Below are 576,716 nucleotides of genomic sequence, written 5' to 3'. Positions count from 1 at the left end.
TATCCCTAAAAACAGATCATTTGTTGCTGTCGGAGAACTACTGACATTACAGCAATTACAGAGCACCACGTACAGGGCCATTCAAATAGTAGAATTGTTTGGGTTCATTTGGAATGCAATAGGTCTCGCATTTTAAAAACGTTCACCTATTTGCATTGTAAATGACAATGCCTTTTATTATTGCAGGTTTTTTTCAACACATAAATAAAAAGCATTGTCATTTACAATGCCAATAGCTCAAAATCTCGCAATTGCGAGACCTATTGCATTGCTAATGCTTGTTTGTTTCTGTTTGAATCGCTGCCAAATGCTCACATCTCTTTCGGCCTCCGCTGTGGATGCTCCAACCTGGAAACAACCCTGCTGTGAGGAGCATCATTCTAGACGAAGGCTGAGTGTAGAAAGCTGGCTCTTTATAGGATACATCAATATGAGATATATCGTGTAAAGGGTCCAGGGGTTCCATTGTGAGTGGACAGGGGCTTGCTATGCAATTCTAAGGTTCTTTGTAGGGGGTAGTGTGGTCGAGCAGCCTTAGGCTTATTGGAGGAGAGTGCTAGACATCTGCAATACACACATAGTCAATAAATGATGCACACACTCAAGGTGATCCACATCAATTTATAAAAATAACCACTATCTTTATATATGTTTAGGCATCAGAAGCAATTCGTTCAGGTAAGCATGTTTTTCAATAGAAGTGTTTTTGAGTGAAAAAGTCAATTCAGTCCAATTTGTAGAAGCTGCAGTGTTATCCTATGGGCGGCGGCGGGGAGGAGTCAATGCGGCATTCAGGTACAGTACAGAGACGTATGGGACCAATCTCCAGGAATTAACACCACCACCAGTGGCACTAGGGCGGCAGGGTGGAGAGGTGCCAAACCGCATTGGATGACCAATGTTACTTTATGAGGATCGGTCTTTGCATAAAGAGGCTGCAGGCTCGGACTTGGGAGACCATTAGGGCTGAATTATCAGGGGGGCGCAGGCCTCACGATGCTATGGGGTGCGGGGACACCTTTGGTCCTCTTCACCACAGACAGGGGCAACGGGTGCAGAGGTATCCTTAAGCGTCTGTTTTTTTTTTTTACCGGAGCAGTTGCGGTAGATGGGGCCTGATTGCAGAAGCTGCAGGCGACGGGGAATACACCAGAGGAGGCACCACACTGGACTTGGGCTCTGTAGGGCTAGGGGACCAGGCGAACACCATTGGCCCACTTCAGCACGGGCTTGGAGCAACATGTGCAGTGGTCGCTTTAGGCATCTGGTTTCTGCAGTCATGAAGTCCTCTCAGGAGCCTCTGTATGCCTCCAGGATGCAGTAAAGCAGCTCTGCTACTTCTCGGGTGGTCTTGATTCCTGGGTGAAGGTCTCACGGGCTATGGGGGCTCAGCAGCTTCAGGATAAGTCGTCTTTTGGTGCAATTGTAGCAGGCAGGCTGACAAAGCTTGCGCCAGGCCAGTTGCTGGGTCTTTTGTTCTTGCAATTGCAACTCTTCATGTCCTCCTATTTCTTTCAGGTCTGCCGGATCTGATGTTCTGGTGCCACAGGCCTCCTCTAAATACTGAATTTAGGAGTAGTAGGGGAGTGTAGGGTTGTAGCCAATGAGCTACTGACTTCTGGGGTCACTATGCCCCCTATATGACCACTTCTTGTGGGAAGTGGGCGTAACCCTGTCCCAGAGGTCCTAAGGGTGCCAACACAAAGATGGCCACTTCTGAAAGGCTATACCCACATCAGGTTAGGCCACCTTAGGGGGTGGTACTAGCCTAGGGGTGGGCACGCCTACCTGACTAGCTAATATTCCGGCCTGTCCATGTGCCAAAGGTTCCTGTCCAAAGGGGGTCGGCCTCCTCTCCTGTGAGGGGAGCTGGATTTGCATTTCAGTGGCGGAAGCTTCTTTACAGCTCACCGGCTTTGGAGTGCTAATTAGTAGGTCATCCTGTGGGTTGGGGTATAAACACCCTTTCCCACCCCAGATAGGCTAGGAGGTCAGAAACCTGTCTCTGGTGGCTGGCTGGCAGAAACTAGTCCGCCAACACATCAGAGGCTGGTAGGTTTTCAGGGGGCACCTTTTAGGGGCCCTCTGGGTGCATGTATTAATACATCCATCACTGGAATCAGTGTGAGTTTATTAATACGAGATGTTTTATACCCAACATCCCTATCTATTTTCAGTAAAGCCATCATGTAGCTGGAGAACTTGTTTTCAACAGTGTCCTGTACATGTTCTAAAATGGCCTCCCTGTACATTTACACTGACAGTAATAGAACTGACCAGCACAGGGGCATATATGCTATTAGAGGTATGCCCTCACATGCCTGAGGGCTGTAAGGTTGACTTACAAATATTACATGCAGTGTTAGGGGACATAACACACAGGGATTAGTGCCATGTCTTGTTTTCACATTTGTCTGCACCACAACACGCAGCCTGCAATGGCAGTCCCGCATGAGTTTGATGAGGGGTCCCTTAGGGTGGCACAATTCGTGCTGCAGCCATTGGGGACCCTCCTTGGTAGGCCAGGCCCTAGTTACCAGGGGTGCCACTTACTAGGGACTTACAGAGGGTGCTAAAAGTATTGACAGTTGGGGGAAACAATGGTACAGTTTTAGGGAAGGAACACTGGTACTGGGGACCTGGTAAGCAGGAACCCAGTACACTTCAGTCAAAGTTGCATTAAATACCAGGCAAAAAGTGAGGAGCTACTGCAACAACAACCCAGTTTCCTACACTGAGAAGAACACATACAAGGAGACCAGACACAAACTGGTTCTGCAAGTGCAGACCAATGTACATCTGCTGCACCTTTATAAACATGGGAGCTGTTGGCCTACTTGCTCCAATTCCATATTCTTTCTGCCCAAGCAGGTGTGGCGGGGGCTCCACAAAGTACCCAGAAGAGTACGCCAGAAGCAGAGCTGGTGTTGGCCTCGCAGCCAGCTTCCCTGTGGTGAGGGCACAACACCATGAGTCTGATCTGAAGGAATCAACTGTCTCCGTACACCTGGAGGTGACCTGCTTGAGAGAAGAGGAATGGTGTGAGCATGCTGACGGCCACTGTGGACAAGCACGGTGACCCCGAAGCTGAGGGTCCACCCTCCAGAGACTGGTGTGCTCCAGTCTCGTAGCCTGTCAACCGAGCTGGAGCGGAGGATCCACTGCTGTGATGTACCCGAATGGTGTACTCCGACCAACCGTGCCTGCTGCTTGTCCGTGGCACTGCCCGTGGCTTTAGCCCAAGTGTGCCCGACCAGAATGTGCCACCAAAAAACGATTACCATGCCTGTGGCCCTTGCGCTCGAACAGACTTGAAGTGCTTAGACCTTGAAACATGTACTCCCAGGATCAGAGTGAAGGGCTGGTGCACCAGCAGCCTTTGCAGCTTCCCCACAGATAGGATGTCGCAGACTGAAGTAGCCAAAGGCTTAACCAAGGCCTAGTCTGGACTCTCATTGGTGAGCGAGCTAAGATTGCGAAACTGAGCACAAGACTACAGGAGATGGGGGAGCATTGCACCTGTGCCTTAGACCCACACCAGAGGATGATCTAACATGGAAGGAGAGACAATGAGGGGGCATGGAGCACCATAGGACAGTGACCCTGTGCCAGACTCTAACTACTTGAATTTTTCTAGAGGGTCTTATTATGTCCTAAAGTGTATCAAAGTACTTCTCTTTTATAAAGATACACACTGGGATGGACAATCAAATTAATATACTGTTGCGTGTTTGAGTGCTAAGCTTGTTGCGTCCGTAAACTAACCTCCTTGAGAGGCCAGTGACTGCTCGCCATCGCTACCACTGAGAGTCCGTTGCTGAAGGAGTTGTACTTGGCCCAGTTTGCAGAGCCATACTAGAAGGGACAGTGGATGATCAGAGGCATATTACCCCAACAGCTGAGGCCTAGTAGCCTCTGTTTGCCTCGTGGCCCCCAAACAAGGACTGACAACAAACAGACAGTTTATTTTCTGTATCTGTGTGACGGAAATGTACAATGGAGACAGAACAAAGGAAAACAGAATAGAACGAAAGGTAAAGAGAACTGGAGTATGGGAACACGTACGAGGCACAGATTTGAAACTGTAGAAGTAGGCAGGAAAATAACCACCCAAAATGTGTATCCTGTAGATTCCTTAACCTTTGAATATCCCCAGGTGCCAGACTGCGTTTGGAAATTTTTATACAGCTCTTGTGTGCCAATTGGCACGGTCATTTCCCGTCTCGACGTTGGTTGCACCACAGATGTGACCGCACTGGAACCATGCAGCACCCCAGCATTAGCTCCTTTTTTCTGCGCCCTTCGATGTAGATCTGGAACTACCCTCTTTGAATTGTTTCACAGAAATTGCCTTTTTTTGCAGTGCTTAAGGGACGTTAAGACGGAAAAATTCTCTGTATGGTAAGGGACATGTACCCCTGCCCTGATTGCCCAACTGTACTCTTGTGTGGATCCCTAATGCTGATTGTCACAGGCAAAATCGAGTCATGCGTGTGCGTCTTGACACAGACTTGTCTCAAAGATTGTGGTCTTGTTTGACTGGGAGGGGTGCCCAAATCGCTGCCCTCATAGTGGTGAAAGACTACTGCCTTCACCAAGAGAGGAGCAGCACAAGCGCGGTGGTGGCAGCATACCGTTTACTCATAAGTAGTAGTGTCACTGGAGTGAGGCTGACCGGCTCAACTCCCTTTTTAAAAGTTCCGTTGCTGTGTGTTTAACTCACCCCTGGCCTGCATCAGATAGATGTGGAAGAGGGTGTGTGATGGAAACATGCTGAGGGTATGTGTGCTCACAACAAGTGAAGTGTGGTGCAGTGCACACATGGTAAATATGTGTGTGCTGGGAGTGTGTGTTTTTAAAATAACACACACTAGAACAATACTGAAAGGCTGCAATACTGAGCAGTGAGCGCAAACTGAAGGCGTTTGCTGCATGTAGTTATGCTTTTGGTGGCATAATACAAAACGATAACAGTGCTGTGCAGTAAGTTTCCTCTGGATGTGTACTCTTTGCAAGAGTGCCTGCACTGGTACAATACATGGAGGGCCTTGGGTTCCATTTTGGGAAGCTGAGCCCTGCCTGGTGGAAAACAAAGAGTAGAGGAATCCCCCAGGTTAGATTTGTGTATAGCTGCTTTCCTGTAAGCTGGGGCCAGGCTCTCTGTGGGCATTTCAAAGGACTCTTTATTCAAGGAAGGGGCTTGGACACATCTCGGGAAGACAGAGATCTGGCTCATAAGGGAAAGATAAAGAATAGGGCTAGGAGCCCAGAATTAACCTTTCGATGTGCATATCACTGTGGCTGACATACAGGTGTGAACTCTCGTCACGTCCATGAATCTTGTGTGTTAATCAGCTTCAGAGTCCTACCTGCTGTGACAAACATCCTTCAGGAGGAAGAAGAAAGGAGAAAGATGTCTATTTAAAAGAAGCAGAACCCCACAATAAAACTTCAAAGATTTAGACACTAAATTACATTTTGTATCTTTAAAAGGACTATAAGGAGGGGAGTTTGAGACCACAAAGTTTGTCATCTGCTGAGTAGCCAGATGGCTGTGTGAGAAGTGGGAGCTCTGCAAGATTCTGTCTGTGACCAGGACTGGGGGCCCAGGCCCTCTAGTCTCCCTGCTGGATGAGGGGACATCACCCAGGGAAACCAAGCCCACCTGCCCTGGAGCACCAGAGCCTTGCTCCTCACCAAGACCAATGTGCCCTGTGAGGGATAGGAGAGCGTTGGAAAGAGCAAGGTCTGGGGGAGCCCTATTGTGAGTACTCTCTGTGCAATTTGTAAGACTGTGTGCTGGACTGTTTCAGCGACCCCCCCTGTGCCAGGAGGGGACGCAAGGGTTGTATGGAGGGTACCAGGCCTGCACAACCTCGTGGTGGGAGGCCCGGTGTGCCAAGTAGGGGGCCACCATGAACATCCACATCAGGTCAGCATGGCGAAACTTGTGAGTGCCATGGCGGTCCCCATATGCTAGGAGGGGCTGCCGGAGACGCAGAGGCCAAAGGTGTGGCCTGTAGCCCAGGACCGAGAAACTGCTGCTGTGACCAAGGTAGGTTTGGCCCGCGTATTGCAAACTGCAATGTTGGAAGCCCAAGTCCAACATTGCCGGAACCCTGTTGGAGCAAGAAGATCAACCTTCCCCTCCCTCACGAGAAGGGAAGTGTGACTTACTGTGCGAGCACCAGAGTGGAAACATCCCTGTATGCTAGAACAAGCTGATAGCGCGGCTCGTCGGAGACAGCCTGCTGGGTGGTGCTGCGTGTGATCGTACGCAGCCTGCCTTTGCTGATCCACAGCAGAACTTTACTGCGACGCTGAAGGGTTCCATACCGCCAGAGCGGGTAGGACATGAACTGGGCCTTTTGGGCCCCGAGGGACATACTGCCATCAGTACTGATTCCCGTAGACACTTGTGACAAATTCCGAAAGGAGTCTGAGAGGAGAACACTTGAGCATGGCCTAATAGTTCACACTTCCTGGATGTGGTCATTAGTGAATGGGGAATAACATCGTACTTGTTGCACTAAAGTTAGTAGGACAGGGAGTGGTTTGATAACTACTAGAGTCCTGACCTCAAGGGAGAAAGTGTATTGCTTTTAAATGTTGTTTACCTTTGTATGTGTAGAATTATAATTAATATACTTCTTTTTATATAAAAAAAAGTACTTGATTGGACATTGATTTATTGCTTGCGCTGCTTGCATGTTAAGTTATGAGTCAAGTTCCCTGATCTGTATCTACGCTCCCCCCCTCGAAGGAGCCTTGACTGCTCGTCTAACGCTCCCTGAGAGTTGGGTGTAGAAGAGGTGCTTGGCTCGGTTGAGCAGGATCTATAGTAAGTCAGACCATGGGGCATCCGGAGTGAAAGGCCTCAGCCACCACGGGTGGGCCCAGTAACTCCTGCTTGCCCCGTGGCCCACTGAAAAGGGTTCTGACAAGGGATATCTTGCCCTAAAAATCTGGCTTTAAGCCCGGTCATTACTGCCATGGGCAGAAGTCCATTTCAGACCCTCTCAAGATCTGTGGGGCATGAGGCCAAGGCACAACTCTAAGTCGTGTGAACAGTGCAGCTTTGTGTACACAATGGCAGTCAAGGAGCAAGAGGCAACACTTTTCATGGCAGGCTCAACACAGCACAAGGCTCTGTTGATGGCGCTTGAGGTTTAGATTGGATACGTGTTCTTCTTTGTACTCTGACTCATAAAATTACAAGAAAAACAAACGCAAAAATAACGACTGATGGCACGACTCAACATTCAAACTTTGTTCGAAGTCCAGATACTTTCCCTGTCCAGCACAGTCCTCTTCTGAGTCGGAACTGATGGTAGTACTCTTGCAGGGGAACCTGTTCCAACTGTGTTCCCGGCTCTGTCCCAAATACCAGCACTGGCCCTCATGCTGGCGAAACCCCCAATGTGCCTGGAGTTTGCAGCGCCTGCCACTGACCCAACTCAGTGTCTGCAGGTCCTCCTGGTACTGTTCAGGAACGAAGCGGTTCCCTCTGGCATGCCTATGCGCCGATGGGGCCCCCGACTGGGCTACTGCCGGTGGATACAGGGGTGTAGTTTAGTTAGCGAGATTCGGGGGGAGGGGGAAATCTCAAATTTCCAACTAAAAAAAGCAATGGGTTGCCAGGTGGAGGGGTGTAATGACGAATGTTCGAGAATGACTGCCTGCTTGAGGAACACAGTCCATACTGATTTGCGTTAGGCATTTGTTTAGAGTGTCACTGTGGGGGGAAAACAATCTGTTGGAATGCTATCCGAGCAATTGCCAGCAGTTAAGAGTCTTCGCAAGCAATCATTCCTGTCACCTTTTGGGTGTTTGATTGACAGTAGGACGCCAGGAACTTGAGGCTGGTGCAGCGTTCCAAGTGCACTTCTGCCAATGGGAATTCCAACAAGCATTTGCAATGCAATAGGTCTCGCATTATTAAAGTTTGAGCTATTGGTGTTGCATTATTTAGCAATGCCAATAGCTCAAACTTAAATAATGCGAAACCTATTGAATAGCAAATGCTTGTTTTAAATTGTCTGAGTTTCATTTTAACACATTTTTTAACTCAAATCATACTGATGAAATGTACGTTTTCTTACCATGTTTTTTGCTTTTATGGTTTAATATCTTTTTTAAATCGAATAAAGCGTATCCTGATAGAATAGGGTTTGGTCTGTGAGGATTTGTAGCCCTGCCTCGCAGACACTCGATCTAACAGAATGTGATAGCTGCATGGCATGATACTTACCTTGGGCCTATGAATGCAGACTAAATAAACATGTTGAACACATTATCGGATAGATGTTGGCTTATTGGCATAGTAAGCTCTCTGCATGGATACCAGGCATACTGATATGGCACAATTTTCTGTAGATGTTGTTTCCATTGAAAAATTAATATTTACAATTCCTTAAATGCTTTTCAACATGCGATTATTTACTCTTCCATTTGCAGCCAAAAAACGACTGAGTCTTCATGGATTTGAAAAAGCATCCAAATGGCTTGGTTATTGTTAATTATAAGCCACAGTTCTACTACTGTTGAGAGCTAGCCTAAACATTCTGCGCTCTGCAGCATTATCTTGGTCATTCGAAATGCAAATACTTTTTCTCTTTCTCTGTCTTTGTGTGAAAAAAAGCATAAATAAAGTTTAAAAAAAAAAATGATCTTGGTCATTTCCGAAATGTATTGTATATGAGCATATCTGCTTCGTTCTACTATCAATAAACTGTCACTCACATTGTCGCACATAAGCCGTATAAGATGACATACATAAGCACACTAAACCATAGAAATGCCATACATAAGCAATCTTAAAACTCAGCAGCTGTGCTTTCTTATGACCTCTGTCTAAGAAAGAGGAACGGCGTGCTGTGTTCAAGCTTTGCACCCCGAAATGTCTACTGTCGAGGTCTTGTTTCTTCCTCCCTAAGCAGAAATAGGATGAGCTACACCTGAGGTTGTGCCGGTGTGTGGCAGTCTACACCTTGCTGCACACCCACCGATTCTTGACGCCCCACAGAAAAGGCCTGGCCAGTTGCCTGGCGGCGACGGGTGAGTTCTGCAGCTTCGAGGGCTGAACTTGTCTGAGCAGCACTAGGCCGTTCTGGACTCAGAATAGTTGAGCAGCCTCCCATTGGTAGACATTACCCAGAGTGGGCGGAGAGTAAATCGGGGGTGGCCAATGGCATTGATGTGCAGCTGACGGATCCGATGTAGGAGTCGAGCTGCAGAGAGCATGCGTCTCGCTCCATGAGGGGGAATCATCGCTTCTCAGTAGTAGGAACTGGGATACATTTTAATGTTTCGTTCAAAATGACACACAAGTTGCAAATCCCCGTTGAAATGCATTGCTTGAAAGGGAGTTAGAGTAAATTGTGTGACTAAGGCCAACTGTAAGGTCTCACAGTCTGAGGATTTCGTTAGTTTATAATTTCTTTAAATGCTAAGCGTCGATGCGCTTATGACAGTTGAACACGCATACTCTGAAGATGTGGTTATTTAAGTTTGGCGTATATATAGGAAAGCTTCAGAGGAATTGTCTCAAAATATAACCTACGGGTGACGTACGACTCTTTCACCTCACATCAAGCAGCGTAAAATACGAGGCGCGTGTTTTGCTGTGATGGTGCTTTTCAGCAAGCCATCATCGTTTCAGTTAATACAGGAGCAAGTTTTACAAGACCCTACGGTACAGGATAGTCCCACTTGTATGTGGGTGAACTGAGTAGATATGAAGATTTGGAGCACGAGTTTACAACACATTATCGAGTTGTAAGCAGAGTATTATTTTTACACCGCATATGTAACATTTATTTCACAGTCACTTTTACCACCGAAACTCATGCCGCTCAAAGTATTATACAGTTGAAAACAGCAGTCTCTAGAAACCAGCATGTTCAATCTTTGTTTTGCTGGAAACAAACGTGAAAGGTTAAAAGCATCGACAAACCAACCTCCTGCTCTCCGGGTCGTTCCGTAAACCATATCAAACTTAAACGACTTTATGCACACCCCACAAAATACCTCTACGGTGCGCTTTAGCGATGTCTAATGCATGGCGTAAGTTTTTTATAACATCTACTACAAAATGAAAAATGTTAACCATAATCTAGCAAAACTGCCAACATACCCTTCCTCTCGACGAATTTTTCCCGTTCGATTAAAAAAAAAAAAGCATCGCGGCACCGACGCTTTACTTTGAATGTTATAAGTAAAGCGCGGGTGCCGCGATGATACCAAAAGTAAAGAAATAGAAAAAAACATCTATTTCTTTACTTTTGCTATAATAGCGGCACCCGCGCTTGACTTTTAATGTTAAAAGTAAAGCGCGGGTGCCGCGATGATACCAAAAGTAAAGAAATAGAAAAAAACATCTATTTCTTTACGCTCGCGAGTGGTGTGCGTGCGCCACAGCGAACATGTGTTTTCAATTATCGCGCCTGTGTCTGGGCACGATAATTGAAACCACATGGCCTTTGGTGCGAGTAACAGACACCAATAGGCCATGGGCGTAGCAATGCGACCGCCTTTGGCCTATTGCGTGCTGTCTTAGTAAAAAACACGCACGCAAAGGCCAATAGCGGGCCACAAAAGGAAAAGCACACGCACGAGCGTGTGCAATTCCAGGCTCCGTTTCTGAACCCCACACAAAAGGGCTCTCGCTGCGCGAGCCCTAAAAATGAGTACATTTGCACGCATTCAAGGACTGCTGCTATGAGTGCAGATGTCTGCTTGTTTGGTATAAAGAGTCACTATGTAGATTTAGGATCCGATCCCAAAAATTAACAAGTTAAAAACTTTAAGTGAAATGTGAACAATGAGAAATACCAACACAGGCGTTGGAGACACGGCTGAGTCACTCAACAATAATTTATATAAGGGTCCTAGGGGAACTAGTTTAAGGACTATAGCACCTTCAATCCCCAAAAGACACAGAAACAAACTAGCAGAAGGTCTTAAGTCCAAAAATAACGAACAGAAAGCCGCTTGATGCTGCAAACAAAGTGAAAACCTCTTCAAATAGTCAATACATCAATGAGCCAGAAGTTTAAGAGTCCATCAGCCCACCCTTATTGGCGGAGCTTCGTCATCTGAGACTCTGAGGGGTCAAGGTCTGGGCCCACATTATCGAGCCAGCCGGCCCTGCTGGGTGCCCGACCCAATGATCCCAAGATGAGAAAATCTCCTGCCACAGTGTGTAGTACAACTTTTGAAGACTCAAAAAAAATATATATAATATTGCAGTGCTCTAACGTGAAAGTGCTTTAAAAATGACTACGTGGTCAAAAAATATGTTTATTTGGGATTGACCAGGTGTCATATCTAAAAACCAAAATAGTCTTAAACAACTACGACTACTTCCTGACTTGGTCTCGTGAGGTCGACATGTTTCAGCCGATATGGTCGACTGACCCGGCTTTCTTCAGGACCTAAATTGATGGTAATCAAGGCTACTGCAGGATATATTCAGTGAAAATAGTGTAAAGAAACAAAGATTCTCTAAGATAATTATGATGTTATCATAAAGTAAATGTGTGGCTACAGCCACCCTACCAGACTAGCAATCTCTTTGCTTGGGTACAAAAGCTTTTATCTTCTTTCCTAAAAGGAATAATGAGAATCAAACCATTAAAAAGGTCTCACACACCAACGTATACAGCATCAACGACTTCCGTCCTCCAGTGCCCTTTTGTGCACTGTACTCGTTATAAATAACCCAAAACGTGGTTACAAATCAATAAAGTTTTGAAACATGGATTTAACTCACCCAGCTTTCTGTGGGAGGAAAGCCTCACCTCACCCGGCTGACTGCTCGGTGAAGGAGGCACCGCTCTGTTAAAATGTAAGGACAAAGAAGAACAAGTTGCACACAGATACTCGTCCCTCTGCCTTCCCTACAATAAATTCAACATCCAAAACCAATAAACCCTTGACTTTAGAAAATATGCCCCTCAGGCGTGACAGGCCAGGTGTACCAGGCAAATGATTCACTTACAAACCCCTTCCATATGTAAATCCTCATGCCACTCACCAAAAGCAAGGACCATTATTTAAACAGCTCCATGCAATCAAATCAGGGGGATCTTTCTTCATATATTTTAAATTTTAAAAGGTGTCTATGTAAGACTTATGCCATCCGGTCCTGGAGAGAACACAACGTCACCCACTTCAAAAATTCACAACAGAATGGTCCGGTTGCCTTGTCTTCTCCCCGAACATCCCACAGTACGTTAAAGCCAGCCAAACTAGCCCACTAATGGCGAAAAACCTGCATATCCCTCTCCTTACCTGTCCGTCGGTACTTCGGGCCGGACGGACATGGCTGAGTCCCCAGACACAACCACCAAACCAAGAATGCATTTGAGAGGTGTCACACCCCAACAGCTCCACCGAAGCTATGCCCTTGCCCGTCCGACCTGGGAATGATCGTTCACCTTGGGAACTCATGACTATGGTCACGTACCACACAGCGGCCTGGAGTCCCTGCCCTGTGGTCACTTATTTTCACTGCAGGCCTTTTTTTCATCTTCAACATAAGAAGGCTTGATGGTAGAGATATCAAATGGGTGCCTGTGGCCAGAGTTTTATGTTTCTGTTCCCTATCTTTTTACAGATTATTTTACAAAGTGACTGAAAGGCCCTACGTACTAAGCCTGAGTCAGAAATAGAGGAGGGCTTGCAGGCAAAATAACAGTGGAGCCGAGTCTGAGCTTAGCCATGGGCGCGGCTTATCTCTAAGTCTGTGCACGAGCTGAGCCATGAAAACATTTGGCTCTTACATCGTGCAACAAACATAATGCAAAAATTCGATACAATCTCTTGGTTTCTTTAATATGCAGAAGTGTTTCACTTTAGTACTCCAGATTATTGCGCTGCATAGACAGACATTTGTTAAGAGGTTTTAGAAACATTCATGGCTCGCCACCCCCAATGGTAACGTCATTAGTGATGTAAGAGGCAAGTCAGTAGTCATGTAAACCCTAAACGTGGCCCAGATTCTTACTATAGATGGAGGAACATTCCAGCCTACTATATCAAATATAAGAGGTGCTTGTACAATGCACATCCTGAACTCGAGTATTTAAAAGTGCACTCATATGTGATAGTTAAAAAAGGAAGCTCTGTGACATATAATATTTTCCTAGCATCACACAAGTTGGAGAAGCAGAGAAGCCGGTATTCATTGTAGGTAATCTGGTTTCACATTTTGAAAATTGACAACCAGATGGATATCTCTGTCGCTCGCTTTCCCATTTACGTCAAAGGTCTCGGTTTTGCCTTTCATTCTTGGTTCACAAAGAGAACAAGCATTGGCATAGCCAATAGGTCTCGCTTTTGGCACACTATAAGTGTTTAGCCATGCAACAGTTGATGTTGTTGCACCAAGGATATTATGCTGGATAACTGAACACTTATAAGGTCCCAAAAGCGAGACCTATTGGCTATGCCAATGCTTGTTATTTTGAGAATCTGGTCACCCTAAACTTGACCCAACTGTGTGCCTTGGTCTTTTACGGACGGTGTTGCTAATTGCTTTTTTGATGTGGCTGTGTATTTGCAACATACAACACTACTTCAATATTGTCACGGAACAAAGCACTCTTCTAATAGTGAGTGGTAGCGGTACATGCAATTAATTTCTAGTGGGGACATCATTATTTGTCCTTTTGCTTGTTGTTTTATTGTTTTTATTTTTGAAATATTTAAATTATCAAGGTAAGTTTCCTCCAGGCTCAAGAACAACATGAGCTTTTGTTAGCATTTGCTTTGTGTTTCAGTTGTTTTCATGTCAGACAAGACAAACGGGTCCTCCTCGCTACTTGTGTGAAGCTGCCATTTACCCACGCAGTGGAAAGCTTTATTGAGTTTGCCCTGCAGCCATGGTCCGCTGTGGCAACACTGCCCATATTTGGTGGTTGTGCAAGGAGAGTCAGGTGGTGCTGCGAAGCACAGCACAGTGAAGCTGTACTGCTGAAGGGGAGATACAAATCTGTTTTTCCATATGGTTATGCTTTATTTTTTGCCCGCAGTTTTGTCCAGATGGCTGTCTGAACATTGTTTACTTTTAAGATACTGTCCCAGATGTTTTTCGGTGCCGATGGATAAATGCAACAACTGTGGCACACCGATATACAAAGTATTTGCACACTTTTTTTTAAATAATGGACAGCCCCTTAGTTATACAATGGCATTTTACTGCAATTTTTCATTAAATTCTTCTTGAAGTCTGAAGGCGCTTTCAAAGTGATGAAATCAGGTTATGTTCATGTGGAATGTCGATGTTGCTGGACATGGAAGGGTCAAAGAACTTGTTTTCAGAATGGGGAGGGGGACTCTCAAACAACACTGATTATCACTCATCATTTTGGAGTTGAAATTTTCATGGTTTAGAAATTGTTGAATACACAGACAAATTAGAAGGGCTTCCTGCCCGCGTGCTCGCAAAAGTGAAAGTGATCGCGATAGCGATCAAGCGCGCAGCAAACAATGCGCTTAATGAGCATGAGGAATGCCATATGGCGCCTCTGCTAAAGCGCGCGCCCGCACACATGCACGCAAGCTGTAGGCCGGCGGTAGCATTTTTTGAAGCCCTTACTTAAAGTCTCGCCAGACGAGTGCAAGCGCTGGGTCAGGCGAGACCTAAAAAGCGAAACAGAGATGGCAGACTCGACTAGGGCCCCTGGACCCAACTACCAAGGCAAGAAGGCATTTTTCAGGGGTGTCACACCCCCTAAAGCTATGCCCTGGGGTGGATATCTCCCCGGCACTACTCAATCACTGAGACCCACCAGAGCTGCACCACCACCAAAGACCTTGCCAGTAATCCTGCCATCAGTGGTACAGACGCCACCATGGGCTCCTGTTCTTCCACAAGCTCCTTAGCCACAAACACAAAGTATATTAATGCACGCTAGATGTCGGGCACGCCAACTGGCAGAGGAGGCCACAGATGCAGGGACGAAACCCAACCTGGGGCTATGCCAAGCCTTGAGCATTGGTAAACTATAGACAATATTTTTGGGTCCGATTCTGATCACATACAGGTTCTTCAGATTGTTCCTCCATCATGGTGATGACAACAGTGTGATGGCCAACTTTCTCCCACCTGCAAATTCAGGCATCGTGGACTATTTGGCACCTCGAAATGCCAGCAGTTTGGACACTTTTCCAGGAAAGGGTGATGGAATGCCCTTGGGCCAGCACCCACAGAGAGGACCTCCTGTAGTCTTAAGAAAGGCAGCAAAGGTACTGCAACTATCCCTTCCTACAGTTGAGGCCAACTCGAGTATCTTCACAGACATCCTGCAGCCTGCCTTGGTTGAGTTTGAACCACTCCTTCCATTTGCCTGGAGACTTGCTCTGCCGTCAAAGAATGCCTTGTACCGGCTAGCTAGGTGCACCCATGCACTATGAGAAATGGCAAATATGGTGCTGCTGAGTCTGCCAGACCACGGGCGGGAGAAGTTTCAATGAGGTGGTAAGGATTTCACCAGCCAAATCCTCAGGCCAAGATTGGACATGGCCAACTCTGTGACCAGGGCTATGGACTCTAGGGGCCTCAATTACTACTTCTAGGCGAAGGGCAGCGCTGCCCTGTGTCAAAAGGAAAGGGCAGGAATGCGCTGTAAGAATGAAATACGGCGTATTTCTGTCCTCTCTGCCTCCGGCGGCGCACAAATTGGTGCCTGGCGCCACGCAGACACCCTTTCACCATGGGGCAAGGGTGACTCAGTTGCATGCGTGCATTGCATGCGTGATTGTCTTAATTGACATAAGACATTAATGGAGGCGTTTTCCTCTTTCTATGTGTGCTTCAGAATGCAACACACATAGAAAGAGGAAAAAATTATGAGAAATAAAGTTGTTTCTCCTTGTTACGCCACCCCTGGGGAGGCGTGCAGTTCTGATGCGATCCTTGTGATCTGGATATGTCTCAACCTGTGGGTGTTGCGTGGGAAATCCCTGAGCAAGGCCCATGGAATGCCTTCTTGACGCAGAGTATGGCCTACTCCATATCTATGAGGCCATGCAAAGCCACTCAGGGTGGCTTTGCATTGAGAGGCCTGTGCCGCTGGAGCGTCAAAAATAGTGATGCTTCCGTGGCGCAGGCCACTTTCAAATGAGGCCCTTAGTTGCCTTAAGAAGACATGCCTGTCTGCGCTCTACTGGCTTCTCAGGTAACATACCTGATATATTTGCCTTTTGATGGCTCTTGCATACTTGAAGATAAGATGGAATTGGCCCTGGAAAGGTTAAAAAAATGGAGACAGCAACTGCCCTCTGTCGGGATCTAGTGTCTCCAGGCAGAGACTGCCCTAGACAGTACAGGAAGTTTCAGGCTGTTCCAAGGGATGCTCCTTTCACCAGCACTGGCCCTTCCATCAGCCCAACCAATGTATCCGGTAGTTCAGAGTCTGGGACAAGCCCAAAGGCAGCCAGGGCCAGGTGGGCACATCCTCCTTGTCCTCACTCACACAACCTTTGGAGCATCTTTAGTTTACCCTTAAGGGAACATGTACAGCATGTTGGGGAAAAATTGTTCTAATACCACCTGGACAACTGGATGTTCAAGGGGCTGTGACTGGCTCGGGTGTTTTTGGTGCTGGAATTAAGACTGGATGGTGTCCTTCGACTTGCAGGATATGTATTTCTACATACTGATTCTGTAGTATCACACAAGGTTTCTGCGATTCATGGTGGAGTCCACCCACTACCAATTTGTCGCCTCCTGTTTGGACTAACACCTGCCTCCAGGCTCTTCAATTAAGTATTGACAGTACATTTACGCAGGCCGGGATCTCATTATCCCTGTGCCTTGGCGATTGGCTGCAGCTGGATTCACATCATCCGAACGCCACAGCATCTCTGCTGTTAAAATTCGGCTTTTCCATCAGCCTGCCAAAGTAGCAGCTAGACCTCTCTCTGTGCCTCCTGTTCACGTCTTTCCTCCAAGCTTCCCCTCCTCCACAGAGAATCAGGGAAATTCTGTACATGATTCTGAGGTTTCAGGAGGGACCTAAGGTCTTGCTCCTGACCGTTCCTGACCGTTCTTCACCTGCTAGGTCTGCTGTTTTTCTGCATCCTACTGGACAGTAATGCATGCTGGGACATGAGAGCTCTCTAGGGGTGGCCATAACTGCGATGAAGAATTGGCAGTCCATTTAGGCTAAAGTAATGTATGCATTTTCTCTGTCTGCTTTAGGGTTTCCTGTCATGTCAATTCTGTTTTTTAATAGTGAAAAGCCACTGCTTTTGTAAACAGCGTTTTGTATTAATGCATTGTGGGGTTTGGTTAAGGTTAAGGATAATATTTTAAGGTATTCACATATTCATTAATGTTTTTTTTTTGTTTTTTTTACAGAGGAAGGTGTCAGGTCACATAGAAGAAATGCCAAAGAACAAAAATATCTTTGATTTGCACACTGGGGCTTTATTATTTTTAACATATATTGTTTATCCACATGCGCAGATAGTTGGATATTCACGCAGCATATTTACAATGTTATCTAGCAAGCCCTGCCCACTCGGGCATTATATTGAGGGTATGGATCACATTTGATTGTTATTTCTTAAGTGAACATAAGCGACTCGCAACAACCCAGTGTGAAAGTCAAATCTTTTACATGATTACGTTTGAGTGCGATTTGTTTTGCATCTCAGACGTTTGACATGCAGTATATTTCAGCTGTCATGGTAACGCCTTTTGCAATATCATTTTACATTTTTGCATACTTCCTCATGGGTATTAGCGTGAACTTCTGTGCTCCATAATTTCTATTTAGATAATCCGAACTGACACAATGTACTATCGTTTATGGCAATGTTGCACTATCATTATTGTTTTTTTTTATTGTTCAAACTTAGCGGTTGCGTGAAGTAACGCAGAACCGTTTAGTCTGTTTTCACAGTTTTCTCAGTCACATGACTATTTAAATGTCACTTAGTAAACACCACGACACTCGTGAACAAGGGATTTACTCGCGAAACGCGTCGAGTTGGTCGGCGTCTTTTCTGAATAAAATCTCCGCCTGAAAGCATCAAGTTGTCCGCGGTCTGCTGTTTTGTGAAAACGAGAATACAGCGTAGTGTCGAGATATATATATATATATATATATTCACTTAAAAAACCATAGGTTTCACACAAGTTATAGTTAGCTGTACATTTCACTCGTAAAAAACCAATGAAATTCCACGTTCTAGTTAGATCAGGTAACTATAACTTGCGCCCCCGCAATGCACTGCTGATGACGTCACATATTACATCACTTATGACATGGCCAGTGACATCACTCATGACATCAATGATGACATCTGAAATGACACATTGTGCATTGCGGTCGCGCAAGTTATAGTTACCTGATCTAACTATAACGTGGAATTTCATTGGTTTTTTACCAGTGAAATGTACAGCTAACTATAACTTGTGTGAAACCTATGGTTTTTTAAGTGAATTTGCAAGGTTTTTTAAATGCTAATTCCTAACTATAACGTGTGTGAAACCTATGGTTTTTTCAGTGAATTTGTACGGTTTTTTAAATGCTAAGTTATGTATTTATTTTTAATTTTTGCGCACACGGTGCGCTTCGCGCACCATGCGCACGCTGTGGGCACTCGGTGCCCTTCGCGCACCGAGCGCCCACGTTGCGCATTTCGTACCGTGCACGCCTCGCCATTTTTTACAAAATATCAATTGTTTTTTTCTCCCTTGGGGGTCCATAGATTTCTATATTAAATGTTATTGTTAATTCTTTGTTTTTTAAAATTTTTTTTTACCTTACGCGTACGGTAAGCTTACCGTACGCGCACTCCGCGATTTTTAAAAAAAAATTATTAAATTTATTTTTCATACTTTTTGGTCCTTCGTGAACCCCCTGACGAACGCTAGGGGGTCTGCAACTCTCTTCGTTGCCCTCTTTTCATGTTATCAACCTTTGTTTTTCAGTGCGAAAGACAGAAAATGGCGGCCGATACTTTCTGATTTCGACCGATTCGAATGTTTACAGTCATGTAACCACCAATCAGAATTGAGCTCGCGCACGGCACCTTACGCGTACGGTAAGCTTACCGTAAGCGCACGGAGCGCGCTTACAGATATATATATTGATTTAAATGCTATTTTCTCAGGACCTACTGAACAGATTTACACCAGACCTGCAAAAGGCACATCCCTGACCTGAGGACTACCTCTCTGCCCAATTTCAAGTACTTCTGTTCAGCCGTTCGGGCTGTAGCTCGGACTAAAGGTCCTACGGGAAAATGCATGGGGAAAACGCGTTTTGGGACCCCCCTTTTTTCTCAGCCCCCGCTTGACGAATCCCCCCGAGACTTTCAGGGTAGGAGCGGAGCGTAGCGCCCCATTAGTTTTGAAAAATTCGCGAGGATTCGTCAACCGGCGCCAAAGTTATTCCAAATAGAATGTTGCGGATTTCCTATGGAAACACGGTCCTAACTATAACTATCTACTGGCGACCGCCAGTAGATAATATATATATATATATATATAAATATATATATATATATTATATATTATCTACTGGCGGTCACCAGTAGATAGTAAATAGAATTTTGAGATTTCCTATGGAAACTCGGTCCTAACTATAACTATCTACTGGCGACCGCCAGTAGATAATATATATATATATATATAAATATATATATATATATATATATATATATATATATATTATCTACTGGCGGTCACCAGTAGATAGTTATAGTTAGGACCGAGTTTCCATAGGAAATCTCAAAATTCTATTTTGAATAACTTTAGCGCCGATTGACGAATGCTCGCGAAATTTTCAAAACTAATGGGGCGCTCCGCTCCGCTCCTACCCTGAAAGTCTCGGGGTGATTCGTCAAGCGGGGGCCGAGAAAAAGGGGGGGTCCCAAAACGCGTTTTCCCCATGGATTTTTCCATAGGGACTTTAGTCGCAGCTACAGCCCGAACGGCTGAACAGAATTACGTGAAATTTGGCAGAGAGGTAGCCATAAGGTCCATGAAGTGCCTTTTGCAGGTTTGGTGTAAATCTGTTCAGTATTTCCAGAGAAAATAGCATTTAAATCAATATATATATATCTGTACCTTGCCGTGCACGAGCGCAATTCTTATTGGTTGTTAGATCTTAGTAAACATTCGAATCGGTTGAAACCAGGAAGTGTCGGCCGCCATTTTGTCTCTCGCACTCTGAGGGGGTGAAAAACAAATGTGGAGAACGTGAAAAGGGGGCAGGGTGGACAGTTCCTGACCCCCTAGCCGTGGTCAGGGGGTCCCAGAAGGACCCCCAAGAGCCAAAAAACAAAATTTTTTTTTTTTCGAAAAATCGCAAAGAGCGCGCACCCTGCGCGCACCACCCAAACGGAAAAAATTCTGCGAAGTTCGCGCAGCGTGCGCGCACTCCGCGATTTATCGAAAAAAAAAATGTATTTGGCCCTTGGGGGCAAAGCGCTCCGTGCGCGCACGGCACGAACTTTTTAAAGTGGCCGGGCGAAGCGCACTGTGTGCCCACCGCACGCGCACGTGCACGGCACGAGCTGCGTAAAGTGGGCGCGCGGTGCGCAAAGCGCACCGTGCGCGCGCCGTGAAAAAGTTTTGTTTAAAAAAATATATTAATAAATACATAACTTAGCATTTAAAAAACCGTACAAATTCACTGAAAAAAACATAGGTTTCACACACGTTATAGTTAGGAATTAGCATTTAAAAAACCTTGCAAATTCACTTAAAAAACCATAGGTTTCACAGATGTTATAGTTAGTTGGGCATTTCCCTCGTAAAAAACCAATGAAATTCCCCCGTTATAGTTAGTGCAGGCAACTATAACTCACGCGACCGCAATCCTCTGCTGATGACGTCAGATATTACATCACTGATGACATATGTGTCTTTCTGAAAAAAAAAAATGTAATATATGTATAGCTAAAGATGAATGGAAGAAGACATGGGTAAATAAGTGTCTAAATACAGTGATGTAATATCCGACGTCATCAGCAGAGGATTGCGGTCGCGTGAGTTATAGTTGCCTGCACTAACTATAACGGGGGAATTTCATTGGTTTTTTACGAGGGAAAAGCCCAGCTAACTATAACATGTGTGAAACCTATGGTTTTTTAAGTGAATATATATATACACGCAAAACAAAGATCCCATGTTTGGAAACGCACTAAAAATCAGATAATTATAGGCACACAAGCATTCTTCAGCTCTGATATTTATCTTTGCCTTACGCGTTTCGGAGTGAAAATCTCCTTGATCACAGGCAGTCCACAGTACTGGCACAGTTTAAAGAAAAGGCACTCTTCCAAGCATGTTTTTTTATATTTCGTTCTTTAATTAGCAACAGGTGCATTCAGTGAGTACTGCATGCTGGGGATTGTAGTGTGCAATTGTTTTACTCACAGTGAGTTTTGCAGTGCCCTTTCAAAATTATTCCCTTGGTAGGTTCTGTGCTCACATACCAAATCCGTGTTGTGTCTCAGGTATGTGAGCACAGAACCTACCAAGGGAATAATTTTGAAAGGGCACACAGGCCAAATTCATGTTGTGAATGAGGCTATTCATGTCAGCATCCTATACCCAGTTCAACATTTCAAAGATGTTCTAATGTGTGTCTCTGGGACATGGAGCAGGTGTATTGATGTTGTGTCACTTTGTCATCCTGACAGGTAACTGCCTACGAGAAGGGGGAGATATGGACCAGCGTCGTCAGGGCTGTGAGGACTGCGGGGGGGGGCGTGATCCGACATCCGGTGCTGGACCCGGCGGATCGCCCGGGTCCAGCTCAAGCTCTCGCCTCCTCGCCCCCACGGCGGCCGCCAACACCTCACCACCCAGATGAAACGTGTCTTGGCGGTGGTCTTCCCTGACCTCGATAGGCAGTTACAGGAGAGACTGCAGCAAGGAGGGGGTAGGTACATGGCTTTTTGTCGTGTTATATGTCGCCAGCTTTAGGAAGTGCTATTTTGCATGAATACACTCCAAGAGTTCATATGTGCAGTGCATTTTCTGTTCCTAAATGTCACCTGGGGCTGTTTTTCATCCCTTCCTCTCCTTGGCATGTGTCCCCTGGTGTGTGTGTAATCACATTTGCACATGGTCATCTAGGGTGGCAGTACATCTAAGTGCACATTACTTTCTGCATCATGTGGGAGGGTGGTCTGTGACTTGTGTTGGTAACTTGCCTGTGCCATGACCTGTTCACTATGTTGGGGGTCCATAGTTGTTGTCACTGATGCGGATTCTCAACATAGGAGTGTGAGCTTTCAACTGGACAACCTTGCAGCATGCATGACCAATGTTGTGGCCTCAGACATGATGTGCATGAGTGTGAGATATGCATAGTGCCATGACGGTTGAACATGGGACAGTCAGCTCATTCCAGGACCATGGAGCAGTGTGCCCACTACAGTCCCCTGAGACACCCTGGCCTCCTAATCATGTGTGTCATCCAGCACTGTGCACATTCTCTGAGTGTCCCACGAGGGGATGTGGTGTAAATGAAGCAATTTTTCAAGCACAGTTGTTGTAACCCTGAATAAGAGGTGTCACTTCTTGATCTGTATCAATCACATTGACTCAGGTATTGGGGGGGGGGGGTGCGGGAGAGGCATACATGTGCAACCCTGATTTTTCATTGCCAGGTCTGACTTGTGTGTGAGAATTGCCTGGACTAAAATACACTGGGCAGTGCCCCTGTGATGCTGGCCAGTGCTTAATGTACATGCTTTGCAGCCTGTGTCATTTTTTTACCAACAAGAATCCTGCTCATACATTTTTTGCACGTGTGTGGTTCTGATGCAATGCAGTTTGGACTTTGTGTGCTGACATCTGTGTGTACATTCTGGCTTGCCATGAGGGTGTCCCCACAGTACAGCTGGTCTTTTTTACCACCCAATTGCAGGCCCATTAGCTTATGCATTGTCCTGGGTGTGGACATGTGTGCCACTCCAGATGACAGGCAGGAGGTCATATGTGTAGCCAACTGTGTAATCAGGTGACGGATGGCCTGGTGACAACTGACATGATTCAAGTTGTTACTCTTCATAAATTGTACCTTGGCACTCACAGCACTTGTCAACAGTTGTTCATGTTTAACATGTGGAAATTTGATGATTTGAGTTAAGAACACTGATGTGCCTGCATGCAATATGTTGCACAAGGCAGTGCACACAAAAGTACATTGACACTGTCATTGAATAAGCTGGCACCTTTTCAAAGAATTATTATAATAATCAAACTGGAGGGAGAAGGAAGAGCTTCTGATCCACTCAGCTTCCTTGTCTCAAGTATCCAAAAATCAATGGGGGAGTGGATCACTAGTCCCAAAAGAAAATCATCAATAAGAACTGGCGAATTCTTACTTCAGGAACCCTGAAATGGCCAAAACCTAGGTTCTCAAACAAAAGGACCAAAAACCTTAAAGACCTACTTGTACATACAAGACCTTTGGAAAGACTAGCTTCCAAGACCCAAGAGGGATTTTGGCACAATACACCTGTTACAGGACATTTTCCATGCGGGTCATGCTCAGTATGCCACCTAACAACGGCAACAAAAACTTTACAACTGTTACCTAATCTAAAATGGACCATGAGAACTCAGACAAATTGTAATACCACCCATGTTGTCTACATGATCACTTGCCCATGTGGCTTGCGCTATATCGGAATGACATGCAGAAAAGTAAAACAAAGATTCTGCGAGCATTGCAGCAACATCAAGTGCAAGAAAATCACTACCAAGATGAGCAATCACTATCTGGAGTTAGGACACACTGTCAATGATCTTCGTTGGGTAATTTTAGAAACTCTCACAATCAAGAACAACCATGCTGAAAAGGTGTTGTTTGAAAAAGAACAAAGATGGGTCCACCGGCTTTGTACAAATACTCAAGGTCTGAATGACAACATACCTTGGCTGAGTGTCTTGAGACAATGAAAATCTGTAACAACATAACTTTATTGATAACTTTATTGACAATGTGCACATACCACATAGACACCCCCTACAGGTGAGGCCTTGTTAACAAAACATCAACCGGGAGACACCCAAGGTGGTAGTACACTTAAGTCACTGCACCGCCTTCCATTTCTGAATCTTACATAAAAATTATGCATGCTTTTGTGAGAGAAGCCCTCTCCACTACCCCATACATCACCCTGGCCTCTTTTTGGTAAACTTTCCCATGTTGACCTCCCACTCTTGATCAATTCATCATTATCTTTCTGTCCTTAATTCTTTAATTTAATTTAATTTAATCTACCATTAGTCTCCCACAAGTTTGCCATACCCACAACCAGATATCACGCACTCGTTTTATCCAACACTGTTACCGCAATGATGTAACTCCATCTGTACGTCGATTTATTTATTTTTGAGTAGAATAACGTAGATTTCTATTACCAACATCCTCCTTTTCCCAACTAACCTCCTTTAAGACTGTATCAATTACTCTAGGCCATTAAAAGTCATTCGGAAAATATCATTTCCCATGATAGTCCCTCCTCTACCTCCATGCCCCTTTTCACCTCTTATAACGTCAGTACACAGACCTCCCTTGTAGTACCAGGTCATCGAGGGTAGAGTCAGCACAGAACAAACGTTCGGCGCCGAAGAGGTTAGAAGATTGACGGCTTACACCACGGGACAACCGTAACGTATTACCTAGTCAAACACTTGACAAACCTTTTCCCCTCCTTCTTTTTCTATTTCAAGAGCGTGAGCGATCGCCCTAACAACACCCGCTGTAGCCTACAATAACGGGATACAGGTACGGTCATTTTGTTCCCTTGGGTGCCACACTACAAATACTTTATCTTTTTTAAAAGCGTAACGCGCCCTTTCACTCTAAACTCGCTACTGTTTTCGCGAGCGCCTAACTGTTTTCTGTAAAATATAACGCGCCGTCAAAGTCTAACCTATTCCGTAAAGGTTTTAATCAAGCGCGTAACTGGATTTGTGACCCCCTGATAACACACTGGGTCGCACCTTTGGGTTTTTTCTGCCCAGTAATGACCTTTATGTTTTTTTTATTTTTATTTTTTATTTATTTATTTATTTATTTATTTATTTATTTGCCCAGTAAGGACCTTTATATCAATACGCTAGCGCGTGTTAGCCTCATTGCTCAGCTATCTCACTTTTGTTAATGTGTCCGTGCATGTGGACTTACTGGTGCTTTTTCATAAACACACCATGGGGCTTCTGACCAATAGGAGTAAGGACCTTTATATTAATACGCTAGCGCGATTTAGCCTCATTGCTCAGCTATCTCACTTTTGTTGATGTGTCCGTGCATGTGGACTTACTGGTGCATTTTCATAAACATACCATGGGGCTTCTGACCAACAGGAATATAACCCGTAACATAAGAGTATCATTACAACAAATACCTTCTTAAACTCCGTATGACAAGATGGAATGTATGTTCTCTTACCTATACTGAAAGGAGAGAATATAGCCCATAACATCACAGTACCATTACAACAAGTACTTTTTGAACTTCGTATGACAAGATGGAATGTGTGTTCTCTTACTTGTACTGAAAGGAGGGACGAATTTTGCCACATAGAGCGAGGACACTTTCTAGTGTCCCACCTCGATATTAAAAAGAATTGCCATTTTCTAGTTGTTGCAGACACAAAAAACGTCTGAGATAAACCAGCAATGCTTGTTTGTTTTTTGTTGTTTATTCTTATTTTGATTTTTATGAAATTTTCACTGTTTTAACTAGGTCTGTTTTCCTCCCCCAACTCTCTTCCCCACCTTCACTGTTCGGAACAACAATTATAGGTTCAAGTGAACAGTTACTATTGGGATCAATTAACCCATCTCTCCTCACCGTAAGACTTTGTGAATACTAAGGTCTTTTTTCACCACTTAGGTCCTGAAGAAAGCCCGCTTGACCCTTCGGGGCATAAGAAGGGCTGAAACATGTCGACCTTTTTTATGGACACTTTTTTAGAATGCACAGGGTCCTAATTCACCCTTGAGTGCACATTGAAGACCTATAAAATCTTCCTACATCCAGTGCAATTAAAGATTTTTTACTGGCTCTGTGGGATTTTTAAATATATCTTTTTCACCACTCATCACTTCACGAGAATTCACTCTCTTTTTTATCCACGATCACTACCAATATAACCAGTGGTACGTTCTCTAGGTGGAGAAAGCATTACAGCAAACCCGATGATGATGCTGTCACGTTACAAATAACGAAGCGGAGAACGAAAATATACCGCTTATATCGATCTCTGTATAACGTGATTGAGGGTTTTTTAACAGTACCTTATACTGCCCTTGCACACCCTGGTTCATTTGGGACTAGTGATCCACTCCCCCATTGATTTTTGGACCTTTTCAAAGAAGCCACTGTTCTAAATAAATGGTGTTGCAGATTCTCCATATACATGTTCCCACGGTGGTCTTGATTTTGTGAGACTCCTTAGTTGTCGTTGATACAAACTAACGAGTGCCAAGACGTCCAGACCTCCGTGGGCCCATGTATATGTACTTTCTGCAACACCATCTATTTCTAACAGTGGCTCCTCAGAAAAGGTGCCAGCTTCTTCAATGACAGTGTCAATGTACTTTTGTGTGCACTGCCTTGTGCGACATATTGCATGCAGGCACATGAGTGTTCTTTTCACGAAATGGCCAATTGGCACATTCAAAACATGTAGATTGGGTAAAGTATTGTGAGTCCCAAGGTACCAACATTTGTTCGTTTTGTGTTCCAAAGGACTTGCATGTCTCTCAGTGTGGTGACACCTTGAGTATTGAGGTGTGTTAGTTTACCTTGAGTGCACCACTACTGTTTATTTCAGAGTAAACAAGAGGTGTCATGACTTCATTGTATTGCTGTGCTCACCGGTTCACAGACACTAGCTTCTCAGTGTATTTCTCATTCAAGTTGTGGCCTTTTGTGTATTTATTTTCCTGGTGTCCAAGTGGCATGGTGGGTCTACCAACTGGGCAGTACAGGGCTTACATATGTGCGGAGTAATCCAGCTGTTACTCATGATGCATTGCCTGATATGCACTGTGACCTATTGTTCTTGTGCTCATGTGTCAGATGTATACAGGTGACTGATGCTTTCTGGTTTCTTCTCCTTGCCCACAGCATCATCATCCACACGCGAGGGAGACACCTGCATGGACCTTGAGGAGGGACCCAGCGACAGTGCCACCAGTGCTGTGGAGTCAGCAGGAGACAGTGGCACGGAGGGCGAGGGGAGTCAGTCGGAGGACCTGTCCGGAGGCAAGAGCATGTACGACACCGACGGGTCCCAAGCTGACATCCTTGAGGAGGCGGAGGATGCAACAACATCTGGCCGCATCCCACCATCTGTACCCGCCTCCTCCATTGCCATCTCCGCCCTCCCAGTTCCTCCCGTCCCTTCTGTCCGTGCAGGGTCCCACCATGTCTCCTTCGTACCAGGCACCGCAGGCCCTGCCCCTGTCACCCCTGCTGCCCTCAGTGAAGAGTCTGTGGACACACTACAGCAGTTGCAGGTTGGTCAGGCATCGATGCTGCATGTCCCCCATTAACACACTAGACTGCTCACACAGTTGGTGTTGTTCGTGGAGGGCATGTCATCAACGATGACTGATCAACGCAGGTTTCTGTGGTCCATGGACTCTTCACTGACGGAAGCAGTGTCTCTCTTGCGGTGCTCCGCCCCCCCCCCCTACCCCGGACCCATCCACACTGCCCTCTCCCATGCCTGTCCAAAGCACACACAGACAGTCACAGGCACACACCACAACAGACACATCCAGCACACCCCCAACTAAGGCACAGCGCACACCTCCTGGCACGCACACTCAGGGGGATGTAGTCACTCCCACAGGGTCTGGGGGCAAACGGCAGACACACAGCCACAGTCAGAGTCCGCAGTCCTCACGACCCACTTCCTCCAAATCCACTCCCCTTAGCTGCCCAGCCAAACTGTCACCCAAAGAGGTCTACATGGCTGAGCTGTCCCTCACCCCCACTGTGACACCACCCCGCAAGCGGGCGAGGAAGTCCCCGGGTAGGGGAGTTGATTCCACCCCCATGTCCACCCCCTCCCCCAAGAACGCTGCACCCCATCCCCCCCCCCCCTCCGTTGGCCCCTGGGGTTTCTTCCGGTGCAGGGCTTACTCTCGACGCCCTGGCAGCAGTGTGCAGCGACGTGCGAACATCCACCTTTGGCGCTGCCCCACCCCCTCTGGTGGAGACGTCCAGCCCTGCACCCACCACACCTACCCAACCCACTCCTGTCTCTGCGGTGCCTGGTACTCCCACTGATGATGCCCCCCCCCCCCCGGTCGCCAAACCTTGAGGTGACTTTGTGCAGGCAAGGTAGGGGTGGACTCAGTTGCCTACGTCCACCCTTGGACTCGAACTATGGACTGGCCATTGGCCTTTGTAAATAGTGTCTTCATAAACTTTTTTTTTTTGTGTGCAGAATAAAGCCTTTACATTTAGTTTCAACACTATTGCATTTCAGGTACTTGATGTTGGTGATGAGGCCCCTGAAGATGGTGTTCTCGTAATGTGTTAGGGTTCAGAGAAATGTTTTAGTACGATGGTCATGAGGTGGACCATGGTATCTGTGTGCCATCACAATGTCTGTGCAAATATTAATTGGTAGTGTGTGTTCCTTTGGATTGGGAGACATGGGTGGACTAGAAATCAATATCTGTCCTGGCAAAGCTGTTCCAACTAGCCTCACAGTGGGGAGCCACTACTAGAATGAAAGCAGCCCACCCGGGAATGACCGAGTGGCAGAGTGCCCAGTCCGGCCGTAGGGAGGACACAGGGAAATTGCTCCAGTCAAGCTTAATGTTGCTAGTACCTATACCAGGCCACACGATGCTTTCTACCGACTGTTTTCCATTTGGTAGCTCTGTAATCACTGGTGATACGAGGAGGTGTTTCTTCTGAGAGGAAGGGTCCGGTGTCGGTCCTCTCTTCTAGGTGTCTTTGTAGGACAGGCGTTGCAGCCGGACAGTGAGGTGCGCAGACACTGCGCTGACTGCCACGCTCAAGGGGAATAGGCTGCCTGTCTGACCTTCTGTTTCGCGCCCATCAACATGAGCTGAGTTCAGGCCGCATTTAAGCGTCTTTATCTCAATTACATGAAAGATGTGATTAGCGTTCCCTCTTGTGGTTGACAGCGATTGCCTGAAATAGCCATGTGTTGTTGTCATATAGATATGGCATTTGTTGTTGGAACCCTTCAGCAGGCGCGTGTTTTGAAGGGTTTGGTGAAAGTTGATCGTCCAATGTTGTTTTCTCATGCCACTTCCAAAACTGCTTTTTGATTGGCTCAGATTGATCACTGGGAAGAGTTTGGAAGTCTGCCTGTCTACTGGAATATCCTGGCCAAAGTGACTGTTTTAGATGGTACAGAACCCCAGCTCGGGATTTCCAGTCCTAGTCCCAGGTTGTCCGTACCCAAGGAGCTCGAGAGTCCAGTCTGGTAGTCCTAAGCCACAGTTGCAGGAGTTACAGCATGGTCTGGTGTCTACTTTGGAAGGAACACACAACTCTACTGTCACTTATAATATTCTAAGGCATACTTTCATTCCCTAAGGCGCTGAATTCCAGTCTCGTGTTTATGCCCCCTCTGGACACAGCATTTGGTGAAGTCCATGTTAGAAGGAGCTAGAATTCAGTCGTGAATACAGAAGCAATAGAGGGAGCATAACAATTATGTACGAGAGACAATTAGGGGAACTCCAGCCTAAACGTGGAGTCTTGTCACATATCTTGCAGGATTTTCCCAACTCGTCCTCAAGTGAGCTTTCTGGTTTCCAAACTTCCTGCAAATTTAGTCTTGTATTTGCTAGCCTGATTTCCCAAACTATGCTACAATGTGCTGGTTATTCTTAAGAGAAGTGGCGGGAGATTGGGAAGTAAAGGAACTGAAGCCAGTGCAAATATTAGCTAATATGTTACTGTAGAGATTAAACTGCCAGAGGGAACGAGTCCCTATGGTGTCTGGCACCGAAGTCAGCGTCTGCAAACAAAGTTCACCTTGGCGTGCTGGGCTTGCCCGTTCGTGGAAACAACGTGATGCTCTCTGTGTCAGGCGCCTTGAGTTCGCAGCACCCTTCACACTTACATTTGTGAAAAACATTTTTCAAAATCCCTGACTTTGAGATTGATGTTGGTATCATTGTGGCCTTTCGCTTGTTCACAGTTTCAGGAGTGTAAGAAGGTCTCGTGCAGCATGTAGGGTAGTGTTCATGTCTTGCACTACCATAAAAGGACACGGCAAGGCTTATCATGAAAGATTCATGAGAGTCTACCAAAGTGTGACTATCCTAGGTGATTATCCCATCTTACAATTTTAAGAGATTGGATGACATGGTCTCATCCACGTAATGTGACATGCTTCATCATCGGCCACCTCATCCCACCCTGGTAAGATGGTACTATCAGGACAGACTCAACCTCCCAATTGTTGAGTTAGTACTTAAGGTATAATCTGTATAATATTTTGTGGATTTATCTCTGATCTAAAAATACCTTAAGGTATAGCACAAAGAATGCCTTAATTAGGTGGTTCCTTGGGTATGAATAAAAATACTATATAGTAGCGGATGGTATTGGGTACAATGTACCCCACATCCCTCCTGTTTGCCAACATGTTTCTGCTTGTTAGTTAAATAAACTTTCATATGACAGATGTCAGGATCTGGGCTCAAAGCGCCTGCCACAACTACGATTCCCAGAATGCAATGTGCATGAGTGGGAGGAGCCACGGGCTTAAAACGCCCTGAACGCGCGCACGACGTTGTGCGTAATTATCGAATCCGAAGACTCGAGGAGCGGGGACCTTGTTACGGTGTTTCCCGCAATTTTGTTCGTGGAAGCCGACGAGATCGGCATTAGGAGTCACAGGCGGCAGAGACCGCACATCCAAGAGAAAGGCCGCACCGGCGAGATTGCCTGCAGCACGAGGACGGACCGGAGACCTTTGTTTTTCACTTCACTTGGACACCGAAGAAGTGTGTCCTCCGGAGTACGAGTTCCGCGCGCAGGCTGCGTGTAGGAGACGGGCGAATACCGGAGTTTCCACAAACTGCAAGTATGGGTGGTGGCCATTGTTAAGTCCTCGAAGAAGGGGACTCAGTACTTTATATCTAAGCTCCCGTCTAGCGACAGCACCTCAATTACCTTTCCTGAAAGGTCTGGATATTCCTTCTCTCGTGTGGGGTGTCGGGATTGAGCGGTGACGAAACCGCCATATTACCGTCCTGATTTACGACCGGTTCACTATTTCTAGTACAAGCTGGGAGTAATGGATGTGTATAGTACATAACCTTGGCTGCCAGGACAAGTAAGGCAGCCCTTCCAGACTTTGTCCTACAGGAACAGTAGAACATTTCATTTAGGTTAAGTTAGAGGGTATTCCATAGGATAGTGTGCAGTATAGAAAGGAGTGTCCAGTTGCAACGTCCTGATACCAATTCACCTAAGTTCCAGAGAAAGAAACGTCGGGTGTTCTGTTATTGCATTGTGTTTATATGTATCTTTCTTCATACATTCCCTAAGACACAGGGGTTACTATTTGTTTTGGGGTCAGCAGGCTCCCAAATGGGTGTTGGCGCATACGAGTCTGTGTGTGCATGTTTAAAATGAACTAAAGAAATCATTACTAGAATTGTTGAATTGGTAGCGAGAATTATCGAGAGTAGTAAACTGTATTGGCAGTGTACTTGTGTTTTGTGTTGCCTGTTAATTCTTTCTTTACAGGTTCTAATCCCCGCTGTTCCCATCCTTCCCTTCCCTCGCTTGATTGCTCCAGTCTTCCGTGCCTTTAGTGCAGGAAGTTGGTGACGTCGAGAGGTGGACCCCATATAGCGTCGCCCGAATCCTGAGGAGTATCGGAACAGGGACTGATTCTAACAGAATTACGCACCCATGTATTGAGACTCCTCCCGGTTCGGGGGGTGGGTAAAGACGCAGTATGGAAGAGGTCTTAGTTGCATTAGCCGCAGTACAGCGAGAGTTGGCGGCCTCTAGGGCCGAAACAGCGGACCTACGTGATAAAGTGGATAGACTGTCACGGAACCCTTTTGATGTGGGATCAAGTGTGCATCCCGTTCAGGTTAATGTATCTCCTCCCATTCCTTTAGCGAATCCTGAGCGGTACTTAGGTGACCCACAGAAAATACAGGTATTTTTAACTCAGATACTGATGCATTTTTCCTGTAGGCCTTCCTCATTCCCTACTAACCATTCTAGGGTGGCGTTTGCTATCTCCTACTTGGCTGGAGATGCAGCCAATTGGGCGGTGCCTTTAGTACGCCATAATGATCCGGTATTATCGGATTGGGACGAGTTTCGAGCCGCTTTGGAGGGGGTGTTTGACAGGAGAACAACCACTTTTAGCGCTGACAAGGAGCTATTGGAGTTAAAACAAGGGAGAACGGAATTAGTAACTTACTTAACCACATTCAATCGGTTGGTAGCGGAAGCGGCGTGGCCAGAAGAGAAGAGAATGTCTCTTTTCTATCAGGGATTATGTAACGAGTTAAAAGACGTAATCGCTCGAATCGATCCTCAGCCCAGGACATGCGAGGCTCTCATTAGTCTGGCATTGCGGTTGGATGGTCGTATTACCGACAGAGGTGGGGATCGGTTTAGGGTAGAGAGAAGTAGGAAGGAGGCCACGGTAAGTGAGACAGCTGCGGAGCCCATGGAAGTGGGAGCGGTCCGTGCTCAATTGTCAAGAACTGAAAGAGAGAGCAGACGAACACAAGGCTTGTGTATGTACTGCGGAAAGAAGGGGCACTATGTCCGTGAGTGTCCAGCTAGGCCCAAAAGACCAGGGGGAAACTACAGGAACAAAAAGGCTATCGCCACGGTGGCGGGAGTAGAAGTTCCCGTAAAGGAGAGTGAAACAGCAGAGATAGTAGTGGTTCCCAGGTGGACGATTCCCTCCCTGGACACTCAACCACAGGGTGAGACAGAAAGACATTTGGAATTGAGCATGTGGTTAGAAACCAGAGTGCAAACCTTTCAGATCACCGCTATGTTGGATTCAGGGGCCACGGGTAATTTTATCCATCAAGGATTAGTGGACAAATTAGCTATAGGAAAGACAAAGCGCGATATCCCCGAGGAAGTATTAGCGGTTGATGGCAAGCCTCTCACCTCCGGACTGCTCATAGAACAAACCGAGACTGTCAAGTTAACCTGTAGAGCGGGCAACATGAGTCACATAGACTGGTTGGCCTTAAATATCATTGATGCGCCTCAGTATGAGGTTATTCTGGGGATGCCGTGGTTCAGCCTTCACAATCCCACCATTGATTGGAGACGTAGAACCGTTCAGTTCTTCTCGGAGGATTGTCAAGAGCATATGATGCTAGGTGGGTGTTCGGGGGCCACCGTGTTGGCTAACACATGGGTCGCAGCCACGGCCGCAGAAAAGGAGGTGGTCTTACCCAAAGAGTATCGGATCTTTTCTGATGTATTTAGCAAAGAACAGGCCGAGTCTCTTCCACCACACCGTCCGTATGACTGCCAAATAGATCTAGTAGAAGGTGCTACGATTCCAACGTGTAGAGTATATGCGCTCTCCGAACCCGAAACGAAACATCTCAGAGAATATTTAGACCATTTTGTGGAGATAGGGTTCATTCGCCCTTCCCGGTCACCGGCGGCATCGCCTTTGTTTTTTGTTAAAAAGGCTAATGGAGATTTGAGGGCGTGCTGCGACTATCGCATGCTAAACAAGAATACAGTACGGAACCGGTATCCTCTACCACTCATACCGGTTCTTTTGGATCAAGTTAGGGAAGCAACAATTTATACGAGGTTGGATCTCCGAGGGGCGTATCATTTGGTGCGCATACGTAACGGGGATGAGTGGAAGACGGCGTTTAAAACTCGCTATGGTCTGTTTGAGTATCTGGTAATGCCGTTCGGGTTGTGTAACGCCCCGGCGGCATTCCAGTACTTTTTGAACGATGTCCTTAAAGATTTCGTGGACAGAACAGTGGTCGTATATATAGACGACATATTGATTTATTCAGAGAAGGTCGACAGTCATCAGGAACATGTGTCACAGGTGTTACAGGAGCTGAGAAAGCACAGCCTTTTTTGCAAACTAAGCAAGTGCGAGTTTGGGGTGAAAGAAGTGGAATTTTTGGGAGTGATACTCCGTCCGGATGGTATGAGTATGTCGGAACGAAAGGTGCAGGCTGTACAGGATTGGCCGGTTCCCCAAAACGTGAGGGAGGTACAGTGCTTCCTGGGGTTTTCGAACTACTATCGGAGATTTATACAAGGGTTTTCACAAAGGGCCATTCCGATTACCCGGTTGCTTAGGAAGGGAGTAGTATTCGCCTGGACCAACGAAGCCAATCAGGCCTTTGAATATCTCAAAGAGGCCTTTACATCTGCACCGGTCTTGAGACACCCACAATTAGATGTCCCATTCATCGTAGAGGCGGATGCATCTAACGAAGCGATAGGGGCAATCCTTTCACAAAGGGACAAAGACACAGGGCAGCTTCACCCGGTGGCCTACCTTTCACAAAAGATGTTGCCTGCTGAGAGGAATTATAATATTGCTGAAAAAGAACTCCTCTCGATCAAAAAGGCTTTCCAGGAATGGCGCCCGTATCTCTTGGGTGCTAGGTTTCCGGTAACTGTTTATTCCGACCATCGGAATCTACAATATCTACGAACGGCTCGACGTCTGTCACCTAGACAAATGAGGTGGATGCTTTTCTTTGAAGAGTATAATTTCGTCATCACCTTCCGTCCTGGGGCCGACAACAGAAAGGCAGACGCATTGTCCCGAGTAATGGCGGTGGAAGGAACAGAGACGGATGTAAAAGAGTCTATTATACCACCGCACAAGGTCATTTGTACCATACGAGCGGAAGAGTATCTGGAAGGCATAAGAACAAACAGGAGTCAGGAGGCTTGGAGCCGTTGGGCGGACAAAGGCCCAGAACGCAAGATCCAGGAGGGACTGCCGTTCATGAACAAGAAATTGTTCCTGCCCACACAGGCACTTCAAAAAAGGGCTTTTGAATGGTGCCACGACTCTCCTTTGGCAGGGCATCCGGGCATTCTAAAGACCACGCTGTTGGTACAAAGATATTTTTGGTGGAAATCATTAGTCCAGGACATAAAGAATTGGGTGTCGAGGTGTGAAGATTGCGCAAGGGGGAAGACGGACACCTCCGCAAGTAGAGGCAAACTGGTTCCCTTACCTACCCCCGGTGCACCCTGGCAGAACATCAGCCTGGATTTTATCACAGGCCTCCCGGTGGATCAAGGGTATACGGCCATACTAGTGGTGATCGACAGTCTCACCAAGATGGGCCACTTTATCCCTTGCAAGACACTGCCTACCGCTGGGCAGACAGCACAACTGTTGTTAAAAAACATAGTGAAGCTCCATGGCATACCGCAGGTTATCGTGTCTGACAGAGGCCCTCAATTTGTGGCACGTTTCTGGAAAGGGTGGTGTAAGGCTCTGCAAATTGACTCAGCGTTGTCCTCCAGTTTCCACCCTCAATCGGATGGACAAACCGAAAGGTTAAACCAAACTTTAAAACAGTACTTACGATGTTATGCAGAAAACGCTCATGAATCGTGGGTGGACATGCTATGGATGGCAGAGTTGGCATATAATAACGCCCCACACAGCTCCATTGGAATGTCGCCCTTCAGGGCCAATTTCGGTTATGATGCGAGGATTTTGCCGTTTGTCATGCCCGGCCGGGTCCTCAACCATCCTTCGATCCAAGACCACATGAGAGTGTTGCGTCAAGGACACTTAAGAGTACAGAAGCATTTGGTGAAGGCCAAGATCCGATATAAAAACTGGGCGGATAAGCATAGACGGGAGGGCCCACAGTACAAAAAAGGGGACCGGGTGTGGTTGTCCACCAGGAATTTCCGGTTTAAGCTACGGAGTGTTTTTCACCCACGATACATCGGCCCTTATAGTGTGATGAAACAGGTGAATCCGGTAGCTTATAAGCTAAGGCTTCCAGGCTCCTTACGTATACACCCAGTGTTCCACTGTAGTCTGCTAAAACCAGCAAAGGGAGGAGTGCGAAAGCCTCCACCTACACTAACCACGGATGTCGGTCAGGAATATGAGGTACGACGTGTGGTAGATTCAAAGTATCGAGGGAGTAACCTGTGGTTCCTAATCTCCTGGAAGGGGTACTCGGCTGAGGAGGATTCGTGGGTGCCCAGTGCCAACGTGCACGCGCCAGCTAAACTCAAGTCTTTCTACAAGAAATACCCCGATAAACCGGGTTCTAGGAGGCGCCTGGAGGGGGACCTACTGTCAGGATCTGGGCTCAAAGCGCCTGCCACAACTACGATTCCCAGAATGCAATGTGCATGAGTGGGAGGAGCCACGGGCTTAAAACGCCCTGAACGCGCGCACGACGTTGTGCGTAATTATCGAATCCGAAGACTCGAGGAGCGGGGACCTTGTTACGGTGTTTCCCGCAATTTTGTTCGTGGAAGCCGACGAGATCGGCATTAGGAGTCACAGGCGGCAGAGACCGCACATCCAAGAGAAAGGTCGCACCGGCGAGATTGCCTGCAGCACGAGGACGGACCGGAGACCTTTGTTTTTCACTTCACTTGGACACCGAAGAAGTGTGTCCTCCGGAGTACGAGTTCCGCGCGCAGGCTGCGTGTAGGAGACGGGCGAATACCGGAGTTTCCACAAACTGCAAGTATGGGTGGTGGCCATTGTTAAGTCCTCGAAGAAGGGGACTCAGTACTTTATATCTAAGCTCCCGTCTAGCGACAGCACCTCAATTACCTTTCCTGAAAGGTCTGGATATTCCTTCTCTCGTGTGGGGTGTCGGGATTGAGCGGTGACGAAACCGCCATATTACCGTCCTGATTTACGACCGGTTCACTATTTCTAGTACAAGCTGGGAGTAATGGATGTGTATAGTACATAACCTTGGCTGCCAGGACAAGTAAGGCAGCCCTTCCAGACTTTGTCCTACAGGAACAGTAGAACATTTCATTTAGGTTAAGTTAGAGGGTATTCCATAGGATAGTGTGCAGTATAGAAAGGAGTGTCCAGTTGCAACGTCCTGATACCAATTCACCTAAGTTCCAGAGAAAGAAACGTCGGGTGTTCTGTTATTGCATTGTGTTTATATGTATCTTTCTTCATACATTCCCTAAGACACAGGGGTTACTATTTGTTTTGGGGTCAGCAGGCTCCCAAATGGGTGTTGGCGCATACGAGTCTGTGTGTGCATGTTTAAAATGAACTAAAGAAATCATTACTAGAATTGTTGAATTGGTAGCGAGAATTATCGAGAGTAGTAAACTGTATTGGCAGTGTACTTGTGTTTTGTGTTGCCTGTTAATTCTTTCTTTACAGGTTCTAATCCCCGCTGTTCCCATCCTTCCCTTCCCTCGCTTGATTGCTCCAGTCTTCCGTGCCTTTAGTGCAGGAAGTTGGTGACGTCGAGAGGTGGACCCCATATAGCGTCGCCCGAATCCTGAGGAGTATCGGAACAGGGACTGATTCTAACAACAGACTGCTCCAATATTAGCGGTAGAAGCTGTAACACATATAGTGGCCCGCGAGATGGACGCCACATCCTTTTGTGGTTGTGCAATCTGGAAGGCAACGTGGGGAATGGGAAGCCTCAATTTCTTCCCTTGTGATAGCAGTACTCCTCATGTTTTGTCATTGGGTTTCTACAGGGCTTTCGATCTGTCCTATGGGGGTCTCGGTTACGTGTGTGAGGGTCTCATTGGTTAATCTTAATTGGTTACTTGGACATGTTGCGAAAGCATGTTTAATGCATGTGTGTTTATGAATTTCATTAGGAATGAGCCTACCTCGAACATGATACAGGTAACACAACTGCATGAGTTTTTAAATGGCAGGGCATTGTTATTCAACGCTAAACTTTTAATGAAATGTGATTTTTTGGGGAGGGGAGTTGTCCACTTTTTGTTTAATTCGGTGCAAACCCAGTGAATATTTTTCACATGGGATTGTATTTCAACATGTTTTTATATTTGCTATTTCAACTTGGCAGATGTAGTTTTGTATCTTAAAAATATTGTTTTCTGTTGAAAATCTAGATGGGTATGTTTATTTAACTCTGGCATATATGGAATCATTTGAACTGTTTTTATCGAGGGTCTCATCACTTTTTCTTTGACTCTTGCTATCCTATGTGAGGGTCCTATTATATGTTGGGCTAACCTGTGGGCTGATGTAATTGTGTGGGTGGTGTAGCCATAAAATCTGTAGGAGTCTAATCTTATTTTTGGTCTCGTGCTTGTACAACTCTCAGTAGATATGTAGAGGTGAATCACTTATGTCATGAATCTCCTAAATATGTTGTGTGGTCTTTGTTTTTACGCCTACAGGTTCTCGTCAAGTGTATCTGGGTCTCCTGCATGTAGGTTACCCTCCTCACGTTTGTAAAGGGCTCGTCACTTTGAGGTATTGAGATAACACAGGTGTGGTTCTTGTCCACTCTGTCAAGATTCCTCAATATCTCTGTCATTGTGTCTTTCAGGGGCTTAACCAGCAATACGTGTGGGGTCCTGTATTTTTATTTCGTAGGACTTTCTTCACGAACACCTGAAGAGCTCGGGTTACCACTCGTGTCCCTATGGCAATGATCACATTTTAGGGTAATGTCATGCTGAATTAGATGTGATGTTATATGCAAGCAGCTTTCCATCTTTAGGATTGCTTCCAAGCATAGGTCCTGTCATCGGCAGGTCAACGGTAATCAAGCACATCTTACTTCAACCTCTTTTTCCTTGAGAAAGTTCATGTTATTAGTAGATCTGCCCAACTAAGAATAATTTTTAATGTGTGTGTGTGTGTGTGTGTGTGTGTGTGTGTGTATATATATATATATATATTCACTGAAAAAACCATAGGTTTCAGGGGCGTTATAGTTAGCTGGACTTTTCACTCGTACAAACCATCGAAATTCCCCCGTTATAGTTAGTTCAGCTAACTATAACTCGCGCGCCCGCAATGCACTGCTGATGACGTCACATATTACATCACTCATGACATGGTCAGTGACATCACTCATGACATCACTCATGACATCTCAAATGACATCACTGATGACATCATCCAGTGAATGTGTGTTTTTCCGAAAATTACATATGTTTTATATACGTATATCTCAAGGTCGATGGAAGAATAAATGGGTATATAAGTGTCCAAATGGATGATTTGTTTTTGAAAAATTGATTGTATAACTGACTCATTAAGTGTATCTTAGTGAATACATGGCTTAGTGAGTAATGTTTAAATGTGTAAATATCTGTATCAGTCTCTCACTTTGTGTATAAGTGGCTGCATGGGTTGGTGAGTAGCTACATGAGTGTCTATATAGGTTATTAGTTGGGTTTTTGAGTATCAGTATGAGTGTCTGAGTGTCTGTATGGTTCGGTGGGGGGTATTACGTAGTGCATAGGTGCATGAATGAGTGACTCACTGTTTGTATTGAAGACAGCATGTGTGCAGGACTGTATGGGTGGATGAGTGTGTGCATGGGTGTGTTAGTGAGTGAATGACTGTCTCAATAGTGTCTTTATGAGTAACTACATATGTTTTAACTAGTATATGTGACTATTGGTGTATATAAGTGAGTATATGTGAGAGTGAGAGATTGAAAGAGTTCCTGTATGAATAAGTATGTGTTTCTATAAGTGATTGTTTAAAAGACTAAGTATGTGTAAGTTTCTGTAGAAGTAAGTGTGGTGGTGTGTGTATAACTGTATATGCAAGTAAATGGATGTTTGATTCTTTATTAGCATGAGTCACTATGTGTGTGAGTAACTCTATGGATGAGTGGAGTTGTGTAACAGGATGTATAGGTGTGTGAGTACATATGATGAGTGAGTACATGTATGAGTGACTGTATAGGACTGTTGGTGAATGAGTGGATGTGTATGTAGATCTTAGAATTACTGAATAGGTTGTTGTAACTGGTATTGGTATGTTCATTGTTTTGAACATTGTAGTTTCTATTTTTGAATGTGTGTATCAAAGGTTATATTAGGGGAAGAGGAGGTCTGCCACTCTATCACAAGGATGATGTCATCAGTGATGTCATTAGTGATGTCATTTGAGATGTCATCAGTGATGTCATTAGTGATGTCATGAGTGATGTCACTGACCATGTCATGAGTGATGTAATATGTGACGTCATCAGCAGTGCATTGCGGGCGCGCGAGTTATACTTAGCTGAACTAACTATAATGGGGGAATTTCAATGGTTTTGTACGTGTGAAAAGTCCAGTTAACTATAACGCCCTTGAAACCTATGGTTTTTTCAGTGAATTTCTAAGGTTTTTTAAATGCTAATTCCTAACTATAACGTGCCTGAAACCTATGGTTTTTTCAGTGAATTTCAAAGGTTTTTTAAATGCTAATTTCTAACTATGCCTACAGAGATAGGACATGTGAAGAAAGAAGAAAAAACGCACAGAAAGAAAAAAAAGAAATGCAGAAAGAAGCAACAGAAGTCCTCAAAGACGAAGAAAAGTGCAGGAAGAAAGATAACCTGCAGAAAGAACAAACAGAAGAGCAGAAATAAGCCTTGTTGCAAAATCATCCTGTACCCTCAACTTTTTCAGACGGATACTGGTGGCAACTGAGTCTGACTAACCAGTCCTAGAGCCAGTGCTATGTTAAAAGACACTCAGAATACAGTGAAAACACCTACATACACTAGGGAACACTATGCGTTGGGGTCCCCCTGTGATCAGCATGACCTCCTCTGTAAGCCCCTAGTATATAATAGGGCAGGGGATTAAAACTACCTCTTAAAACGTGCCACAGGGCATGTTTGCACACGTCACCTCAGGTCCCGTCCCCTCACTTCACCACTGTGTAAATGCGCCCTGCGGCCGTTTTAAGTTGGGAGATTAAGTCCCCTTGAATCCTGAGGGTCCCTAGGATCCAACTAGACCACTAGGTACCTCCAGTAAGCGCCATTGCAGAGAGGTGTAAAAAAGGGCACGGCCTGCACCACCTCTCTGCAACGCAGAGCAGTGGCACTTACTGGAAGCACCTGATGGGCTAGTTGGCCCCCAGGGTCCCTTAGGATTGAAAGGGAATTATTTCCCCAACTTAAAACGCGCCACAGGGCATGTTTGCACACGTCACCTCAGGCCCCGTCCCCTCCCTTCACCACTGTGTAAACGCGCCCTGTGGCCGTTCTAAGTTGAGAGATTAAGTCCCCTTGAATCCTAAGGGTCCCTAGGGTCAAACTAGCCCACTAGGTACCTCCAGAAAGCGCTAAAGAGCTGCGTTGCATAGAGGTGTAAAAAGGGGCGTGGCCTCAGAACACCTGTCTGCAACGCAGCTCCCTGGCGCACACTGGACATACTTGTTGGGCTAGTTGACCCTCAGTATTGAAGGGGAATTAATTCCCCAACTTACAACTGGCCAGGGGGCGCGTTTGCAGAGTGCTGCAAGGAGGGGGCGTGGCCTCCAGCGCGATGCCGGTCTTTTATTTATTTTATTTTTTTAAGAAGGAGGGCTGTGTGGCCCCCCTTCTTTTTCTAATTTACTGGCCCTGGGGACCCCATCCCCCAGGGCCTGCACCCTAATTGTTTTTGTTGAAAAAAATCAATTTGGCCCTCCCAAGACCTTAATCGGCCCCGGGGACCCCAACCCCCGGGTCATGGCCTTTTTTTAATTTAAATTCTTTAGGAGGGGGCTGCGTTGCCCCCTCCTCAGGCCACTTATGGCTCCGAGGACCCCATCCCCCGGGGCCGGCCTTTGTTTTTTATTATTTTAAAAATATATATATTTATAGAAACACCTAGGACATGCTGGACAAACCGTATGTACCTATCACCATGACGATTTGCGTGATATTCATTAAAAGTCGACTATGCATAGAATGAATCCACATGGAATGTATTTACACCGCTAGTGAAGCTCTGACGTGTCTGACGCCCTACCGTGCCTAATCCCGGCGCCCCCGCCGGTGGGTACTCTCCAAGTAGACACCCTTGTCGTTTATTTATACAAACATGGGTAGCTATTGACGGGCACATTTAATATACATGCACACCAAGCCATTCAAAGGGGATTCGACAAAAATTCAACCAAACTATGCAAGAAACCCCCCTCACGGTTAATAAAAAACACATCCACCGCCGGATGTGTAATACTTTTTATTTTACTCTCTGGAAAGGAGACGAACCCCACTTGAGAGTCACAGCGTGCTCCTGGCTGAGCCCAATGCTGTGTTACACCCACCAGTGCCCGCCGATTGCCTCACACCTCTGTGGTGTATTCCACCAGCTAGTGCGTATTCTATGACACTCTCTAGCCCATGTGCACTGTAACACCACCCCGTGAATATGTCATGCCACACTTGCCTTCGCACAGTTTATATTGCCACATCTAACGTGCCTTCCTCGATGTGTATGTTATAACGAACAGCGCTTTGCCACACATATTACAATCTGGGATCCATATCTTTGTCACAGTGCATATGCAACGTTACACTCCCCAGCACATATTTTATATTACAACTTTAGAGACTAGTTATGTTACACAACACTGCCCTGTGCATATTACACTCCAAGGCGCATATCGCATAGCAGGCGCTAGTGCCTGTGCTATCTCGCGCTCTCCAATGAATCTGTCATTGCGCACAATGTATTGCATATTATATTTCACGCCCCGGTTCATCTTATATGACACTTTTTGGTGCATAGTTTATACCATATACTACATCTAGTTTTCATTTTCAATCGTGCTCTCAGGACTATGTTCTATATAACACTGCGTCCACCTACCCTTTTCACGGGCATTACATTTTGCGATGGGGTGGAGGGTCAGGGGGTGTTTCTGCCAAGTGAGCCCGGAGTCACAGTCACAAACGTCTACTTCTTCTTCCTGAATAAAAGTGAGATTATGCTGCATACTTGTTCATATTTTAAGTAGTTCGCACAGACACACATTTTAAAAACAATGAAGTTCCTGATACCCACCTTCTCTGAACAGTTAGCTTGCTGCCCCATCCACCTCCTCCCTATCCTCTGTTGTCTGAATCCATGGACTAGCCTCCTCCCTCCTGCCATGCATGGTCTGATGTGCTGCCACTGCCCTACATTTAGCATGATGTACCAGTCCACTCCTCCTGCCCTCCATTGCCCAATTCTATGGCCCATCATTGACCTCCTGCTTAGCCTCTGTGCTTAGCTTGCTGCCCCTATTCTCCTTCCCCCTGCTCTCCGATGTCTTTGTGCATGCCCCTGCTCCATCCTTTTTGCCCACTATGTTCCATGGACCTGCCACTCCTATCTACTCTGAGTGTTCTGTTGAGCTGCCACTCCCCTCCCACCTGCCTAGCATTGTCAGATGACTGTAACCTGTCCCTGCCACCTCCACCCTGCCTGTCCACATGCCATGCCCCTATCTCCTTCCTCCTGTCCTCCATGGTCCATTTTACTGCCACACCCTTCTGCCCTCCCTGATCTGTTGTGCTGCAACTGCTCCTCCTGCCTGCCCCGCGCGGTCTGTTGTGAGGCCCCTTCCCCTGAACTCTCTTGTCTGTGCCCAGGTCCTGACCCTCCCTTCTATCCTCCATGGTCATTTGTGCATGCCCCTGCACCCTCCTTCTTGCCCATCATAGCCATTGTGCTGCCACTAACCCTCCCACTTGCCATGCATGGTCCTCTGTGCTGCCATGGCCCCTCCCACCTTCCCTGTGTGGTCAGCTAGCTGCTCCTGACCCCCTCCCACCTTCCCTCCATGGTCTGTGTGTATGCCACCATAGTCTCATTGTTGCTCTCCATGGTGTGTCTTGTTTCTAGTGCCCATCCTGCCTGACCTGCATGGTCATCTTGCTCCTCCTGCCCTGCCACCTTTCCCCCAGCCCTCTGTTTCCATGTGCAGACCCCCTATTCCCTCCCTCCTGGCTTGTCTGTTCCATTGTAATGCCCCTGATCCGTCCCTCCTGCCCTTTATGGTCTGTTATGCTGCAGCTTTCTCTCCTGTCTGTCCATTATGGTCAGCTAGCTACCATTGCCTCTTTCCCATCTGTTCTCTGTTGTCCATGTGCATGGACCTGTCCCCTCCCTATTGCTTTCTATGGATTGTTGTGCTGCACTCCCGTCCCGCATGCGCTGTGTGGTGTATTGTGCTGCTGCAAACCCTGATGCCTGCCCTGTAGGGTCAGTTTGGTGCACCTCTCCATGTCCCTCCTGTCCTCTGTTATCCGAGTCCATGTCCCTACCCCAATTCCTCCCGCCTACCATGATTCAATGTACCATACTTGCGAACATTTTGAACTTGGTAAGAGGGAGATTTTGAAAAAAACTGGGGTATTGATTTTTCCCTTTGAGTTACATTGAAAAAGAGGAGATTGTAGACAGGAGACAGATCAAATAAAGCCCATTTGAGCTTAAAAACATTGGACGTTTCCTGGCTGAAACGGGTCTGTTGGCATGTATGGTTGTACTACCACTGCCTCTTCCTTCTGCCCACAATGGTCTATTATATTGCCACAGCCTCTCTTGCCAGTCCTGTATTGTTGGTGCGTTGCCCCTGCCCCCATTTCCACTGCCCTCCATAGTCTGTTGTGCTGCCACTGCCCTTCCTGCCTGCCCAGTGTGGTCAAATTGTTGCCTCTGCACTCTCCTACCTGCCTTCAATTTTCAGAGTCCGGGCCCCTGGCCTCTGCCTCTCAACAGTATCCCAATGAACAACTAGATTGGTAACATTCTATATTTATTACAAAAGTGTGGAACGCCTGACGTCATCTTGATGTAATCAAAACTGTAATACCTAGAGTATTTCCTTTAGAAATTACATATATGAGAGGGTCTTATTTGCATCAAAATTCTGGTTAGTGCTCTAAAAAACTAAAATGAGGACATATTTTCTGAGTTTTCAAATAGCGACAAAGAACTTTTAAATTATTTGTAATCTTTATGTTTTTTTATCCAGTTGACCACTTGATTAAATGTTGCACCTTGGCGAGAGGATGTGGTGTTACTTCCAGAGCTGCAGACTTTGCAACTTGGGAACCATGTTGGAGTTTCTGCTTCAGCTCAACATTCTGTGATTGTGGTCAAATCACTAAATCTCCCCATGTCTACAGCCAAATTGAATTTGATCTTGTGTGATGTAACCAATGCTCATGTAAAGCATTCCAATACCTGACAAATCTGCACTATATAAAACTGCAAATACACAAAAAATAAGTGTTTTGCACACTTCTGTCATTGGGCTACATGTGGGCTACATCTGGGTGATATTTGTGCTGCATTTAGGCTCTTTTGTGTCTGGTGGCCATCTTGGGAGATTTATTTGTTATGAAGTTTCCTAATTTCCTCATTTACTGCAGTCTCCTCAGTAGGAAATGCTTTCAGTTTTTTACTTTGATTTCATCAAGAAGGTGTTCAGATATGTCACACATTTGCCATAAATTCTGAATGTTAGCACTCTAGTTGCTCATTAGATCACTGTAGTAAAGCTACTGCTCACTTTGGAAGTCTGCTGCTGGTATTAAAAGTGCATGTTTCAGTCTGCATATCAGAATTTGTTTATGAAATAGAAGAGGATTTGAGAAGTCACTCAAAATGTGCCCTATTTTTTCTTTCTGCAGAACTAATCATAGTTTCTATGGCAAAATGAACCCCTTCATTGTGTTCCTTTGTAAATTAAATGTTTTAAGTGTTACCACTTTATTCCAATCAAGATGGCTTCAGGTGTGACATACTTTTGTCATAAGTAAGACTGTTAGCGCTCTAGTTGTTCGTTAGAACACTCTGGGACATTCTGTCATTGGGCTATACTTGGGCTACATCTGGGTGATTTTTGGGCTACATTTGGGCTCTTTTCTCTCTGGTGGCCATCTTGGGAGATTTATTTGCTATGAAATTTCCTCATTTACTGCAGTCTCCTCAGTAGGAAATACTTTCAGTTTTTTACTTGGTTCCATCTTAAAGGCATTCAGATGTGTCACACATTTCCCATACATTCTGAATGTTAGCACTCTAGTTGCTCATTAGATCACTGTAGTAAAGCTACTGCTCACCAGGGAAGTCTGCTGCTGGTATTCAAAGTGCATGTTTCAGTCTGCATGTCAGAATTTTTTTATGTTTTATGACATAGAAGAGGATTTGAGAAGTCAAAATGTGCCCTAATTTTTCTTTCTGCAGCACTAATCATACTTTCTATGGCAAAATGAACCCCCTCATTTTGTTCCTTTTTAAATTAAATGTTTTAAGAATTACCACTTTATTCCAACCAAGATGGCTTCAGGTGTGCCATACGTTTGTCATAAGTAGGACTGTTAGCGCTCTAGTTGTTCTTTAGAACACTCTGGGAAGCTGCAGTAGAACACAAAGGAATCAACTGGCAGTCTCTGCCCTTGTTGGATGGACATGTTTTACTGAGAATGTCAGACTTCATTCTCACATGACTGAGAAAGATAATGTGAATTTACAGAAAATATGCTCTCAGTTCGCTTATAGATCACCTTCCAAACCTCTGTGGGAAAAGCATGAGAAAATAGTTTTCTCTCAAACATGATTCATGATATCACAGCAGAAGGCTTTTTCACATGGTAAAATCACATTAGAACACACCACAATTCCTAAAATGAGTATGGTACCATCAACAAATGATTTATAATGTAACTAAAGTCTTAAAACCTTCTATTAACTGCAATGCTTTTTAATGAGGTGCTATCATGTATATTGGTCCCAAGATGGCTGCCAACACTTCTTGGATGAAGGGCTGACAGCCAATCAGATCTCACGATGAGATGTGTGGTTAGGCTCCGCCCAGATATATATGTGATTTTACTTTTGATTTTCTCAGGAACTACTGAACGGATTTACACCATTTAAGCAAAAGGCACATGCCTGACCTGAGGACTACCTCTTTGCCAAATTTCAAGTAATTCTGTTCAGCCGTTCGGGCTGTACCTTCGACTAAAGGTCCTATGGGAAAATGCATGGGGAAAACGCGTTTTGGGGCCCCCCTTTTTTCTCAGCCCCCGCTTGACGAATCACCCCGAGACTTTCAGGGTAGGAGCTGAGCGGAGCGCCCCATTAGTTTTGAAAATTTCACGAAGATAAGTCAACCGGCGCCAAAGTTATTCAAAATAGAATTTTCAGATTTCCTATGGGCACTCGGTCCTAACTATAACTATCTACTGGCGACCGCCAGTAGATATATATATATATATATATATATATATATATATATATATATATATATATATATATATATATATATATATATATATGGAGAAGGGAGCAGAGCCATCATGAGGTGAGACTATGGACCCTTTTCTTTGCCTAAACAACCACAGCTACCCTCCCCCACAACAATAAGTAACTTATGTAGTGCCAGTGTGTAGAGTATTCACACCTGAGCTTTAAATCTTTTCTGTGCAAGTTTTTAGCTCCATGTGTGATTTTTTTGTCACACAATGGCACCCAGTGAGATGGTAGGCCTGTCATCGACTGGGGGGAAAGTCTTTTCAAATCTGTAGAAATCCTGTGTTTGGTTCTAGTCTGGTCAGTAGGCATCAATGTATGTCTGTAGAGGTCTTCATTGTCTTCATTGTGTGTTATCAGCTTAATTCTGCACTCATAATGGAAAGCTAAGTAGTTCAAAAGTTTACTTTTTGATAGCCAGTAAAGTTGAGGGGTAAATATCAAGGCAGATGTATTTACTTACAATTGCATTTAAAATTTACCTTAAAACGGTACACAGTAAAAATAACAGACAAGTTTAACTCTGGTCTAAATCCCACTAGCTAATTACTGAACTACAGCAGAAACAAATTAGGTTTGAGACCAGAAAGTGCAGGTTGGAGAAGACGACATACATTCACCTTATAAGCACCGATGATCAGCGGTGTCATGTGCACTCAGACTCCGCAGTCTTCCTGTCTCCTCCACTTCCAGAGGAAGGTAAAGACCCATCTTTTCACGTAACATCGTCTCAATGTAACCTCACGGACACCAGGCTGCTCTGAGAAGAACCCCTGTCTTTTCCACCTCCTTTCTCTCCCCCTTTATGAACACTCCCACACGCCCCATTTTGTACCCATACCAATGCAGATTTTCTTTTTCCCTTCTCACCATTTATCTGCATCCTACTACAGGCTTTGATCATATTTAAATACAGTGGCCCCCACTACAGGGATGCTTGATCATGTTCAGCCACTTTAGGACTCTTATATTAGACAAGGCATATAGCACTCCGCAAACGCAGTCCTGCTTTAGGGATTCCTTTAGTAGACATCTCAGCGCTCCTTTAGGTGGCAGGATGTTTGATTTCAGGACATCGCGCAGAGAAAGTTCCGGTTGATTTCGGTTGTCGTCGTTTATCTCGGTTTGAGATATCATAGGTTTTCGCATTGGTTTTTGCAAAGCCTCCCCCTTGGGACTTGGATTGATGTCGTATTCTTGTGGTAGGATATCCTTTACTTTAAAATTTGTTTGTTCAGTATTACTCCCTTGGTCTGTAGTATCTTCCGGTATTAAGTTAATTTGTCTCCTTTGTCTTTTTTGTCTTTCTTTTTTTATTTCCTTTTGTTTTTTTTTTTGTGAAATTAGCGCTGAGAGGGGTGTTTGATTTCTTTGAATCGGATTCTGGTATTTCTGAATCTGAAATGATAAAATCGGAGCTTGTCTGTTCCAGTTTCCGTTGCTCACTTGAGGTTGAGGTTGAGGCGCCAGTTTCATAGACTTCAGAGTCAGAGCTGGAGTCGAGATCATGCTCCTGTGACACAGAGTAAGGTTTATTATGTGTATTCTGCTCATTATTCCGATCATAGTTTTGATAGTAGTTGGTTTGATCCAGGCCCTGACTGGCCTTGGGGTTAAAGCGGTCAGAATGAGGATTATTTCCGGGGTTTGGCTCTTTTAGAGTTGCGATAGCTTTTGATGGGGTAATTTCTGTTTCCTGTGCCCCTGTTTGTACGGATATGATCTTGTGTTGTTCTTCAGGTTCATCTAATTCATCAGGTTCATCAGGTCCGTTCAAGCCTTATGGTTTGTGTGACTCTTTATGTATCTCTTTTGATTCTCCTTGTGCAGTAATCAGCACTCTGCACATACTGGGTGTGCGATGTCCTGAAATCAATCAAGAACTTTCACGAAGAGGACAAACATGATAACAAGAAAAATCATACAGCTATCCAACAACTACAAGGTGCAATACAAAAAGTTGGAGAAACTTGTCTAGAGATCTCAGACAGAATGGCCTCCGTGGAAACACGCACCGAAAACCTTGAGAAAGATGTCTCTACTCTACAAACGCTTGGGAAAGAACAAGATGGTATAATCTAAGATCTAATGACAAAGGTGGAAGATCAAGAAAACAGAGCCAGACGTAATAACTTACGATTTCTTGGGATTCCTGAGAACTCCGAGGGACATGATCCACGGGGGTTTATAATTACATTACTAAAAGAATCCTTTCCGGAATTACAAATGTGGGACTTTAACAAAGAAATACATCGGGCTCATCGTTTTCCTTTGATACCCCCCAAACGAACGCAGAACTCAACACAATACCCTCGTGCGTTCCTTGTTAATTTCGGAAATTTTCTGTTACGCGAAGCTGTTTTTGATCTTGCACGCCCAACAAAAAAGAGAGAATTCAAAGACTGCGTTCTTCTGCAGACCAGATTTTGCCCACACTACGGTCGAAAGAAGGTGGAGGATGAGACAATTATTCACACCGTTTGAAAAGATTGGGGCTACTGTTTATCTGCAGAATCCTGCACGACTAAAGATTATCTTTAAAGGCAACACAAGAAGCTTTACCAGTGCGATCCAAGCTGAAGCATACTTAAGAGAAATCTCAACTCTAGCAAAAAAACAAACTTAACAAATAACTGCAACCGCTTTGAACTTTCTAACCCAAACTTAGCTAGACATATGGGGACGGTTAATTACATAGCAATGCTATATAAATCAGGTCAGCCGCCGTCTGTTGCACCCTGATTACAATGATGCCCACAACCCGGCTCAGCCTGAACCGGGTAGCCTCACTTAAGGGAACTGGGGGGTGGGAACCGGGGGTGGGGAATGGGACACGGGTTTTTTTTCCTACAAATACACATTCAGTTTTCATTTGTTTTATGGGGTTCGGGGGGAAGCAAGACAGGGAGGGAATACAGACGTAACGATTTGGACTGTTAAACCGATACTCTTAAAAGCTTCAAAATGAGTAAAATTAAAATCCTAACCATTAATATATATGGCCTAAATGACCCAAATAAAAGACAGAGAACAGCCGTATGTCTTAGCTCAATCGGGGCAGACATCGTCTGTCTCCAGGAAACCCATATCGAAAGGTCACAAATTCCAGTCTTAAAAACTCGTGGATACAAAGTGATCACGGCGACAACTCAGAGCAACAAAACACGGGGAGTGGCAATTTTAGCCCGTAGTGGGGGTCTCCAATTTGGCAAATCAATAGCAGACAAATTTGGGCGTTGGGCAATCACTGAATGCAAATATGGTATGGGGAAAAAATTAACCATCTGCTCAGTATATGGGTGTGTTGATGATGACCCAGGACCTTTAGAATTCTTATCTAACGAACTGGCCCACTGGCCATTACCTTTGATTATTTGTGGCGATTTTAACTTAAATCTTCCTCAAAACTGGGCATTGGGGTGCAATAAGTTTAAGTATGTAGGCCGAAAACCGAAAGTTTTCAGTGCACTTGATGAACTATGTCATACACATGGTTTATCTGACTGTTGGCAATTGAAGAAGCCAAATAATCCAGGCTACACCTTTTTTTCAAACCCACATCTCAAATTTGCAAGATTGGATTACATATTTGCTTCACATGATTTAGCAATACATAGCTCCATTGATCGACTACCCAAAGTGTTGTCCGATCACAACCCTTTAACTATTTGTCTTGACACCTGTAAAATAGAATCCAAACACAATCGGTGGACTTTTGAAAGGGCACTTCTGTCAAATGCAGAATATTGTAAAGTTATAGAGAAATGGATTCCCGAATTTCTAGAAAATAATCTTGGCAGCGCATCACTTGAAATTGTTTGGGACACCCTCAAGGCGGGTATTAGAGGAGAAACTCTGAGATTCTCTATTAAAAATAACCTAGAAGAAAAGCAAAAATTAAAAAATCTACAAAATGAATTAGCCGAAAAAGAAGAAGAACTTATTACGGCAATCCAGGATAATAATAATATTGAAAAGGCAATCAGGGATGTAGCCATTTCCAAAAATTTAATAATAGAAGTGTTCTCTAATAAAGCAGCTAGGAAAGCTACCCATTATAAACAAAAAATCTATGAGATGGGGAAAATATTGGTCATCATCTTGCAATTCGGGCTAGACAAGAACAAACCGATAGTAACATCAAAGAAATTAACGATCCGATTAAAGGCCTCATTCAAGATCCTAGAGAAATAAGAGACTGCTTTAAAAGATACTATTCGGATCTCTATACAGAAACATGTAAAAACCAATCCCAAATTGATGATTACCTGGATACGGTTATATGGACTGAGCTTTCCGAATCCGACAGAAATAGTCTAGCTGAGGCTCCGCAATGGATCGAAATATTGCTATCTATTAATAGTCTTCCCCCGGGCAAAGCAAGTGGGTTCGATGGAATCCCCTCTGAATTTTATGCTAGATTTAGCAAACAGTTAAAAGGGATACTTACAATGTTGATGTCCCAGGTCTTTAATGGCGGACGGCCACCAGGATCCTGGGCACTAGCGAAAATAATTGTATTTCCTAAGAAAAATAAAGACCCAACTGAACTAGGGGCTTATCGCCCATTAACCCTAATCAACAACGATTCCAAAATCTACTCTAAATTACTTCCCAGTCGGATTGCCCCACTTATACATAAAATCATTTCGGGTCGGCAACATGGATTTGTTCCTGGCAGATCTACCATCGATCATATACAGAGGGTTATCACACTCTTTGACATTACCGAGGTGACAGGAGACCCTATGGCACTGATATTACTAGACGCTGAAAAAGCGTTCGATAGGGTCTCCTGGCAATATCTATGGACAGCTATGTCAAAGTGTGGAATAGGGGAAAACTTTATCAATGCAATTCGTATGATGTATCTTAATCCAGAAGCAGCTGTGATGATAAATGGTGATACATCAGAAAATTTTAAAATAACAAGAGGAACGAGGCAGGGCTGTCCCTGCTCTCCTTTGCTTTTCGCTATATACATAGACCCTTTTATTCAGAAACTAGAATCAAATGTCGCAATAACACCGGTGAGGACGCCTCATGGGGACACAAAAACATTAGCATATGCTGATGATATTGCCTTAACCACAACCAATCCTATCAATGCAATACATTTAATTGAAATAGAGGCTAAACACTTTGGCGAAATCTCAGGTTATAAATTAAATGAAAATAAAACTCAGATAGTTATTAATAATCAAATTAATTGTGCTGATGAAAGGATTGTTGAAAATGCGACCTATTTGGGGGTAAACATGACAGCTAATCTCAACAATCTAGTTAATTTAAATTTGAAACCACTTTTGAAACAAACAAGCTCATCACTGAGGAGATTACATAATTTACATTTAACAATTATTGGAAGGAGTAATTTAATAAAAATTGTATTTTTTCCTAAATTCTTATATTTTTTTAGAAGCATCTGCTTAATTTTTGACCAACATATTTTTAAAGAACTGGATCATATCTTTTCCAGCTTTATTTGGGGATACAGTAGATCACGAAGAGCAATGAAATTCATTAATCTACCAAAAGATAGAGGCGGTCTCGCCTTGCCTAACTCTAAGGTATATTGGTGGGCTTGTACACTCAATTATTGCAGAAAGCTCCTAATCCCAAATCCTACTCTGAATTTTGCAGGTAGAATTTCCACCCCACAAGAACTTATTTTAGGGACCGCTCCGGGAGACCATCTATGGCGTTTGACCTACGACTGTCACTTTAAAAAGGTTCGGTTCAAAACCCTTAAAGGAATCTACACAGTATGGTGTAACGTACGTAAATTATTGGGGATTGGTAGATTTTCATACTACACTACAATCGATGGTAATCAAAACCTCCCCACAATTTTTACAGATTCATGTATGAAACGCTGGGTTACATCAGGAATTATAAAACTTGGTTTACTCTTTAACACAACTGGGCTTAATACATTCGAAACACTAAAGAACAAATTCCAATTAGACCATCGTGATTTTTATAAATATTTGCAGGTTAGAGATTTTTTGATGAAAAAAGGGGGCGGTAATTCAGCTTTCCAGACAATACCAATTATAGATACCATTATAAAGAATAATACAATTAAAATTGGTGAAATATACAATAACTTAATCACTAATCTGCCTGATGATCTTGACAAACATTTTCAGATTTGGCAGGATAAATTAGATATTACCAACAACTCAATTCGGATGGCATTCAATCTTTCGCAATCAATTTTACTTTCAACAAAATTACAGGCTCAATATTACAAGTCTTTCTTTCAGCTATATTACACCCCTAAAAAAATATCAAAATGGAGTCATGGAATGGGGACGAAATGTCCAAGATGTGCGTTTCTCGAAGCGGACCTAATACATATGTTTGCTACTTGTAATGAACTCTCTGCTATTAGACAGGATATCTCGATCTTCCTTTCAAAAATTATTAAAAAAGATATTGAAATAACAACCGCAGAAATAGTTTTGGGCGCCGTGGAGGATTCCCGACCGATTAGAACAAAGGGATTTATATTTATTTCAATGTCAATATTGAGAATTTGTCTTGCATCAGCCTGGTTAGATCCACAACCACCCTCACTCCATCAATGGCGGGCTTGCCTACTTGCTACTTATAGTTTTGAAATTGCAATCTATAAATGTAAGGGTTTGAACAAAAAAAAGAAAGGTCTAGCTATTTGGCATCCACTAAGAACCTGGATTCAAGATGCTGTATAACTAAGATCAAATGAAGCTGTATTTATTTCTGTAAAAATGTATGTATATGCAAACCAACCGTAAAGCCTGTAACCTGTCGGGTGGGGGGTGGGGGTCTAGGGTCATGTCTTAAAAACTCAATAAAGATTGTTTAAAAAAAAAAAAAAATAGGTGGCAGGATGTGCACAGTGAGAGGAGGGACATCTAACCTACATGTCTGCTTTCTCGGCTAGGGCAGTCACATTCGGCAGAGTCTTCATACAAGAGTCTGGAACCAATCAAGTAAGAGGAAAGTACTTTGTTTAATGTTAGGCGCATAGGTGCCAGCAACATCAAGTAGGTCCCGGGCAGGGCTTTATGTTATTAATTTCCTTTTATTTTTGCAATTTTCTAATGTGCGGACATGGCCTGAAGGCATCAGAGCGCTTTACAGCAGTATCATGATACAAGGGGTACTGCAAGTTAGTTAGAATAATTACTTTCAATAGCTGTGATCAGGGCGAATGCAGATGTTGGACTTGGGACGTACATGTTCAAGCATTGATTAAGATGGTGTGGATACACTATGAAGGTAGTTTGTCTCCTGGATAAAGTACTTAGGTGTGGTCAAGGGCGATTAACGCAGGTGTCTGCCAAATAGGAGGAGCTTGAGGTCCTTTTTGAAGGTGCATATGCAGGTTGTTAGGCGAAGGTGGGGAGGTAAGGAGTTTCAGATTCTTGTGGCACTGCCAGAGAATGACTGGCTCATGTACCGTTCTTGACTGCAGGTTTGGTTTACAGAAGCAAAGGTTGGGCATTTCTGGAACCCCTGTTTGCTCCAGAGATTTTCAGAATAGGAGGGTAAGTAGGAGTGCAGCACTCTGTGGGTAATGCAGGTGGTTTTGAATTGGGCCCAAGCTTCAATGGGAAGCCATTGGAGGGTTAGCAGGGCGAGGGAAATGTGGTCACATTTTTTAAGACCTAACATGAAGCCCGCTGCTGCATGTAGAGTTGGTCTCAGTGGGCCTAGATGAACTTTGGGAATGCCTGACAGAAGAGCAATTTCATAATCTAGTCTGGAGAGGACGAGAGACTGCACCATTGTTTTGAGGTCTTGTGCCGGGATCAGTTGTCTGACACACCACAGGTGCATGAGTTGGCGTTGTGCGCTTTTGGCCATGGCTGTAAAGTGGCTGTGAAGGTTTAGATGTTTGTCAAGGGTGATACAAGAGATATAGCACTCTGTACAATGGCGGGGCAGCCTCCATGGCGGGAAAGTTGGTCATCTATTCCTGTACTGGGGTTTTGCTTTTGGCAGTGAGATCAAAAGAAATTCTGTTTTAGTTGGGTTGAGTTTTAGATGATGGTTAGACATCTAGTTTTGAATCTTTAGCAGTGTGGTTGGAAGGAGGGCAAGGTCTTCAGGGGAACAGATTTCATGTATATTTGACTGTCAGTGTAGAGGTGGAAGAGAATCCCAGCATTTCTGAGAATCACACATAGTGGTTCTAGGTAAAGGTTGAAGAGGTTTGGGAAGAGGATCGAGCCTTGAGGGACTCCTTGATATACATTGACTGGTCCCTAGAACAAGTTGCCCATTTTCGCAATTTGGGAGTGGTTGGTTTGGTAAGAAGAGAACCAATTTTGGACTGTGCCTCCACAGTTCAAGCGCTGTTCAAGATTGCGAAGGACGTCCAGATAATTGACAGTGTCGAATGCAGCAGATAAGTCTAGGAGGACCAGGAGGCACAAATTTCCAGAGTTCAGGATTCTAAGGGAGTTGTGGACTATTTGTAAGATCGCAGTTTCTGTACTGTGGCCCTGGTGGAAACCTGATTGGAGAGAGTCTAGGAGGCTGTTTGTTCGAATGTTAGTGGGAAGCAGTGCAACTTTCAATGACTTTGCCTAAAAATGGAGGTGTGGAGATTGGGCGGTATTTGTTCATGTTCTCTGGGTAGAGAGTATTTTTTCCAGAGAGGAGAGACTTGACCCACTTTTATTCGGTCTGGAAATAAGCCCTGTTGAAGAGGAGTTGACCATGTTGATCCATAGGGGAGTAGGTGTGTGGCAAGAGATTTCTGATAGTCCTTGGAATGGTGTCCTGAAGGTGGTTTGAGGGTTTCACTTTGAAGATTGTTCGCTGTAGGTCTCATTCGCGAATGGGTCAGAAAGAGAACCACGAATGAAGCGCCTTGCATGGTGGAATCCCAGTTTCTGGAGGGTTCACTGGTGTGTAGTGAGATATGGAGGTCTCTGACTTTTCTATCAAAGAAACCCACAAAGTTGTTGCAGTGGACCACTGATGGCTTGAGAGCTGCAGCGGTGGAGGTGTTGGTAGTTTGTGCGAGAACTCCAAACAGGGGCTTTGGTCTGTTCTTTGCAGAATTCAAGAGTGCTCTGAAGTGAGAGCATTTGGCTCAAAGGATTCTGTCTTTGTGCTGTTTTCACCTTATGCGAAGCTTATTTATACTCAGGTGAGAGGGTGCTGATCTCAATTCTTTCTCACTCTTTCTGCTGAGCTTTTGTTCTTCGTAAAGTTATTTTGCGACCCAAGGATTGGAGGCTTTTGGTCTTGATAATTTGCACTTCAGATGTGCATATTTGTTGATAAGAGATTCCATGCAGGAGTTGTATTTGTCAATGGCCTCATTAATATCCAAGAGTGGGGTGTAATCGAGATTAGGGTAGACCGGGCCATGATGGCCATGGCTTCTGTGTCAAGGTTGGATCTGTCCCTGAACCTTATTTTCTCTTTCTTGGAGTGACTGGAAGTTTTGGTACAAGAGCCAGAGAGGGAGAATGGGATCTGCATGTGGTCAGACCAGTCAACTAGAATGGGGTCATATGACTGTAGATTGGGGGTATGTAGATTATCGGGTCAAGGATGGCGCCTTTGTGGTGTGAGTTTAAGGCAGTGTTGTTGTAGAACATTGTCTTTGAGAAAGGCTGTAAAGTTTTTCCCCAGGCTGTTACCTTTGATTCACCAGTGGAAGGTGAAGTCTCCAAGGAAGCTTGTGTTGTCTGAGCTGATCAGTTGAGAGGTGAAGAGATCCATACATTCCTCAATGAAGGAATTGTTATGACCCGGTGGATGGTAAATCACATTCAGTCTGATGTTGGAGGTAGTGGATGTGGACATTTCCACTGACATGCATTCGAAAGAGTGAAACTGAGTCGTTTGAATCCTGCGTCTCGGAGAGTTTCTGTGAAAGAGTGTAAGAACTCCGCCTAGTCTATCTTCCCGTTCTCTACATAAGATGGAATAATTGGGAGGCAGTAGAACATCTAGAGCATGGTTAGATGAGTCATTGAGCCATGTTTCAGTGAGGATCAGGATATCTAGATTATGGTCTAGACAGTGTTTGACTGCAGACCGACAATTGTTTAGCATGCAGTTCAGGGAGAAGCTGTTGACTCTCTAGCTAAGCTGTTCAGGGAGGGAGATTGGGATTTGAATCAAAGTAAGAGGGGTTGAATGTACACTGGGATGGTGTGTGTTAGTCTGCGGTCGGAGATAATGGTGGAGATCGGCTAGCCCACTGTGGTAATAGAGGGTTGGGGGCTGGGACGTAAGCTGCATAACTTTCTAGGAGATAGGATAGTTCGGAGATGTCTATGGGATATTGTGTCCATTTGGCTCTGGGTAGACGGCTGCCTCCCGGTATGAAGGAGGGGATGGGGTGGAGGGTTGGTGGGGGGTGAAGGAAGGAGCAGTAATGGGAGGTTCGAGAGATTCTTAGAAGGCAAAGAGCCAATGAGAGGGTGTCAATTTTTCAAGACAGGTGCGAGAACGAAGAGAGGACCTTGTTGAGCAAAGGGCAGTTATGTTCATCGGTTATCACTGGGGGTGTTGTGGGCTGTTGGTATCTGGTGTTGGGAAAGTTAAGGCAGTGGGTGATGAAGTTGGGGAGGGGCAGGTAGGAATGTGTGTCAACTGTTGGGCAGAGAAGAGGGTGGGGAGGGTGACCAGAGGAGGGGATACTGGTGAGTGTCAGGTTGGAGATGGGCGGTGCAGAGAGCGTCTGTGGATGGGTTGTGCACGGTCTGGTCTTGGCTGTGAGCAATGGGCTGAGGGGGCCATATCTTACTGTAGGGGAGTCCGGGGAGAGAGGGCCCGTATGGGTGGACCAAAAGAGGTGGGGAGAGGGTGAGGGTTGTTAGGGATGAACAGAGAGGGGGAGCGTGGAGAATCGTTGGAGGGCTTGAGGGTTGGATGAATAAGATCAACTGTGGTCAGGATTTGATTGGAACAGGATTTTCCCGTTGTTGTAGATTGAGATAGCAAGGTTGCCTGAGAGGCCAAAGGGAGAGAAGCATTTGAATTTGCGGCCATAGGGTATGTTAGAGAGAGGAGAATGGGAATAAATTGCATAGGGACCTGACCAATTGGTTAATGTTGTGTGTGAAGAGGAGGAGGTCGGTTTCGATGGCACCTTTGTGTTGGCAACGGTCTTTGGTTGAGAAGAGGGTTTCTGGGTGCTCTTTCTTGCGTATTTGGAAAGATTCGGCGGGTATTTGATCTTAAAAGCATTGGTGCCAGAAATGGACAGTGTGAAGGTGGGGAGCTAGGGCCTCCAAGTGCCTCGTCCTATTAGAGGGTGGTACGAGATGGAAGGTCCTATCACGACTTGAAGGTAGCAATCATCTGCAATCCTCGGGAGTGAAGCTAGGTCTCACCTTCCCCGAAGATACAGCAAGCCCCCTACATAAATATAGCAGCAGGCTTACAGATAGCCCCAGGGAGCGATGAGCAGACTCGGAACTTCAAGAGACTCAGCGTAGGAGGGAACCACGGTCTAGTAGGCAACTAGTAGTTACTGTGTGAAAAGAGAAAGGAACATGTCATTAATAATCCACTCAATTTGTATAATGTACAGAAGGAGAGGTGTCAGTGCTATTTTGACTGAAAAAGAAGGATTGTGTATGGTCTCACTCACCTGTGGTAGTATATAACTCAGGTCAAAGATAATCAACAGGTAATAGCGTTATATTCCAGGAGAGGCTTGTGCCAATAATTGTCTATTGTGACTTCGGTTTGCTGCTCTGCGTATTTCAATCATACAGAGTGTCTTTTTCCAGGAGGGCCGTGAGCATGTAATAATCACAAGCCTTGTTCGAGGGAACGCTGAGTCCGCAGGAAAAAATGAAGGTTTATATACAACTGCCACCAGAAAATAATAGCGCTTCAGAATTGTAGCACGCGTCGCGATGCACTCGCTAAATTGGGTGTTCTTGCAAAGAGTTCACCAAAGGTAATTAATCTTCGTTTTATCGAAGTCTTTGAAAAATGAAAATGAAGGAAGTCCTTTCGTTCTTCTTGCCAGCGAAACGCTCGTAGCAATCTGTAGAACAGTGGCATACATAAATCAAGAAGTCCTGTCCTTGTTTTTTCCGGTCTTTAAAAAATAAACCAGCGTGACAAGCAAAATCGGCAGACTTGAATTAGGTACTTGAAGATTCCGAACGGGATCCAGCAAGTTTAATTATGTTCAATTCTTTTCAGAAATGTAGCAAGGTGAAGAGCGATACGCCGCCAGTGGCGTGCAGAGCTTCAAGATTCGAGTATCTCCAACAAACTTACTCGTTGCACTCAGCACAGGCAGGGTTCTCAACGGATCAAAGAAGCCAAGCAATTACTGCGAGAGGCGGTTCTCTATTTGAAGAGCTCGAGTGATCTGATTCGTTGTCAGACATCATGGGACCACTCGAGTGATCTGATTCGTTGTCAGGCAGCATGGGACCACACACAATCACTCTAACCCTCCCAATGCATTATGGTACTTGTAGGGAAATGCTGAAAAGTGTGACTCATCTAAGTGTGAGACGTTTTGCGGGTAACAGTTCTCCCCCTTAAAGGTAGCCTAACAGGGCGAGGTTTGTTGGGATGAAGGGCATGGAATCTGCGTACAAGTAGGGGCGCATGAACATGGTCTGCTAATTCCAAAGTTCTCTCATCTGGAGTGTAACCAACCCAATCTATTAGGTATTGTAATTTCCCTTGATGTCTTCGGGAATCAATTATTTTATTGACCTCATATTCCAATTCTCCTTCCACTGTTATGGGAGGAGGTGGTGGTTCAGGACAGGAAGGCTTGATATATGGTTTCAATAAAGATATGTGAAATACAGGATGTATTTGCATTTCCTGGGGTAACTCGAGCTTCATCACTACTGGGGAGATAACCTTTGCAATCAGATAGGGTCCTATGTATCGGGGTTGTAATTTCCTAGTCCCTGCTAGACGAAGATTCTTGGTAGCTAACCAAACTTGGTCCCCTTTGGTGTATTTAGGGCCTTCTTGTCTATGTTTGTCTGCTTGTGTTTTCATTTGTATTTTAGATTCGTGTAATTCTTGCTTTGCCTGGTTCCAAATATTCTGTAAATTTGTGTGATGCTCTGTAACTGCAGGAATTTCTGATAGGGACTCTGGGAGGTGTAGAGGCAAGAATTTGGGGTGATAACCATGAGAAAAAAAGAAAGGTGATATCTTGGTGGCTGAGTACATGGAATTATTATATGCAAATTCAGCGATGGCTAATGCCTCCACCCAATCACTCGAGAGGGTACTTAGCAAACATCTAAGATATTGCTCTAAAGTTTGGTTTGTCCTCTCAGTTTGGCCATCTGTTTGAGGATGGTATGCAGATGATAGACGATGGTCTATGTGTAAGGCGTGACATAACCCTTGCCAGAACCTAGAAATGAATTGGGGACCTCTGTCGGACACAATGATTGAAGGCAAACCATGTAACCTGACTATCTGTTCTATAAAAATGTTGGCAAGTTCTCGGGCCTTGGGTACTTGTTTTAAAGGAATGAAATGAGACATTTTAGAGAGCATGTCTACTACAACAAGGATCGTGGTATATCCTCTGGAATCAGGCAGGTCCGTGATAAAGTCTAAACTAATAGAGTGCCAAGGGGTTGGTGGGATAGGTAATGGTTGTAGCAGACCAGCAGGAGCACAGTGCAAAGATTTCTGTCTTGCACAGGTGGGGCAAGCCCTTACAAATGCGAAGACGTCCTGAGTCATTCCCTTCCACCAAAACCATCTCTTGCATATTTGAAGTGTCTTTTCTTTACCCGGATGTGCTGCTAAGGGTAGAGAATGACACCATTGAAGGAGGTTATCACGGAGTTCTTGAGAAGGTACATGTATACGATTGTCGTGAAAAAAGATTCCATTCTCAATTTTATTGATAGGATCTGCTAAACACTCTTCTGGTGATAAATGGGAGTGTTCCACAGAGAGTTTATTCATAAAGGAGTCAGGGACCTCTTGCATCTTGTCACCTATGGCCGCCATTTTACTATCAGGAATGATAGGTACAGAATTTTCAATGAATTGTTTGGATTCAATACCTAGTCTGGATAAGGCATCCGCCTTACCGTGTTTGTTTCCAGGACGGAACGATATGATGAAATTGTATTCGCTAAAGAAGGATACCCATCGCATTTGTCTTGGTGTAAGGGCCCGGGCTGATTTAAAGAATTGTAAATTACGGTGATCAGAGTAGATTGTGATCACATGAGGTGAACCAAGGAGATAATGACGCCACTCCTGAAAGGCTAGCTTGATGGCTAACAGTTCTCTTTCACCAATTGTGTAGTTTTGTTCAGCGGGTAATAGGGTCTTACAGAAATAAGCAATGGGATGGAGCGTACCTGACTTGGGGTCTCTTTGAGATAATATTCCTCCCACTGCATATTGTGAAGCGTCGGCTTCGATGAAATATGGTTGAGTCTCATCGGCATGACGCATTATGGGGGCAGATGTGAATTTGTTCTTTAGCTCTTGAAAGGCTGTTTCCGCGGCCTCATCCCATAAAAAGGAAACTCCTTTTTTTAGTAGTCTGGTGATAGGGCGTATCAGATCAGAAAAATGATCTATGAATCTCCTATAGAAGTTTGCAAAACCGAGGAAGGATTGCACTTCTTTCACGTTCTGAGGGCTTGCCCACTGGAGGATGGCTGATATTTTAGCCGGATCCATTTGTAAACCATCCGCCGATATCACAAACCCTAAAAAGTCAACCTTGTTTGCATGAAAAAGACATTTGTCTAATTTCGCGAATAGGTGATTGTCTTGTAGACATTGAAGAACTTTTTTAACATGGGATACATGTTCTTGTTCATCTTGTGAGTAAATAAGAATATCGTCGATGTATACAATTACGAATACATCAAGATATTCTCTCAATACTTCATTAATGAAGAATTGAAAGGCCGCTGGAGCATTACATAATCCAAAGGGCATTACACAGTACTCGTACAGGCCGAACTTAGTACGAAATGCCGTCTTCCACTCATCTCCTTCTCGTACACGAATCAAATGATATGCCCCGCGAAGATCCAGTTTGGTAAAGATTTTGGCTTTGCGAACTTGATCTAGGAGAGTAGAGATGAGTGGAAAAGGGTATCTATTTTTTATTGTCACCTTATTTAAGGCGCGATAATCTAGACAAGCTCTCAAGCCACCCTCCTGCTTAGGTATGAAAAAGATGGGAGAGGACACTGGGGAGGTCGAATGGCGGATGAAACCTTTCTTAAGCATATCATTGAGATATTCCTGCAAATATTTAGTTTCGGGTTCCGTGAGTGCATAGATTCTGCTAAGAGGTAATTCAGCCCCGGGAACTAGATCTATGCGGCAGTCAAAAGATCTATGAGGGGGTAATTCCACTGCCTTGATTTCGTCAAACACATTGACAAAGTCTTGATATTCCACAGGAAGAGTAGAAGGATAAGTAGATCCTGCACAATATAAGGGGACGTGCATGTGTATCATGTCCTGATAACAATGATCGATACAAAAAGAGGAGTTCAGCGTGCGGGTTCTGTTTACCCAGTCTATGTTGGGGTTATGTTGTTGTAACCACGGAACTCCCACGATCGCTCCAAAATGTGGGGTGTCAATCAGATCAAAAATTATTTTTTCAGTATGTCCGTTATCACAGGTCATAAGTAACTCGGGGGTATGATATGTTACTAATCCCGAGGATAGAGCAGAACCATCAACTGCTCTTACTTTTTCGGGTTGCGATTTTTTGATGAATTCGATCCCACAAGCTTTGGCTAAGGCTATGTCAAGGAAATTGCCAGTAGCTCCGGAATCAACCATGACTGATAACGATTTTCTATGTTGTGGTGATAAAATAAGCACTACTGAAATGGTCAAATGTCTGGATATCAGGGAGAAGGTATTGGCCAAAAAGGATGAGACCTGCAGACAGGATGGACTTGGAAGAGCGGTCCCTGTACTTTCCAAGTCTAGGAGTTTTCCGATTGTACTACAGAAATTGCCTTGTTCATGGGAGATTTCTTAACTGCACGAGATTTGACTGGACATTCTTGAGCATAATGTCCATCCTTCCCACAATAAAAGCACAGGTTCAACTCTCTCCTCTTATCTTTTTCTTCTGGTGTTAACGGGCCTCGGATACCTCCGATTTGCATCGGTTCACTAGTGTCTTTCCCATCCTTTTTATCTATTCGGGGAATTTGGAATCTGGGATAGTCTACCTTGACCTTTTCCCCCTTTCGTTCGTGCAGCCGGTGTTCCAATTTTACTACTAGATCTATGAAAGAGGCACAGTCTTCAGGGGGATCTACTATTTGGGACAAAATATCTTTTAGTTCGTCTCTCAACCCTCTGTAAAATAATGAAGTTCTCTTAGCCTCAGGCCATTGTGTCTCAGTAACTAGTCGGTTAAATTTTGTTATATAGGTTAGTAAATCTTTGGAACCTTGCTTTAATCCAAGTAGTTCATTATCGCTAGCCTGCATGTAAGAATGTCTGGCAAAGAGACGTTTCATGCTGTCTTTAAACAGAGTTAAATTATACAAGATGGGGTCGTCATTTTCAACTAAAGGAACAGCCCATAATGCAGCATTCCCCGACAAGTAGGATATTATAAATGCAACTTTTGCAGCGTCATCAGGAAATGCTGCTGCCTTACTCAGAAACTGTAAATGGCACTGATTCATAAAGACAGCAAATTTACTACTGTCACCAGTGAATCTTTCCGGCATGGCTAATGGTGTTTGAGGAGCCGTAACTACCGTAACATTCACGGGGGGAGGGGGTGTTGTGTTGTCTAGGGTGGATGTACTTGGGAAAGAAGGAACCTGAAAACGAGCAGGCTGAATGTAGGGTTTTTTTATAAGGGGAGCCACTGTCTGTAACTAGAGATTTCTGACTACGTAGCATATCTATTTCCAATACTAGTCTTTGATTCTCTGTTTTTACGTCTCTAAGTTCAGCTTGTAGAGTGACTAATGCATTAGCTAGATCCGACAGGGATAGTTCAGGAGCAGCTGCTCCTGCTACCAGAGTCTCTTTATCCATGCTTCGCTCGGGGGATTGTTTTTTTAAACGTGGGCTTGGCTTTCTATCACGACTTGAAGGTAGCAATCATCTGCAATCCTCGGGAGTGAAGCTAGGTCTCACCTTCCCCGAAGATACAGCAAGCCCCCTACATAAATATAGCAGCAGGCTTACAGATACCCCCAGGGAGCGATGAGCAGACTCGGAACTTCAAGAGACTCAGCGTAGGAGGGAACCACGGTCTAGTAGGCAACTAGTAGTTACTGTGTGAAAAGAGAAAGGAACATGTCATTAATAATCCACTCAATTTGTATAATGTACAGAAGGAGAGGTGTCAGTGCTATTTTGACTGAAAAAGAAGGATTGTGTATGGTCTCACTCACCTGTGGTAGTATATAACTCAGGTCAAAGATAATCAACAGGTAATAGCGTTATATTCCAGGAGAGGCTTGTGCCAATAATTGTCTATTGTGACTTCGGTTTGCTGCTCTCCGTATTTCAATCATACAGAGTGTCTTTTTCCAGGAGGGCCGTGAGCACATAATAATCACAAGCCTTGTTCGAGGGAACGCTGAGTCCGCAGGAAAAAATGAAGGTTTATATACAACTGCCACCAGAAAATAATAGCGCTTCAGTATTGTAGCACGCGTCGCGATGCACTCGCTAAATTGGGTGTTCTTGCAAAGAGTTCACCAAAGGTAATTAATCTTCGTTTTATCGAAGTCTTTGAAAAATGAAAATGAAGGAAGTCCTTTCGTTCTTCTTGCCAGCGAAACGCTCATAGCAATCTGTAGAACAGTGGCTTACATAAATCAAGAAGTCCTGTCCTTGTTTTTTCCGGTCTTTACAAAATAAACCAGCGTGACAAGCAAAATCGGCAGACTTGAATTAGGTACTTGAAGATTCCAAACGGGATCCAGCAAGTTTAAATATGTTCAATTATTTTCAGAAATGTAGCAAGGTGAAGAGCGATACGCCGCCAGTGGCGCGCAGAGCTTCAAGATTCGAGTATCTCCAACAAACTTACTCGTAGCACTCAGCACAGGCAGGGTTCTCAACGGATCAAAGAAGCCAAGCAATTACTGCGAGAGGCGGGTCTCTATTTGAAGAGCTCGAGTGATCTGATTCCTTGTCAGATATCATGGGACCACTCGAGTGATCTGATTCGTTGTCAGACATCATGGGACCACTCGAGTGATCTGATTCGTTGTCAGGCAGCATGGGACCACACACAATCACTTTAACCCTCCCAATGCATTATGGTACTTGTAGTGAAATGCTGAAAAGTGTGACTCATCTAAGTGTGAGACGTTTTGCGGGTAACAGGTCCTAGGTAGGAATTTAGATAACCAATGCCAAGGTAAAGATCAGCGTTGTCAATCATCCGCTGCCTTGTGAGGTGCACTATGTTCTTGAAGGTAAAGGGACACAATCTTGATGTCATCTGTATGTTGATCAGATGGGATTGTACCGATATTGAGAATTTGGCTGTGCGGTGGTTGTGTTGGGCCGACTTTCTCCTAGCTTCCACTCCAAATCACACACCAACTTTCTATTACACAATTTACTCCCAGCATTCCAAATACCAACTTGGACATATAGGGAACGTGAACAACCAGGATAGTACTTCAAAGCAAAGACCGTTTGGGCGGCACTGGGGAAGAGATACTGACAAACATCCAGTGGGCAGAAGTAAGGAGCACTACAGGGGACACTCCTTTATAAGGGTTTCCTCTCCTCTTCCCATTACACGTAGACCATGCTCTAGGCATTGCATCAAATTCCAGGCAGTGTCTTTCAAAATCGATGGGCACTTATTCACCCTTGTGCGAATGTGTAAACTCTATGTGAATTACTCTGAAGCTTTGAATTTTAATCTAGAAGTGGCTAGCATATGTGGCCGGTCATAGAATGTAAAGGTTTTCAGAATGGAACCCACAAAATGAAGGATATTATTTGATCTCCTCGACCATGAATGCAGATAATTAATCTGCAACGCTATCTCTCAAGAGAGAAGGGTTCTAACCTCTCTAATAACTAAGCATAGTTTAAAGTGAGGTTGAACAATAAAGGTCCAGACCCAAACCCGATTTTCTGGATATCCACGAAAAATACATTCACCTACAGTCCAATGAGACTTTGAATTGACCTTCCTGTGCCTGTGTTGGACATCCCTGGTTCAAAATAGCCTTAGAGGGTGCACATTGGTGGTACACAAATGTAGACACTGCTATTTGATTGTTTAAGCCCAGTAAGTGACTTAGTGAACTAATGCATCCTCATGGTCACAGGTTCAAATCCTTGCAGGTCCACTCAGCCTTTCATACTTCTGAGGTCAATAAAATGAGTAGTGCTGAATTGGGTTACAATAACAGCCAGTTTTTTCAGCACCAAGATACCCAAGGGTGAATGTATTAAATACACTTAATGTTATGTTCACTGGGCTGAAAAGAATTAAAATGCTTGTTATGTTAAGTCATAAAGTATTTATAAAGTGAAACTTTCACTCCGAGAAGCATCATGATGCTAAGCGAATCTCTGATAAACATAATGACTGAGACTGGTAAAAATGATTTTAGAGAAGTACTTTGCATAAAGCATAGGGAGCTTTAAAAATCCAGGTTTTTAGAGCTTTTCTGAAAAGAGTTTCTGATTGAATGAAACGTAGATGATTAGGCAGTTGGTTCCAGGCCTTGGTCCCTATCACTGCAATGGATTTCCCCCCCTTTGAGACATATCTGAAAACAGGGGGTGTTAGTAGGTTAGCGTTTTAGGATCTGAGGATACGGCATGGCACATAGTGTGTGAACCTAGGCCAAAGATAGTGAGGGCCTGAGGAAGGAAAGGTTCGGAAGTAATTATCAGGATCTTAAACAAGATTCGTTTATGGATGGGCAGCCAATGCAGAGTTTCTACTGTGGCGGAACCTGATGGAGCTCGTGGGGCATTTTAATACTAGTCGGGCTGCAGTGTGCTGTACCATCTGGAGCTTGTGTAAGACCGACTTATTGACTCCTGCATAGAGGCTGTTGCAATAGTCCAATCTGGAAGTGATTAAGGCCACTGCAACTGCCTGTCTTGCCATACAGGGAAGTAGGTCAAAGAACCTTTAAGTGAGTTTATTAGGTGGAAGCAGGTTCCAGCCACTGCTAGGGATTGATGGTGAAAGGATAGTGCTGAGTCGAATTCGACCCCCAGATTCCGGGCTACTGTCACTGTATTTGGGGGGGAGGGGAGGGGGATATCAGAGGGCCACCATATGCTAGGATAAAAGATGTTCGCTTTCCCTAGTGGCATAATTTAATTTTTTTCCAGGTTGCATTTTCAGTGATTTGTTTCCATCCAGTGAAAGACTGCTGAGAGACATTGTCGGAGATTTTCCTCAGCCAGTTTCATATTTTTTTCTAAGACCAGGATTAGCTGCTTATTGTCCGCGTAGGAGAGAGCCTCAATGTTAAAGGACGATATCCGACTAATCATTGGGGACATATAGACCTTAAAGAGTACTGGACTGAGAATAAACCCTTGTGGAATCCCGGAGAGCAGAGGTTTTTCTGCTGACTGATAATTTCCAAGAGTGATGACTTGTCTTCTGTTTTGTAGAAACAATTTAAGCCAAGCCAGGGCGAGATGAGATAAACCACATGACGCGAGACGGTCCAGAAGGATTACATGTGAGACCGTGTCAAAAGCAGCTGATAGGTCTAATAAGACCAGCAGAGCATTTTTCCCCTGGACAAAGGCAGCTTTTGGGGATTCAGCGGTGTATAGGAGGGCTGATTCCATAGAATGTTGAGGCCTGAAACCAGATTGATTGGGGTGTTAGATGTTGCCTCCTTCCAGATAGGTCATTAGTTGAGTTAACTAGTTTTTTTGGTAATCTTACTAAGACATGGGAGTAAAGAGATAGGTTGAAGATTGGTAAGGGTGGTAGGATCAGCAAGTTGTTCCTTTTGGAGAGGCTTGACGGCAGCACGTTTCCATTCTTTGGGAACTTCACCTAGTAGTAGAGAGGCATTTATTATTTTATTGATAACTGGATTGACAGTATCTATAATAGCGTGTAAAATTAGGGCGGGACAGGGGTTAAAAGGAGAGCCTGATTTCACTGCAAGAATGGCCTGGTGAGATTGTTCTAGGCTAATAGCCTGAAAAGCTCTAAGTGGTGGTCTGTTTTTATCTAGATCGGTAGATGTAGTAACAAGCGGAGCGAAGGTGCAGGGAAAGTTCAAAGTAGTCAGCTATCCGATCGCAAAGAGACTGATGAGGGCATATCTCATTTAAGAGATGTGGGATTGGTAAAAGAGATGACTATCTTAAGGATAGTTTTTTGGTTTTGGGTATACCATGGGGTGGAGGGTTTTTTAAACAGTTGGTTGTTCTTTGGGGCAGGAGGGGCAACATTTTCCCTCTGTGGTCATCCACTGTGTGAAACGTTGGTTGCCCACTGCTGGATCCCCCGACAGCCTGGGCCTGCAAATTGAGGCTTCTAAACTGAAGTTGGGAAGAACTGCCATATCATTCCATCTAGGCCTAGCGTTTTGAGTGATGGAGATGTGGCCCTTTAGTTTTTTCGCATGCTGATATCTAATTTCTAGGGGTATAAACTTGTGATCAGACCAGGTTAAACTAACTATAAGGGTCGTAAGGTCAGACCACATACCATCCAGAGTGTGACCTGCATGATCAGTGGGGGTGGATTTCCTATGATTTCTAGGAAGTTCATTGCAGCTGGGTCACTTTGTGCATCTAGGTGGATGTTAAAGTCTCCTAATAAGGTGAAATTGGCAAATCTAAGAATAAGTGAGCTTACGGTGTCTCCAATGCTGTCCAGGAAATGTTGGGAGGGGGCTGGACGGCGGTAAAGCAGAGCCCCGGAGAATGCGAAGGAGTCTTCTAACTGAAAGAAAAAAACGATGCTTTGTGCACTTTTAAGGTTGGAGGTTTCAAACACTGCACATTTGAGAGCGTTGCGGTAAATAATCGCCAGCCCTCCTCCTTGTTGCTCTGGTCTAGCCGGTCTATGAATAAGACAGCCAGGGGGTAGTGGACAGACGATAGCTGTGTTATACCAGGCTTTTAGCCAGGTTTCTGTTATGAAGAGGCAATCTAGGTTGTCATCTAAGATGAGGTCGTGGATGTTTTGAGCATGTTTACAAAATGAGCAGGCATTTATGAGGCCTCCTCGTAAGTAGGTGGTATTAGAACTATTTCCCACCGGTGTGTTTTGAGGGGGCCTGAAAACTGTTTTGCAATTTTTACAGCTGATGGGGCCCTTCCATTTAGTAACATCAAGAGGGTTTTTGCAAATGTGGGTACTGTTATTAAAAGCCATAGGAAAACCTCTGGTAAAATACCGGTCTGATGAAAATTGGGCAGCGTTTTTAGCACTGGTCATGTTCTGGGTGCAGATGGACTTGCCTTTGGTCATTATTCCCTCTGTATTGGTCTCACCAACATGTGCTTTGAGGGTGGGAGTGCGTATGTTGATTGTCGTTATCATGTCTGCAAACTTCTGGTCGCCACACTTCATTGCATTGTTGTCATGCTTTTGAGTATAAGGCTTTCTGCTTGTAGCCAGTGCCAGAACAATTGGGAGGGGACTAAGTTCTGTACTCAGAATCCAGATGAGCTCTGGGCATTTGTTTCCATCCTAGTTGTGCAGACATGGGGGTAAGAAGTTGTGGATTCTCACAGGGCCCTTGCTGATTGGCACATGTGCATAAGAAGCCTTGTGATTAGCCTGCATAGTTATGAAAGGGATGCCAAAGAAAGTTCTTCCATCAGAGTAAAACACTGAATGCTTAACAGTTTCTGTAGTGAAACAAGCATTGGCAAAGCCAAATGATTTTGCCTATGCAAGATCTATTGCTTTTGTCAGCAACATGTCTAAAAAAACAGTAACAAAACCAAAATAACTTACCCTAAACAGTATACTCTCCTTGTCCTGCTCAACAGAGGTGGGAATTGTGGCAGGAATACAAGAAATATATATGTGGTTGGCAAAACATCATAGACAAAACCTTGCCTATCATAATGTCCAGTCCCACTCATTTAGTATTCCTTCAGCCCTTTCTTGTCAAGCAAAGAGCATATCCTGCAGGAATATTGCAAGTGGATGACCAATAAACCAGTCACTGCCAGGCAGATGACTGTAAAGGCAAACTCCTGTGGACCTCTGTAGAAAAGTAGAGGAACTACTCCCTGTAGCCCGCAGGCACTGAACCCACAGGGTCTGGTTTACTGACTTGCCGCTCCCCGGGGATGCTGACGCAGCAACCATATGGTCAAATCTGTCTCCCCACAGAGTGTGAAGACACCAGGACCTACCGGAACCGTACAGTATCAATACCCAGGTTACTGCACCCCCTGCAATATACACTGAGACAAGAAGTCCAATCCGGACTTCAGCTGCCTGGGAAGCAAGCACCTATCGAGTATGTCGAGACCCCTGAGACCTACTCCCTGAGTGGTTCTGCTGCGCCAGAATCGTGTCTGCAACCTGGCTGCTCGTGACCACAAAGACTCTCTTGATGCACAGAGCCTGTCTGACCTACCTGCTCTCCACCAGGCCTCCCCGGCCTGGGTACCAATGAACCAGCTGTGTTCCCATGATCCTGAGGCCTTTCCGACCTGATCCCTTGTTTGGAATCCCATGGATTTTCCTGTAAGTCCCCTTGTGCAGCCTGTTTTGAGGTGGCCCACTTCTGAGTAGCGCCTGCTACCACTGACCTCAGCTCCCGGCCGCATCCGGGTCGCTCCCGACCATCTGCTGGTGGAACATTGGACCTGGTGTTGCTACTTCCCTAAAACCAGGAGGTGAATCTTGAGAACCAACCTGACAGATTTATATTTATCTTTGCTTTTTTCTCTGTAGACTTTCATTGTACGGAAGTGTGCACAATAGTGAGTTATTTTCCGAACTTTGAAAATTAATAACTAAAAAAGTACTTACCCAGCAACGAAGTTCTTTGTCTGAACAATTACATACAAATCAGTGTTAGACTTGTAAATTAGTCTTGGGTTTATTCTTGATTGTGTGTCTGTTAGACCTGTCAGCCCTTTGGGTGGTCCCTCCTCATCATTATTTATTTTGTCCCACTTTTGCCTCAAACCCTGTTTGAATTTTTCCTTTTTGGGAACCACCAGACTTTTTCGTGTTGCTGCAGATTCAGGGAGCCATTTTACCTACCCCTGAAACTTCTGTCTGAGGGCCTGGAGCACAAAATGGTGGCCACCTGTGACATCACCAGCATCTACTGGAACCTACTAGCACCTTCCAGAACATTCCAGAACCCTGTGACAGTTGGAGGCGGTTTAGAATGTTGGGAAGCTAAGACAGAGAGTTGGCAGTTGGAGCTGGCAGTTGGCACCTGACTGGTGAAGAGTGAGCAGCAAAAACTTGAAGGAGGAAGGAGTGAAGCAGCAGGGGTGGAAACTTGTGCCTGGAGTGGGGTCCATAAACCCACCCTTGATACTAGTCCCTACTGACGGAGCCCAGCCTAGAGCCCTGTGTGGGAAGAAGCCAGAAAAACCGTCCTAAGGACCTGGACAGCAGGAACAGGCCTTAGAAACAAGAGAACAGCAAGATCCTGACCTGGAAACTGGTTTCCCTGGAGTCCGACGTAGAGTAGCCTAAGACCTGGAGCCCGAGGTGGAGAAGCGGCGCTGACTGGAAAAGCAGACGTCGTACCCGGAGCCGCCAGAGGTCGAGAGAGGGCGCCGTCAGAGGTCGTGAGGAGTACCAGAGGTCGAGGAGGAAGTCACCCGAGGTCGAGTGAGCGGCGTCATCGGAGGAGTGAAGTCCGCCCTCCGGAGTCGTCGGAGACCGAGGTGAGGGGTACCGGAGGTCGGGAGTGAGGATCGCACTCCGGAGTCGCCGGAACCGGAGAGAATCGTGCCGGAGGTCGGGAGTGGAGGTCGCACTCCGGAGTCGCCGGAAACCTAAGGAGAGGAGCACCGGAGGTCGGGAGTGAGGATCGCACTCCGGAGCCGCCGGAAGTCGACATCGAGGCAAGGCCGGCCGACGTCATCGAATCCGAGGTCGCCATCGGACCGGAGCCGCCCGAAGTCGACATCGAGTAAAGACTGCCCGACGCCATCGAATCGGAGGTCGAGATCGAACCGAGGCCGCCGACATCGAAACCGGAGCCGCCTACTGGCGTCGTCAGGAACTGACATTGTGCCGAGGCCGCCGACATCGAACCGGAACCGCCTCACGGCATCGACACGACTCCAGCGGCGTCGGAGCATCAGAAAAAGGGCAGTAAGTGGAGTAGAGGGCGCCTAAGGCCCTGTGGAGACCTGAGAGACTGCTCTAAGGGGCTAGGGAGGTGCTGGAACCAACCTGACTTTGCCAGGGGTGAACTGGGACTAATCTAGAGAGGTTGTGTGGAGAGAGAGAGCCAGGTCTCTGGTATTTCCCCCCTCTATCTACCTCAGTTTAGGCCTCAGCCTTGACCAAGCCAGGGAGTAGACACCCTCAAGCCTTCCATATCCCCACAAGCTGTGCCTGGGCCAAATCAGCCCTTAGGAATCAAAAGTGATCTGTGTCACTGTCAGCTTTTAAGTATTTATTAGGGGCACTGTATTTATTGTATTTAACCTATTTATTGTTTCACTGTATTTATTGGTCCACAGTATTTATTGATGCACAATATTTATTGGTTTACAGTATTTATTGCCTCAGAATATTTAATTGCCTGTATGTATTGCACTTATATTTATGTCTTCATTATTTATGATCACCCCTATTTATTGAATCATTAAGCCAGTATTTATTTGACCTGCACTATTTGTATATTGTGATTGTTATTTATTTATCCAATCAGCAACTAAGAGAAAAAGAAGATAAAGAAAGATATTTTCATAATTTTTACGGTGTAGAGCCGTTTTTGGAACGGATGCACGCATGGTTATTGTTTGGGTATGTCGTATGCTTAGCACGGAGCCTGATTCCTGACCACTCGAGCCAAGCTACCACAGTGTGTCCGGAAGACCACCACCACCCTTTCAGAGTGGGAGTGTGGTTTTCCAACATAAATTGGTGTTCAGTGGTGGGATTGAGCTGTGCCTACGTATACTCAACAATAACTGTGGGTAGTCCATAGGCCTACACCGGGAGTTTTCTCAAAGCGGCCTTCCTAATTGTGGGTTTTTGTTTTTTCCAAATTTACTCTGGTGGTGGGAGGAGGTATTATATAAGGTACCCCCCTGCATAGTTACTGCACAAAACCTGTCCTCTAACCTGAGTGGGCGAGATGGAGTTTGTACTAGAAAATCTAGAAACGTACACTGTGGCCCAACTCAGGGAGTTTTGCCAGCGGGAGGGGGTGTATTGTCCCCCAGGAGCAAAGAAGGGTGCACTCCAAACCAGCTTAAGGGCTTGGGGGGAGGCACGCCGAGAAAGCAAGGCTGAGGAGGAAGACAGGGATGGAGAGCCTGACACCGAGGGGGCTGAGATGTACCAACCTGAGGTGGGGAACCTGTCAGCGGGGCCCAGGACACTCTCTAGGAAGGGCAGCAGTGTCTCTAGTGGTGGCTTATCTGAAGTGGAGTTAACAGACCGGAGGGAGAAGAGACAGCTCACATGGGACTTAGCAAGGCTGGAGAAGGAGAAGGAGGAACAGAGGATGGCTCATGAGAAGGAGAAACAGAGGATGGCTCATGAGATAAGGCTGAAAGAGATAGAGCTTCAGATCCTAAGAATCGGGGCACAACCTGTTCCTAATGGTGGCAGCCAAACCCAAGAGATCACCAGGGAACCTAAACCATACCTGCCAAAGGACATAGTAGCTAGCTATGGAGTGGGCGACGATATCGCCAAGTGGCTAGCGGCCTATGAGGTCTCACTGAGGGCCCATGGGGTTCCAGAGAAGTACTGGGGAGGGGGATTGTACAAGTACATGCCTCCAGCTGGTAGGGATGCTTTGTTGGCCCTCGAAGAGGATGAGCAGACCCACTACCCCACCATGAAACTGGCGCTCATAAGGAAGTTTGGACTAACACCCGAAAAGTACAGACAGAAGTTCAGGGGTAGTCACAAACTGGGCACACAGAATTGGGTGGACTTCCTGGACTATGCAAAGAAGGCACTTGAAGGTTGGATTCAGGGCAGTGAAGTGAGGAACTACGAGGGGTTGTTTGACCTAGTACTGAAGGAACACCTGCTCGAAAAATGTTTCCCTGAACTGCGTCAACACCTGGTGGATAGCAAGCTGACCAGTCCCCGGAAGCTTGCTGAGGAGGCGGACATTTGGGCTAGTACCCGGGTGTCCACAAGGGGGACTGGAGGGGATACTCAAAAGGCCGGACAGGGCGCCCCCCAGAAGAAAGAGGGAGGGGAAAAGAAAAAGGAGTTCTCCAAAGGCCCCCAAAATAACTTCCAAGGGAAGGGAACAGGATTCACCCCTAGGGCTAACCCGCCCAGAAACCCTAATCCTGGCCAGAGTCAGCAGCCAAGGGTTGTCCATTGCTATGAGTGCGGTGGCGTTGGACACTATAAAGGAGATCCGAAGTGCTTGAAACGACCACCCCCTCCCACTGGAGGAAAGACCCCCGGAGTAGCTAGTGTAGTGCTCGGGGACGAGATGCCCTTAACTAAGGGAAGGGAGTGGGCGGGTGTCACTTTAGTGTCCCTGGGAGAACGGGAGATGGTTCCTAAGATCCAGGTGCCCGCAAATACTGCAAAGTATGGGCAGTGGGTCACCATCAACGGCCAAAGAGGGGAGGCTCTGAGAGACACAGGAGCCAGTATGACTATGGTGCGTAGCCAACTGGTGTCTCCAGAGCAGGTAATTCCCGATGTACTCCACCCAGCCGCGATGGCTGACGGCAGAACAGGCCACTATCCAGTGGCCGAGGTTCCCTTTGAATGGGGGGGGGTTGCAGGTTCACTTCGAGTTGCCGTAAGCCCTGCCGTGCCAGTCGATTGTCTGCTGGGGAACGACATGGAGCACAACGCTTGGAAGGAGGTGGAATACCGGACTCACACCGAGATGCTGGGTACACCTGACTGGGCCTGTGTTAGCACAAGGTCCGCGACTACCCGAAGAGGGAGTTCATTTCGGCTGGAGCCTGGAACAAAGGCCCAGCCAGCTGCCAGTCAAGGGAAGAACCGAGGACAGGAGGAGCCTGCCTCGGCGTCCCCACCCCGTAGATCGGATAGGCCACCGGAGGTGGTGGACCAGGAGTCTGCGGTGGGGGACGTTACCAACCTGGAGGACCTACCCATCCCGTCGAGTGGCACGTGGAGGGAGGCCCGTCCAGGGAGGAATTCTGCCAGGGCCAGAGGGAGTGCCCTACCCTTGAGGGGCTGAGGCGACAGGCCGAAGCCCAGGCAGCAGGGAACGTTGAAGGGAACTACAGTGTTTACTGGGAGGATGGCCTCCTCTACAGTGAACCCAAGGCACCCCTACACGGATCGTCACGAGCCTTGGTAGTCCCTCAACGTTATCGAGCCTTCCTTCTGGAGTTGGCTCACGAGATACCATTGGCAGGACACCTGGGGCAAGACAAGACCTTCGCCCGTCTTGTCCCACACTTTTATTGGCCTCAGATGAAAGTGTCGTCCGATACCTACTGCCGGACATGTGTGTCTTGCCAAGCCAGTGGGAAAACAGGGGTGAAGCTGAAAGCTCCCCTGGAACCACTTCCTGTCGTTAGCACCCCCTTTGAAAGGGTGTGCATCGACATTGTGGGTCCGTTAGATCCACCAACTACAGCTGGTCACAGGTTTATCCTGGTTCTGGTGGATCATGCCACACGGTACCCAGAGGCAATACCTCTGAGGACCATAACAGCACCTGTTGTGGCTAGGGCCCTGATGGGAATCTTTACCCGAGTGGGTTTTCCCAAGGAAGTTGTGTCCGACAGGGGGACCAACTTCATGTCAGCGTACATGCGGGCCATATGGAAGGAGTGTGGAGTGACATACCGGTTCACCACTCCTTACCACCCCCAGACCAATGGTCTGGTGGAGAGGTTTAACAAAACCTTGAAGGGCATGATCAGAAGTCTGCCTGAAAGCCTGCGGAGGAAATGGGACGTCCTCCTACCCTGTTTACTCTTTTCTTACAGGGAAGTGCCACAGAAGGGAGTGGGCTTCAGCCCCTTCGAGCTTCTGTATGGGCACCCTGTACGTGGACCTCTCAACCTGGTGAGAGAAGGATGGGAAAGAACTCCCAGAAAGCTTCCCCAGGATGTGGTGAGCTACATGCTGGCCTTCCGGAGCCAAATGGCTAAGTTGTGGAAGCAAGCTTCTGACAACTTGGAAGCCAGCCAAGCAGTGATGAAGGCGTGGTATGACCACAATGCTCACCCGGTGGAGTTGGAGCCTGGCCAGAAGGTGTGGGTGATCAAACCAGGAGAGCTTAGTGCCCTCCAGGATCGCTGGTCAGGACCCTTTGAGGTGTTGGAAAAGAAGGGTAAGGCTACCTACTTGGTGGACCTGAAGACCCCTCGTCAGCCCCTGCGGGTGCTGCATGCCAACCGCCTCAAACCCCACCACGAGAGGCCCGAAGTCATCTTGATGATGGTGACTGACGGAGGAGAGGACGTGGAAAGCGAGCCTCTCCCTGTACCTGTTTGCGTCTCAAGAGAAGGATGGGTCGGTGGAGGGAGTGATTCTCTCCCCATCTCTAACTCCTGAACAGCAGGAGGACTGTCGCCAGGTCCTGGGGCAGTACTCCTCGTTGTTCTCCCTTGTCCCGGGTAGGACTCACCTGTGCGTCCATGACGTGGACACAGGAGACAGCCCACCTGTGAAGTCCAAGATCTACCGGATGTCAGACAAGGTGAAGGCCAGCATTCATAGTGAAGTCACTAAGATGCTGGAGCTAGGAGTGATCGAACCTTCTAGCAGCCCCTGGTCCAGTCCGGTGGTACTAGTACCAAAAGCTGCACCACCGGGTGCCCAACCAGAACTGAGGTTCTGTGTGGACTATCGGGGACTGAATTCAGTGACCAAAACTGATGCTCATCCGATCCCTAGGGCGGATGAATTGATTGACCGGCTGGGAGCTGCCCAATATCTAAGTACCTTTGACCTTACTTCTGGGTACTGGCAGATCTCTTTGACTGATGGAGCAAGGGAAAGGTCAGCCTTCTCCACGCCCAATGGCCACTACCAGTTCTGTGTGATGCCCTTTGGGCTCAAGAACGCACCTGCCACGTTTCAGCGCCTGGTAAACCAGATCCTCACCGGAATGGAGAGTTTCTCTGCTGCTTATCTGGATGACATAGCCGTCTTCAGTAACAGCTGGGAGGATCACTTGCGTCACCTGCAAGCTGTTCTCCAGGCCCTGAGACAAGCTGGATTGACGATCAAGGCCAGCAAGTGCCAGATCGGGCAGGGGTCGGTAGTGTACCTTGGACACTTGGTGGGTAGGGGAGTGGTGCAACCCCTCCAGGCGAAGATCGAGGCCATCATGGCCTGGGAACCCCCCAAGACACAGACTGAGGTCCGAGCATTTTTGGGCCTCACGGGATACTACCGCCGCTTCGTGAAGGGGTACGGTACCATCGTAGCCCCCCTCACGGAGCTCACGTCCAAGAAACAACCTCGACGGGTAGTCTGGACGGAGGCTTGTCAGCAAGCCTTTGAGAGATTGAAGAAAGCCATGTGCGAGGCCCCGGTCTTAAGGGCCCCAGACTTTTCCAAGGAGTTCATTGTCCAGACAGATGCATCAGAACATGGCATTGGGGCAGTGTTATCGCAACTCAACGAAGAGGGTCTGGATCAACCCGTGGTCTTCCTATCCCGGAGACTACTTCCCAGGGAACAGAAGTGGAGTGCAATAGAGCGTGAAGCCTTTGCAGTGGTCTCTCAAGGTATTTCCGCCTTAGTGATGAGAACTCCCAAGGGGTTGGGTAGCTCTCCCCACTTTCAGCTGGGGGGGACGCGTGTTAGACCTGTCAGCCCTTTGGGTGGTCCCTCCTCATCATTATTTATTTTGTCCCACTTTTGCCTCAAACCCTGTTTGAATTTTTCCTTTTTGGGAACCACCAGACTTTTTCGTGTTGCTGCAGATTCAGGGAGCCATTTTACCTACCCCTGAAACTTCTGTCTGAGGGCCTGGAGCACAAAATGGTGGCCACCTGTGACATCACCAGCATCCACTGGAACCTACTAGCACCTTCCAGAACATTCCAGAACCCTGTGACAGTTGGAGGCGGTTTAGAATGTTGGGAAGCTAAGACAGAGAGTTGGCAGTTGGAGCTGGCAGTTGGCACCTGACTGGTGAAGAGTGAGCAGCAAAAACTTGAAGGAGGAAGGAGTGAAGCAGCAGGGGTGGAAACTTGTGCCTGGAGTGGGGTCCATAAACCCACCCTTGATACTAGTCCCTACTGACGGAGCCCAGCCTAGAGCCCTGTGTGGGAAGAAGCCAGAAAAACCGTCCTAAGGACCTGGACAGCAGGAACAGGCCTTAGAAACAAGAGAACAGCAAGATCCTGACCTGGAAACTGGTTTCCCTGGAGTCCGACGTCGAGTAGCCTAAGACCTGGAGCCCAAGGTGGAGAAGCGGCGCTGACTGGAAAAGCAGACGTCGTACCCGGAGCCGCCAGAGGTCGAGAGAGGGCGCCGTCAGAGGTCGTGAGGAGTACCAGAGGTCGAGGAGGAAGTCACCCGAGGTCGAGTGAGCGGCGTCATCGGAGGAGTGAAGTCCGCCCTCCGGAGTCGTCGGAGACCGAGGTGAGGGGTACCGGAGGTCGGGAGTGAGGATCGCACTCCGGAGTCGCCGGAACCGGAGAGAATCGTGCCGGAGGTCGGGAGTGGAGGTCGCACTCCGGAGTCGCCGGAAACCTAAGGAGAGGAGCACCGGAGGTCGGGAGTGAGGATCGCACTCCGGAGCCGCCGGAAGTCGACATCGAGGCAAGGCCGGCCGACGTCATCGAATCCGAGGTCGCCATCGGACCGGAGCCGCCCGAAGTCGACATCGAGTAAAGACTGCCCGACGCCATCGAATCGGAGGTCGAGATCGAACCGAGGCCGCCGACATCGAAACCGGAGCCGCCTACCGGCGTCGTCAGGAACTGACATTGTGCCGAGGCCGCCGACATCGAACCGGAACCGCCTCACGGCATCGACACGACTCCAGCGGCGTCGGAGCATCAGAAAAAGGGCAGTAAGTGGAGTAGAGGGCGCCTAAGGCCCTGTGGAGACCTGAGAGACTGCTCTAAGGGGCTAGGGAGGTGCTGGAACCAACCTGACTTTGCCAGGGGTGAACTGGGACTAATCTAGAGAGGTTGTGTGGAGAGAGAGAGCCAGGTCTCTGGTATTTCCCCCCTCTATCTACCTCAGTTTAGGCCTCAGCCTTGACCAAGCCAGGGAGTAGACACCCTCAAGCCTTCCATATCCCCACAAGCTGTGCCTGGGCCAAATCAGCCCTTAGGAATCAAAAGTGATCTGATTCTATGAGAGTCACTGTCAGCTTTTAAGTATTTATTAGGGGCACTGTATTTATTGTATTTAACCTATTTATTGTTTCACTGTATTTATTGGTCCACAGTATTTATTGATGCACAATATTTATTGGTTTACAGTATTTATTGCCTCAGAATATTTAATTGCCTGTATGTATTGCACTTATATTTATGTCTTCATTATTTATGATCACCCTTATTTATTGAATCATTAAGCCAGTATTTATTTGACCTGCACTATTTGTATATTGTGATTGTTATTTATTTATCCAATCAGCAACTAAGAGAAAAAGAAGATAAAGAAAGATATTTTCATAATTTTTACGGTGTAGAGCCGTTTTTGGAACGGATGCACGCATGGTTATTGTTTGGGTATGTCGTATGCTTAGCACGGAGCCTGATTCCTGACCACTCGAGCCAAGCTACCACAGTGTGTCCGGAAGACCACCACCACCCTTTCAGAGTGGGAGTGTGGTTTTCCAACAGTGTCTCATGTATTACTTCTGTTAGTACAACAAATGCTTTGCACTACTCTGATAAGCATAACTGCTTGCCCACACTACCATAAATAGACCATTAGTATTATCTATTTTTGCCCCTGTATACCAGCTGGCGGCCCACTGGATTCTCTGCACAGTGTACTTCGTTTTAGTACACTATATAGACCCAGCCTCCTGCAACTTCCCATTTTAACATTGAGTGTATCCTTAGAAAACTGCCCAACAGAAGGCAGCAGCATGGAAATGGTGGTGTGTGTGTGTGCGTGCGTGCATGCGTGTGTGTGTGTGTGTGTGTGTAAATGTCAGGAGCAGCTGCAATAATCATGACTCACTTTTAGATTGAGATGTCTTCTTTTCAAGGTGGCTTATACATTCACAAACCCGTCCCTGCTGCATGCTAACAACCAGACACCGCAAGCATTGAATTGCAAGAACTCTTAAAGGTGGAATAGTACACTAAATAGTCAGTAATAGGATGCAAGAGAACTACTCCTCTGGGCTGATCCACAATGTAACTGACAAAGTCTCAAAGGCTAAAGAGGGCGGGCCCAAGCAAACCAGCGCATCAAAGGAGCTGTCCTGAAGCCTATACTCTGCATATTGGAAATAATAGTTGTTTTTGTAAATAAACCAATGTTTATTCATGTTATGAATTTGAACAACGAACCTTAAAGCCCAAGCAGTCAAGTAAAACAACAGCGAGAAACCTACATTGCATGCTAATATACAAATAATTCCAATCCCTAATAGCCTCACCGCATGCCTCATATTTTTTGTGTTTGTAGGAGCATTCTTGTGCTAAATAAATTGTTCCTCCATTTTAACAGACCAGTCCGTTGCCCTTCTTCAAGCCATTCGCAAAGGGGGTGGGGGTTAGCAGTATTTCAAGCCTGGGCAATGTCCCTTTTGACAATCAGTGCACCCAACCAAGGACCACTTTCTTCAGAAATTATAGGTTTTTTAATACAGTTAAAGCTGTCATGCCAGACCTAGAAATGGTGCATCTGTACCTAGGGAGAAAATTATTTTGGAGTTTGTGGGGACTTCTTGAGTCCCTCAATACTTTAGTATGCCCTGGATGCTTACTATTCCATTGACTTTATAGTCCCTTATTTATGCAAGAATCCACGTCCTCTAGCACCAGCCGGTCATGTCTCTTCGATGCTTTGCTGGTCATTCTCACCTTCTTCCGAGCTGACTTTCGTGCCAATATGCAGAAGCTATTCGATCTTACTTTCAGTAGAATTAGTTATCAGGAAGGCAACTGCGTCCTGATCGACACCTCCACCATTCTTCACCCTATTAAGATAAAAATGTATATTGAGGTTCTGGGGCGCAACTAAACCCAGACTTTTGGGGTTGTATATGGAACTCTAACCCTTTGAACAGTGGGGGAGAAATCCATTTTCATAACCGAAGTCAAAATTTGTTATATGGGCTCCCTTCACGTTCTACTACAATAGATAGACCTATTAATCATAATTCCAACCTCATTTGACTTTCAGATGTAGGGCGCTGGTTCTTCAGAATAGGCAGTGGTACTCAATGAAAGTAATCATTTTTTCCACTTCAAGCACTGTTTATCATGCTAAGCAAATTCTCTTATTTACTCATCTTTTGCTGTATTTTAAGAACGGAGATGTCTAACCATTATGCTCTAAGTCTTCCTTCTCCCTTGCCTCCCTCCTCAGCAATGTAAGCATCTTGCAAATATTTAAACTTAGCTGTGTGCCCAAGTGGTCTTACTGAAGATGCTATGGAGTAGGTGGCAAGGCTCCTGCCTCCCACGGGAACTCCGGCCTGCCATTATATTTGTTGAATAGTGCATCCTTATTTTAACTCGTTTTTATCCCAATTCCTCTCCGTCAATTACCACCACTACAACTTCGACCGCTTTTCCTCTCTCGTTCCTACCTGCTTTTTCTTAAGTTACATTTGTATTTCTAGTTTTTCTTCCTACCTCTAAGAGGCTTAATGTGGGTGTAGTGGTCTTCATTATACTCCTGTGTGAGTGCAGGCCACTTTGTTCTTGAGGTGTCATTCTGAAGTCTTTGCTTTTGAATTGATTTGGTCTGCAATGGTGATACAGAAATCTTGAGGTTGAAAGCCTTTGAGAAGAGCAATCTGATTGCAGAATTTCACATGGATCCTTTGAAGTTCCTTAATAGGACATTTGGCCATAGAGATCAAGGTGGAAGGGCAGTATACTTTTTGGTTTCCTGAATGATTTGTAGGTACTATGGAGTCGCTGGAGTCTAGTTCTGTTAAGTTATGATGATGCACTGATGTTTGAGTGCAATTATTTCAGTTTTTTATCTTTGTCTTTCTCACGAGGGGGCTTTAGGTCTATGATCTTGTCACGTGGATGTCTTGAAGGGAATAAGTCTGTTGAAGCCCTTGAAATGCCATTTGTAGTGCTGCTCTACTTCATTAATTTTGATCTGGAAGTGAAATTTCTGATAGATGCTAGTTGAGCGTTGAAGTTGATGTTCTTCCACTGTGTGTAGGCGGTCTTGTTGATCAGTTCTGATATGCGGATGTACTTGTGGGAGGTTGATGATAAAGACAATGAGGTGGTGGTCTCTCTGAATGCTAGGGAGGTGTCCTGTTAGTGTCACTAGTCCAAACAGAGATAAGATTGGATCTGTGTTGTGGCCAACTATCTGTATAGGATCAGACGTGAGTTGACAGCAGTTGAAACCCTTTAGATAAGCTGTGATGGTTCTTGGTTGGCTAAGGTTAGCTCAGTCAAAGCAGCTATTCATAATGTAGAGTTTGTTGTGGTTAATGGTGATGTCCAAGATGCCATCCAGGAAGACGTATACAAATGTTCTGTTTGATGGATGTCTATCAATCAGCAGCAAAGAGCAAGATGAGCGACAGACTAGACTATTCGTCCATGAAGATGTCTTGATAACTTAAGTTCTGTAAGAAGTTCTTGAAGGTGACTCATAGTCCTCCTCCGGTCTTCATTTGTCAGTTTGTTAGGTGGGTTACGTAATCGGGGGAGATTTCAGCATGGAGGTCTGGTGATGCATTGTCTCCTGCCCGTGTTTCAGTGATTTATGGTAGCTCAGGCCTTGAGTTTGAGATCAGATTGTGGATGCTTAGTCAGTTATTGTTCATGGATCGTGCACTGATGCAGATATAGCTGTTCTAGCGGGGTATGTACTGGGACAGAAAGCAGTTGGATAGCAGAAGAGGTGGAAGGGTTATAGGTGAGGAATGAGGACAGTTGGTGAGATTCCATTAAAATGGAAACAAGCCACTGTCATAGCCTAACTTAAAAAAACCTTCTAGTGATCCTATGGCTCTTGATAATTTACGTCAGATCTCCATTACTCCCGACAATTGGCAAACTAGCTGAGAAGGTGGTTAACAAACAACTTACTGACTTTATCATCACGAATAATCTTTATCATTCAACCCAATCAGGTTTCACGCCATACTACTCAACAGAATCGGCTCTCTTGTTAGCCACTGAAACTCTAAAGCAATGCACGGATGCAGGTCAGACGGCAGCACTAGTCCTTTTGGACTTAAGTGCGGCGTTTGAAACGGTCTCTCACTACCTCCTTGCTCAAAGTCTCAGCAGCTGCGGAATTGTAGGCCCAGCAAGTCCACTGGATATGCTCATACCTGTACAAACTCAGTTTCCAGATTTCCCAAAACACGTTCCTTTCAGAAAGTATGCCTTTAGCACAAGGCGTGCCTCAGGGCTCCATTTTAAGCCCAACCTTATTCAATCTGTACATAGGCCCACTGGCAGAGATCGTGGAACGTCACAAGGTCATTATAGTGTCATATGCAGATGACACGCAACTTGTAGTTGCTCTCTGTCAAGACTCAGTAGCCACGGCCGCCCTCTTCTCTGCCTGCTTGGAAGAGTTAGCAACATGGATGGCCAATCATTGCATCAAGCTAAATGGTAATAAGACCGAGGTACTGATTGTATGACTGGCCCCATCTATATGGTCATCAGCATGGTGGCCCAAAACATTAGGTCCGGTCCCCACGCCCAAAAATTCCTGTTGATACCTGCCAGAAAGACCAGTGTTCACGCTCTTGTCACAGCACATTTGGACTTCGAGAATGTCCTTAATTTAGGCGCCAACAAAGGAAGCCTGACGAGACTCTAGCATATTCAGAATGCTGCAGCTCATCTGGTTTAAGGGCTTCCCAAGAGATCATCTGCCTCAAAAGCTCTGACTAATTTACATTGGCTTCCAGTGGGAAAGAGTCATTTTTAAGGCAATGCGTTACTGCCACAAAATTTGGTGGAACAAGGGACCCAGCTACCTCAGTGCTCTCAGTACACCTTACTGCCCTTCTCGGACTCTGCGATCATGTGGAACCCTGCAGGCAAGAGTCCCCAGAGTCTGCAGGCTAGAATAGGTGGCCGCTCGTTCCGCTACCTAGCTGCAAAAACACAGAATTCTCTTCCGCTCTCCCTGAAGGCCTGCTCTACTGAAGGAGCCTTCCGCAAAGATTTGAAAACATGGCTTTTCAGGTCCCTCTCTTAATCTGTCCACTCTTGCCAAGTTCCTCTTGCCTCCCGTTGTTCTTGTTTCAGCGCAGGGACCCACTGTTTGGTGTAACCATGCGCTCTACAAATGACGACAATTGATTAATACTTGGCAGAGATCCAGATGCCAACCCTCCCGCTGGAGGACCAAACGGCATTGGAGGAGGACATTATACTCTCAGAGGTACGCAAGGTTATCTCCCAACTCAAATCAGGCAAGGTCTCCCGACCTAGTGGCATACCGGCTGAGTTCTTTAAGGGTACTGCTCAACTTCTCAGTCAGCACTTGCTACAACTTTATCAAGCTGCCAAACAAGAAGCATGGTTACCATTGGATCTCCGGAAAGCCTCAATTGTGGTGATCCACAAACAGGGGAACCCACCCGCGCACTGTAGCTCTGACCGCCCAATCTCTTCTGAATGTGGAGACAAACATCCTGGCATCCAAACTGGCTGCAAGACTAGTAAAAATGATCCACCCCCCTTAATCCACAATGATCAGACCAACTTCATGTCTGAGACATCGACCAGACTTAACTTCTGCCTGCGTTACAATTGGCTGGAGATGGTCCGACATAGAAAAGAGCCACATCTTTTCTCACGCTGGATGCTGAGAAAGCATTTGATGCGGTTCACTTGCCTTTTTTAATGCAGGTCCTAGCTAGATTCGGTCTTGGTCCCAAATTTCAGTCCTAGAGAAGCTTACTTTACAAGGACCCAGTAGCGGCAGTATGTGCCAATGGAATCCTGTCAGTGGAATTCCCTATGGGGAGCGAGACTAGACCGGGGTGCCCTTTGTCCCCCCCTCTTGTTTGCACTGGTTCTGGAACCCTTGGCCTGGCTGATGTGGATGCAACGGAGGAAGAGTCAGGCGGGAGTGAAACGATCTCGCTCTATGCAGATGATATCCTCCTTTATATTACTCAACTCTGAGAAACCATCCCGGTAGTACTACAGGTGTTTGGCTATGGTGCACAATATGGATACTCTATTAATTGGGATAAATCTGTTCTCTATCACACAGGCACCATGCACGATTTACACACCCTGCTTTGGTGACTAAGGGTAGAAAGAGACAGATTTAAGTACCAGGGCATTTTTCTCACCTTGGCTAGGAAAAGAGATATGGACCGCAATCTTCTTAGAATTGTGATGGACCTCTAGTTTGATGTAGATAGATGGAGACACCTGCCTCTGACATTGCTTGGCGGCACTGCCTTGTTCAAGATAATTACCTTTCCCAAGCTCCTGCATGTGCTCCAAAATAATTACTACTCGATCCCAGGTGACTATTTCACTAGGATTAATGGTGAGCTCCGCAAATTATTGTGGGACGGCACCCACCCCAGGATAGAATTGTCAACTCTGCAGAGAATTAGTTATGATGGAGGGATTTCTCTCCCAGACGTATGAGCTTACTATTGGGCTGCCCAGTCAATGGTTATAAACAACAGGGAACATATGCCGGGAAACCACCCCACTAATTCATTTGAACGCACCCAATTTGATTCAAAATCATAAATAAATTATGAGGGAGGTGGAGTTGGGAAACTCTTGCCGGCAACTCTGGTAACAATTGTCACTTGGAATAGGACACAAAGGTACTGTAATTATAAATCATTGCCGACTCAATGTGACTAATTGTTGTGGTTTACAAATTTAAAAAACTATATATTTTCTTTAAAAAGAGTAATATGCATTATACTTTCAATATACATTTTCCTTTTTTTTATGTAACATGTATTAGGGTGGAAATGCACAGTTTTCTTTTATTTACCATCTGTTTACATTCACTGGAATATCACATTTATATAATCAATACAACTTGCATTATTTGACTAAAGTCCACCAAATTTCAAATTCTTTCCTGGCATCCACATCTACTCATGTGAACATTAAGGTCCTGATTATGATGTCAGCCGGAGTTGCCTCCGACCGACATCATCGTGAATTCTGGACCGACCTACCTCCGGTCAGTGGTCCCGACCGCAGTATTACAATGCGACCGCACATTGTGCGGTCGCATACTCCCATTTCTCTGACGGAGCTTGTGCTGCGGCCGTAAACCGGCCGTAGCTCAAGATCCCATAGAGAAATGGGAGAATCTGTTAATCCCTGCACCGCGTGGCAGGCACCTACGCGGTGCAAAGATTAACAGGGACGCTCCATAGGTGACCCCTCGGTCCCCAACCAGAGGCCACATGGAGAAGCAGGGCCCCAAAGTAACTTTCCGACAGGCTTTCCAAGTCAAATCCTGACATGGAAAGCCTGTTGGAAACCAATATTGTAATCCCAACAGCGGAAAAGCTGTTGTATAGGGATTATGTGCTAGTTCTGACTCCTTGAGCCTGTCGGAAGCCAGTCAGAATGACCGACTGGTTTAAATTCCGACCACCTAGATTGAAATTAGGAGGTCGGAATTGTAACAGTTAATGTTGGTCGAAAAGCCTCCAACCTGCCCGGCATCATCGTCCCCTAAATATTTATTTGATTGTTTCAAATTTGTTCTTAAGATATTTTAGAGCACTGTTCTACCTTTATTTCTTCCTAGAATAACTTTAAGTATAAATTGCTAAAAACGGTTTGCCTCAACTCTCTGCACACGTGACATATGCATAACATCTATTTGGCTCACCTGGACATTAAAAAATGATAAGCTATTGAGAAACGACCGTCTATATGTATTCAGGACCTATCCAAAGTATGGGTGTGCGTTTGAAGAACAAAGTCATAACCAGTGAGTATTTCAAAACAAAGTGACATGTAATAAAATCAATTTGATTATGCCCATGCAAGGGAAGAAGAGGATTAGAACACTCACAAATAAATAGCCATAAAGATGTAAAGAACTTGTGGCACAGTAATAAAAAAAAGGCAATCAAGTTAGGTTGAAGGTTAAAAAAATAAATTAAAAAGGCGGCCACACTGCGTAGTAGATGGTCAAACCTCAGAAATGAGCCCCACAAGATATCATGAGGAAAAACTAAGGGCGCAAGTATAAAAGGAAACCAAAAAAGAGCTTAGACTATGAGGGAGAGATCGAGTGACGTGCAGCACAAATGGTGGTCATCAAATCAGCAGCAGGGTGACAGTAGAAAGTGAAAGCATGAATTAGACATTAAAAAAATATTTTAGAAGGCCAGGAGAAGCAGTTACATGGGGAATCCAGGGGACTCCAGAGTGCACCGCTGAGGAGAAAGGAGCCGAGTGGCGAACCCTCCCACAAAACGTTGGCTGTCCAGAGAGGAACGAGCTCAACAGTGAAAGGGTTCGTAAGGACACAGTGAAGTTGAGCCCATCTGGAGGGAAAGCAATCCTGCATCGAAAGCAGAGGCCAGGAAGCCGAAAAGAGTCCCGGGTATTGGCTAAAAATAAAAATAATGCTCCTTGGTTAAGCATAGCTTCACATAGCTGCTGCCATCCTGCCCTGTGCTAAAGCCACATCTCACCCCTGTTTGTTTCAAGGATTACAGTGGGCTTTCTACAGGCCCATTTCTTTTTTTGATAAAGTTTTTATTGGTTTTAGAACAAGAACTACCAGCAGTAGACAAATATAATACATTGCAACATTCCCTTGAAAGAGCCTTCAGCTTGTACAGGGAGATAGGTACATTACACTTTCCGTGAATCTTACATAGTCATATATTTGCAAGGAGATATAGTTAGTTAATCTGCCCCAGCCATTTGCCCTAGACCTTACGGTATTTAGCTGGACACCCTCTTAATTTATGTTTGTTTGTTTGATAACTTTATTTCGGTCACAAGACCATAAAAGTACAATAAAATATGTACAGGTACAAGAATAAGACCATAAATACAAAGATAATTTTTTTTAAAAATTATTAAACAGTAAGTTATCGTGATTATTTAGTAGAGAAAAAAGATAAAAGCTCAAAAAGCCATTACTTTAAATTTAAAAAACTCATCCTTCTCCGCCACATGCCTTGTAAAAAGCGTGAAACTGCATAAACAATGGGATCAGTGTCATAAGTTAAGACTCTGCAAGCTTGTACACATTGTCTGAGACCCAAATTTTTGCACAGAGGAATAAGCCAACATTTTGAATCGCGCTATATGCTGGACAAAAGAACAAAATGTGCACGATATCTTCATTACAAATTTTGCAAGCTGGGCAATTGCCCTCTTTCAATTTTTCCCATCTAGATGTGAGCGCCCCAATTGGGAGAGAGCCATGTCTCAGCTGAGTATATAATGTTCTTGCCAGTGGAGGCTGCACTAAATCCAAGAATACCTCCAACTTAGATTCAGTCTTTACCAATAAGAACTCAGAGGTCAGCCTGCCCAGGGAAGTTGAACAGCACAGTATTTTAGAGTTATAAAATCTAACAGCTGCCAATATCTCAGACCTTTGAGTCCGAACACAGCTAGTATCCGGAGTATCCCAGAGTTGGGGCAGACCGACTTGATAGAGAGAAGTCTTTATATGGAGTAGCCAAGGTATTTTCTTGTACTTTAACTGCCCCCAGATTGCATTAAATTCTGCTCTAAAAAATGCAAGCTCAGGGACAGACCAGAGCCTTCTCCAATAAAGTAATGGTCGTTGTGAGAAGTTGGCCTGATGTATGATGTCACTAGTTATAGTGTACACCTTGTATCAGTCCAAATACCCTTATGGTGATTGGTTGTAAAGTCAACCTTATAGACCAGCTATCCTAGTGGTAGCATGGACAAGAGCAGTCTTAGGCTAAACTCTGAATGGCATGTGAAGCCAGCTGTGATACCATATATAATCCCTTGAATACCAAATGAAAGGACACCACAACAGATATATATATAAAATAAAGTGTATTTATTCTAAGCAAACCCTCAGCACTCTTTATGAGTTTAGAGGTAAGTACAACACAGTCTTATTAATGCATACAGTAAGTCACACAGGTAAGTAATACAGTTAGGCCCTAGGGGCCACGCAAACCATATACTAAGTAAGTGGTATAAGAACCACTGTCACGGAAATAGAATAGGCCTAGGCCTAGGGAATCGCTGGGGCTACACTACACTAGCGTTAGTTAGGAAGTGGGAGGCCCACGGGATTCGTGTGCAGAGTGGAAACACTCACGCGTAATGCGTAAAAGTCAATAGCAATAGTACAGTTTAGAAATAGATCGATTTAGGACACTTCCGGAGTAGCTAGGAAGTTGAGACTTGAAAACTAGACACTAGGATAGTCACTATCCTGATGAGCACCGGAGTACCCAAGTTACCTAGCCCACAGGCTGCGGGTGCATAGGGGTGAAGATGCGTCGTTTTCGTCGTCGACTCCTATGGATGCCTGAAGAAAGATGCTGACAGGCAGTCAGGGGAGAGTGTCCGGTGGATCCCAAGGCTGGGATCAAGAAGAGAAGAAACCTGCAAGCAGAGGGGACAGAGTCAAGGTCACTAGCCAGTGACCACGTGGAACCAGGAAGGAACCAGGCGATGTCGTGAAGAGTTGCAGGTGAAGGTGAAGCTTGTCGCTGCAGCCAGGAGGACCAGGAAGCGTCGAGGACGACCAGGACCAGGAGGCGAGCTGTCCCACGAAGGCTCTTGCTGTCGGCGGCGTCGAAGTTGGACTAGGACTCACCAAGCCTTGGCAAGCGGAACCCACGAAGTACAAAGGACTTGCTTCTGGTGCAGACCAGGAAGGTCTGGGGTGCTTCTTCTTTGCAGAGAAGCGGGAGCCAGTCTGGAGGAGCCAAACCAGCGCAGAAGATTTCAGGGAGCGTCGTCACAAAGGCCACTAGCCAGCGGGCAAGCAACCGGACAGACGTGGCAAGCAGGAAAATGCTGAAGGGCCCCACGCAGGACTCGTGGAGTGTGGGGGGCTGGTCTTCGGTGCAGATGGTGCTTGGGGTTGGGGCTTCTCAATCCCCGGTGCACAACTTCGAGGGTACCTCAGAAGCTGCGCTGTAAGTTACTAGCCACTTTTCCCAGGTAGCCGGTCCCACGTCGCTCGTCGCCTCCACGGATCTCAGCTCTGCTGCAGATGTGGATGAGGGTCGGAGAAGTCTGGAAATCAAGGCTCTGGTCGGGCTCTGCAGTCGGTTCCTCGTCGAACGTTTCACAAAGCAAAGGGTAGTCTCTTGATGGTGCCTGTTTGCACAGGGTAGCCACTCCTTGGCTACAAGGGAGATTCTTCAGTCTTCTTCTTTCGTCGAATGTCGAAGGTCCAGAGTTTCTGTTCAGTTTTGCAGGTTCAGGATAATCTAAAGTCTTGAGGCCCAACTCCCACTCTTATACTAATCTGGGGGGCTGGGATACCTGCTAGGTCACGCCTTATGGGTGGGACCTGGGAGGGGGTGGTTACACCCACTTCCCTTTGTCCAGTTTCGCGCCAGAGCTGGGGCTGGGGTGCCCCAGCGCCGGTTTGAACTGGACTATGCAAGGAACACCTTGTGTGCCCCAGGCATGTCTCATTCCTTTCAGCCCACCCTGCCCCAATACACTAAAGGCTGTCTGGGGAGGTGCTAGCACCTCCCCAAGCAGGAAACCTATTGTCCAGGCCTCCCTGGCTGGGATCACTCCCAGCAGCAGGAGGTCAGACTTGTGTCTGTGGCAGCAGCATCCATTTTGTGATGCTGAGGCTTTGGTTAGAGATAAACAGCAAAGTAGGATTTTAACATGTCTCTCCCTCTAGAAGGGAGGAATAATATCCTCATCACCAGAAATGGTATGGGGGTATTATTCCAAAGTGTTAGACACCTTACACGACATGTTTTGATAAAGCCAAACCATAGTTACCATAACCGTTTAAGATTATAAGGCACTTTAAGAGTATATGGTAGGCTATATCATAGAACAGCTATAAGGACTTGGTTCCGAAAGCTGCAGACAGGCTCAGCTCATGCTAGAGCACCATCTCACATGTTACCAAGCACTCTGCCTCCAGGATTGTTAAGGCCTGCCATAGGAGTGACTGATAGGTACACATGTGTCTATATATAAGGGTAGATATAGGCATACTATATCTAAGCAAGGGGTGATTACACGACCTTGCCCCAGCTGAGTGATCAGCCAGTTGTGTCTGATTGGAAGGCTAGACCAGGGGTGGCATAATACATGCTGCAGCCCCTGGGAGGCCTAGGGTACACCTATGCCCTGGGTACCTAGGGTACACTGTACAGGGGCCAATAAGGTGATCCTTACCAATTGGTTATGTACCTAGGGTACATGGAGTCCATTTTACAGAGAGAGCAGACAGCCTGAGACCCTGAATGGCAGGATCTCAGGCCAACTAAGTCGAAAAACCAGCTAGACACTAGGCAAAAAGTTGGGGGTAACCATAGTCAGATATCCACCTTCCTACACAACCCCCCCCAAACGAAAGGAGATAAGGCTGGCCTTGACAAGGTAAGCCTCTATTGCCTGAGTGGCCATATAAGGAAGAACCAGCACTGGCATGGTTACCCCCTGTCTCATGGTCCACTAAGCAATCCCTCATCCTAAAGATATCATAGGGTCTCCACCATAGGGAATCTCTACCTTTGGTGTGTCTTTGCAAAGTAAAAGGCTGGTGTTGAGATGGAGTACTGAAGTGAGTGTCCTCAAAGGGAGGCCTCAGCTTCCTCCAATCATCCTCCACCCTGGATGCCTTTCTTTCTCTAACTGAGTTGCACTGTGCTCTCAGGGTCAGCCTCTGGCTACCTAAAGCTGGAGGCTGGGTCCCTTTTGTGGGCTTACTGGAGGGACAGGTCAGGTTTGGGGCCCTAAGGTCCCATGTTTGCCTGTGCCCAACAGAATCCCTCTGGGGGAGGTCCCTAACTACCTGTGAAGGGGATCCCTCAGGAATGTTTTTACCCATCACCTGGCTAGGGCAACTAACCAGGCAATCCTCATTCTTTTGAAGGGGGGGTTCTTGTGGACAGGGGCCCTCTTGGGGTCCACTGGCCTCCCTGACCTCTGCAGCCCTGGGCTGACTGAGGCAGGGTAGAGAGAGGCAGGCTACCTGCACCAGACTGGGTCCCACCTTGGAAGGGGCCACTGACATCAGGGGCTCTGCCAGGCCAGGCCTGGCTACCTCTGGGGCAGTTCCTTCACAAGGGGTGAGGTCAGATCCCTGAGGAGGCTGACCTTTTCCTAATGTCTGGGGAGAGGGAGACTTTTCTTCCTCCCCACTACTCTCTGTTTGTGTGGAGTGATCCATAGTTTCAGGCTTCACTACACCTATGTCAGTCTGAGTATAGGCTGAGACCATTACAGCCTTGCCAACCTTTTCAGGGAGGCACTCAGTTTGGGTTTGAGCTGTGACTGTCACAGCTCTGCCAGTCTCTACAGGGAAGTCTGTCTTTGCCTGGGCTGTGGCTACCACTGCCCTTCCAACCTTTTCAGGGAGGAAATCTACTTGGACAGGGGTTGTGGCTGGCACAACCCCACTACCCTTTTGTGAAAGGCCTACCATTTTAGAATGGGTGTCTTGTTCAACTCCAGCCCAAGCTGAGAGTTCTAAGTCATTCCCCAGTAAGCAGTCCACAGGCAAGGTTGGAGACACTGCCACCCTTTTAGGGCCAGTGACCCCTCCCCAGCTGAGACATACCTCTGCCATGGGATGACTGTTCTGTTTGCCATCAATGTTAGTCACCTGGTATGAGAAACCAGGCAAAAGCTGCTCAGAGGGAACTAGCCTATGGGCCACCATAGTGATGCTAGCTCCAGTGTCTCTGTAGGCCTCAGTTTTTCTACCATTGATGTAGGGTTCCTGTCTGTACCTACCCAGAGTGTTGGGACAGGCAGTGAAGTTGGCAAACCCCATGCCACCATCACAGACAAGAGTAGCTGCTGTAGGGGAATTGGCTAAGCCAGAGTCCCCCTGTGTTCCCCAAGAAAACCCAACCAAATTTTTGGGGGCACTCCCACCACCTGGGGGATTACTGCTGACAGTAATAGGTGGTGTGACAGGAGTAGTTGGAGGAACAGTTTTGTTTTTAGCCTGTGGACAACTGCTGTCAGTTTTCCAATGCCCAGGTGTTTTACACACATGGCAGTAAGGCTTTTTAACTGTGGTAGAGGAGGGAGCTTGGGACCCACCACCCTGTGTGGAGTTTTGGGGCCCTGAGGAAGATTTCTCTTTTGCTTTATCCCCACCCTTCTCTTGAGGCTTGGTGGTATCTTTCTTTTGGTCACCACCCTGATTTTTAGGCCTAATCCTGGTCCTGACCCATTTATCTGCCCTCTTTCCCAATTCTTGGGGAGAGGTCAAATCAGAGTCTACCAGGTGTTGATGGAGAAGCTGGTTCTGACAATTATTAAGGATCTGCTCCCTCATAATCAAGTTGTACAATCCTGTATAGTCCTGCACCTTGCTGCCATTTAACCAACCTTCCAAAGCCTTAGTGGCACAATCCACAAAATCAGACCAGTCCTGTGTCTGTGTCTTCTGGGTGTCTCTGAACAACAACCTATATTGCTCAGTGGTTAAGCCAAACCCATCTATCAGAGCACTCTTCAGGACTTTGTAATTGTTTGCATCCTCATCACTGACTGTGAGGAGCTTGTCTCTACCTTTGTCAGAAAAGGAGAGCCACAAGATAGCTGCCCACTGACTTTGGGGTACCTGCTGTACTTTGCAGGCCCTCTCCAAAGCAGTCATCCATTTGTGGATGTCATCCCCATTCTGATATGGGGGGACTATCTTGCTTAGGTTTCTATGGTCATAAGACCTATCCCTATCTCTAGGAATGTTGCTGCCACCAGTGGGTTCTGACCCACACAATTTTTGCTCTCTAGCCAGAGCAAGCTTCTCCTTGGCAAGGGCAATTTCTTCCCTCTGAATCCTCAGATTAGCTTCCCTCATTCTGGCTTTATGCTCCTTTCTCTCAGGTGAAGTCATTCCCCTGTGAGAGGAAGCATTAGAGATGCTAGAAACATGGGAGTGGATGGATTCCCTTGAAGGGGATCTGTCCCTCCTGTTCCTCTGTGTAAGCCTACTTGTGGGTCTGTATGGGGGGACCCCATGCAAACTCCCATGTAAACTTAGGTTAGCCTGGCTAAGTCTTCCTACTTGGCCCTGGCTGTCTACCTCTTCCTCTGAAGTCCCATCTGACTCATCTGTGGTGGGTAGACCCTTATCTACAGCTATGGCACCATCCCTGGCAGCTCTTTCAGCATCATAGGCCTCCAGAAGCTCCACTAGCTGTCTAAGGGTAGGGTTTGCACCCTGTTTTATTCCTCTGGAGGTACACAATTGTCTCATCTCCTGGAATGTGAATGCATCATACCTAGAGGGAACCTGTCTAGGATTCTCCTCTCCTGAGGGAGCATCAGTGTGATCTCCATCCAGGGGCATGATTCTAGTGAGGGTGTGGTGTGTGCACCTACCTACACTAGTTGTATCTACTAAACCTCTCTAGTAGTTGTAGTCAGGGTGTGTTACTCCCTTCAACCTACAACTACTAAGTCCAGTAGGACTTAAGTATAATAATCTATGTTATATGTACCTAGACAATATCTGTGTGATCTTTCAATTTAGTATCTCAAGATTACAATGGTATTACAACAGCAAGCTCAGATCCCAACCGCTGCTCACCAATGTGAGAAGTTGGCCTGATGTATGATGTCACTAGTTATAGTGTACACCTTATATCAGTCCAAATACCCTTATGGTGATTGGTTGTAAAGTCAACCTTATAGACCAGCTATCCTAGTGGTAGCATGGACCAGAGCAGTCTTAGGCTAAACTCTGAATGGCATGTGAAGCCAGCTGTGATACCATATATAATCCCTTGAATACCAAATGAAAGGACACCACAACAGATATATATATAAAATAAAGTGTATTTATTCTAAGCAAACCCTCAGCACTCTTTATGAGTTTAGAGGTAAGTACAACACAGTCTTATTAATGCATACAGTAAGTCACACAGGTAAGTAATACAGTTAGGCCCTAGGGGCCACGCAAACCATATACTAAGTAAGTGGTATAAGAACCACTGTCACGGAAATAGAATAGGCCTAGGCCTAGGGAATCGCTGGGGCTACACTACACTAGCGTTAGTTAGGAAGTGGGAGGCCCACGGGATTCGTATGCAGAGTGGAAACACTCACGCGTAATGCGTAAAAGTCAATAGCAATAGTACAGTTTAGAAATAGATCGATTTAGGACACTTCCGGAGTAGCTAGGAAGTTGAGACTTGAAAACTAGACACTAGGATAGTCACTATCCTGATGAGCACCGGAGTACCCAAGTTACCTAGCCCACAGGCTGCGGGTGCATAGGGGTGAAGATGCGTCGTTTTCGTCGTCGACTCCTATGGATGCCTGAAGAAAGATGCTGACAGGCAGTCAGGGGAGAGTGTCCGGTGGATCCCAAGGCTGGGATCAAGAAGAGAAGAAACCTGCAAGCAGAGGGGACAGAGTCAAGGTCACTAGCCAGTGACCACGTGGAACCAGGAAGGAACCAGGCGATGTCGTGAAGAGTTGCAGGTGAAGGTGAAGCTTGTCGCTGCAGCCAGGAGGACCAGGAAGCGTCGAGGACGACCAGGACCAGGAGGCGAGCTGTCCCACGAAGGCTCTTGCTGTCGGCGGCGTCGAAGTTGGACTAGGACTCACCAATCCTTGGCAAGCGGAACCCATGAAGAACAAAGGACTTGCTTCTGGTGCAGACCAGGAAGGTCTGGGGTGCTTCTTCTTTGCAGAGAAGCGGGAGCCAGTCTGGAGGAGCCAAACCAGCGCAGAAGATTTCAGGGACCGTCGTCACAAAGGCCACTAGCCAGCGGGCAAGCAACCGGACAGACGCGGCAAGCAGGAAAATGCTGAAGGGCCCCACGCAGGACTCGTGGAGTGTGGGGGGCTGGTCTTCGGTGCAGATGGTGCTTGGGGTTGGGGCTTCTCAATCCCCGGTGCACAACTTCGAGGGTACCTCAGAAGCTGCGCTGTAAGTTACTAGCCACTTTTCCCAGGTAGCCGGTCCCACGTCGCTCGTCGCCTCCACGGATCTCAGCTCTGCTGCAGATGTGGATGAGGGTCGGAGAAGTCTGGAAATCAAGGCTCTGGTCGGGCTCTGCAGTCGGTTCCTCGTCGAACGTTTCACAAAGCAAAGGGTAGTCTCTTGATGGTGCCTGTTTGCACAGGGTAGCCACTCCTTGGCTACAAGGGAGATTCTTCAGTCTTCTTCTTTCGTCGAATGTCGAAGGTCCAGAGTTTCTGTTCAGTTTTGCAGGTTCAGGATAATCTAAAGTCTTGAGGCCCAACTCCCACTCTTATACTAATCTGGGGGGCTGGGATACCTGCTAGGTCACGCCTTATGGGTGGGACCTGGGAGGGGGTGGTTACACCCACTTCCCTTTGTCCAGTTTCGCGCCAGAGCTGGGGCTGGGGTGCCCCAGCGCCGGTTTGAACTGGACTATGCAAGGAACACCTTGTGTGCCCCAGGCATGTCTCATTCCTTTCAGCCCACCCTGCCCCAATACACTAAAGGCTGTCTGGGGAGGTGCTAGCACCTCCCCAAGCAGGAAACCTATTGTCCAGGCCTCCCTGGCTGGGATCACTCCCAGCAGCAGGAGGTCAGACTTGTGTCTGTGGCAGCAGCATCCATTTTGTGATGCTGAGGCTTTGGTTAGAGATAAACAGCAAAGTAGGATTTTAACATGTCTCTCCCTCTAGAAGGGAGGAATAATATCCTCATCACCAGAAATGGTATGGGGGTATTATTCCAAAGTGTTAGACACCTTACACGACATGTTTTGATAAAGCCAAACCATAGTTACCATAACCGTTTAAGATTATAAGGCACTTTAAGAGTATATGGTAGGCTATATCATAGAACAGCTATAAGGACTTGGTTCCGAAAGCTGCAGACAGGCTCAGCTCATGCTAGAGCACCATCTCACATGTTACCAAGCACTCTGCCTCCAGGATTGTTAAGGCCTGCCATAGGAGTGACTGATAGGTACACATGTGTCTATATATAAGGGTAGATATAGGCATACTATATCTAAGCAAGGGGTGATTACACGACCTTGCCCCAGCTGAGTGATCAGCCAGTTGTGTCTGATTGGAAGGCCAGACCAGGGGTGGCATAATACATGCTGCAGCCCCTGGGAGGCCTAGGGTACACCTATGCCCTGGGTACCTAGGGTACACTGTACAGGGGCCAATAAGGTGATCCTTACCAATTGGTTATGTACCTAGGGTACATGGAGTCCATTTTACAGAGAGAGCAGACAGCCTGAGACCCTGAATGGCAGGATCTCAGGCCAACTAAGTCGAAAAACCAGCTAGACACTAGGCAAAAAGTTGGGGGTAACCATAGTCAGATATCCACCTTCCTACAGTCGTGCAGCTGCCAATTCATTAACGGGTTCCAGATCCATATCCAGGCGCAGTGGTATAAGAGGCGTGCTCTGGGGGAGGCCAACCAGACCACGCATAAAGGCTTGTTCTACCTTCCGTAAATTGGATGTATTTGTGTGACCCCAAAGTTCCGCAGCATACAAGGCTGCTGACCTCACCTGTGTTTTATAGATCTCTAGTACAGGAGTGACAGGTTTAAATATAGAAGTTCTATGGAATCTACCGATACCCCCCGTTATCTGAGATAGCCTCAGGGAAGATTTTACTACTTGAGCATCCCATACAAAGTGCTCAGTCAGCGTGACCCCCAGATATATGAAGGTCTTAACTCTTTCTAGGGGAACACCACCTAATACAGGGTTCGGGCGTGTGTGCCTCGGGGGATTGAAGATCATGAACTTAGTTTTCCCCAGGTTGATTTCCAATCCCCGCGAGGCACAAAAGGTCATAAACCCATCCAGGACCCGCTGGATGCCCGATGATGTCCGCGACAACAACAGTGTGTCGTCCGCGAACATCAGAGCGGGCACCCGACCAGAGGCCAGTCGCGGGGCATCATTATCCCTGAGACTATTTAATTCATCAATCAGTCCATTAACATATAGGCTGAACAGTGTAGGGGCCAGTACACAGCCCTGGCGTACCCCCCGAGTTACAGGGAAGCGAGCTGATAGTTCCCCATTTTTCCCACACCTCACCTGCGCAAAGTTCCCTGTATGGAGACGAATCAACACATCAAGTAAGTAGGTTGGGAGACCGAGATCCTTCAACACCATCCAAAGTTTCTCCCTGGGGACCAGATCAAATGCGGCCCACAGGTCCACAAAAACAAGGTAGAGGCTGCCACCCTCCACTCTTGCAGTTTTCCAGTATAGGACCTGGAGCCGAAAGATCTGGTCCAAGGTAGAAATACCCGTTCTAAAACCGGCTTGTAGGGGAGTCAATGTTTTGTTCACCTCCATCCAGTCTAGCAATCTGTTCAATAGAATTCGGCCCAACAGTTTCTGAGTGGTGTCCAGTAAACTGATGGGTCTATAATTGGATGGGGCTAATGGGCAGCCCTTCTTAAAGATTGGTACAATCTCGGCTGCAAGCCATGTGTCCGGCAATGCGGAGCCTTGCAGAACCGCATTGAACAGAACAACCAGGTATGGAGCCCAGATTTTAGGTTGAGAACGGAAAAGGTCCCCCGGGAGCTTATCAAGTCCTGGTGCTTTATTTAGGGGCAGTGCCTCAATTACAGATTCTACTTCCTTAAAAGAAATTGAATCTGGGTAATTAACCTCGATCCTATCCTGAGGGTCCTGTAAGCTTGTCCCTGTCCGAGAGCCCGAAAGTCCCGGCTGACTATATTCGAGGGGGGAGTCTGGGGACACAGAAGTCCCATGGGATGGTATATTAACCTGTTCCTGGCACACAAATGCCCTCAACTCAGGACTTGTATAAAGTTCTTTAAAATGCGCCACCCACACTAGGGGAGCAATATTTGAGACCCCTTCCTCTCGCTCGCCACTCAATGTTGAGGTGGCAATGGCCCAAAAGGTCTTAGAATCCTTAGAGAGGAGTGCTTGTCTCAGATCATTCCATCTGGATTCCTCCCACTCTCTCTTAGCCCTGGTCAATTCCTTCTTATGCAGCATTCTAGATGCTCTAATTTTAAGAGTGTCTTTAGATTTAATTGCTGCAAGCATATCTCTCTTTGCTATTTTACAAGCATGGTCATACCAGGGGTGTGTTCTGGGCCTTGACTGCCTAGACCCGGTAACTGGATAGAATATCTCCCCATGGCTCGTAGTCAGCTTCCTGTGTATCTCTGTAGCCTGCCCAAAAGAGACAAGACCCCCCATTTCACTTATGAGCGGAGTAGCAATCTGATAAATTTCTGCAAGACGAGTCGGTGATTCCAAACATGTTGTCCCTTTAACCCTTCTCCTATTATTAGATATAATGAAAGGTCGTGCAGCCAGTTTTGTGCTTGATTCTGGGTTGGTTAAGCCAAATGCACCAGGCTTAAGCGTCAGGACCAGAGCATTATGGTCGCTATCATGTCTTAATACAACCCTAAAGTCTTTGAGCTTATCCCAGTGCTTAGCTTCCAGTAAAATATAATCTATAGAGGAAGCACTATTAAACCTTTTATATGTGGGTAGACCAGAGTTAGCATTATCAGACCTTCCATTGCACGCCCATAAGGACATTGCAAGTGTGAAGGATTTAATTTGCAATACCAGCTTGGTCCAAGCCCTTACTGAGGCAATCGCGGGAGCCGGAATGCACCAAAGTGAGTCGACTTCATCTTGGTTGCCGCGATCAGGAATACTCAAAGGTTCGTACTGGCAATTAAAATCGCCACCCACAATTATTGTTATTGAGGGATCAAGTGACTGGATGAAAAGGTCAAGTGCAATAATAGTACTCGATTCCTTTCCATTCATAGTAGGCCTAGAATAGATATTTATGATGGCCACTCGTGACTTATCAAGTAAGATTAATAGAACACATTGAATGTCTCGGGAATTTGTTCCGAGCTGAATAGCCCGTATTCCTAAGTGTGTTCCTACCCAGATGGATAGCCCACCAGAAGGGCGGCCCTTGCCCCTGGATACTGCGGGAGTATCAAAGGTCGCAAAACCGAGACATACACTCCCTTCCAGGGCCCAGGTCTCTTGCATCAAACAGATATCATACTTTGCCATAAAAGCGAACCACTCCGGTACGAGTAATTTGTTCTTTAGTCCCGCTATGTTCCATGAAAGAATCTTTATACACCCTTCCATCACTTTTTCAGAGCCTTGCTCGGATCCCTGTTCTTTTAGGGTGCCCTGGTCTCGGATACCTTCTACTCTCTTATCCACCCTCCTAATGTCAATAGGGCAAGGATCATCGCCAGTGGGTAGGGACAAAATATTCTCCACTAATCCAGAACCATCCGTGCGTTCACTATTACTCAATTCTGGGATGGGGGTTTCAGTCTAAATCAGTCAGTCAACCTCCTCTAGGACACTAAACCTATTCCAATGGGCATACGACTGAAAAGGCGGGATAGGGTTTAAGGGGCACTCCACAAGTGACTTCCAATGTCGAATCCCACTAGGTGGCAAATAGTGGTTCCTATCATATTGGGGCCTCTGGATACAATTCAAATTATAATTGGGGATAGGGTAAAAATAAGACAGATGCAGTGGAAATATCTGAGAATTCCGCCAAAAAGGGGTTCTACAGATATAGTCCACTGCGGAAGGGTCCCTAAAGTTTATTGTTATAACATCTCCTGCCACTGTTTTGGGACCCCTTCCAATCCAATCTATTCTTCTCACCGCCAGAATTTCCCCTGAAATATTAGGAAGGAGAGGTCTGTTTATGCTCAACCACTGGATACATTTATTTTTAAGATCAGCCTCATATTCTTTTTTCCCCTCTCTAAGTGCCGGAACACCTACTAGAACTACCACATAAGGTTGGGCTTCTGGAGGCAGGTTTATTGAAGGCAACTGGCAAGAAACTGCCCTCGACTGAGCAGATCTCGTTGGCAAAAGTGTACCAGTTTTTTGCAGGATTTCATCCTCCTTAGAATGTAGTCTAGAATTACCGATTGAGACCCTTGTAGACTGGGAGGTATGACCTAATACATTTGAGGTAGAAGGGGGTGGTGGCACTGAGCTTATAGGCTTGGGGATACTTGTTGTAACCCCTAAGTTTGTGTTCTGTGCTACTGGGATATCGACTGTAACTACCCCCAAACTACCAGATCAGAGGATGCTATCTTATCATGGGGAATTATGGACTTCGTTGTTCCCACCACCCTATTGTTTAGAATGGAAACAATTCTATCCAGTTTCGAAACTAAAGGTTTAATATGGGTGACAATGGTCTGTTCCAAGCATGCCTGAAGATCCGCCACCATATTGGTGACCCAACATGGCACCCCTAATTGGGGATACAGAGTGCTATCAGATGGGGTCACCAAATTGTGGTTGGCCAGCGTTTTTTTGCCCAGTTTTCTTGTTTTTTGGGGAGACTATTTTTTCTCAACTTAGGTCCTGGCTTCCCAGATTTCACAATTGATGCAGGGGAGGAAGGAGACAGGGTAAGGTGTGGGTCTTGAACATTACTAGAAAACTCCACTAGAGCCTGCCCTAGTTCCTTGTCTCTTAAAGATTCAGAAGGCATCTGTGAGCATGGCAGCTCAGCATAAGTGGGTACAAGGTAAGAGTCAGAGACCATAGGATCAATGGTAATTACTGAGCAATCCCCTCCATGATCTTGTAAGCATACTGTGGGAGTAAGGGATAGTCTCCTTTCAGTATTTTCAATTGCAGTGGCCACAACTCCGATTGTTTGTTGTAACATTTTATCAATGGCCGTAAGTGTTGGTAAAGGCTGAGGCAATGCTGCATGTAATCTAGTATTTAGGCGGGGCACAGCAAGCTTTGATATCTTGCCCGATTTACTCATTTTCTTTTAACAATGGTATATTAAATACGAATAATCGGATAAAGTAGCGATATCCGAGAAAGTCCTGGACAGTCAAATATAACACAAGAGATCTAAATAGGACTATAACAGTCAAATCGTATTGGCAGCAACTTTAAATGTCCCAAACGAAGTACCTTTATATGTTCCGTCCAATCATGCCCGTTCCCAGGGTTTTCAAGGGCAGTTCATTAGAGAGGTAGCCCAGCGATGCCTCCACCGGCCCCCGACGGCCCGCCCTTTGCCCGGGCTTAGCCCGGCGCAGTCCCGCGCGCGGACCCGCGAGGCAGTGGCTCTGCTTGGTTTTAAGCGCCTCTGGGCGCGAGATTACGTGCGGCGGCTTCCGGGTCTGGCGCTGTGAATGCTGGCCAATGTAGTCCACCTCCTCTCAGCGGCCGCATTTAGGTAACGGTAGCGGCGGCAGGAGGGAGACAAGCTGCAGGCTGCAGGCGTGGTGCAACGACCAGGACACAGACAATTCAGGTGAGGGTTGGCCTCTATCCAAAATTAAATGACCCTTCGTAGAAAGGACTCGCCTAATTTATACAGTGGTTTCTCCTGTGCAGCGCACCCGTCCACCCCATTGCGCCATCGTGAAATACCAGGGGGTTGCGGATCTATCAAACTAGCTGCAATGTCCCGTTTGGCTACTATTATTGCTGTGGTGAGGAATTGTTTGTCAGCCCGGGAGCCATCTAGGCCATCTGTGATTCCCAGGAGTATGTTTAAGGGGTTATGCGTAACCTCCCATCCCAGGACCTCTGTGAGCTCCTTTTCTATGGAATCCAGTAGCGCGTGATGATCGGGCAGGCCCACACCATATGGAAGAAGTCCGCCGGATCATGAGCGCATCGTGCACAAGAGGCGTTTGGTTTAAGACCCGCCCGGAAGAGGCGATTGGGCGTTAAGTAAGCAGCATGTAAGTAGTCGAGTTGGACCAGTCGGAGCCGGGCGGAGAAGGTAACTGTCCTGGGTGCCATCAAGGCGTCTCTCCAGTCCTCTTCTTCAAGGGGTCCCACCCATTGTTCCCATGAGCTTCGAAGACGGTCTAGTGTATTTGGAGTGTTGTTGGTGAGGGAGCGATAAATGCGCGAGACACCCCCTTTCCCCAGGTTGCCTGTCATGATCTGCACCTCAGGGGGACTATATTCTGGGAAGGATGTGTTTCTGAGGTATATGTGCATAAAGGGCGTGGCGCAGTTGCAGATATTTGTAAAACTGTGAGTGGTGCAGAGAATAGCGGGTTTGCAAATCTTGGAAGGTACGCTTGTGGGCCCACGCATCCCTGAGCTGTGAGATGCCGATATGGTCCCAGGTTCGGAAGCCCTCTAGGCCACTGACCTCACAAAGCCAGGTCCCCTGCCACAGTGGGGTGTATTGGGTCAGTTTGTACGTCCACTGAGTATGGCGCAGGGAGGCTCGCCTGGCCAGAATGACCGTCTGCGTCACCGTTGGCATTGTCTTGGACGGTGGCACCATACATCATCGCCTGAATCTTGGAGAAGCCCAGCTTGCCCAATTCTAGTCTGAATGCTGGGTCCGACCAGCCCCCGTTTAACCAGTCGTGCAGTGTGAATAGGCGGGTTGCCAAGTAGTAAAGATAGAGGTCGGTCATACCCATGCCACCGTCAAAGGATGGGATCCGACACTGGGAGAGGGCCAAGCAAGGTCTCCGCCCGCCCCAAAGGAATTTAGTAGTTAGACTGTCAAGGTCTTTGAACCATGTTCTCGGTAATTGGAAGGGGGTGTTTTGGATCACATAGAGAAACTGGGGGAGTATCCTCATTTTAAAGAGGGCGACTCTGCCCAAGGGATTTAATTGTAATGTTTGCCATTTGTGCAGGTCGGCCCGAGCTTTTTTCATCAAGAGGTTGACATTGAGCGACCAGGCGAGGTCAGGGAGCAGAGCCACCCAGATCCCCAGGTATTTGAAGGTTGGTCTTCTGAAGGGGATCGTAGATTGCCAATCAAAACAGTCTTGCGACAGGTGAAGAGGGACTAAGACGGACTTGTTGGAATTCAGCTTCAAGCCAGAGACTTGCTCAAAGAGGTGCAGGGCCCGAAGGCAGCGTTGGCCGGATTGGGCTGGTTCAGCTAAGAAAAGCAGGACATCGTCCGCATATAGTGCGCATATAGTGAGATTTTGTCCTCCGCAGCATTAGGCCATCTCCAGCCTTGAATGCGTTCGTCAGAGCGCACCAGGCATGCCAGGGGCTCCATCGCCAGGGCGAACAGGAACAGCGAGAGGGGGCAAACTTGCCTCCTTCCCTGTTCAATGGGGAATAGCTCTGAGAATACCCCGTTGACTAAGACTAGTGCGTGGTGCCGGGAGTATAGGGTCTTGACCAAGTTCCGGAAATGGCGACCCATACCCATCTCAAGAAGGACATCGTCCAGGTATCTCCAGTTGACAGAATGAAACGCCTTCTCAAAGTCAAGGAGAAGGAGTGCTAAGTTAGGGGTTAAGGAGTGGTGATGCGCTAGAGCAACGTGGACACGCCTAAGGCAGTGCCTGGTGCCACGAGAAGGCATGAATCCACATTGATCGGAGAGGACCAACTTCGAGAGATGCGGCTTCGATCGGTGGGCAAGAATCGAACCAAAGACTTTAACTTCCATATTTAGGAGGGAGATGGGGCGATACTCGGCGCAGTGCAGTAAAGGAGGTTGTGTTTTAGGAATTACCACAATAGTAGGGGCGTCTGTTTCAGGTAGAAACAAGCCTTTTTCCCACGCTTCAGTATAGACATTCAGCAGATGTGGGACAAGGATCTCTCGGAAGGTGGCGTAGTATTCCTGAGGGACGCCATCGGGGCACGGGGTTGTGCCCGGGGCGGACCGCAGTATAGCGTCGCTGATCTCTTCCTGGATAACAGGGAGGTCCAGGTCTAGCGCTTCTGCTCGACTGACGCTCAGAAGCTGGATATGTGTGTGGGCAATCAGATTTGAAAGAGAGAGCTCAGGCTCCTGCTTTGAGTAAAGTCTAGAGTAATAAGCGGCAAAGGTATTGGCTATCGCTAAGGGGGCACAGTGGGTGGTGCCCTCCGGGTCCACGACCTCCAGGATGATCTGATTGGCCATAGGGTATGTGGCCAGACGATGTAGGAGTTTCCCATTCTTGTCTCCCCAGCCATACACCCTGGCCACAGAGGATCTCCACAAAAGCTTGGGCGCCTCTAAGGAACGTTGTTTGATTTCATCTCGTAGATGCACCAGTTGCCTCTCATGCATCTTGTCTGGTTGAGAGGGAGCCTGGGCCTCAAGCCGAGTCGCCCGGGCCTCCAAGAGAGTGACCTGGGCTTCTTGAGATTGATGCATGCGTTTGAGAGCAGACCCTTGGCATAGCCACGAATAGTAGCTTTACTGGCCTCCCATAGAATATTCGGGGAAGAGACCCAGTCACAATTGGCCAGAAAATATTGTTTGAGTTCAGCACCCACAGTCATCTTGAAGGTTTTGTCCTGTAGGAGCCACGCATTGAGCCTCCAGATTGGATGAAGTAGGCCAGGAGGGTCCCCCACCCCAAAGAGTATCGGCGAGTGGTCAGAGATACCCCTAGGAAGGATGGCGATGTGTCTGACTTTTTGACAGTCCAGTGCTGGCATAAAGATATGGTCTAAGCGTTTGTGAGTGATGCGCAGCAGAGGTGTGAGTGTACTCTCTGGTCTGGGGGTGCCATATTCTCCAGTTGTCACACCGAGCGAGTGTGTCCGCCCAACTAGCAAGGAGCCGCGCCTCTGTGGACCTGGTATTGTTCGGTGGACTTAAGGCATCGAGGGTTGGGTCCAGCCCATTTCTTAACATTAGTTGGCCCTCTTGCCACTCTGATTTGCTTGCTTCTTATTTTGTGGTTTAATGGCTTTCCTCCCTTTTCGTTCTTTCATGCCTCCTCTGAAGTGTAGCTTCTTTACCTTCCTTTCAAGTGGATGGCTTGCATCCTTCCACTGCTTAAATTAATGGAACTACGTTTTTCTTTGCAGTCCGAACTCAATGAGAATACGTGTGCTTTCTTGCTCTCTTTCTCGTGTGCTGCTTCTACCTGCAAATACCTAATCCATGCACTCTTAATATTGCTCTCCATCCCTCGCCGCTTGCTTGCAAAAGCTTAGCAACAGGTGTATTTTTGTCAGGGTATGACTAATGAACAGACTTTACAGGTTGTTTTTTCTTCTTGATTTCACATATCACATGACAGCACAGACCTTAGCACACAAAGGCGTTTATGGTATTGGGGGGAAAGACCAGCTGCAGCAGTCAGTGGTGTGTGAGGCAGAAGTTGTATTCAGGTGTATTCAGCATTACTAAACCTCTGCCTTGTAGAATTCCTTGGACCTCTGCTTTTTATTCTTCATCTTACCCAGTGAGCTTTAGTCATTAAATCCTTTGGTTTTTTGCTGATGTTCTATGCATATTAATACCCAAATCATCATTTCATTCAATGACAATCTGGTCTCTAACCAAGAAAATGTTTTTGACTTGCATGCAATCAGTTGCTTTCTGGATAAAGACAAATTCATTCAAACTTTATAGTGAAACATCAGGCATCCGCGTCTTTAAGAGCCTGGTACCATATACACTTCTCTTTGGTGGCCTGTGGAGCTTGGATAATAAACCACCATTGTTGCATCAACAAAAAAATATTGGATTAATTTTCCAACATCTTCTCTCCTTGTCTGGACAAACAGTATGTTATCTACTTCTACTACATCCATATGCAACACAAAGATTCTGAATTTTCACCCCTGTTACTTCTGCAAGACTGTTGCACAGCCAATTATCTTCTCACAACCAGAATACCCAAGTGTTCACTGCCTTGAAATTTCCCACCTTTTGCATTTGGGACCCTACAGATCATTAACAACAGTGATAGGATTCTCATCTGAGGCTGCCCTAGATGCTGTAGCATTTTTATTCATCTTTCTGCTGATTCCAGCTACCAAACAATCTATCCATTTGCCATTGTGGAGTGCATAAATTATTCCTTTTGTTTATTCCAGAATACTATGCTCTGTAGCAACCATACACCTGTGCCATCCTATAATTAAGAGGGAACATATTGGAGGTAGATCCTCTATCTTTCTAGCTGCACAGGACTGGAATTGTCAGTCTTGAGCTATGGTGCATCTTATATCTTCTGGGAAAAAAACTTCTAATTGGTCGTTCCAAAGATTAGTATAGTCTGTACCTTTTTTGTTGGAAATCGCTTAGCGCAGAATACCCCCTTGGTGTGATATTTTCGTTCATCTCTTTCCATAGAACAATAACTAAAGAAAGGTGCATTATCTGCACCATTTGGTGTATTTTAACAAAAAACTCTGAGGAAGTGAAGAAGCCCAAGTATCTTGTAAAAGTAGTCTGAAGGCCTATTAGGTATCTGCTCCAGTGTGTTTTACACTGCCTCATTTGACACCAGCTGTCCAAGAAACTAGAGCCATATATGCTACACACTAGTTATCGTGTCCCAAAGTGTATTAAAATACATTTACCAGGCTGCTGCACAGGGTCAGTCTGGTCATGCTACCAAAGATATCCTGATCACTGTCAAGTGCAGAATGATACTGGCAAGCACAACATGTGTGCCTCTTCCCACAACAAATTATGCCAAACCTCAAGGAGTGACAGTGAGGCCTGAGGAAATGACTGCTTTTTAGCAGTACAGTTAGAATTAACCTTGCTTTGGAGATGAGAGGAAGGGGCAGTGTACAGGAAAAAAGGGCTGAAGAGGGGAGCTGACTGAGGAGTGAGTGCCTCATTCCATAGAGTACATCATTGCGCATGGAGTGTTTAGCCAGTCATTGAGCCTAGGAGAGTGGATGGCCAGTAGTTTTAGGAAGGCAAATCTTGTATTGGCAATTGGAAGGATCAAAATTGTTTGGTTAGGTAGCTTGGGGCATGAGTGGAGTAATTTATGGATGATGGACATCGTCGTTCAAGGGTCTTGCATTCAATTATCTCTTTAACCAAGATCCAGTGGACTTACCTGAGGGTAGGTGCAATTTGGTTGTTACTTCTTTGGCTAAATTTGAGCTGAGTAACATGCGTCTGGACCCATCGCAATTTTTTTTTTTTTTTAAAAACCTTTATTTGTGCATATGAAAAGGACAAATACGGGCCTACAACCATCAGGCCGGCCACAAAACGGTTAGGCACTGAGACACACATTACAACCCCTGTGCGTCAATGGTCAAGATTAGCAACGATTCAGGAGTTATACACTGGAGAGATCCTTGACACCAGGGGAAGGAGAAGTAAAGGTTAATTTTAAGGTTTTCAAAATAATTTTATCGAGGAAAAAGTCAGTAGAGGATAGAACCAAGGAGATTCGAGTCCGCAAGATGGCTTCATCACACGGGAGAGCAGCAGCATCATTAAAACGGCCATAGAAAATCTCAGACAGTGAGGCGATGCAGTTATATAACAGGATAGTCACATGAGTAAATACGCACCCCTCCAAAGCCGCCCCCACTCAATCCACCCCACACCCGGACCCCGAATCGGAAACAAGTATAGCGCAGAGACATAGAAAAAAGAGGCCCATAGAACTAAAAAGAAAAGGTAAATTACCCCCCCACCCTACACCAATGCGGAGGCTACGGCCTGCCCCCCCCCCGGCATAGTGCCTGTCGCCCAATGAACCCGAAATATAGACAAGAAAGAAAGTAGGAATAGAGTAAAGAAAATAAGAAAACAAAGAAGAAAGCGGGGAGGAGCCCACGTAACCTCGGAGCGCCCGGAACCACCGGCCAACTACGTCTCCACACACTGAGAACCCACTACACCCAAAGGCGGTCGTGTGAAGATAACGTGTCACAACAATATAAATGAAGGCAGACAAATCGCGACGAGTGCGCACAACATATGCAGACAGTTCCAGTCCCAGTCCAGCCCATCCGTGACACCATGGTGATAGAAATCAATCTAGCCCTGGCCCGATCGCGGGCGTAAGATTAGACTGGCCCCCACATGAAGGCCCCGCAGCCCGTGCAGACAAAGACAATATGGCCGCTTGGGAGAAGATGGAGAAGTAGAGTCACAAAATGGCCGCCGATCATCTATTGAGGTCCCCTTGTGCACCATATAAAATCCAGACCTGGCCTGTAAAGTACAGGAGTTCCACATAAAAGAAGCCGTAGGCCACCGTGAACGGTTCCTCGAGGACGTCAGGTGTCGCTCAGCTGGATACTCTTGCGGGCGCGGTGAGGCAGGCAACAACAAAGCAGGCAGCAATGAACGGGGAAACAAAGTGTCCACAATTGAGCAGGAGATCGATTGATCCTGGGTGCCGGGAAAGCCAGATGCAGACACCAGTGTAGCACGGTTATACACAGTCGTTGCGTCCCCACAAGAGGACAGAAGCACTGGCAGACCCACGTCTTGTTGAGAACAAACGGGGCGCTCACGACCCGCAGCCGACAGTATGGAGTCGAACCGTTCACTCAGCGTTTGCAAGCCAACACACAATTGCAGACGAAGGTCCCGCAGGGCAGCCAGAACGGAGCCGCATGTCAGCGGAAGCTGCGCCCCCACATCGGCAGCAATCCGGGACGGCACTGTGGAGCTGGAGTCTGGTAGAGGGAGGGCGAAGCGGGCAGCGGGCGAGACCGGAGCATCGCCCCCCAGCAGCGAGCAGGCAATCAACGCCATGTTTTACCGCTGAACGGTACAGTGGCCAGGGGGGGGGTCGTAACAAGGAGGCAATTCCACGCCGGTCTGCGCCGCAACAGGTGAAAGCCAACAGTCGCTTCCCCTCCCTCGGACTCTCTTTGCAGCCGACTAGGCAATGGAAGAAGGGGGTCCGCAGCCTTCCACAGCGCGGGCCACAGAGCGAAGCAGGAGACCCGCCACACCGGGGCTTACCCTATAGCTCCAGCCCGTCAGGTGAAAGGTGAAGGAGGTGTCCGGGCGTCTCTCCCCCGGCTCATCTGGCGACAATCCGTGGTGTGAGGCGGGATCGGGGCCGCGGGGCTCAGATTTGCGCCGGGGGTCCAGTGACTGCGGAGCTTCCAGGGGGCCGGCCAAGGCCACAATAGAGCAGGGGTCCAGCGCGGAGAACAAAGGCACCAAGAACTCCGGTATCCGGGCGGGCTCAGACTCCGGGAAAGCGGCGGCGCGGTCAGCGCGTCATCGCGCACGTTGCACCTCGAAAATCGGCAAGGATAGGAATCAGGATGATAGTCCGAGGCCAAGGGCCGGCGGAGCCGGGCGCTCAAGCGTCTGCTCCGGTCGCCATCTTGGCTCCTCCCGACCCATCGCAATTTTTAAAGTGTCTTCTCAGATATTAAAAGGACATGGATCTTAAAATGTGACTTAAAATCTTTAAAACTGCAAATCTCTGGGATTATGGGAGCTTTATTATGAAATTGAAACACCACCTCCCCAACCTATTCCACATTGCTAGATTTCTTTGCATTGTAAGGGAAAACTGCACTGAGTCTGCTATAATAAAGCCCTCTTGTTTTGTTGCCTTAATTTACTACTTGTCTGTCTAGTGTCTGGCTCTCTTTGTTGCTTTTGGCATTTTTTCCCTTTCTACACATTTTTGTCCCATTTAGCCATCTCATCTTTACATCTTTAAGTTACTTCAGCTCTTTTAATCTCTTAAAAATGAAGTTCGAGAGTAGTTGCTGGATTTAGGCATTCAATTTTTGGGACTGGTCCAGCTTTCGGTGCACCTTCTGACTGCCAATATATTAGCCACCCCACTTATGCATGCCATCTCATCTTCTTATTTTTCTGAAATCATTGCTTTCTGTTGTTTACTGGAGCATTTGCAGGTCGCTCACCCAAACCAGCATGTATCCCTTTGTGCTGATGACCATACCTGCTAAAACCAAATGCCTTAACCTTGAACTTCACTGGTGCAATAGGAGCATCTGGGAATCACTTGAAGACCCACTGTGTAGCTATAGGACAATAGGTCTTAGAATTTTAATCATGCACTAATCTGGCACCATCAGTTTTGGAGAGATAAAGGCCTTTATTTCAACCCAGTTTGACGTGTTGTATTTCTACTTAATAGAGCTTTAAAACATTTGCACTTATTTTATTAGGGCTATTGTTTGTATTTGTAGCCATCTCTGTGATATCCACATTAGAGAAGTAGCTTCTTGCAAAGCCGCTTTAACAGTGCCAGAAAATGAATGGTCAGTTGACACTTCCTGTGACATTACATCTTATGCAAATTAGAGGGGCCCGGCATGTTCCTATCCTGCCCAGGACCCTACAAATAGTAGGACCGGCCCTGCCTGCTCACTCTGTCTCACCTCTGCTGGGAGCACGCAGCTGGCTGCCTTCTGTGCTGCCTGAAAGAAAAGAGTATTTAAAATTAAGAAAAACCTTGGGACGCCTGAACAGTCCACTGAAAACCATGACTGTCCGTGAAAACCGAGGCATCTGGGCACCCTATCTGTTGGTGCCTGACATATGACTGGATGTTTGCTATCTGTGGTGCTGTAGCAAAGCCCCTGGTTGTGCGCTTGTGGACAACTGCCATTCTACCTATTCAAAACGGGCCTGTAACCAAGAGTGTGCCAGTTCTATCAAATGCAGGTGGATCCCTCGGCGGAGCCATCACGAGGTGTGAATCGTAACTGAGAACTGATGAGCGTGAATGCTCGAGGTGCATTCCACCTGTGTTCGTGTTAACAGTGAGATCTTTTCTTCAGTCGCCCAGCACATATAATATGATAGCACGTACGCGTGAATCATCCAAAACGCCGCCGCAAGACTGGTCCTCAACCTGCCAAGACACTGCCACATCTCCCAGCACCTGCAAACTCATCATCGAAGCTAGAGTCACCTTCAAGATGCTAACCCACGCTCACAAGGCCCTCGAAGACACCGGACCAGCATACCTGAACAGCCAACTCAAATTACACACACCCAAAAGGACCCTACGATCAGCCCAGCTCTCCTACGCAGTGGTCCCCCGCACCAGAAAGACCAGATCGGGAGGCCGCTCCTTCTCCTTCCGCGCGGCCAGAGCCTGGAACGGCCTTCCACTCCACCTCAGACAGACAACATCGCTCCCAGTCTTCGCAAGCAACCTCAAAACCTGGCTCTTCGACAGACCCCCTCCTTGATGGACTGGAACCTGCGAAGCCACACACACACACACACACACACACACACACACACACGCACACGCACACGCGCACGCGCACACGCACACACACACACACACACACACACACACACACACACCCCCCCCCCCATCCTTGTGGGGACTTGAACACGTGCTACCATCCTTGTGGGGACCTAGTCCGTAACACAATTTGTGATCAAATACAGTCGAAGGCACATGGCTAAATGTTTATTTTATCAACAAACTACGCAAACAACATTATAATCTATTCATATATGAATTGATGCATATATTATAGGGGTGTACATTAAAGACAGATTATGTTAATGTGTCAGAAAATATCTTCTCATGCTTAATGAAAGACACTTGAAGCTGTATGTAACCTATTTATTAGTGCTTAAAATCTTAGGAGATTCTGGAACTAACACATAAAGACATTATCATATGGAGCCAAGGAATATGGTCAAGTGGAACCCGGAGCTTCATTAGCTGCGTACATTTTTGCTAAAATAGATGTTTAAGTCCCCACAGATATAGTGAGTGAAGATCATTGTGTTTAAGTCTCCATAGAAATAGTGTGTACATTCAAAGCTTAAATCCCATGATAAAGACCGTGAAGCTCATGATGTACAAGTCCACACAGAGGCTGTGTGTAGTTATAGGAATGCTCAAGTCCCCACAGAGATGGCATGTTATTATAGCGATGTTTAAGTCCCCACAAAGATAGTGTGTTACCATAGAGATGTTCAAGTCCCCACAGGGATGGTGTGTTATCATAGTGATGTACAAGTCCCCACAAAGATAGTGTGTTATTACAGTGTAGTTCAAGTCCCCACAAAGAGAGTGTGTTATCACAGAGTAGTTCAAGTCCCCACAAAGAGAGTGTGTTATTATAGCAATGTTTAAGTCCCCACAGAGATAGTGCATGAAGGTGATTGTATTTAAGTCCTCATTAAAATAGGGCCCAATTTACGAAGGTAAACTGAGACAAAAAGTTTAACTTTACTACATTTCAGTATTCACAAAGCCCCATAAAGAGAATGTGAAGCTGATGATGTTCAAGTCAAAGCAAACAAGGAGATGATGGACGGAGTGCATAAACTTTTCAGTCACTCACCCCCAGTCACAGATCTGGGTTGAATCTATTGTTGTTCTTTAGCTCACTTCACCACCCCAGTTCAGACCCAGCTATATGCAAATCAGTCTTGACCCTGTGACTCATGGGAACTGTCCAGCCTGAACTGCCAAGCCTGGTCTTTCCTGGACCGTAAACAAGCATCCTGGGACCGGTTTCAGGGTAACATCCCCTCATCAGCCAAGCTAGCTTGAATCCAGTGGCAAAGTGAGCAAGCGACCCACGTCTGGGCATACCCTGCCAACTTAGGGCGAGCAAAGCAAACACAAGGAGATGATGGACGGAGAATTGAAACTTTTCAGACACTCACCCCCAGTCACAGATCTGGCTTGAATCTATCATCTCCCATTATCACCCAATGTGCTAATTATAAGGTCTAGCAACCAAGAAATGCTGCCTGGGGGCCCTGAGACTGATAAGGATAACGCAGTAACACCCAATTGCCAGTCACGGCCTCAAGCTAATGTTATCACTGGAAATTTGGCACTGGCAATCAAAGCAGCGGGGAAAAAGGGAAGAGAGGCACGTTAAAACCTATCGGTAGCAAGAGGAAACAACCCCCCCGCTCAAAAACTCAACCTACACCTTTGAGTCTATGGAAACGAGGTTCTTCCATTGTATCTGTGAGCCCTGCTGAGCAACCAAATGACAGTATTGTAGAACTGACTGCATTAGAAGCAGCAGTTAACTCTACTTATACACAGACTGAGCATATGACTGTTCAAGGCACCTGTGAAAGGCCGAGAGATACTCTACTTGATACCATAAGGGACTCTGTTTACGATCGTTTAAAAAATATGTTGGACAAACAATTTAATGCCCTTTTTAAACGCCTGGACAGATTGGAAAACCTGGTTAAGAAACAGGATACTAATAAAAAAGTTGTCACCATTGCTGATAAAGATAGGGGGGAACAGCATTTAAAATCATTGGAGACAACTAATCAGGCCATATCAAAGGAGAGTAGTGATGGTATGTCTCCCACTCCCGCCGATAACACTGCATGCGAAAAGTGTGGCAACCCCAAAAGTAGTTGCCTTCTTGAACTTACCCCCAGCATGATGCCCCCGCTAAATGCAGCACTTGGCAGCCAGGTCAATGGTAGCATTTCATCCAGAAACTTAGCACCACCTATCCCTGTGCCATCGGCCCCGGTACCCACAAGCAGGGCAAACTGCCCCACATGTCACCTCTCTTACCGAAAAACGGGCTGAGATCCCAGCGGAAGACCTCCTTTACCTACCCCCCGAAGCCTGTCCTTATGTTATAATCTTAGCCGGTGTCCCTCCTCTGAAAAAAGATCAATCAGAGTCTTGGGAACAACTTAAAAATAAAAGTATTGACTGTCTATCTAAGTATATAGGGATGGTGAACGCCAATGAAATCTTAATGGTGCGACGCGTAGGATGGGTAGGGCCCTCAGAGAAGAACAACTTAGGTGACTGTATAGTTGTAAATTTCAGACGCCCCTCTTTGGTGAAATGGCTACTAAGAGCACAAACCGATCACAATTTCGCCCCAACCCTTATACATTCACTACCCCTGGGCTTTTTTTATAAACCTTCCCCAGGCATACACAACCTCACTCTCCCGACATATACCACACAGAACCGGTTTTCCGCTCTTTCTAGTCTGGATAGCCAGGACTGACTATTGAGTCAACCATCGAATACTGTCTCAAACCCAGTTTTACCTCCAACAATTTGCCCAGCCGTTGTTGAAACCAGACCCCACGATCCTAACCTAAACGTGTTAAGTTGGAACATTGCAGGGTTACGATCTAAACTGAATTCTAGAGAGTGGGTTGACCTAGTCAGTAAATATGACATTCTGATGTTCCAGGAGACATGGTGCACACACGATCTGTTCCTTGACGGATTCGTATGTTATAACAGTATTGTGCCCTGTCCCAAAATGGGTTGCCCATGCGGGGGGTTATCAACATGGATAAAGGTCTCAGCTGGATGCAGCACAAAACCCCTGGTGACAAACAATGAAAACTTTCAAGCCACGGTCTATTCACAGGGGGCCACAATTTGTTTAATATATTTTTATAATAATGATTTTACATCACTACCCAATAGGAATTTTTTTAACTTGTTTGAATTTATTGATAAATTAGAAGATGAGCACAGGTGCGGTAAATTGGATGGAATCTGTCTTGGTGGCGACTTTAATGTCAGATTGCACAGCGGCATTGATAATGTAACCACCACCCCGGCCAAAGTTAACCAATGTAAAAGAGGGGAGGAACTCCGCAATTATACATCCACCAAAACCTAATTAACCTAATGGAAAAGGCTGGGGTTGACTCAATTAAGGGCCCACTGCCTAACTACAGAGGTCGCGGTTGTTCATCTATCATTGATTATGTTTTTATATCATCCTCATTTGTAAACTTTTTAGTAAAGGCTGAGGTTTTATGTACTAGCCAAGGTGACCATAACCCAATTATAACAACTATTAGACTTCTTCCCAAATGTATTACTCAAAGGAAAATAGGGGTTAAACATTTGGAGGCATCAACCGATAAACTCCGAGTGATTTGGAAGGGCATAGATAACAAAACGCTATTTGCACATATGATAAAATCTTATCCTTTATTGGTAGAGACTTGTTTTTCAAGTAGCATTTCGGGCGCAGAAATTATTGAGGCCTTTAGTGGCTTATGTGCTGGCATTAAACACACAATCTCAAGACCGGCCACTAATCTAAACCAGAATCCTAGATGGTTTGATGGCATATGCTCACGGGCCAACAGAGACCTCCGTGAAGCTTTAGCAGCTACACCCAGGGACATAACCCGAGTTAGATTTCTGAGAGCTTGCTACAAGAAAGCAACTAAAACACGCTCAGATGAGATATTGAGAGAATGCTGGGATAATCTTGCCAGAGCTGCCTCACTTAAGGATGCAAATGGCTTTTGGAAAGAAGTAAAAGCCATGAGGTCTATGGGCTCAAATATTACTCCCATAAGCTGCAATATATCTAGCGAACTATGGGAGGAGCACTTTGCCAGAATTTATACAGCCCCCATAAAGATCCCTAATAGCTGCTCCAGCTCATCAATCCCAAATGTTGTTATAAGCGTGACCGACGTTGAGGATGCTATAAAACAAAGCATAGGGAACAAAGCGCCAGGTCCGGATGGGCTACCAATTGACCTTATAAAACATGAACCAGATTTTTGGGCCCCCCTTTTATGCAATGTTTTTAATAATTTGACTAATACGGCTATCCCAAGTACCTGGTCGACTAGCATCATCGCGCCCATTTTTAAAAAAGGCGACCGATCCAATCCCAGCTGCTACCGCCCAATTTCCCTAATAGATAACACCCTGAAAATCTTGGGCAGAGTCGTGTTCAACAAGATTAGGACTTGGGCGGAAGACAACCAAATCCTAAATCATTGCCATCTGGGTTTTTGAAGCAATGTTGGAACGGTCGAACAGTGCTTGAATTTAAATCTTATCTTGGGAAAATATACGATTGCTCAAAAAGTTCCACTTTACCTGGGTTTTATGGACTTAACCTCAGCCTTTGATTTCGTTAACAGATCACGCCTATGGGAGGTTCTTTTAAATTATGGGTCAGACGAGGCTTTGGTTCATTTTTTGGCATATTTGCACAGGGATCTGAAGGCACGGGTAAGGATAAATAATGACGCAGAGGTTGCTGGAGATATTGCCATTGGCAGAGGGGTAAGACAAGGGTGTGTTCTAGCCCCTCTACTTTTTATTCTCTACATAAACGAATTACATAACTCTGTCCAGGTTGTCTAATGACGTACCAAAAATCAATGGCAAATTACTACCCCTGCTTTTATACGCTGATGATGCGGTACTCATGGGCCGCACCCCTAATGCACTCCGCACTTAAGTCTCGGGGTTTGTGTCTTTTATGGCCGAATTGGACCTTTGCACTAATTTTAAAAAATCTTATATTATGACGTGTGGGCCGAAGAAACACAGCAATAATTTTATATCGTCGGGTAATGAATCACTAATATGCACAAGCACTTTTCCTTACCTGGGTTTAGTCTTTTCAGAATCCGGTTCATGGCAGGCCCACGCAGCCCATAGCAGAAATAAATTATTCAAGGCGGTCAATTCTATAATTGGCCTTCGGCAGCCTAAAGTAGTAGAGGTGGTGTTATCTTTAATCAAGATATACAAATCGCAATGTGTACCAACGGCCACCTACAGTGCTGAAGTTTGGGGGTATTCAAAATGTAGCGGGATCCAAATTGAGGAGAATAGATTTTGCAGAAAAATTCTCGGGGCTCAAATCTGTTCCCCAGCTTATATATGCCACAAAGAATTAAATTTACATTACGTGCAGGATTTCATCAGGTCTCGCCCAGCTATATTCTGGTTAAAAATATGGCAGAACCCCGCTGCGATCTTAACAAAAGAGATAATATCAGACTGCCTTAAATGTGACAAAGGTGGCAGTATACCTTGGCTTGCCTCAGTTAAAAATAGTTTAGCCAGTGTGAAGCTGGAGCATATTTTCCTAAGCCCACTAGCACTGGAAGGCACAAGTGTAAAATCACTCAGGGGGGTGCTTTATGATTTGTACCATAATGAAAGACAGAACACTGAGTATTATAAACCATCGATTGTTAAATACCTGTCCCTTCTGGAGGCACCGAGCATCCAACATCATATGCCACAGAATTATCTTAGGAAGAACATAGGAAGATGGAAAAGAAGCTTACTCTTCCGCCTTAGGGACGGTAGCATAAAATACTTACTATGCTTCCCGATAGGATTTAATAATAACCTTGACCAGCTGTGCTGCCCTTGTGGCATTGGTAGTAAACAAACACTGCTACATTTTTTACTTTTTTGCAAATTTTATGATAGACACACAAATTTGTATCTAACCCCCTATTTTAAAGCATGGGCTATTTCTGACTTCAAATTAGCATACTCTGAAATTTTTATGCCTAGGAAACGATGATCTGATCTTCCGGGTAAGCACGTTCCTACAAGCTGCAGTTCGCTCACGTGCTTCTATGAATGAACTTTAAATGCTTTACAATTTTTGCATTACTTCTGTCTGAATTTTGCACGTTATTGCACTTTATTTGTAATATATTGCTGAATTTGCACATTGGTCTATAAATTTCATAACTCGCTAATAACGCTACTACATTTCATAGCCCGTCCAACCTTTTTATCTCGTTTTTATAAATTGTAATTTTGATCTTGTATTGAATGACACGGTATATTCATAAGTTTTAAAAAATTGTACTGTATTGTTGCTGGTAGTGATGTATTGTGCTTTTATGGATATTATCTATCCGAATAAAGATTCTTATCTATCTATCTATCTTGAATCTATCATCGTTCTTTAGCTCACTTCGCCACCCCAGTTCAGACACAGCTATATGCAGATCAGTCTTGACCCTGTGCCTCATGGCATCCCCTGATGCTTCCAGTTGAAACCGAGCTTGCGTTTAGTTACATGAATGCTCAAGTTTCCACAGAGGGTATGTTTTTATAGTGATGTTCAAGTCCCCAGAAAGATAGTGTTTTATTATAGTAATGTTTAAGTACCCACAAGGATAGTGCATGAACATGATTGTCCTCATTAAAATAGGGCCTGATTCACAAAGGTAAACTTAGAGACAAAATCTAACTTTTATACTTTTCAGTTTCACAAATGTAAACTTAGACCAAAAGTCTAACTTTACTACTTTTCTGAGCTGATGATGCCCAAGCCAAAACAGAGCTTGTGTGTAATTACAGAAATGCTCAAGTCCCCACAGAGATGGTGTGTGACTATATTATTGCCACAGTCGCCAAAGAGAATGTGTGTTATTATAGACATGCCCAGGTCCCCACAGAGATAGTGTGTGTCTATAGTATTACCACGGTCGCCAAAGAGAATGTGTGTGATTATAGACATGCCCAGGTCCCCACAGAGATAGTGTGTGATTATAGAGATGCTGTGGTCCCCACAGAGATAGTGTGTGATTATAGACATGCCCAGGTCCCAACAGATATAGTGTGTGATTTTAGAGATGCCGAGGTCCCCACAGAGATAGTGTGTGATTATAGACGTAGTATGGGTTTTGGAATGGTAATTGAATTTTTAGGGTTTATGGTGGGTATAGGTTTTTGAGTTGTAAGGAATTTTTTAGGGTTTAGGATGGGTATGGGTTTTTGGGTGGCACAGGAATTTTTTAGGGTTTAGGATGGGTATGGGTTTTTGGGTGGCAAAGGAATCTTTATGGTTCAGGGTGGGTATGGATTTTTGGGTGGCAAGGTATTTTTCAGGGTTAAGGGTGGGTATGGGTTTTTGAGTGACAACATGCACATTATGGTATGAGATGCTTGCGCGGTTGCGGGTCTCGCGTGATGTCATTTACGTGCTGGGGCGCACTGGGTGCGTGACTCCCACAAAAAAATTATGTTCCAAAATGATATGTATGTGTCTTTAATATACATATTAGGGCAAGAGATTATCTAAGATATTCATAAAAATAATATATTTGTACTTATAATAAACTTATATTATTTTTAAATATATTTTCGCGAAGTCGGATGCGTGCATCGTGAGTGCAGAGAACCAGGTCAGCAGAGCTGCTGTAGAGCCAGAGAAACCAGGTCAGCAGAGCCGTTATAGAGCCAGTGAACCAGGTCAGCAGAGCTGCTCTAGAGCCTAAGAAGCAGGTCAGCAGAGCTGCTCTAGAGCCAGAGACCCAGGTCAGCAGAGCTGCTCTAGAGCCAGAGACCCAGGTCAGCAGAGCTGATCTAGAGCCAGAGAACCAGGTCAGCAGAACTGCTTTAGAGCCATAGAACCGGGTCAGCAGAGCTGCTTTAGAGCCAGAGAACCAGGTCAGCAGAGCTGTTGTAGAGCCAGAGAACCAGGTCAGCAGAGCTGCTGTGGTGCCAGAGAACCAGGTCAGCAGAGCTGCTCTAGAGCCAGAGAACCAGGTCAGCAGAGCTGCTCTAGAGCCAGAGACCCAGGTCAGCAGAGCTGATCTAGAGCCAGAGAACCAGGTCAGCAGAACTGCTTTAGAGCCATAGAACCGGGTCAGCAGAGCTGCTTTAGAGCCAGAGAACCAGGTCAGCAGAGCTGTTGTAGAGCCAGAGAACCAGGTCAGCAGAGCTGCTGTGGTGCCAGAGAACCAGGTCAGCAGAGCTGCTCTAGAGCCAGAGAACCAGGTCAGCAGAGCTGCTCTAGAGCCAGAGAACCAGGTCAGCAGACCTGCTGTAGAGCCAGAGAAGCCAGGTCAGCAGAGCTGCTTTAAAGCCAGAGAACCAGGTCAACAGAGCTGCTCTAGCTGACACTGACTGACTGACTGACTGACACTGACTGATTGACACTGACTGACACTGATTGACTGAGACTGACTGACTGAGACTGACTGACTGAGACTGACTGACACTGATTGACTGACACTGATTGACTGACTGACACTGACTGACACTGACTGATTACTCTCTACTACTCACTCTCTACTCTCTCTCTACTACTCCCTCTTTACCACTCACTCTACTACTCTCTACTACTCTCTCTACTATTCACTCTCCACTACTCGCTCTCTACTACTCTCTACTACTCACTCTACTACTCTCTACTACTCTCTACCACTCACTCCCATCTACTTTCTCTACTACTCCCTCTCTACTATTCACTCTACTCCCACTCTACTACTCTCTACTACTCACTTTCTACTACTCACTCTCTACTACTCTCCACTACTCACTCTCCACTACTCACTCTCCACTACTCACGACTACTCTCTACTACTCAGTCTCTACTACTCACTCTCTACTTCTCTACTACTCTCTACTACTCACTCTACTACTCATTCAACTACTCTCTACCACTCACTCTCTACTACTCTCTCTACTACTCACTCTCTCTACTACTCACTCTCTACTACTCTCTCTTATACTCGTTCTCTACTACTCATTCTCTACTACTCACTCTAGTACTCACTCTAGTACTCACTCTAGTACTCACTCTAGTACTCTCTAGTACTCACTCTAGTACTCACTCTCTGCTACTCACTCTCTGCTACTCACTCTCTGATACTCACTCTCTGATACTCTCTACTACCCTCTACTACTCACTCTCTACTACTCTCTCTACTACTCACTCTACTACTCACTCTCTACTTCTCACTCTCTATTACCCACTCTCTACTACTCTCTACTAGACACTCTCTGCTACTCTCTACTACTCACTCTCTACTCTCTACTACTCATCCTCTACTCTCTACCTCTCTCTACCACTCTCACTACTACCCTCTACCTCTACCTCTACACCTCTACCTCTACACCTCTACCTCTCTCTACACGCACACATATGCACATATATAGATGCAAAAAAAACATTGAGAACAACAACACATTTTGTATGGACAAAACCTATAGGCTTTGCCGATGCTTGTTCTTCATTATTACATATAACATGATCTTGAAATAATACCTACAGGATGTGCGCTGTACGAAAACTTCTCCAACATTTAGTTTTACTAAAATGTTGTCCTTGTAGAATAGCATCCCAGGCCATCCAAGTGGTGCACTTAACTGACTTGCCTCTCAGTTTACTATTGGAATAGTCAGGGTGGGTGGAAGTATGAAAGTTTCAAAATTCATGCGTGAAAACTGTTCCTAAAAATACTAGCACCGATTTAGTCTGGTGCAGTACTACTACTATGATGAAACAGTTCTGCATGTGAATGACATACATTTTTAGGATTTTAGACACTTTTTCTAATTTTCTTTACACGCATGTTCCAGAATGGCTTTAAAAATGAAGGTGGCCCAAAAGTTAATAGTGCACACCTCCCTAGTTACTTGCTTTCTTTCACATGAATTAACTTGTAAATAAATGCTTGGCCGAAATGAACAGGGGGCCACATTAAAAGGTCGGAAGTGCGCTTGCAGCCCCCAGACTATACATCTGATGGGAATATATAGTACAAATTATACAGCAGCGCTGGCTACACTGCAGCACAGATGCAAGTAAAAAAAAAAAAAAAAAAGCTATAAAGCAGTTAACGCTAGGTTTGTCAAAAAGCTTTTTTTCCTTAACTTTGAGCCTCTTGCACATGGCTAAAAACGATTGGCAAAGCCAAACGATCCCCTTTAGGCCAGACCAATGCTTGTTTAGAAATAGCTGATGCTTTTTGCAAGTAGGTGGTTGAATAATTTTCAAAAGCGCATCCCACCTCAATAAGACCCAAAGAGACTATGGTGATGACTGAAATGTTCAACGAACAAATATTGATTAGCAGCCAAAATATGAATTTAAAGGGGTTTTCCTTAATAAAACAAAACGAGCATTACACTGTCTGTGCTTGTGCAGGTGAAGTCACTCTGCTGTTCTGTTTGATTTTATGCATTGGTACAGGATGCTCAGCTATCATTAACTCGTGCGGTTGCCTTGGCTATAGTGCAAACCTGACCAAAGGGCATAACATCGCTGCGTTATTTTTTTCTTTCTAATGCAGAGTTAGATACATTGATTTCCCCATATTTTATCTAAGGTATAACTTCCACAATCAGCTGCTCTGCCCTGCATAGGAATAATGCTGCTCTGCATTTGCTGCAAACTAAAAAAAAACGATACTTTTTTCAAGTTTTAGCTGTGAGCACAGTCTCAAACACGCTTTGTCAGATCTTCAGCCTTCAGCCTTTCAGGCGAGTCGGACCTGCTGCTGTTTACTCCTGGCTTCCTGCTCCCTTCACCAAGGTGTGGGCATTAGGATGCAGGAGAGCCCATCCCCCCTGTCTCTAACAGTCACGGCCTGGAGCTGTCAAAACCAAGGTTGGCTACTTGGAGCCTTGTTATGCAGATGCCTGCATTTGCACTTCTTTGGCTGGCAGCGGAAAGGAAATGTCCTGTCCGGGCGCGCTTTAATTTTCCTTAGCACAGGAACACTGGCCAGTGCTTCAGGGATTCTTTTGAAAAGAATTAAAAGAACCAGGTAGTTTAAACTAAATGTTAGCACAGATGAAATAACCGAATACATTTAGAGGCATAGGTCAATCATTTACACGGAAGGTTAAATCAGCTGCACAATAAGGGCCTGTTATTTTTAAACCATTCACAGTCTGTTAAATTACAGTTGCTCCACATCTAGTTTATTTTTTCTATTGGTCATTTACTTTAACTATGGATTTGTTTTAAACGTCTTTAAAATTGCTACATTCTATGTTACAATTCAAATAAATATAATTTCAGTTTGAATGGTTATTTTACCTTGTTCGAGGTCATTGTATCACCACTATCATTGATTTTTTTTTTGTCTATGCTGTAAACAGAGTGTTTGTTCACCTTTTGTGCTGAGTTTTCTTATGAAGGGGGTAAGCATAGGGGGTAAAAGCTGTTGAGTGCAGCAAAGACGCATATGCAATGTTCTCTTTTGACCAGTTCACACGCACCTTGGTAACTGGCTGCCAGCAGAGAATCTGTAAGTGAAATTTAGTTCCTCTTTGGAATCATGTCTTGGTAATTCTGCTGCTGCTTCCTCAATCAGCTGCGTGTTTTCCAATGGTAGCCTTATAACTTTCTTCCATTATCAGCCAAAATTGTAAAAATGAAAATCTGCACGAAATAGCCGGTTTAGAGTTGCGAGATTGCAGACATTTCTGCTATTTACAGGACTAATGTTTTAGGTGAACCTGCCAGCTGATTTTCTTTACAGCATATATATAGTGTGATGGAAACAGCAAATCTGAATACTTCAAACTAATAATCTCATGCATTATCCATACCACCCCTCTGGATCTGGAAATTCCACCAGTGGATTTTTCGATTTCTAGCACGTAATTCGCAAGAAGGATTTTGCTTTACTCTACATTGGCTCATTTAGAGTTGAGTGGTAACATTAAATGTCAGTCCTCTGCTTTAGACATCCAATGCCTTAAACTCTGCTTGCACATCACCCAGACCCGGAATTACAGAGCCTACCTAAAGCTCAACTATACAAAGACAGAATTCAGGTTATTTGCTAGGAACAATAAACAAAATAGAGCACAAACCAAGCTCAATGACATGACCATTGACAGCTTCGAACTGCAACTTTGATCAAATGCGAAGTGACTTGGATTCACTCTAGACACCAACCTCGCCCTCTAGAAACACATTTCCCCAAGAATTCAAAGCCCACCTAATGCCAGTGCTCACTTTTTTAAAAAGTTAACCCATTTCTTCCAGAAATTGACTTGAGCACTACTGTTCAACGTCACATTCACCAAAGTGTGATGGTGGTAGTTCCCTACTGCATGGCCTCACGGACTCCACAATGGCATCCCTTAGGTGAGTTTACTTGATGCAGCATGTCTCATCCAGTGCATGAAGAAATATGAACCCATCATCCCCATCCTGATGGAACCCCATTGGCTGCTCTTAATGACTAGCACCAAACCTTATGCTGCAGACAAGCTCATGACCTCGGGTGAACCTTGGCATACCTGCAGCAAAGTCACAATCACATTTGGAAAAAAGACAATACATTAGGCCTTTTCCATCTCCGCACCTAGAATCTGGAACAACAATCCTTGTATCCATCAGGACTGCCCCAACGCAGCTTTAATTTAGAGAAGAGTTGAAGACTCACCTCTTTTAAGAACACTACATCACAATGCACTAACCATAAACAACCCAGCTTCTTTTCCACGTACTTATTGACTTTATGCTTACTTCTGGTCCTGTTCAGGCATTCCACTGCTCTTGGGCTTGGTGTGAGGTATGGGAATATCAGACACAATACATTCATACATGACATAGAAGTTAAAGTTCTTTTATTTGAGAAGACTGGACCTGTTGCAAATCTGTCATCAAATTTACATCTGTCATGCTATACCTATTTTTTTTTTTAAACATTTTTTATTTGTATTCATCGTCAACATAACAACCCCACATTTGGCATATATTACATGTTCACTAATTGCCTGCTGTCCATGAATTTCAGAGTTGTTATCTCTTCCAAACATAGTGTTACATAATGGTATCTGGACAGCCCTTCACAGTATCTCACAGCATAATAACAATTACTGCATATTAATTCCAACAGTGTTCATCCCTCCCCAGCAACATAACTACTTCCCCCTTCCCCCCCTATCCCACCCTCCAGTGTGCTCCGCTTCAGTGTACCATTTCCAATATAGTCTAATCTATAGGTTTTATGCCTAAAATATGCCATCTCTATGAGACGACCATGTTGTCTGCCACTCCCCACGGCCATAGCGCCTCTAATCTCCACGCCTCCTCTCCAGCCCCCAACGTTCAGCAGTCTAGCGGAGGGTCAGTTTCCTCCTTCAGGTCTTTATCGGGCCTGCGCAATGCCTCTACCAGCGCCTCCCAGCCGTGCGCCGTTTCCAACATCTTTTCATTCTGCAACCTATGCGCCAACCGCAGTTTAATCACACTTTCACTCACTGCCCACTTAAGAAATTCATGCTTCCATCTCTGCACGCTAGGTCCCGGATTGTGTTTCCAGTGGCTAGTTATCTCCCTTTTTGCTAGTATCAGTCCCAGATCTAGAAATTTGCTGGTCACTTTGTTGTGCTTTGTATGCGGAAACCAATGCAATAAACTCACTCCCATGTCCTTGTTAAGTTTTCGCTCCGTGACCAACTCCAGTGCCGTAAGTACTTCTCCCCAATATGCTGTCAGATTCGGGCAGGACCACAACATATGCCGAATGTCCCCACCTTCTGACCCACATCTAGGGCAGCCAGCCGTTTCTACCTTAAAGATCTGCCTAATATGCTTCGGGGTCATATATGCCCTATGTAACACATAAAATTGTATGAGCTGAAACCTCGCGTTCCGCGTACTCTTCCATGCTCTTTCAACTAGTTTAAGCCAAGTAGCGTCTGGGATGTCCCTCTCTAGGTCCCGCTCCCACTTCCCCTTTAGTTTATCCATTGGTTGCCTCCCCTCCTGTTCCATTCTCCTATTAAGGCATGTGATGGCCTTAAACGTGCCAGCCGCCATAGCCACATACTGGCAGATTAAAGACGTCTCTGGTTCTATCAGCCCTGTCTTCCACCTGCGTTGAATAGCCGCCACCAGCGCTGCATGCAATAAGTAGTGTCTCTGGTTCTATCAGCCCTGTCTTCCATCTGCGTTGAATAGCCGCCACCAGCGCTGCATGCAATAAGTAGTGTCCCCGCAGTAGGTCATATCTGTCTCGTAAGATCGAGAACGACAGCAAGGCACCATCGTCAGAGGTCGCCCACCATAAATACCTCCTTCTCCTCCCACTCTCCCAGAGCTGACCAGTCTCCTCCGTGGGGTAGCGCCGTGCATGCCCCTATCGGGAGCTCAGGCGCATAAGGGCGCTCCACTCCATGCTTTTTATGACTCCTGACCCAGCACCGCTGCAGCGTTCTTTCTTCGTTCGTAATGGTGTCTCTATGCAGCTTCTGCCCTAGTAAGACATAGGAGAGCACATGCCAAGGCACCCAGCAGTTGTTGCCTGGATATGGCCCTTGAAACGTCGCTGCCTCTGCCTGTGTGAGCCACTGGAGCTGGGCTGCCAGATAGTACCTTTCAAAATCAGGCACTGCCCAACCTCCCGCCACCCTGGGGCGCATAATTGTGTCCAGAGCAACCCGTCTCCTACCATTTCCCCATATGAAATCTCCCACCATCGTTTTTAGCTGCTGGAACATTGCTCCAGGTATCCATATTGGGAGGGTCCTAAAATAGTATAGCAGTCTCGGTAACACTACCATTTTTAACCGTGCCAATCGCCCTGCTACAGACATCTTCAAGGTGGTCCAGAACTCCATACTCCCCCTGACTCCTCGTATTGCTCGGCTAATGTTGCCCCGCACTCGCCGTCACCCAGCCTCAGTAAGCTATGTCCCCCCCGTCCAGCAATATACAGACCATTTAATGAGGAATGAGCCTCAAATGCTCAGGAGGAACTATTCACAAGTCCACCAGCTTGTCAGCTGTACCCGCTGTCACATGTGGCAGCCGCACACTGTCCACTTGTGAGGCATCTGTGTCCGATTCACCTGTGCCCAGCTCCGAGTCCCCTTTGTCGCTATGCGAGTCCATCCCTGTCTTGGATAACGCCGCTACTGCCTCTACCGATCTCTCCTTTTCCGCTTGCTGCAATGTCGGTCTTGGAGATCTCGGTCGTCGACTACAATACTTCGGAACTCGTCTAGGTTTAGGCTGTGTCGGGATCCTCCTTCGATCTTGAGATGGTTGCTCAGCTCCAGCCTTATAGCGCTCTAGCCAGTCCCACGCATCCTCCGGGGTGTTGTGAAAGTAGGACTTGTTGTCGACCAGGATTTTTAAGTGCGCCGGATACATTAGAGCATACTGCTTACACCCTTCTCACGCAGCGCCTTTTTGACAGCCAGGTATGATGCCCTTTTTGCGCTGGACTTCCCACGTATAGTCCGGGAATAGTGTTACAGAAGCATTTTCCACTTTGAACGGCCCCTTCGTGCGCGCCTGGGGCAAGAGCCAGTCTCTAGCTTTATAATGCAGTAATTTAGCAATCACCGGTCTGGGTGGGCGCCCCAGCGGTCTCGCCGGCACTCTATGCGCTCTTTCTAGCGTGTAAAAGGGGGACAGGCCTTCCGGAGCTACTACAGTTTTCAGCCAGGTTTCTAAATAGTCCAGCATGTTCTTTCCCTCCACTCCTTCCGGCAAACCCACTACGCGAATGTTACTTTGCCGGTTTCTCCCTTCTGCATCCTCCGCTCTCTGTTCCAATGTATGTAGCCGACTCTGCACTTCTTTCATTTGGGCCGTTAACTCCTTGGTAGTCGGTTCTATGCCTTCCAGGGCAGTTTCAGCCGTTTTCACTCTGTCTGCCAACTTACTATGATACGCTCTGAGTAGACCCAAGCTCTGCGTCACTTGCGCTATATCCGCCTGCAGTGTGTCTCGCGTGGCCGCTGTAGCCTGCAAAACTCTGGTCGACTTGCTGCTGCGGAAGTCCATCAGCCGGTGACTGCTGCAGCACTTGCGTTGCCGGTGGGCTCGCCTCTTTGTCCCGGGCCGACTGTCCCCCGCCCTGTTTGGGTCGGGTTTTCCCCATCATGCCCTTGGCAACCCTGTCTCGCCACGTCGATCTCGCAGGTATCCGGTCTGGTCGGAATGGATTATCACGCGCACTCCTGGTGCTAGTTGTAGTCACCAATATTCTGGGTCTAGTTATCACCCTCTGCGCTATTCGTAAAAAGTTCGCCGCCTGGATCCGCCAAGCTGTCTAGGCCCAAATACCAGCTTGTCACCACTGTCTGACTATCGCTTCCAAGTCCCGCAGGGCCTCACCATTTGTCATGCTATACCTAGATGACAAAAACCCTCCACAGTCCAAGAATCAAGCGCATATTACAACGTGGATGATCTCCCATTACTTCCCTGCTCTAAAATCTACTTATCTCATCAGGAAATTAAATATAGCCTTAATATAGAAAATAATGGTTTGATATAGGCTTGGGTCATGATGGGAAATCCTCCAATGTTTGTAGAAGGCACTGAACTTAGATGAAAATCTCCAGTAGAATACAATCCACTAATCCGTGGCTATGGTTGAGGACCTACCCAGGGAGAGGTTTCATCCACATTTAGTGCATGCTCTAATGCAAGGATTCTTTACTATTACACAACTCCTAACCAGGTACTAAAGCTGCTATGGCAGTGATAATCAAGCAGCTAGACGCTCCCTTGGTAGAGAATCCTGCAAAAGGAAGACTTGCCCGGTTACTGTAGCCACCCATCATACAATCAGCTTGCCTAAATCTCACATTGACAAACACATCTGCTTAACCGCATCAACCCAGGACAGTGAATACTGCTAAACAAAATATGAATCTAATACTATTTAAGAATTGTGAATCTGTTTTTAGAGAAGATGTATTTTCCATAATATGGTCTCCCAGAGCAGAGAGGCCACTCCTAGTATTGTTTGAGCAAACTTTCTTGAAACGATGTTAAGTGAAAATTACTGTAAACTATGCACTACAGGATGAATAATAACATTTCTCTATGGCTTTTTGGACACTAAAGTAAAAGTCATTTCATGGTAATCAGAGCTCATGCTGCAAGTGTGCATAGCAAAGACACATTTCACCTTCTTGCCACATATAACCACATAACGTAACCCTCAATCTAACTCTAGCACTAAACCTAGCTCTGAAGCTAGGAGCCTAAATGCAGCATCCTGAATGAAACCATAGTCCTGACCTTAAGCTTTGCAATGACTGTGAAACTGTCCCTTGTCCTCAACCTAATCCTAAACCTTACCTAATACTTATTCTAATGGTAATCTGATGATGCAACAATATTATGGCTCCCAATGTCTTTGTCTTGACAATATTTTGCCCACAATATTCGACACTAAATATTTAGGTGGTAAAGTGTATGAGCATTTATATTCATTAACTTCATTTCTGTATTCACATTATCCAGACAAACCCAAAACCATTTCTGAAGTAACCGCAATGAACATACATGTACTTCAAATTACTGGGTATTCAGCATATCATAAGTGTCTGCCTAAAAGTTTATAGTAGATGAACTATGAAGATATCTTTCAATGTCTGTAAAAGTGAAGGCATTGCTGCATACCTAGCTAAAAGCACCTATGAAACCCCAAGGTTTGAAAATAACCAAACAGGCACTACTGGTAAAGTGGGACACTGAGTTATCCGCACAAGGGTGAGTTATGCAGAGAATGGTAGTTTTGTTCAGTTTGAGTTCTGTCAAGGGCAACTCAGCCTTCTATCTTCGGAGGTCGATAACTGAATACCACTACATTGGGTTCTAGAAAAAACTGTAGTTGGTGGTGGTTCGCCCACAGCATCTGCATTATCAGATCCCCCACATATGCTTAAGAGTTTGAGCTGTGAGAATGCCATGAAATGGGAGATGACTTTCCCCAAAGTGGCTATTCGCCCACAAAGTTTGCCACTTTAGTGTCAAACTATGATGCATTAGTTTTCTATAACTGTTACTTTGTCAGAGGATGTACATCTACTAAACTGCTGAATGGAAATTCCACCGGCAAAACTCTCAAGAACCTCATTCAGAATGTTCAGTCATTTGACTGTGAACCTGTGTTTGCTCCCAGCTTTTAATTTTACCCTGTGGGCTACATTTCCATCAGTCCTGAGATATATAATTGCACATGTTTTGCCAGCTAAATTCTGGCAACATTTGTGATGGAAGAATCCAATATTCTGAATCTTGCAGATGGCAATGGGGGCAAATGTACAAAATTGCTGTGTTTCCTCCCATTCTTAGAAAAATAAGCTGTTTTAGGGAGGTAATACCTCACTGGATTAAAGCGGATTCCTGCAGTATTGGTATTTCTCTAGGCAATATTCCCATAAAGCATTGACCACAAATTGTAATGAGGGATACAATTTGCCTATTATAGTAATCTTAGCATCACAATTTCCTAACCCCCAACTCGGACACTTTATCACAATCACACTGTCCAAGGAAGCATAAAACAAAGCATTGTCCATCGGTATCAGAGGTCACATGTGCTTTCTACTAGTATTGGTCTGCTTTTTCTTAACGTGCATATCTGTGCATTCAGTAGGAAGTCTCCCTTTCTGCATTATCAGATCAGTGGACAGCATTTGTAAACTGTTTTCTTTCTTTTTCAAGTACATTAAATACAGAATTGACTGTTATTGTCAAGTCCCCACAAAGATAGTGTGTGGTTATGTGGTTGATCAAGTCACCACAGCCATAGTGTTTAAATATAATCTTCTTGTCCCTACACACAGAGTGTGATGGTAAGAATGTTCATATTCAAACTGGAATTAAGAGCATCTTCAAATGTGCACATACATAGTTTGTGATAATAGGGATGGTTAACTCTTAAAAAGATTGCATGTGAAGTAAAGGGTGTTTAGTTTAGGTCCCCACAGGGATAGGGAGTGACTATAGGAATGTTTAAGACCATATACAAATTGTGTGTGAAGATCAGGTTCAAGTCGCGTTAATGATAATATGTGAATATAATGTTTAAATCTCCCTGCAATTAATGTGGTTATTGATATGTTCAAGTACCCACAGAGGGTGCGTGTGTTTACAGGGATGTTCAGGTTGCAACAGAGATAGTGTGTGGTTACTGGGATGCACAATCTGTCACAAAGTTATTGTTTGTTTATCAGGATGTTCGAGCTTCCACAAAGATAGTGTGCAAATATTATAGTCTTCCCATCCCTACAGTGATAGTGTTTAAATATAACCTTTAAGTCCCCAGACAGATGATGGTAATGATGTTCACATTCAAACAGGGACTGTATATGATTATACGCATGTTCACATCTGCACATACATAGTATGTGTTTATAGGGATTTTTAAGTCTTATGAAGATTGCATGTGAAGATAATAAGGTTGAAGTCCCCACAAAGTTAATGTGTGATTTTAGGAAGGTTCCAGACCTAACAGAGATGGTGGTAGAAGGTAATGATGATCATGGTCCCACAAAGATAGTGCGTGAAAGTTGATGTCCAAGTCTCCACACGGACACATTGTGTAGATAATGATGTTCAAGTCCCCATAGAGATAGAGTGATTACAGGAAGGTTCAAAACCTCACAGTGATTGTGTTTGAAGGTGATCAAGTTCAAGTCACCACAAAGATGGTGTGTGAAGATAATGTTTAAGTCTCCACACAAAAAATGTGTGATTATAGGCAAATTCAAGCATCCACTTAGTGTGTGATTACAATGGTGTTCAATCCCAATCAAGATAGTGTATGGCGGCTCTCATGGTCATGTCCACACAGTGACAGTGTGTGTAGATAATGATACCCAAGTCCCCAGAGAGATAATGTGTGATTATTGGGCCATTCAAGCCTCCACATAATGTGTGACTACAGTTTTTTTCAATTCCCTAATGAGATTGTGTGTGCAGATAATGTCCAAGGTCTGACATAGATAGTATGTGAAGATAATCATGGCCACGTCCCCAGAGTGGTAATATGAACAGATGTTTGAGTCACAACACAGGTAGTGTGAGAAGATAATCATGTTGAATTCCAAACAAAAGTTATAGTGTGTGAAGAAACACAAAGATTGTGAGTGACTATTTCAAGTGCCCACAAAGATAGGGGTGTTAAAGTCAAAAAAAGATAGTGCGAGAAGATTATTAGGTTTAAGTCAAGAGATAATGTGTCATTACTGTGATGCCCAGGGCTCTTCAGAAATAGTGCTTACAGTGGCATTGTGTTATGGTAGTCGGATTAAAGTTCCCACTTATACAGGGGGTGAGCCCGGTTAACAAACATTATTTTGTTGTACGTAAAGTAATACAAAAATAGTTCTACTTATTTATTACTAAATACAATTCACAATCCTACATGAGGAGAGAGCCACCTCAGCTGTCCTTTCTATGCAGAGAACACTGCACATATTTATTTACAACTTAGTACTACATTTAGGAGAGAACAAGGGGAATGGTTGGAAAATTTGGGAATATCTACTAGTAAATGGGAGTGTTTTAGAGAAGGAAAATTAGGGGTATAGAAAGTGACAAGAGGGAGTTTCAGGAGGGGCATGTAAATGCAAACACAGCTCACAAAACAGCAAGACCATTGGCATTCACAAACAACACTACTAAAGTTATCTCTGCCCCAAAACTCACAGAACAGCAGGTGGTCTACTCAGGAATAGACTTGGAACAAGTCTAACAACACACATTGCCACTCACAGGTACTGTAACACATTCTCATTGAAAATAATAGAGGTGGGGAAATAATATAATACCTAATAGAAATAATGTTAAATAATGACTATATTTTCACCGAGATCTTGCATGCAAGCAAAAAGCAAGAGAAGGTCTCCAACAGCCCTAAGAGGCCCTTCATAAGTGTGGAGTAAACTTCTCTTAACTCTACACACTATCAAGCCCACAATTAAAATGTGCAGGCTCATATTTAAGTGCTTTCAGGTCCACACCTGATCCGTGCATTGAGCATGTAATTAGCACTGATAAAGGCCCTAAAACCTGAGCAAAAGAAAACTTAAATCATCCAAAATGTTGGCCCACTCTTTTAGACACACTGCAAGCAGCCGTTGAAGCTATGAACTTTCATTCATCCAAACTCGATATACATTTTAGCCTTTTAAACACTATTGCAGTATTCATCCTGTGAATGAACACCAAGTTTCAGGCACTAAACAGCCCAATAACCAGGGTGCAGAGAGATCCTGAAGCTAATTTCATTACGTGACTGTACCCAAATCATGGAAAAGTTAAGTACTGTGCCTTATTTCTTAAGCAGCTTGGTAAAGGAGATCAAGAAAAACTCTAAAACACTGATACTCAAAGTGCAGCCCAGGGGCTGCATGCTGCCCTGCGGACCTTTAAATGCATCCCACTGGTCAAAAGCAGCACAGCGCTCCTGTTCACTCCACTCAGCACGAAACAATAAAAAGAGGTTAAATAAACAGGCAGCATTTATTCAAAGGTTAGTTGGTGTTAAAGAGAGGAAGTAACTACGCAGTCCTGGCCCGCCTAACTTTAGGATCACTTTCTGTTTTTAAGATATTTTCCCCTCCCACCCTGAAAACGAACCCAATAGATATATAGAAGCAAGTCAGCTGTTATGTGCACTCTTTGAACAATATCATAGTTTAGTAAAAAAAACAACACAGGAGTAGGTTTTGTAGAATGTAGATCCTGAAGTCATGTATTTCAAGGCCTTTTTATAATGAAAAATGGTAGGACAGTGAAATAAAACAATTGATTAGAGTCACACAGATTGGTAATGATTTGGAGCCAGAATAAATCCCAGGCGTTCCAATTTCACATTGTTCAATTCAGCCATTAGATGTATATGACTTGTTTCCCCTACCCCCACTTGGCATTAATCACATCGCAGACCAAACGTTTTAGCCCCTCAAAAAATGTTTGAGAGTACCCATGCTCCAGACAACTGGAAGCATCACACATCTCCAAGGAAAACAACAGCATAGAGGCATGCAAGCCTTTCTACAAAGCAACAACGAAAAAGTAGCTGTGCGTGGTGGAGCATTATTTCCACTGTGAAACAAAATTTTATAGAGTCAAGGACATCCCCTTTCTACATCTTCATCAATCACAGACATCATTTTGAAATCAACCACCTCCCAAACATCACAACGAGAGCAACCCAAGATATCTCAACTGTTTCTATTAGTAGTGTCCTTTCCAAAAAAACTTGATAAGGGTATTACTATAGACAATCAAGAGCCCTCAGCGAAGAGTAAACTATGTGTAAGAGCTCCAACTAATGTTCAAGCTTGGGCCCTTCAACGATCGGGGGAAATAGCGCAGAGAGAAAAGGCACACAACAGAAATGTACACAAAGTGAATCAGGTAGACGACCAAGAGAGAAGGCTAAAGGCTATGTAAAAGAAGAAAAGGTCAGCCTAGAACAGCTGCCCAACTCCTTGGGCAATCTAAAAGCAGCTATTCCCAATATCTACTAAGAACCGGTGTGGCAAGATGGGACAGGCATGCTCGGAACAATTTCTCTCCAAATAAATCAGGAGAAAGGCTGTACACAGTGGGTTACTAAGGCTTACCAGACCACTTAGTTGTCGTTGGCAGTCCCCCAACACCGTCAAACAGCTCACTCACCCCTGGACTGCAAAAGTGGTAAAGATAAAGCTTTTCCAAACTACAAAATGAGGTTAGCGTCTCGCAAAAAGGAGTGGGTACAAAATGAGCGTTACCACATATTTTCTATGATTGCCCCGGATTGGCCAAGAAGGGTGTGGTACATATTATTTTATATTTAAATACAACTTTTATGGTAAATATACCTACATTTTCACCCTTGTCCAACGAATATGATGAGAGGGACTAGCTAGAGGTAAGTCTGGAGCTGGTAGTACATGATGGAAAAAGGAGTTGTCTACCAAAGTAATAAGCTCAGCTTGGCAGGGGGAGATGGTTGTTCTTATGTATCTGTAGTAAGAGAATCACACATCAACCCCAATGAGGCTAGTGAAGACGGGAGGCAATCCCTAAGACACACACAATTTGTATTCCTTTGGAACCTTGTAAAATTAAAGATATTGTCATGGAACAGATCTGGCATTAAGTCCAAACTCAATTGTGAAGGTACTTTCTTTTGTAACCTCTTGTGTTTATGTTTAGCTATACAATAATTATGTATTCCGTCTGCAATTGTGCCTTTTTCGGAACACATATATTACTGCATATAAACAATTTCCTCATTTGTCCTTCCAGGCACTAGGGTCATGATTTTAATGGTGCAGCAGGTGCAGTGACACATGGCCCAAAGGTCTAGGAAACACACTGAGCACTGATAACTTCTACATTTTACTAATAAAAAAGCATTCACAAGTGAAATTACCTTGCAGGCACTAGTGTAATGACTTTAATGGTGCAACAGGTGCACTAGCACAAGGGCTAAGAAGCCTAGGAAACCCACTGAATACCGTTTATTGCCATATTTTACTACAACCCCCAACTCAGAACCAGCTCTGGCTGATGTCTCCCTGCCAACGGTCTGCCATTGCATTGCTCCCTGTGGCGCACGCCTTCTCTACTGCCACTGCTCTTCCTGATCCATCCTCTATACCCTCTCGGACTTTCTCCCTAGCACGCTTCCTCTTCCCCTCACCTACGATACTGGCCCACCCTAAAAGTGAATGGATCATAATTTTTCACAGTACGGGCAGCTTTTTAAAAAAACAACACTTAAAAGTTCAATAAAGTAGTCCAGCCCTTTATATGAGACTCAGGTATACTGCACGAAGACAATTTTTAATGGCACTAGAGAGATTACGTGATTTGACCAGAATCACAGGATGTTAAGCCGACATCGAGACTTGAACTCAATTCCCCAGTTCGGCAGCTCTCTCTGTTATTTCACATTTTTATTATAGTCATTTACAATATGTACAAAAAACATTGACAATGACAATAAATTTCGCATAGGCCAAACCATATTGGCTTTGCCGATGCTTGTTCTTCATTATTACATATAATACGATCTTGAAATAATAACTTCAGAATGTGCGCTGTATGAAAACATCTCCAACATTTAGTTATTCTAAAATGTTGTCCTTGTAGAATAGCATCCCAGGCCATCCAAGTGGTGCACATAACTGACTTGCCTCTAAGTTTACTATTGGAATAGTCCGGGTGGGTGGAAGCATGAGAGTTTCAAAATTCATGCGTCAAGACTGTTCTTAAAAATACTAGCACTGATTTAGTCTGGTGCAGTACTACTACTATGATTAAACAGTTCTGCACATGAATTACATACATTTTTGAGATTTTTAGGCCACTTTTTCAAATTTCTTTTACACGTGTGTTCTAGAATGGCTTTAAAAATAGAGGCGGCCCAAAAGTTAACAGTGCACACCTCCCTAGTTACTTGCTTTCTTTCACATGAATTAACTTGTAAATAAATGCTTGCCCGAAATGAACAGGGGGCCACATTAAAAGGTCAGGAGTGCGCTTGCAGCCCCCAGACTATACATCTGATGGGAAGGTATAGTACAAATTATACAGCAGCTACACTGCAGCACAGATGCAAGTAAAAAAAAAAAAAGCTATAACGCAGTCAATGCTAGGTTTGTGAAAAAGCTTTTTTTCCTATACTTTGAGCCTCTTGCACATGGCTAAAAACGATTGGCAAAGCCAAACGATCCCCTTTAGGCCAGACCAATGCTTGTTTAGAAATAGCTGATGCTTTTTGCAAGTAGGTGGTTGAATAATTTTCAAAAGCGCATCCCACCTCAATAAGACCCAAAGAGACTATGGTGATGACTGAAATGTTCAACGAACAAATATTGATTAGCAGCCAAAATATGAATTTAAAGGGGTTTTCCTTAATAAAACAAAACGAGCATTACACTGTCTGTGCTTGTGCAGGTGAAGTCACTCTGCTGTTCTGTTTGATTTTATGCATTGGTACAGGATGCTCAGCTATCATTAACTCGTGCGGTTGCCTTGGCTATAGTGCAAACCTGACCAAAGGGCATAACATCGCTGCGTTATTTTTTTCTTTCTAATGCAGAGTTAGATACATTGATTTCCCCATATTTTATCTAAGGTATAACTTCCACAATCAGCTGCTCTGCCCTGCATAGGAATAATGCTGCTCTGCATTTGCTGCAAACTAAAAAAAACCGATACTTTTTTCAAGTTTTAGCTGTGAGCACAGTCTCAAACACGCTTTGTCAGATCTTCAGCCTTCAGCCTTTCAGGCGAGTCGGACCTGCTGCTGTTTACTCCTGGCTTCCTGCTCCCTTCACCAAGGTGTGGGCATTAGGATGCAGGAGAGCCCATCCCCCCTGTCTCTAACAGTCACGGCCTGGAGCTGTCAAAACCAAGGTTGGCTACTTGGAGCCTTGTTATGCAGATGCCTGCATTTGCACTTCTTTGGCTGGCAGCGGAAAGGAAATGTCCTGTCCGGGCGCGCTTTAATTTTCCTTAGCACAGGAACACTGGCCAGTGCTTCAGGGATTCTTTTGAAAAGAATTAAAAGAACCAGGTAGTTTAAACTAAATGTTAGCACAGATGAAATAACCGAATACATTTAGAGGCATAGGTCAATCATTTACACGGAAGGTTAAATCAGCTGCACAATAAGGGCCTGTTATTTTTAAACCATTCACAGTCTGTTAAATTACAGTTGCTCCACATCTAGTTTATTTTTTCTATTGGTCATTTACTTTAACTATGGATTTGTTTTAAACGTCTTTAAAATTGCTACATTCTATGTTACAATTCAAATAAATATAATTTCAGTTTGAATGGTTATTTTACCTTGTTCGAGGTCATTGTATCACCACTATCATTGATTTTTTTTTTGTCTATGCTGTAAACAGAGTGTTTGTTCACCTTTTGTGCTGAGTTTTCTTATGAAGGGGGTAAGCATAGGGGGTAAAAGCTGTTGAGTGCAGCAAAGACGCATATGCAATGTTCTCTTTTGACCAGTTCACACGCACCTTGGTAACTGGCTGCCAGCAGAGAATCTGTAAGTGAAATTTAGTTCCTCTTTGGAATCATGTCTTGGTAATTCTGCTGCTGCTTCCTCAATCAGCTGCGTGTTTTCCAATGGTAGCCTTATAACTTTCTTCCATTATCAGCCAAAATTGTAAAAATGAAAATCTGCACGAAATAGCCGGTTTAGAGTTGCGAGATTGCAGACATTTCTGCTGTTTACAGGACTAATGTTTTAGGTGAACCTGCCAGCTGATTTTCTTTACAGCATATATATAGTGTGATGGAAACAGCAAATCTGAATACTTCAAACTAATAATCTCATGCATTATCCATACCACCCCTCTGGATCTGGAAATTCCACCAGTGGATTTTTCGATTTCTAGCACGTAATTCGCAAGAAGGATTTTGCTTTACTCTACATTGGCTCATTTAGAGTTGAGTGGTAACATTAAATGTCAGTCCTCTGCTTTAGACATCCAATGCCTTAAACTCTGCTTGCACATCACCCAGACCCGGAATTACAGAGCCTACCTAAAGCTCAACTATACAAAGACAGAATTCAGGTTATTTGCTAGGAACAATAAACAAAATAGAGCACAAACCAAGCTCAATGACATGACCATTGACAGCTTCGAACTGCAACTTTGATCAAATGCGAAGTGACTTGGATTCACTCTAGACACCAACCTCGCCCTCTAGAAACACATTTCCCCAAGAATTCAAAGCCCACCTAATGCCAGTGCTCACTTTTTTTAAAAGTTAACCCATTTCTTCCAGAAATTGACTTGAGCACTACTGTTCAACGTCACATTCACCAAAGTGTGATGGTGGTAGTTCCCTACTGCATGGCCTCACGGACTCCACAATGGCATCCCTTAGGTGAGTTTACTTGATGCAGCATGTCTCATCCAGTGCATGAAGAAATATGAACCCATCATCCCCATCCTGATGGAACCCCATTGGCTGCTCTTAATGACTAGCACCAAACCTTATGCTGCAGACAAGCTCATGACCTCGGGTGAACCTTGGCATACCTGCAGCAAAGTCACAATCACATTTGGAAAAAAGACAATACATTAGGCCTTTTCCATCTCCGCACCTAGAATCTGGAACAACAATCCTTGTATCCATCAGGACTGCCCCAACGCAGCTTTAATTTAGAGAAGAGTTGAAGACTCACCTCTTTTAAGAACACTACATCACAATGCACTAACCATAAACAACCCAGCTTCTTTTCCACGTACTTATTGACTTTATGCTTACTTCTGGTCCTGTTCAGGCATTCCACTGCTCTTGGGCTTGGTGTGAGGTATGGGAATATCAGACACAATACATTCATACATGACATAGAAGTTAAAGTTCTTTTATTTGAGAAGACTGGACCTGTTGCAAATCTGTCATCAAATTTACATCTGTCATGCTATACCTATTTTTTTTTTTAAACATTTTTTATTTGTATTCATCGTCAACATAACAACCCCACATTTGGCATATATTACATGTTCACTAATTGCCTGCTGTCCATGAATTTCAGAGTTGTTATCTCTTCCAAACATAGTGTTACATAATGGTATCTGGACAGCCCTTCACAGTATCTCACAGCATAATAACAATTACTGCATATTAATTCCAACAGTGTTCATCCCTCCCCAGCAACATAACTACTTCCCCCTTCCCCCCCTATCCCACCCTCCAGTGTGCTCCGCTTCAGTGTACCATTTCCAATATAGTCTAATCTATAGGTTTTATGCCTAAAATATGCCATCTCTATGAGACGACCATGTTGTCTGCCACTCCCCACGGCCATAGCGCCTCTAATCTCCACGCCTCCTCTCCAGCCCCCAACGTTCAGCAGTCTAGCGGAGGGTCAGTTTCCTCCTTCAGGTCTTTATCGGGCCTGCGCAATGCCTCTACCAGCGCCTCCCAGCCGTGCGCCGTTTCCAACATCTTTTCATTCTGCAACCTATGCGCCAACCGCAGTTTAATCACACTTTCACTCACTGCCCACTTAAGAAATTCATGCTTCCATCTCTGCACGCTAGGTCCCGGATTGTGTTTCCAGTGGCTAGTTATCTCCCTTTTTGCTAGTATCAGTCCCAGATCTAGAAATTTGCTGGTCACTTTGTTGTGCTTTGTATGCGGAAACCAATGCAATAAACTCACTCCCATGTCCTTGTTAAGTTTTCGCTCCGTGACCAACTCCAGTGCCGTAAGTACTTCTCCCCAATATGCTGTCAGATTCGGGCAGGACCACAACATATGCCGAATGTCCCCACCTTCTGACCCACATCTAGGGCAGCCAGCCGTTTCTACCTTAAAGATCTGCCTAATATGCTTCGGGGTCATATATGCCCTATGTAACACATAAAATTGTATGAGCTGAAACCTCGCGTTCCGCGTACTCTTCCATGCTCTTTCAACTAGTTTAAGCCAAGTAGCGTCTGGGATGTCCCTCTCTAGGTCCCGCTCCCACTTCCCCTTTAGTTTATCCATTGGTTGCCTCCCCTCCTGTTCCATTCTCCTATTAAGGCATGTGATGGCCTTAAACGTGCCAGCCGCCATAGCCACATACTGGCAGATTAAAGACGTCTCTGGTTCTATCAGCCCTGTCTTCCACCTGCGTTGAATAGCCGCCACCAGCGCTGCATGCAATAAGTAGTGTCTCTGGTTCTATCAGCCCTGTCTTCCATCTGCGTTGAATAGCCGCCACCAGCGCTGCATGCAATAAGTAGTGTCCCCGCAGTAGGTCATATCTGTCTCGTAAGATCGAGAACGACAGCAAGGCACCATCGTCAGAGGTCGCCCACCATAAATACCTCCTTCTCCTCCCACTCTCCCAGAGCTGACCAGTCTCCTCCGTGGGGTAGCGCCGTGCATGCCCCTATCGGGAGCTCAGGCGCATAAGGGCGCTCCACTCCATGCTTTTTATGACTCCTGACCCAGCACCGCTGCAGCGTTCTTTCTTCGTTCGTAATGGTGTCTCTATGCAGCTTCTGCCCTAGTAAGACATAGGAGAGCACATGCCAAGGCACCCAGCAGTTGTTGCCTGGATATGGCCCTTGAAACGTCGCTGCCTCTGCCTGTGTGAGCCACTGGAGCTGGGCTGCCAGATAGTACCTTTCAAAATCAGGCACTGCCCAACCTCCCGCCACCCTGGGGCGCATAATTGTGTCCAGAGCAACCCGTCTCCTACCATTTCCCCATATGAAATCTCCCACCATCGTTTTTAGCTGCTGGAACATTGCTCCAGGTATCCATATTGGGAGGGTCCTAAAATAGTATAGCAGTCTCGGTAACACTACCATTTTTAACCGTGCCAATCGCCCTGCTACAGACATCTTCAAGGTGGTCCAGAACTCCATACTCCCCCTGACTCCTCGTATTGCTCGGCTAATGTTGCCCCGCACTCGCCGTCACCCAGCCTCAGTAAGCTATGTCCCCCCCGTCCAGCAATATACAGACCATTTAATGAGGAATGAGCCTCAAATGCTCAGGAGGAACTATTCACAAGTCCACCAGCTTGTCAGCTGTACCCGCTGTCACATGTGGCAGCCGCACACTGTCCACTTGTGAGGCATCTGTGTCCGATTCACCTGTGCCCAGCTCCGAGTCCCCTTTGTCGCTATGCGAGTCCATCCCTGTCTTGGATAACGCCGCTACTGCCTCTACCGATCTCTCCTTTTCCGCTTGCTGCAATGTCGGTCTTGGAGATCTCGGTCGTCGACTACAATACTTCGGAACTCGTCTAGGTTTAGGCTGTGTCGGGATCCTCCTTCCATCTTGAGATGGTTGCTCAGCTCCAGCCTTATAGCGCTCTAGCCAGTCCCACGCATCCTCCGGGGTGTTGTGAAAGTAGGACTTGTTGTCGACCAGGATTTTTAAGTGCGCCGGATACATTAGAGCATACTGCTTACACCCTTCTCACGCAGCGCCTTTTTGACAGCCAGGTATGATGCCCTTTTTGCGCTGGACTTCCCACGTATAGTCCGGGAATAGTGTTACAGAAGCATTTTCCACTTTGAACGGCCCCTTCGTGCGCGCCTGGGGCAAGAGCCAGTCTCTAGCTTTATAATGCAGTAATTTAGCAATCACCGGTCTGGGTGGGCGCCCCAGCGGTCTCGCCGGCACTCTATGCGCTCTTTCTAGCGTGTAAAAGGGGGACAGGCCTTCCGGAGCTACTACAGTTTTCAGCCAGGTTTCTAAATAGTCCAGCATGTTCTTTCCCTCCACTCCTTCCGGCAAACCCACTACGCGAATGTTACTTTGCCGGTTTCTCCCTTCTGCATCCTCCGCTCTCTGTTCCAATGTATGTAGCCGACTCTGCACTTCTTTCATTTGGGCCGTTAACTCCTTGGTAGTCGGTTCTATGCCTTCCAGGGCAGTTTCAGCCGTTTTCACTCTGTCTGCCAACTTACTATGATACGCTCTGAGTAGACCCAAGCTCTGCGTCACTTGCGCTATATCCGCCTGCAGTGTGTCTCGCGTGGCCGCTATAGCCTGCAAAACTCTGGTCGACTTGCTGCTGCGGAAGTCCATCAGCCGGTGACTGCTGCAGCACTTGCGTTGCCGGTGGGCTCGCCTCTTTGTCCCGGGCCGACTGTCCCCCGCCCTGTTTGGGTCGGGTTTTCCCCATCATGCCCTTGGCAACCCTGTCTCGCCACGTCGATCTCGCAGGTATCCGGTCTGGTCGGAATGGATTATCACGCGCACTCCTGGTGCTAGTTGTAGTCACCAATATTCTGGGTCTAGTTATCACCCTCTGCGCTATTCGTAAAAAGTTCGCCGCCTGGATCCGCCAAGCTGTCTAGGCCCAAATACCAGCTTGTCACCACTGTCTGACTATCGCTTCCAAGTCCCGCAGGGCCTCACCATTTGTCATGCTATACCTAGATGACAAAAACCCTCCACAGTCCAAGAATCAAGCGCATATTACAACGTGGATGATCTCCCATTACTTCCCTGCTCTAAAATCTACTTATCTCATCAGGAAATTAAATATAGCCTTAATATAGAAAATAATGGTTTGATATAGGCTTGGGTCATGATGGGAAATCCTCCAATGTTTGTAGAAGGCACTGAACTTAGATGAAAATCTCCAGTAGAATACAATCCACTAATCCGTGGCTATGGTTGAGGACCTACCCAGGGAGAGGTTTCATCCACATTTAGTGCATGCTCTAATGCAAGGATTCTTTACTATTACACAACTCCTAACCAGGTACTAAAGCTGCTATGGCAGTGATAATCAAGCAGCTAGACGCTCCCTTGGTAGAGAATCCTGCAAAAGGAAGACTTGCCCGGTTACTGTAGCCACCCATCATACAATCAGCTTGCCTAAATCTCACATTGACAAACACATCTGCTTAACCGCATCAACCCAGGACAGTGAATACTGCTAAACAAAATATGAATCTAATACTATTTAAGAATTGTGAATCTGTTTTTAGAGAAGATGTATTTTCCATAATATGGTCTCCCAGAGCAGAGAGGCCACTCCTAGTATTGTTTGAGCAAACTTTCTTGAAACGATGTTAAGTGAAAATTACTGTAAACTATGCACTACAGGACGAATAATAACATTTCTCTATGGCTTTTTGGACACTAAAGTAAAAGTCATTTCATGGTAATCAGAGCTCATGCTGCAAGTGTGCATAGCAAAGACACATTTCACCTTCTTGCCACATATAACCACATAACGTAACCCTCAATCTAACTCTAGCACTAAACCTAGCTCTGAAGCTAGGAGCCTAAATGCAGCATCCTGAATGAAACCATAGTCCTGACCTTAAGCTTTGCAATGACTGTGAAACTGTCCCTTGTCCTCAACCTAATCCTAAACCTTACCTAATACTTATTCTAATGGTAATCTGATGATGCAACAATATTATGGCTCCCAATGTCTTTGTCTTGACAATATTTTGCCCACAATATTCGACACTAAATATTTAGGTGGTAAAGTGTATGAGCATTTATATTCATTAACTTCATTTCTGTATTCACATTATCCAGACAAACCCAAAACCATTTCTGAAGTAACCGCAATGAACATACATGTACTTCAAATTACTGGGTATTCAGCATATCATAAGTGTCTGCCTAAAAGTTTATAGTAGATGAACTATGAAGATATCTTTCAATGTCTGTAAAAGTGAAGGCATTGCTGCATACCTAGCTAAAAGCACCTATGAAACCCCAAGGTTTGAAAATAACCAAACAGGCACTACTGGTAAAGTGGGACACTGAGTTATCCGCACAAGGGTGAGTTATGCAGAGAATGGTAGTTTTGTTCAGTTTGAGTTCTGTCAAGGGCAACTCAGCCTTCTATCTTCGGAGGTCGATAACTGAATACCACTACATTGGGTTCTAGAAAAAACTGTAGTTGGTGGTGGTTCGCCCACAGCATCTGCATTATCAGATCCCCCACATATGCTTAAGAGTTTGAGCTGTGAGAATGCCATGAAATGGGAGATGACTTTCCCCAAAGTGGCTATTCGCCCACAAAGTTTGCCACTTTAGTGTCAAACTATGATGCATTAGTTTTCTATAACTGTTACTTTGTCAGAGGATGTACATCTACTAAACTGCTGAATGGAAATTCCACCGGCAAAACTCTCAAGAACCTCATTCAGAATGTTCAGTCATTTGACTGTGAACCTGTGTTTGCTCCCAGCTTTTAATTTTACCCTGTGGGCTACATTTCCATCAGTCCTGAGATATATAATTGCACATGTTTTGCCAGCTAAATTCTGGCAACATTTGTGATGGAAGAATCCAATATTCTGAATCTTGCAGATGGCAATGGGGGCAAATGTACAAAATTGCTGTGTTTCCTCCCATTCTTAGAAAAATAAGCTGTTTTAGGGAGGTAATACCTCACTGGATTAAAGCGGATTCCTGCAGTATTGGTATTTCTCTAGGCAATATTCCCATAAAGCATTGACCACAAATTGTAATGAGGGATACAATTTGCCTATTATAGTAATCTTAGCATCACAATTTCCTAACCCCCAACTCGGACACTTTATCACAATCACACTGTCCAAGGAAGCATAAAACAAAGCATTGTCCATCGGTATCAGAGGTCACATGTGCTTTCTACTAGTATTGGTCTGCTTTTTCTTAACGTGCATATCTGTGCATTCAGTAGGAAGTCTCCCTTTCTGCATTATCAGATCAGTGGACAGCATTTGTAAACTGTTTTCTTTCTTTTTCAAGTACATTAAATACAGAATTGACTGTTATTGTCAAGTCCCCACAAAGATAGTGTGTGGTTATGTGGTTGATCAAGTCACCACAGCCATAGTGTTTAAATATAATCTTCTTGTCCCTACACACAGAGTGTGATGGTAAGAATGTTCATATTCAAACTGGAATTAAGAGCATCTTCAAATGTGCACATACATAGTTTGTGATAATAGGGATGGTTAACTCTTAAAAAGATTGCATGTGAAGTAAAGGGTGTTTAGTTTAGGTCCCCACAGGGATAGGGAGTGACTATAGGAATGTTTAAGACCATATACAAATTGTGTGTGAAGATCAGGTTCAAGTCGCGTTAATGATAATATGTGAATATAATGTTTAAATCTCCCTGCAATTAATGTGGTTATTGATATGTTCAAGTACCCACAGAGGGTGCGTGTGTTTACAGGGATGTTCAGGTTGCAACAGAGATAGTGTGTGGTTACTGGGATGCACAATCTGTCACAAAGTTATTGTTTGTTTATCAGGATGTTCGAGCTTCCACAAAGATAGTGTGCAAATATTATAGTCTTCCCATCCCTACAGTGATAGTGTTTAAATATAACCTTTAAGTCCCCAGACAGATGATGGTAATGATGTTCACATTCAAACAGGGACTGTATATGATTATACGCATGTTCACATCTGCACATACATAGTATGTGTTTATAGGGATTTTTAAGTCTTATGAAGATTGCATGTGAAGATAATAAGGTTGAAGTCCCCACAAAGTTAATGTGTGATTTTAGGAAGGTTCCAGACCTAACAGAGATGGTGGTAGAAGGTAATGATGATCATGGTCCCACAAAGATAGTGCGTGAAAGTTGATGTCCAAGTCTCCACACGGACACATTGTGTAGATAATGATGTTCAAGTCCCCATAGAGATAGAGTGATTACAGGAAGGTTCAAAACCTCACAGTGATTGTGTTTGAAGGTGATCAAGTTCAAGTCACCACAAAGATGGTGTGTGAAGATAACGTTTAAGTCTCCACACAAAAAATGTGTGATTATAGGCAAATTCAAGCATCCACTTAGTGTGTGATTACAATGGTGTTCAATCCCAATCAAGATAGTGTATGGCGGCTCTCATGGTCATGTCCACACAGTGACAGTGTGTGTAGATAATGATACCCAAGTCCCCAGAGAGATAATGTGTGATTATTGGGCCATTCAAGCCTCCACATAATGTGTGACTACAGTTTTTTTCAATTCCCTAATGAGATTGTGTGTGCAGATAATGTCCAAGGTCTGACATAGATAGTATGTGAAGATAATCATGGCCACGTCCCCAGAGTGGTAATATGAACAGATGTTTGAGTCACAACACAGGTAGTGTGAGAAGATAATCATGTTGAATTCCAAACAAAAGTTATAGTGTGTGAAGAAACACAAAGATTGTGAGTGACTATTTCAAGTGCCCACAAAGATAGGGGTGTTAAAGTCAAAAAAAGATAGTGCGAGAAGATTATTAGGTTTAAGTCAAGAGATAATGTGTCATTACTGTGATGCCCAGGGCTCTTCAGAAATAGTGCTTACAGTGGCATTGTGTTATGGTAGTCGGATTAAAGTTCCCACTTATACAGGGGGTGAGCCCGGTTAACAAACATTATTTTGTTGTACGTAAAGTAATACAAAAATAGTTCTACTTATTTATTACTAAATACAATTCACAATCCTACATGAGGAGAGAGCCACCTCAGCTGTCCTTTCTATGCAGAGAACACTGCACATATTTATTTACAACTTAGTACTACATTTAGGAGAGAACAAGGGGAATGGTTGGAAAATTTGGGAATATCTACTAGTAAATGGGAGTGTTTTAGAGAAGGAAAATTAGGGGTATAGAAAGTGACAAGAGGGAGTTTCAGGAGGGGCATGTAAATGCAAACACAGCTCACAAAACAGCAAGACCATTGGCATTCACAAACAACACTACTAAAGTTATCTCTGCCCCAAAACTCACAGAACAGCAGGTGGTCTACTCAGGAATAGACTTGGAACAAGTCTAACAACACACATTGCCACTCACAGGTACTGTAACACATTCTCATTGAAAATAATAGAGGTGGGGAAATAATATAATACCTAATAGAAATAATGTTAAATAATGACTATATTTTCACCGAGATCTTGCATGCAAGCAAAAAGCAAGAGAAGGTCTCCAACAGCCCTAAGAGGCCCTTCATAAGTGTGGAGTAAACTTCTCTTAACTCTACACACTATCAAGCCCACAATTAAAATGTGCAGGCTCATATTTAAGTGCTTTCAGGTCCACACCTGATCCGTGCATTGAGCATGTAATTAGCACTGATAAAGGCCCTAAAACCTGAGCAAAAGAAAACTTAAATCATCCAAAATGTTGGCCCACTCTTTTAGACACACTGCAAGCAGCCGTTGAAGCTATGAACTTTCATTCATCCAAACTCGATATACATTTTAGCCTTTTAAACACTATTGCAGTATTCATCCTGTGAATGAACACCAAGTTTCAGGCACTAAACAGCCCAATAACCAGGGTGCAGAGAGATCCTGAAGCTAATTTCATTACGTGACTGTACCCAAATCATGGAAAAGTTAAGTACTGTGCCTTATTTCTTAAGCAGCTTGGTAAAGGAGATCAAGAAAAACTCTAAAACACTGATACTCAAAGTGCAGCCCAGGGGCTGCATGCTGCCCTGCGGACCTTTAAATGCATCCCACTGGTCAAAAGCAGCACAGCGCTCCTGTTCACTCCACTCAGCACGAAACAATAAAAAGAGGTTAAATAAACAGGCAGCATTTATTCAAAGGTTAGTTGGTGTTAAAGAGAGGAAGTAACTACGCAGTCCTGGCCCGCCTAACTTTAGGATCACTTTCTGTTTTTAAGATATTTTCCCCTCCCACCCTGAAAACGAACCCAATAGATATATAGAAGCAAGTCAGCTGTTATGTGCACTCTTTGAACAATATCATAGTTTAGTAAAAAAAACAACACAGGAGTAGGTTTTGTAGAATGTAGATCCTGAAGTCATGTATTTCAAGGCCTTTTTATAATGAAAAATGGTAGGACAGTGAAATAAAACAATTGATTAGAGTCACACAGATTGGTAATGATTTGGAGCCAGAATAAATCCCAGGCGTTCCAATTTCACATTGTTCAATTCAGCCATTAGATGTATATGACTTGTTTCCCCTACCCCCACTTGGCATTAATCACATCGCAGACCAAACGTTTTAGCCCCTCAAAAAATGTTTGAGAGTACCCATGCTCCAGACAACTGGAAGCATCACACATCTCCAAGGAAAACAACAGCATAGAGGCATGCAAGCCTTTCTACAAAGCAACAACGAAAAAGTAGCTGTGCGTGGTGGAGCATTATTTCCACTGTGAAACAAAATTTTATAGAGTCAAGGACATCCCCTTTCTACATCTTCATCAATCACAGACATCATTTTGAAATCAACCACCTCCCAAACATCACAACGAGAGCAACCCAAGATATCTCAACTGTTTCTATTAGTAGTGTCCTTTCCAAAAAAACTTGATAAGGGTATTACTATAGACAATCAAGAGCCCTCAGCGAAGAGTAAACTATGTGTAAGAGCTCCAACTAATGTTCAAGCTTGGGCCCTTCAACGATCGGGGGAAATAGCGCAGAGAGAAAAGGCACACAACAGAAATGTACACAAAGTGAATCAGGTAGACGACCAAGAGAGAAGGCTAAAGGCTATGTAAAAGAAGAAAAGGTCAGCCTAGAACAGCTGCCCAACTCCTTGGGCAATCTAAAAGCAGCTATTCCCAATATCTACTAAGAACCGGTGTGGCAAGATGGGACAGGCATGCTCGGAACAATTTCTCTCCAAATAAATCAGGAGAAAGGCTGTACACAGTGGGTTACTAAGGCTTACCAGACCACTTAGTTGTCGTTGGCAGTCCCCCAACACCGTCAAACAGCTCACTCACCCCTGGACTGCAAAAGTGGTAAAGATAAAGCTTTTCCAAACTACAAAATGAGGTTAGCGTCTCGCAAAAAGGAGTGGGTACAAAATGAGCGTTACCACATATTTTCTATGATTGCCCCGGATTGGCCAAGAAGGGTGTGGTACATATTATTTTATATTTAAATACAACTTTTATGGTAAATATACCTACATTTTCACCCTTGTCCAACGAATATGATGAGAGGGACTAGCTAGAGGTAAGTCTGGAGCTGGTAGTACATGATGGAAAAAGGAGTTGTCTACCAAAGTAATAAGCTCAGCTTGGCAGGGGGAGATGGTTGTTCTTATGTATCTGTAGTAAGAGAATCACACATCAACCCCAATGAGGCTAGTGAAGACGGGAGGCAATCCCTAAGACACACACAATTTGTATTCCTTTGGAACCTTGTAAAATTAAAGATATTGTCATGGAACAGATCTGGCATTAAGTCCAAACTCAATTGTGAAGGTACTTTCTTTTGTAACCTCTTGTGTTTATGTTTAGCTATACAATAATTATGTATTCCGTCTGCAATTGTGCCTTTTTCGGAACACATATATTACTGCATATAAACAATTTCCTCATTTGTCCTTCCAGGCACTAGGGTCATGATTTTAATGGTGCAGCAGGTGCAGTGACACATGGCCCAAAGGTCTAGGAAACACACTGAGCACTGATAACTTCTACATTTTACTAATAAAAAAGCATTCACAAGTGAAATTACCTTGCAGGCACTAGTGTAATGACTTTAATGGTGCAACAGGTGCACTAGCACAAGGGCTAAGAAGCCTAGGAAACCCACTGAATACCGTTTATTGCCATATTTTACTACAACCCCCAACTCAGAACCAGCTCTGGCTGATGTCTCCCTGCCAACGGTCTGCCATTGCATTGCTCCCTGTGGCGCACGCCTTCTCTACTGCCACTGCTCTTCCTGATCCATCCTCTATACCCTCTCGGACTTTCTCCCTAGCACGCTTCCTCTTCCCCTCACCTACGATACTGGCCCACCCTAAAAGTGAATGGATCATAATTTTTCACAGTACGGGCAGCTTTTTAAAAAAACAACACTTAAAAGTTCAATAAAGTATTCCAGCCCTTTATATGAGACTCAGGTATACTGCACGAAGACAATTTTTAATGGCACTAGAGAGATTACGTGATTTGACCAGAATCACAGGATGTTAAGCCGACATCGAGACTTGAACTCAATTCCCCAGTTCGGCAGCTCTCTCTGTTATTTCACATTTTTATTATAGTCATTTACAATATGTACAAAAAACATTGACAATGACAATAAATTTCGCATAGGCCAAACCATATTGGCTTTGCCGATGCTTGTTCTTCATTATTACATATAATACGATCTTGAAATAATAACTTCAGAATGTGCGCTGTATGAAAACATCTCCAACATTTAGTTATTCTAAAATGTTGTCCTTGTAGAATAGCATCCCAGGCCATCCAAGTGGTGCACATAACTGACTTGCCTCTAAGTTTACTATTGGAATAGTCCGGGTGGGTGGAAGCATGAGAGTTTCAAAATTCATGCGTCAAGACTGTTCTTAAAAATACTAGCACTGATTTAGTCTGGTGCAGTACTACTACTATGATTAAACAGTTCTGCACATGAATTACATACATTTTTGAGATTTTTAGGCCACTTTTTCAAATTTCTTTTACACGTGTGTTCTAGAATGGCTTTAAAAATAGAGGCGGCCCAAAAGTTAACAGTGCACACCTCCCTAGTTACTTGCTTTCTTTCACATGAATTAACTTGTAAATAAATGCTTGCCCGAAATGAACAGGGGGCCACATTAAAAGGTCAGGAGTGCGCTTGCAGCCCCCAGACTATACATCTGATGGGAAGGTATAGTACAAATTATACAGCAGCTACACTGCAGCACAGATGCAAGTAAAAAAAAAAAGCTATAACGCAGTCAATGCTAGGTTTGTGAAAAAGCTTTTTTTCCTATACTTTGAGCCTCTTGCACATGGCTAAAAACGATTGGCAAAGCCAAACGATCCCCTTTAGGCCAGACCAATGCTTGTTTAGAAATAGCTGATGCTTTTTGCAAGTAGGTGGTTGAATAATTTTCAAAAGCGCATCCCACCTCAATAAGACCCAAAGAGACTATGGTGATGACTGAAATGTTCAACGAACAAATATTGATTAGCAGCCAAAATATGAATTTAAAGGGGTTTTCCTTAATAAAACAAAACGAGCATTACACTGTCTGTGCTTGTGCAGGTGAAGTCACTCTGCTGTTCTGTTTGATTTTATGCATTGGTACAGGATGCTCAGCTATCATTAACTCGTGCGGTTGCCTTGGCTATAGTGCAAACCTGACCAAAGGGCATAACATCGCTGCGTTATTTTTTTCTTTCTAATGCAGAGTTAGATACATTGATTTCCCCATATTTTATCTAAGGTATAACTTCCACAATCAGCTGCTCTGCCCTGCATAGGAATAATGCTGCTCTGCATTTGCTGCAAACTAAAAAAAAACGATACTTTTTTCAAGTTTTAGCTGTGAGCACAGTCTCAAACACGCTTTGTCAGATCTTCAGCCTTCAGCCTTTCAGGCGAGTCGGACCTGCTGCTGTTTACTCCTGGCTTCCTGCTCCCTTCACCAAGGTGTGTGCATTAGGATGCAGGAGAGCCCATCCCCCCTGTCTCTAACAGTCACGGCCTGGAGCTGTCAAAACCAAGGTTGGCTACTTGGAGCCTTGTTATGCAGATGCCTGCATTTGCACTTCTTTGGCTGGCAGCGGAAAGGAAATGTCCTGTCCGGGCGCGCTTTAATTTTCCTTAGCACAGGAACACTGGCCAGTGCTTCAGGGATTCTTTTGAAAAGAATTAAAAGAACCAGGTAGTTTAAACTAAATGTTAGCACAGATGAAATAACCGAATACATTTAGAGGCATAGGTCAATCATTTACACGGAAGGTTAAATCAGCTGCACAATAAGGGCCTGTTATTTTTAAATCATTCACAGTCTGTTAAATTACAGTTTCTCGACATCTGGTTTATTTTTTCTATTGGTCATTTACTTTAACTATGGTTTTGTTTTAAACATGTTTTCAGAATTAATTAATTTGTAAAAATAAACAGAGAGAGGAAACATCTTTTTTTGTCAGTATTTATCTGTCATGAAACAGTAAAAGCAGAAAACTGGGAGCCTTAACATGATTTTAGCAATGTTTACAAACGAACTAATAATTTTCAGAAACAATTAATCTAAATTTAACAGCTTAATGTAAACAAAGTTTTAATGTGATAATTAGAAAAAAGGTCAATATGCATTAAAATAGGTTTTAACATTGGGTTATAGGTGTGCTTTCTGTTGCTAGCATGTGTTCCTAATGAGCAAAGTGTGTTTAAATGCAAAGTGTGTTTAAGACTGCAGTACCGCCTCCTGTCTACAGGGGCAGAGCAGAGCAAAAATATAAACACACTTTTCCAAACACAGGTCCCCACAAGGCAATTTTTTAAAAAGTTGTAAAAATTTACACAGATGTTCCTGAAGTCATTTTCTATCATTTAGAAGACATTGCCTTGTGGGGACCTGGGTTCAGGTCCCCACAGTGCAATCAAGTCCCTGTAATGTTGGGCCCGGGGCCTGGGAATAATGACACTCAGTACACACAAGTATGCAAGTGGTGGTCAGTGCAATGCCTGCCACGCCCAGAGCCCTGGGCTTTTTATTAGCACTAGTGCGTGCCGTCCGAAGGGACGTCGGGCGCACCCAACTCCGGCTACGCAAAGGGGGGGGGAGAGAGAGAGAGAGACCCTGACACACGCGCGCGGACCCTCAGGCTATGGTTCGGTCCGTCGCGCAACATTACATTCCTCCTTTACCCAGAATTGAAAACTCAACACAACTCGTCGCCTACCGCGACTCGAACCAGCTTTAGCAGTCTCTAAAGAGTCTCATGGAAAACAAAAGAACAGTCTTACTTGGTCGGTTGTCGGAGGGGCAGCCTTCCTTCACTCCCACAGCTGACAGCGGGCCACAAAGTCTCTGTACCTCTGGGATGGTCGCGGGTGCGGGCGTAGGTGATACGGGCCCTGGCTGCGCCCCTCTGATTGGGTGAGAGACATGTCCTCTGATCCACCCGCTTCCACCGAGTCCGGGCGGCCTGGCGCCGCTTGTGGCACCTCTTCCCGTCCTGTTGACGCTGAGGGGGTACTGTCGGCGCTCTCCGCCCTTTGGGGTTCTTCCGCCCCTGGGGTGTTCCGAGGGCTGTGAGATGGGGTTGGGTAGAGGTCTTCCAACTCCGGGAGGTCTTCTTCCTCATTCTGCGGGGCTTTCTTAAAAAACGACACGTTTCTAGTCACTTTTTCACCGCCTCTGGCGGCCGTGATCAGGGTCCCTTGCACATCGGTGACAATCCATGGGGCCAGTTCAAAAGGCAGGCGGAATTTTCCCCCGGGGTGCCGGTCTTTCACTAGCACCAGGTCGCCGACCTGGATTGTGCTGTCTGACGCTCTCCGCCGCCGGGAGGCTTCTTGGTTCGCTCTAAGTCGATTTTCTGTGGAGCGGTTGGGTGGGTCTGGTGATGACTCCCACACAGGATGGTGCGGGATAGTGTCCCGGATCGCTCGACCCAGGCACAGGTGGCTCGGGGGAACCCCGGTGGTGCAGTGGGGTGTCAGCCGGTACTCTCGCAGGAATTGGTAGAGGGCTAGCTCGACGTTGACACCGTCTGCCAGGGCAATTTGAATGGTTTTGTTTAGAGTCCTCATCAGTCTCTCAACCTCACCGTTTGCCTGTGGCCACCGGGGGGTGATGCGGCGGTGTTTAATGCCGTGGGATTGCAGGTACTCGGCCAGTTCCGTGCCATTGAATGGTGGACCGTTGTCTGTGCGCAGCTCACTGAGGAGTCCGTGGGTGGCCATGACTTTCTCCAGCTTGGGGATTACGTCCGCCGCTGCGGTTGAGGGGACGATCTCCACTTCGGGGTACCGCGAGTAGTCGTCTACCACAACTAGCATGTGCCGTCCTCCAGGGAGACTGCCGAAATCGGCGCTGGCTCGCACCCACGGCGAGGTCGGGCCCTCTTCCGTGATCACGGGTGCCGGGGGGTCGGGTAGGCTGGTCGCCAAACACACCGGGCACCGCTGGACTGTGTCTTCCACCATCTTGTCGAGTCCCGGGAACCAGAGCTTGCACCTGAGGCGGTTCTTCGACTTGACAATGCCTTGGTGAGCGCCATGCGCCAGGAGGGCGGCTCGTTGGGTGAGGCTGCCGGGCAGCACCAGGCGGGGACCTCTCAAGAGACACCCTTCGGGGGACACCGATAGTTCATTCCTGACGATGTAGAGCGCTTTCAGCGCCGCCTGAGCCTCGGGCGTGCGAAAGGATGACGGGCTTTGGAGCGGCTTCCAATCCCCCGATGCGACCGCTCGGATGGCCATCTGCAGGCAGTCGTCTCCTTCGGTAGCCAACGCAACCTCGCCGAGGGACATCGGCAGGGGCCGGGACCTTTCCACAATCATCCGGACATATTCCTCTGTAGCGGCCGCCTCCGTGGCTTCCACGTCTGTGGCCGGGCGGGCGTGTCTGGATAGGAAATCTGCCGGATTTCGGGCGCCTGGTCGGTACTCCACCGTGAATTGGAACTCTTGGAGCTGGAGGACCCATTTCTCTATCCTCGGGGGAGGGCGTGATGACGAGCCCTGGAACAGCGGGACCAGAGGCTTGTGGTCAGTGATCACCACAAATGGGTGTCCATACAGGTAGATGTGGAAGTGGCGACACCCCCACAGGATCGCGATGGCCTCCTTCTCGATCTGCGAATACCGCCGCTCCGTTGGCGTGAGTGTTCTGCTGGCGTATGCGACGGGGGCCCATTCCCCGCATCTTTGCTGCTGGGCTAGCACGGCTCCTAGGCCTGTCGGGCTGGCGTCCACTATGAGTTGGGACTCGAGCCGTGGGTCGAAGTAGGCCAGGGTGGTGTCGGCCGAGAGCGCCTCTTTGGTTCTCTGGAACGACTCTTGCTGGGCGGGGCCCCACTCCCAGGCGGCGGAGGCTTTGGTGAGGTCGCGGAGGGGCCCCGTGAGGTCAGATAGGTCGCGGATGAACCTCCCACAGTACGTGACCATTCCCAGGAAACTGCGGACAGCTGTCACGGAGGTGGGCGCGGGGGCCGCGTGGATGTCCTTTACCTTATCTGGGTCCGGGCCTATCCCCTGGTCGGAGAATCGGTATCCGAAAAAGCTGATGTCTTTGCGCAGGAAGTCACACTTGTCTCTGTGGAGGGTCAGGCCTCGTTCCTGCAGCCGGGAGAACACCGCTCGGAGGCGTCGGATATGTTCATCCAGGGTGGGGGCATGGACGAGGATGTCATCGCTGACGTTCAGGACGCCCTCCAGCCCCTGCAGGACGTTCTGGATAATGTTCTGGAACACCTCCGCGGCGCTCGAGATCCCAAAATTTAGCCGGGTGTAGCGCCAGAGGCCGGCGTGCGTGGAAAAGGTGGTGATTGGGCGGGAATCGGGGTGCAACGGGATCTGGTGGTACCCCGACCTCAGGTCCATCTTGGAGAACCATTTGGAACCTGACAGCTCTCCCACGATGTCGTCGATGGTCGGCGTCAGGTGGCGCTCGCGCCTGATGGCCAGGTTGGGGACGCGCATGTCCACACAGATCCGCACTGCGTCCGGCTGTTTCGGTTTTTTCGCCACCACGATGGGTGACACCCATGGGGTGGGTCCGCTTACCCGTTCAATGATTCCCGCCTGTTCCAGTGTCCGTAGTTCTGCTTCCACTTTGGGCCGTAGGTGGAACGCGATGCGTCGATGCCGGAGGGCTACCGGGGCGACTGTCTTGTCGATGTGGAGGTGTACGGCGGGCCCTCTGAGGCACCCGATCCCGTCGAATAGGGCTGTGTGCTCCTGCACCAGATGGTCAAGGTTGCTTGTTTGGACCGTGAGGGCGAAGTGGATCAGGCCTAGGTCTTGGGCTGTCCGGCACCCCACCAGGAATCCTGTCCCTTCCTGTGACACGTATATTTTGGTTGGCAGCCGAGTGGTGTCGTGGGACAGGTCAGTCCTGAAAGCCCCGCACAGGCGTAGGGGGCGATGGGTGCCGTATGCATACACTTGCACCCTCGTGGGCCGGAGTGGTGGAGCGCTCCTCAGAGTCCGGTACACGCTGGCTGACATCAGGTTGATGGAGGCCCCGGTGTCGATTAGGGCCGGCACGGCCTGGTCCTGTACTGAGACTGTGCACATGGGTCCGGTTGACGGGGACGCGGCCAGGGTGTTGAGCATCCGCACGACGTGCACCGAGGCGACATCCGCTTCGTCGTCGTCATCCATGTCGCTGCTGGTGGCTGTGCTGGGCAGGGGTGCCAGCTGTCTCACCCTCCTGGGCGGGCCTCCTTGCTTCTTCCTTGACGTGGACAGGCAAACGCTCGCAAAGTGGTTGGCTTTGCCACATGCGCTGCAGATTTTGCCTTGGGCCGGGCACGCTCCTTTATGAGGTGTCGCTCCTCCACACCACACGCAGGCTCGGCTGGGAGACGATTGGACCGGCTTCGGGCTCCTCCGCTGGGGGTGCTTCGTGCGGGTGTCTGCTACCTCTGCCATGATGGCGCACACCGGTTCCGTTTTAATGGTGACTGCCGGCTTCGGCTCCATGTGCGCGGCTCTGGCCTTGGACAGTTCTTTCGAGCGGCCTAGCGTGAGGATGTCGCGCATTGGCATATTGTCCGCCTCCAGTACTCGTTCACGGAGCTTGGACGACGCGCAGCCTTGGATGAACTGTGCGCGGATCTCGTCGTCTGCATCGGGGAGCGTGCACGTGCTGGCTAGTTTTTTGAGCCTGGCGTAGAAGACGTCTACCGACTCCTCCGGGAGCTGGCGGGCTTGGCGGAGCAGGAAGCGTTCATAGTCTGCGCTCGCAAACGGTTCAAAGTACGCTGTGATGGCGTCGCGTAGCGTGGTGTAGGTCATGGGCGGCCCAGCTTCCACCACGTCCTTAGAAATGTCATGTATCGCCTCGCCTCCCAGGTGCAACAGCATGGCGCGCCTCCGCACCACTGCGATTTCCGCCGCCACAAAATAGTTCTCCAGACGTTCCACCCATTTCTTCCAGCGTGCGGCTTGAGATGTTGGGGTGCCGGTGACCTCAAAAGGTTCGAGGGGAGGTACCGTGGCCATGGTCGCAGAAAGCAGCAGCCGGGGGGCGTCACCGACTCACTGAAGGGGCACACTGCACACCCAGGCGTCGTCCGCAGGCAGGCAGGTCAAACGGAGGGCCGGGGGCCCGTCTAGGGGTTGCAGGGCCAGCCCGGGGGCCTCCTGAGCCGGAAAACGGGTCTCACGCGAGATGCGTGGGGAACGGCAGGGCCAGGCCACGTGTTGCACGCGAGATGCGTGAGATTCGGCAGGCGGGTCCCAGCGTTCCGCGCGCGCAGGCCCCGTAGCAGAGGCAGGCAGCCGGAGGAGGAGGAACCAGTCGTCGCTGGCCTGGGAGGCAGTCAGGAGCGTCGGCACACAGGTGAGGGCCAGCCGGGGACCTCACAGGGCTGCCAGGGGGGGGGCCAGGGCAGCGCAGGGGCCGGGCCAGAAGCAGGTGGCAGGAACCGCTCCTTGGGCAAGAGCGAGGGTTCGGTGATTACTCGAGGGGGTGGCGAGACCACCTCGTCGCCAGTGTAATGTTGGGCCCGGGGCCTGGGAATAATGACACTCAGTACACACAAGTATGCAAGTGGTGGTCAGTGCAATGCCTGCCACGCCCAGAGCCCTGGGCTTTTTATTAGCACTAGTGCGTGCCGTCCGAAGGGACGTCGGGCGCACCCAACTCCGGCTACGCAAAGGGGGGGGGAGAGAGAGAGAGAGACCCTGACACACGCGCGCGGACCCTCAGGCTATGTTTCGGTCCGTCGCGCAACATTACAGTCCCCACAGCGTGAGTGTGTTATCACACCCAAGTCCCCACAAGGATAGTAACACAAACCCACACACACACACACTCTCTCTTGAGAGAGTAGTCTCGCTTAACAAACACCTTATTTGATTTGGTTTGCGTGAATGAAAGTGTACACTTGTGCACCTGCGTGTGTTGGCGTCTCCAGGTGCGCGTCGAGGTGCCTGGCGGCGGCTGAGTGCGGAGAGCACGGTTGGCGGCAAAAAGTACGCTGCTAAGCGACGGATAAACAGCGCGGGGCAGGGCTGGGTGGCGTCTCCGCCCCAGGATCGGTCACGTGCTTCTCAATCGGGACGCTGCCTCCCTCTAGGCCAGCACAGGCCGAGCAGGCAGGCAGGAAGGACTACCGGAGAGTCTCCTCGAGGCAGGCATGCCGCACTTCACGGTAACCAAGGTGTCCGAAACAGACCCCGCAGAGGACGAGAAGGGTCCCAGCCTGGCCCGAGTGACGGCTCGCCTCACGGACCTCAACGAAGCTGGGCGCTCAGGTGAGGCGCTTTGTGTGGTGGCTCCCGTGGAGATCTCACTGACTTGAGGCGAAACTGTGTGTTGTGGCCAGAGCTCGAATTGCGAGGCGGCTAGGTCGAGGGCGCCATGGACGAGGTGTCCTCTGCGTGGAGGAGAAATGCGCACTTGCTGGGCTCTGGCGTTGCGGGTCTGTGCGCTCTTTGTAATAAGACTTATTGGTCTGCCCGCGTCACGTGACTTTCGGTGTGTAAGCCTTCATCCATCAGTGGACAGTGGACTATGGCGACTCGCAGGTGTAGTTTTTGCACTTTGCTCTGCATAAATACCCACGTGTTGTGGCAGTGGTCTGCATTTTCATTGATGTCGGAATAAGTTAGCGAGGTTCTGCCCCTCTACCGGTGGCAGGTTGCGCACACACATATTTGCTTTGCACAAGCTGCTATCTTTCCTGTGACCTGTACCGCAGTTTCCCTTCTCGAGACTCGCATGCACAAATCTCGGTGCCCAGGAAACTCCATGAGGATGGCAAATGATCTACTATCCTATCTATGATAGCCCTCTTGCCTTTCACCCCCAGACAACTGCCATGGTTATTTTACGGGGCGGAGTTGAGTTTGTTACTGCATACATTGATTAAACTCGTGACATTTTCCGAGAGTGGAGCAAATAAACAAGCAGGCTGGTTATAACGAATGCACTTTAGGGAAACACAGAGAAAGTGTTGTCAACAGCTCTGGACTTTCTGCCTCAGACAGGGTGCGACTGCCTAGCCCTAATCTTGTTGACTGCCTCCTTTCTAAGCCGTCAGCCCATCGTGATGTCTCCATAATCTTAAGTACTTTTTCTATGCCATCGGTTGCTTTCTGTTCCTGCCACCCTTCCTATATTTTTTTTTAAGTACCCCATTTTGTCTCTGAACCTTGAATTTCGCCTTTTCCTGACACATCATTGTATTTAATACTCAAAATGTGTCTACCTCATCACTGTTTGTACTGTGGCAAACGTGTTGAGGCCACAGTCCACAAATATTGACTGCAGTGTTAGTGGCCCAAATTATCACGTGCCATAGCATTATCTTGGGTGCATTTTATAGTGCACCTTCAGCACTATGCATGTGCATGATTTCTAATGGATATTGAGTTCTGGTCATAGTCTCTGTTCGGATCCTTTAAGCTGTGTGCAGACCGTTTGGATGTTTGAGGGCCGCAGGTTCTTGACAGTTGTTTTGTATTCTCTAGGTTGACACACATACCCATATGCCTGTGGAGATGAGTGAACCTGTGTGTCAGTCTGCCTGGTGTTTTTTTCTGCCGGAGTACTGCGGAGTACCACGATTGCCAACCATATGGCATATCTGGGCATGCTGGATGTATGTCCAGTGTATTGCTCGTTAGTGTGTTGCATGTCATGGTGGAACCTACCTACTGTGATAAATGTTTCTTCACATTAGACTTTGGGTTGGCAGCAAAGAACAGACTATGATGCATTTGCTGAAATGTAAAACGTATATGGGCTCTCAATGCAGTGAGCTCTGGGGAAGAGTCAAAGGGGCATCCGTTAAGCCAAGGCACACACCTGAAGGCCACTAACACTGATGTGTTTGTTGGGAGTGCGAAAGTGCTGTGTTTTGTAACTATTCAAACTATCTACTTTTTACGATTGCTATTTACAGCATTTCTGTCTACAATACAGTTGGCGTTTTCAACATAATTTCAAACCCCCCTAACCAGGAGGGCAAGGACTATTACATCTGTCTGTTCTGTCGCTATCTAAGAGGAAGTAGGTACCTAGTAGGTATATGCAAAGAGTTTTGTTTAACAGCGAAAGATATATTTTTGCTATGCAATAACTAACTACGTGTACTTCACATCTGCACACTACAGCACAATAGAAATTTAAGTGTGGGCTGATGAGGTTAACATTCCGAGATGAGGTTACCATTTTGACTTAAATATGAGAATTTCTGACACATGGCTTAGTAAACCTTGCTGGCTGCAGTCTTTTTGCACTTTCACCCTGGGTTTTGAGATTATTCTTTTCTCTTTTATCAACCCTCTGAATATATATATATATTTAAAGTAATTGGCTTGTTATTGATAAATACGACTTTGGCTAAGGCCTATGGTTTATGGGCCTGGTATCGCAAGTTAATATAAATAACCCCTTGTTTACCTAAGTTCGGCGCCATAAGCCTCTGAAGATGGCACATTGCCTTTCTCTGAATCTGCCTCTTTTATGAAGTAAACCCGAACCTTTATTTATTTGTGATGACAAAAAAGAACACCCCCACATTGTTTGCAAACATTGATTATCAACTTAAAAGCTGTGAAAGTGTGTGTTTAGAAGTCTGTTATTTGCCTATATCTTGAACTTGCAGTGTTAAATCCAACTCTGATTGACATTTACATTAAGCGTGTGACGTGTGTACATATTGTAATGAAGTTAGCAGTCTAGTAGTTGGGGGCGGAGCGAGTTGGGTTGAGGGGAAGAGGAGGGGTCAGGACAGGATGAGGGCAGTTAAGAGTAGGGACAGGGCTGAGGCTGGATGCATAGAATAAAGTTCCAGTTACAACCACCAGTGGTGTGTGTGTTTATTTGTAGCGCGATGCTACAACTGGCGACGAGGGTGGGATGACCGAGCCCCACCGCTCATAGAACCCCATGAAGACACCCTGTCCCAGGCAGCGTCGAGGAGAACGCTGCGATCGCGCCGAAGCGCGACTCACGCCAGAAGCGTGTGCCTTGAGTGAGGCTGGTAAGCGCAGAAGTCGGGAGCCCATCCCGACCCTGCCTTGCACCCCGAGAGCGAAAGAGAAGTGCCCAGTGTAGAGGACGCCGTCCCTGAAGGCCCACTGGCGAGCGCCGCCGAGCGCCTTGAAATCCGGGCTTGAGTGCCCGTCGACGTCGGAAGATCTCACACCTAATGAGTGAGTCTTGGCACGTTATCGCCCGAAGAAACACGGGAATCTGCAGAATAAGGCGGGAGCCCACCCCAACCTCACCTGGTAGTAGCCGCCGTTGGGGAGAAGCAGGTCCTGATGTGTGCTACCCTTTGAAGCTGCCCGCCGGTGAGTCCAGAGTGAAAGAGGACCGAGTGAGCCATGAGAGAAAGCCTCGTGTGAAGGCAGTGACAGCGGCCATCTTGGAGTCAGGCATTTTTCAAGACAGACCCCTTAATTGTTGTTGGGCGGCCATTTTGAAGTCAGGCATACAGCAACGGAAACAAGCACTGACGAGCAAATAAACAAGCATTGGCGAGAAGAAATAAACAAGCATTGTCAAGAGTAAATAAACAAGCATTGGTGAGAATAAATAAAGAAACAGGCACCAACAAAAGGGGTGAAAAGAAAACGACACAATGGCGACCCCCAACACCTCACCACAGCGGAAGCCCCTTGTTGCGGGAGGATCACACCTGCGAGCTCCGGAACCTCTGACCGTGACCACGGGAGGGAGTATGGGCCCCAAGTGGCAGGAATGGTTAGAAGACTTCGAAGGTTATATCGAGGGATCCAAAGTGACGGAAGACAGAAGTTAATTGCCCTCCGCAACCTAGCAGGCCGGGAAATAAGCAAAACAGTCAAGGATCTTTCGCCTGCAGAGACTGGAACCTAGGACAGAGTGCGTGAGGCACTGAACAAGAAGTTTCTACATAAAAGAAACGTGGACTATGAGCGCCACGAGCTTCACCAAGCGCGTCAAGGTAAAGAGGAAGTAATGAGTGCATTTATCACCCGGTTACGACGGCTGTCGAGACACTGTGAGTTTGAAACCTTCTCGCCTGACGCTGCCATCAAATCACAAATCATAGCCGGCTGTCACTCAGGAGACGGCTACCGAGGAAACCCCACGAATGGGAAGAGATTGAAGAAATGACTCGTATATACGACCAAGCGGAGGAACACGCTGCCACCATTGAAACAGGACACAACGTCAGTCATGAACAAGCACACCGCGTTCAAGAACAACCTCGTAGCAGAAGGAAATTCGCAGGAGAATAAATGGAGACCTAGGCTGTCGTCTCGCCACCGACGCCCGGAGCACAGGAGAAGAGAACCAGGGCGAAGGGACCGAAAGCCAGAAAGGACTAAACAATGCTATCGGTGTGGATATGATTATCCTCATATAGACACCTGTCCGGCCATGGGTCAGCGATGCAGGAAATGTGGGCGATCCAACCACTTCGAAGCAATGTGCGGGGACTATCACAAGGAAAGGCGAAGTGAAACAACAAGATTGTCCTGCTCAGACACAAGCAAACATCACATACGAGCTGTTCAAGGAGAGTCCATGCGGTCCCCAGGCTCATCAGATTCCAGCCGAGAATCACGCAGGTCACGATGGGAACGCAGATCCCCATCTCGGGACTTGAGATCATCTTCCTCCAAAGACTCGACCTACACTGTGGAATACTTGAACATGATTGCGGACCCTGATCAACTGAAAAAGTATCCACGCCTAGACATTAGAGTGGGGACTCACGACACCAAATTTGTATTGGATAGCGGAGCCTCGCTGAACTATATTCCAGTTACGGAACACGAGAAAATGGTCCCGAAACCCCCACTAACTTTTGCACCGGTCCGCATCTTCACGTGGATGTCCAGAAAACCACTCCGCTGTCTGGGCAAATTTCACACAACTCTCACCCATGACGACATCACTGTACAGGCGGTCATACATGTCCTCAAAGGGCCTGAAGCCGACTGCCTACTTAGCCTCCCCACTGCAGAGCGTCTTCATCTGGTGGAAGTCTTATTCAAAGTCAACGACAATCAGAACTGTGTCAGCAAGTTTCCCAAATTATTTCAAGGCTTAGGCAAGCTGAAAGGTTGTCAAGTTCGGCTGCACATTAACGAACAGATCAAACCCATTGCGCAGCACCCACGGCGTGTTCCCTTTCATCTTCAAAGTGCCGTTGAGGACGAACTTCAGGAACTTCTATCCGCAGACATCATTGAGCGCACGGATGGCCCGACCCCTTGGGTGTCGCCGGTGGTCATCGTACCTAAAAAAGGGACTCCCAACAAGGTGAGACATTGCGTTGACATGCGCCTACCCAACACCGCAATCGAGAGGGAGCGACACCCTGGACCGCATCTGAGCGATATGATTGCTGCGCTGAATGGTGCAAGGGTCTTCTCGAAGCTTGACCTGAACAAAGGTTATCACCAGCTGGAATTGGACACCAAATCTCGCTACATTACCACGTTTGCAACTCACCTAGGACTTTTTAGGTACAAGCGGCTGAGCTTTGGTGTCTCGTCTGCCGCGGAAATCTTTCAGGAGGCAATACGTCAAATCGTTCAGCACATCCCCAACACCTTAAACTACAGCGGTGACATCCTGGTCTATGGGTCTGATGTTCGTGAGCACGACATCGCTCTTGACCGCGTTTGCCATGCCCTGTTGGATGCGAATTTGACGCTGAACAAGGAGAAATGTGAATTTCACCAGGCCACTTTGAAATTCTTTGGCCACATTTTCTCCGACGAGGGCATGAAGCCTGACCCGGACAAGATCGCGACCTTGAATAATACCGAGAGCCCGCAGGATGTCAATGACGTGAGGTCCTTCTTGGGGATGGCCAGCTATTGTGCCCGCTACATCCGTGACTATGCGACCATCAGTCACCCCCTTCGGATTCTTACCAAGCTTGGTCAACCATTTGACTGCACCCCTGAGTGTAAGCGGGCATTCAAGGACATCAAGCGCGCTGTGGAGTCGGCCGACAGCCTCTCGTACTTCAGCCCTCAACGGAAGACTGAGATCACCGTCGACGCCAGCCCCGTTGGATTGGGGGCCATCTTGGCTCAATATGATGATGACTCTGACCAGAGGCGGATCGTTGCCTATGCCAGCCGCAGCCTGTCTGATCCCGAGAAGAAGTACTCGCAGCCGGAGAAGGAAAGTCTTGCTGTAGTCTGGGCATGCGAACACTTCCATGTCTTCATATATGGCAAGCACTTTACCCTGATCACGGATCATCAGGCGTTGATCACCATCTACGGCAACCCAAAATCCAAGATGCCTCCGAAAATTGAGAGATGGGGTCTCAGACTTCAGGAGTACACTTTCACTATTGTTCATAAACCGGAGAAGGCGGAGAACCCGGCTGACTACATGTCCCACCACCCTCAGCCGTCGTCAGAATCCAAACCATCGATTGCTGAGGAGTATATCCACTTCGTGGCTGACCAAGCATTGCCACCTGCCATTCCCATGGACGCCATTCGGGAAGTCACCGCCAAAGACACTATCTTGCAAATGGTACTCCACCGGATCCAAACTAATAGATGGAGATACAACCCGCGAGAAGAAGACACCGACTCTACAATCCGGAAAGAGATACAAGCATTCCGGCACGTCTGCGATGAACGGTCTGTCACCACCGATGGAGTCATCCTAAGAGGTCAACGACTTGTCATCCCCAGTCAACTACAGCAGGGAGTTATCAATCTGGCCCATGAAGGCCACAGAGGAGTAGTATCTACGAAGCGAGCTCTACGGGAACGCGTCTGGTTCCCCTTTCTGGACCAAATGGTGGAGTCTACACTGAAGGATTGCCACCTCTGTCAGTTGACCAGCAAAAGCAATCCACCGGCACCACTATAAATGACCACCCTACCCAGTGGAGTGTGGCAAGAAATTGCCATGGACTTCTATGGACCGCTGCAGTCTGGAAAATATGTGGTTGCCATAATTGACGAATATTCACGATTTCCCTTCGCACAAATAATATAGTCTACAAGTGCCTCCTGCACTCTCAAGGTGCTAGATGAGATATTTGCAACATGGGGTGTCCCCAAAGAAGTCAAAACAGACAATGGGCCCCCATTCAATGGACACGAATTCAGTGCTTTTGCGAAACACATGGACTTCAAGCACAGAAAAGTTACACCACTCTGGCCACAAGCGAATGGCACCATTGAGAGATTTATGGCTACGATTAAAAAGACATTTCAGCAAGCCACTGCTGAGAAGAGAGAACTGCAGGCAGCTCTGAATGAAGTTCTTAGAGCTTACAGGACAACTCCCCACTCAACCACCGGACAATGCCCTGCAACCCTCATGCTAGGGCGGCCAATGAGAAATCGCATCCCAACATGGGAAGGTGCCTTGCAAGCGGTATCACCAAATCACGTTCACCAGGAAATGGCTGTGACTGACAAGCATAACAAGGACAGAATGAAATTAAATGCCGATGCCAAAAGGAGAGCGAGGTCTCCCTCCTTGCATGAAGGGGATCACGTCTTCGTCAAGCAGGAGCAGCAGAGAAAGACTGATTCCCGCTTCCGTGACGAGCCACTGTTAGTTACCCAACAGAAGGGCACTATGCTGACGGCAGAATCTGAACAACGCAGAATCACCCGGAACGTCTCCCACTTCAAGAGGTGTCCGCGAGACATAAAAGGACCTGGGATGAGCCCGACTGGCACTCCCGTACTTGAAGAACCTGACCCTGGTGATACAGAAGGCGGAGGTCAGCAGAGTGAGCCCATGCCGAGTGTGTCCACTGGGAACATGTCATTGCGGCCACGTCATGATATCCAGCCACCAAAGAGACTCATTGTAGAGATGGACTGAAGCACTGTTTGTTTGTTTATTAAGAAAAGGGAAGATGTAATGAAGTTAGCAGTCTAGTAGTTGGGGGCGGAGCGGGTTGGCTTGAGGGGAAGAGGAGGGGTCAGGACAGGATGAGGGCAGTTAGAGTAGGGACAGGGCTGAGGCTGGATGCATAGAATAAAGATCCAGTTACAACCACCAGTGGTGTGTGTGTTTATTTGTAGCGCGATGCTACACATATGCCTTGATTGTGACCGACCCTGCTGGCAAGCTGTTACTTCTGGGGTGCTCACAGTGACAACCGTGAGGCTTTAACTGCATTTTGATTAAAGGTTCCCCTGATTAGTCGACCCTCTGCTGAGCGTGCAGTCATGGGTAGATGCCATTTTGAAAACTGCACAACCTCGTCTGCTTTGGCGCCCCGTTATCAAGTGGTGCAGAATAACACGAGTTGTAGCAAGTGGCCAGCGTCAACATATCAAGTTCCCGATGATCCTGCACGAGAACTATTGAAACCGATAATTCATTATATAAAATCAGTTGAATAAAGAAATCGACAGTTATCAGTAAATATTTGTAGAAAACTTCAAAACCCAAACACAGTCCGCTAGAATAGGTGGACATATGGAAGTTAATGCATCACCAGGAGTTAATAATTATTATTTTTTCTTAACATCTGCTTTAGGTACTTTCTATGAGCAGGCCGGAGGTAAGAACAAACATGATTTCAATCCAGTTCTCAGAAATTACACAAAGTGGCTATCTAGACATTACAGTAACAGTACACAATCCAGTACTGCGTACATTGAAGAAACATCTCCTTACTGTATTCTCGGACAGCATCATTAAATACATTTGCATCTTGTTTACTATTTATGAGATGTAATGTTTCCTTATCATACGCCTGGTCCTTTGTAAAATTGGTGATTGCCTGCAAAATTCTTATTTAGCAGATTAGTTTGAAATACGTTTCTTTCCTTCTACTGTTTCTTTCCTGGAGTCAATATCGGTAAAACATAGTTATACTTTTTATCAAAGACCAATATGGGGCCCAAAGTTAGTCTACCGTTCATTATGCAAGACTCCGGAATCATGGGAAAACTGTAATTGCATTCCTACTTGGTGGCGGGGCCTGCGATGAAACATTCCGAGGCCTGCAACACACACATTTCCTCCATGATCGTTAAGTGATAAAGTGCCCCTCTCTCTTGAAAACAACACTTTGTTGCAGACCACACAATTAAAACCGCGAAAGCCACCAATTACTACTGGATTGTGGAGGAGGACTCGACTGAGTCAGTTGAAAGGCAACCCCACGTCCGGTTGCTCAGGTCAACGCGGTAGTCCACATGGTCCCCTGTGTGACAATGCAGCTGCTTCTCAGTGTTCTAGGCACTGTGCATGGGGCTGGATGACTTGCAAAGAGGTCGGAACCACGGCTCACCCCACTTGACCTGTAGCTTGAGGCTGCAGTGGTAGCCTCACTGCTCAAAACTTCGTGCTCTTTGCTCCTACAGTGGGTGCGCTCGTGGGGATGTCAGGCTGCGGTGTGTGTTCAGGAAGGAACACAGAAACAGGCCAGTCCCAGGCCTAGGCAGGAGGCCTCATTTTGGGCTTGAGCCAACTCGATAGGGCTCACAGCCAAGGGTGACTAAAGGGATCCCGCCTCCTGACTGATCCGATGGCAAAAACATATCTATCTACATGTTCTGGTCCCAGTGAAGACATGGTCATGGGTCAACTCCCATGACTGGCTTCGTGTCCAAAGTTTGTTTGCTACATGAGGTGGCAGATTTGTTCTTCCTGTCCCTCCATAGATGGTGCCTTGCTGTACTGAGTTGGGGGTGGTATGGAGATAGAGGAAGTGGGACAGACTCAGCTACCTAAAGGTAAACTGGGTTGTTGATCACCTCAGATTGGTACATACATTCACTTTCTATGAACGGACCCTATGCAGGGGGTGCTGCAGGAGATGCTACATGACTGACTGACTCTCTCTCACTGACTGACTCTCTCTCACTGACTGACTCTCTCTCACTGACTGACTCTCTCTCACTGACTGACTCTCTCACTGACTGACTCTCTCACTGACTGACTCTCTCACTGACTGACTCTCTCACTGACTGACTCTCTCTCTGACTGACTGACTCTCTGACTGACTGACTCTCTGACTGACTCTCTCTCTGACTGACTCTCTCTCTGACTGACTCTCTCTCTGACTGACTCTCTCTCTGACTGACTCTCTCTCTGACTGACTCTCTCTCTGACTGACTCTCTCACTGACTGACTCTCTCACTGACTGACTCTCTCACTGACTGACTCTCTCACTGACTGACTCTCTCACTGACTGACTCTCTCACTGACTGACTCTCTCACTGACTGACTCTCTCACTGACTGACTCTCTCACTGACTGACTCTCTCACTGTCTGTCTGACTCACTTCTCACTGTCTGTCTGACTCACTTCTCACTGACTGTCTGACTCACTGACTGTCTGACTCACTGACTGTCTGACTCACTGACTGTCTGACTCACTGACTGTCTGACTCACTGACTGTCTGACTCACTGACTGACTCATTCATTCAAAATTACTTTTATTCGGCATAAAACAATACCATAAAAGTACAGTATTAAAAAGGTATCTCAAACATTTTTTTTAAAAACCATGCTAAAAATCTTTTTACCAATAATACATAAAGTATAATTGATTCCACACAAGGTTCATCTCATGGAGCAACCATAAAATGTCCTAAAATAAAAATAATTCCTCCACAATATAATTCAATGAGCAATTACAGAATCAAGACACCGATAAACCATTTTCAATACCTGAGGGATACCCTTCCTTTCTCAAAATGGCATATAGTAAATACACAGACCTTTATTCCTCCCCTCTGCTGGTTCTAAATCTCATTGCCAATCTTAGAAAATTGATTGTACAGAAAAGTGTTAGAGGCTCTGCAGACAATTTCAAGAACAATAGGGCCATCTTAGCTTGTTTGAACTTAGTGTTTCTTAAAATATCTTTCAAAAATAATCGCCATGGGTGAGCATAAAAAGGACAAAATAAGACAAAATGAAGCGTGTCCTGCGGAGACCGTTGGTCGCAGCCGCAAGGACCCTTCGACTCCAGGAACATTATATACCCTGCTGGAACTGCCAACTTATAATGTAACCAGTTTAGCCTGAAGCGGGTCATAAGAAATTTGTCCTGGGGATTATAAATAAGGTACAGATAAGGTTCCAAGCCCAAACATGACTTCTTTAGCTGGTGTGTTCTCACTGAAAATTTAATCAACTCCCTATCGTCCCTATTAGATTTTACTCTATTTAAAAATTCTAACTTAATGGGGCCCTTGTCCTTAGATAACAATTTTGTTGGGTGCATAAAATGTTCAACATGACCCATGGCCACCAGGTTTTCCTTAACATATTTGAGCCATGGAATATTATGGCCCGGCACCCGGGACATGCAGTCCAATATTATCTGCTGGCTTAACATCGCCTCTGGGTTTGTCCATATTTTGATCCGGCATGCAAGGGGTTTCCACTGCAACCCGTCGCACAGATGGGCTATGCCCAGTTCCTCATGAACAACATAAGAAGACGTACTCTGGGGACCTTCAATACCCGCCTCAGGTATTTATTTTCCTCTATTTGTAACTTATGTAGGTCTATAAAGCCCCAAACCTCACTACCATATAGGTCTTTGGCACAACTTACAGAACTGTAAAGGTTCAGGATTTGCTCAGGGGACCATCGACCTAACCTCTTTGCGAAATTCATAGTTGCCCCTGTGGAGTTAATTAGCGTATGACATTTCTCCTCCACAAGGGCTTTAAAGTTAAGTCGACTATCAAATAAGATCCCCAAACATGAAAATGACTTGACCTTCTCCAGTCCATGTGTGCCTATTGTGTACTTAGTGTTCCTAGTTGTCCTTTCTCTATCACCATAACATATGATTTAGTAAGGTTCGGTGACAAATCTAGATTATCCATAAACTGGACAAAGCCGTCTATAAGATGCTGCAATCCGCGCGCAGTGCGAGCCAAAAGCACAGCGTCGTCCGCATACGATAACACGGGAATCCCTCTCCTCCCTATCTGTGGGCAGTCCACCCCTAAGGCTACCAGCGCCTGTGCTAAGCCATTTATATATAGAGTAAATAGGAAGGGGGCCAGAATACACCCCTGCCTCATTCCTTTTGAACACGGGAATCGGTCAGTAACATTTCCTTCCTCATCATATCTAACCTGTGCAGAGGTATTCTGGTGAAGTGCTCTTAGTATATTTACCAGTCCTGGGTCGACTCCCTAAGCCCCCAATAATTCCCACAATTTCTTCCGATTTACCTGATCAAATGCCGCCGTGAGATCCATGAAAGCCAAGTACACTGTCCCCTCACTGGCCACAGTGTACTTGGCTGCCAGGAGATATAAATTGAGACATTGATCTGTAGTGGAGCGGCCATGCCTAAACCCATACTGGGTATCCGTGATAATTTCATGTTCCTCCGCCCAGTCCAGCAATCGGTTAACAATGGCCCTACCTAAAACTTTTATAGTAACATCGATAAGTGAAATGGGCCAATAACAATGTGGGCTATTTCTATTCCCTTTCTTAAATATGGGGACTATTGTGGCCGTAGACCAGGACGCTGGCATCATTTGTCTCCACTGCGGTGTTTATTACCCTGGTCAATATGGGCGACCAAAGTTCTTTCTGGCTCAGGAAGAGGTCTGGGGGAATCCCGTCAGGGCCCGACGCCTTATTACGTGTCAGCCCATTGATCCCCCTCCTTTATCTCTCCTAGGGAAAAGAGAATCTGCGATGGACTCACACTTTCCGATTCTTCTGTGATCAAATCAGCAGTAGTACCATAGTTATAAAGGCCCCGATAGTGCTCAAGCCAGGTTTCTGGAAGAATATGACAGGCCAACTTGGGTTTATTTAAATCCTGAAAACATGGTTCATTGATGACTTTCCAAAAGGCGGTCGAGTCCTTTGTCTCGGCTGCTTCTCTCAGGTTTTCCCATGCCTGATTCTGCAGTGCGGTCTTACGGCATTTTAGTGTCTTATTATACCGTGCCCTGCACCTCAACACCTTCATCCCATCTTTGGGTACACATTTCAGCGCTAACTTCAGTTCAGAATTGCAGTCATGGTCAAATCACCCAGGGTTACTATGGTCCCTTTTAATCTTCCTACCCCTAAGTAAACCCTCAATTTGTGGGGCAACGCCCTCAAATGCCCTGATCAGGTCTACCCCCTCGACTTCTAGGTCCAGACACTTCCAGACATCGGATTCATCCTGTGTTAGTAAGGTTCTGTAAAATACTTCGCTGTCAATGTTGACCCACCTTAATCTCCTACCCTGGTCAATGGCTTTCATTATGCCTCCGGCCTCCCTTCGGCATAATTGGTTTACCGAGTTTGGGTCTCTAATACATAAGAGCAGCGAGTTGTGGTCACTAAAAATACTGACCTCTATTTTGAACCTTATGACTTGACACTTTAACGTGATTGTGACAAAAATAAAATCAATTAAAGAATCCTTTCCCCTACCTTTAAGGGTTGGGGTAACCAAGGTTGGGGTAACCATACTGTTTCCCTCCCCACCAATCAAATCCATGGTGTGTGTGAGTGCATGCCTGCCTAAGACCTTGTTAAGCGCTCCTCCATCCCTTGTATGATTCAAGTGCCACCCCTCTACCATCGGGCTCGCCGACCAGTTCCCCCCCCCTTCATTCTTAAAAAGGGGCACTGGTGACAATTAAAGTCCCCCACTAATACTAGCTGGGGACTTGATGCCCCTTGCTGCTCCATTCCTGCCAGCCGGGCCCCCAATTCAGTTAAACATAAGGGGGGGTTGTCCAGGGATAATAGCATTATAGAAGTTAATGAGGGTTAGATTAAGACTCTTATTGCGGTACGTAACCCCCAGTATACAATCCGAAGCCCAGCTTAATTCATCCCATCTTCCTGGCAATCTTAGGTCGACCTAAATAGTCAGCCCACCTTTTGCCCGCCCCGAAGTTGACTTAGGCGCTGGGACAAAGAACATTTTATATCCTTCTATTGCCTGGGCATTACTTTGTACCTCCCACGTTTCTTGTAGGAGGATTATCTGGTGTTTCTTTATATAAGTTAGCTAACTATGGTTTTTGATTTTTGACAATAGACCCGCAATGTTCCAGGATATTATCTTAATCTTTCCCACTGTTCGGCTACCTGCAATTGTAGGCCTAGTATGCATTGCAGGAAGTTCACCCAGTATGCCCTCATTTTCCCCTGGGCCCCTTCCGCCGGGCTCTCTACCTCTCACATTAGAGTTGGAATTATCCAGCTGTATGTCACCCTCCTCATCATTTCCTCCTAGATGAAACAGCCCCTCCCGAATGACTTCTTTCCCATATAACAGCCTCCCTGTCAGTCATTCTATTTCGTTCAGGGCTGAGGCACAGTGAAGAGGAGCATATTGGTTAGTTAGTGGGGCTATCCAATCCTCCCCTTGTGGTGCAACCCAGTTCCGCCTATGGTCACCTTGCGTATTGCTATGCACCGTATTCCTATAAAAAAAGGCCAGGGGGAGGATTCTAATACTAGACCCTCCCTCCCCTCGGTATTGACCCCTCAATTGGTTATAGAGGAGGTCTCTAACTAGCTCTGGGTGTCTGAGATTTAAAATCACACAGTCACCCGCAAAGCTCTTCTTACTGGTTCCAATCCAGGCCACCCTCCTTGCCATCAGGATATGCCTGTGTTGTGCGATATTAAAACCTATATTTGTAGCTAACCAATGGGCTGTCTTATTAATTAGGGTACGCAGGGTTTCTTCCCTATCATCCCCGCAAATCGGGACCCCTACTAAGACCACCGTATAGGGGCATGAGGCTGGCGGGAGATCCAGTGTTGGTAGGTCCAGGGTACTCTGCACAGGGTCGGCCAATATTGGCCCTATGACACTTTCTGTTGCCCTTCTTCCCTCAGTGGCCCTCTGGGCTGTGTCAAGGTGAGACGTATAGGTTGGCCCAGTTCTACTTATGCCTTGATTAATCCCACTCGATGTTCCCGGCAAAGGGCCCTTGTTGTTGACCTCACTAACTTTAACAGACTGCCCACATTCACTTATCCCCCCCTCCCTGGCTGTCATTACTTATGACTAGCTTTGGATGTGGTGCGGCGTCTACTACCCCTTCTTCTAGCCCTATGATTCTACTAGGCACATTTCTGTCCTGATCACAAAACAAGGAAAGTTTTTCCTCAATCGCTTTAATTTTCTCCAACACCGGCCCCAAGTGAGTGACAAAGAGCAACTCTAGTTTAGGCCATAATTGGTGATCCGCTCCCTGATCAACCTCACTCTTCCCACAGTTTGAACAATGTGCACTATCTGTCGGTCCCACTGAGGTTTTGGCCCCACTCTTCTCTACCACACCCCTCTGTTTTGGTTTAGGTCTTGGTGGGTGCTGCCCCCTCCCCCCCCTGATTGTGTACCCAGATTCCTTATGTCAGCTAACGGTGATACCAGCTGTTGGTTGCCTACAGCTTTTATAGCTCTCTTTGATCTTGTGACCACCTCTCCACCCTCCCTGGCCGTGGTCCCTGTACCTAATTTGGCCCTGGGTACTGCCAACTCTGGTCCCCCCAATTCTCTCCCATCAGTCAATTGTGCGGTTGGGTTAGAATACCACTCTGCCGATAATCTGGGACTGATCTAAATCAGAGATGGGCATTTCAACAGGAAAAGTAGGTGAGCCAACCTCCTGTGCCATGAAGGGCACGTGAACTATGGCACTAGCACAGTTACTACAGTCTTCTTTCGCTTGGCATTGATGAATACCTTTTTTGGGGATTTAGACCTGGCTATAGCACCCATAGATGATCGCCTATGATCTAGAAGTGTGTCTAGCGACAATCCTTTTTTTCTGTGAGTTGGATTTCATGAACTAGCAGTGATTCCGCTCTCAGCAGAAATGCATCAAGAGTCCCCTTTACCCCCCTCCCTACCCCTGCCGGTGTCACCTTCCGCTTACTCATACTGGTAATTGTTTAAATTAAACAACAACCTAAATATACTTTAGAGCCTAGCCCAATCAGACACTGCACAGAGCACTAACGACTAGGCTAAAATCTACAAAGGCACTGACTCTGGGTCGGTTAATCGACTGGTGTGTTCTAACTCCAAGCCCCGGACAGTCCTCCTATCAGGACGGGGCTCGACCACAATATACACATCAGTCCGCTTTTACCTCTCAGAGTCTTCCATTCGTCCCTTTCAAATTGTCCCAAATATGAATACACGGGGGTGGCCCTGCCCGGCCTCCTCCGGCCTTTGACGGGCACGCCTGCGCGCGGCCCGCGCTGCGGGAGCCCTGGGCGACCTTTAAGCGTCACCTGGCGTGAAACGCGGCGTCAGCGGCCGCAAAGGATGCTGGGTATTTTGGTCTCCTGGCTTCCCCGGCGTTAGTACAGGAATGGCGGCCCTCGGCGCTTGGCGCGCAGTCCTCCGTCCTCTGTGGGCAAAGATAGAACACCAGGTAATTGGCAGAAAAGGACTCCCGCGCTGCGGGAGCCCTGGGCGACCTTTAAGCGCCTCCTGGCGCGAAGCGCGGCGTCAGCGGCCGCAAAGGATGCTGGGTATTGTGGTCTCCTGACTCTCCCGGCGTTAGTACAGGAATGGCGGCCCTCGGCGCTTGGCGCGCAGTCCTCCGTCCTCTCTGTAACGCGGTTGTAGTAGGCCTCCTCCTCCTGTCTCACTGACTGACTGACTGACTGACTGACTGACTGACTGACTCACTCACTCACTGACTGACTCTTTCACTCTCTATCACTGTCTGACTCTTTCTCACGGACTCTTTCTCACTGACTGACTCTCTCTAGCTGACTGACTGACTCTCACTCTCTCTAGCTGACTGACTCTCACTCTCTCACTGACTAACTCTCACTCACTGACTCTCTCTCACTGACTCACTCTCTCTCTCTCACTGACTCTCACTGACTGACACCCTGACTGACTTTCTGACTGACTGACTGTAGGAAGGTGGATATCTGACTATGGTTACCCCCAACTTTTTGCCTAGTGTCTAGCTGGTTTTTCGACTTAGTTGGCCTGAGATCCTGCCATTCAGGGTCTCAGGCTGTCTGCTCTCTCCTTAAAATGAACTCCATGTACCCTAGGTGCATACACAATTGGTAAGGATCACCTTATTGGACCCTGTACAGTGTACCCTAGGTACCCAGGGCATAGGTGTACCCTAGGCCTCCCAGGGGCTGCAGCATGTATTCTGCCACCCCTGGTCTGGCCTTCCAATCAGACACAACTGGCTGATCACTCAGCTGGGGCAAGGTTGTGTAATCACCCCTTGCTTAGATATAGTATATCTATATCTACCTTACATATAGACACATGTGTACCTATCAGCCACTCCTATGGCAGGCCTTAACAATCCTGGAGGCAGAGTGCGTGGTAACATGTGAGATGGTGCTCTAGCATGAGCTGAGCCTGTCTGCAGCTTTCGGAACCATGTCCTTATAGCTGTTCTATGATATAGCCTACCATATACTCTTAAAGTGCCTTATAATCTTAAACGGTTATGGTAACTATGGTTTGGCTTTATCAAAACATGTCGTGTAAGGTGTCTAACACTTTGGAATAATACCCCCATACCATTTCTGGTGATGAGGATATTATTCCTCCCTTCTAGAGGGAGAGACCTGTTAAAATCCTACTTTGCTGTTTATCTCTAACCAAAGCCTCAGCATCACAAAATGGATGCTGCTGCCACAGACACAAGTCTGACCTCCTGCTGCTGGGAGTGATCCCGGCAAGGGAGGCTTGGACAATAGGTTTCCTGCTTGGGGAGGTGCTAGCACCTCCCCAGACAGACTTTAGTGTATTGGGGCAGGGAGGGCTGAAAGGAATGAGACCTGCCTGGGGCACACAAGGTGTCCCATGCATAGTCCAGTTCAAACCGGTGCTGGGGCACTCCAGCCCCAGTCCTTGCGCGAAACTGGACAAAGGGAAGGGGGTGTAACCACCCCCCTCCCAGGTCCCACCCATAAGGCGTGACCTAGCAGGTATCCCAGCCCCCCAGATTAGTATAAGAGTGGGAGTTGGACCTCAAGACTTTAGATTATCCTGAACCTGCAACTTGAACAGAAACTCTGGACCTTCGACATTCGACGAAAGAAGAAGACTGAAGAATCTCCTTTGTGGCCAAGGAGTGGCTACCCTGTGCAAACAGGCACCATCAAGAGACTACCCTTTGCTTTGCTAAAGTTCTACGAGGGACCGACGGCAGAGCCCGACCAGAGCCTTGACTTCCAGACTTCTCCGACCCTGATCCATATCCACAGCAGAGCTGAGATCCGTGGAGGCGACGAGAGACGTGGGACCGGCTACCTGGGAAAAGTGGCTAGTATCTTCAAGCGCAGCTTCTGAGGCACCCTCGAAGTTGTGCACCGGGGATTGAGAAGCCCCAACCCCAAGCACCATCTGCACCGAAGACCAGCCCCCCACACTCCACGAGTCCTGCGTGGGGCCCTTCTGCATTTTCCTGCTTGCCGCGTCTGTCCGGTTGCTTGCCCGCTGGCTAGTGGCCTTTGTGACGACGCATCCCGTAATCTTCAGCGCTGGTTTGGCTCCTCCAGACTGGCTCCTGCTCCTTTGAAAAAGAGAAGCATCCCAGACCTTCCTGGTTTACACCAGAAGCAAGTCCTCCGTTCTGCGTGGGTTCCGCTTGCCAAGGCTTGGTGAGTCCTAGTCCAACTTTGACGCCGCCGACAGCAAGAGCCTTCGTGGGACAGCTCGCCTCCTGGTCCTGGTCGTCCTCGACGCTTCCTGGTCCTCGTGGCTGCAGCGACAAGCTTCACCTTCACCTGCAATCTTCACGACATCGCCTGGTTCCTTCCTGGTTCCACGTGGTCACTGGCTAGTGACCTTGACTCTGTCCCTTCTGCTTGCAGGTCTCCTCTCTTCTTGATCCCAGCCTTGGGATCCACCGGACACTCTTCACTGACTGCCTGTCAGCATCTTTCTTCAGGCATCCATAGGAGTCGACGACGAAACCCGACGCAACTTCACCCCTATGCACCCGCAGCCTGTGGGCTAGGTAACTTGGGTACTCCGGTGCTCATCAGGATAGTGACTATCCTAGTGTCTAGTTTTCCAGTCTCGACTTCCTAGCTACTCCGGAAGTGTCCTAAATCTATCTATTTCTAAACTGTACTATTGCTAGTGACTTTTACGCGTGAGTGTTTCCACTCTGCACCTGAATCCCGTGGGCCTCCCACTTCCTAACCTTTGGTAGTATAGTGTAGCCCCAGCGATGGCCTAGGCCTATCCTATTTCCGTGACAGTGGTCCTTATACCACTTACTTAGTATATGGTTTGCGTGGCCCCTAGGGCCTAACTGTATTACTTACCTGTGTGACTTAATGTATGCATAAATAAGACTGTGTTGTACTTGCCTCTAATCTCATAAAGAGTGCTGAGGGTTTGACTAGAATAAATACACTTTATTTTATATATATATCTGTTGTGGTGTCCTTTCATTGGGTATTCAAGGGATTATATATGGTATCACAGCTGGCTTCACATGCCATTCAGAGTTTAGCCTAAGACTGCTCTTGTCCATGCTACCACTAGGATAGCTGGTCTATAAGGTTGACTTTACAACCAATCACCATAAGGGTATTTGGACTGATATAAGGTGTACACTAGAACTAGTGACATCATACATCAGGCCAACTTCTCACACTGACTAACTGACTGACTCTCTCACGGACTGTTATACAGGTACTATTTCCCAATCTTCACCCTCCGGTTATTTATGCCCCCTCCCCCCCCCAACAAAAAAACCATAACAAGAAATCATTGGGACAGGCAGATAGAAGTTGCCAGCATTGAAAGGACAACAAAAAAAACCTCCGGACATTATTTATTGTGAATACTTTTTTAATATGGTCGTTCAGTTGTACATAATGCTTTCTTGGTCATATATACGGTAACAAAAATGCTTCTGACACTTCTTTATTATAACTTTTCAGCATGCTGCAGACTTCTGTACAGCACAGCTTAAAGACATAGGCAAAGTCAATATCTCTGGCTAAACACTTATAAGGTCCCAAAGGCGAGACCTATTGGCTATGCCAATGCAAAGCTTTTTGCAAATTCTCCCGGTGTTAGGTTTTCAAAATCTGGTCACCCTAGTCTGCTCTGTTTATTATGAAAAAATATGACGAATACAGTACATTTGATGTATCAATTGTGAAAGAATATGTTAAAGCCAAAAGGCATTAAAGGATGGATTGTTCTACTTTTTCGGAGCCAACAGAGGTATTTTTCTCACAAGGAATATCACAAATGACTGTATTTGTGTGTCCATGTGTAATTCTATAACTGTATGACTGATGGCTGCCTTCTATGAAAGCTGATGTTCCAGTGCTTGGTGCAGTAGGCCTGAGTTTGTTATGGTGACAAGCCAGTATATATACTGTAGGATTGATTGCTCAATGGGAAAACATATTTCAAATGCCATAGGTTTGATCCGTGTATTATGAAAAACTATGACAAAGGCATTATGTCTGACTTATTTATTGTGAAAATAATTTCTTAAAGCCGATAGTCTTTTAATAGTGGGTAGTTTTTATCGTGTGTTCAAGGCTGTAGAAATGTGTCTTGTTAGCTGCATTCTCAGAGTTTACTGTGCTAGGCAAGGGAGTTATTGGTTAGTCTCTCGTACAAAACTGGATCTAAAAGATTTTCACTGATAAATCTTGTTAACCCACTTAGGAGGAAATATGTATTATTGTGTCGTGTCAGTTTTGTTTATGTATGTCATTTTGGGATTGCATGCCTGAGAGTTGCCTTGTGGGGAAAGCGCACGCCTAAGAGTTGACCTCAGTCAGTCATGGTGGCCAGTCAGTGATCAAGGATGCAGGCTTGGTTCATTGGAGCGGGTATGTGAGAAGCCTTAGACCTGATTTGTTTATTATGAATAGTTACAACAAAGGCAGTGCGCCTGATGTATGTGTTGTGAAAAGCATTTGTTAAAACCATAAAGGCCAATAAAAGTTGATCACTATTCTACTGTAAACAAGTATTTCATTGCAGGGAATCTCAGAAAATACTTTGGAAGACATGGGCTTTGGTGTTCGTTACTAATTTTCAGGAAACCATTGTGGCTGAAGATTTGGACTGTGATGAACTTTCTCTCCCTAATAGGAGGACCTGGCAGTTTTAGTTGTGTGCCAGACTCTTTTAATTAATCCAACTTAAAAATGAATAAATACGTGCATATATTTACATTCATACACGCACATAAAGGTGATTTGGGTCACAACTCTTATGCCATTGGTCTTTGAGAGTATCAGTCCCATTCTGGGTCCGTCAATAACAGCATGCAGTCATGGGGGCAGTGGCCAGCTAACTTAATCTATAAACTTTATTACTATGACTGATGACAATTTGCCTGATCACATCTGAACAGTATCCTGAAGTGAGTACACTTAATTGTCAGGAATGGTAGGCCAGTCCTTCGGTTTTCAGTTTACTCCTTTCATGTCCTCTTTCAATTCTTCTCTTCACTTCTTATTTTGTTTGTATTTTTAAAGTGTCCTGCAGCTCCCCAAACTGTTCTGCCTGACCACTCTCTTGCCACTCATGTCCGCTGTAGTGCACTGCGTGCCGTGCAGTCACTGCTTCTTCACCAGCCATCTTATCTTGCAGTGCCAATGTCGGCAATGTAACACTATATAAGCATTCCAAGATAGCTTCGATGTTTAGAAGCAGCATGTCGGCCATCTTGGGTTTGTAAAACAATGATAGACTATGCACAATGCCATTCTAAGGGGGCCACCTTATGTGATATTTTCTGAACCGCCATCTTGGTTTTGTGTATAGCGAGACATTGTTTTACCGCTTCTGGATGGCCAGCATTTTGTTTTTAAACATGACATTCATGTTGGTACTTTAAAACAACACCATACAATGTACAATATCGTTACCAGGTGGGATCCACTGCTTTGTTAAATTAATTGTTTTACTGCATGTTTATTCCAGTTATTTGAAGACAGCTGCATGTGTTCTTAATTCTTCTTTGTTAATTTAATTTATCTTTCATGTTTTTCTGGTGTTTGTGTGTGTTTTTATTTTGACAGGGTAAGTAGCTGAATGCAAAAATAAGATAGTGTTTGGTTGAATAGATGCATGAGTGCCAGCATGTTAATGTTAAAGATTTCTAAAGAGTGCATATACCATTCGGCATCTTGGTGCTAGTGTCTACCATGGTAAACAGCCTGGAGGCAATCAGAAAAAAAATTAAACAAGGGCACCAAAGAGCCACGTTTTTAGTTCTTTCCTAAATTGATGCAAAATAGGCTGAGATGTGAGATGGACGGGAAGAAACATCCACTATTTAGAAGTGGAATATGAAAAACGCCTCCCTCCCCACCGTGCTTTTTTGATTTTGGGGATGATTACCTGCATGGCTGTGCTTTATCGAAAAGTTTGAGAGGGAGCATACCATTTGAAAATGCTTGTATGGATGCAATGCTTTGTGAGCCCACCACATAGGCTTACATTTTTAAATTTAACTCTGATAGGCAGCCAATGCATTTCTTTAATAGTTTGTGAGGTTGAACAGAATTTTGGCAAGTTCTTTAACACTCGAGCTGCCACATTATGGAGGGTCTGCAATTTATTGAGGCATCTCTCTTGAGATCCTACATATAGAGCCTACAGTAATCTAATTTGGAAATAAATAAAGCTATAACTGTTTTTCTCAACTTAAAGGGGAGGAAGGGCAAAACTTTCCTATGTACTCCTAGAGTTGATATGATCCATGAACATAAGTTTGGTATCGAACATAACACCCAGACTTCTTATTTTCTAGACTGGCATGGGAATGGGGCCTAAATTAGGTCAGCATAAGAGAAAATTGCAACCCGCAGGCTCAAATAAGTTCAACCAGCAATGCATTAAAAAAGTTGGGCTAAGGGAAGACCCCTGAGGGACAGCACTTGGAAATGTAAAAGGGGTAGAAGTAAAACCCTCAAGAGCCATATCGTGCTCTCTATCGGACAGAAAGGATCTATTTAATGTCAAGGCCGAGCCTTTAATGCCTAATCTTTAAAGATGGTTGACCAAAATAGAATGGTCCACCATATAAAATGCAGCCAACAAATCTGATAGGATCAGGACCGCATTGCTACCACTATCCACAAAGGCTCCGATCTCTTCAGTGGCCGCCACTAAGGCGGATTTTGTGCAGTGTTTGTCCAATCCCGTGCTGAGCAGGATCAAGGCAGTTGGAAGTTTCCATAAAGGATACGATCTCCCGATTCATAGCATTTAATTCTGCACCTCAAGAGGGTCTAGTGAAGGTTTCTTCAAAAGGGGCAAAATGGATGCTTTTTTCCAAGCAAGCTGCTGGAAAACAGCCAGAGGTGCGAATACTATTTAGGAACATGGAAAGATCAGCTGAAATACTCTTTGCTTCTGATGAAGCACCTGCGGAGGACATGGATCCATGTGGGCACCGGACTTTATAGTTTCAGCAAGTGTGGCCACTATTTCCTCAGTAAATGGGGAGAATGTAGCCAGTGCAGGATAATCATGGCCTACACCACCAAGGATAAAATGCTCAGCCATATCTGTTGTTGAAGATGGTACGTCAGTTGTTATGGTGAACTCAGAATATATTTTATTCACTTTGGCGAAAAGGAAATCGGCTATTTTATCAGATAGCTATTGATCTGGTGTGACTGCGTTTTTATTACCAAACTTATATAGCGACTTTACATTTGTAAAGAGCTCCTTGGTTAGTAGCTGCCCTAATTTCCTCCGTAAAAAAATAGATTTAGTGGTATGGATTTGTGCTTCATATTTCTTTATCATGGATTTGTATTTGATTTTTACCTCCGAGCTAAACCTCCTAAATTCTTGGTGCCTGCATTTTCTTTTTAAGGTCTTTCAAATTCAGAGTGCCAGGGTGGTGGTCAGGATCTGTGACTGGATCTAGTCTTAACAGGAGAAAGATTAGAAACAGCCGCATTAATCCATGCAGCACAGTTGGCCGTAGCTTGCTCAATATTGTCATCAGTAGTAGGTTGGGGTTCAGCCAATAAATTATTTAGCTTAACATTGCCTATTTTGTGCCAAGATCGGCATTTTATCAGTGCCGATGCCTTTAACGTAGAAGTAGTTGGAATTGGGATGATCAGCTTAAATGTAGTGGCCTTGTGATCAGTCCAAGCTAAAGGGATAATTATACCTACCACTAGGTCTGGATTTTATGTAACTACGCCGTCGTACGTGTAAATGGCCTCATGGGTTGAAAAAATTTCCTTGTAAAAGGTCGAAAATCTGGAGGTGGTCCATTAGTTCCTCTGTGTCTGTCATTGAGGCATTCTAGATAGAAATTGCCTAAATTTTATGATTCTTGGAAATTTCAATCTACACTGGTTTCCATGAGCCCCAGAAGGGACTGAATTAAGTTTTCCCTAAGACCTGGAGGACGATAAATCGGATCATTAAAAGAGTAAGTATAATGAATTTGTAGGTTGAACTCAAGAGCTTCACAATTCATATGTGAAAGGAATTTATAGGTAGCCTGAATATGGTTGTGATAAATGATAGCAACGCCACCACCTCTCTTATGTTGTCTGTCAACTCTTACTCGATCAAAACCGTCAGCAATAGCTATTTTGAAATCTCGTTAAGACGGCCGTGTCTGCCCATGTCTCCGATTAAAAAATGAGAGATCTGGATTTTCTAACTCTAAAAAGTCCACAAACACCTGTTTAGATTTTATTAATGACCTTGCGTTCAGGAGCATACACGTTATTTCATTGTTTGCTCCATTAAATGAGTCGCAAGTAACCTGACAAACCGCCACCCTCCTTGTTGTTTACTCAGCGGAGGCCACTTTGAAAGGAAAAACTACACTTATGACAGGAAGATTGAATAGTAGAAACATTGGGGTCAAAAGCAGTTTAAGAGGAAAACTTACCTTGTCTACCAATTTCCAAAAGTTCACCTTTTTGAGTATTGTTGGAGGGCAAAAGGGTCAGGGGTCTGGCGCTTGGCGCTTTCTGGCCACAGATGGGCGCAGACAGGTTTGCCTTTGGTTTGCCTTTGGTGTGCCTTTGGCGCACCATTGGCACAGACATGCTTCCCGGTCCATTAAGAGGGCCGTGGTTGAGGGGGCGTGGCAAATGCTAGCGACGCGATGGAGTGTGGCAGGTAAAATGAGTGGGTAAATGATAAACATACAACTGGGGTCCAGCAACACCCCTCGAGCAACACCGGCTCCCCTGTGCAACCCGAATACTGGTGACAAAAATTATAAAGTAAAATAAGTGTGAAAATAGTAAATCCTAAACAGAGTGAAATGGCACAAATGCCTTCAATGCAACGCAATTAAAGATTAAAGGGAGCCAGGCACATCCCAAAATGGCCACCAAGGACCTACAAGGAACACAAACGGAATTGCCTTCGTAGCGTGAAGTATCATGAGTGACACCATGTGCATAAGTGACAAGGTGAATAGATGATGACTTAATGAGTGGCTTAACTCACTAGTGACTAAAAAGGAACTCTCATTTGTAACCCAGCCCTACCGGCATTGCTAATGCTTGCAGTGGAGGTTGTTGTTTTATTGGTCCACAGGTCTTGCTATACCCTGGGCTTTCCGTCTTCCAGAGCTAAGCAGTTTCTAACCAGTGTAACCCTAGGGAGAAGTCTCCTCTCTAATTTCCCAGTGTCTAGCCTTGGAGACACGAGCGAATGCTCTGTCTCTTCCATGACACCGAACAAAACTGTAGTCAATGCAAACTGAGGCAGAGCTCTGCAGCCAAAGCCATGTGCAACTCAAGAGATCGATTGTGCATAAATTACGGACCAATAAATCCTGGGCAGTCCTGTGTATCGCTCTGTGACTGATGCCAGAATCTGTAAAATCTGGTAGGGTTTGGTGGTTCTGTCTAAGACACGTGCCATTTGGAAGTTTTGGGAGACAAGTTGTGCTATCCGATGGTCGAACATGCACCATCACAAACGTGTTCATTGGTTCTGCTGTTTGAGCCTCAAATGTGTGCTACACTGGATTCTGCGGTTAAAAAAACGGAAATGGATTAAACCAGCGTGCATATGTAGGTCTGTATAAACTGGGGAATAGTTATAATGCCTTTAAAAAGCATTGGATTAGGGAGTCGTAAAACTCCCGGCCGTATTTATTAACATACAATTCTTAAAGCAAAAAATTATATACATAATACGCAGAAACCATTGGATTACATTAATATGTACAGATGTCCGATTGCTAACTTTAAACATATCTCTAATACAATAGATCCGAATCTAAACATACCATATTCAAATTAATCACGAGCATTTAATTTTCTGCGTATCCCTATTAGAGCCTACGGCAAGGTCAATAACTGGTGTCAGATCCTTATCAAATTGTGCCCGCCCTCCAACTGGAGTGCGCATGCGCAGAGGGCCAGTTCACCATGAGGGTACCACACCCCCCCGTCACCCCCGTACGCTCTATAGATTATCTCCATAAGGGGCCCTTGCAGTTATGCGCCGTTTACTTGCGCCATTGTGCATGTGCGGGATGGCCAACCAGCCTACTGGAAAGCGTAACTCCCACTCCCCCGCACCCATCCAGCCAACCGGCTGTAGCTGCCCCTGGAGTTCTATGAGAGACCACTTGTCCCTCCCCCTTGGGCGACTCCCCTCTAAGGACCTTAAATTTACTGCTCACTAATCATGACCTTACCGCCACAGGCCTGCGTAGTTGACCGACTATCTGCCCCCGCCCCCAATGCTCACTGAAAGGCCATGTCCTATCCCTAAAGCCACCCAACCAAGCCAGCAGCTTTTCCATGAAGATTTCGTTACCCAGTTTAGACAGATGGACGCCGTCTTTTAAGAAGCACGGCTCCCCCCTGATGCACCTGTGGGCGATCGTTGGTAAATGAGGGGCCTTGAAAAGTCTCTCTATTTTATTAATTCTCCTTACCGAATGGTTCAATGCCCTCACAGACTTCGTCCCCCAAACCCCCTGCCCCCGCCACTCGAATCTTGGTACCATCTGTGACCAAACTATGGTCCACCCTGGGCATGTCCTTGCTAGCCAACCCACTTCAGTAAGTAGGGTCCCTACCAGTCCCCTTCTACCTAGCTTTAGCAGATCGTTCTCTCCCAAGTGTATGCTGGGAGGAGCCCCTCTCCTTTCTAGCAAGTTTAACACCAAACCCCTAAATTGACTGAAGCGGAGACCCCCCTGCCCATGAAATCACAACCTAAAACCAGCTTGCCTTGCTCTGGACTCATAATTGCCTGAAAGAAAAAATTTTATTCAAGCGCCTTGCGTATGAGTGACCAACCACCCAAAGACATATGGTCCTTGCTTGAGGGCGTGCACCCATTCCTGCGCCGATCGATGTTGCTGCCGCTAGTTTCCCCCCTGCGTGACCGGCTGGAGAAACTGAAATTTAAGCAGAAAAGAAAAAACAGCATCAGAACAAGGCCCATGTCATACTCAAAACACATGTAGCCCCACATAGCGCTTGTATCAATTGGAGGACCACCTGCCAATTCTTTGCACGTCACTCTGGGGAAAACCCCTTGCTGCCGCTTCGGTGGCAGCCCCTATCCTGAATGAATGTGTTCCAAAGCAACTAGGGTCTAGACCTGCCTTCTGTACTGCCATATCCATGACTCTTTTAAACTGAAATCTCGTGAGTGGGGTACCATCAGCATGAATTAACAATGGCCCCTCCTTATCCCTGGGTCTCCCTTCAGAAATGCCTCGAGGTTTGTGATAGGGCAGCAAGGATTGCCATGTGCCAGATGTAGCACTACCCCCTCCCCGCTGGCATCTTGATCAGTTTTTGGCCTCTTAATAGATATCAACAAGGAATCTCCTTGTATCCTAACACGGTTAAGCCGCAGGCCACCCTGTTTATCCTGTTTCTTTTTTGCTACCAGTTCCCCAATTCTAAGCGCGCCATAGAATGCCAATGTAAAGGCAGCGCTGAACATCAGGGCTTTCCCAGTGGTGTTGCAAATAAAATATAAGGCCTCCAGTAAAGATGCTAGGAGGTCCACCCCTATCGGCCGCCTTGTCTGGTTCAGATTCTTGTAGGCACGGCCACCCCTTCAATGCTTTCCTGACTGTGAAACTATTGGTGGGATCCCCCTTACCTTTTGCCTGTACAAAGAAAGAGATTGCTGCCACATGTCTAGCAGCTGCCGCTGAGCGCCCTTCCTCCTGCAAAGCCCCCAGGTAAGCAAGAACCACCACCGTGTCATGCCACTTTTCCGCCCACTCCCTTCCCAAAAAGGTACAGTATGCTCAAAAAGCCCCTTCATACGCCTTCCTGGTCCTGGGTGCTAGACTAGCTGCCAAGAGGTCCGGTAGTTGGGGGCACCAATCTGCCAAAGTAGTTCTGGGAAGTGTGTGGAATTCACTGCTGCATTCGGGAGGTGTGCCCTGAAAACCTGTATCTTGAAGAGAGAGAATGCATCAGCAGCATGAATCAGCACCCCAGGCACATGTTTAGCTCTAAATTGCATATTCAATTTCATGCATAACAAGACTATTTCCTTCAACAAACGGAGGATCATCCTACACCATGCCGCTTGCTGATTGATGCATTCCACGAATGTCATTTTATCTGACTGGAACACCACAGACTGCTTACGCAATTGCTCCGGCCACACTGACCATGCCACCCAGATAGGGAACAGCTCCAAAAAACCAATGTTGTCTGTCAAGCCGCTCTGTACCCACCATGCCGGCCATCGCTGTGCCACCCACTCCGTACCGAGTATAGCGCCAAATCCCTCACTACCCGCAGCGTCAGTCATTAAACCCAACTCTGCGGAAGTGGTGAGCGGACCGGGCCACACTACCATGCCATTGAAGTCTTGCAGGAATGCCAACCACATCCGCATATCCTGCCTACCTTCAGCTGACATCCTGGTGTGGTGGTATTTCTCCTTGAGGCCTGACATGGCTTGTGAGATGGATCGTGAGAATGGTCGTGCCATAGGGATAACCTGCAAAGCAAAGTTCAGCTTCCCTACCGTCTGCTGCAGCTGGTGCAGGGTAACCTTATCTTTAGCCAAGCATTGCTGCAACCCTGTCCTGAATTTAATGATCTTCTCTTTCGGTAACCGAAAATAACCCTGGAGGGAGTCTAGCTCTATCCCCAAAAACTCTATCGTTGTTGATGGCCCAACCATCTTCCCTGGTGCCAAAGGGACCCCCAAAACCGGCATGAGCGCTCAGAATTCCTGCAGTGCCCACCCACACTCCCGAGAGCCCGGCGACCCCAAGAGAAGGAAGTAATCGAGGTAATGCAAGACATATTGATGCGCCATCACCTGCATAAAAACCAACTCCAAAAATGAACCGAATTTCTCAAAGTAGGCACAGGAGACCGAGCACCCCATCGGCATACACATAGCCATGTAAAAAAAAAATTGAAACTGAAAACCCAGAAGATGAAAATCTGATGGATGGACCGGCAACAAGTGGAAAGCTAACTCAATGTCTGACTTTGCCAGCAATGCGCCAGGACCCAAACCCATGAGCATCTCTACTGCCTGATCAAAGGATGAATATTTTACACTACACAAGTCATCACTGATAGCATCATTCAAGGATTTCCCCCTAGGTGTGGATAGAATATGTATCAACCTGAACTCCTCCTTCTCTTTTTAAGGGACCATGCCCAAGTAGAACAGACACAATTCTGTACTGGGATGCAATCAAATGGCCCTGCTACCCTGCTCAAGCGTAGAAGCGGAGAAGTGTGGCTCAATGATTAGAGCGGCAGACCCTGATGCAGAGGTCTAGCCCGGGATCAGGGTTCAATTCCCCGCCTCGGCGGGTCTTGGGCTCAAAATTCCAAGGACCTGATAATTCTCGCCTCGGTGCCTATTCCAATCATGGAGTCCCACTCTGCAACTCTGGGCAATAGCTTGCTTAATCTCCACAACGGCCCCCACAACGCTAAGGATGCCTGGCCTCCACCTTGGGGGTGCCCAGGAGTGGACGCCTCACAGGGAAAGCCAGGATGGGTTCCACAGCGGTATTCGTACAAGCGCCTTGAGACCCTTGCGGGTGAGTAGTGCGCTATACAAGTATCAATTTACAATTTTTTTTTAAACAATTTTTGTGGCTGCCACACTGCGGTTAGCCCTTACAGAGAGCTGGTTCTTGCATTCTGGGGTCTCAACATATCCTGGGGCAGGAATCCTAAAACCATACCTGAAACCATCTACCAACAACTTGGCGGTTGAAAGATAAGGGTATCTGTTTAACCGTGATGTCAATGCCGTAACCATAATGGGCGAGGATGCTGTCTGCAGCGTAATACCCTTACTCCGGTTTCTTTCTTACTTTATCCTTTGACTTTTTGTGACACCTGGACTCAGGGTGCGATGTATTGGCGCAGAAAGAGCATGCATGTTTGAAATTACACGTGCCTGCAGCTCTAGTACATGTGCGTCTATTGAAGTCCCAACATGTCCCTTTTCTTCCCCTCTAACCCCCCCCCCCCCCCCCCCCCCCCTTCGGCTGGTGTTTCAGGGTTTAGGGCAGCACAGTGGTGTCCAGGCAGTGTAGGGTGTCGTGCGGGTGGTGGTGGTTTAGGGCAGTACAGTGGTGTTTGGGCAGTGCAGGGGGTCATGCGGGGGCTGGTGTTTCAGGGTTTAGGGCAGCACAGTGGTGTCCAGGCAGTGTAGGGTGTCGTGCGGGTGGTGGTGTTTCAGGGTTTAGGGCAGTACAGTGGTGTTCAGGCAGTGCAGGGGGTCATGCGGGGGCTGGTGTTTCAGGGTTAGGGCAGTCCAGTGGTGTTCGTGCAGTGCAGGGGGTCATGCGGGGGCTGGTGTTTCAGGGTTTAGGGCAGTGCAGTGGTGTTTGGGCAGGGTAGAGGGTCGTGCTGGGGCTCGTGTTTCAGGGTTTAGTGCAGTGGTGTTCGGGCAGTGTAGGGGGTCGTGCAGGGGGTGGTGTTTCACGGTTTAGGGCAGCGCAGTGGTGTTCGGGCAGTGTGGCGGGTCATGCTGGGGGTGGTGTTTCAGGGCTTAGGGCAGTGCAGTGGTGTTCTGGCAGTGTAGGGGGTCGTGCACCGGTGGGGTCCAGGGTTTAGGGCAGTGCAGTGGTGTTCTGGCAGTGTAGGGGGTCTTGCAGGTGGTGGTGTTTCAGGATTTAGGGCAGTGGTATTCGGGCAGTGTAGGGGGTCGTGCAGGGGGTGATGTTTCAGCGTTTAGGGGAGTGCATTGGTGTTCTGGCAGTGTAGGCGGTCGTGCTGGGTGTGGTGTTTCAGGATTTAGGGCTGTGCAGTGGTGTTCAGGCAGTGTCAGGGGGTCGTGCTGGGGCTGGTGTTTCAGGGTTTAGGGCAGTGCAGTGGTGTTCGGGCAGGGTAGAGGGTCGTGCTGGGGCTGGTGTTTCAGGGTTTAATGCAGTGGTGTTTGGGCATTGTAGGGGGTCGTGCAGGGGGTGGTGTTTCAGGGTTTAGGGCAGTGCAGTGGTGTTCTGGCAGTGTAGGGGGTCGTGCAGGGGTGGTGTCCAGGGTTTAGGGCAGTGCAGTGGTGTTATGGCAGTGTAGGGGGTCTTGCTGGGGGTGGTGTTTTAGGTTTTTGGGCAGTGTGGGGGGTCGTACTGGGGGTGGTGTTTCAGGGTTTATGGCAGTGCAGTGGTGTTCGGGAAGTGTAGGGGGTCATGCAGGGGGTGGAGTTTCAGGGTTTAGGGCAGTGCAGTGGTGTTCAGGAAGTGTAGGGGGTCATGCAGGGGGTGGAGTTTCAGGGTTTAGGGCAGTCCAGTGGTGTTCAGGCAGTGTAGGGGGTCTTCCTGGGGGTGGTGTTTCAGGGTTTAGGGCAGTGCAGTGGTGTTCGGGCAGTGTAGTGGGTCTTGCAGGGGTGGTGTTTTAGGGTTTTGGGCAGTTCCGTGGTGTTTGGGCAGTGTAGGGGGTCGTGCTGGGGGGTGGTGTTTCTGGGATTAGTGCAGTGCAGTGATGTTCAGGCAGTGTAGGGGGTCGTGCGGGGTGGTGTTTCAGGGTTTAGGGCAGTGCAGTGCTGTTCGGGCTGTGTAGGGGGTCGTGCAGGGGGGTGGTGTTTCAGGGTTTAGGGCAGTGCAATGGTGGTGGGGCAGTGTAGGGGTTCTTGCTGGGGGTGGTGTTTCAGGGTTGAGGGCTGTGGTGTTCAGGCAGTGTAGGGGGTCGTGCGGCTGTGGTGTTTCAGGGTTTAGGGCAGTGCAGTGCTGTACGGGCCGTATAGGGGGTCGTGCAGGGGGGTGGTGGTTCAGGGTTTCGGGCAGTGCAGTGGTGGTGGGGCAGTGTAAGGGGTCTTGCTGGGGCTGGTGTTTCAGGGTGTAGAGAAGCGGTGTTCGGGCAGTGTAGGGGGTCTTGCTGAGGGTGGTGTTTCAGGGTTTAGTGCAGTGGTTTTCGGGCAGTGTAGGGGGTTGTGCGGGGGTTGATGTTTCAGGGCTTAGGGCAGTGTAGGGGGTCATGCTGGGGCTGGTGTTTCAGGGCTTAGGGCAGGGCAGTGGTGTTCGGGCAGTGTAGGCGGTCTTGCAGGGCGTGGTGTTTCAGGGTTTAGGGCAGTGGTATTTGGGCAGTGTAGGAGGTCGTGCTGGGGTTGGTGTTTCAGGGTTTAGGGCAGTGCTGTGGTGTTCGGACAGTGTAGGGTCTTGCGGGGGCTGGTGTTTCAGGGTTTAGGGCAGTGCAGTGGTGTTCGGGCTGTGTAGGTGGTCTTGCTGGGGGTGGTGTTTCAGGGTTAGGGCAGTGGTGTTTGGGCAGTGTAGGGGGTCGTGCTTGGGGTGGTGTTTCAGGGTTTGGGGCAGTAGTGCAGTTGTGTTCCGGCAGTGTAGGGGGTGTTGCTGGGGGTTGTTTCAGGGTTTAGGGCAGTGCAGTGGTGTTCGGGCAGTGTAGTGGGTCTTGCTGGTGGTGGTGTTTCAGGGTTTAGGGCAGTGGTGTTCGGGCAGTGTAGGGGGTCTTGCTGAGGGTGGTTTTTCTTGGTTTAGGGCAGTGCAGTGGTGTTTGTGCAGTGTAGGTTGTCTTGCTGGGGTTGGTGGTTTAGGGCAGTGCAGTGGTGTTCGGATAGTGTAGGGGGTCTTGCTGGGGGTGGTGTTTCAGGGTTTAGGGCAGTACAATGGTGTTCGAGTAGTGTAGGGGGTCTTGCTGGGGATGGTGCTTCAGGGTTTAGGGAAGCGGTGTTCGGGCATTGTAGGGGGTCTTGCTGAGGGTGGTGTTTCAGGGTTTAGGGCAGTGCAGTGGTGTTCGGGCAGTGTAGGGGGTCATGCGGGGCTGATGTTTCAGGGTTTAGGGCAGTGCAGTGTTTGGGCAGTTTAGGGGTCTTCCTGGGGGTGCTGTTTCAGAGTTTAGGGCAGTGCAGTGGTGTTCGGGCAGTGTAGGGGTCTTGCTGAGCGTGGTGTTTCTTGGTTTAGGGCAGTGCAGTGCTGTTCGTGCAGTGTAGGGCGTCTTGCTGACTGTGGTGTTTCAGGGTTTAGGGCAGTGCAGTTTTATTCAGGCAGTGTAGGGGGTCATGCAGGGGGTGGTGTTTCAGGGCTTAGGGCAGTGGTATTTGGGCATTGTAGGGGGTCGTGCTGGGGTTGGTGTTTCAGGGTTTAGAGCAGTGCTGTGGTGTTCGGGCAGTGTAGGGGGTCGTGCGGGGGCTGGTGTTTCAGGGGTTAGGGCAGTGCAGTGGTCTGGCAGTGTAGGGGGTCGTGCAGGGGGTGATGTTTCAGGGTTTAGGGGAGTGCAGTGGTGTTCTGGCAGTGTAGGGGGGCTTGCAGGGGGTGGTGTTTCAGGGTTTAGGGCATTGGTGTTTGGTCAGTGTAGGTGGTCTTGCTGGGGGTTGTGTTTCAGGGTTTAGGGCAGTGCAGTAGTTTTCGAGCAGTGTAGGGGGTCGTGCGGGGACTGGTGTTTCAGGGTTTAGCGCACTACTGTACAGTGCGCACTATAGTTGAATGTGCAGCGCAGAAGACATGAAGAAAATGTGCCTCAAACGGAGACCTTGCAGTAGCAACACCGTCTGCAGCAGCCGTTAACAGAACACCAGTAAAATGCATTATAAGGAGGATAGCAAGGCACATCTTTGTAGTGTAGTTCAAAGGTGGGGCGAGCAGGAGAACGGCCATGTGGGCAGTGAAGCAAAGCGAGAAGGCACAACACCAACACTAGCAGCAGACTGTAATGAAGTGCTGCACAAGGAGTGTGTTCTAGTATGGATACCTGGCAGTGAGTAGTGTGTAAGCCGTCACAGCTGCAGTTCCAACACTCTGTGAAGCTGGACGATTGAGGCTGGAGTGAAACGCTGTGGATGAGTGACCACACAAGTGTAGGAGAGTAGGATCTGCACTTATGTTGCCCCCACTTTTTTCTGATGTTAACACTGGTTTCTGGCTATAGTCTGGCTCGGTCCCTGCTAATCAGGGCCTCATTCTCTCTGTTCTCTCTAAACAACTTGGAGCGCATATTAAATGCATTAGTGATGGGTTACTGTGGTGCCTTGTGAGCCCCTAGTATATGGTACCTTAGGTACCAAGGGCATAGGTACTTTACAGGCCTACCAGGGGCTGAAGCATGTATTATGCCACCCCTGGGAAGCAGACTAAATCTGACACCTCGGGCCTGCTACTGCAGCCTGGGTGAGGTAGTGTTAGCACTCCTCACAGAGGTATAGGTTCCTATATCTCACCATACACACACACACATAAACCTATTAGTCACCCCTACAGCAGGCCCTATCAATCCTGAGGGCAGGGTGCTTGGTTTACAATGTAAGGGGGTGCCTCTGCCTGAGCAGGGCCCATCTGCAGCTGGCAGGGTCTATTCCCTGTGGCCGTTTGTGGATGCGGTTAAACCATATACTCTTAAGTGCATTATAATCTCCCGGTAAATGCTAACTTTGGAATGACTGCATCAAAACATGTTGTGTTTGGTGTTAAACAACTTGGAATCATAACCCCACACCAGTAACTGGTGTGGGAGTATGATCCCACCCTTCTAGAGGGGAAGACCTGTACCCACTGTGGAAACACGGTAGAAATCTGAAAGAGCCCTGGCATCACAAAATGGATGCCACCAGCACAGACACTGGGCTGTCCTCCTGCTGCTGACTGAAACTCGTAGTGGAGGAGGCCCAACAATAGGCATCCTGTCACAGGGAGGTGTCACCACCTTCCAGACAGGAGTGCTTTGAAGTCCTGCAATGGGGGAGCAGTAGGCTCCTCTGTGCATATGCCAGCTCAAACCGGTGCAGGGGCTACCAGCCCCTGCTGTGGCGCGATATTGGACAAAGGGAAGTGGGTGTAACCACCCACCCCCCTGACCCTCCTAGAGGAGTGGTCATAGAGCTAGTCCCCCCCCTTTCTTTTTCTAGAAGATAGGTACACCTTGCCATTGCAAGTTAGATAACCCTGGCCGACGCTTTACAAGAAGAATCTTGGTCCTTCTACGTTCCACTACCTTTGGAAGATAGGAGAATCTCCCTTGGAGTCATGGAGTGACTCCCCTGCTTGGCAGGCACCAAAAACTTGAATCAACGGTCACAAACTTTCCCGCTCCCGCCGGAGTCCGAAGTCCCTGCAGCCCCAGAAGTGGACTTCCTGACTTCTCGACGGCCATTGTGAGTCCCCAGCCGAGCTGAGGCGAGTGGACCCCTCGAGTGACGAGGAACTGCAATACCTGGGAACCGTGCACTATTGTCGAGTGCAACCCCTTCACGACGTTCTACGAATTTGTGCTTTGGACCCTTTGTGGCCCAAGCCTCCAGCAGGTTGTGCACCGAAAATCAGAGGCCTACCCTGTCCCGAGTGACCGTGGGATCCTGTAAGGCATTTCCACCCGAGGCGTCTTCGCGATCCCTTGCCCGTTAGCTTGTGGGTCCCCTGAAGAATTTCTTACCGAACCAAAGAGCTCCTCTGGTTGCTCCAGGCCTGCCCTCACTCACCCTTGCTGGGTGAGTCCTTCAGACCTTGCTGGTCTGCACCATTGACTTTATTCACTTTTCACGAGACTTGCTGTTGCCAAGGCTTGTTGGCTCCAATCCGGTTACCGGCCCCGCAGTCAGCTGCAGACGTCGTGGGACACTCCGAATCCAGCAGCTGGTCATAGTCAATCCCTCCTGGACCTCGTGAGCGAAGAGTCAAAACACCCTTGATCACCTGAAATCACCCGACATCCATGGGCATCCATCTTCCTGGCCCCGGGTCACTGGCAAGTGACTGTGAACACTGTCCCTTCTGCTTTCAGGTCTTCTTCATCTTGAATCCAGCCTTGGATTCTACCGGACACTTCTTCAGTCTTCACAAGCAGCAAATCTTCTTTGGCTTCCATAGAAAACAGCGACGCAACCCGACACCAAAAGACACCTATGCACCCGGCTTCCCTGGGTGAGGTAACTCGTGCACTCTGGTGCCCTAGTGTGTGTTGGCCCTCGAATTACTTACCGTGTAAGTGGCTTGTTTGTAGACTTCCTCGAAGTACCCTAAAACTTTAAAAATCCAACCGTGACTTGCTCCATTGTAATCAATAGGGAACCCGCGGCTGTGTTCTCACACTGCACGCGTCTCCCGTGGGTCTTTTACTTACCTGCCTTGGGTGGCTTAGTGAAGCCCCAGCGATTCTACAGGCCCTAGGCCTTGTCCCCTTGCAAGTCGAGTTTGCTAAACCTCTTTTTTAGTATATGGTCTGGTACGCCCCTCGGGCCCCAGCCATATTTGTGCTTAACTTATTGTGAAACGTTGATATTTGAATGTGTATCTGGGTTCTAATCTCATAAAGAGATTAGTAGAGTGTATCTAGAAATAAATACATATATATTTGATATATATACCTGTGTGGTGTCCTTTTCATTTGGTAATTCAAGAGATTACAAGGTAAAACTAGCTGCTTTACATTCCTCTGAGACTTAGCCTGAAGGCTGCTCTCCACAGCTACCACTAGGATAGCTTTCTTTAAAAGGTTGTCTTAAACCTATCTACCATAAGAGTCGAAATGGACTGGTGCAAGGTGGCCACTATGACTAGTGACCAGCATGTGCCAGGCCAACTTCTCACAACAAGGCAGTTGGACAAAGTAGCAACAAAGCTGATCTGGGGATTATCATGGACTACTTTGCCTCTTGCTGCAGTCACTTCCCTATGCAGAAAAATATGGGTTGTAAAAAAAGACAAAAACAGGCTGTTCTTGGGAAGACCAAGGACCGTTCAGTTAAGTGCCTGATGAATGGCTCAGCGAGAACCTGCAGATTTTGGTTTCAATCTCCACAATGGTCACAAAACGTGTGTTTTGAGTTGGGCAAAATCAGAACCTATTTAACCACGTAAATATATTTACATTTTTGGTATGTTGTATCTGATACTCATTAGTAATGGGTAATTTGTACCTATGCAGATCCCCTTTAACCATTCCTCTTAAGTGACAGGGAAGATTCCGAAGAACACGACACAAATGTAACATTTGCAAATTTAAATGAGCTCATGCAAGTTCATTTAAGAATTTTCTTAACCATTGCCTAACCAAACGGATTGTTTAATCTGGAGATGTTTCGCAGCACAAACTATTTACATAAGGCTTTGTTCATAGCACATGTGGCTGCTGTGCACGTACCTTTTGAAAAGACAATGAAGCTGTCTTCATTAACACAAATCCATTCGGGATGGGGAAGACCACATTGGGGAACTGAGACCTTAGCAATTCAGGTGACATGAGACTAAGTTCGGTAATGCATAATGGGACCCACTGCACGGTTGCAGGAGGAATTGATCTCCAGAACAGTTTGTCCCCTCCGAGTAAGATGCAGCACAACAAATTTGCCTATAGGGTGCAAGAACTTGCTCTGGCTGACCTCAAAGGTGTTGACGGCTGCTCGTGAAATTGTTGTGGCTTTCCTATTTATGGTGAAGTACATCAGCGCACTCAAACCACTTGCAGTATCAGAATCTCTTCCTGGAGCCAAACCTCATGGCTTGAGTATAGGTCAAGAATTGGTGTCCCCCCTTGTGTAATCCGTCTGTAGTGTCCTCATCTCTGTAGAGTAACACCTTCTTTAAAATTACTCTCTCACTGATAGAACAAAATGAATAAATGTTGCAAAGATAAGATTCATCTTCAGAAAGTTTGTGTGACATGCGCTTCCCATGAGAGCCAAAGGTTATCGATTTTGGTAGAATCTCTTCCCTTTATTGATATTCAGAAGGTTAAGATATAATAGACGTTTTAGGTCTGGAGAAGAAATACTAAATTCTGACGCTTTAAAATCTTCCTTGGACCAAACCAAATTTAGATGCATATTTGAAAGCAGCAACAAATGCACCCAAACCGACTACACGGAAGTGAACAGCTTCTAACCTGAAGACGGCTGCCTGAGTGAATGACTTCATTTATGCAGCACTCCTCTCTCTACGGAGTCTCTCGACTATGTGACTTCAGTGTGACACAAGGGAATGATCTGGCCTCCAATGGCATATGAGCATGTAAGATTAGTGTAACCATGGGGATAGATCTGCCTTCCAACAACACCTGAGCATGTGAGAGCATTGTAAACACAGGGACTGGAATACCATTTAACATCTCCTTAGGCTGTGAGGGCTACAAGACCATTTAAAAAACGATAGACAAATACGTTTTTTTAAATTATAAACGGGGGTCCCCTTCCCATATCCAAGATCAAAAGCTGGTAACATGTATGCCCCCAGAAACTAAATGACATTGAAAAGGTGCACTTCATTGTTTTCAAATGAACAGGGATCCGAGATCTTCATCCACAGCCTGTTAACTTTCTTAATTTCACCATGATCCTTTGACTTTCTTCCAATGTCTCATTATTTCTACCATCCCTTTCACTAATCCTTGTCACTCTAATCTTTTGTGTGACTTCTAAATTCTTCCTGTATTATCTCCTTGCCACATTCAGTGGCAAGTCTTTTTCTTCTCATACTTGATTCCTCTCACTCTGTCACCCTGTCCAGCTTTTACACTATCCGTCCGTTACTGTCTCTCACGACTCCACCTCCTCTAGCACTCGCTATTGATCCCTCTCACTATGTACCTGTCACTATTGCATCTCGTGTTCCACTACCTATGTCCTCACTTTCTGATTCCTCCCGTAGCTGTCTTTGGTACAAATCATGTGTACCTCACACTGTGGAATTACCCTAGCTGGGCGTCAATAGCAATTTGTGCAGCTCCTTGCTTTCTCTCCTAACAGACCTGCACGTGGACATGTGAAGAGCGGTAGCGGCAGTTCTCTATCAGGATTTCACAGACCTCTATGGCGAGGGGATGGTCGGTGGGGATCCTGGGCAGCGTTGTGCTGTGCTTCTTGGCAGGGATGGAGGTTCTGTAACTGGTTGCGTGTTGTGGCAGCATCTTAGGCATTCCTGATTGGATGGGGAGAAGGTTTATAGAACTTTAGATTGGCACTCAGATAGTTTGTGTATTTTGAGCCAAGGGAGTGTGAGAGAGAGAGTGTGTGAGAACGATAAAGCTTACGTATGGTTGTGTGTAAGAGATCATTGTAATGGCTTAACTTAGTGGAGTATGGCCTGTGATGTGTTTAGAATCTGGAGTGCCAGTCAATGGTGTTAACAGAGTGTAAGATATGTGGTATTAATTGGAGCGGGGGGGATTGATGAGTCTAAGTGCTGCATGGTTTCTTTTTGTTTTTAGGATTGTATAATTTTTTATTAAGTTTGGGTTACAACTTCCTTTGCCTACATCCACTGACCAGCGAAGGCACGGGAAGGAAAATCAAGGGAAGGGGGAGATAAGGAAAAAGGGGAGAGGTCCAACATACAGAAAGGAACATAACCGTCCATGCTCATCCATCACAGTTCTGTTGGGTTAATCATCGCACTTCTTATTAATCTTGGTTGTTGACTTGGGTGCTGGGCGTAAGTCGCAGTACTCGTAGATATATTGGGCATGTGAGTTTGTGGTACACGCTAGAGAGGTGCTTTATACATGTTCCCCTACATTTTCTCGAACTTGGACATAGTATGACTGCAGTTAACTTTTCCATTCTTGATAAGTTTCAGAGTTTGTGCCGCCAGTCTGCATGCGTTGGGATAGTGTCAGTGCCTCATTTGGATAGCAGGAAATGCTTCGCTGCACATAGCACCAGGGTGATAGCCTTCCCCTTATTAGAGTGTAGTGGATATATTTGAACATTGGGCAGTCCAAGTAAAACATAGCTGGGGAAGCTGGGTATTTCTGTTTTAAACATCAGATCGATATCCGCCAGAATGTCCTCCAGTAACGGTGGAGTTTGGGGCAAAGCCATAACAAATGGGTGAGTGTGCCTGAGTGAGTGCAGTGACACCAACATGTCATCTTTCCCTTTCTGCCAGTGAGTTAAACTGGCTGGGGTATAGTGCCAATAGTGGACTCTCTTCAAGAACGTTTCTTTGAATGATGTGCGAGTGCGATGTAAAATGTCTGTCCACTCCTTGTCAGTGAATTTGCGTTCACACTCTTTCTCCCGCCGCTTCCGTACGGATGTATGCAGAGGGTTAGCTACGGTGTTTAGGAATGAGTTTGTCCGATAATATGTGACAGTCATCTTTTCTAGACAAAAGCCAACGCCCAAACAAAGTCAGTAGCCTGCTTGCATGGGGCCCAACGGTAGGAAGTGTTACCCAGTACCGGACTGCCACATAGTGCCAATACTCAGAGTCCGGAAGCCCGAAATCTTGTTGCACAGTCGCAGTCTAGCAGGCCCGTACGTCAAATAAATCAACAATGCGTTTGCAATTGGCTTCTTGCCAACGTGAATAAGTCTGCTCCTGCATTGCCTGCAGGAAGTCCAGGTTAGCTATGATTGGTGTGAGCGGGGAGATCGGTGTAGAACGCTGTTTAGGAGAGAAAGTCTTATCCTAAACTCCTATTGTGGCCCTGACCACTGGGGAGATATAATCTCCCGGTGGGCGACTTCTACGCGGGAGCCATGGTATTTTCCAAATATGTATCCCACCCAATCCCTGGTCTAAAAAGCACCAGTGCTTCCCGGTTAGTGGATGTTGCCACTCCACCATGAAGCGCAGCTGCGCGGCTTAGTAATCTCGTGTTAGGTTGGGTATACCCAGCCCTCCCTTGGCTACCGGGAGATATGCCGCTCCTTGGCCATTCTAGCCCACTTGCCACTTCATATGAAGGCCTCGAGGGTGGACTGTAGCTTCTTTAGCGTAGAGGCAGGCAGCATCAGTGGCATTACCTGCATAAAATAAAGAATCTTAGGCAATAGTCGTCTTTACGGCTGCTATACGTCCCAAACAGGAGGAGGGACCCCCGTGCCAGGATTGGATGAGGGATCGTACTGTTTTTATTAGTTCGGAATAGTTATGGGATACCGAGCTATCTATAGTATGTAGTATGTGGATATCCAAGTACGTGATTCCCTGCTTTGCCCATTTGAAGGGAAAGCACTTGGCAAGGCTTGTTTGTTCATTGTGTGAGATGGTGATAAGTGCTTGGAACTTGGTGGTGTTCACCTTAAAACCGGAGACCTCGCCAAATGCAGTGAGTTCCTCTAGTCGTGGAGGCAGTGACTGTTGTGGTGTGTGATGGTCAACAACACGTAGTCCGCATATAGGGCTATTTTATGGGATTGGCCCCTCATCCAAACTCCCTCTATACAGGGATGATTTCGAATGGGTTCCGCTAAAGGCTTCTTATAGCGCGAAAATAGGAGTGGCGAAAGCAGACATCCCTGACACGTCCCCCTGGAGATAGAGAAAGCAGAGGACAGAGCGTTATTGACTCGGACTAGCGCTCTTGGTTCCGCGTAGCTGGCCCAAATCCATTGTCTGAAGCGGGGACCCAGGCCAACAGCCTACAACACCGTCCGCAGGAATTGCCTGTGCACCCGGTCAAATGCCTTTTTGGCATCTATGGAAAGAAATAAAGTCGGTGTTTGGGCACACTGGGTTGTGTCCAGCAAGTGGAAAAGCTGCTTGGTGTTATCCCACATATGCGGCTGGGTATAAATCCCGACTGGTCAGGATCTATCAGTTCTGACATATAGCTCACTAGTCTGCATGCCGTATGCCTGTGAAGATTTTGGCATCTACATTGAGTAGTGATATGGGATGGTAAGACGTACAGCGCTGGGGGTCCTTCCCCGGTTTCGGAAGTACAGTTATGATCGCTGTGCGCATCGACTTTGTAAGTGCCCCAGAGGTGCTAAAGAATTTATATATCCGGACTAGCACAGGGGACAACAGTGTTGCATATTGCTTGTAAAAGGCAGCTGTGGACCCGACTTGCCCTGGCGCCTTCTATAACTTAAGTCTCCCTATTGCGTCGAGGACTACCTGCTCGGTTATGTCAGCCTCTAAAGGTGCAGGGGTGTGCTCCGGTAGTATTGTCAATGGGGTCTGTGCAATGTAGGTAGTGCAGTCCTTCGGTGATTGCCCATGCGCCCCATACAGCTGTACATAGAATCTGCCGAACTAGGCCGCGATGTTTTCGTCCTGTGTTATAAGCCTCTGTGCTTGATCTATCAGGCCATGCATGTTTCGGGAGTGTACCCAAGCTCGTAATCTATAGGCCAATAGTTTCCCAGCCCTATTTCCCCCTGTGTAACATTTCTGTCGCGTGCTCAGTAATGCTTGCTCTGCAGCATCCATGTCGAGGGCCCAGACCTGTTTACGCACTATGGTCATTTGATGCCTGGTTCTATGCAAAACTGTTCGTCGGTGTGCCTCCTCTTAAGTCCTTCACTGCCTTCATCATGCCCGTGCATTTCGTTGTGCATTCCTTGTTGAGCCACGCGGCTATGGAAATGTATGTGCCCCTAACTACTGCTTCGAAGGTCTCCCAGATTGTCGCTATTGCTTTGTGTGGAGTATCGCTAATCCCAAGTTAGTTTATAATAGCCTTCTCCACTTCCTGGACCGCCGCGTCATAGGACTGCGTTTTAGGGTTGAGACGCCACATTTTACATCCCTGACTACTGGTTGGGAAGCGGAAGTTAAGCTGAATGCGGGTATGGTCTGATATGGACGCTACCTCAATGTCCGCCTGTGTTACCATTGAGAGCATTGATGCAGATATTAAAAAAGTCAATTCTGGCATACGATTTCTTTCCTTGACCTATTTGGTCACCTCCATGGCAGGGCCGCTATGAGGTCTCTTAATGTACTGAAAAGGGCTTCCGTGAAGCTGCGCGTGATAGGGGCCTTGTCACTAATTTCGTGCTTCGCAGGAGATCCTGCCGCTTCACCAGTCGGGGAAGCCGGGACCGGGGTCACCCCCATCTTCTTGGCAGAGCACTTGGTCACGAGGTCCTTGACAGTGGTAGTGTCCCTTTTGGTTCTAGAGGAGGTCATCGTGTCCAGTTCCGGTATCCTTCTTCAGCGTGTTTCTGAATTGATGTAGTCTCTTTGGCCCTGGAGGCTTAGCCGTTGCCCCCACTTACTCTCCAAAATGGCACCAAAGTTTGGGTGAGGGCAGGTGATCCCCCAAATGCACTTGGACCGTTAACGTCGCTCGCCTTTCATGAGCTCCCAGAGACGTTCAAGATGCCCAAACTTCTGTGTGGTGATGGCTGGGACTGGACCCTCCGTGGTACGACCCACATGGCTGCCCTGACACCGCGCGGTGCGCTCCAATCTTGCAGGAGAGGACTTGGCAAACTTCTTGCTAGATTCCCCTCTGGGGGCTCGGGTAGCTGATTACCCCCAGTGCCACTCCCGGGATCCCGTGACGTTTGCTGGAGTGTCCCTCAGAGTTCCTACCCACCCAGGGATGGCTGGTACCAGTGCGATCAGCCCCTCACCCCTCTTCACGGTGCATGTGGAACTCCACTCGGGCAGACCACCAGGGAATTATGCTATGGGGGAATCCAGGCCTGCTCCACCGCTGGCGCACTGTTGTTGCGTGATGGCCTACGTCCCCCTGCCGGCGCTCCTGTACCTTCCTGAATGGATTGGGGGGGTCAAGCCACCGTTGTCCCGTCTGCTCCGGTGTCGTGGTAGAGGGCACCGTCTCCTGCCGGTGGTCTTTGTCAAGCTAGAGTTCACCAGGGCAGCCACAAACTCTGGACTCTGCTCTGGTATGGCATCAGGCCCCAGGGATGTAAGTCCCACTTCGCGGGGATGGGGCAGGCAGAAGAGAGAGACACAGCATGACCAGCTTTCTCTGGCAGACCTTTGACCTGCACTCCGGCCCTTCCCATCTCAGTCCCAGGCTAGTCAATTTCAGCCGTGACCTGGGGCCTTATTTGCATTCCCGGTTCGGACCGCCTACCTCCACCACAGCGCCTAGTCTGGCGGAAGTCTGGTCCACTGCCACCTGGCTGAGCAGCTCGCTGAATGCAGGGCTGGGCCGGCGGCATCCTACAGCCATCACGCGCACAGGCCGTCCCGCTTTCAGCGCTGGGAGACTATTTTGACTTGTTGCCTCTGGTCCACCCTCCAACACCTCCGGTCACACAGATCCACCCGGTGCAACCAGTCGGCCCGGCATCCGCCTCGTTCCTTCGTACGGCGCCATCAGAGCCGCCCAGTCGCCAATTTACCTCGCGGCCAGGCCGGCTGCAACCAAAGCACCCGCCAACGCTGGAACTCCAGTCCGGGAGAGACTTTACTGCCTCAGGGCAACACCTCACGGACTTAGCGCTCCGTGCACGCACTTCGGATCCGCCAAAATGCAAACTCGGTGCTGCGGAGCTCTACAGAAGCATTACTGCACGGGCGACATCTTGGACACCTTCTTTTTGTTTTTGAAGAGGTTTGGTAGTGTGTGGGGTGGTGTTGGATATGTCGTGCAATTGGGAGGTTTAAGCATGTGGTGGGTAAGCCCAGTGATAAAGAGATTTTCCAGATTGGTGCAAGGAGTCAGCAGTGATGTAAACTTAGGGCCAGATGTACGACAATTTGCTTTTGCAATTGCAAAAAATTGTGAGTTGCAGGAAAACGGGATGCATTTAAAAAAAAAAAAAAATGAAACTTTTCGTTTCATTTTTTAAGGGCAGGCAGTGGTCCTTGGGGGAAGGAGTCTGGGGACCCCTTCCCATTTGCGACTGCATTGCCACCCTCATGAGGAAGGTAGTAATTTGCGAGTGTTTTAGTACATGGCTATGCGGTCGCTATTAGGAAGGGAACGCCCCTTCCTAATACCGAGTCGCTAAACACTATTTTGCGAGTTGCAATTTATTTGCGACTCGCAATATAGTGTTTGTACATTGGCCACAAGTTTTTAGCATGCGCAAACAAGTCGCAAACCCGTTTGCGCATGCTAAATTTCGCCGTACATCTGGCCCTTAATGTATATGCAGTGGAAAGGGACCTAGTGGTGTAGTAGAAGAGTTTAGAGGAATTATGAACAGAGTACAGCAAGTCATGGAATTAATTGGAAAGGGACCGAAGTGGTGTGGTAGTTAAGTGTGCCAGACGGGTGTAGGGATGCTATAACCAATAGTAATACTAAGTCACTGAAACATCAATTCTTGGTTCACAGATGTTTCTGTGACACTCATTAGGACTTCTTTTATCAACCTTGGAAAGATGAAAGCCTGAGGTGGACCTCTTGAAACTTGTTTTGATAACTGATTTTGCAAAACATTAACAATGTCAGTCGCCAAAATAGTCCTATGCACCCACATGATCCCATACAAAAGTACATGTTTAACCACCGACATTGATTGACCTCAGCTCATAATGGTCTAACCATTTCCCACATTTTCACTCATGCTTGTGGGGGCAGACCGCCTGAAATTTTATCTGATTAGCCACAGTTTTTTTACTTAGCTCCATGTCGTCAGAATACCATGTTTCCAGTGCTTGTTATTTTTTCCACAAATCAGTGCTCTCAGGTATGTCCGTCAAATTGATTAAATGGAAACAAAGCTTAAGTACAAATTTAAGATTGTCAAAAAGACAGAAGGGGCCTTGGCTTGAATAGATATTACGACAGATGCACTTCACTGTGGCTCCATCCTCACAGCCGATCATCCGTTAGCATCATGTTTCCCGTTGCGCTCTTGGCAGCTTGAGCTACGGGACTCTTATTCTTATCCTGTCCCTGCTGATTGGTGACTCCTGGCTTTATCTGCTTCCCTGCCTGGAGATGAGCTGAACCCAGGTGACCTGTAGCTCTGAGGGGAAAGTCAGATGGCATGTTGCTGGAGCAGCCAGCAATGAGGCTTGAAGAACCGGGATTTAAACCCAGCGGTGCAGGGGACACGCCCGAAGTCTTCGGGTTCACCTGTCTTAGAGTACAGAGACACGGGATTCTTCTCGGTGACATCAAAGATCAAATTTATTAGCTGCAGCCAGTAACAGAGATCCTAGAAGTACAACACAGTGTATGTTCTGTTCAACATAATAGAGCGGAGCATCGTCTTTTATGCCAAAAACCAAATTCCTGGCTAGCATCAATTACTCACAAATTTGACCAATCAGAGGATGATATTTACAGAGGCATCACATAACGACAAACCCACTTTCAGTTATCCAACCCATCGCCAATGACAAGGCATAAATCCAGCATTCTTGCTCGAACAGGCCGGACGGGCCCATCATAAAAGACCTCAACCCAAATCAATAATTATGCCATAAGGCCATAAAAGGAAGGAGCAGAAACAGATGAGAAGCAAGATAGAGGGGTGTGTGCGTGTGCCATAGAATCAATAATGTCCTGCTCTTTGATCTCTATCTGACCAGCTGCTTAACAAGGTACTGGCTCAACAAGTTTAGCCTCGGGCAACAGGGTCAGTTGACTCGGGTCAAACAGGAGTCAACACAAACTCAAGCTAAGGTGTATGCGTCCCTAGAGGCTCGCTTGGCCACAGTCATCCTGTAGTCATTAGCCTATGTGAGGGCAACCACAAAATGGCGGTTATGCACAAAATGGAACCCAAGGGTGCAGACTAGATCGTCAAATACATAGTGAATCCATCGGTGTAGCATGACGAAAATGCTTACGCATACCGCACTTGTCAGTTGCGGTTCGCTGGTACCAAAACCATCACGGTACGACAACCTTCATTGAATTGGTTCAGAATTCACGGAACCACAGACCCTCCTTTTGCCCTTACATAGGCAATAACCTAAACTCACGTCAATCTGAATCCAGGTCTATATTCATCAGATCATTGAGATGTTGCTGTAGCATCATCCTGGTACTTAGTAACTCTCTCTGGACAGGTCTCCTCGAACACGAGGTAACAAAAAGGCCACAGATAGCAGGAGCACATTGTATACAAAGACAGAACAGGAAAAGGATAGCTAATACCATCCCAATGACCATCAGAATCTTCCATTCCCAGGTGGATAACAATCCCCAGAACCATCCCATTAACGACCAATCTCTTCGTCCACATGTACGGACTCGGAGAGCTTATGTAGCTTGGAGATGGCTTGGAAAACTGTCGGAGCGTTGTCTGGAATGAAAACACAACAGCTTGATTGGATCAATTTACAGACCCCTCCTCTATCTGCAAGTATGACATCTAACGCAACTCTGTTCTGAAGAGTCATAAGGCGATCCGACTGGAGCTCAGCAGTTAAATTACTAAGGGTGCCGGCAGTCTCGACTATGGTGGACTCAACTACTCTCGTCAATGGCCGTATGTTCCTGCTGTTAACCCTAGGTCCCCAAAACGGCAGAAAACCCTTCAAGGAATCTCCCAATTCTTGTCCTGCGGTATCTTCCTTTCTGAAGACACCTCTAACGACTCATCTTGTGGTAATCTGCCACAGCTGTAAATGTAGGAGGTAACAAGAACGAGACAAAACATCTGCCCGAGAAATCAGGGGGCAACCATGTATACGCTCTGTCATGACAAATGAAGTAGGTACCCTTAGCTGCTAGAAACGGTGGGGAAGTCTGGGATGCAAAAACATATGTCTCAATGCAAACACTCTTCCCTAGCTGAGCTCTAGGATTCTTGCCATTACCTTGCAGACAGTAATGACCCTGATGGGGTACTATCCAAATCGGAGAGCATCTCTTCGCTCGCTGGTTCCCACCCAGACTAGCTCCATATCCAGTAACGTTCCATCCAATATACGCTAGCGTCTCATCTCTCGGGATAGTCTCATAAGAACCTATTCCTCTAATCATGTCGACTATTCCCTTGACCAGAGTGCTATTCTTCGGATTATCGTTCACAGAACGTAGGGGGTTAACTTCATGGGCATAAATGAACATTGTTCTGTATGCCCACACAGAACCATTGTAGCTAAATGGCAGGACCAGGTAAGGAATACCTTTATCGGTAGTATGGGGCATAAGGCCACACACCCAACAATTAGTTGTGTTCACTACTAGCTGGTGTTGGTGCAGAAGCTGAACAAAGGAATTATTAGCGAATTCCATTCTCCTAATGGACTCATGTTCAGGCAGAGGGTGAAAAGAATACGAAGAAACAGCAGGAGGAGGCATGGGTTGTGCAGTGGGCATGAGCGTTACTTGAATAGAGAATGTCACATATCCAATTAAAAACATCATTAAACTAAACCGTATAAACAGACATAATATTAAACGTTTTCTACTCATTATTATACACATTTCGTTCTTGAAGCTCATTCTTTTAGTAGGTCTCTCCATCCCGAAAAACTCCATCCTCTAATCGTGCTGCTCGCGGCGGATGGGTGTTCCGTGCTAAGGAATGCGCCTGTCGGTCCAGGGAACGCCCTTAGACCAACCAGAACCGTCGACCTAACGTCTTCGGCTTGCACTCCAAGGACTTGGCACCGCGACCCTACAGCTGAACCCGGATGGTGGTTTGAAAAACAAAAATCAAAATAGTTTCTCGGAGGGGAGCTAACCTTAAAAAAAAAAAATAGCAAAGAAGGAGCTTAATTTGTTATTTGTCCCGCGACTCTTGGTCGCAAATTATAACGCTCTTTGCCAGGCAATGTCTGTTCTCGGGAAAAATAGCTCAGGTTTAACAGTTTTCAAACGGTTCGATGGAGGCACAGCTTCTTGAAGATTATCGCTTTCTGGCTCAGTGTTTGTTCCAATCAAACGGGCATCGCTGAAAGGCAGAAAACGAGACACGGTCTCGGAATCAGGAAGTCCTTTTTGGACCCACCGGTCGTACGGCAGAGGCAACGGGGCCCTCTTACAATGTACGCCGTGAATCCAGTTCTTTTTACCGTGCACTCGTACCGCAGAACGGGTAGATAATAACACCAGGTAAGGTCCTGTCCAGCGGGGCTGCTCGTTCTTGGTTCGCTGAGAATTTTTCACGAGCACCCACGCGCCAGGTTCAATGGTGTGCCCTGGATCTTCAGAAACCTGTGGCAAAGTATCATGAACCTGTTGATGCAGAACACGCAATTTAGCAGTCAATTCGTACAGGTAGTCAAGCAATACAGGGTGTTCTATCTCACTAAATTTGTCGCCGCGGCACTCCCCAAATATTTGCCGGGCGACCAAACACAACCTCCTAAGGACTCAGACCCAGTCGCGAATGCACAGTCATTCTTGTGGGCAGAAGGGCTAACGGCAAAGCATCAGGCCATTGTAGACCAGAGCTCGCTTGAATTTTGGCCAATTTCAATTTTAACGTGCCATTGTAGCACTCAACTAGACCAGCTGACTGGGGATGAATGGCAGCGTGGGACTTCTGCCGGATTCCTAACCCATCACACACTCTCTTCATCACTTGACCCACAAATTCACTCCCATTGTCACTCCAGACCATTCTCGGCAACCCATACCTAGGGAAAAATTCCTTAATAAGGGCTTTAGCTGTGGACAAGGCAGTATTGTCCTTCAAAGGGTAGGCTTCCACCCATCTAGAAAAAGAGCAAACAACCACTAAGACATACTTCAGGTTGTTGCACCTCTCCATGTGGATGAAATCTAGCTGCAAAGCCTCAAACGGATACGTGGGAGGAGCAAAATGACCATCTGGAGTTGGAGTTCCCTTACCAGGATTGTACATCAAACAAACCATACAGTTCTTGACCAAATTCTCTGCACACTTAGGAATTCCAGCATTTTGCCATACTGAGGCCAACAACTTACAAATCCCTTTCACACTGATATGGGCCATTCCATGTGCCATCGTAACCACTGGAAGTACATACGCATCAGGCAACCACTATCGCTGATGCTCTGACAACTCAACCCAACAACCATTCGAGTCCAATTTACCCTTGCTTTCTCTCCATTCATTAAACTCTTTCTCTGTAGCTTCAGCTTGGATGGATTTCACACTCTCAATCGTATCTTCACACATACTTCTATCTGGAACCCATCTCGCCGAACCCACAACATACATTCGACGCATCACATCTCTCGCAGTCTCTTTCGCGACTTCATCTGCAAACGCATTACCACGACCAACATCATCCGTGACTTTCTTATGCGCACTGCATTTCACGATCGCAACTTGCAACGGCAGAGTAAGAGATTCAAGAAGTTCATTCACCAATTGACCATGTTGGATCTTGGTCCCATGCGAAGTCAGAAACCCACGTTCTCTCCACAATCGTCCAAAGCTAAGAGCAACACTGAACGCATACTGGCTGTCAGTGTACACAGTCACTCTTTTCCCTTTCGACAACACACACGCTCTTGTCAATGCAATCAACTCTGCCGCTTGTGCTGAATTATGTGGGATACGAGCAGCTTCAACAATCGTATGCAAAGTCGTAACCGCATATGCCGCAGTCGTATCACCATTCGGAAGCTTGAAGCACGAACCATCAACCCATAAAGTACCATCACATTCTGCAAGAGGAGCGTCCCTAAGGTCTATCCTCCCTTTCGTTTCTTCCTCAGTCCTAAGAAAACAATCATGCTGTTCGGTATCATCTGTCTCAGTTGAGATCGGCAACAACGTGGCTGGATTCAACGTGTTGCATCTTTTTATATGTACATGACTTGCTAACAAGGTCAGTTCGTAACCTGACAACCGAGCACTAGTTAAGTGCTGTGTCTTGGTACGGTTCAGCAAGGTATCCACTGCACGTGGAACCATCACAGTCAGTGTATTGTCCATCACCAAACCAGCAGACTGTCGAATTGAAACAGCCGCTGCCGCTGTAGCTCTCAAACAACTCCGCAAAGCTCTAGCTACCGGATCCAAAGTCGACGAAAAATAAGCAGATGGACGTTGCTCATCGCCAAACTGTTGAGTCAAAACTGACAATGCACATCCCTCTCTCTCGTGGACATATAATGTGAAAGGTTTACTGTAATTGGGGGTACCCAACACAGGAGCCGAACACAGGGCATCACACAATTCTGAAAAACTCTTCTGACATTCGTCAGTCCAGGGAACAGGATTCGGAGTATCCTTAACAGTAAGAGCTATCAAAGGTTTTGCAAGCAACGAAAAATTAGCAATCCACTGTCTACAGTACGATGTAATAACTAGAAATGCACGCACTTCTCTCTGTGTCGTAGGCACACTCATTTTCGCAATCGCTTAAATTCTTTCTGGGGTCAATCTTTTTCCCTCCTTCGATAAGAGGTGACCTAAGTAGGTAACTTTTGTCGGCAATACTGCAACTTCGAAAGAGAAACCTTATGATGGAAATCAGACAAGTGATGTAACAACGACAGAGTAGCCTCTCTACAAGTCTCTTCCTTGTCAGCAGTGACTAATAGATCGTCAACATACTGAATAAGGGCGGCACCATCAGGTAAACCCAACAAATCAAGTTGCGTCTTCAAAGCTTGACTATAGATCGATGGACTCTCACAATAGCCTTGAGGAGTGCGTTTAAACCGGAAACTTCGGCCTCCTAAAGAGAAGCCAAAAATATCTCTACTCTCCGCGGCAATCGGGATGCTGAAGAAAGCATTCTTTCAATCAATCACCGAAAACCACGTAGCTGTAGCCGGAATCAAAGTCAGTAAAGCGGTGATATCAGGCACAACAGGGAATTGTGGAACAACGATCTTATTCACCTCGCGAAGATCGATCACAAACCTATATACAGGAGGTTGTGAAGAATCGGTTCTTTTCAGAACAGGCAACACCGGACTATTGCACACATTACCTCGTTTCCTCAATCACACCTTTCTCACTTAGATCAGAGATGATCGCCAAAAGTGCTCTTTCACCATCACTTGAGATATGATACTGTGGAATGCGTGGCAATCTAGCATTCGCCTTCAATGTCACAACATATGGCGGAATCTCCAAGAGACCCACATCATTAGGACCAGTAGCCCAAAGAGAATCAGGAAGAGAAGACAATTCAGCTGGAAGTTGGTCTTTAGCCAAATACATCGGAGAGATCACTCTCTTTCCCAATGTAAGCTGCACTCCTGAAGGAGAACAATAAAGCGTCGCATACAATCTCTTCAACAAGTCCAATCCCAACAAGTTCTCACCACAACCTGTCGTCAGAATGAGGGGTGCTTCGAAGTCACACGGTCCAACAGAAAGAGACAAAGGACTAGAAATCAGATTTCTAACCGGGGCGCCAGAAAAACCTACTGAAACATTTGTTGAGCCAGACAAAGGTGCACCAGGGAGTTTAGAGTGCATGATAGAACTCTTCGCAGCACCAGTATCCAACAGAAAAGGCTCTGACACACCTGATGCAATCACTTCAACATAAGGTTCACTCTGATCTACTGGAACTGAAACGACTCCCTCTCTTTGTCTGTGGCTGTCCTAGCAATCATTACCTTCCATATTCTCACCTTCAACGTAATAATCATCCGCATAGTACTGAGCCGTCCTACCAGACGCACCATTCTGTTGATCAAAACAATTCATCGAATTCTGCGGAGGCAAGGAACGCGCAATCTGAGACATACCATGTCCTCGACCTCGCGGAGCTTGTTGAACACCTCGACCTCTCGTACCAGAAACACCATTCGTGCGCTGTAATAAAATCGGGCAACTATTCTTGAAGTGACCCTCTTCTTTGCAATACGCACACTGATTAGGGCCTACAGAAAAATGCTGTTGAGAAGACTCGAACCTTGGCGAGTTTCTCTGATATTGTTGGGGTTGCTGATAATCACGCTGGGTATTGCGAGGCGGGTATGCTTGCTGCAAAAGAATTCTTTAGTCTTTTTATCCGCTTTCTCTATCTCATCCTTATTTCTATTCTCATAGTACTGGGCAGTAGCCAATATCTGTGCTGACGAAGAAACAGCCCAGGCACTTTCAGAATCCTTCAACCTATTGCACAACTCGGGAAGCAAATTATGCACAAACTTGTCAACGAACAACCTTTGACCACCTTCTGTACTCATGTCTTGACCACTGTGGTCTGCAAATGTCTCTTCAAATCGAGTGAAAAAGTTGGACACAGTTTCGTCTTTCTTATGCTTGCATGCAGACAACTTGTCCCAATTGACACGCATAGCAGGCATCAAAGTCTTCATATAATCAATAATTCTACCAGGGAGATCAGCAATCACATTCTCGGGTTTAGCACCACCTATTTGTCTTTCATCTGCAGTTCTAAGGTTATTCCATGTATCACCTAATTCCTGCGCATGATCTGTATGACGAATCTTACTCCATATAGGCTGTGGAACAACATTCCCAAATAACATATCTATATCAGCCAAATTCATAATACATGAACCCGCAGTTTGAGATAGCTCCTTATAAAACCCCGCAGGATTTTTACGTGGATCAGGCAGAGTCTGCTTTAGAGCTAGGACTTCGGCACGCTTCCATGGAACATGTACCCAAACGCGCTGGAAATGTGCCAGAACAGGTGGATTAGCATTCGCATCACCAGGTCTCCAAATGGGAGGAACCTCACGCATCGGGTATTGACGTGCCTTTCTCCTAACTGAAGAATCAGGCTCAAATAATAACTTAGAAGGAAACTCACTCCTAAACAACAACAATGTCGCGACTGCTCTTTCAACATCAAGACCCGCTATAGTTCCTTTCGCAAACTCGGACCGCACACGGAACAACTCAGGCGGAGTCTGCCCTACCTCACTATCTTCCCACTGTTCACGAAGGAAGGAACACATCATATCAAATACGTATCTCTGTTTTGGTGCTTCCCATTGATGGAAAACATCCATAACACCCTTAAGATCCTAGTGCGAAGGAAAAGTAACCCATTTACGCGCCAAGTGATCCAACACTGTCCGTTCATCAGGACCAGGCAATTGACTACGCAATTGCTTACGCTCTACAACAGGAGACATACCCTATGAACCTATTAGAGGAGAAAAAAGACTAGCAACCGCATCAGTCATTCTCCGTCGAGCAGAAGGAGAAGGTGACAAAAGAACAGGGGACCAAGCAGAATGAGAAGGAACCGAAGTCGGAACAGTAACAGAAGGGACAGACAACACAGGTATAGGAGTAGCAGACGAAGGAGGTAGCAAAGACGGCGGCCCTTGAGAAGGCTGCGCCGAAGCAGTAGTAGCCAGTAGAGAGAGAGCTGGCTGTTGAGGAACCACTGGAGGTAAAACAACCGGCGGTTGCGCAACTACAAGTGGCGGAGGTGCGGTAGCACTCTGAGCATAAGGGGGTGGTGAACTTAATAGATGCGACATTAAAGGATCTTTCGCAAGATCTTTCTTTTCTTCTTGCTGTTGAGGCGGCAACGCTGGATAACATTTGCCTACCGCTAATTGACGTTGCCTAAACATCTGTTAGCTTTCTTGCTCTTCCTCATTATCCTTAAACTGTATAGCAGCCTGCACCATCGACATACCTCGTGCACGCTTATTTCGTTTAGCTAACTTAATTTCCTTCTGTTTGGCTTCTTTTCGCCAAAGGCGGAAAGAGTCAAACATTGCCGGCCGGGCTTTCTTTTTGAAGAGTCTAACTTCTAAATTATCTAAAATCTCTGTGTCATAACTACCATATTGGGGCCATTTTAGGACACCATCCTTCCTAGTATACCTAATCCATACATCATTATACGTGATGGGGCCCACACCGTGTTTTAAATAGAGCTCATAGGTCGGAGTTCCAATCGGAGGCACCGGACACGAGTCCTCCAATCGGGAATCCCTATTACAACCATAACAGAATAGCTTTCCAAGTCTGCTAAGACCAGGCATCTTCGCTCACTAGTCTAGCTTCAAACTTCAAGGGAATATCAAAACGATAGCCTCGTGAATACACGAGTCCCTCGGCTTTGGGGCCTGCAGGTACCAAATCAAAGCGATCCCGAAGGATACCAAAACAAACTAAGGACTGGGAGATGCTCCACTCATACTTAACTGAAATATCGATGACGTCGCCAGAAGACCCGTCTATCGTCTCGCTTTACAAGTCATCAAAGGGCTCCAAGACAGGGCGACAGTCAGGGCAGCAGTCCTTCGTAGCTGTCGGAATGCGGGGAACTTCGCAGCAAAGACTTTCGGACCACAACGACATACAGGGGTCGATGAAGTGGTGGCCTCCCACCAGAATTTTCACACGAAGCTCCTCACGATCTTCAGGCTTGGACCAGTACCGCTGAAGTTGCCCCAGAGTTGGGCGCCAACTGAAGAACCGGGATTTAAACCCAGCGGCGCAGGGGACACGCCCGAAGTCTTCGGGTTCACCTGTCTTAGAGTACAGAGACACGGGATTCTTCTCGGTGACATCAAAGATCAAATTTATTAGCTGTAGCCAGTAACAGAGATCCTAGAAGTACAACACAGTGTATGTTCTCAGGAGACTGCTCAACATAATAGAGCGGAGCATCGTCTTTTATGCCAAAAACCAAATTCCTGGCTAGCATCAATTACTCACAAATTTGACCAATCAGAGGATGATATTTACAGAGGCATCACCTAACGACAAACCCACTTTCAGTTATCCAACCCATCGCCAATGACAAGGCATAAATCCAGCATTCTTGTTCGAACAGGCCGGACGGGCCCATCATACAAGACCTCAACCCAAATCAATAATTAGGCCATAAGGCCATAAAAGGAAGGAGCAGAAACAGATGAGAAGCAAGATAGAGGGGTGTGTGCGTGTGCCATAGAATCAATAATGTCCTGCACTTTGATCTCTATCTGACCAGCTGCTTAACAAGATACTGGCTCAACAAGTTTAGCCTCGGGAAACAGGGTCAGTTGACTCGGGCCAAACAGGAGTCAACACAAACTCAAGCTAAGGTGTATGCGTCCCTAGAGGCTCGCTTGGCCACAGTCATCCTGTAATCATTAGCCTATGTGAGGGCAACCACAAAATGGCGGTTATGCACAAAATGGAACCCAAGGGTGCAGACTAGATCGTCAAATACACAGTGAATCCATCGGTGTAGCATGACGAAAATGCTTACGCATACCGCACTTGTCAGTTGCGGTTCGCTGATACCAAAACCATCACGATACGACCACCTTCATTGAATGGGTTCAGAATTCACGGAACCACAGGCTGGCGGCTAGCTCACCTGCCTAGCATCTACACCACTGGAACCCTTCATCGATTATGAAAGCGTGACCTTTCCCCTGGGAATCGGTGCTGAAGATAGTTGCGAGGGCTGGCGCTAGAACATTGTAACAAGATGCCAGCGGACTGACGTGGTGCATAAAGCCAGTCTGGTGGAAGTGCTTGTAAGAGTTGGCCACCTGCCTAGTGTGCTGGCTGCTCATGCTCTCCATTGCTGCAAGCATGCCGAGTGGGCACCTTCTTAGAAGTGATGGGAAATTGGGCCCCAAGATGCTACATTGAGGCATGTCCTCCCAATCGTACCAGCTGCTGAGCTGGAAATCGCTGTTTGGCCATGCCGAAGGGCCTACGAAGAGGCCTCATTGCGGGAGGAAAAGGGTTTGGAAGACCGGTGGGACCTGGGAAAAGACATGATCTTATCTGAGAGAGAAGACCACTCCCAGTTATACGTGGAATATGTTGTTGGCAGGCCCAGTGATGGGCTGCAAGACTAACCTGCTGACCCAGAGGTATGAGGATGCATGGCAAGACGGGTTGGCTCGACAACATGTTGGACAGTAGACTATCTCAGAAACACAACAGGTACTGCCTGGCCCGATTTACCATTTGCAAATAGTTCAGTGGATGCTCTTCTCATACTCTGTAGCGATGGCCAAGCATAGATATGATAGAAGCATGGCAAGGTGGATATATGTATCCAAGCAGGAGCACTAACTGCCACAATCAGGAGTGCGGCACAGAGCTAAAATGCTTTATGGGCTCATCATACTGAAGCCGCTTGTTTGACTGACATCATCCTAAAGGCAGTTCAGTTGTCTCATGCTGCCATGGAGACTAAGGAAAGCAAAGATGGAATGGATGTGGTCTTTCTGCTGTAGAATTTGAGGAATGCGGTTTATAGAATCACTGAGGCGGAGAGCTGTTTTTCTGAGCTAGAAGACACTATGTACAGGCTATAAATTACTGTGTCACATCTAAGAAAGACGTCAAGGGAGCTGGTTGACCATGCTGAAAGCATAGAAGGCATAGCCAGTTAAAACATGAGGTTCATAGGTTTCTCAGAGGGTGCGGAAACTCGCTCAGTCAGTGGCTTTCCTAGGACACTGGCTTCACTAGTTTCTCCTTAAGAATCAACTCTTTCTTGATTGAGAAGGCCCATCGAGTGCTGACCCCCAACCCTCTTCTGAAGCCTGGCACATCCACTTATAGTTCACATCCTGAACTGCAAGGTAGAGATGTCATCCTAAGAGCCACTAGAGAACTTCAAACTGTCCTCATTGACTCTAGGACGATAATGATCTTTCAGGACTACACCAGGTGAGCCCAGCAGCAGTGTAAATCATTTGAGAAGGTATATCAGAAGCTCAAAGCAATGGACATCCTGTGTATGCTCTTCTCACCGGCTGAGCTCAAAGCCGGATTCTGAAAAAAGACTTTCTTTGACATACCTGAGCTTGGCTGGGACTGAGTAGGTAAAGAAAGGACCTCAGGAGATGGCACTCAAATGACCCTGACATCAGAGTAACTGAACATTGAACTAGAGCAAGACTTAAGAGCTGAGGCAGAGGGGTCGCAGACGGACATGTTCCAAGAGATTCTATGCCAATGCTGCTAAGGTTCAGCAGCGGACCCATAGAGACTCATGGATAATATTGACAGACACTGACTAATCACCCAGGAAGAGAGCAATGGAATCTGACACTTGTGAAGTGCCATGTTCAATACCATGCCTCAGTAACCCTGCTGCAGTGTCACCAACTGTGCAGGGAGCTTCTAGGCTGTACTCTGTGTAGATATAGGTATAGTGTGTCGTTATACTTGTCAAATCCTTCAGAATCAATACAAATATCAATGAGTGCACTAGAAACATTCGGGCTAAAATCAGGGCTACATTGTAATAGACAAAGCCACATGTTAATAAACAAATGTTTCCTCTAGGCAGTCTGTAGAAGAGAATCGCAGATATTTCGCAGATCTTCCCTGGGTGAGAAACTCATTCGTATTGTTGGCAATAATGATAATCCACTGGGAAAAATTGTCATGAATTAAACACAGACAAACTACTCCGGTCACTAACTGGATTGAAAGAATTTTAAACATGCCTGCTGTTCTCATTCGCAAGGAGAATAGCGGACACTGAAAATGTCCATACTCCTCAGATGCCTGTACCATGCAGTGTAGCATGTACATAATACCACACAAGTTTTGTTAAATAACTCAACTCGGTAACACGAGTGCCTATGTGGAATAAGAAATCTAGGTGAGGATAAGCATGTTAGAACGTGTATTCGCGGGGGAGGAATGCTAGTTTCCGATTTGGCGACCTTAGTTGCTCGATTGCTATTCGCAGATGGGTTGTTTAGGAACGTAGAAGGCATAGATAGAGAGTTGTTAAGCATAACTGTGCTTCAATACAGTCTATTTAGTAATAAAGTAACCAATTGCAAATTCCCACACATGATTAAAATTGCAATATTTGAAAGGGCAACATTCTGTGGAAAACAGGGCCCGCACCCGCCAGACCTCCCTCACCTCTGGACATTACTTAATGTATATGCCTAGAGGAAAAAATGGACCAAGCGAGTTGGAAAATGGGGGTTGTTATACATCAAGTGATCTAAATTAACCAAACGGTCCTGCCTCACTGAATTCAGTGGTGGCCACATTTTGCAATACTATAGCATGTGCAAACTCACCAAGAAAACAGGCATACTACACGAAACTCCCCCAACCATCATTCACAATAGAATTGATAGAAACAGCAGACCAACGCCGGGCTATAATCACTAATCTTTATTAAGCGGTGTAGGGATATATTTTAAAAGAACCACTACAGCTGTGAGGCAGAAATGGGAGTTGTTTAAACATTTTAGAAGAACTCGGCTTATTACGACAAACATTGAGCAATGGCAGATTCCCACTCCCACAGTTTTTTTTTTTTGCAGAGTTTTATATAGCGCAAACTTGACCCGAATCCAATCCGGTATCAGAGCGCTTCACATAGTACCAGTTACGTTACATGAGGACACATTCATTTTTTGTTCGGCAAGGGTAGATTAAGTGATTTTCCCAGAATCGCAGGATGTTCCGCGTCATTGCCGAGACTCGAACCCAGTTCCCCAGGTCCGAGGTCGAGCGCCCTAGCTGTTAGGCCAACTCCTCTCCCAGTTCAATATAATATATAAATTCTACATAACCCTATCAATGCTACACAAGGTTAACCCCACAAGAAACTCCGGTAGTCCCAAATACAAACAGAAAGACCCAACGTTTTCCCACAGGATCTGGGACTGTCCCGGATTGAACGCATATTGACAAGTAGTGAAAAACGGGTTATCAGAACATTTACATATTGAAGTAATGTTGAGACCCCAACCTTACTGCTAAGCATAGAAGTCACTTAAACAAATTGTAAAATGAAAACGAAATTCCTTCACCTCATCCTACTATTAACAAGGAGAGTCTCCGTACCCTGGCTGCTCTCAGGGACTCCAAAAGGTGAGAGACTGGACTAAAACGCCTAAGAATAGACACTAGTTAAATAAAGATGAAAATGATCAGAACAGATTAAAAAGTACCTAAAGCTCTAGAAATGTGACATACACTTGCTCCAACCTGACACAGGACCACCCTAGAAACCGAAATGTTGTAACATCTAATACGAAAAGTTCAATGGTGTGTGTGTGTGTCTATATATATGTATGTGTGTGTGTATATATATATCTATCTATGTGTAAATGTTCGAGGCATATGAGCTGCAGATCACACACTAGCATAGTAGATCGCCATCTGGTGTTGGGCTCGGATGCTTGCACCTTGTTGTTGTCTTGGAAGAAGTCTTTGTAGTCACGAGATAGCTGACTCCTCCTTTGGATGATCGTGCGCATGGGCATCGACTCCATCCTTAGATTGTTTTTTCCGCCATTGGGTTCGGATGAAACTTTTCCACTCCGGTTCGAAATCTCAATTTCAAACTTTTTCGAAGCGCAAAACTTCCAAAAAATCATCGGATTCACTTTCATCTTCGACCCGACTTCAACGGCTCGATTCCGGTCGTCGACGCGGGCCGCTGGGCCTATCCACGCTGAAAGGCCTACGGCTCATGGAAAGGACGCCATTCACAAAATGTCCCCAGTGTGGAGCAAAGTTCCCGCACAGTGACCATCACAAGGTCTGCAATCTGTGCCTAACACCTGGACACGACGAGTCCAGCTGTCCAGCCTGCGCATCCTTTCGATCTAAGACATTTTTGATGAAGGCTCCGATGTCCCAGAAGAAGATTCCGAAGCTCTCGAAATCGTGTCTGAGGTAGAAGACTCAGACGACCCCATCATCCTGGGCAACGAGTGAGTACTACTGCCCCTACTCCAACCCCTCCAAAACCGAAGGCAGTGGTCAAGACTTCGCCTGTTGGCCCCAGACGAGACCGAAAACATCCTTTAGAAGCCCCGCCTCCGGGCTCGGCTCCGAAGAAAAGGGACAAGCCTTCCGGTAGCTCGGGACCAAGCAAACCTCATGTAATTGTCCCGCCGGCGCCTTCGGCACCGAAGCCAAAGGAACACTCTGCTCCGAAATCGGCTCTGACACCTTCCACCTCCAAAAAGGCCCCAAAAACCGCAAGGCCCGTGGATAAGCCAACTTCGAACGTTTCCAAGCCTAAAGATTCGGCTCCAAAACCAACATCCTCGGCACCGAAACAGAAGCCTAAGGACTCTAATACGCCTCCTAAGGCCAAAGACCATAAGGTTCAACTGCAGCCTCGTTCGGAACCGAAAAAAAAACGGCATCGAAAGCCGTTCCCGAGAAACAAGAACTTTTTCACCCAGATCCTATCGCTCCAAGGCAGAAAAAGATTGATATAAACCCAAAAACAGGACATGTCATGGCTGTGCCATGTAAAAAGAGGAAACTGGACACACCACCTGCTCCAGTTCCTGTACAGAAGGACTCTGCCACATCATCTATGCCTCCTTCTTCTCCTATACTACCTTCTAACCCACCTCCTCTGCCTAAACCACCCTTACCTCTAACTTCTCCACCACATACACCACCTCCAGATGATCCAGATACCTCACCACAAGATGATGGGGCATACCATATCCCAACAGATCTACCAGACCTACCAGACCCACAGCCATATCCCTCAAAACCATCTCCCCCAGATGATCACCTTGGGTTTGGACAGTTATTAAATAGGGCTACACTTTATCATGGTGTCACAATGCACTCAGATGCACCAGAGGAAGACTTCCTCTTAGATACATTTGAACAATCCCAAAAGTCAGTGCAAATATTACCAATGATCAAAGGAGTCATTAAGCATTCCCCAAAAGTATTTAAAGATCCCGTACGTGCCAGGATTCTTAACCCTAGAATAGATAAGAAATATAGGCCTGCCCCTGAAGATCCTAATTACATCAAAGGACAGTTGTCTTTGGATTCTCTAGTCATTTCCAATGCTAGAAAGCGCGCCAACTCCCAGACCTCCTGGGATGCGCCACCCCCTGATAAGGATTTCAAATTGCTAGAAGCTTCTGGCAAAAGCACAGGCAGCCAATCACTGGCGTATTGCCAACACACAAACACTGCTGGCACGATATGACAGGGCACATCATGACCAGCTGGAAAACCTATTGCAGCATTTGCCTGACCAGTATAAAACCCAGGCAAATTACCTTATCCAAGAGGGCAAGCTAATTTCAAATGCGTCAATTAAATGTGCACTTGACGCAGCAGACACTGCCTCTAGATCAATCCACACCAGTGTACTCCTTAGACAACATGCCTGGCTACGCATTTCAGGCTTTAAGCAGGTGGTTCAGACTACCATACTTAGTCAGCCATTCAACCAAGAACAGCTTTTTGGCCCAGCTGTGGACACTACACTTGAAAAAATGAAAAAGGATACAGAGACTGCTAAGTCCATGGGAGCGTTATAGTCTCCACAAACGTGTGGCTCCTTTCGTCGCTCCTTGTATAGAGGAGCCTCTAAAAACATGGGCGCAGACACCTCATCTTCATTTAAAGCCACTACACAAACATCCCCCAGTAGAGGATATTTTAGAGGCGGATACAGAGGAAACAACAATAAAGGAAGAGGTCGAGGTAATAACACTCGCTCCTCCCCCGCCACAAAACAGTGATTTCCTCCGCTCCCCCCAGACCATTCCACTCCGGTCGGGGGCAGATTAACACAGTTCCTACCTGTCTGGAATTCCATCACAACAGACAGGTGGGTAAGACAAATTATCCAGTATGTTTACTGCCTGGAACTTACAGCTACCCCCCCACACATACCACCCAAGCAGCGCCCAATGTCCGCAGACCATCTTACGCTCCTCAAACAAGAGGTTCTCTCACTGCTTCAGAAGCACGCAATAGAGCCAGTTCCCTTAGAGCATCAAAGAACAGGGGTCTACTCACTGTACTTTCTAATACCCAAAAAGGACGAGACTCTGAGACCAATACTCGACCTCAGACCCCGAAATCTGTATATACACTCAGATCATTTCCATATGATCACTCTTCAACAGGTGCTCCCGCTGCTGCAACAAGGCGATTTCCTTGCCACACTAGATCTCAAGGACGCTTACTTCCACAGTCCCATACATCCTGCTCACAGGAAGTACCTAAGGTTTGTAGTGGACGGACAACACTACCAGTTCAGAGTCCTTCCATTTGGAGTGAGCACCGCACCCAGAGTATTCACGAAATGTCTTGCGGTAGTAGCAGCACATCTCAGAAGACAACAAATTCATGTCTTCCCATATCTAGACGACTGGCTAATAAAAGCCAAGTCATTCGACCAATGTGTTCTACAGACTCACCAAACCATCCAAATGTTACACAACTTGGGGTTCACCATCAACTACACAAAGTCACATCTCCAGCCCTCTCATATACACCAATATCTAGGAGCCACAATAAACACCACCACAGCACTAGCATATCCCAGTCCAGCTAGGATAGCCAGTATGCAAACTCTTATCACAAAATGTCAAAACCAACACTCTCTTCCAGCCAGAGTGTTCATGCAACTCATGGGCATGATGGCATCTTGCATCTTCATTGTGCCTTATGCAAGACTTCAAATGCGTCCCTTACAGGAATGTCTAGCGCGTCAGTGGAACCAGGCTCAAGGACAACTTACAGATCTGGTGTTGGTAAACAGCTGCACACATCGCTCTCTACAGTGGTGGAACATAACAAACTTGTACAAAGAGCGGCCGTTCCTCGAGCCTCTTCCACAGATAGTGCTGACAGGTGCATCACTCACAGGATGGGGAGCCCATCTCCTCGGACACACAACTCAGGGCAAATGGAACACTCAACAAAAAGTGCTCCATATCAATCACCTAGAACTGCTGGCAATATTCCTAGCACTAAAATCCTTCCAACTACATGTACAGAACAAGGCTGTCCTCATCCGGACGGACAACATGACAGCCATGTATTACATACAAAAACAAGGAGGCACACATTCTCTGCAGCTGTCCCAGCTCGCACACAACATTTGGAGATGGGCCATTCCTCACAACATATACCTACTTGCAGAACACCTTCCAGGAGTTCACAATCAGATTGCGGATCTGTTAAGTTGACAGACACAACAGATTCACGAGCGGGAACTAAATCCCCAAGTTCTACTACCCTTTTTTCCAAATGTGGGGCCAACCAGACATAGATCTGTTCGCCACACAAGAAAACGCAAAATGCCCAACCTTCGCCGCCAGGTTTCCGCACCCGGAGTCAAAAGGCAATGCGATATGGATGAACTGGTCAGGCAGATTTGCGTAAGCTTTTCCGCCTCTCCCTCTCATTCCACTAGTGGTACGCAAGCTCAGGCAACAATCTCTCAAACTGATCCTAGTAGCTCCCACATGGGCACGCCAATCGTGGTTCACAACACTACTGGAACTCTCACTAGTTCCACACCAAAAACTACGTCTATCCCCGTCCTAAATAACCCAGAAACATGGAGACATCAGACATCCAGATCAACTGAATCTAGTGATCTGGCTCCTGAAGTCCTAGAGTTTGGTTACCTTAACCTTCCACCGGACTGCATGAACATCATCAAAGAAGCCAGAAGACCTACTACTAGAGCTTGCAATGCTGCAAAATGGAAAAGATTTGCCATTTACAGCACTAACAATAATATACACCCACTGGATGCCTCCATCCAAAACATCATTTGCTACTTACTACATTTGTAAAGATGTAACTTAGCATACTCATCCATACGACTGCATGTAGCAGCACTCGCAGCTTACTTACAAAATCGACAACACTTGTCACTGTTTAGAGTCCCTGCGATTAAAGCCTTCTTGGAACGACTTAAAAGAATTATTCCTCCCAGATTACCACCCTCTCCGGTGTGGAATCTAAACATTGTTCTTACTAGGCTCATGGGACCCCCATTTGAACCTCTACATAAATGCGAACTGCAGTTCCTTACATGGAAAGTAGCTTTCCTTATTGCAATCACATCTCTCAGGAGAGTGAGTGAGATCCAGCCTTTAACCATACAAGAACCATTCTTACAATTACATCGTAACAAAGTGGTTCTTAGGACAAATCCAAATTTCCTTCCAAAAGTCTTCTCCTTTTCATCTTAACCAATCAGTGGAGTTACCAGTGTTCTTTCCAAACCCAGACTCTGTAGCGGAGAGAGCTCTTCACACCTTGGATGTTAAAAGAGCCCTTCTTTATTACATTGACGGAACTAAATCTTTCCGTAAAACAAAACAATTGTTTGTAGCTTTCTCTCCACCACATAAGGGTAACACCATCTCCAAATCTGGGATTGCAAGGTGGATAGTTAAATGTATCCAAATATGCTACCAAAAAGCTAAACGCACATTAACAGTTCCCCCTAGAGCGCATTCCACACGCAAACTAGGGGCATTCTTAGGGAACATTCCCTTAGAAGACATTTGTAAGGCAGCCACATGGTCTACAATACACACCTTCACTAAACATTATTGTGTTGACGTACGAGCAAAGCAACAAGTTTCTGTGGGCCAAGCTGTCCTTAAAACTTGATTTCAAACTACTGCAACCGATACAGGTGACCACCGCTAGGGGAGATACTGCTGTATAGTCTATGCTAGTGTGTGATCTGCAGCTCATATGCCTCGAATGGGAAATGCTACTTACCAGTATGCATCTGTTCTTGGCATGTAGAGCTGCAGATCCACACAATGCGTGCAAATAATTTCTTTATTAGCAAACATGCTCAGCCAACACAACACGTTTCAGCCCCTAGAGGCCTTGGTCACATGTCGTACCCATAGATCCCCAAACATTTAAAGTGCCACATATTAACAGCAACTGAAAACAGACTTCCATTTGTTTTCTGTACAGCAATATCAAGGTCAGTTTAACAGTGATACTTGACATTTGAATCGTGTGCAAAATTACGCATTGTATTGTTTATAAACAATGACACATATAATCAATCAGTTGTATGTGTGCAAATCATGCAATTTGTTATTTGGAAACAATCACACTTGAACGCTCCTCCCTACATGTGCAAAGTTCGCAATGGTTACAGTTTAAATACCACATTGTTTCAGTTTAAATACTGGTGGTACTCGCCAATTTTTCTTATTATATGCTGATTTTCACCATATAATATCTGTAAGCAATAACCCATAATTGGTCATCTCTACATGTGCAAATAGCGCAATCTATTGTATGTAAACCTTAACACTTAATCACTTCTTGTCACATGTGCAAATAACGCAATAGTCACCTTATCAATACATGTTGATCACAGTTGATACTGAGAAATGCATATTAAAGTCCAAATACATAATATTGCTTGCGTACACACACTTTCTGCTGGTACGGGTTTCTTAATACATTACAATTCCGGCATCAATGCCCCTCCTTCTCCGTACCTGTCCTACATTTACTTTTGCCACGATGACAAAACCTGCTGTAAAAAACGTGTCCTGTTAAGGTTGTGTGCTCTAAAGTGCAATTTGAAAAATTATTCTAAAATTGAATTTATGTGAATAAAGTGCTTAAGTGTTGTTAAAATTGCTTATTTCTGCATACCGTCAGGGGCCTGAAACAGGACACCCCAATGGTTAGAGGGTAGTGAGGATATACCATCAGTAGAGAAGATGGCAAAACGGAGGGAATAGCCATCACAACTTTATTTAAAAATTGATTTCATAGTGATATTTTTATCCAGAAAAGCCTATTCGTAATCAGATCCTACTTTTATATCGAATATATCGGATGCTGACCAACCAAGGGTGACCCACCCATCAAAGCCAGGTGTATAGATCTTCAGTTATATTCAGCCCATTGGGGCTCTTGCAATCTAATTCTAAGATGTATCTCGTTTCTAATAGTCTTAGAATTGCCTCTCTATTGCCTCCCCGTCTAGGTGGTGGCACTGCATCAACCACAGAATGTTTCAGTTTGTCTAGGTTGTTGTTTTCGTGAACCTCGTCGAAGTGGCGTGCCACAAGGTAATTCGGATCTGAATTGGTAATGGCCCTAAGGTGCTGGAGCACTCTCTTGTGGACTTGCAGTTTGGTACTGCCTACATACTGCAGTCCACAAGAGCACTCCAGCACATACACTGCGAACTCCGACTTGCAGGTTAGCCATTTATCTATTGTACAGGGCTTATCTTTGAAAGGTGAAATGCAAGTTGTTTTATTCGTTCCATATTTGCAAGCTCTGCAATTGGAACATTTAAAAAACCCTTGGCGGCTGATAGCCAATTACTGGCTGGTTGATAATCAGGGCTGTTGCTTACCACTAGATCTCTAGTACTGGGGGCCCTTTCTGAATGTAATCCTGGGGGTATGAGATACCTTGTCACCTAGAATGGGGTCGCTCAAGATTAGATGCCAATTCTTTTTAAGTATTTTGGACAAACTATCTTTCTGTTTGTTGTATGTCAGGATGAGTCTCTGATTGTTGCTGCTCTCAGTACTACTGTTGAGAATCTTCTTTTTATCTCGCGGTGGTTTCATTAGCAGTTCACTTAGAGAGTGTGACCTAGTTTGTTGGATTGCTTCTTCGATTGTGCGGTATATATATATGATTTTAAGACCTAAAAATCACAAATGATAAAGTCATGTTGATGCAGAAAGTGATGGGACTGGTAAGTACTGGTTGTGTATTACTATTAATTTGAAATGCAGAAAACGCAGTTCAACATATATCTAAATAAAGGGTAAAGAAAATAAAGCAAGGTTGTAAGTACCGACTAATGTATCTCTTACAGACAGATTCCCCTTAATGAAGTTGAATCAGAGCTACTTGCTAAGATCCTGGATAACCACCTGATGGAGGATGATGAAACCTAGTATCCATCGCCTTACCAATACCTTGGCGTTAGCAGGACACCTTCATGCGCCACTCATGGTTCTACAAAGTGATGTTCATTAAGCATTTGATATCTGAACTGGGAATATTTATTTGCAATTTAGGTAAATATTACTATAGGGCCGTAATCTTCACAAGAGTCCAGGTAGATAATGACCTGGCTGACTCATTACTCATGAGACCGGGTATTCAACAAGGCTGTCCTCTGTCACCAGTCCTTTTTAGAACAGCAGTAGAACCATTGGCGTGGATTTCGGGGGCAAAGATGGTATTGTAAGGTTTAGACAGAAATTGAGAACAACTCTATCACTATATCTGGATTACCTCTTGATATTCAGCAGTCGGCCAGACCAGTCCAAAACAGGTTCTTCTCAGGACTGTGAGTTTATGGAGTAATTCTAGCTTATAGGAGATCTGGAGAGGGTTGGGGTCTGGATTACCCAGTCAGAGGTGGCTTCAATACCTTGGAATACCTTGGGATGTAGGTCTAATAATTAATCAGTGATGTGGGAAGGTAACATAGGTTGACTAATGGAAGCACTTGAAAGGGACCCTTCACATTGGGCACTGTTGCTGCTATCATCCTTGATGGGGATTGGTGCTGCACAAAATATTATATATAAGTACAGAATATCCCTCTAATTGCCCCACTCTGTTTCTTTAAATGTATGACTTTTAGATATTTCTGTGGAACAGCAGGACACGAAGAATGTGCATGGCCAAATGCTGTAAATCCTCAGATAATGGTGGACTCGGCATAGCAAATTAGACTAGACTACTACAGGGCGTTGCACCCCACAGTCATTGATGACTGGCTTTTTGACACCTTTGCAACAGGTGTGAGAAACAGACTTGGGCCCCTTGGAGGATGCAGATTGACATTCCAACAGGGGGGCTCACATGGAGGTGCCCATCTTCGTCTCCTACAGACTCGTACAGTTTAAGGAATTAAATTGCATTTACTAGACATGGGGAATACATTGCTGGGTGGGAAGGAAGGCTTCAGCACCATGCCCGAGGTGTCAAGAGCAGAGGAGTGACTTACTTCATAAAGTGTAGAACTGTAGAGTTTTCAAGGTGTTTTGAGAGACAATTGTGGGGACCATGACCCGAGTCTTAGGACAGCCCCTCCCACCTCCCACCCCCTTCCCTCCCCAAGCAATTCCTTCTTAGTATCCTAGAAGATATGTGAGGGTGTTTGTAGAATTCAGCTTGAAAGTAGCCAAACAAGGTATTGTTTGGGAATAGAGGTTGTGTAGGTAGTGATTGGCCTGTTGATCTCCAAGTGGAAGTTGGATTGGATCAATGCAGATTTCTTGATAAATGTATAGACGAGACCTGTCTCATTAAAAGGTATGGGGTTGGTGAAATGAATCCGGGACATTGAGAGCTGTGATTGCCTTGGACATGTTTGCCTTTCTTTAAAGATAAATAGACCGTTGACATGTTTGCCTTGCATACTGTGACTTATTGAACAAACAGATTGAATATTAAGCTCTTTAGGGGACACTCTGCAGTGATATGATTGCATTTGACAGTCATATATTGTTAATATGCCAATAAAGTGGTTTATAAAAAAAAAAGCCAGAACTGGGAAAGTGGAATCATCCATTCTTCAGCCAGAATGATTACCTGCTATTAATAGTTCAACATTATCTCTTCATCCTCAGAGAAGTCGTTTGTTTTCTATGAAATTCTAGGATCACCTTCAACATGCTTTACTTGTATGGCTATGCTTCTCAACTCACCCACCCACCCACCCACCACCACTCCCAAATACTGCTTACCTTCCCCCCATATCTTTGAGAATCAAACTTGTATGCATTGGAATGTTGTAAGAATTGAGGTAGCCAGATTCAAAGCCTCCTCAGCACTGATCCACATCTTCACTGGGGTGCATCTGTCTGGAGCTCCCTCCCACTCACTTTGGGAACTCAATAGTCCAATCTTCTCCTTCAGGAAGCAGCTCAGGGCACATCTGTTCTGACGATTCCTGGACTAACCGGAAGTCTCTTTTAACACTCCTTGGTCACACCTCTGAAGAACCGGGTAATCTGAACCCAGCGGCGCCAGGGGCACGCCCAAAGTCTTCTATTCACCTGTCTTAGAATACAGAGACACAGGATACTTCTTGGTGGCGTCAGAGATCGACAGAAGTCCTAGAAGTCATCACGGTATGAGTTCTCAGGAGACTGCTCAATTTTACAAAGCAAGTCATCCCTTTTTATGCCAGAAACCTCACATTCCAGACAAACACCCATTATTTTACAAATTGTCCAATCACATGTAACCACACCAAAGGTATCGCATGACGGTAAAACCCACTTTCAGCTGTCCGGCCCATGATCAATCATCGAACAAACCCAACATTCTTCTTTAGACAAGCCGGACAGACCCATAATAAAGAGACCACAACCCATATCGTAAATGGACCCATAAAAGAGGAAACCGAAACAGATAGAAGTAGGATGAGGCATGTTTGTGTGCAATAAAACTTTACAAGATCCCGTGCTCTGACCCTTAATCAAGATCAGCTAGCGGGCGGGAACGGGTTTGGCAGGGTCGGCCTCGGGCAACGAGGTCAGTTCACTCAAGTCATGTAGGAGTCAGCACAAACTCGAGCTAAGGTGCGCCTGTCCAAAAAGCTCGTTTAACCACAGTCATTGGCCTATGTGAGGGCAACCACAAAATGGCTACCATGCGCAAAATGGAACCCAGGGTTCGATACGAAAACCCTAAATACGCAGTGAATTCATTGGTGTAATGTGACGAAAACACACGTACTAGCCGAACTCACTAGTTACGGTTCGCTGTTACCAAAATCGTAACGGAACCACGATGTTTAAAACGCAGATTCAGATTTCACGGAACCTCCCCTCCCGCTTCTCTCCTTTACCTCTTCTGTGAAATGTGACCTGCTCCCTGTACTCTGTTATAAGATGTAAGTCCCATGATCATTCGTTGTCTGGAATGGGTTCTCTGTCATTCGTAAAGTGCTCCGCGTGCTATGGTGCTGTATACACGCTTGGAATAAACAAAGACTCAAGCTCAGTGGTGACGCTAGACTCCTTGGCCATGTCTTTGTCTATGATTAGACTTCACTGAAGCGTTGTAATGTATTTAGAGAACAGGCCATTTGGTAATTTGCTAAGGTTTCTAGTTAGGCCAGGGTCTGTCATATACGGAGTCTTCCTCAAAAGTGTAGTCTCTAAAAGGCATTGCTGGGGCAGGAAGGATATGCTACTTGACAGGTGTTCATCAGGTAGTTAGTTATTGCTCCTAAAATGACTTATTTGAAGCGCAACTGAATATCATTGAGCGTGCAGAGCCATAGTTTGCTGCGTTTTCAAAGCATTACATAGCTTAGAAAACGTATTTCTCCATCATGGGGTCGTTATTAGTTTTCAGAATTGTTAAATATATCTCACAAAGTTAAGGATCCTGCAACGGAGAGAAATACATTTTTGGTTTTTCTTTCTGTTCGTATTCTTTGCAGAAATGAAGGTATAACGAAAAAAAACTAGTACGTCAAATTGCTTTTAAAATGCATAAAGCAACATTATTATGGTTGGATTTTGAACATTGCTCTGCGGAAACCCTGTTTTGCATGACTGTCGTTTTCATAATGTGACCTCGCAGTGGCTTTGTTTCCTCACTAGGTTCTTGCTCTGGGCTTCTTGACGGAGTGGAAAAGATTTTCACAAACATGAGTATAAAAAAAAAGTACAGCCTTGTGGGCTGGGGTGGGTCAATACATCTGAAGAGTTTGCCTGTTCTCCACCAGTTTTAATGTTCAGTGCTCAAGTGGATCTCAGAGGAGCAATGCTTTTACTTAATGTTTTTTGTCCCCTACGCCTGCAAAATGTCCAGGAGGCTCTCCCGACATTTTATGGAGCAGTCTTGGACGTTGAAGGGCCTGTGCCACTATATAGAGGAGTTGTTCCATGATTCCCAAGAAAGATTCTTGATTTCATTCAGATGCTTTCAATGTTGGTAGAGTAGTCCCTACAGTGTACCCTTATTCTCAAGGTTGGTGTCCGCCAAACTTTTGTAGTAGGCTGAGATATTTATATTACATACAAGGTCTGCAAGGCCAAGATTCTGCAGACACGGGGGGCATGGCCAAGCAGTCGATGATGGCGGACGCGTGAGCCTTCAGCTCCGCACCAGCCGACTCAATTATCCTGTATACTACCTGCTTACCCTCGGCCCCATGTGGGGTAGAAACTGGGAGAGACCCCTGAGACTCGGGGGAGCCGAGCGATGCCGGTTGTGGTAGTGAGGACTGCGGAGGAGCTGCCGGCGGGGTCGCCTTCTCGGGCCGCCGGCCGGGATATTCAAGATGGTGGGTACGCGGCGGCTCCACAGCTTAACGGCATCGAGGCCGGGAGATCGGAGCCCCGAGAGCTGGTTGAAGCGTCCGGGACAGGTGGCGGAGGACAGACGCCGAGTGGGGCGGGCGGGCCGCCGAGGCGATTCTTTCCCCTCCCGGTGAGCGGCACCGTCCCTGCAGAACTGGGTCCCGGGCGAACGTGCGGTGAATGGTGACACCCCACCTACACCACTGGCACGGCGGCCTTGCCTTGAGGGACGGCGAAGAGAGGGGAGATAGGCCGCATCCGTACGACCAGAGAAGCCTGCGCAGGTACTATATACCAGCGACCGGGGTCTGCCTGGAGGCGCGACTGGGGTGCAGAAATCTGGCGGCCCCCGACGTTTGAAGAGGTGGCAGGAGGGGCCAATTTGAATGATCGGAAGGCGCACACGGAGCTCATAGGCTGCAAAGAAACATTGGCGACTGGAAGGCGATGTGGGAGTGCTTAAGGTGACGCACTGCAGTGTCCCTACAGGAGACGAGGTGGATGGTGTTGGCTCCGTCGGCGCCGCCGGCGGTGGGGCCTCATTTTGGGAGCCGGCGAGGGGAAGAGAGATCACCTGCATTGATAAGACCAGAAGTGGAATACCAACACCTGGAGAAGCGCACGGGGTGCAGAGACCTGGCGGCCCTCTGGAAAGGAGGTGACATAAAAGGCGGGAGTCCCGGGGGAGCGGAGCAGCGCCAGTTTTTTTCCAGGGCTGAGAGGACAGCCACCTCGCATGGAGTTTGTATGCCAGAATGAGATATCGGCGGCTGGGTGGCGACGTGGGAGTACTTAGGATGTCACACTGCGAATCCCACATTTGGTAAACTCCTTGAGATGGAAATGTGACTTTTGCCGGGTTCAGAGAGGCACTCGGTGTTCTGGGAACAGGTACGCTCTGCTGTGTTATTGACTGGTACTATAGGGTTCCCATCACTCACCATTTGGCAGTTTTTCTTCATCCTCATCCTTGACAGACACTGGAGTGGTGGATACCCCCTTGCCCGGGGGAGGAGCTTGTCCCACAGCGAGTCAGCAACCCTCGGACGGTAAGAGCACGACAAACCACAGACATGGGGAATCCCAGGGCACGGCAGACGGGTCCCCCCTCTTGAACGGGATGTAAGTAGAGGGACGCAAGACTCTAAGGACATGGAGCATCTTGAGAGCTGAACACGCGAAGCTCTCGAATCTGGTGAAGCAGGTGGAGTCTACAAAGACTGGAGACTATGGTACCGATACAGCAGGGGCTGCAAGGGCAGGTGGGGGACCTATCCCAGAGAATTTTGCTACTGGAAAAGAGAGCAGAGGATGCGGAAGGGAGGAACCGTAGAAGTAATATTCAAGTGGTGGGACTGCCGGAAGGTAAAGAAGGCATGGATATGGTGGCTTACTTAGAGGACTGGCTCCGGAGGGTGGTGGCGCCGCAGGGCCTCTCCACATTTTATACCCTTGAACGAGCGCACCGAGTGCCGGCACGTCCGCCTGCTCCTGGTCGGCCTCCACGGACGGTGGTGGCTAAGTTGCTGCACTTCAGATACAGAGACCTTTTGCTGAGGAGAGCATGAGAAGTGGGCCCCTTTGCAGTAGGCAACAGTAAAGTGACGCTATTCCCTGATTACACCTTGGAGGTACAAAGACGGAGAGCCTCGTTCTTTGAAGTGAAGAAGGCCCTAAGAGAAGAAGGCATTCAGTACGCCTTAATGTTCCCTGCTCGTCTAAAAATTATGATAGAAGGAAAGACTCACTTCTGTGAGGACCCACAAACAGCTTGGGACTGGTTGGAGACGTATCGGGCGGGTGGCTCCCCTCACTCGACCTCGAGACGCCAAACAGTGGGTCAGATGCGTGCAGGGAAACGTTTACGACAACGGAGGCGCCGGACAACTGTAAAGAAACCCAGCCCGACACGTCTGGCCGCAGAACGTGCTGAAGTTCTGGAGACGGTGGCCGCAGTGATGCAGTCCAGAGACTCTCCCTCTGAAACGGACTCCGAGGCTAAGTATGGGGAGGAGGACATAGACTCAGAGAGCTCGCAGGCTACCAGTGGGGTCCCGCCGTCGGTAACACTGCGGACTGCTGATGACTTGTAGGGGGTTATTGTAGGAGAGGGACTAGATTATAATCACTTGTATGGTGTAGTGGGGGTTGGCCTTGCTACAGGGGGAAAGCGGTAGAACACTGCGGGGGATATAGCCTGACAGAGAAGCGTTGTCCTGCGGGGGCGCGGCTTTCTGGGGGTGAGATTGGGATTGGAAGGGGGTTCAGGGTTAATCATGAGGATAGTCGGCGGTTAGCGGGCTATCTTGGCAGACGTCACTGATCTTGCCACGCACCCACAGCAGGTCTGAGGGTAGTTTCCTTTAGACCTTTGATTACTTTGCCTTTGTTGTGTGGTGAGAAGCATCACCATGGGTTCTGTTGATAGGTTTGGGTGGTTGGCCGTTGCCAATCCGCTCTTGGGATGGGGAGTTTTAGATAAGGGGGTTGTTTGCTTCCGCCAGGGGCACAGAAAAGGTTTCAAGTGTGGAGCGGGGGTGGGGGAGCACGATATTGCAGAATGGTGATGACAGGCGGTAAGCCTGAGCAGTTCCAACTGGTAACCTGGAATGTTTGAGGGATGAGATCAGCGCTGAAACGATATCAGGTACTGTCCTATGTTCGGCGTAGAGGGGCGCAGGTGGTTATGCTGCAGGAAACGCATTTGGCGGAGGGGGAGATGGCACGTCTGGGTAGGCGCTTGCGGGGACAGCTGTATGCTACTACGTATTCCGCTTTCTCCAGGCGGGTCCTGATTTGGATTAAACCGGGGGTTCCCTTTAGGCTCCTTAGGCAAAGGATCAATCAGGAAGGGAGATACGTGATAATTACAGGTACTTTGAGAGGCAGAGAGGTGACATTGGTGAATGTTTATAGCCCGAATAGAGATCAGATTTCATTTCTGTCTGACCTCTCGGAGGTCCTGGCCAACTTCCCACATACAGATCTGATAATAGTTGGGGACTTTAATTGCATAGCTGATGTGCACTGGGATAGATCAACACCCCCGCTTCATGGGACTCCGGTTGAAACAACAGCTAGAGGGTTGAGAGCATGGGCCCAGGGATGGGACTTAAGGGATGTTTGGAGGCTACATAATCCCGGGACGCGGGGCTACTCCTATTACTTGCATTTATATGATCTGCATACCCGACTAGACATGTTTTGGTGCTCTTCATCCCTGTCCTCCTTACTTTCTGCTACTGAGTATCTGGGTCGATCACTATCAGACCACAGCCTATTGATTATGACGTTTAATCCACTTCGGGAGCGGACTCTGATTCCCAGCTGGCGCCTTAGTCCTATATTGCTGGAAGATGAAGGATTCCAACACAATCTCACTGAACGGTTGACAGACTACTTCACCACTAATGGAGGTACGGCTAGTTCTCGGCTGGTAGAGTGGGATGCGTGCAAGGTGGTGGTGAGGGGGTTTTGCTTAGGTAAGACAGTTGGCACAAGACGCTTGGTAACACAGGAGTTGGAAGAGATAGAAGCCTGGATACTCCTGGCAGATAACGAAGCGGCGGAGGGGGGACAAACAGGGGACCGACTTGTGGAGCCAGTATCACCATGCCTGGGACCGACTGAGGGCCATAGTCTGGCAAACGCATCAAGCTGCCCAGCATGCAGAAGGAGGAAGGGGGAGTAAACTACTCGCGTGGTTGATTAGGCTGGTGGGCAGGGGGTCCCCCATAACCAGTGTTACGGATTTTACGGGCCAGATACTAACCTCTCCAGGTGATATCAATGGAGCCTTCCGGATGTACTATGAGGCCTTATACGATGACCCTGACCCATGTCAAGTTGCATCAATGCAGCGGTACCTGGAGACTCAAGGTTTAGTGCAGCTGGACCGTACCTATCCGACTCAACTGGCTGCTCCGCTGGGGGTAGGAGCTATCAAAGAATCGATAAGAGAGATGGCGAAGGGGAACACACCTGGGTCGGATGGCCTGCCCGCGGAGTTCTATGCTACGTATATTGATATACTGGCTCCTCAATTGGAACGGGTTTATGCTCTGGCCCTGGAAGCTGGACTGTTACCTCCCTCGATTAGGGAAGCATTGGTGATTCCCCTCCCGAAAACAAATTCGGGTCAGGCCCCACTATCCGATTTCCGACCACTTTCCATGTTGAATATGGATTTTAAGATCCTGAGTAAGGCCTTAGCGTTGAGACTTCTTCCCCATATGCGGCAACTGGTCCACACGGACCAATGCGGCTGTATTCCAGCTCGCTCGACGTCAAGTAATTTGAGACGTCTTTATCATGTGATGTTCCACCCCTCACTTGGCGATTTCCCGGATGCCGTTGTGATAGCCATCGACCTGGAGAAAGCTTTTGATTCCCTCCGGTGGGACTTTCAAATTCGCAGTTATGATGGAGATGCAGCTGGGAGACGGCTGGTTGCAATGGATTAAGCTCCTCTACAAGAGCCCGAGTGCACGAGTACGGACGGGAGGCACCATCTCGTCCCCCTACCCCATCTATATATCCCCATTGATCTTTGCACTCGCCATGGAACCTCTGGCCGCACGCATACGGAGGGAGGCGAAGGGAGTGGGAATACCGATAGAGGGAGCGAATCATATCATTTCCTTATACGCGGACGATGTCCTGACTTATTTGAGAGACTGCTCTACGGGAGTCCGGATGATCATGGACTTGTTTGGAGAATTCGCAGCCTTTTCAGGCCTACGAGTGAATACACGAAAGACCTTTGTCTTCCCGCTTAGGCCTAGCATGCCCCGACCTGTGACCGTGCCGAACACATTGGTATGGGCACCGGTTTCCATTAAATACCTCGGGATTCAGATATACCACACACAGATGGATATGTTCGAAGGGAATCTGGGGGCTTCTTTAAGAAGCCTCAGGTCCCAGGTCACATTTTGGCACTCACTAAAGTTGCCCCTTATGGCCCGCCTGGCACTTTCTAAAATGGTGATGCTCCCCCGGTTGTTGTATCACTTTGTGAACCTTCCAGTGCTGATCCCCAGGGCTTGGTTTCAGACGTTGGATGAACTCCTGTGTTCTCTTATATGGGATGGTGGCCGGAACCGGGTATCGTTGCAAACTTTGAGGCTGCAGTTGGCTTCCGGAGGACTCGGAGCCCCGGATTTCGAAGGGTACTATCTGGCGGCACAGCTGCAGTGGCTGACTCGCTGGTTGGGCGGTAGAGACAGTGACACTATATTGCTGCCGATGGGGACGGCTCCAGCCAGATTATATCCTCGACTTTTGGATAGGCGGCAAAAGATACTACCTATGGGGGTACTGCTTTCCGTGGCGGTGAAATGCTGGGACCCCTGTGTGACACGTTCCCGAGCCCGAACACGGAATGCTACAGGTATCCCCCCTCACAGGTATCCCGCAGGCAGGAAGAGGACCACCGCTTACCCACCGACAATTGACTGGGTGGTATGAGGCGGGGATACACACCATTGGGGATTGTTATAGGGATGGTGAGTGGCTCCCACTACAGGAATTCCTGGAATACCATGAGCTCCCGGCGGGACAGTTCCTGAATTACCATAGGCTGAGACGGGCCATAGTTGAGTTATGGGGACCCCACACTACGGAACTGGATCCACACTCTGCACTGGAAGCGGTGGCAACTTTGGGCTCGGCGGGCCACCTGATCAGATGGCTGTACTTGGCAATACGGGGTTTGACGCCAGAAGAATTGGGAGGCCTTAGGGGGAGATGGGCGGCTTCCATAGGCAGGCCTTTCACAGATCAAGAGTGGCAGAAAGTCATACGAAGCCCCAAGAAGGTATCTAGAAACACTGCATTTAAGGTGCTACAGTTTAATGTGCTCCACAGGACATACCTGACCCCGCATAGGCTGAATACTATTTATCAGCGGACGGACATCTTCTGCGCTAGATGTGCAGCCCTAGACGCAGATTTTGACCATATGATGTGGTCTTGCCCCCAGCTTGTTGTGTATTGGGGTGAGGTCCTGGCACAAGTCAATAGAGTGCTGGAAGGGACTCTGGCTTGTACCCCAGAGGTCTGTTTACTGGGTCTCTATCCCAGACCAAAGGCTCGCAAGCTGGGGCACCGGTTTGTAGACTTAGTGCTTTTATTGGCGAAGAGCCAGATAGCGCTTAGGTGGAAGGCTAAAATTACCCCGTCTATAATGCTCTGGGGAGCAGAGGTCACACGATGGGCAAGGGCGGAGGAGAAGGCCCTTATTACAGAAGACAGAATCACCAAGAGGCGAAAACCGCTTGCCGAGCGCTGGGGAGCTATTGTCCAGGCATGGGAGTCTAGGGATGATCCGGAGAGGAGTGATAGTGCGGAGCTGGAGACACTGGAGGACCGGACAGGGGTTGGGTGAAATAGTGGGGATAAACTATTGGTTAGGCGGTCCCTGGGCTTGAGATGGGGTGATATGGGTATTTCCTTGCCTCTCTCCCTCTTGTTTTTTTTTCTTCTTTTTTTTTGCTTTTCTTTTCTTTTTCTAGTTTTCTGCAAGTTTGTGTCACTTCACTGTGTATTTTGCTGCATGGATTAGCAAGCTTGGTGACTAAAAAACAGATCAAAGACATAACAAGTACAGAATTTGACAGAGATTGGTAATTCATATGTTGCCACATTAAAGCCAGAACTCTTAGTTTTGACAATGCTTGTAGAACAGGAGCAGTAGAACCAGTGGTGTGGATTTAGGGGGCGGAGATGGGTTCGTAAGGTTTAGACAGAACAAATCTATCTCTATTCCCGTATGACCTCTTGATATACCGCAGTTGACTAGACTGGTCCAGACAAAGGTCTGCTCGGGAATGTGAGTTTATTGGACTCAGTCTAGCCTATAGGGGAACTGGAGAGGCTTGATTGGGGACACTCACTGAAATATCCTAAATGCAGATGCTATATCCAGATAGGAGCCAATGCTTGCTATGTCATTGAACTCTAGTTGTATCTAGATGATGAGACCCGGAAGGCGAATTTCGGTCTGGGGTTGCTTGTTATCCTGTTAAGATGTGCACCATTTAGTTCGTCTTAGCTGTTGTGTTGAGGCAGAACTGGGGCTGATTTGCATGTGATTGGTCACTTTCTGTAGCGGCACAGCGCAAGACTGGACGTGGAAAACACTGGCTTAGAACTGGAAGCTCGTACGGTGGTGAGCACTTGGTTGCATTCAAGAAATTGGTACTAATGGAGTGTACATGATGGCTGGAATTGGGAATTTTACTAATGGAGGAGATCAAAGTGTTTGAGGAGATTGATCACCACGTACCCTTCAGAGCTCTGTCTTTCACTCTCTTGCGTTCCTTTTGCCTCTTCTTCCCTTCACATGTATCCCCCTCTAACCCATTATAAATAGCTTTTTGTTTTCCCTCTCTGTTCCTCACATTGATATGCACTTTCCTCCTACAATATTTTTTCTCTCTCTACGGGACTATCTGTCTCCCTACCTTTCTCTATCCTCTTTCTGCCTCCCCTCGAAGATTTTAAGGTGCGAATGTCCACTGTGTGAGTCATCTAGTCCTGGTTATTCTTCCTTTGTATTTTGGTACTTATTCAGAACGTGGAATGCAAAATTACTAGTTTCGGAATGTACATATTAAAAAAAAAAAAAAAGTTTTGTGCACCTAACCTGGGAGAATTTCGGGACAATTTCAGACCACTTTGCTGTCTGCCTCTTTATGTCGCCCAAGTACTAGTACCTAGTAACAAAATCTGTTTCCCTCTACCCTAAGCGCTAGTTCCAATAACCAGCTGTCAAGATTCAAGCCCCATTACCTGCCAACCATGTATCACTTGTCAGCCAGTCCCACTTACATCATGACTCTACCTTCTTCAGCTCTCATCCCCCCCCCCAATACTTCCTGTAAACAGCCTCTCACCTCGCCATCTGGAAAACTCCTTGGAATGCCTCCTTCCCAGGTGCAGTCCCCCACAACTGAGCTCCGTTCATACATACCCAAGGCGCAGTACCTGCTATGGTCTCCCTACGTACTGCACAAAGCCGTTTCACTAACACTTTTGTCTGGCAGTGCTTTCCCCACAGCCCCGCATTTCACTTACCTTCATGAGAAATTCTTTTTGCAGTACCTGGTCAGTTGTGTCACAGGTGGTACATTAGGGTAGAAATTGCCACTCTGGTCTTTTTTGGTGCATTCTTGTTAGGTCTCGCCTTGCTATCGCGTAAGCGATCGCAAAGTGAGCCTATAGAATACGGGTTTCAAAAGTGCTCCCAAAAAGCGGATTGCATGGCTAGCACGCGCACAATCACGCGCATCGTGCCGCCATGCAATCCGCCTTTTGGGAGTACTTCAAAGGGTCCGCTCCCCCGCCCCCAAGCGCGCGCGCCACGCTCCGCCAGGCTTATTTTTCTTTTTTTTTAAAACTTAATGCGCGAGGCGCGCGTGTGTCCAATGCTTATTCTTTTAAAAACCACAATTTTTGGGCAATAGCTGGATTGTCTTTGGCATAACCCTAATTGGACTACAAATCAATACATTCCATGTGATTGGTGCTTCTCAAGTCACCACGCATTGAGGGTAATAGGTTTCTCCGCCACTGGGCTCCAGTACACCCGGACCAGCTAATTAGCCCACAGGTGCTAATCGTGCATTACTAATTAAGTTCCTTCCTTGTTATCACGTGCAGCTCCTAAATACCCGCCTCCCCCTAGGGCGCTCGCGTTTCATTCAGAGAGCCGCGCCGAGAGAGGAAAGACGCGTTAGCAACCCACTGTGCATTCTTTTTGATTCAATCCCTTTGCTGTCTGTGCATGTGATCCCACACATATGGTTGTGAACTCATCTCTGCTGCTGCATAGGTTTTCCGGGGTCTGGTCTACAAGCGTTTCTCACAGCGCGATTTTCCCGCTGCTGAATTCTTTCACATCGCACATTTTATTTTGGTGGCCTACAGGTGCCTGGAGTCACTCTTTACACTCGGGCAGCCTGTCTCTAATGTTGTTTACTCGCGGCGCCCAATTAACAATGGGGCGTCCAAACCTCTGTTGACTTTCAGGTGGCAGGTGTTACTCTACGCTCCGGCACTATTTCTACACGCTTTTTTCTCTGTAAGATGAGTGCAGAATGTATTATCTAATGTATTACCTCCCGCTTCTATCCCGACTCCCCCATGCATACAAGCGACCCAGGTACCCTATCAACACTCGCCCATCTCTGCCGGGTGCTTTCCTTTCCCCGGTGTGTTCTCTACGTCCTGCGGACAATATGTCGAAAAGAGACGGCAACCCAGAGGAACCATACAAAGCCAATGCGGGAACTTCTCCGAAGTAAGCCGAACGTTTCCGATATATTTGGCATCTCATTCAGTTCGGGATATCCGTTAATCTATTTCTTTTACCCGCGACTCCCCGCTCTCTTTTCTTTTCGCCCCGTCTTCCCCACCTTGACGCCCCCCTTAATCTGCCTTCCTTTCTATCGTTCTACATAAAGGTAACCATTTCCTTCTTCTAAGGCTATATTCCGCATTCACTCACTCTCCTTTTCCCTTTCGTGCTCCCGGTTTGTCACACTCCATCGCTTTTCTTCTCTTTTCTTTCTATCTTATTTTCCTTACTTTCCCTCTACTCATTTATGCACCCATTCTGTGTTCTTATCTATCGCTCCATCTCTGTCCCTTCATCTGTCTTCTTTCGATGTGCTTTTTTTCTCTCCCCTCTCCTGCAATTCGCCCTTCGTATCTCTCAGGTTTTTTTCACTCGTTCTATTTCCCATTTTCTCACACTCTTCTCTCGAACTTTCTCTATTTTCCTAGATATATCTTGTATCAATCTCTTGCTTTCTGTAGCCCTCTCTCAGCCTTCATGTCTCTATTTATTTGTTCATTTTGGGATGTGAATTGGCGTGACCCAAGTGTGCATCAAAGTGCTAAGCCATATCAGTAATAAACAGCTGTGAAAGAAAACTTAAAGAAACGTTGCTACTAAGGGGTATTTTAGGTTAATATAAGATAGAAAAGTTACGTTTTTCAGGATTCAAGATGAAATTACAACCGCTTTCAGCTTCCTTCCTCGGAGTGTGGCCCGGGCTGCAGTGGGAGCGGATACCGCCTCCCTGTTTATCTTCCTAATCTCTCTTTCTCTGGAAGTCCAAGTGCTGTTCTAGGTAGCAGTGTGTGCTAGACTTATAACCTCATGCAGGGCGCAATTAACAACAAACAAGCATTAGCATAGCCAATAGGTCACGCCTTTGGGACCTTATACGTATTTAGCCATGCAACAGTTGTTGTTGCACCAAGGATATTGTGCTGTATAACTAAATACTTAGAAGGTCCCAAAAGCGAGACCTATTGGCTATGCCAATGCTTGTTTTAAGTTTGTGTTTGGCGAAGACCTCTAAAAGTGAGAAGTGTTTATTACGATTCTTGTTCAGAAGGAGGCGTTTTAGAATATATACATATTTTCTTAAGATTTGAGAATGGGAAGGTCGACCTTTATTGATTTTCAGGGCCCCAGCGCCGATCAATCACTGCGTCTGCAGGGCAACACTCAGAACATGGCGGAATGCAGCAGTTTTCCCTTCTCACGACCTCACTATTTCTTTTTTTCTTTCCCTTTGTAGGAGACACTCCGAGGAAAGATTCTGTGTTACACCTCAACAACTTTGACAATGGAGAAGAGTCTTTTGACCGGAACCTGGCGCTGTTTGAGGTGAGCGTCAGCGTGAGTTTGTATGGTGTGGCGGATGGGACTGGGCGGCACGTGTCGTTAGTAATGTGCCCTTTATTGGACTTTATCTGCCATCTGAGAGATTCTTAATACCGTGATCTCTGCCAGACCATTCAGCATCCCCCAAGCAACTCCTTCACCTGCAGTTAATCTTTCCCTACTTCGAGCCCACTGTGGCACAGTGTGTAGGAAACTGCTCACATCTGCTTTATCTACTACAAACCTAAGTACCTTCTGCACACACAGAGTGCTCCATAAACCGTACATTCAGATTAGCCAAGAGTTCTGCGATATTTGTTGTGCTCCTTTACGGTCCCTATCTATACCCAGCATATATGATGCATAGCATCATATTGTGATATACGTTCGCTTCAGCCATAGCAACTCTATAGGTGTGATTGAGCCTCACTTTCTATTGACAAGACTTTTTTTGGTTTGCGAATAATTTTGACATAATTAACAAATCTGCAAAAAATGTGGATCCCAATAGGCCTTCCAGCTACGTCTTGTTGTGTCAGGCTTCCTTAATATCTGTCCAGGAGAGGATAAGGTAACCATGGTAGCAGCGGGGGTTAAAAACAGAAGTGTTTTTCACTGTAGGTCACCTAGGAGTGTGCCCCACAGAATTGCACTGAACCTGCCCTAAAATTAGACTTTAACTTTGAATGTGTTTTTTGTGGTTTATTTATAAATCGTAAAGTAGTTTTTTTTTTTTATATTTAAGTTATAAACAGCGGACATCTGAAAGTTCATTTAAATGCGTTTCTTGATTTTGTTATAACTTTATCAGCTATCGACAAAACAGTATGTAATGTGGCAGACGCTTACATGTTTACATTGCTTTTCGGAATGTGTAGTTTAATGTAGATCTGAGAATGTTAGCACTTTTTGTCAAATGTACCCGAAATTGTGAAGGTGATTACCACATTAGTTCCACACCCTGGGGAGGGGTAGGAGAAACTACTCCTACTTCGACCTCCTCAACAACAATCTTCGCACACAAAAGGAAGTAGGAGTGAAAAGACTCACCGCTTAAAGACATGATAGACAAAGTCAACATGTTTGAAAAACTACCCTCACCCACAAAGCAACATGTTTTTGAATGTAAAAATGAACACATTTCTTTCACTTTATTATTTTTTTTTATTTGCAGATTAATAATCCAGAGTGTGGATACGAGACCCACACGGAAGTACTGGTTCAGTCTTAGACCCTCAAATACAGAATAGAGGTCGTGACGCTAGGGCTCTTTCTCAGTCCTGAAGAAAACCGGGGAAGAGACAAATAGCCGGCTGAAACATGTTGTCCATTCTGCAGTGAGGAGGGGCGAATGGTGCATAATAAAACCATGCTCACCGCCATCCTTGAGGTCGATAGACCTTTTCAACTCTAGCCGGGGAGCCCAGGAATAAAATGGGCTTTGGGACATCCCTGAGCTAGTTTTAATATATTTTCCTGCACTTTTCATATCTTTGATCCCTATTATTGCTTGTTTTGCCTCCCACCCTATTGCTCCATCCCAGGCGTTGGTCTGCGCAGGGGTGTGTTAGCAGCCCTATGATGAAGCATGCCACATTCGTGTGTGTGAGGGCAGTTTTTCAAACATTTTGTCTTTGTCTATCATATCTCTATAAGCTTTCAGTCTTTTCACTCCTACTTCCTTTTGTGTGTGGCGATTACCACATTAGCCCAGTGCTGGTATCTCAAGATTGTGCAGATACGTCGCAAAGGAAATTTAAAATACTTTTACAGGGTTTTGGGTGTGAAAAACGTGTTTGTTATTAGCACAGCTTTTCAGTTAAGCACGAAGCCGGTGTCTCACGCTTTTGGCAGATGAAGTTGTGGGTCCCGTGCTCACTACGCCACTGGAATCAAGCTATCCTGGCTGAAGAGGGGTGAAACCCCGAAACCGGTCCTAGGATGCTTGATTCCGGTCCAGGGAAGACTTGGCTTGGCAGTTCGGGCTGGACTGTTCCCATGAGGCACAGGGTCAAGACTGATTTGCATATGGCCATGTCTGAACTGGGGTGGCGTGGTGAGCAAAATAACGATGGATTAAACCCAGATCTGTGACTTGTGACTGGGGGTGAATGTTTTGCCAATGTGCAACATTCCGTCCATCATCTTGTGTGTTTTGCTGTTCACCCTATGTAGGAAGGGTATGCCCAGATGTTGATGTATGTTGATCCCTGTCATTCTCCCTACGTGTGCCTTTCCTTGTCGTTTATATTAGTGCCTGCAACGAAAAGACCACGACCCGTAGCTCTCCCCCATATGTCCGGGCATACCTTATTTTCCTTTTCAGGGGAGAGGGCAAGCTAGCGTTAACACAATCCTGCTAAAAGTAACGCGTATGATTCCCATTGAGAAACTGGAAACAAAACGTCTTATGCTGTGTTCTGTTGTCTCTTTTGCCTTCACAGATCTCCCTCCCTGCAGTCCCCACCCTTTCCTTCCCCCGCTCGATCACCTCAAAAGTCCGTGGTTTCAATAGCCGGACTTGGGGTCATCCAGAGGTGGGCCCCCATAGAGCATCAACACAGCCCCGGGGACATCGGAACGAGGAACCTGACAGAATTATCGGCCCAAGAATTCTCTTATCCCCCTGGTTGTGTTGAAAGCTGGCCATGACTACCTTAGACGACGTGATGGCTCTGTTAGCGCAGATGCAGGTAGACTTAGCCGCCTCACGCCAGGAAACAGCGTCGATGCAGGTAGACTTAGCCGCCTCACGACAGGAAACAGCGTCATTGCACTCTCGTGTCGATTATATGCAAAGGAACCCGTTTAGCATGGGTAGCCCGTCTTCCCCTACGTCCTTAGTGGTAGAAGTGCCGGCGGCCATTCCCCTGGCCCCCCCCCAGAGAGGTTCCATGGGGACCGGAAAAAGGTTCAGGTGTTCATGACACAGGTGTTGCTCCACTTTACTTGCAAACCTAAGATGTTTGTCACCAACCAAGCCAGGGTCGCGTTTCTCATATCCTACCTGGGGGGCGAAGCTGCCCAGTGGGCTGTCCCTCTCGTAAGGAACGACGACCATCTGCTGTACGATTGGGACGCCTTTCGCATGGCCTTCGAGAAAACATTTGATCGACGCGCCGAGACGTTCTCGGCGGATAAGGATCTAATGGAGCTGAAGCAAGGCTCTCTTGATTTGGTGAGCTACCTGAACAACTTTCGAAGACTGGTGGCCGAAACCGATTGGCCGGAAGCCAAACAGTCGGTCGTCTTTTACCATGGCCTCACCGAGGAGTTGAAGGACGTCCTGGCACAAATCGAGCCGCAACCTAGCACTTGTGCGGCCCTTATCGAGTTGACGCTGCGGTTGGACCATCGCTTGAGAGAGCGGAAAGGCGAGCATACCCGCAAAGAAAGGGGTACCACATGGAGTGATCGTAACGGACCGCCGGAGAAACCCCCTTCTAAACCCGAGCCTATGGAGATCGGAGCAGTGAGGGCCTCGTTAACCGTGAGCGAAAGAGATCATAGGCGCAAACAGGGATTGTGCCTCTATTGTGGCAAGAAAGGCCACTTCATCAGAGAATGCCCTGTAAAACCGGCATTTGGACGGCCACGTCTCGGCCAGGCAGCAGCCGCAACCCTGGATAAAGGGGAGGAAAACTGTCGTACCTGAAATCGGAAGGAGGGAAGGTTTCAGGGAAACATACCATCCTTTCAGTGGATTTTTTTTCCTTCCGGGAAAAATAATTTTTTTTTATAACCATGCAGATAGACATCAATAACGTGCTCCTACCGGTCCGAGCCATGGTTGATTCCGGAGCCACAGGCTGTTTTATGGATATGCAGGAGGCCAACCGACTAGGCGTACGGCTCCTCCTAAAAGCCTCCCCCCGAACTGGTCTACGCCGTGGACGGAAAAGAACTGGATTCCGGACCCATATGCCATCACACAGCGGAGTACGAACTCCGGTATGAGGGGGATCATCGCGAATGGATATCGTTCAACGTCATCCACGCCCCGCAGTACGGGATCATCCTCGGACTCCCGTGGCTACAGAAACATGAACACAGGATTCACTGGGCCTCGAAGACCCTCCAGTTGAGGTCGCCATTTTGTCAAGCACATTGTAACCGCGAACCAGTGCAGCCGGCGGCGGTGCTCGCCATCATACACGGGATTGCCACGGCGGCAGAAAAAGAGACCAGGCTACCAGAATGCTACCTTGCCTTCCAAGAAGTCTTCAGCGACAGTAAGGCGGACGAACTCCCTCCACACAGGGAATTTGACTGTCGGATTGATCTGGTACCCGGGGCGGTGATACCCTGTGGGCGAATATATGCTCTAACCATTCCAGAAAACCTGCACCTACGAGCATACCTTGACAAGTACCTAGAACTCGGCTTTATTCGTCTGTCTAGATCCCCTGCGGCATCGCCACTCTTCTTCATACCCAAGGCCAATGGGGAATTGAGGTGTTGTATCGACTTTCGAGCGATCAACGCCATCACGGTGAAGAACCGATACCCCCTCCCGCTGATCCCGGTTCTCTTGGAGCAGGTGAGAGCTGCAACGATATACACCAAGTTGGATCTGAAGGCAGCTTATCACCTCGTGCGTATGCGCGACGGTGATGAATGGAAGACGGCATTCAAAACGCGGTATGGGCTGTTTGAGTACCTCGTAATGCCCTTTGGGCTCTGTAACGCCCCGGCCGCCTTTCAATTCTTTCTCAACGAGGTACTGCGTGATTTTCTGGACGTCTTCGTAGTCGTATACATCGACGACATCCTCGTGTATTCCCTCACAGAAGAAGAACACATTACCCACGTGCAAAGAGTGCTACACGCCTTGGTCACAAACCACCTATTCTGCAAACTCACAAAGTGTGAGTTTCATGTGACCACCGTGGAATTCCTCGGGGTGATGCTGACCCCTTCAGGACAAGTGATGGCCTAGAGGAAGGTGAAGGCAGTGACGGACTGGCCCCGTCCACAGAACGTGAAAGACATCCAAAGCCTACTCGGGTTTGCAAACTTTTACAGGCGATTTATACAACATTTTTCCAACACGGTCGCCCCTCTGACCAAATTGACCCGAGTGAAGGTTCCCTTTGTTTGGACGGCGGAAACCCAAGGGGCATTCGATCAACTGAAACATGCCTTTAGCTCCGCTCCTATTCTGGTGCATGCTAAACCGGAGATGCCGTTTTTTGTTGAAGCAGACGCCTCGGAAATCGCGGTAGGAGCGGTATTGTCGCAGAGACAGGATAACACCGGATATCTGCACCCTATTGCCTTTATGTCCCGAAAACTAAACCCCGCGGAGCTGAACTATACAATAGCTGAAAAATAGCTCCTAGCGATCAAAGATGCCTTCACGGAATGGAGGCATTGGCTGATGGGGGCAGTACATCAGATAACCGTTTATACCGACCACCGCAATCTGCAGTTTTTGCGAGCAGCTAAACACCTTACACCACGTCAGTTACGCTGGACGCTGTTTTTCGCGGAGTATAACTTCGTGACATTCCGCCCGGGAGTCAACAATCGGAAGGCCGACGCCCTCACACGGCAGGAAAACACTCCACAGAAAGAACCAGTGAAGGAAGCATCGATCATAGAACCTAGTCGAGTGGTGGGTCTCGTGGCCACAGACGACTTCCTGAATGGCGTGCGGAGAGGGATCCGCAACACCACTTGGAGAACCTGGCTAAGGTTCCACCCCGAATGGAGAATCCATCAAGGTCTCCCAGTAAAAGGGAAACAGCTGCTTATACCCACAGGAGCATTGAGGAAGATGGTCTTCGAATGGTGTCACAACTCTCCCTGTGCCGGGCATACCGGGCGCACCAAGACACTCGAAAAAGTGCTTCGACAGTTCTGGTGGCCTTCGGTTCGTCCAGACCTTCAGCAATGGGTGCAAAACTGTTCCATCTGCGCCCAAATGAAAGCGGACCACCAACCCGTACAGGGCTTGCTACATCCTCTGCCCACACCAGAGCGACCGTGGGAGCGGATTTCCGTAGATTTCATCGTGGGACTTCCTAACGATCACGGAATGACGGCCATCATGGTGGTGGTCGACTATTACACAAAGATGGGGCACTTTGTTGCCTGCAAACAGGCTCCCACAGCGGGGCAAACGGCCATACTCCTGCTAACGCACATCGTTAGGCTTCATGGACTTCCACAGGTCATAGTATCGGACAGAGGGGCCCAATTCACCTCGGGATTTTGGAAAACGTGGTGTTCCAAACTCCAGGTCACCTCTTCTTTGTCAACAAGCTTTCACCCACAGACCGATGGCCAAACCGAGAGACTCAATCAGACCCTCAAGCAATATCTCCGTTGTTACGTGAGCTCAGCTACAGAGGAATGGGTGGAATGGTTATGGGCAGCGGAGGTAGCGTATAACAGTGCCACGCACTCATCCACGAAGTTCACTCCGTTCTTTAGCACTTATGGGTTCCATCCCAGGTTTACTCCCCTACTCCTGCCCAACACGGACACGCGACGCCCAGAACTGCGCAACAGGCTGAGGGTTATGCGTAGGGTGCTTGCGGTAGCCAGAGGAAATCTGTTGAAGGCAAAGGAACAGTACAAGAAGCAGGCGGATAAACATCGGAGACCAGGGCCAGTGTATAGTCGGGGTGATTGGGTGTGGGTTTCAACACGTAACATCCGTTTTAAGAAGTATAGTGTGTTCAACCCCAAATACATAGGCCCATTTAGAGTACTGGGGCATGTAAACCCGGTAGCGGTAAAGGTTCGCTTACCGTCACACTTTCGGATCCACCCCATGTTCCATATCTCCCTTCTGAAACGTGCCCAACAGCCTCCGTCTAGCCGTCCTTCCCCGGTCCAGGTACTGCAGGAACAGGAGTACGAAGTCAAGGCCATCCGGGACGCAAAGACAGTGCGAGGCAGGTTGTGGTACTTGATCGCGTGGAAAGGGTACGGTCCAGAAGATGATTCATGGGAACCCGCCACAGCGGTCCATGCCCCCAGACTGGTCGCACGGTTCCATAGGCTGCACCCAGACAAGCCTAGCGGCCGGCGGTGATCCTCGGAAGAGGGATGTGCTGTCAGACTTATCAGCGCACGCCGCCCATCCTCGCGCAACACTAGGAACGGCGCGAGGAACTACACTTCCCGATGGGCAGTGCGGGAGGTGCGCTGCGTAACGCACGCCACGCCCCACCACAAGACGTCAAAAGGCGAGAGGTCGCCGAGCACGGAGCCGATAATTCTTCGAACCCGGGAGACGAGACGAGGAGACGCCGAGAGACGGAGGTTCGGACGAGCTCATCACCTAGGTAGAGGCCCGTGACATCCGGAGGTTCGTCGTGACCGAGGTAGGAGTACTGTGGCAGTATTTCTTACGGGGCTCGACCCATCTTAGTCGGAGACAAGCTCTTCGAACCATAGAGATTCCCAGGCCCGCCCCTCTGTTGGCGAGACCGGCTGGTCTCATGCAGGGGAGCGAACAAGTATATTGAGAGTTACTAGACTTAAGGGGGCAAGCCACGCCTTTCAAGACAGGCGGTGTGCGAGCCCGAAAATTGTTCTGAGAAAACGAGAGCGAGAGTGTTTGATTCAAGCAAACATCAGACAGATCGGAGGCAAAGGAAAGCAGTAAGGCTTTTAGGCAGTTGGCGAAGCGTGCTCCAGCCTCACAGACTTCAGTTCCCGGGCAGACACTAGCAGTGTGCACCCGCACCCCGCGGTGGCCTGGTTTTCACTTTTGATTTCTTCTGCTTATATTCCTAGACATATGTGCGAGTCAGGAGAGAGGGGTGGTCACAACGCCGAAGGCATGGAATGAGCTGGGCAGTTACAAGTGGGTATTGCACCACAAAGTTGTTATATGGTGTATGTGCGTCTGTATGTTGATCCCTGTCATTCTCCCTACGTGTGCCTTTCCTTGTCGTTTATTTTAGTGCCTGCAACGAAAAGACCACGACCCGTAGCTCTTCCCCCATATGTCCGGGCATACCTTATTTTCCTTTTCAGGGGAGAGGGCAAGCTAGCGTTAACACAATCCTGCTAAAAGTAACGCGTATGGTTCCCATTGAGAAACTGGAAACAAAACGTCTTATGCTGTGTTCTGTTGTCTCTTTTGCCTTCACAGATCTCCCTCCGTGCAGTCCCCACCCTTTCCTTCCCCCGCTCGATCACCTCAAAAGTCCGTGGTTTCAATAGCCGGACTTGGGGTCATCCAGAGGTGGGCCCCCATAGAGCATCAACACAGCCCTGGGGACATCGGAACGAGGAACCTGACAGCTTGGCAGTTCGGGCTGGACTGTTCCCATGAGGCACAGGGTCAAGACTGATTTGCATATGGCCATGTATGAACTGGGGTGGCATGGTGAACAAAATAACGATGGATTAAACCCAGATCTGTGACTGGGGGTGAATGTTTTGCCAATGTGCAACATTCTGTCCATCATCTTGTGTGTTTTGCAGGACACAGTAAAGAACATAGGCAGCATTTAACAAACCTGCATGAAATGTAGACGATATTTGTCAAGTTAAATCCAGTGTTGGCATCACAAGATTCATGCAGATGTGTGAAGGGGGTACACATTTAAATGGCAGCAGTAAACAAAACCAAAAAAAACGAGCAGTGTCGTAGACCTTATGCAGCTGGTTAAGTGTCATGGTGCCCGTTTCAAAATCACACTACCCATCACCAAACACGTGCAGCAGAGATTGGGTGTGTGGCCTGCAGCCAGCACTCACTCCATATGGCCATGCATAGGAACACTGCCATATCCTGAGGCCAACCCAAGCTGCGTACTGCCAAAGGACGTTGGTCTTGTGAAAATAGGTACATGACCTGGCCAAAGGCCGTACACAGTTGGGGTTGGGGCCACAAAGGTTGACATCGAGAGAAGTTGCCCGTAGGGCATGGTTGCAGGCCAGCTCTGTAACCATCCTTTGTTGCTTATGGCTTGGGACTGTCTGCAGTGCGGTGGATGTCAAGGTGATTAAGCAGTTGCTGCTGGGCGTGACCAAATGCAGTGCACAGTGGAAATAGGTGTAAGTTAGGTTTTCTCTGCTCAAGACACATTTACAAGTGTTTAAAGAATCCTCAGAAATTCACTTTAAAACAACAGCTAAAGTACATTGATGGCTTGGAATTGAAACCGAAAACCCACAGAAAATGGTCAGTTATGGTTAGCAACACAAATCCTAACTTTTTCTACCTCCATGCAAACACTGTCACCAGAACCCCTCGAGTGCATTATTGGGCTATATTACACAGTTGCCACACCTATAGAGAGAGAGAGGGAGAGAGAGAGCACAAGGTCTAGTTTAAAGTCTGCAAGAGTGTGTCTAGTTATCATTACCTTTCAGTTACCATATTTGACACACCTGCAGGAAACTTGGCACATAATTAGCACCATAGGCTGCATTTTGTTATGCCAAGTCTCATGCTTATTTATCTCGGGAGAAATGTTAAAGGAGGGATCAAAAATGAGTTTTCCATTATGGGTTCAGTTAGAATATTTGCTCTGTTACAGTAAAAACTGCTGAATTGAATTACATCACACTTGCATACTAGAACTTTACTTCGTAACATTTGGTTGATCTGCACAAAATGTGAGTTAGTCGAATTGCACTTAACTTGCTCATCATCTAAATTTCATGCAGATTTGTCAAATTAGGCCAAATTCATTATTAAAACTATTTTGAACCTTCCACTCTATTAACTTTTCCTTAGGACCAAGAGAACTCACAAGTCGCTACATCCAGCTTTGCAGCTGGTGTGGCTGAGGCTGGGTGTAGAACTTGGGCGCTCCACATAGCCAAGAGTCTTGCGTGTTTAGTTTGCTTGGCATGAGTGAACGGCAGGGCCTGGTACAATCATATTGCCCCCCAACCTCACACATCCCATTGCACTCCTTACACTTTCACCTCTGTATGTGTGGAAAACGTGTAATATTTTACTTGGCATAAGCGACAGCCATTTTGGCTGTGGTGTCCCTTTAAGTTTCCTTCGTAATTCTTTCGTCTTTTCACTTTGCCTGTGCTATCTATTTTAGTTGACTTCCTGTTTCAGATAAAAGCAATGTACGTGCTGAGGGTTTGTAGCTGTCAGAGCACCTGGTCTCTGTTAACTGTCAACCATTTACTACTGCCATAAGCACTCCTGCCCCCTCTCCCACTTTGCTGACCAAGTGATTATTCATCTGCCCTTGTTTGCTGAAAACTAATTCTAAAACTCGCTCTCCCTATTTCTGTTCACATGCTTACAGTGCAGAAAACCTGTATAAAAGCCCTGTGTTCTGTGACTTTAGTGTACTACCTCAGGCAGCACTTGAGAGTGCTGTGTGGATGTGGTCCCACTTATGAGTGATTAATAAACTTGTTGTTTATTCCCAACTCCAGTGCTGATCTCTATTTTGTTGGTCTTTGAACCCGTGGACAAAAGGGTGACCCTGCACCAGTGTACCCCTGAAAAAGTACATTTCCACAGGTGGCGCCCAACGAGTGGCCCCATCGGAGACGCGGCCGTCCGAAGGAGTGGTCTTGACAGAAGACCGAACATTTACTGAGGAAGCACACTGCACGAGGAGACCTTTGTCTTTGCAGGCCGACATGACTTTTCCTATTTTCCCAATTTGACCCTCCAGGTGGCGGCCGGTCTCGACGGGGTTTCTTTGGCGCATTCTGTAGTGACCATTAGGTCAACCGGAGATCGGCAGGTGGGAGTTGGAGTCTTCTGTTTGGTAAGGTCGCTAAAGCGGCACTCTTGATTTGTTAAACCTGGGCTTTTTGTTATTCAACCTTTGAAGGCAGGTAATGTGGAGATTTTTCTCCTTTCAAAATATTTGGAGTAGTATTATTTTACTAATATTTGTAGAACACGCCTGCTCTCAGCACACTCCGTAGATGGTTTTGCTGCTCTGGAGGTACCAAAGAAAGTCTTTAACAAAGTCAGCCGACTTCCCCCAGAGGGGAAACCAAATCGAGATATGTATGTCAAATATGGTATTTCTTCCATAATGTACAAATACACAAAAAAGATTCTGATCTACAATGGCCAGTAAATGGTTCATTTGATTTGAAAGGTTCAATATGTAGAGCAGTGTTTATTGAAAGGAAAAAGTAGACAGGATATGTTTGATTGTGTGCGTATGTGGGAGAAAAGTGCGAGAGAGAGCAAAAAGAGGAGAATCTATAGCAGAAAAAGAACAACGAAAAACGATATATCAAAAAGCGCTAGAATTAAAAAATAACGAAAAGAAGGAATAAATAGAAGATGAAGATAGGGAACGTTGAGTAGAGGTAAATGGCCAGTATCCTATTAGGCGCCCTATTTATCCCATACTTAATAAACCTCAGGATGACTGAATCCTATTAGAACGCCCCCCCCACCCCCCGTATACATTTCCCACTCCAAGTGCCCCTGTTGAGATTTCTGACGACGCGCATTTGTCTTCAGATGACAAAGAACAAGATGGGCTACAGACTCGCTCTACTTTGACTAAAGCAGAAAAGGATACCTTAAAAACCGCTGCTAGGGAGGAGGCTCGTCTTTCTCGAGCGGCATCGCTCATTGTAACTATGGTTCAACAGTGGAACAGCGCAGAGCAATTTTATTTTGTAGAAAAATTTGTTTGGGAGGTAATATTTGATTATAGACAAATTTCTCACGAACTAGAGCCAGTTGATATAAATACTGATTACAAACGCTTAACAGAGGGGATTTTTCCTTTTTCAGACCTATCTGACATGATTAGACTAGTGGTTAAAATACGAGACGTAACATTGTGTTTACGAAAGGAGCAAGAGTTAGCTAGAACACAGAGAGGTATAGAAGCAGTTCAATCTCAAGCACAAAGTGTAGACGCCCCGGTGGAAGAGGCTGCACCCAGTAGTACTACAGTTACTGTAAAACCTATGCGTGAAGCTGCACCCCTGTTTGTTCCTCCGAAGGGTGCGGGAACCAATGATGATAAAACTTTGGATGATGCAAAGGGATATTTTATATAGAATTGGGTTTATACTCCTTGAAGTAAAGCTGATGTGATGGCTCTTAAAGCTGCTTTGCCCGACCCCCGGAAAAATCCTGCCGCCTTCTATGAGGAGGTGGAAGAAGCCATTAGCTCCTGAACTATGACTTTGCCAGATATTGATATGTTCTTTGGGCTTATTTTGCCTCCTGATATGTGGAGAACAATATGTAAAATAGATGACAATGTAGCATATGGTGATACATGGGAACATTTAGAACAAATGGATGCGGAAAGGGAGCCTGCGCAGAAACCTCAAGAGGAGATATTCGATAAAGCTCTTGTGACTAAGTTAAAAACTCTCATACCTCCTAAGAAAATAGAATGGACTACATTAGCGTCCTGTAAACAGGAAACGGATGAGTCAGTTTCTGATTTCTTTTCAAGGTTTGAGGAAACATTCCAATGTTTTAGTGGTCAGTCATTGGCCGATGATACGGGTAAGCATTTGTTTGTTGATAAATTTGTCGCTAATATGTCACAGGAAATAGCTAGTCGCTTAAAGGCCAGCTAGAGTTCTCGGACACGTCTTCCCCAGTTTCCCTTTTGACTATGGCCTAATATTATGAGCGGCAGGAACAGGAAGCAAAAGGCAGGGAAGATAAGAAGGTTAAGGAGTTACAGACCAAAGTTATGTTGGCTCAAATATATGGTCCACCGTTTAGGGGAGGTGGAAGAGGCGGATGTGCAATGTATACACCTGGAGCACTCCCTCAAGCATATTTGTCCCCTGATCAGTGTGCTTATTGTAAAGAGACAGGGCATTGGCGTTCTGAGTGCCCTCGTTTGCGAGGTCAGCAGTATCAGCGGGGAAGGGGCAGTATGAGAGGACGCCCAGGAAATTCAGGAAACAGGGGAGGTATGGGAGCTCGTCCCAGGTTTGAAGCAGTTGAACAAGGACCAAATTACTCTAATACCTTTGATAGACTAAATCAATATCAAAAGTCTGATTATTCTGCTGATGCCCTTGCGGATTCCGACTATGCATAGGGATGGCTAGGATGGGGTAAGGAACCGGTTGAGGTGCCAGTAGATTAAATAGGTCCTTATATTGACGCAAACATCTTGGGATCTACTGATCGGTTTCTGGTTGATACAGGGGCTACTCATAGTGCTCTGTCTAAGAAACTGGTTCCTAGGGCTTCTATGTCTGCCACAATGATAACGTCGATAGGATTCGATGGGACACCTACACCTAGCCCACTTTCAGAGCCACTTGAATTCAGGCTTGATAAATTCACTGCAGCATGTCCATTTTTGCTTTCCCCTACCACACTTGACAATATTATGGGTGTCGATATGCTTAAATATTTTCGTGCCACAATACGTTGTTCTCTGGAAGGTGTGCGTGTTATTTTGAATGACAATTATCCAATGGTTGTGAGGTCTTGTCTTATCAATGAGGATGTTTCTCTGGCCTCCTTACCCAGTACTTTGTGGGCTAAATCAGATACCGATGTGGGTCAAATGGTTATTCCACCTGTACATATTCAAGTAAATGAGGGTGTCTCATTGCCTCGACTGCCCCAATACAAAATATCCAGAGAAGGTGAAGAAGCATTAGCACATATTGTTCAAGATTTGATTAAAGTGGGGTTAGTGGAAGAGGTCCCCTATAACACTTGCAATAGCCCTATCCTCCCTATTTTGAAAAAAGACAGTGATACTAAAATCTACAGATTCATTATTGATTTGCGAGAAGTTAATAACATTTTAGTGCCCCAATATCCAGTAGTTTCTGACATCACTACACTTCTCACTATGGTCCCTCCTACTGCCACTACATTTACGGTGATCGATTTGAAGAATGCTTTCTTCTCGATACCCATTCACCCTGACAGTTATTTGTTCGGGTTCACCCTGAAAAATAGATCATATCAGTTCTGTAGAGCTCCCCGGGGCTATACAGAGAGTCCCAGCATTTACAGTCCGGCATTAAAAAGGCAGCTTGATTCCTTTCCTGTACCCAAAGGGATGGCTCTTATCCAATACGTCGCTGACATCTTGTTAGCTGCAGATACCCCTGAGTAGTGGAAAGACGGAACACTGTTATTGATTTCATTTCTTGCCTCTCAGAATCACAAAGTCTCTCGAAAGAAATTGCAATTTTGTAGACAGCAGGTTACCTATTTAGGTCACCTCCTGTCTAAGGAGGGACGTGCACCTACACCAGACCGCAATCAGACTATTTTAGATACTCCCGTGCCCCGTACTCAGAAGGATGTTCGTACACTGATTGTCCTCACTTCTTTTTGTATGCAGTGGATCCCTAGTTTTTCACACATTAAACCTTTGTTGGCCTTTTTGACTAAAGACACTCGGATGTCCCTCCCATGGACTACTGAATGTCAGAATGCCTTCCAACAGTTACGCCAAGCTCTTTGCTCTGCACCAGTATTAGGAACTCCAGACTACACCAAGACTTTTACACTCTATGTCCACGAGAGGGAAGTTTGTGCCCTCTCGGTTTTAACACAAACACACGGTGATATGCAACGTCATTGTACCTATTTCTCAGCTGTTCTTGACCCAGTCATCCGTGCGCTGCCTGGATGTTTTCGAGCAGTGGCAGCAACGGCTGTATCAATACGTCAGAGTGAAGGAATAGTTTTGTCACATAAACTGCTTGTGTTAGTACCCTATTCTGTTGATGCTTTGCTAAATCAAACGAAAACACAGCGTTTGACTAGTGCTCGCTTGACAGGATATGAATCGACACTTTTGGCCCCTCATATTACACTGAAAAGATGTTTGACAGTAAACCCTGCCACATTGTTGCCATTTCCATCTACTCAGCCACAGTCACAAGAGTCACATGATTGTATATTCCTTACTGAAGAGCAAACAAAAGGCCGCATTGTCCTACAAGATACACCTCTCTCTAGGGTTGATGGGGAGTTATGGGTTGACGGCATGTGTCTAAAATTGCCTGATGGCACCACATCTGCTGCCTATGCGATTACAACACTTCAGACAGTAGTTGAAACAGATCGCATCCCACAAAAGTCAGCCCAAGCGGCCCAATTGATTGCACTAACGAGAGCGTGTGAGCTTAGTACAGACTTACTTGTTAACATTTTTACCAACAGCCAGTACGCTTTCGGGGTGGCACACAATTTTGTCCGCTTATGGAAAAAAGGGGCTTCCCCACCTCACATGGGACACAGATAGTGCATGGAGAATTAGTACATAATCTCCTTACTGCCCTAACCTATCCTAAGAAAGTGGCAATTGTTAAGTGTAGTGCACACAAGAAAGTGACTGATAAAATAGGAGCAGGTAATGCCTTTGCAGAGCGCACAGCACGTGAAACCGCAATGCAGCGAAGTACCACATCCATGTATGTAGTGAAGTCACAAGCTGAACGTTGGCATGATGCCAGGCAAGAGGTGCTGGACATGCAACGATCTGCTTCCGCTGATGAATTAGACTAATGGTCTAAGGAGGGCGCACTGGATGATGAGGGCTGCTGGAGGAATAAAGATATGACCAAATGGAAGTTACCAATAGCTTACTTATACCCCATGAGTCACATGGGCCGGCACATGTTGGTGCATCCTCAGTGACAAAACAACTTATGCAAGTTTGGAATCATCATGATATTGCCGGCACTAACTTCAAATATGTCGTAGTAGTGGTTTGTGCCTTCAGTAATTGGGTGGAGGCGTATGCTACGAACGATAATAAAGCTCTCACGACAGCGAAGTTCTCCTAAAAGAGTTCTTCCCTGGATTCGGCATTTGTCTGGTCTTATGGAGTGACAACGGACCTCATTTCATTGGGCAAGTTGTCGATTATGTCATGAAGGGGTTAGGGATTGAGCAGAAATTTCATGCTGCTTTTAACCCACAATCAGCAGGCTTGGTGGAGCGTTACAACTCGACCCTGAAATTGAAATTGGCTAAAATACAGGCTTCCACGTCTTTGAAATGGCCTGATGCCCTCCCCCTAGCACTACTTTCTATCAGATCAATACCACATACACGATCTGGCCTTACGCCATATGAGGTTGGGTTTTGGCAGGCCTATGAATATTTGAGGAATCCCTAAGCATCACCCAAAACTTGTTATACCCCATGTGTTGATGAGTGACTATTTGTCCCAGTTAACTGACAAATTGTCTTCTATTTATCAGCCGGTACGGGAAGCCCTTCCAGACAGGTCGCAGGGTGATTGCCATGATCTGCGGCCTGGTAACTTTGTCTTGACAAAGTCGTTTCAATGGACCAGTTCCTTAGCCCCTCGTTGGTGTGGACTGGAACAAGTCCTTCTGGCTACTAGAACTGCAGTGCGAGTGACCAGCCGGAAAATTTGGGTGCATGCTACCCACTGTCGTAAAGTTCCGCATGCCCTCTTGAGCCCAGCTGCATTGACAGATCACCGTGACATCCTGGTCACTGAGAGAGGACGAGCTGCGTCACCTGAAAGACCTGAGCAATTCTTCCCAGACCACACAATCCCTGGTACATCTAGATATCTGCTTCGATCCAGGAAAAAAGTCATTTCAGTGCAGAGACTGTTTGAGCCACTATCCTGGGTGGTTAAAGACTGACTACAAAGGGGGGTAGCTTATTAGTGACTACTCGTCTCAACGTTAGTGAAGAAACCAACGCCTGCCCAGGACCTTAGGGCACCATCTGTTTTATTGTTTACCGACGAAATGAACATACCGGAGGAGAAGAAATCGAGTGCTGCAAAAGTCTAGTAAAAACATGATGCTCGCTATTGGACTAACTTTGACTGTTGTCATCTTTGCTGTCATAATGTGGGTTGTAGAGGAAGTAGCTACAGCTCAAAACTTACTGACTGCTACTGCTCCTGTCTCCACTGAACATTATTATTTTGCTCTTCCTGATCATGAAAGAAAGCATTGAATGTCGTACCTCAATAACACTTTCATACAAATGTTGCATCATACTCCTATTGCTACGAACATTACCAACTGCTGGGTATGTGAAATGATGCCAGCACAGCAGAAGAAGGGAGGAACGCCTTTCATTCCCTTGCCTTTCTCGCGTAATGGCTGCTGTAGAGCCTGGTTCGCACTGTTGCTGAAATTGCTAATATCACTTTAGCTGATGTAGGAGGACTTAATGCAAAGCTTAATAAAGTTTGTTACCCAGATGAGGAAGGGGACCCACAAGCCAAAGGAACTGTATGGGAAATGGAGGAGTATCGCGGAGGAAATTCCTCCACATGTTAAGTTTTCCCCAACACTCGAACGACCAAGGGTAAGTGGCCTTTTGTCATCGCTGTTACTAGAGTCTGAGCAAATCTTTGTGTGAGCAATTTTGGTAGTATCCCAGTGAGAAAAAGTGACTGTACCACAGTATTGAACATTACTGGAATGAACAATTGCAGTTTATCTTCACACAACACTGTGGGGTGAGCCTTTTCAGTGGCCCACCAGTGCAGGGGTTCGCCCTTCTTTGTCCTTAAGTGCTTAGACTAACAAAATAGAGATTGGCACGGAAGCTGTAATATCAAAGGAAATAGATATATTAACCTCTCATGAGGGAGACTATGTCAATACGGTACCCTCAGGCCACTGTATGAGGTAGTCCAAGGAGTACAGAAACCATGGTGCTTATATACTGTGATAGTTGCAGTGTAAGCATGGAGGTTCAAAAAGAGGCGGTACAAGTGTACACACGAATAGAATTTCACATATAAGGGTACATGAAAATCACTTAGTCAACAGAGTGGGAGGAGTTACATAGTTGCTGACATCAGTTAAAATAGCCTGACAGTTAAGTCTGTCACAGGTGCATTCTATTAGCTATAGGCCTTTCTGATCATACATTGCTCTGGCTCAGTGCTGAAGGAGTTAACTGTAACTGATGACTCAAGCAGAATACAAGGGCAGGCAACAGTGAAGACGGGAGAAGCACATGGCGAGCACATGGCTAACTAAAATGGCTGTCATAACCAAAATGGCTTCAGCTCATGCTAACAGCGATTTCTGCTAGTTTCCACAACACTTATTTCATTTGTGGGAGTAAAGGCTACTATCATCTACCAATCGGATGGTCCGGAACATGCTATGTGTCCTCCTTGCTTCCTCCTGTGTTCTTAGCACCTGCATCTAATCATAAAGATCAAAAACTGTTTAATGACATTTCCTTGAACAGATTCAAAAGAGCTATAAATAATGATGAAGTGGATCAAACTGACACTGCATTACAGCAATATGTTGACTTTAATTTGGGACTCTTTTTTTTCTTTGTTGGTGCGGCTTTGAATAGCAGGAAAATCAGACGCTTAACCCAAGTAGTAGAGGCTGTGACTAATCAGACAGCAATGGCGCTTGGAAATATTACAGAAGAATTCCAAATTACGAGAATTGTGACTTTGCAAAACCGAATGGTGCTAGACGTGGTTCTAGCTGATCGTGGTGGAGCATGTCGCATTATCGGTAGTAGTAGTTGTTGTGTCTTTATCCCTGACCACGCCCCTTCTGTTTATGATGCCATTTCCAAAATGCATAAAATAACCACAGAGATACATCAAGATTTAGGAACATGGACTTGGGCTGGATGGTTCTGGAGCGTATTTTTTGTATGGGGCTTAAAAATATTGTCGGACTTATTTATAATTATTGCAACTCTCTTCTCTTGTTGTTTATGTATCCAATGCGGGCCAATGCTTTGTTCCCTCTGTATTTCCACTTTTACTATTTGTCTACCATCTAAAACAAATGTCCAAAATGTAAATGCCTGTTTAGCAATAGACCGAGAAGTCAGCAATATGATGCTGATTGATATACATGATATTTATCGTACCCCTTTTAAAGCATAAGAAAATGTCTTCGCTTATGCCAAAAGGGCCGTCTGTGGAAAACATGTAATATTTTACTTGGCATAAGCGACAGCCATTTTGGTTGTGGTGTGCATTTAAGTTTCCTTCGTCTTTTCACTCTGCCTGTGCTTCTATTTTAGTTGACTTCCTGATTCAGCTAAAAGCAATGTACGTGCTGAGGGTTTGTAGCTGCCAGAGCACCTGGTCTCAGATGTTAACTGTCAACCATTTAATGCTGCCATAAGGACTCCTGCTCCCCTTCCCACTTTGCTGACCAAGTGATTATTCATCTGCCCTTTTTTCTGAAAACGATTTATAAAACTCGTTCTCCCTATTTCTGTTCACATGCTTACAGTGCAGAAAACCTGTATAAAAGCCCTGAGTTCTGTGACTTCAGTGTACTACCTCAGGCAGCCCTTGAGAGTGCTGTGTGGATGTGGTCCCACTCATGAGTGATTAATAAACTTGTTATTTATTCCCAAATCCAGTGCTGATCTCTATTTTGTTGATCTTTGAACCCGTGGACAAAAGGGTGACCCTGTACCAGTGTACCCCTGAAAAGGTACATTTCCACAGATGGACTTCATAGATCTGCTACTGTGAAATTCTGGGCTGTGAAGTTGCCATCTCATCTGTATGGGTCTCACAGGCCTACCTTCACCAGCCTACAACTAGAGCTTTGGGAAGAACACACAAATGAAACAATCTGTAAGAATCAACAGCCTTGGTGCCTTGTGTAACTGTTGCGTCCTGAAGCTGCAGAACAAGATATGCTATCTGAGCAAACTCTACTTGAGGCTTTACCACTGTCTGAAAAACCCTGTGCAGATGCCAGCTGTTCTATTGAGCTGACTCTACATGTACACACAGCCTACAATGCCCCAATCTAGATTATTTACTCATGTTGTACAGATGCGGTGTCAAGGATAGAGCCAGGCTGAAAGCAGAGCAGGGGTGAGAAATGGATGAGGCATAGCTTAATCAAAAAATAAGAAAATCAGATTTTACATTTTAACAGTTCTTCCTTTTCAGCTATGCTGAATCCAATCTAAAAAAAACATATATTAAAATATTAAATGTTGATATTCATAAGTTCGTAAATTTCAGTGTGCATCATCATTTCTCGATTCAATTGAAGAACATTAATCAAGAGAGGTTTAATATGATTACAAGTGGTTATACAAGCTGTACATATCGTAGGAGCACATTGAATGCAGCAGCAGCAAGTGAGAAAGATGGCTACTATAATTACTATTCCCATTAATAATTTCCAACCCCAAGTGTAACCATTCAGACCAGGACCATGTGCCTTGGTCTTGATGTATTTCTGTTGCTATTTTATGTAATTTGGAAATGGAGTCATAGACAGAAGGGGTGTGGTTAAGTATGAACACGCAACAGCCACTACCGATGATGCGACATGCTCCACCACGATCGGCGAGTAATACATCAAGCACCATTCTGTTTAGAAGAGTTATAATCCTTGTAATTTGAAGCTCTTCTGTAATATTTCCTAGAGCCATTGCGGTCTGATTAGTCACTGCTTCTACCTCTCGGGTCAGGCGTCTAATCTTTCTACTATTTAGGGCTGCACCAACAAAGAAAGAGTCCCAAATTAAAATCAACGTATTGCTGTAATGCTGTATCAGTCTGATATACCGCATCAATTATTTATAGTTCTTTTGAATCTATTCAAAGAAATGTTATTAAACAGTTTCTGGTCTTTGTGATAAGAGGCAGGTGCTAAGAACACAGGTGGAAGCAAAAAGGACACATAACAGATGCCGGACCAACTGACTGGTAGATGATGATAACATTTGTTTCCAAAAATGATGTAAGTGTTATGGGAAGATAAAAAACTGCTATTGTTCGTTCCAGTGATATTCAACACTATAGTACAGTCACTTTTTCCCACGGGAATACTGCCTATACTGCTCACACAAAGTTCTGCTCGGACTCTGGTTACAGCAATAACAGGAGGCCCATTACCCTTTGTTGCTGTTTTATTGTTGGGAAAAACATATCTTGTAGAGGAATTCCCTCTGCGATACTCCTCCATTTCCCATACCGTTCCTTTGGCTTGTGGATCCCCTTGCTCATCGGGGTAACAAACCTTGTTTAGCTGGGCATTGAGTCTTCCTACATCAGCTTGAGTGATATTACTAATTGCAGAGGCCCACAAAAGTGCGAACCAGGCTTTACAGGAGCCATTATGTGAAAATGGCAAGGGAATGCAAGGTGTTCCTCCCTTCTTCTGATGAGCTGGCATCATTCTACATACCCAGCAGTTGGTAGTGTTCATAGCATTATGAGTATGATGTAACATTTGGATGAAAGTGTTAGAGGTAGGACATCCGATGTTTCTGTTCATGGTAGGGAAGAGTGAAGTAATAATGTTCCGTGGGGACAGGAGTAGTAGCGGCCAATAGGGTTCAAGCCGGAATCACTTTCTTCATTGTCCAAAAAACTGCTGCCAATATTATCAACAATATGATCAGAGTCACCATACAGAGTCTTGTCATTACTTTGCAACTTGGATCCCAATTTCTGCATTTCTCCTTCTTGGTATCGATACAACCACAGGTCGGAGCTAAATCCAGGCACCACTGAACATGTATCATAATCCCCTCTGAACGTAGTTCACCAGATTCGGTGATCCTACTTTGTCACAGCCGAATCGTTCCACTAATTGAAACCGGTCCTCTGGTATCTCTATAAGCTCCTTCCCTTCCTTGGTCAAAATCGTACCTTGTTGCTGAAGGCGGAGTGGAGAAGTGTGGCTCAATGATTAGAGTGGCAGACCCTGATGCAGAGGTCTAGCCCGAGACCAGGGTTCAATTCCCCGCCTCGGCGGGTCTTGGGCTCAAAAATTCCACGGACCTGATAATTCTCGCCTCGGTGCCTATTCCAATCATGGAGTCCCACTCTGCAACTCTGGGCAATAGCTTGCTTAATCTCCACAACGGCCCCCACAACGCTAAGGATGCCTGGCCTCCACCTTGGGGGTGCCCAGGAGTGGACGCCTCACAGGGAAAGCCAGGATGGGTTCCACAGCGGTATTCGTACAAGCGCCTTGAGACCCTTGCGGGTGAGTAGTGCGCTATACAAGTATCAAATTTACATTTACATTTTAGTTTGATCAGGAAATAGTGTCTTCGTTCAGAGGAGCAACACTTTTCTGAGTCTGTAAGATGTCTTTCAGATCGTTTCTGCCTTCTGGCTGGAGAACAGTTGCTGGGATTCGCTTGCAGTGTGCTGCATTAATCTAATGGTGTCTGTTGGTGACACGGACAGCAGTTCGAGTCTCAAGCAGTATCTGCTCCGGATTCTAACAGCGAGGCTCCAAATTTTTAGAACGTTGACGTTGGAAGTTTTTTACGAGGACGAAGTCACCAGGTTGAAAACCATGAGCCGGACCCTTTTTAGGTAATCACTCAAAACAGGGTACTGTATTTCTTTAATTAAATTTGGGCTGGGAGGTCCCCATACATTCATAGGCCTACCAAAGACTATCTCATAGGGAGAAAGTCCAATCTTACTATGTGGGGTGGAACGAACAGATAACAATGCTAGAGTCCAGGCTTCTGGCCAATCTGAAAGAGACACGTTAGTGATAGATTCCTTACCCAGGCATCAGACTGGATCCCGTAAAGTTTCCTAGCAGTACCCCTGCGCGTCAGTAAGTGGCGTCGTGCGGCTCCGCGTCCGTCGCTGGCATTGTAAGCGCCGAGATGACGTCACAGAGACTACTTAGGCGCCACCCATGTGCACTGACATCAGTTCTTTCTTTTTCTGCGCCAGCAAGCGCAGATCCGGTTAGGGCATGTACCTTAGTCACTTTTTGACAACCTTTTTGAGACTTTTTGTCTCCTTTTCTCCTTGGTGCACGTAGGCCTGGATTTAAGTCTTGTGGGGCCTGCCGTCGCAATATGTCGGTGGTGGACCCCCGCGATGTTTGCCTCTACTGCCTGGAGACCGACCACGACTCCCGGGACTGTCGGGCCATGACCCCGAAGGCCTTGAGGGAGCGGTGCCGGAAGCTGCTGGAGGTCCGACACTCGTCCCAGCGCCGTTCCAGGTCCAGGGACTGTTCCCGGGAACGCTCGCGGGGCCACAGTCGTCGCTCCTCGGGCTCCAAGTCTTCGCCCTCGGATTCGGGTAAGAGATGACACAAAAAGAAGTCGAAGATGTGAGTTCGCTCTCCGATGTCCCCCTGTCGGTCCTCGGATGCGGACGAGGGGTGTAGGGGCTCTGCCCCTGCGGCTCCTTTGGAGCCTGGGAGTCCCGTGGTCTACCCGCCTTACCCGGGTCTGTCGGCGACTCCCGAACAGGTGCAAGAATTTCTTGCTACCATTGACCGCCTCTTTAGGCCTCGGGCTCCCGCCGGCACGCCTTCGGACTCCTCGGTCCCGTGTCCAAATCCTGTTTGGCCGCCGGTGGATCCAGGTATGGCGCCACAGGATCCTGCTCCGTTGGCTACGGCCCCGGTGCCACTAGGTCCAGCACTGCCGGCTCCGGTCCCAGCGCTACTAGGTCCAGCACTGCCGGCTCGGGCCCCAGCGCTACCCTCGGCTCCACCCCCGGCGGGTGCCCTTCGTCCCGCCCTTGCCCAGGTTCCAGGAACATTTTGTTCGGGCCTGGGATCCACACTGGGACGCGGCACCGGCTCGGCCCTGGCCGGCGCCGTTTCCGACGCCGTTTGTTCCTTCTCCGGCCCCAGCTCTGCTGCCGCGGTCTGTTCCCCATGTGACAGGTGGAGGACGACTGGGAGGGTTCGAGGACCCTCTTGCCCGTCAGTGCGACCCCCGAGCAGGACTGAGTGGATGACTTGGAGGAGGTCGGCGACCTCGTTGTCTCCTCTGACCCGGGGTTTGCTTCTCCCCTGCCTACCATAGAGGAGGGCGCCTCATACCCAATGGTGCTCCGTCAGGCAGCTGAGGTTCTAAACCTTGATCTCCCTATGGTGGCCCTTTTAAACTCATCTCCTCACTGAGGTGCGCCAGACGGCGTCCACTTCGTCGGAGGCTCTGCTCCCATTTAACGATGCCCTCACTGACGTCTTGTTGGGCACTTGGTCGCGGCCAGCCACTGGGGCCCCTGTAGATAAGAATGTCACCAGGCGTCACCGCCCGGCGCCTGGGGACCCTGCTTTTCTGACCACTCATCCTACGCCTGAGAGTCTGGTTATCCAGGCCTCGACGTTGCAGAGTGCCTTTCCCACGGCTCCGCCTGATAGGGACTCTAAGAAGCTGCAACAGTTCGGTAAGCGGTTGTTCTCTTCGGCCAGCTTGGGGCTGCGGTCAGTGAACACCGCCTGCTTATTGGGCTTCTATTCCCACGCGGTGTGGGATACGGTTGCGCAGGTGTTGCCTCAGTGTCCTGAGGAGACCCACGCTGTGCTGTCCCAAGCGGTTGTTGAGGGTAAGGATACGGCTAAGTTCGCCATTTGCTGTGGCTTGGACACCGCGGACTGACTGGGTAGGGCGATTTCTACGACTGTGACACTTCATCGCCACGCCTGGTTAAGATCTACCGGGTTCTCGCCAGATGTCCAAAGCTCGCCCATGGACATGCCCTTTGATGGCACTCGCCTGTTTGGTGATAAGGCCGACAGTGCACTAGAGCATTTTAAGGACTCGCGGGCCACGGCCAAGTCCTTGGGTCTTTCCGCGAAGAGCCCGGCCACTCCTGGTTTTCGTTCCTTTCGTGGCCATGGCAGAGGTGCCCAGGCACGTTCCTTCAGCAAACCTGTGCAGAACCAGCCTCAGCGCGGCCGCGGACATGGCTTCCACAGGGGCGGTTCTGGGAGTCAGCGTTGGGGTTAGTTCACCTCCGCTGCACCTACCTCCAAACCTTCCTAATCCGAGCTTTGTGGAGCACCCCACGCCGGTGGGTGGCAGAATCCGCCACCACCTCCCCCACTGGCGCGATATCACATTGGACAAGTGGGTGTTGCAGATCATCCGCTGGGGTTACTCGCTCACCTTTCAGCCCTCCCCTCCAGCCATGCCACCTCGGTGCCACCGCATGTCAGGGGATCACTTGGTACTTCTCCAGCAGGAAGTCACGGCCTTCTTGGCCAAGGGGGCCATCGAGTGCATTCCTGGGCCGGAAGTAGGGAGTGATTGTTATTCCCAATACTTTCTGGTCACCAAGAAGGACAAAAGGGGCTTGTGCCCCATCTTGGACCTCCGGAACATCAATCGCTTCCCCCGGAAGGAGAAGTTCAAAATGCTGACTCTGGTCTTGGCTGCCCTCGGTAGCATTGGACTTGCAGGGCGCATATTTTCACATCCCCGTCCTGCTGGCCCACCCACGTTACCTGCGGTTCACGGTAGTCCAGGAGCATTTTCAGTTTACCGTGCTCCCCTTCGGCCTTACCAGCGCCCCTCGGGTGTTCACGAAGGTGATGGCCGTGGTCGCAGCTCATCTGCGCAGGTCGGGGTGTCAGTCTTCCCTTACCTCGATGACTGGTTGTTGAAGGTGGGCTCACCCCAGGCAGTAGTCAACCACCTTCAGACTACGGCCGACCTCCTGCATTTGCTGAGGTTCTCCATCAACGTGCCGAAGTCGCACCGGAGTCCCTCTCAGAAGCTCCCCTTCATCGGAGCGGTTCTGGATTCAACACTGTTTCAGGTTATGCAGGCTATGAGTCCGATCTTTCAGCCTCTGTCCCGGGTTTCAGTCAGGATGACCCTCCGGCTTCTGGGCGTGATGGCCTCCTGCATCCTGCTGGTGACACATGCCAGATGGCATATGCGGGCTCTGCAGTGGGACCTGAAGTTCCAGTGGGTGCAGCATCTGGGCAACCTGTCAAATCATGTCCAGATCTCAGAGGGCACTGCACAACAATTGCAGTGGTGGCTCATGAATCGCGATTGGGTCAATGGCAGATCCCTGCCCCTTCCCCCCCGGAGCACACAGTGGTGACGGATGCGTCCCTCCTGGGATGGGGAGGCCACTTGGGAGAGGCGGAAATCAGAGGACTCTGGTCTCCGGCGGAGTCCCTGCTCCATATCAACCTTTTGGAGCTTCGGGCGATCCGACTTGCACTGAAGGCATTCCTTTCCTCTGTCCGGGGAAGTGTGGTGCAGGTGTTCATGGACAACACCACACCCATGTGGTATTGCAACAAACAGGGCGGGGTGAGGTCCTGGACCCTATGTCAGGAGGCTCTGCGCCTCTGGACATGGTTGGAACATCAAAGCATTACCTTGGTGGTTCAACACCTGGCAGGTTCTCTGAACGCCAGGGCGGACGAACGCAGCCGCCGGTGCTTGATGGATCACGAATGGTGTCTGAACTCAGACGTGCTGCAAGGTCTCTTTCAACAGTGGGGAGAGCCTTGGTTAGATCTTTTCGCCACCAAAGAGAACGCGCAATGTCATCAGTTCTGCACGTTGGAATTTCCAAGGCGGCACTCGCTAGGCAACGCTTTTCGTCGTGAGTGGATTTGCTGTCTATTGTATGCCTTTTCGCCTATACCACTTCTGCCCAGACTGCTGAAGAAGATTCGGTGCAACCGGGCCCAAGTCATCCTTGTGGCTCCGGATTAGGCACAAAGGTACTGGTATCCCGAGCTACTCAGCATGGCGATCGCTCCCCCGATCCGACTGCCTCTTTGGGATGATCCTCTGTTGCAACAGCAGGGGACGGTCCTCCACCCGAACCTGTCCAGCCTCCACCTACAAGTGTGGAGATTGAGTGGCGACAGTTGACGTCTTTCGATCTTCCTCCCGAAGTCTGTGATGTCATTCTGGCAGCTAGGCGTCCCTCTACTAAGACGGTATACGCCTGCCGGTGGAACAGGTTTGTGGCATGGTGCACAGCAAAGTCTGTGGATCCCCTTTCTGCCCCTCTTTCTGAGGTCCTTGTGTTCCTGCTATCCTTGGCCCAGCAGGGCTCTGCTATGGGCACTATCAAAGGTTATCTTTCGGCCATCTTCGCCTTTCTCAGGCTTCCAGATCAGCCTTCTCTCTTTAAGTCCCCGGTTGTTAACCGTTCCCTAAAAGGCATTACACACACGTTTCCTCACGTGCCATTCATAATACCTCAGTGGGACTTAAACCTTGTCTTGACCTATCTGATGTGAGCCCCTTCATAACTGTCCTTTACGTCTTCTCACACTCAAGACGGCTTTCCTGGTAGCTATCACCACTGCCAGAAGAGTGAGTGAGCTCCAGGCTCTTTCTTCCAAACCTCCTTTCCTTTCTGTTCATCCGGACAAGGTGGTGTTAAGGACCTGTCCTTCTTTGCCAAAGGTTGTCACGCCCTTCCACATCTGGCAGACCATCACTTTGCATACCTTCTTTCTGCCTCCGCATCCTTCAAGGGAGGAGGAGAGGCTCCACTGTCTGGACCCAAAACGTGCGCTCACGTTCTATCTGACGCGTACACAGCAGTTCCGGGTGGATGGCCAGCTATTTGTTGGCTATGTGGGCGCCAAGAAAGGTCGGGCTGTGCACAAACGAACCATCTCGAGGTGGGTCGTTCTGTGCATCAAAGTGTGTTACTCCTTGGCTAAGAAGGAGCCTCCTATGGGGCTGCGTGCCCATTCTACAAGGGCAACTGCAGCCACTACTGCCTTGGAACGCGGCGTTCCCTTGCAGGATATTTGTCAGGCAGCTACGTGGGCCTCGCTGCACACGTTTACCAAGCATTACTGTCTTGACAGTCAAGTCCGGAGAGACGGCTTCTTTGGCCATTCTGTTCTCCGTGACTTTCTGGTGTAATCTGTTCGCAGACCCACCACCGGGGTTGGTATTGCTGGGGTATCTATTCTAAGGTAAGGAATCTATCACTAACATGTCTCTTCCAGATGCACAAGTTACTACTTGTGTAATGATATATCTGTAAGAGACATTAGTTAGTAATAGATTCCTTACCGCCCCACCCATCCTTCCGGTTCTGCGAACTGATTTCTAGGGTTAAGGTCATCTCTTTCAGGGCCCTAGTTTTTTAGCAGCAGTGGTCAGTTTCTTGCATGGCTCAGTGTTCCTGGCGCGGAAAGTCGTGTACAGAACTTATGTCAGCACGCATGGGTGACGCCTAAGTAGTCTCCATGACGCCATCTCGGCGCTTACGACGCCAGCGATGGACGCGGAGACGCACAACGCCACCTACTGACATGCAGGGGTACTGCTAGCAAAACATTCCGGATCCAGTCTGACGCCTGGGGATTATTCCAAGGTAAGGAATCTATCACTAACTAATGTCTCTTACAGATATATCGTTACACAAGTAGTAACTTGTGCATTAAGGCCCATCGTTGCTTGTATCTTTGCTAGTTTCAACTTCAATGTGGCAGTGTACCTTTCTACCAGACCTGCTGCCTGAGGATAATTAGCAGCATGAAATTTCTGTTTTACCCCTAAATCCTTCATTAGGTACTCTATTATCTGGCCAGTGAAGTGGGGGCCGTTGTCACTCCATAGGACTCTACAAATTCCAAAGCGGGGGAAGAACTCCTTCAACAGAACTTTAGCTGTTGTGAAGGTTGTGTTGTCTTTGGTGGGATAAGCTTCTATCCACTTACTAAAGGAACAAACCACAACTAACATACTTCAAATTATTACAGTGCTCTAACTGAATATAATCCATTTGAAGTGCTTCAAAGGGAACCTGAGGTGGAGAATCCACCAGTAGGGGTTGATACTCCCTTCCCAGGATAATACTGTAAACATATCATACAATGTTTAATCAAATTTTCAGCCGTTTTCCGTATGAGTGGATTATCCCAGACCTGATCTAGTTGGGAGATGGTGTTTTTGGCACTAACGTGAGCAGGTCCATGAGCCATAGTCACAAAAGGTAATGCATAGGGCAACTTCCATTTTGACATATCTTTTGACCTCCAACATCCCTCATCATCTAACTCTCCTTCCTTTTGCCATTGGCTGACTGCTGTATTTCCTTAATCTCTATATACGTTTTCCCATCTTTCAGCTTGGGATCGTAGTACATATACTTTATTCGTGAGTGCACTTGCAGTATCTCGTGCAACTTCATCAGCGAAAGCATTTCCTTGTCCCACCTTGTCTGTAATTTTCCTGTGGGCACTACATTTGGTAATGGCTACACTCTTTGGCAATGTCAAGGCAGTAAGAAGACTATTTACCAATTCGCCATGTTGTATTTTAGAACCATGGGAGGTTAGGGAATGCATACTGGCTATCAGTATAAATGTTTACTGATAATCCGTGACTGAGTTCGCAAGCCCTTAAAAGCGCAATGAGTTCAGCTGCTTGGGCAGATTTTTGTGGGATACAGGCTGTTTCCACCACAGTTTGTAATGAGGTTATATCATAGGCTGCAGAGGTGGTACCATCAGGTAGTTTTAAACAAGAGCAATCCACCCATAGTTCTCCCTCAGGATCTGAAATATGTGTATTCTTGAGATCTATTCTTCCCTTAGTTTGTTCTTCTGTGAGGAAAATACAGTCATGTAAATCTTGAGTTTGTTCAGCTGGCAAATGTAACAATGTAGCTGGGTTTTATGTCAAACATCTCTTGAGTGTGATATGAGGTGCCAACAGCGTAGTTCGTATCCTGTGAGTCTAGCGCTAGTCAAGTGTTGTGTTTTAGTCTGGTTCAGGAACGCATCTACAGAATGTGGTACCGTAACCATAAGCTTGTTACTCAACACTATACCTTCAGATTGTCGTATAGAGATGGCGGTGGCAGCAACTGCCCTAAGACAACCTGGAAGTCCTCTGGCCACTGGGTCTAATACAGCTGAGAAATAAGCACATGGACAATGCTATTACCATATGGTTGTGTCAAGACGGACAATGCACATCCTTCTCTCTCGTGTACATATAGTATGAAAGGTTTTGCATAGTCTGGAGTGCCTAACATGAGCAGAACATAGGGATGCACGAAGCTGCTGATATGCTTCCTGACATTCAGATGTCCATGGTAGAGGAGAGAGAGCGTCTTTAGTAACAAGGGACAAAAGAGGTTTGATGATAAGTGAGAAGTTTGGGATCATCTGTCTACAGTAGGCAGCAATACCAATAAGTGCCCTGACTTCTTTTTGAGTACTTGGAATAGGAATTCTTAGGATAGTTTGAATCCTGTCTTTAGTCAGAGTGCGGCCTTCCTTAGACAAGAGGTGACCCAAATAAGTGACCTCAGACTCACAATAGGAGAGAGTGGACTCTTTACAATGCTCAACTGTGTCTGCGGCTATCAAAATATCATCGACATATTGCACAAGTGTAACTCCTGGTGGCAAAAGAAGTTCATCCAACTGTCGTTTAAGTGCCTGACTGTAAATGCTAGGACTCTCTGTATAGCCTTGTGGAGCCCTACAGAACCTAAATGAGCGGCTCCGTAATGAAAATCCAAATAGATATCTGCTGTTTTCATGTATAGGAATAGAGAAAAAGGCGTTCTTGAGGTTGATAACGGAAAATACAGTGGCTGTAAGTGGGATTAATGTCAACAAGGTCGTAATATCAGAGACGACAGGATATTGAGGAATAACTATTTTGTTGACTTCTCTTAAATCAATCACGAATCGGTACATCTTATCCCCTATTCCATCGCCCCGTTTTAAGGTAGGGAGAATGGGGCTATTGCATACATTAGAGGAAACTTCTTCAACCACTCTTGTACATATCATGTCCTCAATGATCGATATGACCTTCCTTTGATATTTTATATTGCCGGACCCTTGGTTAGGAAGCATCCTCCCGAACCTGTATATGCACTGGAGAAATGTCAATTCTTCCCACATCTGTGTCAGCAGTAGCTCAAACACATGAAGGGACATATTCAAGGTCCGAACATAAAGAAAAATTATATTGTTTAGGCAATGTCTTGTTCCCAAAAATGACCCGTACTCCAGATGGGGAACAATGTATAGTAGCATGGAAATATTTCAAAAGATCGAGTCCTATCAGATTATCTGGAGCATGTGGGGGAAGTAAAAGGGGGCTGTAGTGATGACATTTTTAACCTGCAAAGGTAGTTTTTGGGACAAAGGGATAGGTATTGGTGTTCCATCAAATCCTATTGATGTAATCACTTGGCCAGACAAGGGTGTCCCAGGGACCAGTTTCTGAGATATTGCACTACGTGTCGCCCCTGTATCCGCAAAAAAATTCTGATTGTGCCCAAGGATAGTGGCTGTTATATAGGGCCCTGACTGGCCTACAGGTATCTCAACTGGTCCTCCTTGTCCTACACTGTCCTAGGCACAATGTGTTCCCACAGTTTCCTCTGATTCCCATCTCCATAGAATATTGATTATTTTGTTGATCAAAATAATTTCCTGACCGTCGTTCGATCAATAGTCCATCAATGTCTGAATCCGCATACTCTTGGTGAACCTGAACTGTTACTGTCGGTCTAACTATATATTCCTTAGATATTAATAATCTATGCTCCCTATGTAAACATTCCTTTTTCTCCTGAACTTCCTTATCCTTAAATTCCTTATGTTTCTGATACTCTGTCTTCCTTTCCTGTTTCCTTTGTACCTTCTCTGCCTTGGGTTACTGCTCCTTCACTTCTTTCCTCCACATACACAAACTGTCAAACATAGCTGGCCTAACTTTATTTAAAAACAATCGTTTGTCTAGATACTCGAGTTTGTGAGGGTCCATTGTTCCCTCTAATGGCCATTGCAACTGGGGATCCCCTTTGGTATGTTTGTCCCATCATGTATAATGCATTGTGGAACAAATACCATATTTGATGTAGATCTCAAAATTCGGCGTACCTTCTGGTGGCGCCGGCTGACTTGCTTCCAAAGTGCTCTGCTCATCGCAGCAGCAACAACAAAACTTCCAAAGAGTGCTAATCACAGGCATGTTATATAAGATATAAAAAACTTATAAACTAAGAGAAAAATATTCTCACATTACCTGTAAGAAAAAATGTTAGTAAAAAAAAATAGCAAGTTCCAAAACCGATTCAAAATTCCGAGCAGATTCCGAACGGATACCAAACAAATGCCGAGGCAAATACAAAACAAATTCTAACCAAATGAACCGGTTCAATACAGATTTACCTTATGTATGGTCTTCAACTCCCCCCGTCGATCCTCACTGATACGAAAGAATGACCGTCCGAAGGCCCCAGTCAAGGCCAGCAGCCGCCAGGTAGATCAGAGTCGGAGAGCTGAAAAATCACCTTGGACCACGAGCAACAATTGTCTCTTCAGGTGGGGCGTCCCTCAGCGAAGTTCGTCTTACCGACCCGATCTCCTCCCCTGGTCCGACTGCAAGCCCTTGATGGGGCCCCACGTTTGGGCGCCAATTTGTGGAAGTGGATTATTAATAACCCACTGGTGCATGGTCCCCCTTTAGTCCACGGGTTCTTAACAAGTAAGGAGGAATCGACACTGGAGCGAAGTACAAACCATAGGTCATTTAATTAGCATTCATGAATGGGGCTCTGTCCGACAAGCACCATAGAGATACTCAAGGAGAGAGCACACCGAACGATGGTTACATGGGTTTTTATAGAAAAGATTACAAACCAGGGACGCCCAGAGGTAAATAGAGCTTTGGGAAGAACACACAAATGAAACAATCGGTAAGAATCAACAGCCTTGGTGCCTTGTGTAACTGTCGCGTCCTGAAGCTGCACAACAAGAAATGCTATCTGAGCAAACTTTACTTGAGGCTTTACCACTGTCTGAAAAACCCTGTGCAGATGCCAGCTGTTCTATTGAGCTGACTCTACATGTATACACAGCCTACAATGCCCCAATCTAGATTCTTTACTAATGTTTATACAGATGCGGTGTCAAGGATAGAGCCAGGCTGAAAGCAGAGCAGGGGTGAGAAATGGATGAGGCATAGCTTAATCAAAAAACAGGAGAATTAGATTTTACATTTGAACAATAGCACTAATAGCAGTAAAACACAATATAGTGGAAAAGATCGTAGCGAATATATTAATATGGCTTACCTCAAAAAAGTAACTGAAGTGCAAGAAATCCCCAGTGTTGAATTCAAAAGTTCCACCAACATTGTGCATGAACACCAGAATAACCAAAAGAAACAAACCGTGGGCAACCAGGACTTGGGGTCTATCTGGGATATTTTTTACCAAACATCATCACTAACGTTAGAAGCACTGACATATCAGTCGAATAAAATGGACATTCAAATTGAACTACTCAGAGTGATGGCAAATGCAGTAGCTGGAATAGATCATAAACTCGCTCAGCTAAATCGTTTGAGAACTAGAGCTCAAACCGAAGTTGCCATAACATATTCTGATTGTACATGTGCTCCAATAATAAATAAATTGTCAACAATACCGGATGTCATGAATACCATACTAGAAGATGTCAAAATGAGCCTCCAAAGGGAAAAATATAACTGTCAAGAGGATAGTAGCGAAATACAAAAAAGCAACAATAACATGACGGAAGTTAGAGATATGGAACAACTTAGGCCCATAAAACACCTATATGGCCCGGATCAATTAACTCCGAAAAAATCACTGATCGTGCATCAGGACGGTAAAAAGGTAACGGGCACAAAACATTCGGTCCCTCAAACAGAAAAGACAACTGATGACCAGGAAGTCAAAGAACCCGTTTCTCCATTGTTTAGCATGACAAAAAGACATAGGAAAAAACTATGCAAAGCAAGAAATAAAGCTAAGCATAAAATTATAGTAGCAACACAGCCCGAAGAGAAAGTATCAGCAGAAATAGGCAGTGAAGGAAAAGATCTATGCAAGGAAACATTATTCTTGTTCTTCGTTATTGAAGACTGCTCTCCATACAATACATTTTCTTGTTTCCCCAATAAGTATTTCGCTATATTCACTAAAACAGGAAAACAACCAATCGACCAAACATGTACTCAGACAGATATAGCCATTACATCGGACAAAATTAGATGAACCCTGAACAAAACCTAGATGGGGGAAGAAAGAATGAGAGTAAAGGAAAAGAAACTTAGGCTATAGGGAAACGGGTGTATTATAGAACATGCACCTGAGGGTATAAAAAGTATATCGCCTGAAGAGATGGTTCACGCAAAGAGCCCATCAATTCCTCTCAAATCTAAAGATCTGGTAAAAGAAGAAGAGGAGAAAGAAATATATATTGGCCCGGTAGTACAGAGGTCACAAGTTTGGAATCATAACATAGTCCAAAGTTTAAGTTCGAAAATAACTCAAAAACAGTACCAACAATATTTTCTAAATCTAGACCAGCAGATAAAGAAACCAAACCATATAATTGTGAAACAAAGCGATATGAAGATACCCGGTACTTATCAAATTGGGATCATCTGGTTATCGTAAGACATGGTGAGGACAAACAAGTCACATATAAAGTCCCGCAAGATTCAGAGGAAGGAAGGAAAATTAATTAATGGGACAGTACAATTAATTTTTAAACCGGTATATGACTCCAGTGGTAAGCAAGACCCAATGAATAGAGGAAACATTCTTCGCCTCTTCAAGTTGATACCGTCACTAGCAAATGTGACAAGTAAAGATATTGAATGTATCAGATTCGTACCAAATACTGAAGGCATCCAGACACTAACTTTGATAACTGTAAATTCTGTGTCCTTAGCAGAACAAATTATAAACGAAAAAGAAATATTCCATAGCTGGGGGATAATAATTAGTAAGCCAGTTCCAAAAGTATATCCAACCCTCTCATTAATGAAGACAGTTCGATACAGAAAAAAGGAAAGAAAAACAAGCTGGTTTTCTCTGTACTCAATAAGCTCACCTGTCGACTCCTCCCAGCCCTAACACCTGGCCTGACTCCAGGGATTGTCAGCGATTGTCAGCGACCCGGGGGGGCATCACACAAGAGACGCGAGCGCATGAGAAGGGAAGTGAGGGGGAGTGAGGACCTATGGGGCAGCGACTCCAGCAGTTTTCACCGGGAGTGTAGAGGACACACACAGTGCTGCCTATTGTGGACTGTGCGAATGACGGCACTCCGCTGGGTACTTGTGGCATCCGGGGGCCGATAAGAAAGCATTGCGGAGCAGTCAAACTACAAAACCGAAACTGTAACCAAAGCACCGAGGGAAGACAAAATGGCGTCCACCACAACAAAGGAATAGGCGCGGCTACGGTATCCAGTGCTTGCACAAGGGGGACAGAGCAACAGAGGTGTAGTGGGTGAGAGAGCGGTTCGGCGAGCGGAATCAATAGAGCGGCGAGAAGTCTGGTGTGCGATATAACAACAAACCGCTAAGCACACCGCTAACCGTAGACTAACCCGCCTGCCATCAACTGCCATGTTACAGTGTATTGCTCTTAACAAAATGCGAGCGCTGGTGATGCAAATACCAGTGGGGGGCCATTAGGAAACTATCACCTCATGCAAGTGGGGGCAGAGATTCAGCAGCAGTTGGCGAGAGGGAGCTGCCAAGCACAACCAAGGGGACCCAATCAAAACACACGCAGTTGCACACAAGTCTGGCACTAAGAGCCATGGTGACTGTGAGCAGTTGCAGTTTTGTCAATTCAACAACCGGCTGGAGAAGAGCTCGAGCTGACTAGGGCTAACTAGGGCTGAACAGAAGGATCAAACGGGCACAAATCTGGGGGCAGTAAGAAGCAGAAGGTAACAGGGGGGAGGCAGGCAACAAGGGGCGGGTGGTCCCTAAGAGGGTACCACAAATGCAAAGACACAGTCATAGAGAAGGCACTGTCTGCACATAAACACCACAGTCACGCAACGTACCCTGCTAAAGTCTCGGGCAGAGCAGCGCAAAAAAACAGCAACAGACGTCCTTCCACAAGGCTCAACGACGCGCGCACGAATGTGCGGGAGGGTGTCAGCTGTACCAACTAGGCTGTGACCCATTGTAGACTGGCCTTGACCCCCCAGACATTAGAGCAATAGGGCCCAGAGCAGACAGCTGTTCAAACCCATCAAAACCAGATAAGCAAACAGGATAAGCAAACAAGAGAAGCAAGCAAAACAAAACAGAACAAAACAAAGCCAAGAACAGAACCAAACACAAGAGCAACACAACACACGGGCGAACTGCTAGAACAGTGTGTGATCATTGCTACCAGGAGCAAAACCAGGACCAACAAGGCTCCATCTGCGTACAAGTTCTCCAAGGTTAACCCAGTAGAAATACCCATGGCAGAGAGGGAGTCGAGGCTGCAACAACAACTAAAAAAACAGCAAGGGAGAGCCAGTGCTATCTGATTCCCCGCTCAAAAAGAAACCTGATATTAACAGCACCCTTGACATGATCCTTAAAAAACTAGGCGATGTGCACGACCTGGCAAAAACCACGCAGCACACTACAGACGCGATCCAAATTGAGATCGCAGCGGTCAGAGTGGACCTGAATACAGTGAATAAAAGATACCACCCACACATCAAGCCAAGAGCTAAAAGCACTATCCAAAATTACCACGTCACTGCAAAAACAAACAGCAGAGCTAGAAGACCGCAACCGACGGGGGAACATTCGGATACTGGGAGTTCCGGAGGGCTCAGAAGACTCATCGAGCTTCTGCGCTGCTTTTCTTGAAGATCTGATCCCCAAACTTACAAATATAAAATTTGACAGGCAGTTCGAAATTGACAGAGTGCACAGAGTACCAACTTTTAAACCTACCACTTCTAACCAAGCAGCCCGCCTATCATCTGTAAGCCATTGAGATCACACCACACGGATGCCATTTTTAGCTACGCACGCAAGAATCACCAGATCACATGGAAAGGTCATAAGATCCTCCTCACACAAGACTACACTAAACCCCCGGTCGATACCAGGAAAGGTTTCCTCGCATTACGGGATAAACTCAGGAGCAAAAGCATGCAGTTCTTTCGTTGCCCCAGCCAAATACAGGATAATCGATAAGGGCAGACATCACTACTTCAGTGACCCCAAGGACCTAGCTGCTTTCCTGGACGGACCATCCGCACAAGACATGGAAACATCACAAGCCGGCTCCAGCAAACGAAGATCGTCAAGAGGAACCAAACGCTCTTTGAAGCTCTGCCTCACGATCAGGACAAGCTCCTGTAACTAATCTTAATGATCGGCAACACAACCACTAACCACCATATTTGCACAGTGTGAAAAGACGAGTTCTCCAACCTCTATATACCTCACTAACTCGAGCTGTTCCGCCCGTAGATGGGGTGGCAAGCAAAAGGACAAGGTATGCTGAAAGTCCTCTGTATCCTTTAGACACCATTATTCTGCTTTTATATTTTGCTACGCCAGGCAACTTGTGGGGATGTATGGGAGAGGGATAGAGAAAAGGTCCTAATGCATAGAGAAGCTGCTCTCCTAGTAGTATTCCATAGGGATTGCAACGAAGTATTAACCAGAAAGTTAATCTCCGAGGGGCGGGAAGACGATCATGTCGTCGCATCTCCGACATGCGAGTATTCTCGGGGTGGGTGGGGAGGGAGGGGGGTGCGGTGGGAGGGGGGATTTCCGCACTAGGGTTTCTCGGCTCTTGGCTTTCTATATCCTTTATCTTCCTTTTCACCTCTTTTGTACCTCGAGACTGTATACGACAGGCAGTGTTATCCAACTCCTTTAGGTTTCTTGGCTTACAGGTGGACCCAGAGGTGACCTTTACAATGTTTGCAGAACCCCTGGGGGGAATAAACGCACACAACACCGAGGGCAGAGGGGTGGGCCGCCATTCCAGCTCCTCAAGGCCAAAATCAGAGGCAGCGACTTTACGAATCATGCACATAGAACAGAAGTTTCTAACACCCAATTTGATGGCCCGCAATAACTCAGCCACCCTCATAACCGACCTGAACATAGAATCCCTTAATGTCAAAGGTCTTAACCACCCTATTAAGCGCCGGAAGATCATAGACTACCTGGCTAAAACCAAAGGCGATATAATCCTACTACAGGAGACCAAACTATCCCTGGAGGATGCAAGCCTGGTGAGAGGTAACTGGATCTCGCAGGTAGCCTACTCACCAGCCGACAAAAAGAAACGTGGGGTCATGACCCTGATATCCAAAACATCCAACATTACACTATATTTACAGTCCCACGATAGCGAAGGTAGGCTACTAGTGACATCTAAGAAGGGGGAGGAGTTAATCCACGTGGCAAACATATACGGCCCCAATGCAGACGAACCATCCTTCTGGCCGGAAGTGGCAAGCACGTTAGATAACTTCCCCCAAAGCGATCTCATGGTAGTAGCAGGAGATTTCAACTTCTGTAGTAGGGGATCTCTGTGTATAGTCATAATCTAGTGAATAGTCCCGCCCATGTGCGTGGACCCCGGAGCAATAAAAATAATCTCTTAAATCGTCAAGCCATGCAGACCTGCATCTACACTTAAGAGGGAATTCAAAGACAGATAATGCAGCCTATATCCACAAGCTACACTGCCCAGTATATCAACTAGAAAATTCCACCAACATCCACAAACAGCACTGCCTGCCCAGCTTTTTCCACAGAGAAAAACCTTCCTCTACCAGCAAAAGCCTCTGGAATGATAGCGAGGGTGGAATGGACAGACAAGCCCCATAGGCTGCCATTATGTGGCTCAGAACAGGATACTGTGCCTTTAAGAAAACTTTCCAGAACTTTTCCAGTATCCCAGAATGCACAGCAGGTCCCTTTTACTTTCAGTTCTTTTTTCCGGCTCCTGCTAGCAGGACCCTGGAGCATTGAGCTCTCCCTTTTCAAGGGTTTCTTTGGCTATTGTTCACTTTTCAAGTGCTTATTAAGTACCTTGTTGCCTTCCTTCTTGTGTGTGCTCTGTGTGGTCAACATGTCTGGCTTGTTTGACAAGTGCCCAGAGTGCGAGAGAATGAAGGCCAAGTTGGACCCACACAGGGTGTGCATCGTCTGCCTTCCCCAGTCCCATGTTCCAGAGGAGTGTGACATTTGCCAATCTTTCTCAGCCAGGACTCTGAAGGAAAGGATGAAGATCAGGCTCCTGGGCCTGGAGGACAGAAGGCTGAGGGCACAAGGTGGGTCAGGACGGGCTGATTCTGCCCATGCTGAGGCCCCTGGGGGGCTCCCCAGGGGCAGGAAGCCCAGCAAACGTCCCCATTCTCCGTCGACGTCGACTACGGCGTCGAGGGCGATGACTGCAGTCTGCTCACCGTCTCCCCAGGGCTCTGGGGAGAAACGGCGTCGACGTTCGCCGTCGAGGGAGCTGAGCAGTCCGCCGTCGACGACGACAGCATCTTCGTCGATGCCGTCGCCTTCTCCGTCGAGTCATCGGCGTCGAGACCAGTACCGGCGTAGGCGCTCGCCGTCGAGGCGAGGTCGCCGTTCGCCGTCGGCAAAGAGGAGACGGTCACCGTCGAGGGGATCCCCGATGTCGAGGACCTGTCCCAGGCGTTCGCTGTCGAGGAGGCGTTCGCCATCGAGGAGGCGTTCGCCGTCGAGGAGGCGTTTGCCGCCGAGGAGGCGTTTGTCGACACCGAGGTAGCGCAGGAGGAGTCCTGACGCCAGGAGTTCCTCGTGGTCACAAAGGAAGAGAACGGTGTCACCGGGTTCGGTGTACTCAGTGGTGTATACACCTCCTAAGCCTAGGTCGCCACCCTTGTCTCCTTTGCCAAGGGAGCCCTCACCACGGATCCCTACGCCACCTCCTCCTCCTCCGCCTCATACCATTCCGGACACACCGTCGGGCCCACCTGTGGCCCCGCCGCGGTAGTTGTCGTTGCCTAGGTATCCGACGCCTCCGAAGAGAACTCCGAGGCCGCGGCACCAGGTTAAGCCCAGATCGCGCTCCCGCTCCGGACGGAGAGGAAGATCACGGAGCCGTGGACGGTCGTCATCGACATCTGAGCGACGCCGCAGGAGGCGCAGAGCCAGATCCCGCACCCAATCGTCTGCCAGTGACTGCTCGCCGACGCTGTCGGACTCGCCATGGACGGGAGTATCGCCTGTCGACGATATAGTCTCCTTCCAGGAGGTGCTACTGAGGGGTGCGGCCAAGCTAGGGATTACGGTGACGGTGCCAACACCTACGACGTCCGTGATATTCGAGACGCTGCACAAGAAGCACCTGCCTCGCCCCTTGCTGCCACTAGTGCCGGGATTGGTGGAGCCCGCTACGGAGTTGTTCCTCACTCCGGCGGTGACGAAACCAGCCCCCTCACGGCTCCTGAAGAAGTATCGGGCGCCGGAATCGGACTTGACCTTTCTGAGGATGGACCCGAAACCGGACTCGGTCATTGTGACGGCGGCAAGGAAGCAGCATGCTACCACTCCTTCCTCGACAGTGCCGCCTGATAAGGATAGACGGTGGCTAGACTCGGCGGGCAGAAAGGTCTGTGGGACGGCTTCTACCACCATGAAGGCGGCAAGTGCCGGGGCTCTGTTGGGGCGCTACGACCGTGCCCTATGGGAGTCTCTCCAGCAGTACGCGGAGCTGCTGCCTCGCGACAAGAAGGAGGACTTTCTAGAGACTTTGCGTGAGGGGATGCTGGTGTCAAATCAGATTATCAGCGCGGCCGCGGATGTGTCTCTGTTAGCGGCACATGGATATTGTCATGGCATCAACCAACGGCGTCATGCTTGGCTTCGCCTTACCTCACTCAAACCGGAGGCACAACAAAGAGTGGCCAACCTGCCTTTTTCGGGGGAAACCCTGTTCGGCAAGCATGCGGACGACGAAATGGCCCTCATGAAGACGGAGGCAGAGACCCTGACGGCTGTCGGGTTAGAGAAGCCTGAGAAGAAAAAGCGCCCGTTCCAGAGACGGTTCGGGGCTGCAGGCAGAGGGCATGGGCAGGCCTCGGGACAGCAGCAACAACAGCAGCAGCAGTTCCGGAAACCCTTCCAGAAGCGCCAGAAGGGTAGAGGAGGCCAGCTGTCCGCTACAGCGACCAAGGGCCCGGCTGGGTCTCGGCCCTGAGCGATTACTTCCCCTGCAACCGTTACCCACTCCAGTGGGGGGAAGCGTTCAATCTTTTCTGGCAGAGTGGAGAAAAATTACTCGGGACAAGTGGGTGCTGAATATTGTTTGCAATGGATACAATCTTCGGTTCATCAGCCCGCCTCCAGTGATTCCGCCGGTAAGCTCACGGTATCAACTGCGAGAGCTCCAGGCAGAGGCAGACATCCTGTTGAGGAAAAAGGCGGTGGAAGACATACCTCTGTCTCAAAGGGGAAGAGGTCTGTACTCTTGGTTCTTCCCGGTTCGCAAGAAGGACAAGAACGAGTTCAGGCCCATTCTGGATTTGCGGCAAGCAAACAAATGGATTCGCAGAGAGAAATTCCGCATGCTATCGTTGCATCAGATTTACCCTCAGCTGCAAAGGGGAGACTGGCTCTGTGCCATAGACCTACAGGATGCGTACTTCCATGTGCCCATTGCACAGAAACACAGGAAGTTCCTGCGATTCCAAGTCGGCGCCAATCATTATCAATACACAGTACTGCCATTCGGGCTAAAGTCTGCGCCCAGGACCTTCTCGAAGTGCATGGCAGTGGTAGCTGCACACCTGCGGAGGAACAAGGTGTTTGTCTACCCGTACCTGGACGATTGGTTGATCAAGGCCTCCTCCTTCTCGGAAGCACAAGCGCACCTCCAGAAGACGTGCGTTCTCTTGAACAAGCTGGGGTTGCACGTCGTCATGTCCAAGTCTGTCCCGACTCCGGTCTAGTGCATACAGTACTTGGGGGGCCTCCATCAATCCGCTGTCAGCAAGCGTGTCTCCTTCGGAGGAGAGACGGTTATCACTCCTTCGGAAGGCTCAGGCTCTTATGACCGCTCCATCGACGACCGTGAGGAAGGTGTCTTCGCTGCTGGGATCGATGGCCTCATGTATCTTCCTCACGCCTCACGCACGGCTGCACATGAGACCACTGCAGGAGTGCTTGGAGGATCAGTGGGATCAGAGGACAGGTTCTTGGGACGACAAGATACGGCTGTCTCTGCATGCTCTTCAGTCGCTGAAGTGGTGGTGTTCGGCGGAAAATCTCCTCAGGGGGGTTCCCTTCCACAAGGACATTCCCACGAAGAGTATCGTGACGGATGCATCTCTCCAAGGCTGGGGAGCGCATTCTGGAGACTTACAGATACAAGGAAAGTGGTCCTCGTTGGAGTCGACGTACCACATCAATTTCCTGGAACTCAGAGCCGTTTAAATGGCATTGAAGGCCTTCCATCCGTCCTTCCAGACCAACTCGCTGCTTGTACAGACAGACAATACAACCACGATGTATTACCTCAACAAGCAGGGGGGGTCGAGATCACGCACTCTGTCGCAGGAGGCGCAGTCGATCTGGCACTGGCTTCTGGCCCGAGGACTGACGATTACGGCCACGCATCTGCCAGGTGTGCAGAATGTTCAGGCGGACGCACTGAGCAGACTGATTCAGGAAAACCACGAATGGGTCATAAACGACGAAGTACTAGGGGACGTCTTCGCAAGGTGGGGGACTCCAGACGTAGATCTGTTCGCCACCGCCGAAAACAGCAAATGGCAAGACTTCGCATCCAGGTACTACCAGCGGGGGACGCTTGGGAATGCACTATGGATCGACTGGTCGAACAGCTTTCTGTACGCTTTTCCACCCATTCCCCTGATTCCGGCGGTGCTCATCAAGCTGTCCCAGTCCGGGGCGCGGATGATCCTGATTGCCCCGAAATGGCCCAGACAGTGGTGGTTCACGGACATGCTTCACCGGTCTCTCCTTCCTCACATACGGCTGCCGTGCAGGCCCGACCTTCTCACGAAGTTCGGAGCAGTTGGTGCACCCCAACCTCTCGTCTTTGAGTTTGGCGGCATGGCTCCTGAGATAGTGCAATATGGCCATTTGAATCTACCAGCAGATTGTATGGATATACTGAAGGAGGCTAAGCGACCTTCCACTAGGACGAGATTCTGCATCTGGAGCAAGTCCAAGCACTTTGACCCGACGACATGTAAGGAAGATGTCATCCTTCCGTACCTTTTGCATTTGGCGCAGTCTGGCCTTAATTTCCATTCCATTAAGGTCCATCTCGCTGCTTTGACTGTTTACAGGAAATGCCCTTCACAGACTTCCTTCTTTCAGATCCCCGTGATCAAGGATTTTTTGGAAGGCTTGAAGAAAGTGTTCCCTCCTGTCAGACTTCCCTCGCCTTCATGGGAATTGAATGTGGTGCTGTCCAGATTGATGAAGGAGCCTTTTGAACCTATTCACAAGGCTTCGTTGCACCACCTGTCTTGGAAGGCGGCGTTCCTAGTGGCCATTACGTCGGCCCGCAGGGTGAGTGAACTTCAGGCGTTGTGTTGCCAAGAACCTTATACGGTATTTCATGCTGCTAAGGTTGTTATGCGTACTCACCCTAAATTTATTCCTAAGGTTATATCTGATTTTCATGTCAACCAGACCATAACTTTACCTACGTTTTTTCAGAATCCCTCTTCTCCAGCGGAAAGGTCTCTACATTCCCTGGACGTTAGGAGGGTGTTGAAGTTTTATCTTGATAAGACCAAAGATATCCGTAGGTCAGACCAATTGTTTATCAATTATGGATGAGTCAGGACCGGTCTTGCTACTTCCAAACAGTCCATCTCTCGGTGGATTGTGTCCTGTATACAATTGTGTTACCAAAAGGCTAATAAGACCTTAGCGGGCAAACCTAAGTTCTCATTCCACCAGGGGCAAATCTGCCACGACTGCTTTGCTGCGTAATGTTCCGATTGCAGAAATCTGCAAGGCGGCCACTTGGAGGTCGGTCCATACCTTTGCTGCGCATTACTGTCTGGACACGGATGCCAGGGCAGATGCTCAGGTTGGGCAGGCTTCGCTGCGAAATTTGTTCGCACAGTAGTGGTAATATTTTGTAGTCTTCTCTACTGCCGTTTTGGTGTGGGGATGGGCTTGCCATTCTATTCACTAGATTATGACTATACACAGAGATCCCCCTACTACAGAAGGAGTAGTTTCTTTTGTTTAACTCCAGTTCTGTAGTAGGGGTATCTCTGTTATAGTCATAAGCGCCCGCCCTCCTCCCCGGTGGAGAGATAAATGTTAATGTAAGGAAAGCTACAGGTCTGGCGTGTTACGCCTTAAAAAAAAAACTGAAAGTAAAAGGGACCTGCTGTGCATTCTGGGATACTGGAAAAGTTCTGGAAAGTTTTCTTAAAGGCACAGTATCCTGTTCTGAGCCACATAATGGCAGCCTATGGGGCTTGTCTGTCCATTCCTCCCTCTCTATCATTCCAGAGGCTTTTGCTGGTAGAGGCAGGGTTTTCTCTGTGGAAAAAGCTGGGCAGGCAGTGCTGTTTGTGGATGTTGGTGGAATTTTCTAGTTGAAGTACTGGGAAGTGTAGCCTGTGGATATAGGCTGCATTATCTGTCTTTGAATTTTCTCTTAAGTGTAGATGCAGGTCTGCATGGCTTGACGACTTAAGAGATTATTTTTATTGCTCTGGGCGGGACTATTTACTAGATTATGACTATAACAGAGATAATCCTACTACAGAACTGGAGTTACAGAAAAGAAACTACTCCATCCCATTGGACCACATAACGGACAGATAATCCTCCTGTCAATATCACCCCACAAACTCACAAACGGTACTCCAAAATATCTGCTCTAAATTTGACTTAAAGGATGCATGGCGCCTTCAACACCCTGACACTAGAGACTACACATTTTACTCCATCCCTCACAAGTCTTACACCAGGATAGTTTATATTTTAATCTCTGGATCTCACAGGCGCCTAATCGAACACTCAGATATAGCTCCTAGACTAGTATCAGACCACTCATGCATTAGCCTAAAACTGAGTGGGTGCCACAATGAAGCCGTCCCACGGAGATGGCGCTTCAACAATGATGTGCTTGCGGACCCCGCGAGCAAAAAAAAGATCGAGGAGGCCATTATAGACTACCTCAAGCACAATGACATCCCGCAGACCAACCCCGCCACGCTCTGGGATGCCCTGAAGGCAACCATTGGAGGCACAATAATAGAAATAAAATCAAAATTAAATAAGAGCACAAACCTGAGACTATCCCAGCTGGAGCAGGAAATCAAAAGGTTAGAATTGGCCCACACAAGGCCCTGAACGACAGCGAGTCCCTCGCAAAACTGACACAAACAAAGTACGAGTACAACAAAATACTGAGCGCGAGGGCAGGTCTATGGAAACACAAATACAAGGCCCTTTTAACCTCAACAAAGCAGGGAAACTCCTCGCCTCCTACCTCAAACACAAACGCAACAGACTGCCATCTCATCCATCACAGACTCTAAGAACCAAACACACACAAGACACAGACATCCTAAAGACTTTTCAAGAATACTACCAAGAGCTTTACAAAAACGAACAGAACCTTAACATTGAAGAGTGCACTAAATACCTCAATAGACTAGGCTTGCCAGAATTAAGCGCCAAAGACTCACTGAGGCTCGGCCAAGAGTTTAACTGTACCGAAATCGAAATGGCGGTCAAATCACTGAAAGATAATAAAGCCCCTGGGCGGACGGTTTTACGGCCGCTTTCTACAAGTCTTTCTTAGATCAGCTGAAGACAACCATGAAACAAGTATGTAAACAGTAACCAGCGGGAGGGTCAGTATCACAATCCATGTCAGAAGCTAACATTATAGTCATTCCTAAGGAGGGGAAAATCAAATGTCACCAAAAAACTACAGACCCATATCCCTTATCAATGTCGACTGCAAAATTTACGCCAAAATACTAGCAACCAGACTCAACTCCGTTCTTCCAAAACTAATAAGCAACTCCCAGGTCGGCTTCTTACGCACTAGAATGTCTAATGATAACACCCGACTTCTCTGCCACATACTAGAACACACGGCCACAAAAGCTGATCCAGCAGTATCCATCACATTAGATGCGGAAAAGGCCATAGATAGAGTCTAATGGGCTTTCCTAGAACGATGCATGCAGGCATTCAGTTTAGGGGCGGGTTTCATACGGATGGTTATGGCCCTGTACGTGGAACCGTCAGCCCGTATCGTGGTTAATGGCTCCCTCTAGGTCCCGTTTACACTACAACAAGGCACTAGACAGAGATGCCCCTTATCCCCTTCGTTATTCTACTGGCTCTAGAACACCTTATCCAAGATATCAAACTGAATACGTACATAGGAGGGATCGATCTCAATGGCGTTAAAGTGATGTTAGCTGCCTACGCCGATGACATACTCATAGTAGCCGAGCAGCCAGAGACATCAATCGAGGCCCTGATGGAGACAATAGCAGAATACTCTGGATTCCCAGGCTACAAACTTAACAGAGAAGTCAGAATGAAAACCACTAAACATTCACTGCACAAGAGACATCCTGCGTGGGTCAGGTCTAGCCTGGCAAAAAGGATATATCAAATACCTAGGTATACATTTTGGCAGTGACTTAATTGACACACTACACTACAATGAGAAACTACTACTAGAAAAGACAAAAACTCCTAGACTCCTGGTCCCCAAAATTCATAACGTGGTGGGGCAGAATCGAAACCGTTAAAATGATCACTCCAATGTTCAACTACCTGATTAGCATGCTCCCATTATTCCTAACAGATTAATTCCACCGCAAAACTGACATCCTGATCTCTAAATTCCTTTCGCGAGGGAAGAAGGCGTGGATAAGCATAAAAAAATTAAGATTGGATAGAAACCAAGGAGGAAGTAAACCTAGCAGACTTCAAAATATTCCAGCTAGCCTTTCCGGCTAAACAAACATACTGGATTTCACAGCCCGCCGACTATACGCCGGTATGGCTACAGATAGAGAGGGCCGTCCTGAACAATCTAACCCCCCTGGCTCTCTTAACTGCAAATAGATACCCCCACACAGCCAAATCAATTTTCAAAAACACAAAAATGGCGCTACTAAAAGTAGATAAGAAACTGGAGTATAGCATAAAAGAATCAAAAATGCAGTCTCTATGGGCCAACAGCAAGATTCTGTACAAGGGGAAAAGCCTCGCCTTCGAGAGATGGATTGAGAAAGGTATTCACTTCCCTTACCAACTCTATAACGGAGCATACCCTATCAATTTCGCAGACCTTAAAACAAGATACAACCTAGAGGACATAGAACTCTATAACTTTTTACAAATTAGAACGGCCCTGGCAAGAACAAAACTATCCGCTTCACAACCATCAATCTCCCGTTTTGTCTCGAGCATTAACAAATTGGGTCACCAGGTCTCACACCTCTACAAACTCCTCCGCCCCCAAGCCTCTAAGCTTAATGATAAGACGGTTGCACACTGGGAGGCACAAACAAACGTCAAACACAGCAAACAAGATTGGGCCATAATATGGAGCTCACCCTCACGTAACAAGATATCCCCCTGCTCTCACAAACAAATTTCTGGCTGCTTCACAAGGCCTTCAGGACCCCGGCCCAGTTATTCTCACTAGGCCTCAGGGATGACGCGATATGCTGGAATTGTAACAGAGAAACCGGGGACTTAGCACACCTCATCCTCCACTGCCCAACACTCAAATCATTCTGAGAGAAAATATTTGGGTTCCTAGAAGGTTTGTTTGATCGTACACTAACAAAAGAATTTTCCACACTTACCATGGCTTTTATGAGCACAGACTTAAGTACCGCACCCGACAAAGACCTACTTGACCTGCTACTAACTGCGGCAGTGAAAATGGTACTAGCTAACTGGAAAGACACAAGCAAAACCACCTACAGCGGATGGTTCAACTGGATCACACATCTCAGAGGGACGGACAATATTGCACTCCGGAACTCACCATGGAAACCAGCATCCAGGAAAATGTGGAAGGCGCTGGACACGTACCTGGACTTTTATGAACCCCCGTGAAATTAAGGTACCGACAGCACGCAACCTACATGGAGGCCAATCACCCCAAAGGAGGTCTTAGATTGCCATATGTATAAGTCAAGAAATGTAACTCTCGTTGCCTGTCTCCCGTCTCCTCTTCCTCCCTTGTTTCTATCCCCTTTCTCTCCCTGTCTCTTTCTCTTCTTCGCGTGCTACCGTCGGGTGGGGTTTGCTAAACATATTTCGAAGTACAAAATGTGCCTGAAACAACTCTACTAACCCTGTAACAGAAACGCCAAAGATGTTCATGTAAAAAAATTTTTAATAAAAATATGTGGAAATCACACAAAAAAAACGAATCCAAATGGTTTCTGGAGAAAGTCCAATTAGAACAAGTAGAATCATACAGATACTTGGGAGTATTATTCAATGATAATGGAAACTTTCGCCCGCAAAAATTAGATATTCAAAGGAAAGCAAATGCTTTGACTGCAGCATTTATGATCCTGCAGAAATCATTAGGTAATCTTACTTATCGCCCCTTTTGAAGGTTATATCAGCAAAACTCTTCCTACCTTAACATACGGTAGTGAGGCTCTAAGTGGGAAAGATGCTACGATTATAAATAATGCGCTCTCAAAAACTTTTAAAAATCCCCTTTTCACCTACCAAATAACGCATCACCAGCACAAATATGGCTGGAGTTTGGTCTAAATAACCAGTTGTACGCAAGTAAAGGCCAATTTATTAAAATATGGAACAGAATAAAAAATGATCATGAAAATCAAATGTCTCAGCTAATATGGCAGGAAATAAATGAAAACAGAAAATTACAGGCCTGGAAATATTTAAATACAGCGCTAGAAGAATTTGATGTGATGCCAATCTGGAAAACTATAATAACCCGGGAATCATTTAAAAAAGCAATCAATAAAACAACAAATCATCTATCGATTGTAAGAGATAAAGATATATTAGCAACAAGAAAACATGCATGGCCAATAATGAGTGGGTTTTCAAAAAAGAAGATGCAAGCATATTTAGAAACACCATGGTCATTGAAAAATAAACAAATCTTTACAAAAGCACGATTTGGTTTATTACCTTGACTATGCCATCTCCTACCATGAATAAAGTCAAAAGAGGACACATTATGTAGATTATGTAAAACAGGAAGAGAACATTATTCACCTACTATGTCTCTTCCCTGAACTGAAAACTGAAAGAAAAACCATACTCAAAACTCTTCTCAATGCTCGAGGAGTAAGGACATGTAGGCAAGCTTTGATAATATGTCTGCAATCTGATGATATAATTATGAATTCTGCTTTTGTAAAGTTTTTATTAAGAGTAGGAGCCAAATTAGATCACAATGAAAAATCTATTAGCACTGTATGAAATATTTAAAAAATATACTATGAAATGAATATTTTAAAAATATACTATGAAATGGATTTTATCAAATGCAACTGGCTTAAAACAAATTAGATATTGCACTTTTATTCTTCTTTTAACTGTTTTATATTGTATATAATATATGTACAATGTCTCGTAAGATGTTAAGTAATCAAACAATAAAGAATATTCATTCACTGTCACCAACCATTTTTTATTTAACCAAAATATCTGTGTAGTAGTGCATAGTCCTTTACAGGCAGCACATTTTCCATTGAAATTGCCACTAAACGTGTGCAGACATACAGTTGTATTTATTAAATTGTATAGCACAGAAATGTTAAAATGTGGAAATCTGGTTTCTGAAAATATTTTTCCTTTGTGCATCACCAACTAAAGTGCCTTGAGTTGTTCTGATCCTATTGAAATCTGTTTCCAGCACACTTCAAATTACAAAATCGAATGTGCTTCATCATTGCTTTCCTAACTTCGGATTGCATACAGTTCACGTACAGGTACTTACATGTTGTTGTATGTTGCAAAAAAACTACATCATCCAGCCTTTCATTTCACACTTCCTGTAAGTCAGCAAGGCTTTCACATAATTTAATTAAATTTAAAATCTCCTCTTACTCTGCAGCCAGAGTAAGAAAAATAAACAATCACCATGTGAATAGAATAAGCAATTTGTCAGAAGACATAGCCTGACATTTCACTTCTGTCTTTGAAGCACCAACAAATGTGACAAAATAAAAACACAGAATTTAAAGGCACCTCTAGTTACTGCATGGATGTTCCCGTCCCACCAGAATACGACTTGTGACCCATAGTTTGGGAAACGCTTCTCAAGCACAGGCCAAGTGACTCAGTCGGTGGTTGTGCTACAAATGTGTTCATTCATTAATCTGTTCCATATTGAATATGATTTTACAGTGTGCTTGTACGGTGTATTTGCACAGTATATGATGCACACCATTACAAAGAAGTTGTTAGGTATACACATGTGCATCCACGACTATTCTCTCACTTTTCGCCTACATCACTACATTACACTACATCACTACTGCATTAGCCCCCAATCTGCCCCTCCGGGGGGCAGATGGGGGCATTAGCTGCCAATCTGCCCCTGGGGGGCAAAAAGCCCAGTAGACGCCAGGGATTTTTTGGGCAAATTTTAATTAGGGTGGGGGCATTGGCATGCCTGTTTTGGGAAGCCCCCACCCTAATTAAAATTTGCCCAAAAAATTCCCTGGCGTCTATTGGACTTTCAGCCCCCCCTGGGGCGCAGATGGGGGCATTAGCCCCCAATGTGCCCCACCTGGGGGGCAAAAAGCCCACTAGATGCCAGGGTTTTTGGGGGGCAAATTTTGAATTAGAGTGGGGCTGACCAAAACGTGCATGCCCATGCCCCCACCCCCTAAACAAATAGCCACAGTGTTTCTGCCCCCCTTGGGGGCATATCAGGGCAACCCCAACCCCCGATATCCCCCCCAGGGCGGCAGAAAGCAGATTAGGCACGGATTTGTTTTTAGCAATATGCCTACCTGTCGATTTTGGGCCCTAGCGCAGCCGGCACATAGGGAAACCTAGCAAACCTGTACATTTTTTAAAACTAGACACCCAGGGGAATCCGGGATGGGGTGACTTGACTGGCTCTCACCAAGTTCTGTTACCCAGAATCCGTTGCAAACCTAAAAATTTGTCCAAAAAAACACTTTTTCCACACATTTCTGTCGTGGAAAGTTCTGGAATCTGCGTGGATCCACAAAATGTTTCTCATAAGACTTTTGGGAACGCAGGGTGGGTGGAAAATTGTGGATCCACGCAGATTCCAGAACTTTCCACCACAGAAATGTGGGCAAAATTTGTTTTTTTGGGACATTTTTTAGGTTTGCAAGGGATTCTGGGTAACAGAACCTGGTGGGAGGCAACTAAGTCACCCCATCCTGGTTTCCCTGGGTATCTAGTTTTCAAAAATGTATAGGTTTGCTAGGTTTCCCTAGGTCCCGGCAGACCTATGGTTCAAAAACTCCAGCTAAGCACTTTGCCAAAATTTTTCACTGCGAAATTGAGGTGTGTCCACGTTGCGTTTTGCGTCATTTCCTGTCGCGGGCACTAGGCCGACCCACACAATTGAGGTACCATTTTTCTCTGAAGACTTTGGGGAACGCAGGGTGGGTGGAAATTTGTGGATCCACACAGATTCCAGAACTTTCCACCACAGAAATGTGGGGAAAATGTGGTTTGTTGGACAATTTGTTAGGTTTGCAAGGGATTCTGGGTAACAGAACCTGGTGGGAGGCAGTCAAGTCACCCCATCCTGAATTCCCCTGAGTGTCTAGGTTTCAAAAATGTATAGGTTTGCTAGGTTTCCCTATGTGCCGGCAGAGCTAGTGTTAAAAAAGTACAGCTAGACACTTCGCAAAAAAAGGGTAAATTTTCATTGTGAAAATGTGGTGTGTTCACGTTGGATTTTGAGCCCTTTCCTGTTGTGGGCACTATGCCTACCCACGCAAGTGAGGTACCATTTTTATCGGGAGACTTAGGGTAATTCAGATTTGTAAAGCAACTGTTATTACCTATTGATTTTTGATGCATTTCTGCCTTCCAAATGAAAGACATTGTGTAAACAAGCATTTGCAATGCAATAGGTCTCGCATTAGGAAGAGTTAAAGCTATTGGCATTGCAAATGATAATACTTTTTATTTATCTTTTGTTATAAGTAACAAATAAATGAAGGCCATTGTTATTTAAAATGGCAATCGCTCCTCGCATGTAAATGCAAGACCTATTTCCTTTGAAAGAAGCGGCTGCTATTGCCCCGGGCTGTTTGAAAAGTGTAAGTGCACATGGCAGTGCATGTTGCAGGAAAGCATGTTATGCCTGCAGCAGGAGAAACGCATCAAAGAAAATAATTTTTACAGATTAAATAAGATATACTGTGTAACAGAAGTAAAAGGGCCAGTTGTTATGGGAGGTTACGAATGTTGACAATGCGGTACTAAGAAGGGACTAACAAGCTTATTAAGAATCAGAAGTCAGTATTTACAAACGGCAATTACATAATTGAATGAAAAATATGGGCGGAGAGTAGGCGGAGCTTGAAGTCTGTAGTCAAATACAGCATTCCTCACAGAGCAGCGCATGCGCTGGCTATGCTCTATCGAAAAATCACTTTGTGCACATTCATGCACCGTGTGCACAGTGCATGGATGTTGGTGGGCACTACATGTTCCCCCTGGGCTACTTACTAGAGGCCCAAGGGGGACGGGAGCCGTGCTTGGGCCCCCAAAGTCCATCTTTGTCTGCATTTTTATGGTGGTGGTACTGCAATGAAAAGTGGTACATTTGTGGTGGTGTTGTGTTTGTTGTTATTACACCTATGTGTGTACCAGAAGTCACATGTTTAAATCTATTTATGGTTGCTGTTGTGTGTTTCCCTTTAATTTGTTCCCTGATGGGTGGTGGTGTATGTGCTTGTTGGAAGTGTGCACTGCTAGCTTGTGTTGTCAATTAGTGAGAGTGAGTCAGTGAGAGTGAGTCATGAGAGAGAGAGTGAGTCAGTGAGAGTGAGTCAATTAGTGAGTCATTGAGAGTGAGTCAATTAGTGAGTGAGTCAGTGAGAGTGAGTCAATTAGTGAGAGTGAGTCAGTGAGAGTGAGTCAATTAGTGAGTCAGTGAGAGTAAGTCAGTGAGAGTGAGCCAGTGAGAGTGAGCCAGTGAGAGTGAGTCTGTGAGAGTGAGTCTGTGAGAGTGAGTCTGTGAGAGTGAGTCTGTGAGAGTGAGGCAATTAGTGAGAGAGTGAGTCAATTAGTGAGAGAGTGACTCAGTGAGTGAGTCAATTAGTGAGAGTGACTCAGTGAGTGAGTCAATTAGTGAGAGTGACTCAGTGAGAGTGAGTCAATTAGTGAGAGAGAGTCAGTGAGTCGAATAGTGAGAGAGTGAGTAAGTGAGAGTGGGTCAATTAGTGAGTTATTAAGATTGAGTCAATTAGTGAGTGAGTGAGTGAGAGCCAATGAGTGAGTCAGTGAGAGTGAGCCAATGAGTCAATTAGTGAGAGAGTGAGAGGGAGTCAGAATGAGTCAATTAGCTTGAGAGTGAGTCAATTAGTGATAGAGAGAGTGAGTCAGTGAGAGTGAGTCAATTAGTGAGAGAGTGAGAGTGAGTTAATTAGTGAGTCATTGAGAGTGAGTCAATTAGTGAGAGAGTGAGTCTTTGAGTGAGTCAATCAGTGAGAGAGAGTGGGAGAGGGAGTCTGTGGGAGAGGGAGTCTGTGGGAGAGGGAGTCTGTGAGAGAGTTGTAGGCAAAGAGGATAGGGGAAGAACTAAAATAGTGTGGATAGAGAAGTAGTTTTAAAGTGTGTACCTAAAAGAGTGTGTAGTGATAAAGGAAAGAGGCAAATACAGATAGTGTTTGACATGTTACATAAAAGATGCACATGTAGAAAAGTGTAGAGCGTGATACAGAGAGACTAACAAATTGAAAGGAAGTGAATTTATCGTTGTGCAAGCAAATTAGTTACAGAGGTGTGTGACAGAAATCTATCTGGTCAAATAGTACACCAAATAAGAGTTTGTAAGTACTGCGAGATGTTGAGTGGGAAAAGAGAGAGAAGTTGAGAGACAATAAGGTAGTGGAGTGTGTGATGTGTAAAATCAGCGCCGATAGAGCTCACAAAAGCATCTCCCAAAACTCTTTACATTGTGTGGCAGTGATTATTGTTATCTTTGTTTTTAGCAATTGTTCAATTGGCTATAAACCCTAATCTAAGGCCAACAATGTGAAATGCTGAAATAAACGCACCAGAGTGAGGAAAATGAAGTATTTATTTCTTTGTAAAACAGAAACAGACAGTATATATTGTAAAGTAATGTATATTTTTGAAAGTTGATAAAGTGGTAAAAAAAAAAAGCTTTTTCATTTACAAGGTAACTTTTTATGCAATTTGTAGATGTACAGTATTTAAAAGATCTTTACTATTTTGCTGGTATACGAAATCGTTTTTCTTTTATATTGTAATTTCGAGACTGTGGCAGCACACTTAAAAGTGTCCGTCTGTAGGAAATGAGAAAGCTGGACGTTGCTTTGGTGTGACCCGTGACGTAACGTGGGGGCTTTACGCTAGTAAACAACTGGTAACTGTTATCAACAGAGCGAACTCTGTGCCATGACGTAGGAATGAGCGCTCCGGTCTTCATTTCTTCCCAGCGCCAAGACGTCTGGCATGGTGGGAAATCTTCCAATTGTTCTTTAATCGGAGGCTGTGGCAGCAAATAAAACCCACAGAGCCTGGCTTTGAGATTGTTATCTGTTTGAGAGCACAGAATGATTGATGTCTGGTGACCCACAGGTAAGAAGTATCCCACAAACACTGCAATGTTGCTTTGAACCTTAGATCCCGTTTGTGGTGATTGCTACAGTTGTAGGCGCTGTGCTGTTTTATAGGAGCAGTGAAAGGCAATCCCATTATGATAGAAGGAAGACGGAAACTTTATAATAAGAAAAGAGCAAACTGTTTGTAAGTGTGCTAGGAGAAGAATACTAACATATATGAAGTTGAGGGAAAAAAGGCAAAAAAATACTAATTTTGAAAAAAGTATTTAACAAACCTGAAGTCCTATTGGTAATTAGTATTCCGTGTTAAATTATAATGCATTCTGGGATATATACTTTGTCCTCCTTGTTTAAAAAGTAGACTCCCGTAATCAAAGGGAATACAGTTTAAAAAATTTAAATAAGCAAATCCCAGAGCAAGGCACACCGGAGTGCGATGAGGGAGAGAACAGGGAGTCTGTGGGGCAGGAGAATAGAGGGACCCTAATATTACGAATGGCTGTTCTTCTTTAAGTCACTTGTAGCATAAGATACACGCCGAGCGGTGTCACGGCGCTAGCTGGGGCTTTGCCTGGCTTTGCTCCGTTTTGCTGTGATGTACCTGTTTGCCGGGCATACTGTTTGTTTATTTAGACATTATTAAATCACGCGAGTTGTTTATTAGTTTGTGTGTGAAGTTTTATATAGCGCTGGACATTATCCAAAGATTCTAAAGCGCTTTACAAGCGACCAGTCACAGCTGCAAAGAACAGGGAGTTTAAAAAAAAAAAGAAATGCATCCGTTTCACCACCCTTTTGAGACGTCTATTGCTAAGGTACTGGAAAGGAGGGCAGGGATTAAGCATCGTTGTCGTGTAGGCTTGGGGTGAGAGGAGCTGCAACCCGACCCTGGTCCAAATTGCGAATGCAAACACAGTCAGCAAGGGGGCTGGCTGCGTCCTTGATAATTCCAGTGAGGTGCGGGGAAGGGAACCTGGCGACTCCCCCTCCAGATGCGCCGACCTGAAACACACATTAAGGGAAGTGGAGACAGCAGCCTGTAAGGGTGTGCAGGTCTCCCAGCCAGTGATAGAGGGGGTGGGCAGCGAGAGCAGCCTGTCCTCCCTGTGACCCTGTGCGCTCCTTGCCTGCTTCAATGTGAAAGCCGATCTCTTGTCTTTATGGTGCCATGTGTTTGAAACACATGGCCCCATAAAGATAACACCCCACCAGCGCTAAAGCCGGCCCTACCCTCCCGGGTGACGGTGCGCGCTACAAATCTGCCGGGCAGGGCTGCAATACATTTTATGGGGCAAGACCAGCGTTTGTTAAAATGACTGATACAGTTTTAATTAAATGGGTCCAGTGTTTCTCAGCGGGCCATGTTTCAGAAGAGGGAATTTACTCTTACTGTGGAGTGGCACTACCCTGTGAGGGCATGTGTCAACAGAGGAGTACCAGCAGACATGTTGAGAAGTTTTAGCAGGAACCAGGCCGCAAAATATTTTTCCGCCCAAAAGTATTTCACAAACCTGAAGTCCTATTGGTAATTAGTATTCCGTGTTGAATTATAATGCATTCTGGGATATATACTTTGTCCTCCTTGTTTAAAAAGTAGACTCCCGTAATCAAAGGGAATATAGTTTAAAAAATTTAAATCAGCAAGTCCCAGAGCAAGGCACACCGGAGTGCGATGAGGGAGAGAAAAGGGAGTCTGTGGGGCAGGAGAATAGAGGGACCCTAATATTACGAATGGCTGTTCTTCTTTAAGTCACTTGTAGCATAAGATACACGCCGAGCGGTGTCACGGCGCTAGCTGGGACTTTGCCTTGCTTTGCTCCGTTTTGCTGTGATGTACCTGTTTGCCGGGCATACTGTTTGTTTATTTAGACATTATTGAATCACGCGAGTTGGTTATTGGTGTATGTGTGAAGTTTTATATAGCGCCGGACATTATCCAAAGATTCTAAAGCGCTTTAGAAGCGACCAGTCACAGCTTGTTCACAAACTCTACGCGAGTTTCTTGGCTGCCTATTTCCCCTGAGAGTTCCCCTATGCAGTCATACCATTAATGTTTCCTAGTCCTACATTATTTAAAATCATATATAGTTTTACAATGTCAGAAAGATGGACTGTGTGTTCATCTTTTTCCCCCATCATTTATGAATACGCAAAAGAGCTATGAGCCAATACTAGCTCTGCTAGATACCAGTCGTGTGGCATACGAGGACCTCCATGGAGAATAAAAGCTGAGAGACTTTTGAACACAGCCTGACTACGGGGGACAGTAAAATCTGGAACACATTGTGGAAGGAGAGAAGCAGACGCAGCTCCGTGGGTTGCAAACAGAAAATTGCTTCACAACATAGCTGTGGCACGATCATTCTGCCAGAGTATGTTAGAGGATTTACAACAGATTATCAGTGGGCCTGAAAATGCTTGTGGCTGGCTACAGAAACGTAAAACAGAGGGTGTCAGACTGGCACCAGAATGTGGCCGCCTGTGGTGAAGAGTGAGGAAGCTGGATGGTCAACGTAAACCAGAATAGACGTTTGTAGAAAGTAAAGAATGGACACGGGAGTGGGAAAGGGTCCAAAAAGGACAAGTATTGGCCGCACGCGCGCCTCGCGATTAAAGTTAAAAAAAAAAAGACAAGCCCGGCGGAGCGTGGTGCGCGCGCTTGGGGGCGGGGGAGCGCATTCCAGGCGGGGGAGCGGACCCTTTGAAGTGCTCCCAAAAAGCGGATTGCATGGCGGCACGATGCGCGTGATTGTGCGCGTGCTAGCAATGCAATCCGCTTTTTGGGAGCACTTTTAAAACCCGCCTACAATAGTCTCGCTTTGCGATCGCTTACGCGATAGCAAGGCGAGACCTAAAAAGAAGTCATTTTGATAAATGACCGATAATTCTCATGCTGGTATGAGTATTTCCAATTTAGAAAATGTGCAAATATGTACTGTATCTAAACTCTATAATTTGTTCCCATTTCAGAAATACATAGGTGTCTTTCATACCGATTTTTCCATGTATACATTTTCCCACAATAATTGCTATATACCCGGAACATAATAAACCATTGCAAATTGCTGCTCAGTTTTTGATTCTGGGTTCGTCGGGTTCTTGGTGAACCTACAAGTCCTATATATCCCCACAACCAGGAAGGTCCAGCGGATGTAACGGTATATTGTTTTCAAAGAGCTGTCATAATTGGAAGACGTTACAGGTGAAAACGTTGACACAAATTGCTGTTTTGTTCAACTAATTTTCAATTTTTCCTATATTTAACTGTTAGTTTCTATAAAGAAACCTTGACGAATCTACACAAATGACCCCTTGCTGAATTCAGAATTTTATCTACTTTTCTAAAATGTATAGCTTTCCAGGATCCTTTATTGCTTTCACACCCATTTCTACCATTAACTGGAAGGAGGTTGAATGTCCCAGAAAAATGCCAAAACTGTGTAAAACATGTTGGTTTTCTGACAAAAGTCTGTCATTCCCTAAAAGCTGGGAAAGTGGTGATTTCAGCCCCACAAACCCATTTTTGATACCATTTGCAGAGAACAACCCAGACGCTTTCATTTGCAGCCTGTTTTTCCCATTTTTCCCCCAAAAAACAAATTTTGCTGTATTTTGGCTAATTTTTGGGACTCCTCCAGGGGAATCCACAAACCCTGGGTACCTTTACAATCCTCATGATGTTGGAAAAAAAGGACGCAAATTTGGTGTGGATACCTTATGTGGTCAAAACGTTACAGGGGCCTAAGCGCGCACTACCCCAAATAGTCAAAAAAAAGGCTTAGCACAGGGGGGGAAAAGGCCTAGCAGCGAAGGGGTTAATGGCATCAGAACTTTCCACAGAAGCAGCATTACAGAGATAGACTTATTCATCCAAGCATTTATTTTACCACTCCACAAAAGCAGTGTGGTGCCTCGGCAGCAGTATGAAGCACTGAATAAATGCAGCTACAACACAGTGCAGCTGTACTGGGTGTTATGTTTTAGTGACAGCCCTGAAGCCTTTTAAAGCCTGAGGCTCTTGGTTCTAATCACCACTCCAGTATTTGGAAGTAAATTGTGTGAATCTATGCAAATTTCTTAATCTATCGAAGTATAATATTGTAAATAAGTAAGGAATATAATACAGTGCTAAATATGTGAAATGTAATTTCATTGTGAATTACTACCCAACCACGTTTGCCCTTTATAAATACCATGAATACATCCTTGCAATCCTGTGCTACACTAGTTTAACAGCCAGCATGAAGCAGTATGATACTTTCCTTTACTGATGAGAAAAGGGCCCATTTGTTAAATATAATCCCCCGATGTCTGTTTGAGTAATACAGAAACGCAGGAGTTGCTGCTACGTAACGCAGTTGATGCCAATGCCCACGAAGCGTTGTGAGGCCTCCGCCCTCTGGCCCCACACCCCTTTGGCCGAGCCAAGGGCCGGGGAGGTTTCGTTAGCCCGGATCAGTGGTAATGCTCGCCCTCTGACTGTTGCCCCGGTGCCTCAATCAAGGATAGGCCATCGTGGCAGCCGTAACCTGCCTCACATCTCATCCCAAGCGTGGTTTCGAGTCTCACAATAGGGCCGCTCTTAGGTGCTTGCCATGTGCGGCTGGTACAGGGCACAAAGAGACAGGGGCGCTGTGGGAGATTGTCATATCCCCCATCCATCCTGACACGTTATAGCAAAAGATAGAAAACCCTCAACCAATGGGTGCTTTCCACCCCACAGAGACAAAACATATTGCTGCTCTCTGGTCTTCCGCTTCGTAAAATGTATTAAGAAAGAAGGTAAGCAGAAAATAGTCTTTTTTACCCAAATTCTTCATCTATGTTCAATATCGCAGGAAGAAATTGAAACAAGCATTGAAAACGCAATAGGTCTCGCCCTCGTTTAAGTTAAAGCAATTTTGTTTGTAATTGGGTGGCTTTTTAGCTTTACTTTTTTTAGTGTTTTTCAAACTCATGTACATAACATGCATATCTATGCATATATGTATATGTATGCATGCATTTATATTTGTATTTATATAGATAAGCAGATGTGTATATATATGTTTATATATGTGTATATATATACATACATATATATATATATGCATATATATATATGTACGTGCCTATGTGTGCGCATAGAGAGGTAGAGATAGGTAGTGGTAGAGAGTAGTAGAGAGAGAGGTAGAAGAGTAGAGTAGAGAGTGAGGAGTAGAGAGTGAGGAGTAGAGAGTAGAGAGTGAGTAGTAGAGAGTGAGTAGTAGAGTAGTAGAGATAGAGAGTGAGTAGGAGAGTAGTAGAGAGTGAATAGTAGAGAGTAGTAATAGAGAGAGAGTAGTAGGGACAGAGTACTCAAGAGTGAGTAGTAGGGAGAGAGAAGTAGGGAGAGAGTAGTAGAGTGAGTAGTAGAGTGAGTAGTAGAGTGAGTAGTAGAGAAGAGAGTAGTAGAGAGTGAGTAGTAGAGAGTGAGTAGTAGAGTGAGTAGTAGAGAGTAGTAGAGAGAGTAGAGTCAGTAGATAGTAGAGAGTGAGTAGGAGAGAGTGAGTAGTAGAGAGTAGAGTAGAGAGGAGTAGAGTAGTAGAGAGAGTAGAGAGTGTAGTAAAGCGTAGAAGAGAGTAATAGAGAGTGAGTAGTAGAGAGTGAGTAGTAGAGAGTGAGTAGAGTGAGTAGTAGTGAATAGGAGAGTGAGTAGTAGAGAGTGTAGTAGAGAGTGAGTAGTAGAGAGTGAGTAGTGAGTAGTAGAGAGAGAGAGAGAACTAGAGAGTAATAGAGTAGTAAAGAGTAGTATAGAGTAATAGAGAGTGAGTAGTAGAGAGTAGTAGTGAGTAGTAGAGTGAGTAGAGTAATAGAGAGAGAGCAGAGAGTAGTAGAGAGAGAGCAGAGAGTAGTAGAGAGAGAGCAGAGAGTAGTAGAGTTAGTAGAAAGTGAGTAGAGTGAGTAGTAGTGAGTAGGAGAGTGAGGAGTAGTAGAGTGAGTAGTAGAGAGTAGTAGAGAGTGAGTAGTAGAGAGTGAGTAGTAGAGAGAAGTAGAGAGTAATAGAGAGTAGTAAAGAGTAGTAGAGTGAGTAGTAGAGAGTGAGTAGTAGAGAGTAGTAGAGAGTGAGTAGTAGAGTTAGTAGAAAGTGAGTAGAGTGAGTAGAGTGAGTAGTAGAGAGTAGTAGAGAGTAGTAGAGTGAGTAGTAGAGAGTAGAGAGTAGTAGAGTGAGTAGTAGAGAGTGAGTAGTAGAGAGTGAGAAGTAGAGAGAAGTAGAGAGTAATAGAGAGTAGTAAAGAGTAGTAGAGAGTGAGTATTAGAGAGTGAGTAGTAGAGAGTAGTAGAGAGTGAGTAGTGGAGAGTAGTTGAGTGTGAATAGTAGAAAGTGAGTAGTGGAGAGTATTTGAGTGAGTAGTAGTAAGTGAGTAGTAGAAGAGTGAGTAGTAGAGTGAGGGTAGTAGAGAGAGAGTAGAGTAGAGAGTAGTAGAGTAGTAGTAGAGTGAGTAGAGTAATAGAGAGTGAGTAGAGAGTAGTAGAGAGAGAGCAGAGAGTAGTAGAGAGAGAGCAGAGAGTAGTAGAGAGTAATAGAGAGTGAGTAGTAGAGAGTAGTAGTGAGTAGTAGAGTGAGTAGAGTAATAGAGAGTGAGTAGAGAGTAGTAGAGAGAGAGCAGAGAGTAGTAGAGAGAGCAGAGAGTAGTAGAGAGTAATAGAGAGTGAGTAGTAGAGTTAGTAGAAAGTGAGTAGAGTGAGTAGTAGTGAGTAGGAGAGTGAGTAGAGAGTAGTAGAGTGAGTAGTAGAGAGTAGTAGAGAGTGAGTAGTGGAGAGAAGTAGAGAGTAGTAAAGAGTAGTAGAGTGAGTAGTAGAGAGCGAGTAGTAGAGAGTAGTAGAGTTAGTAGAAAGTGAGTAGAGTGAGTAGTAGAGAGTAGTAGAGTGAGTAGTAGAGAGTAGTAGAGTGAGTAGTAGAGAGTGAGTAGTAGAGAGTGAGTAGTAGAGAGTGAGAAGTAGAGAGAAGTAGAGAGAAGTAGAGAGTAATAGAGAGTAGTAAAGAGTAGTAGAGAGTGAGTATTAGAGAGTGAGTAGTAGAGAGTAGTAGAGAATGAGTAGTAGAAAGTGAGTAGTGGAGAGTAGTTGAGTGTGAATAGTAGAAAGTGAGTAGTGGAGAGTATTTGAGTGAGTAGTAGTAGAATGAGTAGTAGAGAGTGAGTAGTAGAGAGTAGTAGAGAGAGAGTAGCAGAGAGTACACATATACGAAAGACATGCCACACCACTTACATTACACTCCAAGCATAAACACCACACAGGTACATAAGCCACCGATAAAAAACATAATCCCCACTCTGAAACTCAACAGGTGACCACCTACATGGACTGTCCAACTAATGAGGAGAAAGCACATCCATGACGCTCCCTCTGAACACCCTCCTCCCCCATGCTGTCACACGTTCCCACCATTACATGCACGTGTTTCCTGCTATGCTATGTAAACCAGCACCCGAGTGCGTGAGTACTGGGCCCTCTCCCTGCAGTCAAGGGACAGAAGGTCCGAATCCTGTTAGCGTTATATGTGCTGATTAACATGTGAATGACACAGAAGCCAATGGCTGAGACCTCCTGCCCTCTCTGCCCCCAGCTGTGCACGGAGGTCTCGGTCCTCGCTGGTTGCTTTGTACAGGCGCAAGAAAGAAAGCACATTCTGAAAGGAAAGTCCGGAATACGAGGTTGATTGTAGCATAATGTAACTATTGTGGCATGCCATGATAACGTCTGAAGCTAGTTCTGGCGTGTGTCGAACATACTGCATCTGGGGTTTGTAGTTTATTTTTTAACATCGTAAGTATTTACAGAGATTATATTTGCTGTTGGCTAAACAATCAAGCATTGGCATAGCCAATAGGGCTCGCCTTTGGGACCTTATAAGTATTTAGTTATGCAGCACAATATCCTTGGTGCAACAACATCAAGTGTTGCATGACTAAACACTTATAAGGTCCCAAATCCGAGACCTATTGCCTATGCCAATGCTTGGTTTTGTTACCCACCACTCCCCATACGCTCCTTGTTGCTCTCTGTTCTCTCCCCTCCGCTGTGGTATAGGTTTCTCCTCCTATTCAGTTGTGTTACCCCAAGCTTTCCATTTTTAGGCATGTTTATTTATCAGCTTTTTCTGCAGGGCCTGGCAGCATCGGTGTTGCTACTGCGCCCGTCCTTCCCCCTAAATGCGCTTTGTGTATATGTTATTGCTTTCTTTTAGTTTTGGGGATGGCCACGACCTTAGATGTAGAATACTTGTGAGGGCTCGTCGTCCCCTTGTGTGCTCTTCCCATTTTTCTTCCGCTCACTATGTGGCCGTGGGCTATAAAGAGTTCTGAAAACGCTGGATCTGGCTGCATTGGACGTCCTGTGAGGCTCAAGATTGTCTACCAAGGAAATCATTTCATTGTCCCCAAACTGAATTTGCCCAAACTTCTAGAAAGCTTGCCAATAGAGGATGCCTACACTGTGCGTGTGCTATGAGTATCTGGAACGTGTCATCAGGGTTATCTATGTGGCCTATCAGCCAGAACTGCCGACTCTGGAACTGAAGAACCAGGTTTGAGTCTTGTCTTTGGCTCAACATCCTGTCATTCTAGGAAATGACGTAAACTCCTGGTGCCATGAAAACAGGAAAGAAGCGCGTGATCTCATGTAAACACCGAGAGGGAATGAAGAGCGACAGCTTTGCTTACAAAGACCTCTAGTGTATGGGATTATTTCTCTGCCACCTGCCGATGGCTCGTGTTTGGACAATGAAGTGTCGATACACGTGCTGCACTTTTATTGTTCCTTTCTTCATAACCAAATGAGTCCAGTTAGTAGTGTCACCATAAGCACTGTTATTTTTGCCCTCTTAACATCCACACGAAACTTAAAACTCAGTAATTTACATGCTCAGTCCCTGTTTAACTGGTCATATGCACCACTTCACCGTCATCATGCACATACATTTTGTTTGAAAAACAACTAAGGAAATAAACAGTACAGTCCGACTTCTGGTTTGAGAATTATTCCTGAATTCAACAAATAAAAAGTAAATACATACAAATAACAAGCGCGGCCAGTGATGGGGCGGACAGAAGATGTGCACGCGGCAGGTGCCTTTACTGGCAGCGGAAAAAAAAAGTCCACAGAGTATCACGCCGCCAGTAAAGGGGCCAATACCCGCGTGCATCTTCTGTTTCAGTTTGTCTCCCCTCGTGCACGCTGGAATCTTATGGATTGCAAAAGGCGTCTCATGGCAGTGCAGCGCATGCGCTGCTTTCGCCAGGCCGAGACCTAAAAAAAGAGGAACGCGCCTACCAGTGCTGAAGCAGTTGAGTTGGTAGTGCATGTGCGACATTGCCTTCAGTTACGCCCATTCACAAGTATGGTGAAAGGCAGGCGCGCAACGCCTATTGGGCTCAAAGGGCTTCAGCGCCCCCTCCCTCTCGTGTGTGTCAGCCCGGGCTGAGACCGCTTCCTGGGCACCGACACAGCCGCACCCGAGTACTTCACATGTCTTTAAAAGGCCATTTGCTTGTTAATGAGGCTTTGTTGTTTTTTTAACCCCTTCTTAGAGCCCTTGCATCTCCACTCTGCCTATTGCTGGAAGTATCAGCCCCCCCCCCCCCAACTTTTGGCTCTAGTTGCACCTCTGGTGAAAGACATAAACTGTACGTTTGATACTAAGTGTTTGCCTTTTGTCCTGCACTGTGAATTCAGCATCGACGTCTCTATGGTGCTCGTGTGTATATCGGGCATATTTTGCATGAGAAATGGTGATGACCTCGGCTCCCTGGGTACGTTTACCATCGAAGTACAGGGCAGAGTCCTGTTATTGAAAGCATTGCTTTCCTCGCTCTAGCTTCCCATTCTACTTCACATAATAGCTGTTTTCTTAACCTCTTTTGTCCCATCTCCTTTCTCTTCTCTGTCGCGCAACTTCTCATGTCTGTTCTTTTCTCTATGCCCTCATCTTTCAAATGCTTTTTTCATTTTCTCTTTTTTTGTGTTCTCTTTCTACTTCACATTCTCATTCCGATATACTCGGCTGCCACATAAGTTGTCTTTTTTTCTTACCATCTTCTTGTTCTGCTCGTCGTTCTTTTTCTTGTTCACTACCCCTTTTCCATCTGTCTTTCTTTCACAAAATTGTTTTTTTCTTCATCTTTCACACGTCTTTCTTTTGTCACTTTCCTCTCATCTTTTACATAGTTGCTCCATTTTCGAATTTATCTCCCTCATATTGTCTCGCTTTTTATGTTTTTTTGGTCTGATTATTTTAGGAAGAAATGGATACCAGACCCAAGGTTTCATCGCTCCTCAACCGTCTGGCCAACTACACCAACCTGCCACAGGGAGCAAAGGAGCATGAAGAGGCAGAATGCTTGGGGGAGGGCAGGAAGAAAACCTATAAGGTGAGAAGTGGAGAGTGGCTGAGGATGTCACAATGAATAATGAGCACAGTTGGAGAAAGAAGAGTTTTATTTGACGCCCATTCGCTCCTCATAGGATGTTATATAATGAGAAAAATAGATCTCGAGGACCCCGTTAACATCTATCAATCGCTTGTGTAGCATAGTATAGCCCCAAATGTTCCAGCGGATGTTAACACATTGAGCTGTCTTTCTAAAGTCCAGGATTGTTCTTGGCTGCTTCAGTGGCTCACGGTTGTGCGTCAAACGGAGGTCCTCTGCTGTTCTCCTTCGATGTAAAATAACAATTCCTAATTATAGTTTGCCTGCACGTTAAGGCATGCGAGGTCAATTTGTATTTCTTTACAAAAAATTGCTTCCCATGACCCGTTTTACAAGGTGGCTTCTGAGAGGACACAGACGGTACATTTTGAGACACATTACGTTAGGATTTCCAGATCACTCCATAAGGTCTTTTTGGCTCTTAAGCCCTTTCTTCAAGTGACCCGTTCCAGGTTAGTGATGGCGCACATGGACCGTGCCACGCCATACTTCTGGATAAGGAAAATAGGAGTTGCTCTCCCACATCATGGAGGGCATGTTATGGCTGCTCTCTCACATACCAGAGCTCAACAACTAGAGGGCAGACAACCTAATGAGGCGTCTTAGCCCCACACGTTCTTAATGCTTAATTCCGTCTTTAATTTCGAAAGCTGCCTTTGTCATTTCCCAGAATATCCTGCTCAAATGATTCACGTTCAAAATGTCCAAGGTGCTGCTGGTGCCGACTTGATGTGGAAATTCAGAAATATGGATGGACGAAAAGAAGACTTTAGTTGCTGGTGGAAAGACATGGAGGTTGAATGGGAGAAACATGGAGTTTTTCTTGGCCTCCTTCAAAACAAATCTACTCTTGCTGTAACATGTGCCATACCATTTAGCCAGCTTGGAGCCTCGTGTGCCTTTGAACCGTACTCTTGGTTCCACCGGTGCACGGCCTTCTTTTATCCAAGGCGCGGACTGAAACAAAGGCATTTTCTGCTTTAGTTTGTTTTTGCCTCCACTTTTCCTCACTTTTGGAAATCCTGCTGGAACTTCATATCTGGCATTCTTTGCTTTTACCTTCATAAACCCGAGCCTCTGCCTGTAATAGATTAACTGGTCCCTTTAGAAAGCAGCGATGGTGCATGAGCTAGGTTCGGAACCACGGCTGCTAGATGGATGGCTGCGCACGCCCCGCAGTGCCATCACCTGCATGGGACAGACCCTGCATGCAGTGTCAAATCACTGCATGGAGCTAATGCATCTTCATTGGCTTCTTCTAGTAGTTTTTTCTTGGAAAATATTTGTAGGGTGGCCCTGTAGCTTCTCTCCTGTACATTTTGCAAGCAGTACACTGGGTGTTTCCTACCAAAGTAATGCTTGATTTGGCCAGGAGGTTCTGCCAGATCTAATTCCCCTCTTTCTTTACCCTTTGCTATGGAATCTACCCCCAGGTTGGCACTGGAGAGAAACCAGGACCCAGCTGTAGGATAAAACTACCTTTACTGCGTAGTATTGTGTGATGTAGCAAAGAGATAAGGTGGTGGTGGGTACCTGGTGAACGGCCCCTACTCCATCTATGGAATTCACCTGCCCAATAGTGCTCTGCAGCAAGCCATGAACCAGCAAAGGACAACAGTGTGCGAGTTTCTCTCCAATGGAGTGCTTGCTGCTCCGATTATGTTTACATAGGTGATGGTAATGCGGAGGTACAGTCTACATGTTTATGGTTCCACTAAACCCACTACAGCGGTGCTTTCTGTTCCCACTGGTGTTGATGCAGAGACACTGATGTCATGGGAGAGGGCATAAAGGCTCACCAGGCCTGATTTACAGTTTGACCAATGTGCTGCTCTGTTACAAGCGTGATGAATATCACGTGCGCCTCATTACAAGTGAATTATGGGCTATGGCACTTGTAATAAGAGGGACAGGATCTCTGTCAGCTTTGTGACAGGGTTATCTCTCTGCCAAAGCCCATAAGTTACTATCAAGTTCTCCATTTTTAGCTGATTCTTAATGCTCCTCTCATCATCATGCTTTTTTAGATTAGTCACTAATTATGAATAATAATGCCATGAATGAATGCCATTTTTTCACAGTAGATGATAGCATTGTTTTCTATCTATATATTTTCAATATGCAATAGCAGAGGAAAACTGCATGTGTCTTGTTGCATGTCCTGGGAACTGGAGGGTGGGGGCCACCACTGAGAAGGAACATGTGCTTTATGGCCAGCAGTGGAATAGTAGCCAGGCTGAGCAACCTGCACTGGGATGTGTATCACAGAAATATTGTTTGACAACAGCTTCAACTTTAAGCATAGGTTGTGTCAACATTTGAAACTGAATACTGTAATGGCAGTGACAGGAATTGTGTGATTGCTGCACTGTATAAAATGTTGTGCCCGGTTAAGAGGGGATTATCCGAGGAGAGTATCCTGCTAAGACGGCGTGGGCATTTCATGGAGGTCTTATGGGCTAGGAAGATGTTATCAATATTTGAAGTCACGAGCTATGGGCGCTGTATAGACTTCTTATGGAACAGAAGCAGAATCTGCATTAAATTAATGATTTAAGAACATTTATTTAACTGTGGATTTTATGAAAAAGTTTAGCAGAATGGTTCAGCAACATCATCATATTTTTCACAAATTCATAAGTTTTTAACTCTTTCTGCTACACAATGTATTTAACGGCTGGTATATCCACGGAGAATGGCAGATAATTAGTTACACCATTTTCACTGCAACCTTTACCAGATATGTTTCCCAGGCTGACTTTGGTCTTTCTTCTCTGGCAGTCTCCAAGGATGGGAACCTTCATGGGCGTCTACCTCCCTTGCTTGCAGAACATTTTTGGAGTGATTCTCTTCTTGAGACTGACTTGGGTCGTCGGAACAGCTGGTGTGCTTCAGGCTTTCAGCATTGTCCTCATGTGTTGCTGTTGTGTAAGTGTGATATAATACAATACAAAATAAAACCATGGACAACGTAATATATACCAACTTGATTACACCGGGGGAGTGCTTTACTTCTCCTTTCGCATTTTTTACTTCTCAGTCTATACTTTAAAGTTTACTTCTCGAAAACAATATTTAAAATATTTTTTAAATGGCTTAAAAAAACAAAAATTGGGGAAGATGCGGAAATAAAGTACCAGGAAACGAAAAAGTTGAAAGGAAGATTAAAAAAGGCAGTAGAGAGTTCACCCATAAGAAAAACAAGGACAGAACAAAAGGAAAAATATCAAAGAAAACAAAAGGGAGGTGGGGTGAAAAAGAAAATGAAGAAAACGAAAAAAAAACAATATGGGGCTTACTCTCAAAAGAAAAAAAAATGAGTAAAAAGAAAAACATAAAATGAGTGCAATTGAAACTCTTTTTTTCGGTAAAATACAATAAAAGAAACATACGTTTAGGGTAGACATCATGCATTCCAATTTAAGAGGGAACAAGCCTGTATATGTTAAAAATAAATACAGTTAAGAAATAGAACTGGTTATCAAAAACTGTGAAAGCGCGTAATAGGATACCTAAGGACAATAGTTATCATATAATTCGTAGCTTTTAAGCCACAGACAAGCCAGAGATTACTGTGCAACGTGGCAGTATCCCTTATCTAAAGTGCAAATGCATTCGTTAAATAGTTCTGTGGTCGTCAGACTATAAAATTACGTTCATAGGCATCACACAGCAAGATTAAAATAGTTGTTTAAAAACTTCAATACTCCCAATAAGAACACATTAATTAATTGGTACTTCGGTTAACCTGAGTTCAAGGGTAAGAGAAGACTATTTACATTTTAAAACTTTAAACTAGTGACCATTGCGACGATTAATCTTGATAGGACGGGTCATCACATCTAGAATTCTCAGGGGTGAATTAGGAGGATTGCCAGTGCCTTCCTTCTATTTGCCCAAGAGTGGCCTAAGAACTTCGCAGTTGCGCACACGAATAAGGGTCTTGCATCAGATTTCCAGAGGCGCAGGGCCACTCTAGAATCTCGAGTTCCAAGTTGTCTGCCAACTGGGGTTAACCATTTACCCCTGGGTTTTGCCTATGATGTGCAGGCAAAGAGGACATGCCTATTGATTAGTGCGGGCAGGGGTAACAAGGGCAGCCCTTAGACTGGGCTTTGTAGTACAGCCAAGAGTTTATAAATACATTGATTGGCAGACTACCATGCCTGAATTGAATGTAGAGCTTCCGGTCTGCCGACACCTTGATTAAGTCAAGGTAGCTTTCTAGAGAGCGGCTGACTTTGAAGTCTCTAAGTTCTTCAGTTAGTCTGCCCTGGTTACTATTAAACCCTGCATTTTGTTCAACCCATTCCCAGTATAGTAGTTTGATCTGTCTTCTGGTATGGGTTGCTGGGCAATCAATATGTCATGGTAAGCCAATGCTGGGCATAAGGCTTTTAACATGTTTGATCCAGCCTATCTTATTCGTGGTGTCTAGGGCACAGACCTCATTAAAAGCTGCGAGATAGGGTGTCAATTCGTTGGTAGTGACAATCCTCTGCCAAAATCGCAGGGAGCGGAGCTTTGCTAGATCACTAATAAGTGTAATGCCCATATCGAGCTTTAATGGGCAAAGGGGAGTGCTTTGCAGGAGGGGGACCAGATTTTTGAGGAACTTGTTCTCTAAGACTGTGAGGTCGCTTACTCTTACCATGCCCCACAGCTTGACCCCATATATGGCACTGCTCACAGTTGCAGCTATACAGTTTTAGTGCTGCTGCTATTGGCTTAGTGTGAGAGAGACAGTTTTCCTTCCTCAGGGCCCCGGTTACCTGAGAACATTTATGGTAGGCCTTGTAGAGATGTCTCCAGGCAATACCCTCAGACAGTTTGATTCCCAGGTAATCGAAGGAACTCACTCTCTCTAAGGGGATATTGTCTAAAAGCAGGTTCCATTTGAAAGACTTATGGGGTTTCAGCAACATTAGCTTCGTTTTGGAGATGTTTATTTCAAGGCCCCTCCCATCGTAGAAGAGCTTGAATTGATTGGTCACAATGCGGGTTTTAACTGAATGCATGTCCATGGTAGAGATTTTTCGAACATGTGAGAGGAGATCACTGACGTGAGCCCTTGTTCGTTTGCACTGAGGATCTTCACTGCAGCAGAAAGCCCGGAGGACTCCATTGCCCACATCCCTTAACGGCTGGAGCCGCCACCGTCACTGGGTCTGTGCCAGGAGGTGCATTTAAGCCGTTCCGGGCTCCCGCAGCATGGGAGCCCTTGTTCTTTTGCACTGAGGCACATTACAGCGGTAAAAAGCCCGGAGGACTCCATTGCCCTCATCCCTTAGCTGGTAAGGAAATCTACTACCTTTTTTAAACTAGGTATAATTAATAACTTCGGAAAATGGGTAAAAGTAAATTAACGCCGACCATGACTACCAATGGAAATCCCGCAGGCAAAAATGTGCCAATAACTAACTATTTGAAAACCGCCATGGGACTGATTTAACAAGATTGTCCAAGTGGGAGAATGCTTAGCTGCTACAAAAACAGCACTAAATGCAGCTCTAAAAGAGACTAGGTCAGATCGGACAGTTTTGGTGGAACCTGAACCCATCTCAGAAGACCAGGCTAAATTGTAAAAATAAGGAGATAATGTACCAAATACGGATAATTTAAAAGAGGGCCCATGCATATCGACCCTCCCACTTGAGATATCCATACCATCAAATAATACTGACTTGGTTTCCCCACTGGCCAAAAAGAGCAAACAACAATCAGTAAAAATGAAAGTACCATCTCCAAATCAGCCAATGAACCCGAAAGCTAAGCAAAAGAAAGGAAAAAATACACAGTAGAGGCAAAAGGAACAGGGGCTGACAAATAAATAAAGTATACACAAGGTATCAAAACTCTTTTAAAAAAATTGCATGGAAAAATTGACAATATTGAAAGGCGATTAATGTTGGAAATTAAGTCGGCGCAAATTTTTTTACCCACTTAACTGATTTGGTCACAAACCTATTGCCTCCAGAAATTCCCCATAAGGCTACGCCTGGTAGAGACCTGGATGAGAAGACAAAAGTAGGGCATAGTTTCCCAGTTGCATCTGAAAAACTCTATCCGACGACGGGGCCACAAGTAAAGGAAGTGTTTAATATACAACCTACCGTAACATCAAGAGACTATAATTTACGTAATATAAATCAAACAGGAATTGAAGGTATTATAAGAACAAACCCACTGTGAACTGCTGCCCAACGAAGTCTGGCCAGGTCTTTTTTCCACGTATCTCCCCAGGCAACCCCCTATGTAATCGTTTTCAAAAATGTCCCGAAATTGACAAGCAATACTGATAAAGCCGGATTCTTATCTGTCTTGCCATCACCAAGAATCCTCTCAGGTCGCCAGGATCTTTTTATCTGCTAAATAGTGTAGAGGGAAGGAAATCCAACATTAACACATAATCAAAGGAAAATGAATTTGAACTCCAAAGGACCACTGACTCCAAATCTCAAATTTTAGGGGTTTATTACAAAGCCAAAAATAGCTGCACATACAAGCACCTCAGCACGAGGTTAAGAAAATAAATGGGCACTAATACAAAAAAATATCCTACGCAGGAGTCTTATCCGACTCGGAATAAGAAGAATAGTCAGCTCTAGTAACATCAGGCAAGCGATAATCACTCCAATCTCTACATTAGAAGACATTAACCTGAAAAGGAAATCAGTTAGTCTATCCCTACTCTATCTCTAAGGTGACATCCCTACTTAGCATTTTCCCTCCCAGGCAAGAGAGTAAAAAGGTGTCAGAAGTGAAGACTTCCTTAGAAGTACACTCACTTAGCCAGAGCTCGTTCTAAGATGCTCCTTCTAGCTCCCCATCTAAACCTCGACTCCTCAACCCACGGGGCACTGTCCCTAACTCAAAATCCCAAAAACGTAGAACACGCTCTCCGGCACACCTCTTCAGCCAGGTCTTCTCCCAGTGATTTTCCAGTGAAACTTGTCTCCCTTCCAACGACGGTTTACTTGTCCTCTGGTCCCAGGCACCTTCTTCGCCAAAAGTATAATCCCTACATTCCAGTATTCTCCCATATTGGCTTCTCAGGCCATCCTGACTCCTGAAACAAAGAGTTAGTTTCTCTAACGAGCTAGGTGTCCTTGCACCTGCAACAAAACATGGGAACGAGAAACTTTCCACTTCTCTGAGATTTTCTAACGTCCTGAAACTCAAAGCCTTACCAAGGGAAATCAATTTCGGCCTACAATATTTAGCTAACATAAGATACGAACAGGCCTTTCTCTTTAAACGTATATGCGATCAGGCCTTTACACAATTTAAACACACTCTTATAAAATCACACTATAAACCTTGATTTCATTACTCTACATATATAAGAATAAGCAAACCATACGTACAGACTTTAATATAGTGCACGTTTAAACCTAATGCATCACATTACACAAAAAACAATCCTTATGCGTTAACTAAAATACATTTGCAATTAACTACGACATTGCTCTTCATAAATGGCATGGTTACATTTCTAATCGCACTATTCTAAGCAGATTTTAGTAACACATTTCTAAGTCACACGTTAATATGGGTCCTTTAATATGTGGGTGCGGAATAACCGTGATTATGGTGCACCCCTACAATTTTTGAAACAACATGGCGCTCTCTGTTACCCCCACCCCCCCTTTTATGACTAGTGTCATCACACCATTTCACAATTCCCTTGGAGAAAGAACCGACCTAAACAGTGCTTGTTGCCATCCTCCCCCGTCGGAGTCTCTCCATATTCTTAAGGTTCTGATATTGACTGTCCTGCAGTCTGGCCATTCGCATTTCACTCGCTCTGAGAGCTCTCTCAACTCTATTTCCTTTATACCACTTGTAAGCTCTAATGAATCCCCACAAGCAAACCACACAAACCACAACAATGATGAGTGGTTTTAGCACAAAGCCAAGGAACCCTTTCCTAAGCTGGCAAACCAACTTCCCACGCGACCAAATCCTTTACCAATCTTTTCCCACACACTCTCTTCAGTCAAATCCTCTACCTCATTATGGATCGTGGTAATGTTGCTTATATATTTCTCCAGATCCTTGCTGTTATCTGGAATATACGTACAACATTCCTGAACTTTCAATAATGTGCAGACTTCGCCCTCTTTTGAAAATAATACATCTAAAGCACGTCGGTTCTGCAAAACCATTGTCCTTATCGATAACATCTCTCCATTCACAAGTATCAGTGACTTCGCCGTATTTATTGACCACTCATCAACTACAGTCACCAATCGTCTGATCTTCACATCATTCAAAACCACACCCAATCTAGGTATCATTGCTCCAAAAATATCTCCAATCACTGCTCCTGCACTCACAGCTCTCTTCACTCTCGAGTGCTGTCCATCCTCCAAAAGCTCCAAATCGTCTGCATGGTAAATCTTCGGAAAAATGATTCCCAAATAGCACGTAGCATACCAATTCGCAGGCAACCTGACATAGGCATTCTTTCCACACACATAATAAACAGTTGGAATCACTTGCACAGAGCCTTGCAGAAAGTTCTTAGCAGAATCTTCCATGGTGAAAATATGATCACACGCACTCTGACCCACCGGAACCTTTTCATCGTAGGTCTGATAACGTCTCACACACAACTTCCCTTTCTGCTCCTTGTCCAATGCTATAGGACCATAACTTCCTCTAGCTCTATGAGATCTTTCTTCTTCAGTCCAATCTACCGGACTCTCCCCTGTATTTCGAGTCTGTGTTAACTTTCTATATCTATCTTCTACCTGATCTACGAATTTCTTCTCTACATCTGACAATGAACAGGTCAAGTTATGCCGATGAGCATAAGCCGTATCCAATTCCAAAGACGGTATGAAGTACTTCCGAAGTCTGTCCTCTGACTTATATTAGTCATACTTATTCAAATGCTTGTAAGCTGGAACTTCAGGAAGCACTGCATCGTAATTGGAAAATAAATTCTCAAACTGACCTCTCTCATAGAAGATACTAAGCAATAAACTACATGAAATTCCATACGTCAGTGGAAGATGGTGATATCTAATACCCTCGTCCACTGAGACAGGTAACTGCATACACACATAGCAGTCTTTCGCATCCATTGCTCCACGTACTCATACAGCAGCCTTGCATACGCATTAAGCTTAAAATTACCTTTTGACAAATCTATGTGAAATCTACGACTCTCTTCGATTAGTAAAGCTCTTTCAGCTCCTATGGTGACCTCCTTTTGGCTAGAAGTGGTAGGTGTAGGTGTTCCCTGTACCGCCGCTTCCTGCTCATGTGAAACCATATACGAAGCTACAACCACAATGATTATAGAGACTATCACTCCACCTACAAGTGTACCTACTACTAATTTGGACCTACGATGAGTATTTCCAGCATCCATGATCTCACAAAGTTCTCAAAAGTTCTTGGTTTCAGCAGGAAACAATTAAGAGTCTCTTTTCTCCTCCAAACGTTGCTTGCTAACCAGTTCGAACAATACTCAGAGAAGCTGGAAATCCCCTGACTATTTCAGTTGCTTATTTACACAGTCCACAAAAAGACTTCCCTAGCTTTCTTTCGTCTTCTCTCCGGAAAGTCCCTATCTTTATTCTTCTTCCACTCGGGCCTAGGTTATCTTCTTCATAGACTTTTATTTACAATAGTTCGCTTTTCAGTCCAAAATAAGATCAGCTCCCAGAATCTCTAAAACATGCTGCAAAAGTTCAAGATGAAGAACAACCACCTCATGGGTCGGTGCCTGAAATCCAAACGTTGGAAAGACCAATCTTTGTAGTATCAGTTCACGGACTTTACTCCGAAGTGGGGGATTTGGAACGGTCAGGGTCAGCACTCCTTCGATTTCGAGACCTGGGACCACCAATCCCACGTCTATTTTCACATTCGGTGTCTTGCTGACCACAGTCACGAACCTCAACCTCCCCGAACTCAGAACTCCTGGCATCAGTCACAACGTATGTCCACTCTGGGGTGGCGTATCTCTGACAAGGCACTCTTGCTCTCCTGGATCTTTTCAGACCTCCTCGAGCTTGTTCTTTGTCACTCAGTTCAGATTGAGACGTTTCAGAAACTGGGGCAAGATCTCGTTCAGGTGCCAACCTTAGGTTCAGCCGCCTCTGACTCCCGGGCCAAATCTCTTCTGCTCTTGTGGCACTTCTGCTCTCCCTCTGGGTACCCTGTACACTACTTCCTTCTTTGGCTGAATTTGACTCTTCTCCGTCTGAGTCAAATTCGGGGCTCTGATTGACACAACCCCTCTCAGCTCGATCCAGTGTACAACCAATGCGTCAGCGACCCTCACAGCTTGACTTGCCCTCTCAGATGGCCCTGCCACCTCAGCTGGATTTTCATTCACAAGAGGGGCGGTTTCTTCCAAGGGTGCTGGGACTCTGCGGGTATGGGTGGCATTCACCCAGTTCGGCAACCCTCCACACTTCACTGCCGTGTTCGTGACCAATATTACCTGGTACGGGCCAAGCCAACGAACATCCAGGGAACTTTTCCTCACGTGTTTGCGAACAAGCACCCAATCTCCCGGACACAGGTTGTGGCACAGGTCTCTTGAGGCCCGAACAGTTGCTGCTTGCACCTGCTGAGACACAGAACGGACCACATCAGCCAGTCCTTTGCAGTAATCGAGAATTAATTCATCAGTGATGCTAATTAGAGCAGTAGCAGGTATTGCTGGCAGTCGCATTGCCCTCCCCGTCAGGATCTCGTGGGGTGATAACCCAGTTCTCCTGTCTGGAACACAGCTGTAGAAGTGGACCTCAGATAGGCCTACCAGTGCAAGGGGTTCGCCCTTCTCTGCACAGAGTCCTCAGACCAATAGGAAGAAGTTGGCACAGAAACTGGAATAGAAAATACAAAGTTGAATAAACCTCATGAGGTGGAACTACATTCACACAGCACCCTTCGGTATTGAATGAAGTAGCACACCAAACGGAAGGAGCATGGTCCTTTTATACCCACACAGGGGCTTAAAAAAGGGCGGTACAAGTACAGGAGAAGGTTTTATGTACATATAAGGTCATATAGAATTGCACAGTCGACAAGTAGGAGTTAACAGTTTGCCAATGCTAGTAAACACATCCTGACAGTTACATACTACTAACAGCTGCAAGGACAGCTGAAAACTCACTGGGCATGTGCGAAGGTGAAAGATGCTAAATATAGTTTGTTTCTAGGTTGATTACAAGAGAAGTCAACACTGAGGGAGGACAAAGCACATGGTGAGCACATGGCAGCACATGGTAAACAAAATGGCTGCCAGAAATACAAAATGGATTCCACAAAATGGACAAGATAGCCTCTAAATACAAGATGGATTCCGCTAATGCTAAGCCAATGGCTGCCAATTTACAACAGACGACCCTTTTAGCATTAGCTGAAGACATCTGTTCCTCTGGGGTAATCTAAATATGCATCCCGTACGTCTATTAGCATTATTTCGGCCACCTCTTTATTCAACATTTGTTGGGCCTCTGTTTCTGGAACATTCCTTTTGACAGGTATACAGGCAGAGATGCAAATGGAGCAAAGCATTGGACCACATTGGATACATACACAGCATGTAAAAAGTATCGGAATCTTTACACACAGGATAGTCAGCAGCTTCCAGCCCCAAGCAGAAACAAGAGTCCAAAACCATCCAGCAAAAGTCCAAGTACCAGTCTCTGGATGAATTTCTGCAGCAATCTTATGCAGTTTTGATATTGCGTCATATACTGAAGGTGAGTGATCCGGTATGAATACGCGACAGCTGCTACCGATGATGCGACATGCACCACCTCGATCAGCCAGAACCACATCTAGAACCATTCGGTTCTGGAGAGCTACAATACTTCCAATTTGCAGCTCCTCCGTAATGTTCCCAAGTGCCATAGCTGTCTGATTGGTAACAGCTTCCACAACTCTAGTCAATCGTCTTATTTTCCTACTGTTTAATGCAGCACCCACAAAGAAGAATAAACCTAAATTATAATCGACATATTGTCGCAGAGTGGTATCAGTTTGGTCTACTTCGTCAGTACTTATTGTCCTTTTGTATCTATTTCTAGCGATATCGTTGAATAATTTAAGGTCCCGGTGGTATGATGCAGGTGCCAGAAACACAGGGGGCAATAGAAAGGACACATAGCACACACCTGACCACCCAGCAGGTAGTTGATAATATCCGTGGCTACCACAGATAAAGTAGGTATTATGTGAGGCTATAAAACTACTGTTATTTATACCTTCAATAGTCAGAATTACAGTACATTCGCTTTTCCCCACTGGAATTCTCCCAATACTGCTTACACATAGATCTGCTTTAGCTCTAGTAACAGAAATCACAAATTGTTCATTACTGGTAAAAGTTCTCATATTTGTGAAGACATATGGTGTTGAAATATTGTCCGGCTGATACTCTTCCCATTCCCATTTGGTCCCTTTGGCTTGAGGATAACCATCTTTATCTTGGTAGCATACTTTATTAAGGTGAAAAAGAAGTCCGCCTACTGTACGTCTTCCAGATGCAAACAAAAGCGCATACCGAGCTTGACAAGAACCATTATGAGAAAAGGGAAGAGGAATAAAAGGTGTTCCTCCTTTCTTTTGATGTGCAGGTGTCGCGAAGGAAGAGTCTTGACTCACCGTCAGCAGGGTACAGCAGGAACGATGCGTTGCTAAGAGGCCCTCTCCCCACAGGGGTGACACCCCTGCGTGCTCCTAAAACACCGCATGTATGTCACCCTTCTAGGGGGAAGGGTAAAAAGGGAGAAAAGAACCAAAACGAAATAATCTACTGCTGGCAGGCTCAGGCACGGGAGGTCCTTGCTAGATACTCTTCTCTGGTAAGGTCCACCCCAAGAAGCCCTGCAGGTGGGACAGAAGCACACAACACATCAGACGCGCGCTCGGCTCCTAACCCCCCTTCTCTAGCTCCCCTCCCTGCTTATACACTTACTTTGGCCAGTTTATGCTTTTCCCCTTAGGTCTGCAGGTTGAAGAAACAAATGTCTCCGTACAGTACTCAATGGTAGGAATGTTACTAGTACTTATCTGCAGTGCGGGAATACTGGATCTTCCTTGGTTACTTCACCAGGAAGTCTTCATGAATCTCGGCATGCCCAGCTACCGGCGTCTCCCGGGTGTCCTTGGGGAGTCGGCCCGGTAGGGATGCACGTCCCCGAGAAGGTAGGGAGGAAGGAAACAGAGAGCCGCGCTTTCGCGGTAAGTTGGGGGGTGTGCGGTCGTCACCGCGATGCAAAGGGGGAGTTGCGGTTTATATTCCTGTAGCAAAAAACCATAGAGCCGGGTAACACGTAGAGCGCGTCACCACCAGGTAGGCGAGTGTGTACCACGCACCCGCCCTTCTCTCCGGGAAAGGGAGCAGCGCTCACCTCAGCTGGGCTCGAGGGTTTTTTCTTTCCTTGCCGCGCTCTGGAAGGGCGGCAGTGGTGAACACGGGCCAAACGCCCGTGAAGAATCCGGGAAGTGGAGAGGTTCGAGCCGAACTTCTCGCTCCGTAGCAACGAGGCCAGTCAAAGGGATCTCCGTCTGAGACCCGGAAGTACTCAAAGTGACAAGCCCCGCGTTGCAGGTAGGCGGAGTTTATAAAGGCCCCGCGCGACTCACCCGAGGAGTCTGGGATGTGTAGTTTCTAGTCGGGCTCAAGCCTACGCTGCGCCTCAGCTATCTCCTCAGTCCCTGCATCCTGACAGTACCCCCTCCCCAGGTCCGGCGTCTCGACGGCCTGCCTGGCTTCAGGGGGTGACGGGAATGAAACTGCTGCAACAACAAGGGGCAGTGGAGATTGGACTTGGGTTCCCAGGACCGCTCCTCGGGGCCGTACCCTTTCCAGTCCACTAAATAGTATACCCGCCCCCTGATGACTTTAGAATCTAGGATACTCTGCACTTCGTACTCCTCTTCTCCTTCTACCTCGATGACTGAGGGGCGGACCGGGACCCGCGTGTCTGGGTGACAGGGTTTGAGTAAGGAGACATGGAATACTGGGTGTATGCGCCACTGAGGTGGCAGTGTGAGTTTCATGGCTACAGGGTTAATGATTTTGGCAATCAGATAGGGGCCCAGGTATTTTGGCTGTAAGCGGGTGTTGCCCTTGAGTCGTAAATGTTTGGTACTAAGCCACACTCGGTCTCCAACTTGATATTCTGGTTCAGGGTTTCTCTTTTTGTCTGCCTGTTTCTTGTCTCGCTCTTGAGCTTCTTTCAACTGGTTCGTGGCTGCGTCCAAGGTCTGTTTGAGGTGCGCATGGTGTTCTTGTATAGAAGGGTGCGAGGAGGTTCCGGGCTGAGCGAAAGGCAACATGTTGGGATGAAACCCTTGGAGACAGTAAAACGGGGAACATCCTAAGGAGGAATGGGTGGTATTATTGTAGGCAAACTCGGCGGACCACAGTAAGCTGCTCCATTCATCCTGATGTTGAAGCGTGAAGCACCGAAGATACTGCTCTAGTGTTTGGTTAAGTCTCTCCGTTTTCCCATCCGTCTGGGGATGATAGCTGGAAGAGAGACGAGCATCGATCTTCATACAGGCACACAGGTGCCTCCAAAATTTTGATGTAAATTGGGTTCCCCTGTCAGTGATGAGGATGGATGGCACTCCGTGTAGTTTCACAATGTTTTGTAGGAAGACCATGGCTGTGGTGCTGGAATTTGGTAATTTGGTAAGAGCCAAGAAGTGCCCCATCTTGGTTAAATGGTCAATCACTACTAGGATGGTGTCATACCCTTGACTAATGGGCATCTCTACTATAAAATCCATTGATACAGTGTGCCATGGTGTTGGTGGAGTGGGTATAGGTCGTAGCAATCCACTGGGTCTTTGGTGTTGCGCCTTAGCTTGAGAACAGATGGAACATCGGGCAACATATGCGGCTACATCCTTTCGTAATGATGCCCACCAAAAATATCTGGCTAGAGTCAGTTCTGTTTTCTGTATTCCCGGATGTCCTCCCAAGGGGGAGTCGTGGATCCACTGCAACGCCTGTTGTTGGAGGTTCTCGGTAGGCAACAGGATTTTGTTTTCATGGAACAGGTATCCCTCCTTCATGTGTCGTTGTTGGGGGGCTTCTTGGATCCAGGCATGGGGATCGACTTAGACGAAGTGTTCTTTTAGTTCGGTACAGAAGTCGTGAGACGACAGTATTGCCACTGTCTCTTCGGGAAAGGACGCCCTTTGCAGGATCACAGGAGGTTCTTCGTCTTCTTGGGGAGCCAGGGGTTCTGCCACCGGGGGTCGCGACAAGGCGTCTGCCTTTCCGTTCTGGGGGCCGGGCCTGTACTTGATCACGAAGTCAAAGTCCGCAAAAAATAGCGACCATCGGAGTTGTCGAGGTGTCAGGGCGCGGGCACTTTTCAAAAAGAGTAGGTTTCGATGGTCCGTGTATATTTCCACGGTGTGTCTGGCTCCCAACAGATGATGACGCCACTCTTCGCAGGCTCTTTTAATGGCTAATAGCTCTTTGTCCGAAATAGTATAGTTGATCTCGCACGGAGTCAGCTTCTTTGAATAGAACGCGACGGGATGGAGTTGTCCGGTTCCAGGATGACGTTGTGACAAAACACCTCCTATGGCGTAATACGAGGCATCCGTTTCGAGAATGAATGGCAGCGAGGCGTCCGGATGTCGCAATACCGGGGCGCTGACAAAGCGTTGTTTGAGCTCTTGAAAGGCCTTTTCTGCTAAAGGAGACCAGTGGAATGCCACCCCTTTTTTCAAAAGAAGAGTCATGGGCTGAATGATTTTTGAGAAGTCCTGAATAAAGCGCCGATAAAAGTTGGCAAACCCCAAGAAGCTTTGCAGGGCCTTTACACAAGACGGCGACATCCATTCCCGAATGGCCAAGGTCTTCTTAGTATCCATACAGAGTCCCTTAGGGCCTATGACATACCCCAGGAACTCCACTTCTGGGGAATGAAACAGGCATTTTTCGAGCTTCGCATAGAGAGAATTTTGTTGGAGTCTCTCCAGTACCGCAGAAACATGGGTAACATGGTCCGTCAAGGAGGTGGAATACACTAAAATATCGTCAATGTAGACGATGCAGAAGACGTCCAATAGGCCCCGCAACACCTCGTCCATAAAGTACTGGAAGGCGGCGGGGGCGTTACAGAGACCAAATGGCATCACCTGATATTCATATAGGCCGAATTTGGTTCTGAAGGCCGTCTTCCATTCATCCCCCCGCCGCACTCGTACCAAATGATATGCTCCCCGAAGGTCCAATTTCGTGAACACTGTAGCCCCTTTCAATTGATCTAACAGGACCGGGATCAAGGGGAGAGGATATCTGTTCTTCTTTGTGATGCGGTTGAGGGCTCTATAATCGATACACGCTCTCAATCCTCCCTCGCGTTTTGGTATAAAAAAAAGAGGAGATGACGCTGGGGAGGTAGAATGTCTTATGAAGCCATTGGCCGTGAGGGTTTTGAGATATTGCTGCAGATATTCCGTTTCGGCTTCTGTGAGGGCGTATATGCGACTACAGGGAATGCTGGCTCCTGGTTCAATGTCAATGACACAATCATATTCCCGATGAGGCGGGAGGGTGTTCGCCTCTTGTTCACTGAACACCTTTTGGTATTTGAGGTAGACGTGGGGTAGAGTTGTCGTACAGTTCACGCTGGCTGGTACCTCACTGTTGGCCAGAAACCCCGCGGGGTTGCTTGTGAGCGGTGGCGATGGTCCCGTTACTCTGGTACAATGCTCCTTACAATAAGGAGAATTCAGCGTAACCGACCGAGCGGTCCACTGTATTAAGGGGTCGTGGAGCGTGAGCCAAGGCATGCCTAATATTAGTGTAAACTGGGGTGCGTCAATAAAATCAAAGCGAATGGCTTCTTGGTGGTGGGCTCCGATTCTCATCTGAATTGCTGGTGTATGATATCGTATGGGCCCTGATGTTAGTTCAGACCCGTCCACCGCCTTGACCATCTCAGGTATTTTCTTCTTCACCCCTTGTAGACCTATGGCTCTAGCATATGTTTGGTCAATAAAGTTGCCTGTTGCGCCGGAGTCCAGCAACGCATGCACCGATCTCAGGCCGATATCAGGAACGTCCAAGGTCACATAGATGTTGATATGGGCAACCGCGTTCTGGACGGTGTTGATCGCCGCGTGGCAGACCTCCTTCTCAAGGGGCCACAAACAAGGGGTCTGAATCGTGTTTGGGCCTTCTAGTTTTCCGGTGATTCGGGGGAGTAGGCCATCGCAGGCACTTTCTGTTCTCCCTTGCTGTCTCGAGACGGAAGTCGGACTCTTGCTTTGCATTCCTTGATGAAATGACCAGGCTTCCCACAATAGAGACAGAGCCGTTGCTTCCTTCTCTTCTCTCTTTCGTCCGAGGTCAGGGGTCCTCTGATCCCTCCTATTTGCATGGGTTCGCTTCCCTCTGTGCCAAGGGTAGGACTCTCGTTGGGAACGCGGGCGCGGGGCGTTGAGAATCGGATCTCTGGGCGCGGTTTATCCCCCTTTCTATCTAGGAGTCGATGATCGAGCTGTACCGTGAGATCTATTAGCTCGTCACATTCGGAGGGTAAATGTATTACCTGGGCCAACACATCCTTTAGCTCACTTCTCAATCCTTGGTAGTATAGAGATGACCGTTTTTCAATAGGCCAGTCTGTTTCGGACACAAGTCTGTTAAACGTCGTAATATATGTAAGCAAGTCTTGACTTCCTTGTTTTAAGGTGAGTAATTCTCTGTCCAGGGAAAGGAGATGCGCCTTCCTATCAAATAGTTTACGCATCTCGTCACAGAAGGTGTCGAAGTCTCTCAGGATTGGGTCGTTTCTTTCAATAAGGGGAAAGGACCAACTAGCAGCATTCCCACCCAGATAGGACATGACAAATGCAGTCTTGGTTTGATCATTATGGAAGATCTCGGGTTTACATAGAAAGTGTAATTTGCACTGCCCCAGGAAAATGCCGAATTTCTTTGGGTCGCCATAATATCGTTCGGGAGGTGCCAGAGGCAGGTATGGGGGATGGAGGACCTGGACCGTCGAAGAACTCGCACTCCCTCCTGTCGCTCCTCCTCCCATCCCTTGCTGAGTGGGTGGTGGTAGTGTCCACGGTTTGATGTATTGGGACCCTCGCTTATCGCTAACCCCCTGACGAGATATCCCTGCGACCTCTCTCCTCATTGTGCTCATCTCATTGCGGAGGTCTAGATTCTCCCCGCGAAAGGCGTCTACTTCCAGCCGTAAGGCTGTTATCGTTTCTAACACCGAACTAAGTACTGTGTTAGTATCCATCGTTCGGGCTGTACTAAAACGTGGGCTTGTCACTCTGTCGCGAAGGAAGAGTCTTGACTCACCGTCAGCAGGGTACAGCAGGAACGATGCGTTGCTAAGAGGCCCTCTCCCCACAGGGGTGACACCCCTGCGTGCTCATAAAACACCGCATGTATGTCACCCTTCTAGGGGGAAGGGTAAAAAGGGAGAAAAGAACCAAAACGAAATAATCTACTGCTGGCAGGCTCAGGCACGGGAGGTCCTTGCTAGATACTCTTCTCTGGTAAGGTCCACCCCAAGAAGCCCTGCAGGTGGGACAGAAGCACACAACACATCAGACGAGCGCTCGGCTCCTAACCCCCCTTCTCTAGCTCCCCTCCCTGCTTATACACTTACTTTGGCCAGTTTATGCTTTTCCCCTTAGGTCTGCAGGTTGAAGAAACAAATGTCTCCGTACAGTACTCAATGGTAGGAATGTTACTAGTACTTATCTGCAGTGCGGGAATACTGGATCTTCCTTGGTTACTTCACCAGGAAGTCTTCATGAATCTCGGCATGCCCAGCTACCGGCGTCTCCCGGGTGTCCTTGGGGAGTCGGCCCGGTAGGGATGCACGTCCCCGAGAAGGTAGGGAGGAAGGAAACAGAGAGCCGCGCTTTCGCGGTAAGTTGGGGGGTGTGCGGTCGTCACCGCGATGCAAAGGGGGAGTTGCGGTTTATATTCCTGTAGCAAAAAACCATAGAGCCGGGTAACGCGTAGAGCGCGTCACCACCAGGTAGGCGAGTGTGTACCACGCACCCGCCCTTCTCTCCGGGAAAGGGAGCAGCGCTCACCTCAGCTGGGCTCGAGGGTTTTTTCTTTCCTTGCCGCGCTCTGGAAGGGCGGCAGTGGTGAACACGGGCCAAACGCCCGTGAAGAATCCGGGAAGTGGAGAGGTTCGAGCCGAACTTCTCGCTCCGTAGCAACGAGGCCAGTCAAAGGGATCTCCGTCTGAGACCCGGAAGTACTCAAAGTGACAAGCCCCGCGTTGCAGGTAGGCGGAGTTTATAAAGGCCCCGCGCGACTCACCCGAGGAGTCTGGGATGTGTAGTTTCTAGTCGGGCTCAAGCCTACGCTGCGCCTCAGCTATCTCCTCCGTCCCTGCATCCTGACAGCAGGTATCATCCCACACACCCAACAGTTGGTAGTATTTGTGGCATTATGAGTATGATGCAACATCTGGATAAAGGTATTATTTAAATAAGATTGTCGATGCTTCTGCTCATGGTAGGGAAGCATAAAGTAGTGGTGTTCAACTGATACTGGAGTAGTGGCGATCAAAAGCTCTCGAGCAGGAGCCACTTTCTCAACGAACCAGGTTATTACTGCTACAGCCACCATAGCAACAACAAACCCTATAGCACAAATTATCTTTCTCTTAGCAACAGTTGATTTCATTGTGGACATGATCAGCTTGTCGTTGAAAGAATCGTTGGAGCTCTTATTCCTGGGCAGCCGTTGGTTTCTTCACTGAGGGTCAAGACGGGTGTCGCTACACTATACAAGACTGATCTCCCCCCCCCCCCCCCCCCTTGCCACATCAGCATTCTGTTTCACTAACCCAGGGCGGTTGCTCAACCAGTCTATTTCGACGATGCAGGCTCTTTCCGTTGTCTCAGTTGGTATCGGTATACTCCAGGAATCGTGCGGTCCGGAAAGACTCCCTCAGGTTCGTCAGGTGATATGGCTTGGCCTTTCTCTGTATCCAGGATGTCCCGATGGTCGATTAAGACAGCAGGATCCACCAAGGTAGACGGCACTTTCTTGCAGTGGGTGGAGTGCACCCAGTTCCTCCTGTTCGTCACTCGGACCGCAGTTCTTGTTGAAAGGAGCACCTGCTCTGGGCCGCGCCACCTCGGTTCCAAGCTGCTCGACCTCTTGAATGATCGGATCATCACCTGGTCTCCAGGTCGAAGTCCATGGCCTTCACCTGCAGACCTATCAGGAAGAGCTTCTCGAACCTGTTGATGAATAGAAACCACACTGTCAGTCAATTGTGATAGGTAGTCACTCATCAACACACATGGTACATCATGTATGGGACGTGGTTTAGGAATTCCCCAAATGTTCATAGGCCTTCCAAACACCACCTCATATGGTGTAAGACCAGATCGCGAATGTGGCACTGATCTAATGGACAACAGTGCCAAAGGTAATTCATCTGGCCAATTCAAGGATGTGGAAGCCAGTATTTTCGCCAGTTTCAATTTAAGTGTGGCGTTATACCTTTCCACTAGCCCTGCTGATTGTGGATGGAAAGCAGCGTGAAATTTTTGCTTAATTCCTAGTCCCTTCAGGACATATTCGACAACTTGCCCAATAAAATGGGGTCCGTTATCACTCCATAAAAGTTTAGAGACACCAAATCTAGGGAAGAATTCCTTCAAAAGTACCTTTGCTGTAGTGAGAGTTGTATTGTCCTTCGTAGGGTATGCCTCTATCCATTTACTGAAGGCACATACCACTACCAAAACATACTTTAAGTTATTACAGCGCTCAAGCTGGATGTAATCCATTTGCAAAACTTCAAAAGGTGCGGTTGTCGTAGCAAACCCTCCTATAGGAGTTTGTGTCCCTTTACCAGGATTATACTGAAGACAAATCAGACAAGACTGCACCATCTTTTTAGCTGTGCCGGCAATTTCTGGATGCTCCCAAACTTGCGTGAGCAATTTTGTGATCGAGGAGGCTCCAACATGTGCCGGCCCATGTGCCATATGAATCATAGGTTGTAAATTGGCTGTAGGCAATCTCCACTTGCTCATCTCTTTATTCCTCCAACAGCCCTCATCGTCCAATGTTCCCTCCTTAGACCATTGCTCAATTTCTTCTGCAGAAGCAGATCTCTGCATATCTAGCACCTCCTGTCTGGTATCATGCCAGCGTTCAGCCTGTGACTTCACTGCGTACATAGACATGGTGCTTCGCTGCATGGTAGTTTCACGGGCTGTTTGGTCTGCAAAAGCATTGCCTTGTCCTATATTATCAATTAGTTTCTTATGTGCGCTACATTTAACAATTGCTATTCTCTTCGGGTATGTTAAAGCAGTCAAGAAATTATGTACTAATTCTCCATGCATTATTTGCATCCCATGGGATGTAAGAAAGCCCCTCTCCTTCCAGAGTAGCCCAAAATCATGAGCCACTCCGAAAGCATAGCGGCTATCTGTATAAATGTTCACAGATAAGTCAGTACTAAGTTCACATGCTTGTGTTAAAGCTATTAGCTCAGCTGCCTGAGCTGACTTCTGTGGAATACGAGCTGTCTCAACTACCGTCTGAAGTGTTGTAATTGCATATGCAGCTGACGTTGTACCATCTGGTAACTTCAAACAGGACCCATCAACCCATAGTTCCCCATCAACACTTGAAAGGGGCGTGTCTTGCAAATCAACACGACCCTTTGTCTGTTCCTTAGTAAGGAATATACAATCATGAAACTCCTGTGACTGAGACTGAGTCACCGGGTATGGCAACAAAGTGGCTGGGTTTAGTATCGCACATCTCTTTAGTGTAATGTGAGGGGCCAACAATGTCAATTCGTATCCTGTCAGACGAGCACTAGTTAAATTCTGCGTCTTCGTCTGATTTAAAAGGGCATCAACCGCATGGGGTACTAGCACCAACAGCTTATGTGACAAAACTATCCCTTCACTCTGACGTATTGACACAGCTGTTGCTGCAACTGAACGGAAGCATCCAGGTAACGCACGAGCAACAGGATCAAGTACTGCTGAAAAATATGCACAGGGACGCTGTTTGTCACCGTGTGTCTGCACTAAAACTGACAATGCACATCCATCTTTCTCATGTACATAGAGTGTAAAAGGCTTCGTATAATCTGGAGTACCTAACACTGGTGCTGAACAAAGAGCTTGTCGTAACTGTCGTAAAGCAGTCTCACATTCATCTGTCCATGGGAAGGGCATTGGAGTATCTTTAGTCAAAAGTGCTAGCAAGGGTTTAACAATGTGTGAAAACCCTAATATCCATTGCCTACAAAAAGAAGTAAGATGGACATCTTTCTGAGTAAGGGGCACTGGTGTGTCTAAATAGCTTGAATGCGATCTGGTGTGAGTGCACGGCCCTCCTTAGACAGAAGGTGACCTAAGTTAATGTTAATGTTAAGCCGAACTTTTTGAGCGCACGGCTACCCCAAAAGGGTGTCCCGGCGCTTTAGCAAAGAGGCCCAGAGAAACAGGAAACCAAAGGCAAACCTACTACAGTCACAGCGGATTACTTGGTAAAGAGCAGAGTCTTCAACTCCTTCCTGAAAGCCAGGAGGTTGTTTGCTTTCCGAAGGGAAAGTGGGAGCTCGTTCCACAAGCAGGCTGTCACGTATTGGAAGGAACGACCTCCCATCCGAACACGTTTGACCACAGGCACCTCCATTTTAGCCAGGTCCGCCGACCTCAGCAACCTCCGCGGCACATAGAAAGCAATACGCTTCCTCAGATAGTTAGGGCCAATCGCATGGAGGGCTTTAAATGCCAGAGTGAGGAGCTTAAATCTGATTCTCCCCGAAATTGGCAGCCAGTGCAGCCTAGCCAGGAGCGCAGAGGCGCTAGCTCTCCTGGGCAGCCCATAGATGGCTCTGGCCGCCGAATTCTGGACAATCTGCAGTCTGGATAACAGATACTTAGGTAGGCCTGCAAAGAGTGCATTAGCATAGTCCAGGCGGGAGCCCACAAGCGCCTGGACTACATTCCTACGGTACTGCAGTGAGAGCAGAGGAAGAAATTTCCTAAGCATCTTGAGGATGCTGAAACATTTCCCTGCTAATCCCAGGATGTGTGGACGGAAGGATAGATCATCGTCAAACACCACTCCGAGATTTTTTACCTGAGAAGATGGTTTCTCTGGGGGGAACATGTCCTGGGGCCACCATGTCTTCCAGCCCGGATCAGGGGCACAGCCGAAAAAGAGCAGCTCAGATTTGTCTGAGTTGCATTTCAGGCTGTGCCGCTGAAACCACGCAAAGACTGCGCTCAGACAGTCCTTGATTCTGCCGCCGTTAAAGGCCTCTCCCTTCCTGCAGGTGAACAAGAGCTGGGTGTCATCAGCGTATGAGATGACCCGGGCCCCAAACGCCTCCGCTACCTCCGCTAGAGGGGCCATGTATATGTTGAAGATGGTGGGGCTCAGGATGGAACCTTGAGGCACCCCCACCTCCAGCGAAAGCATTTCGGCCGAGAACGGCGGAGCCCAGATCACCTGTCGGCGGTCGGCAAGAAAGGATTGAAACCAGTCCAGCACCGTCCCTCGCAGACCAATCTCCCTGAGTCTTGAGAGGAGACCTGCGTGTGGGACGGTGTCGAACGCCGCCGATAGGTCCAACATGACTAGCATAGCCTTTCCCCCATGATCGAGCGTCTCCCTGATGGCGTCGGTAACCTCTACCAGAGCCGTCTCCGTGCTGTAATTCGCACGAAAGCCGGACTGGGAGTCATGCAGCAGTTTGTTGTTCTCAATAAAGGTGGTCAGAGTATGCTGAACATGTTTCTCCAACACGTTCGCCAGAGCAGGGAGGAGGGAGATTGGTCTATAGTTAGCGCATTGCAGGGGGTCGAGCAGAGGCTTCTTAACCAGCGGCAGAATGAGTGCGTGTTTCCATTGTCGTGGAACCACCCCTGAACTCAATGATAGATTAAGCAGGGGGTTCAGCAAGCTGTTCAACGCTGAGGCCACCTTGCCCAAGCATTTCGCCGGACAAGCATCCAGAGGCGAGCCAGATTGCAGCTGGGATAACCGCTCAAGCGATGTCTCACAGGACAGCTGGGGAAAGACAGATAGTAAAGGCCCAGATTCAGCCTGTGAGGGAGCTAAATAGGTCGACTTATCCCCTAACACAGCGTCAGCCGTTCGGGAATCCACAGATGGAAAAGTGTCCTGAATCTTTAAGATTTTAGTCACAAAAAAGTCGGCGAGCTGTTTGATCCATTCTTCCGTGTGTGAATGGACCGGGGTCCCTACTACAGGGTTGACAAACTCCTTCACAATCCTAAAGAGTTCCCGGCTCGTATTATCGGCTAAGTAGGTTACCTTTGGTCTACAATATTGCAATTTCTTTCGTGACAATTTGTGATGATGGGAAGCAAGAAAAGAAAGCAAGGACAAAGTACATTTTTCACACTGTTCAGGGGTATCGGCTGCCAACAAGATGTCATCGACATATTGTATGAGAGCCACACCTTCAGGCAAAACGAAAGAATCAAGTTGTCTTTTTAATGCTTGACTGTAAATACTAGGACTCTCAGTATAGCCTTGAGGAACTCTACAAAATCTATACAATCGATTATTCAAAGTGAAACCGAACAAATATCGGCTATCAGGATGAATAGGGATCGAAAAGAAAGCATTCTTCAAGCCTATCACAGAGAATGTAGTTGCTGTCGGAGGAACCAAAGTAAGAAGTATAGTTATGTCAGAAACCACAGGGTATTGTGGTACTACAATCTTGTTAACTTTTCGTAAATCAATAATGAATCGGTAAATCCTAGTGTCAGTATCTTTTTTCAGAATAGGAAGAATCGGACTGTTACAAACATTGTAAGGAACTTCCTCACCAACCCCCACTTCAATGAGATCATGGACAATACGTATGAGTGCTTCTTCACCTTCCTGTGAAATTTTGTACTGAGGCAAACGTGGCAGCACAGCGCCCTCCTTGACACTAATATGTACTGGTGGAATAACCATTTGCCCTACATCCGTGTCTGAAGTAGCCCACAAAGTACTAGGGAGTGAAGCTAATGCAATATCCTCTTTAACAAGAGAAGCTCTCTCCTTCACAGGATGGTTGTCATTCAAGATAACACGTACACCTTCTGGAGAACATCGTATCGTAGCCCTGAAATACTTGAGCATATCAAGACCCACAATATTGTCTGGTGTATTCGGGGAAAGCAAAAATGGACATGGAGCAGTAAATGTATCCACATGGAATGCAAGTGGTTGTGACAGTGGGCTAAGGGAAGGGGTTCCATCGAAACCTATCGATGTAATGGTTCTGAAGGCCGTCTTCCATTCATCCCCCCGCCGCACTCGTACCAAATGATATGCTCCCCGAAGGTCCAATTTCGTGAACACTGTAGCCCCTTTCAATTGATCTAACAGGACCGGGATCAAGGGGAGAGGATATCTGTTCTTCTTTGTGATGCGGTTGAGGGCTCTATAATCGATACACGCTCTCAATCCTCCCTCGCGTTTTGGTATAAAAAAAAGAGGAGATGACGCTGGGGAGGTAGAATGTCTTATGAAGCCATTGGCCGTGAGGGTTTTGAGATATTGCTGCAGATATTCCGTTTCGGCTTCTGTGAGGGCGTATATGCGACTACAGGGAATGCTGGCTCCTGGTTCAATGTCAATGACACAATCATATTCCCGATGAGGCGGGAGGGTGTTCGCCTCTTGTTCACTGAACACCTTTTGGTATTTGAGGTAGACGTGGGGTAGAGTTGTCGTACAGTTCACGCTGGCTGGTACCTCACTGTTGGCCAGAAACCCCGCGGGGTTGCTTGTGAGCGGTGGCGATGGTCCCGTTACTCTGGTACAATGCTCCTTACAATAAGGAGAATTCAGCGTAACCGACCGAGCGGTCCACTGTATTAAGGGGTCGTGGAGCGTGAGCCAAGGCATGCCTAATATTAGTGTAAACTGGGGTGCGTCAATAAAATCAAAGCGAATGGCTTCTTGGTGGTGGGCTCCGATTCTCATCTGAATTGCTGGTGTATGATATCGTATGGGCCCTGATGTTAGTTCAGACCCGTCCACCGCCTTGACCATCTCAGGTATTTTCTTCTTCACCCCTTGTAGACCTATGGCTCTAGCATATGTTTGGTCAATAAAGTTGCCTGTTGCGCCGGAGTCCAGCAACGCATGCACCGATCTCAGGCCGATATCAGGAACGTCCAAGGTCACATAGATGTTGATATGGGCAACCGCGTTCTGGACGGTGTTGATCGCCGCGTGGCAGACCTCCTTCTCAAGGGGCCACAAACAAGGGGTCTGAATCGTGTTTGGGCCTTCTAGTTTTCCGGTGATTCGGGGGAGTAGGCCATCGCAGGCACTTTCTGTTCTCCCTTGCTGTCTCGAGACGGAAGTCGGACTCTTGCTTTGCATTCCTTGATGAAATGACCAGGCTTCCCACAATAGAGACAGAGCCGTTGCTTCCTTCTCTTCTCTCTTTCGTCCGAGGTCAGGGGTCCTCTGATCCCTCCTATTTGCATGGGTTCGCTTCCCTCTGTGCCAAGGGTAGGACTCTCGTTGGGAACGCGGGCGCGGGGCGTTGAGAATCGGATCTCTGGGCGCGGTTTATCCCCCTTTCTATCTAGGAGTCGATGATCGAGCTGTACCGTGAGATCTATTAGCTCGTCACATTCGGAGGGTAAATGTATTACCTGGGCCAACACATCCTTTAGCTCACTTCTCAATCCTTGGTAGTATAGAGATGACCGTTTTTCAATAGGCCAGTCTGTTTCGGACACAAGTCTGTTAAACGTCGTAATATATGTAAGCAAGTCTTGACTTCCTTGTTTTAAGGTGAGTAATTCTCTGTCCAGGGAAAGGAGATGCGCCTTCCTATCAAATAGTTTACGCATCTCGTCACAGAAGGTGTCGAAGTCTCTCAGGATTGGGTCGTTTCTTTCAATAAGGGGAAAGGACCAACTAGCAGCATTCCCACCCAGATAGGACATGACAAATGCAGTCTTGGTTTGATCATTATGGAAGATCTCGGGTTTACATAGAAAGTGTAATTTGCACTGCCCCAGGAAAATGCCGAATTTCTTTGGGTCGCCATAATATCGTTCGGGAGGTGCCAGAGGCAGGTATGGGGGATGGAGGACCTGGACCGTCGAAGAACTCGCACTCCCTCCTGTCGCTCCTCCTCCCATCCCTTGCTGAGTGGGTGGTGGTAGTGTCCACGGTTTGATGTATTGGGACCCTCGCTTATCGCTAACCCCCTGACGAGATATCCCTGCGACCTCTCTCCTCATTGTGCTCATCTCATTGCGGAGGTCTAGATTCTCCCCGCGAAAGGCGTCTACTTCCAGCCGTAAGGCTGTTATCGTTTCTAACACCGAACTAAGTACTGTGTTAGTATCCATCGTTCGGGCTGTACTAAAACGTGGGCTTGTCACTCTGTCGCGAAGGAAGAGTCTTGACTCACCGTCAGCAGGGTACAGCAGGAACGATGCGTTGCTAAGAGGCCCTCTCCCCACAGGGGTGACACCCCTGCGTGCTCATAAAACACCGCATGTATGTCACCCTTCTAGGGGGAAGGGTAAAAAGGGAGAAAAGAACCAAAACGAAATAATCTACTGCTGGCAGGCTCAGGCACGGGAGGTCCTTGCTAGATACTCTTCTCTGGTAAGGTCCACCCCAAGAAGCCCTGCAGGTGGGACAGAAGCACACAACACATCAGACGAGCGCTCGGCTCCTAACCCCCCTTCTCTAGCTCCCCTCCCTGCTTATACACTTACTTTGGCCAGTTTATGCTTTTCCCCTTAGGTCTGCAGGTTGAAGAAACAAATGTCTCCGTACAGTACTCAATGGTAGGAATGTTACTAGTACTTATCTGCAGTGCGGGAATACTGGATCTTCCTTGGTTACTTCACCAGGAAGTCTTCATGAATCTCGGCATGCCCAGCTACCGGCGTCTCCCGGGTGTCCTTGGGGAGTCGGCCCGGTAGGGATGCACGTCCCCGAGAAGGTAGGGAGGAAGGAAACAGAGAGCCGCGCTTTCGCGGTAAGTTGGGGGGTGTGCGGTCGTCACCGCGATGCAAAGGGGGAGTTGCGGTTTATATTCCTGTAGCAAAAAACCATAGAGCCGGGTAACGCGTAGAGCGCGTCACCACCAGGTAGGCGAGTGTGTACCACGCACCCGCCCTTCTCTCCGGGAAAGGGAGCAGCGCTCACCTCAGCTGGGCTCGAGGGTTTTTTCTTTCCTTGCCGCGCTCTGGAAGGGCGGCAGTGGTGAACACGGGCCAAACGCCCGTGAAGAATCCGGGAAGTGGAGAGGTTCGAGCCGAACTTCTCGCTCCGTAGCAACGAGGCCAGTCAAAGGGATCTCCGTCTGAGACCCGGAAGTACTCAAAGTGACAAGCCCCGCGTTGCAGGTAGGCGGAGTTTATAAAGGCCCCGCGCGACTCACCCGAGGAGTCTGGGATGTGTAGTTTCTAGTCGGGCTCAAGCCTACGCTGCGCCTCAGCTATCTCCTCCGTCCCTGCATCCTGACAGCAGGTATCATCCCACACACCCAACAGTTGGTAGTATTTGTGGCATTATGAGTATGATGCAACATCTGGATAAAGGTATTATTTAAATAAGATTGTCGATGCTTCTGCTCATGGTAGGGAAGCATAAAGTAGTGGTGTTCAACTGATACTGGAGTAGTGGCGATCAAAAGCTCTCGAGCAGGAGCCACTTTCTCAACGAACCAGGTTATTACTGCTACAGCCACCATAGCAACAACAAACCCTATAGCACAAATTATCTTTCTCTTAGCAACAGTTGATTTCATTGTGGACATGATCAGCTTGTCGTTGAAAGAATCGTTGGAGCTCTTATTCCTGGGCAGCCGTTGGTTTCTTCACTGAGGGTCAAGACGGGTGTCGCTACACTATACAAGACTGATCTCCCCCCCCCCCCCCCCCCTTGCCACATCAGCATTCTGTTTCACTAACCCAGGGCGGTTGCTCAACCAGTCTATTTCGACGATGCAGGCTCTTTCCGTTGTCTCAGTTGGTATCGGTATACTCCAGGAATCGTGCGGTCCGGAAAGACTCCCTCAGGTTCGTCAGGTGATATGGCTTGGCCTTTCTCTGTATCCAGGATGTCCCGATGGTCGATTAAGACAGCAGGATCCACCAAGGTAGACGGCACTTTCTTGCAGTGGGTGGAGTGCACCCAGTTCCTCCTGTTCGTCACTCGGACCGCAGTTCTTGTTGAAAGGAGCACCTGCTCTGGGCCGCGCCACCTCGGTTCCAAGCTGCTCGACCTCTTGAATGATCGGATCATCACCTGGTCTCCAGGTCGAAGTCCATGGCCTTCACCTGCAGACCTATCAGGAAGAGCTTCTCGAACCTGTTGATGAATAGAAACCACACTGTCAGTCAATTGTGATAGGTAGTCACTCATCAACACACATGGTACATCATGTATGGGACGTGGTTTAGGAATTCCCCAAATGTTCATAGGCCTTCCAAACACCACCTCATATGGTGTAAGACCAGATCGCGAATGTGGCACTGATCTAATGGACAACAGTGCCAAAGGTAATTCATCTGGCCAATTCAAGGATGTGGAAGCCAGTATTTTCGCCAGTTTCAATTTAAGTGTGGCGTTATACCTTTCCACTAGCCCTGCTGATTGTGGATGGAAAGCAGCGTGAAATTTTTGCTTAATTCCTAGTCCCTTCAGGACATATTCGACAACTTGCCCAATAAAATGGGGTCCGTTATCACTCCATAAAAGTTTAGAGACACCAAATCTAGGGAAGAATTCCTTCAAAAGTACCTTTGCTGTAGTGAGAGTTGTATTGTCCTTCGTAGGGTATGCCTCTATCCATTTACTGAAGGCACATACCACTACCAAAACATACTTTAAGTTATTACAGCGCTCAAGCTGGATGTAATCCATTTGCAAAACTTCAAAAGGTGCGGTTGTCGTAGCAAACCCTCCTATAGGAGTTTGTGTCCCTTTACCAGGATTATACTGAAGACAAATCAGACAAGACTGCACCATCTTTTTAGCTGTGCCGGCAATTTCTGGATGCTCCCAAACTTGCGTGAGCAATTTTGTGATCGAGGAGGCTCCAACATGTGCCGGCCCATGTGCCATATGAATCATAGGTTGTAAATTGGCTGTAGGCAATCTCCACTTGCTCATCTCTTTATTCCTCCAACAGCCCTCATCGTCCAATGTTCCCTCCTTAGACCATTGCTCAATTTCTTCTGCAGAAGCAGATCTCTGCATATCTAGCACCTCCTGTCTGGTATCATGCCAGCGTTCAGCCTGTGACTTCACTGCGTACATAGACATGGTGCTTCGCTGCATGGTAGTTTCACGGGCTGTTTGGTCTGCAAAAGCATTGCCTTGTCCTATATTATCAATTAGTTTCTTATGTGCGCTACATTTAACAATTGCTATTCTCTTCGGGTATGTTAAAGCAGTCAAGAAATTATGTACTAATTCTCCATGCATTATTTGCATCCCATGGGATGTAAGAAAGCCCCTCTCCTTCCAGAGTAGCCCAAAATCATGAGCCACTCCGAAAGCATAGCGGCTATCTGTATAAATGTTCACAGATAAGTCAGTACTAAGTTCACATGCTTGTGTTAAAGCTATTAGCTCAGCTGCCTGAGCTGACTTCTGTGGAATACGAGCTGTCTCAACTACCGTCTGAAGTGTTGTAATTGCATATGCAGCTGACGTTGTACCATCTGGTAACTTCAAACAGGACCCATCAACCCATAGTTCCCCATCAACACTTGAAAGGGGCGTGTCTTGCAAATCAACACGACCCTTTGTCTGTTCCTTAGTAAGGAATATACAATCATGAAACTCCTGTGACTGAGACTGAGTCACCGGGTATGGCAACAAAGTGGCTGGGTTTAGTATCGCACATCTCTTTAGTGTAATGTGAGGGGCCAACAATGTCAATTCGTATCCTGTCAGACGAGCACTAGTTAAATTCTGCGTCTTCGTCTGATTTAAAAGGGCATCAACCGCATGGGGTACTAGCACCAACAGCTTATGTGACAAAACTATCCCTTCACTCTGACGTATTGACACAGCTGTTGCTGCAACTGAACGGAAGCATCCAGGTAACGCACGAGCAACAGGATCAAGTACTGCTGAAAAATATGCACAGGGACGCTGTTTGTCACCGTGTGTCTGCACTAAAACTGACAATGCACATCCATCTTTCTCATGTACATAGAGTGTAAAAGGCTTCGTATAATCTGGAGTACCTAACACTGGTGCTGAACAAAGAGCTTGTCGTAACTGTCGTAAAGCAGTCTCACATTCATCTGTCCATGGGAAGGGCATTGGAGTATCTTTAGTCAAAAGTGCTAGCAAGGGTTTAACAATGTGTGAAAACCCTAATATCCATTGCCTACAAAAAGAAGTAAGATGGACATCTTTCTGAGTAAGGGGCACTGGTGTGTCTAAATAGCTTGAATGCGATCTGGTGTGAGTGCACGGCCCTCCTTAGACAGAAGGTGACCTAAGTTAATGTTAATGTTAAGCCGAACTTTTTGAGCGCACGGCTACCCCAAAAGGGTGTCCCGGCGCTTTAGCAAAGAGGCCCAGAGAAACAGGAAACCAAAGGCAAACCTACTACAGTCACAGCGGATTACTTGGTAAAGAGCAGAGTCTTCAACTCCTTCCTGAAAGCCAGGAGGTTGTTTGCTTTCCGAAGGGAAAGTGGGAGCTCGTTCCACAAGCAGGCTGTCACGTATTGGAAGGAACGACCTCCCATCCGAACACGTTTGACCACAGGCACCTCCATTTTAGCCAGGTCCGCCGACCTCAGCAACCTCCGCGGCACATAGAAAGCAATACGCTTCCTCAGATAGTTAGGGCCAATCGCATGGAGGGCTTTAAATGCCAGAGTGAGGAGCTTAAATCTGATTCTCCCCGAAATTGGCAGCCAGTGCAGCCTAGCCAGGAGCGCAGAGGCGCTAGCTCTCCTGGGCAGCCCATAGATGGCTCTGGCCGCCGAATTCTGGACAATCTGCAGTCTGGATAACAGATACTTAGGTAGGCCTGCAAAGAGTGCATTAGCATAGTCCAGGCGGGAGCCCACAAGCGCCTGGACTACATTCCTACGGTACTGCAGTGAGAGCAGAGGAAGAAATTTCCTAAGCATCTTGAGGATGCTGAAACATTTCCCTGCTAATCCCAGGATGTGTGGACGGAAGGATAGATCATCGTCAAACACCACTCCGAGATTTTTTACCTGAGAAGATGGTTTCTCTGGGGGGAACATGTCCTGGGGCCACCATGTCTTCCAGCCCGGATCAGGGGCACAGCCGAAAAAGAGCAGCTCAGATTTGTCTGAGTTGCATTTCAGGCTGTGCCGCTGAAACCACGCAAAGACTGCGCTCAGACAGTCCTTGATTCTGCCGCCGTTAAAGGCCTCTCCCTTCCTGCAGGTGAACAAGAGCTGGGTGTCATCAGCGTATGAGATGACCCGGGCCCCAAACGCCTCCGCTACCTCCGCTAGAGGGGCCATGTATATGTTGAAGATGGTGGGGCTCAGGATGGAACCTTGAGGCACCCCCACCTCCAGCGAAAGCATTTCGGCCGAGAACGGCGGAGCCCAGATCACCTGTCGGCGGTCGGCAAGAAAGGATTGAAACCAGTCCAGCACCGTCCCTCGCAGACCAATCTCCCTGAGTCTTGAGAGGAGACCTGCGTGTGGGACGGTGTCGAACGCCGCCGATAGGTCCAACATGACTAGCATAGCCTTTCCCCCATGATCGAGCGTCTCCCTGATGGCGTCGGTAACCTCTACCAGAGCCGTCTCCGTGCTGTAATTCGCACGAAAGCCGGACTGGGAGTCATGCAGCAGTTTGTTGTTCTCAATAAAGGTGGTCAGAGTATGCTGAACATGTTTCTCCAACACGTTCGCCAGAGCAGGGAGGAGGGAGATTGGTCTATAGTTAGCGCATTGCAGGGGGTCGAGCAGAGGCTTCTTAACCAGCGGCAGAATGAGTGCGTGTTTCCATTGTCGTGGAACCACCCCTGAACTCAATGATAGATTAAGCAGGGGGTTCAGCAAGCTGTTCAACGCTGAGGCCACCTTGCCCAAGCATTTCGCCGGACAAGCATCCAGAGGCGAGCCAGATTGCAGCTGGGATAACCGCTCAAGCGATGTCTCACAGGACAGCTGGGGAAAGACAGATAGTAAAGGCCCAGATTCAGCCTGTGAGGGAGCTAAATAGGTCGACTTATCCCCTAACACAGCGTCAGCCGTTCGGGAATCCACAGATGGAAAAGTGTCCTGAATCTTTAAGATTTTAGTCACAAAAAAGTCGGCGAGCTGTTTGATCCATTCTTCCGTGTGTGAATGGACCGGGGTCCCTACTACAGGGTTGACAAACTCCTTCACAATCCTAAAGAGTTCCCGGCTCGTATTATCGGCTAAGTAGGTTACCTTTGGTCTACAATATTGCAATTTCTTTCGTGACAATTTGTGATGATGGGAAGCAAGAAAAGAAAGCAAGGACAAAGTACATTTTTCACACTGTTCAGGGGTATCGGCTGCCAACAAGATGTCATCGACATATTGTATGAGAGCCACACCTTCAGGCAAAACGAAAGAATCAAGTTGTCTTTTTAATGCTTGACTGTAAATACTAGGACTCTCAGTATAGCCTTGAGGAACTCTACAAAATCTATACAATCGATTATTCAAAGTGAAACCGAACAAATATCGGCTATCAGGATGAATAGGGATCGAAAAGAAAGCATTCTTCAAGCCTATCACAGAGAATGTAGTTGCTGTCGGAGGAACCAAAGTAAGAAGTATAGTTATGTCAGAAACCACAGGGTATTGTGGTACTACAATCTTGTTAACTTTTCGTAAATCAATAATGAATCGGTAAATCCTAGTGTCAGTATCTTTTTTCAGAATAGGAAGAATCGGACTGTTACAAACATTGTAAGGAACTTCCTCACCAACCCCCACTTCAATGAGATCATGGACAATACGTATGAGTGCTTCTTCACCTTCCTGTGAAATTTTGTACTGAGGCAAACGTGGCAGCACAGCGCCCTCCTTGACACTAATATGTACTGGTGGAATAACCATTTGCCCTACATCCGTGTCTGAAGTAGCCCACAAAGTACTAGGGAGTGAAGCTAATGCAATATCCTCTTTAACAAGAGAAGCTCTCTCCTTCACAGGATGGTTGTCATTCAAGATAACACGTACACCTTCTGGAGAACATCGTATCGTAGCCCTGAAATACTTGAGCATATCAAGACCCACAATATTGTCTGGTGTATTCGGGGAAAGCAAAAATGGACATGGAGCAGTAAATGTATCCACATGGAATGCAAGTGGTTGTGACAGTGGGCTAAGGGAAGGGGTTCCATCGAAACCTATCGATGTAATGGTTAAGCCAGACAAGGGAGCCCTTGGAACCAATTGTTAAGACAAGGCGCTACGAGTAGCTCCTGTATCAACCAGAAACTGATCAGTAGAACCCAAAACATTTGCTGTAACATAGGGACCCCTCTGATCTACTGGAACTTCAACTGATTCCTTACCCCATCATAGGCAATCCTATGCATAAGCAGAATCTTGAGAATCAGACGGCACATAGTCAGACATTTGATATTGGTTCCTTTTATCAAGAGTGTTAAACCCATCCTGCCCACGTATATTAGCATCAAACCTAGCACGATCACCTGTGCTTCCTCTGGGCCCTGAATATGCTGAACAATTTCTCATTTGTCCCCGACCACGTGGACACTGCTGAGCACGCAGTGCTGGACAATCGGAAGCCCAATGCCCAAATTTCTTACAGTACGCGCACTGGTCAACAGACAAATTCGAACGAGTATAAGAAGGGAAAGACGAACCATAAGATCCACGTCCACCTCTATCACTACCTCTAAAAGGCGGACCATAAGCCTGAGCCAACATAACCTTCGTTTTTAATTCTTTAGTCTTTTTATCCTCGTTACCCTTTGCTTCTAATTCCTGGCGTTCATAATACTGAGCCATAGTCAAGAGAGAAACCGGCGAAGAGGTAGTCCATGAACTCTCACTGGCTTTTAGGCGACTAGCTATTCCTGGCAAGAGGTTAGCGACATATTTATCAACAAACAGATGTCTGCCCGTGTCATCTGTCAATGACTGGCCACTAAAATCGTGGAATGCTTCTTCAAAACGTGTAAAGAAATCAGAGACCGATTCATCTGCCTTTTGCTTACAAGACACTAAAACAGTCCAATCTATCTTTTTAGGGGGAATAATCGTTTTTAACTTAACTAATATAGCTGCGGGAAGATCTAAAATTAACTGACATGGATTCTGTGCGGGTTCCCTTTCTACATCCATTTGTTCTAAGTCTTTCCATAATGCCCCAAAATCTGCACGATCATTAATTTTACGAACAGTTCTCCACATATCAGGTGGTAATATCAATCCGAAAAATAAATCAATATCCGGCAAAGTCATAGTACAAGAGCTAATAGCACCCTCAACTTCCTCATAAAAAGCGGCTGGATTTTTCCGTGGATCAGACAATGCAGTTTTAAGTGCCATGACATCCGTCCTATTCCAAGGAGTGTAAACCCAATTATAGATAAAATAACCCTTTGCATCGAGAGAAGCCTTATCATCACTTGTACCCTGTCCTTTAGGAGGAACATACAAAGGCACGGCCTCCCGCATAGGTTTCGCATGAACTATCATAGTCTTATCTGTTCCGAAGATAGAAGCTTGTGCCATGCTGGTCTGAGATGTCTGTGCAGCTACGTCTGCAGCCTTTTTTTCCTCTCGCAAACGGACTGCATCAACACGCAGTTTAACCAAACGCCTGATTGTATCAGTCACCTGGGAGAAAATAAAAAGACCATCACGCATTTGCTTACAATTATCTGCTACATCGTCGGGCTCTAACTCCTCAGAATATTTCCTAAACAGCTCAAGGACCTCTGCGGCAAACACCTCAGTAAAATACAGCTGCTCCCTTTCCTGCCACCCTTTCATACTATCTAGAAGTTCAGAGGCGGGGGCAGTGCTCCGAACTGCTTTACGAGCAGCAGATCTAAGCTGGGACGCACGCTCAGCGGTCAACATAGAACGAGTTTCTCGTGCCTTGTGTTCCTCCGAACTGGAGTCCTCATCTGACTCATGAGGGGCAGAAGGAACAGTATACGGAGGTGGAGGACGATCTAATAATAAGAAATCATCTTGTGGTTTATTAAGTATAGGAAAAAGGGGCCGCCGAACAGAGTAGTGGCCAGTTACCCGTAAATTGAGCTCCCTATCTTCTCTCTCTTAACTCTTTTATTTCTTTGTTTTTCAGCTCGTATGCTTTCGCATCAATGTTCTTTCGCTGTTCTTTTTCAATCAAGGCTTGCTCATGCTTCATTCGTTCACGCACTTCTTTCTCCCACATTCGTACACAGTCAAACATATCTTGCCTAGTCTTTCGCTTAAACATACATTGTTCCACATACTCAATCTTTCGTAAATCAAATGACCCATGCATAGGCCAACGCAACTCAGGATCCTTACGAGTATATTTATTCCATAATGTGCTGTACATTATAGAAGAAAGACCATGCTTAATATACATACCCCCTATTAGGCGTCCCCTCCGGGGGGGGCGGTTGTGCTTCGAGTCTCAAATTGGTACCACTACAAAAGCAACACATCCTACGAAGTGTGCTAAAAACAGGCATGCCAAAAATAGTGCAGAATATGCAGTATTATAATCAAAGTAGCACTTAAGGTACCTTTAGTATGATGTGCCGTGCAAATCAATTCAGATAGAGAAAATTCTCCTCATTACCTGCCTATATAAATTGCAATTTATATATGAATCACATAGAAATCTAAGTTGGCCAATACAAAAGCCGCAGTAAGTGTTACTAAACTACCTTACCAATCCCAGGCATAAAAACCAACAGCAAGCGCTGCAGAATGACACTTACCAATCACTTGGTGTCCAGGTTCCAACTGCCAAGTTCTAAAATCGACCAAATGGTCACTGCACGGCGAATCAACAGAAGGGATCTCAGTCGAGGACCGGCACCACCTGGATGGTCAGATCAGAAAGAAAGGAAAAACGCCGTGGTTGCCAAGACTCTGGTCTCATCGGGCAGCGATCGCGTCCAGAGCGAGATTCTAATCCTTCGTCGTGACCAATCCTTTGGGCATCCGAGTCACCGATGAGCCCCACTTGTCGGGCGCCAATTTGTAGAAGTGGACCTCAGCTAGGCCTACCAGTGCAAGGGGTTTGCCCTTCTCTGCACAGAGTCCTCAGACCAATAGGAAGAAGTTGGCACAGAAACTGGAATAGAAAATACAAAGTTTAATAAACCTCATGAGGTGGAACTACATTCACACAGCACCCTTCGGTATGGAATGAAGTAGCACACCAAACAGAAGGAGCATGGTCCTTTTATACCCACACAGGGGCTTAAAAGAGGGTGGTACAAGTACAGGAGAAGGTTTTATGTACATACAAGGTTATATAGAAATGCACAGTCGACAAGTAGGAGGACTTAACAGTTTGCCAATGATAGTAAATACATCCTGACAGTTACATAATACTAACAGCTGCAAGGACAGCTGAAAACTCACTGGGCTTGTGCAAAGGTGGAAGATGCTAAATATAGTTTGATTCTAGGCAGATTACAAGAGCAGTCAACACTGAGGGAGGACAAAGCACATGGCAGCACATGGCAAACAAAATGGCTGCCAGAAATACAAAATGGATTCCACAAAATGGACAAGATAGATGGATTCCGCTAATGCAAGCCAATCGCTGCCAATTTACAACACAGCGAAGGCTCATGAGGACCAAGGGCAATGCATCTGGCCATTTCATAGATGTCGAAGTGCAATCTTTTGCCATCCGTGCTTTCAAAGTTCCATTAACCTGCTCCACAATCCCAGAAGCCTCTGGTCTGTAACTGCAATGTAGTCTCTGATCCACATTCAAAGCAGCACAGAGCAACTTCATGATTTCACTGTGGAAATGTGTCCCTCTATCCGACTCCAAAGAGGTCGGAAAACCGAACCTCGGGATAAGCTCCCTCAGCAACAGCTTAGCTACAGTGAGTGTGTCACATCTACGTGTTGGGTAAGCCTCCACCCACCTTGAGAAAACACATACCACAACTAAGATATACCCCAACCCATTACACTTTGGCATCTCGATAAAATCCAACTGCATTCTATTGAAAGGCCCTCCTGACCACCCAATGTGACTCAAAGTTACGGCAGTCTTCTTTCCTGCATTCATCTGTTGACACGTAACACACCTCTGGCATACAGCTTCAGCAGCCACACGAAACTTTGGATTGTACCATGTCTGTCTAAACACTCGCACCATTGCGTCCCTGCCAAGATGTACTGCACCATGTATCAACCTTGCCATTGGGCTCAACAAACTTTCCGGTAACACAGCTCGACCATCACTCGAGACCCACACATCCACATCTCCTTTCTCACATCCTGACCATATCCAACCATCTCGTTCTTGGTCGGTAACCTCATCCTGCAAGCGTTTTAATTCCTCTCAAGTGTCTGCCATGGCTAACATCATGCTGAGCTTGGTTCTTTCTTGGCTTTCTCCAGCGTAACCTCCTGTAAATATACATCATTGTTCTGCACAGAAACGGGCAACCTCATCTGCATAGTTATTACCCAATGAAACCAAATCAGTCCCTCTCCCATGAGCAGAACATTTGACAACCGCAATTTCCTTGGGACACTGTATTGCTTCCAACAATTGTCTCACATATTCCCCATTTCTGATGGGCGAACCTGAAGATGTCATGAAACCTCTCTGTGACCATAGCTGCCCGAAGTCATGAACCACACCAAACCCATACTGACTGTCAGTGTAGATCGCTATCCGAATCTGATCAGCAGCCAAACAGGCACGGGTCAAACCAATGATTTCAGCTACCTGTGCGGAGTGTACTCCCTCTAAACAAGCAGCTTCAACCACTCCAGTGATAGTACATACAGCAAATGCTGCTCTTAATCGACCAACATTGTCCCTTAAGCATGAACCATCCACAAAGAAAATTTCATCAGGATCAGGGAGTGGTTCATCAACAATGTCTGGTCTCGGTTTGGTGCACAGCTCAGTCACATCGAGACAGTCATGGTCCTCACAATCTTCATCATCTGCATTTGGAATGGGCATCAATGTCGCGGGATTCAAAACAGAACGCCTCATCAAAGTCATATTTTCTGCAAGTATAACTTGTTCATAGCGTGTTATCCTGTTATTTGTGAGGTGCTGTGTTTTGGTCCTCGTCATCAACAGTTCAACAGAGTGTGGCACATAAACTGTAAGTGGATGTCCCATGACAATACTCTCACACCTTTCAATACTGACACCTGTTGCAGCAACGTATTTCAGACATCCGGGCAACGCAGAAGCTACTTGATCTAAAGCTCTCTGAAAAGTAGGCAACTGGTCTACGGACACCTTCATGATTCTGAGTCAAAACTGACAATGCGCAACCTTCTCTCTCGCAACAGAACAACGAGAAAGATTTGTTGTAATCAGGCATTCCCAAAGCTGGAGCGCGACACATAGCCTCTCTCAGCCTTAAAAACAACATTAAACAGTCGTCGTCCCATGGTACCAGATCACTCACATCCTTGTGCGTCAGTCGCTGTAAAGGCTTCGCTTCAAACGAAGTTGGGAATCCATTGGCAACAGTAGCCAACCATCCCCAAGAACATTCTAACCTCTCTGTGTGGTAGGTACAGGCATGTTCATAATTGCCTCAATGCGATCTGGTGACACCTTCCTCTTGCCCTTCTCAATTCTGTGACCCAAATACTGCCCTTCACTCAGACAGTACTGCAATTTGTTTGTGTCCATTCTCTGCAAATGGTTCAGTAAAGCAATGGTATCAATCCTGCAAGCGTCTTCCGTTTCTGAGGCAATGAGCAAGTCATCGATATATTGCACCAGAACAGAGTTCTGTGGCAACACGAGACTCTCAAGATTCTTCTTCAAGATCTGATTAAAGATCGATGGACTCGGAGTACCCCTGAGGGATACGACACCACGTTAACACGCGATTTTCCAGCCGGGAAGCAAAAAGAAATTGGCTTTCCTCATGGAGTGGAATCGAGAAGAATGCTTGACACAGATCAATCACTGTAAACCACTCAGCTTCACATGGAATCTGAAACAGTATCACAGATGGATTCGGTACCACTGGACAGCATGGAACAACTATCATGTTGACCGTTCGCAGGTCCTGCATGATCCTGAATTTCCCACTCGGTTTCTGTAATCCCATGATAGGTGAACTACATGGGCTACCCATAATCTCTTTCAGAATTCCCTGCTTGCTCATAGACTGGATTACAGGTTGGATCCCTGCAATAGTCTTGGGTGACAAATTGTACTTGGGCGTCCTAGGAAATTCCACGTGCTGCTTGACCTGAATCTTCACTGGCTCTACACATTTGATCAACCCAATCTCTTCTCCAGTGAAGTCCCATACCTCATGTGACACAGAGTCTCTCAAGTCGAGTGGAAGCTCCTCCACTGTCAGCGCTGGGTACATTTCTATACACAAGTGCTGATTGGCAACCTTAAAGGTTGCATCATCATCCTTTGTCTATACTTCAACTCCTTTAGGTGTGCAATAGATGGTGCAATTTAATTTGCACAACAGATTTCTACCTAACAGGCATACTGGACTCGAGTCACACACCACAAACTGGTGTCGATCTCGGAAAGTTCCTATTCTCACAGGAACTGGCTCTGTTAACGGACTAGTCATTTTCTTGTTTGCTACTCCTACAACTTGGATCGATTGTCCCGAGAGGGGTAGGTTAGGGACTACTGCTGATCTCACAGTAGACCGGGTAGCATTAGTGTCAACCAAAAAGGTGGTAGGGTGACCATCAACATCTGCTTCCACAAATGGTCCCCTCTGGTCTATCTCTAAGACTGCTCCAAGTGTGCAGCCTTCCTTCCCTCTCAGGCACCGTCATGCCAACGGGTCTGGGCTGTACTCCTCATACCCTTCGAACCAAGGCATCTGTTGGCAAGTCAGAGTTCCCTGCTGAACCCTAGGTGGCTGGGGAATTTGTACCTGCGGACTGAACGTCCCCCTTTCATCGACCTTGGTCTAGTCATGGTAGGGACAGCTTCAGGTATAGGTACCTGAACTATCTCTACTTCCTGCTGCACTTGGTTAATCGGGTTCAAAGGACACTCGCGCTTCCAATGTCCAATCTGGTGACAAAGATGACATGCAGTTCAATGTCGCCACATCCACTCCTGTCTTGGGATCAACTGACTTTGGATATTCTGGTTTCCTCCTTGGTTATTTCCCTGTCTCCTTCCTAACGTCCCTCCGCTAGGCTGAACTTGAGCCGTTTGCATCTGAACAAGCATCAATTTGTCTTTCAACTTCCTGTGCTTCTAATCTACCTCATCACTGTAGTATCTGGAATACCGCAAGATTTCATCCACCGGCTTGTTCTGCCAACAGATCAGATGTTGCTGTATCATGAGACTAACTTCTGGCCTCAAACCCAACACAAACTTCGAAACAAACTGTCCCATGTCTTTTGAATCTAAGGCATCTAATCCACTGTACTGTTTGAAAGCCTGCAACAGGCGTTCATAGTACTCATGCACCGTCTCCTTTGGTTCCTGGACTGTCCGATCTATCTTAACCCAATCAATACCCTGAGGCGAGATTTTCGATTTTAGCCATGTGATCACTTGCTCAAACTTTTTCATAACTATGGGTGACGGACCATTCGTGACAGCATCTCTTTCTGGCTCTGAAGTCGGCCATTCAACAGCAACCTTACATGCAGACCATAAGTCCCCTGGAACCACGATCAATCAATCAATCAAAGCATTTGTATAGCGCGCTACTCACCCGTAGGGTCTCAAGGCGCTGGGGGAGGGGGTCCGCTACTGCTCGAACAGCCAGGTCTTGAGTTGCTTCCTGAAGGAGAGGTGGTCTTGGGTCAGGCGGAGGTGGATGGGCAGGGAGTTCCACGTCTTGGCAGCCAGGTAGGAGAAGGATCTTCCTCGGGGAACGGCGGCGAGGGCGTGGCTGGTCGATCGTAGCTGGCGGGTGGGTGTGTAGAAGGTCAGACGGTCGTTGAGGTATCTTGGGCCTTGGTTGTGGAGTGCTTTGTGTGCGTGGGTGAGGAGTCGGAACGTGATTTTTCTTGCTGACGGAGAGCCAGTGCAGGTTTCTCAGGTGTTCGGAGATGTGGCTGTGTCGGGGGATGTCCAGGATGAAGCGTGCTGAGGCGTTCTGGATGCGCTGGAGTCTCTTCTGGAGTTTGGCTGTCATTCCGACGTAGAGGGTGTTGCCGTAGTCCAGTCGGCTGGTGACGAGGGCCTGGGTGACCGTCTTCCTGGTTTCGGTGGGGATCCACCGGAAGATCTTACGTAGCATGCGGAGGATGTTGAAGCATGACGAGGAGACGGCATTGACTTGTCTGGTCATGGAGAGGGAGGAGTCCAGGATGAAGCCCAAGTTGCGTGCGTGGTCTGTGGGCTTGGGTGCGCTGCCCAGGGCAGGGGGCCACCAGAAGTCGTCCCAGGCGGAGGGTGAGAATCCCAGGATGAGGACTTCCATCTTATCTGAGTCCAGTTTCAGGCGGCTGTTCATCATCCACTCGGCTACGTCTTTCATCCCTTCGTGTAGGTTAGTTCTGGCGGTGGCGGGGTCGTTGGTGAGGGAGAGGATCAGCTGGGTGTCGTCGGCGTAGGAGATGATGTTGAGGTTGTGTTGGCGTGCGATGGCCGCAAGGGGGCTCATGTAGATGTTGAACAGCGTGGGGCTGAGGGATGACCCTTGGGGTACGCCGCAGATGACTTCGGTTGCCTCGGATCTGAACGGAGGGAGGCGGACTTTCTGGGTTCTTCCGGCGAGGATGGAGATGATCCACTCCAGTGCCTTCTCTTGGATTCCGATGCTGCTGAGGCGTTGTACTAGGGTGCGGTGGCAGACCGTGTCGAACGCCGCGGAGAGGTCCAGGAGGATGAGGGCCGCTGTTTCTCCGTTGTCGAGCAGGGATCTGATGTCGTCGGTGGCTGCGATGAGGGCGGTCTCGGTGCTGTGGTTGGCCCAGAAGCCAGACTGTGAGTGGTCGAGGGATCCATTTGTCTCGAGGAAGGCAGCCAGCTGTCTGTTGTAACGCCCTGAACGTCTCAGGATCGTTTAACAGACACGATAATGAGGACGCAACCACTTGTGAAGGGTTAGTTATTTAATGAAGGCAAAAATAATACAAAGAATAAACAAAAGTTATAGTCACTGGAATCCTCCAGGCTAAGTACGTTACCAGCCCACAGCACGGATGGTCCTAACCGTCCTCTGCATATACGCCGATCCCGGCGTATGCCAACAGAGGGCAGAAATGAAATGGCCGACAATGCCAATCGGTAGGCTGTGAGGGGCACGAAGAGTGTTGGGGAGAATCGAGGAGTCAGGGAAACACCCAGCCGGGGTCTCTACCTGAAGGGAGCAGCCGCTCAACCTCTTCCTCAGACTGCACCGGGACGCGGAGTCACCTCCTGGTGATGCGTCACCGATACCCCAATCAAAAGCAAGAAGACTGAACCGAGAGCAGCCGCTCGATCGATCCTGTGGACTTCCGAGTCTGTAACGCGGCAAATACCTCCTGGTGTGCGTTACAGCTGGCAGTCCCTGTATCTCTGGTCGGGCTGGGAGTTACGACTCCAACCAGCAAAAGCGCCACTGCGCTTTGACTCAGCCGAGTCAAAAAGCGAAGCTCAATGGTTGACCGGTAGAGCTTCCGGGTCCTTCACAGGTGACGATGGGGCAAGACACGGCCCAGGGAGTAACGACTCGACCTACCTCCGTTCTTGCCTTACTGGAGCACCACTCCGGAACACTGCTCTTCACGAAGCAGGTACGTCGGTGTAAACACAATTTCCGACAGCGTTGTACCTCCCAGTTCCTCCCTTTATAGGGCGTGTTTTCCTTGAGTTATGTAACAGCTCTCCTGTTTACATAAGGGCGTGTATTCCTTGAGTTATGTAACAGCTCTCCTGTTTACATAAGGGCGTGTATTCCTTGAGTTATGTAACAGCTCTCCTGTTTACATAAGGGCGTGTTTTCCTTGAGTTATGTAACAGCTCTCCTGTTTACATAAGGGCGTGTTTTCCTTGAGTTATGTAACAGCTCTCCTGTTTACATAACCTCTCAACCGCTAAGCATCCTGGGAGATGTAGTCCGTTTTCGCTGGTTACCGTTTTCCTCCCCTCGCATGACAGGAATACTTGACATCTGTTGACGGTCTTCTCGATGACTTTGGCAGGAAAAGGAAGGAGCGAGATGGGCCGGTAGTTTTTGAGTTCGGTGGGGTCCGCTGATGGTTTCTTCAGTAGGGCGCTGAGTTCGGCGTGCTTCCAGCTCTCGGGGAAGGTGGCGGTGTTGAAGGAGGCATTGATGATGTCCCGCAGGTGGGGTGCGATGATGGAGTCGGCCTTGTTGAAGACGTGGTGAGGGCAGGGGTCGGTTGGTGATCCGGAGTGGATGGAGTTCATCGTGCGGATGGTGTATTCGGTGTTGACCGGGGTCCAGGCTCGGATGGTGGTGGTAGGGGGTGTCGGTGCGGTCGTAGGGGGTGTTGGCTGTGTTCTGAAACTGATGTGTATGTCTGCGATCTTGCTGTGGAAGAACGAGGCGAGTGAGTTGCAGAGGTCTTGCGAGGGGGTGATGTCGTTGTCTTCGGCGCTGGGGTTCGAGAGCTCTTTGACGATGTTGAAGAGTTCCTTGCAGTTGTGGGCGTTGTTGTCTAGTCGTTCCTTGAATGCGGTTTTCTTGGTGGTGCGGATCAGCTGGTGGTGTTTTCGAGTGGCGAGCTTGAGGGTAGTCATGTTGTCTGTAGTAGGGTCTCTGCGTCAGGCTCTCTCGAGGGCTCGGCAGTTCTTCTTGGAGCTCTTGAGTTCGTCGGTAAACCAGGACGCTTTCTTGGTGCCGGGTCCGGCGGGGGGGTCTTCAGTGTGGCGAGGTCGTCTCCGCAGTTGCTGATCCACCTCGTGAGGTTGTTGGCGGCTTGGTCGGGGTTTGTTGCGCTGGCTGGAGGGTTCTGGTTCAGGGATGTGGCAAGCTGGTCGGCTGTGATCTTGTTCCATCTTCTGCGGGGGATCTGTTGTGGGCGGTGGTGGATCGTGGTCCTTCTGAAGCTGAAGTGGACGCAGCTGTGATCCGTCCAGTGGAGTCCGGTAGCGTGGCTGAAGAAGACGTCCTTGCTGGAGGAGAAGACGGGGTCAAGTGTGTGGCCGGCGTAGTGGGTGGGGGTGGTCACCAGTTGCTTGAGTCCGAGGTTGGCGAGGTTGTCCATCAGGGTGGTGGTGTTGCGGTCATTGTTGTTCTCCAGGTGGAAGTTTAGGTCCCAGAGGAGGATGTAGTCAGCGGAGGGGAGGGCGTGCGGGCTGATGAAATCGGCGATGTCTTTGCTGAATTGTGTGCGTGGTCCCGGGGGTCTGTAGATGAGGGTGCCTCTGAGGGTGGTCTTGTGGTCGGTGTGTATCTGGAAGTGCAGGTGTTCTGCCGCTGTGAGGGTGTCGTCGGAGTTGGTCGTGATGCGGATGGTGTTCTTGTGGACGATGGCGATGCCTCCTCCTGTCTGGTTGACGCGGTCCTTCCGGGTGATCTTGTATCCGTCCGGGATAGCGATGGCGATGTCGGGCGCTGAGGAGGCGTTCATCCATGTTTCCGTGAGGAAGGCGACGTCTGGAGATGTGGTGTCGAGGAGGTTACAGAGTTCCACGGCGTGTCTGTGGATGGAGCGGGTGTTGAGCAGGATGCACTTCAGGTGGTTGCTGCTGGTGCTCGTCTTGGCGGATGCGGTGCAGGTCCGGATGCAGGAGAACTTGCAGGATTGGCAGGTGAAGGGTCCGTGGGTGCGTCCTGGGGTGGCTCGGTGGCAGCCGGGGGTCCGGCCGGTGTTGAGTGCGTTGAGGATGGCTGCGTCGTAAGTCCAGCGGGTGGGATGGCATCTGTGGGGACCAGGGGTCCTGGCGCTGGGCGCGGTCCAGGCACGGTCCAGGCGCGGACTGGCACAGACGGGCTTGCCTTTGGCGCGCCTTCAGCGCACAATCGGCGCGCCCCCGCTGCGTGTGAACGCTGCGCGTACACGTGGACTACGCCATAAATGGCGTAGGGGGGGGGCTGAGTGGGAGGGAGGAGCAGCTGGGAGGCGGGAGCGGGGTGGCGCGGGGAGGGGGGGGGGATCAGGTAGAGAAGGCAAGGGGGGGCGGGGCCGCAGGGGAGCAGCTGCAGGGAGCGGGGAGGGCGGGAAGACGGCGAAAGGTGGCGAAGCGGCAAGCACAGGTAGCGGGCAGAGAAGGGCGAGAAGACGGCGAAGGTGAACAAGAGCAGGAACTAGGGAAGCGGCAGGCACAGGTAGCGGGCAGAGAAGGGCGAGGAGACGGCAAAGGTGAACAGGAGCAGGAACCAGAGGAGCAGCAAGCACAGGTAGCGGACAGAAACGGCAGGCAGGGACACCGGGCACCCTCAAGGAGAGCTGTGCGGCGGGTGGAGCGACCGTCACCGACCAGAGTCAGGTCAGGTCACGATGTCAAACAACGTGTTCAAATCAATCCACAATACTTTTGAGATCTTAACAAAGCGATCGATCTGCTTTTACCATTCTACAGGCTTCTCCCTCAGCCGAGGAAAATCGTTCGTAAATGCAGCCAAATCACCCCTACTCTAGGGCACATGCACGTACCCTCCATTCTGTACCTCTCGTAAAGGGAAATTTCCTATGCCTAGTGTCTCCTACTGTCTTTTTGGAACTCATCTTCTTGGACCATCTTTCCTCCCATTTATCAAGCATGATCCATATACGCATTGCTATTATCAAATCTCTGATGTGTGTCCTCAGCCCTATGACCCTTTTCTCTTCCAGTTGTTGGTCTACATACTGCAACCTTTGGTTTCCCTGAAATGCCTTCGTTTTAGACAAATTCACCTCATACTTCTTGGCCAACTCTGTCAGTTTCTCATGTGCGGTTCTTGCCTTGCGAGTCACATCCTTTGCTACAAAAAGTAACTCATCTTGTTCATAAATGTCTATCCTTTCAAAAGGCAAATTTCCATTTATTATTTCGTCTACTTCTGCTTACAATCTCACTACATCTAACATCCTCGCTTTCATGGCGCCCTTCAATATTTCTCGACAAGCTGCACCATTCCGCTCGTCGTACTCGCAGCTCTGATCTCGAGATCTACTATCTTCTGTCAGGTTCCTAAAGACTGATCGATTTCCTAAATTATCTTGCTCATCATTCCCTGCGGTTCTCTCACTCTGATTACTCGCAGGCGGTACCCACATTCTCAGATCTGATCTTGACTCGGCCAAAGACCGTGGTCTTATCGGTCTCACATCCACCTGTCCCCTGGAGGAGTCTACGGTGGTTGGCAATGGCGTACTCCATTCTATAGGTCTCGGAGCCTGTTCCATCTCGCTCACTGTCCCATTTCCCTCTACGACACTCTTTAATCCAGCAGCAGCTGACTGTACTAGACTACCAACTCTCTCTGGGTCTGGGTTGTAAACTGAAACAATGGGCCCAATGGTAACCAATACTTTTAAAGCATCCGGTAACCTCGCACCTCTCGCATCTTCGGTACTTGCTACAGACTGAATCCTCATGTCCTCTGTTCCTGTCAAGATTTTCCCTACTACTCTCACATCTGACTGAGTGTGTAGTTCACTAGTCCCTTCCGCTGGAGCCGACTTTCCTTCATAGGAATCTGGATTAAACGGAGACTGTCTTTCCGACAACAACCTCTCTACCAAGCTGTCATCCGTATCACTATCATCCTCATCTACGCTCTTTGCCTTCGCACTGTCTGTTTTCTCTAGTAGTGGGTACAATCTATCCCCCTCAATCGTTTCCACTCTCCACCTCTTCTCTAGTGCATCCCACCTCGCATCTGATCGACTTCTTCACTCTTTCCTGATTTCTGTCTCTTTTCCTATCATATGCTGCTCTGATCCATGCATGTTATGTCTCAAACTGGGTTGGTCTAGGCAGAGGTCGCAAAGAAGACATCACAGATTTTAACTGATACAACACATCCAACCTGAAAGTACCATATCGTGGGAAAATCAGTTCTCCCTCACCATGAGTCATTTTATGCCAATTTTCAAGCCAAATTATGGTATGCAATCCCACATTCTTTGCCATATAATGAGCTGGAGTATCTTCGGGAGGGGCTTCTTCTCCCCCTTGAGTAACCACATTTTTGTCACCTCTACACAATTCTCAGAAAACCTTGAAACATTTCATGATGAACAAAATTTCTATCGCGCACAACGTATTTATTCACTTCCTGATGTCAATCCACCTGTAAGTTGTTTGGCCACCCTGACCTATGATCGACCCTCTTAGGACAAGAGCTAACGACACGGGAGTTATTAGGCTGGTTGTTTATTGCAGGTAAAGAGTATGGTTGTTTAGGGGTAACTGATAAAGTCCATCAAAAGAAAGGGAAACAGAAGTTCGTGAACATGTAAAGACAAAGCAACAGGTCCGGTAGCCGCTTCTGCAGGTCCCTCTGGTGTGAGTAACTTCAGGTCAGTTCCTTGAGAGGTCCTCAGGTTTGTTTTGGCGTCCCCGGGAGATAAAGGAAACACAGAAAGAACCACCCGTCAGTAACAAAGTCTTGACTCTCGTGACTGTGTGATTCACCCACCAACTATGCGTCTATTCACCAGGGTTTGTGAGGAAGGGAAATGTGAGGAACAGGGCGGACCTGACTAGTGCCCGCTTTTACTTGCTCTCCCCGCTTTCGCCCTCCCAGTCCAGCGTTTTAAAGAATCCAAGAAAGACACTGACCTGGAGCTACAGTCCTCCAGGACCGTAGCATTGGGTGTCTCGGCGTCCTGGCTCTCCGAGGGACGACTGGACACGGTAGCGGTACCAGCTGGGGCCTCACCGCCCGTCGCGTCTTCTTCTCTGCTACTCCGACTCTGCTGTTCGGTCCGTGGTTCTCCCCCTGGTACTAGTTCTGGATCCGTCACTCCTTCACTCTCCGCCGTCTTCTCCAACCTTCCCTTCGCTTCCTCTTCCTCCCTTTTTGTCTCCGCCTTCCTCGCGTCTCTCGTCTTCGTGCGGGACGTCACATCCGCCCCTACCGGGAAGACTAGACCGCCACCGTCCTCCGCTTGGAATTTGGACGTCGCCATCTTGAAGGGCACGGGAAAGGTGTTTCCGGCGTTTCCGGCACTGCCCGTATCACACCACCAATAGCAGCGACCGACCTATCGCAGCGTGACACCTTCCGGCGTCACACTTCCTCCACTCGCAGTAGTTCCCCTCCTTCACAATTCGCTTCTCACTCTTGCATTCGTCCCATTCACACTCTGAAGTAATTATCTGTCCACGAATCGACCGGACAATCACTTCTCTGACTGCCTCTGACAGTCTCTCGAAATTGTTGACCTCAAACCTGGCAACTGTCTGTCCGCGAAACGACCGGACAATCGCCTCAACTGATAGGTTTCAAACGCTCAAAGTTCCACATGCAACAACCCACAATCAGCGTTGGTTACTCACGCACTCACACATTTGCTGCCCCTATCTCGGTCTGGGTAATCAATGACGCCTCACGATTCCCTTTCAATGGTCAACAAAATCTACCTTGGGTGTCTTCTACACCATAACTTCTCAGACTACTCGTCGAGTCTAAGAATCCCCGGCCTGCACGCGCTCGCAGCCTGATCTCACAATCACTCAACTCTCATTCCAACTCCGCAAGACATCACACAATCAAATCAACATCGCAATCTACAAAACACATCACCCTATTACTACTCACTCCTCCACGAACTGCTGCTTTCCGCCGCACCGCTACTCTCCGTCAGTTTCCATCAGCTGCCGTCGTCTGCCGCTCACCATCCAATGGGTCACCATCACTCGAATTCTATGGGCCTCTAAAATCTCTTATCTTGATCTAGATCTCCCCTCACTATCAGAGATAACCATCCTACTCTGCTACCAACTGATGAAGCCAGATTCTTATCTGTCTTACCATCACCAACAATCCTCTCAGGTCGCCAGGATCTTTTTATCTGCTAAATAGTGTAGAGGGGAGTTAATCCAACATTAACACATAATCAAAGGAAAATTAATTAGAACTCCAAAGGACCTCTGACTCCAAATCTCAAATTCTAGGGGTTTATTATAAAGCCAAAAATAACTGCACATACAAGCACCTCAGCACGAGGTTAAGAAAATAAATGGGCACTAATACAAAAAAATATCCTACGCAGGAGTCTCATACGACTCAGAATAAGAATAGTCAGCTCTAGTAACATCAGGCAAGTGATAATCACTCCAATCTCTACATTAGAAGTCATTAACCTAAAAAGGAAATCAGTTAGTCTATCCTTACTCTATCTCTAAGATGACATCCCTACTTAGCATTTTCCCTCCCAGGCAAGAGAGTAAAAAGGTGTCAGAAGTAAAGACTTCCTTAGAAGTACACTCACTTAGCCAGAGCTCGTTCTAAGATGCTCCTTCTAGCGCCCCATCTAAACCTCGACTCCTCATCCCACGGGGCACTGTCCCTAATTCAAAATCCCAAAAACGTAGAACACGCCCTCCGGCACACCTCTTCAGCCAGGTCTTCTCCCAGTGATTTTCCAGTGAAACTTGTCTCCCTTCCAACAACGGTTTACTCGTCCTTGGGTCCCAGGCACCTTCTTCGCCAAAAGTATCATCCCTACATTCCAGTATACTCCCATATTGGCTTCTCAGGCCATCCTGACTCCTGAAACAAAGAGTTAGTTCCTCTAACGAGCTAGGTATCCTTGCACCTGCAACAAAACATGGGAACGAGAAACTTTCCACTTCTCTGAGATTTTCTAACGTCCTGAAACCCAAAGCCTTACCAAGGGAAATCAATTTTGGCCTGCAATATTTAGCTATACTCCAATTATGGGGCCTGTAGGGCCCTTGTCTCTACGCACAGTTGCTCGCAGGTAAAAACCTTGATAAATGTTCAAAATAACATTCTTGTATGTAAACAAATCTTTTGTTTTGGAAGAAATCTCTCAATTCCACTATAGGTGTCACATTAAAGAATAAAACAATACTTTATCATTGGTTCATCGCAATTTTATTCATTGGATGTCCATCATTTTCTTCATACAAATCCAAATGTGTAATAACTTTGCTTTGATAAATGCCCAATGCATTTCGAGCCGAGGGGCTCTTCTTCAGGGGCTCAGTTTCTAATGATAAATAAACAATGAATTTGTCAATCAATATAACAATGATGTTAAAGCGTCATTTTGCAAATAACAATGTAAAAACGTTATAGGTAAACAAACTAAATTTTGTAATAAAAGATGACCAGGAGTGACCAACACCGTGCGTGACTGAATGAGTGAGAAAAGATTTACAACAAATACAATTTAAAAAATCTAAGAAATCCAATCTAACCAAACGTACATATTAAAGTCAATTCAGAACAACACTGAGATACAGATTCAAAAAGCAGACAAAGGAGGCGCCATTGTCATAATGGATCGCTCGTTTTATATGGACGCTGTACAAGAACACGTATCAGACACCCAAACATACTTGAAGTTGGATCAAGACCCCATAGCAGATCTCAAAGCCACTTTAGTAAGTATTTTAGAGCACGCTTTAGAAATGGGATGGATAAATGAAGCGACTAAACAATTTCTTACAGTAGAATATCCTCGGAAACCTACCTTATACATGCTACCGAAGATCCATAAAAATGTATTCAATCCACCCATGCGACCTATAGTAACGGGATGTGGTACCATTTTCAAGCCTCTTGGTCATTACATAGACTACTTCTTACAACCTCTGGTTCAAGAATGGCGCTCATACGTAAAAGACACAAAGGATTTTTTATTAAAATTACAGAAGGTAACATCCATTGAAGACATCATTTTTTGCACTATAGACATTAAGTCTTTGTACACTTCAATACCACATACAGCTGGCATCAGTCACGCATGGTGTTGGTCACTCCTGGTCATCTTTTATTACAAAATTTAGTTTGTTTACCTATAACGTTTTTACATTGTTATTTGCAAAATGACGCTTTAACATCATTGTTATATTGATTGACAAATTCATTGTTTATTTATCATTAGAAACTGAGCCCCTGAAGAAGAGCCCCTCGGCTCGAAATGCATTGGGCATTTATCAAAGCAAAGTTATTACACATTTGGATTTGTATGAAGAAAATGATGGACATCCAATGAATAAAATTGCGATGAACCAATGATAAAGTATTGTTTTATTCTTTAATGTGACACCTATAGTGGAATTGAGAGATTTCTTCCAAAACAAAAGATTTGTTTACATACAAGAATGTTATTTTGAACATTTATCAAGGTTTTTACCTGCGAGCAACTGTGCGTAGAGACAAGGGCCCTACAGGCCCCATAATTGGAGTATTGCAGAATTGGCATCCATGACTGTTGCATGCCTCTCTACAGCACGCTGATTTTAAACACAGTAAATCAAGATTAACATTGATCTTCCAAATTAATTAATCACAGCGAGTGCCTCAACCACCAATATTGTTGTTCCAGTTCTGCAATATTTAGCTAATATAAGAAACGAACAGGCCTTTTTCTTTAAACGTATATGCGATCAGGCCTTTACACAATTTAAACACACTCTTATAAAATCGCACTATAAACATTGATTTCATTTCTCTACATATATAAGAATAAGCAAACTACACGTTCAGACTTTAATATGGTGCACGTTTAAACCTAATGCATCACATTACACAAAAACCAATCATTATGCGTTAAACTAAAATACATTTGCAATTAACTACGACATTGCGCTTCATAAATGGCATGGTTACTTTTCTATAATAAGCAGTTTTTAGTAACACATTTCTAAGTCACACGTTAATATGGGTCCTTTATGTGGGTGCGGACTAACAGTGATTATGGTGCACCCCTACAATTTTCGAAACCTGGCGCTCTATCAATACCATAGAGACATGGAGACTTTGAAGAATTGGGTTGTGCATTGGTTCGCGTTAACTACTATTTGCAGCATTAACAAAGTCTTCCAGAGCATAATAATGTTAAGAAGAGTACGTTGAGTTGGCAATATGAGGAAATTATGTCAGGGAGATTGTGTTGTCGTGAAGTTTTGCAGCCCAGAGGTTATGGGGTCTCTGATTGAAGAACTCTCAGTTAAATATGCCCTGACACTTAACCACACTGATGATACCATTACTGCTGTCCCACTTGGCTACTTTTACAAACCTAGAAACGAGCCACCATCACATCTCCGCAACAAATCCCATCATATAGACTTGTTTATGATACAACCCATGTCCAATAGGTGCTGTAGCGAAACTGATTGACTGCGGGATGATGTAGCGCAACGATAGATGTTAATTACGCCTTCGCTCCCATAAGCACTGTTAATAATATTTCAAATAGCCATTTATTACATCGGTTTTTAACCATTACGTCATGGAATGTTGCAGGAGTAAAACATTAGTTCATTGGCAGGGAATGGTTCAAATCGATACAGAATTGTGCATCAACTTTATTGCAAGAAACTTGGCATACAGAATCTTTCTTTATTAATGGTTTTAAAAACGATCTCTACACAAGCTATCTCTTCGAAGGTAGGGAGAGCAAAAGGAGGTTTAGTCTTAGTCCCAGTAACTTCACCATTAATTTTACAGAAAATTTACATTAAATCACAGTTTTTCAATTTTTTATATGTTTGCACTAAAGTAAAACAATGCATAGTAGTAATAAACTTTTATGATAATGTTGTTGATAGTACTAGACATAGGGTAATTATGTCACTGGAGGAGGAGTTGGACGACTTTTTAAAGGGGTTGGGGGGAGATTTGCTTATTTGGGCCGGTGATTTCAATTGTGAAAAGTGTAAAATTTTTATAGGGGATCAATGTGGCCATTGTGATGAACATGGCGACCCTTGTCCTCATTTCCCCCATAAACCATATGGAGAAGTGATTAATACTGTTATGTACAAACATAATCTAGAAATTATGGAGATAGGCGAACAAGAGGGAGAGACTGTTGTCCAAATGTATGAAGTAGCGAGATCCTAGTCTAATATTAACCATGCCCTAGTATCAGGGAATTGTAAGGGTTTTGTCAAAAACCTTTATATAAAGGCAAGTCCGTTTAGTGATCACCATCTGTTATTCCTGATACTGAAATTAAGCCCCTCACAACAAGAAAAGGTGAGCATAGCCCCTGCTGATATTAGAACACAAGGAGAAAATGGGATTTCTATCAAATGGTCTGGTGTTAATCCCATGGTGTTTATGGAAAGTACAATTCAAAAAAATCAAGAACACATAAATATCTGTTTGGATAGATCTTCCCCAAATACAGATATAGCTAGGGCATTCCACAACATTGCGGCTGCAATCTCTGGAGATTTGAAAATAAAAAAACACAAGAAAAATAGCAATCACTATCCCAGATGGTTCGACCAGCAGTGCTCCAAATTAAACAAGGAAATAAAGGAAGCATGAAAAGCTAGACCGAGGGACAGAGAAAGAATTTGTATGCTACGGAAAAATTGTAAACAAACGTTAAATACAAGAAAAATAGAAATTCGGGAAAGGGCATGGGAAAAACTGATCCAAGCAGCTGAGACATGTTCTATTTTACTTTGGAAAACAATAGATCATCCCTTTTTAGGTCTCGCGCCTAACGTTGCAGTCTGCAGCACTGCTCGCGTAGCGGGAGACCTCTTGTAGGGGTTTTAAAACAGCCCTAGGAATCGCACACGCTCGTGCGTGTGCTTTTCCTTTTGGGCCTCGCTATTGGCCTTTGCGTGCGTCTTTTTATCCAAGACAGCACGCAATTGGCCAAAGGCGGGCTCATTGCTCCGCCCATGGCCTATTGATGTCTGTTACGTGCACCGCTGCCATGTGGTTTCAATTATCATGCCCAGACACGGGCGCGATAATTGAAACCACATGGCAGCGGTGTGGTGCGCGCGCACCACTCGTGGGCTTGTTCTCTGTGTCCTCAATGGGTCCCTGTCAGCTCGGGCAGCGGCCTGAAACAGAGATGATTGGGAGGGACCATGGGTGTGGAAAGCTATATCCTCACAGGACTTTGTCTCTTCCCTCAAATTGTCCATCATGTCGCAGAGTCTGACCTCCTCTCTCTAGTGTCTCCTTGCGCCATTGCCTCCTTTCTCATGAGTCTGCTTCGTCTTTATGTACTGCGTACAATCAGCGGCACTATCCATCAGACACACACAGGGTGGTCTGGCCGCCCTCGGCATGAGTGGGCTGCGCAGACAGTTTCTGCTCTCACCTCGCACTGGTGACTTGTGTCCTGAATTACTGCCGCGATCTGACCCGCGACCCGTCCGCTGCCAAAGTCTGTGATGGTGCCTCAACAGGCACTGATGCCTGTAGCGCAGCAGTGAGTGCAGCAGAACCGAGGCCATGATAAAATTCGAGGCCTGCTCCAGTCCTTGACTCGAGGCCTGGACCGCGGCCTCTGCTCACGGTGCAGGGGGAAGTTGTCGCAGCTGACTGGCCCGTACCGCAACTGCGCTGCAGTGTTCCACAAGTAAGTGTGTCACACTGACTACCTTTTAAGTACCAGATGGGTTGTTTCAGATAATAGTTGCTTGTATTACGGTCTCACTCGCCCCGTGACATTGAAAGACACTAGCTCACTGTTGTAATTAGCGATTGTTTCACTAATGTACATTCCTGAGGTATAACCTACTTCTTTTGGTAATTTTTGAATTCTAGCGCTTTGTAACTGTCTGTGGCCATCCATCTAATCACATAAATGTTCTTGCTATATAAAAATGTACACAAATAAAACTTGTATTCCCTCCTTCTTCCCCCTCACCCCCGTACCAAACCCTCCATTTCTGAGACGTCAGCCCATCTCCTGTCAATGAGGCGCTATCCATCTGTTAGAGTGCACGCTAGAGTACCGCAGGGAAAGCCAGCAACCTTTCAACATCTCAGCAGTGTTCTGACTGCAGAGCAGCGGGGTATTTCCACACATTTACACCTGAATCATTGCACAGGGAGCAAGGGCCTCGAAGCACTGCTGGTTTTGTTAAACGTCCTCATCAAGAGCTCTTTTGTCTGTCAGCGCGAGCGAGGAAGTGGCCCGTGTGAAGCCCCTTGAATTTAACCGGTAATGCGCCTCTTTGCCGTTTCCGGAAACATTGCCCAGAAACACAAAGTATCGAATAAGTAGCACTGCTGAATGTGACTCTGCAAAGATGAATGGTTAGTCCACTTGGGAAAACACGTGACGATTTCCAATGTCTGGATCACACTAAGCATTCCACCCCCCACTTAGTGTAGGTCCAGGTGGGAAGTGCATACACAAATGCGGGCCAGCTAAGAAGAAGCCAACCTGGGGTTGCTTGTACTTTCCTTCAGATGAGATGTCCTTGAGCAGGTCTGCCAGAGCCGCCTCTATTGGGTTTGGGCCAAAAATGGAAGTTCCAGAACCATCAGGGGTATGGTGTTGGGTATGTCAGATATCTGAAGTGAGGTAGCATTGGCTCTGAGAGACATACTGACCCCCATTTGGGACCCTTTCCAAATTTCGCACACTATTGTTGTTTTTGTTGCTTGTTATGGCAGAGTTTACCGTAACATGGCCATAAGTTTCAAAGTGCTGCGCCATCGGGAACTAGCCCATCGGTCCCAGCCATCACGCTGAAACATCTATGACTGAATGCCAGCATTTCTAGGGTTGCCGCTGCAGGTACAAAAGGATTAATTTCCTATTGATCAAGTCACTTACCCTTCTCCCATCCTCTTTCTGCACCAGAAGCAGCGGTGACAGGATATGTAAACACGCAGTGGTTCTTATTTGCATGAGGTGTAAGAGGGCAGGTGTAGAGTTGGCAGGGGCCGTGCCCTAGCGGTATTGATTCACAGGATTTGGAGCCAGCCCAAGACTGCACAAAAACGCAGTAAAAAGCTTCTTTTGTCTCCTTCACTTTTTTGGGCGCCATCTACCATTATCTGCCCAGTTTAAGCGCGCAAATCCTAGTTGAGTATGCACGACTCCCCCACCACCCATCTCGGCAGGGACATGATCACTGAGACAATGTGATGGCTTTCTTTAGCAGGACAGTGAAGAGATGCAGAATCTTAGTGGGTGCTAAAACGCTGCTTACGAAACCCATTAAGAATCTGCCGATGTCTGAATGTGGTAAAAATAGCCCTTTTCGCGCCTACTTGAAGGCGCCACATTTATTCCGTATTACAAGGTAGCCATCACCGAAATCCCCTCCACGTCCCTGCTTAAATTGGTGGAGGGGGCATGATTTCTACTCTCAGCTCTACCAGGCCCACCCAACTAAGAGAGCTTTGTTTTAGCACAAGGATAGCTGTTCATTTCTACCTTCAAGCAAACACCCTCCTGATCAGGGAGGTCGAGATGTGTTACTAACCTAGTGTTGCACATCTGCTGTTTCACTGCTGTAGCCAGGAGCCCACCCTTTTGTGCTTGGCATTTGGTGCGCCTAACAGCGCTGCACCAGTGTTGTCACCCAATCATATATCCAAGTTTCGAGTTTGCTTATATGTTACATTTCAGTATTTTCAGTCCACTTAAGTGGCAACGTTTTAGTGCTTTGTGTGTGACACTCTCAGCGACTAGCACACAAAATAAAAAAGCATTTGCAATGCAATAGGTCTCGCATTTACGTGAGTTTAAGCTATTGGCATTGTAAATGACAATGCCTTTTATTTATGTTTTAAAAACGAAAACAAAAATAAAAGGCATTGTTATTTGCAATGTCAATAGCTCAAACTCGCCCAAATGCGAGACCTATTGCATTGCAAATGCTTGTTATGATATGAAATGATAGCCTGTGATCAAAATTACTTTCCAAAACTTCTTTTGCTACAATACCCTTTTCCAAAACATATTTTATAATAACCTCGACCTACATCAATATGCATTCTATAGCACAAAATACAAACTACTGCAAAAAGTATTTTTCTAATTGGACAGTGCAGTTTCACATGTCTGATTTATTAACTATGCATAAAGTATTTTTAAGAATCTATAATATTTCTTTTCAATTTGAAAAGCGGATAGTGAATAAAGAGAATTTAGAACAGCAAAATTATTCTAGAATGTAAATAAGTTTAAAATAGGTTGCACTGAAATTAAATGCTATAGAAATGATGTGTTGGTGGTCAAATAAAGGTTTGGAGATACTAGGGCTAACACCATCTGTAAAGCTAATGTAGAGAGATTATAGGGTGCGTATCCATATGTAAGAGAAATCATATTTTTTTTAATTCTGATTTAGTACAACAAGAAAATGATTCATAAAATATGTTAACAGGATGAGAAGGAATTTAAAATTTATAAAAATACATTGGTTTAGTCAAAATAATAGAATGTGTAGAATAAAATTGTTATGGAGAAGAAAGTTTTGCAAAAGATGTTAAGAAAAACTATTTTGTTGAAGGAGCAATTTCATGTAACACAAATGCTGGATTTGGGGTGCATCCGAGTATCCTGAAACTTTGTATGCATGCACATGTGCCAAATCAAAGTCTTACCAATCAGACACATAGTAATAGTGAGGCCTAAGCACTTGGAGGTACTTGTAACACAGTACTGGAGTGGATTCCCAATAGACTGCAAAATTTATATTGTATAAAACACTTGTATTGGGCTAAGGACACATTTAGATGGTGGTGAGTTAAGGAGTGAGGGTCGTCTTAGTACTCCCACCTAGTGTTTGATCCGTGCATAAATGCTGCAAGCAGCCTTTGGGGTGGCCAGTTGTAGGGACTGAGTTTTTGTTAGATGAGAGATGGGTTTTTATAGAAATTATCTTCATTTGTCAGCTATTTTGCCCCTCTCATACTGTGTTTCTGTTGCCACAGTCTCTTAAAACGACCTTGGGGCTACTACTAAATAATACAGGTGATGCCAGGGTCGGATTGGTAAGGTGGGCACTCGGAAAATGGCTGAAGGACCGGTAGCCGAGTTCTAGCTGTGGGCTGCTTTTTTGGGCAGCCTGGGGGCTGTCTGTGCTGTTAGGATGCCGCCAGCGGCCCAGTGGGTGTCTGAGTGGCCTTTCTAGAGGCAGATGGACTGAGGTGTCCCACCCTTTCTCTAGCTGAGCCGGCCCATTAATGTATGCTGATTTAGTGGGGGCAGGGGGCCTGAGCGCAAGTGGTCTCACTTGCCTTCATGTGTGGCTCAGCAGTGTGAACTAATCTGTGCATTTTTTTTATCTAAATGAAGTTAATAACATATGCCCCGCCCACTTTCTTTACAGAAAACTTTGCTGAAGCAGTGTTTTGCGGAAAGGCAATACGCAAATGTGGGCCACTTTTTTCTTGGTGTCCCCGGGCCGATTTTTCATCCCAATCCAACCCTGGGTGATGCATCAGTTTACTAAGATATCTAGACTTTATACCAGGTTGGTAGAATCTGGGGCTTGCAAGTGCAGTCGAGACAGCATATGAACGAGTAAAGTAGTGAGTGCCTTATGTGGTTGTTTAGTATGTATGCACTCCCTTATATGCAATCCGGCCTAATTCACTAACATTTAGCTGTTAGTGGGTGTGAGTTACTCACCGAGTACTCCTGACTTACTTATAAATTCTGAGAACTCCTGGCTTACTTCTGGAATTTAGTGGTGAGGCAGTAGTACTTCAAGTGTATGTCGCATCAAATTCTTGGAGAATCGAGCCCGCCATGGTTAAACATGTCCATAGGTAGAACCATGGGTAGGTGGATTGAACCTTAAGCACTGAGAAATGTGGTGGTCTTCAGGTCACAAGTTTAAATTTCAGCAAGCCGACTCGGCCTTCTATCCTTCTTAGGCGGGTAAATTAAGTAGCATTAATTTGAGTTATAGTAACATCTAATGTACAGCTCTTATATACGGTACAAGTGTTTTGTGAAGCGCTACATAAAAATACGAGTTATTCCAAAGTTTATTTCAAACTGGACATTTTAACGAACTGAAGAGGCATGTGTGTGTGTTGTAATGAATAAATACCATAAATTTGTTCGTCATGTCCAGACTTTGAAGGAATCCTGAAACACCCCTTTTCACAGGGTACGGAACTCCGGTTGATTGCTTTATCTTCTTCAGAAAGAAAGGTTAACACCGTGAAACTCTTTCACACTAGTATTGTTTACAAAGCATTTATCTCTTTACTGGGGACGTGTGTCACCAAGTGGTTACAGTTTTAAAGTCCAATACAGGAAAAGGAGATTAATAAAGATTATACATTTTCTTATTCCTTGACCTGTTCAGAATTCCAGTCATTAAGTGAAAAAAACCTGGGAACGAGAGCTTAACGTGCAGATTGAGTCCTGTGCTCCCATTGGCCAGAGGACGCTCCTAGCAGTTCACTGCCTATGTAAACAAACTACCACAAGATCGTCTTTCCTTTGTTTGGCGCCTTTACGGTTATTAATACACACTGTGACCTTCGCAGACATCCATTACCATCGCAATAAGGATCGGCCAGTCATTAGTGCCCGGAGTAAATCCCACAGCTCTGGTTCAGCTGATAATGGATAAAGGCCCCGCGCGCAGCCGAAAATATAAATAAATAATGAACCCCTGCATCTGTCAGCATCACTTGGGTACACCGTGTACCAGGGCGAAACACCACATTGGGGCGACCTAGACTGGGAAAGCAAGGATATCCGCAGGTGTGTGCAAAATCCATCGTCCCCTCAAGTCCTCCTTATGAGATTCTGTTGTGGTGCTGCTGCACCCGGAAGTCCTGGAATTTACCGAAGGGATGGGAATTCCAATGGAAGCCTGTCAGTTCTTACTTAGCATAGCCTGCCAGGTTTTCACCGGTGAAATGTGTACTTCGAAATTCCTGGTGGGTATGTGTGTGTTTTTTCATCGCGTATTTGGTAATCACTGTTCATATGGAAGCTCCAGTTTCTACCTGAATTGGGGTTACTGAGAAATCTGCAAAAAGGCCTTGATCTTCCTTTTTAGGTCTCGCCTGGCGTAGGCTGCGCTCATGCGCAGTCTCGCTGGCGAGATTTAATGAGATGTGGTTATTTTCTGTAAGGGGTATTAAGCCCCGCCCCTCTTTTCCATTGGCTGGCGTCACCGTTTATGCTAAACGGTGGCCAGCCATTGGAAAAGAGGTGTCCGTTTCGTATTTGCTTGGCTTTCTGTGCCGTCCCATTCGGACGGCCTCGCCTGCTTTGCGTTCGTCGCAAAACGTTTCTTATCTTTATGGGGCCAAACACATGGCCCCATAAAGACAAGAAACCATTTGGCAGGCGAGGCCGGCAGAAAAAGCCGAGCAAATACGTCAGGGCGTAATGGCATCCGCTTGGCTTCTAGGCGTGGTGTTTACTGGGGGCTGGAGTCCCCTCTGGCAGCGGGAGGCAGCTGGCGGCAGAATGAAGCAAGTTGCGGGCTCCAATAAGCACATAAATCACACCAACAAAGAGCTGTTCCTTGTACTGGGGGCCAGGGATACAATCCCTTTCATGGATTACTTAAGCGAGGCAGGTTTTGAGGGCTGGATTACTGGGGTACAATCTTTAGCCTGAGTCTCGCAGAGCACATCTACCCTGATCTCCTGACAGGTATCGTAAGAGCCACTAAACAATCAGATCGTGTCTTGTCCGAGTTCAGACTCCAATATCCATGGTCTCTACAGAATCACTCCCCGTGTAATCTCAACAATGGTGTCACTATTTAAAGCAAGCCCCAAGGCGATGTCACCGGTAGAGGTTTGCCCCCGTGATCTTTTTACTGCAGGGGTATGTGAAACGGCCCCCTCTGCTGTTGTCAGGGAGTAGAGAAACAAAGTGTGCCCCCGTAATGTCACAGGTGCCCCGGCCACCACCAATCTCGGACCAGGTGCGGTTACTACTAGAAAACCCCTTCCCGGTTACTACAAGACGGTAATAGGGCTTCGGGACGCGTTGAAACTCCGCCACCGCCTCTGCTGTTAGTGTCTCCCAAGGGCACCTCCACGCTCCGAGGCTCTCTTCCCCCCCCCCTTCCCCGCAGGAGCCAACACCACTCCCACCGTCGACGTGAAAAAGGAGGGCCGTTCCGCCCCCCAACCTCCGGCTTCTGTTTCGCAGTTACCAGGGCCTCGGAGGCCTCCTTGGTAGTAACAGGACTCCCGGTCCAGGGGAAAACACTGCTTCGCAGTTCCCTCTGGCGGCACTGTGTGGGTGAAGGCGCAGTTCCTCAGGGAAGGGGAGAGCACTCCTCACTCTCCCGCTGCTGACGACCTGCTGGGCGAAATTTTAAAGTTGTTTACACCAAGCAGTAAAGCGAAGCGGCAAGTCTGTGTGCCCCAGAGTACAGGGGGAGATTAATAGCTGAGATGCGGCGAAACGTCTTTTTAGCAGGAAATATTTTCCGCACTATATTCATCAGACTGACTTATGCATTTTTTTCTCAGCTTCTTGTGCGGGGCCCATGTTGCCAACACAAAGCACAATATAAAAACGTTAGTTATTGCATTTACGAAATGAAGGTTTCTGAGCTAACATTGAAAAAAGTTTAGAGGCAATAAGAGGACTAAAGTAGCATCTGCTCACACCAGGTACCATCCTGGGCTGGTTCTGGGAAAGGGGAAATTTGCTTTTCCTCTCCTAAAAATAAACAAGCATTTGCAATGCAATAGGTCTCGCATTTACGCGAGTTTGAACTATTGACTTTGCAAATGACAATGCCTTTTATTTATCTTTTAAAAACAAAAATAAAAGGCATTGCCATTTGCAATGTTAATAGCTCAAACTCTTGTAAATGTGAGACCTATTGCATTTTTAATGCTTGTTTTTTTTTGCTGTGACTTGTCAATGTCAGAACACTTAGAACGCTGATGTCTTAAGAGAAACTCTTCTGTCTATTTTTCAGTCGGCGAATTTACAGAAGCAAAATTCATTATATCCGCATTGTCTTCACTCTTAGGGCAAGGATTACGTATATCAATACAGACACACTATGGTACCTTACACGAGAAAGTAATGTGTTCTATAAAGAGTGAAGATAGAAAGCCATACTTGGGGAATAAATCTAGTTTTTAATATGTTAAAGTTGCAGAAAAGAAAACCAGCATTGGCATAGCCAATAGGTCTCGCCTTGGGGACCTTATAAGTGTTTAGCCATGCAATGGTTTATGTTGTTGCACCAAGGATATTGTGCTGCATAACTAAATACTTATAAGGTCCCAAAAGCGAGACCTATTGGCTATGCCAATGCTTGTTTAACGACATATCAGCTGCTAAGATAGACACTCTAGTAACTCCCAAGGAATGGCTGATCCACTTTGAACATATTTTTAACCCCAAAAAAGAGGACCCCACGACTGATGATAATAGTAACTTTATTTTAGTGGATACTGTCAAGATAGCACCCATCGCCCTAGACTAAATTAAAACTGCCCTAAACAAAAGCGCAAATGGTAAAGCTGCAGGACCAGACGGGGTTCCTATCGATATTTTTAAGTCTAGTATTGATTTTTGGTCCCTAATTTTAGTAAGCTTTTTAAATGCTACAATAGGAGGGGTGTTACCTGCAACTTGGGTGGAAAGCATTATTGTCCCTATTTTTAAAAAAAAGGTGATAGAGGGAACGCAAAATGCTACAGATATATATCCCTACCCAATTCAACATCGAAATTGATGGGCAGAATCATGCTAGAAAGATTAGAAAGCTGGGTTAATGAGGAGAATAATCTAATTGACGCCCAGTATGGATTCAGATGGGTATAGGGACGGTAGAGCAGTGCGTTGACCTCGAGTTATTGATAGGGATATATACCCTTGCCAAAGAAGGTCAACTACATCTTTGTTTTGTTGACCTCACTAGCGCATTTGATCTAGTTAATCATGTAAAATGATGGCAATCGTTGCAAGGGATGGGTGCATCGCACAATATTATAATTTAATTATCACAAGTATATGCCCTTCTGACTTCAAGAGTCCGATACGGGCCAAAAGGTGAATGCACTTCCCATTTTAGAGTTACCTGTGAGATCAGACAAGGTTGCGTCCTTGCACCTCTTTTATTTTTTCCTAATATTAACAATGTTGACCTATCTTTGCCGAATTTTAATGCTGACGCCCCTAGAGTTGGTACACGTGTAAAGCCAGTACTCTTATATGTAGACAATGCAGTTATATTATCAAGGACTGCAAGGGCTTCAATGTTTAATTGAAAACTTCACGCAATTTATGATTGGAAAAGATTTAAAACTGAATCTTAGTAAACCTTTTGTCACGACTTGTGGGAAAAGTAAAATAAAGAGTAGGGACCATGATGTAGAAGGCTTACATATTGAAAGAATAACATTTTCATATTTAGGACGCCTCTTTAATAGGAATGGAACTTGGGATGCACATATCGACCTATGCAAGTTAAAATGGATACGATCGAGTGAGGGTATTTTTTAGATTTTCAAAATAAATTGGTAACGAGCCAGTACAGGAAATCCTTACACTATATAGGAGTAAGTGTATCACAGGTACATGTTATGGAGCAGCACTATGGGGAAGGGCAAATACTTCTTTGCTGCAAATTCATGAAAATAAATTCCTAAGGAGGTTCTTAGCAATTCATAACTCAACTGCTTCATATCTAGTTCATAAGGAGCTATGTGTACCTTATATTAGCGATTACATTAGTACGGCAGCCCTGACGCTTTGGCACGGGATTTGGAGTAAGGTGGAGAGTAAATTCACTAAGGAAAGAATAATGGATTGCCTTGCCCTTGGTTACTGTAAAAAATATCCCTTGGCTACAGTATATTTATAATCTTTTAGTAGAGTGTAAGTTGTACATTGACTTTTACGACCCACAGCTCATCCAGGATTACATTAAAGGGGACCTAAAAATAAGGTTAGCAAATTCAAGGGAATTTGCAAGAGATGTAGGAGTAAGCTCAAAATCGAGTGTTAGATCATTCTGTGAAGGCCTGCATTTGTCGGGTTTCCAATCATACCTCATCTCAATGAGAAATGTGCAACACAAATTTTATTTAACAAGGTTAAGGATGGGTACCTTAGATTACCAGATTGCATGCCCCAGAATGGGCAAGTGGAGTTATAATCTTCCAAACTTCCCTTGTGATGGAAAGTCTTCACAGACCACATTGCACTTTATACTTTTTTGTAATTTTTATCGGGACATCGGGAAATTTGTTTTACGACCTTTATTTATTGCTAACAAATTGTATTTTTTATAAATCCGCTTTTAATTATATCTGTAGCCTGGAAAACGAGAAAGTTTGCAATGCCGTAATTGTTTTTATACAAATGGCAATTGGAAAAAAAGGATAATTCTCATTTGGAAGCCTTGACATATGAAAATAACTAGATTCTTTAATATTTGGTTAAGGCTCTATATACTTATGCTGGAACATAGCCATTGCATCGTACTCTTGAGTCCTGCTCCCTAGAGCTTTGTTTACATAACTATTGTGATTAATAATTGAGAAACTTCTTACAATGAAGCACTATTATGCACTGCACTTTGTATTGTGACTGCGAGTTCAAGTTTACATAATTATTGTGTTTTTTTAAGCAGATAAATGTTCCTACTTTTTAGCCTGAGTACTATGCACTGAACTGCTTTTAACAAGTTTATATAATTATTGCGATTAATAATGGAGTTGTTGCAAGCACAGAAAACCTCAAGATGGAGTATTATTATGCACTGAATTGTTTTTAATCGGCTCAAATAATTATTGCGATTAATAATGGAGAAATTTTTTAGAATGCTTTTATGGTTGTATATTATATACCGAATAAAGCTGACTTGAATTGATTTAATAATTTTTGCAAGCCCATAGGTGTCTTAAAGACAAGAAGGGTATCAACTGCGAATAGGAGAGTGGCAATTTTTTGGTTTGCTAGAGAGGGAGCGTCCGCTGGGATGGCAGATAAAAATTCAACAACTTGGTTGATGTAAAGTGAAAACAAAGTTGGAGTCAGGACGCAACCCTGGCGAACCCCCGCTGTATTTTAATGGGATCGGTGATTTGTCCTTGGCTACCCCATCTTATCCTGGCAAAGTTCTCTTCGTGCAGCCTAATTAAAAGCGCCAGGATTCCCGGGAGCATGCCCTTCTCCCTAAGCACCCACCAAAGTTTGTCCCTGGGATCAAAGTCAAAAGCTGATTTTAAGTCTATGAACGCTATGTATAGGCTCCCCTTGCCCAGCAATACCACCTTCCAGTACAGCATGAGGAGGTGGAAGACCTGATCGATTGTACCAGTCCTCCCGCTTGGAGGAGAGAGAGAATATGATTCTCATCCATCCAGGCCTAGACCTTAGCTAACAGCGAGCGGCAGAAGACTTTTTGGACTCAATCGATCAGGCTGATTGGCCGATAATTAGAGAGGTTGGCCCTATCACCATTTTTAAAGATAGGGATCACTTCGGCACCCTTCCATGATTCCGGGATCCTCCCCCTGCCAGCAATGTCATTGGATAGTGTCGTTATATAAGTTGCCTATAAATGAAAGAAAAAGGGGACAAAAGAGGGAACAAACTATCTAAAGTGTCAAGAAAGAATTAAAGACTAAAAAGTAAAAACACTGAAGTTAAAAACTTTTCAAAGCTCTCAGACATTACTAACCTTTCATCTTCACTGTATTTCATAGTCTAAAAAGTGGTCTTCACTATAAAAAGGCATTTGTGCAGATTGTTTTAAATATTAGCAATGTTCCTTGACTGTAGGCTGGTGCACTGGCATTTTCCTGCAAAACAGGCATTACAGAGGCATCTGCTTTTGATTCATAATCATGCTATCCTTTTCTTTTCCAGACACTGCTGACTGCCATTTCTATGAGTGCCATAGCAACCAATGGAGTTGTGCCAGGTGAGCTGTGATTTCATACCCTTCTGTCCTTCTGTAAATGAGGAAGCCTGAAGTTGCTCATGGCCAAGTTACTCATCCATTAGCATGGTTTGATGGACCTGTGGTCCTCATATTTTATCCAGTTCTGTTTTTAGGTCTTGGCTAGCATGGCTGCGCACATGCGCAGCTCGCTCGGCGAGATTTCATGATTCTGAGGGAATTCTGTAAAGGGCTTCAAGCCCCGCCCCTCTTTCCCATTGGCTGGTGTCACCGTTTATGCTAAACTGTGGCCAGCCATTGGAAAAGAGCACTTTGTGACGTAGACTTTTCCATTTTTAAGACGGCCCACTTGGACGGGCTCGTCTGACTTCCTCCCGTTGCAAAAGGTTTCTTATCTTTATCGGGCCATGTGTTTCAAACGCATGGCCCCATAAAGACAAGCTCCGCTGCGTGTTTATTTTTGCATCTCGCTAAACCGTGGCTGCCTGGCGAGTGCGCACTCCAGCCATCATAACCCCTCTCCTCCACTACCCGACACCCCCGCGACCTCCCCCGTCTCAGAAAACGCAGCCGACGATAGTAAATTTTGCTGCTGCAAAACCGGGATCGCAGGCAGCTCTGCCAATGCACCTCACTCCACTGCGTATTGCTACAGTTATACCAATATTTCTCACACGGAATGTGGCTCTTCTTGCAACGTTCACTAGTGTTTTCTACTATTTATATAATGTGTAACGTAGAAAACAGAAATAGCTCAGCACACAACTCAAATTCATGTATTATAGACAGAAATATATGTCAAAGTCAATAAACAAACAGGTATGTAATATATCCCCAAAGAATCACGGTAAACTTCAGTATCTTGATGATTAATTTTTCTTTATTTAGTTGTTCAAGTTATTCTGATTTAAAAGTACAGCATACAATTCATGGGGGATATATCACAACCTGTTTGTTTATTGACTTTGACATATATTTCTGTCTATAATACATGAATTTGAGTTGTGTGCTGAGCTATTTCTCTTTTCTACATTTTTTGGGTGACACCAAATATTAGGGACGCATGAAGGTCACGTCCCTGGCTCTTTGCACCACATTTTTGTTTATTTACACTATTACACTAGCTTGATTGGTGCAGGTTTTCTAGTGCCCTGATCTCTCTGCTGTTTTGTATTACATAATGTGTAACGTAACTGGCGCTCATGTAAAGCTCTCTGCCTGGCGAGCGCTTGTTTCCCACAGTCCCCGGGCAGCGCACCGGGGGCCGGGGTCGGTTGAAAACTCTGCCCCAGGATCCCGCTGGGCTCACTGCTAGGAGCAGGGCGAGCCTGAAAATCCCAGCGCCCCCTCTGCGTGGACTGTAAACTGTGTGACGGGGGAGTTACAGGCCCGACCACCACCATGTACCTATCACCATGACGATTTGCGTGATATTCATTAAAAGGCGACTATGCATAGAATGAATCCACATGGAATGTATTTACACCGCTAGTGAAGCTCTGACGTGTCTGATGCCCTACCGTGCCTAATCCCGGCGCCCCCGCCGGTGGGTACTCTCCAAGAAGACACCCTTGTCATTTATTTATACAAACATGGGTAGCTATTGACGGGCACATTTAATATATACGCACACCAAGCCATTCAAAGGGGATTCGACAAAAATTCGACCAAACTATGCAAGAAACCCCCCTCAAGGTTAATAAAAAACACATCCACCCCCGGATGTGTAATACTTTTTATTTTACTCTCTGGAAAGGAGACAAACCTCACTTGAGAGTCACAGCGTGCTCCTGGCTGAGCCCAATGCTGTGTTACACCCACCAGTGCCCGCCGATTGCCTCACACCTCTGTGTTGTATTCCACCAGCTAGTGCGTATGCTATGACACTCTCTAGCCCATGTGCACTGTAACACCACCCCGTTAATATGTCATGCCACACTTGCCTTCGCACAGGTTATCTTGCCCCATCTAACGTGCCTTCCTCGATGTGTATGTTATAACGCTCAGCGCTATGCCATACATATTACAATCTGGGATCCATATCTTTGTCACAGTGCATATGCAACGTTACACTCCCCAGCACATATTTTATATTACAACTTTAGAGACTAGTTATGTTACACAACACTGCCCTGTGCATATTACACTCCAAGGCGCATATCGCAGAGCACGCGCTAGTGCCTGTGCTATCTCGCGCTCTCCAATGAATCAGTCATTGCGCACAATGTATTGCATATTATATTTCACGCCCCGCTTCATCTTATATCACACTTTTTGGTGCACAGTTTATACCATATACTACATCTAGTTTTCATTTTCAATCGTGCTCTCAGGACTATGTTCTATATAACACTGCGTCCACCTACCCTTTTCACGGGAATTACATTTTGCGATGGGGGTGGAGGGTCAGGGGGTGTTTCTGCCAAGTTAGCCCGGAGTCACAGTCACAAACGTCCTCTTCTTCCTGAATAAAAGTGAGATTATGCTGCATACTTGTTCATATTTCAAGTAGTTCGCACAGACACACATTTTAAAAACAATAAAGTTCCTAATACCCACCTTCTCTGAACAGTTAGCTTGCTGTCCCATCCACCTCCTCCCTATCCTCTGTTGTCTGAATCCATGGACTAGCCTCCTCCCTCCTGCCATGCATGGTCTGATGTGCTGCCACTGCCCTCCATTTAGCATGATGTACCAGTCCACTCCTCCTGCCCTCCATTGCCCAATTCTATGGCCCATCATTGACCTCCTGCTTAGCCTCTGTGCTTAGCTTGCTGCCCCTATTCTCCTTCCCCCTGCCCTCCGATGTCTTTGTGCATGCCCCTGCTCCATCCTTTTTGCCCACTATGTTCCATGGACCTGCCACTCCTATCTGCTCTGAGTGTTCTGTTGAGCTGCCACTCCCCTCCCACCTGCCTAGCATTGTCAGATGACTGTAACCTGTCCCTGCCACCTCCACCCTGCCTGTCCACATGCCATGCCCCTATACCCTTCCTCCTGTCCTCCATGGTCCATTTTACTGCCACACCCTTCTGCCCTCCCTGATCTGTTGTGCTGCAACTGCTCCTCCTGCCTGCCCCACGCGGTCTGTTGTGAGGCCCCTTCCCCTGAACTCTCTTGTCTGTGCCCAGGTCCTGACCCTCCCTTCTATCCTCCATGGTCCTTTGTGCATGCCCCTGCACCCTCCTTCTTGCCCATCATAGCCATTGTGCTGCCACTAACCCTCCTGCTTGCCATGCATGGTCTTCTGTGCTGCCATGGCCCCTCCCACCTTCCCTGTGTGGTCAGCTTGCTGCCCCTGACCCCCTCCCACCTTCCCTCCATGGTCTGTGTTAATGCCACCATAGTCTCATTGTTGCTCTCCATGGTGTGTCTTGTTTCTAGTGCCCATCCTGCCTGACCTCCATGGTCATCTTGCTGCTCCTGCCCTGCCACCTTGCCTCCAGCCCTCTGTTTCCATGTGCAGACCCCCTATTCCCTCCCTCCTGGCTTGTCTGTTCCATTGTAATGCCCCTGATCCGTCCCTCCTGCCCTTTATGGTCTGTTATGCTGAAGCTTTCTCTCCTGTCTGTCCATTATGGTCAGCTAGCTACCATTGCCTCTTTCCCATCTGTTCTCTGTTGTCCATGTGCATGGTCCTGTCCCCTCCCTATTGCTTTCTATGGATTGTTGTGCTGCACTCCCGTCCCGCATGCGCTGTGTGGTGTATTGTGCTGCTGCAAACCCTGATGCCTGCCCTGTAGGGTCAGTTTGGTGCACCTCTCCATGTCCCTCCTGTCCTCTGTTATCCGAGTCCATGTCCCTACCGCAATTCCTCCTGCCTACCATGATTCAATGTACCATACTTGCGAACATTTTGAACTTGGTAAGAGGGAGATTTTGAAAAAAAACTGGGGTATTGATTTTCCCCTTTGAGTTACATTGAAAAAGAGGAGATTGCAGACAGGAGACAGATCAAATAAAGCCCATTTGAGCTTAAAAACATTGGACGTTTCCTGGCTGAAACGGGTCTGTTGGCATGTATGGTTGTACTACCACTGCCTCTTCCTTCTGCCCACAATGGTCTATTATATTGCCACAGCCTCTCTTGCCAGTCCTGTATTGTTGGTTTGTTGCCCCTGCCCCCCTTTCCACTGCCCTCCATAGTCTGTTGTGCTGCCACTGCCCTTCCTGCCTGCCCAGTGTGGTCAAATTGTTGCCTCTGCGCACTCCTACCTGCCTTCAATTTTCAGTCTGTGCCCCTGGCCTCTGCCTCTCAGCAGTATCCCAATGAACAGCTAGATTGCTAACATTCTATATTTATTACAAAAGTGTGGAACGCCTGACGTCATCTTGATGTAATCAAAACTGTAATACCTAGAGTATTTCCTTTAGAAATTACATATATGAGAGGGTCTTATTTGCATCAAAATTATGGTTAGTGCTCTAAAAAACTAAAATGAGGACATATTTTCTGAGTTTTTAAATAGCGACAAAGAACTTTTAAATTATTTGTAATCTTTATGTTTTTTTATCCAGTTGACCACTTGATTTAATGTTGCACCTTGGCGAGAGGATGTGGTGTTACTTCCAGAGCTGCAGACTTTGCAACTGGGGAACCAGGTTGGAGTTTCTGCTTCAGCTCAACATTCTGTGATTGTGGTCAAATCACTTAATCTCCCCATGTCTACAACCAAAATGAATTTGATCTTGTGTGATGTAACCAATGCTCATGTAAAGCATTCCAATACCTGACAAGTCTGCACTATATAAAACTGCAAATAGACAAAAAATAAGTGTTTTGCACACATCTGGGTGATATTTGGGCTACATTTGGGCACTTTTGTCTCTGGTGGCCATTTTAGGAGATTTATTTGTTATGAAGTTTCCTAATTTCCTCATTTACTGCAGTCTCCTCAGTAGGAAATGCTTTCAGTTTTTTACTTTGATTCCATCAAGAAGGTATTCAGATATGTCACACATTTGCCATAAATTCTGAATGTTAGCACTCTAGTTGCTCATTAGATCACTGTAGTAAAGCTACTGCTCACCACGGAAGTCTGCTGCTGGTATTAAAAGTGCATGTTTCAGTCTGCATGTCAGAATTTGTTTATGAAATAGAAGAGGATTTGAGAAGTCAAAATGTGCCCTAATTTTTCTTTCTGCAGAACTAATAATAATTTATATGGCAAAATGAACCCCCTCATTTTTTTCTTTTGTAAATTAAATGTTTGAAGTGTTACCACTTTATTCCAATCAAGATGGCTTCAGGTGTGCCATACTTTTGTCATAAGTAAGACTGTTAGCGCTCTAGTTGTTCGTTAGAACACTCTGGGACAGTCTGTCATTGGGCTATACTTGGGCTACATCTGGGTGATATTTGGGCTACATTTGGGCTCTTTTGTCTCTGGTGGCCATCTTGGGAGATTTATTTGTTATGAAGTTTCCTAATTTCCTCATTTACTGCAGTCTCCTCAGTAGGAAATACTTTCAGTTTTTTACTTTGATTCCATCAAGAAGGCATTCAGATGTGTCACACATTTGCCATAAATTCAGAATGTTAGCACTCTAGTTGCTTATTAGATCACTGAAGTAAAGCTACTGCTCACCAGGGAAGTCTGCTGCTGGTATTGAAAGTGCATGTTTCAGTCTGCATGTCAGAATTTTTTAATGAAATAGAAGAGGATTTGAGAAGTCACTCAGAATGTGCCCTAATATTTCTTTCTGCAGCACTAATCATACTTTCTATGGCAAAATGAACCCCCTCATTTTGTTCCTTTTTAAATTAAATGTTTTAAGAATTACCACTTTATACCAACCAAGATGGCTTCAGGTGTGCCATACGTTTGTCATAAGTAGGACTGTTAGCGCTCTAGTTGTTCTTTAGAACACTCAGGGAAGCTGCAGTAGAACACAAAGGAATCAACTGACAGTCTCTGCCCTTGTTGGATGGACATGTTTTACTGAGAATGTCAGACTTCATTCTCACATGACTGAGAAAGATAATGTGAATTTACAGAAAATATGCTCTCAGTTAGCTTATAGATCACCTTCCAAACCTCTGTGGGAAAAGCATGAGAAAATAGTTTTCTCTCAAACATGATTCATGATATCACAGCAGAAGGCTTTTTCACATGGTAAAATCACCTTAGAACACACCACAATTCCTAAAATGAGTATGGTACCATCAACAAATGATTTATAATGTAACTAAAGTCTTAAAACCTTCTATTAACTGCAATGCTTTTTAATGAGGTGCTATCATGTATATTGGTCCCAAGATGGCTGCCAACACTTCTTGGATGAAGTGCTGACAGCCAATCAGATCTCATGATGAGATGTGTGGGTAGGCTCCGCCCAGATATATATGTGATTTTACTTTTGATTTTCTCAGGAACTACTGAACAGATTTACACCATTTAAGCAAAAGGCACATGCCTGACCTGAGGACTACCTCTTTGCCAAATTTCAAGTAATTCTGTTCAGCCGTTCGGGCTGTACCTTCGACTAAAGGTCCTATGGGAAAATGCATGGGGAAAACGCGTTTTGGGACCCCCCTTTTTTCTCAGCCCCCGCTTGACGAATCACCCCGAGACTTTCAGGGTAGGAGCCGAGCGGAGCGCCCTATTACTTTTGAAAATTTCACGAAGATAAGTCAACCGGCGCCAAAGTTATTCAAAATAGAATTTTCAGATTTCCTATGGGAACTCGGTCCTAACTATAACTATCTACTGGCGACCGCCAGTAGATAATATATATATATATATATTCACTGAAAAAACCATAGGCTTTACAGACGTTATAGTTGGGAATTAGCATTTAAAAAACCTTTGAAATACACAAATAAAAACATAGGTTTCAGGGACATTATAGTTATAGTTAGTTAGCTGAGAAATTCGCCTGTTATAGTTAGTTGAGCTAACTATAACTCGCGCGCCTGCAATGCACTGCTGATGGTGTCGCATATTGCATCACTCATGACATGGTCAGTGACATCACTGATGACATCTCAAATGACATCACTGATGACATCATCCAGTGAATGTATGTTTCTGTAAAGTTGAAATATTTTTGATATAGATCTATGCCAAGGTGTATTGAAGAATGAATGCATTTACAAGTACCTGAAGGAATTATTTAGTAGGTGCGTGACTGACTGTATAGGCGAGTGATTGAACGTGTCTTAATGAATGCATGGGTTAGTGACTACACTGTGTAAAAGTCTGTATTAGTCTCTCAGTTGGTGTGTAAGCAACTGCATGGGTTGCTGAATAGGTACATGAGTATCTATATGGGTTAATGATTTGTTGTCTGAGTATCTGCATGCGTCCGAGTGTCTGTATGGGTGGGTGGGGGGTGTATGACTCTGTGCATAGATGTCTGAGTGGGTGATTCACTGGTTGTATGGATTCAAAAGCGCATCTGGGAAGGACTGTTTGGATAAGTTACTGTGTGTATGCGTGTGTTGTTGAGTGAATGAATGTCTCAGTGGTATATGTTTTAAGGCACTATGGGCCATATGTACGTAGCCTAATACCGGTCGGTAACGGCCGATTTTCGGTAATTATACCGTTACCGACCGGTATTTAGGCTTTTGACATGTAGGGGGCTCATTGCTGTATTCGGTAATTTACCGAATCGGTAAAATTACCGAAGCGGTAATTTTACCGATTCGATAAATACCGAATACAGAAATGAGATGTAGGGGGAGTGTGTGGTGGGTGTGGGGATTCGTTATTTACCACCAACTGTAAGTTGGTGGTAAATGATAAATGACTCGGGAAATGCATTTTTTGGCCCTTAGATGTGTGCAATGTGGCAGACACACATGCCCTCAGGGCATGTATGTGTGCCACATGTGCACACATGCAGAAATCAGGGGTGCAACAGGGTGTCAATGTGACACCCTGCCACCCTTGATTGAGCTCCCCCCATTACCGATTCGGTATTTACCGATTCGGTAATGGTAACTGGCTTCCCATTGATTCCTATGGGCCTCCTGGCCCATTGGAATCAATGAGATACAGGTTACCATTACCGAATCGGTAAATACCGATTCTAAAATACCGACACTTACCGAATCGGTATTTTTTTACCTACATTACATTTACCGATTCATAAATACTGAATCGGTATGATTCGGTATTTATGAAGTGGTAAATGTAATTTACCTACATAAGGCCCTATATGTGAGTGTTGGAGTATATAAATGACTATACATGAGAGTAACTTATTTGAAGAGTTTGTGTATAAATGAGTGTCTGCTTGTATCAGTAATTGGATAAGACAGTAAATATGTGTTAGTATCTCTATAAATAAGTGATATGGTGTGTCTATAAATAACGGACTTGGTGTGTATAACTGTATACATGAGTAAATGGATATGTGATTGATTCTTTGCATTACTGACTAGGTGTGTGAGTAACTCTATGGATGAGCTGCGGAGTGTGACTGCATGTATAGATGTATGAGTGCATATTATACTACTGTATTGATGAGTAACTGTATAAGTGACTGGATGTGTGTGTAGACCTAGGAAACAGTGAGTGGTATGTAGTATATAGCATTGTTGTGTGTATAGTTTCAAAAATTGTAGTCTGCATTTTAGTATGGGTGTATCAAAGTTTATATTAGGGCATCAGTATGTGCATCAGATTATCACGTGGATGATGACATCAGTGATGTCATTTGAGATGTCATCAGTGATGTCACTGACCATGTCATGAGTGATGTAGTTTGTGACATCATCAGCAGTGCATTGCGGGCGCGTGAGTTATAGTTAGCTCAACTAACTATTACAGGCAAATTTCTCTGGTTTTATAGAAGTCAAATGTCCAACTAACTATAATGTCCCTGAAACCTAGGGTTTTTTAGTGAATTTCAAAGGTTTTTTAAATGCTAATTCCTAACTATAACGTCTGTAAAACCTATGGTTTGTTCAGTGAATTTCAAAGGTTTTTTAAATGTTAATTTCCTATTTTAATGTTTATAAAACCTATATTTTTTCTATTTTTTTTTGTAATATTTTGGAACTCTATTATACTTCTTTTTTTGACTTTAAAAATTAAGTAGTGTTTTATATCTTCCTTAAAAAATATGTATATCTTTTTTTTTTTTTTTTTTTTTTTAGAAAACTGCACTCCCATACCGGTAGTGTACCAAGCTCCATCACCACGCGAATCCTATCTGCCATTTTGCTAAACTCGTAAAGGATGCACATTTTGTATCCGACGGATCCGTGGCACCGCAACCCGTGCAACATCATATACGTATGAGTTCGTGCCAGTGGCTACATAGGTATCCGACTGGTACACAGTATCAAGCCACGCGTTACGTCATGTACGTATGGGGTCGCATTGCTGTGCGTTGCGTATGCGACGAGTGCACGCTGCTAGGACCTGTGTTACGTCATAGACGTATAGTGTCGTGCCGGGTACGCCTTTCCCTCGTTTTTTTTTTATATGTCTCAAAACTATATCTAAATAACTTTAAACTGTATATGAGAGCAAGCGATTATCTAAAATATTTTAAACATTTATATATTTCTAACTGTAATAAACTTATATTATGATAATATTTTCTCAAAATCTTGTCGGGTGCGGCCTCCTTGCACCCTCGATGCGCGATTGCCATGTGACCTTAAAAAAAAAAGCATTTGATTAGTTCATAACATTTCACATTGTAACAGTTGGAGGACCCCACCCATTTTAGTCATGCTCTCTACAGCGTTTGAGACACACCCCTTCTGCTTAGAGATCTTTTTTGAAAGGTTTCTTTGCTGTGTGCACCTATCTTCTACTACACACAACGATCATCTTGATCAATATTCATGGTCTGTACATTAGCCTTCCATGTGTGATGGCCATGCATCTCAAACGTTACATCAAAAATCAAATGTGTGTTACACGATGCCCCTGGTGTGTGTGTGTGTGCACATTATTGTGCTGCCTTTCAACCTGGGTATTGCTGGCCCGAAGGGGTATCATCAGCCACGGGCAGAGTGCACATCCTAGATCACATGTGACAAACAGTAAACAGTAATGTGTACATTTGTATTGCTGTATTCTCTGTTGTCAGGCTTTACCAGTATAGTAGTGTCATATGTGAGACTTTCAGATTCACGTTTGGCATGCATTGCTTAACTATAATGATTGTTATCACTATTTATGACGAAGCCTCACTGCTGATCCTCCCTCCATCCGATCACATTCACATGTGTGCGCTTCGCGATAGCAACACTTTCAATAATACCGCACACCATTGACATGAGTGTCTGCGCATATCCACAACCTTGACAACGACATGTGATGTTGGCCATTGAATTTTTCGAACAGCATCTCATTAGCGATAGTTGCCGCCCTCCTGGTACATGCTACATTAATATAAATTCCGCATTCTGCAACGTCAAAACTGCAACAGAAACACACATAAGTACACTTCCTGGCCAGGCAGGAACTGAACAACGCCCAGGTCCCCGGAACTATTATTCACACCCCTACGCTCGCCTGGCGTACGCAAGCCCAGCCCACTTTGCATACGTATAAATAGGATAACGACGACGCCACATGTCCCAGTTATTCTACACTGCCTCAGGTGATATGGCCGCATCCACCTCGCATATCACAGTGCGCAATAAAAAAAGCGCTCCGTAAGGCGTACACCATCGTCGCAATCAACACTGCACCTGAATTGTGAACACTGCCGCCCGTCGTGTTTGGACACACAACAATGACAGCAGGTGAGCAGTGGGCCCTGGGTGCACAGAGGCTGCAATTGAGCACGATGCTACGGGAGGGGTGGGGTGCATCAGCCTGGGTGCGCAGGTACAAACAAGCGATATTGCCCTGCTTAATAATGTGCTCTCTGACCTCATTCAGTCACATGTCTGTCTCATTTTAAGGATCTGCTGGACCGTACTGTAGGCCTGAGCCAGCGGGCAGCGCTGACCTACAGACACGTGTTGAGCGCAGTGCTGCGGGAGGGGTGGGGTGCATCAGCCTGTGTCCAAAGGTGCGAACAACCGATGTTACCCTGCGTGCCGATGTGATCTCTGACCTCATTCAGTCACATCTGTCTCATTTTAAGGACCTGCTGGACCGTACTGTAGGCCTGAGCCAGCAGGCAACGCTGCCCTACAGACATGTGGCGTTGGCTTTTGGGGCACTGTAGTGAGCTGATTACTAAGTGTACATGCACACAGGCTTGCGCCACTACATTACATCCACACATTATGCTTCTACCATGCGCTCTGTTCCTTTGTATGTGAACGTTGGCATAACATATTATTATTTAACCTTGTGTATTCTCGTGCACTCCAACTCCTCTTTGAACCACGATTACCACTAACAGTTCAAAGATCGTGCTTCAAGAAGGAAGGATGCACTCAACTTGTGTTCTCTATTAACGTTGAAAGAAACCTTCATTTACCTCAAGACGTTTCCAACATATTTTTTGTCCCTTTTCAGACACTGGGTTAGTGGAGCCAAAATTGGCGGAGCGGGTGCTCACCCCGTGATGATGCCCTTGGCATTCTGACGCCTTCCACCGTAGTATCAAGACACCGTCCCCGACCAGAGACCTGCTGGTCCACCCTGATAGCGTCACCCCGGAGTTGGAGCTCGCACTGGCACGTCCTTGGACACACCGGTTGTGGCAGGTGAGCAGTCAAGCCTCAGCGCGCAGGAGCTGCAAGTGAGCACAGGACAGAGAAAGGGGCTGGGGAGCAGCAGCCTGGGTGCACGGGTGCAGGCAAGCGATGTTCCCATAGATAAGAATGTAATCTCTGGCCTCATTCATATCTATGTTTCATTTTAAGGACTTGCTGGACCGCACTCTTTCTCGCGGACCCCAGCGTCCCAGACACACGGGTGACGGGAGGTGAACAGTGAGGGCTGGGTGCAGTAGGCCGGCGCTCTGTCTCCTCCTCCTGTTCTTTTCACTCTCCCTCCCATTCTCCCTTCCACCCACTCGCTCTCTGTCCCATTCTTACTTTCCTCCGTTCCTTCTCACTACCTTTCTTTTTCTCTTAGAAATGGCACACATACTTATGTTTCTTTTTTGTCTTGCAGGTTTTGTACGCTGCTTCCGGAGGAGTCCCACCCACTTCTTTCATGTTTTACTGTTGTTCGAATAAACTTACATTTCCATTTATTTGTGTTGCGTTAATAAAAGTTATTTATTTTTACCAATAAATAACTGAGTTTATGGGTCTTCTTTTTCTGACAACACTTGTCTGTAGTGTAAAAATCGGCGGTTGATAGTAGGTTATAAGGAAACTTTTGTTTAATTTTCCGGTGCACCTACCAAATATAAACCAACAGACTATTACATAAGTGAAGCCTGGGTAATTGTACAACGGGAAGAGTTCTATGAGTGTATCACTTTATAACACCATGAGTACTGCCCGTGTGATTTCAGAACCAATAAGGCACTGCCTAGGGCCAACGAGGCATCAAGGACTGGCGAGGCCCACCCTACATATTTAAATAAAGCCCCGGAGGTTGCCGATCCCCATTCTCTAGTTGGCCTCGAAGCCCCCAGAACAATTTGTAAACAATACCCCGGGGAGGTGTCGATCCCCTAGTCTGCGAAACGTCTCTGTGCCCTCCCGCAACTTATTTACATGTGAGATTAAGATCCCCAGTGCTGCAGAGACCCCGCAATATAATAATAGGATTTGCCCCGGAACATTACCCACTAGTGGGCATATTTAAATGAACGGGTGAGACCCCACTTCATTTTTTTTTTCTCTATTTTTACCATCCGGTTCCACTTTATTGAAACGATACGAGGTTTTCCTCCTCTCGCTTCGAGGCAAACAAGAATTTACTATCATAGGGTGCAAGCAATGCTCCCGCCCTGTAATAGCATACATTAATGTCCCGCGCTTGCACACCCCGGGACATTGTATGACCTGCGCCTGGGAGGTGGCGATCCATGGGACAATGATGCTTTGTTTAATGCATTACTACAGAATTAGTATAAACGCATACTGACACTACTTGCACACGTGTGGTACAGCAACCAGAGTGTAGTGACGAGGCAGAGGAATCCCAAAATCAAAAAATATAAATCCTACCAGAGGTAGGATCACATAGTTCAATCAGCCGATGACCCTGGGATGAGTAGAAACAGATTCACCAAGAAAACGGGTCTTCAGCACACGACCCTGGGATGAGTAGAAACAGATTCACCAAGATGCACAAAATCTTGGTGAGTGCTGCCTTCTTTTCACCTTCTCCCGCTCGTCGCCAAATTTATGTAGTGAACAGGAAGACCGCAGTGGATCCGATAAGTAGATTTATTGCAGGAAAAGAAGACCGCTTAAACAGCCACCAACAGGACCAGACACCAAGGCATCCGTCTTCTCCAGCACCATGTACAAACTCCCCAAGATTCCCCTCATGACAGCCCTATATTCTAACATTACATACTTACATTTTACTATCATTACATACTAACATTGTACTATGACTTGCATTGAAATAGTACACAGAGCACATCACTTTACAGCAATGAGCTCACGGTTTAGTCCCCGAGTCTTCAGACTAGTAGGGGTGAGTAGTTTGCTTCCCACTCCCTGTATAGTATAAACGCATACTAACACTACTTACAGTTATACTACAGTGGCCAGTATGCTACAGCGCCCACCGCCCATCACTTTACAACAATCAGCTCGGTTTGATCCCCGAATCTTCACACCTGTAGGCGTAGTAATTCGCTTCCCATGTCCTGTATAATATAAACGCATGGTAGAGCTCAGTAGTTCGCTTCCCACTCCCTGTATCGTATAAACGCCTACTAACACTATTTCCACAGGTATCCTACAAACACCACAGCACATCACTTTACAGCAATGACCTCCCGGTTTAGGCTCTAGGTTTCATACCAGACTGTAGCAGCATCTCATCTCAGCACCATGTCACTCTGAGCAACACCGGTAGGTGTAACTACTTCGCTTCACACTCCCTCACAGAGGTTACAGTGCTCCTATCCTCCTGTTTCCTACTCTTTTCGCCCTTTTTCCCCCCCTTACTCGCTTCAATGGAATCACAAAATGGTGGCCAACACTTCCTAGTTACAGCCGCTCGCAGCGCTCACAACCAATAAGCAGCAAGGTCGTGCTCGTAACGCCTCAGCCAATCAGTTGGCAGACTTCCCAAATATCGATATCTGTAAATTTCGATATTTCTCAAAAACTACTGAACGGATTTACACCAAATTAACAAAAGCGTGCTTTCTAGACCAAGACCCTTGTTCCTGCCAAATGTGGGGTAATTCCGTTCACCCGTTCGACCTGTAGCCTTGTCTAAAGTTTCCTATGGAAATTAACATGGCGAAAACACGTTTTGGGACCCCCCTTTTTTCTCTGCCCCCCCCCCCCCCCTTGACGAATCACCCCCACACTTCCCACATAGGAGCTGATATCAACAAAGAATGAGTTTAGAACATTTCATGAAGATTCATCAAACGACGCCAAAGTTATAAGCAAAACAAAAAATGCTCTTCCTATGGAAACTTGGTCCTAACTATAACTACCTACTGGCGACCTCCAGTAAGTAATTTATATATTTGTTTATAGGGACTTTCAGCCGACCCTCTTCTTCCATTAGTCTGTTGTCATTCACATTTTTGTTCCACCCACTGTAGCATGGGGCAGTGGGTCAGACCTCTTCAGCCTTTGGCTAACTTCACAGGATTTATTATTTCAAAACACATCAACACATAAAGTAATTCCTTTCAGTGCCATTGACCACAGTGGCAATGTGTTCTTTCTTTAAACCAAAAAAGTTTGTTTTTAGACAGTAGTTTTTTATGTTGAATGCCGGCCAGCTCCCACCGCAAAAATATTTTACAAAAACCGTGACAAAATAAGCATGGACAAAGTCAAAAGGCTGGGAGACAACACTTTTTTTTTGTTTTGTTAATCTGTGTAACATTTTTTTGTGACTCATAAGCAATGCAGATAACAGAAATAGACATGTGACATGCGTATTTCTTATGTTTATTGCAATTAAAAAGCACAGAGTTGGGTATCTGTCTTTCAAACTTATAAATGTGCTTGTAACCCAAGCCAAGTTTCCTTCAAAACCTATATTGAACATTATAATAATTTTCAAAGCAGCCCTTTGTTATTTAGATGTGAAATTGTTTCCTAAAAATGGATTATGAAGTCCTAGCATCAGGGGCTGGGCTTGGTTGTTCACTGAGAAATTGCTGGATTTTGCTACTTTTTGTACTTCCTAGAAAGATAAGGTTTCCAGATGACTTTGTGCTAAAAGTGACATTATTTCTTGGGCCTTCATTGAACAACCAAATGCATTCGGGATTTTGTAGTCATTGTTTGTGTCGTTTGAGCAAATCTGAGTTCCTTTGTTATATTCATGCCCAGAGTTATACAAAGAGCTAGAACTTTGTGCAGCTTTCAAGTGAGACAGTGTGGCTAGACACTCTCTTGGTCAGTGCATTACTGTTCACAACGCCATGTTCAAAGCAGGCCTGTTATGTTTGTTAGTCACTCTCAGCATCTCCGCAAGAGCCGAAGGGGATACGTCGATGTTATCAGTTGGCATGGAGTGATGGCGGTCCTCCACTTTATTGCATGGCATACAGAAGGTCAAAACTGGGCTTCTTTGTTGCATCAAGGATGCCATGAGTTCTATTGAAAGGCATAGCTTGACCATAAGTGTCCAATCCAAGAAAGTGATTTCTCCTTTAGGAATCACATTAACTTACTTATCTATCCAAGATGTTCCATAGTCTCTTCCTTTAAGGTTAGTTTCTATTTCTGGCTTATAAAAGGGAGAGTGTGGAAAGGGTGGTGGTGTTGCAATGTATTTCGAGCCCTGATTTTTCATTGCGTTCACTGCCCCTTGCGCTACATTTCTGATGTATACTTCTAACCACAGATTCCTCACCTTGTAATTATCCTGAGGTGACACTGGGTTTGGAAAACTCAAAATGTAGTGCTCCTACGTACCAGTAGGTGGCCCTGTGGGACTATGTGTCGACTCTGTGACGTATATAATTGCCATCAAACCATGCTGACATAGTTGCTTTCTTTCCACAGCGTCAGACGCGGATCCGGAGCTCCGCTCTTCTTCACTCTGTGAAGAGATTTTTTCTTATGATTTTCTCAAACTTCACACAGTAGGCACAGGGGCAATTCCCTACCCAAGACTACAGGGTTTCAACCTTGTAGGGACTGTCCCAAACAGGTGCCTGTCACAGATCCCCAAGAGGTGTGCCTCCGGTGTTGAAGTTTGGCGCACAGTTCCAAGGACTGCGCCCAAATGAATCCAACAGCCATACCAGACCACAAAGTGCAGCTCCTCATTGCAAATCAACACGCAGGTCCCACGCCAGGTTGAAAGCATGAGGGCAGGCTGGCTCCCGAAGCCATTCCCACATCAGATCTTTTTCCCAGTCACAGTCTTTGGGTAAGTCCAAGAAGAAACACAAGAAGGAGCTGATATCATCTTTGGTCCTGATGCATCCCGGGTCCTGGGTCCATCAACATTGCAGCAGTTCGGAACATTTCAAGAGTTCATGCTGTGCAACTTTGTCATACTTCTAGCTCCCTCTGGTGCACCTTCAGCCCCCAAGGATCCGCACAATCCTCCAGTCCAGTTACTGCAGGCAAATCTGTCCTTGGCACCGTCTCTGCTCCTTGAGCCTTCTTCGGGTTCCACACCAGCATCGGTGCGGACTTTGGGTCCAGTGCCAAAATTTGTGGTGGTCCTTTGAATGCCAGCACCAAAGCTGCCGGCGGAGCCACAACCAATTGTGATATCTTTCTCTGAGCCAAATTTGTCCCAACCTTCACTGAGGCAGTGCTCAGATCCTCATGTGACGCAGCCACTACTCGGTCCCTCAGACTCATACACTATTCAACTACAGTGAAGTCACGCCCTGGTGCAGCACCAGCTTTTTAGCTCGCACTCCGTCAGCAATGACAATGGCGACGATGGGGAAGAGTTTGCCCACCTTATGATGAAGATAATTGGTATATGGATCTAAAGGATGCCAGTGGGTTGGATACATCTCCCAATACTGGGTTGCTTAACCCTCATTTTACTGGCAGTTCTAGAAGACTTACAGGCTTTCTTGGTCAACACTTTTCAGGGTGGCAAGTATGCGTCTAAGTTCATCATCCTCTCAGGTATAGACACCACTTTTAGGAAGAATTACTAGGACAAGCGTGGCACTTTGGCACCATGCATGGATGAGATCTACATACTTCTCTGGGGATGTCCAAGTATCCCTAATAGACATGCTCTTTGACAGTTCCCACCATGTTTGTCAAAAAGGCAGACTCAGCCCTGGATCATTTTAAAAAGAGCCCAGCAATGGCACGCTCTTGGGACCTTTAGTCACCAGTCCAACAGCCCCTCTTCAGGATTTTTGCTCTATTTGGGGATATGCCAGGTGCTTGACGTATCCACAGTATCAAGCCCGCTGTCTACACAAAAGGCCTAGCCCTTGCAAGGTCAGAGATGTGGGCCGACCATGCAGCAACAGGCCATCAGGTGCAGGGTGGATACCAATCCCCTGCCCTTTTGTCAGCAACCACAAAATCTCTTTAGTGCCCTGCTGAGGTGCATAAAGCCATCCAGTAGTATGTAGGGTCAGCCCCTCCTCCGGTAGTGGTGGAATATTACATTTGACAGGTGGGTTCTTCAAATTGTCCAACGGGGTTATAGCTTACCATTCTTTTTCACCCCACCACATGTGCCACCTACATCAGAGCAGCTTTTGGAGGCCCATCTGTCCGTTTCACACCAGGAGATTCAGCCTCTTTTGACCAAAGGAACCATAGAGAGGATACCGGTCTCAGAAGTGGGGACTGGATGTTATTCCTGCTACTTTCATGTGCCAAAGATTGGAGGCCTCTGTCCAATATGGGATTTCCCCCTCTCAGTGCCCTCCTCCACAAGGACAAATGTAAGATGATCACGCTAACCCAGGTTCTTTCTGCTCTATATCCCGGATTCTGGATTGTGGCATTGAACCGGTTGGACACCTGTTTTCACATCCCTGTACTACAGGCTCACAAGGGCTACCACCAGTTCAAGGGGGGGGAGGGACTAGCCTTTTCAGTTTGCTGTGCTCACTTTCGAGCTCACTGGTGCCCCTTGGCTATTCAGAAAGGTGATGGTGTTGGTCGCTGCCCATTGTCTGGTGTACCAGTCTTGCCCTACCTCAACAACTGGCTGTTGAAGGTTGGGTTGCCATAGTCAGCTGTCGTTGTTCAAATCATCTGTTGTGATGCGTTTTCGTAAAGTTGTGCAACATATGTTTCTGCTGATGCTCTTTAAGATGGCAAAGTGGGACTAAAATGTGTTCCTTACTTTTCTCATGTGTGCTCCCTTTGAACCGGTTTACAGTTGTCAATTGCGCCTCTTCAAATCAAAAATGATGGTTCTGATAACATCAGCACACTATGTAAGCTGCAGGCACCCTCGTTCCAACCACATTATACAATTTGTTTACCAGGACAAACTTGTGTAGGACTTGAGCTGTGTTCTTGATGAAGGTGGTGACACCTTTTCACATCGCACACGCCCTCACTCTCCTGACCTCCTTTGCACCGCCTCATCCCTTTAAAGAGGAAAAGAGAGCGCTCAACTTGTACTTCTATCACATCAAAAAACATTGGATAGTTGATCAGGTCTCTTTGCGGTTTTCTAGGGCACAGCAGTGCAGAAGTTGACCATCTCCTCATGGATAGTCCTCTGCATTGAGATCAACTGCACATTGGCTAAGAAGCAGCCTCGAGAATGTCTGAGGGCTCATTCCCTAAGAGCCAAAGCTGTGTGTGGCAGCTACATAGGTACCAGTGCACATGTTTGCAAAGCACTGTTTCCTAGACAGTCTGGTCCACCAGGATGAGCATTTTGCCTGTTCGGAATCTGCAGGACCTTTTAGTCTGAGACATTCCATAGAACCACCACAGAGGAACTCTTTGGTATCTAATCGTAAGGCAAGGAATCTGTGGTTGTGGTGGAGACACTTCTCTGTTCTGTGGAGTGGGCTTTTTTCCATCTAAAAATGTTCCACCTTAGGAATCTTCCAATTTGCTGATTGGCTCCTCCTCTAAGAGACTGGGCAAGCTTACGAAAGAAACTGATGTCAGAGCACATGGGTGGCACTTATTTCCTGCTCTGCTCATCACTTCCTGAGTGGAACGATGTTGCACTACGCCACCTACAGGTGCACAGGAGAACTTATTTTTGAGTTTTCTGGATCCAGTGTGGCACCAGGAGATATTCACAAGGTGAGAAATCTGCTGTTAGAAGTACCCATCATAAATGTATAGCAAGGGGCAGTGAATGCAATTAAAAATCGGATCAAGATGCATCTCAACACCACCCCCTTTTTCACACATTCCCTTTGAGAAGCCAAAACTAATAATTTACCTCAGAGGAAAAGACTTTGCGACATCTTTGATTGGAACCGATTTTAGACAGGTCTCAGCTTATGTTATGCTACAAGATAAAAAAGTGCATACTGTGGCTTGGGAAGATTCTGCTTGTGTTCCCTTGCCCCAACATCATTTTCAGTTCACCACAACAGAGATGACTACAGGGAGGGACAATTTACCCCCCCCCCCCGTTATACTGATGTCGTCTTCGACCTCGACATTCAGAATGCCAGTGGCTTTATTGCCGGGTTGTGGCAAAATATATCCTTCGAGGTATTCTAGACACTACAAACAATGTCTGCCATTCCATGGGCAACAGCGTTTATGCTGGACAGCACGCTTGGATGGGTGCTACTAGATTCTATGGAGACCTCCAGGCAATGAATATGCTATTTGACAGAGCGAAGGAAGGTAGATTTGGCACTGGAGTGCTTTAAGCACTGCCAGGCTACAGCTCCCTTTCCCCTTTTTACCAGCTATACCAGTCATGCGAGAGGTTCTGGGTTTAATGAATGAGCCATGCCTACTGATGGAGGCAGCCCTCTCCAGCAGTCAGTGCAGCCTTTTCAAGGCTTCAAAGGAAGGCGTGGTGGCAGAGGATGGGGGCAACAATAGATGCTAAAGTCCTTATCCTATTCTTCACTAGCCGATATTGCCCTTAAGCAACTTTAGATTTCCTTCCAATGGTCATTTAGGACCTGTAGGATTCACACTTTGATTTTGCCTTCCTGCCGGCATGCAGTTATTTTGGACAACCTTCAGGTTGTTCATTTTGGTTATGCCCTCTTCTTGTTGTCTATACATCTCCTCAATCCACTAGGTTGTGGCCAGACATTGGCAGAATGTGCTGCCATTTTAGCCGCAGTAGTCGGAGACTGCTCCCCAAAGGTGCTATTGAAGTGGTACCTGAAGCATAGAGGAGCACCCAATGTTGCTTCTGATACTTCTTATTATGCTAGAAGAACAGGGGCCTAAGGCTGATACTGGGTCTCGGGGCTCCGAACACCTTCCATGGATAGGACAATTTCAAGATGCTTAAGCCTTGTATCCCAGGAACTGGATTGTGTCCTTGTGCCGATCCTGAAGGCTTACAGGCTTTTCCTCCGATTTGTCATGTGGTCAGAGCACTACCGGTTTACCGTCCTGCCCTTCTGCCTTACTTTGGCCCCACCAGATGATCATGAAAGTGATGTCCGTGGACATGGCTTTTCTTAGGTTTGCAATACATGCACCTCAGCCACTGGCAGCTAAATGTAGGCTTGTCTCAATCGGTTTTGAACCACTTGAAAATTATGATTTTATTGCTCTGCACCATGGGGTTCTCCATAAAGAGCTGAACTCCCATCTTCAGCCTGGGCATTCTTCGCGTACTTCGCTTTTGATTTCCTGAACTAGAGTGGTACATAAGATGGAGGTTGGATAAATCCAACACAGCAGTGTGAATATCAAGACCACTCCAAAGCATTCATGGGGGTTCTTTGTCATGGGTTTTCCCTTTAGAATTGGCATCCTAGACATTGTGACTTTGAAGGCTCTTCTGCTTCCTCAGCAAGTCCAGTACATTCAGGGTACGATTAATGTGGGTGTATACCACTGAGAAGAACTCTGTTAATATCTGATATCTTAGCCATGTACTTCACAGCCTTGCGAGCGCATGCATTTATTGTGCCTCAGCATGCTGGAGAAGAATAATTACCTTGATGTTGGCCTTACCTGGACAATATCCAGTTTTCACTACTTAGGCACTTACATATCACACTACACGGGAAGCCTTTCATTCACTGAATATAGGTCAGATTTTGGCAGGACTACAGTTTTTCATTGTTTTCTAGAATACATTGCAACTGTCGATAATGGGCAAGGTCTCACTGGCAAAGGTATTCCTGCTGCGATACCCATGTGTACCAAGAGTCTGCGGGCCTCATTTAGAGGTTGGCAGATCGGTACTCCATCACAAACATGACAGAAATCATGTCCACCTTATTACAAAAGCATTACAGTCTAATGCATTTGTAATAAGGCAGGCAGGAGATCTCTCAAGTATGTGACAGAGAGCCAGGTGTAGAAAGAGTAGAAATAGTGATTTCCAAATGGCAATTTTATCCGAATTGCTGTTTGGAAATCGCTATTCCTTATGTATGAACATTTTTGTTTTCCTACTTTCGATTCCTGGTGGGTCGCAAATTGACCTGCCTCATGAATAGTAATGAGGTTGGACGCAGTTTGCAATGCATTAGGAATGGCTGCCATCACTGGGATGGTGGCCTGAGGAGGGCAGCAGACCACCATGTTTGTGATTGCTTTTACATAAAGGTTTTTCTTTTGCTGTTGTTAAAATGCAACCCGTTTTCCTTAAGGAAAAACGGGATGTGTTTTAACAATGAAAAATGAAACATTTTGTTTTCATTTTTTTAAGAGCAGGCAGTGGTCTGTGGTTCCTCTGCCTGCTCTTAACAAATGTTTTTCCGACATTCTCAAAGGGGAAGGGGTCCCACTGGACCCCTTCCAATTTGCGAGGGCATTACCACCATCTTTGAGTTGGTGGTAAAATATCAAGGTTTTCCAACCGCATTTTGGTCACAAAACCTTGAGACATAACCCTGGATATTGCTGCTTGGAAGGGGCGCCCAAACACATCCCTTCCAAATAGCGATTTCTACACCCAAACTGCTATTCTTGGGATTCGCAGTTTTGGTGTTTAAACATCAGGAAAAGCATTTTGTAATCTCAAATGGCCCGATTTTCAGATTTGTGGCACTTGCGATGGCAATTATGCTTCGTACATATGCCCCAAAGTACCTGCCAGCCAAACTCTAAATTGGGACCTATATCCCTAGCCCTTGAAAAATTGGATCGGCAACTAGTATTCCTGGTGTTAGCAGGAAAAAAAAGTAGTTGGACACAAAGTTGACCTGGTGGAAAGGTGGGCTGGAGGTCTCAGACATGTAATTGTTTTAAATTACAACATGTGTATTGGCTTAACACTGTCTGAAAATGCCGGACCTACTCATGATGGGTGGTAATGTTCCGAGGCACTTTTCTTACATTAGGCAAGTGGGTAACGTATGGGCATTTCAGAATGTTACGAAACTTCCACCATTCGCAATCAGTATTTCGCTGTGGAGTATACACCCCTTTATACAGATTACGGGGGACATGACAGTGAGATGTTAGAAGACAAGTGGATACTAAATATAGGGGGATTTGTACCTAGGGAGAAGATTTGTTACATTGGCAGAGGCGCCCTTTTTCTCAGAATAAGGGCATGGGAATTCTGAGACTGGCAAGCCACGTCCAGTGATTCCTGTGACACAGTGAGACCAAGAGCTGGACTCAGTAGCATGCATGTGTGCCCTTATTTGTTGAGCGTGACTACCATCACTTGGGCTGTGTAATGAATGTGCTTTTCACTAAAAGGACACACCCAAACCGTGCACTCCCCTACAGAGAGGCAAATGTACCACTGCACCTTTAAATCACACACTTTGCACAGCACTCCCAAAGGCGAGGCAAGAAGACAAATTCTCGTGCATTTAAACTGACACACAAGTTTATTAATGCAATATTTTAAAAAGGCAGGCCGAATATATCAGTAATTGCAGACTCCCAAATGCCTATTAACTACAACAAACAATTAGAATAAAATGCAGTATATATACAAATAGCAGAAAATATATACATATAAATGGTTAGGAACACCTCACTGACTGATTCTGCAACATCCTTGCCAACTCTAGCTGGGGAAGTCCTTTCAACAGCCCAGGAAGGAGTTCAGTCAGGGCCCAAGTTCCGTCACCTCCACAGCAATACGTCTATTCTATGGTGAACTTCCACCTGGCCCCCGAAAGCACCCAGCTTTAATACCATTACTCAACGGGAAGTTAAGCTTCTAGAAAATCTTGCCCCCTTCTCATTAGAAAAAAACGAGCTGGCTGGTACCCGTCTGCGTCAAGGCCAAGACGGAGGCTGGCCAAGCTCCCATGTTTTGGCTCTGAGGCAGAGTTGTACATTCCACAGTACACTTCTCACAACATGTTCCAGTTCACTCTGGTCAATGAAGAGCGAAAAAAAAGTGAGGAGCAGAAAGATCTTGAGTGTGCTGTGTACGCAGAAGTAAGGCAAAGTCTCATAACCCAGACAACTTGCAAGCACTGCTGGGCACACAGAAAAGCTTAGAGCAAGGTAGAGTCAGAAAGCAAGATGACATGAGGCCACGTCAAAGCCAATAGTAAGAACTCATAATATTAATGTACTGTTCTACTCCATGACAGCTCCCACTGAAAAACAAGAAGATTACAAGACCGAAGAGAAGCAGGCATATGCAGGACCGTCTCATAAATCCAGGCTAGGGGAAAATAACACACTAAAGTCAGTTAAAATGGTGGTAGTTTAAGGTCATTATAGGGTGCCAAACCCCAAGAGTGCCTCTTTCACTACAGGCTTTAAAAGACTGACAGTGGTGCCAGCAGCAAATTATGACAAGAGGGTCCTTTTTACCTGTTGCTTTCCGTATAGAGTTGCCTGTTGGCCTCTCCTGTGTTTTAAATTGGTAATTTACTCCTTCCATGTGGGCAATGTAGAGCATGTGTGTATTGTATACATGTGCAGTTTATTGTGGGTGGAGCATTGTCACTTGGGTCTGCTGCAACATGGAATCGCTTTTGATTTCCTGAACTAGAGTGGTACATAAAATGGAGGTTGGATAAATCCAACACAGCAGTGTGAATTTCAAGACCACTCCAAAGCATTCATGGGGGGTCTATGTCACAGAAGAGAGTTTTTTTTTTTAGGAGTATATGTAAGAGCCGCTGCCCTTTCCTGCTCCATTGTTCATTAGACGTTTTACACCAACATGTGAAGTGGTAGTTAAGTGGGTGTTACACCTGGCACCATTGGTGTGGGTCTGCCATGCATTTTTGCCTTTGCATCCTGTGTTTTTGCTGTGTGTTGGACTCCGTTTTGCTGGTCTAGATGCTTTGGGTACTTTGCCACTGCTGTTCAGTGCCAAGGTGCAAGTGCTCCCTTTGTAAATTACTGTTATGGATTAATGATGCCATGATTGGCATATTTGGTTTACTTGCCAGACCCTGTATAGTGCACTGTGTGTGCCCAGGGCCTGAAATCAAATGCTGCTAGTGGGCTGCAGCACAAATTGTGCCACCCACAGAAGCAGCCTGTAAAATCTAACTCTGGCCTGTCATTGCAGAGCCTGTGTGCAGTTTGGGAATGCCATGTCGACTTGGCAAACGCACACACTTGGCAGTCCCTAAACCTTCCCTTTTCTACATATTATTCACCCTTAAGATAGGCCGAAGGTACCCCTGTGGACAGGGTGCATCATATGTAAAAGGTAGGACATGGCCTGATTTGTGTGGCATGTCCTGATAGTGAAATGCTGTTAATTTTGTTTTTCACTATTGCAAAGTTACTTGTTCCCATAAGACAGAATGGGGAGTTTGTTTATAACATCTTATAAACATAGCTGGCCCTGGGAACAAGGTGGAAAAATAAAGTCTAGTATGCCTGTACTCGGAATGTTAAAGTGCATCTTTTAGTGAGGGTGATTTTTACATTCTGTTTTTGAAAATACCACTTTTAGAAAGTAGGTATTTTCTTGCCTAACCATCCAGTGTGTCCTCTGCTAGATTTGTGTATTACATGTCCGGCTTTTGGATGACAGGGGCTTTAGAGGGGCAGCAGCTCCAGAAATCTGATGAGCCAGGGCTGGGCTGAATAGACCTGGGCTGCATTTAGAGTAGGGGGAGGAGATTTCCTTTCACCTGAATGGGCCTGGTCTGCCTTCAACAATGCTGTCTCCACCTCCTGCCAGGAAGCTGCACCAGTAAGGACAGAACTGGTTTTGGCTGGGTACAGACACTCTCTGCCTTCAGAGAACAAAGTATTTTGGCGTATAAAAAGAGGGCCCCAGACTTTTAGATCACATCTGGGAATCTAGAGGAACCTTTACCATTGAGAAGAACCAGAGAAGCTGAGGAGGAATACTGCCCCTGTGCTGTTTGTTGTCTGAGGTTTACCTGCAGTGGCTGCTTGCTGCCAAGGAAAGGAGGAAAAGGACTTTGCTGTTTGCTTTGTCATCTGCTTGCAAGAATATCTCCCAAGGGCTTAAAACTGAGCTTGCCTCCTGTTCTAAAGTCTCAGGGACGCAAAGACTTCACCACCAGCTCCCCTGAATTTCCTTGCTGGGAATTCCAACCGCCAAAGAGGTGCCTGCTGCTGTTTAGGACCTCTGGAGGCTGTTTGTCGCTGGGAGCTGGAAAATTGATGCAACATTGAAGAAGCGTGCTGCATCCGCACCTATTTCTGATGCATCGCCGAAGAAGCCGCCGCAGCGCCTGCCGTGGCTCGCTAAATCACCGCACGATGCATCGGGTGGCACGATCTCTGAAGTCCGAGGTCACCGCACCGACCCCGATGCAAGCCTGCTGTGCTGCTGCATGAAACCACGCATCGTACCGGATCGACGCATCGAGGCGCCAAGACTGTCGCATCGTTGGTGGATGCAGTAAGAAACAGACGCATCACCTCCACACACATTAAGAAACCGACGCATCACCTCCTCTCTGGTAAGGAACCGATGCATCACCTCCCCTGCGCTGCAGTACGGAACCGACTCATCACCCCCCGAAGCAAGGAACCGACGCATCACCTTCCTTGTGTGTAAGGAACCGACACATCACCTTCCCTGCGGCCATTTTGTTTGTTTTGCGTGACACATCCAAGGTACTTTATGATAAAAGTGTTGCATTTACAACTTGCATTGAACTGAACTATTTCTACCATTTGAAAGCCTTATTTTTAATACTGTATTGTGGATTTTTGTCGTTTGGTCTTGTTTTGGTTTAGATAAAGATTACTTATTTTTCTAAACTGGCGTGGTGTCCATTTGTAGTGTTTTCACTGTATTACTGTATGTGTTCACAAATGCTTTACACTCTGCCTCTGAGATAAGCCTGTCTGCTCGTGCCAAGCTACCAAGGGGGTGAGCAGCAGTTATTTTAGGAATTTATCCCGCTTACCCTGACTAGAAGCAAGGGTCCCTATTTGGACAAAGGTACCTACGTTTGCCAACTAGAGACCCCCATTTCAAACAATGGGGAAGCCTTTCACTCTTTTGTACCTTTGTTGAGGGTCTTCCCTGACATGAGGCTCCCAATTACACTTCAGTGTCATTCTGACACTATGGAGCAAAGTCTAGAACTGGACAGTGTGGGAGGAATTAGCATATGTTAGCAACTGTCTGAAACTATTCCCAGAGTTGAAATACATAGTATCCGTTTTGGGCAAAAACTACCTGCTGGTTTTGGGGTCTTACACCACTAGAGTCTGAGCAACTGTTCTGTGCTTCAATGTGGCTGTGGTTGCTGGCTGTCCACCTCTTTTCAACAAGTTTGGGGAAAGAGACCTTGCAGTTGTACAGCATGCTTAGAGGCAAAACGCCTTTAGCTTTTTTTTTTTTTTTTTTTTTTTTTTAGAGATGGAGCCGACTGACTGCTGAGGAGTCAATCAAATAAATACTTTCTAGAAGAGGGGGACTGCGATGTCCTGTGGCAGGACACAGTTTAAAAAAACTGCCATTGCAGCCCACTGAAAGATCTGCCCTGCCAGGCCATGAGGTGTGAGGCATTCAGACCTCAAGTCGCATGCCCCTAGAGAGTGGTGCTCAGAAGCACTCATGATGGTAGAGTGCTTATAGAAGCCACCAGTGGATTTCTGTCACAGAAGATGTAACGCCTGCAAAAACTTTGTGGGGAGGAAATTAACACCATGTTTGGTGGCCTTATCTAGAGAACCAGAAGTGCTAGGCTCAAATATCACATTGCAATGGGAGGTGGATTCCGCCTCTATTTCTTTATCACTGCTGCGATCCGGGATGGGCTGTTTCCTTTGGGTGGCGTATTTGTGTTTGGCCCGAGGAAGATTCCCCTGTGAAGATCCATCAGACCCAAGATCAAATCAAGTGGAGCATGGTCTCTTTTTCACCATTGTTGTCTCTGACCCTGCCTTCATCAAGTAACTTCAGCTGAGGTAGTCCGCATGAACCTGCTCGATGGGTCGTGTCTGCCCTGCCCTTCCCTGGGACTCCTGAAAATGTTCTCACAGCTTGCCTCAGGTTATTGAATTGAGTAAAGGCTGGATTGCACTTGTGCCTAGGCTTCCTCTGTGAAGAGCATAGTACAATTATTGTTTATTAAAGACTCTAAAGTTGGCAATATAAATTTTCCACTTTGAGGACTGGTGAACCTCTCTATTCCTGCCTCAATATCGTTGGGCACTCTAGTAGAGTGTATCCATGTTTTTACCTTGACCTGTGTAGCTCATACATGTTTAATACTCTTTTTAGGAGTATGTTTAATGGAGCACATTTGGTTGTATTAAGCTAATACATTGTGTCGAATATGATTTTTAATGGGGGAGATGTAAAGTTTGTTTGTAACCTGATCAATTTAGGAACATTTCTTAACAAAAAGAAATCTGTGCTATGCACCAATATGTAATCAGACAGTAAACCAGGTCCCCTGGATAAAAATATAAACTGAGCTTGTGAATACATAATATCTCATTCATACAAACAAACAATACTCAAGCCCTTAAATACAGTTTGGGAAAATTAGGCAACAAAGGGCCCAAAAAAAGTCCCACAATTGTGACTTCCCAATTAGTGGTTCAATCTCGAAAAGATGTGTTTTGAAATTACTGGTAATTGCTTTAAAGCCTGCTGCATATTTAGTAGTTACTTAATAAGCAACCATAATTGTCTGGGTGGACCCTTGATCATGATCATGTTGATATTTATCAGTGGGCTCCAACCTCTTCCATGATAAGGGCTACTTATTTAGAATGGATTCATCCAGAGATACTAATATTATTTGAGTTGTATACATCAAACAAGAGTACATGAGTGGCCACCGTATGCATGATTACAGGCTCTGATCACCTCAGTGTAGGATTGCCAGCAGTAATGTAAAGAAGGCCTGGTCAATTTGGAATGCCTCTTAGGAGTAATACAGCCACAGTTGCAATGCCCTTCTGGCACCAAGGTAGATATATTTTTAATAACTCTGCCAATTCTGCAAGTTGTATCACTCAATATCAGTTTTAAATATACTTTGGAAGTTATGGGTTTGTTGATTAAACGCGTTTTCGTCTCAAATATAGTCTTTTCGATTTTTGTCTACAGGAGAGCTCCCCGCAGGTCACTGAAGAGCTACCAGTAGCTCACTAGCTACTTGTTGGAAGAGCTTGATCTTATATACACGTTATTGGATACAAGTCCCTCTATTACCAGATATGAATTTTATCACCTTTACTGCTTCAAAGTACAGCTCTAATTATTATCCCTTTCAGGCCAGTTTAATATTGCTCAATATAAATATGCCTCTTTTTGGAAGTACTGCTCTTACTTTATTAGCTAATAATCTCTTTGAACAAAAGTGTTTCAGAATTATACCTTTCTTTAATTTATTAAAAAAGAAACGCAGCTCCTCATGGAGTAGTTGGCTTTCTATGCCAGGTATATTCCAAGAGATGGCAGAAATCTATCTCCCTGAGAACAGGAAATATTCTGCGGATTATCCCCTCCTTTACAGGGCCGTTTCTAGGTGTTTTGCTGCCCTAGGCGAGAATTGAAAAATGCTGCCCCCTCCCTTTTACTACCATCACTCTCTCCCCCTGTCATCCAGGTGTTGGGGAATAGAGGCCTGCTTTGGTGTCTCTCTATCTCATCTGGACTGTCAAATCTGTATTAAAGTAAGTCATCTGTGTCAATTGTTGTGGCTATGTAAGTTATTGCCCAGTTATGCTATCATGGGCTTGAGTTGGGAGAACAGTAGGGCTACTGGCCTCTTCCACCTCCAATCACACCCAGCACGGGCAGATACACAGACCCACGCAGAATCAAACCAACCCATAGTATGCTGCTTTATGGGGCGAGATTCTAGAGACCGAGCAAGCTTCATCGTAGACAAGATATCAAGCAATGCCAGGATAATCTTTTTCGGGGCGGGCCAGGTACCAGCTGTACAATAACACAGGCACCCAGGACTCTTGGTACTTAACGGGTGGAAGGCCCCATGTGAGCTCAAGCATTTGCAATGCAATAGGTCTCGCCTTTACGCGAGTTTAAGCTATTGGCATTGTAAATGACGATGCCTTTTATTTCTGTTTTAAAAACCAAAGCATAAATAAAAGGCATTGTCATTTACAATGCCAATAGCTCAAACTCGCGTAAATGCGAGACCTCGTGCATTGCAAATGCTTGTTCAAAATGCGACAGAATACTAATGTTCCATTCAAACGACACAAGTGCTTCCTTTTACCCTCTTCAATGTATTTTTACTTAGCCTGGGACAAAAACTTCTTGTCAGTTTTTTCATGCTCTGTAACCATCTCCAAAAGCTTGTTCCAAGCAGGAGACCACCACGAGGCCCCCACATGTGAGATCTGTAGTTTTAAGTGATGTCTGTTTTGTTTTTAATTAAACAGACCGGGACGTCACTTTTTGAGTTTTGTGCCAATATATTATGTACACGTTTCTGCTGCATGGTTTTCAATCTGCATTAAATATCCCGGAATGCTGGTGGGCCCCCATGGCAACAGTAATGTTAACACAGGGACAGGTGACCGTAACGGGGGAAGCACAGCTGCAGTACATTACCAGAGTACGGAGGCCAGAAGACAGTAATACAGGCTCACAGTGGCAGGCACTACCAGCAGAGGGCAGTGTAACATCTGTAAAGGTGCACAGAGGAGGCAGCACTCACGGTACACCTGCCGTCACGATACATCAACAGTGGACTGTAAAGGAAGGCATGAATAGAAACAGGAATATAGTGCCATCAAACTTGAGACGTGGCTTCTAAGCCAGGCCTGGTCCAGCAGTCCCTGTGTCGTGGTAAGGCTGTGGCCTAGTGGTGTTTTTAGGCCCTCGTTCCATCTAGGGTGGAAAAATGCATGTGTGCTCCAAGTAAGGCCTTTTGAATGTGAGTGATGGTGGGAAGAGGGGGTAGAGGGGTGGAACGTTGTGGAAATATGGATTTTTCTGATCAGTTATGTCCCCTATCTTGGACCCCAACGGTTCTATGTGCATGTCACAAGTACATGTATGTTCCCTCCAGTTCTAGTTATGAAGACGCAAATACATGTGCGTCCACCGTCAACATGTCCTCTGTCAGATCCGCCATGAATAGGCCGGATATTCCATTCCTAAATATGAAAGGCCACCGGCTTTGTATGGTTCACTTATGCCATTTTACAGTCCAGGCAAGTAGGCCCTGATTCGGTCTTCAAACTCCTCTTGCCTTCTGCCTCTGAAAACTCGAGTCTGAGCCTGCATCTGTGACCATGAACTTTGTCTCATTCTCTGCGCGGCTCACGAAGCCTGACATCAGCCTATTCTCTGCCAAGAACTGTATTTCACCTTCGAATTATCTGTTTCACTCTTTAGCCGATGCATTCCTGTCTAGCAGTTTAAGTAAACATTCTTCCAGCTACTGAGCAAAGGCTCGGCTTCTCTGTCCTCATGCAAGTAATTCATAGCCCCGTTACCATGGAATATTCCTACCCCCTCGCATTCAGTGTAGACACTTAGACGCTTGTACACGCATGCACAGTCAGTATAGAATAGATTCTGTCCGAGAGTCCTTCTTTTGTGGATAACATAGTTCTTTAAACATAGGATGTTAGATATGATTTGGGATTAGGTTGACTTGACCCCCCAGACTTTTTGTCTCCACATGTAGAGCTAAATGTCAAATCCCCTTCACCCCCTAGTTGCACGTCAATTACACGTCATGCTGCTGCGCGCGCATCTATGCCAAGTATTATCTTATAGATCCACCTATATGTGACATCATAACCAATTATGTTCCTTTTTACTCCTTATTACACCCATTTTCGGTTACGCATGTAAATCGTCATTTTCCTTATCAATTGTTACGCCTACTGCATTTGCTTCATTGTAATGTATGTGCTATAAAAATCATTTCTTGTCAATAAAGTATGTACTTCACTTCCTGAACCCCCGTGGTGATGGAACTTGGAGCAACCGATTATAATCGATCATTGGAATAAAGCCCATTCCGAACCTCTAATACCACGGATTCTGCCTCTCATTTTACTGAGCTATTTTATTATGTTTCTGTATCAAATTAAGTCCCGGTAAAGGAATTTTATTTACCACATGAATGGCGCCCGAACAGGGACACTTTCTCATCTCACGCGCCGGCGGTGAGTTGCAGGCCCGGTCTCCTGCCACAGCTGGACGGACAATAACGCGTACCAGCAGGATTTCCTGTATCTCCCTCCGGTCAAGCGGGGGCGACTGAGGCTGCGATCAACACCCAGACGAGGCGGTGAGAAGTGCGAAGTATCCCGACCAGAGCCTAGCTGAGAGAGCAAGATCCGAGGTATACAGAGGCCCACCAGTTCGAAGTCGAGTCCAGTTTCCGACGAGTCGAGTCGAGTCCAGTCCGGTCCAAGTTCAGTTACCGAGGCCTTCCGTTTCCGAAGCTACCCGGTGAGTACCATTACTGGGGAGGCATTTCTGACGTGCACATAGGTTGTGCCGGTCAAGACGGGTTTGGGTACACAAATCCGGTCTGCACTGTTTTAGCAGTGTATCTGTACTGTTTAGCAGTATATCTAGTATTCCGAAGTATCTAGTTATTGTCAAGAATTCTGCTTGGTGATTAGTTATGCAGACGATCATCATTGTTGGTCATTTTAAAGGTTAAAGAAAAATGTTTAATGTTTAATGTTTAATGTGTTAAACGTCCTGCATATTGTGGTATGAATGGTTGTTCATTATCGTGCTTTTGTATTAAGTGTGTTCAAGATTAAGTATTGGATCAGTTGTCAATATGCCGCTCTTTTCGAAATTAAGACAGATCACTACTAGAAAAGGGGTACTCGAAGAAGCCGTCCCTATTCCTCCTAGGGACACTCCAGGGCACTTCATGTATCACAAACATGGCTTAGACGCTATATTATTTCTTGATTTATGGGTAGACTATACCAAGGAATTACCAGAAAGTCAGAGGTGGCCCGCAGCGGGGACCTGGGATGCAGAGTGCATCATGAAAGTCGAGGAAGAGTTATGGAAAAGGAAAGTCAGACAGTCACAGAAAGACGCCATTGAGTTATGGCGTAAAGAATCTCATAGACGCACAGAAAAAGCACTCCGACAGGAAGAAAAGAATAAAGAGAGTTCAAATAAAGTTCGAGAAAATCTATTAATTGAGGAAGGTATCCGAGTGAAATCAGAACAAGTAGATAGACAAAGAAATGCCCTTATGAATGGTATGTATCCCCTTCTAACCGAAGGATTACCTAAGGCTACTCCAGAGATACCGAAAGACTTGCCACCCCCATTATTCCCAATAAAGGTACATCCTAAGGGGCATCCTAGAACCGCAGAAGATGTTTTTCTTTCCTCATATTTAGATGACGCAGCTCCCGAGTATGCTAATTCCGCCCCACATAGATCGCATACCAGGGAGGTCCAACGCCAAGATCCAGCACCCGTATCCCTACAGCAACAGATCGAGTCACAAGTTCCGGCAAGCACATCTGTTTCTGCATCTGTTCCTACAGCTACTTCTATAGCTGTGTCCACACCTATAGTTGCTGTGTCACGTTCAACGAATCCTTTCACACCCGACACCCCAGATGGGGCTACGGGAGGTGCTACCAATATTTTTTCTACGCCACCCAGAATAAATAAACTTACTTTTCAAGAGTCAGCACATTCACGTACACCCAAACTCATAAATGCCCGTACGCTTAAGGAACTTCTTATAGATTGTAGATATGACCCTGTGCCCGGTAAAGAGGACGAAATGACCCTGGCATCATTACGTATCAGACGAGCCGCAGTGTATTTAGGGAAGTTACCAGGAATGACTGCGCATCTAGATAAAATATATCATTTTGTCCAAACAGGGCGAGATCCAGAATGTATTAACAGAGCTATGGAATACCAGAAAGTGGAGATACAGGGGGAACTGTTACGTTTCCTCATAAATTGTGTGATCAGAAATCAAGACCGACCGGGGGTAGACCCGGAAGCAATGCAAATTCTTACCAGATGGAGCCAGAATATATCAGAAGGTAGACATGATAAGAAAAATTGTATAATAGCCATGTGCCGAAAGATCCGTAAAGAAATAGAACGCCTACACGAAGAAAGATTAGAGGTAGACGAGTTCGAACAAAGCGAGGAGGAAGGGTCAGGACTGCCCGCGAGACAATCGGACACTATAGCCTATGTAGGTAGAGGAAGATCTTGTAATAATAATAGATGTCTTACTGACTCGATACGTCCGATATGTCCAGATAATAACAGGAATTTCCAAATACCTATAATTAATATAAGGTCTAACGAGCATTCGTTCCAAACCGCCGACAAACTACTCCGAGAACGAAGGGGTTATCATTTTCTCGATTCTATGGATGAACAAGATTTAGCCAGGGCAGCTGTCCATTGGGTGGACAGTCCCGGAAAATATAGTGATGATACAGTAGCACGCACATTTTTGAATCTCACCCCAGATGAACAGAGGTTAGCTGGGATTTATATGATTCAACAACTCATTATACTATATCGGAGTCAGCATTCGGACCCTGGTCCCTTACCTGACATATTGACTGAATTGCTTATGAATAAGTGGAGAGGTCCAGGTACTAAATTAATTAAAGAAATTCTAGAATCAAGAAAGCAGTATATTCTTTTTGTATGCTCAGAGCATGTCTCATTGCCCGTCAAGGAAAGAACCACGTATTACATGGATAGACAGAATCCCTTACGAGAAGTGCACCCAATAAAAGGCGAGGACAACGAGTTTAAGCGCGTATTTGTATATACGCCCATATCGAAAATAGAATTGTTACAAATGAAGAAAGTGGTACCCAGTCATGACAAAGATCCAGCGGGTTTTCACCGAGAAATTAAAGACATGTTACTCATGGGAGAGTATACCTATCCCGACATTATGACAATATTAAAGGTATTGATGCCTGCTGGCATTTATGAGAAACTCAAGGAAAAAGAGTGGGAGGTAGGAGACCAAAAGATAGAATGGTCAGTGTTAGAAGCGGAAGAAAAGGCCCGAACTGCAGGAGCAGGACTTGGGGATAAAACTAAAGCACTACCAGGTTTATTAGTACAGGTACTGCCACGTTTATTAACTACGAAAAAGGAAGATTGGGGTACAATTTCAGCCTGTAAGCAGAAACAAGATGAAGACACTAGTGATTACTATGCCCGATTCGAAAAATGTTTTGGTATAAATAGTGGCATAAAAGCAAGTAGCGACTCATACCCGCATCTGTTTGTAACAAAATTAGTAGAAAATGCCCTGCCCCAAGTAAAGAATAGAGTATTAAAATTCGAGAGTACCTGGCAAGGTAACACTCCATCACAAATGTTACAAATGTTACAGTACCATCACAATAGAATTAGAGAGGAACAAGAACATGAACACAGACGCATGAAAGACACGAAAATGAAAATGCTAGTTTCCCAGACAGTTCCAGCTGAAGGACATAAAAAGGGTATGACACATTCCGATTCAGCAGGACCTGTAAAAGGGACATGCAATTATTGTAAAAAGCCAGGTCATTACGTACACGATTGTCCAGTTTTAAAACATAATATCGCCATAGGTAAAACACAAGAAAGACCACGGCCACTCAGACAAGATCAGAATGAACAAGGAGCTCTGCAGCATGCACAGGCCATGCCAGCCGCACAACAGCCAATACAGTTTGTGCCAGCTGCACCACCTTTGCCTGTTGCTGCCACACAGACAACAACACGACAAATGTATCAGACCGCACAGTATGAATATCCTGAGTATCAGCGTTACGCATGAAATAGCCTAGAGAGGGAAGTTGACTTACCCCTTATTGAAATCCCAGTAGATCAAGAAGGACCTTATGTACATAGTGAATTATTAGGCCAAGATAGAAAATTTTTACTTGATACAGGGGCAAGTCGAACAACTATAAAACGTAGTGAAGTTCCAGGGGCACCCCTCTCAGGCTCTCAGAATATTTCCCTTGGTTTTTCAGGAAAACCTATTGTTAATGAAGTATCACAGCCTCTTCCACTTACGATAGGACCTCTGACCCGAACTACAGATTTATTGCTTACTAAATCATGTCCAGAAAACTTGTTAGGAATAAAAACACTGAAAGCTCTAGGAGCCATAATATGTTGTTCTCCGGAAGGAGTAAGGTTGTTTTTACGTGATTTTAAAGGTCACTATGTGTCTAGAGACATGGATCCCCGACTGCAGACTTTACCTACACATCTATGGGCACAAGGCCCTACTGATGTTGGTTGCATGAATATTACACCATATCGAGTCACATTAAAGGCAGGAGTGGTGCTACCACGAATGCGACAATACAAGTTACCACCAGATGCTGTAGTGGCTTTACTACAAATCATTGACGAGCTCATTGCCCAAGGAGTAGTTGTGGAAACAGACTCCAATGTATGTAATTCACCGATAATTCCGATTCTTAAACGAACAGATCCAACGGCCCCGCCAGTATATCGATTGGTTATTGATCTGCGCGAGTTAAACAAATGCATTGTGCCACAATTTCCTGTGGTCCCAGATATCTCGTCATTACTGACAGCTATTGATTCCGAAGCAACATTCTTTACTGTAATTGATCTCAAGAATGCCTTTTTCAGCGTCCCAATAGATCCGGAAAGCCAATATTTGTTCGGATTTAGTTTAAATGGGCGTAGCTTTAAATTCTCACGCGCACCTCAAGGATTTACAGAAAGCCCCAGCATCTATAGCCAAGCACTGAAACGAGAACTAGATAGCATCCACATGCCAGTTAACACTGCTCTGCTTCAATATGTCGATGATCTGCTGATCACCGCGAGAAGCGAACCGGAATGTGAAGAAGCATCACTGACAGTTTTACAATTTCTAGCCGAAAAGGGGCACAAGGTGTCCCCTTCTAAGCTGCAATTCTGTGTCCAGCGAGTTATTTATCTTGGACACTCGCTGTCCAAGGAGGGAAGGCAGCTTACACCCGACCGCATTCAGTTAATAGCTAACATGCCAATACCCAAGACACAAAAGGAGGTGCGGGCTTTCATAGGCCTCACGTCATATTGCAGGCAGTGGATCCCTCAGTACGCATTTCTAGCAAAACCACTCATTCAGTTAACAACACAGGAGGCAGCCACGTCGACTGTTCTCCCTTGGACCCAGGAACATACACAAGCTTTTGAAAGCCTAAAGAAAGCTTTATGTCAAGCACCTGTCTTAGCAACACCATGTTACAGAAAACAGTTTACACTCTTTGTTACAGAACGCGAAGGTACTGCCTTGTCAGTACTCACACAGGAACAAGCAGGATCACACAAACCATGTGCTTATTTTTCTAGTACATTAGATCCCGTAGCTCAGGCTTTGCCTGCGTGCCTAAAATCAGTAGCAGCGACAGCTTTAGCAATCAGACAAAGCGATGCCATAGTGTTAGGACATCCATTGACAGTCCAAGTACCACATGCAGTAGAGGTTCTTGTAAATAGAACGCAAACACAACACTTGACTATAGCGCGACTTACAGGGTACGAACTTACATTGTTTCAGCCACATATAGAAATCAGACGCTGTAACACATTGAATCCTGCCACACTTTTGCCAGTAACCGGAACAGACCCACTAGCCCATGACTGTATTGAAGTTATTACTATAACGACGAAACCCAGACAAGACTTAACCGATGTCCCATTGTCAGATCCAGACCTGACGTTGTATGTAGATGGTTCATGTATGAGAACAAGTACAGGAGAGTTAGTGGCTGCTTACGCAGTCACAACAGATACTGAAGTCATTGAAACTAATCGTATAAATACTTTGTCAGCTCAAGCCGCAGAGCTTATCGCTCTGACACAAGCCTGTATTCAAGCCACGAATAAAAAAGTCAACATATACACTGATTCACGTTATGCATTCGGAGTTGTACATGACTTCGGCGTGCTGTGGCGAGAGAGAGGTTATTTAACTTCCCACGGTGCCCACATTCAGCACGGACCCCTCATTCATGCCTTATTAGATGCAATACATCTACCCACTGCAATATCAATTATGAAATGTAAGGCTCATACGAAGGTTACTGATATCATTTCCCAAGGCAATGATCTAGCCGACAGAACAGCTAAACAGACTGCTCAAACTCAAACCCCCGACATGACAAAGACAATAGTCCCGATGCCGACACATTGTATGACAGTTAAAGATCCTACTCTTGACGTAATTGACATACAGACACATGCTACACCAGACGAAATAAAGAAATGGACTGAATTAGGAGGGATCCAAACGGACCAAGGATGGATGATGAAGGAAAAGTCTGTATGGTTCCTTCCTGATTCAATGGTCCAAGTTATAATTAACACTATACATAGTCCAGCACATCTTGGAGAAAAAGCTATGCTAGACAGCATTCAACACATTTGGTTCAATAAACATTTACGAGCAGCAGCCAAACAAAAGGTCCGTACCTGTATGATCTGTTGTCAGTTTAACCCAGGAAAAAGCGTTCCCGTAGAACAGGGTGGATTTCATCCTCCTAATCATTCTTTTGAAGCCCTCCAGATGGACTATATCCAGATGGAACGATGTCGAGGATTCAAATATGTTCTCGTAGTTGTCTGCGCTCTGTCCCGTTGGACAGAGGCATACCCGGTTTCAGATTACACTGCCCCGACTACTGCCAAACAGTTGGTTCGAGAATTCTTCCCACGATACGGTTTACCACATGTTGTCCACTCAGATAACGGCCAGCCGTTCTCATCCGAATTAATGAAACATGTTTCACTTCTGTTAGGATATCAGTGGAAATTCCACTGTGTCCGACACCCCGAGGCAGCAGGTCTCGTAGAAAGACATAACCAGATACTGAAAATCAGATTGTCCAAAATATGCAGAGAGAAAGGTGTCGACTGGGTAGTAGCGTTACCCGTTGCACTCTTTTACATGAGAATGGTAGCACACTCTCGAACAGGGCTATCCCCGTATGAGGTGATCTTCGGCAGACCACCAAATATGTGGGGGACGCCTATACCACGCAAAATAACTGATATTGACTGTAATATGCTGACAGATTACTTGGCTTCCTTGATGTCTGCACTACAATCTTGTCGTTCACAGGTAGCTGCAGCTTTTCCCGACAACACTGAGGTGAAACCCCATGACGTAGTTCCGGGGGATCTCGTACTTGTGAGGAATTTCGACCGAAAGACTCAGCTGGAGCCCAGGTGGAAGTCACCCAAGTTGGTCCTGCTGACCACAAGAACAGCCGTGAAGATTGAAGGCAGGAAAGGCTGGATTCATTCAAGTCATATCAAGAAATTTCATGGACTTCCTGCAGATGTAAACAGCCCACCTCGTGTGTCTTCACCCATTGACTCAAAACTTCCTTTTGTTGAACAGAGTAACTCTGAACACTATAAACTAAAGCTTAGGCCCAACCAGTCGAGCAATTTGATTGTTTAAGTCCTCTCCAAGGTGAAGCGGTTGAATTGTCTCTGACATGTATCCCTTGGACCTGAGTAGAGAAAACACCCGGAAAATGTTGAAACGACAGGCGTATTGTAAATCACTGCGTAGCCACTGCATAGTGACATTATTAATCTTGTTTTTCTTGAGTCTTTTAATAATTACTGCAAGTATATTGTTGCACATATATTACCCTATTTCTAGACATGTTTATAATGTTACTGCTGAACATTCTTTTAGTGACTTACCTCCGCATGAATTGTCTTATAGACTTGCGCTGCGCAATAACACTTTCATTAGTATGTTACATCATTCCCATCAGACTAGTAATGCCACCAATTGTTGGGTGTGTGGTCGGCTCCCTCCCTATCAGAATTATGAAGGAGTCCTGCCTTTCTTTCCACATCCATTTACACATAATGGCTCCTGTGGAGCATGGTTTAGTTTAATCAATTCCATAGACTCAGACACAGCAGTTTACCAAGATCATTGGGTATGGGGAAACCTGAACCTAGTTTTACTGAAGGTCTGCTACCCTGACAAGGAGGGTCGCCCCAAAAGAACAGGAACTGATCTAGAAAATGAAGTATATGGATTAGGTAATTTTACACCTAATCTCATGATTCTAAATGTCAAATCCGAAGTTGAACTAGTCTTACCCACCATGTCAGTATTCCCAGCGAAGGGTGAATTGTGTGTAAGAAAGGTTGGTTCCATACATATGGGCCATAGTAAATGCACTACTATAGTAGAATTCAGTGATCAAGGCAAATCTTCATTTAGAGCTTATCGCCACTCCTACTTTATATGTGGTCAGACTGCATATATGCGTCTACCTCTAGATTGGGATGGTACCTGCTACATTGCATTCCTTTTGCCACCTGTTTTCCTAGCTCCTCCTGATTATTACAGAAATATTCATTTAGTACACAATAGAGAGCGGAGAGATCTCCCAATTGTCAATTATACTGAGACGGCATGGGACAAGTATGTAGATTTTAATAAAGGCATCTTTCCCTATATAGTTACTGTTACTAATAGTAAGCTGATACGTAGATTAACTAGAACCCTTGAAGCAGTAGTGAATGAGACTATTTCCGCCTTAGGCAATTTAACAGAAGAGCAGTCTGCTATGCGGATTGTTGTGCTTCAAAATCGTCTTGTCCTTGACGTCATCCTGGCTGATAGGGGCGGAGCTTGTAGGGTCATCGGATCAAGCTGCTGCGTATTCATACCAGAAAATTCGCCATCTGTATATAAGGCCATCACTCGCCTTCATAAGATTGTAAACCAGATACACCAGAACCCAGGCACTTGGACTTGGTCCAGTTGGTTTTGGAGTGTGATATCAGCCTGGGGATGGAGAGTTTTATCCTTCCTAGGTATTGGCCTTCTCATACTATTCAGTTGCTGTCTATGTCTACAATGTGGACCAGCGATTTGTGGTCTGTGTGCCACATCGTGTATTCCACCACCAAGATTTCATTCGTCACGGAAGAAGAAAGAAGAACAAATGATGTTATATGAACAGATCAATGGATTGATGAAGATTGATATCTCTTAACGGGCAAGTAGGGGACAAGGAGGGAATGTGGAAATATGGATTTTTCTGATCAGTTATGTCCCCTATCTTGGACCCCAACGGTTCTATGTGCATGTCACAAGTACATGTATGTTCCCTCCAGTTCTAGTTATGAAGACGCAAATACATGTGCGTCCACCGTCAACATGTCCTCTGTCAGATCCGCCATGAATAGGCCGGATATTCCATTCCTAAATATGAAAGGCCACCGGCTTTGTATGGTTCACTTAATGCCATTTTACAGTCCAGGCAAGTAGGCCCTGATTCTGTCTTCAAACTCCTCTTGCCTTCTGCCTCTGAAAACTCGAGTCTGAGCCTGCATCTGTGACCATGAACTTTGTCTCATTCTCTGCGCGGCTCACGAAGCCTGACATCAGCCTATTCTCTGCCAAGAACTGTATTTCACCTTCGAATTATCTGTTTCACTCTTTAGCCGATGCATTCCTGTCTAGCAGTTTAAGTAAACATTCTTCCAGCTACTGAGCAAAGGCTCGGCTTCTCTGTCCTCATGCAAGTAATTCATAGCCCCGTTACCATGGAATATTCCTACCCCCTCGCATTCAGTGTAGACACTTAGACGCTTGTACACGCATGCACAGTCAGTATAGAATAGATTCTGTCCGAGAGTCCTTCTTTTGTGGATAACATAGTTCTTTAAACATAGGATGTTAGATATGATTTGGGATTAGGTTGACTTGACCCCCCAGACTTTTTGTCTCCACATGTAGAGCTAAATGTCAAATCCCCTTCACCCCCTAGTTGCACGTCAATTACACGTCATACTGCTGCGCGCGCATCTATGCCAAGTATTATCTTATAGATCCACCTATATGTGACATCATAACCAATTATGTTCCTTTTTACTCCTTATTACACCCATTTTCGGTTACGCATGTAAATCGTCATTTTCCTTATCAATTGTTACGCCTACTGCATTTGCTTCATTGTAATGTATGTGCTATAAAAATCATTTCTTGTCAATAAAGTATGTACTTCACTTCCTGAACCCCCGTGGTGATGGAACTTGGAGCAACCGATTATAATCGATCATTGGAATAAAGCCCATTCCGAACCGCTAATACCACGGATTCTGCCTCTCATTTTACTGAGCTATTTTATTATGTTTCTGTATCAAATTAAGTCCCGGTAAAGGAATTTTATTTACCACAACGTTGTATCCCATTATCACTTTCCCGACCCCCAGACTGCAGCTCATGGTACAGCACATACTGAACGCATGTGAGAACATATGCAGCACTTTTCTCGTGTCCCGCAGTCGGCACACTGCCCAGGGGCACAGGCGGGTTCAACAGAAAAAGAGTCTCCATCGCCGGAATCTGCATGGTTCTCACTTTCTGGCCTCCGTTCAGTAGCGTGACAGAGAATGATGCCCAGCCCCTACTCCCTGCAGATTGTGATGAGGGGCCCCTGACTCTGCCGAACAACACAGATATTCATTGACCCCGACAAAATGGGGCACTGAGTCCTGAAGGGTTGGAGCCTTCTGTACCCTGGGACTGCATTACGCACATGCATGCATGTTTAGTTTTTTGCCGCCCTCCACCTTTTGCCGCCCTAGGCGGCCGCCTAGCCTTGCCTAATGGTAGAAACGGCCCTACTCCTTTAACCCTATCCAGACCCTACCAGAAGCAATTCCTCCTCCTTTGTATCCAGTTAACATATTTGCAATCTAAAACCAGCGTCAATAGCCGTCACTCCTCTCTGTCTTGATAGTAATATTAGTGTTCGCACACTAACCTGAAATTCTGATGTTCAGTTTTCAATTGTCTCCGACTGAGTAGATGTTCATCTATGTGTATCATCCTTGCTAAGCGTCTCAATCCCTTAGTCTTATAGCCTCTCACAACCTGTCCCTTTTGTTTGCCTTCACAGCCGGAGGCTCTTACTTCATGATTTCACGTGCTCTAGGCCCAGAGTTCGGAGGAGCAGTGGGGCTTTGCTTCTACCTTGGAACCACCTTTGCAGCCTCCATGTACATCCTGGGTGCCATTGAAATCTTTTTGGTAAGTGTCTCTGCGAATTTTGGAATCTGGTGTCATTGTTGCAAATAGCTGCTGCTGGAATGTGAGCAAGTGTTTAATATTGTTTAGCCAGTTTACACACACGGAAAGACAGGAAACTGTGGAACAGGTTCGGCCCTCCAATTATTGCTCAAAGTGGGTTGGTGCTAATTTCCTACCCCCATTTGCACTCATTACAAAGACCTTAATCTATGTGACCCGACTGGAGTGCTGCAGGCTGTGGGCTCACCCTGCCCTTGTTGGTAAGACTGAATTTATATTAGCAGTCTTGAGACCATCGGCCTCTGATCTCCAGCAACAGATGACCAACTTGAGAAAAGGGATACAGCTCCTCCAGGATAGATCAGAGGACGCTGAAGGGCAGTTGCGCCAAAATAATATCTGCATCATTGGACTCCCTGAAAAGATTGAAGATCCTTCTGTGGTCCATTTGATTTAAATATGGCTAAATCAGACTGTGCTCCTGGGGGAGTTCTTCTCTGCAGAGAGGGCACATAAAGTCCCTGTGTGGTCTTTAATCCCCCAATCCACTCCGTATCTCCCCTGGAATGCCCCCATGTCCAATGGTGGAGCACTTATTTTTGTTTACTGTGAGAGAGACCATATTTTCCGTGTAGCTATCAAACATGGCCTATGAGAACTGAAGGGCAGTAAAACCTGCTTCTATCCCTATTACACAAGATGAATATAGTGTAGAAGGCAGAGTTTCCTGGAAGTCAAGCGCACACTGCAACAATTAAACCTCTCCTATGGCTGGATCTTTACATAGTGCTGGCAGATGGCAAGATATTTTTTCATTGCACCGGTGCAGGTCTTGTCGTGGCTGGAAATGACAGGGCATGACATTTGTCTGGTGACACAACGTTCAGAACAAGTTCGGAGGCAGAGGTAGCGTCCATGTCATATAGTGAGAGCCCCGGCTAGGGAGCAAGATGTGGCCGCACAGGCCTCGCTGGTTCAAGATTTATGGGACCTTGCAGAGGCAGCATATTAAGGTTTCGACTCATTGGCATCAGGAGATGTGTTATTGTCCCAACAAGGCCATACAGTCTCTCTAATGACAGAGGATGGCATTGCCTGAGCTCTTTTTGCCCTTTGCAGTGAGGTTCTGTATGATGGCCTGGTCTTGTCTTGTTGTTGTTGTTGAGCAGAGCAGCAAATGGTCCGGTTTTTGTGCCATTTCAAAATCCATATTGATGTGGCAGTGAAACAGTGATACAGCTGGAGATAATTCTAGCTACCCCCATATGCTAATACACAATTGCAACTGTAATAAGTTTGTGTTCAAGGCATGTGAGCTGTAGATCACATGCTGTGCATAGCCTGGCATCTAGTGTTGGGTCCGGATGTTTGCACTTTGTTTTTGTTTGAAGAAGTCTTTTCCAGTCACGAGGTAAGTGACTCCTCCTTTCGGTGATAGTGCGCATGGGCATCAACTCCATTGTTGAACTGTTTTTTTCCGCCATCGGGTTTGGATGTGAATTGCTGCGCTCCGGTTTGGCACCGTTTCTCGGGTTCCCTTCGACGCGCAGTCCACTGCCCTCGACTGTATTGTTTCTCGATCGCGTTTCCTATTCTCTGCTTATCGTTTCGAACCAAGAATCTTTGATCCGAAAACTCGTGGAGGGCCGTTGGGCTACCCGCGCTGGGCTCGCTAGCAGGTCTCGTGCCAAGTTTCCGCACACCAACCTGCACGAAGTGTGCAATCTCTGCTTGTCCCCGGATCATGCCGAGAAGGACTACAATGCGTGCTGATCGTTTCGATCGAAGAAGATGCTCCGTGACCGTCGGGCTCGACGTAACGAAATGCAACAAGGCGGCTCCGTACCGAACATCTTCGGAGAAGATTCCAACCAAGAACACGCTCAAAGAGCCGAAGAAGAACAACATGTATCGGTGTCCGAAGCCGACTCCGACATGGAAGAGAGAAGTGGAGTACAATACACAGGGTCGACGTACCATGAGTACAGAAACCCCCTTAACCCAACAACCAAAACCTTAAAAGGCTCAGGTCCTTCCTTTGCCTACGGGCCAGGGTCGGCACCAAGAAAAAGCCTTTCGGCTCGTGATCGAGTCAGCCTCTTAGCGGCACCGAACCAAAATCCTCGGCACCGAAAAGCAAGCATGTCTAGCCTCCATCTTTGTCCAAGCCTATATCTTCGGTGCCGAAGAGTTTGGAGCCGAAACTCTCGACGCCGAAAACTACAACTAAAGAGAAAAAGACTTTTGGTCCGATGTTCCAACTCCGGATCCGAAACAAAAAGAACTGGTTATCAACCCAGATACTGGACATATTCATGTCAAGTTACCTGAAAAAAGGAAATTGGCACATCAGGATGAGCATCATATACCTCTAAAGTAAAGGAATATGGCTACAAACCCATCACCACCTGATATTCCACCTTCTTCACCTACTAATCCTCACCTACTTATTACCCCCACTAATTCACCACCACCACTATCACCTGACCCACAGGATGAGGGTGTTGGGGACGGGGAGGGGGAGGGGATGACAACAGGCACACACGATGTTGATCCATGGAAGGATTATAATACTGATCGACATACAGATACTTACCCTGATTTGTATCCATCAAGGCCATCACCTGCTGATGACAATATAGGTAATATTGAGCTTCTTAATAGGGCTGCTCACTATCATGGGGTGGAATTACATAAAGAAACTTTAGAGGAGGACTTCTTATTCGAGACATTAAGCTCCACTCAGAAAACAACACACACTTTACCAATGCTTAAGGGGATGCTTAAGCATGCAGATGCCCCTACTGACCCTGCTTACATCAAAGGTCAACTGCCCTTAGACTCTTTGGTGGTCTCTGTTGCTCGTAAAAGAGCAAATTCTCAAACAGGTAAAGCTCCTCCTCCTGATAAATAGTCTATGTTAATTGATGCCTCTGGTAAAAGGGTAGCTTCTCAGGCAGCTAATCACTGGTGCATTGCTCAGGCTTTGCAAGCCAGATATGATGGCGCTCATTATGATGAGTTGGAAAAACTTATCCAATATCTACCTGATGAGCATAAAGCTAAGGCAAATGATCTCATACAAGAAGGAAAACTCATTACCAATACCTCCATCAAATGTGCATTAGACAGGGGCGTAACACAGGCCCCCGCATCCCCTGCAGTGGTGGGGGGGGGGCCCAGCTGCAGGGGGCCCCCCTCAGAACAGAACTACGGTCTGAGGCCTCCGGATAAAACACGAAGTGGGGGCCCCTCTGTGTACATGCAGGGTGCCCCTTAAACTTTTGTTACGCCACTGGCATTAGATGCAGCAGACACAGCAGCACGTGCAGAAAACACAAGTGTGTTGCTACGCAGACACGCATGGTTAAGAATATCAGGTTTCAGACCTGAGGTACAGGCCTCCATTCTTAATCAACCTTTTGACAAGGAACACCTATTTGGCCCAGCAGTTGACATGTCGCTGGAAAAAATGAAAAAAGATACTGAGGTCGCAAAGTCCATGGGGGCTTTACAATTATTTCAATTTCAATTTTCAATTTCAATTTACAATTACCTGCTAGTAGAGGTTTCTTTCGCCGCTCCTTTTAAGGGGGTGGTTCCAAAACTGTTACCACAGAAAATCCCTCCTCCTCTTACAAAGGCAACAATCAATCGCCCTCATCAAGAGGATATTTTAGAGGAGGTTTTAGAGGAAACAATGGTAGGGGAAGAGGCAGAGGCAACTCCACACGCACTTCCCCCTCTAATAACACAGTGACTTGCTTCCACTAACCTCTGATCATTCCACTCCTGTTGGGGGACGTCTCTCTCAATTTCTCTCTGTCTGGAACACCATCACCACAGACAAATGGGATCTACAAATTATTCAATACGTTTACTGCCTGGAGCTTACAGACACTCCCCCCAAACATTCTTCCAAGATCATATGCAATGTCACAGGAACATCTCACCCTTCTAAAAAAGAGGTTCAATCTCTGTTAGAAAAAGGAGCAATAGAGCCAGTCCCATTAAAACATCAGGGAACAGGAGTATACACCCTATACTTCTTAATTCCCAATAAGGACGGATCTCTCAGGCCTATACTGGAACTCGGAGAACTCAATCTATACATTCAATCAGACCACTTTTACTTGATCACTCTACGAGTACTTTCACTACTTCAACAAGGTGACTTCCGGTCCACTCTGGACTTAAAGAATGCCTATTTTCATATCCCAATACATCCTGCTCATCGCAAATACCTAAGGTTCGTAGTAGCAGGACAGCATTATTAGTTCAAGGTGCCCCCATTCGGAGTAACAACCGCACCCAGAGTTTTCACCAAGTGCTTTGCAGTAGTCGCAGCTCACCTTCGAAGACAACACATTCACATCTTCCCATATCTGGACGACTGGCTCATAAAAGCCAGCTTGTAAAACAGCTGTCTGTCACACTCGCAAAAGAGTGCAGTTGCTCCACGAGCTTGGATTCACAGTAAACCTGTCTAAGTCTCATCTACAGCCATTCAACACACAGGGGTATCTGGGAGCCACAATAGATACACAAAAGGCTTTGGCCTACCCCAATCTGGCCAGAATACGCAACATGCAAAAACTGCTCTGCCAGTTTCAGCCTCGTCACTCGTTGCCAGCTCGAGTGTTCATGCAGTTACTAGGGATGATGGCGTCTTGCATACTAATAGTCCCTTTCGCAAGACTTCACATGCGTCCCCTTCAAGAGTGCTTAGCACGTCAGTGAAACCAGTCTCAGGGTCGGTTATCGGATCTAGTGTTGGTGGATGGCCGCACCCATCGCTCTCTGCAGTGGTGCAATACACAAAACCTTTCAAAAGGGCGGCCCTTTATCGACCGAGTTCCACAGATAGTGCTAACAGCAGACGCATCGCTCACTGGTTGGGGAGCTCATCTCCAAACACATACAATTCAGGGCATGTGGAGCCTGCAGCAAAAGCAACTCTTCATAAACCATCTAGAGCTGCTAGCAAGTTTTCTAGCTCTCAAAGCGTTTCAAGTTCATCTAGTAGGCACAGCTGTCCTGGTCCATACAGACGACATGACAGCAATGTACTTTATGCACAACTAGCACAGACCATCTGGAGATGGGCCATACGTCACAAAATGTTTCTCCTGGCAGATCACCTTCCAGGAGTAAAAAATCAGGTTGCAGATCTGCTCAGTCGTCAAAGACAACAGATTCACGAATGGGAACTCTACCCTCAAGTTCTCCTCCCATTCTTTCAGATGTGGGGCTTTCCAGACATAGATCTGTTCGCCACAAACCTAAACGCAAATTGCCCAAACTTCGCATCCAGACATTCTCACCCATTGTCCAAGGGCAATGCACTGTGGATGAATTGGTCAGGGATGTTTGCCTACACTTTTCTGCCTCTCCCACTCATTCCATTACTGGTTCAGAGGCTCAGACAGGCGTCCTTGACATTAATCCTAGTTTATCCCACATGGGCTCGGCAACCCTGGTTCACAACCCTGTTGGAGCTCTCAGTAGTTCCTCACTAAAAACGACACCTCACTCCCAATATGCTCACTCAGAGCCATGGAGAAATAAGACATACAGATCCCAGCAATCTAAACATTATGATCTGGCACCTGAAATTTTAGAGTTTGGCTACCTTAATCTTCCACCAGACTGTATTAATATTATCAAAGAGGCTAGACGTCCTACCACAAGAGCATGGTATGCAACAAAGTGGAAGCGATTTGTGATATACTTCAATAACAACCAAATAGATCCATCTTCAGTTCAAAACATAATTTGCTATTTACTACATCTGCAGCGTTCCAATTTAGCGTACTCTTCTTCCATACGCTTACATCTTGCTGCAATAGCTGCATATCTACAGAACAGACAACATCTGTCTCTTTTTAGAGTGCCCGTCATCAACGCATTTATGGAGGGAGTTAAAAGAATCATTCCTCCAAGACTTCCACCTGCTCCAGTGTGGAATCTCAACATTGTCCTCACCAGGCTAATGGGTCCACCCTTTCAACCATTGCATACATGTGAGGTACAGTTCCTTACTTGGAAGGTAGCTTTCCTCATAGCTATCACATCTCTGAGGAGAGTGGGCGAGCTTCAGGCACTAACCATAGAAGAACCAATCATACAAATACATCAAAACAAAGTGGTTCTGCGGACCAACCTTGCATTTCTACCAAGTCATGTCTGCCTTTCATATCAACAAATTTGCTGAGTTGCCTGTGTTCTTACCTCAACCAGATTCTGTGGCAGAAAGTGCTTTACACACTTTAGATGTGAAAAGAGCTATTCTTTACTACATAGAAAGGACAAAACCTTTTCGGAAAACAAAACAACTATTGCAAGGTGGATAGTCAAATGCATTCAGATATGCTATGCAAAAGCAAAAATAATTGTAACAATTCTCCCTAGAGCACACTCCACTCGCAAACTAGGGGCTTTTATGGCATTTCTAGGAAACATACCCATAGATGATATCTGCAAAGCTGCAACATGGTCTAAACCTCACACATTCACAAAACACTATTGTGTAGATGTGTTAGCAAGTCAGCAAGCTGGTGTGGGCCGAACAGTTTTATGTACACTATTTCAGACCACTGCATCAGCTACAGGTTAGCCACCGCTTTGGGAGATAACTGTTGTTTAGTCTATGCACAGCATGTGATCTACAGTTCACTTGCCTCGAACCGAAAATGCTACTTACCCAGTATGCATCTGTTCTTGCCATGTAGAACTGTAGAGTCACATGCCCCCACCCGCCTCCCTGGGTACCTATACCTGTTGCAGTTACATCTTACTTAGATACATACATACATGGACATCTCTTACTACTCTTACTAACTCTATTATCACCCTCTGCGGCAAACAATCTAACAATGGAGTCGAAGCCCATGCGCACTATCACCGAAAGTGCAAACATCCGGACCCAACACTAGATGGTGGGCTATGCTCAGCATGTGACTCTACAGCTCTACATGCCAAGAACAGATGCATACTGGGTAAGTAGCATTTTCCTTTGTTTGTTTAATTTTCTGTTGAATACTGTTGCTTGGGTTGCCAGTACATGTTTTCTCTGTTGACTGGGCCGTTATGACCATTGTATGGATTGATTATCATCTCCGACGTCATGATATATAGCACAACTTGGGGATACTGTGAAGTATCTATGTACGGGTGCCCACAAGATACACTCTCCTACCTTTTCTCAACATGTTCTGTCCGTACTCTACCTTTCAACCAGAGAGGCGGGGGGCCATGAATGGCTCCCCCATTTTAGGAAACGTCTCACTTTTGCACCATGATCCAGCAATACACATTTCTTACCTGGAACGTCAGGGGGATGGGCACACCTGCCAACCACTGTCACTTACATTCCTTTCTTAGACGTAGAATCATACAAATAGCCTGTCTGCAAGAAACCCACATGATACTATCCAAATTATGGAAACTGGAAAACAAATGGTGAGGCCTGATTTGGAGTACTACGTTCTCTGCATTCTCTTGGGGTTCATTGGTTTTGATAGCACACGGGTGCCTTACACAATACAGTGCAAAACAGTGGATGTTAAGGGTAGGTTTAATAAAGTTAAGGTTTTCCTGGATGGCACTCCATTAATAATTGCCTGTATATATGAGTATGGGACACATGCAATTCCTAGATAATATGGCACCACATGAAACTAGGACGCTAGGTGTTTCTTCCTTATGGGGAGGGGATTACAATCTGGCACGCCTGCTTGATATACGTTACAGGGTGAGATGGCTTTAGGTGTGTCTCGTACAATCTTATGTGTCTCGGAATCTCATATGTCTCTGCATCATAAGCATGCCAGAAGACCATTTGATGGCCTGGTAGGTAGAGATACATAAAGTGTTCCCGGTTTATTATTAGACCCTGTGTAATACTGCTGTGCTGCATTCCTTTCACCATATTGTTAACTATGTGGAAGCTTGGTTGGTGTTTGGTCTTAGAGAGGCTTACTAGTCTATATTCTACTCTTGAGCTGTTTTGAAGAAGATAAAGGATGACTGTCATGGATTGTCGACGTTTTTGGTTTGAAAAACTGCAGTCGGTTTTCACAATTTTGAGTTGTGGCATGTATAATATTGTTTAAAGGCTTCCCTATTTACCAGTTCCTTATAAATGCCGAAGATTACCTTTGTTTTCTTTAATGAAATTGGTTCGCCAACCTTTTTCATTTTCCAAACGACCTTTTGATAATGCTTTCTAATCATTGATAGATTGTTTTGTTGTGCAGGCGTCAGGACCGGGCAGGTTTCCAGTGCCGTCACCTGAGCAACCCCCCTAGATGGTGTGGGCCTCCTACGCCGCTTTTTAACTCAAGGAGCAATTCCAGCTCTTACTTTAGGTCTTACGCAAAGGGGGCACAACAGACTCCTCCCTGCACACACCACCTGTTTAGGAGACACTGTACTCCCTTTCATTGCCGAGTGGGAGGGTGATATTTTACCCCACCCACCACACATAGTCTGGGCACCTTTCCCCACACTTTTCACCTCTACTGGTCCTGATGAAGCGCCATGGATCACTCTGACCACTGACAGGCGCGAAACATGTCGACCATTTGACCTGTACCTTTAGTTACTACTAAACACATCACGTTTTAATTAGTAACATTTTTGCCACGTATTTTAATGTACCAAGGGTGCCTTCTTATTAAACTAGCTTCCCTGGTAACCCTTAGGTATTTTTATTCCTGCACACACTACAGCCACCACTGACCCTGGTACTCCCCCTCCACATACCCGCATGCACCAATCCGCAGCGCTCTTAAAAGATCTCCGCTAAAGAGACCCTTCGGGGGACCCGTAGGGCATTGCACCGCCGGCCCGACGAGGAGCACCGCCCGATGATGAAGCATGACATCCCTCGGGGTGTGTGAGGGCAACAAGAGACACTGATGCTGTCTCCCCCCATCCTGAGTACCCCATCCTAGACCTCTAATACATAGATCCTTCTCTTTACTTTCCCTTTGTTGAGGTACGGTCTTGGTTGACTTTCAACCATACCGACCCTGGAACAGTGCCTTATAGTAATTACCTTGTTGTGATTCACACCATCAACAGTCATGTTTACAGTATTTTTTTTTAACCTCTTCAGTGCCCATGACGAGATAGTCTCGTCATGGAGCACGGTTGCGCTGTGCCCATGACGAGACTATCTCGTCATGAACCCCACCCACTAATGTAACGCCCGGCACAGGAGGGGAAAAGGGCGTGGCACAGAAGGGGTTAATAGTGCCTTTATTAGTGCCAGGTCATGGTTGCATTATTTATTTGTTGCTTTGAACACGTTTGTGTTACACCAATTCTTATTCATTGGGGGTAGCTTGTTAAGGCTAAAGGTTATCTTTCATTGAATCAACTCGATCTCAGTCATTGTTAGTGGCAGCTATGAGACCAGCCCTTTCGTACAATAGTTCAAACTCAACTCGTCTCTAAATACTTTATTAGCAGGTTGTGTTTGAAGAGATTGTCACATTTGGATTTGTGAATGGGTAGATGGCAGTATATTTTCCAGCGCCTGCAAGGTTGCATTTGAATTTAAGATGTTGGTTAATGTGCAAATGAAAGATGTTATAGGTGATGTCTACTGTATTTACTGTCAGTTGTCATGCCTTTAAAATTTGATGAATTATGTAGTTATGCCGTCTGGCACTGTTGGGTATTTCAACCAGAGCCAGGACAACTCATTTAGTCTGAAGGAATTGTTTCATGTCTGTTTACTAATAGTGTGGCTGAATGAGGATTAACTGTTGTTGAGGGAATTCACTCAGAATGAGAGTTTATCCTAGGATTTCTTAGACCATGCCTTCCCTTATTGAAAAATAATCTTACGATTAAAAGTAGACAATAATAGGGGACTTCCAAGGACATTGGAGAAGTGTGTGTGTTTCATTGAATTACTTTTTTTCCATCCTGTTTGCCTGCTTAGTCCATAAGGCAGGCAGGGCAGTCATATGTTTGTGGTCTATGTTGGACTTACTTTTTGCTATTGGTGTTCTTGTCAGATTTATGGCTTGATCTCGCATGGGAGACTTTAAAAATCAGTTGCTCTCTAGCCTTTATATGTTGGCTGCCTTAAACATAGCTGCCTAGATGACTAGAGTTCTTGTTCCATGTGGTTCTAAAGAAAGTGTGTGGAAGGGACTTTCTGCATGCAGCCAAAGTTGGCTCAGTTTGGCTTTACACTTTCTCCTCAGCCCCCATTTTTGTGCCACTGAAGTATCCCAGATAGAAGCTTGAGATACTTGTACTGTAACAGTCAGCACTGGACGCCATCTGCATGTAGTTGTCCTCCATCCCCACGGCACAGGTGCTGTCCTCTATACCTGGAGCTATGGGTGGCAGCTTTTCAAGCTGACAGACCTAAGTTTCGAGGTAACCTGTGAGCCTTTTTCAGGCCTCCTACTTGCTGAGTCACACAATCCAGTAATTGTGGAATATGACTGGTGGAGGTGGCGTTCCAGGGACTAAGCTTGACCTCAAATTGCCTCATCTAGGAGTCCAGCAATAAGGATTGCTTGCAGCTAGTTCTTGTCCTGGTGCATCCTTTTTGAGCTTTCCTTTTTGCATACCCCACTAAATATGAGGTTGACTTGCTCGAAGCATAAAATATAGGGCCTTAGCCAAAAGGTGTTATATATTTTTTTGTAAGTAGGATGGCTTTTTTGGACCGCTTTATCCTGGTGCTGTTGTCCCAATTACCTGGTTACGATCGGTCTAATAGTATCACTATGTCCACACATGTGTGGTACCTTCTGTTTTAATTTTCTATAATATTATTTATTATTTTCCTTATTTTGTTTTAATTCATTTATTTTCAGCCCGGTTATTTATTTGTTTAAGACCTTCGGTCAGTAGGTTTGACTACTACGTAGTTACGTTGTCTTTCCTCCGTCTCCATGCTGGGGAGCAGTGCCTTATTAAATGCTGCTTCCGACATGCCTACACCTTTATGCACAGTGATTGAGACGAAGGCAGGCCAGGACTTCTGGGTGGGTGTGTTTTACGGATTATTCAATGACTTGGTAACTTGGAATTCATGTGTTCTGAGTCAAGTCAAACATGACGTTTATTTAGACCATTTAGTCTTTAAACCCATTAAACATCACCCTTTACAATAAATCTAAAAATATGTTCAATTCATCATAACTTCCAGTACAATTATCCAATTTCCATGAGCTTTTTCCCTCGTTTACTCGGTATTAAAACTGTTATACATACACACTTCTATAAAATGACATAGAATTATTTAAAACAGTAACAAATTTCTATTATACAATATTCTTAAAATAATATAAGACACAAGGCTTTTTCTGACAAGGAAACTATCCTAACTTCCATCATATCTCTCAGCCATTCGTTGCCCTTTCCATGAAAATCCTTTTTACGGCCTCCATGTGCTCTGCGATGGCTGCTGAAATTTCAAGATTTCTCATATCAGTGAGAAGTTTGATTGCTTGTGCGCATGAAACGGTCGCATATTTTTAAAAAAAATGGGCGTAAAAACTGTCCGCAGGGCTAGCACTTTTGGGCAGTCCACTAAAATATGTAAATTATTGCACTTTATGCCCAGTCTACATGTACATTTACCATCAGGTTGCCTTCTTTCTGCTTTTACTTTCCTGTTAATCATACCAAAATTAACACCAACTCTCAATCTTAAAACATGTGCTCTAAGCCATTGATTGGGTAATATATCCAAATAGGGGAACCAAATTTCTTTCTCCCAACTCGCTATCATAAATTTCACTGACTCTTCTTTCTCAGATACTCCATGTCTTCCATTCTAGACAATTCTGTCCCTAGAGTTCTGAGTTCGCTTTTTGTTACGTTACGGTCCATTCTCACATTTAAGTTTTCACAAACTAGATACAATTTCTTCCTGACCTCTTTTGCCCATTTTAGTTCACTAAGCTGGGCTTATACCCAATCTTTTCCAAAATCTTACTAAGGGCACTTGTGCCTGTACTCCCAGCTCCAGTCTAATTGCCTGGACCATGGATGAGCCTGGTAGAGACATTGGGGATTTTATACATTTCCCTTCCTCTACGTCCCAGCTGCTTTTGCCACTTAAGCCAATTACTTCAGAGCCGTATTGTAGTTGTGGTGGTATCATAGCATTATAGGCCTTTAACACTGGTCTGTGAGACATGTACCCGTAGATACAATTAAATTTTTTCAGCCCATAGACAGATGTCCGAGTTTTGACTTTTTGGGCCTCCAAATGCATACGCCACTTGAAGGATTTGTCAAACCAGATCCATAGGTATTTGTACTCATTCACAATTTCCAATTTAGATATGCCCAGGTACCAATTGAGCCTCTGATCTCTCTTCCCAAAGCATAGAATCTTAGTCTTTTCCATATTTACGGTTAAATGCTTTGCACCACAATATTTGCTAAATGCATCTAATTTCCGCTGCAGACTCAGCTCTGTCTGGTCCAGAATTACTAGGTCATCAGCATAAAGTAGACAGGATACTTGTTTTCCGTTTATTTTTGGGCTTGCACTTCTGTCTACTTCCAAAAACCTTGGCAGATCTGCCGAAAAAATAGCAAAGAGTAAGGGGGCCAAAACACAGCCCTGTCTTAGGGCATTGTTGATTGCAATTCTCTGTGTCAAGGATCCCACCTTATCCTTAATTACTTGGGCCCAGTTCTGAGTGTGTAACTGCTAGATTACCACCAGGCGCCCTTCTGGGATGTCATATTTTTCAAGGTCTACCAAAGGCAACTCCTGTCGACCAAGTCGAGCGCGGTGCGGAAGTCTACAAAGCAATAGTACAACTTCTCTCTTTGCTCCATATACTTTTTGCGCCACTACCCATAGAGTAAAACAGTGGTCGATCGTTGAGTGTCCTTCCTTAAATCCTCCTTGTTCCACCGGCACAATCGACCGTTGGACCACCCAATCCTTCAAGCTACCAGGACAATCCTTGAAAAGACCTTCTCACCAATATCTAACAAGTTAATCAATCTATAGTTCTTTGGGGCTTTCTTGTCCCCCTTCTTGTGTATTGGTCTAATTATAGACCCCCTCCAGTTTTGGGAATATTACCAGACTCTAATATGGCTAAAAGCATGTGAGATAAAAATTCTGCCCACGAATTTAACTGGGACTTTATTGTAACTGCAGGGAGGTTTTCAGGGCCTGCTGCCCGGGATAATGTTAACTTTCTTATAGTATTCTTTACGGTATCTACAGTAAAGAGATTTTTAAATCCATCAACCTCCCCACCGCAGTGTGTTTGTTTACTTACTGTCCCATACAATTCGCCTAAGTACTCTTCCCATGCTGCTTCCTCCACTACACAGCTCAAGGTCCCAGGTGTCTGTCCAGTGGCTCCCTGTATTAGTCTCCAGATCTGGCGTATATTTTTTGTTTCTATTGTTTCCAGTAGGCTCTCCCAGCTTTTCTTTTTATAAATCCTCTTCTGGTTCCTAACTAACACTTTATATTCCTGTTTCAGTTTAATTACTTGTTCTTAATCTTCTTTCTTCTCTTATTAACCTTTTCATATTCACACATTCTATATTGATCCACCCAGAATGTCTACCATAGGTTATTGGTTTTTCACTATGACACTTTTTCTTGTTTTATAGCTCAACTCTGAAGCATTGGACTACATGTTATATTGTTTCTTCAAACCAAGAAACATTTTGCCCCCTTGCAGTTTCCGTGTTTAGAGTCTGTTGGAAGTTAGTCAGTTTTTCAACATAGTCTTCTGTTAGTCTCGTTGTCAGGCTTTTTGGGTACATCAATTGTTGTGAAAGTACTATTTCACGGTGACCCATAGACTCCCTGAATATTTTAAGGTGCAAGGGCTTGTAGTCGCTGCCTTCTCTTTGGGATACCTGGAAGCCTTTTACTTTTGAAAAATTCCATGCTTGAATAAACATGTAATCAATGGGGCAATGCTGCATGCCTATCTTAAAGGTTTGTTTTGCAGGGCGATCAGTTTTCATCCTGCCATTTAGACTAAACAAGTCCTTCGACCGCAAGTACTTCCCTAATGTTAAATCTTGTCTAGTTGATGTGCATTTGGGAAAGACTGCTGGCTCTATGTTGTATGCACGCAGTATTTATTTAAACCAAGGATCTAATTTCTTTGGATTCAATTTATGGTTAAAATCGCCCATCACAATGATCAAATCATTACCATGCTTTTCGCACAATGCATCCACATCTTCCTTGAAGTGTTCCAACTCTACCCCATACTCAACCTGGAAACCCCATTGCATATATACATTTACTAGTACCAGGTTTTCATACTTCCTGTCTGTAACCAATAGTGAAACCCTGCAGGCGAGGAGCCACTTACATTTTACATTGAGTGGCGTCACCTTTTTTGCAATCCTAGTTAAAATTAGGGTCATAATCAAGTAGGTTTTCACAGATTTTGATCACCTAAGAGCCCTCGTGCTATGATTGACTGACACATGCACTGTTGGTGGACCATATCTCGGTGTCTTCTTTCTTGTTTCCTTAATGCATGACACTGTGAGCACACTGATTTGCCTTTTTCCACCACCCGGTGTGTTTTTAAGATTCAATTGGATTTTTCTCTTTTTTTGCTGATTAGCCCACTATCATATTAGAAAGCTTGACACTGATATTTTGGTCTTGTGCTCTGCTGATATCATTGAATTTGATTCTTTGACTTTTATACCCCTATATACATTTGTTTCAGAATTTTCTGTTGGATGCTCTGATAATTATACTGTCTGTCCTGATGATTACCATACCAATTTAGTTTGGTCGAAACGCCGGGAACGCCTACCTTTGGCACATATTGAAGAGGAAGCATTGATTGCTACTTCTGGTTTTGTTCGATCAGTCTTTGTTAATTTATTTGCCTCTGTCATTGTTTATCTGTTTACACTGCCAGTTGTGTTTTTTATAAGGTGTGTTGTGTAAGTGTGTGAGCACAATTGGTCTATTATTGAATTGTCTTTTTACATTATTGTCTTAGTAAAAGCAGCCATATTGCTTAAGTCTGTAGGTGTATCATTTTATAATTTAGCAAAAATAATTCTATGTGATATAGTTTTCATGATTTGTTAGTATAATTCTTTCATTTGTATTGTTTTCAATATTAGTTAGATTTATGATTTGTGCAATTTTATGCTTGAACCTTTGTTAGTATTATAGTCTTTAATTTGCCCCAGGTTCGGGTAATAGGGTTGCCCCTGTTTGATCAATTATTACTTTGTGAAGTAGTATTAGTCAAAAATATTTTGCTGATAGAAGGAATTACTTTTTGCATCAGTCCTTATACCTTGTCTATTGCTAAAACGTCATTTAAGATTTTGTTTATTTTAATTTTGTTCTGAGATGCCCCAATAGGAATGAAATGTTTTTCCTGTACAAAACCTAGCAAATCCTTTGAGTGCGAATGATCGTGTGTTTGGGACATCATGTACATTTTGGCTTGCTGGCTTTTAATGCAGAGCTGGAAACATTATACGGATCTATGTTTGGGGGAGGTGTTGATTGGATATGCTATTTTTAAATGGCTTGCTTTACCTGTTGCCTAACATTATTCAAAAATGGTGTTGGTCTCATGAAGTACACCCAGTCTGCTTTACACTTACATTGACCAGTCATTCTCTTCAATGAACGACGGAAGAAAGAAAATACAAAGCATTGCTATCTATGTTCATAGACAGCTGAACTTCTAAATAGGCCCTTAACAGTAACACTTAATTATGTTTCTCGTATGTGTAAATGTTTCCATCTTGAAAAGAAATAGCATCTTTACACATAAACACCCTTGGATCCATTCTGATTCCTTGTCATAGTAGTTTGGATACTATAGTGTTCAAATTATATAAATGTAACATTCCCTTGATTTGTGCTCTGAGCACACATAATGTCAAACATGTTGACAGTTATAACAGCACTCTTTGGTGCCAAGAGTATTGACCTTGAGTGTCGCAGTGCTCACATGAATATATGTCTGACTTGACACTGTCAATAACCTTTGCTATGGTGTTAAGTATTGGAAACCTACATTCACAGGAATGAGGTCAGTTCTCAGGCATGAAACAGCACTTTTGCATAGTATCTTACTTTTTAATTCTCTTGGTGTCTGTTACCTTACTACGCGTTTAGTCAGAGGTTCTGCTTACATGCCGTTTTTTGCATTTCAAGATACTCTCCTGTTGGTATTGCAAACCGTCCTTTGTGGGTTATACTTATGAAAAGTGTCCGTAAAGGCTGAAGATTGAAATTGCACTCTTCTAAATAATTCTGGGTATAGCAACTTGCATTTTGTCAGTGGTTCATCTCAATTAATTAATCAATCTGCCATTAGTATAGCGCACTACTCACCCGTGAGCGTCTGAAGACGCTGAGGGGGTTGGGGGGTAGCAGCTACTGCTCGAACAGCCAGGTCTTGAGGTGTCTCATGAAGGTCAGCAGGTTCCATGTCTTGGCGGCGAGGTAGGAGAAGGATCTGCCACCGGTGGTGGTTCTGTGTATGCGTGGGACGGTGGCGAGGTCGGCGGAGCGAAGCTGGCGATTTGGGGTGTAGAAGGTGAGACGCTTGTTGAGGTATGCTGGTCTGGCGTTGTGGAGTGCTTTGTGAGTGTGGGTGAGGAGCTTGAAGGTGATCCTCTTGTTGACGGGGAGCCAGTGCAGGTCTTTCAGGTGGGAAGTGATGTGGGAGTGGCGGGGGATGCCGAGGACGACGCGTGCGGGGCGTTCTGTATATGTTGCAGTCTTTTCTGGAGTTTGGCTGTGGTTCCAGCGTAGAGGGCGTTGCCGTAATCCGGTCTGCTGCTGACGTGGGTGACCGTCTTTTTGTTCCGGTGGGGATCCATCTGTAGATCTTGCAAAGCATGCGTAGGGTGTTGAAGCAGGAGGAGGAGAAAGCGTTGACTTGTTGGGTCATTGAGAGTGATGAGTCCAGGATGAATCCCAGGTTGCGTGCGTGGTCGGTGGGTGTCGGTGCGACTCCCAGCATGGCCGGCCACCAGGAATCGTCCCAGGCGGAGGGGGATGAGCCGAGGAGGAGGACCTCCATCTTGCCCGAGTTCAGTTTCAGGTGACTGTTCTCCATCCAGTCGGCGACGGCCTTCAGTCCTTCGTGGAGGTTCGTTTTGGCAGTGGCGGGGTCCATGTGAGTAAGAGGATCAGCTGTGTGTCGTCGGCATAAAAGACGATATTGAGGTTGTGCGAGCGGACGATGTTGGCGAGTGGAGCCATGTAGACCTTGAAAAGGGTAGGGCTGAGGGATGATCCTTGGGGCACGCTGCAGATGATCTTGGTGGCTTCCGAGCGGAATGGGGGAGGCGGACCCTCTGGGTTCTGTCAGTGAGGAAGGAGGTGATCTTGCCCAGGGCCTTGTTGCTGATTCCTGCGTTGTGGAAGCGTGTGTGGAGGGTGTGGTGGCGGACTGTGTCGAAGGCGGCCGAGAGGTCCAGGAGATGAGGGACGCGGTTTCGCCGTCGTCCAGCATGGTCCTGATGTCATCGGTGGCAGCGATGAGGGCAGTTTCGGTGCTATGCTTGCTGTGGAATCCTAATTGGGACGGGTCCAGGATGATGTTCTCCTCGAGGACAGTTGCTTGTTGACGATCTTTTTGATGACTTTCGCCGGGAACGGGAGCAGGGAGATGGGCCAGAGGTTCTTAAGGTCTTTTGGGTCCGCTGTGGGTTTCTTGAGTAGTGCGTTGACCTTGGCGTGTTTCCAGCTTTCCGGGAATGTGGCGGTCTTGAAGGAGCTGTTGATGATCTTCCGGAGTTGGGGAGCGATGATGCGTTTGGCTTTGTTGAAGATGTCGTGAGGGCAAGGGTCGGATGGTGAGCCGGAGTGGATGGTGTTCACGGTCTTGATGGTATCGTCGTCGTTGACGTGGGTCCAGGAGTCTAGGAGATTGGTGAGGCTGGGGGGTGGAGAATCAGTGGTGTTAGCGGGTGTTGGTAGGGTTTGGGTGTTGAAGCTGTCATGGATGTCTGCGATCTTGCGGTGAAAGAAGGAGGCTAGTGAGTCGCAGAGGTCTTGCGATGGTGGGATGTCTGCGCTGGAACTGGAGTTGGAGAGTTCCTTCACGACATTGAAGAGCTCTTTGCTGTTGTGTGCATTGTTGTTGATACGTTCCTGGAAGGAGGTCGTTTTTGTGGCTCGAATGAGTTGGTGGTGCTTGCGGCTGGTGTCCTTGAGGGCAGCGTGGTTGTCCGGTGTCTGCTCATGGTGCCACTTCTCGAGTTTTTGGCAATTCCGCTTGGACTCGGTGAACCAGCCGGTCTTTCTGTCTGTACGTCGGTTTGAGGGTTTGTTAATCGGGGCGAGGATGTTGGCGCAGTCGTCCATCCATTGCCTGAGGTTGTGGGCGGATGTGTTGGTGGTGTCGGTAGGTGGGTTGTGGGTGAGGGTGGTGATGAGCTGGTCTTCGGTTATCCTGTTTCAGCTGCAGTTGGGGATTCATTGCGGGTGGTGCTGCGTGGTGGGTTTCTCGAAGGTGAAGTGGATGCAGTGGTGGTCGGTCTAGTGGAGTTCGGCGGTGTGGCTGAAGGTGATGTGTTTGCTGGTGGAGAGTATGGGATCTAGTGTGTGTGGTGTGGGTGGGGACCGCGACGAGCTGTTTGAGTCAGAGGTTGGCGAAGTTGTCGAGCAGTGCGATGGAGTTGCTGTCGTCGGTTTTCTCGAGGTGGAAATTCAGGTCTCCGAGGAGGATGTGGTCTGTGGATGCAAGGGCTTGCGTGCTGACGATGTCGGAGATGGCGTCGATGAACTGTAGCCGGGTCCCCGGGGATCTGTAGGCGATTGTTCCTCTGAGGGTGGTGTTGGGTTCGATGTGGATCTGGAAGTGGAGATGTTCGGTGGTGCTGGAGGTGTCTGCTGTGCTGGTCGAGATTCTGAGGGTATTCCTGTAGACGATGGCAATTCCTCCTCCAGCTCTGTTGTTGCGGTCCCTCCTGGTGATCTTGTAGCCATCTGGGATGGTAGTGGCAATGTTGGGTGCCGAGGAGGAGTTCAGCCAGGTCTCTGTTAGGAAGGCGACGTCTGGGGAGGCTGAGTTGAGTAGGTCCCAGAGTTCGATGGCGTGCTTGTGGACGGAGGGGTGTTGAGTAGAAAGCATCTGAGGTGGTTGCGTCCTGCTTTGACGGGTGGGGCGGGGCATGCTGGTGTTCGGCGGCTGGAGAAGCTGCAGTGTCAGCAGGAGAAGGGTCCGTGGGTGAGTATCAGGCTGGCCTGGAAGCAGTTTGATGATCGTTTGGTGTTGAGTCCATAGAGGAAGTCTGTGTCGTAGCATCGTCGGTTGTCGTGGCTATTGCGGGGACTAGGAGGTCTGCAGCTGGGCGCGGTCCAGGCGCGGATGGGCGCAGATGGGCTTGCCTTAGGTACCCCTTCGGCGTGCCAGCGGTCGCCATTTAAGTAGGGGATGGGCGAGCGGCTGGGAGGCGGGAGCGGGGCGGGTTATGGCGGGAAAAGAAGCGCACTAGCGGCGAATATGGACTACGGGGGGAGCGGGAAAGCAAGCCCAGAAGGGCAGTAGGCAGGCAAGTCAAGAAGCAAGTGAGCGAGCCAAGAAATATATCGAAAATGCCAGGAATAAAATAAGGCAAGAGAATTAAAATAAAATGTGAGTGCGGGAAATTAAAATAAAAATGCGAGCAGGGAGAGGTCTTGAACCCTGCCTGTATGGGACTGCAGGGCAGAGAGGGTTCGAGCGGAGCTGCGGGGGGAGAGCTGATCACTGACCGAGGGTCTCCCCTCTTCAACAGCCCTTGATGGATTAATTGGTTTTTGATTATTCTCCCTCATCTTAAATTGAAGCCCAGAAATGTTTAAGACCCAGTTACCCCTGTGGTGTGGCTCTCTTCTATTACAATTCTGCATACACAAATATTCAATATATTCTAGAGGAATCCTTGAGCTGACAGACTTACTGTGACTTCTTATCTGCGTACCAGTCATTATCACACCACAGGGTTAGGCTATCCTCGCCTTCTGAACACAGTGGAACTAGTATGTTGTATCAAGAGTGTCTTCATTTGAGTAGGTCTGGACACTAGATTATTCAAGGTTCTACCACTGCCAGAAAGAGGCAAATTACTTTATCGACCAGCTAATTAATATCATTGCATAGATAAAAAGAAACAACATACAGTAAATGTCTTTACTAAATGTAACAGTTGTACAGAGGCTTAAAAGACATGGGTAGTTGGTTAAGCCTATTAACTCCAAAAATTATTTACAGTTAAGCTTTTGATACACAGGCTAGTCGCAAAACTCAAACAAGTAAATCACAGCAAAGGAGAAGAATAATTCTAAAATCTCTCTATAATAGTAAATAATCCGAATTATCATATGTTAATGACCATTACTATTACATTCTACTCTTTCAACTGTTTGCTAATGGCTGAAAAGTAATTTACTTCCTTTGAGAGGTCAGAGAATCACAATCAAAACAGTACTTAACATTCCAATCTGAAACCTAGTCTACAAAAAGCACAAATAAGCAAAGAAAGGCTACGTGTAAGCTTTGCTAAATGATACCTTGTAGTCCACAGATCCGATAACCAAAGTCCCATTACCAGAAAGAATCACTAAGTCCATCCCGGAGTTTCCTGCTTCCAAAACACAGGTGCCTCTTCATTGTCCCGGTTTCTGAAATATATGTCCCTCACTGCTTCGTGAACTGTAAATTCTTTCATTGACCAGGATATCATTGAGAATGTGATCTTCTGTTAACTAAAACAATATGATAGTATAATGACAAACATTTTCATGGCTTGAAAATATAGATAAAGATATCTTCTAGTAGTAATCGATTTTTTAACATATCAGTCCTGTCCTTCCACCCAGAACACACTACCCCATCAATCACTCATTTAGAAATCTGCCCCAATGTTTTGCATACAACTGGAAAAATTAAACAAATCATAATATATTTAAGCATTTAACATTATGAACAGAGATAGATCATACCTTGTTAGTATGTTTGAAGAATTTTCACCAGCTTTCTGAAAAATTATTCCAACAATTTTTTGAGGAAGCAAGACTTAAGACTACCTGAGAGACATTTGTCCTCACAAGATACTGAAGCAAGGGCGTAAACCACTGATTCATACTTCACAATGTATTATACATTGTGAATGCTTTTGTGACATCTGTAGTAGGTCTTGCAAGGTTGAATCCACGGTGAAGTCACATACTATAAAAGGCCACACTAGGCTGTACCAGATACTCTTAGCAGACCAGGTCCCTTTTCAGCTCATCATGTGGCCTGTCTAATACGCACATTAGAAGCAATTTAAAATAAGCTGATGACAACTCCACATTTGCATCTCACCTCCTACTAAGGTAGGAATCAAATAAAAAGCCCACAATTCATCGCTCTAACATTGTTCCAGCAAACACTTGCTAGTTCCCAGTAACTCTAACATATTCCTAGGTAACCATATAAAGACTCAAGCACCAATAAAATCATGTGAGTTCAAACCTAAGAAGTGGACTGCATACTGCTCCAAAGACGTCTCTGACAACAAGTTCATCATTGGCTAATATGAAAAAATGGAAGAAAAGCAGATCCCTGATGAAAATTCAACTGCAACCTGGCTTGCTACCACATCATTTTTCATACTATTTACCTTTGTGCCCACAGAAAGGGTTAGGCCTTTCTGTCACCCACAGGTCCTCCAGGCTCCGCCCCATAGGCAAACAAGTGACACTCAGGACCATGGAGTGTCTCACACGCCACTTCCTACTCTCTGCCACCAGGGTTCTCTTCAGTTCTCTTACCTTCTCACTATCCCATCTATCTAAAATACCTATACTACCCTGGTCAGACTTCGACCTCCCTGACAACCCAAAGCACAAATATATTTAGACACGCCTTTCTCAACATAGAAATACTCAGCAAGGTACAGCATGTCACCAAACCAATTCATGGTGAAGGCCGTAGACCTCTTCCTCTCAAGACTACCAAGCATTCAGTGCAAACATTCCCAACTCCTGGTGTTGACTGGCCATCTTGCCACCCCCAAAACCCGTTTTTCCATCCACCCAATACATAAAAGGCAGCTAAATAACAATAAATGTAAATATTCTTCAGGCACTTCTTCATCAGCAACCTACAGCTGAAACCCATCAGTCAACACCACCCCCCAAGCATCTGCCATGAGTTTCCTTTACAACAACTTGAAAATATTGCTGGCCAATCCTGTAAACATCCTTCCTCCAATGAAAACGTTCAAGCTCAAAAGTAACAAACAGCACCCTGGTAATCCAAGAACCCATCTAACAAGTAGTGCACCGTTTGTAGGCATGAAAGGGAAGATAGGTCGATGCCCTGACGACCTTGCCCTACTCAATTGCCTTTGCACGACCTGCAGACAACTCATATCAGCAGAAGCAAAATACTGCATCAATACCATCATTGAAGACTCCAACAGAAGCCGACCCTTCTTCAAGACAGTCAACCACTATAGCAACCATCTGTTAGACCCACAAATGTCACATGTAACAGACAAGTGCAATTTCATCAATGCGTTCTTCACAAAGAATACATTTAACCAACAGCACATTGACAGCACCTGGCGTGCTCCATTCACGTCACCACTCAACATCCCATAAAGGCTGCCTTTTAACCTCTTTCTTTGAATCAAGACCCCTTTTAAACTATTGTTTTCATGGATACTTCTAATCACAACTCTCACACACCCTTTGGATTCTCCCCAGGCACCAGACAGGATTTGGTACTTTTCATTTGAATAACTCCTATGCACTTATAGGTGACTCCATCTGGCTCTGCGGTAAATTCAGAGCACCCCTGAAAGGGAAGACATGGAGCCCTATATATGGCAATCCCCCTGCATCCTGATTTCAGTTCTGTTTTTCCCATGTCCGTCAATGCAGATCTGGAGCCCTGCTCCCAACTTTTTCCTGCGTTTCAATGATTTCATGATTGGTTTTCTTAGATGGTGTGCTAGGGATGATGCAGTTGCCAAAAACCACTGGCTTTGAAACGTGGATCAACTACAGGAAGCATATATCAGTCACGGATTCACATGAAGTTTGGCAAATGTCTAAGGACAACTCCAGGTCCTGCGAAAAATGTTTTCTGATGCACCTGAAAGCCTTTAGCGAATGTTAAGTAAAATTGTACTTTGCTGAAGACAGTACTCCCACTTCGTCCCGCCCGGTCCTGTTCCACGTCACCATCCTCGGGTAAGTGGAATAGAAAATAGAGAGACTAGTTTTGCCATGAACGCAAGAGGTTCATGCTGAACTTGTCGCAATCTTTTAACTCTTCGTCAAGGAGAAGTTGCAGAGTTGGCACGCAAATGCACTGTTTCCGCCCCCTCCATCCTACTCGGAACCCATTCCAAGGCTGATCACTTTATGCCCAGAACTCCACAGGCTGCTGTCGATCCCACTGCTTCCTACTGAGGAGATTACTTCTTTTCCATTTGTAGCCTGCAAATCTGCATAAAGCCTTCAGCTACCTACTATAGATATACAGACAAAGGCAAATTTACAGAATGACATTTTGGAGTCTTGTCTTGCTCCTTGAGAGACCTTGCTGTCCTTTAACGAGGCTTTGGCAGAAGCTTTAATGGCGACCTGGTCTAAACCATGTTTGGTTCCCCTCTTAGGCCTTCCAGTGTCTAGCCATCATAGGCCTACCCGTTGAGACCCAGCTTTTCTGAGCAAGCTCCCGAGAGCTTGCCCTCTACCCACAAAATAAATCCCAGAGCATTGCATATTGCGCTGCCAGAAATGGAATCTAAGCCTACTGACTCATTCAGGAAAGAGTCTTCTTCCCTCTAGTTTGGCTCTGAGGTTCCTGAATGCCATCTGCCTGCTAGAACACTATACATATGCCCTTTGGTATATGGCTAGTGAGCTCTTGTTGGCCATCGCTGACAAATGTAGGAAGGAATTCCTTCTCTCAGACCATCCAAGATGGACACCATCCAGCTTAGTGTGCCTTGAGGGCCAGCATGGACATGACAGACTTTGGGGGTTGCACCATGGGCAATAGTGTAGTGATCAGGCTTAATGCCTGGTTGAGAACCACAGGATCGCTTATGGATTTGCTGTTTGACGGCTCAAAGCTCTTTGGATAAAAGGCAGGCTCTGCCTTAGAGCACTTCAAAGATAATCTTGCTATACCTTGCTCTGGGGGTTTGTCACCATCAATTCCATTAGCAATAGTAGAAATTTAGAGGGTACTCTGAGTTTTGCCTGTTCCCAGTGGCAGCCCTTGTACACCATACAACAAGCAGCCATTGCACGGCTCCACAGGATGATTTGGTAGCTAAGACAGTGACCACCACCAAAAATGGCAGTCATGACTTGCTGTGACTGCTGCCAAGCCTCTTTGATTCCCCCTTTCATGGTCATGCACAGGTAATAAGAGGCCGAATACATTTTTTCCTGACTAGCATGCAATTGTATCAGACCTGTGGGTGCTGCAGGTTATTCAGCATGGTTACATCCTCCCCTTTACTGCTGGTCCCCTTTATGACCCACCTGTGTTTTTACAGAATTCATCAGGCTATGCTTCTAGAAGTTCAATCTCTACTGGGGAAGGGGCCATACAGAGGATTTTGTAGATTAAGAGCAGTGGGTTTTACTGCCTATACTTTTTGGTGCCCAAAAAGCCAGACTCAAGCCTACTCGATACCATCCACTTCTGAACACCTCATTTGGAAGGACAAGTTCAAGATGTTGACTTTAACCCAGGCTTTTTTCTCTTGGATCCTGGGTGCTGGATAGTGTCCTGTACTTTCAAGAACACATACAAGTCCTGCAGGTATACAGGTGCTTCCTTCTGTTTGTACTGTGATCGCAACACTGTTCCAGTGAAAATGATGGTTATGTGGTGATAGTTCAAGGGTAAAGACAGCTCTGTGTACCACACACGACCTCAAAAAGAATCTGATCTCTAAATGTAAACCAATGTACTATAAACATCAGGTGTAATGAGATCCCTTGGGTAAAGGCCTGTACTGCTCGATTTTTCCGGTCTTATTGTGTTGAAGGGTGATTTAGGTGACTTCAGTCTCTTTCCATTCAAGTCTAAGGGTTAGAGTAGTGAATGGAGCCTATTTACTAGGCACTTCGACATGATTCTGTGCTCTTCCCCATAGATCAGGGCTTGCACATATAGCCTAGGGGATAGATTTGTTAGTATTAGGGATAACCTGTCCTGTAGTGAGGGTATTTCATGGAGCCGTGCTGAATGCAGGCCTGGTAGGCCTCAAACGGGAGAGACTCCATCTTTCTTTCTGCTCCGGCAGCTTGAGATGCTTCTAGGTTAAAGGGGATGTTTTAGTTATGAGGTGTTATTCGCTTGGAGAGAACCGGTTCAGGCCGGCCCTTATCGAAGGATTGTATTTTTCTTCATGCCGAAGACACTACATCAGGCCGGCCGGCTGGGAACGTGTCCTTGGCACGGGGAGGTACAAGAATTTGGTGGGCGGCAGGTTACGGGCTGGAATTTTCCATGAGAAAATGCACCTCTATATTAGTGAAAGTCTGAGGCAGATGCTGGCACTTGCTTCTAGTCCATAGGCGGCACCTGGCCGTTAGTAGTAAAGCTGCTACTTATTCCAGGGAAGACAGATGACAAACTTGGAGGTGGAGAAAAACCGAGAAATAGATATTCCAAAGAGAAGAGAGTAGCCGATGAGGAAGAGGTCCCAGTGACTCGGAGAGGGAGACGGGAGTAAACCCGTGATTGCGGAGGTGTGACTTCCAGGCGAAGCCGAGGCGCAGACGAGAAGGGAACCTAGATGACCATTGAGTGCAGGCTACATACGACCAAGGTGATGTCAACCCCTTACTATTAGAGTGTACAACTTAATCTTTCACTTTTCTTTGCAGGTTATGTGATATGTATTATGTTCCGTGAGTGTGCATGTAATAACTAAATAAAGTATTCAGTTTGTAGTAAAGCAATATGTGCTACGTGTTCTTGTGTAAGAGGGTAACCTATTATTCTAGTCAGCTGTGACTTGACATGAACAGATGTTAATCCTGATCAGGTAGGTGGTAACTGAATGAGGGAGAAAGGAGCCCTTCGAACTGGGGAACAAGTTGTGCTCAACTAGCTGTCTTTGTGTGATCTGATATATAGTAACACTGATTCCCTTGTTGTGTGTCATGGTAATTATAGGATGAACTCGTGCTAAGGCTGCCGTCTGGGCAGGAAGTCCTGGGTCCGTTTGGGACCGCGAGGCTGTGGCTGCCGTCTGGGCAGGAAGTCCTGGGTCCGTTTGGTCTTCAGAACATTTGGCGTCACGAACCGTTTACGAAACCTGTGTGCGTTGTGGTTGTCTTGTGTTTGCTTTCGGCGCGTGCGTGGTTTTGTTTGCATTTTATTTTTGTATATTTCTGTGTATAGTTTTTATTTTTCTTCCTTCTTTTCTTTTTCTTCTTTTCTTCTTTTTCCTTTTTCACGATGTTTTCTAAAAGGTCTAAATCTACTTTTAAGTTGCCCGTTGATATTCCCGGATGGGATTCAACGCCTTATGAAGCCTTGGCCCGTGAGTGGGCTGATTCTACTGGTTTGAGTGAGAATTGGAATTCTTTTTTGGAGCTGGCAGAGCCGGCTAATGTGATTGCTTGTTTGCAGAAGGCACCCGTATCGAAGGGTGAGGAGATTCCCATTTTGGGGCGCAGAGGTTGGATTCTTTTGTCTGCATACAGGATTCTGCATGAGAGATTGTTGAAGTTACAGATATCTCTTAAAGATGTGGAAGCGCACTTTGTTGAGATTCAGAATTCTCATACTTTGTTGCGGTGTCAAAATAAGTTGCTTGCTGATAAACTTGAGACTTACCAAACTATTGCCGAACGGGCGGCTGTGCGAATTGCTCGTTATAAATACAAGAACAGGCGCGGTCGGGTTTCGACGCGAAAGGTGCGTCTGGTCGTGGCGACAGCCGGGCTGGATTGGAATCCTGATGAATGGGATGGTAATATCTGGAACTCGACTGATTCTTGTTCCTCGGGTGAGGAGTCTGCCAAGCGCGAGTCTTCTCGCTCCCGCCATGATTGTAAGTCTGCTTCTCGCACCTTTGATGGTGCACCCCGTGATTACGCTCGTTCTTCGAGTGGGATCAATGCTTCTTACACTGATTGTCCCTCTACGAGTACTGATCGGGCTCCTTGTGATGCTCGTCCCGCGGTTTCTGCGCATCCAGTTTTCCGTCGGAAGTTGCAGCAGTCTCCCAATGCTCCGCAGGGTATTTCTTTGGACTGTTTAGAAGACTTTACTCAGCAGAAAATTAGTGATATTTTGCAGCGATTTCGGCAGCGAGCTGGTGAGTCCTCGCTCACATGGATGGTGCGCCTTTATGAACTGGGCGCTGCTGGTATTATGTTGGATACTGGCGATTGTTTAAAGTTCTGTTCCTTGAGTTTGGATTCTACTGTGCAGGATCATTTTCGTAACTATAATGGTGTTGGTCAGATTTCTTTACTCCAATTGGCGACTGAGGGTTGTAATCTAAAATATCCTACTGAATCTGACTGGCCTGTGAATGACAAGCCGTGGTATACTTTGCGTGATGCTGCTCAACGTCTCAAAGAGGAGGTGATGAAAACGGCAATTTTTCTGGGTACTGCTGACAGGTTGCTTGATGGTTCGTTGACATCTTCTGTGCGGAATCGTATCATTCGATCTTCCCCTGTTGCCTATAAGCAGGTCATGATGACTTTATTGATTAATCAGACTGGTAACGTGTTATCTACGGTTTTGGAATCGGTGCGCCAACTCGGTGAGTTGGGTGAGTGGTTTAAACCTGAACGTCAGTCCCGGCCTGACACTCGTACTCCTGGTGAAAATAAACTTACTAGACGTGATATTTTTTCTGGTCTTCTCACTGATGGTGTGCGGAGGGAGGACATTGATGGTGAGACTACCGCTCGTTTGTGGGAGTTGTTTCGCAAACGTGGCTTGGATCGAAAGGAGGGTGCCCGGCGTGTTCGGACCACTGAGTGTGATCGTGGTGGTTCTGACGGTAGCGGTGATGACGACCGCCGTGGGCGCTCTGTTCATCGTGATGATCGACGTTCTGCACGTGATGTGTCCCCCCGTCGAGAGAGAGACAGGGAGAGAGAGGGGGAAAGAGAAAGGGGGAGAACTGACTATGTTCACAGCAGACGTAGAGATGATAGGGATCAATCCCCTGAGTTGAGGAGGAGAGAGGATCATCACAGTTTGGTCGATCGTAACCCGCAGTACAATGCAGAAGATACGAATCCGTTCCGTACTGGGAATGGATATGAACAGGAGGTACCGATACCTAAGAAGCGTGAGAGTCTTTATCCTGATTTATCCTGGTATACGGAATGCAGTAAGAATGATTAGGAAAGAGGTCAAGCTCCGGTACACAGATGGGCTCACAGAGATAATAGACCCTATGTAGATATTGACATTTATTGGAGACATCGTAATATCCAAAGGGCCCGAGCATTGGTAGATACAGGAGCGGAGGCCACTCTTATTCATGGAAAATCGAAGAAGTTTACAGGTCAGCCTTTTACTATTACCGGATTAGGTGGAAAAGAAACCCCTGCAGTTCAAACTTTGCTTGAAATGAGAATAGGTAGAATTCCTAGAAAAGAGTATTCTGTACTAGTAGTACCACTTCTAGAATTCATAATTGGGATTGATATTTTGAGAGGAATGACTTTGCATCTAGATGACGGATGTTACCAATTTGGAACAACGCATTATATATCGTCCAGACCTATACGGGTTGGTCGTTTAAGAATGCCCCCCATACAAGTTCCCCATGCGACAAAAGTGGTTTGTCAGAAGCAGTATCGTATTCCAGGTGGTCATGAGGAGATTAGTACCACTATTCAGGAGTTAGTGGATGCAGGAGTCATAACCCCAGTTACTTCTGCTTGGAATAATCCTGTTTGGCCGGTGCGTAAGAGTGATAACTCTTGGCGCATGACCGTTGATTATCGAGAATTGAACAAGCACACACCCTCTTTGACTGTTGCAGTACCGGATGTTATTACACTAATTGAGAGAATCCAAAAGCATCCAGGTACATGGTACGCGTCCATTGATATTGCTAATGCTTTCTTTTCAATTCCGATTGCCCCAGAGTGTCAGGAACAATTTAGTTTTACGTGGAACGGGCGTCAGATGACGTTTAGAAGCCTTCCCCAGGGCTATGTGCATAGTCCTACGATATGTCACCGGCTGGTGGCAGAGCATTTGGCTGAGGTACCGGTTCATCCCCAAATTCAGATATGTCATTATATTGATGATGTTTTGATCCAAGGCGAAACACAAGAGGAAGTTCAGACCCAATTAGACAGAGTCATTGAGTGCCTGCGTGAGAAAGGTTGGGAAATCAACCCAGATAAATTGCAAGGTCCGTCCCAGGCTGTAGAATTTTTGGGTATTAATTGGCATGAAGGGCACCGTGAAGTGATCCCTCAGGTTAAACAGAAGATTCTTGATTTTGCAGTTCCTAGAAATAGGAAAGAAGCCCAGAGCTTCATTGGTCTGTTTGGCTTTTGGCGCCAGCATATTCCTCATTTGAGTCAAATATTGGCCCCCTTGTACCGGGTCACGCGTAAAAAGAATGCATTTGAATGGGATAAACCACAGCAAGATGCGTTTAGTCTGGCAAAAGAGGCAATTCAACATGCTCTGGATTTATGGCCTGTACGTGATGGTGACGTGGATTTGAATGTGTCTGTACAGGGCCTTTATGCAAATTGGAGTTTGTGGCAGAAACAAGGCAGGAGTAAAGTACCGTTAGGTTTTTGGACCAAAAAGTTACCTGATGCTGGTGAGCGTTACACACCCTTTGAGAAACAGTTACTTGCTTGTTATTGGGCTCTGGTGGATACAGAGCAATTGACTTTGAAACATGATATAGTTCTGCGTCTGGAAATTCCTATCATGCAGTGGGTTCTGAGTTCGCCGAAAACTCACCGAATTGGACACGCTCAAGAGGCGAGTGTGATTAAATGGAAATGGTACATACAAGACAGGGCACGTGTGGGCCCGAAAGGAGTTGCTTCTTTACATGAGCAGGTGGCGCGAGCGCCATCGACTGAGACTGAGAGTGAATGTTCCGTACCTTTAGCACAGGAGTCTCCTGTCAAGTGGGGTAAGCCTTTTGATGATTTGTCCGCAGCGGAAAGAAACCATGTTTGGTTCACTGATGGTTCAGCGAGGTTTATAGGGATGACACGGCACTGGAAGGCGGTGTCCTATAATCCGATCACACAAATTGTTGAGCACAACTGGTGAAGGTAAAAGCAGCCAATTTGCCGAGCTTTACGCTGTTTACCAAGTTTTGAAACAAGAGTTACCTGGTACATGTCATATTTTCACTGATTCTTGGTCTACTGCCAATGGACTGGCTGTTTGGTTGCCAACTTGGCATTCCCATAATTGGAAGTTACATTCCAAAGAATTATGGGGAAAAGAGTTATGGCAAGAAATTTGGGAGATGCTCCCACAGAGTACTGTTACAATCTTCCATGTGGACGCTCACACCCCGATAGATTCTCTTGACAAATTTTTTCATAACATTGCAGATGAGAAGTCTAAAATTGCTGAGGCAGTGGTGGACAGGCAAGATTCTGATATTGCGGGATTGGCGAAATGGGCACACCAGAAGGCAGGACATTTTGGAGAGAAGGCCACTAGCAGGTGGGCTGCTGATCGAGGAATTTATATTCCCTTAGATTTAATCAAAAATGTTATTTTACACTGCCCCGTTTGTCAGCATATCAGACGGCGTAAGGTGCCCCAAATTGTTAAAGGTCATTTACATCGCGGCAAACTGCCCGCTCAAATTTGGCAGATCGATTACATTGGTCCACTTCCCATGAGTAGGAATTGTCAATATGTTTGCACTATTGTTGATACATACAGTGGCCTGCTGGTAGCCCTTCCCTGTAAGCAAGCTACCCAATTGAATACCATTAAAACATTAGAATTAATTATGATGTACTATGGTGTGCCATTCCAAATTCAATCTGACAATGCATCCCATTTTCGTGGAAGATTGGTACAGGAATTCTGTGCGGAAAACAATATTGAATGGATATTCCATATCCCCTACTACCCACAGGCCTCGGGCCTGGTGGAGAGATTGAATGGCCTGCTAAAGGACCAGCTGCGTAAGTTAACGGATGACAAGTATAAAAATTGGCGAGACTTTTTGCCCCAAGCACTATTGATTTTGAATAATCGTCCTTTTTTAAATGCTGAATCTCCACTTATGCGTTTGTTTCCCCCGAATGCTGAGGCTATGCCTAATGAAATCAGAGAAACTGTGATGTATTGGGAAATTACTCCCGGAGCTTTGGCTCCATGTAGAGCGACCCCAGGGTCGGCAGGTTTAGACTTGCATGCTATGGATGACATTGTTATAAAAAGTAGAGATCGAGTCATCATAGAGACAGGTGTTGGTGTTCAGATACCACCTGGAAATTTCGGATTGATCGCCCCTAGATCGGGGCTGGCTGTAAAAGGCATTCAGGTGCTTGGAGGAATTATCGACAGTGATTATCAGGGAGAGATTAAGGTGCTCCTGCTGAATAGCAGTGAGGTTGACTTACTGATACATCGCACTGACCGAGTGGCTCAATTACTCATAATGCCTGTTTTCAGTGGTGTATTAATGAAAGGCACTGCTCCAACGTTGCTAACTGTACGTGGCCAGAAAGGTTTTGGCTCCACGGATAATCCTGGGGCCAGAGTTTGGGTGCAGTCGCCTAAGAATCCCCCTGAACAAGCAGAGGTCATTGCCACCGGTCAGGATAATACCATTTTGGTTATGAGACCAGGGAAAGATAGCTGGGAAGCGGTCCCGGCTGATAAATGTTATTTACGAGAATGATTAATGCCTGTATTTGGTTTTCTTTCAGATCATTCTTTGGATTGTTGCTGCAGGATGTGTCGGAGCCGGACTGTTTTCGGACTGGTACGACGAGAAAGGAGGGATCCTATCAACCCGGGATGAACTGGGAACCCGAGTGTTGCGTTCCTTCGCTGCATGGGATTCATCATCGAACTTTTGGACCGCACTTGCTAAGAGGGTGACTGACGCCCCTCACTTCTGTTTGACACCGATGAGATCTGTTCATGACATTCTGGCGACCTGCCTGGTTGCTGTCCCCGCCTCATTGGAAACTTTAACTCATATTTTTAATGTCTCGAAGGCCCGTCCCAATATTCTCCTGGGTGATTTTGCTACCCATGTATATTGCCCCCTATGTATTGAATTGCCGAACGAGCAAACCCCCATCCAGTCCCAAATACTTACTTATAATATCACACAAGGTGATTTGTGCTTCTTTCTTACGTGTAATCCTAGTGCGATCTCTGAATGTCTGCGCCTAAAACTAAAAGGCGCCACTTCGTTTACAACCCACGAACGGACTTTGTGCTTTCAAAGGACACCGACCACATGTGTTTCAGTTCAGAACAATATGACTTGTAATAGTTTGGTAGTTACCCCCAGTCACTATCGCACGATGTTACTACCTGCCGGATGGCTTTTCTCATGTGGTAATACTTCCTGGCCATTTGTCCCTGCAAACATTTCCGGAGGCCCTTGTGCCATTACGAGACTCAGTTTGTTGATGTTCGCATCGCATCCGAATGCCAACTCTCGTGTGCTTCGAGATACTGTAATGTTACAGGAGGATTGTGACCCATCTTTGCATTTATATTCCAAGTCTGAATACCTTAGCTTAGCTGTTTCAATTATTGGTGTTCCTGCTTTGGCGGTTTATAATGCCAAATCTATTGGGAAAATGGCCTGCTGGATGGTGAAATCTATTAATCATACTTCTACAATTTTGTCTGACATGCTATTAGACGCCCAGGGTGAACGTAGGGCCATTTTGCAAAATAGAGCAGCCATTGATTATCTTTTGCTTAAACATGGACATGATTGCTCGGACTTTGAAGGTCTCTGTTGTTTTAACTTGTCTGACCATACACAATCCATTCGTGCTCACATCGACAAGTTGCGTGACTTAACAGAAGAAGTTAGAAAACACATTGACCAGGGCTGGTTTGACTGGCTCTTTAATTGGTTACCTGATATACACTTGCTACGCCAAATATTAGGTGGTATTTTGATTACTGTTGCTGTTTTGATTTCTATCTGTTGCTTTATTCAGTGTATTCCTTCATTATTTCAATTCTGCACACTTGGTACTAGACATAGATCAGTTAGCTTTGTTTCATATTATTCTTCCACAGATGTTAGCTCCATTTAATGAATGTATAATAGACTGAAGTCAAGGGTGAAATGTACTGCTCGATTTTTCCGGTCTTATTGTGTTGAAGGGTGATTTAGGTGACTTCAGTCTCTTTCCATTCAAGTCTAAGGGTTAGAGTAGTGAATGGAGCCTATTTACTAGGCACTTCGACATGATTCTGTGCTCTTCCCCATAGATCAGGGCTTGCACATATAGCCTAGGGGATAGATTCGTTAGTATTAGGGATAACCTGTCCTGTAGTGAGGGTATTTCATGGAGCCGTGCTGAATGCAGGCCTGGTAGGCCTCAAACGGGAGAGACTCCATCTTTCTTTCTGCTCCGGCAGCTTGAGATGCTTCTAGGTTAAAGGGGATGTTTTAGTTATGAGGTGTTATTCGCTTGGAGAGAACCGGTTCAGGCCGGCCCTTATCGAAGGATTGTATTTTTCTTCATGCCGAAGACACTACATCAGGCCGGCCGGCTGGGAACGTGTCCTTGGCACGGGGAGGTACAAGAATTTGGTGGGCAGCAGGTTACGGGCTGGAATTTTCCATGAGAAAATGCACCTCTATATTAGTGAAAGTCTGAGGCAGATGCTGGCACTTGCTTCTAGTCCATAGGCGGCACCTGGCCGTTAGTAGTAAAGCTGCTACTTATTCCAGGGAAGACAGATGACAAACTTGGAGGTGGAGAAAAACCGAGAAATAGATATTCCAAAGAGAAGAGAGTAGCCGATGAGGAAGAGGTCCCAGTGACTCGGAGAGGGAGACGGGAGTAAACCCGTGATTGCGGAGGTGTGACTTCCAGGCGAAGCCGAGGCGCAGACGAGAAGGGAACCTAGATGACCATTGAGTGCAGGCTACATACGACCAAGGTGATGTCAACCCCTTACTATTAGAGTGTACAACTTAATCTTTCACTTTTCTTTGCAGGTTATGTGATATGTATTATGTTCCGTGAGTGTGCATGTAATAACTAAATAAAGTATTCAGTTTGTAGTAAAGCAATATGTGCTACGTGTTCTTGTGTAAGAGGGTAACCTATTCTTCTAGTCAGCTGTGACTTGACATGAACAGATGTTAATCCTGATCAGGTAGGTGGTAACTGAATGAGGGAGAAAGGAGCCCTTCGAACTGGGGAACAAGTTGTGCTCAACTAGCTGTCTTTGTGTGATCTGATATATAGTAACACTGATTCCCTTGTTGTGTGTCATGGTAATTATAGGATGAACTCGTGCTAAGGCTGCCGTCTGGGCAGGAAGTCCTGGGTCCGTTTGGGACCGCGAGGCTGTGGCTGCCGTCTGGGCAGGAAGTCCTGGGTCCGTTTGGGACCGCGAGGCTGTGGCTGCCGTCTGGGCAGGAAGTCCTGGGTCCGTTTGGGACCGCGAGGCTGTGGCTGCCGTCTGGGCTGGAAGTCCTGGGTCCGTTTGGGACCGCGAGGCTGTGACTGCCGTCTGGGCAGGAAGTCTGTGGCTGCCGTCTGGGCAGGAAGTCCTGGGTCCGTTTGGGACCGCGAGGCTGTGACTGCCGTCTGGGCAGGAAGTCTGTGGCTGCCGTCTGGGCAGGAAGTCCTGGGTCCGTTTGGGACCGCGAGGCTGTGACTAGGTCTTGGTATATATAGTAGGAATTCCCTGTCCTTAGGTGGTACATATATGTGGTTATTTAGGTGTAAATAGGCCCTAGGGAGGGGGTAACGTTCTGGTTTGGGTTAGAGAGGCTCTGTTGAGCGGGTTCTATCTGATCCGAAGACCCAAGCAGAACAAGGCCTTTGGCAAGTCTTGTGCCATAGTTCTGGACTAACTACCATTTACGGATCATGTACTTATGAAGACCAAGAAAGATCGAGTTCAAGTAATTGAGTCGCGCCGACACAAAGGTATGAAGAACCAGTACCTGGGCAGGAAATGATATGCTTTAATGAGTGACATTGGAAGAAAAGGGCCCTAACAGCAGATACATCAATTTGTTTTACCCACATTCTTAACTCTTTTCTTCTGGACAGGCTTTGGGCTCAGAGGTGCAGTGATGGATGAGTTGTCCCTGTGATTGAGCAGTCGTCTAGACTAGGTGAATAATAGGGACCTTGCACCAGAGGCGCCACGTCAACCTATTTGAGCTTCGTTCCAGCTGTTTGACTCTGAAGGCCTTACTCTCCTCCTTCAAAGATGCACTGGTACAGGATTGCTCTGTGCATGAAAACGTGCCACGCTCTGGCCAAAAGGGAGCCCCTTGAATGCCTTCGGGCTAATTCTACCAAAGCCGAGGCTACCAGTATGGGGCAGGCTAGGGGTGATTTAGTGTTAAACATCTTCCAGGCTGCTGCATGAGAACAAGTTTACACCTTCACCGGCCATTACTGCCTTTGGCAGGGAGAGCCATTTAATGTGCTAGTCCTTGTCTAAGTCCACTCCGCAGGACCCCCTTTTTGGGGGCAGTGCTTTGGTATCGAGTCAAAAGATAAGGAACCCATAGGTAGAAATACCCATCACGAGTGGCTTTCCTTTGGTAATGCTCTTTCTGGTGGATTCATCGCTGCCCTCTAACTTTACTTTCAATGGCATGTACTTTTAGTGTTCAGAAAGGGTCCAAAGTTAGATGTTACACATCGTCACATTAGCAATTTGTCATGTGGTCTGCGCCTGAGGTTGCTGAAGAAAAACTGACCCCAGCAGGGGCAGATGCCCGCAGCAGCTTGGTGTAAAATCAGGGTCAGGATCCTCACTTCTACCCCCAGCCCCAGCACCCACCCACCATGCTCCTAGCATTCTCCCAGCCTCACTGGCTGACAGTAGCAAGGGAGACGGAGACAGGACCGCTTCACTTGAGACATTACAAGACACCATGCCGATAAGAAAGATACCTGTGTTAATAGACCTCGAGCACAGGGATGCTGTATAGAGGAACAGCCTTCTCATGTGACCGCAGGAAGAATGAGTTCTTTTTTCTGTTTCAAAGCGAAAGTGCAGATCTCGGTATGGGCCAATAAGCTTTCTAGGCTAGATGACTTTAAAGGTGCTTGATTACTACTTAGCCTTTGTTATAAAAAAAAAAAAGCGATAAATCGTTGCAAAATTCACTATTGTTCCACATTAGCACCCTCCTTACTACAACATTGCTACTCCGTTTGATCACAATATTCTATTTAGATTCAGGTAATGCAATGAAATCAATACCAAAAAAATGGAATAAATTCAGCTCTTTATACTTGTTCCAAAAAACAGAACGCCAAACTAGTAGTTAGTACTAATTTTTTGGAAATATGATAGTAATATTTGTTGTCTGCTCCCATCATATCAAAATGTTATGATTATGTCAGGAATATTAAGTCATTTTTTTACTTTAGAGTTTAACGCTTCCCTTTTCTGCTTGTCTTTGCAGGTGTACATTGCTCCAGAGGCTAAAATCTTCGACACCAACGAAGATGGAGAGAGCTCAGCAGCCATGTTGAATAACATGCGTATCTATGGCTCCATCTTCCTAGTGGTAATGGCTCTTGTGGTTTTTGTTGGAGTCAAGTATGTCAACAAGTTTGCCTCCTTGTTCCTGGCTTGCGTGATTGTGTCCATCCTTGCCATTTATGCTGGAGCAATAAAGTCTGCATTTGCACCACCTAACTTTCCGTACGTATACAAGTCATCATACAATGTATCTAAAATGTACAAAATAGGCACTGGAATAGAATCAGTGATTTCTGTGCCATAGTCCTGGGCAACGATGTAACCTATTTTCCATTGGAGAGGGGTGCAAGGATTCAGTTTAACATTTCTTGTTCACTGTTAATTTAATGTTGTGTTAAGCTAATGTTAATTGCAGTACAGATACATGAATCCAGACCAGGATATCCAGTCCCAGTTTGTCGCACTATGAACTAATAAGGATTTCATTGTCGTTCTTCTTGTACAAAAGGAGTCAATCTCGGTTTCACGGGGCACATGATTCATATCTGTGATTTCACTGCCTATCCTCGTCATGCATGTGATTGATGTCATCTGCTGGTGCGAAATACTTTATATTTAAATCACTTCAGCCCATGACTTACAAAGGTAGTCTCCAACTCTGCGCTTTGTTCATCAGGTCACCTGGATCTTTGCCACCGTTTCAGAATGGAGCATAAGTCGCCAGAATCTCATTAAACTCAACTTATGATATTTAGACAAAAATGAGTTTTAATATAGTTCAAAAACATTTATTGGTCGAGTTTAGTATTTTGTTTTTGGTATCTTTATTCAAATTAGAAATTTGATCAATCTGTTTACAGTAATATCAAGAAATAATAATGCTTAAAGACAAGCAAGAACATTACAGCGTGTTCTGTAAAGATAATACTAAGTCCCTATTCTACCCTACCAGAACCCATAAAGAGTCCTTGCAGAAAAGAGTGAGTTTTAAAGGAGCATTGAAATAGCATCGGATTGTAGTTGAACTCCTCATGAAGAGTAGTCCTGGAAACTCGTCTGAATTTACTCTCTCAAAACAGCATCAGCAAACAGTCGCAGTAGCAACTGCTGGAGGTTAAGCTGGGAAAGCAGGCACCTCAGTAGCTATAACCATTTAAGAATTTAAAAATCCCTGTCTGCAGTACCTTATAGCAAATAGGGGAAAAGGCTAAAGAAAAAATGACTGTCACAGAGAAAATAGCCTGGGCCAGTTTGGACAGCATACAAGCCGTCCGAGCGAGCTCAAGAGGCCGGTGTAAGAACACTCTCTCCCATCTAACTAGAAACACATATATTAAATACAAAGACGCGTCTCTATCCACACCAGTGTTAGGTCATCTCGAACCGTGAAAAAGGATCATCCGAGGGTCTGCCGCTTTCTTCATTCCCACGGTAAACGTACAAAGTCAGCAAGATATTATCCACAGGTCGTCTACTTAGTCGCTAACATGAATGTGCGTTAAATTCACTCTGAGGTCCCACGAGAACTATCTATTCAGAACTCCACTGTGTGACAATGAACTATTCTAGAGCAGAAACATTCTAGTTGTAACTTTTACAGAATTAAGTCATGAGCTTCACAGTTTCCTGCATACACCAGTGTTTTAATATACTGTTTAGAATTCATTATTGTGAATATGTAGCAACTAAAATCTAACTAAATACGATGAGAACATGTAGCTTAGACAAAAAAGCATTACATTTTTAAAGTCAGCACATTCTACAAAGATGCCATGTCAAACGAGAACTATTTGTTTATTACAGCACTGTTCAGCATCTTCTAAAGGCATCTATTTAAGGAGAAAGTTAAAAAAGAAGGCAAGGCAGAAGTAGAGAAATAAATTAGCCTAGTCTAGCTTTACAATATAATTACAATGGAAATGGATGCTTACTATGAAAAAAAAACATGCTACACGTTAATTTGCATTTTTAAGAAAAGGCACGTTTTCGATTATTTCATTCTTTGGGCATTCTTGTGTTAATATATTGCACAATTTAGGATACTTATTTTAAGCTACATTTTCCTGCTCTTTCAATCTCTTTGATTTCACTGTCTTTATGACGTGTGAATAAATGTCCATTTAAGTGGGTGCAGAATCAAATCTGTTATTTCATTGTTTAAATCACTGTGTGTGATCTAATGCCAATTTTGGGGAAGCTAGTACATAAATCTGTAGTTTTACTATCAGTCTTACTTAGCCATTGTGAACGAATTTGTTAGTCTTGGGTGAGACAAATATCCCTAATTCCCATTTCTCTTTGAGCTGCTTTCTTCTGTTTCCAACATAAATTCTGCATAAATCTCTTCTCCCCAATTAAATATCTTGATTCTTAGTCCCTTTTTCTGCCTACTGTTGGCTGTCTGATATCAATCTTTCACTTCCGCCTACTGTTCTCAATTTGTAATGTATTGTCTGCTTTCTCCTAGTGTATGCCTGCTTGGAAACCGTACACTCTCCCAGCGTCACATAGATGTCTGTGCCAAGACTGAGGAGAAGGATAATATCACTGTGCCCACTCAACTCTGGAACCTATTTTGCCCCTCCAAAAACCAGCTAAACGCTACCTGTGATGAGTACTTTCTTCATAACAATGTCACAGTCATTGAGGGCATTCCTGGAATGGCAAGTGGTATATTTACAGGTAAGAGCAACTTTGCCCTGGCTTCCAGCCTGAACTATGTCTTTCTGTACAGTCTTGTCTTTCTCAGTTGTTTGCTTCTTAGTTAGGTCCTTCATTCTATATCCGACCTCTCTAGAGAACCTGTGGAGCTTTTATCTTCAGAAAGGTGATATCATCGAAAAGCCCTCTGCCAAATCTGTGGATGCTATGGGCGCTACGAACCAAGACTATGTTCTTGCAGACGTCGCTACCTCCTTCACTCTTTTAGTTGGAATCTTCTTTCCGTCTGTGACAGGTATGTGGTGCTTGGATTTCAGGACAAGCTTATAGTTAGTGGTGCTCATTTGGAGACCTGAAAAGACTGCTGTGATCGGCTTTGCTTTTATCATTTCATATTATCACTCATAGAATGTTTGATTTTGTCAGGAGAACCATGGTACAATGTTTAATTTGTCTTCATAGCATGTCCATGACTACTCAGACATCCCCAAATAGTTGAATAATTGTGATGAAATTTACTGAATTTGTGAAAGATTTTGGGCTGTGAAAACAGAAAAGTAAAAACATGCTGTGTATAAGGCATAAAAGAGTGTTCGAGGCATGTGGGCTGCTGAATTCATATCTGTGCATAGATCGCCGCATAGTGTTGGGTCCGGATGATTGTCCTGGAAAAGTCTTCGAAGTATCACGAGATAGGTGGCTCCTCCCCTGGACTACAGTGCGCATGGGCATCCTCTCCATCCTCAGATTGTTTTTTTCCGCCATTGGGTTCGGATGTGCTTATCTTAGCTCAAGTTAGGAAAACTATATTTAAGGCCAAAAGCCTTTAGATATCGTCGGTATTGTTTGCGTTCGGTATCGATAAATTATTATACTCGTTCTCGGACTTATTCACCCTTCTCGGACCGAGTTTCGGTCTGACCATCGATCAACGTTCGAAGATGGAATCGAGGACTCCCTTCAAGAGATGTCCTCTATGTCACGCAAAATATCCACACGTTGATGTCCATCGGGTGTGTAACAAATGTTTATCACCGGATCATGATGAGTCCAGGTGTATGGCCTGCGCCCGGTTCCGGTCGAAGAAGACCCTTCGGAATAGACGGGCGGCTAGATTGGAGGCCAAAAAATCGGCGCCTAACCCGGTTAACATATTCAGCACCGAGGATGAAGAAGTCGAGAGCGTCGAAGAGATAGACTCGAGCCATGTTTCGGCGCATGAATCCCAATATGACGACGATGATGAGGAGATCTTCGAGGACGAAGACGTCGTCGACGAGGTAGGAGACGACGATGAGGCCCTTGGGGCCGAGGAAGATAGCTCAGGCGAGGAGCTAGGCCAATCCGTCGATGCGGAGGCCGAGGGAGATAGTCTTGATAAGGCTCAGGTCGAGGGATCGCCTGCGGGCCTTACCCAAGATCGGTCGGATCGTTCTACAGCCCCGCCTTAAGGCCCGGCTTCGAACATTTCAAAAGAGCCAGAAATATCGAAAATGACTGGAGTCGATTCCGTGAAATCGAAACCAAAACCAGCACCGGTCAAATCGAAACCGAAAGTGCAACTGGTTCAGGTCGGACCGAAGGCATCGAAGCCCTCCAATCCGTCGACACCGAAGAAGGACGTCGGAGCCGACCAAAGAAAGAAGGACTTTGGTACCGAGAAACCAAAAAAGGACTTCGGCACCGAGAAACAGAAGACGCAACGGCCTATAGCACCGAAGGTTGGGGCACCAACGACCAAGGTCAAGGTGGTCGATCCGACTACAACAACACCGAAGAGTGCTGAGACTGCCAAAATACTGGATCAACAAGGCGTCGATCCCAAACTTCGGATCGAACACCCGAAGACTGGAAAGAAACCGGAGACCGCGTCGAGGCCTGTCTCCAAAGAGCCTGTCGGTTCCAAAGCACCGTCTGCCTTCACGTTGCAACAGGTGTCGGAGTCCCTAAAGCGCATCAGGGAACGGGCCACTCTCGAACCGAAAGCGGGTCCCGAACCGCACAAGGTCGCCATGGCTCACTCGGCGCCGGCACCGATCAAGTTTGGATTGCCACCACCGGGGGCACCGAAGATGTTCGAACTTAGGAAGAGTATCGAACAACCAAGAACAGTGTCCACGGAAAGAACCGATGTCGAAGACTCACAGGACCAGTTTATCGACGCCGACACTGGTAGGCTGTTGTTCCGCAAGCGGAGAATTGTTCCAGAAAAGGCTTTGGACTCATACAAAATTCCACTAAAAAGGAAAATGGCGTCAGGTTCGACACCAGTGCTTGTAGAACCTTACCACACCTATGATCAGGAACCACCATCCTTTTCTCCCACACACTCTGAGGCGGATGCAGGAGAGGGCTATACTGAGGATGATACCACTTATCCTGTGGATAATGACCCTGATGAACAACAGCAAGACCAGGATCAAGCATGGGGAGACCCTAATGACCCAGGAGACCCACAAAAAGCTCCTGACACTCATCCTTATAATATAAAACCATCTCCCACTGAAGATACTGCTGCTTTTAACACCCTCATTGAAAGAGCGGCTGCCAATCACGGAGTGGAACTTCATACTGACTCTGTGGAGGAGGATTTCTTGGTGGACACGTTCTCCACATCAGAAAGAACGGACAAGACTCTACCAATGTTAAAAGGGGTTATTAAACATGCTAAGGACATCTTTAAGGAGACAACCAGAGCACGGGTATTGAACCCGAGAATAGAGAAAAAATACAAACCAGCCCCAGGAGACCCAACGTACATTAAGGGTCAATTGCCGTTGGACTCCATGGTAGTTTCTAATGCTCGCAAGAGAGCTAACTCGCAGACTACAGGTGATGCTCCTCCTCCAGACAAGGAGTCCAAAGTGCTAGAAACATCAGGATAGAGGATAGCAGCACAAGCAGCAAACATCTGGCGCATTGCCAACACTCCTGGCCCGATACGACAGGTCACACTACGATACCCTAGAAACACTGCTAGAACACCTACCAGATGAATACAAAGATGGAGCGGAGCTCCTCATCAGAGAGGGACAACCCATTACAAATGCGTCCATCAAATGCGCACTAGATGCAGCTGACACTGCAGCAAGGGCAATCAACACTAGTGTGATGTTGCGGAGGCACGCATGGCTGAGAATATCAGGTTTCAAACCTGAGATTCAAAATAATATCTTGAATCAACCAGTCAACCCAGACTTTTTATTTGGCCCCGAGGTTGACACTACACTGGAAAAGATTAAAAAGGACACAAACTGTGAAATCTATGGGGGCTCTACAGTCGCAGCAGTTTCGGAGTGGCTCCTTTCGTCGCCCCGGGAATAGAGGAGCAGCTAGAGGTCAGGGGTCCCAGCAGCAGTACAGTAAAGGAGGTACCCAGAGTACCTATAATAAGAACAATAGGGGTGGATATCGTGGATCCAGCACCAAAGGCAGAGGACGAGGACACAACAACACCAGGTCCTCCGCCAATAACAAACAGTGACGTCTTGTCACTGCCCCCCGCCCACATAACACCGGTCGGGGGGAGACTCCAACAGTTCCTGCCAGTCTGGAGATCCATCACCACAGACAGGTGGGTCACAGAAATTGTCCAGTACGGTTATTGTCTGGAATTAACATCCAATCCACCCAACATACCACCAAGACACCGTCCTATGTCCTATGTCCGCAGAGCACTTGGCATTATTGCAGCAAGAAGTACTAAGTATGCTGCAGAAAGAAGCCATAGAGCTCGTGCCTGTAGAACAGCGAGGGTCAGGGGTGTACTCTCTGTACTTCTAAATCCCAAAAAAAGGACGGGTCTCTCAGACCTATACTGGACCTGAGACCTCTCAACCAATACATTCTGTCAGAGCATTTTCATATGCTCACCCTCCAGCAGGTTCTGCCGTTACTCAGTCAGGGAGACTTCCTAGCAACACTGGATTTAAAGGATGCGCATTTCCACATACCCATACACCCATCACACAGAAAATATCTCAGGTTCACTCTTCAGGATCAGCATTATCAGTTCAAAGTCCTCCCTTTCGGAGTAACAACGGCGCCCAGAGTCTTTACCAAGTGCCTAGCGACAGTGGCTGCACACTTAAGGAGACAGCACATGCACGTCTTCCCTTACCTGGACGACTGGCTTGTTCAGGCAAAGTCAGCCAGGCAGTGTGCCAGCCACATATCCCACACCATTCACCTTCTTCACAGTCTGGGATTCTCACTGAATTATCCAAAGTCACATCTTCAACCCGCCCACGTACGGCAATAACTGGGCGCGACCATAGACACTCTGGCAGCCAAAGCTCAGCCAAATTTACCGAGGCTCAACAGCATGCAACTGCTGATCAAAAAGTTCAGACCTCAACACTCCCTTCCAGCGCGAGTGTTCATGCAGTTGATAGGCATGATGGCCTCCTGCATCTTCATAGTCCGGCACGCGAGACTACATATGCGCCTGCTTCAGGAGTGCCTGGCACGTCAATGGAATCAGGCTCAAGGACAGTTGAAAGACCTAGTGTTGGTGAGCGGTCGGGCATACAACTCTCTGCATTGGTGGAATCCACAAAACCTTTGCAAGGGCCGACCGTTCCAAGAGCCTGTTCCACAAATAATACTGACGGCGGACGCGTCTCTCCACGGATGGGGAGCTCATGTACTCAATTACACAGTGCAGGGACTATGAACGATACAGCAACAAAAGATGCACATCAACCTGCTAGAACTGATGGCAATCTTCCTGGCAATGAAGGCTTTCAAAGTACACTTGTGCAACAAAGTCGTGTTGATCCGGACGGACAACATGACTGCCATGTACTACATACAGAAGCAGGGAGGAACACACTCTCCACAGTTGTCTCATCTGGCTCAGAGCATGTGGAGGTGGGCCATTCAGAGGAACATGTTCCTCATGGCAGAACACCTCCCGGGCAAGGACAACCAAATAGCGGATCTGCTCAGCAGACACAGCCACCAAATGCACGAGTGGGAGCTACATCCATCAGTACTCCAACCGTACTTCCAGCAGTGGGGTCATCCAGAGATAGACCTATTCGCCACAAGGGAAAACGCAAAATGCCAAAGCTTTGCCGCCAGGTTCCCGCATCCACAGTCGCAGGGCAATGCGATATGGATGAACTGGTCAGGCAGATTTGCGTACGCTTTTTCCCCAGTGCCATTAATACCGCTAGTGGCACGCAAACTAAGGCAACACTCAATGACACTCATCCTGGTTGCTCCAATGTGGGGACGCCAGCCATGGTACACCACGTTACTAGAACTTTCCGTGGTGCCGCCTCAAAGACTGCGGCTAACACCCAAACTTTTAACACAGAACCATGGCGAAATTCAGCACCCAGATCCGCAACAGCTGAACCTGGCGATCTGGCTCCTGAAGTCTTAGAGTTTGGCTACCTGAACCTGCCTCCAGAATGTATGAATATCATCAAGGAGGCCAGGAGACCCACGACCAGAGCTTGCTATGCGGCTAAATGGAAAAGATTTGTCATTTACTGTAAAAACAATGACATTAATCCGCTGGATGCATCCATTCAGAACATCATCTGTTACCTGTTACACTTATACCGATGCAATCTGGCATACAGCTCCATCCGTATACATCTAACCGCCATAGCAGCCTATCTTCAGAACAGGCAGCACCTCTCTTTATTCAGAGTGCCTGCCATCAAAGCCTTCTTAGAGGGACTCAAAAGAGTGATTCCTCCAACACACCCACCGGCACCGGTATGGAACCTGAATGTGGTCCTCACCAGATTGATGGGTCCACCTTTTGAACCTCTACATTCATGTGAGATTCAATTCCTCACCTGGAAAGTAGCTTTCTTAATGGCAATAACTTCGTTGAGAAGAGTTAGTGAACTCCAGGCACTAACCATTCAAGAGCCATTCATACAGGTTCACGCAAACAGAGTTGTACTACGTACCAACCCCACATTCATGCCTAAGGTGATATCGCAGTTCCACATGAATCAGACTATTGAACTGCCTGTTTTCTTTCCAAATCCAGAAAATGTCGCAGAGAGAATGCTCCATACACTAGATGTAAAGAGGGCCCTCATGTACTGTATAGACAGAACAAAGGATTTTAGGAAAACAAAACAACTGTTCGTTGCCTTTTCTCCACAACACAAGGGCAACGCCATTTCCAAAGCAGGGATAGCCAGATGGATCGTTAAATGTATTCAAATTTGCTATGAAAAAGCTAAACGCACATTAACGATTCCCCCAAGAGCCCACTCAACACGAAAGTTAGGGGCGTCCATGGCTTTCCTAGGCAACATTCCTTTAGAAGAAATATGTAGAGCAGCCACATGGTCCACTATGCATACATTTACTAAACACTACTGTGTAGATGTACATTCAAAACAGCAGGCAGCTGTAGGACAGGCTGTTCTCAAGACCCTTTTTCAGACTGCTGCAGCTGACACGGGCAGCCGCCGCTAATGGAGAGACTACTATATAATCTATGCACAGATATGAATTCAGCAGCCCACATGCCTCGAACCGAATATGCTACTTACCAGTATGCATCTGTTCTTGGCATGTAGGGCTGCTGACATTCATATCGCCCACCCTCCTCCCCGGCGCCTGTAGCGTCTGCAACACTCAGAATTACTGTATAGCATGGTCATCACTTACTGCATCTACTCCATCACTGCCAAAATGGCGAAAAACAATCTGAGGATGGAGAGGATACCCATGCGCACTGTAGTCCAGGGGAGGAGCCACCTATCTCGTGATACTTCGAAGACTCTTCCAGGACAACAATGTGCAATCATCCGGACCCAACACTAGGCGGCGATCTATGCACAGATATGAATGTCAGAACAGATGCATACTGGTAAGTAGCATATTCGATATAGTTTTCTTTGTTCACACCACGTGTGGCTCCACCCCCTATTTCCATAAATATGATAAGGGGGTGGGATTGTTGTGGCTCAGTGTGCCCGTTTATTAGACGAAAGGTAGTCTGAAACATGGGTTATGTTTGATAATAAAACAATTGTCAAATGTTAGAAATGCAATACATGAGGTGCTGCTGTTCCCTCTCTGCCTGTGCCCCAGCCTTTCTTCTGATCACCTGAAAAAGGATTTTCCTGTTTCTGCTGTTGCCTGTGTCCTAACATTTTGCTTCTACCTCCTAGGCATCATGGCTGGATCCAATCGCTCTGGAGATTTAAAAGATGCTCAGAAATCCATTCCCATTGGCACCATTCTAGCTATTCTTACTACGTCTTTTGTCTGTATCCTTGAAAATTAATAAGGACCAGAATTTGGGGGCTCAGGGTGCTGCACAATTTCATTATTTACAGACAAGGGATTCTTTCTGCTGGCGAAATAAGGACATTTCGGTGGAATGAAGGCTCTCTCTGTTTTCTTTTTAACACTGTATGGGCTCTTTGAGTCTCCAGAAACAGGCAGGAATAGCTGAAAATGAAAACCTGGAAGCCATACACAGGGGCAGTTTCTCTTGGGTCCTTTATATGCTACATGGATTTCTTCCATCTTGTACAAGAGCTCAGACGGCCATTACAAGAAGAATGCCAATGGAAATGAAAGATTCTCTGATTAATAGATGCATCCCCTCTCCAAGCAGAGCACTCCTCCTCCACTAAGAAAAGCAAACAGCACTAAAAATAGGGGTGACTTAATGCTTTACCCTCTCACTGCTTTCTGAGAAAGCAGTCCACTGTGCCAGAGTAAAAGGGGACTCTCAAAGAAATCGACGGATTCTGTGAAGTCCTCTCCACTCTATATACATGTATGTGGTCTACGGCCCATACAATACAATTGTGGCGGTTCAGTAAGAATTCTTGAAAAGTTATTAGTCTGTGCATCATAGCTTTATGTCTGGGATTTACCTGGATCAACATTTTTCAGGGATCCACAAAGAATTAGCTTGCTTACTCATGCAAATCTATGCATATCATTCATTTGCATGCCCCGGCTTGCATATTGTCTGCATAGCCAGCAGTCTGCTTGAATACGCTTACTATGGATCTACATGTGCACAGTTATGTATTTGTGGCACATAGAACATTTGTTCTCTCTGGTGAAACTCCCTTCTACACAAAATAGGATATAGGGATGATTACTCCCTTTTTCCACCCTGCAAAAACACTTACTACTGATGTTAACATGAATGCTTTTATGTGCGTTTCCAAGTGGGAATTTGCCTGCAAAATGTTTGTGCATGCGAAGGCATGTATAGCGTTTTGCATGCCACTGAACACCTTTCCCATTCCGTCCCCAAAACGAGTTCCACCGGGCAGTCCTCCGGATTTGTGGATCGTTCCCATTGTTATCTCCTATTACAGGTACAGATATTTACTGACTCGGGTTCTCTGAATCTGGATTGTGACATCTACGTGTGCAGATTACTTTTTTCCACCTACATTTTGTTGAGGTCGCCAATATTTTACGAATCAGGAGGTTAGAAGGAAATGTTGCTGCTTGCTGTTACAAAATCTTAAACTGAGACTGAGGGGGGATATTCACATTAAACAAGGAGCTGTTTAAACCATGTAGACACTACGAAGAGGTGTTTGGTATGTTAGCCTTTGATATGTTTTCTCATTGCAGCCTTTTCATTTCATTTGTCATCGCTTCCTAGTGCTTAGGGAACACTCGCCATGTGCAGGTTAGGTAGAATATCTAACCTTACTCTCATATTCTCAGCATTTTGGAGTCCGATAGATTATCCTCTCCACTAGGTAGAAAATGTCAGCTGTCCTAGTTTGATAGCAGCAAGGAAAAGGTTTTAACACACAAAATGGAAATAAAGGAAAGAAATTGTAAATGGAACATTTCATGTAACTGTGATAGCAAGTGTGGTCTAGTTCATTGTTGGGATGTTTGGCATAATGGAGACGCTGCATCGAGCTCGCGATGGTGGCATTGCAGCAGTTAGCAGTTGGCAGAGAGCATTGAGCTTCTGGCCCCTTTGTGAACAATGACATGAGCTTTCATCTTCTATCTTTGAAAGGGGGCTTCGGCTGCATTAGTGCTACTTTCACCGGTAGCATAGGCACCCCCGGGGGTACTCATTGCATCGGATAGTCTGCCATTTTGGCCATGTAGTATTGGCCCCCCTACTGCCCCTGTCTATGTCTGCTTGGAGATTTGTCTGCTTTGTATTGTTGCCAACTTCTTTCTGTGGGAGTTTTTCATTTCGAATGGAATCCTTGCCCCAGAATATTTCTGCAGGCAGTAAGGGTCATCTGAAAGGGACTCTGTATTGATGTGATCAGACAGTTTGCAGATCCGCCCCCTATTTTTGCCTTTGCCCATCCACAGCAGGAAGCCTTTAATGCTCTGGAAACGGGGTACAATATTCATGATCATCTCTTCCAGGACTCCTCTCAAATGTCCTCTTGGTGGTCTTGTTCTCTTAGCCCTGCCCCATTGGGCTACTTACGTCTCCTGTGCCCTGTTTTGAATTCCCAACCTGATGATGTTCTCATGGCTCTCCGTGGGCCCTTGCTGTGTAGCCTGTAAGGTGGTCTGTTCATACTTTGATGGCTTTTGTGCGGATGACGTCTTTTCTAATTACCGCTGCTGGAGTATCCTCAGGCTTGTGAAGATAAGGGTATCTGTCACTTTTAAGAACTTTCACAACATCAGTGGAGTTGTCTCTGTGCTCATATTCCTGGACTGGTAGGGCATAGTGGCGCAATGCCTGGCCTTGGTTCTGAAACTAACATCCGGTGAAGTCTAAGATTACCAAACCACAAAAGGGGTCACCTCTCAAGATTAACAAAGGGATAGCACATATAAACCGATATAGTGCACTAACCTTTTGGTGAACTTGCTCCTTTCACGTCTCAGCTCCGTCTGGTAGCTGCTGCTGTGGCGGCTGCTGACACCTGGTCAGGAGTTCGAGGCCCTCCTCCACCACGCCTTATCCATGGTGGGCTAGTGGTAGAGCGTAACAGCTCTGCTGCTTGACTGCCCTTCTGCCTCTCCTTCTGCTTTTCTCTCTCGTTATTTTTTCCTGCCTCTGCCTTCTGCGCTCTTGCCTTTCTTTCCTTCTTTCCTGTTTTTCTTCCTCTGTCGCCCCTGCCGCTGTGATCACCGCAGCCCAGCTGACCCTTCCCGCTCCTATGTTTTGGCACCTCCCAGCTCCCCTGCATCACCATTTAATGGCAGCCGTGCAGCAAGCGTGCTCAGGTGTGTCAAAGACATGCTGGCTGTGCCTGGACCGCACCCAGTACCAGGGACCCTAGCTCTCAGATCTTTCACCACTACGATGCAAGCACCCTGCCACCAAGCGTCGCTGAAGGAGATAGATGGACCCTTCTCCTGCCGGAACTGCAACCGCACCTTCACCCATGCCAACACACCTACTCTTCTCGCTGTTCAGCCGACCAACAGCACACCCGACCGGCTCTACTGCATCCTCCTGAACGTGCAATCCCTCCACAAACACACCACAGAAATCTGGGACCTTCTTTTTTTTGTTTTTTTTTGTTTTTTTTGGAAAACCTTTATTTAACAGTATGTGCAGACAAATACGGGCCTACAACCCTCAGGCCGGCCTCGACAATAAAGGGCACATCAGCAAGCAATTATACAACTCAGCAGCATATCAGTACAAGCACGAATAGACCCGGTCACGTTACACACAATTGTGCCGCCGAGCGCCAGGATGATGAGGTTTAATTTTTATAAAGTTTTGAAATAAGTCCATAGCAACAGGTCTGGAAGGATCCGAATCAAAGCAATGCAGTTAGGACTATAGTGGGCAACGATCATCAGAAGAGTCAGCAAGCATTATCCGTAAGGTAATCAATCGCACTCAATGAAATCAGGATAGAAAAGAAGCATATCACATGACGATCCCCAAGCACTACCCACGAGTTCCCAATCCTCCCATCGACCCAAGAAAGAAGAAAGGAAAGAGCAAGCGAGAAAGGTAAAGAGTAGAAAGGGAGAAGAGAAAAAGAGAAAAGAAAGAAAGAAAAAGGAGGCCCATAGAAAAAACCCAACAAGGAAATATACCCCCCACCCTACACGCATGCAGAGGCTACGGCCTACCCCCCCTAGCAGTGTGTCTGTCGCCCCAAAAGAGTACCCGAAATGTAGGAGAAGAGAAAGAGAAGAAAAAGAAAAAGAATGTCACGGTTGATCGGAGGAGGGCCAAGGATCTATTCAATGCAAGCAAAATCGTTATCCGCGGTCACCCAACCCCAGGCCCCGACCTAACACCCATGCTACATGTACCTCCAACAGTCACAAGTCCCAGTCCCAGCCATATACGTATCAATGTGCAACAAGAAAAACCCCCTTCCTCAGCCTTGGCCCCTTCGAATCTGCAGTCCAACAGAATCCAATTGCAGTACAGCCAACCTGGACGGGATGGGCCACCATGGAGTCCGTTGCAGAAGTCGAGGTGTAAAAGACAAGTCAAACTGGAGTGAAGCTCGATAGTAAAGGACCACAGAATGCGCCACTGCTATGCCGTGGCTAGTACAACAGGGAGCAGGACGATGCATAAGTTCCAGAGTAGCGGCCGGCCGATGTACAGGAAGCAAGTCCAGGAGGACGCTCAGAAACGTGGCACCAAAGGACAAAAGAGATGGGCAAAACGGCGTCTGAGACACAAGCTCCGGCCATACCAAGGGAGCAGTATTGTCAGACTCCTCCAGGGCAGAGCCGAAGAGTACCGCAGCGGGCACTGGGACACGTCCCCCCGTCACTGCCACATACCTCAACTCGGGTGATCCACCGACAGTCGACTGAAGATGTGGCTTAACATGCCGCACTGGAGAATCATCATGGCCAGCTGAAAAAGTCCAATCAAACCGGTCCTCCAAACCAGTGGCAGAGTCGTGGAAGGCCAACCGCAGGTCCTCCAGTGCTGCCAGGATGTCGCGAAGCCCCAGCGGTGGATCAAGGATGGAGGGTGCTGTTGCGTCCGCCATCTTAGGCAAGCAACCATCGAGCGCCCCGGGAAGCAAGCCCCCTTCACCAGCCATCGGTATCTGGAAAGTGATGAGCTCTCTGCGGGGCCCTGGTGGTGCCGGAAACGTGGAGGCAGCCGGTCGTGGAGAGGCTTCAAGGACAGGGGAATCTGTGGTGCAGGGAAACCCACCGGCAAGACCAGGGTTTCCGATGCGGAAGATGGCGTCCGCTGCTGTAGGCTGCAACAAAGAAGCGATCCCGGCCCTCTCCCAGCTGGGCCGGGATACAGTATACGAGAGCCGGATACAATGTTGCGAGCGGGGCGCGCTGGGCAGCCGAGCATGGAAAAGGCTGCTGTGAGAATCCCAGCGCCGCGCTCCAGGTCCGGTGCACCGGCTCCTCCCTCTCCACAGCGGCCGCTGCTATCGTTGTCGCCGCCGGCCGTCCCCACTAAACAATGGCCCGGCTGCGACCGCTTGGAAGGCCGGAATGGAAACCGGGGCTCAACTCCGCCGGGGCAGCTCCGTTCTCGACCGGAGTCACAGTAACGTGGTCAGGAACGTGGCGCAGGTAAGCGTAGGGCTCGGAGGCGCAGGATTCTTGCCAGGATATCGACGAAGGGCGCAAGGGTCGGCGGAGCCGAAGAGCTAGGCGGCCATCTCGGCTGCAGGCTAGGCTCCTCCCCCCATCTGGGACCTTCTTGATGCCGCCTCTCCCGACATCGACTTCTTTCACAGAAACCTGGACCAACCCCAGTTCTGAACCGGACATTGCCATCACCATCCCCGACGGCTATGAAATCACCCGCAAGGACCGCGCTGACCGACCAGGAGGAGGCATCGCCATTGTGTACAAGAACACCCTCTGACTGGCCACGCACTCAAATGACTCATACGACTCAACGACAACCATGGAACACCTCCGTTTACAGATGCAGACCAACCCCAAAACCTCCCTCCTCGTCTACAGACACCCAGTCCCTGTCCACCATCCTTTGACACCATCATAGACCTCATCTCACCCCAGGCTCTCGCATCCACTAAGTACATTCAACACGGAGACCTCAACTTTCACCTAGACAACTCTGGTCACCAGAAAATGGCCTCCCTACTGGAGAACCTCGCCAATATTGGGCTCATGCAGCTAGTGACTGCACCGACCCACACAGCCGGACACATGCTCGATCCTGTTTTTTCTGCTAGCGGGAACATCACCTACAGCCACACCACCGAACTCCTTTGGACCGACCATCACTACATACATCTGGCCTTCGCCACGCCCATCGTACACCACTGCCCTCATTGCCCCACCCCTCTGTCGCACCTGGAACAAGGCCACCGAAGAACGTCTTTTCGACCTCCTCGGCATGGCCAACCTGCCAACATCAACAGATGCTAACACAGCAGCTCTTCACCGATAGATCTTCAACTGCGTCAACACTCTGGCACCCCTAAAGAAAACATCAGGCAAGCAACACTTCAAAAAAAGCCAGGTGGTTCACTCCCGCCCTCCACAAGTCCAGACGCACCTGCTGATGACTTGAGACTAGATGGAGGAACAAAACCCAAGAAACACATGCAACCTTCAAATCCGCCGTCAACGCACACCACCTTCTCCTCAAAACCTCAAAGCAAACGGCTTTCCAAGACAGGATAAATGCCAATGCACACAACAGCAAAGAATTCTTTGCCATCATCAAGGAGTTCGCCAGGCCCAACATCGAGATTAGACATCCCTCCCTCCCAAGACATCTGCAACAAACTCAGCACCTTTCTTCCACCAGAAGATCCGGCAGCTCTATGACGGTTTCAACACCCAAGACCCGGCCACTACACCCATCACCACTGCATGCAACCACGCTGCACTCCAACAGATCGTGCTCAACTGGACTCCACTAACCACAGATGACATACTCAAGACAATGAAGAGCATCCAGTCAGGAGCCCCATCGGATCCTTGTTGTACCACATCTTCCACAGAGCAGCATCTTCCATCAGCCCCCACCCAGGTTCGCTGCTCCATCAATTGCTCCATCAAATCCCCCACCTTCCCCAACGACTGGAAACACGCTGAGAACAACTGCCTGTTGAAGGAATCATCCGCTGACCCAACAGACCTCAAGAACTTTAGACCCATCTTCCTCTTCTCCTTCCCAGCCAAAGTCCTCTAGAATGCCATCAACACCCAACTCTCCGAGTTAATCAAAGAAAATCACATCTGGACACCTCCCAGTCCGGTTTCCGAAGCAACCACAGCACCAAGACCACACTCCTCACTGCCACCGATGACATCTGCTCCCTCCTCGACTTGGGCGATACCACAGCCCTCATCCTACTGGTCCTCTCGGCCGCCTTCTCCCACCGCACCACAAGACTTCACTACACCGGCATTTGCAACAAGGCACTGGACTGGCTCCACTCCTTCCTGACCGGCCGAACACAGTGACTCAAACTACCCCCGTTTCTCTCAGAGCGTATAGAGATCAGCTGCGGAGTGCCCTGGGGCTCCTCCCTATGCCGCACCCTCTTCAACATCTACACGGCTCCCCTCACAACCATCATCAGAAGCCATGGACTCAACATCGTCTCCTATGCTGACGACACCCAGCTGATCATCTCCCTAACCAACGGACCCACAGCTGCCAGAATCAACTTTCACAACGGAATGAAGGCAGTTGCTACCTGGATGCAAGACGGCTGCCTGAAGCTCAGCTCGGACAAGACCGAAGTACTCATCCTGGGACCTACCCCCTCAGTCTGTACCTTTTAGGCCAGATTACCTTACCAGAATTGCATGCAAGATCTTTCATCAAACCCTTCCGTCACTGCTTTTAACTGCTTAGATCTTGACTTCGTGGATTGCAGATTTCTGACTCTCTCTAAATTACCTGGAAATGGACATTTTGAAAAAGGGAAATGATCCATCCATAGGTGCAGGAAACCACTTCTTCGGATTCCTGCCAAAACCATCATTAAAAGAAGTCGGGCAAGGGGACTTGATTTCACATAATCCATCTGCTCATCACTTCTTGCCTTCTCCCTACTTCAGCCAACCTTTCAGGGTGTCCCATCACCATGACATCCCCATGACATTCCCATTAAAGGGCATTGTTAGTGCTAGGAATGGCCTTAGCCCAGAGACCCTTTTTCACAGAAATTTAAATGGTGAGATATAAGCATGTGCCTCAACCAGCAGCCACATGTTATCCCCATAACACACAAACCCAACCTTGTACGTATCATACTAATTACCACACGCCCTGAAACTACAGAATACACTAACTGAAGCAGAAAAGGTTTCAAGATAATTAATCACTGCATTAATCCCCTGCCTGACCCACCTATTCCACACTCTACAGACAAGATCAATGCCATCAATCTCTTCTTCAGTGAAAAATAAGGAGCATCCAACAGAACATTGACAAAACCAAGTCTTCTCCTCTAACATCCACTCCCTAGTTTACAATTTAACAATGGTGACCTTCAAAGCCCTGTCTCTCACAAATCTTGCTGACATACCCAGCTCCCTCAAAGCCTTTACCTATGAAGATGATGTCGCTCTGGGGAAGCGCTCTCACCCCCACTCACCATTATCAATGCCGCCCTCATTCAGGGCATCTTTTCAATAGCTCTCAAGACAGGTCAGATCCACCCAATCCTAAAGAAATCTACATTAGACCCTGATGACCTCTCCAACCACCAGCCCATACCTCGCTCACTCGTCATTAGCAAGATCACGGAAAAAGCAGTTTATGTTCAACTCCCTTGTCGCATCAGTGCTAACCATCTCCTACATGACTATCAGCCTGGCTTCAGATCATGCTGCTGCACAGAGACAGCTAACATACAAGTCTTGCTGCTGCATGGAGACTGCTAATGTACAAATCACAGACGACACCCTCCAAACAGATAAAGAGGCCCCTGCCTCCCGATACTGCTAGACCGCTCACCTGCCATCAACTAAGCTGTTCATACAAACCTCAACCACACCCTGGAGTTTTGAATGAGATTCAAAGGCAATGTTCATCACTGGTGCTCCTCCTAACTTTCTAGTCGAAAACGGTTTGTTCACATAGGCACCTCCAGGTCCCAGAAGATTATTGTTACCTGCAGAGTCCGACAGAGTTCCATACTGTCTCCTGTCATCTTCAACCTGTTTGAATTCCTTTGAGCTCTATTAGCAGACAACATCGGCATTCACCAGTATGCCCATGACATACTGCTCCTACAGAAACTCTCCTTTGCCCCAGACATCCAACATCTCAAACTTTGTCTGCACCTCATTCAGACCTGAATGTCCAGTACCTACCTGGATCCTAACTCACACAGTAATAACTAACAAGCTGTCCTCTCACTCGTTGACTGAGCTTGCTTTTGACCCTGAACATTGCTCCGCTGCCTTTTTGCCTAGGTTTGCGTTATGCAGTTACACATACATATTTTTTTCACAATACTATTCTAAGCCTTTAAGTTAAAGAAGTTCTGCATTTTGGTGTCTAGAGAAGCTGTTGGACACATTATGTGCCTGTCAAGTTTCCATCAATAAAAGTATAGGTTGTTTCCACCATTCAAGTGATGAAAGATTTCTTACACGACCTCAGGAAAGTTTTCTCATTTCTCAAGTGAACCACATCATCTGGATTGCTGGTTATAGTTTTGACAAGATTAATGGGGGCTTTGGCTCAGGGCCACTGTCTTCACAACTCTGACGTGTTTATCCCAACATTCAATTTTCAAACGCAATTAGTGAAATAGAACACATATCAAACCAGAAAATTGCAGAAACATTCACTCTCCAAATATCGCAGCTTTCGTATTTGAGACCTCTGCACCTGGGATAAGAGCAAGCGAATATCTACAAATGCTCTAGAAACAACTTGTGAACCTCATAAGCTGAACTAGTAGCTCTGTTATTGGAGTACAATACCCTTTCTTCCTAAAGGATTGTTGCTATACTGATTATCAGTCCTAAAACACTTTTCTTAGTAAAGAGATAGATTAGCAAGGAAAATTGTAAAAAAATTGAAATCATTAATCATCAATGTATTTTTCCCGTCTTTGTTCCTGACAATTTATCGGACAAATGCTAAACAGTGTTCTCTTAGCTTAACTACACCAGGGCAGAAGGGGAGGTGGGATGATACACACCAGAACTATAAATGCAAAAATATGGACAGTGAAGGGAGAAAGGCCCAACATTAATCTAACACAACAAAAAATAATAGCAAAAAACATATACAAGCACTGTTGCAAACTAAAAGATGTGAAAAGGATAGTAAAAGCCACCCAAGATGACAAACATTGTGTAAAATGTTGGTATAAATGTCAATTTACAAGGGTGGATCATTTTAGAGAAAAACTATTTCACAATTCGTACTATGATTATGTACCTAACTACCAATCAATTTTTTTTCAAGCATCTTGGAAAATGGCCAGGGCGCTATAATTTTGAAGTCCAACACAAACACATATTTTCAAGCTTTCTGTAAACATTATTGTGTAGCACTAATAATAAGGTCTCATCCGTGAGTTCTCAAAAATTCCCCCTTTGCCCCCCCCACTGCATCTTCTGTTCCCTTTAGATAATCACTTCCATTTACAATATTTAAATCTTTAAAAAAAGGTATGTCAACAGTAGCTAACAACTGTTTTTCAGCATTCCTAAGCCTCATTTTTCTAAAATGATGTTCTCTGTTGTATTCCTGATCACAAGGCAACATTAGGTGAAATTTAATATAATTAAGACCCCCAAACAAATCACTGCCTGCAAAGGGAGTGAAAGGCTAAAAGTATTGTCTGCATGTGTTCTGAGATAGATTAATAGAATGTGAATCTATTATTGATGTGTTCTAGAAGTATGTTTGGATGTGAGTAACTATGAAACTACTATTCCACTTTTTTGCATTGACATGAGAATCCAGAGGCAGGCACCAGAAACAGTATAACATTTAAGTGACCAATTTTAAAGAATGAAAGGCTGTCACAATCTCGTTCTGAATGTTTTTTTTTGCTTAGGAGAACACAAGCTAGAAGTATTATGTCTCCCCAGTTAGGTTTCCTATGGGGGATGTTCGGATCTTTTTTCCGGGTATCCATTTGCTCCTATGAGGAGCTCAGAAGATTATGGCAAAATTCCTCGTTAACGAAGAGATGCTTAAACCTTCTGCTCTAGAATGATCCTTGCCACTGCCTATAATTAGGGCTCCCAGTTATATAGTATTTTTCTTATTTATTTTTTTTACATTTCCATCTAGATTTCTCCATATTTATTTTTTGTTTTTATCCATATTTATTTTGGATTTTGTGAACAAATGAAGATTACAGATTAAACTGGTATATTTCCACATTTATTTGATAAATATGCACTCATGCTTTAATGTCTGCCAAGTTTCAGTGATCTGAACACCCGCAGAAGATAATTCAGTCTACTTATATAAAAATATGCACATTTTAGTATCAACCATGTGCATATCTTCTACTGTTTAAGCCTCTTTGCTAACATTCCTTTCTTTTTTAACCCCCCTTACCTATCAATCCACACAGTTATTGGCCTGGCAGTCATGGCAGAGAGTATTTAAAATCATTAAAAAAGCAACCCAAGTTCCAGTTTTATCCACATTTAAAACTAAATACATTCAAGGAAAATAAATTATTTTTTGTCTTTATTTGTCTGTAAAAATCAATAAAAACGGAAATCTGAAAGAAACAGTTATAGATTCCTTACCGTAGAATTACCTCCAGGCATAAGACTGGATCCGGGAAATTTTTCATCAGCAGTACTCCTGCGCGACGGAAGAAGGCGTTGGTCGACTCCGCGTTCGTTGTTGGCGTCGTGGTCACCGGGATGACGTCACTGTAGCTACATAGACGCCGCCTTCACGTGCTGACGTCAGTTCTTCCTTTTACCGCACCAGCATGCGCAGATCCGGAGAGAGCCGTACCCCCAGTCACTTTTTGACTGACTTTTTCTCGATGTTTGTCGACATCGATTTTTGAGTCCATCGACTCCTGGTGCACAAGGGTTGGTGACGGATGTCGGTGACGGATCCGCACCGCTTGTGCCTCTTCTGCCTGGAGCGCGACCCCAAGTCGTGCTCCGACTGCCAGACCATGAACCCGAAGTCTTTGTGGGACCTTTCCCGAAAGCTGTTCGAGGCCCGGCAGTCGGCTCCAGGCCGCTCGAGGTCCCGATCACATAGGAGGTTGAGGGACCGGTCATGGAGCCACCATCATTCTTCTTCCAAGTCTTCGCACTCAGGGTCAGATAAGTTGAAGCACAAGAAGAAGTCGAAGAAGCATCTTCGCTCTTAAACTTCTCCCCATCAGTCGGGCGACGCGACGAGGGATGCGGGTGGTGCCCCTCCCGCGGCTCCGTGTGCAGAGCCCAAAAGGTCGACTCCGGGTTCCCCCCCTTTCCGACAGGTGCGAACCCTGCCCAGCTTCATCAGTTTTACGAAGAGACGCATGCCATCTTTGGGCAGCCCGACTCCGCCGGCGTGCCTTCAGGCCCCGCGGACTCGGCTGGAGGCCCTGGGCCTTCGACGCCGGCGACTCCGCCCTTGGCACCGCAGGGTTCCCTTGGATCTAGGCCTGGATCCAGTTTGGCGCCGGTCGACCTAGTCACGCCTCCCTGGCGCCGATTCCACCGGCACCACGTCTGCAGCCAGTGTCGGCTGAGTCCCCAGCAGACGTCAACCCCGGCCTGAACCTCGGGGTAGACACAGAGCCGGGCCGGCGTCAGCGGGTACTTTTTGTGCCCCTGTTCTACCCTTTGAGACCAGATTGGCAGCCATAGGAGGGTGAGGAGGACTGGGAGGGGTCTGGAGACCTTTTAACTGACCAGTTAGGTTATGAACCGGACTGGAGAGAAGAACTGGGGGAAGCCAGTGGTCTGGATTCCTCACCAGACCTTGGTGTCGGACAGGTGGGTTTTGCAAATAGTCTGAAGGGGCTACTCCCTCCCCTTTGAGACTACCCCTCCAGCCATGCCACCTCAGTACCATTGCATGTCGGAGGATCATCTGGCCCTTCTCAAACAGGAAGTTTCGGCACTCATGGCCAAGGCGGCCATCGAGCGAGTTCCTGTCCTAGAAGTAGGTCGTGGTTGCCATTCCCACTACTTTTTGGTGCCCAAGAAGGACAAAGGCATGCGTCCTATCTTGGATCTCAGGAACCAATGCTGGGGCTCTGGTTAACTTTAACCGGGTAGTAGGTCTTCAACATGTCTTCTCCCTCTAGAAGGGAGGAATACCATCCTCATCGCCAGAAATGGTGTGGGGGTAGTATTCCAAAGTGTTAGACACCTTACACGACATGTTTTGATAAAGCCAAACCATAGTTACCATAACCGTGCGGATTATAAGGCACTTTAAGAGTATATGGTAGGCGATATCATAGAACAGCTATAAGGACATGGTTCCGAAAGCAGCAGACAGACTCAGCTCATGCTAGAGCACCATCTCACATGTTACCAAGCACTCTGCCTTCAGGATTGTTAAGGCCTGCCATAGGAGTGACTGATAGGTTACCCATGTGTCTATATATAAGGTAGGTATAGGAATACTACACCTAAGCAAGGGGTGATTACACGACCTTGCCCCAGCTGAGTGATCAGCCAGTTGTGTCATAATGGAAGGCCAGCCATGGGTGGCATAATACATGCTGCAGCCCCTGGTAGGCCTAGGGTACACCTATGCCCTGGGTACCTAAGGTACACTGTACAGGGCCCTAAATGGTGATCCTTACCAATTGGGTTATGCACCTAAAGTACATAGTATGAATTTAGAGAGAGAACAGCTGGGCTGTGGGTCTGATTAGCAGTCGAAAACCAGTGAAGCAAAAGCAAAAAGTGGGGGTGAACATAGAAAGCAGACCCTACTCTCCTACAGATCGCACCAAATAATTCCGGGTGGACGACTAGCTTTTGTTGTTTACGTTGGCGATAAGAAGGGTCGGGCCATGCACAAATGGACCATCTCCAGGTGGGTGGTTCTGTGCATCAAAGCTTGCTATTCTTTGGCAAAGAAGGAGCCTCCGGTGGGACTGCATGCCCATTCCACCAGGGGGACGGCAGGTACCACTGTTTTGGGACGGGGAGTTCCCCATCATGGCATCTGTCAGGCAGCTACGTGGGCATCACTGCACATGTTCACCAAACACTACTGCCTGGACTGCCAAGTCCAGAGAGACTGCTTCTTTAGTTGTTCTGTTCTCCAAGACTTTCTGGTGTAAACTTAGTTTGCAGACCCACCTCCGGGGTTGGTATTGCTGGGGTATCTATTCTAAGATAAGGAATCTATAACTTACTGTTTCTTTCAGATAAACAAGTTACTTACCTTCAGAAACGATACATCTGTAAGAAACATAGGTTAGTTATAGATTCCTTATCGCCCCACCCATCCTACCCTTTCTGTGAACTTACTTCTAAGGTTAAGGACTTCCTTTCAGGGCCCTAGTTTTGTACACCAGTGGTCAGTGTCTTACATGGCTCTGCGCTTCTGGCGTGGAAAGTCGTGTACAGAACTGACTTCAGCACACAAGGGCGGCGTCTAAGTAGCTACCGCAACGTCATCTCAGGGACCACAACGCCAACGACGAACGCAGAGTCCACCAACGCCACCTTCCGACGCGCAGGGGTACTCCTGACACAAAACCTTCTGGATGCAGTCCGACGCCTGGGGGTAATTCCAAGGTAAGGAATCTATAACTAACCTATGTTTCTTACAGATATATCGTTACCGAAGGTAAGTAACTTGTTCAACAGGGAGCCTTACCTATAATGGAAACTTTGTAAAGTGTGTGAATCTTCTTGGCCTTTCAGTATCCAGTGGAGAGATCTCATTTGTAGTGGGAAAAAATTCCTGTCATTCAGAGATACTGCGTTCTTCCCTGGAAGTATGTGCATTCCATTTAATTTGTTTGTGGTGGGTGGGTATAGAGGTGGGGGTTTCTGACCAGCTGTAAACTATGCTCGTATCCAATGATTTTTCCTTGATCATCTGATGCTGCAGATCTGAGTAATGTGGTCTTGTTTGGGGCTTGCGTTGAAGGAGTGGTTCTCAGAGACAAGTAAGTAAGATATCAGTTCCCAAGATCTCTTAGGAATAACATGTTTGAGACCAAAGGCGAAAAATGCTGGTGTTGACGAGATGATTAAAGCATTTACACCTTCATTAAACGCTATCCGTTAATTGAGATGAAAAGGTCACTGGCAAAGAGTACCTTAAAGTCTTCATTGAAGAATTTGCTTCTTGATGGGTGTTAGAACATACTTGCCACCAAGAGTTAATTTAGGGATTGTTCACCTTCGTTGAAGTGCTGTCTTCCTGGGAAAGTCAATAAAAAATGCCATTCTCAACCTTTGGATTTTTCTAAAATTCACGTATTTTGACATTTTCTTCATTGTTTGACGTGGAATTCTTGCTAAAATGCTATATTCAGTGATTTTAAGGATAAATAATTTGAATATAATGGCGCATGCTCCCCATCCACCTGTTTGCTCGGGTTTGCACTCAGTAAGTGAGGTGGACAATTTTTAAGTTTTTATTTTTTAATTTTAAATAATGTTTATTGATATTGACTTTAGTTTACTCAGCCTCAAGGACAATGGGCATTATACATATTATTTTATGACCCTATATTACAATGTAACAACTACTGCACTTGACACTGATATAAAGCTGTTAGCGATGTCCCTACGGATGACTGTAGTTCCATATAACACTATTATCATACATTTTAACACTTCTGTCATGTACCAGATGAAGCGTCTTGATGGACCGATGAGGCTATTCGTGATATCATATTTATTTTAGTGTATTTTAACAATTTGTAGATTGTGGGTTCCGGACTAATTATGTTTGCTTGCGGGGGGAATTAGGTGACGGCCTGACCGCATGGATGTACAGATATGACTGTGCTATGCATTCGTCCTGGTTATGGGGGAGGTTGGTAAGGGGGAGGTGAAGAATGCAATCATCAGAAGGAGGGGGGGGTCAACTACTATTGGATGTTGAATTGATTCTATTTAGACCCTGGTTCGGATGGAGCCTGGTGCAGTTTTGATTCTATTAGTGTTAGATACGTTTGCCAGTCTGGCAGTTTTGGTAACAGTGGGGTAGTTGAAAGTATTGCTGTGTACCAACTCATTTTCCACCACTAGTGCCCCGCGGAGGTTGGTAATCCATGGGTGTATTTGTGGTGCTGAGTTCGACTTCTGGCACATAGCCAGCCTGCATTTGGCTCGACCTAGTGGTAGGTCTAGAAATGTGTTGATGGTTTTACGCCATGTTGTGCTTGGTTATGCCCAGCAGAAAGTGAAGACCATATGCTACAATCGTTGTAGCTGTGGCCTCGGAGAGTGTAGTGGCCACCTCATTCCAATATGCTGTTACCTGAGGGCATTCCCACACCACATGTATAAACTTGGCTTTGGGGTCGTAGCAGCAGGGGCATATATCTGGGGAGTTCTTGTACATTTGTGCCAGCCTGTTTGGAGCAAGGTATGTGGGGTGGAGGTAATTAAATTGAGTATATTTAATTCTGTCATTTGTAGAAATTATTTTAGGGAACCCTATGGACTGCGCCCACTATTTGTCAGTAAGTGTGGTTGATAGTGCCGCATCCCAGTATTCTCTGAGTGGTGCTAAGAGGGATAGCTTGGCTGGTCTCAAGGAGTTATACAACATAGTGATTCTATGGCAGGACCGGAGGCTTCGGATTATGCTACATTCTCTCTTCGCTTTATTATAACAAAACATCCAGCAGCCAGAGATAAAGCCATTGTCATGAACCAGAAATAAAAACTCCAACTCCCTACAACCCGGGAGATACATAAGTCCATAGTCCTTCCACCATTTCGATAACAGGTCCTCATAGTCCCCTGTCTGTCTCCTCTCTTCCTCTTTCTGCGCTGCTTCGCAGCCAGTTAAGTGCTCCTATATATTCTCTTTGTTATCAGTGGCTTTTGGTATTTTTTGTGTGGGCTTTTCACATGCGTTTCCTATTCTTTGTGTGATTTGCATTTTTCTTTGCAGATTCCTTTGTTTCACCGCGGGAGCGCTTTCCTTCGCTCCTTAAGCGGTTTCGGCCCCTTGCGGTGCTTGTATTGCCCGCTAGAGGGACTCAGCCCTCTCGTTGCTCTCGCAGCGGCGCTCTTCACGGAGGAGTTGCGCTGCGAGAGCTACGAGCGGTTGCCTTGTCCCGGCTGTCTCACCTTGACGCCCGTCCTGGGTTGTATTTATCCCGCATACCATTCTAAACGCCCCGGCGGGGGTCCGTATTGGCCTTGGAAACTGACACGCTCATCTGAGCGTTGCATTTGCACGAAGACCCGCTTTGATTTCGGCACGCGAACGCGCCCTCCTAAACCTCACGCATCTTGCGGTACGCGCGAGGGAGGCAGCAGGCCCGGTCAACTCTTGAGGGGCCACGCGCGTAGGGGGTTTTGTGCTGCGCCTATTGCCACCACTTGGTTGCCCATAATCTTAGTAACAGCCTGCCTCTAAAACTATTGGAGGGCTCGTCCCTCTATTTTGTAATTTCCTTAGTGTTAAGGAGAGAGGATCACCTTGGGTTGTTTGTTCTTGCAGTGTGTGTCTGGAGGTTATTAGTGTCATGGCTGATCAGGCTGATTATTATGAAGAGGAGGTCCAGGGTTTTTCCCCTTGGGATGATGATTTTTTTGAGGCGGTGGACACCTCCATTTATAGAGTAGTCAACGAGGTGGTGGGTCCCATGGAACAACACCTATCCCAGGAGTGTGCAAAATTAGCGGCGCAGCGTTCTGAACCCCCAGCTGAGCCTCTCAAACAGTCCGGGGAGAAACCTCCACCTCCTAAGAGACAGTGCTTTGAGGGTGAAGATGTGGCTGCTTTTGAGTGCCTCAAGTCCCCTTTTGGGGATTCGGCGGGACCTTCCGTTCCCCCGACTTTACCGGCGGATGTCCCGCAGGAACCTATAGAACCACCCTCGCCTGCGACGGGCGACGATGGTATTTTAGGGGATACTGATGACGAAGCGGGGTCTTAACGGCCTTGGCTCCCGTCAGCCACCTCTTCCACCTCCGCGTCTGCGAACCCAGAGGACGCAGACATGCTTAACCCGGATGAGATTATGCATCCCCGTTCGGCGGCTTGGGTTCCTGGGGATAAGGTGGCCAGGTTTGTGGCCAGTAGGCTCCGGAAGCACTAGAAAAGGAGGCTCGGGGTTGTCTTCGGGCGGAATGCCCCAGACCCTCGTTAGAAAATAAAATCGCATTTACGCCGGAGCTTGATCCCAAGATGGCTACGTTTTTGGCTAAATTTGTCAAGGATCCGCGGAAAGGCATCGACCGGTCTTGGCGTTCCTGCCAAGATAAGTTGTTGGACGCCATGGGCCCCATGACCAGAATACTGGACATGGCTGAGGAGGCGAAAGTCTCAGGATCGGCCATTTCCCCGTAAGTTCTTTCGAATTGGGCCCAGCGTGCCATCGTTTTCTTAGGCAATGCTAATTGTGCTCTATCTACCGAGCGCCGCCGATCGCTTCAGATAAAACTAGACCCAAAACTTGGGGACCTGGCATCCTCGGAGGCTGGTGCTGTGGCACAAGGTGGCCTCTTTGGAGACCCCTTTGTTAAAGAACTGGGGAAGTTTGTGGCAACCTTCACGTCACTAGATAAGGCACAGACCAGTATTAAGCGGGTTTTCAACCAGTGGGTGTTAGACGGACCGGGAGGGTCGGCCGAGGACAAGGGGAGAGGTCTCCGGGGAGAGCCGTCTCCAGCGATCGTACAGATGAGTAACTTCCCCCCCACAGATACACACCACACAAGGATAGGATTTAACGTTCTTTATAGGCGATTTCTTGAGGTACGATGAAATGGTACAAGGAGGTCTGGACTCAGGGGTCCCCTCGGTTCTAGTCTCTTGGTTTGGGAAAAGGGGGTAGCGGGACAGTCTGGTTACCAATCTGGTAGCTGAGATGGTATGGTGGGTGGCTCACAATCCTCGAGCTCGGTGTTCTAGCTTGGACGGGCCGCGGCAGCGCCAGCAGGTCCCGGTGAAGGTGGTCGTTACACGGTCCGCGGCAGCGCCAGCAGGTCCCGGTGAAGGTGGTCGTTACACGGTCCGCGGCAGCACCAGCAGGTCCCGACGAGGATGGATGATGCAGAAGGCCGCGGCAGCGCCAGCAGGCAGGACGATAATTCACAAGGCAGGGCTACGGCAGCGCCAGTAGTCCGTCAAGGCTGAGTTCTTCTCGGTGTCTCTCGACTCCAGGATACAACTGCCTTCCTGCTCTGGAGCTGCCCTAGTTATAGGTCTGGCGCCCTTTGATGTCCGGACCCTCGCACTGGGAGGTCGGGGGGGTCCGGGATGAGGGAGTCCAGACACCCAGCAGGGGGTGGAGCCAGCGCCCGGGGGAGCTGGAGGGCGATCGGCACCTGGCGGGGGAGAGCCATCGACACTTCTTTCTCCCATTGACCTGCCAAGTGGTCCGTTCACCTCCTGGGTGGATGGTGGTGCCGGGATGTCGGGGCCGGGCCAGGCCCAGGGTTAGGGTCGAGCTGAGGCCACGTGGCCTCGTGGCGCAGTGTCCAAGATGGCGGCTGATCCGGCCGGGGGAGCCGGTAGTGGTTCGGCCCCATGATACATGGATGTCCGGGGGCAGGAGTTCCGTCGGGAGACGGGGTACGGGTTGCCCTTGTGGGTAACACCTGGGAGTCCGGGGCTTGGGCCTTGTCATGCGGGGAGGGAGCAAGCCCTTCATGTGGCCTGTCCAACAGTGGGTTTTCCGCGGGGCCGGGAGACGTAGGGGCCGCTCTTCCAGCCGAGGCAACCAACAGAACTCCGGTAGGGGGCAAGGCTCCACTCGTGTTCAGTATACCACCTCGGCAAACTTCAATAACTTCTACCCCACAAGAGGGCAACGCTTCCGCGGACGTGGAAACTTCAGGTCCAACTCTGGGGCCACTCCCTCCGGTAAGTGTGCTTCCAGCGGATCAGATCCGCATTGGGGGTCGGTTGGCATGGTTTCGGGATGCTTGGGCGGAAATAACTTCAGATGCTTGGGTTCTTCAAACCATTCGCGGGTTTCACATAGACTTTCAGGGGGAACCCCTGCAGGAGGCTCCGCCTCACCGGATCTCTTTCAGCGCCCAAGATGCTCAGTTGATCGAAGCGCTCTCCGCGTTGCTCGACAAAGGGGCTGTTTGTCGATCAACACTCCATCCCTGTGGTTTTCTCAGCAATATTTTTTTGGTCGACAAGACCGATGGCAGGCAGCGGCCGGTCATCAACCTCAGAGAATTCAACGGCTGGGTGGTTTACCGGCATTTCAAGATGGAGGGTATCCATCTTCTACGGGACGTCCTCCTGCCAGCCGATTGGATGGTACGCCTCAACATAAAGGATGCCTATTTGGTAATTCCCATCCATCCTCCACATCGTAGGTTCCTACAATTCTGTTGGAGGGGGCAGGTATATAAATTCACCGCCCTTCCGTTCGGTCTGTCTTCCTCACCATGGTGTTTCACCAAGGTCCTCCATCCAGTGGTGGAAGTTCTCTGGGCCCAATGGGTTTGCATGATCGTTTACTTGGACGATATGCTGTTGATGGCTCAATGTCCGCGAACCCCGTTTCACAGCTCCAATTGGCGGTGTCTCTTTTGCAGAACTTGGGCTTTGTAATAAACGAAAACAAGTCTGTTCTCCAGCCTTCCCAGAAGGTAACGTTTCTGGGTTTCGTGATAGATTCCGTGCAAGCAACTTTGAGCCTTCCGTCACGGAAAATGGAAAACATTTGTCACGAGTTGCGTCAGACGATCTCCAAGCCTCACATCTCCTTGCGGAAGTTGGCACGGCTTGTGGGCCTTCTTTCGTCGTCCAGTCAGGCAATCTTTCCGGGGCCCCTGCACTATCGAGCATTGCAACGCCTCAAAGCTTTCCATTTAAGGAAAGGAAAGTCTTACGACCACATCATTCCCCTCTCGGAGGAGGCCAAGGAGGAAATTGCGTGGTGGTTGTCTCACAAGGAGGCCTGGAACGGTCGGGCAATCTTCGGGTCAGTCCCGGACCTGATCATAGAATCCGATGCCAGCAGAACGGGCTGGGGCGCCAGGTGCGGGGGTTTTTCCATCGGCGGGTTGTGGTCTGTCGACGAACAGAGTCTCCACATCAACTGTCTGGAACTTTTGGCAGGGTCCTTCGCAGTTTGGTGTTGGACCAAGGACAGAGTGCAGTCCTGTGTTCTTCTGAAAATGGACGTCTCAGCTGTTTGTTACGTCAATCGCTTGGGGGGCCCCCGGTCCCGGGCTTTAGCGAATTTGGCAAAAGATTTTTTGAGTTTCTGTCTCGATCACCATATTTCGGTCACGGCAGAATATCTCCCGGGCCGGACAAATCAGGTAGCGGATTGGCATTCTCGGTACCTGTTCGATTCCAGTCTATGGAAATTGGATCCACCGATCTTCCAGTGGCTCCAGTCGTTGTGGGGTCCCTTCTCAGTGGATCTCTCTGCCAACCGGTTGGACAATTAGATTCCTTGTTACTTCAGCTGGAGGCCGGATCCGCTGGCGGCAGCCACGGACGCTTTCCTTCAGCCTTGGTCGGAGGAGAACGGTTACGCGTTGCCCCCGTTTTCAATGATCACTCGGTCGGCGGCCCAAATTCGCCGTCAAAGGGCGGAAGTAACCATGGTGACACCGTGCTGGAGGTCTCAAGTCTGGTTTCCGGTTCTTCTGGAACTTTCTTGGGATTTTCCAATCTTACTCCCCCTGTATCCTCATCTGCTTCGGAATCCGGACGGGATGTCGCACCATCTGGTCACTCAGGGGCGACTCCGTCTCATGGCATGGCGCCTTTCTGGCAACGCTGTGCGCTGCCAGGCCTTTCGAGATTGGCTGCGACGCTCTTGTCTAAGGCCTGGGCTGACAGTACCACGAAACGTTACAGGTCCGCCTGGTTTCGATGGGTTCGTTGGTGTGTTCGAAGGGACCTGGATCCCGTGGTCGGGGATGTTGTTCACGTCTTAAATTTTCTGGCCAATCTGGCGACCGAGGGCCTGGCTTACTGCACGGTGAACGCGATTCGATCAGCAGTTTCTGCAGGTCATATTCCGGTGGATGGCAAACCGCTTGGTGAACATCCTTTGGTTTGCCGGCTGTTGCGGGGAATCCGTCTGTCCTTGCCACCGGAGCCTCGGTATTCGGCCCTTTGGGATGTTAATTTGGTGCTGAACCTCTTTCTGTCCTGGCAGTCCAATAAATATCTCTCCTTGAAGGAGTTATCTTCTAAATTGGCTACACTGTTGTGTCTGATCTCATGTAAGAGAGTGTCGGATGTCCGGGCTCTGGATATCTCGGCACGTACCTTTTCGCCAGAAGGCGTAGTTTTTACTATTGGACGTCGGACCAAATCACACACCCGAACGGTGTCCTACCCTGTGTTTCGGGATTCCCCGAAGTTGTGTGTAGTGGATTGCCTCAAGGTTTATGAAGATCTGACCCTGGAACTTCGCCCTCCGGGCGAGCGTCAACTTTTGATTGCACTCCGGAAGCCACACAAAGCTGTTTCTTCGCCTACAATTGCCAGATGGGTGCGTTGGGTCATGCAAGAAGCGGGCATTGATACAAAACAGTTTGGTGCGCATTCGGCCAGGGGAGCCATGGCCTCTAAGGCATTTACATTGGGAGCTCGTTTGGAGGACCTGATGCGAGGTTGCCCAGTTGGTGGTAAGTAAGCTTTGAACTAGCATAATCCGAAGCCTCCGGTCCTGCCATAGAATCGAAATTTGCAGAGGTGTAGGTAAGTTCCAATTCTATTAAGGACGCGGAGGCGAGGATTATCCCACCGGGTGCACGATGGTGCGAACTCACCCGTACTGTAGTAAGTAAAATATTTTGAGTTCTTTAAGGTGCTTCGATGCTGTCGTCTCTCATGCAATTTGTTTGAGTTGTCTTCAGCTTGGTTTGCCGTTTCCCTGATATTTGATTTTTGTCCTTCCAGGAACTGAGGGGTCAAAACAGGACCAGTGATAATTGGCGTGATTCGCGCGAAGAAAGAGGAAGAGAGGAGACAGGCAGGGGACTATGAGGACCTGTTATCGAAATGGTGGAAGGACTATGGACTTATGTATCTCTCGGATTGTAGGGAGTTGTAGTTTTTTTTTCTGGTTCATGACAATGGCTTTATCTCTGGCTGCTGGATGTTTTATTATAATAAAGCGAAGAGAGAATATAGCATAATCCTCGCCTCCGTGTCCTTAATAGAATTGGAACTTACCCACACCTCTGTTAGGCAAATTCCAATTGCCCTCTTATCTTTACCCTGTGTTAATAATATCTGATAGAGACTAATAGCCGCAGATTCCTTAACGTAGAATTATCCCCAGGCGTGAGACTGGACCCGGAAAACTTTCTTGCCCAGCATCTCTGCCCACCGGGGGGCGGAACCACGCGACTCCGCCCCGACGTCCTCCGCGGGCGTGACGTCAGCGAGGTCACATAAGCTCCACCCCGGCTCGCTGACATCAGTTTTCTTCTTTTCCACTTACAACGTGGACCCGTGTTCCTAGCCTGTTTTCAGGCCTTCTTTTTATGCTTAGCGTTTTTCTTGGGTACAGTGTGCGAATGCCTTCGGGCTTCAAGACGTACTCTTCTTGCACACGCCAGATGTCGGCGACGGATCCTCACCCCATTTGTATGTGGTGTTTGCGGGAGCACCACGACTCAATGGATTGCGAGGCGTGTCAGCAAATGAAGCTAAAGTCCCTGCGGGAGCGCTGGATGAAACTCCTTTCGGCACGCATGTCCCGGTCGGCGGCGTCGCTGCGGACGTCTTCAAGACCCGCCGCTTCCGTATCAGACATCGTCCTTCTTCCAGGCCGCAAGGGTGTCGCTCACCTGGTAAGTGTCGCAGTTTGTCCCCGAGGCCCAGTCCCCGGCCTGTTGGGGGCGTGGGTTCTCCGCGAGTGGTGCGGCCCCGCGGGCGACCAGAGCCCAGATGGAGGCCTATGCGGTGGCCTTGCAGGCCTCGTTGGCTCTTCCTGGGACGTCTGCGGATCCCTCGCCACGTGCGGGGATTCCTGCGGCGTCGCCGGCGGCTCCGGCCCCAGCGCCGACAGGTTCGGATCCAGGTTCAGAGGATGTGGTGCCGTCGGGGTGTGGCCCTTTGGGGTTCCCTCCTTCGGACCACGGCACCTCTGCCTCGCCGCAAACCCCTGTGGGGGTCCCTGTGGTGTCGCGGGAGGTTGCCGGGGCTCAGGGCGTGTCCTTGAGTCCCCCTCGGTACTCTGGGCAGGCGGCGGCCTTGTCCGAGGTGACGCCGCTCAGGCGCTGGCGGCTGCTGGCCCGGAAGGCACCACAGGGGCTGGCTAGGGGTTGGGGCGTGTCCCCGGGCCCTCCTCGTCCCTCCACGCAGGCGGCTGCCTCGTCGGAGGTCGAGTTGACGCCTTTTCGGCACCGATCCTTTGCCGACCCGGCTCCGACCCAGCCCCAGTCTCCCGTGCCACGTGTTGTGGCGGAGGTTGTTCCGGCATCCCCTTCGCCGCCGGTCAACGTTGACCTGACACCCGTGGCAGACTCTACGTCGCCGGTCCGACGTCGGGCCGTTGATTCGTCTTTGGACGCCCCCTCTTCCCCGGACGTTCGGCAGCTGTTTGTTTCATCTTCTCCGGAGACGGGTTGCCGCGTCGTGGCTTTTTCCCTGGCGTCTTCTAAGGACGGCTCTTCGCCGTCTCCGCGCCTGCAATCCTCGCCGGAGGCGCCTCAGGTTCCCCATTCATCTGTCCACCCTCCCCCGTTTCGAGCTTGGCCTTTCCTTCCTCCGGTTGGGCTGGGGAACGGCCTCCTTAGCTTGCAGCCGTTGCCCACAGAGGAGCTGCTTTCCCCGCCGCGGGGCCCTACGGAGGTGAGCGCTGCCTTGCTCGGGCTGTTTCCACGGCTGCGAGCATCTTGCGCATGGGCGATCCAGCTGCCCATTTCCCTACAGATCATCTGCTGGAGGTTCTTCACCAAGGCTTCTTCCCTTCGAGGCTGCGCTCCACAATTCTCTTTTGGGGGCCTGGGGGCGTCCTACCACGGGGGACCCGGTGCCCCAGTCTCTTCTGCACTGCCACCGTCCTGCTCCGCATGATCCTGTCTGTCTTTCCCTCCACCCTTTTACCAGGGGCCCTCTTTTACAGACTGCCTTTCCCTCCTTGCCGTCGGTGTTGTCTTCCCTGTCGCGGGAGGCCCGCTGGTTGGATTCCTGGGGGTGCAACATTTTTGCCTCCTCCAGTGCTGCTTTGCGGGCCCTTAACACTCTTTGTGTATTAGCCAGAGCCACCTCTTGCTTGTGGGACTCGGCGTAGTCCCTTCTGTCTTCTGCTTCTCAGGAGGGTGCCTGCATTGATCTGCAGCACCATGTGTTGGATGGCCAAGAGCTGGCGCCGTTTATTCTTCGCTCGGCTCTGGACGTTTCGGAGGTACTTGGTCGTACCATGGCTACTTCGGTGGCCCTTCATCGCCATGCCTGGCTCCGGGATAGTGTTTTCCCTGAGAACGTTAGAGAACGGCTGGTTGACCTCCCCTTTGATGGCGCTCTGTTCCACGACCCTGCGGATTCTGCCATTCAGAGGTTTCTTGCGGGGCTTCGCCCTCCTCCTCCTCCTCCTCAGTGACCTGACTGTCCGTCTGTGTTTTGGGAGATGTTCTCCCATTGCTTTCCTGGGGCCCTATAACGGATAGTCCAGGTTGTGTGTTCTGTCTGGTTGATGTGCCTTGGGGGTCCTTTTGTGGGACCCTTGGTGCTGTTGGCTGCTGGTCCGGCCCTTTTGTTGTCTTGTGGTTTTGGGCTGTTGGTAAGCCCGGTAGGCCCTGAGATTAGGCCTTCTGTCTCTTCTTTATTGGCTGCTTCATAAGCCGTCTGCGGGTATTTTCTGCAGGTCTTTTTGTTGTGTCCTCTGCTGCGGAAATGTTTTCCTAACAGGTGTTCCCATGGTTCTTGGAACGTAACCTACCCTATGTGGGGTATTTGTAGCTATTACATAGCTCTGTAATGTGCTGGGGAGGTGTGGTCACCCTATCGGGTTCCTTGCTCTCTGTGGCGTCACGGTATGTCGCAGGTGCGATTTTCTTGCCAATTGTCTTGGAGCGGCTTGCGCTAGGTCTGTCCTTCTCCTTGTCACCATGCCGCTTGGCCGGTCTGGCCTGCTGTCTGCGGCATCGTGTTGTGGCGGTTCCGGACTTTTGTCCACTGTTTTGGCTGGGTCCTCTGCCGTCTGCTCCAGAGGGTTTGGCTTTCCTTGGCCTCTGTGTTCGGGTGGCCGGCTTGGGCCCGTCCTCCGTCTCCCTCTTATTTTCTGCTGGTTCCTCCACTTCTTCATGGTCAGTGTGTGTGTGTGTTCTGGCTCGGCCCCACCCTAGGGGTGTATCCTGGTCCTCCAGGGCCTCTGCCTTTGGTTGGCGTCTGCCTTTTCCTGGGTGCGCTGTTCCATGATGTTGCCTATTGCTGGCAACGCGTGCCCGTGCGGGACTGCTTGTTCGGCTCCACTGTGGTGCTCTTGCTGTGTTTCCTTGCGCCCCAGCCTCTGGTTCCGTTGGAGCTTCATGCAACGGTGCTTTTCTTCTTCCGCCTGTGCTGTTGGCGGTGGCGCCATTCCGGCCTTGTCCGCTGCTTGCGACCACGGTGTTTTCAGCTCTTTTCTATCTCTGTGCATGTGTTTCTTCCAGTGGGCCCTGCCTCTTCTCACTGGGTTCGACGTGACCCTTGTGTTCCTTAAAGGTTGTTGGGTGCTGTCTGCCCCTGCGGGGTGTTGTGCGCTCTCTCTCTTGGTAGGGCTTAGGATCTCCTGGCCCCTTTTTCCTTCTTGTTCTTTTGCCATGTCCCCTACTGGGGCCCTGGTCTCTCCTGGTGAGGAGGCTCTCTCGCAGGCCCTCCTCCCTTCTGGGTATGGCTAGTGCATCTATTCTACGTTAAGGAATCTGCGGCTAGTAGTCTCTATCAGATGTACAAGTTACTTACCTTTGGTAATGATGGATCTGGTAGAGACGATTCTAGCCGCAGATTCCTTCACGACCCGCCCTTCCTCCCCGTTCTGCGAGGACCCTCTGCTTGGGTTTCTGCAGTCACCTCCCTATGGGTGGCTTGTCTTCTGTGGGTATCCTCTTCGTTTTCTTACGGTCAGGCATTACTCCAGCTGGTTTCTCTCCAGTGTGAGGGCCTACTTTTGCTCTTTCCCTCTGTTGTTAGAGTTTCTGATCCCCCCCGGTCTTCTTCGTTGGGGGTTCTTTTATCTGTCCTTGACCTCCTACTCCTTTCAGAGGTATGGCCATCCTTGGCAGTGTAGTCTGGGGATGGATTGCTGCTGTTCCTCTGTTCCGGGCTTGTGGCCCTTCCCTTTCTGGTTGTGGTTGCAGACCCTCTCTCTCTCTCTCTCCTGTCACGGCGCTTTCCCATGCTTGTGCCTCCGAGATAGCTCTTGCCTTGGCTCATCCACAAGAGTTGCAAACTCCCAGAGCGTTGAGTTGACGAATAAATCATCCCAGGTCATTAGGCTGGATGTGGTCCAATCTGCCATTTCCGGGCGTCTCGCTCTTGTATTAGGGCTGGGGAGTACCCCGAGTGGCAGGTCGGGGCATATAGGGTGAGAGTGAGTGCCTAGTTCATAGGTAGCAGATCCAGCAGCTGGAAGCCGTGGACATTAGTATATTTCCTGGTTTCTTCTGGATCACTGTCTCGGAGCCATTCAGCCACTCCAAGATCGTGGAGTGGTGTAGGTCAGATGTCCAGAATACTTTACGGAAAAAATAGAACAGGCAAAAACTCTTCTAAGGAGCTCTTTTGCACGATCACCACTTTAACTACTATTCCTACTCCCAATTCCTTTTTTATTTTTTTTTATTTTAGATTTTTATTAGCATTTTAAGTATACACCATGCAAGAAAAAAACAGCGCAACAGTGTCCGAGGTCAATTCCCCCCTCCACCCTATACCTCCCGGTCCAACACGATCCTGAGAACAAAAAATCATCATTTAGAGAATAATCCATTTTGCATAATTAAATGATCCATCATATTAGACCATCAAGTTCGTAAGCAGCGATAATCATAACACAATCCTCCCGCCCCAACCATTCTTAAAGTGCAAAAAGTGTAATTGATCAGCTTGCAAGAATACATTCACAAATATAAAGTGACTCAATCGAAAATGCAAAGTGCGTAGAAAAAGTGCAAAAGGTGCATAGAGATAACTTAGCAGATGAGACCCTTCTAATCTTCAATTAAATAGACTGATCGCTCTTCTAGCGGTTTGCCAGACAAGCTCAGGAATAGGTGGCATTGCCACCCTCCCAAAATATATTGTATATTGCTAGACAATGGTTCCCCGATCACCAAAGCCTTCCTTTTGGCCCGGATACCCTTCTTAGCGTAAATAGCCCTCTCAGGTACTGTATTGAATATTACCGGGCCAGCCACTGCGAAAATAAATGGGGGATTGGGGTCTAGCCATGCAGATGTTATACTCAGCTTATAAATTGCCATAGCGATAAAGATTAAGGCCCCTCCACTTTTCCTGTCTATGGAGTCTTGTTCTCCCAGTAGAACTGTAATGGGAGTAAGCAGGATATCTCACGATAGAGCCATCCTGAGAAAGCCTTGGATCTCAATTAGCAAATGGCCAAGTTCCTCGCATGTGGCAAACATATGAATGGAGTCTGCACTATATTAGGTGCACTGGGGACATTTAATACCTCTACTAGTTCCCTATTTCGCAATTTTACTCGGAGTAGAATACAGAAAAAAATGTTTTGTAAAATTGGGCTTGTTAATTAGCTGATAGTAAATCACTTTGAGCAGATTGAAGAGCTAGCTGTAAGACGTTATTGTAGATGTCTAGTTTCCGTTGCCATTTCCCAGAAATTTTGACCAGATCATCCGGCATTAGGCTCTTAAGAGTGCCATAGATGGACCCTATTCGAGGGGATATTGGGATCTAACAATCTCTCAATAGGTTCGCTTTTTATGAACCCCGAGGGCCCTCCTGCCTAGCGTGATAAAAAATTCCTGATAGCTAGATATTTGAAGGCTTCTTCATGGCTCAAACCAAATTGAGTTTTAAGGTCCTCGAATGCCAGAACGCCCTTGATCGAATGTAGGACCCCCAGTTTATTAATACCGGAGTTAAGCCAATTTTGAAAATAAGAGCCCCCAAATATATCTGGCAGATTCTTGTTGCTGGTAGGGGTGTAATGGTTCAGTCTGCCAATCCACAATAGCTTGCGCATAGTGGTAAAGACCTTATAGGTTCCCATAGGGATCCTAAACTTTACCTTCTTGTAATACCCGAATTTGTTCGCCATAAGTTGGCAGGGTATGCTCAGACGTGAGTCCCTTGCTCACTTTGCCACTGGATTCAAGCAAGCCTGGCTGAAGACGGCTGAAATGCCAGAAACCGGTCCTAGGAAGCTTGTTTCCGGTCCAGGGAAGGCATGGCTTGGCAGTTCGGGCTGGACTGTTCCCATGAGGCACAGGGTCAGACTGATTTGCATATGGCCATGTCTGAACTGGGGTGGCAGAGTGGGCTAAAGAACGGTGATGGATCAAACCCAGATCTGTTGACTGGGTGCGAGTGTTTGATTGGTTCTGATGCTCCGTCCATCACCACCCCCTTTTGTACCGCTTTGTTCGCCATAAGTTGGCAGGGTATGCTCAGACGTGAGTCTCTTGCTCACTTTGCCACTGGATTCAAGCAAGCCTGGCTGAAGACGGCTGAAATGCCAGAAACCGGTCCTAGGAAGCTTGTTTCCGGTCCAGGGAAGGCATGGCTTGACAGTTTGGGCTGGACTGTTCCCATGAGGCACAGGGTCAGACTGATTTGCATATGGCCATGTCTGAACTGGGGTGGCAGAGTGGGCTATAGAACGGTGATGGATCAAACCCAGATCTGTTGACTGGGTGCGAGTGTTTGATTGGTTCTGATGCTCCGTCCATCACCACCCCCTTTTGTACATAATTAGATGTTGACTGGGGAAGAGAGACCAAGGATTTAACAAACTAATCTTCAATAATTTGGAGTGGTTCAGTATGTGCCGGACCCCAGACACCTGCTCCATATGTGGCCACCGATTTTGTTTTCGCATGATAGATATGCTTGACAGTAGCCAGAGGATTTATGCCCATCCTTGACATAAATGCCTTTAGTGCTCCCAAGCTTCTTTCAATTCCCATGGCCCTTGCGTCAATTAATCTTGACCACGTTTGGTTCTTATCAAAGAGTACCCCAAGATAGGGAAAGGACTCCACCACCTCGATTTTCCCTGACTCTGTGTGGAGATGGGATGGTTTACCTCTAGCACCCCCAGCAATAATTACGAACGATTTTGACTGGTTAACCTTCATGTCAAGAGAGTCCATGAAGGCGGCATAGGTGGTGATTAGACGACGCATCCCTATCCCTGTTCTGGCAATGAGGTCTGCGTTTCTGCATATGCCAGAATTGGGAGCTGGATGGAATCCGACACGGGGAGGTCAGGGGTTACACCCAAAAGGGCATTCCCCACGCCATTCATATAGATGGAAAACAGGAACGGCGCGAGGACACAGCCCCGTCTTACCCCCCCTTAAGATCTTAAAAGGGCGGGTACATTTCCCATTTTTTCCATATCTGACCGATGCTGATGCCTCCGAGTATAATTGCCGGATAAAATCAATTATTGGAGGGTCGATTCCCATCTTTTCCATGATATACCTGAGCTTTGGGTGGGAAAGGCAGTCAAACACTGCTGAAGGGTCCATAAAGGAGAGATAAATGTTCCCACCCTTAGCCCTTGTATATTTGTCAATGATCAATGAAAGGTTCAGGCACTGATCTACGGTTCCTTTGCCCTGTTGAAACCCTACTGGGCCTGCATTAGTATGTTCTTATCTACCCAAGCCTCTAATCTAGCTAAAAGCAGCCATCCCATGAGTTTCACATTGGTATCTAGGAGGGAGATAGGCCTATAATTTTTTGGGCTACTCTTGTCCCCCTTTTTATAGATAGGAACTATTATACTTGTTTTCCATGGCAGGGGCTACGATATGCTATGATATTAAAAACATTGGTCAGTAAAGGAACCCAGAGGTCATAGTTGTCCTGGGAGAAGTCAATTGGGACCCCATCCGGGCCAGGGGCTCTTCCTGTACTGCATGACGATAGGGCGCTCCTAACCTCAGTAAGTGAGAATGACAGGAATGCCCTCCTTCTATTCAGAAGAACGGTGAGTAAAGGACAGGAGACTCCGCGGACGAGAAGATATTAGCAAAGTGCTCCATCCACTCCTCCTCACCAACGTTTGTATCCAGCGAGGGGTCCCTTTGGGTCTAAAAGTACGGTGAATTGATTATGCCCCCCAAAACTCTCTGCTGTTTCCCGACATAGTTGCTTGGGCGAGCCTTTTCCCAAATCTCCTCCCTTAGTGTTCTCTCCCTTTTTCTTCTAGCCAATTTAAACTGAGTGTGGAGTAGGGCAATCTGAGTTTGATCACATGGCCGAGTTTTGAGAGCAAAGGTAAGGGCTTTCTTGGCTTTACTACAGGTGGGGTCCGACCATTCCTTTTGATTAGGGCTCTTTCCAATACTTTTATGCTTCAGAAGATCTGTGAAGAAAAGGACCAGGGGATGACGGTGCTATGCCTAATTCCACACACCTTTCAATACTAGTTTGGGTCGTTTTTATTATTTCGGGAATAAATTTAAACCTATCAATTTGAGCCCATTTCAATTCATAGCCGTTTTTCTGGCCAATACAGGGTGATCGACTACCAAGTGCGTAACCTTCTCACTAGAATTCAAAGTTATTATACCAGTTAAAATAGCATGGTCGCTAAAACTATTAAAATTAGCGTCTGTATTACTGAAACTACCCTTGATCTTAGAAGAAACTAATAAAAAAAATATTGTTGACTCAGGCCTCTCAGGTAAAAGTTTTCATGGGGTAACCCTCTGAATTACCCCCAATGTTCATGATGGCCAGGTTTCTAGAAAACAGGGTCCAATTAGATGCTATGGGCAAAATGGGAGACAGGATTACCCATCAAGTCAACCAAACCGCATGGTTTGTCTTGATTATTTTTTTTTATAGGTTTTTATTGAAAATATAAACAAATAATACAATACCACCAATAGCACAAAGATCAACACAATACAAATCATGAAATACATAATATCCACAAAACAACATACACCAAATACAAATACAATGATTATGGTTTGTCTTGCTTATGTTTACATGGGTTGATATTAAAGTCTGCATCCAAATTATAGTAAATACCTCATCTCGCTTGTTGTATTTAAACATCTCCTCAATTTAGGTGTTGACCTCGTCTACAACCATGTGCATTTTTGGGTCGAAGTTATTATAATAATTTATCAGAATCCAAATACCCATTTTCGGAAACTCAAAAACAAGGAAGTGAAAGAAAGGGCTCCTGTCATCAAACTTCCTTATTTTTAATGACGATGTATTTGGTATTAGAGTTAGGAGGCCCCCCTTCGCCCTCCCGGCAGTTGATGGCAAGACCATTGTTTGAAAAGAACAGTAGCCAATGATTAAAACTTGTTCCATGGACCATGTTTCCTGAAAGCAGGTAATATCATTTGCCTGCCAGAGATTTTACCAATGTACGTTATCCAGCTTTTTGCTAATTCCTGCCATGTTCCAAGAGCTTATTTTAAATAGGCTATTATGCTTTCCCCCAACCTCGTTCTGTCTGGGGGAAAGGGGAATGGTAAAAGGTAAATGGTGCATTGCTTTTATCATGTATCCACGTAAGACCTCTTTAAAAGCATCTCTTCCAGCCCAGCATTGGTTGCGGTAACCTCGTTGTCTTGAAAATATGATGAAATGGATTGTGATAGAGAGGTGTATAATGGGGCATCATTAAGGGCCAGATGTAGGTAAATTAAATTTAGCGAGTCTTTAATAGCGAATTTTACCGATTTGCTATTAAGGACTCGCTAAATTGAATGTAGGTGGGAATCGCTAAAATATTAGCGATTCCTTAATATTCCTTAATAACGAATCGCAAATTGAGATTCGTTAATAAGGAATACCTACCCATTCATTCCTATGGGCTAAGAGGCCCATAGGAATGAAAGGGAAGATATTCACTATTTGCGATTCGGTATTAAAGAATCGCAAATAGCGGGAGCTATTTCAAGGGTGCCAGGGTATCAAAAGGACACCCTGTTGCACTCCTTAAAAGTGCATGTGTGCACATGTGGCGCACATACATGCCCTAAGGGCATGGATGTGTGCCACATGGTACTTTTAAAAAAGCAAAAAAGTGCTTTTTTAAAGGAAATCGCTAATTACCACCAACTTGAAGTTGGTGGTAATTAGCGATTCCTTAAGGCTGAAGTGCACTTTTTTTTGTGCCACTTCCATTGCATTTAAGGAATCGTAATTTCCGATTCCTTAAATGCAAGAGCAAAATAAGGAATCGCAATTTTGCGATTCCTTATTTTGCAAGTAAGTTTACACTCACCTACATTGCTCTCAGCGAAATACCGGTCGGTAACGCAGAAATTCTGTGAATTGCTGCGTTACCGCTCGGTATCTGCCCACCTACATCTGGCCCTATGTGCCTCTGGGGGCAAGCGCAAATTCAAGATTCTAGATTTGGTTTTCCGCCATGTTAGCTGTAGTTGTAGAGGGCTGTGGTTCGATAGTGTACGGCCAAGGTATTCTGCATGAGACACCCTGGGGAGGGCCTCGTGGGAACAGTATATTAGGTCTATTCTTGTGTGTAAGTTGGAGAGTCCTGAGTAGTAGGAGAACTCCCTCTGAGTAGGAGATATGCCGTGCCATGCATCCTGCAAGTGGAGAGTGGTGTCCCATGTTTCTGAGTGTTGTGACAAAGTGATGGATTGAGCACCTTGTGGAAATGTGGATTTTCCTGGTCAGTTATGTCCCCTATCTTGGACCCCAACGGTTCTATGTGCATGTCACAAGTACATGTATGTTTCCCTCCAGTTCCAGTTATGAAGACGCAAATACATGTGCGTCCACCGTCAACATGTCCTCTGTCAGATCCGCCATGAATGGGCTGGATATTCGATTCCTAAGTATGAAAGGCCACCGACTTTTTATGGCTAAGTTACTCCATTTTTGCAGTTCAGGCAGAGTAGGCCCGATTCTGTCCTCAAAGCCTTTCCCTGCTCTCTGCCTCTGACAGCTTCAGCTTGAGCTCGCATCTGTATCCATGAACTTTGTCCTACTCCCTGTGCGGCTAACGGTGCCTGCCTCGGCCAGTTTTGCCTGCCTGCCAAGAAGCTGTATTTCACCTTCGAATTATCTACTTTGCTCCTCAGCCGATGCATTCCTGTCTAGTAGTTTAAGTAAACATTCTTCCAGCTACCAAGCAAAAGGCCCGGCCTCTCTGTCCTCATGCAAGTAATTCATAGCCCTGTTACCATGGAATATTCCTACCCCCTCGCATTTAGTGTAGACACTTAGACGCTTGTGCACGCACACACAGTCAGTATAGAATAGATTCTGTCCGAGAGCCCTTCCCTTGTGGATAACATAGTTCTTTAAACATAGGATATTAGATATGATTTGGGATTAGGTTGACATAACCCCAGACTTTTTGTCTCCACATGTAGAGCTAAATGTCAAGTCCCCTTCACCCTCTAGTTGCGCGTCAATCACACGTCATGCTGCTGCGCGCGCATCTCTGCCAAGTATTTCTGCTGACATTGCGAAATCATCTCCAGGTATCCACCCACACATGACAATTTACCCATTATCATCAAGTGGACGCCCACATGGACGCCCACCTTCACGCCTACTTACACGCCCACATGCTCTTATCTCATTCTCTCTTGCTCTCTTGCTTACGTACAATTGAGAAATGTATATATACTGTACTCTGTGAATAATGTTTTGAGAATATTGAGAATACTTTTCAGCCCCGTCCAGATCCTTTTTTGGTGATGGAGATATTCTCCCTTTGACTCGAGTTATTGGAATAAAGCCCTTTATGAATCTGATACCACAGACTCAGCCTCTTGCTTTATGCAGGATCTTATTGATATCTGAAAAATTATGACAGCGTGATATTTTATTTACCACAGAATGGCGCCCGAACAGTTTAATCTCTTTCCCCACACGCCGGAGATGAAGGTCCAGTTTTGCCCCCTTCCATAGCCGTGATGGACTTCAAGCGCGCACGTCGCGGGTTTTCCCGCCAACTCCCTCAGGCCAATGAAGGGGACAGACTGCGACCAGGCATCCATACGAGGCGGTGAGGAACGCAGATTGTCTACCCAGAGCCCACCTGCGAGAGAGCTGTGTCCGAGGTATACAGAGGCCCACCAGGTTTTCGAAGTCCCGATGTCCAGAGGGTCCGATGTCCGCAGTCGTCGAGTCCAGTCCATTCTCCGAGGCCTTCCGTTTCAAGGAGCTACCCGGTGAGTACCATCGCCGGGGAGGCGTGTTGACGCGCACATAGGTTGTGCCGGTCAAGACGGATTTGGGTACACAAATCCGGTCTGCACTGTTTAGCAGTGTATATGTACTGTTTAGCAGTATATCAAGTATTCCGAGGTATCTAGTTATGGTCAAGAATTATGCTTGGTGATTTAGTCATGCAGACGATCATCACTGTTGGTCATTTTAGGACACAAAATGTTTAATGTTTAATGTCTAATGTGTTAAAAAAACGTCCTGCATGTTGTGGTATGAATGACTGTTCATTATTGTGCCTTTTGTACCAAGTGTGTTCAAGACAAAGTGTTCAAGATTACGTATCAGATCAGTTGTCAATATGCCGCTCTTTTCGAAGTTAAGACAGATTACTACTAGAAAAGGGGTGCTTGAAGAAGCAGTTCCTATTCCTCCTAGGGACACTCCAGGGCACTTTATGTATCACAAGCATGGCTTAGACGCCATATTATTCCTTGATCTATGGGTGGACTACACCAAAGAGTTACCAGAAAGTCAGAGATGGCCCGTAGCTGGGACCTGGGATGCCGAATGTATCATGAAAGTCGAAGAAGAGTTGTGGAAGAGGAAAGCTAGACAGTCACAGAAAGACGCTGTTGAATTATGGCGTAAAGAATAGCATAGACGCACAGAGTAAGCGCTCAGAAAAGAAGAGAAAAGTAGGGAGGATTCAGACAAAGCCCGAGAAAACGTGTTAGTTGAGGAAGGTATACGAGTAAAAGCAGGACAAGTAGATGGACAACGAAACACTCTTATGAAAGAGAAAATGTAGACCAGCTTGGAAGGATGCCATTGAGTTTTTGGCGCAAGGAGTGACATAGAAGGACAGAGTAAGTGTTTCACGAAGCAGAGAGAAGTGGACTGGTGTCTGGAAAAGCCAAGGATGAGATGTTACAGGAGGAATTAGAGCTGGTAAAATGAGCGTAGGCTGACAGAAAAAGAAATACTGACGTTGCTGGTATTTATCCCGTCCTTTCAGAGGACCTAGCAAGAGTGGCCCCAGTAGAAGGACCAGTTATAATACATATAATAATTACATAGTAGCCCAAAGGTTCTTGAGCCCCCACCAAATGAACAGCGCATAGCTGGTGTTTACATGGTCCAACATTTGACTACGTTGTCAATAGGAAATTGAGAGGGGTGCAGCTAGAGAAGGAGCAACTCCTGTGATTTGATGACACCCCTAATGTACAAAGTGTTAACGAAAAATACTTAGTGACAAGTTTAGCTTGGAAAAAGAATTGTGGGTATTTCGAATTTGCAAATTTTTCATGAATACAGGTTTGTGTTCTTGGTGGTCCAGTGAGCCAATGTGCTGGGTCAAGTCGGTAAGATTATGACCCCCTGAGTGCAAATTGTATGTAAAAATAATTTTTCAATTGAGCGAATTATTGCAGTTTTTATGGAATTGAGTAGTCTTTTTGTCTTTGACAGCTTCAGAGTGAGGAGAAGGTGGGGGCTGTGTAGAGCAGAATGTGATACAGAAATCGGAGACAGATTCTGACCTTGTAGCCAGTGTAGGTGGGGGCCGATGAGAGGAGCAGAACAGGGCACTGCTTAGAAGGCTTCTCTGACATCGCATCTGTGTAATGCCTGCAGCTGGAGAGCCTTGGGGCCAGGAGTAGGAAAAACAAAAAAAAGATGGCTGGCAGCCCAGGCTCAGGCCGCGCTGAGGGGCTATTTTTAACTTCTCTGATAAGACAGGGCAGCTGAGAAATGTAAGTCGAGAAAGATTCCCTTGTTCTATTCTGTGCAAAACAAGTGCCCCGAGGAAATGTCTATGGAGAAGATTTGTTTTATTTTTTAGCAATTGTTATATTGCTTCTGGTCAGAAAGTAAAATGTTGCTCTTGCTTGGAATTTTAAGGGCTATGTGCCTATATAAAAACGATTTTCAAATTCAGACATTTTTGAATTGTGGCCACAAGCTGCCACCAGTTGCATTGGATAAATGATCCAGTGGTTACGGGTCTGTGAGGAAAGATGTGAGATGCATCTTCGACTAGGACATGAGGGTACATTGTGTACAAAGAAGCATAGCACATTTTTATAAAAAAAAAAAAAAAAAAAAAAGAGACAGGTTCGTGTGTTCGTCATTTTTTGATTATTGTTGCTGATCCTGTGTGTCAGACTTGACGCGGTCATCATTGGGATGACCCACTGCCAGATGGGGTTGTATAGGGCAGGTAAATAAGTTATTGATTATAAGCCTGACAAATTAAGCAGGCCAGAATGTTCGCATCTGAGCTGTAGGTACTGTAATTACGCATCGCTGCTCATTTATATATGTTAGTGTAATTATCTATGCTTTCTGTGCCCGGTATACTGATGGCTTGGCACAATTACTAAATTTCACAGACATGATATTACCATTATCATGCTGTCAAAATAGCAGACAACACGTTATCAGTGTATGTCTAATTGGTGTTGGAGATGAATGAAACAAAAGAAAAAGGCTATGCAAGACTAAAATATTTTTCACATAACTGCCTTTCTCTTATAGACAGGCAGCCTCGGTCATATGTTTCCAGATTGGACATTAAGGAACAATTATGATCTGTGCACTCGCATTTTAACTCTTGAAAGGCCTGTTTTAAATAAGGACTGCCACCACAGAGTGACAAATAAGGCTCGGTATTTAGGGTAATGAGAAAATATCTGACAGGATTTCCTTTTTAAAGTTTGCTTTAGTAAGCTCATTCTTGTGAGTGGTGGCCCCAAAAGTTGACTTGTTTTTGAATTAGGCTATTTATTGTATAGGTGGAAATTATTGCACATTGACTGATTTCTTTAGCAGATAAATTATTAATTATCAACATTAACAACTGTTCTTAAACTTGGTTTTCCGAATATTTAGGTAATTTAGCATTCCTATTAGGGCCTCCTAGCATTAATATTGACTTCAGGTTGGTGTAGGTTCATGTAATAGGGACATTTGCATATGAGATGTCATTTGGCCAGCTTATGAGCTAACACAATGAGGTTTGTACATTAATTTGAAGGATTTCTCGCCGTTTCACATACGCTGTGTATCTCCTATAATTTTGCTTACGCCCAGTAGCTACACACAGGGATTAATAGTGTTGACAAGACACAGGGTTTGATAGTGTTTGACAGCAGTGAAATCTGTTTCAGATTTCCTCCTGTCAAAAAGGGGGGGAAGGAGGAGAATATTGGCTTTCTGCTGGCCCCTGAGGAGGTTCGCTTCCCGCTAGCCCCTTAAGAAATTAAGCCCCTTAGAAATTAGCCCCCTTAGAAATTAAGCCAAGGAAATAGGTATGGTGTTTTCCCCTTTTTCTCATGTTTTATTGTGATCTTTCAGGGGAATTAGTCCAAGCCCCTAATACAGCTTCTACTAAAGTCCTCCCTTGGACACAAGAACACACTGTGGCATTTGAAGAATTAAAGAGAGCTTTATGTCAAGCACCAGTTTTAGCAAACCCTGATTACAACAAATCGTTTATGTTTTTGTGACAGAGCGGGATGGAACAGCACTATCTGTCCTAACACAAGATCATGCAGGAAAACACGAGCCCTGTGCTTATCTTTCTAGTACATTAGACCCAGTAGCACAGGCTTTGCCTGCGTGCCTAAAATCAGTTGCAGCAACGGCCTTAGCCATAAGACAAAGTGACTCGATAGTGCTGGGCCACCCTCTGACAGTACAAGTACCACACGCAGTAGAGGTTCTCTTGAACCGGACACAAACACAACACCTGACTGTAGCTAGACTGACGGATTATGAGCCAACGTTATTTCAACCACACATAGAGATCAGACGATGCAACATACTGAATCCTGCTACCCTTTTGCCCTCCAGTACAGAAAGCGTTTCACCACACAACTGTGTTGAAGTAATACATACCGTGACTAAACCAAGACAAGACTTGACAGATGTTGCACTCCCAGACCCCGACCTAACACTATATGTTGACGGCTCATGCATGAGGACAGGGGCGGGAGAATTAGTGGCAGCATATGCAGTGACTGCTGATACTGTAATAATAGAGACTAAAAGAATAGACATATTGTCAGCACAAGCAGCAGAGCTCATCGCCCTGACACAAGCGTGCATAAGAGCTAAGCACCTGAGAGTAAACATTTACACCGATTTTCTGGCGAGAAAGAGGTTTCTTGACCTCTCATGGGGCCAAGATACAGCATGGCCCCCATATTCAAGCCCTTCTGGAAGCGATACATTTACTAACAGCCATAGCTATCCTAAAATGTAAAGCACAATACTAGAGCCACAGATCCCATTTCCCAAGGCAATGATCTGGCAGACCGAACTGCTAAACAGACAGCTCAGACCCCACTAGACATGACAAAATCACAGATACTATCACTGTCCAAAGCCATGACAGTTAGGGATCCTTCCAGGGATGTACAAGACATTCAGACACATGCTACTGTAAACGAATTAAAGAAATGATCGGAACAAGGAGGGGTACTGACTGATCAAGGTTGGATGACAAAGGGCAAATCCACATGGTTTCTTCCTGATACCATGGTACAAGTGATTATAAATACCGCACATAGTCCTGCACACTTAGGAGAGAAAGCAATGATAGATAGCTTACAGAATATATGGTTCAACAAGCACCTGCGTGCAGCAGCGAAACAAAAGGTCAGAACATGTATGATCTGTTGCCAATTCAATGCAGGTAAAGGCATTCCGATGGAACAAGGTGGATTCCATCCACCTGACCACCCTTTTGAAGTGCTCCAAATGGATTATATCCAAATAAACAGATGTAGAGGTTACAAATATGTCCTGGTACTAATGAAGCAGGTGTCCCTTCTGTTAGGGTATACCTGGAAATTCCATTGTGTGCGACATCCTGAAGCAGCAGGCCTTGTAGAAAGACATAATCAGACATTAAAAATTTGCGCAGACAAAGGTATAGACTGGATGGTAGCCCTGCCGGTTGCCCTCTTTTACATGCGAATTGTAGCTCATTCTAGAACAGGCTTATCTCCCTATGAAGTGGTCTTTGGTAGACCACCAAAATATGTGGGCACTACAATGCCTAAAAGATTACTTATGTTGACAGTAACATGCTGACAGATTACCTGGCTTCCTTGATGTCTGCACTACTCTCTTGTTGTTCGCAGGTTGCTGCCGCCTTGCCTGACAACACCCAGGTCAAAGAATACTCCATCGCTCCTGGATGAAAGGCGCCAAAGTCAGTGCTCTGGACCACGGGGACGGCCGTTAAAGTCAAAGTGCACCTTCACCACTCTTTTACAAAGGAAAAAAAAACTTTGAACTTGGATTTTGGATTTTGAACAACATTTTCTAGAGGAGAATGCCCAGAAGTTTCCACAAAGCTAAACCTTGATTCAAAAAGTCAGAACCCGTTTGATCAATTAAGTCCACTAGGTGGTGAAGCGGTTGAACATGTATTCTGGCTCGCATAAGATCTTGGACAATAACATAAAGCAAAAATAAGAGAGCTAGATAAGAAGCAAATAGATGTATAGTGACTGTAATTTTTCAATCTCTTATGTACATCACGATAATATGTATCAGCTTAATACTACATGCTATTTTTCCTCCTATTGCCTCACTTTTACACTCCTCCACTAATGATACCATAAAGCACACATTTAGTGATCTGCCATCCTATGAGCTATCATATCGACTTGCCTTACGCAACAATACCTTTATTCAGATGCTGCACCATTCACATCAGACTAGCAATGCTACAGACTGCTGGGTCTGTGGCCGACTCCCCCCCTATCAGAACTATAAGGGAGTTTTTGCCCCTTTTTCTCTATCCGTTCACACACAATGGCTCCTGTGGAGCATGGTTTAGTTTGATTAATTCCCTAGATTCGAATTCCGCAGTTTATCAAGACAACTGGGTATGGGGAAACCTGAATTTAGTTTTTGCTTAAAGTCTGCTACCCTAACAAGGAGGGACTTCCCAAAAGAACAGGAACTGATCTAAGAAATGAAGTATATGGATTAGGTAATTTTACACTTAACCTCATGATCCTGAACGTTGAATCTGAAGCTACACCAATCTTGCCCGCCATGTCCGTATTCCCAGTAAAAGAGGAATTATGTATAAGAAAGAATGGCTCCATACACATGGGCCATAGTAAATGCACCACTGTAATAAAATTCAGTGATCAAGGCAAGTCTACATTTAGAGCTTCTCGTCATTCCTACTTTATATGTGGCCAGACCGCATATATACGCTTACCTCTAGATTGGGATGGTACCTGTTACATAGCATTCCTCCTACCACCTGTTTTCCTAGCTCCTCCTGATTCTCATAGAAATACTCATTTAGTACACAATAGACAGCAGAGAGATCTCCCAATTGTCAATTACACTGAAACAGCATGGGAAAAATACACAGATTTCAATAAAGGTTTCTTTCCCTATATAGGTACAGTTACCAATAGTAAGCTGATACGTAGATTAACCAGAACCCTTGAAGCAGTAGTGAACGAAACTATTCCCGCCTTAGGCAATTTAACAGAAGAGCAGTCTGCTATGCGGATTGTTGTGCTTCAAAATAGTCTTGTCCTTGACGTTATCCTGGCCGATAGGGGCGGAGCTTGTAGGGTCATCGGATCAAGCTATTGCATTTTTCATACCAGAAAATTCGCCATCTGTATATAAAGCCATAACTCGCCTTCATAAGATTGTAAGCCAGATACACCAGAATCCAGGCACCTGGACTTGGTCCGGTTGGTTTTGGAGTGTATTATCTACCTTTGGATGGAGGGTCCTATCCTTCCTAGGTATTGGCCTTCTCATACTATTCAGTTGCTGTCTATGTCTACAATGTGGACCAGCGATCTGTGGTCTGTGTGCCACATCGTGTATTCCACCACCAAGATTTCATTCAAGATCACGGAAGAAGAAAGAAGAACAAATGATGCTATATGAACAGATCAATGGATTGATGAAGATTGATATCTCTTGAAGGGCAAGTAGGGGACAAGGAGGGAATGTGGAAATGTGGATTTTCCTGGTCAGTTATGTCCCCTATCTTGGACCCCAACGGTTCTATGTGCATGTCACAAGTACATGTATGTTTCCCTCCAGTTCCAGTTATGAAGACGCAAATACATGTGCGTCCACCGTCAACATGTCCTCTGTCAGATCCGCCATGAATGGGCTGGATATTCGATTCCTAAGTATGAAAGGCCACCGACTTTTTATGGCTAAGTTACTCCATTTTTGCAGTTCAGGCAGAGTAGGCCCGATTCTGTCCTCAAAGCCTTTCCCTGCTCTCTGCCTCTGACAGCTTCAGCTTGAGCTCGCATCTGTATCCATGAACTTTGTCCTACTCCCTGTGCGGCTAACGGTGCCTGCCTCGGCCAGTTTTGCCTGCCTGCCAAGAAGCTGTATTTCACCTTCGAATTATCTACTTTGCTCCTCAGCCGATGCATTCCTGTCTAGTAGTTTAAGTAAACATTCTTCCAGCTACCAAGCAAAAGGCCCGGCCTCTCTGTCCTCATGCAAGTAATTCATAGCCCTGTTACCATGGAATATTCCTACCCCCTCGCATTTAGTGTAGACACTTAGACGCTTGTGCACGCACACACAGTCAGTATAGAATAGATTCTGTCCGAGAGCCCTTCCCTTGTGGATAACATAGTTCTTTAAACATAGGATATTAGATATGATTTGGGATTAGGTTGACATAACCCCAGACTTTTTGTCTCCACATGTAGAGCTAAATGTCAAGTCCCCTTCACCCTCTAGTTGCGCGTCAATCACACGTCATGCTGCTGCGCGCGCATCTCTGCCAAGTATTTCTGCTGACATTGCGAAATCATCTCCAGGTATCCACCCACACATGACAATTTACCCATTATCATCAAGTGGACGCCCACATGGACGCCCACCTTCACGCCTACTTACACGCCCACATGCTCTTATCTCATTCTCTCTTGCTCTCTTGCTTACGTACAATTGAGAAATGTATATATACTGTACTCTGTGAATAATGTTTTGAGAATATTGAGAATACTTTTCAGCCCCGTCCAGATCCTTTTTTGGTGATGGAGATATTCTCCCTTTGACTCGAGTTATTGGAATAAAGCCCTTTATGAATCTGATACCACAGACTCAGCCTCTTGCTTTATGCAGGATCTTATTGATATCTGAAAAATTATGACAGCGTGATATTTTATTTACCACAACCTGGGAGCGGAAGGTGTGAGCGGTCCATTTCTAAGTCTGGAGTGCAATTAAAGTCCCTGCCCCAGTAAACTGGTGTTAAGGGATCGTGAAGTTGTGCTGGTATCAGCGATAACAGGAATAGGGATTGGCCGGAGTTGGGAGCATAGAGTGAGAACAATGGTATCGGCTGGCCATCTAGTACCCCCTCTAATATCGCGTAGGGCCCATGCGGGTCAATGTGGGTGTGGAGCACCTCCATTGGGGTACCGGGTCCCACCCATATCAAAGCCCCTCTTGCATATCCGGAGTTGAAGTGAGTGTCTGAGTGGACGCATGGTTTTCTTGAAGAAGCGCAACAGTAATCCTACGCCTCTGTAAGTATTGGTAGACCCGGTGTCATTTGCATGTCCCGCTAAACCGCGAACATTCTAGGTCAGTAGCAGTATTTGGGTTTCCTGGGTGCCCATGTGCGTAGACTTGATATAAAGAGACGGTCTGAGTCCCTTTGGGTCAGTAGCGTGTCCCCTTCCTGCACGTGTGTGTATGTATCCCGCGTGCTGTGCGGGCAGTTGTTTGTCCTGATTAGTGACTACTATTTTGTAGCACAGACAGCGCTACATAAACAATAACAATCCCCAACTCCCATTCCCAGGCCTATGTGCCAGCGGGCAGCCGGCCATCAGCACTTAACTGCAATACAATTGTACTTACGATTAAAGAGAGAAAGAAAGGAGACAAAAAGATAAAAGTATTGATGTGGCTTCTGTGTCAGTCACACAATGTGAGTGGGGAGTGAGGGATGTATGGCGAGCTGGGTGTGCCCGCTTGTGTGGATTATTGTTCAAAACCCTAAAGTGTCTTATATAGTAATGTTCAGGCGGGGGTGCTGTGGCAACCCTCGCCGGTACTCACTCGGTTGTGGGATTATGTACCAAACCTGTGTGGGGTGCATCACATCCGCTTGTCGGACATCTGCAGGGTGACGGTAGGTCCTCTGCCCATCACTGCTGTTTGCTGTGAGTCCGTCAGTGATGGGGTGTCCTCCGGCAGGTTCATCCTCTGACCTGGATGTTGATGGGGGTAAGACTCCACATACCTTTTGGCATTCCTCTCCGCCTGAGCCCTCTCCCTCGCAGCTTGGTCCTTGGTAGGTCCCTGTTGACGTCTGCTCCATTGTCCGCGGCCTCTCTGTGTTTGCCACCGCTGCCGACCTTTGGTCGTTACTATCTTGATGGGGGCTAGGCCGTTCGGTTTAATCCAGAAGTTGGTTTTGTCTTCATGCTGTATCTTAAGAGTGGCTGAAAATTGGAGGGCATAAGTCACGTAGTGTTCCCTCTGGGTTTTATTCATGTCGAGGAAGAAGGACCTGCGACGTTGTACCGCTAGTGTGTATTCCGGGTTTATGTGCATCAGGGCGTTTTCGATCAACCAAGGGCTGCATGCTCTCATAACGTGCAGTATATGATCTGTAGTTGAAGAGGCATGCCACCTCAGGCCTCGGCAGGGATCCTGGTCGAGGTGGGCCACCCAGCACTCTGTGGGCCCTCTCCACAGAGAAGAATTTTGATTGTTTGCCCTGTAGGAACATGTCAACAAATCAAGCCTCGAGGTAGATTTCCATGCTTTGGCCCTCACCACACTCTGGGAGGTCCACTATATGGACATTGTTCCTGCGGGATCTTCCTTTTTGGTCCTCCACCTGGTCCCGAAGGTATTCCACCTCCTTTTGTAGAGTCTTAAGCTGTTTATCCGTTTCCTTTACCGTGGGCTTCAGGGCTGCCAGCGTTGACTCAGAATTCTCGACCCTATGTTTAAGTTGCTTATGATCTTCTCGCATGAGACTCATCTCGTTGCATAGTGAGTAAATCTTGGGTCCTAGAATGGATTTGATATCTAGGACTTCTGCCTTGAGTTCATCAAAGTAATGTGAATGATCAAGTAGTGCTTTTGGCATTTGTCTCTGTGATCAGTCCGCAGGGTCGGGGGCGCCCCCTGTTTGTGCTTGGGCCTATCCAGTTTATTTTTGCCCATCTTGAGGGAGGTAGTGTTTATGTTCTCAACGTTGGGTTGTGGCCTTGTGGAATGCAGAGAGGGGGCACCTCCTATTTGAATCCCCGCAGGGCCCGGTCAGTTCCATGGGCTGATGCTTCCGTCCCAGGCAGGGGGACAGTTCTTAACCCCTCCTGTGTGCGTGGGACGTGGGGGAATAGTTGCTTAGATTACACGTCACTGTAGGTCCCCCACGCCCCCACCTGATGACCGCTAGCCTGCCATGGGGCTCTGTGTCGCTGAGCCTGAAGTCTGGGGCTTATTGAAGGTGAGGGATGGTATCTCTTGGACCGCAGCCCATGCTCCCCTCTGATGGGGCAGTAGTAGTGGAGGGCTAGAGTGGAGTTTTCCCTCCTATTCCCCCTTAGCTTTGTATACAGAGAGATGGAGTTCTTGTGGCACTACCAAGGCGAGCGTAAATCCAAGTGCTCTCATGTAATTTTGGGCCTTTAAGGCCTCAGTGTGCTGCTTTCTCATGATGCAGACATGTTGATGGAGCAGTAGAGCTCCTCAGTACTTCTTTGGAGCCAGTCTTGCTCAGTTACAGAGAATTATTTTCCACTGTGGGCCAATCTCTTGTGTTGCATCTTGCCAATCTCTTGTGTTGCATCTTGCATCTTGTTGTTCCTGTCATTGGGGTTGGCATCCTGTCATTGGGGTTGGCATCCTCGCCCAGGTCTGGGGCACCTGACAGCAGGAGGCGCAGCTGGCCATCTGTGCCTTCCCCCCAGGGAGGTGACACTATTTCAGTTGAGAGGGGGGGGGGGGCGAGGGTGCCAGATGCCGGCAGGCAGCACAGTTGTCCCCGGATCAGGAGCATCCGGCACCTAAGGGTCCGCACTCAGGCCTGCCACCGTAGATTCTCCATCGCAATCGGCCCACCGCGTTAGCCAAGGTTTACATGATATGCATAGCACCTCTGGGTCGTCGCTGTCTCCGGGGGGGCCACATCTCTGCAGCATTCCCGCCAATGTCCCGCACAGCTCTGGCCGTGCACGGCCATGTCGGCTCCCTCCGCCAAGATCTCCCCACTGGGTGCGATGCGCCTCCCAGTTGGTGTCAGAGGTCGTGGCGCACTGCCACCACCCATGTCGGACGCAGCAGAAGTGCCACTGCTCGTCGCGGAACTGCCCCCTGCGGGTCCAAGGAGCTCCCCCCAATGATGAAGGGCAGTCTTCCGACCTTTGGGCCCCCGTGGAGTGGCGCTTATTCCAGGATGTTTAGTGGACCTCAGCTGAGCTACTCAGTGCGCGTCCGCTCTGGTCGTCCATCTTGGCCATGCTCCGACAGGTTTTAAGTTCTACTTCTTGAGATATCCATGCACAAATTGTCCATGCAACAATTTTTTACCGCCTGTAATGTGAAGGGAAATCCTCTGACACCTCTGCTCTTCTCAGCAGTTTACACTTCTTTTACTAGTTTTTGTAGATGTAATCCATTTCTGCATGTTGCCTACTGTATCTGTTCCAGATGATAGGATTGCACTTTAATTTCTTTTTCCTTGTATTGTTTGTGACTCACTTAGGATGGTTCTCTGGGTAGCCGGCTCTGGGAAAACTCCAGTTAACACCATTTAATTCAGATCTACATTATAACCATGTCTGATCCTCCTGCTAAATAAATAAATTTACGGTTTAGCATAAATATTATTCTTGGGATATGTTTTGGCAATCCATATTCAGAAGGCATTTATCGTTTGTATCCCAGCATGTGCCTAATTGTTGTGAAATGTTCAAGTACGTTTCAGCAGAAACCACAAAGAGTAGGAAAAGTCTGTTTTCTTTCAGAGAGAAAAGTTTATTAGTAGTGTTTTTCCTACTTCTGCTTCTAAAAAGATGCACAATTATATGCATGCTGTTGTACCAACTATTCAAGATAAAAGGACATTTTAGAATTTAAATAAAGGTCTACTTTGTGAAAATAATGCCATTGCCCCTTGTTAGGTCCTCAGTCTTGTTAATGACTAAATGGTGGTAAAAACGTGCTTATTGTCACGTCCTGGCTAGCTTGAAATCCATTTTGTCCCTAGCTAAGAGTAGAATTATTATGAAGTACAAGACGGTAGTGTCCAATTAAAACCCCCCTTTCATCACTGCTGTGACATTTGGCTCCCCCGCAGTTAGATGTCCAGCAAACGTCTTGTCATCAATTCTAACAACGATGGACCTCTTGTATAGGAGATCTCTGGAGTCAGTGACCCATCCTCTTATACTCTGCATTTAATCAGCAAAATATTCTGTGTCCAATTGTGTACCACCAAAACTGTTCAAGAACCTCCAGCTCATGTTGAATACCAAGGGGCTTCCCTACCTTATTTTCCTATTTATACAGGTCAAGAAGAATCATGTAAGGATATGTTGTACGATAATGATAGCAATTGGCAGGGGAATTACAGTGCTCCGGGAGATGAAGAATGGGGACGTTGGACCACCCATTGCAGATCTGCTGGTTCACCCAAATATTTGAAAATGGCTTTCATTGAATAGTGGATTTCTATTACATTTTCCTTTAGTGCACAGTAGGGAAAATAACTATTTTATCAATGGCTTCAAAGTGAAATCTTGCATATAAAGAGACCCTAGTACATGAAGACTTTTGGGAAGAAAGCCGTGATGACTCAGGCTCTAGGACAACATCCCTCTTGGTTCATAGAGTTTCTATTGTTCACCCTCTTCCAAGATATCTAGTTTCCTATGCACACTCATCCCAAACAACTGATATTTCTTCAGTTTTTTGTCACGTTGGACACCTTGAACTTTTAAATATTGCACTATTTGGATGAGTACCTGCAAAATTAATTGATGGTGGGATAAGCAGAGATCAACAACTGCAATCCTCGCTCTTCTGCATTGAAAGCTAAACAAGCTTAACACTACGGTTTAGACTGACGTGCTCCCTTCTTAAGACAACAAAATAGCTGGAGACTTGCAGCCCAGATCAAAAGCCATTCATCCCGCAAACTATGGAAGTACAATTTCATACCCTGGGCCATATCCTTAAGCACTCCACTAGTTACTTTTGAGTAACCAGGAGGCCAAACCAAGAACATCTGGTTAGCTAGTAGCAACAGATGGAAGACTATTTGCAAGACATAGTAAAGGTTATGGGAGCCTAAATTAGGTTAGTCTCATAGCATCATGCTTTCAATCTTTCCATCAGCTTCTCTTTTGAGCAACCTCAGTTTACCTTAAGAGTTTCCCACTTAAGTATTCTGTCCACAAAGGAAGGCACCTGCACATACTTTAATAGATAAATGTGTCAGAGCGGAGTTATTGACACAGCTGTGAAAACCTTTTGGCCCTAAATTAATTGTCCTTCATTAAGGATCCAGATGAATAACATGACCTTCCTCTTTTAGAGATAAAACAAGGGGGCATAAACTGAAGTATACTTTCCACCGAAGCATAGAGGTTATGGCACTGGGGAGTTTAGAACAAGGTTTCCGTTTTGAATGAGCACTTTCAAGGCCTCACCAACAACCTGGCAGAAACCCTCATCAGGTACAAAAGTTCTTCCTACAAATGGAAGCTAAATGGTTGACAGGTAAATTATGTCTTCAGCAAGTGTAGAATTCTTGTTGGTCTGTTTGCAACAATCAAACAATTGTCATTACAGCTAACTGCTTGCCTCAGTAGTAGTTGGAGTTTGAAACGCTCCATATCACTAAGGATTGTAGGAACATCCACCAGGCAGTTAGAGCACAATCGTCAAGAAAGCTATAACAGTAAAGTGAAAGTGGTCTGTCACCAGTTAGAAAGTAAGGGCCTGCATCCAGTTCTGTCCAAGCTCTCCAGCTGTGGCATAACGTCTGTCTTTGCACACTTTGACCTCCAGTACTAGTTGATCAGGGTGCATGTTGCTGGTATTTTAAGAAAAAAGAATAGAGCCAGACTCCAACTTGCTGGTATTTCAGTGCATGCTAAAAGTTTATGAAGACCTCTTTTGCACATTTTCACTGGTTGTGTAAGCGCCATGTAAATGGGATTTCAGTATGGTTCATCCTAACACAATAAGCATCTTTTCTGTACAGAAGAACCCTAGGTCAATTGGTCTTAACCTGTGGTCTGGGCATCTTTGGGCATTCGTGAAGCCTACTCAGAGGGCCCAAAACGTCTTAGAAAATTAAATAATATTAACAGATTAATAAATTGTACACAATTAGAGAAGTAAAATGTGCAATTGAAAATGTTATTTTAAAAATTCTGTAAATGCCTAGGAATTCAAAATTGGAAGCTAAAAAATAGTTCATCAAACATTCAAACAGAACATAGTATGTATGATAAGTGGCCTCAATTGAATTTAAAAAAGCTCCAACCTTCATAGTCTTGTGAATTAAATAACATTTGTCATAATTTCTATATTTTTTGTGATGATTGCTTGTTTCTGTAATGTTTTGTGGTTAAAATTCTAAAAAAATGCTTAAACGCTTAGCATGAGGTCACAGGCTTCCAGTAATTTCTCAATGGGGGTCCCTAGATTCCAAGATGATTCATTGGGGGTCCCTGAGGTCCAGCAATGATTAAGTCGGGGTCCACAGAAGTCGGAAGATTATGAACTACTGTTCTAGGCAATGCTAAGAAATAAGCAAATATGTATTACATTTGACCTTAAAGATTTTCACCTCAGTCACTATGTAGTTCTTTCCACTCTCTTTGCAGAGCCATCATTTTAAGCAAATCAGGCTCTCTATTACGTGGAAATGAAAAGATGCCTTAAGTTCTACATAGATAGAGCAAATGTTTTTAGAGCATTTCCTGGACTGTTTGTCTTCTTTGGCCATTTTCGCAAAGAGCAAACAATTTAAAAGTAATATAATTGATAAGGAGGTTGTAGCCTGCATAGCCTTCTGCCATAGCAATGGCGATAAGGATGTTTATCTCTTAAATGCTCTTAGAATTCCAACAAAGGCAGGACAGCTAGAGTTGCAGACTTTGTGCGAGTGCTATTACTGGATATCTTCAAAGCAGGAACTTGGTAGATGGGCATTACTTTCACAAACACTCCTGCTTGACCAACCCAGTCTAGCGTTTGACAGATGACGCTCGGGAACCATCCAGGTTTTTTTTATCGCACTGCTTCCCTTACGGACAATAATTAAGGAACTGTTCATTCTTATCGATAACTACAGTTGTATATAATTGGAATGTTTCAGACATTCTGTGTGACACTATATGTTCCCTTAAGAGGAAATAATTCAAATTCAGCCCAGAATGCAGAAGTCAATCTAGCCAACCTCAAATGCTGTAATTTATAATACATTCTTACTATCAGTCCATGATGTATCAATAAAGTACACCCTCTTAAGATTCTTTCTATCTCTCTTGCTCTCTCTCTCTAATATATATATATATGTATATATATATATATGTATAATATTATATATAAATAACCTGGGTTCATCAAGTCTTCACAATCAATAAATGTAACCTCTTGTGACTAATATCACACCCAGATATCAGCCAACGTTTGGAAGCCTTGTGTGAAAATCTAAGCATATCCTTGCTGCTTCCATACCAGTAAATAAGGTAATTGGAATTAGATGCTTCTAACCAAGATTGTGATGATCAGGAAGAACTGTCTCTGGCATGTAAAATAAGCTTTTCAGTTTGGTCTCAAGTATTCTGATTTCTGGTAACGCGTCATGCTTAGGTCGACAGATATCTAAGGCTGCTTTGATGAAAGAATCATTCCTACTCATCAGTCTGGCCATTCCCAAACAATAGGAAATCCATCATTCCTTAGTGAAAAAGAATATTTAGAACTATATATTTTAATAATGTTGTCAGCTGAGCATTGTGTGAGGAGAATCATCCCAAGTTCAGCCTGAATGAATCTCATAGAGATTGTACAGAAACCCAAAGCCTGGTTCAGGGATTTAGAAATCATATTTCATAGAGTTCGTGATTCTACCTATAGGAAAAGGCTGAATAAGTGTGACATTTGTAGAAGGATAGTCAGGAGAAGACACCTTCTCTTGAAAAAATAAATTGCTGCAGGGCTTGTGTTTGCAGAAACACCTGAATGAACTACAGTGTGTTGTGGACAGATGATGCCAAAGTTGAGTTGTTTGGCTGTAACACATAGGAACATATTGGGTGAAAATCGAACACTGCATACCACCACAAGAACCCCAAACCAACCATCAAGCATGGCGGTGGAGTCATGATGATTTAGATCTCCTTTGCATCGACAGGCACCAAATGCCTCGCAGTCATTGTTCCACCATTAATTCTATGTCAGGACCGTAGGCGAGGATTATGCTATTCTTTCTTCACTTTATTGAAAAGCAGCCACTTTAAAGTCAAAACTACTTTTCCCATGAACAATAGGGAAATAACATCAAAACAATAGAGTGCCAACAGATAGTGTCCCATCCATTGCACCAATCAGGAGTCCTCAGGTAGCTGATAGTCCTCTGTCCCTGACTATGCTTCCTCTTTCTTTGCTGCTTGCAGCCAAGATAAGTCTCCTTTTCCTTGTATTGCTTTCTGATGTAATTTATGGTATTGCTTAATATTGTTTTTCACCAAGATTAGTATTATCTGCACTGTTCGATTGTAGACTTTGTTACACGGCTTGACAGCCTGCGACGTTTCTTTGTGTTGATACGCGTTATCTGCACGGAGGCTGTCAGGGGCGCGCGCGCGCCATATTTTTCATTTTAAACGCGCGGCGCCCGCTTTGCCTGATAAACGAGTTTTTTCTCCGGGATAATTCAGCTGCGAGTCGCCGCTACTCGGCGCCTCACTCCGGCCGTGGGAGTCTCCCTGCTCCCTAGCGGCCGTACCTCAGAGGGCGCCTGAGAGCGTCTCTGATGCGGCGCGCGCCTGGGATTCCGCACATCCCTGAGCACGTCGGATCCCAGGCTGCATCGCCGCGTGAGCCTTGTCGCATCTGCCCTACACCCCTGACAAGAGTCTGTGCTATATGCCTTTAGGCATTTATTTTTTTTATAATTTCCTTCACACGCCCCCTTGATCGCCCGTTTTCACAGGTCTGTAACTGCTGTTAAGCAGTCTTTGGCAGCGTTTCACTGCCTGGGGATCCGTATTCTATAGGCCAACAACACTCTGTTTAGAGTCTGTAGTACAGATTCAATCTGCAGGGATCCATTGGCTGGCAGACTGCCCAATTATATATATATTTGCACCAGGGCTGTTTGGGTCCCAGGCTTTGGGCCTTAAATTGCGAGCACTGCACGGCCATATTACCGGCTGACACCCAGCCCCCCTTTATTAGAGGTTTACCTCCTAGTTTCTACAGCCCTAGTCATCACTTACCTGTTATTCTACTTACCTCTCCATGGAGAACTATCAAGAAGATGTCTATCAAGACGATCAATGGGAAGAGGACCCACTTGCGGCTCTTCCATGGGATGATGACTTTTATGATGCGGTTGATGACTCTATACATAAGGCGGTAGAGCAGGCCATTACCCCTCTTGAAGAGCGACTGTCCCGAAAAATTGACCAGGCCTGCGAAAAGCTAGCCAGAGCCACGCAGGCTTCGTCCAAAGGTCTTTTCCCCAGCCGTCCGGCCTCGGACATACACCAACCACCAGCCAAACGTACTAGGGAGGCGGGGGTGGATTCTCATGCTTTCAGCCGCCTTAAACAAGCCTTTCTTGCAAGTTCTGTCCCGCCGGCAACCCCCTCTACTTCGGCAGACGGGGACCCTGGGGACGCGGACGCCTCTCCTGAACAGTCCCGTCCCTGGCTTCCTTCCAAGTCAGCGCCAACCTCTAGCGAGCCAAATTTGTGTGCGGACATGCTGGACCCGGACGACGTCTTGCATCCACGCTCCTCTGACTGGGCCCCCTCCGAGAAGGTCACCCAGTATGTGGCCAGCAGGATCCGGCGCCCTCTCGAGCCAACAGCTCGTAGTTGCCTTGGGGCAGAGTGCCCCTGTCTCTCCTTGGAAGGGAAGGTAGCCGCCACTCCTGAGATTGACCCCAGAATGGCTACCTTTTTACAAAAATTTGTCAAAGACCCTAAGAAAGGCATCGACAGGTCCTGGCGTGCCTGTCAAGACAAACTACTGGCTGTCTTGGGGCCCGCTACCAAAATCCTAGATATGGCCGAAGAGGCCAAGGCCTCGGACTCTCTCATATCCCCCGAACATCTCTCCTCCTGGGTCCAACGTGTAGTGGTGTTCCTCAGGGACGCCAACTGCACGCTTTCCACAGAGCGGCGCAGGTCGCTTCTAATCAAGGTTGACCCCAAACTTGGGGACCTGGCAGACACTGAAGCGGGACCAGTCGCACAGGCTGGCCTCTTAAGCGAACCCTTTATCAAGGAGCTAGGGAGGTTTGTTAACACCTGTACCTCCCTGGATAGAGCGCAGACTTTCATCAGGAAGGTGTTTCGCCCTCGGGTTTTCCGCGGGGCCGGACGAGGTAGGGGCCGCTCGTCCGGCCGTCCAAATCAGCACAGTGGGCAAGGCTCCAGTCAAGGACAATATCAAGATCAACCCCGCTTTGGGAACTTTTACCCCACCGATGGACGCCGAGGCAACAACAGAGGTGGCAGAGGAGGAGGCTGATCCAATTCTTCCGGTGAGTGTTCTCCCTTCTTCCCTTCTAAAAGTGGGGGGGCCGCCTGGCGCATTTTTTCCCAATGTGGACTTCCATCATGGGGGATGCTTGGGTTCTGCAGACTGTAAGGGGCTTTCACATAAAGCTTCAGGGGACCCCTTTGCAACGCACTCCTTCCCGTCCACTCTGTTTTTCCGAGGCAGACGCTGTCCTGGTCGACCAGGAGGTCCATTCTCTTCTAGACAAAGGGGCAATAGTAGAAACCCTGCAGCACCCCAGAGGTTTCCTCAGCAACCTCTTCCTCGTAGACAAAGTGGACGGGGGCCAGCGCCCGGTCATCAATTTACACGAAATCAACGAGTGGCTAGTTTATCGCCACTTCAAGATGGAGGGGATCCATCTTCTTCGCGATATTCTCTGTCCGGGTGACTGGATGGCGCGCCTCGACCTTAAATACGCTTACTTAGTGATCCCTATCTTTCCCCCTCACCGCCGATTCCTGCAGTTCCTTTGGCGCAACAAGACTTACGAGTTCTCCACTCTCCCATTCGGCCTGTCCTCCGCTCCCTGGTGTTTCACCAAGGTTCTGCGGCCGGCGATAGAACGTCTTCAGGCGTCGGGCATGCGACTCATCGTCTATTTAGATGACATTCTGCTAATGGCGCAGGATCCTCGAACCCTTTCTCGGCACCTGCAAACCGCGGTGGATCTCCTTCAGAACCTAGGGTTCGTGATAAACGAAACCAAGTCCACTCTGGTTCCTTCCCAAAAAGTAGTATTTCTCGGTTTCTTAATAGACTCCATGGAATCTACTCTCAGCCTTCCTGCTCGCAAGATGCCGAAAATTCGCAACGAGATTCGGAGGTCTTTATCCCTGACTCAGATTTCCCTCAGACAATTAGCTCGGGTGGTGGGCTTACTATCTGCATCCATCCAAGCTATCTTCCCGGGCCCGCTTCACTACAGAGCACTTCAACGTCTCAAAGCGGCGCATCTCCGCAAGGGCCGATCATACTCCCACAAAGTGGGTCTGACACCGGAGGCCAGGGAAGAGCTTCAGTGGTGGCTTTCCAACATGGAAGCCTGGAATGGTCGGGCCATTTTGGGTCCGCGCCAGACATCGTTATCGAGTCCGACGCGAGCAGATCCGGCTGGGGCGCGAAGTGTGGCGACTTCACCACGGGGGGGTGTTGAATCTATTCCAATCATGGCAACCGAATAGATTCCTCTCCAGGAAGGAACTGTCAGCGAAGCTAGCCATGCTACTGTGTCTGATCTCTTGCAGACGGGTTTCGGACGACAGAGCTCTGGATATGTCCGGCAGAATGTTCTCCCCCGCTGGTGTAACGTTCACCATTCGTAGGCGCACTAAATGCGGTACGACTTCTGTGTCCTACTCCACCTTTCCGGACTCCCCGAAATTATGTGTTGTTGCGTGTCTCAAAGCTTATGAGGAGATGACAGAGGAATTCAGGGCTCCTGGGGAACGCCAGTTGCTCATAGCACTATAAAAGCCCCACAAGGCGGTGTCTTCCCCCACGATTGCCCTTTGGGTGCGCTGGATAATGCAAGAAGCAGGCATTTATGTACGAGCGTTTGGTTCTCATTCTACCAGAGGTGCTATGGCCTCTAAAGCTTTTACCCTGGGAGCTCATCTGGAAGACATCCTGAATGCTGCGGATTGGTCTTCAGACTCTACCTTTAAACGGTTTTACTTCAAACCGGTGGTTTACATGGCTCATTTGGTTGTGAGCAACCTTTAAACGAGCATAATCCTCGCCTCCGGTCCTGACATAGAATGAAAAATTTCCTAGCTAACGTAACGGAAAGTTTCAATTCTATTAAGGACTCAGAGGCGAGGATTATCCCACCCAGGGTACAACTTCGTTGACTACCTTCCCTCCCTCGTATTTGAGTAAGTACGATGTTTTAGTACTGGTGTTTTGATATGATTCCAATGTATTGTACTTGCATACATACTTTGAAGTTTCTTTCCTCAGGGCTAAACCTTAGCCATTACTGTCGCTCATGCTTTTTTTAATTTCCAGGGGATTCAAGCAAACAAGACTCCTGATGCGGGTTCACTGGCTGACCGAGCGACGAAAGAGGAAGCATAGTCAGGGACAGAGGACTATCAGCTACCTGAGGACTCCTGATTCGTGCAATGGATGGGACACTCTATGTGTGGGCACTCTATTGTTTTGATGGTATTTCCCTATTGTTCATGGGAAAAGTAGTTTTGACTTTAAAGTGGCTGCAATTCAATAAAGTGAAGAAAGAGTAGCATAATCCTCGCCGCCGAGTCCTTAATAGAATTGAAACTTTCCGTTACGTTAGCTAGGAAATTTTTCATTCCTCTCTACAACTGCTCCTTCCGAGGAAATTGTGAGAGCACTTGTCCAACAGCTAAAGCTTAGCTGGAAGTGGTTACTGTGAAATAATTTTCAAAAAAGGCTTCTAGTGAGCAGGATTGGTGGGTCAGTGCCACAATGGATAAGGCATTGGCCTTTTAAGCCAGGGATTTTGAGTTCGAGTCCCACCTGAGGTCTAGGCTTCATCCTTCTAGACGTTTGGAGAAACCTAGATATATTCTCTAGGCTTACTCTCAGAAGCTTTCTACAGATCAGGTACTTTAAATTGCCCCATTCTACTTCTTCCTACTCAGTATTACCACTTCAGCATAGTGCAAGTATGATGACATTGCGGACTTCTGAGTTCTATCTTGTTAGCTACTTCGTTACTTGAGTCCTTAAGTATGGATAATACTAATAGTGAATTTATGCTTATGACATAATGAAAACTGGTTCCCTGTGGTCTGTTGTATCTCTGTGGCTTCAGTGCCTGATGATCTTATGGTTGATGACCTTGATCTACTGATCTTGAAGGCATTGGCTGGTTTTGAGTGTAGTTGTAGGAGGTCATTGAGTCTGTTCTGTATGGTGGTTCTCCTTCTATACCCCCCAGCTCCCCACTCAAGGTATCCATATGGCTCAAGTGTTGGTAACTAATGTTATGTTGAATGTTTGCAATGCTGTTTTTATGTGGTCACACTTGTGACTATTGAGGCAGAATCTAACTCCCTGATTCTGTAATCTTTGTATTTTCTTTTTCTGTCATTTGTTTTGGAATCCAAAATGGGCGACATTAAGTAATAGAAAGTAATGCATAATCCACAGTAAATGCAGATTGAGGTTTATTAAGGCAATTTAGTTGATTTAAAGCCATGCTTGGGATAGCCTGCAGATTATTTAATCCAGGGAGCATTGAAGTATTCCTCCTTTTACTGCTTTGTAGAAGGTCGGTTTTTGATGCTTATTTTACACCTGCATTGGCTGAGATGGTCTACCCTACCTTATGGGTTTTCCATAGATTCGTTGTGCACAAGGCAACCAATTACGCTCTTTTGTCTGTGATGTATTATTTTAGAGAACACATTTCTAAACTGTCCAGCAAACACCAAACTCGTGTTCCCTTTCCTCAGGTTTGGCCATGCAGTGAACAGGAACTTGGTTGTTGGTACACTGTCATGGCCATCTCCTTGGGTGATTGTGATTGGATCCTTCTTCTCCACCTGTGGAGCCGGTCTTCAGAGCCTGACTGGTGCCCCACGACTTCTGCAAGCCATAGCCAAGGACAATATAATTCCGTTCCTGCGGGTAAGAGTTCTCCATTATCATATTTTAACATCTGCCACAATGCCACCTGCCACTCCCCCTATGAACAAACACCCCTGTTCCTACTGGTACGATATTTCCATCAGCTTATTGTTTTTCAGTGATGTATGTGACTTTTGCCCTTTTTACCTTCAGCATTTAGACTGAAACACTTGGAGCACATGGTCTGTTTTTTAAGCCATGGTTTGTTTTTTAAGCCATGGTCTCTTTTTTTAAGCCAGATACACTGACTCGCCTTCAGTCCAACCAAATAAACCCTCATCTCATGCAGTCCTCAATGATTTCAGTCAATCTGACAAAGCAGAAAGAATAATCCAATATGTGAGGGCGAAATCATCCAATCCTCTCTTTTTACCTTCACCTCACCGGGGATGACTCACTGACTGCCTTTGCATGCTTTGGAGCAATACAATGCCCACCACACACTTCTGACTAGGGACACTCATTTGCTAGTATGAGCAATCCTGGTCAGCACTTCCATGTGTGAGGTCCAAGCCATATTTCTTTCGAAGAGCACTCTAACCAGGTACACATAGTCTTCCATGTCTGAACTTTGTCCTAATTAGCTACTTATTTCTCAACCCAACAGGTCTTTGGGCATGGAAAGTCAAATGGTGAACCGACATGGGCGCTCCTCCTGACAGCTGCCATTGCAGAATTGGGTATCCTCATTGCTTCGCTGGACCTTGTGGCACCAATCCTCTCCATGTACGTGTTCTCGCATTGCTGTGGTTTAAATATCCCTTCATAGAAACCACAGTGTATTCATAACTCTCTTCTTTAGTCTTTGATGGACTCTAAACCTGAGAGATTAATTTGTTGACTAAAGCAGTTCATTTCCTTTTTTTGTTTAAATTTGTTTGAGTTTTAACATTTTAGATACAGTTTGACAAACTTCTATTCAAATTGCATGCATGATTTGCATAATTGAACATACACCAATGAGAATCTGCATAAGGAGAGCGCGCATTCCTTATATTGTTTGCGCGTCATATAACATGTATTGTGAGTGTTAATACTTAAAAAAACAGGGTATATATTAACTGGGGCATTTTTGTGTCGTATCATTTATAAACCAGTTCATTCTTAGATTCATGTTCCTCTGTTTCAATAATATTGTCATTCTGTGATGAGTTATTTCTTGTCCTCAAGAAAGGCATCACAGCATGTGAAGGATTCTTGGACTGTTCTCTGGAAGGATCGACTGCAGGAATATTTGTAGCAGTAAGTGGGCAGATGAGTCAAATAAATGAGGTCGGTCTTTGAAAAGATCACCTTAAGATATCAATGGAAGTCTATGGCTTTTGCCTGTTCTATTGTTACTATCAAGCCCGCATGACTACGACAAGTTTAGCAACCTCTGAAGTCTGTCAGCAGTTAGTGCCACTCTATTTTGTCTTGAAAGTCATGTTGTTTTCGTGACAATGGTCTTAGACGGGTATTATTGATAGAGTGCCAAATGCCAATCTGAGTGCCGTTTTAATACATTTTGTATTTCTCTTTTTCATTGTCCCCAGGTTTTTTCTGATGTGTTACCTCTTTGTGAATTTAGCATGTGCTTTGCAGACTTTGCTCCGTTCTCCCAATTGGCGCCCCCGATTTCATTATTACCACTGGTAAGTGTTGTTGATTTGCCAAATATTTTAGCACATTAGCATTGTGGGCAGACAAAAATAAGGTCAGCCTCTTGCCTTTGGTTTGCAAAAAAAAATTAAGCAAGCTGTCAAAAATGATCGACCCTCACTGCTTAAATATTTATTTTCAAGGTCATGCAGCTCTTCTCTAATCAGAGGTGAGAATTCCTCATGCTTGTGTTTTGAGGAATACGTGGAAGTACACAAATCATGTGATGCTGTTTGTAAGTTTCAAGCTGCTGCAAGTATCTTTTTCTTTTACTGCTCACCTTTGGAATATCCCAAGGCGCTACTCTGGATCCGGACATATTTAGAGCAGTTCTTCCTCGGATGGTGCCATGTGATTCTGCATTTACTTTGTTCCACCCTTAAATGAACAGAGCAGAGACACTTATAGGTGCCGCTCTTGCTCTGTGACGTCCGTTCCTTCCTTGCTGTTCCTTTGAAGTCAGGTCAGTTGACACGTTTTTTCATTGAATTTCAGTGTCAAGGTAACCATGTCCCCAACTAAAGCTGCAGGGTTCCAGTCATCTCATGGCTGCAGTAAACAGTTGTCTGTTGACCTGTGACAGGTCGTCCGTTCAGTCTCAAGCAGACAAAGATGTGCTCGACTCAAACCTGCCACTGAACTATCCATAGAGACATTCTGAAAGTGGCAAGGTGCCAATCGATCTCACTTCCAGCCCCTGATTGAGGAACCGATTTCACAGTTGATATCTAATTACAAACAAAAATGAAGAACCTGTCTCTGATTGCGTAAAGCGGAAGTACCTCGCTGTGGAAGGAGAGCAAATCTCCAAAGGGGTCGAGCTTCAGTAGTAAACAGTAACCAGTGCCACATACTTGTTTTGAATTCTTTACTATTTACTCAGGATGAGTATCCGCATCTGGTATGGCAAACTATAAAAAACAATGGGGCGGCTTGAGGTAAGCTCCGGTCCGACGGTGGCACTGGAAAGACTTTTCAGTGAGGCTGTTGCAACCTAGTTTACAGAAAGAACCATTTCATTCCGGTCATATGATTTGAAAGAGACATGTGGCGATTTGGCCTCCGTCGGACCTGCGCTGACCTCATGCCGCACCCATTGGTATGTATAGCGGACCCCCAGCGTCGATATTGGTTGGCATATTGAGGAATACGCCTGATCTTCAACAGCATTTTACCGAAAAGGGAGTTTGAGCTCGTAGCTTCCTTTGTTCCAGTATCTCCCATAAATCCATTTCTATCTGTTGCTTTTGGGGATCCAAGAACTCCTGTGAATTTGGTCATTGTACGTCTATTGGATTGTAGATTATCAGAACAAGATCATGTATCCTTCCCTGAGGACAGTCCTCGGCGGATCACTTCATTTCTATCTGGGCAACAACTATTCTATTTCTTTGTTGTCCCTCTCTGATGTTCCTGACAAGAGCTGAGGCAATCTTTGTGTGGACCTTCAATTGTATTTCTTTTCTCCCCCTCAACTTTTCAACCCCACATCGAGTTAAGAAATTGTTCGTTTGAGCACCCTGAGGAAGGTTTGGTCCTACGTCGGCACATGACGAAACAGGAACATGAGGAGCACTCCTCTGGATGATGCTGTTTACATCATATATTGTAAAAAAAAATCAATGTACAAAACTGAATGTTGGTGACCAGACTTATGTTCTACATCAAAAGACTAATTGAAATGTTTTCTAGCACACTAAGCTTTATCAGAACTCTCCAAGTGAAGTATAAGATTTTGATCCTTTTATCATTACATGCATTCCTGTTTGTGTTTACAAATGCTAGTCCATTTATATTTTGTGTCTGTTGGTGGAAATAGTTTGTATGTGGTATGTATGATTGCTGTGTAGGAGAGACTGAATAGAATGAGTGAATGGGGGTGACAGAAGAAGGTTAAATTTGTACTTATAACATATTACTGTGTAGTTTCATAAGTGGTCATAATATATGTATATAAACGGCTGATACCCATTTTCATTAAATGGTAAAGAATTCAAAACAAGTATGTGGCAGGTTATTGTTTAATATTGAGCAGTGAGATCTTTCCGCTTTACGCAATCCGAGGCAGGTTTTTCCTCTTTGTTTGTATTTAGGCTTCCTGATTTCTCTTGTAGCCTCCCTGCATTATAGTTCGGAGGGCCTCTTTTTATTTGTTATCAATGAGCTCAGAGTTTCCTAGGCCATTGCCGATGTCCCCGCAGGTGGAGGCATTTACGAAGGCCATAGTATGTATTGCTGGCACTCTTCCAGCTCCATGTGGCATGTTTTCACAGCCCAAGTGTCCGCTCATTGGTCAGCAATCTGCACCATCGGAGCCCCTGGAACCTGCCTTGGGGTCTCTGATGCTGCCTTCCAATCCAGCTCCAATACCCGCGTCACTCCCTTCTTTGTGAACGCCACTCCCGACGTCACTGGAGGGGATTCTGTGTCGACCCCAGGTTACAGCCCCAACCCCTCTCGACACCTACTAAGGTCACACTTTGCTGTACTCCAGCCCCAGGTCACATAAAATCTGATTTAGAAAACATTCTTCAGCGGTCACATACCTGTCTTCAGTTGCTTTCTATTTCGATTCTGACCATAGCTCCAGCTGGAGATTTCAATGGAGATAATGGGATGATTTACCCTGCATTATGATGGTGACAGTTAATATTTGGCTTCGCAAGAGGCCGGTGGGCTGAATACTTCCCCTGATACAGGAATGGTTTCCCCCCTTCGGCTGTCAATGGGCAAGAGTGTTTCCTTTGTAGAAGTTATCAGACACGCTGCTGAGGTCCTGGATTGACAACTGACTTCTGTTGAGGTTAAAACAAATGTGGTTACAGAAATTCATCAACTGCTGTTCAATAATGCCCTAACCAACACCCTTTTGGGCACTTGGACTAAAGCTTGCTCTTGCCCACTTTTGGGCACTTGTTCTAAAGCTTGCCCACAAGTGAACAGACAGTTGGCCAGACGCCACAGGCTGATGCCTGGCAACCCTCGTTTCTATATGCATCGTCCTCCGCCTGTGAGTTTTGTGGGCCAAGCATCCACTAGCAAAATTATTCTTAATGCTTTCACTATGACTCCCTCGTCCCCGGACAGGAAGTCGAAAACCATTGAGGGGCTTTGGAAACAAATGTTATTTGCGGTCAGTCTAGCCTTGAAGCAGGTCAATGTCGATTGCTTACTGGGCCGTAATACGCATAGCAGCTGGGACATGGCCTGCAAGATGTTGCTGGCAGCTACTTAGGAGTTAAGAGCCTCTCTGGCTCAAACCATTCAGGATGTGATTAAATATATAATTTGGACTGGCCTGTTCACTATAGATTGTTTGCAGCGAGCAGTTGGCACTGGTGTGGTGCCACGCATTGATGAGATCTGCAGGCTTTTCTGGGGATGTGCAGGCATCTCCCATGGATATGCCTTTTTATTTTTACTCATTCCTGGTGGGCGAAAAGCTAATTCCCCTTTGGAGCACTTCAATAAAAGCTGGGCTACAGTGCACTCTTTGTGCCTTTTCGACCCCTGCCAGACAGTTAACGCAACAATTTCAGGTCTTCAGGGCTCCTCCAGAGGTTTGGTGTGTAGAAAGTGCCAGGCTCCAATCAGCCCAGTTCTAGGTAACTCATCCCTTTCGTGGCCAGTTACGAAGACTGAGCTGACCACATGCAGGTCACCAGGGGCACTGATCGTCCCAGCCAAGATCCTCTGCGTAATCTGCCTCTAAACCACTTTACTTTGCCCTTAGCAGCTCATCACCAGACTATGGGAGGCAGGACTCAACATTTTCTTACAGAGTGACTGTCCATTACAACTGACAGATGGGACCCCCCAGATAGTTCAACAAGGCTATGCCCTGTCGTTTCTTTCTGACCCACTGTATCAGAGCAGCACCTATCCATTTCACTTCAAGAGAGGTGAGCTCTTCTGTCCATAGATGCTGTAGAGAAGGTGCAAACGTCAGAGATAGGACTAGGTTATTTCTCCGCTATTCCTTCATGCCAAAGAAGCATGGAGTCCTTCATCCTATTTTAGATCTTCATCCTGTAATTGCCTTATTGTTCAAAATTCAAAATGCTCATGCTGGCCTAGGTTCTCGCTGCCCTGGATCTTAGTTAATGGCTTGTCGCCCTGGACCTGAAGGATGCATACTTTAATGTGACGGTGCTGCAGCCACAGAGACGGCACCTATGGTTCAAAGTCGGCCCGGTGCGTTTTTAATTTGATATGCTCACTTTCGGCCTTACCAGTGTGGGCGTTCACAAAAATGATGGTGGTGGTTGCTGCCCAATGTCTGAGGTTGGGGATGCCAGTTTTCCCCTACCTTGATGACAGGCCTTTCAAGACGGGCTCACCGTAGTAAGTAGTAGACTGCATAAAGACGACAGTGAACCTCCTGGAATCCTTGGGGTTCTCAAACAATGAGCCAAACTCATGCCTGCCTCCTTTGCAGAGGTTTTCTTTTACTGGAGCTGTTCTGGACACAGTGCAGTTCGGCGCCTTCCCTCCGTTCCACTGTGACCAGGACATTCAGGCTTTGATCCTGGTGTTTCAGCATCAGATCTGGATCTTGTTGAGAGCAGCTCTGAGACTTCCTGGCCTCGTGCATCCTGCTTATCCATTCCACCAGGTGGCATATGCTGACTCTGCAGTGGGATCTGAAGTCTGTGGGCCCAGTGCCAAGGGAACTTGCCATGCATCATTCAGGTTTTGGAGGCGACTGCAAAAGACCCACAATGGTGACTACTTGTATGAATTCTAACCAGCGGTAGACCCTTCCCCATCCAGAGCTGATGGTGGTGATGGATGCATCACTGCTGGGCTGAGGGGCCATCTGGAGGGCTATGCTCTCCAGTGAAATCACGGCTCCTAATAAATCTATTAGAGCTGCAGGCCATCCACCTAGCATTGAAGGACTTCTTGCAGTCTATCAAGGTAAGGCTGGTGCAAGTTCTCACAAATAACGCTACCACTATATGATACTGCAACAAGCAGTGCAGAGTTTGGTCCTGTGCCCAGAGGCTATGCACCTCTGGAACTAGCTGAAGCATTCGGGCCTCTCCCTGATCGTGATACACCCGGCAAGATCTTTAAATGCCAAAGTGGATGAGCTCAGATGGCAACACTTGGGGGATCACAAATGGCAGTTGCACACGGATGTGGCGCAGTGTATCCAACAGTTGGAAGAACCCAGGGTGGGTCTTTTCACGACCGTTGAGAAAATGCAGTGTCAAAACTTCTGTGTTAGCATTCCTAAGAACACTCCTCTAGGAGACTCATTTAGCCTTGAATGGAGCTTAGGACTCCTGTATGCCTCTTCTGCCCCAGCTTCTGAAGATTAGGAAAGACCCGGTCCAATTAATCCTAGTGGCTCTGGATTAGGCCAGGACGATGTGGTACCCTCACCTACTGGGCATGAGCATCTGTCCTCTGATCAGGCTGGCACTTCAGGAAGATCTCCTGTTGCAGCAGCAGGGAAAGGTTCTGCACACAGACCTGCGTAAAGTGCACCTCCATGCTTGGAGATTGAGCGGCAGCAATTCATTGCATTCGATCTACTACCTGAGGTTGCGAAAGTCGGATTATGCCGGGCAATGGGTAAGTTTGTAGCCTGTTATGGAGTGTGTAAAGCAGGTCTGTTGCAAGCCAAACTGCTGGATGTTTTATGGTTTGTTTTATATTTGTACCAGCAAGGTCCTGCAGTTGGCACTATGAAAGGTCATTTGTCTGTCCTTTCGGCCTTTTTACATTCGCCAGACCAGCCATCCTTCTTTATGTCACCTGTTGCAATGAGATTTCTAAAGGGTTTGATACTTGCATTCCCTCACAAACCATTTGTGATGCCACAGTAGGATCAAATTTTGGTTCTGATGCACCTCGTGTACCGGCCCTTCTAGCCAATCCATGGCTGCTCGCTGTGCCTTCCAACTCTCAACATTGCTCAGGGCAATCCCTTAAGATCGTCTCATGAGTGTGCTGCAAAGTGTCTTGTTGCAGCCGCCCCACATCACCTCTCTTCTAGACAAACTATAGCTGAGGGCCACCGCGGCTTTTTTGCCAACAATTGTGACTCCTTTTCACATCGGACAATCCATTACTCCCAATGTTCTTTGCTCCTCCTCCCCCCTTGAAAGAGGAGGAGAGACTCCACTAGTTGCAAGGATCCTTAAACGTTTAAATCAGTTACGCCCAAGATCATCAAGAGGGCAATCTGCTTTTTGTTGGCTTGTTATGAACCCCAGTGTACCCCAATATAGGCCAAGGTAGTTACACAACCTTTTACCTACATCTGTCCTCCCATTGTTCTGCATAACGCGTCTGACTTTTTACCTAGTTAGGTGCCACATGAGTGTCGTGTGGTTTTCTCCAAAAACTAGCCTCATGTATTATGAATGAGGATTCTCAGTACCGCAGCAGGATTACCACCTTCTGCATAATACCTCTGTATAAGGGTCACCTCTATCATCATCCTTGCCCGACATACCCATAGTACACTTCTAGGTAGATCCCCTGAATGTACCGGTTAGGTATATAAGCGCTACATCTTCCCTAAGCAAACGAGAGGAGAAAAAAACTTCCCTGCTGACGTGAGACGCTGAGGTTTCTGCACGCAGACACGCCAGCACGCAGTGGTCTGACATCCCTCGCGGGGTGTCCTCCTTGAGACCAAGACGGGGTCCTTCGCTCTCCCACATCAAGTAATGGGGTTGGCTCTATCCTAAGGGGATTCTTGGCTATACACCTACTACATGCCAGGTACACTTAGGTACATCTAGTTAGGGCTTGCATCGTAGGAGTACACATTTTTACTGTTAAGTAGCTATATGCCTGCATATATTAATTGTTTTAGCATTATTGTAGAATTCTACCTTTTTTTACTCTGTTGATGCTAATAACCGTATATATATCGGTTTCTATCTTATGGTTGTCGCAGCACACTTATTTTACACTAGAATGACGCTGGTTCAATAAATACTTAATGAAAACGTCCCCATATTTTATTCTGTCTATCTCTCTGAGACAAAGTGAGCACGAGTGACTGAGCGAAAAGTACTTTACTGTTTCCACGATCCCTGAGAGCTCAGAGTTGTCATGTTGGATAGTTGCCAGAAACTATTCGCTCCTTGGTAAGAGGAACTGGAATCAGTCTGGACACCAATCCCTTAGTTTATGTTGTCTAAACGCGCAGATACTATACAGATTTGTTGAAACTACATGACAGGCTCTTTGGGGTGGAGAAAGATAAGGCAGTGCAGAAAAGTATTTTAGTAAGATTACGATCTGCTGTCCATTAGCCAAGAAGTGTGTCCGGAAGGACTGAGGACCTTTCTCACCAGGACCAAGGCTACTGCCACCGTATTGGCATGGGGAGTGCCTGTCCTTGACATCAGTTAGGCCGTGACCTGTGCATCAGTGCATAACTTCACAAAGCACTACTTCCTTGATAGTCAGTTACTAACAGAAAGGCATTTTGGCGATTCTGTTCTGCTGAACTTTTTGTTCTGAGCCCAATCCACAGGCCCTTCACTTGCAAGATACTGCTTTGGTATCTAGTCTAAAGATAAACAACCTGCTTTCGAATAGACTTCTCACTATAGATTTGCTACCTTGTGAATGGCATCAGACTGGATTGGGAAACCTTCCAGTAGCAATTTACTCACGTTTTACTGTGCCATGGGACTCTACATCGGACCGGACCTGCCCCCGATGTGACAATAGGGCCACTATATCTGCACCACCTCGGCGTGCTGATGTCCGTTCCATTCTTTCCGTACCTTCTGATGCGGATCCAGAGCACCATCAAATCCGGTCAGCTTGACAGAATCCATTTCCCTCACATTTTCACAGTGTGCAAGGGGCATGTCCCTGCCTAAAACTACAGGGCTCCAACAGTGCAGTGACTGCCATCTCCAGAAGTCTCGGGTCCAAGTACAACTCAACGTTGAGTGACTGTGGTGCTAAGACACACTTGCGCTTCTGCTCCTTAGGCCAATCTTGTAATTGATTGTCATCGAAGTCATAAAGCTCAGATAAGCCCAAGAAATCAAAGAGCAGAAGAAGTCCAAACATGACTCTCCTTCGTCCAGCAACTCCTACGTTGGGGGTCGTGTGACACCCCAGGTACGTCCATTTCAGAGTTGTTCTTTGAATTAATTCGATTACATCCTTGCGCCTGATGGTCCCAGACTTCCCAGGCTATCGGCGAAGCCCAACAGCTCCATGAGTTAAGACTAGTAATGGACCAGATTTTCGGTACCCCTCAGAATTCTTCTGGAGCGTCTCTCGCCACTCCAGTGGTATTCCGATTTGCGAATTAATCCCAGACAATGACCGCACCACTTGATCTGAACCAGAGGCTGGTCCTCTCCTTGTGCTTGGCTCTGCCAATTCTGACACAACATGTAGTGCCTCCTTCTGTACCATGACCGACACTGCCAGTTTGTTGGACTGCAAGAGTCATTTTCACACTACCATCTCTCCCCAGGTCACAAACAACACATCTTGACTGTAATGCTGATGATAATTATGATGATTAGAAAATGTGTCATGATTTACAAGATGCCAGCGGCCTTGTTACTGCCCCAGAAATTGGCCTTTCCTCCCCTTATTTGGCCATGTCCTACTTTGCAACCATGATCACGAGAATGGCTGAAGTATTAGACCTAATCTTACCCACAGCAGAGGTCATAACAAATGTCCTGAATGATATCCTCAACTCAGGACAGACAAGCCAAGAACCTCTTCTCACATTTAGTGAGGCTCCTTCTGGTGTGCTGATTGGCACCTGGGCAAAGCCAGGATCTAGCCCACCAAGCAGTTAGTAAGGCAACATAGGCCTTTCTCCAGGGATCTGGATTTTGTTTTGCTGTATCCAGCTACGGAAATCCTGGTGGTCCAGGGGTAAATGAGCAGAATCAATCCAAACACGTTTCTGATCACCCAACCTGACAGGGAGTCCAAACTCATGGAAATCTTCATCAATGAGTGTATAAGGAATTGCAGTTACACACTTAGGTGGCACAATGAATCTTCTGCTACACAAATGGTTTCGACTGCCAGCCTTGCACTTAAGTCTGTCAACACCAGCTGCCTCCTATGGAGGTATTCATGTGCATTGAGGGATAGAGGGTCAGATAGTTTGCCAGCTATTCCAGGGGACATATTGCCAACCTTATAGACATAAAAGACAGTCAGAATCTCATAAAAGACAGTCTGAAAAGGGCAAAGTATTCCATATACTCAGGCATGGACCCTACCAACTGGCTGTGTAGGACATTCGGGACCAGCATGATGCTTAGATGCCATGTTTGCATTTGCACCACCAGCTTCTCCAACATGTCCAGCAAGACTTATTAGATATACCCTTTTATGGCTATAAGCTCTTTGGATCAAAGATGGAATCCACTTTGGAAAGATTTAAGGAGAGCAAGGCTACTACCAGCTCTCTAGGCCTAGCTCTGCCTGGTTGGCAGTTCCCCCAGCAGCTTTGCCCCTTTTAAGGTTTCCTTAGGGGATACCATCAGAGACCGTCCCAAAACGCACCCATGCAATAACAAGCCAAATAGTCCTTCTGAGGTGAAGTTAGTGGAACAGGCCAGCAGTGTCTAGAGACAATTACCGGGTAAAACACAAGAAGATGAAACTTTTCAAACACTCACCCTCAGTCACAGATCTGGGTTGAATCCATCATTGTTCTTTAGCTCACTTTGCCACTTCAGTTCAGACCTAGCCTTTTGCAAATCAGTCTTGACCCTGTGGCTCATGGGAACAGTCCAGCCTGAACTGCCAAGCCAGGTCTTCCCTGAACCGGAAACAAGCATCCTGGGACCGGTTTCGGGCTAACAGCCCTCATCAGCCAGGCTAGCTTGAATCCTATAAAGAGGGTGCTGGCATCAGAGATTGGGACAGACTACTATTATTGTAATTTCCTGGTGCCTAAAAAGGAAAGAGGCTTTCTCCTCATCCTCAATCTTCACCCTCAGAACTTTTTCCTTCAGAATGACAGGGTCAAAGTGGTCACCGTGGCCCACATTCTGTCCAAAGTTGCCCACATTAATGTCCACCCTGGAAGCAGTAGGTTGGACTCTGGCATTGGATTTGAAAGCTGCCCATTTTCACATTCCTCGTCCTGCAGTCCCACAGACGTTACCATTGGTTTTAGGCAGACCACAAGCACAATTGTTAGTGTTGCACTTTGGCTCCATAAGTGCTGCTTGTGTATTCACAATAGTGATAGTAGTCGCAGCCCAATTGCCTCCATTGGGAGTACCAGTCTTCGCATACCTCGACGACTGGCTACAAAGGAAAAGCTTGCCAGGTCATAAACCACCTCCAGACAACGACTGACTGTTGATATCGTTGAGCTTTTTCATTGACATGCCAAAGTCACACCTGACTCCTTTGTAACAGCACCCCTTCATTAAAGCCTTCCTGGACACGGTACTCTTCTGAGCCTTTCCTCCGCCTCAATGAAGTCAAGACATTTGGGCTTAAACTTTAAACCCGTGCCTTGGGTCTTAGGTAGAGTAGCATTGAGACTTCTTGGCTTTTTCCTCTCCTGCATTCTGCTTGCAGAGCACGACTGTTGGCAAATGCCAGCCCTGCAGTGGGATCTGAAGTCTCAGTGGGCTAAACACCAAGGGAACCTCCCGGATTCCATTCTGGTTTCGGAAGAGACTGCAAGTGACCTGCAGGGATGGCTGCTTGACAACAATTGGGACTGGAGGCAGAACCCTCTCCCTACCCTACCCAGAGTTGATGGTCACAATGGATGTATCGTTGCTGTGTCGGGCTGTCATCTGTGGGAGCTGGAGTTCAGAGGATTCTGGTCTCTGGTGGAGACTTGACGCAACATCAACTTGCTGGATTTGTGAGCGATTTGCTTGGCCGTGAAGGCATTCTCCCAATCATCAAGGAAGAACAGGTACAGATTCTAATGGACAAAACGACTGCCATGTGATACTGCATCAAACAGGTCAGCATGGAGTAGTGAGTCCTGAGTCTCTGGAAGTGGCTGAATGCTGAGGTCATCTAACTAATCGCCCAGCACCTGGCAGGATCTTCAAACACCAGGACGGACAAACCCAGCAAATGTTGCCTAGTGGATCACAAATTTCAGTTACACACGGAGGTGGCACAAAGCATCTTCCAACAATTGGAAGAACCCTAGCTCGATCTATTAGCCACCGTAGAGAACATGTATGGTACAAACTTTTGCCCTCTGGATTTGTCAAGGTTATTCTTCCTCAGGAACACCTTTTGCCTCGACTGGGACGTGAGACTCCTGTATGTGTTTCTGCCCCTACCTCTTTTCCCCAGAGTGCTGAAAAAGATCAAGAAGGTCTGGGCCCAAGTCATCCTGGTGCCCTGGACTGGGCCAGCACAACTACTGACCATGAGCATCTATCCTTCACTTGGTTGCCCCTTAGGGAGGACTTTATGACGCAGCAGCCCCAAACCTTAATTTCCTACACTTTCATGCATGGACATTTAGAGGTGACGTTTGATGGCTTTCGACCTCACTCCTGAAGTGGTTGGTGTCATTCCAGCAGCCAGGCGTCTTTCCACCAAAACGATATATGAAAGATGCTGATAGAAATGTACTCTGGTGCTCTTCCCTTGACATTCACCCTTTTCAGGCAAAGTTGCATGGCATTCTATTGCTTTTTCTCTCCTTAGCCCAGCAAGGCCTTGCTGTGGCAACAGTTAAGTGTTACCTGTTTACATTAGCCAGATCAGCCATCTCTTTTCAAATAACGTATTGGGATGCGTTTCTTGATGGGGCTGATCCACATATCCCCTCCAACACATTTGCAATGCCAGAGTGGGAGCTTAATTTGGTTCTCGACTACATGATGTGTACTATCTTTGAAACCATGCACAGCAGTTCTCCATGCCTGCTTACCATCAAAACTGTAATCTTCATTCCCATAACCTCTGCCCAGTGAGTTCAGCAGCTATACACATCGTTCTTTCCAATCAAGCTGGTCCTCCAGACAAAAAGCAGCATTCCTGACAAAGGTAGACACGCTCTTTCACAGTGGGCAATGAATCACCTTGCCATCTTTCTACGCTCCACCTCATCCTTCGAAGGATGAGAAGCAGCTTTACCGTCTTGATCCTAGGAGAGCCCTCATCATTTACATCAATTGGACCAGAAATCATAATTGAATTATAAACATTTTGTGGTTCTCTCTGGAGCCAAAAAGGAGAAAAAGATTCAAAAGTGAATCATCTCCCGATCGATTGTATTATGCAAACATCTGCTATGGACTAACCAAGAAGCAGCCCTCCGTAGGCTTGCAAGCTCATTCCACCAGAGCAAAGGCTGCTACCCTTGTACTGGTGCATGATGTGCCAGTCTTGGACATCTGTCAAGCTGCAACATGGGCATAGCACGTGGATGAAGCATTGTTGTCTGAACATTTGGGTACAGCGAGACAGGCACTTCGCCCAATCTGTTTTGCAAGATTTCCTGGTTTGAGTCATTCCACAGACCCTCCATCATTGGAGGTACTGCTTTGATATTGGTTGACAATGTGAGGTTCTGTGATTAGAAGTCTCTATTAGAGGAACAAATTACTAACCTTCAGTAACGCCTTTTCTGGTTCTGACTGTCTACCTGCAGATTCCTCACAAACCCACCCACCTCCCTGTTCTTTGGAATGGACTTGTACAGTCCACTAATAAGATCCTAATCTAGAGATCTGCACACTGGCATATTCTAATTTCTATGGGATAAGTGTCAGGCAGGACGGACAGAAATCCAAAGGAAACGGACATCAGCGTGTGGAGGTGGTGCAGATAGTGGCCTAACATAACATCTGGAGTGGGACGGATCCAACACGGAGTAGCACAATGCCACCTACTGATGCACGACTTAATTGCTATTGAAAATATCCAGATCCAGTCTGATGCCTGGGGGTATTCACACGATGAGATTTCTGCAGTTAGATAAAGTTGTTACCAGAAAAGGTGTTACCGAAGGTAATTAACTTGTTCATCATACATATCCACCAGATGTTACTTGCATTCAGTTAGTCTATCTGGTGGCTACTCTAAATAACTGCAGATTCCCCACTGCCATCCCAACTCCCTGTTCTGTTGAGTGATTTCTTTTTACCTTCTAAAAAGAAACTGACACCAGCACTCAGGAATAGCAGTTAAATGCAGCTCTGCTTTGTCACTTCGGGACAGAACACAACTGGGAACCGCACAGCGTCCGCTGATATAAAACCTTCTGGATCCATTCTGGCACCTGTGGGATATTCTAAATATGAGGAATCTCCAGTTAGAGTATCCAACAGAATATGCGTTACCTACGGTAAGTAACTTGTTCGTTGTTGGCGACCACAGGCCAGCATTCAGGCTTTCATGCAAATGTATTTTTTATTTTTCGATGTATCACATATTTGTTCAATAGGCTGTTGCCTTTTTCTCGTGACAGGTAAGCAGGAGCATAAAAAAGGTCATTTATTCCAATGTTTTTTTTTTTTGTATTCGAGAAGTTAATTTAGAGACAAGTGCTCCCTTGAACTTTTTGTTGTGCTTTTCAAAGGATCTCTTAACTACATCTTGGAACTCGCACATGGGTTCTGAAAGCGAAAGTGAAAGAAGGTTTCTTTTTTCATATTTACCAGAGGATATAGATGAAAGGGAAAAATAAATCCTCCATGGTTACCTCCAGCTGAGGTGAATTAAGCACTACCTGACTGGTGCCTCTGGCTCGGGAGAGTCCTGTTTAGCCTAGAAATCAGCCTTTCTGGTCAGCTTCAATGAATTTCAGTCACTTGTAATTACATTGTGCCTTTCAATGAGCCACAGTGTACTCTAGGTTGAGCCCCATCAAGGACCAAGGCAAAGCCTTCATGTTTGTGTGCCGAAAGAAGGCTCATTAAGACTACCTATGACACCAATGATGAACCTTTATATGCTGTGTCCTGGAAACCTGGGCACTGTCAGAAATAGATTTAGATGCCCTCTCGTGTTACCATGTGCCAGCTGATAAGCCCAGTCAGGCAGTGCAACAGGGGTTTCTTCTAAGCTGCATTTCATGAGAGAGTAAATGATAGTTAAGGTAATGTCTTTGAGCGTACAGCATATTAGGTGAATTGGGCTCGGGGGAGGTAACGGTGGACTTGATAAATGTCTGTTTGGTCAGGTCACATCACAAATAATATCAATATAATATCAGCATTTATAGAGCAGAACAGCTACCTCAAGCAGAGGTGTCCCGGCGGTTTAGCGGGCAAGCAGGAGAGGTGAATAGCCAAGATTCTAGCTTTGGCTAAAGAGCCAAGTCTTCAAGGTCTTCCTGAACTCAAGTTCAGATATGCGAGCAGCACTGGAAGGAGTGATCACGACAGTTAGAAATGACTTAACCACTCCCTTAAATAATTACGTTTTAGAATGTGAGCTTTTTATTACCCCACTTTGTAGAGCTAGTTTAACTAGTACCCTACTTAAAGAAGACATTTCATGGTGTATACCAAAGGCAGACCTATTCTAAAGTAAGACCAATAAACTATGTCCATGCCAGTTGTCCCCACCTACATAGAGGACTACATTGCTAAAATGATAAGTGGCCCATCCCTGTTCCAAACACCTGCGCCATCTATAGCACCTACTGATGCAGCCACGGACAAAATAACGGCTCTAGAACATCTTTAAAAAAAACATATCCAGACCGAGTTACATGCTCGTATGCTAACTGAGTACTTAAAAGCAGACATAATACCCATAGGCTTACAGGTCTGCAATGCCCCAGCAATCTTCTTACAGGACCCCAAATCCAAGCACGGTTTTGCTCACATTGGCACTACGTGCTCTCGCCATTGGATGGTGCTCGGCATAGACACCGCTCTCGAACACAGCAAGAAGGAGTTGGAAGAAATACAACTACTAGAGAAAGCTATTTTAGAATTGGACAGCTTGGCAGATGCCAAGACAGTCCTCTAGAAATGAGAAAAGACTATCTCTGACTTCCAAAAATTTGAACACCATAAAAAAGCAACCAAAGTAACTAAGGATATAAAAAATTATAGCAAAGAGAAGACCTACCCATACCTCCTAGACGACTACTTCACAAATCCCCAGTACGCACAGAGACAACAGGCAGGCACCTGAGGCCGGTTTAAGAACAAACAACCGGTGTCTTTTTCTGACTCATCTGCAGACTCTGACTCCTCTGACGCAGGGGCTGAACCTAGCTTCCCCTCCAACAATCCCAATTTTTTAGGACGAGGCCAACCATTCCAAACAGAGACAGGGAGGGGGAAACCATGATACAACTTCCCACCAGGAGAACATCAGACACGGCGGAAGTTTTATCAATGGGGCTACCAGTATTAAACACCATGGGGATGGAGGATCCTTCTTCCTCTCCCAACATGGAACCGATCCCCATCTTCAATCTGTCTAACCATCAATTGGCTTCTGCAGAACTCTCACTACTTAGTAAAGGACTTTCTTATGTACTCCCAGAGAAACCCAACTGGTTCACCACACAAACCGAGATTTTTAAATTTTTTAGAAAAAATAAAATTGAAATCCTTTTTTCTTAATAAAGAGTCTCCCCCAACTATGACACGACAGGCTTCCGTCCAAAATCGACCTTCAATGCACCATCGGGCTCCCTACCCCCGTCGTCACGTTTGGAAATTTACTGCTGAAAGACCTTGAAAAATGAAAGAAACAACACCACTTTATTCCTTACAATATCAGTCTAGAGGAAAAGAAGAGTCTCCTTCAACTAAAAAACATGGATAATATCATCATTAAGCCATGCGACAAGGGAGGAGGGATTGTCATCCAAGACAAAATATCATATGACAATGAGATAAAACGCTAACTCAACAACACAACCCATTATGAACTACTGAGACACAACCCCCTTAATGAGATAGAAAACCTCACCCAGACCACCACCAAGGAAGCAGAGGAACTAGGCTTTATTAGTCACAACGAGTTTCTCTATCTGAATAATAAAAATCCCAGGACACCAGTTATATACACACTTCCAAAGGTTCACAAGGATCAAAATAATCCCCCTAGTAAACCCATTCTTTCAGGATGCAGCTCCATCCTTGAGCCATTAGGTAGATACATCGACTTCTTTATCCATGACTTAGTACTTGACACCATTTCCTATGTAAAAGACACCAAATACTTTATCAATCTGGTTGAATGCAAACAATTTGCCCCCACACATGAACTCCTTGTCACACTGGACATAGAATCCCTCTACACCAACATCCTGCAGGATAGGGGTACAGCGGTGATCGAGAATCATGTGAACAGACCAAGACCACACAAAGTAATGTCTGAGTTCATTACCTCTCTCCTATGGATAGCACTGACAAAGAACTATTTTATGTTTAATGACAAGTTTTACAAACAGTGCAAAGGGACCAGCATGTGAGCAGTTTTTGCCCCTAATTTTGCTATCCTTTTTGTAGACGACATAGAAAAATCATTTGTCCTTAACCAAGTCAATCCACATCGCAACAAGGTCAGAAGTTGGCACATTGATGATGTGTTTATGATTTGGCAAGGTACCTTTTTTTTTTTTTTTTTTAAATATCTTTTCGGCTCTTAGTCCGACCCTTTTTAATATCTATGTGGCCCCACTTGCCAAGCTAATAAGATCTTATGGGATGGAGGTGGTCTCCTACGCGGACGATACCCAGATCATGGTGTCCCTCTCACACCCTGGCAATTCCTCTGCTTTCGGCTTCAGAAACTGCATGGAGGCAGTTTCTAAATGGATGATTCTTAATTCTTTTAAGCTGAATGGTGAAAAAACGGAGGTTCTTGTCTTTGGTGGTAAGAGTGACTTATGGTCGGCTGAGTGGTGGCCCCCCTCTTTGGGATTGTGTCCGACACCCACTGACTCAGCTCGCAATTTGGGAGTCCTGATTGATTCCTCTCTCTCCATGAACCAACAGATAAATAGAACGGTCTCTAGTTGTTGGGGCATTATCAAAATCTTAAGAAAAATAAAACACTATCTTGCTCCCCCTGCGCGTAAACAAATTGTGGTTGCCCTTGTGATCTCACGACTTGACTATTGTAATGCCCTTTACTCTGGTTTAGACAAGGGTTTGGTGCAACGGCTACAAATTGTTCAGAACGCGGCTGCCAAATTTGTGACTGGCGCCCCGAGGCTTTCCTCGGCTACTGTTGTTAGGAAGAGCCTGCATTGGCTCCCTATTTCTGCCAGGATCACCTTTAAGATCCTCAGCCTTACGTACGGGGCGATATCAGGCCAGGGAGCCCGAGGGGTCAAGGACCTCTTAGTACCCTATGTCCCCTCTAGAAATCTCCGTTCTTTAGGAAAGAACTTGCTATCTGTGCCTCGTTTCAGGAGAGCCAGGTGGGGAGGAAGGTCCTTTTCTCATTTAGCTCCTAAGCTTTGGAATGCTCTCCCCATGGAAATTAGAGTTCAACCTTCGGTCCCCCTGTTCAGGAAAGCATTAAAGACTTGGCTTTTTGTTAAGGCATATCCGTGAGCTGGGTTCTGTGTTTTTGATCGTATTGTTAGGCGCCTTGATGCCTTTGGGCTTAGTTTGCGCGATATAAATCGTTTTTCATTCATTCATTCATTCTTTTATTAATTTTCATTTTGTTTGTCGCACTTAAACATACTGGTGTACATGGGTTACATAGAGCAAAAGACATACAGTTATGAACTTGCGTATGTGGAATCAGACTTTTCCATCATGTAAACACTATAGTATGTACAATTATAACATTCGTACTTTCCTGTATGCATAAAATGTTGCAGTTTCCCTGCACATGTGCATATCGTCATCTCTATTAACATAACAGCGTTTCCATACCATTAGTGCATTTTCCTGCCAGCTGTTCGAAGTCTTCAAATTCACCCAAGTGCTTACCATTACTTTCCACGTATATATCACATGCCGGAGCATTGCAAATAATGGTGCCTAAGCAATATACATGTATATCTTTGAAAGTGATAGATATTATTATGTTCATATGTAAACTACAACTAAAAGAAAACAAAGAGAAACAAAAAATCAAAGTAAATGCCATTAATGAAAACATTGCAAAAAGTGACATCTGATATATGTTGTAGCTAAGTCGAGTCATTGGTGGGCAGTGTGAGTCGCGCTTAATGTTTTATTTATGGCTAAATGAATGTCAGGGTGACGTATAACAGAGTTTGCTTACATGGAATGTGCCTCAGAAACGCAAGTTCAAGTCTCATCTCGGCAGATACTCCGTGTCAACAACACCTACAGCGTGGTATATTTACTGGGTGTCCTCTCCAGCGTTGTCTCCTGCGTGCTGCGAAGGAGGTGAGTGCAGTGCAGCATTAGGATGTGTTAGTGTTTTGAGGATATCATCCCAGGATTGCGCTATTGGATACTTGCGCAGCCCTGCCGTTTCTTACCTTTGGAGAACGGTGATTTCTGCCTGTGCCCATACCTCCAGGGATTTCAGCCAACTAGCCGACGCAGTAGGATCTTCGTGTTTCCATCGTTTGGTAATCAGCCGTTTCGCAGTTATGAGGCCCAGGTCGCGGAATCTAGAGCTCACCCTATTATTTTTAGTGCGAGTGTAAAGCCCCAGGATACAGACCTCCCACGTGTTGGGTATCTGAGCATGGGTGCACCTCGCGAGTGTCTCTGCAACTGTGTACCAGTATGTCTGGAGTGAGGGACAGGACCACAGCACATTTAGGAAATCCGCTCCATTGAGCCGACAGCGCGGGCAACTAGAGGTATTTATATTTAAATATTTGTTTATTTTATCCGGTGAGAGGTACGCTCCATGCAATATATACGTTTGTAGAAGTTTAAACCTGGAGTTACGCGGTATGTATGTAGCCTGGCTAATATGCATCCCCATTCTTTATCGGACCAGAGTTGGCCTCTATCCTCAGCCCAGTGCGCACGAAGATTCGCTAACGGTTTTAGAACGTGTATGAGTAAAGCTTGTACCAACCAGTGGATCACATGCGATCCCTCCCCCATGACATGCAAACAATGTACCAGCAAATGTGTTGGCGGTTCAGTTGTCAACTCACCCCATGTTTGCGTCAATGCCCGAATTATAGCAGTGTGTAGAAGAAATTGGCCCGCAGGTATGCCACTATCTCCTACCGAGGTTTCAAAGGAAGAAAGTGTGCCCTCAACGTACAGGTCGCCCAGCGTTTCCACGCCTGCCTCACGCCAGGACGCCAGCTCTATTTCTGTCACAGCGTCTCTGCCTCTGGGTGCACCGGTGAGTGGCAATGTCTGGGCGTACGGGACTGTATCTCTGGTGAGTTGCAAGCTCCTCCGGTAACATCTATGAGCTAGCTCAATATGTATTTGAGGTGGGCAGGGGAGCTTCGCAAGCGGATGAAACAGTCTATACAATTGGGGCTGTGTCCATGGAGGCGACACAGTTGCTGTGTCAGCTATGTTTTTGCCACTCATCCATTTAGTGACCCATTGTAACTGGGCTGCTAGGTAATAGAGTTTCATGTTCGGAACTGCCAATCCACCTCGTTCCGGTGGCGCATGTAATTTCTGTAATGCTATTCTGGGCCTACCTTTATTCCAAATCAAGCCTCGGATCAGGCCATCCAGTTCTCGAAATAGTCTAACTGGAACATATACTGGAAGATTTGCTAAATAGTACAGCAATCTCGGTAATATTATCATTTTGACTAACGTGATGCGACTCATTACGTTTAATGGGAGGGTCTTCCAGAACTGTATCTGTGCCTTAACAGAAGAAATGGCTCGCACCAGGTTACCATCTAATATATCCATTGGGGACCTGTATATGTAAATGCCTAGGTATCTGAATGTGGTAGGGTACCAGGCGAGGGCAGTCCCATTGATAATTATGTCAACTTCTGCCACATTATTATTAAAAGAATAGACACTCGATTTAGACCAGTTCACCCTGAGCCCTGACATCGTTTCATAGATTCGAAATAATTCAGATATGGCTGGGGGAATATTATGCAGATCTTTCACGTATAAAAGCAAATCATCCGCATATAGGGAAACCGCGTGTAACCCATCTCCCAGGGGGATACCCCAGTCTGTGCCCCTTTTTTCCGGAGTAGGACTGCTAATGGTTCCATGGCGAGAGAGAAGAGCAATGGGGATAGCGGGCATCCTTGCCTGGTTCCTGGTCTCACACGTATTGTATCGGAGATTAGCTTACCCGTGCGGACCCGCACCGCAGGGGACTGATATAGTAGCTGTACCGTTTGCAAATACCTGTCTCCCAACTCATATTTGCTCAATACTGCTGCAAGGTAGGGCCATTCCAAAGAATCATCAGCTGCGCGGGCCAGATTTAACTGCTGTCTGCGACAAGGCTCGTATTGCGCTGATAAGTCGGGCGCAGCTTCTGATCTGCCTGGTCCTGTTGCATCAGGTGGGATATTACGGGATATGCCTGGGCTGCTTGCAAGACCCGCAGCTTGGCAAAATAGCTGTTGATTCCAGTGTCGGTGTACTCGACGGAGGCTCCTGTGTATCTGGTGTCTGAGGGGCCTTGCAACCTCTCACTGTATAGTAGCGCTCTGATGCCTGTCGGGAGGGAGCAGCAGGGGAGCTGTGTCTGAAAGGTTGGACTCCCAGCAGTGTGCTCTGATCTTATACTGGACTCAAGGATCATCTAACTAATCCACCCTGGTAGTCTGGTGGCCATTGGCGCTGAAGTGCACGCTCACAATGGGGAAGCCTGACGCAAAGCAACCGCGTCTCAACTTCGAGAATAAAAAATCCATGCGTTCTCAACAGCCAGAGCTGGATGTGGGTGCTGAAGCTGGTTCCGCGGGAGTTGACACTGGTGCCAACGGGGAAATGAAGGCGCTTATGCTTGAGGCCCGGCACGGCCTGACAGCGCTGACGGACAAAATGGACTCCATGAACTCACGTATAGACAACATAGTACACAAGCTTGATCAACATGGCGAGCGCATTACGGAAACAGAGCGCAGAATTTCTGATAACGAGGACGTTACGACGCAGCTCCAAAGCAATGTTACACAAATGGATAAACTCCTAAAAATCATAGCAGCTAAAAATGAGGAGTTGGAAGCAAGGAGTCACAGGAATAACATCCGCGTGCTGGGAATACCCGAAAGCACCAACACGGGGAAGATGGAGACTTTTATAGAGAGACTCCTGCTGGAGACCGTTGGGTCGGAAGCACTATCTCCACAATTCATCGTGGAACGGGCGCACAGAGCGCTGGGCCCCCGACCTCCTCCAGGTGATGCTTCACTTCCCATTAGCACAGGGACCGGCATACTGTCCTTCAGGTCGCCCGTGAGAAGAAAACACTACATTATGAAGGCACATCATTTACAATCTACCCGGACTTCACAGCCGCAGTTCAGGAGGACAGGCGACGCTTTCTCCCTGTGAAACAAATGCTGCGCCAAGCCAAAATCGAATATGCGCTGTTATATCCTACACGATTACGAATTACTTATCAAGGAAAGCAGATGTTGTTTACTAAGCCTCAACAAGCTGAGGAATTCCTGAAACGCCTCAAGAAGCCTAAGGAAACGGTGGCTGCCCCAGACTGCCTTGAGGAGATAGACTAAACACATTTTGACAGTTTGATTTGCGCACCTGATGTCTCTGCTGTAGCAATGCTGCTCCACGGCAGGGTGCGAGAGGTCAGGCTGTGTGTCTTGGATCGCTCCGACATACGGGATATATGGTATGACAATATGTGTTGTCGCCCTATGATACCTGCTCAAGGGCTAGTAAGTGCCGAACACCCTGCTGACTCTGACAGAGGCAGGTACCCCCATCTCGTTGCCTCAGGGTTGGAGGGGCCGGGCTGGGCCACCTAGAAAGGTCCCCCATAAGGGAAAACCCCTGGTAAAATACAAAATAATGCACAGTTTGTTTCAATGGGTTCAATTTACAATAGTAATGTTTGTGATGAGTGGGAGGGAGGGTGGGAGGGTAGAATTCTCTGGCATGATTGGGATGTCATTGTGGGAGGGGTTGGGAATGGAGTTGGTTGGTTTTGGCCATGTCTAATGTATGCATCAATAGTCATTGCAGACACAGCAACACATACATGTATCTTATTTGATCGTCATATGATGAGGGAATGATGCCTCAACACGGCACATACATAACTGGTGATAGTCTACATGATACGTGCCTAAAGTTTCTCTCCTGGAACATTCGGGGGCTGGGAGACCCGTGAAAGCGCAGGCAAATCATCTCTTACCGTGACCGCCACCATATTCAGGTGGCTATACTGCAGGAAACCCACATGGACCCAAATGAGCAGACCACAGATGTTCTGCTTCGTATCCCACTTATGCAAGAGGGGCTGCTATCCTAATAAAAAAAAATATGCCTTTCACGCTCAGTGGCGCACACACGGACCCACAGGGGAGATATATATTGGTATGGGGGCGCTTGGGTACAGCCACAATTACTATGGTATGCTGCTACGGCCCCAATATCGACGCACCTGAAAGAGCTATGGGGGAAGATTATGGAGATAGGCCCCACGCAGCTGATTTGGGGCGGTGATTTTAATGTAGCTATTAACCCGACCTTGGATAGATCAAATACGGCTCCACATCACTATACCAAGGCACAGGCTGTACTACGGGAGATCCTTCAGGAGGGCAACCTGGGGGATGCGTGGCGTCTTCGACACCCGAACACTAGAGAGGGCACACATAGTAACACTCACGCAGGTTCATGGGCGCGATTAGATTATTACCTATTGTCGAGGGAACTAGCTCCCACCATAGCAGCAATTACCCACTTGGCTAAAAGGTTCTCCGATCATTCACCTGTTAAGCTAGAGATCACCATGCCCGGATACAATACACCCAGACGGCATTGGAGACTACAACCCACTGCCCTGTTAGATGCAAGCTTTCACATGGAGGAGATACGTGACTTTTTCCGTAGAAACAGACACTCGGTGGATTCCATAGAAATATTGTGGGAGGCCTTCAAGGTCACCATTGGTGGTTTCTGTATCTCGAAAAGTTTTGGTGTTCTTAGAGATTTGCGGAATACGTTGCATAAATTGGAAGTTGAGCTTAAAGCTTTAGAACGCGAAATGGCGAGGGGAGGGGGCGCCCAAACACAGCTGATTTTTAAAGAGAAGCTGGCCGACTATGCAGATACTGCAGCTCGGGAATCCAATTTTAGGGGGAAATATTGGAAGGCGAGGAGATATGGAGAGGGGGAACGTCCTGGGAGGGCTTTAGCGGACATGATTAAGAGACCTAGAGGCTCGCACAACGTTCTGGAAATACTTGGCTCTGACGGGGAGGTATACATGGATACTGCTGACATATTAGCATGCTTTACAACACACTACTCCACTCTGTACACTTCGCAACGCCAGGGCAGAATAGAACTTGACAGCTTTTTGGGTGATGTGGCACTGGGGTGGCTTGAGGACCACCACAGGGACTTCCTCAGTGCCCCCTTTGAACTCGACGAAATTCGAGAGGCATTTATGCAACAAAAATCTAGTAAGGCCCCGGGGTTCGATGGTCTACCAGCCAAATTTTATAAGACTTGCATTGACATCATGGCCCCAGTGCTGAAGGATGTATAAGCCGAATCCATGGAAGATGGCAAACTTCCCCCATCCATGAGGGCGGCTTTGATAACGTCCCTACTTAAAACCGGTAAGGCCCCTACTTCATATGATTCCTATAGGCCCCTATCCCTAGTGAACTGCGACACTAAAATCCTGGCAAAGGTCATCGCCAATAGACTAATTATATTAATCGATAAATTGGTATTGCCTGATCAATCTGGCTTTATACCTGGGCGAGCCAACTCACATAATCTTCGTACATTATTTTCTATCCTCCAGAATGTAGCGCCGGAAGTACCCATGGCTGCGGTCTTTTTAGATGCCACAAAGGCATTTGATTCCATGGAATGGGATTATCTCAATGCCATACTGTGCCGGATGGGCTTCCCAGCGATCTTTGTTTCCTGGATACGCCTGTTATACACTCGCCCCACTGCCCGAATTCTCATAAATGGGCACATGTCTGCTGAAATTCCCATATCCCGAGGCACTAGACAGGGGTGCCCACTGTCTCCCCTGCTCTTCACCCTTGCGATAGAGCCCTTAGCCTGTAAAGGCAGCACCATCGGGAACGTGCGTTGCGATGTAACCTGCGACAAATCCTAATCTCGCTTTATGCAGACGATATGACGTTATATGTCAGGGATCCGCAAAACAATCTTAATCCAATATTGCGGGAATTTATTATGTTTGGACACCTTTCTGGAGTCCATATTAATTGGGCGAAGTCATTGATTTTTCCCCTCATGTCTGCAGTGACAAAATTTGCACTTGATTTCCCCTTAGATTGGTGCGATACAGATCTGCGCTACTTAGGGATTCAAATTGGAAATACCCACTATGAGATTCTACGCCTTAATTATGGCACAGCCATGGAACGCCTTTCCTGCAACGTCACACGCTGGATAGCTTTGCCTTTATCAATGGCTGGCCGTGCCTCCCTGATAAAAATGGTGATTCTCCCGCAGTTCTTATATCTCTTTCTGAATATTCTGTATCATCCAGGGCGACATTTTTTCGCTTCCCTCAGAACGGAATTGCTGAGATTATTTTGGGGAGGCAAACAGCCCCGCCTGCAATGGACAGTACTCATGAGGCCGTATGTGCAAGGTGGGTTTGATTTACCAGATTTTGAACTATATTTTGAATGCGCGCAGGCACATTATGCTTATTTCTGGATGAACCCCCCACGCTGTATGCCTCAAATTGCGGCAGAGAACTGGCTGGCGGACCCGATTCCGTTGTGTGGGATGATTCATGAGCCCGCTCCTGCCAGAAACGTGCCACCCACCACTCTCACGAGTACAGTCACCGCATGGCATAGAATTGGTCGTCGTCTTAACGCCGCAATCATATATTCGCCAATACTGCCTCTCTCCTATCATCCCCAGATGTCATTATTACAAGAAACGGGGTTTCATAAATTGTGTGCCCGACTGACCATTTTTACATGGGGAGATCTCTTTATACAAGGGAAGTTTTGCTCAGCTGAACAATTCTTCCGGCAGACGACTCCCACTCCGTTAGATACATTCTTATATTTACGGTTATAACAGGGTATGCGGACCGTTATCCCGGAGTTTCCCAAGGAACCGGAGCCCCTAGCGCCGTTACATCGTATGCTGACTGCTGATGGCCCCGGGCACATGGTCTCTACTTTATATCATACTATACGTACCCACCAGCCGGAGCCTAGGCATGCGGCACTGCGTCACTGGTCCACTGATCTGGGTCTTGAATTAACACTTGAACAGTGGAGGTACTGTTGCGTGCAACTTGCATACATCTCCTCCAGCTGCAGATTGCGTATTATTTACTTTTGATACATTCAACGTATATATTGCACACCCGCAAAGCTATACAGACTCAAGCTGAGAGACACTGATAACTGTGACCGCTGTGGTAGCCAAGGGGCTGGTTTTTTACATCTGGCGTGAGAATGCCCCCGGGTCTCGGAAGGTCTTTGAGGCACTCACACAAATGACGTCAGATGTCATTGATTGTAGTCCACTTTTGGCACTGCTGAGATATACTCAGAGGCTTCCACAGGCCTATCGCCGTTATGTCACACTTGCGTTACTGTTAGCAAAAAGAAGGGTGGCGTGCAGGTGGGGTGGGGACGTGCCCCCAAATTTAAACAGTGGCTCGATGATTTGATATATAGTCAAGACCATGGTGCCATATATGCGGAATCGTTACCCCGCAGATCCAGACCCAAGGATATATGGGGACCCCTCAAACAGTACCTCCTGCAACACACCCCTGAAGACACCACATGAGCTGCAATGTTGATCCTGATGTGATGATTGCAGGGAAATAAGCTCATGGTCCTCTAAGTGGATCATGAGAGGGGAGGTAGGGGGATGATGCTGTGCTTTGTTTCCCCCATGCTGTGGGCATTTGCTGAAGTTTGTATGTGGGGGCATGTGTGGGGAGCCGGGGATGGTGGTCGCGCAATGAGTTTCCACTTCTGGAACGTTTTAATGTCCATCTCTTTGTGGCCCACTGGTGTCTCAGGCCTGCCATCGCAGTGCCTGTGGGCAGTTGCTAATTGCCATGCTGTCCTTGCCAGTGTACACACTTGCCAGGCCTGACCCTTACCTTTTCTTACACATTGGACACCCCTATGGTAGGCCCAAGGTACCCTCCTGGGCAGGGTGCAGTGAAAGGTAGGACATGCACTAGTGTGGGTGACATGTCCTGATAGTGAAATACTGCCAATTTCGAGGACATATGCGCAGTATGGAATGATGGACTATGGAACTGTCTGAAAGCCGTCGACTCAACTAATATGAGCATGGGGTACATGTAATGTGTTAAATGTCTTAATGATGTATACTGCTTCGTTCTGTAGTACTTGCGGATGTGCTGCAGTGATTGTCTGCTGTTTTTTGTTATTCACTATCAAAAACTAATAAACAAAGGTTTAAAAAAAGTATCTTCTCCATGCGCTCGAGTTTTTTGGTGGTTTGGGCGGTTCCATCCTCCAGGCCGGAGATTCTGCCCTCAACTGTTATGCGCCCTTCCTGCTGGTCAAGTCTAATGCCCATGGTGTCAAATCTCATCTAGGGCATCAAAGTGGCTTTCCAGGGCCTTGAAGCCTGCCCGGTGTTCCGATAACATGGTATCAGATCCAGTCACTGCTTCTGCTTGTGGTACGCCTCCCTCCGCCATGTTGACACACTGTGTCCGCTCCGCTGGCCTGTTGTTAGAAGGGTAGTTGGCCAAGCGTGGGCGGTTAACTGTGTGCTCCAATTAGTGCGAAGACACTGCAGTATTGGATGTGCAGAATGCCAATATCCTGTCTCCGATTATGCCCCCTGGGTCATAGTGGTTCGGCCTGGCCTTGTGCCATCTTTTGAAGGCGCCCCAATGTTAATGGGCGCTTATGTCGCAGTTCATGCCCCTGTTCACAGCATCAGACTATGTGGCTGGGGAGGGGTGGTGGTCAGTGGCATTTGAAGGTTCATGCGATATTGTATGAGGTGCGACAGCACTGATACAACCCCACAGCTCCCGGCCCGGGACTGGTCCTCAGGCTCGCCCGTGGCCCCTGTTGCCACGGGTCCTCCGGATATAAGTCTGTGGGGTACACTGATCCAATAGAAACTGTACTGAGCGCCCCTTAATGCCCCTACCACTTACCTCGTCTTTGTACAGCCACTTCAGACACAGCTCACCGTCCCCGCGTTGGGCATCTACAGCCTGTCTGGAATGATCAGCAGCTCCGAGTAAATCGAGCCCCTGGCTTCTAACATGACAGTAGGCCTCTCCTCTCATGGGCCTACCGCATCAATGCTGATGCGGACTATGGGCTCCTCCTGGGTCGTGGTAGTTACTGGCCGCCCCTCACCGCTTCCCACATTTCTTCGCCCGCCTCGTAGTCATGGGGAACGCCGCATGGGCAGTCGGATGCCGAGGTTCTACGGTGGAGCTCCAAGCCTACGCGGCCATTACGGTCGGCGGCTTGGCCACGCCCCGACTTCATCCTTATTACACGGTGCAGGAACACATTGAATAGCATTAGTTAATATTGACATGGTTTTTATACCATCAACATTAATAACATAGCCCAAGTAAGTAATCTTATCCTAAGCAAAAGCGCATTTTGAGAACGCCACACACATTTTTAGATCCCCAAAGTTAAACCCTTTAGCTCTAAAGTGTCCGTTACTTCTCTTAACCTCCTATCATGTTCAATTTTCATCATCCCAAAAATAAGGACATCATCCTGAAAGATTTTGACGCTATCAGTTTTACCAAACCATTGAATCATTAGTCTTTGGAAAACTGGACTTCCTGAGTCCCGTTTGAATTGTGCTTATATATTGTTGGCCAAAAGGCATAAAGTTGTTAAATAATTTATAAATCGACACATTTCATATTTTGTAGACTTATTTTTCTTTTTTCCAAAACTCTTGGTAGAACTTTGTGCATAGTTGTATACCACAAGCATAAAAACCTGGGGCCATGTATTTTCTCCTATGGCTAGCTTTTTGAAGTAACTGTTAAATAAGTTTGACTAAAGGTTTCTTCATTTTTTTATATGTTATGAATGGCTATTTTGGGACACTCCATATTTTATCTTGAGTCAGTAGGTTCCAATGTTTGTTAATCAATATTCTTATTTCCCCATGATCTCTATGATACCGAATGCATGATATTTTGAATTCCAGAGATTAAATGAAGCTTCAAACAGCAATTTTTCCCTTGTCGTAGATTTTACTTTGAAGTGCCTTGACATTATTGTAGTTTATAACCTTGTTTTGTAACTCTGTCATTTTAAATTTAAATTTTGTTCTGAACCATACCATTTCTTCTCATCCTTAGAATTCTTCATAGGGTAAGTTGTCAGTTATTTTTCTAGGGTGGCTTGAAGTTGCATGAAGAATAGAATTAGAGACTGAGTGTTTTTCCAGCCATGCCATCTTTGAAATAGGGTGACATTGCCCTGCTCGGTAGCTGGCAGGGAGGTGAGATAAAGTAAAGGTACATGCAAGAGCAAATTGAAGGAAAAGGAAGAAGGAAAGGTTGAAGAACAGGAAAAAATTATTGACAATAGGCATTGTTAGATCTGGGGATCTCTAGTTGGCAGAGGTAAGTACCTTTGTCCAAATAGGGATCCTTATTTCTAGTACACACTGATCACCAGCAGGCACCGGCTGTGCGCAGAAACACGCACTCAGCTTCTCAATAAGTGTTGTTTTGGGAACCTTGATATCCCTGAGTTCCCAACAGGAGGACAGCACTTGGAGAAACAGCACACAGCAAAGTCTTATCTTCCAGCAGGTGGGGGGAGCACAGCACACAGCAAAGTCCCCCTTCCTCTCCTTTAGTGGAATCAGCAAACTGCAGGTCAGCCCCAGAGCACACAGCAAGGGCAGTCTTCCTTGTCAGTTTCCTCAGCTGTTCTTCTTCTGGCAGAGGTTCCTCTTGATTGTAGAAGTCGAATTTTACTGGGGTTTCAGCACAGCTACTTATACCCCAAAAGTCTTTGTTCTTACATATGTGAGGGGTCCAGGATCCAGTCCAAACCAGTTCTAGGGGCCCTCTGCATGGGCATGTCTTCTTTCTTTGTGAGGGGAGGCCAGGGCCATCAGACACACCGCAGGAGGTGGAGACAGCATTGTGGAAGGCAGGCACAGCCCTATTCAGGCCCAGGTGCAACTCCTCCCACCACTCTAAGTGCAGATAGGTCTATTCAGCCTAGTGCTGACTCGCCCAACCCCCTGCAGCCACCCCAGCCCCTGTCACTCACAAACCAGACAGTCAATACTCAAACAGGCAGAGGCACACAGAAAGGTTGAACAGGAAAATAGACTCTTCCTAAAAGTGCTATTTTCCAACACAGAATTTAAAAACCATCTTTCCTAAAAGATGCATTATCAAATTCTGAGTTCAGGGATACCAGACTTCATATGTCTATCTTGCCGCTATGGGATATGCAGGTAAATATGATACCCAGCATTCCCCATTCTAACCTATGGGCAAGATAGCCTCTCAATAGTGAAAAACGAAATAGGCAGAATTTCACTATCAGGATGTCACCCACACTAGTACATGTCCTACCTTTCACTGCACCCTGCCCAGGGGGGTACCTTGGGCCTACTATAGGGGTGTCCAATGTGTAAGAAAAGGTAAGGGTCAGGCCTGGCAAGTGGGTGCACTGGCCAGGACAACATGGCAGTTAACAACTGCCCACAGGCACTGCGATGGCAGGCCTGAGACACCATTTTAGGGCTACTCCTGTGGGTGGCACAATCAGTGCTGCAGCCCACTAGTAGCATCTCAATTACCAGCCCTGGCACACCCAGTGCACTTTACTAGGGACCTACTGGTAAAACAAATATGCCAATCATAATAACAATTTGACCAGGGAGCACTTGCACTTTGGCACTGATCAGCAGTGGCAAAGTGCCCAAAGCATCTAAACCAGCAAAAACGAAATCCAGCACAGTGTCAAAAATACAGGAGGCAGAGGCAAAAAGTCAATGGAAACCACGCCAAAGATGCCAGGTCTAACAGGCATGAACGAGGGAAAGCGGCGAATAAAAGCGGACTTATTTAAACACACGCTGGGAAAACCCTGTCCACATGCATTGTTACGACACACAAATGTTAAGACTGTTAGCCACTTTTGCTTTTCCTTCAAGTTTAGAAGCACTAAAATAACCCTACCAGTATTGACGAAAAAGAGAAACTAAAAGTAGGAAAACTTAGATATTATGTAATTAACATTAAATGTACATGCAATTTGTTCAGTTAACTTCTATCACTTAGTCAAAACGCATTGAAGACAATGGAAAAACTCTATTTAGTGGCTGTGTAAAATCTGAATTGATTTATGGTGGTTGTAGAATTGGCATGCACCTTTGCTTATACTGTTCTGCAATATAGTTGAATTAAGGAGGTTTTAAAATATTAAATCATGACTTGCCATTTAATTTAATGAAATGTACCTTTATCATGAATTCTTTAATAATATCACTAACTCTCACGGACTACAAACCGGTTTATTGGATACCCCTCCACCCTCCCCCCCTCCAAACACACTCCTAAGGAGACTAATGAAATAATTCACGTCTCTCATCCATATACATTGTCTGTTTTCTTTTGTCCTACTTTTTAAAACCACATTAAGAAACCACCAGAGCAGGCTTAAAATACATGACCAGATATATTCCATAAGAAAATAGAAGTGAAAGCAATGACGAGGATGAATATATGCCTTAAAGCTCCAAGAATACAATGTGGACCATAATCCAGATAGCCGCACCACTTCAGTATCCCAGAAAGATGTGCATTGTCCTTCACCCTCTGTTCACCTATTCTTCTGCCTGACAGGATCTCTAAAGACAGGACCCTGCTTATTTCAAGAATGTTCTTTGTTTTACTCCTTTGGGAGCAGAATTTTGCTTGTGCCTAGTGAACCTATTTAGAGAATGATATTCCTTTGGTGTTTATAATGTATTTAAACCTTTTTCTCTGTCGTTGTTCAGTGTCCTTTTCTATTTGGCAGTTTTCAGATGTATCATTAACAGTTAAATACAGTACCAAAAGGACAAGCATGTTAGGTTGGTAGCCTGTTAGCTCTTTTCGGAGGCATTTGTCTCGGAGCCCTTCAGGGGTCTTCCAAGATGACCATGGTCTTCAGACATCAGGTTCAATTCAGTTTCAACCCATCTGGAAGCCATTGAAGAGATGCTTTCTATTACTAGACAGTAACATTATCTATAAAGGCCACTGCAGAACCTCTGGTCAAGATCTTGCGTAACAAGGAGGATGGTGAGGCGAAGGGCGATGGATATAAGGAGGTCATGATGCCCCAGCTTACAGCCTGGGAATGTTGTGTGTGAAATACATGATGACTAAGAGGGAGATCCTGGCCTGTACCAAGGACATCGAAAGGTCGATCCAGAGAGTTGACAACACCCCTACTTCCAGGAGAAGGGTGGCCAGCACTGAATTTAAGACAGACCAAATATTTGGAAAGTTATGATTCTTATTACAACGTAAGACTTTGGTACGAAGTGCCACTGATGTTAAAGATCCAGGCAGACCTCAGCTATGACTTACAAGCTATAGTCCCAAAAACCTAATCTGGCACAGCAACGTGGTCCAGCAGTGCAGCAGATGGTCTTTGTACTGACGCAGTACGCACCACTACTGCCCGTCACACCCCCTCAACAATTCAAGACTGACACTATGTAGGGCGATGAACTTGAAGATGAGTCAAAGAAGAGGATGAAGAAACACTCAAGGGCGCTACAGGAAGCTAATAGGTGGACTACATAGCTCCGATGGTAGATGTGAAAACACTCCCGCATCTGATTATACAACAAAGATTCTGCAGTGTTGCGTTCTCCTACCAGAGGGCCCCTGAGAGATACGACTTGCCCGTCACAGCCAATGAGCCAAGATGCTTTCTTGACAGCTCAGTGAATCATTTGGGAAACTGGTGAAGGTGATGACTATTGTGGTTCTTATATAAGGAAAAAAAGATTACATTTACTCCCTTTACCCTTCCCGGTATTGTTTTTACAACTTGAGAAATTATAAAAGGCTCAATTCAACACCTCTTCTGCTATAATCAAAGCAACCATAAACATAGTGAATATTAGCTGGGGTTGATTGAGGAGCACCACCTCTATCAAAAAGTGCAGAATAGGTTGTTTGATTGTTGGGATGGCATTTTTTGAATGACATCTTCAAGAAGGCAGCGACGTATCAGAGCTGATATGACAGTAAGATTCACAACATACAACATACGATTCATCACATTTAGAAAGTTACTTCTGCTGCTCAGATCTTTGAGGAAAATCAGTGGCATCCATGTTTTTACCATCTAGGTGGTTTTCTTGCCGTAGCTTCACTCCAGAGTCATTATTTGAGCAGCTCCCAAGATCATTACAAAGGTCCTTCAAAATGTCACAGAATTAACTGGATGTTTGGATGTCATTCTCTCTAATTCCTTTTTTCTGCAGCGAGTAGTTCAGCTGCATTCAATAGACAAGAACAAAAGACCCACAAGGGCACATACCAGATATGTATTTACTTTGGCTCACCCAGCAAGGACAGTCCCATCTTCTGGCATTGATCGCAGAAGCATGGGATAACAGGGCAGATAGTATGGGATCGCAAAGTGGATTGCAGTGGCCATCACTTTCAGTCACTCTAAAGCCACTCAGTTACGGGTAGCATTGAAGTTAATAAAAGGCATGCCTACAACACCGCTCCTTTATGCAGAGCTTACTCTTTTGGACATTGGCATATCGGGCACATGAAAGAGCAGAGAAGCCTTTGTGAGACATTACTGTTTGGAAGCAGAATTTGGGAAGAATCAGCAATTAAGAATGTTTATTTTGCTACTTATTTCAGTGAGGTGACCCACTTTCTCACCTGTGCTGAATATTATGGTTAAATTGGTAAAGACTTGACTTAATAACAGACTCACATGTCCACTGCTCTAATTAATTTCATATTTTCCAATGCTAATTCACCACTAATCCTTTTTGGGTTCCGGAATAGTGTGCTACTTGCCGAAAAGCGCTTCGACGCTTCGTCAGGGGTAGTAAGAGATGGATAAATGCAATTACAATTTGCTGTTACCGTATTGTTTGCTATTTGAATTCATGTATGTCCATGTATACAATATACAATGCTAGAGAAGAAATAGGTTACCACGAACTACGGCTCTCAAGCATTGGCATCTTTTGTTGAAATACTTGCAACACTGGAGAACTGTGGTGGTTGTAAGTAACTTGTTTCTTCCCTGAGTGGAAAGGGTTCTGTTGCTTTTTATTACCTGTTTCTAGATAATAGAAGATGTTTGCAAATGTGTATGTAAAATCTAGGGTTTCTTCTTCTTCTCATGCCCTCGCCTCTCACTTTTCCAGGACACTTTCCTTCTTAGGCATGAGTGTATGCCTGGCTTTGATGTTCATCTCCTCTTGGTACTATGCCATTGTTGCCATGGTGATCGCCGGCATGATCTACAAGTACATTGAATATCAGGGGTGAGTGAAACGATTCCTATGTGCATGCTCCAGGGGGTGAGCATCACTTCCCTCTGTGTCATATCTAGTTATGCTTTGGCACGTGCAGAGCATTTTCAAGGATAAAGTGGTGTTTTTGAATTCAGCACTGTGTATGTACATGAGTGTTGGGATCAGTAAGGTAGGCATTGTGCTCATTTTAGAGGGCCAGGGAAGTCAACATTTGTCATTGAGATTGTACATCATCAAAATTTAGAGGCTAGTCTTGTTTCAGTATTTTCTACATCTGCTATAGTCAAAATGTCTTGGTTAAAGACAAAAACTGATGTACTTGACAACACTTTGAGCATTTGTTGCTGTGAGACCATATTAATTTTAATAGAATTTTTTTGAAGGGAATATATTGAAATGGCTATTGACTATTTCCTCGTGTACCATGGAAAATAGTTTATTATTATACCCAAACAGCAAGCTATGCTATAAAAGTGAAGTCCGTGTTGCTGTATTGACCTACTAAAGGTGTGGCTAATATGCACCCGCCTTTGAATATTTTCAAGCCGAGGAAAAGGATGCACAAAAGTTTTAAGATTCTAAGTTGCGGCACATGAATCATCATGGTTTGTTATTCAGGGTACTCCCAAGACTTACAGAACATAGTGCACTTTGTTGACTGTTTTAGAAGTTGACATGGGTAACTTCTCTCAGCTAACTTGGCATAGATGAGGTTCTCTAAAGCAGCTCTCTTTCTTCTTGCAAATTTTTTTATAGGCTAAGCAATTGTCCCTTTAGCAATCTTCATGTTGTATGTTCAGATTTAGAAGATTGAATAATTGGTTATCAGACTTTGCAGTGAATGATAAATGTGGGATTTCTTGGTTGAACAAGTCATGGAACATGACTAATCTGCCCTAGGTTCCTTTCATATAAAAAATATTATCAATGTTGCTCTTTCATATGTTAATTTAAAATGTTACAAATCAGATAAGTCACTCTCTTCAAAGTCGGGCACATATGGTCGGATTCAGTTAAAAAGAAGCTTCCGTCGCATGACTTTTTATCTGCAGATAAAGAAGTTCTTGCACAGAAAAAGGTTTTTGGGAAACACAATATGGGCGTTGTCAGCCCTGTAGTCAGTGGGCACACTATGCATTGCAGTTGGGATGTCAAGGCATTCATCAGTTACCCTGATTACTTCATCCTGCAATACATTTGTGTACAAGGACTCTGTCCGTGGTGACAAGTAGTTCATGATGATAGGGAAAGAGTAGCTTTTGACCAAATTCATATCGTCCATTCTGACACAGGTATTTGCTTTGATGTATGGTAAAATGACCTGATAAATCAATCCACATACTTGCAAAGACGTTCCAAGATAACCGGAGACCTGCAACACTAAGGGCCCTATTACAAGGGCCACCGAACCCGTGGTGGCGTTCCAACCACTGCCACACTGTAGGACCACCCACAGTATTACGACTGCGGCGGTCGAACTGCCACAGGACTTCTGCACCCCCGACCGGGTATCAAGGATCCTGCGACAGTCGTGCGGCTGTCAGGAGCACTATTATGCTATTAGGAGATGTCTGTCCACCGCCCTTTTCAGGGCGGTGAGCCCCCCCATGAAAAGGGTGAGAGGAGGCAGCAAAGGGGGCCCTGCCGCTCCTGGGCCTGGGGGTGCATGCGGGGTTTTGCACCCCCAGTTCCTGCACGGTGTGGCATGTATGCCACATCATCCAAGAAGGTGCAGTTAGTGCTCTGAGAGCTTCGCTCTGCATGTCAGGCTCTTTAATGAGCAGACCGCCGCCTTAGACCGCCTACCAGACCAGGATTTAACTCCTGATCTGGTGGGCAACAGCACAGTGGCTTTGGTAGTCCTACAGTCGCCAAAGTCGTAATAAGGCCGTTTATTTCCCCAGATGGTTTGCAAGATATGTATGTACCTTAGGTAGCATATAAATTTGGGATGTCTAGGTTCGTGAGAAAGTGAAACTCCTTAATGCTTAACCAACGTTCTCTTACATCTCATTGGCATATATTTTATGTGGGGTAATTTGTAAGACAATAGACATATTTGTGATTGTTTATCGTCAAATGATTTCTTCTGATTATTTTTACGGTGCCCTGAATAACATTGTGTTCTCCTTGTCCGATTGTCTGTTTACTTTTTATAAATAAGTGGCTAATAATTTTTTTTATGGATGTTACCTTTTTCCGCCCAACGCACAGTGGTCCAGGCGCTTATCACCTCAAGGATGGACTATAGTAACATCCTGTACTTGGGTGCCTCTAAGAAAGTGTTACGTAAGCTGCAGTTAGTACAGAATGCCGCAGCATGGCTGCTTTGTAAGATCCTCAAAACTGCGTCTATTTCAGGCTCAATTCGAGAACTTCATTGGCTCAGGATCGAATGCCGCATTAAGTTTAAGGCTTTGAGTCTTATGTTTAAGATAAATTCTGGTAAGGCTCCTCCTTACTTGTTGACTCTTGTTCACCCTTATGTTCCTTCCCGCACACTTCGATCAGCTACTCAGGCGAAGTTTGTCATTCCTAGGATGAGACTAATGCGTATGGGCGATCGCTCCTTCTCCCACTTGGGTCCTTCTTTATGGAACTCCCTTCCGGCAGGTCTCCGTAGTGAATCTTCTTATGAGATCTTCCGGCGAGGTATAAAAACTTGGTTATTTAATATGTAGTTCTCTTCTTTTCGTTGTGCACTTTCAGGTGGCGCCGGGAAACCCTAGGGTAGCTGTGCGCCTTATAAAATTAAAATAACAATAAAAATTGGATATGATTTTCAATGCTCATAGTTTCTTCATGAGACAGAAATTTACATATTTTGTGTTTTGAAAAAAAAGTATCTCCGTTGTGGACTTCACTTCCGGTGCATCAGCTCACGCTTAGGAAGCCCATCGATTAGAAATAGTATGTAGAATGATTGTGTGTCATCAAGCATATTCCTGATGATGAATATTTATGGATGAATGAAGACTGAGGATCTGATTTAAATTTAGGTGGACGGGTTACTCCATTACATCGGTGACAGATATATCGTCCGCCGAAATATAAATCCCATAGAATATAATGGGAAATATATCTCAGTGGATGGGATATCGGTCAACGTTGTAACGGAGTGACTTGTCCGGCTAGATCTAAATCGGGCCCTGAGTTGAAATCCCCCACAATGCAGCATGGGCACACATGAGGAGATGGGAGGCTAACCTGGTCCACTAGACCTATAAGTATCAATTGTGACACTGACCAGCTCTTGCTGCTACTCAGTGTGAACATTGCTGCTGTGCCTCACATTTCATTGCAACTCAAGACAGTTTTCGGGTTCACTCCATTAACGATAATCATCAGCATCTGTTTTCTCTTCCATTCTGTTTTGAAAATGTAAATCCAGAAACACAGTCTGTAGTTTCAAAATCAAGTCACTGGGTCAAATCAATTTTTATGCTTCATTATTTGTCAAAATATGCCTCCTTGAAAACATGTTTTACAATCCAGTTAGATTGCTTCTTTGGGCAAAAACATTTTACTTTTTCATTCAGCAAAGCATTAGTCTAGTAGTATGCGGCACCAAACTGATTTCCAATTAAAGTTATTTAATCTAATCATTTATCAATAGCAATATCTCTAATTATTGCTACCATAGTATTCCGTGTTGAGGAAATGTGCCTCACAGTTCATTCTGATTACATCCTGATTCAATAAGTTTGTTTCCTCAAGACAAAAACATTTCATTTGTTCGTTCAATAAAACGCTAAACACAAACACAAAAAAGTCAGTTTAAATATCTCATGATTTGCATTATGAAAATCATCGAATTATTGCATCCCGTTTTTGTAGCTCATGTTTTTCTGGTACTTTATACCTCAAATAGTTATAATTTTCTCCATAATATTCTATTTCAAAATGTTGGTTTAGTCTTACTCGTATCACTGAATATTCTCTTTTCACTGTGGACGCGCTGCACCTCCGCCTATTAATTAGAAATATGTTTGGCCAGGTTCACAGAAAGCGGAGCCATTGCTAGGCCCTGCCACCCCTCAATCCCTACGTAGATGTTTCAGGGTAACAGCATCCCTTCAGTGGGACTGCAGTAAAGACAGGGAAAGGGGGAGAAAGAAACAGGGGCGCATTGTTACCTTCGATTGATTCATCTCAGTTGCAATGCAGTAATGTGCTGTTCTCTGCAGCAGGGAGGCACCAGAATCACTCGCCCAGTTGTAATGAGTGAGCCCCAACCGATCCTAAAATGCCATCGGGAGCAGAGCTGCACTGTGACAGCTATAATGATGTTTACTGGTCACACCTGCAGTATGAGCCCCTAACATGCCACTATAGCCACCAGGATCCACAGATGCCACAACGACATGCAGCACCAGACCTGAGGAGTGGAAATAGTGGATAGGATACCCAAAAATATGCACAAACAACAATGTTAGGAAGTAAAGAAGAACTGTAACCATGGGGGAAGAGAAAAGGGAGAAAACAAACGTGGCAAACATCCAGGTGCGAACTAATATGAAGCGTAGAGCCACTGCAACCGACAAAATGTTGCCTGGCATCTGCTTCATGTTGAGTTGGCTTTAAATGACCAACTCTGTCCTGGAAATGCTACAGTACAGAGCAAGTGAGTGAACAACTGCCAATAACTATTGTGCACTTTGTGTAAAATTTGTGTACTTTTGCCTTCAGTCTCCTCTGCGCCATTATCCAAAGTTTCCAAGCACTTCCGGAAACCTGACAATATTTATGATTTGTATGAACTCTACAATAAAATAATGCTCCCTGTAAATTCACAATGAAGGGTTAGATTTAGATGCTGAACTGCAACCTGTTCACTCAAAAGTTACTCTAATTTGCGTATGAATAAGTAGCATTGAAAATGTCATCCATGCCAGTATTGGAGCAAGCACCTCAAATTGATTTCTAATTAAAAACTACAATCTTCATAATTTATCAAAAATCAAAGGTGCCCAATTACTTACATTAGTACATTCTTAACAGCATTCAACCCCATAGATAATAACATTGTTAATTATACCTGAAATATTGATCTAATTGCTTTTAATCAGTGCCTATTAATGTACCGCTTGAATGTACATTGGGAATGGTAATCCTATCTCCAGTAACCATGTAAAGTTACAACATAGATGGCCACTACATTTATATTGCCTTTTTAAAATAGCCTAAAAACTGCACCTTCATATAAACCCTGCATTGTATCATGAAAGACTTGTGTTGTATCTTTCCCTTTCCTCCCACCTTGGTACCTTCCGTCCACCCCCACCGCCCCTCTTACCTTGGTAGCTCCCGGAGCTCTCCTTAGAATGTTGACAACCTGCTCATGTCAGAGAGCGGATGGCTTGGAATAAAGTGACAGTTGTTCTTCACTGCTGGGTGTCATCTTTATTATTACACTGGCGACGAACCTGTGAGGGGGGCAGGACAAGCCGTAGTATTCACAAGAAGGTACTAATCCCCAGGCTTTTGCGGCATAGATTTGCAAATTTAGCGGCACAAAAACCGAAATTTAGCTGCATTATTGCAGAACTTTATTTTACTCGTAATCATTCCTTTTCAGCCTTAAATCAATGTAAACTGATTTAGGGTATTCCGCTGTGAAACTGGCGTGTTTGAAGTGTCTGCGGCTCTACGAAAGCACAGCTCCAATCTGCACCTCGTGAGAGGGGGGCCCATTTCTCCCTGGGGTGTTCTAGTATCCATGTATGCACCCCTGCCAGTGTACCACTGCCTCCTGGATCTGTCCATTTTAAAAAACAGTAATTTCTAGCATCCTTTTCAACATTAAAAATATGTTGCTAATACAAATATGACCCATACAGGGAGTTCTGCTTTGCTGCTAGAGCGCTTTACTAGAATGTAATGCTGCAAATTAAGGGTGGCAATTTAAGTGACACTTTGTGAGTAGGCAAAGGCAAGGAAATTAATTTAAAAAACTATCCACTTTTCTGAAACCCAATGGTCTAAAAGGGGCCTTAAAATATCCCCAGCAGTTCTGAAGCGCTGCTGCTGGGTGCATAGCTGCCAAGGTTTCAGATTGCTTGTGTGTGACATTTTCATAAATTCATTGTAAATATGAGTGACATTCAACGACTATGAGTGACACTTTCTCCTGAACAAAATTAAACAATGAGGTCTAGGGAAACAGATAAATATCAGAAATTACCCCCATTTGAGCAATTAGAAACTCTAAGAATGTCTTAAAACTTCAGCAAAGTACCAGAAATGGAAGGACACTAGCCTAGTGCCTTTGTTACGTGATTCACGTACTTTTCAGCAGGCATAATTATCCTCTGCCCTATTTTATCTTGACAAAACGCTGATCTTGCAACAGCAGGAGCATTCTTCTGCAGTTAACTTGACATTTTTATTGTTGCATGAAAACTCCTAGACACAAAAGTAATTCAGCACTGTGCTGTATAAGTTCCACAAGCAAACGAAAGGATCTCTGTTAGAAAAACAATAACTCAGTTATCCTCATAAATATGGTTTTGCGAATATGCATGCTAGATGTGATCACAATTACTACAGACCATAAAAGACCAACTGAGGCCAGCTCCAAAGTTTTCCTTTCTTGATGGCGCACCTACATTTTTAAGTTCCCCCTCAGTCTCCGCAATCCATCCTCACCCTGTCCCCATATTTCATTACCTTCCCTTCCTCAATTTTTTACCCTAAAGATTTGCACTTGTGTCTGAGTAACTATATTTGTGAGGAAACAGCTCCAAAAAACTTGAGTCTCCGCTACCCACGAAGAGTGTGTGATCTTCAACAAGTAACAATTGCTCCTACACACTCAATGGTTAATTTACAAATGTACCATTTAGCATTTCTCTGTATGGTTCTAACACCGCCCCTCAACCCCCCAAACTGAAGACTGTCCCGGCCGGTGAGAGGAGCTCATCATCGTGGCACCACTGTCTTGAGAGCCGTTCTGTTTGCCTTTTAAAGACACTCCGCACTTGCTCTCAGACTCACCATGACCAGACACAAACCCTGGTGTCCTCGCCCCCTCCCCCCCACACACTCAGCAGGGGTACAGCACATTTCCAGGTCAGGAAAGATGGACACATCTTGCCCTTGCTCCTATAATTTAAGCCTACGCTCAGTGCCAGCACCAATTCCTGGGAACCTGGGCCGCAGGAAATTGATAACATCCTGCTGCAGCCTGAGCCGACCGGCACTCTCTCTGAGTCTCTTGTGTCATGAGAGTAAAAGTCCTGTTCACATGGAACTGACTGGAGCGAGGTGCCAGTAGCCGAAGGTAAGGAGTGCATTTGCACATCAAAGCCACATAGGCTAAAGGCTTGTATCTTGGCCAGGAGGAAGCAGGTATTGGATGACTGGACGGGGGCACTTAGTGACGTGTGAGCTCACAGCCAGTAAAAGGGCATTGTTTGTTTTGCTGACACTTTTTTGTAAATATCGCAGCAATAATTGTAAATATTGCGGCCATCGCGCTAGTCAGCTGATTTCGTGATTTTTTTTGTGAATCGCGAAATGCTGGAGGGTCTGACTAATGCATATTTCTGGCGTAAAGCCCCTAAGGTCTGACCCCATTCTGGTCAGGTCCTCAACTCCACCTCGGACCACCTGAATTCTATCACATCAGTTATAAACAATAATAACATGAATGTCATCTGCCTTTATCATTTGTAGAACTACAAGAGTGTCAAGTCATTCCATAATGACCCAGACATAACACCTTATGAGACACCCAGTCTGGAACAAGTGTTCCCTTATCACTATTTCAGGCCATCAAGAGACATCCTTAGATAATTCATCAAAGAGGTGTAGTTCAAACTGACGTCTTCTCAGCTCCCATCTTCCTAAAGATATGTCTAGGACCCTTTCTTTGGTGCCCATAATCTATTTGCCACATTCCTGAAATTATGTTGAAGGTTTTCATCCCTGATGATGGTTAGTTTTTAAGGACCTTCATTCGACCACTTGAGTAGAGAGGTCCTTCGCCCCAGATTATCCTGCAAGATACCATCTGAAGATGATCTTGATTATTGCCTGCACTCAAGGAAGATGATGCATCTTGCCTTACACTGATACGAGCTGAGTACCCGAGGGAGGCTGCTGCCGTAGCACCTGTTTACCTTTCACAGGGAACCTTTACTTCACAGCTCTTACAATAAGGACTGCCTGAGCTGCCACATTCTTGATCCCATTTTTTCCAACGACCCAAAGATTCAGTTGAATACACCCATCCTTGTACCATGGGCAGATCAATATGTTACCCCTTTCACTCTCTAAAGACACTACCGGGAGTACCATCAAAGATCACCTCAAGACCGGTCAGAAGCTGGTCCAGGCGTACATCTGAAGCTTGGGCCAAGACCCTGGAGGCCTCCACTCCACACCTAACAGCAATCCAGATGAGGTTAAGTCTAATTGGTCGCACACTGCTCCACCTACCAAGCGTGTTACCCCAATGAAAAATGGTCCCTGAGGTCAGCGTCGGCGAGTACGCCTATGCCCGTGTAATGCATGCAAGTATGAGTAGCGTTAGCCATCCCTGGACACGTACTTCGAGGTAGTTGCCTCTCGTCAGCAGGGAGTAGGAAAGTGTGTAGGGTTGCTGTGTAAGCTGCTAAAATTGTTATCAGGTCAAGTACCTCTCGTAGCGCGCAGGTGCGTAACCATGAGCCCGTCGGCTCCAACGGCTCAAGGGAGCCTGAAATAAAGTTAAGTCTAATTGGTCGCACACTGCTCCACCTACCAAGCGTGTTACCCCAATGAAAAATGGTCCCTAAGGTCAGCGTCGGCGAGTACGCCTATGCCCGTGTAATGCATGCAAGTATGAGTAGCGTTAGCCATCCCTGGACACGTGTTTCGAGGTAGTTGCCTCTCGTCAGGAGGGAGTAGGAAAGTGTGTAGGGTTGCTGTGTAAGCTGCTAAAATCGTTATCAGAGAGGCAACTACCTCGAAACACGTGTCCAGGGATGGCTAACGCTATTCACACTTGCACTCACGACACAAGCATAGGTGTATCCGCCGACGCTGACTACATGGACCACAGTTCTTTGGGGTAACACGCAGGTAGGTCAGCAGTGTGCGACCATTTGGATTTAGTTATTTAGTGGCTCTTTGAGCCGGGGAGTCGACGGGCTCAGGTTACGCACCTGCGTTGCTATGAGAGGTACCTTACCTGATAATGATTTTAGCAGCCTACACAGCAACCCTGCACTCTTTCCTACTCCCTGCTGACGAGAGGCAACTACCTCGAAACACGTGTCCAGGGATGGCTAACGCTATTCACACTTGCACTCACGACAAGAGCATAGGTGTATCCGCCGACACTGACTACAGGGACCACAGTTCTTTGGGGTAACACGCAGGTAGGTCAGCAGTGTGCGACCATTTGGATTTAGCAATCCAGATGAGGCCTATTTACAATGGGAACACTAGATTGATCAGTCGCTAGACAAATGTATTCGGAAAGCCAGGCCAAGGTCTCAATTAAACGGCAAAAGAGCCCCCTGGTTTAATAGTCACTCATCCTCCCTCAATTTTTTTTTTTAAAGAAAGTAGAAAGGAACTGGAGGAAATCTTACGACCTTGCCTTAAAAATTCAATATAAAACTATCATTAGACACTATCACAATGAAATTAAACAAGCCCAGGCTAAACACAATGAGGAGAAGACCAACAAGGCTGCCAATTCCCCCCAGAGAACTATTTAAGATAGTGAAATCCCTGACAAAGGTTGAGCAGGGCGACTCCGCTCAGCAAACCACTAAAAAAGGATGCAACAAGTTTGCAGCGATCTTAAAAAAAAAGAAAGTGGATGATATCTATGATGCACTTCGTTGTAATAACCCTGGTATAGTTCAGAATCTAGGAGCAGACGCCACAGTGATCCAGCTGCACCTGTTCTGAATCACATTCCAGTCCTGAATGAGGACAATACTCGGCTCCTTTTGGGCAAAATCAAATTAGGAACCCCCCTAGATCCGGCACCCCCCATATCTTACTCAAGGGTTGGGTATCCATTCTCCCCACCACAATAGAGCTTCTGAAAATCTCTCTAGATTCTGTGATTCTCCCAAAGAAGTGGAAGCATGCAGTAGTTAGGCCCTTGTTTTTTTTTCTTTATATTTCTTTTTATTAACAAGTTGAATCAACATCACAAGGCATATCACAGTACACTATTATTCCCCCCACAAATCAAATAAGTCCACATTTAAACGTACATGGATTGAAAGCTTGGTATCCCACATTCTGTCTACACTTGCTCATTATGAGCTGGGAGTATTGGCGGGGTACAGATGTTCCCTCTATATTCATTCCAGTCCTTCCAGATTCGAGTCCATTTTTTGGGCCATCCCCTGGCCACATATACAGTCTTTTCACGAAACATACACCAGTCCATATCCCTCTTCCAGGCGGATACTTTAGGTGCCTGCGCTGCCCCCCATTTCTGTGCAATATTACTTTTCGCTATCATCAACCCTAACGTGACCCAGGTGATACGTGTGCGGTTCAGGTCGGTGGGTTCCCACACATTCAGGAGGCACCTCTTGGCCTCCAAAGTGATGTTATGTGCGAGCACCTCGCTCATTACTTCATGTACCTTTCCCCAGTATCTCTGTATGTGTGTGCATTCCCATAATATATGGAGGAACGTTTCTTCAGTGCCACAGCCCCTTCTACATGTACTATCCTTTGCTCTCCCCATATGCACCAAACCCAGCCCAGTGATTTAGATACGGTGCAGAATCTTTAGCTGCACCAGCCTCAGTCTGGCTGCGATGGCTACTTCCCGAGGTGAGGTGACAGCTATTACCCAATCTTCGTCGTCGAGTATAATGCAGTCTCTTTCCCCCTTACCTTCAGGAGGGGTTCGCCAGAATGTTTCACTAACTTTTTGTAGGTAAGCGAGATGGCCTTCGTTGGTACATGTCTGTCCAAAATTCGGTCATCCAGGGGGGAGGATTCAGGAGGGGTTACTCCCTTCTGGAGACACGACTGCAATGCATGCAGAACCTGCATGTATCGAAAGTATTCCATGGGGGCCAGATCATACTCCTGTTGCAAGGCGGGCAACGACTTGACCTCACCCTTCACCCAGAGATCGCCGATCTTTGAGATACCTATAAGGTCCCACTTGTCGAACCCTCTAGAGGACCATAGATTCCCAAGCAGTTCAGAATCCCATAGTCGGGTGGCCAGAGTTACCTTGCGTTCCCATCCCATGCTTCTGTTAGCCATATTTGCACCGAGTGTTTGGTTGGCCCAGTCAGGTGGTGCCTCCCTGCGCTGTAGTAAAGCACCTGGTTGTAATTCCCTCCTGGTAGCAACCACCGATCCATCGCGTAGCCCGGATCATCTGCTTGCCTGTACGTGCCATGATTAATAGCTGCCAGGTGTGCTGCCCAATAATATTTTTTAAGGTCCGGGAGTCCAATAACACCGTCGTACCAGTTTAGATTCAATTTGGGTAGTGCTATGCGAGGTTTTCCATTCCAGAGCAAGCCCCGTAACAGGCTTTCAATTTCTTTGAAAAAACTCGAGGGGACTAGATCTAGAGAATTCTGCGAAACGTAGAGAAACCGTGGCAAGGACATCATTTTAAATAAGGACGCTCTGCCCAACCACGAGAGCGGAAGTGCCTTCCAGCGTTCCGAATCACTCTTAAGTCAACGTAGGGGTGTGAGTAGGCTATGAGCATATCTACTCACGGGGTCGGCCGTGATATAAATACCAAGATATTTGAAGCCCTGTGTGGTGACCTGTATCGGGCAGTTCCTGGGTAGGCCAGTGAGTGGTCCCCGAAGAACATATAGCATGGATTTAGCCCAGTTGATCGAATATCCTGAATACCTGCCAAAAAAGGCAAAGATGTCTAATACCGCTATAAGGGAGGCCTTTGGGGATCGTAGAAATAACAGTATGTCGTCTGCATAAAGCGATATGCGATCCTCCCACGTGTCCGCCCATCTTAGGCCTTTTATCACCGGATCTCTCCGCACCCAAGATGCCGAGGGCTCCAGGGCCAAAGCAAACAGAAGGGGGGAGAGAGGGCATCCCTGCCGGGTTCCTCTGCTAAGGTTGAAGACTTCAGACTTTTTATTATTTACAACTACTTGGGCTAGGGGTTTCGAGTAAAGGAGTTGCACCCACTGGATGAATCTGGGCCTAAACCCCATGTTTTCGAGGACCGCAAAGAGATATGGCCATTCAAGCATATTAAATGCCATGGTAGCGTCTAATGAAACCAGTATCGCCTCTTCCTGAATCGTGGTTGCCCTCCCCATTACCTCGTGTACTCTATGTAGATTCAAAGCGGTGTTCCGCTGGGGCATGAAGCCGGATTGGTCTGGATGTACCAGGTTATTAATTACCTTGACTAATCGAGTGGCTAGGAGTTTAGCCAGTATCTTAGGTTCAGCGTTTAGCAATGAAATAGGCCTATAGGAGGCACAGTCTGTGCGAGTCTTGCCTTCTTTGTGAATCATTACTAAGGTCGCCACCCTGTGGTCACGTGGCAATTCCCCTCGTTCTTTACTTTCTTCGAACATCTTACACAAATGAGGGGCAAGAATGTCTAGTCGGAGTTTATACAGTTCAATCGGCAGGCCGTTGGGTCCCGACGCTTTCCCAGAGTTAAGGCCCCTGATCACCTGTGCAATCTCATCTGTTGTAAATGCTCCTTCCAGATAATCTAATTCTGGGGAGGTGAGCTTAGGCATTGTAATGTCATGCAGGAGATCGAGGGAGTCTTGCAGTGTGTAAGATTTTTGCGACGAGTATACCTGTTCGAAGTGGAGTGCGAATGCATTAGCAATGTCTTGGGGATCAGTGAATGTGCCTCCCGTCTTGTCTATTAGCTCCGGCACCAATCTACTAGCGAGTTGTCGTTTATCTAGCCATGCAATCAATTTCCCAGCTTTATCCCCTTGATCGTATATTCTACCCAGCGTCTCTCTGCCCAATTCCTTGGCCTTGTTCGTCACTAAGGCTTTGTAAGTGTCCCTCTTCAACTGCAGAACATGTAGGGTATCTGGGTTAGGTTCCTCTGCTATTTCCTCCTCCAAACGGAGGATTTCTTCCTCCAATGCCTCCTCCTCCCTGACCTTTCCTTTCCGCACCCCCGCTATGTGGAAGAGTGCTTGGTCCCGAACCACTGTTTTAAACGCTTCCCACAGTGTCTGGTGGGAGCTTACAGATCCCTCATTTTCTTGAAAATATTGTTTTATGGAGGTTTTCAGCGCATCGCGAACCACCGGGTTTCGGAGTTGCCAGGGATTTATGGGCGCTACTCTACCCACTCTATGGTGACCTACCACTAGCTGGGCCCACAGTGGAGAATGATCCGAAATACCCCTTGCCATGTGTCTGATTTCTCGTATGTGTGCCAGTTGGTCCGGGGGACTAGTAAGTAGTCTATTCTGGAGTGGCTGTTATGAGCGCCCGAGCAATACGTGTATTGTATAGTGTAGGGGTGGTACGACCGCCATGTGTCCTGCAACCCCAGAGACGCCAGAAAGTCCAGGAGCCAGCTGTTAGAGGGGCAGAGTTCTCTCTGAGGATTTCTTTCTTGGTTACCGCTGACCACTGCATTTAGGTCCCCTCCCACTACCAGGAGCCCATCTGGTACCGTCAGCAGAATAGAGCCCAGGTCTTTAAATGCGAGTCCCTAAAGACCAGGCGGTACATATACCAACATGAGGGTCAACACTTTTCCCTCCCATTGTCCCGTAATGCCTATGTATCTCCCCCCTGTGTCTACCCAGGTGGATTTCACCATCATTGGAAAGGAGTTCCTCAACAGTATCCCCGTGCCTCTCGACCCCGAATGTGCCACGAGAGTGTATCCCCAGTGGTTGAGGGCTTTACAAGTGTTTCCCACCAGATGTGTTTCTTACAACAATACTACATCAGGGGCATGTCTCCTAATACACTGCATCACCACTGTTCTCTTCACTTTGTCTCCCAAACCATTCACATTCCAGCTCATCAGTTTAAATCCTTTGTCCCAATGGGTATTCATAGACAGTTACGTGTTACCAATCTGCCTTCGCTGCAGGTCTACGATGCCTCGTTGATTCAAGAAAAACATATAACTATTCCTTAACCCCTCCCAACACCCCCCCTCCCTGCTCCCCTGCACTCTGGGCTCAGAACTGCCCATAACTATCTCAATGCAGAGTGCCTGTCGCCCAGAAGTCAAACTAAATGAAGAAAATTGGGGGGAAACGTCCCTCTACCCTCTCCCACCCCTACCGAAACACATTGTAAATGATTGCCCCTAGATCAGCCAGCTTCATACACATAGTCTGTTACACACGCCCTCTGCATGTGAGTGGTGGACGTCTATACAGAACAGGGACCCAGTCAGTGATTGAGGGTGCTGATCTAACGTCTTAGGTCCCCTCATACATCCTAGTCTCTCTGGGTGCTGTGATCCTATGAGCCTCTCCAGCCGTCCAGCCACTCGGCCGCTTCCTCCGGTGCCTGAAAGAATCTGGTTTTTCCCCCGGCCTCCACCCGCAGTCGAGCCAGGAACAGCATTGCGTATTTAAGACCTCTGTTTCTCAAACTCCTCTTGACTCCCAGGAACGACCTGCAATGTCTCTGTACCGCCTGAGTGAAGTCCGGAAAAAAGGTTACCTCCGAGTTCTCCAAACGAACGGACGGAGCTACTCTGGCTGTCTGTAGGATTGTAGTAAAGATCGTTATCTATATATGTACAATGCTAAGTTAGCACAACCGCGTTAGATGTTAGAAAGCCATCTTGCCGCTTTTGCTGCTTTTGCACACGACACTGTAGTCACATATTATTAAATTGAGAAATGCTTGCTCGACTTTGCTTCACATGAGAACAGTCTGTTGTTCACATCCCAAACAGTGAGCAGCGACCTTGGTCTGTACATAGTGTAAAACAGTCTGGGTCGCTAGACGGTGCATGTTGTTGAGTTCAGGTTGATCGGCCCACTATTTAGCCATAACACGCACGCAGCTGCAAATACCTGAAAGTCGGGTGCTTTTAATATTGCACTGTTACATGTTTTCATTGCATTCGGAAGAAGAGCTTTCCCAGGAGCAGAGCCTAGCTGATCCTGTGATGTGATCTCACTGAGCTGATCTTTACGGTATGGGGTTCCCCAGTCAAGCCTAGAGACCTTTTACTAGTCTAATAATAATAATATTAGTTTGCTAGGGAAAGGAAGGTGGATGAGATCCACTGTCATTTTAGTATGATTACTCCTTTCATTTTCTATGGTATTGTAACTATGCTGATGGTTTTGATTTTAATTGTTTGTCTGCTAATGTTAGCCAAAGTACTGCATCTTAGGACACGAGGTTTATAAAATAAACTCTTTAAACTTTACAGTGTCTCTGTTTATTCTGTTGTGGACTGATATGAGAATAATTACGAACAGGTATGTCTGATTCCCACCATTCCTGAGAAATACACTAAGTCACTTGTTCTGGGTTGTCTCTACATTGGGACCGCTGAGCTAAACCTCGGATAACGAATGGGACACTGATGCTGGTCGGATAAGGGGTTCTGGGTTCTGAGGTGAGTTTTTGGTACACCACAATTCACTGAGGTCCTGGTTTCCTGCGCATAGTTCTGTGCATAAGCAGAATCCCTGCAACATGGCGCACCTAACGTTTGGTCTATTGATGTGAAACGCCTTAGTAGTGCTTTTATTAGTCCACAACACCCTCACTCTAGTTTCCGGTTGACGGGAGTGACGGTTTGACCTACCTGTGTTTCGACTAATAGGTTCCTTCAAGCTTGATCATTAAAAAGGTTATTTTTACTGAACCCCAGTGCTACTGTTGATATCGTTGATACTCTTTATGTTATGTTATGTTATTTATATTTGTAAAGCGCACAGATGCCGCAGCCAAGTGGCGTCCCGGCGCTATAAAGGATCAGGTGACATAACACAAGACGCGTGGTAACCAGCCGCAAAAACCATCAAGCCAGAGGAAACAAAAATGTTTTCACAGCCTTTCTGAACGGCAGCAAATCAGAAATAGAACGAATACTGACAGGCAGTGTGTTCCAAAGGCTTGCTGCCAAAACACCAAATGAGCGGCCGCCCAACCTGGCTTTTTTGAAACGAGGGACATTAGCCAGAAATTGACCCGTTGATCGTAATGCTCTTGCAGGGGTATAGTAGGAGATGGTCTGAGCTAAAATGGGAGGAGAGGCAAACTTTAGGATTTTAAAAACCAGGCACAAGGCTTTGAACTTTATCCTCTGCCCGACAGGTAACCAATGAAGGTCCAGAATGGAACGCCTAGCTGAGCAGAATTTTGGCAAACCGACCAACATTCTGGCAGCCGCATTTTGCACACGCTGAAGGCGTGTAAGCTCTGCTTGTTTGGTGCCCAATAGAAGTGCACTGGCGTAATCCAATCTGGAAAGAATCATAGCTTGGACTATGAGTTGCCTAGTGGAGGCATCGAAAAAGTTAAAGATGGGCCTAAGACTTTGAAGGGCACCAAAGCAGGCACCAGCCACCTTTTTTGTATGAGGGGTAAATGATAGATTGGCATCAAGCCAGACCCCGAGGTTCTTTACCTGTGTCACCGGGATAGGGGCTTAGCCAAGCTCTGATGGCCACCAGTCGCCTCCCCAAAGATGAGCCTCTTTGCCCAAGACTAAGACTTCAGTCTTAGTGGCATTGAGTTGGAGGCGGTTATCCGTCATCGAGCTTGCCACCTCCTTGAGGGCCCTCTGAAAATTGGAAGCATCCAACACAGTGTTCCTGTTTAGAGCAACCGCTAGCTGGGTGTCATCAGCGTAGGACACCATAGTTAGGCCCCATTTATTGGCGACCACAGTCAGCGGTTGCACATACAAATTAAACAGGATCGGACTAAGTGCCGGACCCTGCGGGACTCCTTGGGAGTGTGTCCTAATGGCGGGTGACATAGTCGCACATAGTCGTGCACCTCTGCGCCGTCATTTGATGACGTATGGGGTGCCAGATGATGGGATGGCTGTAATTTTTGTGGTGAGCGCTGATGCGTCATACCCGTATGAGTTGTTTTACTCATGGGTGACTTTTCCAGCAGTAGATGACGATGATACGTTTCATACTTATACTGCCACACAGCTGCCTGCGGTCTATACCCCATATAGGACACAAGAAATTCCAATCCCTGCCTGGCAGCATACTATTTGGTTTAATGGCGCCATTCCCCATGCGGTTGCACCGGCGAGAATGGGCCCGTTGTCTATTGCAGGGGCCACATGGCTGGTGCTGGCCGGCTTTACGCCTCATCCTCTCTATCTCACGGTGGCTGAGTTGCGGGTACTACACACAGCCCTGATTACAGTTCATAGGGCTTTAGTGCAGTACGTGTCACGCAACGTACAGATGGGGGCACCTGCTATTGCGGGACAACCAACAGACCACCACGCGGTGGTTATTAGTCCTGTTATGGTTAATTCGGTGGTAGGCAAGCCCCCAAAATAAGGATAAATTTCCTTATTGGCTTGCTGAGAAATTTGACCAACTGGAGGCGGTTTTACCGCATACCACTCCTGTGGAGAAACACAGGATCCTCACCATTACTTTGCCGAAAGACCTGGTCCCTGATATGGCCGATTGTGACAACTGGGGCAAGGTCTTTGCCGCGACCTATTCGAAATGCTATGGCACTCCGTCTATGTCTGTGCTTCCGTCCGTCATCAAAAAGGTTCAAGAGAATCACGGGGCGGAGGCTGCTATTGAATTGGGAATGAGGCTTGTCGACAGCTCCGATGTGGTATGCTCCATGGTAATGGGCAACCTCAAAGGAGATGCCATGCAGTTCCAAGTTGCAAATATGATGGACCGCGTGGATGACGCCGACAAGCCCAAGGAGTTCGCTAAAATAATTGCGAAGGCATACAGGACCGTGGGTCGTAGTACCTTGGGTGTAAAACCGACAGTGATCATTCCTGATATAGTACAGCAAACTAAGGTGAGCTCGTCTACTAAAGACGAACGCCCCAACTTTCCTAAGCAAAGTTGGAGAGCAAAGAAACAGGGGAAGCAGCAACAGAAACAGGGGTCTCGTCCTGCCTCACCTGTGCGATCGATCTCGTATTAAGTCACCTGATAGATTTCAGGTTTCTGAACAACGCTCTCCTCGTTCTTCACAGGAAACATCGGCTTCACAATCCGGTGGCGGAGACGGTGGGAAAGGAAGGGGTGCCCAAGGTCGTGAGCAACCTCGCCAGTCTGACGGCAAAGGCAAGCAGGACGAGTCTGCGCGTCAACGACCCTCGTTTCAGAAGAAGAAAGTTGCTGCGCTGACAGCGAGGTATGCCTCAGATGGTACGGACGCAGCTTCAGAACCTGACATGGGCACTAACGCTGCTCGACAGCGCGGCGGAAGTTACAATAGAGCGACGAGCACTGCGTCCATATCTGGTGGCGACAGCAACTGATACATTCGTGAATATTGAAACTGCTGATACTCAAATGGCTCCCCCTCATAGACTGTATAATATAGTCCTTCTAATTGAAGGTGACATACAACGTACAATTCAAGGGTTTTTGGGGATAATCTGACCACTTCCTATGATATTCTGTTGGCGGAGGCAGATTGGCCCCCAGCTTTCATTTTAGATACTCCTAGAGGGGAGGAGGTAATCCTCCCGTCCTTTGCGCACACAGTGCCGAAGGTCCAAGCTAAAAAGTACGCTGAGGAATGGGCTCAGGTGCTCCCACCTGCGTTATATCGAAATCAGGTTGGTTGGGATAAATTGTCTCCCGGCCATGAGATTCCATTGCGGACTACGCCCCAACCACAACCCCAATACCCCAAGCGTCGCGAAGCAAGACCTCACGTCGCGTACATCCTTGAATAATTGGAATATCAAGGAGTAATTGAAACATGTGTGTCACCAATGAATAATCCTTTATTCACTGTGATGAAGCCTGACGGGTCATACCGCCTAGTTCTGGATTACCGGCATTTAAACTCTCATTGCCGGACATGCGCAGTACAAAATACCCACAGTTCGGCTCTCGTCGATAGTCTCGTGAGAAAAAGATTTAAAACCACACTTGACATTTCCAATGGCTTTTATAGCCATAACCTGTCCTCTCTTAGTAGTGAGTGGACGGCTTTCACCTCGGGTGGCAAACAAAAACAATTCAAAAGATTACCGATGGGCTATAAAAACAGCCCTGGTGTCTTCGCCGCTTGCGCGGTCTCTCTGTTGGAGCGCATAGACCCAGATGCGTACTCATATGTGGATGATATTTATCTCACAGATGACTAGTTGGAACCGCATCTCCGTCGCGTCGATCGCATTATTGTTTTGTTTGCAGACTTCGGTTACAAATTCAACTTTGCGAAGTCACACATTGCGGAATATACAGTGTTGTTCTTGGGGTACGAACTCAAGAATGAAGGTCGAGGATTGGCTCCGCACTTCCTGGAGAAATGCGCATGCCTCCGTGCTCCCACGACACTGAAGAAATGACAATCTCTGCTGGGCTTTCTGAATTTCGGTCGAACCTACATTCCAGATTATGCCCAGCGTATCAAGCCGCTTTATGCCTTGGTACAACCTACTTTTTCCAAATCTTGTTGGCTGCCAGAGCATTCAGCTATATTGCAGTCATTGCAAGCTGATCTTCTTGCTTCTCAATACTTAATGACGTGTGATAACCACACTAACCTGGCCATAAGAATTGTGCCGGGGCAGTGGGTTTCACATACTTAACGTTCAATGAGGGCGACACCGTCCCCATTGCCTACAAATCTCACTTGTACACCTCGGCTGAACTGCGATTTTCCGCTGTCGAGAAAGTTCTGACGGCAGTGCAGAAGGCGATTCTAAAAGAACGAGCACTATCGCAAGGAAAACGCATGTTGGTGATAACACTATATCCTGCCCTTGAGGCGGTGACGAAAGCTAGTGTACCAAATTCTAAGGCTTTGCATCCAAGGTGGATACAATGGGCTACTTCCTTGACATCGCCCAACGTCACATATATCTTTGACGCAGCTCTGCAGACTCAGGAGTTCTTACAGTATGAATTCGTTCACCCAGCTCCTCTGTCTTTGCGTCCGCTCGAGGATTACCATTGTGTCATTTACACTGACGGTTATGCGCAACCGGCAACTGGATCAAAGCACGCCTATTCAGCGGCCTGCGCAATTGTAGTCGGTACTTTCGTAAATGGTGATTTCCAATCCGATGTCGTTGGTGTCCATGCTGTCCGCAACAGCCTGGCTGATGAGGCAGCAAAAACAGCAGTGGCAACATACTTAGTAGCAGCGGTTACAAGATCCTAAAGTAAGATCGATGATGACATCTTGGCAGCTATTGCTGCTACAGAGCAGGGAACGAAATTTCCGAGAGGTTTCCCTTCTCGTTACCATTATCGCTTAAGTCCTGATAACGTCCCATTAGTGAGGATTAATGACGTTGGTGACTGATTGATTCCCAACGCGGACTGCAGACCATCTTTGATATTAGCGGCTCACGAGGGCATGGCATCTGCGCATGCCGGAGTTGCAGCTACTGTATCTCTGCTACAACAACGTTACTGGTGGTGCGGTTTGTATAAACAAGCCCGGGCTTATGTTCTTAATTGTGACATTTACCAGCAGATTAAACCTTCAACTGCGGCGCGCCCACCACAAACTCAGTTGTACATATCTAATAAACCAATGGGTTGTGTTTATTTAGATCATTGCGGTCCATTTACCTCTGATACTGCATACAAATACATCTTGGTTGCAGTGGATTCGTGCACACGTTTTCTGAGGGTCTGGCCACAAAGGAGTGCTGATTCCCGTACTGTCATAAAGGATTCCACGACTCCAACTGTGGGCGTTGCGCAGATGCTTTGGACTCTGAACAAGACCGGGGGCCCCTCCAGCCCCCCCCCCCCCTCCCGGCCGCTATCTCCCACGCGCGGCGTACGGGCTCGCTATGCCCCGCCGGGCGGCTGCTGATCTCACCGCACTGGCGCAAGATGATCTCTCCCCTCACCCCCCCCCCCCCCCTTGGCCCTGTTTGCGTTAATAACCCTCATCCCTATTGTCTCTATTGCCGTATAAGTGTCGGGAGCGGTTCACTTATCGGCTGTGTTTCCCGACTAGGTTCCTGATTTGTCACAGATAACACACGGTAACTGCGCTGTCTAGCGTCCCCGGAGCACTGCCCTACTTTGCGTGCCCTGCTTTCTGATGGTGGAGCGGCGATGACCTATCTGTCCTGCCAGGGATGGGAGCGTCCGAAGCTTGCGGCAACCTCTTGTCGAGAACGCGTGGGGCTGAGAGCTGGGCATGCCCCGATGACCAACAGCTTGCGAGATACAGCGCTCGGGGACTGGGCGCGCACCACACAGCACACACATGGGCCCGAATACGGCAGCACAGACTAGAATTGCTTGATTTAAATGCACGGCCCTTCCTTTATGTCGTAGTGAGCTAAGCTGAAGCAGCAACACCGCGCCCGGCCCGCGCTGCGGACATGATGCAGATGTTGAACCGACTAGGGACCCCTATGCCTGAGGTTTATAATGAAGCTCTGCGCGACTTTCACTGGGGTCTGGGCGGTGGCTGCGGCGCGGGCTGGGACGCAACGCCATCCTTGCTGACACCACTGCGACTCAGGTACACCATGCACATGCGCACAACAAAATAGACCTATCACTTGCTTAGGTGCGCGTCCAAGGGCTACAACAATGCCGCCAAGTACAACGCCGCCGGACCCCAGGGTTGTCGGCTAAATGGCTGTGTTATATTGTTAAACAAGCGCTCACCTATTGCATAACTGATTTGCTCCCATGGATGGCGCATGTA

The 576,716-nt window shown here is 46.3% G+C and overlaps 1 protein-coding gene across 1 annotated transcript; it reads left to right on the top strand.

The window, feature by feature from the left end:
* The first annotated feature begins 159,028 nt into the window (after positions 1-159,028).
* LOC146869340 (solute carrier family 12 member 6-like) lies at positions 159,029-554,919 on the top strand. Its single transcript, XM_085651058.1, has 15 exons — positions 159,029-159,260; positions 241,440-241,528; positions 306,010-306,141; positions 308,983-309,129; positions 373,053-373,107; positions 415,517-415,647; positions 452,272-452,513; positions 454,759-454,973; positions 455,089-455,247; positions 462,107-462,205; positions 476,875-476,932; positions 519,522-519,696; positions 520,304-520,422; positions 521,232-521,330; positions 554,796-554,919. Exons 1-15 carry the CDS (start codon positions 159,143-159,145, stop codon positions 554,917-554,919), a joined length of 1,962 nt encoding a protein of 653 aa, XP_085507184.1. The 5' UTR covers positions 159,029-159,142.
* Positions 554,920-576,716: the final 21,797 nt, after the last annotated feature.

Source organism: Triturus cristatus, chromosome 1_1 (assembly GCF_964204655.1).
Source record: "Triturus cristatus chromosome 1_1, aTriCri1.1, whole genome shotgun sequence".
In the NCBI taxonomy this organism is placed as follows: Eukaryota; Metazoa; Chordata; class Amphibia; order Caudata; family Salamandridae; genus Triturus; species Triturus cristatus.
This window is presented reverse-complemented; position numbering and strand designations above follow the sequence as displayed.

Coding starts and splice junctions, on each gene's coding strand:
- LOC146869340 (XM_085651058.1), top strand. CDS start 159,143: ATGCCGCACTTCACGGTAACCAAGGTGTCCGAAACAGACCCCGCAGAG. Junction 241,529..306,009: donor GGAACCTGGCGCTGTTTGAG/GTGAGCGTCAGC, acceptor TGATTATTTTAG/GAAGAAATGGATACCAGACC. Junction 306,142..308,982: donor GCAGGAAGAAAACCTATAAG/GTGAGAAGTGGA, acceptor CTTCTCTGGCAG/TCTCCAAGGATGGGAACCTT.